Below are 422,751 nucleotides of genomic sequence, written 5' to 3'. Positions count from 1 at the left end.
TACCGTATTGTAAATGTACTAATGCCACTGAATTGTACACTTTAATATGGTTAATTTTATGTTATGTACATTTACCTTCAAATTAAAAAATACAAGACCTAGCAACCTTGAGCTAGGTCAAGTATATCAAACTTCATTCTCTGAAGTTACAAACAAGATGATGTTAACTAGCTGCAGAAAACTTAGGGTCTACCTAAATGTCTTATTTGTACTGGATCTATATTTCCAAAAAGAAAAAAACAAATCTCTTTGCAAATAGGCTTTAAAGATAATGAGGCTAATAGTAATGATATTGTGTGCTTACTATGTTCTAGGTACTCTTCTAATCTCTTAAAGGGCTTTAACTCATCTGATCCTCACAGTTACCCTATGAAGTGAGTACTGTCATTATCTTGATCTGACACTTGTGCAAGTTCGCCCACCTGAGCAGTAAAAGGAAAATCTGCATTCAAAACTCCGACCTTGAGGTTCCTGGGTGGCTCAGTCGGTTGAGAGTCCGACTTCAGCTCAGGTCATGATCTCACAGCTTGTGAATTCAAGCCCTGTGTCAGGCTCTGTGCTGGCAGCTCGGAGCCTGGAGCCTGCTTCTGCTTCTGTGTCTCCCTCTCTCTCTGCCCCTCACCCACTTGCATTCTGTCTCTGTCTCTCTCAAAAATAAAGAAACATTAAAAAACAAACAACTCTGACCTTGCCCATTCAAAAGTTAGGCCCATTTAATGACTCTGGCTCTACAACTGATATTGCCCATGGTGGTACGTGCAACTGATTTGAAGAGACCTTGTTTGATAAGATAACCAAGCTCTTTACATGTTTTTCTAAGAGCAAAAATACACCTGCCTAGCTTTCACGGGAATGAGTGTAATAATGGGATCTAGTCGGTTAGCAACTCCTTTGAAGGAGGAGATGCCAAACAGACTTGACCCAATTAAAGGGGACAAAGCCAGAATGAACTTAGTAAGCTCCTAGTCTCTTGTGAAGTACTTTGGGAATTCTGCTGATACCTTTAAAATCAGACTCTCTAAGGACACAGATGCTTTGCGCCCAGGTTTCTATGTTCCTTCCCAGGAGGCTTTAACTCTAGAAAGGACAAGTGATACTTTCTCCACAAAGAAGTCCTTGGTAAGATCAGCTGTGTGAACATTGTTATCATTAAAGAAGTCCGGGCTTATTTGGTAATTCTGGCAAAACACATCATGAGAAAATATTGTGGCAAAGGTCTTTATTGATTCTCAAAATGTCATGGCTGAGAGAAATCTTCCAGTTTTGTGTGCATGGCTCTGTACTAATCCTATTAAATACTCTGAAGTATCCTGAGGCATTATTCTCAACCTTGTCAATATGACACAATCCTTGGCCCCTAGTGTTCTGTGAATAATCCAGATCATCTGATGCCAGGTAATGTGACTCTATGGCATAAGTTTTGGGCTTCCATCCAGCATCATTTGAATAGTATGCTCTTTCAAGGTGCCATTTCCTCATCCAGAATCCATGCTCCATAGCTTTAAATCCATTTCTCACCACATCTTCCAAAAGTGGTTACTATGCCTGAAAATGATCTGCAGATATTATGGAACATGCATTCGTTGTGCTCAGTGGCCAGAGTTTCTGCCCAGGTTATGGACAATATTTAAAGGAGCTCATGATCTCTATAGTTGAGGCTCTTTTGAAATGTCAAATATTCATTGCTCAAGAGGCAATCTTGGAGATTTGATTGTGAACTACATAAGCCAGGTGATTCCTTAATATCTCATTTAATATTTGCCCACATGCAGCATTGCAACAGAGAGAAGGCCTCTGCAAGATGGACTGCAGTGGTTTCGATAGGAGGTGACTTCCTTTTTGGAAACTCAAATCTGTACTGTCTGATAGTGGTGGTAAGAAGTGTGTTTTAGTCAACATCACAGCAAACATTACCTCTCAGTTTCCTCCAGACTTGCCTCACAACTGCCTATTTGGCACCTCCACTTGGGTGTCTTAGGCAATCTCAAACTTCATCTCAAACTTAATAAAACTGAACACTGGATTTTACTACCTTCCTTTCAAACTTTTCCCATCTCAGGAAATGGTTCTGTCGTTTACCCATTGCCCAGGCTAAACACCTAGAGGCCATCTTGAATCTTCTCTTTCTCTCGCAACCCACTTCCAAATCATCAAGTCCATGTCTCTCTACAAAATATATCCCAAACCTGAAAGCCCCATCCTCTCTTACTTGGGCTACCCTGATAGCCTTCTAACTTGCTTTCCTGATTCCATCTGTGTTCTCTGATACTGTTCAACCAGAAGCCAGAGTGATCTTTCTGAAGCAAATTCCCCTTCACATTTATAATCTAGTTCAGATGATTTTTTTTATAGCCTAGCAGGCTCTTTGTACTGCTGTGACCATGCTGCTTTCCCTGTAAGTCTTATTTGTCCGGCCTTCTAGCTGTTCTTTAAGCTCGTCAAGCTCATTTCCACCTCAGGCCCCTTGCACTTGCTGTCCTTTCTATCTGAAACATTCTTTCCCCGATGTTTGCATGGTTCACTCCCCTCCTTCTTTCAGTGAGCTGCTTAAATGTCACTTTTTCAGTGAGGTCTTCACTGACCAACCTATCTCACATAACCCTCCTATAGATATTATCCCTTTACCAAGCTTTCATTTTATTTATAGCAGACATCACCACTGACATATTTAAATATGTGTTGAATGAATGAATGAATGGTCTAACACTCTTACCAGCAGCACTAGAGAATGAATTTTACCACTTTATGTCTAACTTTCTGTATAGTAGCATTGCATCTTTTCCCTCTCAATATAGCATATTTCCCTCAGAACATACTTTCTGCTGGCAGGAAAACAAATATTTTAATGCTCTGAAACTAAGTCCAAACCTAACCACACTAACATACAATTTCAAGAATACAAAGGGACAATCACATCAAACTAGATCTCAGAAGGAATAAGACTTACTAGCACAGGGTCACAGATTCCCATAGCAAGCACATATCTTTTCTCTGCAGCAGTGGAATTGTAAGATGTTACACAATACTTACTTCAAAGGTGCCACGGGCTCCTGGGTGGAATAGGCAGACTCAGAACTGAGTGACACCTTTGAAAGTGTTCTCAACTGCTAACCTCCGGACCTGACCTCAGTGAGCACAGGGACCCTGAATGCCTTGGACTTAAATGCCCCACTCCCCTCATTTCCCAGTATAACAACACAGTAATGAGTCATGCTCCAGAGCCAGGGCTAGGAGCTCTTTTAGCACTGCATGCTTCTGAGTAGAGCATTTGCAGAATGAGAAAATAGGCAGAGGGAAAGAAAATAAAGGATGGAGAGATAGAAAAGGGGAAGGAACATCAGGATGGGGGAGGAAGAACAGCAGAGAAAGAAAGGGAGACTTTGAGGAGGTGGGCTGGGGATGGGGGCGGGGCGGGTGTGTGTGGGATTCAGTCAGAACTCCTTTCCACCTCCTACTCCCCCACCTGCCTCCAGGCCTGTTGACAGCCTCGGGCTGGCTCTGCAGTCAGGCTTTGGTAATGGGCATGTTGAGAAACAGGAAGACTGCATACCATGCCCAACGTGCATCTTGAGACCTCTTCTGTCCCTGCTTTAGTTATTGCTCTGATTTCTCCTCTCCTTTCCTTTTCCCTCACTGCACATGTCTCGCCCCCCTCCTTTCCTTCTCACAAACACACTGTTTCCCCATCTTTTGGAAGGGATACATTTCCTGCCTGCAAAGGAGACAATAGATTTTCTTGTGCCCTGGGAAAATGTATTAACAGACGTATGGGCATGTGAGTCTCCGGAGCAGTTTGCTGCAACACCTGTTGCTCTTCTTTGATCCTGGTTGATTGGGTCATCCAAAACCACTTCCGTGTGATTGATGCATGAATCTGCCAGAAGGACCTTTCCCCTGAAGCCTTCATTCCTCTTTCTGTCCCAGTATGATTGCTCAGTAGGTTTGAGATTGTTTTCTACTCCAGGACATTTTCAGGCCAGAATCAGGAGCAAGCAGTATGACTCAAGTCATGGTCAGGGTCAGAGCACACGTGATGAGACGCAGCATTAGCAAGCCTGGCCCAGCTCAGCACCTAGCAGGCCTGAGTTTCAAGGCCAACTGTTAGTGTCCCCTATATTCACCTTATCAGAAGGATAGAGTGGTCTCTTTAGTGGTCTCTTGCTTGCTGTATTCAAGTTCCAGTTTTGCCACTTCCTTTTCTCTTTTCTTTTTCTTTTCTTCCTTTTTCTTTTCTTTTTTTTTTTTTTTTTTTTGGTTTATTTATTTTTGAGAAAGAGAGAAAGAGAGAGAGCACAGGAGGGGCAGAGAGAGAGGGAGAGAGAGAATCCCAAGCCGGCTCCGTGCTGCCAGTGTAGAGCCAGATGGGGGCTCAAACCCACAAAACCGTGAGATCATGACCTGAGCCGAAAACAAGAGTCAGATGCTTAACCGACTGAGTCACCCAGGCACCCCCAGTTCTGCCACTTTCTAACAATACTGGATCTTATGTAACTAAGATATATAAATCTTGGGGCACCTGGGTGGTTCAGTCAGCCCTGCATTGGGCTTTGAGCTTCTGGTGCAGAGCCTGTTTGGGATTCTCTCTCTCTCTCTCTCTCTCTCTCTCTCCCCCTCTCTCCCTCTCTCTGCCCCTCCCCCACTCTTGCTGTCTCAGTCTCTCTCAAAATAAGTACATAAACTTTATTTTTTTAATATGAAATTTATTGTCAAATTGGTTTCCATATAACACCCAGTGCTCATCCCAACAGGTGCCCTCCTCAATACCCATCACCCACCCTCCCCTCCCTCCCACCCCCCCATCAACCCTCAGTTTGTTCTCAGTTTTTAAGAGTCTCTTATGGTTTGGCTCCCTCCCTCTCTCTCTTTTTTTTCTCCTTCCCCTACCCCATGGTCTTCTGTTAAGTTTCTCAGGATCCACATAAGAGTGAAACCATATGGTATCTGTCTTTCTCTGTATGGCTTATTTCGCTTAGCATCGCATTCTCCAGTTCCATCCACGTTGCTACAAAAGGCCATATTTCATTCTTTCTCATTGCCACATAGTACTCCATTATGTATATAAACCACAATTTCTTTATCCATTCGTCAGTTGATGGACATTTAGGCTCTTTCCATAATTTGGCTATTGTTGAGAGTGCTGCTATAAACATTGGGGTACAAGTGCCCCTATACATCAGTACTCCTGTATCCCTTGGGTAAATTCCTAGCAGTGCTACTGCTGGGTCATAGGGTAGATCTATTTTTAATTTTTTGAGGAACCTCCACACCGTTTTCCAGAGTGGCTGCACCAATTTGCATTCCCACCAACAGTGCAAGAGGGTTCCTGTTTCTCCACATCCTCACCAGCATCTATAGTCTCCTGATTTGTTCATTTTAGCCACTCTGACTGGCATGAGGTGATATCTCAGTGTGGTAAATAAACTTAAAAAAAAGATATATAAATCTCAGTTTCCCTTTCTGGAAAAGAAAAGATAATAATTCCTACCTCATGTATTATTGTAAAGATTGAATGAGATACTTTCTGTAAAGGACTCAGCACTGTTGCTGGCACAAATAATGTTAAGTGTATAGTTACTATTATTACCCTGTAAGGGGTCATGTGGACAACGTTAATGGATCACCATTATTTTTGACTCCTGGGGGCTATAGTTCCTATCATTTCTCCTTCAGAGACCTTGACCAGTTCAAAGCCTGTGAAATGTAACCTGTTAGGGCTCAGCACAGCTGGGAAGCTAGAGACTCCAAGGTCTACTGGCAGGTGAAGTGTTGGTTGGTTACAAGTACAGGTGAAGAAACAGCAGGCCACTCAAAAGCAACAAACAGAGGATTGCTAGTTTTCTTCATTATGAGTTATGCCAGCTTGGATTGTGGAAGGACTAGAGAAGAGGCTAGGGTTTTATAAGTGAGTAAGACATTAAAAACATTTTGTCTGTGTAGGTTCTTTTTTTTTTTTTAATTTATTTATTTTGAGAGAGAGGGTGAGCAGAGGAGGGGCAGAGGGAGAGGAAGAGAGAGAGTCCCAAGCAGGCTCTGCACTCTCAGTGCAGAGCCCAATTTGGGGTTCAATCTCACAAACCATGAGATCATGACCTGAACCGAAATCAAGAGTTGGATGCTCAACTGACTGAGCCATCCAGGAGCCCCATCTGTGTAGTTTCTTGTTGACTTTGATGTTGATGGGTCTGAGGATGACATCACTACAGAGATATACTGATGCCTTCTCTGTATCTCCAATACAATTTTAGGATTTTATATTATTACCGTTATTTCTATCAATATTTATCTCATACTACTTTCTATATACAGGCTGAGATAATGCAGGGCCTATATAGTTTAGCAAGAGAGTGTGGATTTCATATAATCACTAACATGAAGATTCCAGCTATTGTTGAAAGGGGTGGAAATGATATTTGAGGTCTTATGGAGAAACCCTGTTGTGTTTTAGGGTCAGTGATGGGTCTCTGGACCTCCTGGGTCATGCATCAGGATGAGTGAAACATACCTGGGGATCTGTCATGGGCCTCATCTCTCAGATTCCCCCAATCTACTTCAGGGTCCTCCCAAGCTCAACATCTCATTTATTCAGGCCCAGAGTGGGGGGGCAGTGATTTCTTCCTACCTCATTTCTGGAGAGTGGGCTGATACTTGAATGTGCAATAGGTTTGAGAGTCTCTAGGTTATGTAAATTTTAAAACCTGTCATATAGATATTTAGGCACATAGATAAGTAGCAACTAGAAAAAACTGTTCATTTGTTAGAAAGATGAGTTGGTGGGTGATTTTCTTTGTTTTTTATTCTGCTCTTATTTCTATGATGTAATTTATGTAAAAATATTTAAAACTCAAGTAAAGGAAAGAAAAATAAAATTCTTTCATCTACAACAAATGCTTTTTTTGATAGTATTCTTCAGAATAGGGATTTTTTTTCAGAGGCTTCATCTCTACCAGCTTTAGTTCTTAACTATCACTTCTTATTTTCCCTTCTGAGGCTGATGATATATGTCTTGCTCAGTCACACTGGTTGGACGCCTTAAGGAAAATTGGTAACATATCAAGGTGAAAAAGAGTTATACATTCATGGGTTTAGCTTCATAAACTCCTGGCCCCCAAAAGCAGGCCATGCTGATGAAGTAAGTTCTTGTTGGTTCAGAAAGGACATTCCAGAAAGAACCTAGGTTTGGGGAACTGAGGATACAAGTCACTGGCCTGAAAAATCTAGGTAGTTTGTTAACAGCAATTTTTAATTATTTTTTAAGTTTTATTTATTTATTTTGAGAGAGAGAGAGAGAGAGAGAGAGAGAGAGAGAGAGAGATCATGAGCAGGGGAAGGGCAGAGAGAACCTGAATAAGGCTCTGCACTGTCAGAGCTGAAATCAAGATTGGATGCCCAACCAACTGAGCCACCCAGGTGCCCCATTAACAGAAGTTTGTTTTTTTTGTTTTTTTTTTTTTAATTTTTTTTTCCACGTTTTTATTTATTTTTGGGACAGAGAGAGACAGAGCATGAACGGGGGAGGGGCAGAGAGAGAGGGAGACACAGAATCGGAAACAGGCTCCAGGCTCCGAGCCATCAGCCCAGAGCCTGACGCGGGGCTCGAACTCACGGACCGCGAGACCGTGACCTGGCTGAAGTCGGACGCTTAACCGACTGCGCCACCCAGGCGCCCCATGAAGTTTTTAAAGGCAAGGCAAAATAACAACAACAACAACAACAGCATTGAGTTGAAAGAGATTTTTCAACTTCAGATAACATAGTACTTCCAAATGAAGGGCAAGCATCAGATTTATTGTTTTCACTATCATAAGATAGTATCCTCCAATAAAGATTGAGATTTGGAATAGTTCATGAAAATAATTAGAAGGACATCATAATAAATCTGGGAAGTTATTTCCTGTTTTAACTGGCTGAGTCTGAAGACTTGACTGCCATAAAAATGAATGTCATGTCTAACTTTTTATCTAGCTCTCAGAGTCCATTTATGCAATAAAATCATTCCTCTCTAAATCACTCTTACCTAAACTTGATTATCCATAAAACAATTGATAGTTGTTGATCTTTGGTGTTATTAGTCTCATCATCCATGAATTAATTTTGGATGTTATCATCTATTTTTATCTTACATGCAACCTGTATTCTAATTGGAACTAGGGGATTTGCCATTTAAATCTACCATTTAATTGCCTCTCTTCTCTGATAAATGTCTGAGTCAGCTACAAAGGCAAGCCTAGTCATTCATTCAACAAACATTGTTGAGTAAAACTATTCTCAAGGAATCTATGCTCTGAGAAAGGAAATAATTATATAAATAATTATACATAGTACATAAATAATTTAAGGCAGGGTGTGGCACAATAAGCTAGAGGAATTTTGAGGAGGATCATTTTCATCCAGGAAATGCAGGAAATGAGTTTCAAGATGAGAAGGGCATACTAAATAGGAAGAACCACATGAGCAAAGTCTGAGAGGTATGAAGGCACAGAATATATTTGGAGTAGGTGGTGAGCTATCATTGAAGTTTTTAGACTATGTAAGATGCATGCTCAGAGCATCCATTTGGGATAGCAACAATAATTATCTGTTGTGGGCTTGTTATGTGTTAGGCAGTGTTCTAAGCACTGGGACTACCCAGCAGTGGAAAAAAACAATCAAACAGAATCCCTGCCCTCATGGAGCTTACATTCTAGTGGAAAACAATAGTCAATAAACAAATAAAACAAATAAAGTATATAATGTTTCAGATGGTGATAAGTACCACGGACAAAAAAGTTGAAGGGATTACATGCATGCATGACATGTTAAAGTGGGTGGTCAGGGAAGGCTTCACCCAGAGGTTATATATTTCAGCAAAAGCCTGAAGAGGGGGCTTGAGCAGTATGGGATAACTTGGAGAAGAATTATCCAGGCAGTGGCAGCAGCAAGGACAAAGGCTCCCAGATAGGAACACATTTTAATGTTAGGAGAAAGGAGGCCATTATGGCTAGAACAGAATGAGTAAGGGTGAAGAGTAGGAAATGAGGTCAGAAGTGGGGGCCTGATCATGGGGTCTCCTTTGCTATTCTAAGGATTTTAGCTTTTACTCTAAGATGGGAAACTCCATTGGAGGGGTTGAAGAGAGAAGGGACACGATCTGACTTCAATTTTATGACTACTCCAGCTGAGATTTCTCGTTCCAGAGACTCTAAGAAGGGGCCTGAGCATCTTAGTTTAAAGGTGCCCTAGAATGAGAACCACTAGTCTAGAGCCTGCAATGTGTTCACACATGCATCACCTTAATTTGAATCTCTCAACAACCCTATGCAACGTGTAGCTGAGGAAACGGAGGCTCAGAGAGGCTTAAGTGACTTTTGAGGACACATGGCTTCTAAGGTGTAGAGTTAAGGTTTATTTTTTTTTATTTATTAAAAAAATTTTTTTGTTAAGTTTATGTATTTATTTGGAAAGAAAGAGAGCACAAGTAGGGAGGGGCAGAGAGAGGGAGAGGCAATCCCAAGCAGGCTCTCCACCATCAGTGCAGAGCCTGATGTGATGCTCAAACTCAGAAGCCGTAAGGTCATGACCTGGGCCTAGGTCAAGAGTCAGACACTTAACCTACTGCATCACCCAGGCACCCGTGTAGAGTTAAGGCTTAAACTCAAGGTGTTGATTCTTAGTCCAGTAGTGATCATTCCATCACACCACTGATATTATCAATGAGACCTTTTCTTCCTATCATTTGGCCACTATTATATAAGAATTTGGGTGGATTTATCTTCCATGCTGAAAACATACAGGTATTACCTTTAGTAATTTTGGCTAATACTATCTTTATGCAACTTTCATCTTATGATCTGTCACCTTAATCACCCTCTTGCCATTAAATCATATTACTTTCCTGCAAAAAAAGTGAGATGTGTACTCAACTTCATCTGTGTTCTGACCTTGCTATTTGGCCAAAGTCTGCTTTTCAGCTCCAGTGTCAGCCTTGGTTTGGAAGGCTGAATGTCACGTTGCCATTGGTGTAGCCACTATGGAACACAGTATGGAGGTTCCTCAAAAAATAAAAAATAGAACTACCATATGATCCAGCAATTTCAATTCTGGATATTTATCCAAAAGAAATGAAATCACTGGGATGCCTGGGTGGCTTAGTCGGTTTGAGTGTCTGACTTCAGCTCAGGTCATGATCTCACATCTTGTGAGTTTGAGCCCCACATCAGGCTCTGCACTGACAATCTGGAGCCTGTTTCAGATTCTGTCTCCCTCTTTCTTTGCCTCTTCCCCACTCACACTCTGTGTGTGTGTTAAAATAAATGTTAACAACGACATAAAAAGAAATGAAATCATTATCGAGGTTCCTGGGGTGGCTTAGTCAGTTAAGCATCCAACTTTGGCTGAGGCATGATCTCACAGTTCATGAGTTTGAGGCCTGTGTCGGGCTCTCACAATAAATATTGTGGTAATTATTTCACAATATATATCAAATCATTATGCTGTACACCTGAAACTACTACAATGTTATATATCAATGATCAATTATATCTCAATTTAAAAAAATTATCAAATTCCTATTTCACTTTCTGGCAACCCTAAACTTGATGTGGCTGCCCTTCAAGCGATCTCATAGGTAAGTATCCTCTCTAATCAGAATAACATATAAGTTATAAGAACAAGGTAAATGCATACAAATAGGGGAGAGGCAAAGAGAGAGGGCGACAGAAGCTTAAGCAGGCTCCACATCCAGAGTGGAGCCCCACTCAGGGCTCAGTCGTGTGATTGTCAGCTGAAATCAAGAGACAGACGCTTAAACTGACTGACTGAGCCACCCAGGCGCCCCTTGACTGTAACATTTTTAATAATAAAATTGTAATAATTCAATTCTTAAATAAACATTCAGAGTTTTTCTTAGATCCCAGAAATAAAGCATTGATTTTAACATTTGACTCTTTAGCATTCAGCCAAAATATGAATTGTGTGTGCCTCTTCAGAATCTTCCAAGCTGCTTTTGAAATTAAAATTACCTTAGCCTTTGTGTTCCTACATGATCTGGCTTGGCTCTAGTCTCCTGTTCAGTCCATTGTTCATACTATTCTTCTCCTCCCACGATTCTCTACTCACACCTGTCTCCTCCATTCTTTTATTTTCCCCTCCAAGTTCCTTTGTTTTCCTTACCTTTTTGTATTCTTCAAATCTCAGGTCAGATATCTCCATCTCAGAGGGCAGCCTATGAAAGTAGTCTACCTCCCTCTCCTTCTGCACTAATCACATTAGTACGTTTTATTGCCCTCATATCATTCATCTCTACACAAAATTATCTTTTTTATAGGCTTATTGTCTATCACCCAGACTAAATTGTAAATTCCATGAGAGCAGTGACCTTGTTCACTGTTGCATTCTCACTACCCAGACCAGTGCTTTGCCTAGAACAGGTGCTCAAAAAATATTTGTTACATAAATGAACATGTAACATGACATTTAATAAGGATGCTATCTGTTTTGACAGGTCCCCAAAGGACAATAGATTAGATGCCAAGTACCCCTACATCCTAAAGCCAGATGTTAGTCTGCCATGCAAAATATGTTAAGAAATTGTGGCCCAGTATTATTCTTCACTCATCCCCACACCAGAGAGCATGGGGGTGGGCTGGGGGCCTGATGGCTCAAGAAGAGTGTTGCTTTGGAGACACTTGATACTTCCCCACTCCTCCCACAGGGAAAAAAAAGAGATGCTCCCCCTAACCTCAAGCTATGTGAGAGGAGCTTTCAGGAAAACATTTGGAGAACTTGATACACATTGCCTGGAGTCTGGGGAAATACAGGGACCTGGGATCTGATACTTTCCTAAGAAAACCAGAGGCAGACTAGAGACAGACATACTGGAAACAAGCTGCACTTTCACCAACTGCGGAAACATGAATTTTCCCAAGGGAATGTATACTGATGTCAGCAATTTACTTTGTCATATACCAAAAATAAGATGAATTAATGGGCTTATAGAGGGATGGCTGAGTAGATAGGTAAGTGATAAAGCAAGTATAGCTGGGACACCTGGGTGGCTCAGTCGGTAAGCGTCCGACTTGGGTTCAGGTCATGATTTCTCAGTTCATGGGTTCGAGCCCTGCATCGGGCTCTGTGCTGACAGCTTGGAGCCTTGAGCCTGCTTCAGATTCTGTGTCTCCCTCTCTCTTTGCCCCTCCCCTGCTTGTACTCTGTTTCTCTCTCTCTCTCTCTGAAAAATAAATAAACATTAAAAAACAAAACAAAACAACGGTAGCAACAATGTTCCCAGGGATGGTAGTTTAAAAGGGAGTCCAGCTAAGAAGTCTGCTTTGCTGAGCACCAGAGAGATCAAGCAGAGGGCTGAACCCTAAGAAGTCCCAAGGGCTAAGGATAGGCTTATAAATGGTTGCCCAGAAGTGATTCTGTGCATGTCATATATCTGAGGCATCTGAGAAGCTCTTCACGATACAAACCTGGAGGAATTTGAAAGCTTAAACAGTGAGTAGTTAAAATAGGGAAAGTGGAGATATAAAAGGTGAAAAACCAAAGTGGCCCATGCCACATACCCCCCTGAAGGCTTCTAGCATGAGCTTGGGAAAAGGAAAAGCTTTAACTTGGAATAAAGTTTGTATGACCTTCATGACATATCATCCAAGGCAGAAGGAAGAACAGCCCTCAGAGAATTTGAAGACTTAGTGGAACAAAAAATAAAAAGAAATCTGTGTTTGCATCCTTCAGAATCATACTCCTTCAGCAAAAGGCACATGCCTGACAAAACCCAACCCCAAATGAAAAAATCCTGGTTTAATATCATATCACATATTCATTTATCCAACAAATGTCTGTTGAATGCCTGCTATGTGGCAGGCATTGGCATAGGTGCTGAGGATGCAACAGTGAATAAGACAAACATATGATAGAAATAGAGAAGTTTTAAAAGCCACTGGGGTTCATGGTAACATTCCATATCTTGATAGAGATTTGGGTTCCATTGATACATGAATTTGTTCAAGCTGGAGTTCAATATTTATAGTTTTTTCTCTTGATGTAAAATTTAAATGTGATGACACGTGCAAATCTTAGATACATGTTTGCTGAGTTTTGACAAGGGCATGATCATCACAACTCTGCTTCCCTCCATGGTCAGCAGATAGTCTTGCTCCCTACTTCCCTGAGGAAATAGAAGCCATAGGCAGGAATTCCTTGAACTTATATATGTATAGACAGTCATATCTATCCTTTTTTCTCTTCTTTCCATTATCATGGACAACATGTGCCTACCCCCATCTAAGGCCAATTTCGTCCCTTGGTTTTACTGTCTCAGAAGCCTTGCTCTATTGGATTATCCCTCTTATTCTCAACTTTCATTTCAAGGAATGAGCTTGTTTAAGTACTAATGCTCGATTCTTTTACCCCAGGGTCCTCACGTTTGCCACTTCCTTTCCTTAGCACACTTTCTTATTCCTTTTCTTTCACTTATCATAACTCCTACTCACCCTTCAGGTCTTTGCTTAGATTCTTAGATAGATAGGACTTAGATATTTACTTAGATATGACTCCCTTGACCTTCCGTCACTATAGAAGACACTATGGTAGAATCTATTGAAGTTCCTTTTTCATGACACTAAGCTTACCTGTAATTATTTATTCTATGTAGATCTTGCCCACAAGACAAACATGGTTTCTGCTCTCACAGTTTGTTGTTAAGTGCTACACCTCCAGTACTTTACATAGCACCTGGCAATTAAATATATGTTGCTTAATGAAATAATTTAAATTCAATCATATCATCATACAAAGTAGTATTTTTATTTAAAAAAAATTAATGTTTATTTACTTTTACTTTTAATGTTTGCTTAATGTTTATTTTACTTTATTTAATGTTTATTTACTTGAGAGAAAGACAAAGTGTGATCAGGGGAGGGGCGAAGAGAGAGGCAGACACAGAATCTGAAGCAGGCTCCAGGCTCTGAGCTGTCAGCACAGAGCCTAACGGGGGTCGAACTCACAAACCACGAGATCATGACCTGAGCTGAAGTTGGATGCTCAACCAACTGAGCCACCCAGGCACCCCAAAAGTAGTATTTTTAAGTGTCTTTTTTTCTTCATATATATATATTTTATTCTATTAAAATAAATACAATAAGCTATTGTAATCTTTTCTCGGATTGTATTAAATAAGAATGGCATAGTGACATTTTTGTTCATATAATGTCTTGTAATTCTGTTCTTAAAATTTCAATGAATGTCTTCCACATAGAAGATTCTCAACAAGAACTATTTCATAGTCATAAAAATCCTATAATATGGAAAGATCCTTAGCCTCTATTTCAATTTTCTCAGCTTACTTCTTAGAAGCAGGAAGAAAACCAAGTACTGTGGTATTTTTATGACTACATTAGTATTTCATTATTATCTTTTTACTTAGATCCCGGTGTCTTATGGCTAGAGACCACCAGTGGAGAGACATGCTGAAAATTCAGAATTCTTATCTTTAAATTGTGAAGGAGGATGATCATCTGTTAGTTTACATAACTACATTGTATAAATAGCTTAGCTTTTCTATGCAAACTTAAATTTATTCTGCATTCATTGATGGATACTAGGGGCTATATTACATGAGTTCTTCATGTATGTAACATTCATACATACATGTATAATTTAAACAAACGAATACACACAAACATAAAATTTGAGAATAAAAATATTTTATTTGGTTCATAAAATTAAAGATCTCTGTGTACAAATATAAATATTTCTTCTTATAAGCAGGTTCTACTGCCAGCCTTAAGTCGTGTTGACCCAACATAGCTCCTGTATCAATGTAAGTACAGCTAGAGGCTTCACAGCCCAGCCTCTTCTTGGAATCCTATTCAGATAAAACCAGAATAACAAACTAAACTAACTGAAAAGGCAATTCAAGTCTTTACTTATGTCTCCTGAAGCATGACAAAGCAAACTTCTTAAAATTCTCTTTCCCAGGGGTGCCTGGGTGGCTCAGTGGGTTGACCACCTGACTTCAGCTCAGGTCATGATCTCATGGTTGGTGGGTTCAAACTCCACATCAGGCTTTGAGCCGACATCCCAGAGCCTCCTTCCAATTCTCTGTCTCCCTCTTCTGCCCCTCCTCCTCCCCCTCCCTCTCCCCAAAATAAACATTAAAAGAAAAAATTTGGGGGCGCCTGGGTGGCTCAGTCAGTTAAGTTTCCCACTCTTCATTTTGGCTCATCATGATTGCATGGTTTGTGGGTTCGAGTCTGCATCAGGCTTTGGGTTGACAATGGGGAGCCTGATTTGGATGCTCTCTCTCCCTCTTTTTCTGACCCTCCCGCATTCTCTCTCTCTATTGGATAAATAAACTTTAGGAAAAAAAAATCTCTTTCCCAGCTGTATTTCACCACTCCAGTCCCTCAAACAGGAGCCACCTCCACTCTCTTCCTTCTTGTAAGTATAATTTAGCTTGTATGACTTTTTATTTTTCTTCTTCACCCTGGAGTTGAGGTATGTGTTAGAGAGTATGTCTGAGATGCCCAGAGGGGATCGGCCATGCTTAGCAAGTATCCGAATAGTCGCTTTTTTCAAGGAGCTAATGGACTGGAAATAAAAGGAACAATCAATAAGCACAGGGAGGAAAGCAACATAGCAGGTTACATAGTTACCTGCTGGCTGGTGTGATACAGACTGAGTAAAATTAGGGATTCCGAGATAGGCACGATCAGCATGGAGGGGAGTATAGAGGTGAGCCTGGCCTGGACAATGAATTACCTAATCAATAAGCATTTGTGGAGCCTCCTGACTAGGTTTCGTTATGGTGGCCCTTCTATGGTGTTTTCCTTTATAGTCGTGATTCCCTTTGGCTAGATAACATAGGGAAGGATCATAAAGTACAGTGGGCAGCTAAAAGCTTTTACAACGTTATTAAGAGGTGGTTTGGGATAATGAAGTAGTCTTTGAGGTTCCTTTAGACTGGAACCCGGGTGGCCTAGGTCCCAAGTGGCCTGACACTCCTCCAGTTTAACAGTCCAGAGGTGAAGTCTGGCTCAAAGCGCAGAGTAGTCTGGGGCACCTGCTCTCAGGAATCTCCACCTGGCCTCAGCCTGCGGGTCAGTCAGCCCAGGCTCCGGCCATCACCAGCTCAGGCCTTTGGCAGTCGCTCCGCCCACGCCCCGTCGCGGCCCCTCCCCCTCCTTGCCCTTCCGCGTGCCGCCATTTTCAACTACTCCTCCGCCTATTTAGGCCCTCCTCGGCTTCCGTCCCAGATGATCCCTCCCCGAAGCTGCCACCGCCTCCTCCATCTCCTGGAGCTGGAGCCACCTCCTCGGCCAGTGGCGTAGCCGGACTCTGCGTCGGGGCCAGCCAGATAGGGGCGGAGGTCCTGAACCCGGTCTCGAGTCGAGCGGGGGGCCATGGAGAAAGCGGCCCGAGGCGCTCTCCACACCGACTAAAGCGGGCCCGTTGCGGCTGCAGGCGCCATGGACCGAGCCCCCGCTGACCAGGTACGAGGGCTCGGGCGGCAGGCCCGGCCGGGTGCTGGGGGTCGCCGCTTCCTCCCCGGCGGGCCCTGGTCTCTGAACCTGGGCCCGGACGGCTGGAGCCCTCGAGTTCCTGCGGGTGCAGACTCCCCTCGCCTGAGAGCGGCGGCGCCCCACTCCAGCATTGTTCCAGATGCTGCCTCGGGCTCGGGGGCTTTTTCAGCCCTGGTTACCCCCTTCCGTCAGGGCTGGGGATTCGTTTTTGCCCCTCCTCCGTGGTTTGGTGGAAAGGGCCTGAAGACTCCCAAGTTGTCAGGGCTCTCCTGAGAGGAGGGTTTATAACTTCCAAGGAGTAATTCTCCCCCCACCCTTCAGTTCTGGAATGTATTTTCAAGGTGGAAAAGCTTTCGAAGGCTTCTCACCCGGAAAGACTTGTCAGAGAATGTGTGATAACTACAGATGCAGGGGAGTTACGGGTTTTTTAGAGCTACGTTCCATTGAGCAAAACATTGTTTCTCGTCGTGGTCTTAGGGAGGTGTTTCCTTTAAGATATGAAATATTATGGTTTTTCCCTGCCTTTCTGTCCATTTATCTTGCAAACATTAGTATTTTTTAAAAATTGAGCTTATATTTTAAGAATGTTTGATCCGAAGTGTGAATTCATTTCCGAGCCCGTTTTCATATTCACGGAGTTGTTCAATTAGTATTCTATTTTGTTTTTAAATGCGTTAAATTCTTGATTGTCCGTGCGAGTAGTTGCTGGAAGGCAGGGATGATGACAGTGTAAATAATCCAAAATAATAATTTTCCCCCCAAGGATGCTAGTATTTTCCATCCTTGAGACCTTTATGAAACGACTTAATTTGATGAAATCGAAGTTTATTCACTATGCATTCTCATCAGTTGAGGGCTTTGCCCAGTGATGAGCTAGGCAAATAGATGAAGGAAAAAGAGATTAGTGATTTGCATAATTATTTTACAAATAGATAATTAGTATCTGAATAAATGAGACAAGATTTCACAAATTGCTGTATATGTATATCTGTAGCTAGTCAAAGGCAATTCTGATTTTGAAATCGGTCTCTTTTTGCAGGCAGATTCCTAGTTGTGTATATTTGTTTTTACAAAAGCTTAAATTAAAGCTTTATGAAAATATGACTGAAAACACAAATGATTTTTATGAAATAATACCTGGACTTACCAAAGCAAAATTGATGGGAACTTCTTGGCTTTGCTGTGACCCAGAGTATTCTATGTGTAGCCTATATCCAATTTAATGAAAAATATTTTTTTAAGGCATCTATCAGAAATGCCTTTGATTTCAAAGCCTGACAATTGAATAGGAAATTTTCTTGAATGCTTTTCTTGTATGTGTGTCACTAATGAAAAGGTTAAACTCTTGGTCCTTCATCATGATGCCAGAACTGTAACCAGTAATGCTGCCATATGTATACTTATGGTTCCTTTTATCTTAGAGGAAATGTAATTAACTATTTAGCAAAGCTGTTTGTGTGTGATTATCTTAACAGCAAGTGCTATGAGCAAATTATTTAAACTAGAGAACCTATTTCTCTTTCATCCTACATCTTTCCAAAGTCCACAACCTATTAAAACCTTGTAGAAATCTAAGGAGTATAAAGAAATTGTGAATGTAGGTTTTCCGTTGAAGAATTCCTTTTTTACCTCTGGTACCTCCTGCCTCGTCCCCAGCCTAAACTTGAAGTAAGAGAATAATTCTAACCACTCTGTATTCCCGCGTGCTACGTACTCACAGGAAACAGACACAGAAAAGTGATGCTACTTTGCTCTGTTCAGGCTGTAAGCAGTTAATTCAGGGGTCCATGGATGACCTGGAAGGAGTGTGCTTCATTTTACATTAGCATTTTTCTGGGGCAAGTCTCCATTATTTTCATCATATTCTCAAAGGAATCAATCACTGAAAAAAGGCTAACAACCATTAACTTAATGGTAGATTAGGGGCTAGAACTGAGACTTCTCAGCTTTGTGAAGTTTTCTTTTTTTTTTTTTTCCAAGTTTCAGATATTTATTTTATTTTACTTTGTTCAGGTTTCAGATATTTATTTCCCTATGTTTCAGTTAGTTATTTATAGCTTTGTGGAGTTCTTGATTGTTTTCACTATACCATGAAGTAATGTAATGACTTTTTCAGGTTATGTGGAATATACTTTTATATTTTTACTAAAGAAGTGAATTTAGATAGGTAAAAGTCACTAAAAATATATGTGATGGGCGAATTTACATTTTCCCCTCACAAAATGTTTGTTTGCTTTTTCATTTGAAACCAGTGTTAGTTTATATTTTGAATTTTTGGGAATGCCTACAGCGTTAAGACTTATTATAATACTGTAGAAGTTAGCGATTCATAGAAATTTGGTTTTTTTTTTTTTTTTTTTTTTTTAATTTTTTTTTTCAACATTTATTTATTTTTGGGACAGAGAGAGACAGAGCATGAACGGGGGAGGGGCAGAGAGAGAGGGAGACACAGAATCGGAAACAGGCTCCAGGCTCCGAGCCATCAGCCCAGGGCCTGACGCGGGGCTCGAACTCACTGACCGCGAGATCGTGACCTGGCTGAAGTCGGACGCTTAACCGACTGCGCCACCCAGGCGCCCCGAAATTTGGTTTTTAAAAAACAATACTTTGTGTAAACTGAGCATTTCATGTTAACCTAATTGAAGTCCTTGGAGTATTGCACAAGTATAGTTTTAATTTTTTTTTTTAATGTTTATTTTTGAGAGAGACAGCCTGCCTGCGCAAGAACCTGTGTGTGTGTGAGCAGGGGAGGGGCAGAAAGCGAAGGAGACACAGAATCCAAAGCAGGCTTTAGGCTCTGAGTGGTCAGCCCAGAGCCCGACGTGGGGCTCAAACTCACAAACTGTGAGATCATGACCTGAGCTGAAGTCGGATGCTTAACCCACTGAGCTACCCAGGCACCCCTACAAGTGTAACTTAAAAAAAAAAAAAAAAAAAAAAAAAAAAAAGTATGTTTTGCCTGAAGCCATTCACGTTGCTGTACTTGAATTACCGTTTTTAAACATTTATTTTTATTTATTTATTTTTTTTTTATGTTTATTTATTTTGAGAGAGAGAGCATGAGCAAGGGAGAGGCAGAGAGAGAGGGAGAGAGAAAGAATCCCAGGCAGGCTCCATGCTGTCAGCACAGAGCCCAACACAGGGCTCTATCTCATGAGCAGTGATATCATGACCTGAGCCAAAATCAAGAGGTGGACGCTTAACCAACTGAGCCACCCAGGCATCTTAAATTACCTCTTTTTTAAAAAAATAAAATAAAATCTTGATATAAAAGAACAAATTGTATCTATATTGATCAAGATTATAATAAGTAAGTTACTGGGAATGCATGCTAGATAATAGTCTTAATTGCAAAAGTGACTATTTGAAAGAATGTTATAATCAGAAGAGGATATTAGAAGTACTGTTTTATAAAAAGACTGTGTTAAATCAAAACTAGTAGCTTAATTTTAACTGCCAGAGTTAGGTGTTCTAAGAACAGATACTAGTTGGTATAATGCATTATTATGGTTGGTATAATAATATTATGGTTGGCATAATGCATTATTAGTTGGTATAATGCATTATATGTTATAATATGCACATATGATACCAAAAAATAATTTTTTTGGTCCTTAAAAAAAAGTTGGTGTAAAGGGATGTGAGGAATAAATGATGGAGTTCATTTGTTTATAAAGGCTTAATGTTTCTGTTTTTAGGAAACATTTAGGAAACATTCTTCTGGGCTTAGAAGAGACAGAACATTTGAAGTTTGCAGTTTCTTTTGTATTATCAAATAATTCAAACATTGGCTTAATTTTTAGTACATTAACATTAGATGAGTTCTTTTATAAGAATTTACAAAACTATTGATCACCAATGTCTTTAACTCTTAGAAAAGCAAACATGTAGCAAATATATATGACTTCATGCAAAATGCTGTTCATGGATAAAGATACAAAATCATCTGGCTTGTAATTCTTTCCTTTAAATAATAAACTTCAAATAGTATCTGCATTGTAAACTAGATGTATTCTAAATAAGTTACTATAAAACATTATTCAGTAATACTTGTAGTTGGCCTTTATGAATATCAGTAAATGATATGTCTTAACAGATTTTAAAAATAATACTTTTGTAGTCAGAAAGAAAGTTAATAATGCTCATTTAGTGAAAGTGACCTTTAGAAATTTAAAGACATTTTTCCTTAAGCCCTTAAATCAAAGAGGAAATAAAAAAGTAGAATTATGGATTATTGAAAAAGTAGTAAAATACTACATATAAAAACCTATGGGATATGGCTGAAGCTATACTCTGAGGCAAATGCATAGTCATAAATGCTTTCATTATTAAACATTTTAAAAGGTAAATAAAAATTAAGCATTCAGGACTAGATGTAGCGAGAAAACCCTATCAAAGCAAGAGAGAAGAAGAAATATAAAACCAGAAATTAGTAAGTTAGATAATCAAAAACCAGTATTAAATTTGGAAAGCTGGTTTTTCGGAAAGTACTGTCATGTTTTAATAGGATTAGGTGTGGTCTATTTTAAGAAAAGATGAAAAGGTATGAATAGTAAATCAAGTGAGCCATCTAAGTTAAATATTTTGATTTTTTTCTCAATATTTTCTTGAGTCTTGCAAAACTTTTGTTTATAACTACTGCAATTAATTTGGCAAGTGTTTACTTTCCATATAAGCCATTCCAATCAGAAACAATACAGCCAGCAGGTATCTCTTAAGCATTAGTCATTTTTTCCTTTAGAAGATGTTTTTCTTTAGCCATGAGATGTAAAATATCTTAATGTTTGCTATGTCATGTTTCTACCTTAACATAGAAAGGATGCAGAGGGTTTCCATGATCATATTTTTTCTGTAGGTGTAAAATTCTGAAAGTTCACTGTGGGAGAGTGCCTTATTGTGTTCTACTTCAGTTTTGATTCTAAGTGGGTGTTTTTTTCTATTGCTTAATCTTGGAAAAATATATGCTCTGTTCTGGAGGTTCTCAGAGGAGTTTAGTGTGCATTTTCTGCTGTTGTGTGCTTCGTAGTAATGTTTGCCCCTTTCCCCTAAACCAGTCTACTACAGTGCTCTTTCCAGAACATGTACCCCATGCATATTTGTTGAATTTATATAGGCTGTCAGTGATTTCAATGTGTTTGCTTAATATACTCTTTTAAAGAAGGTTTTTATAGTTTCATGTTCTGATAAATTCTTGAGTTTTCTAGATTATTCACATCAAAGAAGTTTTATTATTGACATTTGTTTTAATATATGCTAAATTTAAAAGGAATGTGAAACTGCCTAAGTTTCCCCTCCCCCCCCCCCCCGTACAGTTTTCTGGGATTATTATGATTTTTCATTAATTTGGAAAATTCTGAAATAACTTCTGAAAGATAAAGATAATTTTACTTATGTAGATTTTTTTTTAAAGTAAATAGTAGTACAGGAATAGACTTTGTGTGGTTTAAACTTATTTTATATTTATATTTACTTTAAGGAGACAACTCCCTGTTATAAAATTTCTGATTTCTAAAAGATAGATCTTTGAAAAATAAAGACTAAAAAACAAATTCAAACTGAGGAATATCATTATATGAAGTAGTTTCGTTTTTTTTTCATTTTTTCATAATGTTTTGTTGTCCACCATGTAGGACATTTTTCTTTGATTTCTATACTAACATAATTGAAATACTGCCAGAATTTGTTGCTTACTTAACATATTGCCTATATGGACGTTATTATGTGGAATTTAAGAGTAGTTCGGGATCATAACATTACTTTTTAGGACTGAGAATAGCAGATGCTTCATTTTAGTGTATGATACTGAAGTCCCCAAAGTCACAACAAACAATTTTTAAGACCATACAGAGTTGTAACTATAGGAAAAAGTTTGCCAGTCTGTTCCTACTAGTGACATCTTCTGTTTGTGCAGCTGTTGACTACAGCAGCTTTTCTTTTTTGCTAAAAACAAAGAATCACTTCAGTGTTTGTGAGTTTTATTGTTGAACTCTGATATTAGAATTGGACTGAGAATAGAAATCATTGCAAACTTTAATATTTAAGGGTATATGCGGTGTATATGTACAGATACCAGTTATAAGTTATACATGCCACATTTTGGAAAGCGGGTTGATAAGTTGATAAAACTGTTATAAAGTAAAATGACACTAAGTATAAAAACTTGTTGCAACTTTTGACAAGCAAGAATTTGAATTTGTTATTACCAGTGTACTTTATGAGTTGGTCTTTGGCAGGAGATGTCAGGAAACTTGGCGATCTTTAAATTATCTTACTTCTTTCTATTAGTATTTTGTCTTTTTCATATAGAAATTTTATGTAATCATGTTCCTTGTTTTTAAAAAGAGTCTTAATGCCTTCTAATACAGATTTATAAAATTGTTCAGAGAGTTATATGTTCAAAGGACTTTTTGATTTTTCAAAGAAATCCTAAAAATTACATTTTTAGTGTCCTTAAAATGTGATTTAAGTTTTCCCTCTCTTTATGCCTATGCATGAACTATATAAAGCAGGTTTCCATTATCTGTGCCTTATTGTTGAAAATCAGCTTTCCCCCCCATTTTCGGCCCATTTATTACATTGATATTTTATACCTTACATGAATAATTTTTGAATTCTGATGATTATCACAGTGAAAATTAGTGACTTAGGCTATTTAAGCATTTGAAGGAATTTTTGCTTCCAATATTGAAATTCAAGAAACCAGCTTCAGCTCATAGATACTGTATTTGTAGTGCAAGTTCTGTCTCTATTTCTGATTTGGTTAATACTATAAAAGTAGATTTTAAAGTTAAATCAGGTAGGAAGGTTATTGAGTTAATACTGCTGTAAATAGTTCAGATTGCTTCTTCCTCTCCACCTTTTTTTTACAAGCATTCTGAATATTTCTAGGGGATTCTTTTTAGAGAATATTTTTTTTGAAGAAAAGTTGCCTATTCTATGGAGCATATCAAGTCTTCAGATTTTGTCTTCAGATTTTCTTGGATTTGTTACTGATTTCTTTTGTGAGAAACATGCCTGAAATTTATTCTAGGAGCTCTGCCTTGCTCAGAGCTTCCAATAAATTCCACCCTAGTGGGTTTGTTGGGAAAAAGTTCTAGTTAGGACTGTTGCTTTGTAATTGATTTCAGTGCTTGAAACATTGGATTGCATTTCACTTACTGGTTTCTTAAAGATTTAGTATCTTTTTAGATTGTAATATTTATGTGGTTTTTAACATTCTACTTTTGCAAAATGTGGTTATAGATTTTTTTCTTTTTATAATTAAAAAATTGTTAAATACAGAAGGAAAACTGCATAAAAACAATGTACAGCTTAATGAATTATATATAAAGCGAATGCCTGGTAATTATCACCCAAGTGAGGATATAGAGCTTTGCCAGGCACTCAGAAGCTCTCTAGTGCCTCCTGTGATCACAACTCCCTTTCATAGGAGTAATTTCATATGAGTAATTCCTAACTTCACCTTAGTGGATCTTATTTATTTGTCTTTATAGTTTTGTCACCCACATATTCCTCCTAAAATACTTGAGTTTTTAAAATATATCTTATAAGTTTCTGTAGATTTTTTTATAAGAAACGTTACATGGGAATGCAAGCTGGTGCAGCCACTCTGGAAAACAGTATGGAGGTTCTCAAAAAATTAAAATTAGAACTACCCTATGGCCCAGCAATTGCACTACTAGGTATTTATCCAAGGGATACAGGTGTGTTCTTTCGAAGGGACATATGTATCCCAATGTTTATAGCAGCACCATCAACAATAGCCAAAGTATGGAAAGAGCCCAGATGTCCACCAGTGGATGAATGGATAAAGAAGATGTGGTGTGTATATATATACAGTGGAGTATTACTTGGCAATCAAAAAGAATGAAATCTGGCCATTTGCAACTATGTGGATAGAACTGGAGGGTATTATGCTAAGTGAGATTAGTCAGAGAAGGACCTGTATCATATGACTTCACTCATATGAGGACTTTAAGAGACAAAACATGAACATAAGGGAAGGAAAACAAAAATAATGTAAAAACAGGGAGGGGGACAAAACAGAAGAGACTCTTAAATATGGAGAACAGACAGAGGGTTACTGGAGGGGTTGTGGGAGGGGGATGGGCTAAATGGGTAAGGGGCATTAAGGAATCTACTCCTGAAATCATTGTTGCACTATATGTGAACTAAGTTGGATATAAATTAAAAAAAATTTTTAAAAAAAGATATAAAATAAGCTAAAATGGGAGTTCTGGATTCCTTCAGTTTACTCAAGTTATCTACTGGAAAACTGAAATACTCATTCTTTTTCTCTCAGTTTAACTGTGAAAAGTTTTTCATTAATTGTAGACACTTTCCTTCTTTTTTAATTAAACCATACTAATCTAATTTCCTAAAATGGACAGAAATAGTCTATTTTTTAGACTATTCAAACAAGTATAAGGTGATTATCTTCAGAACTCTGTTTAATGATTTTTCCCCTCAACAAAATTAGTTAAAAGCATGTTGTTTTGTCTGAAGAGCTAGTTTTCTTACTGTCAGCCTTATTTTTGGACTCAAGTCTGACTGCCTTACACTCTTTATTGTTTTAACAGCTTTGGTTATGTAAGAAATGATTTCATTAAAATGCAGCAACTTTTGATATGTTTTCTCCTGTTTTATTTGATATCTTTGCCTACCATATTTGGTTATTTTAATTTGACATCGCTGTTCCTTTGGATGTTTTGTAAATACTGAGGAGATCTAATTACTGTTTGTAAACACTGAGTCTTCTGTTGTTAAATCGTGAATTAGTATTAAGTTTTTTGCTCATGTATTAATAGTGTGTTTTACTTTCTTTTTGAAGAATGTCAAGCTGTCAGCTGAGGTAGAGCCATTTATTCCTCAGAAGAAAAATCCTGATACATTTGTGATCCCTATGGCACTTCCAAATGATAATGGAAATGTTTCTGGTGTAGAACCAACTCCAATTCCAAGCTACCTGATTACTTGTTATCCATTTGTGCAGGAAAACCAGTCCAATAGGTAATTTGTTTATTATTATTTTCTTTTTCATGGGGGTGGGTAGGGAAATACAGCAGTTGGAGAGGCATACTTTTTAATTTTTCCCTTTTCTATTTTTTTTTTTTTTTTTAGGTTTAGTATTATTATTTTTTAGTAATCTTTACACCCATCCTGGGGCTCAAATTTACAAGGCCAAGGTTAAGACTTCCATGCCTCACCAACTGGAGCCAGCCAGGCACCCCACCTTTGGTGCCTTTTAAACATTAGCTGTTTCTCTTTTTTAAGAGAAGTAAATAAAACCAAATGATGTAGAAATTTGAAAATTATTAACATAGATTGTTTTCTCAGTCTTTCTAAGAGGGAATGGAGTTTTTTGGGCATATCTTCAATAATAAGTCATTAAAGTTAGTTTGAAATAAATTGGTACAAAGGGAGGAAGAATTTTTCAGAAAGAGATGAGCAGAAACCCTTTTTTTAAGATTAGGTATCTAATCACAATTTCCAGGACAGTCTGGCATGAGAAGAAAATACCAAGGGATAGTCCTTAACATTGAAGCTTTTATGGTTAACATATATTTCTAGGCCCTGATTCTAGTTTAAATTTAGCTTCTGTGCTATAGTCACAGGGTGATTTAGCAGAATGCTTGCAATTCAGATAATGTGTGACCTAGTGGTTAGGGTGTAACTTGTTATAGTCATGATAGCCTTTTTAACCTTGTTTAGACTGAGTGATTAGTACTTCATTGGTGTAGTTCATTTTGTTGCTGTCTAAAAGTACTTTCAGCCTCTTTCGAGTAATATCACACATAGAAAATTAGGCATCTCTAGCATTCTGGGATCAATGGATGATGGGGTAGCTGGGCTCTAGCCTCTGTCCCATCACCCTGAAGGCAAAGGCAATCTAGACCTCTTTAAGCCATCATGTGGCACACTAGTGTGTCAGGGCACATTCTTTCAGATATTCCGAATGTGAGAGATATGAGACCAAGAACTATTGTATCAGATATTATTAAATATTCTAGTTAATAATCTCTAAAATTATAGTATTGGGGATTGGACAAAGAGTAGGGGATCCTTTTCAATTGAAGTTAGCATTATATCACAAAATTTTGACCTATATTGGGCTGTGTTCGAAGTGACTTATAAGCCAAATGTAATAGTGCTATTTTTGCATTTGATAAAATGGCCAAATGTAAAGTATGATTAATTTTTCTTACTGTACCAAATAACCTTTGAGAATTCATGAGTAAATAAGCCAGCAGATTATTTAAAAATATTTTTTAAATTATGGCAGTGAACATTTATCCATTGCACTTTGTTGTGGGAGTAGTGAGGAAAAGCTCAATGCTCCACCTCCCCCATGACCCCTCATTCTTCAGCAATCTTCTGTAAGAACTGCTGAGAAATGAAGAATCTTGCTGATGCTTTGTAGGAATTGCACTAGAGAAAGCTCTAATGTTAGGGATAAGATGGCAGTGGACAGGCTTGCCTCTTCTTTTCTTTCCCTTGGACCTGAAACCTGCTTCCATTGCCACTGGGGGAAGCCTGGAGAAGAGCTTGACTTGGCCAAATGGTTGGGGCAGTATGGAAGAGGAGTAGGAGGCCAGGGACTGAGCTGAAGAATGAGAGGTGGAAGAATCAGATCACTCACTGTCATGATCACCTTACACAGTGATCACCTTACTCTGCTTTTTGCAGAAGGCTGTCATAGTTAGCATTGGATGGGAAATTTGGACCGCCTTTGTTGGCAGATACAGTGGCTAGATATTTAACTTCTAGGCAGAAATACCTTGAGGGGGTTGACTTATAAATAAGAACGGTATGTAGTTTTAAAATTTTGGAATGCAATAACACTATCAGGTTGAATTCCTTTATACTGTCATTTAAGTTGTTATTACACATACTTAAAAATCTGTAATTACAGCAAAGAAATTTATTAGATGATAATTTTATCTTTTTTATTATGAGGCCACTGTTCTATACCTTTTTTTTAAAGCAAATTAAATAGATTGTGCTTTAGTATTACTTTTAGACTTGTCAATAGATGTGTTCTGTTTTCATTTGATTTTAACAGACAGTTTCCATTGTATAACAATGATATGCGATGGCAACAGCCCAATCCAAATCCTGCTGGACCATACCTTGCCTACCCCATTATATCAGCTCAGCCACCTGTTTCTACAGAGTATACATATTATCAGCTGATGCCAGCACCATGTGCCCAAGTTATGGGATTCTATCATCCTTTTCCTACACCTTACTCCAACACCTTTCAGGCTGCAAATACTGTAAATACCATAACCACAGAATGCCCTGAGCGTCCAAATCAGCTTGGACAAGTCTTCCCATTGTCCAGTCATCGAAGCAGAAATGGTAACAGAGGACCAGTTGTACCAAAAGTAAGTGACTTCTTTTGATTGGCTTTTATGTTTGATATTTCTGTTGTTAATAATAATGTAAGTAATTGCTACTTGTATTGATTAACCTTTAATGCCGAATTTACTCTAAAACATTTCATTCACTAATATAAAATAGTCAAGGGTAGAGCATTTATAATTTTTCCTGTTTTTTATTGTGCCTTATTCTTAATTGATGATATGATTTACAGTTATCTTCAGGTTCCTTTAGAGAGTTGTAAATAATTATAATACACAAATATTTCCAAATTATTTTAATTTAGTGATAAAATTGCATAGTGCCACCAGTGTTTCTAAGTGGTTAGTTTGGATCCTATGCTAGTGGTATTGAATGACTAATGCACTTCATATATTTCAGTCTTCAGAAATCAGATGATACTGTCTGGTTATCAGATACTATTAAATCCCTTCAACTTCATTGTTTCTATTCTGTGAATTTTTAGTAGCAATAGCACTTTGTTATTCAAGTGTTGCTTTGCTATGTTATTGAACACAGGGTCTCCTAGGGCTGAAGAAAATGATAGATAAATGTGTGAAGCCACTCTTAGTCAAGATCATCCTTTTGACTAAATTAAAAACAAAAAAATGAGGGAGACATGAAGATCTTGAAAACACAGGAGATTTAAGATTTATTGTAGGTAACTGTTTCTTAACTAAAAGGTTACCTTTATATTGAGGCCTTAATATCAAAGCAAATAAGAAAAACCATGTTTCTTCTCAGTACTTTTTAGCTAATTGAAGGCAGAGTGATTTCTTAGATGCATCTTACGACTGTTTCATTAAGGAGTTGATGCTTTCCTAGATTCCATTAGACCAGCTTCTTCAGTGAAAAGTCTTTGCTGTCCTCTGCCATACTTTTCACACATTAAAATACAAACATGCAGCAGAGGTTGCTTTAAAAAGCTTTTAGTCTTTGTTCATGGAAATACTGGGTCAAGGGAAATACTTTTGGGACTTCTGAAGAATGTAAAATAAAATAGTAGTATATAACTTTTAGATGTTGAAGAAACATAATTTCTCAAATTACATTTCTAGCACTTGAATTTAGGAAGTTAAATTCAGAGTTCTATTATATAAATCACACCTAGGTGATGAATAGTCAGATTAAAAAAGTGAAGGAAAGAATCAGCCTTTTTATATTTTCTTTTTAAGCTCTAAAGCAGAAATTATTTTTGTACTTTTTTGCCATCATGAAAGTAAAATTTATCCCTTGGATAAGCTACTACCCTTTCTGTTACCCTTCTAAATAAAAACTTACAGCCCCTTATATGATATTATATTCCTATTATTTATTACTGATTGAGAAAAATATAAACTGCAAGTAACAGTTAAAAATGAATTAATAATTTATTAGTCATAGTGTTAACGATTATTTGAAAAACAGTATTAAATTGTGTGTACAATACCTTATTTAATATATTATGATTAGCTACAGATAATTTCATGAATTCCTAACACGGTAACCCTCTTTTTCCCCATGGGTTGGGAGCCACTAATTTAGAACATACATTTAGGTGTGTTATATAGTGGGTATGTATTTTATACTGTTTATTTAGTACATTGAATAGGATTTTAAATTATTATTTTTATTTTTTTGGTGCTTAAATCAGCAACAGCTTTTACAACAGCACATAAAAAGCAAAAGGCCACTGGTGAAAAACGTAGCTACTCAGAAAGAGACAAATGCAGCAGGTCCTGATAATCGATCAAAAATTGTGCTTCTGGTAGATGCTTCACAGCAAACTGGTAAGGCAAGGGTTCTTACATATACATCACTGATTTTTATCTGTTGTCATGTATTGACTTTATAATTATGGTCTGTACCACTTCTCAGGATTCTAGACTTTCATCCATTTATCCTGCCACTTTGTGAAATTCTCTAGCAAGGATAAAAGCAGTCCATCTTTGTAATGTTCTGTCAACTTGCTTCCTGGCTAATGTGCAATTTTTGAGTAGGGTTTGAGGTGTCCTTATTCCGTTAGAGTAGTGGAGCATTTCAGAAATCAGAGATAGAATTTTGCAGACATTGTAGGAATTTGAGGACTCATTTTGGCAGAGGTCAAAATTGTATGTTTTTTTTTATAACTAGGTTAAAACCCTTTATAAAATATTCTAATATTGTATAGTATCTTTATAGGAAGAACTTGGCAAGTTTTCTATGCCATATTTTAGCATAGATCTGAACCAAACCTGTGAGTGGCACCTGTATCCTGTCAAGCAAATAAAAATTTTGAGCTAGTTGGAAATCATTTTGTCCAGGGTTTTTTAGAGGACTAAATAAACATTAAGAAAGCTTTATCCTGGTAAGAGATAAAAGTAATAGTCTTATAATATTCTAGCTATTTTCTAGTTTGTATCATTAAATTCCAATTTGTATCTTTGATCTTAGCTTAATAGCTATAGAGTAGATAACTATCTCTTCTCACCCATTGTCTTTGACACTAGTAAAAATTCTTGTTAATGATCCAAGACCAAGAATTAGATCTATTCAAAGGCACATTTACTTTTTACGCCTCTATAATCTCCACATCTGTGCAATTTGGTCTGGTTTAAAATAAATTTATATGCAAATTTATGTATGTTTGTATGCAGGGAAAGGGCAGAGAGAGAAGGAGAGAGAGAGAGAGAGAGAGAATCCCAAGCAGGTTCTGCTCTGTCAGCACAGAGCCCAACTCGGGGCTCAAACTCATGAACTAACTGTGGGATTATGACCTGAGCCATAATCAAGAGTTGGTCGCTTAACTGTCTGAGCCACCCAGGCACCCTGTGCATACTTTCTTTCATTTGGGCTGTACCTTTTCTTTAGACATGAGTTCAGTTATTTTTTTACAATTGCTTAGATCTCTTAGGAGTCAGAAAGGATCTGGGAATCCGTTAAAAAGCAATCTTACTGGTAGTACAGTCATTGTATGTAGTTTGTAGCTCATAAAGCAGTGAGATTAACAGACTAACAAATGCTTGGAGTGGCTTTAGAAAAGGAACACAATGTAACATATTACACAGCTTTCTATGTTGCAGTTGTTCCTAGTCAGAAGGACTTCTACCTGCTTTTAACACTGGGACTGCTTTAAAAGTCCTTACTTCTTTAGTTTGCTCATTAAGTGACCACAAAGACAGTATTCTGAAGCATAAGAATTAGAAAATGAAAAGATGACCCATTAGCAAAACAAAAAGCAATCTACTGAATGGGAGAAGATATTCGCAAATGATATATCCAGTAGGGACTAATATCCCAAATATTTGCTCAATACCAAAACAAAATAAAACAAAACCCCAGATAATTGACTTAAGTGGACTAGAAGACCTGAATGGACATTTTTCCAAAGAAGATATAGGGGTGCCTGGGTGTCTTAGTTGAGCATGCGATCCTTGATTTTGGCTGAGGTCACGATCTCAGGGTTATGGGATCAAGCCCCACATTGGGCTCCTTGCTGAATGTGGAGCCTGCTTAAGATTCTCTCTCCTCTCTCCTCTCTCTCTCTCCCTCCCTCCCTCCCTCCCTCCTTTTCTCCTCTCCCCTGCTTGTCCCTCTCTCTCTAAAATAAAAAAACAAAAAACCTCATAACCCCCCAAAACCACAAAACAACCCCCCCAAAAAACCCAAACCAAAATAAAGAACAAAGCAAAAAGCAAAAACAAAGATATACAAATGGCCCATAGACACATGAAAAGATGCTCAGCATCACTAATCATCAGGGAAATGCAAATCAAAACCACAGCAAGATATCACCTTACACCTGTCAGAGTGGCTAGAATCAAAAAGACAAATAACTAGTGCACCTGAAGATGTGAAGAAAAAAGAATTCTTATATACTGTTAGTGGGAATGTAAATTTATGCAGAAAATTATAACTTTATAATAGGACATTTAAAAAAAGCAACCTGTTCATATAGGATGATTTGACACTGCAAATGTCATTTTTGCCTAAGTCAGTCTGTAGATTCTGTGTAGTTCTTTTTTTTTTTTAATTTTCTTTTTTCATCCTGTTTATTATTTGTGTCCCATTGCCAGATCACTCTAGAGTACTGATAGAATATAAACTCCAAGAAAGCAATAATTTTAGTTTGTGTTATTCACTTAAATCCCAGGACAGTGGTCAACACATAATTGCTAAGTGAGTGAAAGAATTAATAAGTATAAAAGAATAAATGAATGAATGACAACTCATGAGCTGAGGCTGGAGAGTTAGAGGCCAGATGATTTAGGGCTCATAAGTCAGGTTATGTGATTTCGATCTTGTTGTGAATGCAATAAGAAGTCATCAAAGGTTTTTAAGTGGGGAATGATATGGAGACAATAACCCGACTTTCTCCATGGCTCCAGTCAGGATGATGGTTGTGAAGCTAGCAGTATAGTTCTAATCAAAATCTCAATAGGAAATTTTGGGAAATTTGACAGACTAATTCTAAAAGGATCATCTGAGAAGAAAAGAACTTTTCTTCTAAATATCAAGACCTATTACATTATCTTAAATTGTTATATAAAAAATACAGTATGCAAAATGCAGCATGTGAAAATTAGAACAGGGGACCCAGAAACAGAGTCATATGTATGTGGAAACACATATGGAAAATGACAGAGATAGCATTACAGATAACGTACAGCCCATGCAAATCTACTTCAGGTGGATTAATGACAAATGGGAAACCACAGTAGAAGAAAATACAGGCAGATATCTTTATGACAGCAGGAAGGGAACTAATTCTGAAATAAATTCTGTCAAAAGTGAGTGAAAGAATTAGCCACAAAACTGGAAAAGATTTTTGCCATGCCTGTAAGTGACAGAGTATTAGTATGAAGACATAAAAAATTCGTATGAACAATAAGAAAATGATCCCACATTACTCTCAGGACCCTTGGGACACAGTACCAGGGGGATGAAACAATTTGGCAGGACTGTAGGAATTTTTCCTTTGACCCAATTGTTCCTCTCCTATGAATGTATCCAAAATGGATGTATTTCCCTAAAAAGAAAAGGGACTGTTTGATGAAAGATCCAAATTGCAGTAGCACACTGAAAGCTTCCTAATGTTTAGTAACAGGCAACAAGTCAAGAGAAGTGCAGGACATCCATTCTGGAATAATATGGAGCCTTCTTACATTATAATTATGAAGAACGTATGTGTAATATTAAATAGCACAACTCATATAATTGTATTGATGCTTTGTAAAAATTATAGGCAGAAATGTGGAAAAAGGAAAATTGTTATTTGTTGGGTTGGGAGGAAATTGTAGAAGGTTTTTTTTAATAATGTCTTTTGATTACAATTTGTGAAATACAAAATAAGAGACAACTCACTAGAAAAATTGGTAGGAGTCAAACAGTTCAAAAGTAAAATTAGGTATTTCACAGAAGGGAAAAAATTAGTGGCTAAAAGCATGAGAAAAGATATCAAACCTCATTATTAGGCAAAAAAATATGAATGAAAAACCCACAGTGAGCTGTCTCTCTATATCTAACAGCAAAAATTATGGCCTAGAAGATAGTATCAAGTATTTGTGAATATGTGAATCATTGTGGATATTTATATCCTGCAGTTGGGCTGTAAACTGTTTCAACAGTGTGACTGAAAATGATTTGGCATTACAAAGTAAAGTTGAATATGTGTATCCCATAAGGCCTGGCAGTATTTACTGTAAAAAAACTTCCATATTCACACAAACACATTCAAATATATGTATAAAAATGGTTACAGCACAGGGCACCTGGATGGCTCAGTAGGTTGAGCATCTTGATTTTGGCTCAGGTCATCATCTCACAGGTTCGTGAGTTGGAATTCCACATCAGGCTCTGCACTGACAGTGTGGAGCCTCTCTAACCACCCCACCCCTAAAAAATAAATAAACATTAAAAAAAAAAGAATGGTTACAGCAGTATTACTCAATAATGCAAAACCCCAGAACAGCCCAAGTATCCCATCACTGGTACAAAGAATAAGTAATATATGGTATGGTATATTCATACACGGGCATCCTAGATTTTAATGATATTAATGAATTACAGCCACATGCATTGGAATGTCTAAACTAATGATGGGGAATGGGGCAGGACTGGGAAGCAAATCGCAAAAGAAAATGGACAGTATTTCATTTTTATAAAGCTGAAAGTGCAAAATCACATGATTTATGTTGTAGGAGTGTAAAAATCCATGAAAAAGCTATATTAAAAAGTGAGGAAGTGGTAAATCCAGAATTCCAAATAAATGTAACCCTGGGGGAGGAAGAAGATGCAGTGTTGGTGGGGGCATGCAGTGGACTTCAAAACGATTGGTGATGTTATTTTTCTTAAGTGGGTACTGGTGGTTTGTTTTAATATTTCTGCAACTACTTTATTCTCTTTTCATAATATATGCATGTCGTAAACCAACTTGTTGGAACATCGTATCTTTTGAGCTTTTCAAAAAAGGTTTTGCTTTTTTCCTCCATTTACCAAGTTAGATACCTTCATTTTCTTATGACCTTAATGATAATTTAACAAGAATTTATCAACTTGATCCTCACAAAGAGATGTCACACCTTCCTTGCTTTATAGATTTCCCGTCAGATATTGCTAACAAATCTCTCTCGGAGAGCTCTGCCACAATGCTCTGGAAGTCCAAAGGCAGGAGGAGAAGAGCATCCCATCCCACTGCCGAATCCTCTAGTGAGCAGGGGGCTAGTGAAGCCGACATTGACAGTGATAGTGGCTACTGCAGTCCCAAACACAGTAACAACCAGCCTGCTGCAGGGGCTTTGAGAAATCCGGAGTCTAGCACCATGAATGTATGTAACACTGCCTTGATTTCTTTATCAGTCATCTATGTCAATATCTTTGTATCCTCGCTAAAGATTAAGTATCTATTTTCATTAACAATTCCTATAGTAATAGAATGGATCAAAATGTATTCTGTATATTAATATGAATAATATTTATGAATAAATATTTTTTCTAAGATTATGATAAGCATGCTTTACACTAGACTAAGTTATGAAACATTTTGCAAGGCATATGGTGTTGACTCTTAAGCAGAAAATAATTATCTTTTTTGTTTTTATTTTTAGCATGCGGAATCATCTATATGTACAGGTACTTATTTTTTGCATAGTGTTTTTGCTATACTTTCTTCTTTATCCATGTCAAAGTTTTGCTTTTAAGCATGAAGCTTGCTGATGCTACAAAAATACTAGAAATCTTCCGGAGAGATTCACATAACTTTGAAAGTACAGATGTTGCGAAAAAAAAAAAAAAAAATTTAGTAATCTTCCAGAGAGATTCACATTACTTTGAAAGTACAGATGAAAATTGAGAAAATGTCAGCCGGAGGTATTCTGCGAGATGGCAATTGTATTGCTAAGAACTGGAATACCACTTAAAGTTTGTAGAGAAATTTCCAGTATTAGTTTATAGTGACTGAATTTCAATACATGAAGTTAAGGGATAATTTACGTTTTGGCATTTTTCATAAATAAATACTTTTTTTAAATCTTATTGGTTACAGGTGGTGTAAATTGGTCGAATGTAACTTGCCAGGCAACTCAGAAAAAACCTTGGATGGAAAAAAATCAGACATTTTCTAGAGGTGGAAGGCAGACTGAACAAAGAAATAATTCACAGGTAATTTCAGTTAGGTTGGAGAAATTTGATTAGTGTGAGATGAATTATTGTAAATGGTATAGTGGTCTTGAAGAGCAGTGTCCTTAATTTTTGGAGTTGTGTGTTGAATTATAGTAATAGTAAAATACCATGATATCTAACTTTAAAATGGCTTAGCTAATAAAATTAATACTTAAGTAATGAAACAAAATGGGAAAATGTTGACTCTAAGTGGCATGTATATAGTTATATGTTCCGTTTTGTACTTAACTGTATTTAAGAAATATATTTGTATATTTCATATTTTTAAAGGAGAATGAATATCTTCTAGGCATGCTTCATCTGCCATGACTTTTTTACCCATATAAAAAATTTAAAAGCATTTAATGCCATAAATATTGATTATTTGAACTTTAGAACTGTGGTCTTGTTCATACGGCTTTACTTGACCATGAACACCACAAGCTACACGCTCTGTGCTTGTTCTAGTGCCATAGAGATAGCCGCCTCATGCTGTGATGTGGGAGAACAATATCTACCTGGAGTACAGCAGAGCACGTTACATACTGCCACGGATTTTCAGGAACTGTCTTCCTGCGTTGGTTGTATGTGAAATCAGGGAGTTGTTTGTTGGTCAGCATTTTTCTTTTTCAGTTTGTAGATAGACTGCTTGGATTCCTTAAATCTAGTTAAGGCATTATGAGTATCCTATGAATAGATCTGTGGATGAACTGAAATAAGAGTAAGTTACTAACGGATTAAGTAGACCAAATACTTGCCTGCTCATTTGCTGAAATGAAGTGCTTCATATGCACCCTAATGTCAGGAAAACAAGCAGAATAATACCCTTTTCTCTGTGGTTAGGAGTCACTGTTGTTTGTGGCAGGCATGTGAGGCAGTCTAGCTTTATTTGATTAGAAACAAAAGAGCTAAAACAAGAATTGTTTATGTAGATGAGAGAAAATCTATAAAATGGTAGTTAAGTGCTGACATTTTATGTTCAAATTGTAACTTACTAGACTATTACTTTTGGTATCCATAGCCCACTGGAGGGGAGGTAATAATACCAGTGTGGTGAAGAATAGTAAAAGAACAATAAAAAAATAATGCAAATACATATATGCAGTCTGTTAGGTTTTGTTTATTTTGCATTTCTCTTCATTCCAGAAGAACTGAAGCCAGATGTTGAGCAATGTGTTTCCTACTTCTGATAGGTTATTAGACCTATTCTTAAGTATGTATCTGTGGGGCACCTGTGTGGGTCAGCCAGTTAAGTGTCCGACTTTGACTCAGGTCGTGATCTTGCGGTTCGTGAGTTCCAGCCCCACGTTGGGCTCTGTGCTGGAGCCTGAAGCCTGCTATGGATTTCGTGTCTGCCTCTCTCTGCCCCTCCCTTGCTCCCACTCTGTCTCTTTTTCTCTCAAAAATAGATAACCATTAAAAAAAATTTTTTTTTAAGTTTGTATTTGTTTTGTAATGTTCAGAATAATTTTTTTCTGTTAAAATATATTCCCCTTTTGTGATTTCTGATTGTTTACAGGCTTAAAAAGTCGCTTAGAAGTGAAATAAATAATTCACTTATATTTTCTATTTTTTTTGTAGCATAATGTTGCAAGACCTTTTTATCTGAGATTTATTTGGATGCATGATATAATAATGGTGTCAATTTTCAGAGTAGTTAACCAGTTGTAAAATTTTTTTTTTTATTTTTTTTTATTTTTTTTATTTTTTATTTTTTTTTTTTTAATTTTTTTTTTCAACGTTTATTTATTTTTGGGACAGAGAGAGACAGAGCATGAATGGGGGAGGGGCAGAGAGAGAGGGAGACACAGAATCAGAAACAGGCTCCAGGCTCTGAGCCATCAGCCCAGAGCCCGACGCGGGGCTCGAACTCACGGAGCGCGAGATCGTGACCTGGCTGAAGTCGGACGCCCAACCGACTGCGCCACCCAGGCGCCCCAACCAGTTGTAAAATTTTAATCTATTCTTTTCTCTGATTTGTTCTACGCTTTTACTCATTTGCTAATTTCTTATGTTTTAGGTGCTGTTTCTGGGCTGTTTGTTACATTTATCAGATTTTGGTACCTGTACCATGCTGTTGTAACTTTTTTAATATTTTTACCAGTGTTTTAACATTTGAACAGATTCTTTCTGTATTCTGATGTAACCTTACTTTAATAATTTGATTTAAAAATTGTTTTTAATATTTATTTTTGAGAGAGAGAGAGAGAGCATGTGCACCTGCACAGGAATGGGGGAGGGGCAGGGAGAGAGGGAGACACAGAACTCATAGCAGGCTCCAGGCTCTGAGCTGTCAGCACAGAGCCCGACGTGGGGTTTGAACTCAAGAACCGCGAGATCATGACCTGAGCTGAAGTCGGACGCTTAACTGACTGAGTCACCCAAGGACCTCAGTGTAATCTTAATTTTAAACAATGGATAGAATCTAAAAATTAAAAAAAAAAAAAAAAAAAAAAAGTTTTATTTTGTGAGTTGGTTGAAAAATAGAAGACATGAAAAAGATTATACAAGGAAAAAAAACTCCTTTTCACCCTGTCTTCCCTTGTCCTCTCTTCCCTATAATTTCCTTTCAATTAGGTTTTTTTTTTGCATATTTTCATGTCATTCTATGCAAATATAATTATGTATCTCATGTTTTTCCCACTCTGTTCTGTGCTGTTTTTATCACTTAACAATGTATCTTGGAGACATTTCCATATTATTACATAGAGGACTTCCACACTTCTAAAAAAACTCCTGTTTGAAGTATGGATATATCCTTGTTAGTTTCTGTAGTCTTCCTATTAATGGACACTTGAGTTGTTTGTAAATTATTGCTGGTATAGACATGCTGCAGTATCATTTAGAAATGTGTGTGTATAGCAGCAAAATAAATTCCTGGATAAGGGACTGATGGGTGAAAAGGTTAAATCACTTCTGTTATTTGATACCATTTAAGCCTTGACAATAATGTAGAGAGTGCCTTTTTCCATATAGCTTTAGAGAGTGTATGTTTTCAGGATTTTGGATTTATGCCAGTTGAGAATGGTATATTAATATTGAGCATCTTTCCATATGTTTATCAGCTCTTTGTATTTTTTTTGTGAACTTGTTTGGTCATATCTTTTGTCCCCCCCCCCCCTTTTTTCTTTTTTGTATCTTGATCTATTTTTTTTCCTTTTGGTACATTTTTAAAATCAATTTGATCAGGGGCACCTGGGTGGCTCAGTCGGTTGAGCGACCGACTTTGGCTCAGGTCATGATCTCATGGTTTGTGAGTTCAAGCCCCACGTCAGGCTGTCCTGAGAGCTCAGAGCCTGGAGCCTGCTTCAGATTCTGTGTCTCCCTCTCTCTCTGCCCCTCCCCCACTCATGCTCTGTCTCTCTCTGCCTTGGAAATAAATAAACATTAAAAAAAATTTTTTTAAATCTATTTGATCAAGCTCTTACCAAATTTAAAAAATTTTAGGAGCCTTCAGTTCGTAATGTGAGTTGCAAATATTTTGCTAGGTTTTCATTTTCATTGTTGACTTTGCTCATTATTATTGCCATACACAAGTTTATGTTTTATTATTTATTTATTTATTTATTTATTTATTTATTTTAACATTTATTCATTTTTGAGACAGAGAGAGACAGAGCATGAACGGGGGAAGGTCAGAGAGAGAGGGAGACACAGAATCTGAAACAGGCTCCAGGCTCTGAGCTGCCAGCACAGAACCCGACGCGGGGCTCGAACTTACGGACCACAAGATCATGACCTGAGCCGAAGTCGGACGCCCAACCGACTGAGCCACCCAGGCGCCCCCACAAGTTTATGTTTTAAATAGCATTAAGAAGTTCATCTTTAGGGCCTTCTGGGTGGCTCAGTCAGTTGAGTATCCAACTCTTGATTTTGGCTTAGGTCATGATCCCAGCATCATGGGATCGAGCCCCATGTCAGGCTCTGCACAGAGTGTGGAGCCTGCTTAAGATTCTCTTTCTCTCTCCCTCTCTCCCACTTGCATGTTCTCGCTCTCTCTCTAAAATTAAAAAAAAAAAATTGTTTTAGTGTTTGTAGCAACATTAATGCATGTATACTTAACTGCTTTACAATAGGGCTTATTTCTGATACAATTTTAATGCCTTTGGAGGGCAGGTTTGCGTTACATTTTTGTGATAGTGACTGTCCAGAGAAAGAAAAGTTGTGCTCAAGAATTAATCTCTTGCGTTTTAGTCATCCCTGTTTTGGGGCTTGAGTCTTAGCACTTACTTACATGTTAATAACTTTTGAATTAAGTTGTTTCTTTTTTACCTAGACATTATAAATTGCATTTGTTTTACTAGTCTTGTATGAGCTGCTTTTCGTGAACCAATTTTTGAAATATTTTCTGAAAATTTCTAAATAGTAAAGTTGAAGTCATTTTACAGAAAACATTCATGTAGCGACCAGCTTATATGCTAGCTAAGATTTTACTGAGATTTGTTTCATTGCTTATGTATGCCTCTGTCCATTTCTCTGTCCAAGTTTATGAGCCTGTTTTAAAATGAGGTGAATATTTAAAATTGAGAAACTTTTGGGTATCTGGAAAATTATCGTTTCTTAAGAGATATTTATAGGATGTAGTTGAGTAGAAGAATTAAATTTGCAGTATGACTGTCTTCTGGCTTATTCTGTCATGCAGCCTACCTCGCAAAAGAGTATAAAAATTTCTTCTTTCTTTCTTTCTTTCTTTCTTTCTTTCTTTCTTTCTTTCTTTCCTTCCTTCCTTCCTTCCTTCCTTCCTTCCTTCCTTCTTTCTTTCTTTCTTTCTTTCTTTCTTTCTTTCTTTCTTTCTTTCCTTTTCTTTCTTTCCTTTTCTTTTTTCCTTTCTTTCATTCAGAGAGCACGCATGCATGCAAGAGAGAGAGTGGGAAGGGGCAGAGAGAGAGGGAGAGAGAGAATTCCATGGAGGCTCAGTTCTGTCAGCCTGGAGTCTGACATGGGCTCGATCTTATCAACCGTGAGATCATGACCTGAGCTGAAAGCAAGAGTTGGGCACTTAACCGAGTGAACCACCCAGCCGCCTTTAAAAATTCTGTTTCTTAAAAAAAAATAAAAATAAAAAATCCATTTATCAGCAAGTCTTTTTAGACCAGTTGCATAGCATGGGAATTGCTAGGTGGTTCCAGGTCTTTGTGTGCATACTTTGATTTCATCATCCAAAGCCTGTATATTAGTACCTTCTGGTCCAGATCTGCTTCATTTTCTGTTTATTGTTAGAATTTTTGGTAACTGGTAATGAAGATACTTCTCACATCTTCTAAGTGTCCTGGTTAAGAGATGCATTTCATGTTGGCTGCATTGGCATAAGGGGGGGGGGGGGGATTGAAATGTCTTAAGATTCTTAATCTTGCTTTTATGACAGTTGAACATTTCACAGATTTGTTAATGGGATGATGATTTATGCATTGAAGGAAAATTTTATTCTCCTAAATCTATTTTCTTGTAAATAAGGGTTTTAATTTTTAACCTTTCCTAGGAATTGTTTCTTTCTTTTTTAATAAAACCACAGATATTAGAAGACTTATCATAGTTTAATAAAAAGGTAATGTGCACTTTGTCCCCATGATAACATCTTGCAAAACTGTAGTCCATTCTCACAACCTGGATATTGATATTGATATAGTCAAGATACAGAACAGATCTGTTACTGCAAGGTTCCCTCATGTTTTTCCTTTTTGTAGCCACACTCCTGTTACCTTCCCTACCAGCCTCTCGTTAACCCCTAGAATCCACTGATCTGTTTCCCACTTCCTATAATTTGTCATTTCAAGAATGTTTATAAGTGAACTCATATAGTCCTTTTAGGATTGGATTTTTCACTTGTGTGATTCTCTGGAGATTCATCCAGATAATTGAGTATGTCAATCGTTTGTTCCTTTTGGTGGCTGAGTTTTGCTTTGTAGTGTGGATGTACCACAGTGAGTTTAACTGTTCTCCCAATCAAGGACATCTGGGTTTTTCCAGTGTTCAGCTATTATAAATAAAGCTGATCAGCATTCATGTATGGGGGGGGGGGGAATCTAACTTGCATTATCACATTTTAATATTTTGTCAAAATAAATTATGTAACTTTTATAATAAATCATGCACTTTATGAAAATTCGTTGAGTTACTTTTGTGTACTTTTCTGTGTGTTATATTTCAGGTAAATGTTCACTTAAAATAATAAGACATATATTTTTTCCTTCTGGGGCTTACTTAGGTTGGATTCAGATGCCGAGGACATAGTACTTCCTCAGAAAGAAGACAGAATTTGCAAAAGAGACAAGATAATAAGCAGTTAAACACCAGTCAATCTCATAGAGGCGACTCAAATTCTGAGTCTTTATATTTTGAGGTATTTTTTTAGGCTCTATTTATAAACTGTCATAGCAAATGTTCCCATTAAGAAATTAATTTTCTTACATTATGATAAGTACTTTTTATATCTTAACACATGATTCTGATATTAGATTATAAATTACGTAGACGTACTGATTCATTTTTGTCTTGGATATATATATATAGTATAATGTTAACTTCGTTAATGTTTATTTTTATAAATTTTGTTATGAGTATTTTGAGGTAACATGTAGAGGTAAAACTTGTTTTTACGTGGGTTAAAACTACTATGAAACTTTATCCCTAATTTTTCTTATTATTGTTTAGTCTCTTTGTCAAGTTTTTTAGATTTGGATGGTTTAGTCTAGCTAATTTGTGCTGCTAGGTGGGAGAATCTTGGAGAAGAACAAAGCTATTTTAGTTGCTGTACTAGGCAGAAAGTCTGTGCCATATTTTTATTGTTTATTTGTCTATATGGCTGTTATTGGAGGCCTGTTATATGTGTAAAATAAGGTGCTATGAGTGATACATTGAATCAACATAGTAGGCTTAGGGAGGTTGCTGTACAGCAGAGAAACGTAGATGCCTGCATACCTAATGCTTGGGTGTGGTCGGAATTGAAGGGAAGGACAAATCCCTTTGAGTTTGTAATAGGGTGGAGATAACCGTTGGAACAGATTTTAAAGAATGGGTAGAATTTGGTTGTGTCAACATGGTGAACAGCATCCCCCATAACTCATTTGAATAAGTCATTTTTTTTGGATCATAGTTTCTATAAAATGGGTCAATAGATGGAAATTAAACTGGAAAATGTGCTTGAGGCCAGAGGCTCGAGATGAATAATATGTTAGATAAACTTAGTAATTGACCTAAAGGACTTGGGAGTTATGTTATTCAGTTATGAAGAACAGTACATGTGACAGATTTATTATGTGCACTTAACCATGTAATTGGTTCCATCCTTATATTTAGTTAAAGGTATTAGGTATAATTTTCACTGTAAAGGAGGAGATTGGTGAAGAAATTACTTTGAATAGGGTTTTAAAAAAATTTTCTTAGCTTTTTAACCTTATTGACAGGTGTGTGTAGTATTGCAGGACAGGGAATATATTTACGAAATTCATACTAAGCCATCTGTTGAAAATATTTTCCAAATTATCTGACATGTGATAAAATCCTTTTTGAATTTCTTTCCAATTGCCTACCCATTTTAAGAGTAGAATTAATTAGAGGCACCTGGATGGCTCAGTCAGTTAAGTGCCCTACTCTTGATTTGGGATCAGGTCATGATCTCACAGTTTGTGAGATCGAGTCCGACAGTGCGGAGCCTGCTCGGGATTCTCTCTCTCGGCCTCTGCCCTTCCCCTGCTCACACACGCGTGTGTGCGCGCTCTCTCTCTCTCTCTCTCTCTCTCAAGACACATTAATAAACTTTTTGTTTTTTAAGTAGAACTAATAAAAATGGTATGGTAGATATAGAAATCCAAAGGGTGGACGTGTGCAGATATGCCCCCATTGTTGAATAATGAAATTAGTTGTATTGTAACATGAGAGATGAGATTTCCTTTTTAAGACTGACTTTAAATAGTTTACTTTTAGAATTTAAAAAATTACTTGCCCATTTTTTATTACTCTTCAACATTGTAAAATGTTTTCTTAAGAGGTTATTGCTTTGAACTGCTTTTACTTAACATGTGGAACTGTTTCAGGATGAAGATGGATTTCGAGAGCTAAACGAGAATGGAAATGCTAAAGACGATACTATTCAACAGAAACTTTCTTCAAAAGTAGTAAGTGGCCCTTTTTAAAAAGATAAGCAAAATACTTGAACATCTTTTGAACTACGGTTATGTTGAAAAGAAGTATTATAGTTTAGTATAAAGACATGGGGGGCAGCATGGTAGACAAGAAACCATGTATTTAGTACTTCATACTTATTTTCAGCATTGCCAGAACAAAGACACTTTCCTATAAAATCCATAGTTCTATTACAGACAAGACAACGCCATTAATTAAATGATCATACAGCGTACTTGTTGGAAAACTTGACTTACTTGGGAGTTATTTTGTTTTCAGGCCAGGATCCAGACAAGCATCACCAATTGCAGTAAGCTGTTTTGTCTCTATTATTTTCCAGTCTGGAATGATCACATCATCTTACTCTGTTCTTTATGACATTGAATTTTCAAAGAGTCCTGTCCAGTTATACTGGAGGACACCCCATATTCTGGATTGTCTTTCCTTAAGGTAGTCTTTTGTGGAATCAGTAACAGTGTTTTTGTCTGGTTATCTTAGTTGGATGATTTACCTGAAAACTCACCAATCAATATAGTGCAGACTCCAATTCCCATTACAACTTCCGTTCCTAAACGTGCAAAAAGCCAGAAGAAGAAAGCTTTAGCAGCAGCCCTTGCCACGGCTCAAGAATATTCAGAAATAAGTATGGAGCAAAAAAAACTACAGGTATTTATTCATTTTTGTGAACAAATATAATTGGTAGACTTGGGGACAGAAAGACAAATATAATCATCATAAATTGCCACACTTTCATACTGTCACAAAAAATAAATGTTTTCATATTACCTTGCAGGAAGCTTTATCAAAGGCAGCTGGAAAAAAGAATAAAACACCTGTGCAGCTAGATTTGGGGGACATGTTAGCAGCTCTGGAAAAACAACAACAAGCGATGAAAGCACGGCAGATTACTAATACCAGACCTCTGTCATATACAGGTGATGTCATTATTTGAGGAATTTGCTGTTTGCTTTTGGTAATATATTTTGAATATTGTTAATTTAAATTATATATATCTAAAAAATCCAGAGTCTTCTCACCAGCTCTTCTGTTACCCTTATCATTGTACTGCATCGTAGTAGCCTCCTGTTACTTACCTTTCCCTCCTGCTATAACTGCACTCTATCTTGAAAGGAGTGATCTTTTAAAAATATGAATAGGATTATATCACTCCACTACTCAGAACCCTCCAGTAGCTCTTCATCTCACTTGGAGTACGGCTGGAGTCCTGACTAAAGCCACATCTTAGCTGATCCTGTGACCTTTTTGCCCCCATCACCATTCTCTCTGGCACACAGTGCTGTAGCCAGTCAGCCCCCTTGCTGTTCCACAGACACACCCAACATGCTCCTAGCTCAGTATCTTTGTGCTTACTATTTCCTTTCCCCGGAATTCATCAGTGTGTGGTTTGTTCTTTCAGGTCCTTCGGGTCTCTGTACAAATGTCAGTTGGTGTAATTGTGAACCAGCTAATGTTTTTCTTCCTCAGAGATTGAAATAAGAATCACACCTAATTTGGCTTTATAACTTTTAAATTGGATAATGGGAAACATAGGAATTTTGATCAAGGTGTGTGTATGTGTGTGAGAGAGAGAGAATATGAATGATTTGGCTTTCTACTGAAACAGTAATGTATATTTTAGCAAACCTTATCAGATTTAAAATTCAGCAGTTCTTATGTGTTCCCTTATTTCTTTTCATAGCCTTAGTTAGAGAGGAAGAGAAGTAAGATAAAGGAAGGGGAAAGGCACCAACAAAAAGCAGATGTTAAGACGCAGAATTGAATATTCTGTTTCTTCTGTTCCTATGTAAAGGGTCTGTCTTTAGACAAGACGATAATTAACAGAATATAACTTTAGTTCTACGTGCAGAATGTTTATACCTACAGCTAGTTACGTGTCCAGTATAAACCTTAGCTTTGAGTAACTGTTAGTAAAAATAGTATTGAATATGTACTGAGCTTTTGAGTTGCATGTTGTTGAGTTGGAGAGAGAGGCAATTACATCTCATTGAAAGAGTAAAGGACTATAGCAGTGGAACTGACAGTTAGCAGTATTCTGGAGGCAGTATGGCCTCATGGCAACAAGCAGGGGCTTTGGAATTGAGTTGCCTAGGTTTGAAATCTGTTCTTCTGTGTATTTCCTTGGCAAGTTACTTCTTGACATTAAGATGGAGGTATTGATAGTACCTACTTCAGGGTTGTTTTGAAGAGTAAATGAGATGGTACATGTAATGTGGTCAAAAGAGTATCTGGGTTATAATCACTCAATAAATGTTAACTAATTACTGTGGAGAAGAGATTGTTAACCTGTGATGGCTTTATTGTTATAACTTTGATTTATTTAGCAAATGTTAATTTATACAACTGTAAATATTTACATGGAAAGCATGTCAAGGACTGTGGAATTACAGATTAAAAAGTTAATAATCTAGTTGGGGAGAAAGACATACATAAATAACTAATAAAGAGCAGTGCCTTAGGAAGCATACCAGCAAAGTTTTATGAACTTTCAGAAGAGAAGAGTGATTTATAATAGTCAACGGAGAGGTATGGGGAGGATGTTATAAATCACTTCATATATCATAACATTTGGATTGGGCTTTGAAGGGAGAGTATAATTCTTGTCAGATGGAAATGAGATTAACCTCTAACCTGTCACCAGTGTTTAAATGAGAAAGTATTGATTGCAAAAAAATGGACTTTCTTGGGAAGTCCAAGAAAAGAGTGAGACTATGGTAGGTATGTCAAAAGATAATGAGGAATTGATAGGGTTTTGTGTGTTTGTTTTTTAACTGATGGAATGTGGAAACAGGTTAAAGAGGACTCCAAACACTCCTTGTTGGAAGATTGTGGTGATTATAATGATATCAAACAGGGATCACGGAAGAAGAATTTTTGTTGGGAAGAACAGACTCCAGCCCTATTGTGTTTGAAATGCTGGTTAGGGATATCCTGATGGTGCCTATTTAAATTGTAGTTATGTGCAGTTTAGGTTAGAAGTCAGTGAGTTTCAAAGAGAGATAGAAGTGTAGCTCTGACATAAGGTTGTTAGGGGAAAGAAAAGTTAGGAAAATATATTCAAGGATAAAGTCTTGTGGTGTGCTTAGATTTAAAGGACAGCAAGAAGAATTAGATTTAGTGATTGCAAGCTTGTATGTGATCTTGACCATAGCATTTGTGAGCACATGGGTAGGACAGAGACCAGAAAGCAGACTCTTCAGGACCTCTGGGGAAAATGGCCACGTAGAAGGATCCTAAGCTTACCTTGTCAATCAGCTACAATTAGATAGTATCCACATCAGTGTAAATAACTGGTAAAGCAGACTATTGAGAAGTTTAGTAAGGGAGGAAAGGGGAGTGATAGTACTTTAGCGTGAGGGGAAGCCAGTCAGGGGAATGGTTTTGTTGGTTTGTCTGTTTTTTGTTTTTCTTTCTTCTATATACAGAAGATTTAGCTTCTTGTTGGGAGATAGGGAAAAGATTTGGGGGTCGAGGAAGACCTTGAAAGATGAAAGGGAAATGCGTAAATGCGTAGAGCAAGATCCTTGGGAAATTAATCCTGAGATGGGGTTTCTTTTTTAAAGATTTTTATTTATTATTTATTTTTGAGAAACAGTATGAGCAAGGGAGTGTCAGACAGAGAGGGAAAATCTCAAGCAGGCTCCACGCTGTCAGTGCAGAGCCTGGTGTGGGGCTCGAACTCATGAAACTGTGAGATCATGACCTGAGCTGAAATCAAGAGTCAGAAGCTTGACCAACTGAGCCACCCAGGCGCCCCCTGAGATGGGATTAAGAGGAGAGGTGGTGATACACAGTGGTGATACACAGTGAACAGGAATTAGGATACCTTCCACCTCCTCTCAGGTGGCATGTACGTTTAATTTATATATATATATATATATATATATATATATATATAATTTTGGCTAACATACAGTGTGTAAAGTGTGCTCTTGGTTTTTGGGTAGATTCCTGTGGTTCATCGCTTACATACAACATCCAGTGCTCATCCCAACAAGTGCCCTTCTCAGTGCCCATCACCCATATTCCCCTCTTCCCCACCCCCATCAACTGTCAGATTGTTCTCTAGATTTAAGAGTCTCTTATGGTTTGCTTCTCTCCCTCTTTGTTTGTAACTATTTTTTCTCCTTTCCTTCCCCCATGGTCTTCTGTTAGGTTTCTCAAGATCTACATATGAGTGAAAATATATGATATCTGTCTTTCTCTGACAGACTTATTTCACTCAACATAACACCATCCAGTTCCATCCGTGTTGCTGCAAATGGCATGATTTCATTCTTTCTCATTGCTAAGTAGTATTCCATTGTATACATAAACCACATCTTCTTTATCCATTCAACAGTTGATGGACATTTAGGCTCTTTCTATAATTTGGCTATTGTTGAAAATGCTATTGTAAACATTTTTGGAAAACCTCCAAATGCATGGAGGTTAAAGAACATACTACTAAAGAATGAAGGGGTGAACCAGGCAGTTAAAGAAGAAATTAAAAAATATATGGAAACAAATGAAAGTGAAAACACAACAATCCATACCCTTTGGGATGCAGCAAAGGCAGTCCTGAGAGGAAAATACATTGCAATCCAGGCCTGTTTCAAGAAACAAGAAAAATCCCAAATACAAAATCTAACAGCACACTGAAAGAAGCAGAACAACAAAGAAACCCCAAGGCCAGCAGAAGGAGAGAAATAATAATGATCAGAGCAGAAATAAACAATATAGAATCCAAAAACAGAAAAACAAAAAAACCCCAGTAGAACAGATCAATGAAACTAAGAGCTGTTGTTTTGAAAAAATAAACAAAATTAATAAACCCCTAGCCAGACTTCTCAAAAAGAAAAGAGAGAGGACCCCAATAGATAAAATCACGAATGAAAATGGATTTATCACAGTCCCTCAGAAATACAAGCAATTATTGGAGAATTATATGAAAAATTATATGCCAACAAACTGGACAACCTGGAAGAAGTGGACAAATTCCTAGACACTCACACTGTACCAAAACTCAAATGGGAAGAAATAGAAAGTTTGAACAGACCCATAAGCAGTGAAGAAATTGAATCAGCTATCAAAAATCTGCCAACAAATAAGAGTCCTGGACCAGATGGCTTCCCTAGGAATTCTACCAGACATTTAAAGCAGAGTTGATACCTGTCCTTCTCAGGCTGTTCCAAAAAATAGAAATGGAAGGAAAACTTCCAGACTCATTCTATGAAGCTAGCATTACTTTGATTCCCTAACCAGAGACCCCACAAAAAAAAGGAGAATTATAGGCCAATATCCCTGATGAACATGGATGCAAAAATTCTCAACAAGATACTAGCAGATCGAATTCAATAGCATATGAAAAGAATTACTATGATCAAGTGGGATTCATTCCTGGACTGCAGGGCTGGTTCAATATTTGCAAATCAGTCAGTGTGATACATCACATTAATAAAAGAAAGGATAAGAACCATATGATTGTGTCAATAGATGCAGAAAAAACATTTTGACAAATACAGCATCCTTTCTTAGTAAAAACCCTCAAGAAAGTCAGGATAGAAGGAACATACCTAAACATCATAAAAGCCCACAGCTAATATCATCCTCAATGGGGAAAAACTGAGAGCTTTCCCCCTGAAATCAGCAACACAACAGGGATGTCCACTCTCACCATTGTTGTTTAATATAGTGTTGGAAGTCCTAGCATCAGCAGTCAGACAACAAAATGAAATAAAAGGCATCAAAATTGGCAAAGAAGAAGTCAAACTTTCACTTTTCGCAGACAACATGATACTCTACATGGAAAACCCGAAAGACTCCACCAAAAGGCTGCTAGAATTGATACATGAATTCAGCAAAGTCGCTGGGTACAAAATCAGTGTACAGAAATCAGTTGCATTTGTATACACCAATAATGAAGCAACAGAGAAATCAAGAAATTGATCCCATTTACAACTGCACCAAGAACCATAAAATACCTAGGAATAAACCTAACCAAAGATGTAAAAGATCTGTATGCTGAAAACTCTAGAAAGCTTATGAAGGGAATTGAAGAAGACACAAAGAAATGGAAAAAATTCCATGCTCATGGATTGGAAGAATAAATATTGTTAAAAAGTCAATACTACCCAAAGCAATCTACACATTCAATGGAATCCCAATCAAAATTGCCCCAGCATTCTTCTCAAAGCTAGAACAAACAATCCTAAAATTTGTATAGAACCACAAAAGACCCCAAATATCCAAAATAATATTGAAAAAGGAAACCAGAGTGGGAAGCATGACAATCCCAGACTCTACTACAAAGTTGTAATCATCAAGACAGTATGTGTGGTATTGGCACAAAAACAGACATATAGACCAATGGAATAGAATAGAGAACCCAGAATTGGACCCACAAATGTATGGCCAGCTAATCTTTGACAAAGCAGGAAAGAGTATCCAATGGAAAAAAAGACAGTCTCTAGACAGTGACATGCAGAAGAATGAAACTAGACCACTTTCTTACACCATACGCAAAAATAAACTCAAAATGGATGAAAGACCTAAATGTGAGACAAGACGCCATCAAAACCCTAGAGGAGAAAGCAGGCAACAACCTCTGACCTCAGCCACAGCAATTTCTTGCTTGACACATCTCCAAAGGCAAGGGAATTAAAAGCAAAAATGAATTATTGGGACCTCCTCAGGGTAAAAAGCTTTTACACCGCAAAGGAAACAATCAACAGAACTAAAAGGCAACTGATGGAATGGGAGAAGATACTTGCAAATGACCTATCAGATAAAGGGTTAGTATCCAAAAATCTATAAAGAACTTACCATACTCAACACCTGAAAAACAAATAATCCAGTGAAGGAATGGGGAGAAGACATGAATAGACACTTTTTCAAAAAAGACATCCAGATGGCCAACAAACACATGAAAAGATGGTCAACATCACTCATCATCAGAGAAATACAGATCAAAACCACAATGAAATACCACCTCACACCGGTCAGAGTGGCTAAAATTAACAACTCAGGAAACAGCAGATGCTGGTGAGGATGTGGAAAAAAGTGAACCCTCTTGCACTGTTGGTGGGAATGCAAACTGGTGCAGCCGCTGTGGAAAACCTTGTGGAGGTTCCTCAAAAAAATTAAAAATAGAACTATCCTACGACCCAGCAATAGCACTACTAGGAATTTATTCAAAGGATACAGGAGCGCTGATTCATTTAATGTTTTTTTTATGTTTATTTTTGAGAGAGAGAGGGAGCGCAGGCAGGGGAGGGGCAGAGAGAGAGAGAGGGAGACACGGACTCTGAAGCAGGTTCCAGGCTCTAAGCTGTCAACACAGAGCCTGACATGGGGCTCGAGATCATGACCTGAGCCAAAGTTGGATGCTAAACCGACTGAACAACCCAGGTGCCTGGCATATCCGTTTATATTGGACAGCAGCTTCTCAGGGGAGTAATAGGAGAGCTTTGCTGCTAGAGCACGAGGATTGAGGATAAGGTCCTCGGACTGCTAAAGGACTGGGTCACCACTACTGGGTGAGGGTATCAATCAGGTGTAAAAGAACTGCTGAATAGTACTGAGAGTGCAGCCAAAGGGGAAGATCACTCTTCACTGGTGGATGGAAATGAGGAGTGATAGACTATTTCATATAAAAGGGTGATGGTTTTTTTATATATTTTTTTAATGTTTATTTTTGAGAGAGAGAGAGAGAACACCCGCATGGGGGAATGGCAGGGAGAGGGAGACAGAGGATCTGAAGTGGGCTCTGCGCTGACAGCAGAAAGCCTGATGCCAGGCTTGAACTCATGAACCATGAGATCGTGTCCTGAGCTTAAGTCACCTTAACAGACTGAGCCACCTAGGTGCCCTATATAAGGGTGATTCTTATGTAAGATTCCGTAGGAATAAGGAGAGGTGCAAAGTTTTGAAATTGCAGAGGTAGAGTGGTTCTGCCTGGAGACCAGTTGCAAAGAATTGCCATGCTTGAGGCTTGCTGTGGAGTAGAACTAATAATTTATTTGTCCCTGCTTTGGATTGCTAAATTAGTTACCTGCATTGGCTTTGTCATCTTTATCTTATGGAGGTTAAACAGATGCATAAAAGCTGTACCTGAGAGATACTGCATGGCCCTGTATTACTCCTACTATTATGATGTCTATTCTCCCACAAGAAGAGGATGTTCTTGTAGATTTATCATTAGAAATGTTCATTGTATGCGGCGCTGGCTGTAATAGTAAAGCTAATGTTCTTGTTTGTTTTTAGTGGTCACTGCAGCTTCTTTTCACACTAAAGACTCTACTAACAGAAAACCCTTAACCAAAAGTCAGCCATGTTTGACATCCTTTAATTCTTTGGACATTACTTCCTCTAAAGCAAAGAAAGGAAAAGAAAAGGAAATTGCTAAACTAAAACGACCCACAGCACTTAAAAAGGTAAACCGAAACCTGGAGATGTTTATTTTACAAGTTAAATTTAAGGATTTAAAATGTTTTGCAAAAGTAGTTGTGGCATTTTAGCCAACAGATTGTTATGAGATATTTATAGGTGTATATCTTTATGATGAATAGTTAATTGAAAGTTGGGGATATCATCAGCATCATGATTATCTTTCTATATTGAACAAAACCCTGGAGGATGAATTCTTTCTGTAAGGTTAAAAAAAAGCAAAAGAAGTTAAACATTTAGCATCCAAAACATTGGACTGTAGGAATCAGAAGCCCTAGATTCTGGTACTAAATTATATAGTTTTAGGCAAAACTTTCTTACCCTTATCTTCTTCATCTATAAGTTGGGATAATATCTGCTCTGTTTAACTCAGTATTTTATTTTTGTGGGTGTAATCTCTGCACCCAGCATGGAGCTTGAACTCAACAACCCCAAGATCCAGAGTCGCATGCTGTACCAACTAAGCCTGCCAGGTGCCCCTAACTCAGTATTGTTAGGAGCAGAATGAGATAATCCAGGTCCAAATAATTGAAAACTGCAAAATGTAAATTTAATGTTAAACTGTATGATCTGGTTTCCACACTTGTTATTTTATCCATTTTTGTGGAAACTCTAGTTTGTCAATCAGGAGTTAAAGCGTGAAGCAGATATGGTTTGATAGCTGTAGCATTATACAACATAATTGCCTTCCTTTATTTTGGATATGGTACCTTTTTCAACTACAGGGCCTAAAATTACTTTTTTTTTTTTTTTTTTTTTTTTTTGCCAGTTTGTTTGTAGCCAACTAAACATGTAGCCAACCAAACTCCTCATGTCCATTTTTAAGTGAACTGTATCTGTGTAATAGTGAACATTTTAATCATTCTATACATTCTTAAAGAGTGATCAGTAATTAAAGATTGGTAATGACTTTTAGGTTATTTTGAAAGAAAGAGAGGAAAAGAAGGGCCGTTTAACTGTGGACCACAACCTTTTGGGATCTGCGGAACCAATAGAAATGCACTTAGATTTTATTGATGATTTGCCACAGGAGATTGTTTCCCAGGAAGGTAAGATTGTCCCTTTCTCCCTTCTCGTGGAATGGTTCAGAGTATTTTAATTAATAAGCCATCACTAGTTATTATCCTAATTGGAGGATATGCTCCATATTTTATGTAGATTTCTTTATTTTTGAGAGTGGTTTGTTTTGAAGATGCCTTTATAGGGAGATATTTAACAGGGGGAAGGGGCAGGTGTTATATAGCAGAACTGTGGCATTTTTGAGGCTTGAGTCCTGAATTTGTTGTATACACTAATAATTATGATCTCACCAATGTATCTTATGTAACTCATAGTTCTTTCATTTTGTCTTCTTTCGTATCTAGAACACTACTAGCTATTTTCGTCACAGGACTATTTTTCATTGAATTGTTTTTGTTGATTTTCTTTCTTGCTTTTATGAATTAATACATATACCACAATGAGTAAAGAATTACAAAGCCTTTTGTAGTACAGAATTCAGTTATCAATAAGATATAGTCCCATACAGTAGCCAGCACATATCATTTTGAATGGGACCTCAGCAAAACTGCACATTCTTTCTGATATTTTTACTGCTGTGGAAGAAAGATTTAAAGAGATCCCTGGCTAGGTCCCCTTTTCTGCTGGTATATGTGTATTCCTTTCTGCAACACATTCAAGTCTGATTTCCACATATTAACTGGTAGTGTTCCATTGTGTAGAAAAATGAGTGCTTCTAAAGATTGTTCAGCCAGGACATATTTGGCTAGCATTCCCCTTTTCTCTCAATTAAATATCCTTGCCTTTGTATTTAGGTTTATCCATTCATTCAAAAATGGATGAATTCAACATTCATTCAAGTGTTTATTGAACACTTACCATGTGTACTTCAGTAACTGGGTTGGGGGTAGAAGGTCAGGAAATATAATAAAGAATGGATTGTCCTGCTCCAAAAAGCTTATCATTGGTAGGGAGATAAGATACATGTGTGACTTTGCTAATTAGTGGACTGGAGTACAAAAAATAACTCATTTCTTGAATTTAGCTGTTTAAGAAAGAAGCAGTAAATGAAGGGGGCAGTGAAATCAAGAGGTGGTATATCTAAAGAATGAGGCTGCCTGAGCACAGAAGCAAAGACCAAATGAGAGAGAAACTGGGGTGGTGTCTGAAGAAATGAGGAGTGGTGTGGAGAGAATGAGTGAGGTAGAATTCATCACTGCCAGCAGCAATGGGAATTTGTAGACAGTTAAAAAATGTATTTCTAAGAAATAGGTGAAAAAATTGAGACGAAGGAGATGGGTAATATGATCTGGAAAGAGGTTCAAAAGTTATTACCTTTGTTCTTCAATTTAAATCCTCTAAGAATACATGTTTTAGATCATTTGGCTTTCTCTCCTCTCTTCTGTAGAGACTTACAGGCTCGGCTGTACTTGGTTTTTAAGAGTATGTTTTAAGAGATAATAGGAAGACTTCATTTTTGTAGTATATGAGAAATGTTTGTGATATAAACAATGTCCAACTCGTTAGCTTCTGGGGAATTTGGAAGTTATACAAAAGACAGCTGCCATTCTAAGCATTGATCAGTAGATAGCTTTTCAGCATTTAAAGTTTCTAAATTCTTTCCCTTCACCCCACATCTCCACAGATACTGGACTGAGCATGCCCAGTGATACTTCGCTCTCTCCAGCAAGTCAGAATTCTCCATACTGTATGACACCTGTGTCACAAGGCTCTCCGGCTAGTTCTGGGATAGGCAGTCCGATGGCATCTTCTACAATAACCAAAATCCACAGCAAAAGATTTAGAGAGTAAGTTTTAGCCTCATTATTGAGGTTGAATAGTTTAAGTATCTTGATTGTAGTTCTGAATACAGTATTGTCATTACTTGATGGGTGGAGCATGCAGCACTTCAAAGATATTTAAGTTCTTCCTTCAAATTATGTTTAGCAGCTAGTTTTATTGTATTTAAAGCATTTGACTTCTATCAGCTATCAGTGTTCATATGAAAGTGATTTCATAGTAAATATTCTTTTTTTTTAATTTTTCATCATTAATATTTTATTTTATTTTATTTTTTTTATTTATATATGAAATTTATTGTCAAATTGGTTTCCATACAACACCCAGTGCTCATCCCAAAAGGTGCCCTCCTCAATACCCATCACCCACCCTCTCCTCCCTCCCACCCCCCATCAACCCTTAGTTTGTTCTCAGTTCTCAACAGTCTCTTATGCTTTGGCTCTCTCCCACTCTAACCTCTTTTTTTTTTTTTTTTTTTCCTTCCCCTCCCCCATGGGTTCCTGTTAAGTTTCTCAGGATCCACATAAGAGTGAAACTATATGGTATCTGTCTTTCTCTGTATGGCTTATTTCACTTAGCATCACACTCTCCAGTTCCATCCACGTTGCTACAAAAGGCCATATTTCATTTTTCCTCATTGCCACGTAGTATTCCATTGTGTATATAAACCACAATTTCTTTATCCATTCATCAGTTGATGGACATTTAGGCTCTTTCCATAATTTGGCTATTGTTGAGAGTGCTGCTATGAACATTGGGGTACAAGTGCCCCTATGCATCAGTACTCCTGTGTCCCTTGGATAAATTCCTAGCAGTGCTATTGCTGGGTCATAGGGTAGGTCTATTTTTAATTTTCTGAGGAACCTCCACACTGCTTTCCAGAGCGGCTGCACCAATTTGCATTCCCACCAACAGTGCAAGAGGGTTCCCGTTTCTCCACATCCTCTCCAGCATCTATAGTCTCCTGATTTGTTCATTTTGGCCACTCTGACTGGCGTGAGGTGATACCTGAGTGTGGTTTTGATTTGTATTTCCCTGATAAGGAGCGACGCTGAACATCTTCTCATGTGCCTGTTGGCCATCCGGATGTCTTCTTTAGAGAAGTGTCTATTCATGTTTTCTGCCCATTTCTTCACTGGGTTATTTGCTTTTCGGGTGTGGAGTTTGGTGAGCTCTTTATAGATTTTGGATACTAGCCCTTTGTCCGATATGTCATTTGCAAATATCTTTTCCCATTCCGTTGGTTGCCTTTTAGTTTTGTTGGTTGTTTCCTTTGCTGTGCAGAAGCTTTTTATCTTCATAAGGTCCCAGTAATTCACTTTTGCTTTTAATTCCCTTGGCTTTGGGGATGTGTCGAGGAAGAGATTGCTACGGCTGAGGTCAGAGAGGTCTTTTCCTGCTTTCTCCTCTAGGGTTTTGATGGTTTCCTTTCTCACATTCAGGTCCTTTATCCATTTTGAGTTTATTTTTGTGAATGGTGTGAGAAAGTGGTCTAGTTTCAACCTTCTGCATGTTGCTGTCCAGTTCTCCCAGCACCATTTGTTAAAGAGACTGTCTTTTTTCCATTGGATGTTCTTTCCTGCTTTGTCAAAGATTAGTTGGCCATACTTTTGTGGGTCTAGTTCTGGGGTTTCTATTCTATTCCATTCGTCTGTGTGTCTGTTTTTGTGCCAGTAAATATTCTTTTTATATCAAATAGTGTTTATAAATAAACCTGGAAATTTGACTTCTTATATCTTACATATACAGTGCCTTAATAGGAAGTTTTTCCTCCTCAAATGCTTTTGCTTTTTTGTTTATATTATTGGCCTTTCAGAAAAAAACCCTGTGTAATGAATAAATTACAAGTTTCTAAGACCCCGTTCCATGAAGTAAACATATTACATGAAGCTGTTTGTTTTTAAGCAAATATTTCTGTTTTAAAATGCCCATCAGTGAGTAATCTTGAACTAGAAGTTACTCCTATGAAGGATTTTAGGATTTTAACATTTGTATAGATGGATTTATTTTACATTTAAAAATGACATATGAAAGAATCCCAGGGTGAATGAAAAATCAGTATGAATCCAAACCATATTGGTTTGTTCTATTCCTTTGTTTTTTTTAATTGAAGTGTAGTTGATACACAATATGATAATTAGTTTTAGGTGTACTATATAGTGATTTGACATCATATACATTATGAAATGATCACCATGAGAAGTCTTAGTTACCATCTGTCACCCAAGTTATTACAATAATATTGGCTATATTCTGTATGATGTGTTTTATATCCTCGTGATGTACTCACTTTATAACTGGAAGTTCGTGTTTCACCTATTTCAGCTGTATCTCCACTCCCTTCCCATCTGGCAACCACAATTTTATTCTCTATTTATGAATCTATTTCTGTTTTGGTCACTTGTTTTGTGTTTTAGATTCTATATATAAGTAAAATCATATGATATTTGTTTTTCTCTGATTTATTTCACTTAGCATAATATTCCCTGGGTCCATCCACATTGTTGCAGATGGCAAGATTTCATTATTTTTTATGGCTAAATAATATGCCACACACAGTGTACAATATTCCGCACATAGCCACACCCCCATTTTCTTTATTCATTCATTTATCAGTGGACGCTTAGGTTCCTTCCATGTCTTGGTTTATTGTGAGTAATACTGCAGTGAACATAGGGGTGAATATATCTTTTTGAATTCATGTTTTTGTTTTCTTCAGGTAAATACCAGGAAATGGAATTGCTACATTGTATGGTAGTTCTGTTCCCCCCAGTAGTACATGAGAGTTCCCTTTCCTTCACATCCTCACCAATGCTTCTTGCCTTTATTTATTTATTTATTTATTTAAATTGTTTTTAATTTACATCTAAGTTAGTTAGCATATAGTGAACAATGATTTCAGAAGTAGATTCCTTAGTGTCCCTTACCCGTTAGCCCATTCCCCCCTCCCACATCCCCTCCAGTAACCCTCTGTTTGTTCTCCATATTTAAGAGTCTCTTATGTTGTGTCCCCCCCCCGCCCCCATTTTTATATTATTTTTGCTTCCTTTCCCTTATGTTCATCTGTTTTTTCATCTTAAATTCCTCATATGAGTAAAGTCATATGATATTTGTCTTTCTCTGACTAATTTCGCTTAGCATAATACTCTCCAGTTCCACATAGTTGCAAATGGCAAGATTTCATTCTTTTTGATCGCTGAGTAATGCTCCATTGTATATATATACCACATCTTCTTTATCCTTTCATCTGTCGATGGACATTTGGGCTCTTTCCATACTTTGGCTATTGTTGACAGTGCTGCTATAAACACTGGGATGCATGTGCCCCTTCGAAACAGCACACCTGTATCCCTTGGGTAAATACCTAGTACTGCAATTGCTGGGTCATAGGGTAGTTCTATTTTTAGGTTTTTGAGGAACCTCCAAACTGTTTTCCAGAGTGACTGCACCAGTTTGCTTTCCCACCAGCAGTGCAAAAGAGATCCCCTTTCTCTGCATCCTTGCCAACATCTGTCGTTGCCTGAGGTGTTAATGTTAGCCATCCTGAGAGGTGTGAGGTGGTATCTCATCGTGGTGTTGATTTATATTTCCCTGATGATGAGTGATGTTGAGCATTTTTTCATGTGTCTGTTAGCCATCTGGATGTCTTCTTTGGAGAAGTGTCTATTCATGTCTTTTGCTCATTTCTTCACTGGATTATTTGTTTTTTGGGTGGCAAGTTTGATAAGTTCTTTATAGATTTTGGATACTAGCCCTTTATCTGATATGTGGTTTGCAAATATCTTCTCCCATTCCGTCAGTTGCCTTTTAGTTTTGCTGATTGTTTCCTTCACTGTGCAGAAGCTTTTAATTTTGATGAGGTCCCAATAGTTCATTTTTGCTTTTGTTTCCCTTGCCTCCAGAGATGTATTGAGTAACAAGTTGCTATGGCTGAGGTCAAAGAGGTTTTTGCCTGCTTTCTCCTTGAGGATTTTGATGGCTTCCTTACATTGAGGTCTTTCATCCATTTTGAGTTTATTTTTGTGTATGGTGTAAGAAAGTGGTCCAGGTTCATTCTTCTGCATGTCGCTGTCCAGTTTTCCCAGCGCCATTTGCTGAAGAGACTGTCTTTATTCCACTGAATAGTCTTTCCTGCTTTGTCAAAGATTAGTTGGCCATACGTGTGTGGATCCATTTCTGGGTTTTCTATTCTGTTCCATTGGTCTGTCTGTTCTTGTGCCAGTACCATACTGTCTTGATGATTACAGCTTTGTAATACAGCTTGAAGTCTGGGATTGTGATGCCTCCAGCCTTGGTTTTCTTTCAAGATTGCTTTGGCTATTTAGCTAAATAATAGACTTTTATTTTCTCATGGTTCTGGAGGCTGCAAGTCCAAGATCAAGGTGCTGTCAGTGTTGGTTTCTGGTGAGACCTATCTTCCTGGCTTGCAGATGGCTGCCTTCTTAGCTGTCCTCACACAGCCTTTCTCTTGTGTATGTGTAGAGAAAGAAAACGTCCTGGTGTCTCCTCCTCCTCCTAAGGATGCCAGTCTTGTTCGAATAGAGTCCTACCCTTACGTCCTCCTTAAATTTTTCTTACCTCCTTAAAGGCTCCATCTCCAAATACAGTCACGTTGGGAGTTAGGGCTTCAACTTGGGAATTTTGAGGGAACACAATTCAGTTCATAACAGGAGCCAAAGGCGGGGTGGGTGGGGTGTCCCCAAAACATAGGAAAGGAGAAAATCCAGATCTGCTAATGAGAACTATTCCCTCAGGCCTAGAGGCTACTTTTACCTGGTATAGAATGTAGAGCAAAAGGCTTTTTGGTTCAGGGCAGACCCTGCACAGGTTCTGACAAGGGATCGACATGTGGCCTCATGGCCACCTTAGCTAGTTTGAGAACCCTACAAACCAAACTCCTGGCTTGGCCCCATATGAGCTGTGCGACCTTCGGCAAGTGACTGAAGCGCTCATATCTGTATGCTCATACAGTTTCCTTACCTGTAAAACAAGGCTAATAATAACTACCCAGTTCACCTCAGAAGGTAGAAAAGTGAGGTAGAGTCAGGAGCAGCAGTAGAGAAGAGCAATTCCCAGCCTCCCTCTGCCACACACACCAAATGGCATATAAACATGGTAATCTACTATGAAATAAAATGAAATGGTGGATGGACAAGTGCTGAGTAAGCTAGAAGGTGCCCTAGAAACGATGCAAAGGATAATGTCAACAACAGGGATGATGACAGCAGCAGAAGCTCTATTCTGTCTGGCATTTTGTCAGTTCAACACCCACTTGGCCACCTGGGTGTGAGAAGTACATGGGCCACCAGCGCCCCACGAGGGGACTGCCCTGTGATTGCCAGGCTGAAAAGGAACTGTCATCCCTTTTCCTTCAATCACGTGCCCAATTAATTACTTCCTCCTCTGCTCCTGGTCTGTCCATCCCTTCCCTCCAACCTCCCTGCAAAACTTAAATGTTGGGGAGGCAAGAACAGGCAGCAATGAAGCCCCAAATCCTCCCAAACTAGGCTGGGGCCAGTCCGTATGCCCCCTTTTTTTTCCAGGTTCATTCTTCTGCATGTCGCTGTCCAGTTTTCCCAGCGCCATTTGCTGAAGAGACTGTCTTTATTCTGTTGAATAGTCTTTCCTACTTTGTCAAAGATGAGTTGGCCCTATGTTTGTGGGTCCATTTCTGGGTTCTCTATTCTGTTCCATTGATCTGAGTGTCTGTTCTTGTGCCAGTACCATACTGTCTTGATGATTACAGCTTTGTAATACAGCTTGAAGTCTGGGATTGTGATGTCTCCAGCTTTGGTTTTCTTTTTCAAGATTGCTTTGGCTATTTGGGGTCTTGTCTGGTTCCATACAGATTTTAGGATTGTTTGTTCTGGCTCTGTGAAGAATGCTGGTATTATTTTGATAGGGATTGCCACTTCTTCTCTTTTTGATTGTAACTATTCTGATAGGCATGAGGTGATGCCTCATTGTGGTTTTGATTTGTATTTACCTGAAGATTAGCGATGTTGAGCATTTTTTCATGTGTCTGTTGGCCATCTGTATGTCTTTTCTGGAATGTCTATTCAGGTCTTCTGCCCATTTCTTATCAGATTATTTGGGTTTTTTTGATGTTGAGTTGTAGGAGTCCTTATATGTAATCTGGGTATTGATTTTTTTTTTTTTTGGATATTAATCTCTTATATATCATTTGCAAATATCTTCTCCCATTCAATAGGTTGCTGTTTTGTTTTGTTGATGGTTTCCTATGTTGTGTAAAAGATTTTTAGTTTGGTACAGTCTCATCAGAAAACAAACAAAAAAAATGCTTATTTTTGCTTTTGTTGCCCTTGCCTGAAGAAACAGATCCAAAACACCCAAAAAATTGCTAAGACTGATGTTCAAGAATTTACTGATGTTGTTTTCCTGTAGGAGTTCCATGGTTTCAGGTCTTACATTTAGGTCTTCAATCCATTGTGAGATTATTTTTGTATATTGTGTATGAAAGCAGTTCTGGTTTCATTGTTTTGCATGTAGCTGTCCATTTTTCTGCACACCATTTGTTGAAGAGACAGTCTTTTCCCCATTTGTTATATTCTTGGATTTTTTGGTCATAGAATGACCAAATAAAGTGTAAGTTTATTTCTGGACTCTCTGTTCTGTTGACCTGTTTTTATGCCAGTTCCATACTGTTTTGATTACTATAGCTTTGCAGTATAGTTTGAAATCTGGGAGCATACCTCCAGCTTTGTTCTTTCTCAAGATTTGCTTTGGCTTTTTGGGTCTTTTGTGATTCCATACAAATTTTAGGGTTATTTGTTCTAATTCTGTGAAAAATGCCATTGGTATTTTGATAGGGATTTCATTATATCTATAAATTGCTTTGGATAGTGTGGACATTTGACTGCATTGGTTCTTCCAGTCCGTGAGCACAGTTTGTCTTCAATTTATGTCATCTTCAGTTTCTTTCATCAATGTCTTACAGTTTTCAGAGTACAGGTTTTATACCTCTATGGTTAAATTTATTCCTAGGTAATCCTAGGTATTTTTTTCTTTTTCATGCAGTTGTAAATGGGATTGTTTTCTTAATTTTTCTCTCTGCTAGTTTTTTACTGTGTAGAGATGGAACAGATTTTTGTATATTACTTTTGTATCCTCCAGCTTTACTGAAATAATTTATTCTAATTGTTTTATGGTGTGGTCTTTAGTGTTTTCTAACGAATAGAAATTTCTAACAAATTTCTATTTGCACATCTGCAAATAGTGACAATTTCATGTCTTCCCTGCCAATTGGGATGCCTTTTATTTACTTTTCTTCTCTGATTGCTGTGACTAAGATTCCCAGTACCGTGTTGAATGAAAGTGGCAAGCCTGGGCATCTTTGTCTTGTTTTCCTGATCTTAGAGGAAAAGCTTTCATTTTTTTCACTGTGGAGTGTGATATTAACTGGGGGTTTGTCATCTCTGGTCTTTATTGTGTTGTGGTATGTTCTCTCTGTACCCGCTTTGTTGAGAATTTTTATCATAAATGGATATTGAATTTTTGTCAAATGTTTTTTTCTGCATCTGTTGAGAAGATTGTATGATTTTTATCCTTCATTTTGTTAATGTGTATGACAGTTGATTTGTGGATATTGAATTATCTCTGCATCTCTGGAATAAATGCCATTTGATCATGGTGTGTGATTCTTTTAATATATTACTGAATTTGGTTTGCTAATATTTTGTTGAGGATTTTTGCATCTATATTCATCAGGTGTATTAACCTGTCATTTTCTTTTTTTGTAATGTCTTTGGTTTTGGTATCGCATAGAATTAATTTGCAAGTGTTCCTACACTGTTGTTTTTGGAATAGTTTCAGAAGGATAGGTATTAACTCTTCTTTAAGTGTGTGGTAGAATTTACCTGTGAAGCTGTCTGGTCCTGGACGTTTTGCTGGGATTTTTTTTTTTTTTTTTTTTTTTTTTTTTTTGATTATTGATGGTATTTCATTACTGGTAAACAGTGTTCAGATTTTCTTTTTCTTGATGATTCAGTTTTGGAAGATTTTATGTTTCTAGGAATTTATCCATTTCTTCTTGGTTGTCCAATTTATTGATGTATAATTTTTCATAATGATCTTTTGTAATTCTTTGTATTTGTGTGGTGTTAGTTGTAACTTCTCTTTTATTTCTGATTTTGTTTATTGGGCCCCCTCTTTTTTTCTTGAGGAGTCCTTCTAGGTAAAGGTTTATCATTGTCCTTGTTTTAAATCTTTTCTTTTTTTTTTAATTGAAGTATAATTGACATACATTATTACATTAGTTTCAAGTGTACAACATAATGATTTGACAAGTTTACATTGTTACACCCACCACAGGTATAGCTACCACGTGTCATCATATAATGTTGACTATATTCCCTATGTGGTACCTTTTATCCCTATGACTTACCATTCCATTATACCTTAAAGCAGGTATCTCCCCTTCTCTTCACCCATTTTGCCCATCTTCCCACCTGCCACCCCTTGGCATCTGTCAGTTCATTCTCTGTATTTATGCTTCTGTTTCTGTTTTTTATTTGTTCACTGGTTTTTAGGTTCTACATATAAATGAAATTATATTGTAGTTTTTCTCTGTCTGATTTATTTCACTTACCATAATCCTATGTAGGTCTATATAAATATTGTTTATCTTTTCAGAGTACTGGCTCTTGGTTTCATTGATCTTTTCTATTGTTTCTTTTTCAGTCTCTATTTCATTTAGTTCCTCTTTGATCTTTATTATTTACTTTCTTCTGCTAACTTTGGGCTTTGTTCTTATTTTTTTAGTTTCTTTATATGTAAGGTTAGATTGTTTATTGGAGATTTTTCTTGTTTCTTAGAATAGGCCTATATAACATTATAAACTTCCTTCTTAGAATTATTTTTGCTCTGTCCCCATAGATTTTGGAAGTTGTATTTCCATTTCCATTTGACTCAAGATATTTTTTTATTTCCTCTTTGATTTCTTTGACCTCTTGGTTATTTGTTTGCATGTTATTTGGTCTCCTCATATTTTCCTCACATTTGTGTTTTTTCTGGTTTTTTTTTTCCTTGTAATTGATTTCTAATTCTATCCCATTGTAGTTGAAAAGATGCTTGATATGATTTCAGTCTTGTTAAATGTATTGAGACTCATTTTGTGGCCAAACAGGTGATCCATCCTGAAGAGGGTTCCATATGCACTTAAGAATGTATATTTTGCTGTTTTGGATAGAATGTTCTTTATGTATCTCTTAAGTCTGTCTGGTCTAATCTGTTGTTTAAGGCCATGGTTTCCTTATTGATTTTCTCTTTGGATGATCTCTCTATTGATGTAAGTGGAGTGTTAAAGTTCCCTACTATTCTTGTATTACTATCGATTTTTACCTTTGTGTCTGAAAATATCTGCTTTATGTATGTGGGTGCTTCTATGTTGGGTACATAGATATTTACAATGTTATATCCCCTTGTTAGATTGATCCATCTATTATTTAATGTCCTTCTTTGTTTCTTGTATAGTCTTTGTTTTAAAGTCTGTTTTGTCTGATGTAACTATTGCTAACCCAGCTTTCTTTTCATTTCTGTGTGCATACAATATCTTTTTCCATCTCTTCACTTCCAGTCCATATGTGTCTTTGGTCTGAATTGAGTCTGTTACAAGCAGCATATGGATGGGTCTTGCTTTTTTATCCATTCAACCACCTGAGTCTTTGATTGTAATATTTCTTCCATTTACACTTAATTATCAATAGGTATGTACTTACTGGTGATTTTTGTTTTGTTTTGTTTTCTGGTTGTCTTTATAATTCTTGTAGTTTTTTTGTTTGTTTTGATCTCTTCCCTTGTGATTTGACAACTTTTTTCGTGTTATGTTTAGATTCCTTTATTTCCTGTATATCTATTACAGGCTTTTGGTTTGCTTAACATGAAGTTCATATATAATATGTATGTAAATTTATTTAAGTTGATGATTGCTTAAGTTCAAACACATTCTGGGGCACCTGGATGGCTCAGTCAGCTGTGCGTCTGACTTTTTTTTTTTAATGTTTATTAATTTTGAGAGAGAATGCAAGCAGGTGTGGGGCATAGAGAGAGATAATCCCAAGCAGGCTCCGTGCTTTCAGTGCAGAGCCCAATGTGGGGTTTGATCTCATGATTCCTGAGATCACAACCTGAACCAAAATCAAGAGTTGGACTTGATTTCAGTTCAGGTAATGATTCCAGGGTCAGTCCCATGCTTAGCATGCAGCCTCCTGGAGATTCTGTTTCTCATCTCTCTCTCTCTCTCTCTCTCTCTCTCTGCCTCCCTCACCCCCACTTGTGCATGTTCTCTCTCTAAAATTAAAAAAAAAAAAAACAGTACATTCTAAAAGTACTACATTTTTCCCCACCCTGCAGTATTTTGTTTTTGACATACTTTATTTACATGTTTAGTTTTGTATCCCTTAACTAAATATTGTAGATATCATTGATTCTACTACTTTTGGTTTTTAACCTTCACACTAACTTTATAAGTAATTGATTCACTACCTTTACAATAGATTTGCTTTTAATAGTGAGATTTTTTTTCTTTTAAAATTTTCTTATTTCTAGTTGTGGCTTTTTCTCTTCCACTTAAAGAAGTCCCTTTAACATTTCTTATAAGGGCAGTATAGTGTTGATGAGCTCCCTTAACTTTTGTCTTTAAATTTTTATTCCTTCTTCAATTCTGAATGGTAATCTTGCCAAGTAAATTTCTTGGGTTGTAGGTTTTTCCTTTTGCCACTTTGAATATATGGTGCCATTCTCTTCTGCCTGCAAAGTTTCTGTTGAAAAATCAACTGATAATCTTATGTATGTTCTCTTGTATGTAACTAGTTGGGTTTTTTTCTTGTGACTTCTAAGATTATCTCCTGATCTTTAATTTTTGACATCTTAGTTATGTGTCTTTAGTGTGGATCTCTTTGGATTCATATTGTTTTTGGTTCTCTGTGCTTCCTGGACCTGGATGTCTGTTTTCTTTCCCAGGTTAGGCAAGTTTTCTGCCCTAATTTCCCTCAAATCAGCTTTCTACTCCTTTCTCTCCCTTTTCTTATTATGGGACCCCTATAATGTGAATGTTAGTGTGCCTGATGTCGTCTCAGAAGTCTCTTAAACTATCATTTAAAAAAAAAAAAAAAGGTTTATTTTGGTGGGGGGGGGAGCAGAGAGAGAGAGAGAGAATCACCAGCAGACTCTGTACTGTCAGCACAGAGTTCACTATGGGTGCTCGAACTCACAAACCATGAGATCATTACCTGAGCTGAAATCAAGGGTCAGACATTTAACCAACTGAGCCACTCAGATGTCCCTTTCCTCATTTTTAAAAATTGTTTTGTCTTCTTGCTCTTCAGCGTGGGTGAATCTCACTACCCTGTCTTTCAGATCACTGATCATTCTTCTGCATCATCTAATGTGCTTTTGATTTCCTCTAGTGTATTTCTCATTTTATCTTCTGCTCTGATTAGTCCTTTTTTGTATTTTGTATCTGTTGTTGAAATCCTCACTATGTTCATCCATTCTTCTTGAGTTTGGTGAACATCTTTATGAACACTACTTTGAATTATTTCATTCTTTTCTGAGGTTTTATCTTGTTCTTTCATTGGAAACATATTTCTCTGTCTTCTCATATTGCCTGGCTGTTTGTTTTGATGTATTAGGTATATTAGCTATGTCTCAGGGTTTTGATGGAGTGGCCTAATGTAGGAGGCATCCTGTGGGGCCTTGAAGCACAGCGTCCCCTGGTCCGCAGAACCAGGTACTTCAAGGGCGTCCCTTATGTGGACTGCATGTACCCTCTTGTTATGGTTGGGCTGTGACTGCTGGGTTCGCACTGGTATGTGGGTTTGGCCTCAGATGCACCTGGCTGAAAGGCCCTGCTGTAATGGTTGCAGGCATTTTGGTGGTCGGGGCTGTAGCTGGTTTGGGAGGCACCATTCTGAAGATGCCTACTGTGTGGCAGGGCAGTAGCTGCTTTGTGGGGGTGCCCATCGCAGTCAAGGCCACTTGGCTGAGTGTTGTGGCATGAGAGTTGTTTTAGAGGGAGCCTTGAACCTGGCCTAGGCTGGCCACCGAGTCTGGTGGAATGGGATCTGATTGAGGCTACCTGCTAGAAGTAGTGGGGTGGGAGCCACTTTGAGGGGGATGCCTTTTGGGGCCAGTATGTTGGGTGAGGTGGGTCCACAGGGAAATGCTGAGGCAGGGCAAGCGGTGTTAGCAAAGTATCAGAAAAGTAACAGAAATAGCTCCTGCCGGTGCTTCTGTTCCAGGAAAAAGTTCCCACAGATCCCTGCTCCTCCTGCACATGCCCTAAAGTTAGCAAATCTTCATATGTGGCCCAGGCACTTCTCAAACTGCTGCCTCTGTGCTAGGTCGCATAGCCAGTGAGTTTGTGCCTGTGCACTTTAAGAGAGGAATCTCCATTTCCTTTAGCTTTCTAGCTCTCTTGGAGTTAAGCCCCACTCATTTTCAAAGCCAGATGTTATGGGGCCTCATCTTCCTGGTGCAGGAAGAGTGGGCATGCTTGATATATGATTTGAACCCTTTGCTCCTTAGGGAGGATAGCCTCTGTGTTGGTGATATCCTTCCTGCTTGGGGTCACTGAGCAGGGGATGTGGGTCCTGACTCGACCCCTTTTCTGCCTTTCCTACCTGCCTGGTGTGGCTTTTTCACTTTAGTTGTTGAAGAGCTATTCTGCTGTTCTTCAGTCATTCTCAGAGAGAGTTGTATATGATGTTGTAATTTAGTGTGTCTGTGACAGGAGATGGTTTGGGATCTTCCTGTTCTGCTATCTTGATCCTCCTATTCTGTTGCCATTCTTTATACTGTTGATTTTGAGTTAATACTTTTTGCCTGAATTTGGAAAGTTGATTAAATGTCAAATAATAGATGTGGAGCAAAGGAAACACTTGAGGATAAACTGTTACATGTGTATGAAATAGCTTGAAAGTTAAACAGAATGAAGAAAACCACATTTTTGATGCATTTTAAGTGCATTCTTTAATTTTGCAAATTTTGATAGTTATTCTTTCCTCAGTCTGTCCACCTGTATCTTCTCTTCCAAAGTAGTGTCACATTTATTTACTTATTTAAACATTTCTCACATAAAGAAAAAAAATGGAGAATTTTTTTCCCCCCACTAAAGAAGGGCAGGCCTAGATTTTTCTACTATGTAATATAATTCAGAAGTGGAAATTTACTTACATGGTTAGTCTTAGGTTATAAATTATACCAGTTCTCCTTGTTGTTAAGTACTGGCTTATAGTAGAGGTTAAGGATGAGAACTTGAAAAAAATAGGAGTGAGTAAGCTTGGATGACTTCCTTATCCCTGAAATTAAGTACTATAGTGGCCTCATTCACTGCCTGTCTGTTTCTCACATTATAGCCATACCTGATCTCACAAAGAGCCCTGTTCAGTTGCTTTGCTTACTATAAAGGCATGTGACTTTACCTCAAGACCTCTTTGGTTTTGGTTTCAATTTAATTACTGAGTTCATCTGCCACATCCATAGATTTTCAGAGTTAGAGGAATCATTGAGGCCAGCTTACCTAATTGCTTATTTTTATGGTCAAGGAAGCCAATTCCCAGAGATTGTGACTTATCTGAATGTGGAGGATGACTTCGTTGTATGAGGCCATTCAGTTAGCTTCTAGGAAATTATTCTTTCCTACTAAATGCATCATTAGTATTCCCTGGAGTGAAGTAACTTTACATCTTCTTACCAGCAACATTATGTCTCTTTTTATCAAATAACAGGTTAACATTGGATTTATATCCTTAATAATTGGCAGTTTGGGTAGTACTTATTTGAGGATAATCCACTCTTTCCTTAAAAGCTGATCTATTGTAATCCAGAAAAACTCTTCTTTTTTCTAATTTGCTATAGGAATTAATTAAGATATATTTTTTTAAATATGAAATTTATTGTCAAATCGGTTTCCATACAACACCCAGTGTTCATCCCAAAAGGTGTCCTCCTCAATACCCATCACCCACCCTCCCCTCCCTTCCACCCCCCATCAACCCTCAGTTTGTTCTCAGTTTTTAAGAGTCTCTTATGGTTTGGCTCTCTCCCTCTCTAACCTCTTTTTTTTTTCTTTCTTCCCCTCCCCCACAGACTTCTGTTAAGTTTCTTAGGATCCACATAAGAGTGAAAACATATGGTATCTGTCTTTCTCTGTATGACTTATTTCACTTAGCATAACACTCTCCAGTTCTATCCACTTTGCTACAAAAGGCCATATTTCATTCTTTCTCATTGCAGCGTAGTATTCCATTGTGTATATAAACCACAATTTCTTTATCCATTCATCAGTTGATGGACATTTAGGCTCTTTCCATGATTTTGCTATTGTTGAGACTGCTGCTATAAACATTGGGGTACAAGTGCCCCTATGCATCAGTACTCCTGTATCCCTTGGGTAAATTCCTAGCAGTGCTACTGCTGGGTCATAGGGTAGATCTATTTTTAATTTTTTGAGGAACCTCCACACTGTTTTCCAGAGCGGCTGCACCAGTTTGCATTCCCACCAACAGTGCAAGAGGGTTCCCGTTTCTCCACATTCTGTCCAGCATCTATAGTCTCCTGATTTGTTCATTTTAGCCACTCTGACTGGTGTGAGGTGATATCTGAGTGTGGTTTTGATTTGTATTTCCCTGATGAGGAGCGATATTGAGCATCTTTTCATGTGCCTGTTGGCCATCTGGATGTCTTCTTTAGAGAAGTGTCTCTTCATGTTTTCTGCCCATTTAATTAAGAGAGTTTAAGGAGTTGATTTTTTTAATGAAAACCTCTTATTGGATATTTTTTTTCCTAACATAATTTTATAATTTCAGAAAAATAAATTAGGATGGACTTACCTGTTTTTGGTTTCCTTTACAGGTACTGCAATCAGGTTCTTTGTAAAGAGATTGATGAATGTGTGACTCTTCTTCTTCAAGAGCTTGTCAGTTTTCAGGAACGCATCTACCAAAAAGATCCTGTAAGAGCAAAAGCAAGGAGACGGCTGGTTATGGGTCTAAGGGAGGTTACTAAGCATATGAAGTTAAATAAGATCAAGTGTGTTATAATTTCTCCAAACTGTGAAAAAATCCAGTCAAAAGGTATGAACATTTTACTGTTGAAGTGTTTTGATATTTATTTAGTATAACTGTAGGATATACAATGAATTGTAAAATGTGGAAGCCATATGTCTTTCTTTGCAGAGATTAGATATGAAACATAATGATGACCATGAAAGAAAGTGAAATCTTTCATTACCTAAATTAAGTAATAAAATTGAGATCAGACTATAAAGTCTTAATCTGTGAACACTAGTTAAGGATTTTATTCCCCAAGTGTCCCCTCTGTTGTAATCAGAGTGAGGACTTATTCATAAGAATACCTTTCTTTATTTCTGCAAATGTATTCTGCTTTTAAAATTCTTGGATTACCTTCCTTTGATAAAAGTTAAAGTTCTCTGCTCTTGCTTATGGTGATTTGCCTCAGAAATGAGCAGTTACATGTAAAGGCTCTTATGGGAACCCACACACAATACTTTTTTACTGTTTCATGCACCCTGATTTGTCTGTTTTCATGGAGGAGCCACTTTGGGTAATTGGAGAAGACAGATGCAGAAGTAACAGTAGTAGGAATAGTCTCCACGGGGGAAAATGCCAATAAAAATAGTAGTATATGTCTGTCTCATTGCTACTTGAGCTGAGAGAATAAAGACATCAGTCACTATTAACAATTTTAATTTCTGTTTTAATAAATGTTTATTGTATCGAAGTTTGACTCCCTCTATACTAATCCCTATGGAGAGACAAAAATTGGCCTTGAAGAATTGGAAAATTTATTGGAAAGAAAGAAAATATGTATATATATTCATATATAAATTCCAATAAGAAAATGTGTGGAACAGCAGAAGTGCCACAAGTATTCATAGAATCCTTTGCTGCTGTGTTTTATGCTTTAGCTGTTGGGTGCTAAAATACCTCCATTTAAGAAATAAGTAAATTAGAGGCACCTGGGTGGCTCAGTCAGTTAAGCCTCCAACTCTTTATCTCAGCTCAGGTCTTGATCTCAGGGTAGTGAGTTCAGGTCCTACGTTGGGCTCCATGCTGGGTGTGAAGCCTACTTAATGGGGGAAAAAATAATAAGTAAATTAAAACCTCAGCATGTGTTGACTTTCTCAGGTGGACTGGATGAGGCTCTCTATAATGTTATAGCCATGGCACGGGAACAAGAAATTCCTTTTGTGTTTGCGCTTGGAAGAAAAGCTCTAGGACGCTGTGTGAACAAGCTGGTTCCTGTTAGTGTAGTGGGAATCTTCAACTACTTTGGTGCTGAGGTAAGACTTCGAGGATGCACTCCCTCACTCCCTCCTGTTCCCCCCATACATTTTCTGTTGACACACGCCAGTGTTATGTTTAAACATTTAAAGAAGTGAGATGATTCTCCCAGGGATGAGTGGAAAATTCTTGAGTCCACATTTCCTTTTTAGTGTTGAAACCATTTATACAAATTAATCCTACAATATTTTGGCTATAAACATATTAGTTCCTATTTTTCCCACAGTGTTTTTTTTCTTCTGGGTTTAATTTTGTAATATCTGAGAATTTATTTAACTGCTGGGTAAAGATATCCAATATTATACAATGTAAAATAATTTTCTTCAGTTTATATAAGGCTATATTTTGTGCTACTTGGAGTCAAGAGAGAGAAGAATGCTTTAGTTGGAGAGGATTTTCTTTTTTTTTTTTTTTAATTTTTTTTTAAACGTTTTTTTTTATTTTATTTTTGGGACAGAGAGAGACAGAGCATGAACGGGGGAGGGGCAGAGAGAGAGGGAGACACAGAATCAGAAGCAGGCTCCAGGCTCCGAGCCATCAGCCCAGAGCCTGACGCGGGGCTCGAACTCACGGACCGCGAGATCGTGACCTGGCTGAAGTCGGACGCTTAACCGACTGCGCCACCCAGGCGCCCCTGGAGAGGATTTTCTTTCAGAAAATGGAGTTCCTAACCAATTGTCAGAATAATTCTGCACTCAAGATACTTTTATCTTCCTCTCCTAGTCTGCCAATAAAGCTTTGCCCATAGGAGCTGATAATAAATAATAATAATAATAATAATAATAATAATAATAATAGGTTGATAACTAATAATTAGAATAGTTATTTATCTTCCCTAATACTTATTAACTGATAACATTTTAAGACCTTTTTATGAAGTTGATTTTGAAGTGTTTTGTAACACCATTCATGGACCATTTTCCTTCTTCCCATCCATACTATTTTTATATATTTAAATGTTTAATATTTAGTGTTTAGATTTAATGTTTAGATTTTATATATTTTATTATGTATTTTATACTTATATATTTAATGTTGATATTTAAATGTTTAATGCTCAGCAGTTAGATTTGATGTTTCTTCCAGAAGCCAAAATACTTTGTACATCTCAAGGCATTTAAGATAAGGTACCTTGCTTGAATCATTGGTATCTCCCATCTTCAGCCATATGGAAGTTTCCTTGAGAGCAGAATGGTGTTCCAGTGATCTTTGTACTCACTGTAGTGCCAGATACTAAAGGGTGCAGTTGTTGAATGATAAACTTTGCAAGAACTTTTAGTATATCACAATTAGTGACTAATATTGAATCAAGAAATTTCCTCAGAGGGGCGCCTGGGTGGCTCAGTCAGTTGAGCATCTGACTTCTCCTCAGGTCATGATCTCACAGTCGTGGGTTTGAGCCCTGCGTCAGGCTCTGTGCTGACAGCTAGGAGCCTGGATCCTGCTTTGGAGTCTGTGTCTCCCTCTCTCTCTGTCCCTCCCCCTCCTCTTTGTCCCTCCCCCCTGCTTGCACTGTGTGTCTCTCTCTCAAAAATAAATAAACATTAAAAAAGAAATTAAAAAAAAGACATTTTCTCAGACTTATGAGAATTATATAAACAATATCTGAAAGTTACAGAGTATTTTATAAAGTTCTGCAGTGTGCATACCATTTGTGCTCATTGAAAGTGTGTCTGATCCTGAAACAGTAGAGATACTATTTATTGTTTTGTTTTAAAGTTTTTATTTATTTACTTTGAGAGAGAAAGAGTATGAGAGGGGCAGAGAGAGATGGAGTGAGAGAGAATCCAGAGAGGAGATGGAGTAAGAGAATCCCAAGCAGGCTCTGCACTGACAGTGCCGAGGCCAGTGTGGGGCTTGAATTCATGAACCATGAGATCATGACCTGAGCTGAAATCAAGAGTTGGATGCTTAACTGACTGAGCCACCCAGGCGCCCCTATTTATTGTTAATTATAGGAATAAAAAGCATAACAAAAAATGGACTAATCAAAATCCCTTTTTAGAGCCTGTTTAATAAGTTAGTGGAACTTACTGAGGAAGCCAGGAAAGCATACAAAGATATGGTTGCCGCAATGGAACAAGAGCAAGCTGAGGAGGCCTTAAAGAATGTGAAGAAGGTGCCACACCACATGGGGCACTCTCGGAACCCCTCTGCAGCCAGCGCCATTTCTTTCTGCAGTGTTATTTCTGAACCCATCTCTGAAGTAAATGAAAAGGAATATGGTAAGTTGTTATATATCATTTCAGATGATTGAAATTTTGAAATACATGCTACTTTTTGTTTTTATCTTACTGATTATTCATATTTTGCTCAGAATTTTGGTTTAAGAAATTGCATTAAACATGTCCATTAAACATTAGGAGACAGTTTGGGGCTGAGACTTTCTGTGAGATCCTATAATTCAGTCACATTTCCAGAATCTCCAAGGGATTTGAAAGTCAAAATGTGTCATACTTTGTGACCTATAACTAAGTAAATTCTAGGAGGTTTCATGCTGATATTCTATTATTGAAGTTTTGTATTTACTAAGTAAACAAAAGACCTGAATATTATTGATTGTAAGCTTATAAAATCTAGACATATGACATTTGTTTTGAGTTAAATTTGATGCTAGTTGAAAAGAAATATAGACGAAAACCCAGCATTTGTGTGTGTTAAAGAATAAAAATTCAGCTGAGTAAGTTTAAAGATCTAATTGGCTTTCATAAGTGATTTGTGCATTGGGCAGCATCCCATCTAGCAAGTAGGGGAGAGCTCTGAGGAGCTGTACAAAATGGAAGGTTTTTATAGGAAGGTGGGTGGTTCAAGGAAGTTATTAGCAAAAGAAAAGAAAGGATCCTTCCTGCCAAGGTCTGGCAAGGTCACCTTCCTTGAGGGGGATAGGCAAGGGGTCTTATTTAGGTGGATTGTCTCATCTTCCTGTTGGGGGTGGAGAGGGCCCTTGTGACAGATTACCTCACTAGTGCTGACCAGAAAATTCTTCAGACTTCTATTTCTAGGGGAGGTCGAAACTGGGATTAGGTTAGATATTAAGCTCTGGTTTGGTGATTTGGCCTCAGTGATGCCATTTTTGGCCTGTGTTTTTTTTTTTAACATACAATGTTTAAAATAACATTATTTATTGCACTATATGTTTTAGTAGTTTCCTTGCCTTGTTTCTGTATAATACTTTGAACTCTTTAAGTTCCCCACTTTTCATGATCTAGTTTCTAATTCATTTCCCAATTTTTTTCTTTTTAAAAATAGTATAGCCACCTCCTTTAATGTGGCTCCTGGTTCTTCCTTCTTTCTTTTCTTTTTCTTGTCTTTTCGTTTCTCTTTTCTTTTCTTTTCTTTTCTTTTCTTTTCTTTTCTTTTCTTTTCTTTTTCTTTTCTTTTCTCTTTTCTTTCTCTTCCTTCCTTCCTTCCTTCCTTCCTTCCTTCCTTCCTTCCTTCCTTCCTTTCTTTCTTTCTTCCTCTAGAAGTTTATTGAATAGCATGTTACCACCTAAAATTTAACATTAAAAAAAACGGACCCTCATTTTTTTCCCTTTTTTCTCACACTCTCTTTGCTAGTCTTCTGTCTGTAATTGTAGTTAAATGTTTGGAATGCTTTTGACAATTCTAGGCCAGAGGCAGTGAACAAGTTACTGTGGGACTTTAGGAAACCTCAGACCAAGGTTAAGTGTTACTGGCTTAGAGGCAGACGTGTATCTTTGTCTGAAGTTGACACCAGTTGAAAATAAAGAAGATAAAGTGCCAGCTTTGTAAATGAGTTTGCTTCTGTCTGTATAACGATCTGCAGATCTCAAAAGCAAACTGCAAGGTAAATTCATAAAACTGGATTTGAGCAATTGATAGTGATCTTCATTTGGGCACATGAAAAGAAAAGTTCTAAAAAGAACCTCTCTCCTCAAAGACTTAGGAGATGTTTTCAAAAAGCACCAAATTTAGAGTGTTCAAAGATGGAAGCCTTGGCTTTTTCACATTCTGCCTAGGGGAGTGAGAAATAATTGATTAATTTCTGGGACTCAGATTTCTCTTTAGTGAAATGAGGAGGGTTTGTCTAGGTCATCTATAAGGTTCCATTCAAAGCTAAAATTCTATGAGCTGTTAAAAAACAAAATTCAACCAATGTGTTTGGAGATCGAATTAGCTTTATTAAATGATTCATGAATTGGGCAGCCACCGTCTAGCAGGTAGAGAGGCACTCTGAAGAGTTGTACAAAATGGAAAGTTTTTATAGAGGGGGGAGGCAAGAAAGTCATTAGGAGGAGAAAAAGATTTTTCTAGAGGCGACTGTTTGCTGGGGGAACATGGGAGGGGTCTTAGGCAGATTACCTCATCTTTCTTTGGGGGATGGAGAGGACCCAGGTGATGGACTCATTGGTGCTGATGGAAAAATTTCCTGACTTACTGTTTACGGCCACATTTGTACAGGAAGTTGAAACTGCAATTTGGGAATTAAACTTCAGTTTGGGAACTCAGTCTAAGTGACACCATTTTGGGCCTGTAGTTGTCATTTGTTTGTTTGTTTGTTTGTTTGTTTGTTTGTTTGTTTTAGTAGAGCTAATGGTTGATCCTAAGGAGAGATTTAGACAGAATCTTGAAGATGAGCTGATTTATCAGGACACCAACAAAATGAGTGGAAGGTAACCACAGATAACATTGAGAAGAAAGTATGAAGTTATTCTTTTTGTATCAGATGTATTCAGCAACAAATAGAAAGCACACTAATGTGTCCTAAGAAGTTAGTATATTTAAGTATTTCACGGTGTCATCAAAGTCCTTAGCTCTTTCTTTTTTTCTGTTCTTCCATTCTCAGTCTGTAGCTTTTTCTCCTGTGCTTATCATCTCATGTTCATAAGTAGCTGCTGTGGCTCTCGGCATTAGTAGTCAAAAGCAGGAAGTTCAGGCAGTGAGTTTCTTTTATCAGTGAAGAAACCATTTTCAGAAGACTTCTTTTGTTTCATTTGGCTAGAACCAATCTTGTGACTACTTTTAGCTGCAAGGGAGACTAGGGCAAGGGAGTATTTGGCATAGGAGGGATAGGATAACCATGATAGTCTGAGAGCTATTTTAATTCATCCTCTGGGACTAGGCTCAAGTTCATCCCAAGTTTGGGGGTTCTGTTATCCAGGAAGAAAACGGGGAATGACTGTTGGGTAGACAGCAAGTAGCGTTTTCCATTTCTGGAAGATGCCGGGTTTCTAAAATGTTCCTCCCCCGCCCCACCGAGTGTAAAGAAAACCAAAGCTTGGAAAAGGATGCTAATCATTGGTAGACTAGAAAACCTCCTGTGATAGTACAGTCTTACTGTCCTTTGTGTACCCTTGTTTTCTTTGCTTATGTTTTCCTTCCACCTGTGCTGAGTCTCAATTCTATCATATTTATTACCTGAAACAAATAGTTTTGAACATAAATCCCAATTAAGTTGTAAGTTCTTTGATATTGGAACTTGGCATATAATTGCCACTTGATACATAATAATATCTCACTGAATTCTTACTATGTGCTAGGCACTTTTCCAAGCATTTCACGCTAATATGTTCAGTTGTCTGAGCAACCCTATGAAATAAGAAATAGTGTACTGCATTGTACAGATGAGGCTAAGATGAAGAGAGGTAAATAACTTGCCAGTGCCTTGCAGTGGGTGAATCCGTCTCTAGAATCTGCATTCTTAGCCAGTGTGATTGTATTCCCTGTCTGTTGTATGAGTTCATAATAGGATAATATAATAGGTTTTCGGTAACCACTTATGAGGGGGACAGCCTTGATGTGTAGTCCTTCTATCCTGAATTTCCTGCTCATTCTCTACTATCACCCCTTCTTCTGTAGTTTCTTGAACTCATTTGCTTATTCTTCCATATATAACTATCTAAAGATGGATAGCTTCCCTGTGAGTACTGACTGAAAGGAGAAATACACACATCTCATCCTCTGATAAATCACTACTGATTTGGAAGTTTAAAAAACAAATAACAAGGACCCAGTAAACAAAACAGGAAAGCATAGAGGGATTAATAAGCAAAGAAGAGCTCTACTGAGTAAGTTCTGCTACAATAAACAATTCAGAAGCAGGATAGGTTTGGATCAGTGCCGTTTCCAGGTTTGTTGAGATCTTTGGTTCTGCCTTTAACTTGCTTCCTGTTCCCTTCATCATAAGTGGACTCCTAGAGGTTCTGTTCTGGATTTAGACTGTCCCCCTCCCCATTCCAATCAGATTTCTCCTATCCCATAGAGAATGATGGCACTTTCTTATTCTTCTGTTTCTCCATGTTGTATTCATGTGTTTGTGGCACTCCTCAACTGTTGATCAAGCTTCACCTATTACTTTAAGGTGGGATCATAGGCCTTCCCTCCCCAGTGGATGTGTGATCTAGGTGGCTTTTTGATTGTTGTGACAAGTCTCTTGATGGCTAAACAGCAGAATCCTTTGTCTCTGCTTCTAAGGTCATATCTCCTTTTCCTTTCCCAAGGAACCGTGTGGGCTTTCAGCTCACCTGTCCAAGTAGATGAAAGCCCCAAGTTTATCCTGGAGAGAGATCAGCCTAACCTAGTATCCTGACCTTCCTTTTTCCTGTTCTTTGACTCATAGCCAAGGGAGAGGTGGAACTTTTTCCAAGACCCCAAGTGAATTCTTAAACTTTTGAAGGAGGAAAAAAAACTGTTAGAAGGAATGTAAAAGTGCATCTAAAACTTCAAAAAAAATGTATGCCTTTTTAAAGTTTTCGGGGGGGGCGCATAATTAAATATACGTGTGGCATTTTTCATTTAATAGGCTTTTTTGTCTCTAACACTTATTATATGCCAACCATAGGGACACAGAGATGAGTGGGAGTGGGAAGGAGAAGGGAGGGGGGGCGGCACAGCAAACACAAAACAAGTGCTTTGGAACTGTATGCAAAAAGTTCTGTGGGAATTTAGGTTAGTGGAAAGTCAGGAAAGACTTCAGAAAAGAATTGACATTTAAGGATGGTTTTCAAGGATGAGTGGGAGTCTGAAGGGTAAAGGAGGAAAACATCTGTGAAAAGAACAGCTTATGCAAAGCAAGAAATTGTAAACAGAAGTTATGACTTTGGGAGGAATGAGAATTCAGAGAGACCCCAAGCATAGAATGCGTGACCAAGGGTTATAATGAATGGGACCAGAAAGACAGGTAAGGGTCAGATCATGGAGGGCTTTGATTATGCCAAGCTAAGGTGTTTGGATTGTCTCCTAGGGTAATAGAAAGCCAGTTAGACAGTGACATGACCAATTCACAAAACCAGTTATGTTTATATGTAGATGTATAGCAAGATAAAGAAGGCTTGAGCTAAGGCAGTAGTGACCAAATTTAGTAGTTTTTGAGATAGAAGTGAGATGGTGTAATTATGAGTTCAGTGGAATAAAGAGATATAGTCAGGGCAAAAGATAGGGTTTCAAGGATTACTGTGTGTTCTTTTGCTTTGAGACTACGAAAATGATAATGTTATTAACTAAGAATGAGAATATAAGAGGAGGAATAGGTTTGGTTTTTATTGTGCTTTTTTTTTGTTGTTGTTGTTTTTTCATGAGGTGGAAGAGTGGAAAGGACCTATTCCAAATTTGAATTAACTATAGAAAAGAAAGGTTTTTTTCCCAAAGCATGTGCCCTGATTTCAGGTGCCCAAAATATGGTCTTTATCAGTATATAGTTGGTAGGTGACAGTCAAATTCACTATATTAATATGAATAAACTTGCTTTATCACTACAGCTTGACCATTATACTTAAACTGCAAATAGCAGCTATAATGCAAATAGAAGGGGGGCTGTTTTTTTTTTTAAAGGCAAAAATAAATAAGTGGGACTACATCAAAAAACTAAAAACTTTGCACACAGCAGAGGGAATCAACAAAAAGGCAACCTACTGAGTGGGAGAGAATGCTTTCAAATCACGTATCTGATAGGGGGTTAATATCCAAAATATACACAGACCTCATACAACTCAATAATAAAAAGCCAACAATCCAATTAAAAAGTGAGCAGAGGATCTGAATAGACATTTTTCCAAAGAAGACATACATATGGCCAACATAAAAAGGTGTTCAGTGTCACTAATTACCAGGGAAATGCAAATTGAAACTACAAGATACATATATATACACCACCTGACAACTGTTAAAATGGCTATTATCAGAAAGACAAAAAATATCAGATAAGGATGTAGAGAAAAGAGAATCCTTGTACAGTGTGAGAATGTAAATTGATGCAGCCACTACAGAAAATAGTATGGAGGTACCTTAAAAAAGTAAAAATAGAAATATCATATGATTTTTAGCCCATATTCTGCATATATACCTAAGGAAATGAAATCATTATCCCAAAGAGATATCTATACTCCCTTCATTTCATCACTATTCACAGTAGCTTAGAACCTGAGTGCCCCTCAGTGGATGAATGGATAAAGAAGATGGAGTGTGTGTCTTGTACGTGTATGTGGGTGCCAGAGTCATAGGGAGTGGGTGAAGTGCGTGAAGGGTGTCAAAAGGTACAGACTTCCTGTTGTAAAATAGATAAGTCCTGGGATATAACCTACAACATGGAGACATAATTGATAATACTGGATTGCGTATTTGAAAATTGTTATAAAGTAGATCTAAAAATCCTCATCCCAAGAAAAAAGCGTTTTTTTGGTAACTATGTGGTAACAGATGTTGACTTGTTAAGGCAGTCATTTTCCAATATGTATAAATACCAAACCATTATGTTGTACAACTAAAATTAATATAATATGTCCATTATACCTAAATAATAAAAAATGAAAGAAAAATAAACACAGGAAAAAAAGGGGTAGAAGAGCTGTCTTTTGTCTCCTCATTCTTTGTAGGTTTTTTTCCTTTAAATTGACTTCCTGTCATTAAAAATAACTTAGGTTATTACCACTGTATTATGTAATAACATTTCTTTTTTTAGCTACCAAATTCACTTGGTAAGCCCAGCTACATAAATTCTAAAACAAATTTTCACAGTTGTTAAAAATACATGGATGGCTTCTTTGCTTATCAATGGAAACATAAATCCCATTGCAGGTTAAGACAACTCTCCCATAACTTGGTGTGGGAGCATGACACAAACATGCCAAATTAGAACTATTTCTGCTGGATATCTTGGCTCTGCTATCTGTGACTTGAGGATCATTGGGCCCAGTACACCTCTGGGCCAAAAAAGAAAAAAGAATAAAACGGCAATTCATTGATTTTCATGAAGATACGGATTTTATATCTAAACACCAGTGAGCTACTGTTGGTATAAGATCTTGTGCATCTGAGGCATTAATACACTTACTTTTGCCTCCTTGTTTCTTTATCTTAAGTGTACATTTTTGAGAATTGTTTTCCTTTTATAACATTTAAACCAGTACTAGAATAAACTAAGATTTTAGTTTTTCCAACCAGTTGGTGAGCCAACAAATTTTGTTCTTCCCTCTTTTAAGAGTTGCATGATTCTGAAACCGTGTTCTGGTTTTTAAAAATCTGTTTGGTATCTGCAGAAACAAATTGGAGAAACATGGTGGAAACGTCAGATGGACTAGAAACATCAGAAAATGAGAGAGAGGTTTCCTCTAAGCATAGCACATCCGAAAAACCCAGTAAACTTCAGTTTGACACAGCCCCTGTGGGTAAGCAGCTGTCATCACTGGCTGCAGGTGGTACTACCTCAGCTACAAACCCTGGGAAACCAACAGTGAGTGATAAAGAGGAAGCGAAGCCAGATGACCTGGAGTGGGCCTCCCAGCAGAGTACAGAGACCGGTTCTTTGGATGGCAGTTGCCGAGATCTTTTGAATTCCTCCATCACCAGCACCACCAGCACCCTTGTACCTGGCATGCTCGAAGAAGAGGATGATGAAGAGGAGGAGGAGGAGGAGGATTATACTCATGAACCCATATCTGTAGAAGTACAGCTCAATAGTAGAATTGAGTCTTGGGTCTCTGAGACCCAGAGAACAATGGAGACTCTTCAGCTTGGAAAAACCCTTAATGGTTCTGAGGAAGACAATGCAGAGCAAAGTGGAGAAGAGGAGGCAGAGGCGCCTGAAGTGCCGGAACCAGGGATAGATGGTGAGGCCTGGACTACTGACCACCAGGCAGGTCAGGAGCAGCAGAAGAAGCCCAGCAGCTGCAGCTCACGGAACAACGAGCCCTCTGATCTTAATTATACGCCCCCAAGTCTATAACTCAGGAAATGTCAGCTGTCTGTCTCCAACTGTGTAAGGGTTGCAGCCATTATCTTTTATGCTTCATCTCAACATTTTGCACTGTCCGGTATTTAATATATGTATTTAATTTCTGACAAATATTTTTGTAGCTGTCTTTTACTTGTTTTATTATAATCTGTAGCTTAGCTTTTAATTAGCATCTAAGAGTCTTTCTAAGAGCTGTGTGGAAATTCAGAATTGTTAGAGCTTATTTTGTTATGGAAAATAATGATTAAAAATAGAAGACAACTAGGTTTTAAAAAAGAAAGTAAATTTGAAATGCCTCTTTAGAGTCATTTTGAAAGTTAAAGATCCAGATTCTAAGGCTAAGAGCAGTTACCAGTGTTTGCTTCAGGACTGCCTCCTTCACTCTAATTTGATCAGAAGTTGTTTGGGCTTCTTTAAAAAAGAATTGGAGGTAGATTTGGAAAATAGGAAAAAAAAAAAAAAAAGCAGAGGGTAACTAAGTTCACAAATGTTTTGTGTTAAAATTTGATGTAACTTTTCTTTGGTCCACAGATGCTTATTTCAGAAGCCATTGATCATTGTGATTAAAGTTGCAGTGGGCTAAAACAGACCCTCCAATACTTAGGTTAGCAAAGGAACCACCACAATACATTGGAGCTGGCCTTACTTGTGGGAAGTGATAGATGTTGTCTTTAATAGTGAAAAGTCACCCACGATAGGACCTTCTAGGTTCTGTCTCCTATTTACTTCTTACTTACCTCAGGAATGCTCTTGTACATACTCGTATTTACATCAAGTTAGGCAGATTGTGGCAGATGAATAACTGTAACCGATTCTATGACTGTAGCACTTACGTGTAAACTATTACAAAACAAAGTCTTATATTGGTGTGTTCTCTTGCATGCTTCTGATTTGGGACCCTCTAGATTTGCTATCTGGATTTGATTAGGTATCCAAACTTGTCCTGAGTGAAAAATCATTTCACCTTAAAAAAAAAAAAAATACATATTTTGTCCCTAGCCCTGAGCACCTGCCATGTAACACCCACCATAGTTACTGATAGGAGGTCAGGGAAAGGAACTTCACACAACTTATAACATATATCCTGATAATCAAGGCTTGGAAAAGCAAGTATTGAAGAAGAGAGAAAGTTGTTCTAATTGTGCTGAAACTATAAGATAATTTAGAGGACACAGATCTAGGCAGGTATTAATTCTTGATCACTCTTACTTATCTCTGCCCTTCTCAAGGAATGTGTATATCTGCTTGGGAGAATTTAAACATACTGAGCTAAATGTTTTATTTGCTGGTCAGTCACCTGGTAGTGACCTCTACAAGTTTATGTAATGTTGGGAGAATTATAGATTACCTATTTTTCTCTCTTCCCTCCAACCTCTTCCCCCATCCCTAGCTTCCAGCTGACCACACACACACACACACACACACACACACACACACACACACGAGCACACAGGCGCCAGCAAGAACTCCCACAAGCAGTTACAGAACTGAGGAGGGAGGGGTATTTTCCCTGCTCTGATTTCATGGGGTAGGGCTTTGCCTCACAGAGGCAGGAGAGAAGAATTGGGCAGGTTTTCTACTGAACTCATTGAGACTACTGCACTAGTTTTGATGTTTTATAATGCTGGCATTAATGCTAGAGAGATCAGATTCTTGGGTGATTATTTAGTATCTGTGCATTGTGAAAGTTTAGGAACATTGCTGTATAGAAAATGCCAGTGTGTCAACTTTATTAGTGTGCTAAAAGGGGACATTATTGTACTGCCCTGTCTAAACTGTTCTCCAGTGTAGACTTCTTAGGCACAAAGTATTTAGCACTTAAAGGAACACAGCATGTAAGGAATGAAGCCTCTGAAATAGTAATCATGGATATAGATGTGGCAGATCTTACTGTGTCTTCACATTTGGGAAGTGTTAGTTGGTTTAAAGAAATGATAGAGATTTTGAACTACTGACAATCTTAAAAGTGAATTTAAAAACTTTTCATACTTTTTATGGTGTAAATTTCCTTTGCTCGGTGTCAGTGATTCAGATGACTCTTGATCTTGAGGTATTGGCTTTTCAAAGGTTTCTTACATTTTATATCTCTTCTGAATGAGAACTGTCGTTTTACATTTTTGACATTTGTATCAAAAGAGAAGTTGAGGAAATCTCCAGAACACCAGTAACTTTTAAGTTTACTATAGACTTCAGAAGTGTTCAATTCTGTGTTCGATAAATGCTCTTGCACGTGCAGGATCTTCTGCCGGCAAACCCAAGGGACCACAGCCTTTTTTATACGAGACAGGTCACCTCTAGAGGACTACCCAAAATTTATTAAAGGAGATGCTACTGTGTCGATAGTATGCTTAAATAAGTATTAATAATGTCTTTATAATTTGTTTCCTTTAGATAAATTCTGGAATTTGTGTATTCTATACAGGAGGAGGTGTGAAAATAGGAAAGTGGGGTTTTTTGTTTTTCGTTTTTTTGTTCAGAACTGGGAGTGGGTGCCTCTTCGGAGACCTAATGATAAGAGTAGGGGTTCATTATCACAAGAAATGAAAACCATGGTGATTTTTTTTCTTAGTGTGTAGAGGTTGTTTTATGGCAATAATTAATATTAGATTTCTATTTCAGTACATAAGTATATGAATTATAATATGAATTGCACTCCCAGAACTAGATTTCTGCTTCAGTAGGATTGTTTGCTGTGAAGATTACTTCTCAAAAGACAAATGTTCACACTAGCTTAATTTTGGTTTAAATATGTTTGTAAATGATGTAATATATTTCTTTTGACTAAACATGGGAAAAATAATGTGTGTTATACATTGAAAAGTTTTTAAAGGCTTTGATTGGAGGTCATTTTTGCAGAGAGGGTATTTTATATGCTTCCAGTATTTGGAAAAGAATTAGTCAAAAGGAATTCACATAGTTTAAGTATTGAAAAATTAATATTCAAATAATGTACTTGTCTGATTTCTTAATAAGCTGGGGGAGGTGGGTGGGGTGGGTATCGTAATGTACAAATGAGTAGTGAACTCTACATTCATTTTTCAACTCTTCAACATAAAATTGTTAAATCTTAACACATTGTTACTTTAATATATGTATAAAGAAGTATTACTGTTTGTAAAGCTGCTGTTTGCTTTAAAAAAACAACAAACCTGTCATTTAAGTATTTCCTGTACGTTGTGCCAACAGGTTAGAACATTAACTTATTCCATTTAAAAACGTAATCATTTTTTGCTTTAAAATTTTTTCTGTGACATAATTTATTTAAAGACATCTTCCTCTTCCTTTGCCCGTTCCAGCCTTTATAAACATCAAAGAATCAGCCAAATGGTTTACCTAAGCTGAAATCTGAATCTTAATTAATGATAAAAATTTAAACTTTGTTGGCACAACACACCTTAAAAGTATTTGTGTTATTTTGTAATTTAATTTCTAAATATACCACATGAGTTTATAATTTAATGTCTTAATTGTAATGCTCTAATAAAAAAAAAAGCAAAATTAGTGAATTGTAACATGAAAAGATTTTCATCTTGTTCTTTTGTTGTTTGAAGGATAATTGTTATATCACATTTTAGGGGTAATAACAGCTTTTTTGCACTATGTAAATACTAGTTGAGATTCTTCTGTAACTAATAAAATGATTATCGAAATGTAGTCTATCATTTCAGAATAAGTACTTAAGGAATTCATGACTTGCCCAACATATGGGATAGAGAAAAAAAGACTCCTAGCATTGCTTAGTGCCCTCATGGGTTTGCCAGAGGAGGTTGTAAAATCTGCAGGAGGAAGTTACTAGTAAAAATTTCCATTTGGGGGTTGGTGTAGGCTGTGGCATGGGCCAAGGCATCTGTGGAGACCATCCTGGTGTCTGGAGAAATCCTACAGATTTCTTCTCCTTTGTATGCAAATTACTCTGTGCCAGGCACTGTTCTAAGCCATTTCCCAGTATTAACTCATTTAATCTTCACTACAGCCTTATGAGGAAACGCTATTTTTCACTTTTTAAATGATGAAACCGTCAGGGAGATGATGAGTAACTTGTCCGAGGTCCCACAGCTGGTAAACGGCAGAACTGGGATTCAGACTCCTTCCACGTTGAAGGCCATGCTTTTTTACTCACTATGCTCTGTTGTTCCTTAGCACAAAATGCTCACAGTTGCAAACGAGTGTTTTTGTCACCTTTGTCAGGCGTCTTCTGGAATTTGAAATATACCAGGACTGAACTGATTTTCTTAGAGACTAGATTTATTGAGTCTCACCTGATCACTTAATGAGAGTGGTCCCTTGTCACCATGTCACCATGAAATGTATGGAATCCGAAGAGTAGACTCACCTGTTAGAAAATAGGATCACTAATTTTCATAATGAAATGGATTTTTGCTGATCACAAAGAGAAAGGAGGGAAACCTCATTTGTATCAGAATATTTCCTTTTTTGGACCACCATTTGTATGATTCCCAATTGTTCTTTTCCTAACAGCGATCAGTTTTTCTTTAACTGAACAGAAGAGGGTGTGCACAGCACCTGAAAAGTCAAAGTCTGCCCAGTAAAACAAATAATTGTTTAAAATGGGGAGAGACGGGAGAGAAGTATCTGGAACAGTAGTCCTTGCCATGAAAAGTGCTTAGTTCTAAGGCTAAACTCAGAACTCTAGAATCCTACATTTCATTTTAGAAAGAGAACATGATCCAGACATTTAGCTCTTGGGATCAGCTGTTAGGTCTTTTGACATTTCTAAATTATCTTGGCAATTCAATATTTTAGTTTAACGTGGGTTCTTTTGATGTCATATGTATGAACTAAGGCATGTGGCTAATTGCATAATCATTATAAGTGGCAGCCTCATGGAATGTAGGGCCAAAGCATGCTCTGCTTTCACAGTGCAGGGTTTGGAAAGATGGGACATGTTTCAGTTCTGGAGCAAGTCTCAGTCCCTGTATTTCTCTTCACTCCATTCCCCATTACACTGAGTAATTAGTTGGCAACCCAGTGGCAGACAGAGAGACATTCACTCTTGCAAAAATGGATTGGATAACTGTGGCTACAAGTCAACTAATTGTCTGGATCCAAGGTTTCAGTCTGGAAGCAGGGTTGGAGCAAGGAAGATACTGCATTGCATGAAATTTGGAGCTCCTACCTGAGCCTCGTGTTCTTTATGTTAGTACTGAGGAACCAAAGACAGGGTGGAATTGTATGTTGGTGAGCTATGGGTTGGAGCCTGGAGTGGTATAGGTTGTTTGGGCTTTTTTGGGTTTTTTTGAGGAACGAGTGCTTCCTTCTCTTGGAGGTGTCAAAGCTTGGCCATGGCCTTGAATTACCCAGAGGGAACAGGTAATAACGACAGCCTTACAGTGTGATTATGATTTCAGGCGGTGTTAATTGCACCCTTACTTACTCTGGGAACAGAGATGGGAAGAAAAGTGGTACCTGCTTAGGCATGTACAGATTCCCTAGGTTATCTTTGCTTGTCTTTCTTCTCTGTTTACCTCGGTTGGAGCACTTGCATTGCGTTGCAAACAATCAGTTTGAGTATAGGATAATGAATTGATACTTAAGCAGTTTTGTTACCTCTGGTTAAATATAAATGAGTGAAAAGTTTGAAAATCTTTGGTTTCTCAATTACAGGAGAAATGTCAGAAGTCATCATCCCTGTCTTTGTTCTTCCTTGCTTTCTCTTTTCTAGAACCAGTGTTGTAAGGCAGATGGTGAGCTTCTGACAAATGTACCTTCATAGTGAAGCCTCAGGGGAGTCAGGGACTACCCTATCCAAAATTGTAACCCCTTCATCACTTTCTTCCTCAAACCCACTTTTTTTTTTTCCATTTACATTTGCTGCATTTCAACATCCTATAGATTTTATTCATCTTGTCTCTCTCCCCTACTACGCTCTGTGTGGGCAGGGTCTTTGGCTTATTGTCCTGCTTTATTCTCTGCCTCGTACAATGCCTGGCACAAAACAGGCACTCAGTAAATCTCTGTTGAATGAATAAATGAAGGCTGAAGTAAGTAAATCAGCATTGGCAATGCAGTCATATTCTGAAGCATTTACACTCCTACATACTGACTTCTGACTACTCCTATTTTTTTTTTTTTTCATTGGTTTAGAGTTTGGGGTTGGAGGAAAAAATAACCCAAATCCCAAATAGAAGAGCCTCACCCTAGAATAGTGGGCTCCCTCGAGTTACTCTGTATTTCATGTCCCTATATTGCTTATAGCTGAAAACGTAAATTTAATGACTACAGTTTGCATATAGAGGGAGGTGACAGGTATATAAGACATTTCTATGAGATTAGCCAGGAAGGGGGCAAAAATGCACCTGCAACTTCCAGTGTATCTATAATGTTTTATTTTTAAGCTCCGTGATCGGTATATGAGAATGTGGTATATCATTCTTTATACTCTTATATGCTTGAAATACAGGAATAACCAAAAGGAACAGGCCGACTAAAATGCAACCATTTTCTGTTCTGTAAATGACTTCCAAACTTGGCACCAAATCTCACTTTGGTATCTTAACAAAGAACATTAGTTGTAGAAATGCAACTAGAAGTCAGGCTTAAACCTGTATCTTGATTGATGTAGCAAAGAGTTAAGATTTGTTAAATAACTGGTAGCTGCAAATTTTATCTTCTTTCCATGAACTAGAAACTGTCTCCCTTCATCCTTCACCTGGCTTAACCCTTCCCCCAGTAATAAGAAGTATGTCTCGCACCTGTGCCTCCCCCATCTGCTCTCTAGTTGGAGCAAGGTGCTTTAATCTTCATAGGAAGATTGAAGATTGTGTTGGCAACCCACTTATCTGGTTTCCTTAGCAACCAGAACACAGTGTTTAAAGTGATAGCATCCCTTGCTCAGAATAGAAATTGAGTAAGCCTGATCATGATGCCCTGGTCTGCTTTGTGTCTTCAAAGACTCTTCTTCATCTGGCTATTCATGGTAGCCAACCTTTAAAGGGGTAACTACCTGGGACATAATCAGTATAAAGCTCTGGACCTATATATATATATAGCTGACTTCACCTTGCCAGTTACAGTGACCCTTATCTCTAACCTGGAAATATTGAGCAACCTGTCCCTTTTAATCCAAGAATTTAAGACATTTTTTCATGTCTTTATAACTTTTGCAGCAATTTAGGAATGTTGCCACCAATTTCCATGAAATCTGAACAGGAATCAAGATGATAAAGTTGCCTAGGCATTTAAGAAAAGCACAAAGAAAAAAGAAAGGAACTTTTAAAGAAAATTGCTATTAAGGAACTATGCTAGGGATCTATTGCTGTGTCTGCTTAGTACGTCCCTTCATTAGGGAATGGCTCCACACACACCCTGTTCCACCCTCACCAGGGATATAATCTCTTATTGCAACAGTAGCTGACAGTTAACTAATGCTGAGACCATTGACTGGGCTGGGGATCTTAAAATAGTTAATCTACGCTAAGCAAATGGGTCTCTTCCTTGGGATTTTGGATTTGGGATTAAGAGTGGCTCAATGGTCGGGGCGCCTGGGTGGCGCAGTCGGTTAAGCGTCCGACTTCAGCCAGGTCACGATCTCGCGGTCCGTGAGTTCGAGCCCCACGTCGGGCTCTGGGCTGATGGCTCAGAGCCTGGAGCCTGTTTCTGATTCTGTGTCTCCCTCTCTCTCTGCCCCTCCCCCGTTCATGCTCTGTCTCTCTCTGTCCCCAAAAAATAAATAATAAAACGTTAAAAAAAAAAAAATTAAAAAAGAAAAAAAAAAGTGGCTCAATGGTTTTGGGTGCTTGGATTTTAAGATTGGAATCTCCAATTTGCCATTGGTGGCCATGAAAAAGCAAAGTCTGGGTCAGTGTTGAATGAGTTTCCTTGCTGTTAGACATTTTAGAAACTCCAATATCCTAATGCATTTTGACTCTCCATGAGGGAAAAGATTTATTATATATCAGGCAACATTTCCCCAAAGTGTTGTACCATGGAACATAGAGTTCTCCAAAACGTGGCCCCACAGTACTTTCTCTGCAAAAATGATGAACATCCTGAGGATCTAGTTTTTTATGTAACATGCATCAAAATCTGTTGCTTAGACTGTGAAGTTTCCATGAGATTGGAAAACACAAGGGATGTCTGGACTGCTCTAACTTAGAGGTTCTCAATCCCGGGTGATTTTCTCCCCAGGGAACATTAGGCAGTGTCTGGAAACACTTTTGTTTGTCACAACTGGAGAGAGTGATCCTGGCATCTAGTAGGTCAAGACCACAGATGCTGGTGAGCATCTTATGATGCACAGGGCAGCACCCCACAGCAACCCCACAGCAAAGAATTATGTGGCCAAAAATGTCAATAATGCAGAGATTGAGAAATTGTACTAACTCGATGTCAGGATGTTGGATTAGTCCTGTATGGGTTCAGGGCCCCAAATCAGTGGGCATGTACTCACTGCATTCAAATGTTCTTGACCTCTGTTTCTGGCACCTGTTTAGACATTCTCTAATGTTCCAGAGTAGACTTAGCCAGACTCATCCAGATCTTCTGGATAAAACAGGCCTTCCCCACCCCTCTCACTTCCTGGTGAAGAGGATAAGGAGAATTCACCCACAGCTTCTGATCACATGCCAGTGCCTCCTCCCACATATCCCACTTATGTTCTCCCATCACATGAGGAGGCTATGTGAGGAGCAAAAGGGCAGGGAGGTACCTCTGGCAAGGGCTGCTGAGTGACTGTTCCAAGAAAAGCATGAGTCAAGTGCTAACAGAAGGCCTGCAGAATAGGCTGGTCTGGTCCTGACCGCATGATTGACTCAGGCAAGACTGGCAAAGATGATGTTTTATACAACACTGAGAAGTGGGATCCAGCTCCCTGCCCTGGTGAGCCATATCTCCGAGGCAGACACTTTGAAGCCTCTGCCTCTTACTCCAGCCGCTTCTCAGGGAACAGCTGCCCAGAACCATGGCCCTCGGGAGGATCACTGGACATGGGCTTGGAAATGCCCAAGTAGCCTTTATGTTCTTTGGAGGGAGAATGGAGCACAAAGTCCCTACCTACAAAGGATTCCCTCTCTTCTTAAAGACATCATCAAATCCTTGTTTGCCTGAGGAGCGAGAGGTTCCCCAGGTGTGGGACTTAATTTTAAAAACCAATGTCAGTCCCAGGTAACCTGGGGAGAGTTGGTCACCATACTGTTCAAACACCTAGGGTGACTTGCTAAGTCATGAAATGGGGACCTTTATTATATGTTAATTGAATTAATTGATCATTATTATATGTTAATTGAATTAATTGATCATTGCTGATTATGTGCCCATTGAGTTTGGTACCATGGCAGAGGTGGAAGGAGTTTATGCTGTTCCAATTCACACATGGTTGTGTGCTGAGAACGTATAAACTGTTTGCTTGGGACTCAGAACGTTTTCCCAAAGGAACCATGTTAAGTGCTGATAATACTTCCACACTAAACCCCAGAGCCCTTAAATATCACTCATGTGGGATTTGAAATGATAGAAACATCTCCACAACTCTGTTGCAAACATAGTGTTTCAGCTACATGGGTTGGACACCGCTGTTGTGACCTCCCCTTGTTTCTAGGAGAAAGTGTATATAACTCAGCATGATAGGTGTATGGTCACAATTTCCTGGCCCCGCCTACTAACACATAGAGATGAACATATACGTGTGTGTGTGAGAACACACACGCGTGTTCAAGCATGATCTGTTTCTTACCCATAGTCCTACCCCAGAGGGACAGTGGGAGACTCAATGTCTCCTTGATGTCAAGCAAGCGGCACTTTCCCCTGCTACAGTGTTCATTGGTCAGGATAGATAGACACCTTCCTGTGCATGGCCTCTAGATGCTGATGACAGGGATGAGGAAACACAGCAGATTCCTCCGTCTGTCAAAAAGACGGACACAGGCCTGGCAGCATGTGGGGAAGGACAACATGAGCCAAACCCAAGGCAGAGTTTCTAGGACATAGGATTTTTGGTACAGAGAGAACCAAAGAGATGATTCAGTTCAATCCTCTCCTTTACAGAGGGGAAAACAGACCCAGGGAGGTGAAGACACTTGCCCCAGGTCGCTTAGACTTTTGGATTGGAGACTTCCCGATCCCCAGGCTCTTGCCTCTCCATCTTGTGCCCCAGAAACTAGAAAATCCTCTGGAGTTCTCCCCTACCCCAATTCTAATTTTTGAAAACCAGATTCTGTAAGGAAAGCTTTGTTATCTGGCCAAGAAAGCTGGGCTCGCTGCATTAGAGTCACGGATTGCCAAACTCTGCTACCCCCTGACACCACAGATGCTGCGGCTTCCCCTGCACCTGGAATCTTCCTGTAACCCAGCAGAAGACAGCAACAGGGCAGCGCCACCAACCACCAGCAACTCCTGTGGTCTTCTCCATATTTACCTCCACTGGTCGGAGAAGGGCCATCTTCTCATCTCTGTACCTGTTCTTAACCAGAGCCATGAGACCACTCCCTGTTGGGTGTGTTACAGTGAAAGAAAGGGAAATAACAAACTCTTTGCTGAGAGATTTCATTCTGGTGCATTTAGATTCATTATGCTAAGCATTTAAACCTCTTTTCTAACCTGGAAATACCAATTATCTCTGACAAGGCCATGCTATTTTTTACAAGGTCCTCAGGCTTCCAGAGTGAGCAGATGTGCCCTGGGTATGCAACTATGATATACAAATGTATTGCATGTGCAGGGTTGTACACACCTCCCTGTGGGGGAGGTAGGGCAGCTATGCCTAGACCCATTTGATGGATGAATAAACTGAAAATAAATTTGTAATTTTATGCACATACTGGCCCTTTATGTATGCATGTAAATAATGTATATGTGTACCTGTATAAACGCGTGTGTACGTAAAATAAGTGAGAGGTAGCTTCTATTTACTTAAGGATATGTATTTTCCACGTCTGCAAGTGGAGTTGTCTTCCATAAGGATCAATAATGCTCATGTGGTTGGGGGGAGGGCAGTGTATCTTACAGTTGAGCACATGCTCTTCCACATCAGGCAGATGGAGGGCAGAACTGGCCCTGATCACATGCACGTTACATTACCTTTCTGAGCTTCAGATTTCTCATCTGACAAACAAGCATAATAACTCCTAACATGTAAGTGAGGTGGTGCCTGTTACCTGCTTAGTACATAACCCATGTGTTCAGTAAACAGTGGCTGCTTCCTCTGTGCCGGCTGTGCACCAGATGCTATGCTAGGTAAAAGACAAAAGAGGTGAGTGAGGCAAGGTGTTGGCCCTTCACATGATGAGTTAAACTAGCAGGAGACCTAAGCAAACAAATTACAGTACCTCAGAATGGGTGGGAAGCAATTTATGTAGAGGCTAAGAGCATCGGGATTCAGATGTTCTGGGCTTCAAATCCCATCTTGAAAGAGTCACTTAACTTGCCCCGAGCTTCCTCATGTATACAACAGGAATATAGAATTGTGAGGATTAAGTGAACTAATGTGCAGTACTTGCAACAGCGCCTGGCACGTGACAGGCACTCAGTGAAGAGTGATTTTAGTAATTCTAATATTGAATTCTGCGTGTGAACAAATGCCACAGTAGGAATGTGGAGCAGGCGCCCAGGTGGCTCGGGGAGGGGGCGAGCGTTCCACGGACACAAGGACCACGACGGCACCCCTCCTTTGGGTTTACCGCGTGCCAGGCCCACTTGTTGGCATCTCACTCGTCACGAAATGCTCACGGTCTCCCTGTGAGGCTGGTATCACTCCCTTTTCACGGGAAGAAACCAAGCCTTAGAGAACTTCTCCCAAGGCAGAGGCTTTGGCAACTTCCTTCTCATTCTCCTCTTACCATCTGGCTCCCCAGAGTGTCACTAGGACTGGGACACCAGGGATGCTGGGCGTCATTCACTCCCTGCTCTTCAGCCTGCTGAAGCACACACTGAGCCCTGCTATGTCTGAGCCACTGGGCTAGGCCTGAGCAACAGGAGCAAGATGGCAGCCCCAGCCCCCCAGAGCATCCATCGCTATGGGGAGACAGACCACCAAGCCTCAGTGCGTACCCCCTGATTCACTGACAGTTGTTTAAAATATGTATTTTTTAATATGTATTTATTTTTGAGAGAGAGAGAGAGAGAGAGACTGAGCATGAGCGGGGGAGAAGCGGAGAGAGAGGGAAACACAGAATCTGAAGCAGACTCCAGGCTCTGAGCTGTCAGCACAGAGCCTGATGCGGGGCTCAAACCATGAACCATGAGATCATGACCTGAGCGGATGCTCAGGATGCTTAACTGACTGAGCCACCCAGGTGCCCCTCACTGCCACTGAGATAGTAAAAAGAAGGGGGCATACGGACTGGCCCCAGCCTAGTTTGGGAGGATTTGGGGCTTCATTGCTGCCTGTTCTTGCCTCCCCAACATTTAAGTTTTGCAGGGAGGTTGGAGGGAAGGGATGGACAGACCAGGAGCAGAGGAGGAAGTAATTAATTGGGCACGTGATTGAAGGAAAAGGGATGACAGTTCCTTTTCAGCCTGGCAATCACAGGGCAGTCCCCTCGTGGGGCGCTGGTGGCCCATGTACTTCTCACACCCAGGTGGCCAAGTGGGTGTTGAACTGACAAAATGCCAGACAGAATAGAGCTTCTGCTGCTGTCATCATCCCTGTTGTTGACATTATCCTTTGCATCGTTTCTAGGGCACCTTCTAGCTTACTCAGCACTTGTCCATCCACCATTTCATTTTATTTCATAGTAGATTACCATGTTTATATGCCATTTGGTGTGTGTGGCAGAGGGAGGCTGGGAATTGCTCTTCTCTACTGCTGCTCCTGACTCTACCTCACTTTTCTACCTTCTGAGGTGAACTGGGTAGTTATTATTAGCCTTGTTTTACAGGTAAGGAAACTGTATGAGCATACAGATATGAGCGCTTCAGTCACTTGCCGAAGGTCGCACAGCTCATATGGGGCCAAGCCAGGAGTTTGGTTTGTAGGGTTCTCAAACTAGCTAAGGTGGCCATGAGGCCACATGTCGATCCCTTGTCAGAACCTGTGCAGGGTCTGCCCTGAACCAAAAAGCCTTTTGCTCTACATTCTATACCAGGTAAAAGTAGCCTCTAGGCCTGAGGGAATAGTTCTCATTAGCAGATCTGGATTTTCTCCTTTCCTATGTTTTGGGGACACCCCACCCACCCCGCCTTTGGCTCCTGTTATGAACTGAATTGTGTTCCCTCAAAATTCCCAAGTTGAAGCCCTAACTCCCAACGTGACTGTATTTGGAGATGGAGCCTTTAAGGAGGTAAGAAAAATTTAAGGAGGACGTAAGGGTAGGACTCTATTCGAACAAGACTGGCATCCTTAGGAGGAGGAGGAGACACCAGGACGTTTTCTTTCTCTACACATACACAAGAGAAAGGCTGTGTGAGGACAGCTAAGAAGGCAGCCATCTGCAAGCCAGGAAGATAGGTCTCACCAGAAACCAACACTGACAGCACCTTGATCTTGGACTTGCAGCCTCCAGAACCATGAGAAAATAAAAGTCTATTATTTAGCTAAATAGCCAAAGCAATCTTGAAAGAAAACCAAGGCTGGAGGCATCACAATCCCAGACTTCAAGCTGTATTACAAAGCTGTAATCATCAAGACAGTATGGTACTGGCACAAGAACAGACAGACCAATGGAACAGAATAGAAAACCCAGAAATGGATCCACACACGTATGGCCAACTAATCTTTGACAAAGCAGGAAAGACTATTCAGTGGAATAAAGACAGTCTCTTCAGCAAATGGCGCTGGGAAAACTGGACAGCGACATGCAGAAGAATGAACCTGGACCACTTTCTTACACCATACACAAAAATAAACTCAAAATGGATGAAAGACCTCAATGTAAGGAAGCCATCAAAATCCTCAAGGAGAAAGCAGGCAAAAACCTCTTTGACCTCAGCCATAGCAACTTGTTACTCAATACATCTCTGGAGGCAAGGGAAACAAAAGCAAAAATGAACTATTGGGACCTCATCAAAATTAAAAGCTTCTGCACAGTGAAGGAAACAATCAGCAAAACTAAAAGGCAACTGACGGAATGGGAGAAGATATTTGCAAACCACATATCAGATAAAGGGCTAGTATCCAAAATCTATAAAGAACTTATCAAACTTGCCACCCAAAAAACAAATAATCCAGTGAAGAAATGAGCAAAAGACATGAATAGACACTTCTCCAAAGAAGACATCCAGATGGCTAACAGACACATGAAAAAATGCTCAACATCACTCATCATCAGGGAAATATAAATCAACACCACGATGAGATACCACCTCACACCTCTCAGGATGGCTAACATTAACACCTCAGGCAACGACAGATGTTGGCAAGGATGCAGAGAAAGGGGATCTCTTTTGCACTGCTGGTGGGAAAGCAAACTGGTGCAGTCACTCTGGAAAACAGTTTGGAGGTTCCTCAAAAACCTAAAAATAGAACTACCCTATGACCCAGCAATTGCAGTACTAGGTATTTACCCAAGGGATACAGGTGTGCTGTTTCGAAGGGGCACATGCATCCCAGTGTTTATAGCAGCACTGTCAACAATAGCCAAAGTATGGAAAGAGCCCAAATGTCCATTGATGGATGAATGGATGAAGAAGATGTGGTGTATCTATACAATGGAGCATTACTCAGCGATCAAAAAGAATGAAATCTTGCCATTTGCAACTATGTGGATGGAACTGGACGGTATTAGGCTAAGCAAAATTAGAGAAAGACAAATATCATATGACTTTACTCATATGAGGAATTTAAGATGAAAAAACAGATGAACATAAGGGAAGGGAAGCAAAAATAATATAAAAACGGGGGCGGGGGGGACACAACATAAGAGACTCTTAAATATGGAGAACAAACAGAGGGTTACTGGAGGGGTTGTGGGAGGGGGGAATGGGCTAAATGGGTAAGGGACACTAAGGAATCTACTCCTGAAATCATTGTTGCACTAGATGCTAAGTAACTTGGATGTAAATTAAAAATAAATACATTAATTTAAAAAATAAATCAAATAAGAAAAAAGTCTATTGTTTAGGCCAGTCTGTGGTATTTTATTATGGCCGTCCGAGTAGATGATACAGCTCTCATGACCTACATCTCTATTGTCCGTGTCTTCCTTCAGGCTTCCAGTCTGGGGATTTACCCAACCATTTCTCTCTAGCATTCTCCCCATTGCTGCCTAAACGCTTTCTCTCTTCTTTCTCAGCCTCTCAGCTCAAATCCTTCATGCTCAAGTCAGCTTGACTAACTTAGGTACCCTCATTGCTTTTCTCTGGCCCATTAGATACTGTCATTATAAGATAATAGGTCTCTTCTTCTCTGATTCTCTTACAGTTGCCCATGAGTTATTCAATGGTGATGGAACCAAGTGTACAGGTGTACAAACCTGGTTTGGCATCTCTGCTCTATCATCTTCTAGCACGGGCCTTGATCAAGTCACAGGACTGTGGGAGAGTAAATGAGCACTGCTATTGTAGTTTTTGGTGGTGGTGAAGGTGTTGTTTAAGCAAGCTGCTAGGAGGAGTGCCCTCACTGAGGTGCACATTGACATCAGGCCATCATTGAAGAGTATTATGAAAAGGAACCCTATTATCAAATTCACTCCTCTCTCTCTCTCTCTCTCTCTCTCTCTCTTTTTTTTTTTTTAGAGAGAGAGGTGTGTGTGTGTGTGAGTAGGAGAGAGGGGCAGAGGGAGAGAGAGAATCTTAAGTAGGCTTTATGCCCAGCATGGAGCCCAGTATGGGGCTTGATCCCACAAACCACAAGACCATGGCCTGAGCCATAATCAAGAGTTGGGGGCTCAACTGACTGAGCCAGCCAGGCGCCCCCTCTCTCTACTCTTAAAGAGCCTTGTTGTTGTTCATAAAAGTACAGTGTTTACTTATGCAAACTTAAAAAGAATTTTTAAGATTTTTTTTTAGGGGTGCCTGGGTGGGTCAGTCAGCTAAGAGTCCAACTTTGGCTTGGGTCATGATCTCATGGCTCCTGAATTTGAGCCCCACGTCAAGGCTCTCCGCTGTCAGCATGGAGCCTGCTTTGGATCCTCTGTCTTCCTTTCCCTCTCTCTGCCGCCCTCTGGTGAGCATACCTGTGCTGTCTCTCTCTCTCCCTCTCTTTCTCTCTCAAAAGTAAATAAACATTTTTTTTTAAGATTTCTTTTTTTAGTAATAAATGTGTGTTCTGAGTCCGGAGCACACACTCCACACTCTTAGCACTAACCAACAGGGAGAAGGGCTATTTTTGCAAACTTCCAAAAGAAATTTCTAAAGAAATAGCTTGTGATTTTGAGAAACAGGTTTGTTTCCATCAGTGGACACCATAAATTATGAAAATGATCATGTTTCCCTCTTTGTCTGGATTGCTTGGGAGCTCATAATTAAATTGGCAGCCGACTTCCAACAAATTTACTTGCTTTTGTATCAAATCCTTTATATACTGTTACCACTGCTGTCACCTTAATTTCCTTACTTGTTATCTTCACTTGGTTCTTTAGTGTATTTATTTCACAAGTTAATGGATGAATACATTCTTGTTGTAAGGATGAAAAGAAATCAGAATTATACAGAGCAAAACTTGAAAGTATTCATTTATTACTTATGGTGTAGTTCTCTCTTTATTTGGGCAGGCAGCCTCAAATCTGTTTGGAACAATATTAGGAATAACCAAGTTTTAAAAACAAATGAATAAAAAAACTTCATTTGAAAACTGCCTACTATGCTAGATGCATTCACATATGCTTTCTCCTTTCAATCTTAATAGCAACCGTACTAAAGCAGATTATCATACGTGCATTTTACAGAGAAGACAATTGAATAGGGTTAAGTTAACTGTGCAGAGTCATAGATAGTGGCAAAGTTTAGGAATGAAACTGAGGTCTGGGATTCAGAGTTTGTGTGTTAGTTCCTTTGTCTTTTTAGCTATCTCACCTCTCTATAGCAAGAAGTAGGATTATAAAATTTATGTACAACTGGGGTGTGTGGCTAGGCAGGGTGGGGGTGGGGCACTTGTGAGTGGCTCTTGGTTATAGGTACTCCTCACTCTGCTTCAAGCCACTGTAAGTATTTCGGTCATTCAGCCAAGAGCAGTTTTTCCCCTGTAAGTGCCAACAGAGACCTTGTCCAACATGGCTGATTCTGTACCAGCTCTAGGAGAAGACGCAGCAGAGGTCAGGCGCAAGAAAGAGTGCCTTTAACCTTCAGCAGTTGACCTTCCCCTGCTGGTCACTGGCCAGAATACAACGTGGCCTTTCTCTCTTGGGAAGAGGCAGCAGCAACATCTGTACTGCCCATAGCTGCCTAGGGTCTGGTGGAAAGAAATCCACTCACCTCCAATCTGTGTCCCGCTCCCAAACAAAAGCAAATTCTTATTGCATGTACCATGTTTGCCTGGGTCCCCTTAGGGCTGTGAGTTCCAGTAATTTGTGCTGGCTTCCCCCCTCCTGTTGGCCCTAGTGGGAGGACACAGCTATCGACATAAACACTGACCGCTGTCCCAGCTAGCAGGCAAGCGCATTTCTATTTTCATCTGAATTCCCAGCATCTTGGGGAATGAACTTGGCCATTCCTATCGACCAGACCCCTGAGGAGGGAGGAGAGCCTGCAGGCTCTTTCTGTAACCTTCCTTTGACTTGGACTTAGGAGACAAAGGTGAACTTGAGTGCTGCAGGGACACAGCTTCCCTTTATGCTGCCACCAAGCCCTGGGGCGGCCTCCTCTCCAGCACTGAGGCCCTTTTGTGCTGGCGGGGCACCCACAGCCTGACTGTCCACTCTGTTAAAGCGCAGTTTCAGCGCCCTCTCCCCCTCCCCCGTGAGTCGCTGTGCCTGGAGAAGGGCTTTTGAGTTTCGCGAATGCACACTGGCCCTTTTCTTCTCCCAGCGCCTGCAGCTTTGATGCTGCGCGCCTGGCAGACTGGCCCTCCGCTGTGTTTTCCAGGGAGGCCGTGCGAAAGCGCAGACAGGGCGCTCTTGCGGCCGCCGGGCTTCCCGGGAGAGGCGCGCAGCCCCGGGCAGCAGTTTGGGCTCCGCTCCTAGGGAGCGCTGGGACCGCCTGGGAGGAGCCCATGCCTCCGTGCCAGAGTTCATCCGGGAAACCGATCATCCAGCTCACGTCTCCGACCTTGAAAACTGGCATCTTCTTTGACCCAGCAATGCTACTTATAAGAACTCATTATGTATTCAAGGACACGAAAAATTGTTCATTCTAATCTTACTATAAAAAATTCCAAACATGCAGCAAAGTTGAAAGTGTGGGATCCTCATATACACATTATCTAGAGTCAGCAATTAACATTTTGTATGGAAGGATTTAGATACAAGAGTTATCACTGCCCTATAGTGTGTGTGTGTGTGTGTGTGTGTGTGTGTGTGTGTGTCTGTGTCTGTGTGTCTGCGCCTGTGTGGGTAGAAACCTAAATGCCCCCACCCTCTGATGAATTATGACACATTTGCACAATGCCACCACATAGCAATTAAAATAACATGGTACATGTAGTGATGTAGAAAAATGTTGGTTTCTTATTTAATGGAATAAAAGGTAGAAAACTATAGGTGCAATATCATGTTACTTTTGTTTGGAAAAAAGTTTGCATGGGAAAAAAAGACACTGAGATTATATATTAAAATGTTAGCATGAGTGTGTCTAAATTTGGATATGAGTGAATTTGATTTTCATCCCTGGCTTGTTTTTGTTTCTTTCAATGAAGTACATCTATATACAGTGGGGGAAAAAAGGAATTTAAAACATGCATGGTCAGCTCAAAGAGGCCAATAGGACTCCCTGGGATTATTCCAGCATCCTTTATCCTGACAAAAGTCCTGGGGCTGTCCCAGCTCCCTTGCAAACATTGCTGCATAACCTACCCCAGCCAGTTAGAGCTCCACCCGCCCTCACAGGTTCCCAAATATGAGTACCAGGCCCTCCTTTCCTTTTCTGTTCCCGCTCTCCTACAGCAAACTGGATTCCTCCCTCTCTCATCACTTACTCTTAGGCCAGGGAGGTGCTGTAGTCACTAAAGAGTAAGGGTCCTATCATGATGTTAACTCCCCACCTCCAGGAAGTAAAAATGGGATGAAATTCCTCTTCTTGAAGAGAAGGACAGGGTTTAACCCAGAGGCCCATGCTGCCCAAGGGCCCCAAGTTCTTTCTCTGTGAGATGCCTGGCACCAGTTAGACTCCCAGGGGAGGCACTGCTTTAGTGTGGCACTTTTAGGACACCTTCAGGAACCTTTAGGACCAGCTGGATAATATTGTCATCACCATGCAAGCAGTGGCACTGTTTACTACGATAATAAGAGCTCACTCTATACACACATTTTTAGTTCCCAAAGTAATCCCACACACTCTCTTACCGTGGTTCCCAGAGCAGTGTCAAAAATCGTTTGGAGGGAGGTCTGGGTGGCTCAGTTGGTTAAGCGTCTGACTCTTGATTTCAGCTCATGCCATGATCTTGCGGTTCGTGAGATCAAGCTCTGCATCGGGCTTTGCTGACAGTGCAGAGCTTGTTTGGGATTCTCTCCCTCTCCTTCTCTCTCTACCCCCTCCTCCACTTGTGCTCTCTCTCTCTCTCTCTCTCTCTGTGTGTCTCTCCCAAAACAATAAATAAACTTAAAAAACTCATTTGGAGATGGACATATGACTACCATCTTTTACTTTGTCACATAAAACCACTTAAAAAACTATTTCTGAACAAAAAAAATACTATACCATGTGCACAAAATAGGAAGGACAATCTCAAAAATTTTAAAATATAACAGTATTTACATTTAAGTCTAAAATCTTTTTGTACAGCTCACTTCTCCTGTTAAATGCTGTAAAAATTATTACTATTTCTATTTAAACTGGCAAAAACTTTTTCACAGACAAGCCCTGGTTTGGGAACCAACATTTAGGAACCCCCATCTCTCCACTGGTTTTGATACTTATAATTTTCCACTTGCAAGTGAGGAAACTAGGTTTCAGAGCCCATCAGCTGAGTGGTTGAATTAGGATTCAAGTTCACATCTGTCTGTTCCAGAACCATTGGTTTCCCCTTGTTGCAGATTGCATCTGCATGACCAGGTTGCCCTTGCAGGTTCTCCAGGAAAAGATAGACAGAGAAAAGGCCTGATTTGCTTTTCAAAGTCTTGGCTAGCCTTGGGTCACTAGAGTAAACGCCAGTAGATCAAATTTTAATCTTTGATCCAAAAATCACGGAACTCATCAGATGGTGTTAGCCATTCAGAGCAGTTCCACCCTAATTTAATTATGCTCTTTACCAGCAAAGCTATATTTGCAGTTGGTACCAAGGGGAAGAGCACATATTAGAATTCTAATCTACTCATTTACATCTACTGACTAATGCCAGAAGTTCCTTCAGTTTGATCGCCTCCACTGATGTGTTTGGAAAAATCATTAAACACTGGGGAATAAGGTAAAAAGGCAGACAGTATATCCTTTCAATGTTAGACTGAAGCATTTGTTTAACAAGCTCAACCAAGAATTATTTAATTATCTGGAAGAAGATAGCCATGTCTCTGACTTTGCTTTTTACTATTAATCAAGGGCTCAGATTCTGAAGTTCCATGTTAACTTGTAGACCCTGTCTGGAACAGAGGCAAATAATTTTTGTCCAGTAGAAGAGGTAACCCCAAAGGTTCTGGTTTTATCACCCTGTCGAACATGAACCAATTTTGTCTGTAATTTGGCATACTTACTTCATCATACCTTTCCTGGTAGACTGTAAACCAGGTAAACCCCTGCTAATCCATATTTGAACCAAAGTCACCATCCTGCTGGTTTGGTCCCTCTTTCATGAGCTGAATAAAATCTATTTAAAGGCAGTCACCACCAACAGCACTTTAAAATGTTATCAATCATTTGCCCCAGGGTGAATGAAGAATCTGGGAACAGATTTTGAGAAGTTGAAAGATGTAGCACTTAGGATCTGAGAAAGACGAGGAAGAGAGTGCATGGGGGAGAGAAATCAGCTGAACTTCTCAGGACAGTTGTATCAGAATATTGTCATCTTTTCACATAGTTCCTTTGTCCTTGAGCAGTGGCCAGTAGCATGACTTGCTAGAAATAGGATTTTCATTTATTTATTTTTTATTTATTTTGGGAGAGTTAGAGAGCAAGCGGGGGAGGGGCAGAGAGTAAGGAAGACAGAAACCCAAGCAGGCTCTGTGCTTTCAGTGCAGAGCCAGATGCGGGCTAGAAGTCACAAACCACAAGATCATGACCTGAGTGGAAATCAAGAGTTGGATGCTTAACCAAATGAGCTACCCAGGCACCCCTAGAAATAGGATTTTCAAGGAATAATGACCAGGGAAGAGGTTGAAAAGCTAGTAGGACTGTCCATGGTGAAGGATTAGAATTTTATTCTGTAAATCATGGGAGTCATTAAGGGTTTTAATTCAGGAACTGATATCAACATACCTAAAAAAATTTTTTTAATGTTTATTTTTGAGAGAGAGGGAGAGAGCATGAAAGGGAGATGGCAGACAGAGAGACAGACAGAGGATCTGAAGCGGGCTCTGTGCTGACAGCAGAGAGCCCAATGAGGGACTCGAACCCACAAACCATTAAGATCATGACCTGAGCTGAAGTTGGACGCTCAACTGACTGAGCCACCCAGGTGCTCCTGATCATACTTTTAAATGAGAAAGAAAGATAATTCTGACAAGAGTGTATGGGTTGTGTGAAGGGAAAGTCTCAGAGATAACCAGGGTTTGACTTCTTTGGGAACATATATGAATGGAAAATTGAGTATAACATCAAAAGGCAATTCAAAGATAAGATGGACAGATTTGATGAGTGATCAGATATGGGGCAAGAAGGGGGAGGAGTCTGAGATGACAGCTGGATGGACAAAAGGATGGTGATCAAGGTAGAAGCCTGTGTTTTTGACCCGCTGAGTTTGAAAATTGTCTGAAATTTGAATCTGGAACTTATGAGCTTAGACTAGAAAGAAAATTTGAGGCTTAGTATTGGTTATGAATAGAAGCCATGGACATGTGTATGATGGTTGAAGAAAAGCATATCATCGGAAAACTTCTTTACTACTTCATTAGCTAAGCAGTGATAGTATGGTTCAGCCTTCTCTTCAATTACAGTAGATTAGTGTCATGAAAAGAACACCTGCCAATGAGCAGTAAACAGTCCATAGCTTTTCAGAGCCATGAGCAGTCCACGGCTTGATACCTTGGCAAAGAATATGCATTTCCATCCCCAGTTTACTTTGTAGAAATGAAGGCTCAGATTGACAAAGCAGATGTATGTTTCTTAAATGTATGTTTCAGGAGTGGAAGATTAGACTGGAAATACCTCCTACAGTTAATCCTGAAGTTCTTTGTTTTGTTTATTTATTTTTGAGAGAGAGAGAGAGATGGGGGAGGAGCAGAGAGAGGAAGAGAGAGAATCCTAAGCAGGCTCCTAGCTGCGCAGAGCCCAACTCGGGGCTTGAACTCATGAACTGTGAGATCATGACCTGAGCTGAAATCAAAAGTCAGACACTTAAGTGACTGAGCCACCTAGGCACCCCCAAGCTTGCAGTTCTGACAAGCACAAATGAAGATATCATTTATTTGGGGGACTGGAATTAGATGAGGAAAACTTTTTTTTTCATTTATTTATTTACTTATTTATTTTGGTAGCTGTTGCTTTTTTAATTTCAGGGTGCAAAATGCTTCTTTCCCCCAGACTTTTTATACAAGGTGTCTGTCTTAGTATTATTGGCTGTATTGCTGCCATGAAAAATTACCATAAACTTTCCTGCTTAAACAATGCAAATTTATTATTCTAACTTCCCTTAAGTAATTCTGTCCTTTGGCCACCAAAGCTCACATCTGTCCCACATGCAAAATACTTTTACCTCCATCCAGGTTCCCCAAAGTCTCAACCTTGTATATAGCACCAACTCAAAGTCCAAAATCTGATCAGCTCACAAGTCCCAAGTTTTATCATGTAAATCATTGAAATCAGTTATGGGTGAAGCTCTGGTAATGATCCATTATGGGGCATGATTTCTTTCCATTCGTAGACCTGTAAAACTAAACTTATCTGGTCTCAAAATATAATGGTGGGACAGACTTAGGATAACAGTTGTAGGCACTCCAGTTCAAAGAGGGAGAAGCTTGGGGCGCCTGGGTGGCTCTGTCAGTTAAGCGTCCGACTTCATCTCAGGTCATGATCTCACGGTCCATGAGTTCGAGCCCTGCATTGGGCTCTGTGCTGACAGCTCGGAGCCTGAAGCCCACTTCGGATTCTGTGTCTCCCTCTGTCTCTGCCCCTCCCCCACTCTCACTCTGTCTTTGCCTCTCTGAAAAATAAATAAAGATTTTTTAAAAATCTTTAAAAAAAAAAAAGAGAGAAGCTTGAAAGAAAAAAAGAGTTATTGGTCTTAAGCAATTTCTAGATCCAGTTGAGAAAATTCCATTAGGTGTCAAGGTGTGGCAGTAATCCTTTGTGGCTGTGGTTCTGTCCCCTGAGCTCGTGGCTGTCTTCTGTATCAGCCTTCCTTTTTCACAAAGGCTAGCATGTATTTGTGGCCGAGCAGTTTTATCAGCCCATTTTCTGCATATAGAATTTTGTCGGTTTGACAGGGGTTTTGTCTATTTCAGTTCGAGGCTGCGGTGTTCTGTTGGTATGACATTCTCAAGGAACCTGTGGGTCTCCCGTGTGCGTTATGGGGATTTACTCCATTAGACAAGAGGCTTATTCATAGACCTTTCCAAGATAATCTCATCTCTATTTTTGGCTTCTGTTGATATGGCTGAGAGAACACACCTTAAGCTCTCTAGTTTGATTGGAGGTATTATGAGTGTGACTTTATACTCTGACCTTTTGATCTCTCTGAGGTGTCACGCTTTTGGCATTTTTCTATACAGCACACATTTCTGACTGAATTTTTTAAGTTTTAGCATTTTTTGCCATCCAGATAGTCTGAGGGTTTTCCAAACCTACCAAATCCTGGGGATTTTTTGTTTAACATTTTTTCCTTCAATTTATTACTTTCCTCTCTGATTTTACTAACAGCAGCAAGAAGAAACTAGGCCTCACTTTTAACACTTGGCTTACAAATCCCTTCTGCTAAGTGTTCAGTTTTATTTTTCACAATTCTGCTTTTCATACAACTGCAGGGCACAATTCCACTAAGTTTTCTGTCACGGTTTAACAAGGATTCTCTTTCCTCCAGCTTCCAATAACGTGTCTTTCAGTTTGTTCTGTGACCTTATCCACAGTACCTGCAATGTCCATATTTCTACTAAGAGTCCACTCAGAGAAATGTAGGCTTTTTTTTTTTTATTATGCCTCTTAAAATTTGTCCAGCCACTCCCCTGTCACCCTGTCTCTAAGCCACTCCACATTCTGTATTTGTCACAGCAGCACCCTACCCCTGATGTCAAAATCCACATTCATTTTCTTTTTTAAAAATTTTTTTTAATGTTTATTTATTTTTGAGAGAGAGAGACAGCATGAGGGGGGAGGGGAAGAGAGGGAAGGAGTCACAGAATCCGTAGCAGGCTCCAGGCTCTGAGCTATCAGCACAGAGCTCTATGCAGGGCTCGAACCAACAAGCTGTGAGATCATGACCTGAGCCGAAGTTGGACACTTAACCAACTGAGCCACCCAGATGCCCCTCCATATTCATTTTCTATTGCTGCCATAACAAATTACCACCAACTTAGCTTACACGATAGACAATAGATACTTATTATTTATTAAACTCTGTATGTTAGAGCAAAAGTCTCCAGCAGGCTAAAATAAAAGTGTTAGCAGGACTGTATGAGGCTTTAGGGAACCAATGTTTCTCCCTCCCTCCCTTTCTCTCTCTCTCTTTCTTTCATTCATTCATTCATTCATTCATTCATTCATTCTTCCCTCTTTCCCTCCCTTCCTTCCTTCCTTCCTTCTTTCCTTCCTTCCTTTCTTCCTCCCTCCCTCCATCCCTCCCTGTACTTTTAACCTATAATCCAAGGAAGGGGTCCTTGGAACCTCCAATCTATAGTCAGTCTTCAGAAGCCCAGGTAAAAAACCTGGACTTGTTATTGGCATCTGGAGTGGAGGGCAGTCTTGGAGAGGGCAATCTTAACCTGTGGGATCCGATGCTATCTTCAGATAGTGTCGGAGTTGAGCTGAATTGTAGGACACCCAGCTGGTGTCACCAAGAATTACTTGGCGGTGTGGGGGAAACTCCCTGCTCCACACACAAACATTGGAATTTGGTGACCAGAACCACCTTTTACATCTGCAGAGTTTCTTTTGCCATGTTCCCAGTATTAGGTCATGGATATCTTTGGGAGGCTTTTAGTCTGCCTACCATACTGTCAGCATCCAGATTTGAATCCAAGTTGGGCTGGCTTATTGTGTTTGGACTTTCCTTTCTTTCTTTCTTTCTTTCTTTCTTTCTTTCTTTCTTTCTTTCTTTCTTTCTTTTTTTAAGTTTATTTATTTATTTTGAGAGAGAGAGAGAGAGTGTGCACACAAGCAGGGGAAGGGTAAAGAGAAGGAGAGACAGAATCCCAAACAGGCTCCGTACCACAAGCACAAAACCTGATGTGGGGCTCAAACTCATGAACTGTGAGATCATGACCTGACCCAAGATCAAGAGTTGGACTTGTAACTGAGTGAGCCACCCAGGTGCTCCAGCATTTGGACTTTTTCTACCAGACTCCATGGTGTCCTCTCATAACTTCCCAGAGGCCTTGCTCATCTTGCACCTCTGGTCTTGCCATTTTTGTTGTATCAGATGTTATTACTTTGGCTGTAAGTAACGGGTAACACTTAACCAAGAGCTAGCTGCTTGAGCTGCTTAAACCGGTAAATGTTTATTTTTCTCACATAACAACATATTTAGAGATGGTTTCTGGTCGTGTCTCAGTGATTCAATGATGCCAAGGCCATAGGCTTGATAATTTGTTTGGCCTTTCCTTTATGGTTGCAATGTGGCTGCCACAGCTTCAGATATCACATTCGCATTGAAGATAGGAAGATGTGGGAAAAGAAGGGTAAGCTTCAGTTTTCTCTGCCCTTCTTATAAGGAAGACAGATTTTTTTCCAGAAGACCCATGAGACTTTCATTATGTCTCATAGACCAGACTGTGTCATATGCCTCCATCCCTGCAGCTGCAAGGGAGCCTGAGAAAGTGGGTATTTAGCCTTTCCTTGTAAGAGGTGGGCAAAGGAAATGAGAACTGGAAGTGAAGTTTGGATTAGCCAGCTCAGAATGCCAGAATTTCAATCTGACCAAGACCCTGTCTTTGCCTTTTTCTTATGCCAGTCCACAATTAGAATTGGAATCCTGTTCCTGAGTCAGACACCTCCTGATGACTGTGCTCTGACCACCTGTCCCACAACCCACTCACTCCTCCTTGTAAGATATCCCTGACCCATCAACCACTGAGACTGCCATGTGCAGTGGCCTGGATGTACTGCCTGTCACCACCTGCTGCTGGCCTTGGAAGCATCTGACCTCCTTTCACAGACCTAGAGACTCCCCCAGGCCCAGTGGGTATGCAGAGGCAAGCTTCTATTCTGACCGCACCTGCTTTTATGTGGGCATTTTTAAGCTGTGTGTGTGTGTGTGTGTGTGTGTGTGTGTGTGTGTGTGTGCATGTGTGTGCAAGTATGCATAGGTGCAGAAAAAAGGGGGGGAAATAGGCCACATTGACCAAGGACATTTTTATCCTATGCTAGCTTTAACTTCTGTCAAAGTAGAAGGTCATTTGAGAATATAACCATGGCAGAGATACTACTATCTATCCAATCTCCTCTCCTGCCTCAGTAACAGACCATGATTTTATATGCATCAGACAAAAGACTTCTTCATTCTCGGATGAAGATTTCCTTTTCTCTTACAGCTAGGGACAGCCATGTGACGAAATTCTGGCTAATGTGATAAAAGTGGCAACATTGTATTGGGCTTTCAGGATGTTTCTTTAAAGTGAGTGGGTATGTCCTTCTTTGTCCTGTCATCCATTTTGCTACCCAGAGTGCAGATGAAATGGCTGGAGCACTGTCAGCCATTTTGGACAATGAGAAGGAGAGATCTATAATTGACCTTTGAACAACATGGATTTGAACTGCATAAGTCCACTTATATGCAGATTTTTGCCCCAACAAATATAGTACAGTACTATAAATCTATTTTCTCTTCCTTACGATTTTCTCGATAACATTTTTTTTCTCTAGCTTATTTTATTGTAAGAATATAGTATATAATGCATATAAATACAAAATATATATTAATTGACTGTTTATGTTATCAGTAAGGCTTGCAGTCAACAGTAGGATATTAGTGGTTAAGTTTTGGGAGAGTCAAAAGTTACACACAGAGTTTTGACTGCATAGGGGATCAGCATCCCTAGCCCCTGTGTTGTTCAAGGGTCACCTGTACTTTAAGGGTGGCCAAGAGCTGACCCTATCCCTGGATTTGCAACCTCCAGGAAAATAATTTTTTTTGTTTAAATCACTGCTCTTTTGGACTTTTGTGGACGCTGAATAACTCACCTGTGTATCATCTGCATGATGTCTAACACTTTACATAGCATTTCCAGGTACATTATCTCATTTTCAACAGATAGGAAAATACCTGTTTTCCTGTGTTATTTCTGGCAGGCCCTGGGTTGAGAAGAGCCAGTAAGGGCCAATAGCAATCCTCAGAGAGCTATTTACTTGCCAAGGCTGAAGACTGTAGGAAAACTGAAAGATTTGGTTCAGGAGGCAAAAGGAAGATGTTGCTGTTGGAGTTGATAATAACTCTCGGAGGAATGGACCTGCCTCCATTTTTGTGCAGCAGGGCCCTGACTCTGAGACTCAACCCTTCCTCTTACCACTTCACTTACCCATTCTTACACTGGTCCTTGCCAAGAACTTTATGTAAATACTGTCTTGTTTCTTTTTTCCCTGAAATAGAGCTTCAGCAGTGTTTTCATTACTCACTGATGGGCTGTTGAACTCATCCTCAGTGCAAGTTCTTTTGGGGTATGCCTGCTTTGTGTTAGACATGGTGCTGGTGGCGGAGTAAGAGTCCTTGTGCCACATAGTACTCAAATGTCACCTTCTCTACTTGGTTCCAGAGTAGCAATTGGCCTGTTGTCCCCCAGAGTTGTTTCTCTTTTGTTCTGTCCCCACTTCTCTGCACTCTCCAGCGCACCCTGCCTCCACCCCAAATCTCACATGGGGCTATCTTCAAGGGCTGGCCAGGCATTTTTGCCCTGGCCCCCTTCTTTCCCACTCCTCTAAGAAATCCTAGCAGGACCTGGCAAATGCTATCATGGTCCAGCCTGACCGAACTCTTCCTTGAACCTGCCTGTTCCATCCAAGAAACCCAGCTTGGGCAGGCTGTCCCTAAAGAAGCCAGAACATTGATTCACAGCAGACAACTTTGGAGAGGGTGGGGAGATGTCTCTAAGCAAAGGAGGCATATGTAGTGGTCTAAGCAGAATCCTGTTTTCCAAAGGCAATGATGACAGGGGTTAAGGTACCCTGATGATTTAATGACAGGAATGGTTTTTCTTATCTATTATTCATATTTTTACTCCTGGCAATCCTGTGAGTTGTTTAGGGTGACTTTTATAGATATGATCTCCAAGGAGGAGAAGGGAGCAAAAACTAACATTTAGTGAGCACCGACCCTCAGTTAGTTTCTTGTACACACTGGCTGGTATCACAGCAGTTGAGAGCGTGTGGTTGAAGTGAGTCAGGGCTCAGTTCTACACTAGATCTGCTGTGTAGGCTCACTGGCTGTGAGGCTTGGACCAGCCAGTAAACCAGAGTGGCTTACCTTCACTGCCTCTTCTGCAACGTGGAGATGATGGGCCTTGGACCTAGACTTGAGCTCTCCAGACTACAGTGGCTACCAATATCGGCTCTGCAGTCAAGAGCTGATGGAAGGATCCGTCATCATTGTTCCATAGCCAGGAAACCTTGGCCACCTCACTAAACTTACTCTGAGTCTCGTTTCCACTTCTGTAAACTGGGGATGAAAACAGTCCCAGCCTCCGGAAGTTGTTACAATGATTGAATGAGAATGCAGGTAAACTGTCTTTTGTTCCATAAATAGTAGTTCTGATTTTAATTATTTTCATCATTACTAATTGAAGAGCGTATTCTAATGTTCTGGGAAGAAAGAAACCATCCACCTTGCCTACCCTCCTACCTGGAATGGAGATGCACCCAGTTAATGAGCCTTCTCTTGAACTGAAGGGGCAGCTTTTCAACGTTTCTCCGGACTCAGAGATGCCTGGCTGTGTTGACTGGCCTCTGAGGCTGTTCCCACTCCCAGGTTTTAGATCTGGTTTCTTTCACCCTCATAAAGGGCCCTGGCAGGGCCGCCTAGGACAGCCAGGGTCTCCAGGGTCCCCAGGGACAGAGAAGCAGCCTGTGGTGGCCATGGCCACTTTCTTATCTTACCTAGGCCCACCTGATCCACCCTGCCCCTCAACTCTCCTAACACTCAGTCCTCCTGAGGAATGTGGGCTGATGTGAGCCCTTGAAGTCTGGCCAGCACAGTGCCTACCTCGGTGAGCTGGTTGCCCTGAACACCCCGTCCTCCAGTCATGAAGACCTCAGCAAGGACTCCCATTAATCAGGAGGGCTCTGTTGTTCCTTCTTTCTCCAGGCCCACACAATTGTTAGGAAATTGTTTCCTTGAATGGTGTTGGCTTCTCGGCATCTCCTACTCTGTGCTCAGTTTTCAATTGTCTACAATGGTGTAGACTGTGTGTAGACACAGGGGATGAGAGGACCAGCTTCAGGGTCAGGTGGCCCTGGTTCAAATGGCCCTTCTTTACACTGACTGGCAGGTACTCAGTGAGGCAGACACTGTACCAAGTGCTTCATGGGGATTAGTGTTATCTCACAAACCCTCATAACATTCCCAGTAGATAGCTGCTTTTAACAGAGGAGGGCATTCAGGCACAGAGGTAAAGTACCTTTCTCAAGGCTGCATAGCATGGGGGTCTGTGACAGCAAGGAAGCAATCATGTCTGGGAGGGGAAAAAGGAGAAGGGGAAGGAAGAAAAAGAAGACACGTTGCCCAGAGTTTGTCTCCTCAGCCCCTGGGCATGCGAGGTCCAACTGACTTAGCCACTGTCTGAATTTTGCCAGAAGAAGGTGTGGGCATAGGGAGAAGAGGTCAGCAAGGATTGAAGGGGAGGTTGATGAAGATGCAAAAAGGCCTTCCCAAGGAAAAACACATCTTAACGGTTTTGGCAGACAGGACGTGAAGAGGTGCATTGTTTCCCTGGGAGGAGCAGGAAGCCAGCAAGGATGGCTTTCGGTGTGTCATAAGCAACCATTTAATTCAGAACCTGTGTTTAGATCCCAAGGGAGCTCAGGCCACCAAAGTCATGAATACACATGAGCCTAATGCAGCCTTGGGGACAGTAAGACAATGAAGGTGACATCCCTGATTCCCGTGGTTGCCAGTTTGTTTTAATTTTTAAATTAATGAATAATTTCAGATGTAAGAGCTTTGGCCTACAGAGACACGTAACCTTCCGCATAGATTTTCTTGTCCCTTGTGCTGTGTGATTTCCACATCTTCCCCCATGTTTCAGCAGTTTCCTCTTCTCTATTCCTAAAAGAACCTGCATTTCCCTTTCCTGACTCCCTTCCTGCCTTCCTGTGTGCTAAGCCTTTGCAGTTGTCATCATGTCTTCAGAATGCATTTGATAGGTACAGGAAGTTGCACCAGACGGGAGATGGAACCAGCAATCAATAAAAAAAGAACTGTGTTTCTAAGAAAAATGCATCACGGCTTCCCACCGGAGTTGTGTACCATATGTCCTAATATCCGTGGAACAATGGATCTAAATTTTAGCTCTTCTGCTTGGCTTTCCCCGCCATCTCAACAAAAAAGAAATTAGTCCCTTTTAACCTGCGGCTACCCAGCTTTCTGAGGATTCCTAGTAGCGATTGCCTTTCCTTTTAACCCTTTCATCAGATGTCACAAAATAAAATCTCTCCTTACAGCTTTATTTCTCCTGGCTACTAGTTTAGTATATTTATGGTGCATGAGTCATCAAGCTGCCGCCTGATTGGATAAAACCCAAGCACCCCTGAGACCATCAGTCAATTACAGCTATTCTCAGCTTCATTCACAGATTTATTAGCTTGCACACACAGAGCGAAATTCATTCAGCAAAGTTCATTCATAAAAATTTCAACACTCTGCATCATCCTGCACATCTCAGCCTTCTGCTGCCGACGGGCTCCTAAAAGAAGCTCCTGAGAACAGTCCAGGAGGGAGGGAGGCTCTGAGCTAGGGTCGGCAGGCTGGGAGGGGATCTGAGGAACACGGAGGGATTGCAAGTCCAAGAAATAATGCGGAGCAGTGCCCGTCGCTAGTACTTCTGGCTTGTGGCCCGGACGGGATGCAAGACAAGATCTTCCAAGAGAGGGCAGCCGTCAGAATCAACGAACTCAGGCTGAAGGGCCTTTGGCTCACATACACGTTTTCTTTTTTAAATGAACAATCACTGGAACAAATAAAGGGTTAATAGGCCAGTCATTGCCCCGCCCTGTGGGAGCCGGAGGGAGCAGGTTTGAAAGTTCCTGTGTGCTGAAGGGAAGGCTGGGGGTGGGGGGCGCTGAATATTTCTGCAAGGCTCCTGCACGGCTCGCTGGCGATGCGGCGGGACGGGCTGGCCCGTGTTCGGCCCGGTTCGGTGCCTGAGAGTTGGCCGTGAGCGATCCCTGCCGCCGCGAGCCCGGTCCAGGCTTTCCCAGCAAGGAATCCAAGGCGAGAACACCGAGTGCTGCCGCTGGGGCCAGGGAGGGACTGAAATCAACTGGGGAGGCGTTATCTACCCCCCACCGCCCCCCCTCCCTCCCCCGGGCTGTCACCCAGAAGGGCCTGGGAGCCGAGGTGGGCGAGGGCGAGAGCAGAGTTGGAGAGGTGGCTGCCGCCAGTGGCACGGGGCGTTGAGGCATTTGCTTTCCGTGCCGTTTATCTAGCAGACGACGAGGCGATTTATGCAACAGTATCCTGTTTCAGCACTGCCAAGGCTATGCGAAAACGCGGTCAGGACAGCCTGGCAGGACTTGTGCTGTATGTAGGACTCTTCGGGCACCCCGGGATGCTGCACAGGGCCAAGTACAGCCGTTTTCGGAATGAGTCCATCACGTCCTTGGACGAAAGCAGCCCCGGAAGCTCAGTGGGGAGCAAGGGCTCGGCGCCTCCTCCCTACCCCACCCTGGCACCTCACCTGCCGGCTGAAGATGCCACCTTGGCGTCCCAGGAGAGCCCCACCCCATTGTGCACCTTGATCCCTCGCATGGCCAGCGTGAAGTTGGCCAACCCAGCCACCTTGCTGAGTCTGAAAAACTTTTGCTTGGGTACCAAAGAGGTGCCCCGGCTGAAGCTCCAGGAAAGCCAGGACCCGGCACCCAGCAGCCCAGCTTCCCCTGAAACCAGTCCAAATAGGGCTGGCTCTGCACCTCTGCCGCAACCAGACCTGCTGGGGCACAGGGCAGCTGCCTTAACTCCTGATGCCTGCCCCCTTCCTGGCCCTGGGGAGCCAACCCCAGGGAGCAGGCAGGACAGGCACTTCCTGCAGCACCTGTTGGGGATGGGCATGAACTACTATGTGAGGGTAAGTCTATCTCCCTCTCTATCCCCCTTCTAGGAACTCCTGGGGGAAAGGGGCATCTTCCCTGAGTTATGCAAGGGGCTGCACACCCTGGCTGGGGTCTAGGTTTGGACAAGACATTGTGTAACTGGACCGAGGAGAGGAAGGGACCTGGGCTTACAGGTTTCCCTAGGAATATCTGACTTGTATTGAAGTCAGATAACTTTTGGTTCAAGGATATGAACTTGTGCTAATTTGTAGGTATTTTCCGGGGGTAGGGATAATTTCTGATAGAGACAGGGAGATGGCACCTTCTTGTCCCTACTGGGCGTAGCATCTGCCCAAGAAGAGTCAAGAATTTCAAGTCTGTTTAGTGACTGAGACCTGCTAGGCTCTATCGGCCATTGTATTTCAGTAGAGATTTTTGTGCTAGAGGAATGCATGATGCGTAAGGGACTTGAATTATTTTTATAAATGTAATTCAGCATTTAACAGGCACCTCTCAAAACATCGCTGGATCTCTATGCTTGTGCTAGGAGCCAGTCTTAGGTCTTTGGTGCCGCCCCTTTTTGTCTTTATTGCCTACACTGCGGCAAGTGGGCCTTGTCCATGAGCTGTGTGCAAAACCAGGGTCCTCCCTGGTCTCATATTTGCCCTGGCTCATTCCAGATGTGGGTAAAAGAAGAGTAGAAGATTTGGTCCCTGCTCTTCAGGAGTCCACATTTCAGTCCAGGAGATCAACAAATGCATGTGAAATAATAAGAGAATAATGCTCACAATAGATACCTAGTGTACGGATGCTGAAGGAATACAGAGAAAGGGAAAGGTTGTTGTGGCCTGGGATTCACTCACAAGGGAGACCTTCAGGAGAAGGTGTGTCTTGGAAGAGGTATCAGGTCTGGATTGGCAGAAGGGAGGAGATTCCTGGCGGGGCGAGAACGTGAGCAGTCTAAAAGGCAGGTGCAGGTGTCACTGTGGTGGCTGCAGCAGAGGATCATATAACCTGGACTTCATGGAGGTGGGGAATACTGGAGGCTGGTGGGTGACACAGAGTGGCTGACACATAGGTGGTGCTCAAACAAATGTGAGTTGAATAAAGACAAATATAGATCGTGGGTAGCTTGGGGAAGAGCGCACAGTTGACTGACGCTCTTAAATGTCAAAGGAGGAGTTTGTAAATACTGCGATGGGTAAACAAGAACCGTCGTTCGGTTTGTAGGCAAACTGTGACTTGATGCAAGTGTTTCCAAAAGGATCTATCTGAATTTATTTGAGATTGATGGAAGCAGGGAAAAAATAAAGATTGGGAGGTCAGTCCGAAAGATACTCTGAGAGTTCAGGTGTGAAGGGATGGGGACATGGATTAAGGTGGAGGTGTGAACAAGGAGATGAGGCCAGAGCCTCTGTGGGAAGCCTCCACAGTCTTGGGTGATTGATCAGATCATTTCACCTCATAATACAAATAGTAGAATAGTGAACATTTATTGAAGAGTGGGTAGATTGGTGAGTTTGTTATTGTTGTTTATGAAGGTTACAGGTGATTATTGAGGAAAGGTTCTGAGGAGTGAAAAATAACTCCAAATTTAAGCCTCAGAATGGGATTAGTGATGTCATTGATAGAAACAGAGTGAGCTGGGAAGGGGGGGGGGTCATGCTAACTTCGCTTTTGACATATTATGTTTAAAGTAATGACATCTAAGTGGTATTAATTTGTAGGTAAGCAGTCATATAAGACTGACACTCAGGTGGGAAGCCTGATCTGAAGGTGTAAATTTGAGAGATAGCCCGATAACTATCATAAATGAACAATTAAGGTCTCAAGGAAGGCCAGATGGTGAATGCTGAAAGGGTTACAGAGAGAGCAAGCTTGAGACAGCATTGGCAAATGGATAAATAAAACCTCTAAGGAAGATAAATTTATGGGACACTCAGTTCTTGCCCTCCCCCTTAGTGACATGGCTCATAATGGACTTCATGTATCTACTAAAAATTCATGTGCACCTTCTCATTTGTCAACCTAAGTGTCTGCCAGGTTCTAGTGGGAAAACGAGAAACTCCAAACCCGTGTTCTCTGCACCTGCCTTCCCATCACCTAGACCTCCTCTACCCTCTTCCTTGCCTTTCCTTCCCTCTTATACTGCCTTCCACTCCCCACACCTACACACCTGTACAATTTTTAATGTGAAAAGAGTTGCTGTGTGATCGCCACCTTCCCTAGGGAGTGTTTCCACTGCATTTTAGATTTTTAATGAGGACATCATCTGTCTTTTCATGGTGATGATAACTGACCCGAGGGAAGACACTGACCCCCCTGACCCAAATGACCCACACTATGTTGCCAATAGACAGTGACATGAGACACCAGCTATCACTTCTCATAGGAAGTCAAAATACATGGAAGAGCCTACTTTATTAATTTTTATAGAATCCCAACTTTGAAAGATGGTAGGGACTCAGAAGTTATCATGTTCAATGACTCTATGGGGAAACTAAAGTCCAGAGAAGTGATTTTTTTAAGGCCACGCAGGTGAATCAAAAGGAGAGTTAAACTCAAGTCCCCTGTGTGCCATTCTTTGCTCTTTTCAACATAGGTTTCCATCCTGGGTGAGATCCTGTTCCTCAGCATTCTTTTAGATGTGAACCAATTTAAAAAAATGAAATGCCAACATATTAATTTACAGTTAAACATTATCATACCAAGTGCACCTGAATTGTGATCCTTGTACTCCCGTCTGTAGGAAGATGCACATAGGAAGATGTAAATCAAAAGTTGCTTAGTGATGATGGAATCAGAACAGGGAAGTGAGAGAGATTTTTGATGGCCAGTGGACTTAGGGGCAACTTTTGTAGGCAAAAGGTGGCCACGTATTCAACTTCCTCATCCATATCATGTGACTGCTCGTCCCCCTGCCCAAACTTTTTTTTTTTTTATTCATTCACTTGTTTATTCAACAAGTATGTATTGTGAACCAACTATGTGATAGGAACTGTTGAGGGGCCTGGGGATAGATGAGTGAATAAAAGAGACCAGGTCAGAGCCCCCATGGAACTCACATTCTAGTGAATGGAGATGGGCCCGATTGAATAAATAAGTAAATTTAATATGTCATGTGTAATAAGTGCTAGGGAGAGCGATAAAACAGGGAAAGGAAGAAGACAGTTGCTTGTGTAGAAATGGAAGGTATTGCATTCCTTTTGAGGGAAAATGGCAGAGTTACAGCTACTCTTTGTTTTGTTTTCTGGCATCTTTTATCTTTACAATAGGAACTGTATTTGCCTTCTACTCTAAGTTAGGTTTGACTTTGAGTTAAATATCTTTCCTTAGAAAATTGACTCTTTTTGGTCTTATGATATAGAATCAGTTATGCAGCTGAAAACATTTTATGAATTCTGAGCACCTATGTTTGAGTAACTTTCACTTAAGTTTAGACCTTGAACCCCCTGAAGATCTCTCAAGGAAAGTAGGCCAGCAAACCATTCTTTGAGGTATATCACACCAGAAATGGGACAACCAGACCCCAGTCTGAGCAAAGCAGTGAGGTGAGTACAAGTTTGTTAAATGGTACCAAATAGTGACTTTGTTCTCACCATATGATTAAGGCTCATTTCTTTATGAGATATTCCCAAGTCACTTTATCCATCACCGAACATTCACTTGGAGGTCCCCCAGTTGCCCAGCACAGTCTGTGAGGATGGAAAATATACAACATGACTCATCTCTAAAATGAGAGAATTGGTCTGTAGGTCACCCAGGCACTATTTGCTGACTCCAGGGCTCCCTTCTTCATAGGGGAGGTATTTAAAACCTTAGTTCCCTTGCCCATTCCCAACCCCCAAATTACTTATAATTTTGTTGAAAGCCTAAATAAAACAGAGGCAAAGACACCAACCATGCCGGAGCCACCACAGGCCAGTCCAACAGTTCTGACCATAGCTTTCCAAGAGAGGCTCCATCTCCAAATGACAACACCGAGCCCTCAGAAGTACATTCTCTACCCCACACTTTCCAACCTAAGTGAACATAAGACAGGTTTCAAACCATGGTTTGTCTCACTCCAGGGCTCTTCCCCTTCCCACCCTCTCACTGCACCTCAGAGCAAGACAGGCGGACCTGGAAGTTTGTGGAAAGGAGTGTCATAGAAAAAGGACCACACTGGGCAGGACAGCTTTACTATAGGGCCGACCTGTAGACCTTGCCTGGTTGCAGTTATTTGCATGATTTCAGTCTCCTCACTTCAACCCATCCTACCCCAACAACTTCCCTATGGCTGCTGTGACAAGTATCACAAACTAGGTGGCTTACACAGCAGAAATTTATTCTCTGGCAATTCTGGAGGCTAGAAGTCTGAAATAAAGGTATTGGCAGGGTCATGCTCTCTTTGAAGAGTCTAGTAGAGGATCCTTCCTTTATTTTTACAGCTTCTGGTGGTGGCCCGCCATCCTTGGCATTTCTTGGCTTTGAGAAGCATCACTCCAATCTCTGCCTTGTCTTCACATGGCTTCCTTGCCTCTGTGACCACATCCAAATTTCCCTCTTCTTATAAAGATACCAGTCATTGGATTCGAGCCCATGCTAATCCAGTATAACCTCATCTTAACTTGATTATATTAACTTCCAAATAAGGTCACATTCATAGATTCTGGGGGTTAAGACTTCAACTTATTTTTGAGGGAGATGTAACTCAAACCATAACAGTCCCCAAGTACATGTATTGCAATGGATTTGCCCCTATAAGTGTTCTTGGGTATTGGGCTCATCAGCTGTGCATGCAAATATGAATTCATTGTTGAGGAATTTTCTTTACTTCCTTTGTAAAGCTCACAGCATATTCTTATCATCCATCCTCCTTTGTCCAATGTTATGGCTTATTACTGAGCCAATAGACTGGTATTGTCTATTGTCTAGACTACATGTAGTACATGGTACCACAATGCCCCAATATCTTTCACACAGAAGGGCACAGGTATAGGAGTTACAAGATCTGCATTAATGGCTGTGGTGCTAACCAGCTGTGTGACCTTAGGTGAGTCATTTCACCTCTATGGGCCTCATTGCCTCATATTTAAAATAAGAGTTTTGAACAAAATGCTGCCTAAGATCCTGAGACTGCAGGTCTCCTTTCCCAATTGGTCTGAAATCTCCTTCTATTAGGATCATTTTTGCTTAGAAAATGGATTCAGGACAGTTTCCTAAAGGAAATAAATTTTAACACCTTTGTGTTAATAGAGAGAAGAAATGTTCTTAGCACCCTCTTACTAACACTAAGCTGGCTTCACCAATATAGCAGAAAAGGGTGTCCTGGGCACAGGTGCTCTGTTCTAGAGAGCAGTGTGAAGGGGTCATGTCATGGAAAAGCATCCAAGTGTAGGATTCCAGGGAAGAGTGGGCAGGCCAGGTCAGGCGGCAGGCCAGAGTGAATGGTGGTGACTAGGATCATTGCTCACATGGTATAGTCAGTCAGGCCAGGCCCGGGCTTCATGTCCAACCTGAGGACTATAGGAACAGCAAGAGTTAACCCTTCTCGATATTCTCTGGACACAAGTGCTAAGAGAAAAAGGCCCTACTAGACACATAGAGAGTCTAGTAATCCTAACCTTGAAAGAGGGAGATTTATAACTCTGGGAAACCCCTGAAGAGATAGTCCCATGGTTTATGCAAAATAAAGGCAGACCTGATTGGTGTGGGTCTGGCCCCCATAGGTTAACAGAGATGGCTTTCTGCCTCTGCTCATTTCTGTCTTGTCTAAGTTATTGGTGATTGAAAGGGAGGCAATACAGGCAGGAGGAAATACTTCCATCTAAAACTGACAATTTTTCATTGAGGGTGTTATATTTTCCTTCCTGTTTCTTTCTTGGAGTGAATGTAAAAGTAGATTCTGTTAGAATTTAGAAAAATCCTGGTAGATTTGACCTATTGTTCCTGTTATTCCTTTTAAACCCTCACATATCCTTTGATCTGTCCAGTCCTTGCCCACCCTGACCACTGGAGCATTAACTGGAAGAAAGAGGCTTAGAGATCCCAAAGTTCAAAACCTTCATTTTGCAGTTGAGGAAATGGAGACTCAGAAATAAGAAATAACTTGCCAAAGAAGTAACTTGCCCCAAGCCACATGGCTAGTTGTGGAGCCCAGACAAGAACTCCCTGTTCTGTGTACAGCACTTTTTTTTTTTTTTTTACCTCCATCTTGCTTCACCTGTCCCCACTCCCTGAACTAAATGTGCTATACCAAATGTCTCTATTGATTAAAATGCTGTATGTGTGCTTTTTTAAAAAACGACTAGAATGAAAACTTTTTTTTTCTAATAGGAAAATTGTCTTTAAAAGGCAATGAGAAGGAAAAAGCAAGGAAGAGTGACAAGGAGCCCAAAATGCCTTGGTTTTGTCAATTTTTCACCTTTTTTGTATAAGGAGGTCCCTGTGGGTGACAACATGTTGGTGTTGAACTAGGACTTGTCCAATGTGCATGGACTGGCTTCCATTAATTCATCTTCCACAACTTTTGGAGGTCACTTCCCTAATATGGCTTCTCCCTTCACTTGCATTTTCATATTACTCTAAAGCCAATGCCATGTTACCACACAGATTTATTGAACCAAGTCTGTGTCCCAATATGACTGTTCCATTAGAATGGTGATCTAAATGATGCACACAGCTCATGAGGCTAGGCCATTCCAGACTCCCTTCCCTAGTAGCAGGTATATGAGGTACCTGGGATTTCTTCCTCTCTCCTAAAAGATTCAGATTTTGGGGTGTGTGTGTGGGGGGGGGGTGGCAGAAGCAGAATAAGAGGGGTCTGGTCAGATTCGTTTTGAAGCATCAAGATTGTGGTCACCAAAAGATGCAGGCCTTAGTGTTGCCCACAAGTGACCATTACATGAAAAGATTATATCTGAAACAGGAGAGTTTAGCAAGCAGGTATTTGGAAAAGTCAGGAAGCCTCTGGGAACTTGATTTTTGACTGAGAACATTAGTTGAAATCATATGAAATTTATTGATATCATAGCCATGATGACAAATAAGTATAAATTTGTAACCATAAACTCAGGTGTGTACAAGAAATGTCATTGAAAATGATATATTTTAAAAATCGCATGAAATCTGACACCAAGCCCTTTCTTGCTTGGCTGGAAATAATTTCAGTTTCGGTCATAATTCTTCCCCCAACCTGTCACCAGGATCACATAATGAATCGGGGGGCTTATTTTGCACCCCTAAATGAAGAAATGCCTCTGACCTTTGGTTCATTGTTTAGGATATTGAGAGTCTCCTAAAGACAGGAGGTACTCCTGTGTCTAGATCTCCATGTACACACCAGAGTCCTTACCCATTCTGAGAGCCCCTTGCTGAGAATCCAGCCTCCCTGGCCGCCCCTCCAGCCATTCCCCTTGGTAAGCCTTCCACTTCCTTGAAGTCTCTCCAGAATGCAGCTTGAGGGTCCATAATGCTCTGAGACCCACTGGTATGAATACCCACCCTCCTCCCATCACTGCCCCCAAAGGACAGGGATGACAGATGGCTTTAAGCAAGTGAATGGGAAATCCAGAAACAACCAGCAACCAAAGGGAGTGCTGATGGAGGGAGGGCACAGCAGAAGGGCACTAAAGGAAAGCACAGCCCACCTGTAGAGGTGGGCAAACTGGAGTGAAGTTTAAAGAACTGCTTCCATTTGTCACGGTCAGATACTGGCAGCCAAGGGTTCTGATGGGAAATGAAGCTGAAGGTTCTTGGGAGGAGTTAGAAATTAATATTACATGTGGGAGGCTGATGGGATTGAGGCACAGAGGGGAGGGAGGGGGGAGAGAGAGAGGGGAGGAGAAAAATGCATAGTACAGGTAGTGTCCTACCCAGGAAAGAATCTAGAACGCAGAGCTCATAAACCAACAGTTTAATGACATGTTTTGTTTAGTCAAATTGTGTTTTTTTTTGTGATTAGTTGCCAAAATTTTAAAAATTCTATATTAAACTCTGGATATCTGGCTTCTCAGAAGAGCTGGCAGCCTTGGGCCAGCCATCCCACTGTCAGCAGATGGCCAGAGGGGGCCAAGGAGCCACAGTCTCACCCGGTTTCACTCACCTATGTCACCTGTCTGCCCCCGAGGGTGACTGGACTTGCATACCTACCTGGGGCATTCAAATGGAAAAATGCTTGTAAACCCTTTGTCTTTCATTTTCCAATTTGGAATATCTGGGTGAAAGGCTGAGAATGTCTTCTTCTTGGACAACACACCAGGACTTCTCTATGTAATGGGACAGAGTCCTGGGGCTGGGTGAGCACACGAGAGATGCCTTGCCATCCCAATGAACAGAGCCTTTGCCCGTCCTAACCAAGTTGCAGAGTTTAAAGATAGCAGATACCCAGGCCTGGTAAAGGCCGTCCCTATTTTATGAAGACGTTGTGGGTCAAAAGTTAGTTTGTATATCAGTTCTTTGGGACAATGAATTTTTCCAGAGACATAACATTAAAAGCTGATAAGCTTTCTCCTATGGTGAGGGAGAGGATTAAATGAAAAAACATATATAAAAAGCTTAGTACAGAGACCTCCACATAGGTCCCATGTGGAGTGGTGGAGAAAGAACTTTCAAAGGGCCAAGAACACTTTTGGGCAAAAATGAATTGAAATAGACTAAATGTGACTTTGGCATTTTACCGTGTCCCTTGGCATCCTTTCTCCTGGCTGGCAGTGCCTCCCTGGAGGACCTTCCTTCCTTAAGTCTTTCCTGTGGTGCTCACCAGGGCAGGCCTGTCTGTCTCTCCTCTCTACGGTTGCCTGCTGGTCGGCTTCCCTCCTCCCTCAGGGCAGCAGAGTGAAAACCTGCATTTTGGAAAGATGTCTGTTTACTTATTGTTAGTATTTCCCCAGATTTCCCAAGGGCCACTGATATCAGTTAAAAGAAAATACTTGTTAAAAATGCAGATTCCCATGCCCATCCTGAAGTTACTGGATCAGAATCTCTGAGGCTGGGGCCCAGAAACCTACATTTTTAACACACTCACTATGTGAATCTGTAGCACAGAAAGTTTGAAAACCTCTGTTGAGTCCATTTGGTGCAGCGGTTTTCAGCTGTGGATAATTTTGCCCCTCAGGGGACACTTGGCAATGCCTGTGACATTTTTAGTTGTCACTACTGGTGAGGAGGTGGGTGCTGCTAGGCTTTAGTGAATAGAGGCCAGGCATGCAGCTACACATCCTTCAGGGCACCACACAGTCCCCACCATAAAAAAATTCTCAGGCTCAATTGATTGGTGGTACTGAGGCTGAGAAGCTCTGAGGTGGTGAAGAACATGACCCTGGGATGTGCATTGGGAGGTAATAGGGAATGGAAGAATAAACAGTTGATCAGTCGTTTAGCTTTTGGCAAATCTAACCTAAGATACTTCTAATTTTCTCAAGTTTTCTTCTTTCTCCTTTTTGAATTGCACAAATTCTCTAAAAGTTATAGGTAACTTCTTCACCGCCACTCATCCAATACACCTATGGCTTCCACATCAGGATCTCAAGGGGTGGGAATGAGAGGGGCAGGTCAGCCATGGATCAGATATGTTGCAGCAGACTCAACCCTGACTCAGGTGCGCTCTGGGCTAAATGGCATTTACAGGCTAGTATGGTATCTAACCATGGTATCCTCCCAGTATTGGTACCTTCATATTTCCACAGGGAAATGCATGAGCAGTTTTAACAAGTAACTTACCAGTAAATTGTAAGAACAGAGCCTGTCTCAGAGTTGGAAATTTCCTTTAGTTAGAGGTGAAGAAGTTCCAGAAAGCAAGCAACTTGAGGAAAAAGACTGTGTGCTATAAGGACAACCCCAGAAATTGGATTTTTTTCCTCAATGTCATCAGATAATAATTTATATGAATCATTCATTAGGAAATGGTGAAATATATAATTCAGACAATTTTTCTTAACCCAGTGACAACTTCAGGTCCTTGGAAGGCACTGCCCCTCCTCTCTTCTCCTCTCAGCATGGCGCCTTTAACTCTGGACTCAGGACTCAGACTGATACATTGACTACAAAGTTCTATTTCACAGTGAGTTAAGCTATCCAAGGTCACCGGACTCATGAGAATAGAGCATGGACTAAAATTCAAGTCTCCTGACTCCCAGGTCAGTGTTCTTTTCATGACCATGATGAGTAAGGCATAATTCTTGCATGAGGAGGTTACAGTATGAAAAGGGAGCAAAGATGTCCACACACATTACTGTAACGCAAGGCAATGCATAATACATGACACCAAAGTGATCCAAGTAAAGCATGTGGGATGTCATGGAGGAAAAGGGATGATAATTAGAGAAGACTGCAGAATGAAGTAGGCATCTTAACTGAATCTTGAGAAATAGGTAGAGTTTCCATGGGCAGAGATGCAGGAAGAGCATTTTAGGCAAAGAGAATGACAAGAGTGAAGGCATGGAGGTGGGAAAACAGAGGACATGTTTGGGGAATGGTGAGTGATTTGACTTGGTTGGACAGTGTGTGAGATATATGTAGGATATCAGTGGGAAAATAAGATAGACTGAAGCTATAACAATCTTGTATAGTATACGAAAAGTTGGGTTTCCAACAGAAAACCATTGAATTTTTTTTTTAGTAGCCTAAGGATAAACTCAGAACTTTGACAAATTCAGTGCTATGTTTTAGAGAGATCATATGGGCTGCAGTGCTCAGAGAGGATCCAAGAAGAGGGAGACTGGGGAAAGGGAGGCCCAGGAAGAAGCAGGGTGGGAGCAGAGGCAGTGGCAGGGGAATGAGGGCAGATGTGAGACCCATTACAGGAAGAAGAGGAGAGGCAGGGTTTGGGGGTAAAGGGTGAGTTTGGGGGTAAAGGGTGAGTTCCATTCTGCATGTGATGCATTCAAGATGGCCTCAAAGCATCCAAGTGGAAATCTCCAACCAAAAATAGAATAGTTAGGAGTGAGGAGAAATCATTTTTGTTGCTGTTGTCATAAAGGCTTAAGGAATGGACAAGCCTACCAAAGGGAGAGTGCAGATAAGAGAGGGCTTTGGGATACAGCATTTACATATTGTGTGGAGAGGGAGGAAGAGAAGACATTGGTGACAGAACTAGCAGAGTGAGGAGCAGTATGGAGAGAGGACAAGGTCATCTAGGGAGAGGTGGGGAGAGTTTTGAGGAAAAAGATGTTGGACAACACAGTGTCCAAATCTGTGAAGTATTCACAGAATCTATGAAGGAATATGAGAACTGAAAGAGCCACAGGTTTGGCCTTTTATTTTCTTACTCCCTTCTCCACTAAGATATTCAATTCAACTATCGCAGACCAAAGACACCACTGGATACTCCACAACTGCACTCTCTCCTCTTGCCCTCTCAGTGAATGGCATCTCCCAGTTGTCCAAGCCAGAAGTCCGAGGCATTTCTACATCACTCACTGTCACACTCCACACAGCCTTCAGTTATCAAGCCCTGTCAATCCCACCTTTATAAAATTTCTCATACACATCCATCTCCCCCCATCCCCATTGCAATTTCTAAGGTGAGGACTAGAGTAGGTAGCATTTTAAAACTTATTGACCAGCTTCTTATGGAACTACAATTTCATGAAACATGCTTTGTGAAACGCTGCTCTTACAGCTTTCAGTTGAAACTAGGAGATGAATGATACAAGGTGGAAAATGATATATACGTGTAGAAAATAGTTTGATGCATCAGCGTAATGAACTCGAGGAGGTGGAGACAGCTTCTAGCTGGGTGGTCAGGGAGGTCATCTTCCAGGAGAGATGGCATTTCAGATGGTCCCTACAGATTGGATAGAAGTTTAACCACAGGGAATATATAAAAATAAGGGGTATTCCAGATGGAGGGGACATAGATAAGAAAATAGAGATCAGCAGCGATTTTAGTTTGGTTAGAGTAGAGGCTGCTTGGGAAAGCTGGGTGGATAATACTAAGATTTGAGCCAGCTTATAACATTTAAATATCAGGCTGAAGAGTTTGAGCAGAGGCATGGGATTTATTTTTGCTAGAGAAGGGAGTGACTGGAAGCGAGGGAAGCCCTTTCAAAGGCTATTACAGCAACAGTCAAGGAGAGAAGTGTCTATATGAGGGTCTTGATAGAGGGAGTGAAGTAAAGAAACATTGGTGGCGATATTATGGAAGACAATTTTGATGCTGAAGGCAAAGAAGGAGGCCAAAATGCATCCCAACCTGCTTGAAGTTTTGAGGTTGAAGACCTGGCTGGTGTGAGGGGAGATAACCTCTTTAAAAGACACAGAGGACCACAGGAGGAGAAGCAGTGTTGAGAGGGAAGGCAGGAGGTTCAATTTCCCACACATTGAGTCTGACGTCACAGAAAGTCATCTAGACAAGAGGGAGGTGTCCAGCAGTCAGGCAGGGTTGGGGAGAGTTCAGGCGTGGTGTGCACTTTGTGGGTCAAGCCAAGCAATTAGCCATCCTGATCTGATAGCCATGCCATCAAGACAGATATTTCAGGTGATTTCCAATTGTGGAAAGAATGGAGTGTTTCCTAATATTATATAGTAGAAAGCCTCTTCTCTGATGGAAATGTTTCACCTGTACTTTTGATGTTTCAATGAAATGCATGTAAATGTACATTTGTGGTATAGAGTCAAGGCCTTTTCTCCCAGTTTTATAGATACAATAATTAAATACCCCTTTCATTGTTCTTGTATAAATTCTACCCATAGTTCCTCATTTACATTCCTTTCAGTGTCTTTGAAGTGATATAAACTGTTAGAGAGATCTTCAAAGCAGACTGAGTGCAGAACATTTCATTTTTAAAATCTTTTAGAGTTGTTTTATCCACATGTAGTTTAGTTTTATTTTTTTTAAAGCAACTTGCCTTCATAAAATCTTCTCAAAACTTTGACTTAATTTTCATAGAAATAACTATATTTTTTAAAAGTTTATTTATTTTGAGAGAAACAGAGACAGCATGAGTGGGGGAGAGGCAGAGAGAGAGAGAGAGAGAGAGAGAGAGAGAGAGAATCCCAAGCAAGATCTGTGCTGCCAGTGCAGAGCCCAACATGGGGCTCAAACCCACGAACAGTGAGATCGTGACTTGAGTTGAAACCAAGAGTTGGACTCTTAACAGACTGAGCCATCCAGGCACCCCAGAAATAACTATGTTTTTAAAAAAATATAAACTCATATATTTTAAATTTATTTATTATCTATTTAAATGATGTGATGTCAATAGCAAATTACAACTGCTGTATACAGGTGAGGCTCAAACACACCTGGGGTCTCAGGGAGTCTACAGTCCAAATTGTAGCTGCAAGAAGATGTAGCATATCTGTGGGCTGTGGCAAGTTGCTTGAGTGGCAGCCAGTTAGCAGAGTTTTATTGTAGTATTGTGTGCTAACAATTCAGCATCTTGGTTTGTTGATACGTCTCGGGATACATTTCCAATTTTTGTCATCACGACGAGCATGTTTTACATTCTACTTTTTTTTTCCTACTAAACTTGACAACACCATCTTGCCCTTGAAGAGCAGACAGCATTTAACGAATACTGTTGTACTTAACTCTCCAAATGGGAGAGTGTGTATATATCAGGGAAAATGATATATAGAGAGTGTCCCAAGGCAAACTAGAAGATAAAAAAACACAGCTAGAAATTCAGCAGGTATTCTGACTGCCCCTGCAGAATCCTATCCAAGATCCTGTTTTCAGGAGATGAAATGGAATCAGCAACTAGAAGACTGTCTTTGGGGATGGAAGTTTAAATTAAGAAACTCATCTATGGCCTAAACCTTTCTCTTTATAAAGAAAATAAAGAACATGTGAGGTTTGAGTTACTCACACTGGTGTCAACATTATTGCCAGCTTACAACTCAGTGAAGACCTCTGTTCTTTGTTTTTAATAACAGTCTGCATTTTATAGGGTGCCCTTTGTATCTCCATAGCATTTTGGAAATATGAACAAATAGAATAAAGTTTGTTACAAGGACAGATGTCATTTGTTCTCTGTAGCTTTTGTTTTCATTTAAAAAGTACATATCTTTCTCAGGTGCAGTAACACTCACTATTGGAAATACGCCCTAGCAAAAAGGTGCTCTACTCACCAGAATGGATATGTCTCAACTCTTATTTACCCAGCATTTCTGGCGATGCAAAGGCCACATGATCCCGTGATCCCGTGAATGAGATTGTTCTCTGATTTGTATTGTTTTTAATTACAATAAGGGTAGTGCCTTGGGGGATAGAAGAGAAACCACATGCTTAGAGAACAGTTAACACTCAACAATAAGAAAATAAACAACCCAGTGTAAAAAACAGGCAAAAAATCTGAATAAACACTTATTGTATAAGCATGAATTTGCTTGATCTTTGTCCCAGGTTCCTGGCATGTCTATTCTAAGACTTCTGTAATTTCTCAAATGATAGAAGTATCTTCATTAGTCATGAACCCCTCTTCAAGCACACCAGAGTTTATGTTAATGAGGTGACACATGGTGGGCCCCTAGAGCTTCAGGATGGGGGCTGCTCATGCCAGAAAGATCAATCATGTGGTCACAGGGTTGGGGCTTTGAGCCACGTGATATCAGTCCATTCTTCAGAGAAGGGAAGTTGTAGGAGGGGGGCTGGAGAGTGAGTTCAATTACATAGCCAATTATTCAATCAGTTGTGCTCACAGAGTGAAGCCCCAATAAAAACTTTAAACACTGAGGCTCAGTAGAGCTTCCTGGTTGGTAAACACATCGATGTGCCAAGAGGGTAACATGCCCTAATTTCACTAGAAGAAGCCACAGAATCTCTGTGGTGGATATACTCCCAAAACCCTCCCCTATGTGTCTCTTCACTTGGCTGGTCCTGATCTGTATTGTTTATAATAAAATGGTAATTAGGGGTGCCTGCATGGCTCAGTTGGTTAGCATTCAACTCTTGATTTTGGCTCAGGTCATGATTCCAGGGTTGTGGGATCAAGCCTCGCATCGGGCTCTGTGCTGAGCATGGAGTCTGCTTAAGATATTCTCTCTCTCTCTCTCTCTCTCTGTGTCCCTCTCCCCCACTTTCTCTCTCTCTCTCTCTCTCTCTCTCTCAAATAAATAAATAAATAAATAAATAAATAAATAAATAAATAAATTTTAATACAGTAAGGAGGAAGAGTAATGAGGACTAACTTTTCTGAACTTTTTGTTTAATCTAATTTTTCTTTATTGTATTTTCTGAAGTGTCAAAGGTAATACATACTTATTTTGGTAAAAATTCAAATATTGCAGAAGGCAGAAGGTGAATGTCCCTTTTCTAGGGTAATTACCAGTATTGACAGTATGTTTTTGTATTCTTTAAGAATTCTTCTTAAGCATTGCATATTTAAAATTAATTTATTATTATTATTTTTTGAAGTTTATTTATTTACTTAGAGAGACTGAGAGAGAGAGGGAGAGAGATGGAAAGGGGAAGAGAGAGGGGGAGAGAGAGAGAATCCTAAGCAGGCTCCACACCACCAGCACAGAGCCTGCTGCAGGGCTCGAATCCACAAACCTTGAGATCATGACCTGAGCCAAAATCTAGAGTTGGATGCTTAACCTACTGAGCCACCCAGGTGCCCCAAGCATTGCATATTTATATATACATATAAACATACTTGTTGATGCAGGTGAAGATTATAGTATGCACACTGTTGTGCAATGTGCTTTTTCCCCTCTGACTGGTAGACAGGGGCACCTTCACACATCACTAAGTGCTGATCCCGTGGGAACAGCATAGTGTCCCAGAGAAATGGCCACACTTCTGGCCACTCTTCTGTTGAGAGACAATTCTCTGACTTCCTGACCCTGGGAAGAGAACTTCATATTTGCTATGCTATTTCAACTTGCTGTCTTCTGTTCCTCAGCTGCTCTCCTCACTGGTACAAAGCTGGAGGTGGGGGCTCCCAGTACAAAGGGTCCTGGTCCTTAATCTAGGAGTACGCTCTTCCACTTCTTATGTAGCTGGAGATGCTAGCATCCATCAAGACAGACCATTTCCCCAGCAAAGTAGGAGGGTTTTAAGTAAGATTAGCTACCCTGCCACAACTCACCCCAATATATGGGTGCATATCCGTAAAGGTAAGCATGCTTATTGTTTTAGAAAGCAAAGCCTATGGTTTTGTCTGATGTATTTCTCTTAGATGATAACATTGGAATTAAATAAATTCTGGTGTATATCTTTTAATTTATTTTAATGTTTATTTATTTACTTATTTATTTATTTGAGAGAGAGAGAGAGAGAGAGAGACAGAGTGAGAGCAGGGGAGGGGCAGAGAGAAAGGGATACATAGAATCTGAAGCAGGCTCCAGGCTCTGAGCTGTCAGCACACAGCCAGATGTGGACTCAAACCCATGAACGATGAGATCATGACCTGAGCCGAAGTCAGCCACTTAACCAACCGAACCACCCAGACACCCATGGTGTGCATCTTTTACTGACATTATAGTGAGCCAATGAGCTTATTTAAGGCTAGAAACGTTATTCTTTTAGGGTCTTTATGTCTTGTTCACCATTCAACTTCAACTCAGCTTCTAGAAGTTGAACTAGTTGTATGTGATGTCCCTTGAACAGATGAAAGAAGGTGCCAACTGTGGAGGAATATCCCCTGGCAGGCAGGGTCTGCTTTCTCCTGCCCATGGAACTGGAACTGAGTGACTTTGCTGGAGAGCACTAAGCCTGGTACTTTAGCCAGGGAAGGAGCCTTCAGGGGATGGAGGGAGTACCCTGACCAGAGGCTCATCTATTTTGGTGCTGGTTTTCTTTTGGTTTCTGAAATGATGTTAAAGATACTTATTCTGGCTAAATGAAGACATACTTGGAAAGACTTTTTGATTTGAAAAGAAAATATCTTGGAAGTCTTGAAAGTTTGGAATAAATGTTTAAAACTTTTCAGAGTACCTCTGACTGCACCTCCCCCCGCCACCCCCCGACTCCCCAACATATGCATCATGGATAGACAGCTCATGGGAGCCAACACATGGCTGTCTACATAATGCTGGACTCTCAGGACACGTCTAAGTTATTTCAAGTATCTCTTCTTAATCCCTTTAAATACAGAGACGAGTTTTTAAAAAAATATGTTAACCCATCTGGAGTAGCTATAAGCTGTTCACTCAAAAACAAAGAAACCTATATTCAACAGCAGATCTTACATTCTTCATCTTTTATGATGAGCCGTAACAAGTTGCAAAATTCTGTGGAAATGAAGGCTGAGATTGCAAGCACTGTGTCACCGTGCCTAGTCCAGTGGTAGGAATGATTTGTGGACAAAATGTGTATAGTGTGCACAGAGAGCAAGAAAGATGACTGAGGAGTGGGGGAGCGAGCCATGTGGCAAACTCCAACATGGAGCAAAGGAAAGGGATTCTGGCCAGGGATGTGTGGCAAACTTCCAAGTCTCCCTTTGTAAAATATAAGAATCTGATTTCCTAAGGAGGCTATTACCTGAGAAAAGAAGGAGGAAGAGGGGGCGGGGGAGGGGAGGGAGTGGAGGGAGAAGGTACTGGAAGGATGATGATGTAGGATGTGGGTGTGGCTGTGGGAGGCCCTTGGGTCCTGATAGGGCACGAGGATTGATCCCAGAGGACTCCAGGAAGCATAATGTGCACACTCACGGGTCATATTTTTTTTATGATTTATACCCTGCTGACTTCCTGAAAGGTTCTGAGGTGGCTCACCTGCTAGTGAGTTAATGCTTCCTACACACACTGAGCAACCCTGTGGGAGGGAAAGGACAGAAAGTCTGTGAGTCATCGCCCAACTGTTCAAGTGAGTTAAGAGGGGGGCTGTTTCTTCTGAATGAGGTGCCCACAGACACTGTCAACACCCACCAATAGGAGTCCTGATACAGTCAACTCATTTAGTTGACATCACCAGGAAATCATTGACTTTTTCAGATAACTGAAGCTTCTCCCTTTAGAAGTCAGTCTTCTAAAACTTAAAATACTTTACGTGGAAAACTCTGCATAATGAAGATTATATGCCCCTTTCTCTTCAGAGATGGTTGATAACTCAATGAAAAAAAAATTTTTTTGAGAGGAAATGCCAGATTTTTTCCTCTAGATCTATGTTTTATTTTTTTTATTATGGTTTTATTGGGATATAATTTGCATACCATAAAACTAACACTTTAGGTGTACAATTCAGTGTTTTTTAATATAGCCACAGAATTGTGAGACAATAACAACTATCAGGTTTTATAATATGTTTATCACTCCAAAAAGAAGCCAGGTACCTGTAAGCTCCCTATTCCTGCACTCCAGCCCCTGGCAACCATGAATCTATTTTCTGTCCCAATGGATATGCCTACTTTTGATATTTCCTATAAATGGAATCACATAATAGGTGGTCCTTTGTGTCTGGCGTCCTTTACTTAGCAAAGTATTTTCAAAATTCTTCCATGTTGTAGCATGTGTTGGCATTGCATCCCTTTTTATGGCTGAATAATTTCCCATTGTATGAATACACCACATTTTTGTTGATCCATTCATCAATTGATAGACATTTGGGTTGTTTTCACTTTTTGGTTATTATGAATAATGCTGCCATGAGCATTCATGCATAAGTTTTTGTGTGGACATGTGTTTTCAACTTTCTTGGGTCTATGCCTATGAGTGGGTACAGATTGGAATATAACCTCTTTTTTCTTCTGATGGAAATGGTCCATTCTAACAGTCATGGGACTATGACTTCTCGGCCTTTTGGCCAAGATCAAGTGTAACAGTCACGGGGCTGTTCTGGGACCCAGGACATACCCACAGGAGCTAATAACTGTGATGAGCTGGTTGCCCCTGCACACTGTGTCTCCAAATGGCTGAGCTTCTTGAATTTATATGTCCATATATCCACAATTTTTCAGATTCCTTGTGTCCAGCCAGCTGGCACTGTTTGCTCTTGACAGGGAGCCTGTCTTTAGGAGACTCCCAACATTTCAGTTTGAGTTTCTGGCCTCCTGAGAGGATGACCTGTTAACACTGTATCTGAATCAAGAGCAAATGGGCTCTGAATGAAGGACTGAAATGCTCTCCTAAGAGAAAAAGACAAGCATAAGCTTTAGTCTTTGACTTAATTTTTTAAAAATGCTTATTTATTTATTTTGAGAAAGACAGAGTGTGCATGTGTGTGCACTGCGCACACAGAAGTGAGGGAGGGGCAGAGAGAAAGAGAGAGAGAGGGAGAGAGAGAGAATCACAAGCAGGCTCTACGCTGTCAATGCTGAGCCAGACACAGGGCTCAATCTCACAAACCATGAGATCAAGACCTGAGCTGAGATCAAGATTCAGACACTTAAATGACTGAGACACCCAGGCTCCCCTGACCTAATTTTAAAAAATCTCTTTGGTCACTTGCTTCTGTATTCTCAGCCATGTTTAGGACATTTGACATTGTCAAATGGGACACTTCCATTTAAGGTGTTATTTATAAACTACATTCATATAATAGGGATTAAAATGTTACTTTCCTGGTACATGGGAAAATCTGCTGAAGAACTACTGAACTGATTCTAGTCTAAAACCTGTTCACAGAGCTATCACTTGGTCGGAAGTGAACTGCAGAGGAACCCTGACTCCTCAAATGCCATCTGCACAGCACGGGTTAAAAGGCCTCTGTATCTCTTAGGATTAGGTTATCACAAAGGCTCAAATAACTGGGGTTTAAACAAGACAGAGGCTTTCTTTTTCACTCATGTTAAAAAGTCCATAGGTAGGTAGGTCAAGGCCACATAGCGGTCCCACAGTCATCAGTAACTCAGACTCTTTCCATTTTTCTGTTTGGCCTCCTTAGCACACGCCTTCCATCCTCAGGCTCACTCAAGGTTGTGGCATGGGAGCATTTTCCAGGCAGTAGGAAGAAGGAAGAGCAAAGACAAAAATGGGGCACCTCCTAGCTGTGTTATAAGTAGTTTTCCTTGAAGTCCTACCTGATGACATCCTTTTATATCTCCCTGGTTTCCTGCCTTCACAGGAAGCTGGGTAATGGTGGTTTTGATGATGGGCACATTGGGGGTTCTATTAGCAAGGAAGAAAGGAGGAAAGAGAAAAGGGGGAGAGGATATAGGTAGGCAACCCAGAGTCTCTGCCTGCGTTGAGGACATGCCTCCTAGGAGCTCATGTTTTAGATGGTTGAGACAAAGGCAGATCACCACACATTGTTCTACTCAAAGCTGTGCAGAGTTTTACATCAGCTCCTCCCTGGACCGTTTCAAAGTTTGTAGGTTCAGACTGTTGAAAAGGAGGGTTGTTGGTAATGGTTGAATTGTGCATCCAGCTCTTCAGTGGGAGCATCAGAGGACATTCTGGAGGATGTGGGATTTCAGAAGAATGTTAAAGGAAATGATGCTATGAACAGAGACCCTCTTCAGGTACTATGGGAATGGCTGGCCTAGAGCCATCTGCATGGTATCACCTACTCTTCTTGGTTCCCATTTGTGTACTCGTGAATGCCATTGGTCAGGGGTATTTAGGGCAATAGTTGGAAGTTTGAAATGTAGTTAGTGGCTAGGGAAGAAGAGAAACTTCTTGATTTCCATGAGAATTTCAAACCTGAACTAGACTCCTCATTATTGGCTCTAACCACTTGACTTTCCCTGCCCCTCGAATCTTCACATTCCTATCCTTTGGATTGTTAAATTGAACTATATATCCTTGTAGAAAGTCATTACTTTTTTTTTTTAAGATTTTATTTTTACATATTCTCTACACCTGACATGAGGCTCAAACTCATAACCCCAAGATCAAGAGTCGCACTCTACCGACTGAGCTAGCCAGGCACCCCATAGAAAGTCATTACTTAATGTAATAACCAATAGTACTAATAATCCACCTCGTGCTAATGGGCTAATGGGCTTAAAGGAAAATAGAGATCTTCCTTGCACTTTTTTCTTTCTCTTCAGCTAAAGATGCTGAGATTTTTTTAAAAAAAGAGTACAAGCTATAAAATCAGCATTGAATTGAATCTGAATTTCTATTTGAGTTTCTTTATGAAGGTGTGACTTTTCTAAAGGCATTATTTGAGTTTAGTTCAAAAATCTATGTTAGAATTTGTTGGGAACTTGATGTGTGTGATAGAGCTAACAGATTTGCAAATTTTTATACCTGTTTAGAGTTTTGTAATGTTGCATGACCTTATTCAAGTCTTTTAAATGCTTTGAAAATAAGGGGATGGGGCAAATATTTTTTTCCAGTGCAAAGGTTTTGTGAGTCTAGGGCTTTGTTTTTGTAAAAAGATTGACTTTTATTAGGTCATCCCTTTTTAGCCCTCATCATGATGCCCCTTAGATTTAATTCTGAAGCAAGCCTACAGTTAACTAAAGTCATAGGCTTGTGCTGTCCATCCTAACAGTGTTTCCATTTATACAAACATAGGCTCAGTCCTGAGGGGTTATAAGAATATTTAAGAATCCCCAAATAGTATCCAGACATATGAAAAGGGCAAATGTGTCTTCCAACTTTTGAAAGCTGTTTGATTCCGGCACTTGGGAGAATCTGACTCATTATTATAATAACTTATTTGAATCAGGACTTACACATTTCACGGATAGTCTCCACTTCTGTTTCCCCGGGGGCTGCGATCTTGCATCCTTTTCCGCTCTCCTGTTATTGTCACCCTTTCTATCATATGAGCATGCGCAAGTCTGTCCCATTTTTTAAATAACTTCCTCTCCATAGCTTATCTTTCCTCTGTTGTTAAAATAAAAAGTTCTCGAAGCAAAAATAAAAACAAAGCATTATGCTTTCTGGTTTACTCCTCCCCTCTGTATCACCCTCTCAATCCCCTGCTCGCTGCCCTCTACTCCTCTACTCTACTGATAATGACCAACAGAAGGCAACAGTTAAAGCCAACAGTGTGCAAATTCCAGTAGACATTTTCCAGCCTCTTAACCTATTGGTCATCTTCACTGCCCTGAATTCGCTTAACAGTCTCTTTCTCCAAGAAACTCTGTGTGTCCTTGACTTCTACCATATCATACTCATCTGGTTCTCCTTATACGTTTCCAACTTTTGTTTTGTGTCTTTAGTGGACTCTACTCTGCCTGCCCTTTAAATGCTGAGTGACAGCAGATAAGCCACTTAATTTTTTATCCATTGAAAAGTAGAGGGGTTTGAATGGATAATCTCTAAATTTCCTTAAACTCTTATATCCTTTTAGTCATATTATCAGGAGTCAGAATTCACTGGCTTGAGCTACAGAAAACCCTTGTGTTTCAAGTAAAAAGAAGTGTAATGAGAGATGATTAACATTTGGGCTGCAATTCTGGAAAGGCATATTGTTGGCGGCTGCTTCTTTTTCAGAGACATCATAAAAGCTGAAAACTAGTACGACGTCATTCAGCAGTTTATCATCATGTGGGAGACTGACTAATGGGAGTTGTGGTTTCAGCATAGCAGAACAACTGGCCATTCATGGAGGACTTGAGTGCTGTGACTTAGAGGAAAAGGATAGTATGAATGAGGTTCTTTGGCCACCATGGCCTCCAAACATGACCACACACCAGGCATGGTTATAATCCTAGAGAGCCAGAAAGACTAAAACCACCATATACAAATGCTCCTGCTGGGGACATCATATTTGACTAAGTATGACAACTGATGACAAAAACGTTGGCCTTTTCCAGTAATACCTAATTATGTCATATCTATGGTTTTTAATAGTAACTTAGTTATATATATATATATATATATACTGCTATCTAAGATTTCAGATTTTTTTTTTTCTGAGAGTGAGATTTAATTTGATAGGTAGGGGCAGGAGCAAAAGTTTAAGGGTCTTTGAATCTCTAAAATGGGGGGGGGGTGGGTACAGACACTGCTGGGTCGGGGAAAGGGGATGGAAGAGAGAGTTTGATGGAGCTGTTAAGTTTGTTCCACTCTAGTGGTACTTGCAGATTCTCTTGTTTGTGAGTGTGTAGTATTCCTCCAATAAAGTTTGATTTAATCAAAACCTCTAGGCCCCAAAATACTGAAGGCTGTCGGATTTTTGTGATTTGAGGGTGTAGGGTATAATTTATTTAATATTTTTAAGGAGCTCATAACTGACAAATAAGGTCTTAAATCCCCAAAGATGTAACATTTTAAGTGATTATGGGTTGGCAGAAGGGACCCTACACACACTGTCACAATTACATTAGAGTTCCCAATTTAATTAAACAAAGATACAAACATAATTGGTTGGTCATCTGCTAAGTCATTCTGCACAAGTGTTGCCTTGGCTACAGCTGTAACCAAATTAAGACCATAGCCAACAAGATGGTGCACATGTTGGACCACTGAGACAGTAGATAGGGCTCTATACCATTTTCTTGAGCACACACGTGTTAGCCTCTGTGTTGGGCCCATCCCTCTGCTGTCTTGTGTGGGATGCACAGGGCTGCTGCCCCTTGGCCCCTCTGAATGGGAGCCTTAGAATACCAGATGGGTGCCCAATGGCAGGCCTGGGAATTACATTATCTTTATCCGTGCAGCTATGGTGCTGGCATTTTGCCTCACCTTTCAGAGCAAAGGACATCCAGGAACACTCTCCTGGGAAGCAGATTAACTTCTGTGAGTCACTGCTTTTCCATCTCATTTATGATTCATGACCTGGGCTATATTTTTAGCTTGTATTTATTTGGGTCTGAGAAGTGGGCTGGGTAGAAGTGTTGTTTGGAAACTTATGGAAGAATAAGGAGAAATTGGCATCACACTTAAGCTTGAGTAGCCTAAAATTTGTTTATAATCATCAGACATTCTGTAAACATTTATTGAGATCCTACTATGTGCCAGGTATGGTGCCAGATTCTAAAAATGCAAGTAAATCAGACCCAGTTTCTGCCTACCAAGAGCCCAGTGAATTGTGTGGGCAGACAACTAACTACGTCTCTGGATTTTAGTCATACTGAAGTCTTTGGTATTTTTGTAGCACTCCATATTCTTGCCCTTACCATGCTATGCTATGCTCATTGCCTGGAAATCTCTCCTCCAACCTCTCCTTAGTTGCCCTTCATGACTCATACCAGCATCCCTTCTTCTGAAAAATCTTCCCCAATTCCCTGAGGCTGGGTTGGAGCTCCTCCTACACATTCCCATAGAGCCTTGCATCGTGGTGTTTATCACACTCCTATAAAGAGTAGTCTTGATTGAGTCCCTTCACAGTAGTTGAGATTTACTCATCAGCTCCCCAAACTAGGAAGCAGGTGGAACTGAAGAGGATCAGGAAAGACAACACTGTCATTCCAGTATGGTCACTGCCATTTCCTGAGCCCTTTCCATGTGCCAGTCACTGTGCTGAGCACCACACGTGCATTACCATATTGGAACCTTGTAATAACCCTGTGAAATTGATAAGCTATTTTCCCTATTTTATAGATAAGGGTGAGATGAGATGTAAAGTGATTTGCCCCAAGCTTCACAGCTGGTACATGCAAAGCTGAGATTCAAACTCAGACCTGCTTAACTCTCAAAGCCCATGTACCTAAACTCTGGCATATTCCTTCTTCTCTTTTGTGGTTACTATCATAGTTGTGATAGACTAGCTCATTCCATTAACAAGCAATCCCAGCTTTCCAGCAGCTTTGACAAAAAAGGTTTATTTCTTGCTTATACCATGTGTCCACAGCAAATTGGCTGGGGGGCTCTACTCTATGTTATTCTCCCTTAGGGACCCGGACTGAAGTCTCCAATGGCAGGAGAAAGGATATGTGAAAAACTGCTCTCAAAGTGTTAGTCTACTTGAATATTATTGGCCAAGTCAGGAGCTGCACCAACTTCAAAGGAGCAGGAGAAGTGTGACCCTAGTATGTACCAGGAAGGCAAAAAATTGGAAGTACTTGTACAACAGCCCTAATAACTCCCACATACACAAAGAAAGGAGTGGAGGAAGTAGCTAAATGAAGACAAAAGGGAAGGATAAAGTGTCCAGAAGAATGAAGGTCTTCCAGTGATTTAGAGAAACTTGCTTTTTAAACCATAGGTCTCTAGTTAAATGGCTGTTGGGATCAATTATTCAGCTGTTCTTCCTGTAAGCAGCACTGTTAAGACTTCTCTTGTGAATGTATTAATGCTTTGACACAACCTGGGATTTCACTGGTTCCATCAGGAGAGCGTCGTCAATTAGTATTACAAAAGCATCTGATGTGAGTAGGGCCAGTATTCTAATTCTCATTTTCATTATGAGGAACCAGTCCAGCCACTTTAGAGACTTTCTCCAAGAACAATAGAAAACAGGATTCCCATCTCCTAGGATTAGGCCTACACAGTGATAAAAATCTCTTAAAAGTTTCTTAGGAGACTGGGACACAGTGCTAACACTTGGTTACTCCCCACCAGGGCCTTAGCTCAAAGCTATTGGGTGCAGCTTTTGAATCTTGATAAACATTAAAATGGAATATTAGATACAAGGCCCTTAAGAGGTTTCTGCAAAGAGCACATCAAGAATATTTTGGTCAAGGAGAATTCACCTTTGGACAATGCAATTCCTGTTTTCCAACAAATGCAGAGGATAATTGACATGGTGTGGAATGAAGCACAGTACTTAGTGTCTTAGGTGGTGGATATGGCAATCATTCTTCAAGTCACTATGAGATTAAACATCTACCACCCATGGAGGATGGTTGGCCTTACCATTCTTCTTGATGTCAAAAAAAAAAAAAAATTGAATGTAAAAGTCCAGATACTCAGGCTTTTGAACATGGAGCAGAAGAGGTAACTTCCAGCAGGGTAGATGTTCGGATTTTTAAAAACCTATTCAATTCAATCAACCAAAGTATATTTTGAGGGGCTGCTGTCTGCCAGGCAGTATTCTAGGTATTAGGGATAGAGCAATTTCAGCTCCTTGTTACTTAGAATGAGGGTTTGAGTGGGTGGGTGGAGGAGAGACACAGTAGTGTCTTTAATCGAGGGGTTTTCAGTTTCCTGAATTCATCTGCATTTTAAATATCTTCCCAGACTATACCCATCACGGAGCATGGGACACTTCGGGGGTGGGGTGGAGGGGTAAGCATCACAGGAAAAACTCCTACCTGACCCAGGTACCATGGGGGAATTGCTGTCAGCAGATGCCACATCGATAGGAGGTACTGATCTCTTGAGTCAGTGTCCAACACACTAGCTACTATCTTGCAGTTTTGAAAGATGCAGGGCTTGGAGTCTTCCTGAGATAGTAAAGTTCTCCAGGTCAGGGAGATAACACAACATATCACAGCTTTAAGCATAAAGAGACCTGGTTTCTTCTCCATTAACCAGCTCTGTGGCCCTTGAACAGAACACCAAACCTCTAAGAATTGGTTTTCCCATCTGTAAAAGGAGTATCATACACTTACTCAGGGTCTGTCATAATTTTATTGCAAGGATCCAATGAGATAACACTGTGAAAACAGTGTAAATCTCTGTGTAAAAGCACGTGGTCGCATATCCGATGGCGCTTCTGGCCATGCCCAGAAGCAGAAAGAGCTGTCGGAATCTGCACCCACGTGGGCGTCAAGTTATTCCTGCGAGAGGTCCACAGGTCGTAGCCCTCCAAGAGTTCTCAGTGTGCTTTTTTTGCCAGAAGGATGACCTCCAGCTGAGTACTGTGTCTTTGCTAAAGTCTGTAGGCAGAGATGAAACCTCTCTCAGTTCAACAAAATCCCCGTGTGTGAGGGGTTCTCAATGGGAGTAGGCCTGTTGGTATGTGGCACAGCTTAGCCGTCTCATGTGATGCGGATGGCTGTCATACTTTCCTCGCCCACAGACGACAGGCACTTTTTTTCAGACAAATTGGAAGCTTTCTTTGGCCAGTTGTAGATAGCTCATATCCTAGTATATTAGAGTGTCATCAAAGTACCAACCAGACTGAGATCTTTATTGCTTATCTGGGCTTTTAGAACCCAAGACCCTCTATTTGCAGGATCCCGGGTTGCCCACTGTCGAAGAGAAACTTCTGAATCAATTTAAAACTTTCCTTATTTAATTCTAAAATTTCCCCAGGAGATAATATATTTAAGACATTATCAGCTCTGCTTGCCTTGAGGGACTTTAAAACAGCAAATGTTTTCTCCATCTGCTGTGGGCCAAGGAGTCTGCTTAGTTGGGAAAGAGCATGGAGGATGAAGGGTGGCCAAGGGTGCCAAGATTTGCCCCCTTCATAGCCCAGCTTTGGTTCGGGCGGGAACCCAGCCAAGGCAGCTCTTGCTTTTGGAAGAACAAGCAGAATACACAACTTACTTTTAGAAGATTTCATCTTTGTAAACAGTGAGGTCTCGGAGGGTTGAAATTTCTTGGTTGCCAAGACCCTGACTGCAAATTAATGAACAAATCCAGATAGTCAGGCTTTTGAACCTGGAGCAGGAGAAGGCCCTTTCAGCAGGGTATGTGTTTGGATTTTTAGACATATATTCAATTCAATCAATCAAAGCGTATATGTGTGTAGTTGAAGTATAATTAACCAATTAACCAAAGTATGTTATGCATGCCAGGTGGCATTCTAGATGTTGAGGGCAGATCAGTCTTAGCTCTTTGCTACTAACCTTCTAGTGGCAGGGGAGACAGACAGCAAACAAACTAATACATGATGTTGTTAGCAATAAGCGCTCTGAAGAAAAACAAATACAAGAGAACAGAGAATGGTAGAGAGAGGGAAGTTGTCAGCTGCTTTGCGCTATTGGATGCAAGTTTCAAAAGTGCTATAGGATCACTCTAAGAAAACTCAGTCTTTGCCAAGACTGGTGCCTCTTTCACTGAAGCCTGTCTTCTTGTTTGTCTCAATGAACTCCCTCTAAGCTTGCTCCCCAATATTGTTCCCTGTTCCAGAGGAGGGGCCCTGCAGCTCCATTGTCTACCTGCTCAGGTTTTCCTAAAACCCTTCCACTAAATAAGGGGAATGACTTTCCATTCCCTTCTCAAACAACACACATACTGACTCAAATCTGGCACAAGGAGGGCTTTGACCAGCTTAACTTCAGGATTATTTTAACTGGCAACATACCCCTTTAAGAAGGAACACATTACAGATGGTCCAGTTAGGATGCAGGTTATTTTGAGACTTCCTGAATATCATTTCTTGGCTACTTCGTTCAAATAAATCATTTATTGCACTGTAAGAGGTGCTGGGGATAATGATGACTAAGACTCACTCCCTGCCCTTGAGAAGCCCACAGTCCAGCTGTGGGTGTAGACATTTAAAAAGACAAATTGCAGCACCACTGGGTGAATGCAACCTTGGGGTGTGACCAGGATGCTTTGGGAGCCCAAGGGAAGAGCAATGAACTCTGCCTCAAGAGTGCTGGAGAAGACTTCAAACAACTTTAATGATTTCTGATGCCTCATTTATTTATTCATTATTCATCCATTCATACATATTCCCTGCACAGTTTACATCAGGGTCACACACTGTCTTGCAGATATTATTGTTTGGCCTGTTACTGTTGCTTGGAAACAACTTTATTGAGATGTAATCCATATACCGTACAATTCACTCATCTAGAGTATACAATAGTTTTTAGTGCAAATACCACCCATTTTAAAACATCTTCATCAACCTCCAAAGAAACCTTGTACTCTTTAGCAGCCACCCTCCATCCTCCCAGATTTTCCAACCCTCTTTTCTAGCTCTATAGGTTTGTCTGCTCTGGACATTTCACATAAATGAAATCACGTGACATGTGGTCTTTTATGACTGCCTTCTTTCTCTTAGAATAATATTTTCAAGGTTCGTTTATGTTGTAGCATAAATCAGTACTTCATTCTTTTTTTATTGCCAAATGCTATTCCAATGCATGATATATCCTTTTTGTTGATCCATTCATCGGTTTGATGGATACTTGGTTGTTTCTACTTTTCAGCCATTATGAATAATTCTGCTATGAACATTCATGTGCAAGATTTTTGTGTGGAGATATGATTTCAGTTTTCATCATATTTAAGTGTGGAATTGCTAGGTCATATGGTAATTCTTTTTATTTACTTATATATTTAATTTTTTTAATGTTTGTTTGTTTGTTTATTTATTTATTTACTTACTTATTTAGAAAATGAGTGGGGGAGAAGCAGAGAGAGAGGGAGAGAGAATCCCAACCAGGCTCTGCACTGATAGTGTAGAACCTGATGCAGGGCTTGATCTCATGAACCCTGAGATCATGACCTGAGCTGAAATCAAGAGTCAGACACTTAACTGAGTCACCCACGTGCCCCTCATATGGTAATTTTAAGTTTAACTTATTCAGGAATCACCCAGCTGTTTCTCCTAGTGACTGTACCATTTTACATTCCCAAATCAGCACTGCATGAAGGTTTCAGTTTCTCCACATCTTCACCAACACTTGCTATTTTTGGTACATTTGTTTTTTAAATGATGGCTATCTCAGAGGGCATGTAGAGATACCTCACTGTCATTTTGATTTGCATTTCCCTGTTGATGGATGATATTGAGCATCCTTTTATGTTTATTAAGATTTTTTTTTATTATTGAGTTGTAAAATTTTTTATGTATTCTAGATCCAAGTCCATTATCAGATATATCATTTGTAAATATTTTCTCCCATTTTGTGGGTGGTCTTTTCACTTTCTTCATGGTGTCCCTTGAAGCACAGAAGTATTTAATTTTTATGAACTCCAGTTTTTCTATTTTCTTATTTTCTTGTGCTTTTGCTATTATATCAAAGGGCCTGAGTTTTTCCAATTTTATTTTATCATTTTAACTCTTATACATAGGTCTTGGATCCATTTTGAGTTTATTTCTACATATGGTATGAGGCGTATGGTCCAATTTCATGCCTTTTTTTTTTAATGTAGATATCCAGTTGTTTCAGCACCATTTGTTGAAAAGACTGTCCTTTTCCCTTTTGAATTATTTTGACACCCTTGTCAAAAATCAGTTGACAGTAAACCTGAGTATTTATTTCTGGATTTTAATTCTATTCCTTTGATCTAGGTGTCTATCTTTATGTCATACCACACCTGTCTCGATTGTGTTGCTGGGTAGTAAGTTTTAAAATTGGGACATCTGGGTCCTCTTTGTTCTTTTTCAAGATTGTGCTGACAATTCTGGGCCTCTTGAATTTCCTTCTGAATTTTAGGATCAGCTTGTCAGTTTCTGCAAAGAAGCCATCTGGGATCTTGATAGGAATTGAGTTGAATCTGTAGATTAGTTTTGAGAGCATTACTATCTTAACAACATAATCTGATCCATAAACGTGGGATATCTTTCCATTTATTATGATCTTCTTGAGTTTCTTTTAATGATATTTTATAGTTTTAAACATATGTTTTGCATTTACTTTGTTAAATTTATTCATAAATATTTTATTATTTTTGAATAAAAAGAATTCTATTACAGTGAAATTGTTTCTTAATATCATTTTTGGATTGTTCTTTGTGACCTGTTGGTTTTTGAAATTAGGAAAACTTACAGATAAAGTCTGACTCTGACTTCCTGTGAAAAATCAGATCTAGTTTCCCAAATAGCAACAAAGGACTGGAGTGCATAGTTTGGGTTCTGTCCTACTTTTAGGCCATTTTGTTCTGAGTTTGTCCTCATCTGGCTACTTTCTTATATCTGGATTAATTCAATCATTAACATTGTAATTATTAAGCAATGAGTTTTTGACCTTTATGATTGGTCTTTTGGGAAATCTAAGTTATATAAGATTTAATTGAATAAGGGATTAATAGTATCTAAATGTTTAATATGATAATTAAAAAAAATTTTTTTTAATGTTTCTTTATTTTTGAGAGAGAGACAGAGAGACAGGGCGTGAGCAGGGGAGGGGCAGAGAGAGGGAGACACAGAACTCGAAGCAGACTCCAGGCTCTGAGCTGACAACACAGAGCCTGATGCAGGGCTCAAACTCACAGACCGTGAGATCATGACCTGAGCTGAAGTTGGATGCCCAACCAACTGAGCTACCCAGGTGCCCCTAATATGATAATTTGTATATACATATCCTATCCTTTCTCAAAAGTTATTCAAGCCAGAGGTGCCTGGGTGGCTCAGTCGGGTAAGTGTCCGACTTCAGCTCAGGTCATGATTTCATGGTTTGTGAGTTCGAGTACCACATTGGACTCTGTGCTGACAGCTCAGAGCCTGGAACCTGCTTCAGATTCTGTGTCTCCCTCTCTCTCTGCCCTCCCCTGTTCATACTCTCTCTCTCACTCTCTCTCTCTCTCTCTCTCTCTCTCTCTCAAAAGTGAGTAAACACTTTTTAAAAAGTTATTCAAGCTATATCTTACTCATTCATCTCAGGAACATTGGTGAGCTAGGCTCTCCACTGGGGATACAAAGGAGAAACAGACACCATTCTTGCTTTAAAAGAGATACACACACATTAACAAAAAGTGCCATATGGGCAACTAGAGTTTTATAAAAGGTCTGCTAGAAGTCCATAGAGTGTGCAGAGGAGGACTTAGGAAAGGGAGTGTGGTCAAGACTGTGGGTAAGGAAGGGGGAGAAGAGGAGAGGATTCATGAAAGAAGTGACCTTTGCATGATGATAGTTGGGAACTTGTCTACTATGCTAAGAAAGTTGGATCTTTTCCTGAGGACTGGTGTTTTCTCTAAAGGGTGATTCTTGGACCACCCGTAGCAGAATCACCTGAGTGCTTATTAAAATGCAGTTTTTCAGACCTACTGAAGCAGAATCTCTCAGAGCCCAGGAATCTGCTTTTTAAAATATGCTTTTTAAAATATGCTTTTTAAATTTCTCTGGTGATTTTGAAGTTCTATAAAGTTTGAGAAGCTCTGTTTGAGGATGGAGGCCCTGTAAAGTTTTTAAGTGGGAGTGGAGTAGGATAAGATGGAGTGATATCATGCCAGACATGAGTTTCAGTAAGGTGTTAGCTGCATTGCAAAAAGCATATTTAGAGGGTGGGGCACCAGAGACTGTCGTCCTGGGGTGATGTTCAAAATTCAGTACTAGGGTGAAACTCAGGTAAAGAATACATTGGACAGTCCCTAAGATCTCCCACATCTGTACTCCTGGACTGTCATCAAAGGTCAGAGTCAGTGTCTTATGTTTTTATTTACAGGGAGGTCCCCTTTCCCTGGGGCAATTGAGGTCAAAGTCTAGGTAGGGACTACTGGGTTGAACAAAGAGATTGTTCTCTTGCTTACTGCCAGCCAAATGGATATAGTTTATTTCAAGTGCATTGAACATGATGTGATGTAACTGACAGGCAGAGCGTGCCTAAATGAGGATGGTAAAAGTTGGGGCAGGAGGTGGAGTTGAGGGAAGAAGAAAGTTGATATGGAGCTTGAACTGCTCAGCCCCTGACTGGGTGACAGGTTTAAAAGCAGGGGAAGAGTTGAGTTGTCTGGCTCACGTAAGTAGGTAGATGGTGACACTGCTTGAGATCAGAAATGTAAGTGGAAGTATAATGTGGATATATTTAATTTGAGATGAAATTGGAATATTCCTGTAATTATACTAGTCAGAAGCATGCAAAAGAACTTGTGTTGGAAATCTCTGTGCCATCAGCGCCCAGGTAATAATTGAAGTCATACACGGTAGAGAATGACTTTATTGGACTGGAGTAGAACTTGGAAATCAGAATTTCTTAAGCTTCACTTGTGTTCTAATGTTCAGTCAGGGTTGAGAACCAATGGTATAGCATGAGAAGAGAAGGGACAATTGTTTAAAGAAAAGACAGGGGTGAAAATAAGGAACTAGCAAAGGAGACTAAGAAGGAACAGTCAGAAGATAAAGATGAGGAATCAGAGAAAATGCTCTCATGAAAGCCAAGCAGGGAGAGATCAGAGGAAAGAGAAGGAGGTAGGTAGAGGTCAGCAATGGCAGTGCCCTAGGCAGATGAACCGGAGAACAGAAACGGTTCTCTAGAGTGGATCATGAGAAGGTAGTCGGTTTGCTCAGGCAGTTTCAGTAGAGTCTTGAGGCCAGGAACTACTATAGTGAGTTGAGACATGCGTAGAAAGAAAGGAAGTGGAGACAAAGTCTCAAGATTATGAAGAGAATGTCCTCCCTCTAATCCCCCCTTTTTTAGTGGGAAAAACTGGAAGTTATTTAAAGGTGGCAGAAAAATCCTGCAGTGTTTTTGGGGAGCATTGGTGGCCTCTACTATTGTCAGGCATTTATTGCATGAAGGTCAAAGTTCTGATGGTTTCAGAGTGTCATTCTTCCCTGTCTTATGAAATGCAGGGCCTACACCTGAAGCCTTCTCTTCAACAGTATTTTCCTGTACTCCTAGCACAGAGGCAGGCACATTCTAAGGAAGGAATACTGTATGCTATTGAAAAAAAAATGGATTTAACCCTACTTAATAATTAATAAGCTGTGATTCCTACAGGTTAAGGTAGGCTTATATTATTTTTATTAATATATTAATTTTTATAATTATATAATTTTTATGATCATATAATTAACTTTTATAATAATATAATTATTATATTAATTTTTTTACTTTTTAAAGTATTTATTTATTTTGGAGAGACAGAGAGAGACAGAGCACGAGCAGGGGAGGAGCAGAGAGAGAGGGAGACACAGAGTCCAAAGCAGGCTCCAGGCTTTGAGCTGTCAGAACAGAGCCTGATGCAGGGCTCAAACTCATGATGAGATCATGACCTGAGCTGAAGTTGGGTGTTTAACCGACTAAGCCACCCAGATGCCTCGGCTTTATTAATTTTTAAACTCAATAATAGTACTACCTACTTATTAAGAAAACAAACAATATAACTGCAAAGTGAAAAGTAAAAACCTGCCTCTCTCCCATTCCCAGAGGTAATCACCGTTAATGGTTTCTCATGTGTCCTTCAGACATTCTTTCTGAGGATATAAGAATATATATCCGTTCTCTTTGGGTAATAGAGTCAAAGTCCTCATTCTGTAAAAGAGTCAGTATGAGAAATTCTCATAAGCTAGCTATCATGCCTCCTCTCTGAAAACCCTAGTAATGTCTTCAAAGCCCAGGATACACACAGCTATGAATAGGCTGTTCACCTCTCCCTGGGAGCAAGTGGTTGAAGCTCAGACAGTACAAAAATATTATTGTTGCCTTGGGGCATGAAGAGAGAGCATGGGCTGGGAGTTAGGTAAGCTGTCTGTCAGGTGCTGAATGGGAAGGTTGTCTGAGCACTGCTGAGCTATGCTACTTTCTCACCAAGCTTGTATGCCTCTAATAAAGGTCTTTGGTGTCCTCTCGGGGTCATGAATTAGGGAGTGTCTTCTGTCTCATGTGCCACCTCCTGTGGTCCCCAGAAGAAGCTGGTTTCATCCTGTTCTCACTACCGTGGCCCCCAGGCTCATCTCATTGTTACCTACCTGAGTAGACCAAAGGAAGAGTCAGTGGGAGCCAGCTCAATGACCCTCTCTGTTTTTTCTTTTCCTGTTATACAAGGCTTACACACAGAGTCCCAGGAATGGGCTACAGACTCTGGAATAAACCCCGATTCAGTCTCACTGAATAAATGAAACTGAGCCAGGCACTTCCCTTTAATAGACCTTAATGTCCTCTTCTATTAAATGGAATTAACAATAATGACTCAACTCATAGAAAGAGAAGATAAATCATCTCTTTCATGATTCTCCTATCCTTATGAGGCTGGGTTTCTTAAGAACAGAGACCATATCTTATTCAGATCCACATTTAATAAATGAGTGAGAGGTATCGTCATTCCCAGTTTATACCTAAACCAACAGACTAAATTTCTCCTTCCCCAGGCCTCGCGACACTCAACCACTGTCTCCGTATGTAGTCATCAGGTACCTAAACAAAGAAAGCGGATGGATTCTTTTTATGTACTGCCCTTTCCCTGCTTCCTCATAGTAATGGTTTCTGAGTAGAATGAACTGTGTGAGTTCATGGGAAGACCAAGTCCATTCTGGGCTCCAGGTTAATTGTGAAAAATCAGGCACTGATTCCCTCCCTTCATTTTGCTTAGAGTGGCTTTCTCCACACACACCCATGGTGGAAGAGGAATTGTAGTTGTTGTCCTATCTCCTCAGGCATGACTCCTGTGTCTTCAGAAACTTCAGTTTATCACAGTGAGGCTGGCAGAAAGTATCACCTGTGCCACTGCTGACAGTCAAGTGTATGGAACAAAACCAAGGTTTCAGTGAAGGAAAGGGGATTGGAAGCAATGCCTCGGTCTGTCTCAGAAGGAAGCAACGAGGTGGTTATTGCCACGAAGTGTGATTAAGAACAAAGCCTTAGAAGATTCTCTCTCTCCCTGTTTTTCTCTCTCTCTCTCTCCAGTAAAAACCCCTTTCCTCATTGATAACCCAAGTCCCACCATTGGTGATTCATTTCACTGGACTGAGAATTGCCCCTACTACGACACTGTCCCTCACATGGGTGTTAAGCCTCATTGGCATTGGAGCATCCATATTCCACCTGACTCTCTTTGCCTCTTTTCCCATTCCTGTCTGATATGCAGCCTGCTCTCCCTTCCTGTTAAAGTCCCCACCATCCACTTTATCACCCAGGGCTCTCCCCTCCCACTGCCGCTAAACTGCCTGAGAAGGGGGTGTGTTCCCCCCAGCCTCCAACTTCACTACAAAACCTCTTCTATTAAGGCTGTTTGTTGCCAGTCTCTAAGATGGGGACTAACAAAATTAATAAACAGAGGAAATGACAAAGAAATCCAGAAGTCTTCCAAAGGTATCATCCTGGTTTATAACTCCTGAGTCTCCTTCTGAGTCTTCATTTCTCCTGGACTCCTCATTTATCCCCTAGGATGACAGACCAGTCAAACCTTCACCTTCCTCCGTCTCTTCTCTCCCTGTGCTCATTTTAAAGATACTGTTGGACTTGAGCAATAGAAGCTTTACTCATTCTTTCAGCTAGTATTTATTGAGTACCAACATATCCCAGGCACTATCCCAGGTGCTGGGAATACAGTGCTGAGCATGGTGTTTACAGTCAAAGGAATCAAGACAAGCAATAAACAAACAAGCTAACAAGTAAACCTGAAAAACAGTGGCATGAAAGTGATGAGTGAAGGCTGTGATGAAGGGTGACAGGAAGGGGCTTCTGGGGCAGTGACATTTGAGTTAAAACCTAAAGGATAAGAAGGAGTCGGTCTTACAGAATGAGGAAGAACTAGGCAGAGATAGCAATGAGGGGAGAGGAAACAGCAAGTGCAAAGTCCCTGTGTTTGGAAAGAGTTGGGTGTATTTGAGGAATAGAAAGAAGGCCAATGTGGCAACGAAGTATATAGGAGGAGAATGACACAGATGACATTGAGGAGGTGGTAAGCAGGGGCCAGAAAATGCAGCGTCTGGGGGTTTATAGTAACAAGTTTGTTTTGATAATAAATGTCAGAAGTTTTAAGCAATGGAGGGACATGGTCTGATGTGTTTTTTTTTTTAATGTTTTATTTATTTTTGAGAGAGAGAGAGAGCAAGCAGGGGAGGGGCGGGGGGGGGGGGGGGGGGGACAGAGGATCCGAAGAAGGCATCTGCACTGACAGCAGAGAGAGAGAGAGAAAGTGGGAAAGGGAGAGAGAGAGAGAGAGAGAGAGAGAGAGAGAGAGAGAGAATCCCAAGCAGGCTCCATGCTGTCAGTACAGAGCCCAATGTGGGGCTCGAACTCACGAACCTTGGAATCATGACCTGAGCCGAAGTCAGATGCTCAACTGACTGAGCCACCCAGGTGCCCCTAAGGTGTATTTTTGAAAAAATTACTCTGGCTGAAAATTTAAGTGGAAAAATTTGGTGTTTGTTTACATTTCCCAAAAGTGTGCTGGTTATTATCACCTCATCTTAAGTTGATGATTTACAGCTGAAGATGCCCCGCACATCTGTACTGACGCAGCCCCCTGGGGGAGTTGGAGATCAGCCCAGACCCATATCCCACCTGTGTGGGGAGCTCATTCTTTCTAGGGTGAGGGGTACAGAAAACAGAGGAGCAGGAGCTACGTTTTGAGATGGAAGAAGACACTGAGGGGCATGAAAAGCTGGAGCAGCCAGGGAGGATATGAAAACAGTCTTTTTAATGCACCTTGACATGGAGCTCAGACTCTTAAATCTCCTTTCCTGATTGTTCTGAGATGGGCTTTCTACCACATCCCCTAAATCTAGCTTTCCTCCCCTAATAAGTCTTACGGGTTATTGAACAGAACTCTCCAGACATCACTTACTTCCCCGGAGTTCAAGCCTTGGGAAGTTAGGTGTGATTGGTATGAAGTGTTCAAAAATGTTTTTGTGTGTCGATACTGGAGACCCAAGAAGAATGTGACAAACCGGAATCTGACTGAGAATGACCAGGTGATTGTTCTGGCCAGGGTCCTCTCCCCCGCACTAGGCTATGCAACATTTGGTAGACTGACCTGCTGTTAGGATGCTAAATCTGCAGAATTTGCTCAGAAATACTACAAGAAGTGTCTGGGAAGGCCCCCACCCTCCCAGATCCTGCCATCTTTCCACATTGCTCTTGCCATTTCCAAGCAGAGGGAGCCTGGAAGACTTCCAAAGGAAAGCTAAACAGGAAGCATATAATTTCCAAGGAGCTGACAGATCACTTTCAATCAGACCGCTTGGCTCTCATAACATTTCCGAGCTCATTCTCAGAGAAACACTCTCCCTCGTCAGCTAAGGCTCTGCTAAGAGGATTTACTCCCACAGCCTCACTTGGCAAAGCTACACAGAAGACTACTAAGTCTGCATCCCTAGGCTTAATTCTTCTCCACCATTCCAGAATCCAATTTTCAACTACAGGCTTGTCATTTCCTGGATACCCCATTGATGTCTTTCAGTCAACAGGTCCCAAACCAACTCATCATCTTCCCCTCTCCTGGTTTTCCTGTTTCTGTTAATGGAATCACTGTTCCCTCTGCTACCCTGGCTGGAAGCGTCTGAGTCATCCTTGACTCATCCTTCTCTCTTATTCTCTAGATCAAATCAACTGCCGAATCATGTAGTATCTATTTCCGTGATGTCACTTGAATTCATCCCCTCCTTCCTATTGCCACCATCTCTCCTCGGTGTGGGCTCTCATTACTTCCCCCTTGACAGGCACATCCTCACTAATAACCCACCTCCATACTGCTGCTGACATGAGGCTTCTCTCACATACACACTGACCAACACCTCCCTCTCCTACCATAGCCCATCATGGTTCTCACTGCTGCCACAGGACATATAAGCTGTGTTTTAGCTTATAAGGCACAATTCCTTTTCTAATACTCCATGTTCAAGGTAAATTTACTAATTCCTGGTGTGGGAAATTACTTTTTTTTTCCTTTCTTGAACCTTTTAGTAAATGATCTTGTGAAAAAGGAAGATCTTCTATTACTGAATTCTGTATTTACGCATTTATATGCTTGTTTTATCTCCTCAGAAGATTCTCCATTGCTGTAGTGTTTGCCTCACATAACAATTGAGCACATGTAGGTACCCAGTGCTGTCCTAAGACCTTCACCCATGTGGAAAAAAATTAACTCATAGCAATTCTAATAGTATCTCCCATTTTATCAGTGACAGACTGAAATGCAGAGAAGTCGAGTAACTTCCTGAGGTTCCATAACTAATAAGTGGCAGAGCTAGGATTCAGATTCACACAGTCTGGCCCCAGAGCCCATGCTCTTCACCAATGAACTCACATTGTCTTTGTTAGCTGCATTCCTGGTATCATAGTTTGGATTTAGCTGATGTTTTATAACTGAACTGAAACTTAAGGCATGTGCCCATTAATGGTCAGAAATATCAATGGTAGACTGAGTGTGAGATGTAACTTGATATCAGCAGCTGACTTAAGGTGTTTCCTAGGAAGTCACTATGAAGATGAGAAATGTCATCGTGCTAGCTTTTTTCCTACTTACCCTTTTGTTTTGTTTTGTTTTTGTTATTCCAGTACATGGGCTGTATCGAAGTGCTACAGTCAATGAGGTCACTGGATTTTGGAATGAGAACGCAAGTTACAAGGTAAGAGAACAAAAGTAAGGCAGACTTTTGAGTGCTGTGGTTTGAAGTCATAATAGTTTTTCCCTGCAGGTATTTTATGCAAGCCTCCAAAGTCACCATGGGCTTTTATTTGAATGGCTGGAAGGTAGGAAATAACCCAGTGACCTTGGATGAGTGGGTTTGTCTCATCATGTGAAAGATTTCCCAGTTGTGTCATGGAGCATCTGCATTCCATATAATAACTGATAAGATGATGCAGTCATAGAAATAGCTGGTTTCCCAGGTACCAAAAGTACTTAAGATTATGTCTGGAAATTGAACATTATAGAATCTCAGACATGTTGAAGAAGTAGCTGGAAAGAAGACCGGGGAAGAATTTTCTGTGTCAGAAATCCCAAGTTCTCCCCATTTGTGAGACATGAGAACCCACTTACTCCTTGTCTGAGTCTTCTTCCTCTGTATACAGTGAGCTGCATGGAAGGGTTGAACCAGGGGAGCCTTGCCCAGGGCGGCCCTAGACAGTGTAGGGGAAGAACCAGAGTCATTACACAGAGCACAAGTCAGAAGCAGAAATACAAAGCATGGTTCATTAAGGTCAAGTTCAAGGCAAGACTGGAAAGAGGAACAAGTGAATGCCCCCACTGGTAAGTGGGGTAATTGTGAGGTGAGGAGAAGAGGTGAGAGCACTGGGTTGATGTGAGTGATTTAGGATGAAGCCTTGGGCGTCTGTTCTGTGTGGTGCTACCGTGTGCATCTGTGGTTGCGGGCCACCTTTTCCAAAGGTGAATGTTCTCATTATGAAGAGAGGGGGTAACTCTTCCTAATACTCATCCCATGAAACTATAGGCCTGGAAAAGGTGTCCTGTGGTTCAAACTTTTGGGAAAAGGAATCCTATTGCTCTTTAGGAGAGTGGCAGTATCCACCAAAATATTAAAAACCCCAAGAAGCCCTGTGCAGTAGTTTAAAAAGTCTATCTCAAGATTGTCTAAACTTACATGGTTCCAGAGTCCTTTTCTCATGTAACATAAAGGAACATCCCACGGAACCCTAGCATTCCATGAAATGCTCTTTAGGAAATGCTATTTTAGACTCTCTGTGATACATTCAAATCTGTCTTCCCAAGTTCCCCAGCAACCTTCAGTATTTCCTTTGGAGTCTCACAGATGAAATCTAATTCTACTTTTTTTTGTACCCTTGGTAGCCACCTCAGTCCCTGGCACTTGGAGGAGGCTCGCTGGAGGTTTATTGAATAAATGCGTGGTTCCACCTTACTACCTCCTGGGATTTGGAGATAGCTGCATTTCTTCTTGCTGGAGTTTTCTCTTTCTCAGTCCCTTCAACTGTCCTGCAAGTGACCTGGTGTCTAGATGACTTTCTCCTCTATTAGCTCTACTTTGGATGTGTCCAGGCTTTATTTTCATCCTCACAATCCTTAACCTGGAGAAAGCCCTTCCTCTGATGCCGAGCAGATTACAGATGAGAGGAAGAGAGTGGCCACCCCGGGTACCTGGAATGGGGGCACAGGACGAAGGAATGCCCACTGTCTTTACCTGAGGATGACCGATTTTGTGTTCATTCATCTACTCATTTTCTTTCACTCAAATATTTATGGAGTTCCCATTAAATGCCTGAAACTGCTCAAGAATTAAGGATGCAGAAGTGTCTGGCCTCAGGGAGTTTATGTTCTAGCTGGGGGAACAAGACTATAGCAAGGAAACAGATAAATATACAATATAGTTTCGTGTAGTAATAAGTGCCATTACTGTACTAATAAAGCAGGGTAAGGGGATAGAGATGTAGGGGGTGGGCTTTTATTTTTTAATTTTTATATTTCTAAAAAATTTGCGGATAACTGACATACAATGTTACAGTAGTTTCAGGTGTACAACATAGCGATTCAACTTCTCTACACTTTATGCTGTGCTCACCAAAGTGTAGTTACCATCTGCCCCGGGGCTGGGCTTTTAAATTTTATTTTCTGGGTATAACAATACCCTATGGTTACTTAGAACTATTTGGAAAATACAGAAACATATGAAAGAAGAAAATCACTCAGAATCTTACCTAAGATAATTTCTACCCACATTTTGTGTTTTGGATAACTTTCTGGTCTTTTTCTCATACATGAACTTACAGCGATTTTTATAGAAAATTTGGAAAATAGTTGATACTATTTCTACCATCTTGAGCATTTCTCTGTTGCTAAATATGCAGAACTATTATTTATTGTAATAAGATACGTGTCACATAAAATTTACCATCTTAACTAGTTTTAAGTGCACTCCTCAGTAGCATTAAGTACATTCATGTTGCTGTGCAACCATTGCTGCCATCCATCCCCAGAACTTTTTCATCTTCCCAGATGGTAACTCCTCATTCCCTCCTCCCCTAGCCCATGGCAACCACCATTCTACTTTCTGTGTCTATGGATTTGACTACTCTGGGTACCTCATGTGAGTGGAATCATGTGGTATTTGTCCCTTTGTGACTGATTTGTTTCATTTAGCACAATGTCCTCAAGGTTTACCACTAGACCAAACAATATAACTGCTTTGAAAGCATTTGGTGTGTATTGCTAGATTGCTATGCAGAACTGACTGCTTGATATTCCTTTCTCTCAGTCATGTAGTATCTTTTTTTTTTTTTTTAGTATCTATTTTTTGCATCTTTGTGAGCTTGTAAGTCTATATTTTCCTATTGTTTAGTAAATGGTAACAGGTTATTTTGTTCTATTCCGTGAAGATTCAGTTTATAACTAATGTACACACCCCGGGGAAGGTGCCTTGTATGGTATCTGGGTATTATTCTTTGTGGATGTGTCCATGTGTGGCTCAGGCATGGTAGATTGTGCTCTGGGCAGGTTTGTGCAAGCTTAAGGGTCGTTTATTTTCTTGAAAACCTCAAATTCCTATCCCACTTCCCAAATATTTACTTTTCTTCTCTCTCTCTCTTTTAGCTCTTTCTCCTTTCTTCTCTCCACTTATATGTATTTTGACATTTGGCCAATTTTCAAGTTGCTTTATTACCAATGGTCTTAGATGTTATCATTAAAACATTAAGTTTAATCAGGTTTCAAGCTACTTTTTAAAATTTTTTAATGTTTATTTATTTTTGAGAGAGAACGAAACAGATGTGAATGGGGCAGGGGGCAGAGAGAGAGGGAGACACAGAATCTGAAATAGGCGCCAGGCTCTGAGCTGTCAGCACAGAGCCCGACACAGGGCTTGAACTCAGGAACTGCGAGATCATGCCTGAGTCGAAGTTGGACGCTCAACCAACTGAACCACCCACATGCCCCTAGGTTTCAAGCTATTTTAAATTTAAATGTCACATATTCACACAGTTTCACTTTACTCATAATCCTACTTAATCAAAGAAAAAAGATTTCACTGGACCAGTTAGAATTCCAAAAGAAAGAAGTCATTTTGTAGGACCACAGCTATCTCCCTATATTTACTGTCAAACATAAACATAAAATCAATCAGGTGTGAATGCTAATAAACTAGTGTATCTAACTGCCACTACAGATTCCAATGATGATATTTCAGGCTGATGTCCCACCCATGATAAATGGTCTCACCATCTCTAAATTAGTTAATACGTTATTCCAGATAATCGGGAGACAGTAACAGGAAATTCCTGAAAATAAAGGAGGAGCCATGATTTCAGATATAACAGGTGGGTCAGCATTTGAACACAGAAGAAAGGTGGAGTAGAATTCTTGTCTTCGTGACGGACTTTTCTGCCAATTGTTTGAGGCCTCAATGCACAGGGTTTCTAGAACACAGAGAATACTCAAATAGAGCAGAGAAAAGAAGAAAAGGACAAGAGGCCATTCACTTTCTCAGCAGTTCCCTGGATCATACCCTTTCAAAGCTTCCATCATGCCCCTCCACTTTGACTCCAGATTTAGTCCCCCAAAAAAGTCCCGTGGGTGGCTTTTACTGTTGTTCCTGCACTAGTTCTTACCCAGGCGTTTATTCTCTTGACTGATTTAGGATGGGAGCTTAGTTTTTAGTAATCAGGTATTCAGGCAAAAGGGCAAAGGAGGAGGTTTTCCTGGTAGAAAAGAGAAACAAGATCATTAGGATGACAAAGACTCACAGCCACAGTTGTCTTCAACTTGTTCTGAAAACAATAGCAATAGGAAATAAGAGAAAGGGAAAGTGAAAATCATGACAAGGATGATATAGTCATTTGCTCTCCTGTAAAAGGGTTTCTATCATGGTTTTTAAAACAAAGCTAAAGAAAACAAAAACCCTCATTCAATCTAAATCGGGGCACACACACGTGCATACACACTCACAAAATAAATCAGGTCATTAAAACCTAACTCCTGGTTTCCCTCCTTTGAGTAAGCATCCACATCTTGCAACGGAGAAAAAAATCTTCCCTCTCTCCCTAGAGGTGCCTCCTTCTTTGTGTCTAGCTAGGAACCTACCTCAGATACTGAAGGAGGAATAAACATGTGTATCAAGGTGGAGCCACCAAGTGGAGCTGGTGGGACAGGGCTTGACTTTCAACTCTAAAGAACAGAACTTCTTAGGAAACTGTCAAGGGGACAGTTAGTTCATTGCATTTATTGTAGGACATCACTTACTTCCAGGGGCAGGACACAGTGCTGGTGGGAGGGATCTCCAGATCACTGTCTTACTATTCTCTCTGCTTCCTGTATTTACTGTCTTATGTTTGTAACTCATATTTGGTAATTAAATCAGCCAGGCTAAGCATGAGACACCCAGCATGGGATCTGCCCACGCCAGGCTCCAGGACAGCTGGGAAGCAGCAGCTGGCAGTGGGTTTGCCTCATTCCCGTGATTATCATCCCTGGGGGTCTACGAAGGAACATGGGGAGCTGTTAGACAATGTGTGGTAAAGCTCCCTGTTGGGGATCCTGGCTTAAGATTCATTTTCTCTAGCTGATCTTAAGGGGCCACAAGTCATGGAATATTTATCTGCCCCATTCCATTCCATTCCACGAGGGAAGAAAAACCTTGGGTAACATTGTTTTTTGAACTGCTGCCATAGACACTAAGCAGGCTATTTGTGTGATTTGGTACTAGATAAGGCAATGAGGAAGCAGAGATCATAATTCAGAGGATATTGTAATTGGACTAATTTCCTGTTTGAAACGTTACTGCTAATGAACAGTGATTCTGCAAATTTAATTCACTATCTTGAAATTTTGATTCTTTGGCTTCAACAGGGCATTAAACTCAGTTCTTCAGAGACAAATGTGTGTGTGTGTGTGTGTGTGTGTGTGTGAGAGAGAGAGAGAGTTAGCAACCATTTGATGTAAAGCAGATCCAAGAAGCAGCTGAACATTTACATAAAGGCCTGTGTTTATAGTTTCTAAGAAATGTGAGCATGAGGAGGGAAAGTATTCTGTAGAGGTCAAATATCTGTATGTTTGGTGGCTAAATTAAGATATCTGTTTGAAAACAGGCTGGCATTTAGCTAACTGTCCTGAGGATTATAGGAATGGGATTCGGTTGCAGCTACCCGTGGATGAGTGTATCTCTGCATAAAACGGAGTAACTGTACCGAATCTGGTGTGTGGGTTCTTTGTTGACTTGTGAGGAGATCACCGGACTTAGTAGGATTGTAGCCCACAGAGCACACAAAATAAAGACTGCCATATGTGAATATAAAAGACTGAGTCCATTAACTTGCCAGGCAAAGGAACACTCCTTAATGAAGAAATTTGCTGAGGAGAGTGGTGAGGAGAAAAAAAAAATCAGGAGTTTTTAAGTTTTTGTTTATGGTGGTCATGCTAAGGATTGAAAACAAGCACTCTGGCTGAGATGGAATGTATGTGGTTGGATAAAACAAGTGCCATTGTTCATTGGTCAGGAAAGAATGTTAAGACCTCAGTAAGGGTCCAGTGTACCAGGGTCAAGGTTTATAACCTTTACCAGCTGGTGGGAACAGTTACAGTAAAACCTAACAGTCAAACACTCTTTGGCAAGCACTGATGCAAGTGGACGTGCTTCTTGTCTCACACGTGTAGATGTCAGGAAGCTCTTGCTGGAGGTTTTGGGCTGTGTGTGTGTGTGTGTGTGTGTGTATGGGTGTATGGACAATGACTGTTTCTTCTAGTTTCAAGTTTCACTGCTCCCCAGTTCCTCACAGCCTATTTAGTACTGAGATCTCATTTCTCAGATATCTGAGATGAAATAGTCAATTAAATTCCTTTTAGAAGACTCCAAAGATCTAGTAATAAAAAAAAATGTTTCCAATCATTGGGAGGGGTTCTGATAGCATGACAGTGTGAAATGAAGGGAGAGAGAATATGAAAGTCAATGACATTGTTTTGCTCAGTCATTAGCACAGTGTATTTCAAGTATAGGTGCACAGTTACTATTTGAATGAACAGGTGTAAGGCCAAGAAATATAGTTACTAAAACAACCCACAGAATAGAAATAGTATTTCCAAATCATATATTTGATAAAGGGTTAATATCCAGAATATATAAAGAACTTATACAACTCAACAACAACAAAAACCAAACAACTCTATGAAAAACTAAGCAAAGGACTTAACCCATTTCTCCAAAGAAGATATACAAATGGACAATAAGCACATGAAAAGATGCTCAACATCACTCATCATTAGGCAAATGCAAATCAAAACCACAATGAGGTTGTACTTTACATTCATTAGAATGTTATTTAAAGCACAGAGACACACACACAAATCCCCAAAACAGAAAATAACAAATGTTAGCAAGGGTGTGGAGAAATTAGGAACTCTTGTGCATTCTTGGTAGCAATGTAAAATGGTGCAGCCACTATGGAAAACTGTATGGGAGTTACTCAAAAAGTTAAAAATAGAACTACCATATAACCAGCAATTTCACTTCTGGGTGTAGTTCTAAATGAACTGAAAACAGTGACTCAAACATATTTGTATATCCATGTTCAGAGTGGCATTATTCACAATACACAAAAGCAACCCAAGTATCTATTGTCCAGTGGACAATAGATAAACTAAATGTGATACACACACACACACACACACGCATAATGGAATATTAGCTTTATTTTATTTTTTTTTAATTTTTTTTTCAACGTTTATTTATTTTTGGGACAGAGAGAGACAGAGCATGAACGGGGGAGGGGCAGAGAGGGAGACACAGAATCGGAAACAGGCTCCAGGCTCTGAGCCATCAGCCCAGAGCCTGACGCGGGGCTCGAACTCACGGACCGACTGCGAGATCGTGACCTGGCTGAAATCGGACGCTTAACCGACTGCGCCACCCAGGCGCCCCTGGAATATTAGCTTTAAAAAAGAAGAAAATGCTGCCAGTTGTGGCAACATGCATGAACCTGAAAGGTATTATGCTAAGTGAAATAAGTCAGAGAAAGACAAATACTGCATGGTATCACTTATATGTGGAATTAAAAAAAATTTTTTTTAATGTTTATTTATTTTTGAGAGAGAGAGAGAGACAGAGCATGAGTGGGGAAGGGGCAGAAAGAGAGGGAGACAGGATCTGAAACAGGCTCCAGGCTCGGAGCTGTCAGCACAGAGCCCAATGCAGGCTTGAACCCACAAGCCGTAAGATCATGACCTGAGCTGAAGTAAGACACCCAACTGACTGAGCCACCCAGGCGCCCCTCACTTATATGTGGAATCTTAAAAAAAAAAAAAAAAAAAGGAACAACAAAAACATCCAATTCATTGAAGCAGGGTGGAATGGTAGTTGCCAGGGGCTGGGGGTTGAGGGAAAATGTGGAGATGCTGGTAAGAGGGTACAAACTTTTAATTATAAGATGAGTCAGACCTGAAGATCTAATGCAGAGCATGGGGAATCCAGCTGATAATAGTGTATTGCATAAGTGAAATTTGCTGCTACTAGATCTTAAGTGTTCTCACACACACAGACACGCACAAAAATTAAATATGGGAGGTGATGGATGTGATCATGAACTTGATTGTGGGAGTCCTTTCACAACGTATATGTATATCAAATCATCACATTGTACACTTTAAAAATGTTAGTTTTATTTGTCAATGATACCTCGATAAAGCTGGAAAAAAAAAAAAAGTAAGAGAATTGGCACGTGCTACAACGTGGCTGAGCCTTGTCTTAATGTATTTGGGCCTCTGTAACAAAGTACCACAGATTGGGCAGTTTATAAACAACAGGTATTTATTTTTCACAGTTCTGGAGTCTGCATGTCTGAGATCAAGGCGTCAGCATGGCTGGATGAGGGCCCTTTTCCAAATCACAGACTAACCACATTGCTAGGGAGGCCAGGGAGCTCTGTGATATCTCTTTTGTAAGCGCACCAGTCCCATTCATGCGGGCTCCATCCTTATGGCATGATTACCTCCCACAGACTCCACCTGCCAAAACCATCACCTTTGGGCATTAAGACGGCAACATACACATTTTGGGGAGACACAGACATTCAGACCATAGCAAATCTTGAATATATTATGTGAAATGAAATAAGCCAGTCACGAAAGGACAAATATTGTGTAGTTTTTCACTTATATGAAGTACCTGGAGTTGTCAGATCCAGAGACAGAAGGTAGAACGGGGATTGCCAGGGGCTTGTGTGGTTGGGAGGGAGTTAGTGCTTAATGGGGACAGAGTTTTAATTTGGAAGTTTGGAAGTCTGGAAGACCAAGAGTTCTGGAGATGGATGGTGGTGATCATTGCACAATAGTATGAATGTGCTTAATGCCACTGAGCTATATTAAAAATAGCTTCATTGGTAAATGTTATGGGCGGTGTATTTTACTACAATTTTTGAAAAGTATAGGTACTAGATGGATTATATTTTTGTAGGATTCAGTATCGTATAAATGAATTTTATTTTGTTGAAAGGATACAAAGCCATTAAGAGAAGGATAACTGAGACCTCAGGGCCTGAGTTTCCAGCCCATCCTCAGCCAAGTGAATTTGGTAAGGAGTGCAGAGTGGACTCTTCTAATTTCTTGATGAAGAAGCCCAGCCAAAAGCCACACTGGCCGAGAGGGCTGCTGGAGGACTGGAGGAGAGAGTAGGTACCAATAGCTCGTGTTTGTTTCCCATTGCACAGAGCTTTTCTATCTTTGTACATCTCTTGTGAACCACACAAACACCCTCAGAGAACACTGTAATTCCACATTTTATTTATTTTCATTTTTTTAATATTTATTTTGGGGAGAGAACAAGCAGGGGAGGGGAAGAGAGGAGGGGATAGAAGATCCCAAGTGGGCTCTGTGCTGACAGGTTGACAGCAGCAAGCCCCGATGTGGGGCTCGAATTCACAAACCGCGAGATCATGAGTTGAGCCGAAGTCAGATGCTCAACCAACTGAGCCACCCAGGTGCCCCTGTGATTCCCCATTTTAAAGCTAAGGGAAGCTAAATGGGAAGTTGAGGCTTAGAGAAAGTAAGTGACCATCCCTAGACCACAAAGCATTTTTTCTGGGGCTCAAACCCACGTACTCTCACTCCAAATCCTGTCCCTACAGTCATTAATGTTTCCTAGTGACATTGCTTTGAAGCCAAGAAACTGCTCTTTTAGCTATGAATAGATTAAGATAGTGGGGAACAATTGAGGGAATAACAGCAGGCCTGAGTCATCTTTAAAATCACTTCTTTTTTAAAATCTTTAAATGTTTATATATATTTTTGAGAGACAGAGAGAGAGAGATCAGGGGAGGGCAAGAGAGAGAGACACACATACCCACACAGAATCTGAAGCCGGCTCTAGGCTCTGAGCTGTCAACACAGACATGTGGGGCTGGGAATTATGAACCATGAGATCATGACCTGATCCATAGTCGGAGACTTAACCGACTGAGCCACACAGGCGCTCCTAAAAATCACTTGTAAGTGAGAGAACAGCGTGGCTATGATCATTATCACTGATGTCAATCCTCTGTGGGACATCTCATTCTTAAAATTCTTTCACTATTTTTTTTGTCTAATTACAAAAAGTAAATCTGACTTATTGTAGGAACTGGAAAGTAGGGCAAAATAAAAGAAAAAAACAGACAAATCACTGGAGAGAACCAAGAGTAACAGTTTGGTATATAAGGGTTTTCCTGTCATACATTTAATACCTAAAGTGAAACTATATAGTGTTTATTAATTTGTTACATATTTTTGTCATTTGTTGTACAAGTTTTCTAGGTTGTTTAGTATGAGTAGTACTTGCTTTGATCTGAGCCTTCAGGTGGAAGAATAATCTTAAGTGCCTCTATTTGTCATAGGTATATTTAGTAACAGTCTTTTTGCTTTATTTTTTATTTCTTTTATTTTATTTGAGAGAGAGCGAGCGGGGGAGGGGCAGAGGGAGAGAGAGAAAGACAGAGAGAATCTTAAGCAGACTCCATGCCCAGCACAGAGCCCGACTCAGGGCTTGATCTCACAATTGTGAGATCATGACCTGAGCCGAAATGAAGAGCCGGACGCTTAAGGGACTGAATTACTGGGCACCCCAAGAGTCTTTTTTTTTTCCTTAAAAAAATTTTTTTTAATGTTTATTTACTTTTGAGAGAGACAGAGACAGAGTGCGAACAGGGGAGGGGCAGAGAGAGAGAGAGAGACAGAATCTGAAACAGCTTCCAGCACAGAGCCCGACGCAGGGCTTGAACTCACGAACTGTGAGAACATGATCTGAGCCCAAAGTCAGTCACTTAACTGACTGAGCCACCCAGGCACCCCAAGTCTTTTTGCCTGAAGTAACAGAAAATGACTTTGCCTAGCTTAAGCCAAAAGGGAGGTTTCTTGGAAGGATATTGGGGCAGCTCATGGGACCCGAAAAACGAGTGAACAAACTAGTAGGACAGTGGTTTTGGGTCCTGAGGCCTCTGCAGGAGGCCCATCTCTGGTTCCCTGGGTCCCAAATATCAAATTCCCAGGTGAGACAGTGATTGGGACCTAATCCTGGAGGAATTATCTTTAGCCAGGACAGAGTTGCATTGTGACAACATAGTATTTCCATAGTAGTCATATATTGGGAAGGGGAGTGGCTACGGAGGAGGAAAAAGAGCAGAAAAAGCAGGAGGAGAAAGAGGCTTATAAAATGGAGGTAGTAGATGCAGTAAAAAATAGATTTCTACCTCAAAGGGAAAAGAAGACATTAGATCAAATGTTTTGGACACCTTAAAACAAGGAAAGATTGGGATTATTTAAATCATCCCCAAAATGCTCCTCTCAAATCCAAGGTTTGCTAAATTAGTAATCAAATATTTCATGTTATTATAGCTGGCACATTAGTTTTAGAACATAATTCAACTGAGCTGTATTTTTGTGGGGTGAAAGAAAGTTTGAGGCTGCATGTATAGATATTGTGTATGTTTATTTCCATTTTATAAGACTTAGAGCATTGTTTTAATGCTTCAGATATTTATAGAGGTTGGTAAAATGGTCATTATTGTTGTTCCATGACAAGTTGTTTACAACATCTGTATTTTATTTGCGGAGGATTATTTGATCAGGAATGAAACTACCAATTATAGCATCTTTTCCATGGAAAATGTGATCCACTTTATGAACTGGTTTCTAAAAATATGTTGCAACTAAAATCAGGTCCTGCTAATTTATCCAGATGAGTCTATAGAAATTTACATATATGGAGATATTATCAAACAAACACACACATTCAAAAAGGTCATATATACACATTTACTGAGCCAAGGGAGAATGGTTAGCTGTCTGGGCCTAAATACAGATGGTAGGGGATGGCCTCAAGTGCTTGAAGAGGAACAAATTAATTCAGAGCTTAAGATGCATGGATGTTAAAGCTGATGCATTTGGGAGAGACCCCAGTGTTTTTAGCTCCAACTGAAATGAAATGAATTACTTTCTCCAGTGATCTTTTCCCTCCAGGCCTTCTTTACCGTGCACAGCCAGGTGATAATGCGTTTAAGGATGTCCCTTTTGTAGCCCTTTTTGGTTTCCTGTAGAGGTCAGTACTGAATTTGTAGCACCCCAACATTCTCACTTATACTCAGTACCAATTTCCAGGAGCAAGAAAGTAGATTTCTAATTCTGATGTTGACAGGCACACTGGTCTGAATCATTTAACAGTGCAAGTAGAATAGGCTTTTTGAACAGTGTTCCTAGAAACATCAATGCTGTAGCTGCATGGGAGTCTCCTGAAAAAGTTCAGAGTTTGTCCCACACTGTGTTTGGCCTGGAAGGGGTTGAGTCCCCCATGGTTCTACTTCAATGGACCAATCATAAGAGTTCCATCATCCATCATCTTTGGGTTTTAATGTTCTTATGGAAACCTGGTCCATAGCCCTGGCAGGTTTCAAAGACACAAGGCCCAAAATATAGCTGGATCAATAAATATATATTGATTAACGGAGAAGTTTCAGGTCTTCGCAGCCCTTGATCACAGATCTTGAGGTGACTCTGGAGTTCCTGAAGGCTCCATGGTCACTGCTGGTAATCAGAGAAAAGCAGAAAAGACTTAGATAATCTACAAACATGGAACCTGGCATCCTGAACTAGGTCAAATTCCAGAATGAGGAGCTCTTAGAAAACTGGGTCAGGCTCCTAGCTCCAAGGTAGAGTGTTTGACACATGGACACCCACTCGTATATATTGTTAAACAAAGGAATAAAAATAAATTCACTGAAGATACTCAGTTTGGCTCAAAGACCCTTGGAGCTCAAGGACTTGATTCAGATGAAAAGAAAGATTTCTCAATTCCCATGGAACTGGCTTCAACTTCTTTCTAGTTTCAAGTATTAGCAAACAATCTACAGAGCAGTTTATAATTAAGTAATAGGTACTATCAGCAGCATTATCATCATAACAAAAGCTAACATTTATAAAATAGATATCACTATTAACCTTATTTTGCCCATGAGGATACTGAGACTTAGAGAAATTGTGGAATTCAACAATGTCACCTAGCAAGTTAATAAGTGGTAGAACCAGAAACCAGAGTTGACTGACTCCTGTGTACTTGCCTCCATCAAGATGAGAGAACTTTAAGGAACAAAGCAAGGGGAAATGCTGACAGCCAGAAGTGACAGAATAAGGAAGTGTTCAATTTGGAATTTGACTTGGGTTCAGTATGCCAGATTTCTTATTTGTGAGTACTGCCTGGAAGGGCCTACATAAAGACACTCACAAATCTGTAGGTAAGGGTACTTGTAGGACCAGACGCTTTCTAAGATTGTGTCAGACAGTGGTTCTCAAACTTTAGCATGCAAAGGAATCAGTCACTTGCAGGACTTGTTGAAACACAGACTGTTGTACCCTACTCCTAGAGTTTTTGATTCAAGAGTTTGCACGTTGGGGCTCCTGGGTGGCTCAGTCGGTTAAGCATCGACTTCAACTCAGATCATGATCTCATGGTTCGTGAGTTCAAGCCCAGCGTTGGGCTCTGTGCTGACAGCTCAGAGCCTGGATCCTGCTTCAGATTCTGTGTGTGTGTGTGTGTGTGTGTGTGTGTGTGTGTGTGTGTCTGCCCCTCCCCTGCTTATGCTCCATCTCTCTCCCTCTCTCTCACAAATAAATAAATATCAAAATTATATGAAAAAAAGAATTTGCATGTCTATCAAATTCCCGGGTATTAATGATGCTGCTGGTCAAGAAACCACAGTTTGAGAATCACAGGTATAAGGAAGCATATCCTGTGGTTTCTTTAAAAAAATTTTTTTTCCATATGTTTTTTAAAGTTTATTTATTTTGAGAGAGAGGGAGAGAATACACATGAACAGGGGAGAGGCTGAGAGAGAGGGAGAGAGAGAGAGAGAGAGAGAATCCCAAGCAGACTCCACACTGCCAGTGCAGAGCCCAACATGGAGTTTGAACTCACCAACTGTTAGGTCATCACCTAAGTCAAAATCAAGAGTCAGACACTTAACTGACTGAGCCACCTAGGCACCCCTATCCTGTGGTTTCAAAATGAGGTTTATAATTGGACCAGGGGTCATATGAAAATCCCTTAATTTTGAAAAAGTGGTTCTCCTGAAGATCCCAAAAAGCATCTGGAGGCATTTACGGTTCCATTTTTGTTGTTAAGGAAAGGGCAAAGCCTGGGGAATGCCAGAGCAGCGAGTTCTAATTCTGCTATATGTATGTGTATATATATCACCAGAAAAATCAATGATACAGTTCCTTTAGGGAAGAGTGAGCCAGATGGAAGACACTCAAAATTCATTAAAACTAATCTCAGCATGAAAAGAGTCCTTTCTTTGATAAAAAAAGAGAGCTTTGTGGCCAAAGGAAATGCAGGACAGTTGGTGCATCTCTCCACCTGCCAGGCAGATTCATTCCACTTCCTATTGGTATTCTCCTTAGGAAAACTGAGAACTGCCTGACAAAGTAAGTCTGCAGCTCTGACCCCTTTAATTACACATGAGCTGTGGCTTGTGAGAACTACACCTACCCTATGAAAATGGTTGTTTTCACATATGTTTGAGCAATAAGAGGATGGATCCAGATCCAGATTATCTGAGCCACTAATGAGAATTTCTCTGAAAATGATCTCTTCCATTGTTATCGGTGACAACACAGACAAAAAAAAAAAAAAAAAAAAAAAAGAGAGAGAGAGAGAAAAGAAAAGAAAAAGAAGGCGTTTTCTAGTTAAGTGTGTATGCCAATGTAAGGGGGCAGGAATCTGGCAGCAGCTCATTAGAGGGCTTAGGTTGGATCTAGAAATAGACGCTGAGGTGGAGAGTTAAATGCAGAAGGCTTATTGCGTGGGCACTCAGGATCAACATGCGGGGGAGTGAGGGATGCAGGAGGTTGACCAGTGATGCCATCTCAACAAAGGCCTGAGCAGATCTCATGGGCAAAGAGACCAGGCCTTTGAATTAATTTTGACCCGCCTTTGGATGCCTGCTGTCTCTAGGGATGGGACACATCTGTGGGCAAGGCAACTGCCTTAAGGAGAAGACAGCTTCGGGGAAGCAACGTAGCTGTGAGCCATTAGTGGTGAACACTCCAGCAACATGGGCAATACGTACCTCTGTGTGGAAGGGGGAGCTGGGAAAAGGGATCATACTGTGTTTCAGTGCCATAGAGATGTCTAAACATGTACTCATTCTGCCTGTGTAGAAACTTGCACTGTCCATTACTATTTGCACAACAGACATAATTGGACCTCTTCTACAACATATTATCTGTAGCACCTCAGTTATAACACATAGAGTGCTCAGCTGGGTACTAGGCATTGTAAAAACAGGTTAGAACCATTTCTTTCTTTTTTTTTTTTTTCATGTTTTTATTTACTTTTGAGAGAGAAAGAACACCACCCAGGTACTCCTCTTTCTTTATTTTTTTAAGTTTATTTATTTATTTTTGAGAGAGAGAGAGAGAGAGCGAGGGGGGGGAGGGACAGAGAGAGAGGAGAGAGAGAATACCAAGCAGCTGAGCTGTCGTCACAGAGCCCAATGTGGGGCTTGGTCCTACGAACCATGAGATCGCGACCTGAAATTGAGAATCAGACCCAAAATCAAGAATCAGATGCTTAACCGACTGAACCATGTAGGCACCCCCAGATGCATCTCTTAAAGAAGACAGACATTATATGGATAAAACAATAACTTGCTCAAGGTCACAGAACTTGTAAGAGAGCTAGATTTTCAACTCTGGCTGTATGCTTGCAGAGTCCACTGTTAAGCAGCCTTTTTTCAGGTTCTGTTATCATGCAAAAGTGGAATTATAGATAAATCAATGCCCTTAACATTTTTTCCTTTTAATGCTTACTGTAATTTTGCACTTTTGTTTCCTTCTGTATTTTTTCATGTACCGTGCACTGTATAATGCACATGGTATCACTTAATGAACGTTAGTTGATACTAAAAACAAAAGAATTTCAGTTTTCCTCTTTCTCCACTGAGTACTGATAGGAGGGACAAAGAATGGAAAATGATAATTCACAGTTTGTAAAAGGAGTTTATAATTCTTATATTTACATAGAAGACCCATCTCTTATAAAACTAGCTTCCTATACCAAGAAACTGCACAAGACCAAGTCCAAAATATATAAAAATAATCTCTGTAAAGATTAAAAGGTTGTGCTCTAATAGGTTTTCCATAGCTGACCATGACCCCAAAGGCTCTAACATTCATTTTTGGGTTTTGCTTAGCAAACCACAAACTGAGAGCCTAATCTAACCTACCATCTGATTTTGATTTTACCACCTTGTGACCCAAGAATGGTTTTGATCTTTTTAACTGTTCAGAAAAAAAAATCAAAAGATGAATATTCCATGATCTGTGAAAATTATATGGAATTCAAATTTCAGTGTCCATAAGTGTTACCATCACACAATCATGCCCATTCATTTATGTATTGCCTGTGACTGCTTTTCTAGCTACAACTGCAGCATTGAGTAGTTGTGTCAGAGATTGTATCATTGGCAAAGCCTAATGTTTTCACTATCTGGTCCTTTATAGGAAAGACATGCCAACTGATGCTCTTAAGAGACTCTCAACTTTAGCTCTCTTAGAAACACTTCAGGGAGCTTTTAAAACTCCCAATCTCCAAGCCCCACCCTGCACCAATTAAATCAGTCTGGAGATGAGATCCTGTCTTCAGGATTTGTTAAAGCTCCCCTGTGTCTCCCCAGCGTGCGGGCAAAGTTGAGAACCACTGCCTGCATTTTTTTTAAATTTTTTTAATATATGAAATTTATTGTCAAATTGGTTTCCATACAACACCCAGTGCTTATCCCAAAAGATGCCCTCTTCAATACTCATCACTCACCCTCCCCTCCCGCCCACCCCCCATCAGCCCTCAGTTTGTTCTCATTTTTTAAGAGTCTCTTATGCTTTGGCTCTCTCCCTCTCTAACCTCTCTCTCTCTCTTTTTTTTTTTTTCCTCCCCTCCCCCATGGGTTCCTGTTAAGTTTCTCAGGATCCACATAAGAGTGAAAACATATGGTATCTGTCTTTCTCTGTATGGCTTATTTCACTTAGCATCACACTCTCCAGTTCTGTCCACATTGCTACAACCACTGCCTGCATTTTGAAGGATAGGTGGCTGAGGTCTGTTGGCATCCAGACTGCCAGATGGGAGAGAGAATGGAGGTCACTTATCACCTCCTGTGTGTTCTGGGGCTGATGTGAGAAAAGATGTTCAGGACCTCCAGATGCCCTCTGGGGAAAGCCCTTCCCACAAGGAGGTGGCAGGGATGAAGGAGATAGGGGAGAGGAGAGGATTGTGCCAAATATCTCTCCCAGCATATTGAATGAGTTGAAGACAAAATTTCCCCCAAATGGAACATTATCAAGTGAACAGGCAGTGTGGCCATCCCTCACCTAGCTGCTAGGAATAGGTGACCTAATTCTTTAGCATCTACTGGCACAACCATCTGGCTGAAACTGCAGAGCATAGAAACCAGGTATCCTGTGCAGTGAGTCCAATAGAAATTTTAATCAACTGTGAGGTGCACGAACTGATGTGCTTAAGAATCACCTGGAGGCTCTTGGGCCCCACTCCAGACCTATAGAATTAAAATCTCTAGGAACAGTCCCAGGAATCTGCATTTTAACCAGCATCCTAGTTGATTCTTAAGAATTTCAAAGTTTAGGGGCGTCTGGGTGGCTCAGTCGGTTGGGCATCTGACTTCGGCTCAGGGCATGATCTTATGGTCCGTGAGTTCGAGCCCCATGTCGGGCTCTGTGCTATCAGTTCAAAGCCTGGAGCCTGCTTGGGATTCTGTGTCTCCCTCTCTCTCTGCCCCTCCCGCACTCACGCTCTGTCTCTTTCTATCAAAAAAATGAATAAATGTTAAATGGTGTCTCAAAAATAAATAAATGTTAAAAAAAATTAAAAAAAAATAAATAAAATAAAATAAAAAAAAGAGAGAGAACTTACCAGGTAAAATCTATAATATATATGCCAAATGGCCTTTCAAATCATCAGAGTTATTTTTTTAAAAGAGCAGTGTGGCAGTTATACACTCTTTCTACCAATTGCTATCTTGCTCAGTAGTATAGATACTTTTATGGCAAACTGCTTGAAATATCTTAAGTAGTGCCAATCTTCTTTCTTCGAAGGCAGCTCTACTTTTTGGAAGTAAATAAACATCATTTGGAGTGAAGTAGGGTGGATACAGTGGGTGATGTAGTTGGATCTGTTTTGGCCTTTTAAAAAATGAGCTTTGATTTGTAAGTGATCACACTGTATATCAGTTCACTCTTGCACTCCCAAAGACATGCCTGCATGATATTTTGAATATTTTGTCTAAAACAAAGTTGTTTTAGAAAAGTCTAGTTTATTTTTGCTTTTATTTCCCTTGCCTCCGGAGACGTGTTGAGTAAGCAGTTGCTGTGGCTGAGGTCAAAGAGGTTGCTGCCTGTTTTTCCCTCTAGGATTTTGATTGTTTCCTGTCTCACATTTAGGTCTTCCATCCATTTTGAGTTTATTTTTGCGTATGGTGTAAGAAAGTGGTCCAGTTTCATTCTGCTGCATGTTGCTGTCCAGTTCTCCCAGCATCATTTGCTAAGAAGAGTCTTTTTTCCATTGGATACTCTTTCCTGCTTTGTCAGAGATTAGTTGGCCATACATTTGTGGGTCCAATTCCGGGTTCTCCATTCTATTCCATTGGTCTGTGTGTCTGTTCTGGGTGTTGTCTGTAAGTGATACATCATGGGAATCTTCTCCCCAAGCCAAGAACACATTGTATACACTGTATGTTAGCTATCATGACAATAAATTATATTAAAGAAAAAAAAATGTCTAGTTTATCCCAAAGTAATGGAAAACAGTTTTTTGGATTTAAAAATTCCTGAGTGTTTTGTATGAAATCAACCCCGTTTCTTTCTTGTCATTTTCATAAGGCTTAAGCACTTAGAAGGTGTTTTTTTTTTTGTTTTGTTTTGTTTTTTAATTTTTTTTTTCAACGTTTATTTATTTTTGGGACAGAGGAGACAGAGCATGAACGGGGGAGGGGCAGAGAGACAGGGAGACACAGAATCGGAAACAGGCTCCAGGCTCTGAGCCATCAGCCCAGAGCCCGACGCGGGGCTCGAACTCATGGACCACGAGATCGTGACCTGGCTGAAGTCGGACGCTTAACCGACTGCGCCACCCAGGCGCCCCTAGAAGGTGTTTTTGTGGGTGTAGGTGTTTGCGTTTTGAAATATGTGATTCCATTACAGGAAATCATTGTGGGGATAGGATAAAATCAGTACTTCATTTCTGATCACCTGGGGAGACTTGTAGGGAAGGTGTGATAGTGGGGTCTTTCACTTCATTCAAGTGCACTAGATGGGTCAACATTTGCATCAGAGCCCAAGGGCAGCATCCAGGAGCAGACAGAACAACTGTGTTCTGTGGTTGCTGAGCTGGGTAGAATTGCAGATGTACTTTAGAATCAGATTTTAAATATAATTCAGGTTGAACAGAGAGGCATGATAAGTCAGTGTGGGAGTAGATGCTGTGGGCAGTACTGAAAGGTTTTATTTGACCATCTTGGGACCTGAAGTGCCTATTTCTAAATGAAAGGATATATTTTATGGGCTCTGTCTACCCTCCTAGAGTGCACAGGCGATGCCCCTTGATAATAGCACAAAGGGAGTTCGAAGCTTTCCATTTTCTACCAGTCTGTGGGCACTGACTGCATTCATTGTTTGCTTATCGCCATGGAGGCAGGCTCCTGTTCTAAAGTGTCTTGTCTGAGGGACTACACAAATTTTTGAATGTCTTTAATTTCACCCAGCTGAACAAAATTGAACACATAGATCACTGGGCCTTGATGTTCTGAAGGCAAAGATTTCGAAAAAGAAGGCACTAGTTTCCCTACAACAACGTCACAACATAATACCCCACTGATCTGGGGCTTGAGGTACTCACAAGTCCCTCCCTTCATCAATACGAGGGCACTTTGAGACATTGACAACCTGTCCCTTCGACATTGTTAACTGCTTTCTTTAAGGAAAGTACCTTGGGAAATATAGGTGACTTTGTTTTGCCCCATTATTTTTGTGTTTTGTTTAGGGAAGGTTTTTGCTGTGATTAAAATTTATTCTCATTTCTATTTGCCTGGACAAAATTGAATCCATTCCTTCATTCTGTGTGTGGCAGGGGGTGGGGGCAGGAGATGGGGAGAGTTGCCTCAAACCCACTGGGCCTTTTGCCTGGTTTCATGTTACACATTTGCTGGCTTTCCTATTTACTGAAGAGCTGCATTTTGACATTTAGTAGAAACAGTCTGTCCGACAAACGGTCCCTCTATCAAACACTCTACTTTGTCTTGGATTGTGATATTGCCTTCCAAACCTATAACAAGGGGGGGTTAGACAACTTTGCTTCCAGAAGAGCTTAACTGTTTAAGGGTTAAAGACACAGAAAAATTATAACTTAAGTACTGTAGTGGCCAAGGGTTGATGAAGAAAGGTGGCTTTGTTTGGATGATTAGTTTGCACTCTGTTGAGACAGACAAAATATCTGTTTTTGGTCTTATGGCGTAGGCAGGGTTTTAAATGCTTAAAAGCAAATCTTCAACGGCATTCTCATTCTCTTACATCAGCCCACTTCTCTCCCTTTCTCTCTCATGTGGCAAAACAATAAACAAAGTGGCCACTGTTGGTGCTGTGGGGCGTTTCTGCCTCTTTCTAGTGCAGGCTCCCAGGATGGAAATCTTGAGCCATTAAAACTCTGAAAATTCTGCTTCTCCAAGAGAGGACATTTGCTGAATGTTTGCTAGCTGGAGAGTGCCTCATGACCAGTCAGCTCCAAAAGGATTGTGTAGAAATGCGGGCTTCATAGGCAGCTGGGGTGGCGGGGACACCCCCAGCCCCGTGAGGAAATCCCCACTTCTGGGCTCTGTTTTGTTTTTCCTCTGCATTTGTAAAGTGTCTGAGGGTGTGGCTGAAACTCCAGAAGAGCATTGAAAGTACTATTTGTTTTTGAAAATGTTACAGCTAATCTCTTGGTCCTAGTCTGAGGGAAAGAAAAGATCTTTGTGAAGAAAGGCAACAAAATGCAACCATCTATCTGTCTTCCCTGGCTGGGTTTCGGGAGATTTGTTAACACTGATAGCCGAGAAAGCAGAATTTGAGAGGTTATTTTAAAGCAGTGGTTCTTAGCCTGGGATCTGTGGAGTCCCAAGAGCCCCACAGATGGTTTTCTGGGTAGTGGAGTGGGGGGGGGGGGGGGGGGGGGGCGGGGGGAGGGGAGGGAGGATCTCCTAAAATTGAATAGAAAAATTTGTACAAACGTTGGAGAGAGAGCCTGTGACTCTTTGGAGTCTCAAATCCAAAATAATAATAATAATAATAATAATAATAATAATAACCACTTTGTATTTTTTCTTTTTTATTGTGGTAAAATACACATAACATAAAATGTAGCATATTAACCATTTTTTAAGTGTACAGTTCAGTCCTATTAAATACATTCACATTGTTATGCAGCCATCACTACCAGCCAACCCCATAATTCTTTTCATCTTGCAAAACCGAAACTCTATACCCATTAAACAAGTCCTCCCTAGTCCCTCTTCCCCTAGGCCCTGGCAACCACCATTCTACTTTCTGTCTTTGTGAATCTGACTACTCTAAGTAGCTCCTGGAAGTGGAATCACGTAGTATTTGTATGTTTGTGACTGGCTTATTTCACATAGCATGAGGTCCTTAAGTTTCACCCATGTTGTAGCATACTGCAGAATTGCCTTCATTTTTAAGGAATAGTATTCCACTGCATGTATATACAACATTTTGCTTATCTATTCATCCATTCATGGATGCTTGGGTTGCTTCTGTGTTTTAGCTATTGTGAGTAAAGCTACTATCAAGACCGATGTATAATATCACCACTTTTTGTTTTGTTTTTAATGTTTATTCATTTTTGAGAGAGAGAGAGAGAGAGAGAGAGAGAGCACGCGCGCGTGCAAGGGCACCCACAAGTGGGGGAGGGACAGGGGGAAAGGGGAACAGAGGATCTCATGCAGACTCTGTGCTGACCGCAGGGAACCCGATGCGGGGCTCAAACTCTGGAACTATGAAATCACCACCTGAGCTGAAGTTGGACTCTTAACCAAATGAGCCACCCAGGCACCCCATCGCCACTTTTTAAAAGCAAGTTCATAGGCACAAGTTTCTCCTTTTTTTCTTTTGAGCAGAGTTGTATATCCAGAGATTTTCAGAGTCTGTAATGTTTCCACATGCCTTGACTGACTTTAGACCTCCTTTTTTTAAAAGGAGTTTAATACAGTATTATATTAGTATCAGGCGTACAGCATAGTGATTGGTCATTTGAGTATGTTGTGAAATGATCACCACAATGAGTCTAGCTACCATCTGCCACTATACAAAGTTAACACAATATTATTGACAATAGTCCCCGTACCATATAGTACATCTCATGACTTAATTATTTTATAATCGAAGTTCTTTCATCTTGATCCCCTTTACCCATTCCCTCCCCCTTCTGAGCCCCTCCCCTCTGGCAATCTCCAAGCTGTGCTCTGTATCTGTGAGTCTGGGTTTTGTTTTGTAAAATCACGCAGTATTGTATTTGCCTTTTCTGTTCTAAATTATTTCACTTAGCATAATGCCCTCAAGGTCCATCCATGTTGTCACAAATGGCAAGATTTCATTCTTTTTATGGCAAAAGTATTTCATTGTCTGTGTACACAGAGAGAGGGAGAGAGACATCTTTGTCCATTTGTCCATCGATGGACACTTAGGTTGTTTCCATATTTTGGCTATTGTAAGTAATGCTGCATTGAACCTAGGGGTGCATATATCTTTTCAAATTAGTGTTTTGTTTTCTTCTGATAGATACCCAGTAGTGGATTTGCCGGATTATAGGGTATTTCTATTTTAAATTTTTTGAGGAACCTCCATACTATTTTCCACAGTGGCTGCACCAATTTACATTCCCACTAACAGTGTATAAGGATTTCCTTTTCTCTATACCCTTTCTAATAATTATTATTTCTTGTCTTTTTTAAAAATTTTTTTTCTAATTTTTTTTTTTTTTAATTTATTCTTGAGACAGAGGCAGAGCGTGAACAGGGGAGGGGCAGAGAGAGAGGGAGACACAGAATCCGAAACAGGCTCCAGGCTCTGAGCCGTCAGCACAGAGCCCAATGTGGGGCTCGAACCCATGAACTGTGAGATCATGACCTGAGCCGAAGTCGGACGCCCAACCGACTGAGCCACCCAGGCACCCCTATTTCTTGTCTTTTTGAAAATAGCCATTCTGAAGGGTGTGAGGTAATATCTCATTGTGGTTTTGATTTACATTTCCCTGATATAAAGTGTGATGTTGAGCCTCTTTTCATGTGTCTGTTGGCCATCTGGATGTCTCTTTTGAAAATTGTTTATTCAGATCCTCTGCCCATTTTTAATTGTATTGTTTGTTTTTTGTTATTGGGTTGTAGGAGTTCTTTATATATTTTGGGTATTAACCCATTACTGGTATATGATTAGTAAATATCTTCTCTCATTTAGTAGGCTGCCTTTTCATTTTGTTGGTGGTTTCTTGTACTGTGCAGTGGCTTTTAATCCTATGTAGTCCCATTTATTTTTACTTTTGTTTCCCTTGCCTTAGATTCAGATAAAAAAAAAAAAAGATTTAAAACTGATGTCAAGGAGCTTATGTCTTCTTATAGGAGTTTTATGGTTTCAGGTCTTTAATCCATTTTGAGTTAATTTTTGTGTATGGGGTAAAATAGTTGTGTAGTTTCATTCTTTTCCATGTTGCTGTCCAGTTTTCCCCACACCATTTATTGAAGAGACTGTCTTTTCTTCATTGTATATTCTTGCCTCCTTTGTCATAAATTAATTGCCCATATATGCATATGTTTATTTCCAGGCCCTCTGTTCTATTCCATTGATCTATGTGTCCGTTTTTATGCCAGTATCTTACTGTTGTAATTACTATAGCTTTGTACTACAGTTTAAAGTCAGGAAGCATCATACCTCCAGCTTTGTTTTTCTTTCTTAAGATTATTTTGTCCATTCAGGGTCTTTGTAGTACTACATAAATTTAAGAATTATTTGTTCTAGTTTTGTGGCAAATGCCATGGAATTTTGATAGGGATTGCATTGAATGTCTAGATTACTTTGGTTTCTATGGACATTTTAACAATATAAATTCTTCTGATACATAAGTATGGAATATCTCTCCATTTATGTGTGTTTTCTTTGTTTTCTTCAATTTCTTTCATCTTAGAATCTAAGACACAAAAGTGTCTTAGACTTTTTAGTGTACAGGTCTCTCACCTCCTTGGTTATATTTATTCCTATTTATTTTATTATTTTTGGTGTGATTGAAAGTGGGATTCTTTTTTTTTATTTTTCAGTTTTTATTTTAATTACAGTTAGTTAAAATATGGTGTTATATTAGATACAGGGACACAGTATAGTGATTCCACACTTCCATAAAACACCTAATGCTCATCACAGCAAGTGCCCTCCTTAATCTCCATCATCTATTTCACCCATCTCCACTCTGGTAACTATCAGTTTGTTCTCTAAAGTTAAGAGTCTATTTCTTGGTTTCTCTCTTTCTTTTTTTTTTCTTTTTCCTTTGCTCACTTGTTTTGTTTCTTAAATAACACACATGAGTGAAATTATATGGTATTTGTCTTTCTCTGACTGACTCATTTTGCTTAGCATTATACTCTCTAACTCCATCCACATCATTGTAAATGGCAAGATCTCATTCTCTTTTATGGCTGAAAAATATTCCATTGTGTATATATACCACATCTTCTTTATTCATTCATCAATCAGTGGACCCTTGGGCTGTTTCCATATCTTGGCTATTTTAATAATGCTACAGTAACCATAGGGGCACATGTGTCCCTTTGAATTTGCGTTTTTGTATTCTTTGGGTAAATACCCAATAATGTGATTGCTGGAAGGTAGGGTAGTTCTATTTTTAAATTTTTGAGGAGTCTTCAAATTGTTTTCCACAGTGGCTGCACCAGTTTGCATTCCCACCAACAGTGCACAAGGGTGCCTTTTTCTCCACATCCTTGCCAAACACCTGTTGTTTCTTGTTGATTTTAGGAGATTTTTTTCTTGATTTCTCTTTTTGATAGTTCATTATGAGTGTATAGAAGTGAAACAGATTTCTGTATATTACTTTTATATCCTGCAACTTTACCGAATTAACTTATTAGTCCTAATAGTTTTTGGTAGAGTCTTCAGGGTCTTCTATCTAAAATCTCATGTCATCTGAAAATGGTGATATTTTACCTCTTCCTTTCCAGTTTAGATGTTTTTAACTTCTTTTTTTTATTATTAATTTTTGCCTAATTGCTCTGGCCAGGACTTCCAGTACTATGTTGAACCAAGTGGGGAGAGTAGGTATCCTTATGCTCTTCCTAATCTTCAAGGAAAAGTTTTCAGCTTTTCACCATTGAGTATGATAATAGCTGCGGGTTTGTCATTGGCCTTTATTATGTTGAGGTATGTTCTTTCTATACCCAATTTGTTGACAGTTTGTTTTTTTTTTTAAATCATAAATGGATGTTGAATTTTGTAAAATGCTTTTTCCGCATCCATTGAGAAGATCATATGATTTCTTCACTTCATTTTGTTAATGTGGAGCATCATGTTGGTTGATTTCCACATGCTGAGCCACCTTTACATCCTGGAATAAATCTCACTTTATAGTAACATATGATCCTTTAAATGTATTGTTGAATTTGGTTTGCTAATATATTGTTGAAGATTTTTGCACCTATGTTCATCAGGGATATTGGCCGGTACTTTTTTTTTTTTTTTTTTTTTGCAGTGCTCCTGACTTTAAAATCTGAGTGAGTGTGCCCAGGCGTACATGAGCATGCTTGCCCACATGGGCACACAGCTGGGTTCTGGGTGCTCTTTTCTTCCATGAGGAGATAACAGCCAATGTATAGAAAGCAATGGCTGAGAAAGGGCTAGGGTTATCCCTTTGGGCTTTTTCTGGAATTGACCCCTGCCACTTTGCACTAGTCCCTTGCTAGTTTACCCCAGTTACATTGGAGTAAGGATTGGCCAAAAAAGCCCCCCCCCCCCCCCCCCCCCCCCCCCCCGCCGCCACTGCATTTGGGGGAGTGAGCAAGAGAAGGACCAGTATTGTTTTCCTGGTCCTGGGAGTGTGGGATTCCCTCCCTTTCGTGTACATGGCAGTATGGTTACTCCCTGAATGAGTGTAGGTTTTGAATTCAGACCTGGGTTTGTATTCTGCCTCTCCCACTCTCAGCTGCATTATTCAGAAGCAGTTATTTAAATTCTTTGCGCTTTTGTTTCCTCATTTGTAAGATGGATATAAAATAGCTATCTTGAAATGACATTGTTAAGAAGAAATGAGGTGATGTACATAAGGTACTTATGGCCTGCCTGTATAGATAGGAGATGTTCCTTCATTAAAACCCGGGTTCCCTGAGATGGCATTGTGTATCATTCTAAAGGAAGGGGCTTCTACTGTAAAAGCGTTGCTAAAACCGGTCAAGATTTTTCTTCTTTATGAAACTTTGGGGAATGGAAACAAGGAAGTCTACCAAATAAACTGAAAAAATAAATCTGGATTTAGCAGTCATAAAGATGGAGGAGTTAAAGGTTAAGCTGGAATGGGACAGAGATACAAATAAAGATCTTTTATTTATCTGTGACATGTACATTGATCCATCTCTCTGTGGGTGTTGGCAAAAGACAGAAAGGCTGTGTTGCCTCTTCATTGGGACATATATTTTTTTTCATTTTTTAAATGTTTATTAATTTTTGAGAGAGAGAGAGAGAGAGAGCGTTCAAGCAGAGGAGAGGCAGAGAGATGGAGACAAAGCAGGTTCCAGGCTTCAAGCTGTCAGTACAGAGCCCAACACGGGGCTCTAACTCACAAGCGGTGAGATCATGACCTGAGCTGAAGTCGGATGCTCAATCAACTGAGCCACCCAGGGGCCCCTTCATTGGGACACCTTTGACATGCCCTCACATTTTGACAGCAGATGAGCAAAAATCCTGCTGAGAAACTTACTTTGCATTCTTTTAATATTTTTATTTACTCAATCAACTGCACAGTGAAGGGAAAACATAACATTGTTTACATTGTTGACATACAAATATCAATAGAATAAAAATAGGAAACAACAAACCACATATACAAAAAACACCTAAACTAAGTCATTGTTTATAAGCTCTTTCTGTATCACTATTTAGACAGAATTAATTTTATGTAGCTACCAATGTGTGTATATGCCATTCCAAGTTCTACTTTTGGCCCACTAATTTTTTTTTAATTTTTTTTTAACATTTATTTATTTTTGAGACAGAGAGAGACAGAGCATGAACGGGGGGAGGGGCAGAGAGAGAGGGAAACACAGAATCGGAAGCAGGCTCCAGGCTCTGAGCCATCAGCCCAGAGCCCGACGCGGGGCTCGAACTCATGGACTGCAAGTTCGTGACCTGAGTTGAAGTCGGATGCTTAACCGACTAAACCACCCAGGCGCCCCTCGGCCCACTAATTTATATAGACTCCCCTTATTTCTATAGTCTTCATACTAACAGTCCAAGTGGGAATATTTATATTGATAAATTCCATATCACAAGCTATGGAGTTGGTTTTTTATTCTAAAATAAATATGTATTCTGTATACATACTCAATACTATTTCGATACAAATTCTCCTCCCCTTGTCAAAAGCTCTGATAAATATTAAGAGATTTATCATCTTTTACCAAATCACTCTCTAGAAAGATTGTATCAATACTGATCAGGGCCCCCAGCATGGATAAGTATGCCTGACGTGGAATTTTCCCCATCTTCCCCAACAGTGCATTTGTCATTTTCTTTTGCTAACTTAATAGCATTTGCTAACTTAATGACAGTGAAGTGAGTATCTTGTAGTTGTATTAATTTTCAATTTTAAAGTTGTAATGAATGTGAACATTTTCCGATTTTTAAAAATTGAACTATTTCTATCTCTTTTGTATGAATTATCTGATCTGGGGGTTGGCACACTATGGCCCTTGGGCTAAAAATAGCCAACTGCCTGCTTTTAGAAATAGTTTTATTGGAACATAGCCATGCTCATTTGTTTACATATTGTCTCTTACTGCTTTTGAGTTATAATGCAGAGTTGAGTAGTTGTAACAGAGAAAAGTGTAAAATATTTATCATTTGGCCCTTTATTTTTTAAAACAATTTTTAACGTTTATTTATTTATTTTTGAGACAGAGAGAGACAGAGCATGAATGGGGGAGGGGCACAGAGAGAGGGAGACACAGAATCAGAAGCAGACTCCAGGCTCTGATCCATCAGCCCAGAGCCCAACACGGGGCTCGAACTCACAGACCACGAGATTGTGACCTGCGCTGAAGTCAGACGCTTAACCCACTGAGCCACCCAGGCGCCCCTCATTTGGCCCTTTACAGAAAAAGTTTTCAGACTCTAATCCCATCTCTCAGCTCTTATTCATTCTTGTTTTTCCACACTCTATGCTGCATCAATATCAAACTACTTGTAGTTTCCCTCATATGATAATTTATACTTTCGTGCTGTTACACATGCTCTTCCCTCTCTGGAATTTCCAAACTCCACTCTGCCAGGAAGGTTCATCCTTCCAAACTGTCCTTGACAGGCACTCATGCTACAAAGCATTCCTTTTAATTCCCATTTAAAACTTTACTTTTTGTTAGATGATATCAACTGTATGAGAATCAAGAGAACAATGCCTGGGAAAGCACTTTGTGAAACTAGGAGGTGCTATACAAAAGTAACAACTAATAATAACTGTGGTTATACTTGTCAGTATCAATGTCCACCTTTGTCTCTACTTTTATTTCAAACCATTTACAAGGAGCTCTTTAGACCAAAGCACCTCATTTGGCTCTCATGGAGTAAAGGATCTGATACCTTTTTCATAACCGCCTTTTATTAAATATCAACAACATAGGTGCCTGGACATGTCATTTTGGCAACACCAGAGGCTAGTTCAGATTAATTATTATGTGTCTCATCAATGATTGAATAATCATTAAGGTGACTCAAACATCAATCAACCAACCAAACAAAAGAGTCTGACTCTCTGAGCGGTCCTTCTATTTCATCCAGAGAACAAAGGTTGGAATCCTACAGAAACCATAGATACAAAATCCTGAGAAAATACGCTAAACCAAAAAGCCATTCTATGTATTGGTTGTAGGTAATTATGCAAAAATCAGACAAGAGAATACTTTAGAGAAGAATTTCATCTATCCAGAAAAAAAAATCTGAACTAAAATATAAATTATAAATCCAAAACAATGCCTAGAGTCTCTGGAATTCTACTTATTTTTCCAATATATCTACTAGAACATTGAGGACATAGATCTACGTTACTATATCTATATGTCTGTATTGTGTCTGTATCTATATATCTCTCTAGATAGAGAGGGAGATAGATTTCTTTAATGGGGCTGCATCCCTCTGCGTGTTCCTCCCCTCCTTAGGAATCAAAAACATCTCAAAAAAATATTTTCAGGAAATATATATGAAAACTAATACAATGTTGCAGGTGGTCATATGTGTGTGTGTACTAATACAGTTAACTAATTTAAACAATGATTTCCGGTGAATCCAGGAAAGAGCTTAGAGATGTGCTTTGTGAAAAGTTTAATATATGTGTTGAAAGATAGGAGGTTATGGTTCAGATTACGCTGAGTGAAAGCTTGGGCCGTTAGGAATGCTGAGTTCCAGAGACAAAAGCTTTTAGTTCTAACTGCATTTCTGGAGAGGAGGGTGCCAGGTTGTTCACCACTTCCATTAAGGAACAACTACATATTTTAGTGGTGCCTTTCTCTCACGAAATGCAATATAGAGTAAGGGAAAAAAAAAAAAAAAAAAAAAAAAAAAGCAAAGGAGGAAATTTGTTATTGATTTTCATTTCTTCTGCGAAATTACATGAAAGCTCAATGGCTTGTAGCAGTATCTCAGTCAATAAGGCTCCATTTGAGACCACCTTGAAGTTCAATTCTCTCCCAGTCCCTTTAAACTTCCTCTAGTGTCAGATTCTTTTGTATTTAATTGTCTTTGGTGCTGAGACACTAGGAAGCTTTTTATCCATAACACCACAGAGAGGATTTTGCTAAAAGCAAAACTGTGAAGTATTCCCAGACAACTAAGTTCCACTCCTCCTTTTTGGTTAAAAATCAACATTGCTAAAAACCAAATCTGAAAAGCCAAGGAAAAAAAGAGATGAAGAAGGTAAATAATAGGATTCCTTATTGCAAAGTGATTTTTTTCAGCATAAGGGTAGGAGTAGGAGAGAGTCATTTATGTCAGACTCACCATTATGTGTGTGCACATTTTGTTCATACTTGCTAACATTTGTTGAACATTTACTGTGTGTTAGATAGTGTGCTAAGTCTTTATATGGTTTCTGTTCCGCAGGGAAGCAATAAGTCGCCTGTGTGAAGCTGTCTCTGGGGCAAATGGAGCCGTTAAAAAGCGAAAGGTAAATATTGGTGTAGTTTCTCCTTGTTTTATGTTTCCCTAACTATGGGGAAGAGAATATCAAAATAGTTGTTAGTTCATTCTACTATATGAGCTAAGGTCCAGAATGGCCTTTATCAGTTGGCATGATCAGAGATGCACTGAAAGTTGGTCTTATCTCTCAAGTTTTTCTGACTTGACTGACACTGTCTGAAATGGTGATGCCTGGGGTGACAGAATGAAGAAAGTACCTGGGTTTCCAGTAAAAAATTCTGGGTTCCAGGCCTGGGTGTTTACTCACCTTTGAGCATGGTATGTCATCTCTCTGAGACCCCATTTTTGTTCCTGTAAAGTTAAGTTGAACTGGATGACCAGTTTGGCATCTTCCAATTTTCAATACTTTATAATGTATCTATTCTTCATTTTAACATTTTAGAATTTTTAGATTCCTTAGCCTATTTTCAGATGGAAATGCGGGTGGTAGTAGAGGTGAGATAATAACGCGTGAGTAGGAGATTTTCATGCTGAAAGAAAGCAAAAGATTTGATGTTACATAGGTTTAAATCCTGCCTCTGCCACCTACTATGTGATCTTGGACAAGTCACTTCACCTTTTGGATCACTGGTTTCCTCATCTGTAAAGTGGGAGAAAATAGCACTTACTTGATTGAGTTGTGTAGAATTAAATAAAATGATGTCTACACAGTGTTTGGGCGTATATTAGGCTTTCAACTCTAATGGTAGATAGAATTATTGCCATTTAATTGTCAACCCAGAACATTTAGTTGTTTTGGAATGTCCAAAGGAGAGGTGCAAAGGTTCTTAAGATAACTATATAAATCATAGAATAGAGAAGGAATGTTTAGAGATCTTCCAGATCAACCCTCCCATTTTGCCAGATACTAAACTGTCTCAGAGAAGAGATTTGCCTTGAGTTACTAGGATGATGAAGTTTAGAGCCAACTATAGAAGCCAGGTCTTCGTATTTCCAGCTTAGCGCTTTATTTCCACACCCGCCTGCCTCATTCTTTATTATTCTTTATTATTCTTCACTAGTTTGCATAGGGCCGAACCCAGTGTCACCCAGAGTGATTCAGATGAGCCACATGGCATGGAAAACACTAAGTGTTAATAAGTGGACTTTGAATTCTATTAGAACTCCCTATTACTAGTTACTTTGACAAAACCCATGGCCCCAAAGTAGCCTCTGGCCTCCTCCTGCCTCTCATAACCTCTGCAAATAGGATACTTTTTGTTGTTGTTGCATGATCCCAACAAATAGCCTCAATCATTTAAGACTTTCTCATTTCAGAAATGGGGAGTCTACTCCCCAAAACAAAATAAAACAAAACAAACCAGGCTATCATGTTTCCAGAAAGTACACATGGAAAGAAAAAAAAAATCTTGAGTTAATTTCCTTTGATAGCTAGCACTTACTGCATACTTACTACACGCCAGGGACTGTTCTATACACTATGTTTTTATACTCTTTTTCCTCCTAATTTAAAACATTTGGTAAAATATGTGTAACATAAAATTTACCATTTTAACCATTTTTAAATATACAACTCAGTGATATTACATACATTCACATTGTTGAACAACCATCACCCCTATCCATCCCCATAACTCTTTCCATTTTGCAGAACTGAAACTCTATATACATTAAACAATGACTTCCTATTCCCCATTTCTTCAGCCCTGACAGCCATTGTTCTACTTTCCATCTCTATGATGTTAACTACTCTAAGTACCTCATATAAGTGGACTCATACATATTTGTCTTTTTGTGACTGGATTATTTTCACTTCACATAATGTCCTCAGGATTCATCCATACTATAGCATGTGTCAGAATTCCCTCCTTTTGTAAGGCTGAATAATATTCCATTGTGTGTGTGTACCACATTTTGCTTATCCATTCATTTGTTGATGGATACTTAAGTTTTTTCCATGTTTTAGCTATTGTGAATAACACTGTTATGAATATGGATATACCAGTACCTGTTCAAGTCCCTGCTTTAAGTTCTTTTGCGTGTATAACAAGAAGTAGAATTGCTAGGTCATATGGTAATTTTATTTTTAATTTTTTGAGGAACTGGGAACTGCCATACTGTTTTCCAAAGCAATTGTACTCTTGTACATTCCTACCAATAGTGCACAAGGATTTCAATTTCTCCACATTCTAACACTTGTTATTTTCTGTTATTGTTGTTGTTTACTAGTTATAGGTTTATCTAGATTTTCTATTTCTTCATGATTGAGTCTTAATCGCTTTAATGTTTCTAGAAATTTGTCCATTTCGTCTAGGGAATCCACTTTGTTGATATGCAGTTGTTCATAATACTCTCTTATAATCCTTTTTGTTTCTATTGAATTGGTAGTTGCATCCCCACCCCACTTTTGCTCCTGATTTTAGTGATGTGAGTCTTCTTTCTTTTTTTCTTAGCCCATATATATAAAAGGTTGGTCAATTTTGTTGAACTTTTTGAAGAACTAACTTTTGGTTTCATTGATTTCCTCTAGTTTCTAGTCTCTGTGCCATTGATCTCTGCTCTAATCTTTATTATTTCCTTCCTTCTGCTAACTTTGGGTTTAATTTGTTATTTTTTTGAATTCCTTAAGTTGTAAAGTTAGGTTCTTGATTTGGTATCTTTCTTCTTTTTTAATGTAAGCGTTTATAGTTATATATTCCACTCCCCCAAAGCATCACTCTCACTGTGTCCCATATATTTGATATGAATGTTTTTTGTACTTTTATAAATTATCACAAAAAAATACAGCAACTTTTTCTTTTTTTAGACTTCTGGTTTTCAAAAGGATTGGAGAGTTCAGCTAGCCCAAACTCTCACAGGAATTCCTTTTATATAAAGCAGGCCCTACTCCCAACACTTGGGGAGAAGGGAATATATGAGAAAAGTTCTGAGGGCTCAGATTTCACTGCTTACTAAAGAATTTGCTGCATTCCAATTTTTTTAATGTTTTCATTAAAATAAAATATTCAATCTCATTTGACTTGTGTAAAGTAAAATAGGAAGAGTGTGTGTTTTGACCCATTTTTAACACTTAAAAAATTAATATTCTCCTGTAACAAAATCCTTAACTCAGAGTATTGTTTTGCTATTTTTAAAGCCTCCAGTTAAGTTCCTATCAACAGTTCTTGGCAAAAGTAATCTTCAGTTTTCGGGAATGAATATTAAACTGACCATCTCAACATGCAGCCTCACGTTGATGAATATTGACAACCAACAGGTAAGATCATGAATGTCATTTATAGCTTAACGTATCATCTATTTTTCTAGAAGAACCTGGGCATAATAAAGAAAATAAAGTTTCAGACAAAGTGTGCTTAAAATTTAGTTAAGGCACAAGGGAAAAAAATCTGCCAAGGATTTGTGAATAACAATAATTAGAACAACAGTATTACTAACTCATCACTGCACTTAACTGCTTGCGTACTTGCCTCAACCTAATTGGCTTTGTAATAGGAACTAAGGTGCAAATAACTGGTAAATACCATTTGGCAACTCATATTCTTGAGTCAGTTATTACTCTCCACCCGTGCTCCCCAAAGGGAAAGCAATTCCATTATCAGAACTAACAGACTGTGTGTTGGATGGGGTGCAAATGAAGGACAGAGGGGAAGGGTGATTTTAGGGTTAATATTCTAGCTAACTGAAATTTAAGCAAAAAACATTTTCTTCCAACTCTTAAGCTTGAAGTGCTTTGTAAAATATTATTACATAAACACAGTTTCTTCTTCTTTGATGATGTGTGATGCCATGGTGTGCCTGAGTTCTCATTGTGAACCTTATTTCTCAAAGAACAGCATTGCTGAAGCAAATATAAAAGATATACAGGCATTGGGCTAAATGTGTTCCTTAAACTAGGCTACTCTTGACTTGCTTTTTATGTTTTAAACTAAATTCCTCATATCAGATTATTTATGGGTGTTAGAGTCTAATTTTTCTTGGTTTAATATGTAGTGATTCGACGTTCTTAGTATTTAAGGTTTTACTGTATGGAATACTGTTGAACAGGGACTCATGGAAGGTTTAATGTGTAGTTGGCTCTCGGGCTTTGAGGTCACATATAGGTTGAAATCATGGCTTCACCACTAATGAGCAAGTTATGCTACCACTCAATTTTCTTCCTTAGTGAAATGAGATTATAGTACCTATTCATAGTTTCTGAGAGGATGGATTTAGCAATAGTATATGTGTCACTGGATTATATACAGGATTAAGTAAAACCATTGATGTAAATCACTTAGCACAGAGCCAGTCACCCAGTACCTATTATTATTTACTCAAACATTTTTCCTATTTCCTTGAGACATTTTCATAAAGTCAGTACTTAGCAGGGAAAGCATAAAACATAGAATCATAAAATTTTCAGTAACATGCACGTACAGTTATATACATTTTTTTCTCCAATGTTTTTGCCAAAAACTTGCAGTTTTGAGGTCTGCTTTATTTTCTAAATTCAAAAGCAGAATAAAATACATTGCTTGCACAGTAGTATAAACCACCACAGGATAAAATACTTAATATAAAATAGTTCAAAATAGATTTCTGTCTCGTTGGGCCCTGATTGGTTATCTAAGAGAGGTGATACCATTGGTATAATGAGAGCAGAACATTTGAGGCTGTACTTGGAAGATGCAACAAATCTAGGTGGAAGGTGAAGCAATCGTTCAGTCTTTCAGATGCTTTGCCCTCAAGATATTTGTAGATGTAAATTTTAGTTTTAGTTTTCACCCATGTGTGTGGTACCAGGGGTGCTTAATGCCTTTAGGTATGAGATCTCATTGAGTATAGAAGCACTTGAATTATCTCAGAATTTTGTAGGGGAGGAAGAGTAAGCAAATCTACAGCCGTCCTGGTGACAGCCTTCTGTGCAGAACCTAATGAGCATTAAAAAAAAAAAAAAAAAGTTCTATGGGGTGACTGAGGAATTAGGAATTTAGGAAGAATAGGGCTGTGGTGTGTGGTAGGTGGCTTAGTTTATTCTCATTTCTTTCTCTCTTTTACTACCCTTTTCCAGGCTACTGTAATTGGAAGGGGTATTGTCACATGCTCATAATCTTTCTGGCAGAATATGTAGGGACATATTAATAAAGTAGGGACAGGGCACATGGGTGGCTTCCACTACCAGCAGTTACAGCAATGAGTGCCTCTGGAGGTGGGACATCTTTTCTGCACTGGTAGCAGGGAATGGGGTTGTGCTGAGCCCACTGCTGGAGTGGGGACTAAAGTTAGGATCTCATTGACCTTAGACCCAGGCCCTGATTTTTAAAAATAATTTTGAACTATTCTGCAGGCCTGGAGGAAACGGCCCCTTCATTCCTCCCTTGGTGGAGGGAGGGCATATAAAAAAAAAGATGTGCCACTATAGATGCTTCAACTCAAGCTTTATAAATCCCATTAATAGGGCAACTAAACTGTTCAAGGGAGAAGGCAACAGAGAAGTGACCTTATAGATGTAGCAGGAGAAAATGATTAACTCAATCTTCCTTAAAGAAAGTTACCCTTTTAAGTTTTAAGATAAATACCAAGAAATACTAATGTCTCCCTTCCCCTCCCCCCAACTCCTAAGATATACTTTGGACTGAAAACATAAACAAGTTAAAATTGATAGGTACATTCGTAGATGGCAGAGCATTTATGGGTAGGATGGTTCACATTCATCTTCAGCCACTGAGAACAACTCCAAGAATATAACCATTCACTCCCAGAAAATGTCTTAAAGAACCTCAGAGGCAGAAAATAAAATTATATTAAACACATAATGCTTGCGATTTTTAAAACTTGCCATATTTTGGGATGGGAAATACATTTTGGAAAAGCAAGTTCTAGGGAGTTTTTCTATATTCCTTGTTTTAAAAATTCAAGCAACAGACTTCCTTGATATACTTCAATACGTTAAGGATGTAAGCAAAAATATCTGACTAGCTTCCACTCCCACTATTCTTTAGTCATTTCTACATTCCTACCACCAACTCTAACAGCTAGTGAAATTTTACTAAGAGTAATAAAGAGATAAAGAAGGTAAAACAGGCAGAAAATGGAGATATCCTGTAGTCTCCATGAGGAGAGGGAACTTCAAATATAGGGAGGCCAGGCAGACAATGCTAACTGTGCAGGTACAAGAAAAACAGTGGTGCAAGCATAATGATATATGGTGAGTGCCACTTGGCCTCCATGTTGGGGAGACGATACTGGGAAACATGGCAACAGAGTATCTTCCGATTAGAATGGGGAATTGGATGCTTTATCCCACATAACTATTGGTCAAGGGCTACCAGATCTTCAACTTTTGGGGGAAAAAAAAAGATGGAAATCTTGGGAGTTTTGTTGCTCTATCATGATTATGAGATGTTGGTCTTTAATGAAGAATTGCAATTTTAAGCATGAGCCAAACACAGTAAGTCTGTGTCCTTAGGCCAGCCAAATGCGACAGTCTGATATAAGCAAACATTTATAATGTAATACTATATAATAATATATGGATAGATCCAGAAAACTCCCCCCCAAATCACCCTATATACTCATAAGCTTTTTAAAGTTCTCTCTACCCATTCCACATCCCCACCCACTTCCCTGTTCGCAAAATCAGGACCGGAATCGCTATAGAACTCCTTTTTTAGTTCCCATTTAGCCAAGATTTGAATCAGCTAGGCTGTTTCCAGTACGTGTTAACGCTTAAAAGACATAAAAAGTGATTTTACAATTCTAAAAGGGGTTTCTTTAGTAAATACAAACAAGTACTAATTTCACTGCTCTCAGATTACTGCCTGTTTTTCCAAGACCAAGGAACCAACCATCAGAAGTCAGTTGTGGAGTCCAGGTCTTTATCCTGTAAATGAGCCTTCAGGTCCAACAGGGAGTTTTCTTTTCCTTCTTCTTGCTCCCTCCTTAGTCTCAGAGAGGAACCTAATCACAGATTTCCTAATCACACTTCCTGGTATGAAGACCAGTTTTTGATTTCCTGACATCTTTATCTGGAGGTAAATGCAATTGGTCAGTGCTCCTTGTGTACTGGCATCCTTCTCCACCCCCCCTGCCCCGCCCCCACCAAATTCAGTTAATTCACATCATACAAGCAATTATCTATCCAGATGCATCTAACTGCAGCTACAAGCCTTTTGAAAATGTAATGAAAGTGAGTCATGAGAGAGGCAGGATGAAGAGGGTTAAGTGCTAACATCTCACCTCCTGTTTGTTTCCCCATGTATCTATCTATCCTTCTCACCAAGCCTAGTGTTTATAACCCTCAGTCCATTTTTTTTTACAGAAAAGAACCCACTCCCTAAAAGGTGACTATAACATAAATAAGGTTGAGTTGTGCTGTTGTATTGGTTGTGTCCTTTACTGCCATAAGGTCTTATTGATCTTAAGACCTACTGATGTACTGTTTATTGAGCACAACTTTCTGACACAATTTTTAGTTTTATGCAACTTCAGAACCTCAATAACCACAGCAATATGTTCGTTAATACGACAGGTTTTCTCAGGCTAGCAAATTCTCTTATAGGAATTTACAAAGTTTAATATCCACAAATTAACTTATGAATCAGGTATTTGAAGCTGGAACACTTTCCCATGTAGTGGTTAAATTTAAATCATAAAGTGGTTTCGGTAATAAAATAAAATAGCATAATACGATAAAAAGTAGGATTTCAACAAAGTATGTGAACAATACTATTGGCCAAACAAACAAAATACACAGAACAAGAAATTTTATTATCTCGAATGCTGGTGCATAACCAATAACAAGCTTCATTAGAGGAGGAGACAGAGGGAAACTTCAGATACTGATGAGGATTTCTGGGCAGGTTTAAAACCTTTAAAGATTGAGGGCATAATTGTTCAGTCTTTTTTTAGATGCAGGGCTTTCCTTTTACTTGACATTTTCCCTTTGACAGTTCTTATGTTATGAAGTTCAACCAAAGTCTTTCACCTGTAAAGTTAAATGAAAAACAGAGAGCGAGTAAAACAATTTCTCTAGTATAAGAGTGTTAGAAATAGTTTTGTTTTCTTTGTTCTTTCACATATTTTTTAATATCTAAATTTGAAATTTTACTATGGATATTTTTGAGTTTTAAAAATGGTTAAGACAAATTTTCTGGAATTATGGATCATAGTAGCTTTATAAATCATCAAGATACATGGACAATAAAAATTTCAGATGCTCTTGAAAACACATTTTGAGATATAGCACACCTGATACATATTTCTTTTTGGGTTTGCTTATCCTTTTCGGATACTGAAGAACACCCAATTTATTTTACACTAAAAAAATGCAGCCTTTGATAATTGGCTTGGATAGACCATAAAGTGGAATCTTCAGAGTTCTCTCAGTGGGCTTTCAGTCCAAATAACTCAGACATCTCGTGTCCTAAACTGGATGTATTAGTTACTTTTTCTCATGTAATTAATATCATTGGGCTCTTGTATTGGCAGTTTGTCTTGACATTAACTTACTCTCGCAAAACCATCCCTTACAGTGAAGTATGAAAGATATTTTCCCCAATGCAAGGAGAATAATCTGGATCAATAACAAAGTCAAAGCCACAGGTGTTTCAGGAAGGTTCTTGAAAACAGATTTCCACAGTCCTAAAATGCCTTTTCTTCTTTAACAATTTTTTCTTTTTCATAACTGTGCAGTCACTGCCCTATTCTATTCTGCAAAACAACAACAAAAATCTTTTTTTGAAGATTAAGTTTTTCATTGGCACGGTACTATCTGGAATGAACCCAAAAGGCAGTGGAATGTTGGGTCTCTCCTCAACTTTTCCTCCTCTTTTAACAGCATTTAATTACTCTCTATCAATAATCTCATCACAGCCGAGTTCTTCGGTCAGACGATTGACAACCATAAGTGAAAAAAGCTCTTCGATAAAAGCCAACTGATCAAACGGGGTCTTCTCATAATGCATTTGAAACCCGCCATCCAGGGCTGCTTCCCTTGCTCTGGATGTTCTCAGAAACATCTTGTTGGCTTCTTCAAGGGCCGCTGATACTCTGTAGCCCGCACCACTCAGCTGCTCCTCTTCCGGATAATCGTAGTCGTCCTCCCAGTCATCAAATTCCTCGCCCTCGTCCTCGCTCTCGAAGTCAGGGCCCGCGATCAGGCCTGGCTGCTCCCCAGGGCTGGGCCGGTTAGCAAGGCCTCGTTCCCCCTGCGGCTCCGCCATTGGCTGGGCCGCCTCCTCCTCCATTGGGCCTTCCTCCTCGAGCTGTGGCTGGGCCCCGTTGCGGGAGGCGTTCGGGGATGGCTCCCGGCTCCCGCTGCCTACCTCCATCTGCGGAAGGTCACCCTCGCCAAGCATCACATCCATCTGCAGGTCATTGCTCTCTTCATACAGCTCGGACAGCTCGTTCATTTCCGACATTGTACAAGCTGCTCAACCTCTCGAAAGGTGTTTTTGCAAGATCGGAGCTACGCGGCCGAGGGGTTATGCGCGTGCGCAAACGCCGTGCGCCTGCGTGACCCTGTGCGTGTGCGCGACCCCCAAACACCGCCTCCCGTTTGGCGTCCCCCTCGCGGGGGAGGTCCCCGCTCTTCGGAACCGTGGTGTATGTTTCGGTCCTTTGGAACTCCGTTAGTAGACTCTACGTTTAGAGAGTTACGTAATCTCCGCTTTCCCTAACTGTTCTGCGCATTATGATGCTGTAAACTTGAAAATCCATAACGTGGCTTCTGTAACTATGCTTAGTGCTCTTCCTCCCCCTTCGCCCTTCCGTTCTCTCCCGCTCCTTTTCCTCCCGCCCCAGGCAATAGCATCTGCTCCAACTACCTTTGGTCTCATGACTTATGACTTCTAAATCCCCACCTCCAAATCACAGTGTTCTCAACATACTGACAACTGATCCATTCATTCAGCCCTTCTGCTTTCCCCATTAAAAAAAAAAAAAAAAGTTAAATTTGCAAATAAGCATATTATCTATCTTTTTAAAAAGATAGTATACTGAAGAAGGACTTGGTTCCATTTATTTTCGCAGGAGGTTAACTTTCCACCATAATCAGTTTGGTGTATATTCTTTAAATTCTTTTCCTCTGCATTTATATGGACCTTTATGTCCTCGTGGAAAAATCTTGTGTGTGTATGGTTTTTTTTTTTTTTTTGCAAGTTTTACCTAACTCTTCAAGCTACAAAAAGCACCTCAGCAATGACTTGAAGATTTAGCTTTGTTAGTATACATAGATGAGTCTTTTTTTCCATAGCATTCCATTTGTATAGCTATTCTATAGTTGACCTAACCATACACAAGTGATTTCCGATATTTTGATATGGGTAATGTTTCTATGTGCCAATGTTTCTACAGAATAAATAACCTAGGAGTGGAAAGGCGGAATTGTAGAGCATGCATACTTTAGTTTTAATACATACTGTCAAACTGCTCTCCAAGATTGCTGTACAGATTTCAGCTCCCATCAGCAGTGTTTGAGAATATCTATATCCTTGCCACACACTGTTTTGTTGAGCAATTTTATCAATTTAATGATACCTTGTTTTATTTTCCATAGCCTTGATTTCTTGGAGATTGATTATTTTTAAACATGTTTATTGAACATTTGTGTTACTTATGAAAATTAACTGGCCTTATTTTTGGTTTATTTTTTTTTCTTACTGATTTGTGGGAATTTCTTATAAACTATATGAATACTTTGTTTTACATGTTGCAAATACATTCTCCCTCCCTGTTGTTATTTGTCCAGTTTCAGGTGTCTCTTCTCCTATAAAAGTTTTAAAATGAGTTTTCATGTAAACCCTTCAAATTGAAGGGTTTTTTTTTCCTGTATATCTTTTTTTTTATTAAGTTGGATTTTCCTACTTCAAAGATTACAAGCCTGATCTTTTATTTTTCTTCAATGTTTGCATACATTTTGTTGTTAAAATTTTTTTTAATGTTTATTTTTGAGAGAGAGAGAGAAAGACAGAGACAGCGTGTGAGCAGGGGAGTTGCAGAGAGAGAGGGAGACACAGAATCTGAAGCAGGCTCCAGGCTGTGAGCTGTCAGCACAGAGCGCCCAATGCGGGGCTCAAACCCACAAATTGTGAGATCATGATCTGAGACGAAGTCAGAGGCTTAAAGGACTGAGAAACCCAGGCCCCCATGCATAGGTTTTTTGTGGATAAAGCATTTATTTATCTAAGTACGATAAGGGCAGGATTCATTTATATATTTTTTTACACATATACAGCTAATTCAGCCAACTTCACTGATTTAATCACTGTCCTTTGTTGGTTGTTTGGTGTCACATTTATCATATTAAAAGAAAACAAATGTGTGAGTTTGTTTTAGACTTTGTATTCACACGAATTTCTACAGTGTTACAATATGTCTTGCTGATAAGAAAAATCTTGTGTCTTTGTTTTTTAAAAGATTGCCTTGGGGCGCCTGGGTGGTGCAGTCGGTTAAGCGTCCGACTTCAGCCAGGTCAGGATCTCGCGGTCTGTGAGTTCGAGCCCCGCGTCAGGCTCTGGGCTGATGGCTCAGAGCCTGGAGCCTGTTTCCGATTCTGTGTCTCCCTCTCTCTCTGCACCTCCCCCGTTCATGCTCTGTCTCTCTCTGTCCCAAAAATAAATAAACGTTGAAAAAAAAAATAAAAGATTGCCTTAACTCTTCTTGCACATTTGTTCTTCCATGTGAATTTTAGAAGTAGCTTGAAAAGTTACCCGAATAATATAGATGGAATTTTTATTTGAGTTGCATAGAATTTACAGATTAATTTGGGGGAGAATTGACATTTTTACAATATTGTCTTCTCATCCATAAAAGTAATATATATCTTTCTGCTTGTTTGTGTCTTATTTATACCCTTCAATGAAGTTTTCCGAAAAGGCTTATGTGATTCTTACTATTTTATACTCAGGTACTATCATAAAATGTACCCCTTACTCCAATACAGTGTCTAGTTGGCTATTGCTGGTATGTGGGAAAGACATTGATGTTTGTATATTGATTTATTTTTAGTAATCACTTTTAGCTGAAATCTAAACATAGAAAACACAAATACAGAAAAGTGAACAAATCTTAAGTGCGCAGTTTGGTTATCACAAAATGGACATATTTGTGTAACCGTTACCCAGATTGAGAAACACGATTTTCAGGATTCCAGAAAACCATTTGCTTTTTCTTTCTTTGCCCTACGAGCACCACCGTTCTGATTTCAAACAGAATAAAATATTTTTGCCTGTTTTTTGAACTTTATATAAATTAAACCATGTAGTATATATTCTTTGTGTGTGTGTGGCTTCTTTTACCCAGGAAATTTGTTTTGTGTGTGTGTGTGTTTGCTACATAGTAGTCCATTGTTTAAATATCACAGTGATCATCATTGGGATTGATTCCAGTTTGGACCTATTACAAACAGGGTAGTAATTATCTTTCTTGGGAAGGTTTTTGGTGCTTGTATTTACGCAATTCTGTGGATCTACATCTAAGAATAGAATTGCTGGCTATCTTATATAAGAATATCTTATACTCTTGTATACATTATGTTAAACATTTCTCAAGACAGGCTTAGCCAATCGGTGCACAGTTGGTATTTTAATGAAGCTTCAAAGCAGTATGACAAATAATTCTCTGTCAGTTGGTCATTACTCTGTGATTTCCAAATAAGCAAGCCTAAAATCTCAAGAGGCAAAATCTCAAGAGAGGTGGTCTTCTCAGCTAACTAATGCAGTTCACTTGGATAGTCTACATCATATTGAAATTCTTAATGTTAGTGCTTTAGTATGCTTTTGGTGATGAATGACTGAAACCCAATTCAAACCAACTTATATAAAATTAAATTAAATAGAAAAAATGCATAAAAACTAAAGAGAGGGGGGAAATGTATTGGTTGAAGTGATGAAACAAATATTACCACCAGATTTTTTTTTTTTTTTTAACTCTCAGCTCTGATACTCTCCAGAGGGAAAACTTGTTTTTCCATCAGGCTTTTCCCACATGGCAGCAAAAGATGAATCCCAGAAGCTTTGGACTTAAACTAAGGTCCTTAATGGCAGAGAAAGATGCATTCTTTCCTATTATCTGTCTCAGTTCCTCCCCCATGATATTGATTGGCTTTGCTGTATCCAGAGGGATGGTGTTTTCTGATGGGCTAGGCCTGGATCCTGTGTCCAGCCATAAGGAGGGGGCTGGTGAGACGGGCTTGTCAGACCTACTTGAACCTTATGAGATTATTATAGAATGTGGATGGAGTAATTTCCAAAGGGATGCTGAGCAGGCAAAGACAAAACATACAAATGTACGACCATTACTGTTAGATTGTATGTAACTAGGCATTTAATTTGTAGCATCATACATGTTTAATTTGTTTATGTTTTACAGATTATTGCAAATCATCATATGCAGTCTATTTCATTTGCCTCTGGAGGGGATCCTGTAAGTATAGATTTATAAAAGTCCTTTTTATAAGAGTTAACTTCCATGTAAAGCATGTTAGCCATTACATGTCTTTTCCAGTGTTTTATTACAATTTGTGAACAGCTGTGTGCATTCAAAAATTTGACTTTGGTAAAATAGTTTCCATTACTTATTTTTAAAATGTTTGGATTAGCAAATGAGCTAATAATTTTCCATTGTGTTGTTAGTCATGGAGTTATCATCCGAGACTGTTCTTGTAGGTAACACCTAAGTCATGGAAATCAAGGATGTCATACATGTGTTACCAGTCCTCCCTCAGCACTCTTCTTCACAAAAAGTTCCAGGCAGCTCCTATTAGGCAGTTGGACTTGGAAATAGGGGAAGCCTGTTTGCCACTCTGGCTGCCAACTGAAGCAACTATGTCCAATCTAAAGTGAGCAGCCAGGTTTGCAGAAATTCACAGAGGGAACACACAGCTGGTGGGAGAGAACTGCAGTTCCTTCCTCCCTAGAGGCCACATGGTGCTCATTTCCCACGAATTGTGTGAGACGGAGCAAGTGCTCCGTCTTCTTTACAGAGTGGAGAGTCATTCCCTGACTCCCTACCACGTCACTTCTAAACCGGAGTGGAAGAAGAGAGGCATTGAAGTTAGGAAGCCTGAGACTGACCAAGAAACAAATCTGTTTGAACTGAGGGGTTAGAAGGAAGATTTTGCTGCTTCATGATATTATGACATTTTTCTCCTACCTGCAAACATCCAGAAGCCAGAAGAGGACTGAGTCTGACTTTTAGAATGATTGAACATCAGTAAGGTCAAGAAAATATATCGGGAGCACATGCAGATTTTGTTCTTACTGCCAATGTATTGCCTTCTGCTGAGCATTTATTATTAAAGATTGTATCCTTCAGAAATGCGGCAGTAAAATCCAGTGTAACGGCTGGTTGTTTTCTAGCCACCACATTTAGTTTCTCACTTCCAATTGAGGAATAAAATGTAGGACCATAAACGATAGGACATATAACTCAGAAATCCAGGAGAGGTATGGAATGGTAGTAAAAAGTAAATCTGGCAGCTGATGTCACTGCGGAGTTTTGACCTCTATGCTAAATATTCAAAAGGAAAAATTATGGTCTATCCTAAAAGGAAATAAAGTTCCAAAGCTACTCTGTTGTAATCGTTGCTTCCTTTACTGGCATCTAAAGTATTTAAGCAACTTTCTTCACTTGGTTGTTGGTATAACCTTTTAGTGTGTGAAATATATAGTTAAATGCTATTCACATTACCCTATTCTTAAAAATATTTCAGTAATTACTTGTCTTCACACTGGCTACCTGTGATTCAAAATATTTAAGCACGTCAAACCTAGACACCCTGTCTTCAGAACCTGTCTGAAGCATACGGAAGAAAAGCAGTATTTATAGTAGGACTTCAGATCATTGGGATTTTTTTTTTCTTTTATTAATGGATACTTAATTTTCCCCTTAGGCTTCTCTACTTCCTCACCTTTCCGCTTTGGGCATAGTTATTTCCAAATGAATATATTAGTTCCATGGTGCTATTTAATTAATATGTAAACCAGATTTTAAGAACTCTACCTCATCCTCGAGAGATTCCATGGATGGCTAATTATGGATTCGTTAGCAAACAGGGGGTATGCAAAAAGCCTAGCACTTAGCTGCAGTGTGAACCTGGTACTGAATCTGAACTCCCATCCACCAAGCCTTGTAATTTTGCCTCAACGGTGACAACCAGGGACTTGTTTGGTACAGAGAGGGCTGACTGAATCCAGCCTGAAGAGGCCAGCATTGTCTCTTTTATTCCTAACCCATTATAGCTCAGTCATCCACAAAGGAGCTCAAATACTTTCCTTAAGTTATTTAAAGTAATGAGTTGTATAAGTGAAGTGTTAAAAATATTTACAGATATTTGCTCTAAATTTCCCTTTCAAGTTTCAAGAGTTGTTGTCATGTTCACATTGGCACTCAGATCCTCGTTTACCCTAGGCATGCCCTGCATGACGTCTATCCTAGTTGTCCCAGTCCTAATAGATTGTCTTCATGTGCCTTTAGTTCTTTAGTACTTTCAACCCACCAAAGTACTGTCCAGAAACAAACGGTAAAGAATTCCTAGCCGCTGTGGGGAAGTTTGTACCTACTGATTTGAGTGGGGCCCCTGTGCTCTCTGCAGCTGGAAAGAAAACCTGCAATTCTATTTAAAATAAAAAACTGGGGCAACCATAAGCATTGGCATTCAAGGTCCCCCAAATGAACTGCCAGGCTTTGGAGTCAGGGAGACTTGACTTATTTAGTCTCTCTTAGCTTCAGGGTTCTCATCTATAAAATGGGGAATGATCACCCTTGCCTCACAGTGTTGTGAGAATTCAGCGAATTGATGTGTATAACCTGCTAGTACCATGCCTGGCACCGCGTGATAGGGGATAGCTATCACCACTATTGCTAGCACATGCTTATAGCTTTGTCTGTTAGAAATTTACAACTTCTCAGCTAACTGGGTGCAAGAAGCTAAAAGTCTCCGTGGCCCAAAGTAGTACCCTTCTTTCCACCAGATTTCCTCCAGAGTTTAAAAAAAGATTAGCTGTTCTTGGAGTGCCTGGGTGGCTCAGTCGGTTAAGCATCTGATTTTCAGCTCAGGTCATTATGTCATGGTTCATGGGTTCAAGACCTGCATTGGGCTCTTTGCTGACAGCTCAGATCCTGGAGCCTGCTTCAGCTTCTGTGTCTCCCTCTCTCTCTGCCCCTCCCCTGCTGGTGCTCTGTCTCTTTGTCTCTCAAAAATAAATAAACATTTCAAAAAATGAAAACAGTTAAAGATTAGCTATCCTTCCTTCCCTCTTGACCTTTGCTCACCCTCACCTTTACTCTCTTCTCAAAGACAATTTACTTGTCTTCCTCCCGTCAGCCCTTAAGACAGTCGTTCTTAATGCTTCTGTATCTAGAAATACTTTCTCTTTTTCAAAAATGCATTACAAGTATGTCACAAATATATTTTTGTATATATTTTTTTACTATTTGTGCGTTACTTTTAACATTCTTAAAATTCTCCCAGATATTTACAGTTACTGATTTTAGAACTGTAAGACTGTTGGAGACGGTTTTGAGGATGAAGTCCCACAACCTCTTTCCCACCATCGAATGCGCCAACCCGTGTTGCTGGCATCATTACCATCCCTTCAGTTTTAAAAATAGCAACCAAGTCCCCAGCAACTGTGGCTTTGCCTCTAAATTAATATAAAACAAAGCTCACAGATATGACCTTATTTATTTACAAGATATCTCAAGCCTTTTATCTTTTAGCAGAAGATAAATTTATTTAGGTGTTTGTTATTTTTTAAAATAACTGAAGACAAGTTACGCTGACCCTGAGATCTGCTTCCTGTGTGTTTCACTGTGGGTTATTAAGTGATTGTCCTTGAGGGTATTACAAACGGGCTTTTATTTCCTGCCAGTTGATTGCATCTTCCCTCTGGAGAGTCATACTTCTAATCTGCAAATGGCATTGTGTGTATTTTTTTCCCTGAGAACCGAGATAACAAAAAGCATCTTTAATTATTAAGATCTTATCATTCATCAGTTTACTGTTTTCAATAAAAGTCAGAATTACCAAGTGGCTTTTTGCTTGTTTTTACAACGTCAGCAACACCTCTTTTTGAAATCCTTAGGGTTTTCATGGGTTCTCGTTTTCAAACATGATTTTTCCTTTCTATATATTGATCAGATAAATGCTTTGTATTTTTGCTTTATTTCTTAACTTGCACTGCACTCGAGTGAGCTAACAACCACAAAAACCAATGTGTCTCTTTAATTGACTTATTTTCTGACATACATGGTGTCTGTCTGGACAACTGGGAAATCATGGTGCTGCCTCCCAGTTTATGACTCCTTTGTGACTGCATAACCCCTGGTATTTCAACTTTCAAAACAGGAGAGAGTCATGGTCCCTTACCATTTTTTAAGAATATCTGTACCAATATATTCCCTATCTGGATTCCTTTTTATTCTTAGTGAGTAAGTATCACTAACTCTGCCTCTAAATTTTTAATTTTCAACTTCTCTCTCCAAGGGACAGAGAATCAGGACTCCACAATTGCTAAACTACCCAGTGTATATTTATGTTCCCTTTTAGGGTGCTTTCCTTTTCTCTTTAAATAGAAACATTTGTATTTAAGTCCGTACCTCAGTATCATGTCCTAAATGTACTCTTATCTTTCAACAGTACAATCCATTCATTTTAAATGCAATCGTTTTCCCTTTTTTATAGGATACTACAGACTATGTTGCCTACGTAGCTAAAGATCCAGTTAATCAACGAGGTATGGAAAGCAACTTCTAGATTTTCTTAAGAACTGGTATATACCAACTTTAAAATGTAACAAGGAGTTTTTTTTTCAATATACAGGGTAATGAGGATCACTAGAGTGCTGGATTGGGTTCTAGAAATATTATGTGAATTTGAGTTGGAAATAAATAGCCCAGCTAGCAGAGCAAAATAGAAAAATTATGTAGCTGGGATTTAGATCCCGGTCATCTGAGGGACCCTTATACCAAAAGGTTTATTATCTTTTGTATAATCAAAAGAGAAGCTGTTCTGGTTATAATAATAGAAGGAGCTGGCTGCTGCATCCCCAATGGATGAATGAACTACATAGAGACCCAAGCCAGTGAGGTTATTGGCCCACATTAGTCACAGCAAGTGTGTGTGTGTGTGTGTGTGTGTGTGTGTGTGTGTGTGTACGTGCGCATGCACCACACATGTATGTTGAGCCCGTACTTTTGCTGTTCAAGAGTCTGACATGTCATTTTGAGTGTTTGGCTTCTTCTCATGTTTTGGATCTCAGCTTAAATGTCTCTTCTTCAGAGAGACCTTCTTTGACTGATAGCCCCTCCTATCTCCAATAGCATATCCCACCCTTTCGCATCATCATACTTTATTTCTCTTCTTATTAACACTAACCCCACATTTTTGTTATTTTATTTACCATTTGTTGATGTGTTTAATGTCTTTCCTTTCTACTGAAACCTCCATGAGGGCAGGAACCTGTTTACCTTATTCACTGTTGTTTCCAAAGCACTCACCCCAAAGCCAAGCATATAGGTGTTGGAACAAAAATACCTATTTTTGTTGAGTATCTCAGTGAATGAAAGAGTAAGTTGATTGGATTTCTCATCCCAGGATTTAGCAAGTTTGCCTAAAGAAACTCATCTCCCAGTCAAACTTTGGATGAAGGGCTGGAAGTTCCTTAGCTCATTGGACCTCTTTAGATAGACATGGTTATTGTTGCTTCTTATCTCTAACTCTGGGACATTCAGATTCCTCGTAGGGATGAGTCTTAGGTTGCTTCTTCTCCTTGACTAGAACCTATTAGGGTGGCATCCTCTGCCACCCCAGGGATAGAGTTTCTCCCCCCCCCCCCCCATTTTATTACTTCCATTCCACATGGAGTAGCATTTGGAAATTCAAAGAGCTATAAAACAAAGATGGAAATGTACATGGTATGCTGGGGGTGGAGGGCAAATGAATAGAACATATTTACTAGAAAGCAGATTGGGTGCAGAGAAAAAGATTTCTAAAAGGCATCCAGAGGGCTGATAAGTAGGCACTTAATCTTCAAGCAAATGGGTGGAGAATTCTGTTGACAGAGCAGAGCTTCACAAAGATTGTTTTGGGAGCAGGATGGATTCAGGAAGAAACGTAAGACAGGGAGATCTATTTGGAAGCTATTGTTATAGTAAAAAATGAAATGATAAGGGGCACCTGGGTGGCTCAGTCAGTTAAGCTTCTGACTCTTATTTTGGCTCAGGTCATGATCTCATGGTTCATGGGATCAACCCCCACCTTGGGCTCTGTGCTAACAGCTTGGAGCCTGCTTGGGATTCTCTGTCTCGCACTCTCTGTGTCTCTTTCTCTCAAAATAAAGAAAACTTTTAAAAAACAAAATGATGAGGACCAGCTGCTAACACAAGACCTGACATGTAGTAGATACTCAGTAAATACTTGCCAAAAGAATATGGCTTGATGACATGGAAAGGAAGAAACAGGTGACAAGTACTACACAATACTCGGTTGAAACTGACTCATTGTAAACTGTACAATGAAGAATGGATAATCACCAAAGGTGAGTAGGAGAGACAGGAACTAGTGAAGGGGAACGGGGGTGTAAGAATGAAATACAACAAAAGATACCAGAAAAGAGCAACTGCTTTTAGTTAAGCCTGAGTTTCCCGAAAGAGTAACTGCATGCTATTTTGGGCAAGGCCTCTGAACAACAAAGTCTTTTCTCTCAACCTGAAAAGACAGGGTGAGAGAAAGAACAAATAGATCAGGAAATCTAGATGTTTGGTAACTTTACCATCAGTCGCTGAACAGCTCAGGCATGTCATTTCTTTTCAGTAAGCAGTGGTGAGGAGTTCTAAGATTCAAGTCAGTCGCTTGCTTTCTTCTTTAGGGGAATGGATCTACCTACAAGACAGATGACTTAGAAACACAGAGTAATTTTCTTGGATTACTATGTTAGCATTTCATCATCCTTATGCCTCCTTTTTCAGTCTCTCATTCCCTTTCTTACTTATCTTGGTTATAGAAACTTCTGTGAGAAGCCACTCTGTTGTCAACATACCCCCTACTTGCACAACCCTGTGGTGTTAAATCCTTTCAACTCACCTCAGCCCCTGGACTTTAATTTCTGCACAGAGGTGCTGACATAATTTTCAAGCCCACAAATAATTATTAATTACATGCTAATATGAAAGGGGCTGAACTAATCATTGTGGAGGAAAACAGTTCCTGGCTAGCCTGGGCTCATCATTTAATGGCAGAGAGAAATAGGATGTGCCTGGAGAAGGAGGGGGTCCTGGACAACAGTATGTGGAACATAGCAGGGGCTCAGTCGAGATTTGTGGGTGAAAAAGTCCTGTAATGAGAGCTTGGGGCTATGTGTTTGGGTGGTATGTGAGTGTGTGTGGAAGGCTGGGGTTGCAGAGAAGTGAAGGAATAGAAGTAGGGGAGCCATGGCCGAAGAGATAGGTCAGAAACAGAGTGTAGAGGGCTTTGAGTGCTGGCCAGAGGCCACTGGGAGCCATTAAAAGATTTTGAGCTTTATAGCCATTATTCTGGCTTCTGCCTTTTTGCTTAAATTGCAAAGTGATAAGTTTTCTGGCATTTGTATCCGTGAAAATGATACTGCAGGACAGAAAACAGTCTGGAATTGTAGAGTCCAATTTTGAGGATATCTCATTAGTCCTGGGCAGGAGTGGTAATGTTTACATTGCACTGGGGGAGGAAGGGACAGTTTGGACAAATATGGGAACTAATGGAACTTGGCAACAATTTGGATATAAAGGTTGGTGAAGAAATAGAAATCAGATATTCCTGAGGACTTAATGAGATATTATATACAATGCAAATATCCCCATATGTGGCTCCTAGTAAGTATATAATAAATGGTAGCTATCATCATCATCATCATCATCATCATCATCATCATCCTTGTGATTTGGAGCGGTGTTGCCATTAAAGAAACAGGGATTATTACAAATTGGAAACAGACAATCCACTAGGGAAATAGGGGAAAAACATGTACCATTTATTGCATGCCCACCATGTGGCAGGCATTGTCTCAATTCATCCTCACAACAACTCTCGGAGGTCGATATTAATTTATTCCTTTGGTTACCAAAGCAAACACTGGCATTGAGAAAGTGAGATCATTCTCCTAAGTTCAGCCAGCTATTAAGCAAGTGAATCAATTCAGGGTCCTGAGCACATCTTTAAAAAAGAACATTACAAGGCACCAAGAAACATTTAAAAGTTTTCAAAAGCTTACTAGCTACTTTGTTAGGAATCAACTTATAAATAGATCTCATATTTCATCTTCAAATTTTAAATATTGAAAAAAAAGGTAAGATGGGGGTTAGAGTAGTAGTTTTTCTTAACAATGCTGGTAGGAGTATAGATCCAAACATTTTGGAGAGCAAGATGACAATTTGTACCCAAAGTCTTAAAGAGGGAAGTACTTTTGAACCAGCAATTTAACTTCTAAGGAAATAATTAGGACATGCACAAAGACTAAGCAATAAAGATTGTTGTCATATGTTATTTATATAACAGAAAAAATTAATTTAATATTCATAAATCGCAAATTATTTAAATGAACCCATAGGATGTACTACTGTGCAACAATTTACAGCTAGTGTTAGAGTGAATAATGACATGGGGAAAATGTTGGCAATGTTATTAAGTGCAAAAAGGAGATTGTGAAATAATGGGTATAGCATGACCCCAGGTAACATTTTGTAGGGAGATATACTTAGAAGAAAGATTGGAAAGATTAAAAAGAAAGAGATGCCAAAATATTAATAGTAGTTATCTTAGATAGTGAGATTTACATAATTTTTTTTCTTGGTAGCTTTTTCTTTTCTATAACTCCTGTAATGAATATTTATTGTATTTGTAAAAAAGAAAAAAAATGTTCTAAATCCTTGAATAAATAAAGAAAATAGTGAAACCAGAAAGCAGATGTTACAGAATTATCTAATGAGTTTGGTTCATCTGGGGAAAATGTTCAGCAGGCAGGAGAAGCTCAGGGTCGGGGAGGCGGAAAGGTGGGAGTAGAGCTGAAGGGGATGGGAGGGAGTGTGGGGGTGGGAGAGACAGAGAGAGAGAGAGAGGGAGACCAGACCTTCAGGTGCAGGTTTGGAAAAACTGCCTCATAGCCCTAAGAGTAAGCAAGATCACTGAAGGAGGAACCAGGAAGGAAGAGGGCTGAGGCTCTCCAGGAGTGGTAAGAGGAGACCATAAAGGGCCAGAGGAGTAGTCAGGAGGAGGAGAGGAAATCAGGAGATGAGTATCACCTGAGAAGGAGGAAGAGCAAATTTCTCCGGGAGAAGACACCTTGGAATAAGGCACCCCAGAAAGTCACATACTGAAAAGGAGTTAGGGGGCATGAAGGCAGAAAATAACCTTCAGTGTGCCAATGAACAGGCCCTAGGTGCCCCTGGGAAGCAGGATGTCAGTGGATGGGTAAGGGACAGAGGGCGGGACCTCCAGGATGAGGAAGAGCGTAGCTGTCAGGCAGAGGAGTCCAGGCTCCTTGCTAAGAATCCTGAATGTTCCCACTATCTCTCATCTGCCCAATTCACTTTTAGCATTAGTAGATTCAAGTTGGGACAGTTGCTCCTTTTTTTTCCATCTCTGCTGGGACCCTTTAGTGAACGCCTCATTTTATAAAGGGCCTTTTCTGTAGAAAAGGTAAGTCACTCTAAGAATGTTTTGAGTTTACTTAGGTACTAACACAGCTTGCCCCATAATACACATTCTCTTCACCTCTCATTCCAAATATGTAGTGGTCCAGGGAGGTTTAAATAGTTTCTCTGAATCTGGTATGTGAAGAGGCCCCAGTCTACCTGGGTGTATGTATATAGGAAGGCCATGGTTTTCAGTCTCTGAAGAAAGTTAAAAAAAAATGTTTTTAAAGACCACAAAAATAATTTAAATTAGCCTGTTTATTTACATTTATGGTTATGGTTATAAAATATATGGACTACTGTCCTGGTGACATCAGTTTACTGTGGACTGACGGCTGGCTTACTTCTTTGGGCGGAGTTCTAAGCGGGGAGGACTCCTTGCTTCAGTACCACAGCACCATCTGGTGGTTGACCTGAGAAGCTGCGCTTTTGAATTTCTAGTTTATTAAAAAATGCAAAAACAGAAACAAAACAAAAACACCCTGGTCTATTAAAAATAAATATAGGGGCGCCTGGGTGGCGCAGTCGGTTAAGCGTCCGACTTCAGCCAGGTCACGATCTCGCGGTCCGTGAGTTCGAGCCCCGCGTCGGGCTCTGGGCTGATGGCTCAGAGCCTGGAGCCTGTTTCTGATTCTGTGTCTCCCTCTCTCTCTGCCCCTCCCCTGTTCATGCTCTGTCTCTCTCTGTCCCAAAAATAAAAATAAACGTTGAAAAAAAAATTAAAAATAAATATAAAACTAGTAAAGAAGGGCCTGTTATCCTCTAAGAAGAGTTCTCAGCCTCTTGTCCATGAACATCCAATTAGGAAACCAAATGGATAAAGTTTGAAGAATATGTATCTAAGATTAAAAAAAAAAAAATCCTCCCTAATATAGTGCTTGATACCCAAAGGTAAAGTTATGGGTCTGTCTGGCTACGAGGTGGAGGGAAAAGAATTCATATCTGCATCTGATTCCATCTCAGACCTCCATGCAAAGTTATCATGTCACTGGAAAGTCACATTCTTTTTTGGCAGTTGGGGTTTTTTATATACTTGTCTTTCTGCCTTCTCGTTAGCTAAAGGTTGGTAAATTCTTGGCCAACCTGGCTGCTTATCTAAGCTTCTGGAGATGGGTCTAACACTGGGAAATGGGCACACCTGTGTTTGATTCAAAGCCCATCCCTATTCTGGCCCATGACCAACCTCAAAAAGAACCAAGACCATTTTCGCAGAGTGGTGTGTCTGTGAATACCAACAACAGCACTATCACAACATGTGTGTTCACTGGAGATAGTGAGGCTGTACAGAACGTCTGCACAGGGTCAACCTTTCTGTCCAATGTCATTCCTTTCATGGTGCCGGGCACCACTGTTTGTCGTCTGATCTTCTCAGAAAAAGTAATATGGCAGCAATGAGGTCATCCAAAGCAAAGCAGAATGTGTTGGTAGCATCAGTCTAGGAACAGGACCAAATGCTCAAAGTATCAGAATGAGAAGAGTTGAGATAAGTAAGAACATTTTAGATGTGAGAAGTGGTAGAGGTCGGCTGGTGGGTTTAGTTGTGTCCTTCCTTCCTGAGTACCCACGTGCCACAAGAACCCACATGCCTGTTCCTCAGAAGGCTGAAGCTACTGTGACAGATGAAGGTTGGGGTCTCCATAAAGCAATAAGGGACTTAAAAACCATCAGTGCCCTGGGGCACCTGGGTGGCTCAGTCAGTTGAGCATCTGACTTCAGCTCAGGTCATGATCTCGCAGTCTGTGGGTTTGAGGCCCGCGTCGGGCTCTGTGCTGACAGCTCAGAGCCTGGAGCCTGCTTCAGATTCTGGGTCTCCCTCTCTCTCCCTGACCCTCCCCCGCTCGTGCTCTGTCTCTGTCTCTCTCTCAAAAATAAGTAAACATTAAAAAAAAAAATCAGTGCCCTGTCTTGGCAGGTGAGGACATTGCTACAAAGTCACTTGTTCAAGGTCATGTAGATGGTGGCATAATTGAAATTTGAACTTGAATCTGAATCTTTCCAGAGTTCTTTTAAGCGTTCTTGTTTTCTCATCCCTTTTAAGGGAGACACACTTTCATGTTTCTGTGTGTGTGTGTGTGTGTGTGTGTGAATTTCCTGTCTCTCTCATCTTCCTTGTCTTCATCTCTAGACATCTTCTTGAACCTAAGAAAAACATAAAATTGAAAAAATCATATTCTGCATTTTGACATGATTTGGGATCTTGACTTTTCTTTTAATTGGACCAGAAATTCATGAGGTGAAAAACAAAAGAATTTAAGGGCGTGTAACCTTTTTTAGTCATAATGTAACACAACTTCATAATGTAACACTGGGTCAGTTGGAGAGCACATTTCCAAGGGCACCTTGTAGATTTAAGTATATCTCCATGAGTAAACCAAGCAATGATTCACACCACTCAATGGCTGTAGGAACCTTTCCCACTATGGGGATTGGTGCAGGTGTCATTTTAATGCAACTGAAGAGAACTTCTCACACTAGAATTATTGATGCGATTCAGGAAAATCAGTATGTATTCATTCAACACAATTTTTAAAACACCTTCTATGTGTTGCTCATGTGTGAAGCTACTGCAGAGAAAAAGAAGGGTCAATTTAAAATAACAGTCTAAAGATAGATCAAACATTTTCCTTTGGTAGAAAGGGTAGACATTCTTTTTTTCCCAGTTTTTTAATGTTTTTTATTTATTTTTGAGGGAGAGAGAGGAACAAAGAGAGAGGGAGACACAGAATCTGAAGCAGGCTCCAGGCTCTGAGCTGTCCTCACAGAGCCCCATGTGAGGCCCGAACCCACAAACCGTGAGATCATGACCTGAGCCAAAGTTGGGTGCTTAACCGGCTGAGCCACTCAGGTGCCCCCATCTATAAGCATTCTTAATTGGATTTTCAAAACTAGAATTAGCTCCTAAGTCTGTATCAGTTTCCAAGTTGCTTCTTCAAAAGGGATAACCTTATAAGAAATGGTAATGACAATTCTTTTAGAGATTTACACCTTAGCATTGTTTGATTTAGTAATACCACTGTGCCCCCACCACCCCCCCCCCCACACACACACACATGAACACACACACACAAACACATGCTTTCTAAAAATTTCATTTGGGGCGCCTGGGTGGCTCAGTTGGTTAGGTGTCTGACTTCAGCTCAGGTCACGATTTTATGGTTCATGAGTTCGAGCCCCGTATCTGGCTCTTATTGCAGAGATCCTCTTTCTGTGTGTGTGTCTCTCTATGCCCCTCCTTTGCTCTCTCTCTCTCTCAAAAATAAAGAAATAAACATTAAAAAAACCAACTCTATAAAAATTTCATTTAAATCCTTTAAATGAAAGTCAAGTCAATTCTGGAATCAGAATTATTTGAGATTCTTTGAGATTCTTATTTTTTTAATTTACTTATTTTGAGAGGAGAGGGCAGGGAAGGGCAGAGAGAGAGGGAGAGAGAGAGAATCCTAAGCAGGCTCTGCGCTGCCAGTGCAGAGCCTGATGCGGATCTCAGACTCACGAACTGGGAGATCATGACCTGAGCCAAAGTTGGTGGCTTAACTGATTGAGCTACTTAGGAGCCAGCCCCTTCCTGAGATAATTATAACATAAGGCTAAGAAAAGAAACACTGTTGTAGGTACTACTATTGTGTACTTTTATAGGCTCTGAAAATTCTATCAGATGTCAATGAATTGCCTTTTACTTTACATACATACAAAGTCCTTTCCAAGAGAATGCAAAAGCATAAAACCATGCTTCTAAGTCAGCACAGTTAGCTCATTCCATAAAGACAGCTCTCTCTCCTCTCCTTTGGTGTCCCTTTTAGTAAGGTGTCCCAGTGTTGGCTCCATAGTTCCTGAGACCCAGGAGGCTTCCTGGGCTTCTATTCTAATTCCCCATGCACTCGCTTAAGCTGTTCTCAGAGAATAGCTAACAGTTTTTACAGCGTTCTTGTGTATATTTAACCATTATTAAGGTTTTTCTCATCCCTCCATTCTTCAGGCTATACAAATCAATATGTATTTTAAAGATTTTACTTCTCACAAGATTTATTGCCTTTATCTTTAAGTCATCCTGATGAAACTTCCATTTCCATTAAATCTCCATATTGCAGGGCCCTAAGCAAGACCCCAGACTCTCATCGAAGCAAGAATGATACTCCATATGGTGGGAGGTGAATTTATAGTCTCTCCACATAAGCTCCTGATTTTATGTAGCAGCAGCAGCAGCAGCAGCAGCAGCAGCAGCAGCAGCAGATTTGCTCATTTGTGATATTCTGTCAGCTGCCCCCTCCATAATTTATTTCTTTAAATTGCTTGTGAAAATCTTCCTCTTCCCAGTACCAGCTTCTCAGAGAAAGTATCTAATAAAAAATTTTAACATCTTCTGGTCATGCCATTGTCACAAAATCTTGTTTTTACTGCTTAATGGAGATAGTTCTTTAGTAGGGTTGTGAAGACAGGGGTTACCATACCATCACTGCTTTATAATAGCAATGACATGGGGCTTCTGGGTGACTCAGTCGGCCGTGTCCAACTTTGGCTCAGGTCATGATCTCGCGGTTGATGAGTTCGAGCCCTGCCTCGGGCTCTGTGCTGACAGCTCAGAGCCTGGAGCCTGCTTTGGATTCTGTGTCTCCCTCTCTCTTTGCCCCTTCCCCCACCTCAAAAATAAATGAATGTTAAAAAAATTTTAAAAATAGCAATAACAGGGCAAAGGGGTATTATAAAGCTCCTGTTTTTGCCAGCAGCTCATCCCCCACTTTGAGTGAGGAGAGAAGGTTTGGAAAGTTATATTTTTGCAAAGACAACAGCACAACCACAAGCCTTCCTGTCAGATTGCTGCCCTCAGCATCTCTGGTATTGAATTCTAGAGCTAACATTGAACGTGAGTCACGTTATTGGTTAGGATCAGTCTGGATTTATAAAAATGGGGGCCCCCAAAAACCTGTCTTGAGACCAAAATCTGTCAGTGTTTTGAGATATTTAAATGTAAACTATGAATGGTTTTTTCTCTTTGATGCAAATGAAATATGAGGTATTCTTTTCTGCCATTTCAGAGCTGAAGAGAGCTTATAAACCTACTCCCTTTTATTCAAGTACCAGTTCACGTTCTGGAAATATTTTTACTTTATTATAACCTTTTCTTGTTGAAAATTTATTACAGTTTCTTTTTGTTCATCCACTTGCAGCCTGCCACATATTGGAATGCCGCAGCGGAATGGCCCAAGATGTCATCAGCACCATAGGGCAGGCTTTTGAACTCCGGTTTAAACAGTATTTGAAAAATCCTTCTTTGAATACTTCTTGTGAAAGGTCAGCCAAGAGTTCTATAATTATTTGACTTGCTATATTTATTTTGCTGTATTTTCAAATTAATATGGCATTTTCAAACTGACTAATGAAATTAGTAAATTTTTTCTTACAAATAGGCAGTTTCAGTACAAACTAATAATGACATTTTCTATTTTTCTTTCTCTTGTATTTGTCCAGATATTTACTCTTGCTTTGTATCAAAATTAAAGGAGACACTCCAAGAAGGGGTCTTCCCTGTTTCTCTGATATCATACAGAGCTATGAATTAAGTAGTATCATAAAATAACAGATATCAAATGTGTCAGAATTGTTTCAATCCCAGATCCCATGCCTACCACTAAAAAAAATATATCGAGAGGTTTCTGGGTGGCTCAGTCAGTTAAGCAGCCTACTTTGGCTCAGGACCCCATCTCGCAGTTCATGAATTCAAGCCCCGTTTTGGGCTCTGTGCTGACAACTCAGAGCCTGGAGTGTGCTTCAGATTCTGTGTCTCTCTCTGCCCCTCCCCTGCTCATGCTTTCTCTCTCTCTCTCTCACTCTCTCTCTCAAAAATAAATTTTAAAAAAATTAAAAAAAAATTTTTTTAAATAAAATTAAAAAAAATCAAGAATGAAGAGGGAAACAGTAGGAATCAAATGTCTATAGCAGGAATCGCTGTTAGTTTGCTAGTTTGCAATGTAAATAGATGAGTTCCAGTTAAACTGTGGCAGGGCTGGCAGGTGATGTGACCCAAGGATCTGGTTGTTCTATCTGAGGCGCAGAAAGTCTACAAGGAAAGCTGAGCCCTTCAGGCCTGACAGCCTCCAGCAGTGTAGAGTACAGTGAGCAGAATTCATACCCAAGAGACAAAACTCTTGGGTACTTTTAAATGCACCGCCCCCCCAGGTTAGTTACTTTGTGTATTAACAAACGTTGGGTTTGAAGATCTCCCTTTTTAAGGTGGTCTGGGGTAGCAAAGGAGAGGGGGTTACTAGGAAGCCTTGAGGTTGAATTTTTCCCAGGATAACACTTACATCCTAGTGCTATCACTTTGTTGGCAGGTAACGAACCCGACAAAACTGTGTGGCTTGTCAGTAGAATCAGTTCAATCCCAAAGGACTTGATTTATTCTTTTTCATAAGAAAGCTACTAATTCCAATTTGGAAGAAAAGTTGTTTGTTTTGTTTTTGTTTTTGTTTTTGTTTTGCCCTGTTTCGGTTTTTAAAACAATGCATGTTTACATAAATCTACCCACTTGCACATATGGTTCTAATATTTCTTCATGAATCCCATATACTTCTCCAGATTTGTGCAGACGAGATGGCTGGCCATAACTCTCTTATTTTTTTCATCTTAGTTTCACAAACTGGGCCAGGCCCCCTGCCCAATATCTAATTTTTTTTTTGAGCAAAACATTTCCAAAATGGTATAATCCAAACATGCTGAAGATACTCAGGAAAACTTTAATTTTGTATCCTGCTGACATAGATGACTTACATCAAGGAGTGTGTGTGTGTGTGTGTGTGTGTGTGTGTGTGTGTGTGTGTTTCTCTTAATCACTGGGAGGAGACACAAAAGCATCACCCTTGGCACTTTCCATTGGCTTGCCCCACTTTAATTGTCTATGGAAAGCTAAACAACCATCTGGTTGCTTCCATCCAGATATTTGACATCACTTAAGCACAGCTATAATTTTAAAACATGAATGCAGCATTTTTCAGGATGATTTGCATGGTTCTGATCCCTCTGCCTCCCCTACAGCATTTGAATTCCCACCCAGTCTCTTGGGGATTCTTTTTTCCCTTGCAGTGAGGAGGTGCCTCTTGATGGTCCTGCTGTGGAGAGAGAAGATCATGAGTATTACAATGAAATCCCAGGGAAGCAGCCACCTGCAGGTGGTGTTTCAGATGTGCGCATCAAAGTCCAAGCCACAGAACAGATGGCTTACTGCCCCATACGGTGTGAAAAGTTGTGCTATCTGGTAAGTAATGCTTTATGGTTACCGGAACTTAGCAATGTGATTCTGTCCTTGTCACTAGAGAGTTTAATTTGAGTTTCCAAATGCTAGCTTAGAGAAAGTGCCTTCCTCAGTACTGAGCCAGAGAATGAATCACTGTCGGAGCCTGCACTGGACCATTTTTACTCCAAATCCACCCCCTTCCTCGCTGCCTAAGTGGATGACTTCACATCTCCTTTCACTGGGAAGATGAGGGCAGTCCAACATGTTACATTCAACTTCACCTTTCCTCGTCTCCACGTCTTCCCGTATTCTCCTTGCTTCTCGTCCTTAGCGACTGCCTTCACAGCCAATCCTTCCCCTGAGCTCCTGATCCCATCCCCACCTTCCAACTCTCTGCCCTTGTTCTGTCTGTCTATCAACCCCTGTCTCAATCTTTATTTTCTCTTTGTCTACCAGTATCTTCTGTCTGCAAATGAATTTGGATTCCTCCAACCAACTTACAATGTCTCACCTCCTTTTACCCACAAACTTCTAGAAACCATCATCTCCATCCCAGTTTTTGCATCAACACTATACTTCTAAGATCTGAATTCTGCTTGACAACTTGATAGAAATTACTTTTACAATGGTCACCAATGGTTTTTTGGTCACCGATGGTTTCATTGCTAAATCAATTTTCTTCTTCAATGTTCTGAGTCTGTCTACAGAATTTGATACCCATTGGCTGCCTCTTCCTTAATTTTAGAACTTCTGTTAGCTTCTAAAGCAGTTCTATTGTGTCATTCTCAAACCCCATCTCTAGTTGCTTCTTTTTTCTCATTTTCATGTCTTCCAACATTTTATTATGAATGTTTTCAAACACACAGAAAAGTTGAAAGAATTATACAGTGAACACTCACATACACAACCTAGATTCTACAATTATCATTCTACTGAATTTGCCCTGTCATCTTATAGAGCTGTTTCAAAGTAAGTTACATCTTTTCTTTTTATATTTTATTTTCTTCTACCCCCTCCCCTTCAAACCCCAGCCCCCCACCCTTTACCACCCTTGCTCTGCCCTTGGCCTTGCCCTTGGTTTCTCCTCTGGCATGCCACCTGTATACACAGTCTTCCAGCTTCTCTGTCTTCAGCCATCACTTATCTCTCCAGCTGTAGTGCCATAAGCATTACATTACTTGTTTATGTAAGATTGAATTCAGCATTTTCTCCTTGACTCCAAACCAGATTCCTCTAGTGACTTACTCATGTTTAATTAATGACACTGCTGCTGTTTCATTAATCTGCAGTCTTTTGTTTATCTCACACTTTGGACTCCATGTCAACTCAGTCTTCAAGACTGAAGATTCTACCATGAAATCTTTTGATAGAATTTACCCAACCTCTTACATTACTCTTGTACCTTTCTAAGTTCTGGCCTTCATGTGCCCAGATGATTCTGAAAGCCCCTTCCTTGTCTCCAGTTTCATTCTCTCAAACCCTTCTGCATGGTACTGCCGGATTAATCTTTCTAAAGGATAGATGTTGCCCTTCTCAAAGGCATCAGTGATCCCATTCCATTATTGAATTGTATATATCTATATATATCTATATCTACATATATCTATATCTATATATCTATATATCTATATATCTATATATGTATATTAATGCAACCCTTTGATGGATGACATTTTTAAGGATGGAAAGTGAGCCCGGCACAAACCTCATTAGAGTAGGGCTCCAATCTGCCAATGCACTGTTAGATAGAGGCTTGCTAAATACTGAGAATTTATACAAGTGTCCTGGAAATCACACTTTCACAGTTTCTGGCTGAGACTTGGATTGAGTCCTGGAATAGGACCTCCCTAACAAAAGCAGGGATGCTCAGGATGCGGGCCTTACATCAGCAGCCTTTACAACCACCTCTGCCTCAGACCCACCTCTGCAGCCCCCGCACAGTGCTCTATCTTAGGAGTCTATGTTCCCCATGCAAAATCTCACCTTCCTTTTGTTTCCTGTCAGACACTAACTATGTCAGAAAGTGGAGCTGTCTGCTGTATTCTTCCAGGACTGTTATTAGTGTTTTGTTTGTTTTTTTGGCAAGTTTATGAACGTATACCATGTTTGTAAATGTCTCACAATTTGTTGTTCGTGCAGCCTGGAAACTCCAAGTGCAGCAGTGTGTACGAGAACTGTTTAGAACAAAGCAGGGCAATAGGTAGGTACAATTGTCCTTCCCCATCTGCCACTCTTGTTGTTCCTTGTAAGTCATATGGTTGTGTGTGGCCTTGGCTCTGAAATACTTCATGGGAAAATCAGGTGTATAATGCTTCAGCTGCATCCCACGTTCTGAGAGGCCCAGAATGCCACGTGAGTGTCACTTGGGAGACTCATGGTTTCCCCTCACTCTTGTGTGCTTGACCACACTGTCATTCTACCTCCTGAGGTCTTTGATTGCTTTAACATCATGAAAAGTCTCGCTGAAAAGGTGTTTTCTCTGCTTAAAACTCAAGACAGCTCCACTTCAAAGAAGATCAGACATTAAGCTAATGTGAAAATTGATGTTTGTCAAGTCCATTAGGATTAAGATAAAACCTTTTTTGTCTGCTTGGCATCGAAAACAAAAAGAAATCTGAAAGGTGAGAGTCCCAGTTAGGGGCCAACTACCCCACGTTTCCCAGGGCATTCAGTGTCTTATTACTGGATGCAATAATTGATGTGGGGCACAACTTTTCCACAATGCAAATGTAGAACATCACCTCTCAGATTGGAAGTATGTTTTTATAAAATTTTGCTGCTAGTTAGTTATTTAATACTTATAAATTGCTGAAAGTACTTATTTCTTTGGGAAGCAAAGTTTTGCAGCATTAGAGGAGTGGATAACTGGATGATATAAATAATACTGTGGGGATAAAGTTGGATAACCACACTTAGGGACTCAAATTAGCAGGAACTTGCCACCGACAAGGTAGTCACCTCCAAGGATACTTGCATGCTTCTTACGGAATTATGCCAATGTAATCTATTCATTTTATTATTTCTTATACACAGGGGATACATGAGGATTTATTGTTTTAGGTACAGCTGTGATTACTACCTTCCTCTACCATGCAAAAATAGTAGGAGTAGTGAACTAAGACAGTATTGTTAATTATTTAAAAATATGGTTCCTTTTTAAAAATTTTTTTAATATATGAAATTTATTGTTAAATTGGTTTCCATACAACACCCAGTGCTCATCCCAAAAGATGCCCTCTTCAATACCCATCACCCACCCTCCCCTCCCTCCCAACTCCCCCCATCAACCCTCAGTTTGTTCTCAGTTTTTAAGAGTCTCTTATGCTTTGGCTCTCTCCCACTCTAACCTCATTTTTTTTTCCTTCCCCTCCCCCATGGGTTTCTGTTAAGTTTCTCAGGATCCACATAAGAGTGAAACCATATGGTATCTGTCTTTCTCTGTATGGCTTATTTCACTTGGCATCACACTCTCCAGTTCCATCCACGTTGCTACAAAGGGCCATATTTTGTTCTTTCTCATCGCCACGTAGTAGTCCATTGTGTAAAAAATATGGTTCTTTTTGATAGACATTAAAATTCCTTGCCATTCTTTAAAGTTACTTAGAATTTTAACCTTTTAGTAATGTGACTACAACAAATTAATGGTAAGTAAAAATGTGTTTTTACAACTGTGCTCCCTAAGATCTGTATTCCTCCCACCTTCCCTCCTTTTCCTTATTTGGAAATCCCTAACCTACAGGTTTAAAAGTCAGGAACCTACCACATGTGCCCTGTAATATTATAATCATTTTGTACCTGTGCTGAGGCTCACTTGGAAATATCTCCACATGCTCTTTGATCTCATTCTATATTCTTCATTTATTCAACACATCATCTGTGACTACAAGGACCTCTTTAGAGTCTGGCGCTGTTCTAGGCGGCAGGGATGGAATCACAACTGGTACTCATATCATCTGTAGTTTAACAAGTAAGACACACCTAAATCAAATGCTTACAAATAGATGGATGTTTCAAAGCCTAAGATGTTATGGGAACAAATACCAGGGAAACCTAACTTAATCTGAGGGGCTCTATGGGTGTCTAGGTTGCACAGTAGTTTAAGCATCCGACTTGCAGCTCAGGTCATGATCTTGAGGTTTGTGGGTTCGAGCCATGTGTTGAGCTCTGTGATGACAGCTCAGACCCTGGAGCCTGCTTCGGATTCTGTGTCTCCCTCTCTCTCTGCACCTCCCCTCCTCACCCTCTGTCTCTCTCTCCCAAGAATAAATGTAACCTTTTTTAATCTGAGGGGCTCTAGGGGGTCTCCCTAAACTTACCTCTACAACAAAACAACCAAACCAGGACCTGAGGGATGAATGGGAATTATCCAGGCATAGAGAAGGAAATGGGAAAGGAGGGGAGAGAGAGGGAGAGAGAGAGAAAAAACAGTATGAGTGGGAACCAGCATTCCTGGTTTTTCTGGAATGTGCCAGGACCACTTCCCAGATCATTGCACAGAGAGAGTATGGAAGCGAGATAGATGAGTCTTGGACATAGGATAGAACCCTGAGGAACATTTATAAAGGAATTAATAGATATAGAGGTATTGTTTCAATCTTATTTAAGACATTTCTTTTTGTAAGTGTAACCTTGTCATAGAATCCAGTTTATTGTTTCTATTTACCTTGGTTTTATTTCTCCTTTAAACCAACAAACGATGTAACCCCTTATTCTTTCATGGTTTCTATATGCCCTAAGCCAATATAAGCAAATCCAAACTTATGAACAGACTTTTTTCATAAACCTTTATTTGGAGTCTGGAACATATTTTTCTAGAATTAATTCCAGAATTAATTTTAGCCATGATGGCTATCTCCTAGATAAGTACACCACGTTCTACTGTTCTGGTTTGTCTGTACTGAAGCTTAAATGTATATTTTGTGATGACAAACACGCCAATAGAAAATTCTATAGTAAGTGCCTGTTCTTCAGTTGCACTCTGACTGTGGGATAGCCTGGAACCAGTACAGAGCTGCCTTCCTTGTGGTGGCCCTAAGGTAACAGCTCATAGCTGGGAACCTTTAAAGATCTTGGGCTGGTGAGAGATGGTGTTTGTGGTTTTGAAAAAGTCCTCCAACTGCATACTTTCTTCCCCTGAAAATCATGGAGCTATAACCTTATTTCCTTAGGAAAGCAGGTTCCAGGGCGCTTGGGAGGCTCAGTTGGTTAAGTGGCTGACTTTGGCTCAGGTCATGATCTCGCAGTTCATGGGTTTGAGCCCTGCATCGGGCTCTGTGCTGACAGCTCAGACCCTGGAGCCTGCTTCGGATTCTGTGTCTCCCTCTCTCTTGGCCCCTCCCCTGCTCACACTCTATGTCTCTCTCTCTCTCTCTCTCTCTCTCTCTCTCTCTCTCTCTCAAAAATAAACAAGCATTAAAAACTTAAAACAAACAAACAGAAAAAGGAAAGCAGGTTCTAAGTTCCATCAGGGACCCAGAATGCTAGGAGGGATTGAAGGACTTGACCCTTGCTCCACAGGCCACAACAATCAAGGCTCCTCCTATTGTGGTAGGAAGGACTTTAGTACTACAATGTCCATTCATTCACAGATACCCAGAAATCAGATGTTCCTATCTTGAGGCCTGCCTGTGACTACTTGGGCATATGTTGAAAAACTGATCTGAGGGACGCCTGGGTGGCTCAGTAAATTGAGCATCTGACCTTCGATTTCAGCTAAGGTCATAATCCCAGGGTCAAGGGATTGAGCCCTGCGTCGGGTTCTGTGCTGAGTGTGGAGCCTGCTTGGGGATTCCCCCTCTCTCTCTCGCCCCCCCACCCCTCTCCCCTGATCACACTCTCTCTCTAAAAATAATAAAAATAAAAACTGATCTGAAATTCTTGACCAGTGAGCAATTTAATAGCAGTTGCCAGAATAGCAAATGCATAATTTTTATGGCTTTTCCTAGAGTTTTAGACATAATCATTTGAGAAACACCTATGCAAATATTTTCAATAAGGTTTGGCTTTTTCCTCCCAGGACATTTATTTGTTCAAATACTGATTTAAAACTTGAATTCCAGTATATTATAAATACTGCAATAGGCTTCTGGTTGTTCAAGGAGTTAATTATATTTATCACCAGACTTATAAAAGATACCATTTCTTAATATTAAATTCCCTTATGGAGAAAATTAATTAGTAAAACAGAATAATGTTTCCCAGACCTCCAAGTTCAAATGGAAATATTGATATTTTTAATCAAAAAGACATTAAATTGCCACAAACCCTAAGGGCCTGTACTTAAAAAACTTTGGTACTTACAGTGTATACCCTGTGTATAGTATGTATTTATTTTTTGCCACAAATCTTCTCTTAGGCAGCTTGGATAGGTTCTCAGAGTAATACTTGGCAAAAAGAAAGTTTGGAATGCATAATGGTTGTCATGTGTGGTTAAGCTCTCATCAACCACACACTTTAGCCAAGAAAGATTTTTGGGTATAGACTGAAATATAATAATAATATAATATAATATAATATAATATAATATAATATAATATAAATATATAATTTTTTTAATTTAAGGCAACATTGCTGAGTTAAATGAAATAGTGCATTAAAAAAAAAAAAGAGGAATGGTTGTTTTCAAGAGACACTGGATTTAGATATTGATGCTTTTGTATAATCATATGGGATGGTAAACCTGATGTGGTCGGCTCATGCCATACTCTGTGAGGGGCAGACGAGTCAGTGCCTTGTGCTAAAGGTTGACTCAGAACGTGGGTCAAATATGCTGAGAAAGGAAGACCAAGTGGACATTCATTATCTGTTTGTTCAGCTGACAAACATGAGCACCTACTTCATACCAGTCATTGAAGATGCAGAGGATACAACAGATAAATGGGTTCTAGTCTCTCCTTAAGCACTCAAGGAATTTGCAGTTTCAAGGGGAAGACAGACAGACAAGTAAACAGATACCTATAGTATGGAGGGCACTTGACCCGGCCTGGGGGAGGGAAGGTCTAAGGGGGAGGCTTCTTCTTCTTTTTCTTTTTTAAAATTTTTCTTAATGTTTATATAGTTTTGAGAGAGAGACAGGCAGAGAGGGAGAGAGAGACAGAGTGTGAGTGGCAGAGGGGCAGCAAGAGAGGGAGACACAGAATCTGAAGCAGGCTCCAGGCTCTGAGCTGTCAGCACAGAACCCGATGTGGGGCTTGAACCCATGAATCGTGAGATCGTGACCTGAGCCAAAGTCTGATTCTTAACTGACTGAGCCACCCAGGTGCCCCTTCTTTTGTTTTTAATGTTTTTGTTTATTTATTTTTGAGAGGGAGAGAAAGAGAGAGCCTGTGCACATGAGCACAGGGGGTGAGCAGAGAGAGAGGAAGAGAGAGAATCTCAGCAGGCTCTGCACTGTCAGCACAGAGCCTGACACAGGACTCAAACTCACAAACCATGAGATCATGAACTGAGCCAAAAACAAGAGTCAGATGCTTAACCAACTGCGCCACCTATGTGTCCCTAACGTGGAGGCTTCTTGAAAGAGATGGAATCTTAAAGGACAAATAGGAGTTAGGTACAGAAAGGGGAGGGAGGATATTGCAGCAGGAGAGAAGTACCATGTGCAGAGCCCCAGCATCAATGAACACATGTAACTGAGCAGATATTAACTATTTATCGAATCCCTACTACATCCCTATGAGGCAGGCACCATTCTCAGTAAGTGTCTCATCCACGTTCTTTCATTTAGTCCTCACAACCATGTTTTAAGCTAGGCATCCCCATATTACAGATACGAAAACTGACGCTTAGGGAAGGTAAATAACTTACCCCAAACCATACAAACAGTAAGAAGTATCACAAGTATTTGAACTCAGGTCCATGTTGATTTTGAAGCAGACCTCTTACCACAGTTTTTCTTTGATGTTTATTTATTTTTTAGAGAGGGGGAGAGAGAGAGAACGAGTGGGGGAAAGGCAGAGGGAGCAGGAGACACAGAATCTGAAGCAGGCTCCAGGCTCTGAGCTGTCAGTACAGAGCCTGACGCAGGGCTCGAAATCGCAGACTGTGAGATCATGACCTGAGCCAAGATTGGTCGCTTAACCAAATGAGCCACCCAGGTGCCCCACAACACTTTGATCATAGTCTGCTTTCAGTACATTTTTATGAGCAGGCACTCCTAAATAAATGATAAACCAATCATGTATAAGTTATATACACATATGCTAATATGTTATGCATGTGTCATAAAACATACACAAGGGGTGCCTGAGTGGCTCAGTCAGTTGAGCATCTGATTCTTGACTTTGGCTCAGTTGATGATCTTACAGTTCATGAGTTTGAGCCCTGCACTAGGCTCTGCACTGATAGCATAGAGCCTGATTGAATTTCTGTCTCCCTCTCTCTCTGCTCCTCCCCTGCTTGCTCTCCCTCCGTCAAAAAATAAATAAAAATTAAAAAAAATTTAACACACAGATGAAAATAGAAAATTTCAAAGTTAGAGTTAATGATAATAAACATTTTTTAAATGCCTTGATAATTACAGTGGCTGAATACTATCGTTAGATAATATCTCAGGGTCCAATATACATTTAGCGCATTTACTGATAAAGAAAATAGACGTATGTCCACATTTCAAATACTGATAATTTTAACTTTTGGGAGGCCAAGTTCCTATCTAATTAGATCATTCTTGTTTATAAGCTCATAATACAGCCAAGGAGGAGTTTGTAATAAGAGTAAAAGAATGACCTTCAATCTTTGATATTTGCGGTGATCTTTTAGTCACTTGTCCATTTATGGACGTAAGTTTAAACTAGATAACATAATTCATAAACCCACTTAACCAAGCAAATGGACACTGCCATATGTTGCACAATGCAACAAAGAAACGAGGTGCCCTGACCACCCCTCCTTCTTTAGAAATCTCACTCTTCCCTCAGGGGTATGACAGGGGACACGGTGATGTGTAACAGCTGGCAGACAGGCCAGGAGGAAAGGAGGAGTAGGTAGTAAGCCTGTAGCCCTCTGACTGGGCTTCCCCTGTTTGGTGTGCCCTTGGGTTTCCATATTTTATGTTATAAAAATTGTAGCGCTGCTCATCATGATGTGAAATCCAGTATAAAGCTGGTCCTTTCTGAACCACATCCAGGAGTTTAACGACTGAAGCAATAGAAAAACTGATGTTTTATGGTAAGACAATGGAATGTCAGTGTCACCACTTCAGATCAGCCTGGTGGTGATCTTGTAACACATCTGGCCAAAAATATAAATGTACCTGTTTAAATGGAAAAACAAAAATATTCTATCCTGGCTTTCTGAGGACAGAACCATCTGGATGGTACAAAATACTTCATGCACCAGGTACTGAAATACGGTGCTAATATCCATCCATTCAGTAACTGTTTTTTGTCATATGTGGCAAGCATGTGTTAGGAGGCAGGATCTCTGTCTTCATGGAACACGCAGTCTAGATGTAGTACAGGTATTAAACAAAATGACAGAATTATTTGCTCTTGTGATATGGCCTTCAAAGGTGAACAAACTTCTAGGAAAGCAGAGAGACTTAATCTAGTCTGAGAAGGTCAGAGAAAGCTCTGTTGAGAAAAAGATGTTTAAACTGGTGCCTGAAGGGTGAGGGTGATGGAGAATGGTGAGGGAAAAGCATGTCAATCAGAGAAGATGGCCTTAAGGTGGAGATTAGCCTCCAGGAAGGTCAGTGTGACTGAGGAGCACAGGGGTGCAAGGGAAGCTGGGTAGCCAGGACCAGGGCTTGGGGCTTGTTGGAGAGTTTGATCTGTATCCAAAGAGCAATGGGAAGCAGGTAAGGGGTTTTTAAACCGCTGAAAAATATTATCAGGTTTTCAGTTGTAAAAAGATCATTTTGGCCACAGTATATGGAATAGAATGGAAGAGGAGGGGACAGAGTAAGAGGGAAAAAGGAGATATCCTGAGGGGTGAGTTCTTCTTTCCATTAAGTGCCAGAATAAATATCAACAGTTGGTTCAAGGCTGAGCTTGGCAAAACAAAACTTTGGGCATAGGGAGAGACAGACTTTCCATTCTTAATAATTATGTAATGAGTTTTTTGAAAAGCAGTTTATTTACTTATTTATTTTTTATTTTTTAAATTTTATTTAAATCCAAGCTAGTTAACATATAGTGTAATAATGATTTCAGGAGTAGAACCAATGATTCTTCACTTACATACAACACCCAGTGCTCATCCCAACAAGTGCCCTCCTTAATGCCCAGCCCCCATTTAGCCCCTCCCCACACCCACCTCTCCTCCAGCAACCCTTAGTTTCTTCTCTGTATTTAAGAGTGTTTTGTGGTTTGCCTCCCTCTCTCTTTTTATCTTATTTTGAAAAGCAGTTTAAATAATAGATATTCAAGTTCTGTATGGCACGTGTGTTTTCTTGGTTCCTGGACTGCGGCCTTGAGCAGTGTTGTGTGCGGTTTGTGCTGTTTGCTAGACAGCTGGCTCCCTTTTTTCTCTGGCTGTTCCTCTCCTGGGTCTTCCTGATTTGTTTCGTGTCTGGTGTTGAAGCGGTGGGTCAGCAGAGGGATGGGGAGGGAAGGCCTGGGAGGCCAAAGAGATGGTGCTTTCCTTCAAATCCTGGTGCTTACCTTGTTTTTACAGGTCAAATCTAGAGGTCAGTATTCAAATCTGTATAGGATGAGGGTGGCTTTTCCCTTCCTATCAATTCTAGACTCAAACACAATTTTACGTGTTGTTTACAAAGTAAAAACGTGATCCATTGATCATTAACTAATCACTACAGGTAACGCACAGGAGAGAGGAGGGCAGTGCCAACGAGATGCCTCATTGATGAAGCACACGTGTCGAGTGGATTTCCTCAATGACCCCTGCTACATAAATACACAGGGTCTTCAAAGTACACTTGGCTCTTCCCCAAATCAAAGCTCAGCTCACTCCCTGGGGAGCCCGTGGCACCGTCAGAGTAAGTAGCTGTTCGCCATCTGTATTAGTTTCCTGTGGCTGCTGTAACAAATCACCACAAACTGAGTGTCTTAAAGCAGTGAAAATTTATTCTCTCACAGTTCTGGAGGCCAGAGGTCCTCAATAAGACGTCAGCTGGGGTGGTTCCTTCTGGAGGCTCTGGAGGAGGATCCACTCCATGCCTCTCTCCTAGCTTCTGCTGATGGCTGGCAATTCTTGGTGTTCCTTGGCTTGTGGACACATCAGTTCTCTGCCTCAGTCTTCACATGGCCTTCACCTCCATTCTCAAACCTTTCTCTCCTGTCTCTTCTAGGACAATCCCTTTCTCTTCTAGGTGAGCCCTAAAGCCAGGAAGATCCCATCTTGCAATCCTTAACTTAATTACATCTGCAAAAACCCTTTCCCCAAATTAGGCCACATTCATAGGGACTGGGGATCAGGATCTGAATGTATCATTTTGGGGGGGCCACTATTCATCTCACTATACTGGCTCTCATTTTCAGGAAGACTATTTCCTTGGTCTCATTTTCAGGGAGCAAAAAGGATTCTTTCTTACCTCAATCTTGTACCACAGTTAATTTGGGAGATATTATGGATTTCAAGGTTTGGGGTCTTTGATGTTGAATAATCTTTTCAAATACTTTAAACTGGGTCCCAACTTTTGGTTTTGGCTGTGTGCTCTTGCTGAAGGAAGGATGGTCAAAGCCAGGAGATAATTTTGAATTTGTGGGCTTGTGTGAGGAACAGTGACCATTATTTGGCTCTGTTGAGTGATGGTTTTAATTTTATTCATTTCGAAACTCCTTGGTAAGTCATCTATGGAACACTAAAATAAGATGGCTTCTTTCTTCAGCCATATACTGTGAGTTAAATGCAATAAGACAGATATCATTTTCCTGCTAAATTGCTTCCAGGAAAAATGCATACACAGTAACATAAATAAATAAAAGCAAAACAAACCAAAAGCCTACGATCAACTAATAAATAAATAAATAAATAATGCTTTTTATAAAATATTAAAGTGTGTTGGGTTCAAATTTGGGTGAACCACATTTGGTTCACTCCAAAGATGGAGAACCAGTCCTTTGGAAAGTCCTTTCGCTAGCCCAGGAAGTCTCTCCAAAAGGCCAAAGACAACTTTCCAGCTAGTGTGAGCAGTAACAAGATGAAGTTTAGAAGGAGATTTTGCTGAGCCGGGACTTCACCAGACCACCTTAACTCCTAGACCAAGAAACAGACGTCCTCATTACCAGCCAGGTGACAAGTGAGCCATCTTCTTGCAAGCTCTCTGTGATCAGTCTTGGCACCTAAACAACCTGGTTGGGTTCTCTGGAAGCAAACACTGAGATGGAGCTTTGGCATGCAGGGTACTTGTTGGGATCACTATCGGGAAGGGAGGGGGAAGAAGCAGGCTTGGGCAGATGGAGAAGCAGAGTCACTGTGTAGCCCTGACGGAGCCTCAGCCAACCCTACAGGGAGAATAGGGGGCGCGTCAGGGCTGTGCCACATTGCGCCAAAGGGCTGGGCCTTTTATCCCATTTATTTCAGTCTGTGGGTGTAGGCCACACGAGGGAGGGCAAGCCTTTGGGCAAAAGGCAGCTCCCTGAAGGTGAGGCAGACCCTCAAGGGGCGGTCAGCTGGAGGCTGGCTGATGACACCTGGGGCACCTGTCTTTCATTGAAGAGCCATCTGGGTGATACATTTTGTGTGATGGATGATGGAATATGCAATCAGTTCAGATTTCTGCAGTGGATTTAACAGTCCATTGTACAGTGACCGGTATGGATGAGGTAATACTTGTTAGGGGAGGTAGTTTTTTGAAAAAAGTTTCTGGACCTCAGGTATTAAAACTAACTTGATAAGAGTATATGCTTGATGGCTTCCATTTCATGGACTTTTCAAAGCAACAGTGTATTATTATAAAACTCATTTAGGGGCACCTGGGTGGCTCAGTCAGTTACGCGTCCGACTTTGGCTCAAGTCATGATCTCACATTTCGTGAGTTCGAGCCCCCCATCAGGCTTTGTGCTGACAGCATGGAGCCTGCTTGGGATTCTCTCTATCTCCCCCTCTCTCTCTGCCCCTCTCTGACTCATGCTCTCTCTCTCTCTCTCTCTTTTTTTAAATATGAAATTTATTGTCAAATTGGTTTCCATACAACACCCAGCGCTCATCCCAAAAGGTGCCCTCCTCAATACCCATCACCCACCCTCCCCTCCCTCCCACCCCCCCATCAACCCTCAGTTTGTTCTCAGTTTTTAAGAGTCTCTTATGCTTTGGCTCTCTCCCACTCTAACCTCTTTTTTTTTTTTTTTCCTTCCCCTCCTCCATGGGTTTCTGTTAAGTTTCTCAGGATCCACATAAGAGTGAAAACATATGGTATCTGTCTTTCTCTGTATGGCTTATTTCACTTAGCATCACACTCTCCAGTTCCATCCACATTGCTACAAAGGGCCATATTTCATTCTTTCTCATTGCCACATAGTATTCCATTGTGTATATAAACCACAATTTCTTTATCCATTCATCAGTTGATGGACATTTAGGCTCTTTTCATAATTTGGCTATTGTTGAGAGTGCTGCTATGAACATTGGGGTACAAGTGCCCCTATGCATCAGTACTCCTGTATCCCTTGGGTAAATTCCTAGCAGTGCTATTGCTGGGTCATAGGGTAGATCTATTTTTAATTTTTTGAGGCTCAAAATAAAGAAACTTAAAAAAAAAAAAGAAAACTCACTTAGTGGGTGGCCTGAGTTAGGGGATCTGGGATATTCATTGACTCATAACTGCAGTTCCCTTATAAGCAAATCTTTAATGTTAAAAATCTTTATAACTCAGTCAAGATATGGAAGCAACTTAGTGTCCTTCAATAAAGGAATGGATAAAGAGGTGTGTGTGTGTGTGTGTGTGTGTGTGTGGTGTAATGGAATGTTTTTCAGCCATAAAAAAGGATGAGATCATGCCATTTGCAACAACATGGACAGACCTAGAGGGTATTATGCTAAGTCAGAAATAAGTCAGACTGAAAAAGACAAGCACTATATGATTTCACTCATATGTGGGCTCTATAAGGAAAGGAAATGAATAAAGAAACAAAAAGCAGAATCAGACCTATAAATACAGAGAGCAAACTGATGGTTGCCAGAGGGGATGTGAGAAGAGAGTTGGGCAAAATGGGTGAAAGGGAGTGGGAGAAACAGGCTTCCAGTTATGGAATGAATACATCATGGGAATAAAAGGCACAGCATAGCAGGAAAAAATCTTTATAATGTAAACAAAGAACCTTTGTCTTTTGTCATGGACAACTCAATAATATGAAAAAGTAAAATCAATGTATATTAACATTCCTGTCATTAGTTGAAAGTAAATAAGGCCAGCTTTGTCCAAAATTTTAATGTCAAAATGCATTTTTACTGATTTCAGCCTTTTTGTCATCCTTTTGCCTCTCCCGGACCTGGAGGGAACATGTTTAAATAAAGGCTTCAGGTACTTCTTCAGTCTTTATTTCCTATTAGGATATAGTGTACCATAGCCCTCCTGGCCCCCCTGATGCAATTTTTCTCTCCAAAAAAATTAATTCCAACTCTAAAAGTATAAATAATGTTGATTTAATAAAATGAAATAAGATAGAGTAGGGATAACCTTATACATAAATTTCTGCAAAATATCTGAAATATACTTTTTAACCTTTCCTCCTTAATGTTTCCTGATATTTCTTTCCTTACTTAGGCATACTTAGCTTCCCTTTTCCAGTCAAAAGCTTACTGATTAGTTCAGTAAAACAAAATAAAACAAACAAAAACAAATCTTGAGGCATGAGTGTAGTATCTCCCAAGCATGCCTTCTGGGCTCCCCAATTAATCCTATCACACTGTGTAGGAAAAGCTCAACACAATCTTTATTTTCACCAAACTTGGCAGAAGGGAATTACTAGTATTGATACTATCTAATTTTTTTTAAGTTTATTTTGAGAGAGAGTATGTGCAAGTAGGGGATGGGCAGAGAGAGAGAGAGGAAGAGAGAGAATCCTGAGCAGGCTCCACACTGTCAGTGCGGAGTCCAACTTGGGGCTCAAACTCATGAACTGTGAGATCATGACCTGGGCTGAAATCAAGAGTCGGACACTTAACCAACTGGGTCACCCAGGCACCCCTTTAAGTTTATTTATTTTAAGAGAAAGAGAAAGAGAGAGAGAGCACATGTGCATGCACGCAAGTGGCAGGGGAGGGCAGAGAGAGAGGGAGAGAGAAGAAAGAGAGAATCCTAAGCAGGCTTCGCATTGTCTGCACAGAGCCAGACTTGGGGCTCAATCTCAGGAACCTGTGAGGTCATGACCTGAGCCCAAATCAAGAATTCTGTGCTTAATTGACTGAGCACGCAGGTACCCCTGTTTTCTTAATGGAGGTATTAATTGCTATGAACTTCCCTCTTAAAACTGCCTCTGCTAGGATCTCATAGGTTTTTTTCATTTTCATTTGTCTCAGGATATTTTATGATTTACTTTTTTATTTATTCTTTGACCCGTTTGTTGTTTAGTGACATGCTGTTTAATCTCCACATATTTGTGAATTACCTAGTTTTCTTGTAATTGATTTCTCATATCAGTGTGGTCAGAAAAGATGCTTGATATGATTTCATTTTTAAAAAATGTATTATGACTTATTTGTGGCCTAACATATGATCTATCCTGGAGAATGTCCCATGTCCACTGGAGAAGAATGTATATAGTCTATTGCTTTTGGGTGAAATGTTCTGTCACTGTCTGTTGAGTCAATCTGGTCTAATGTGTACTTTGTTGAAAGTTTCCTTACTGATTTTCGATCTGGATGATCTATCTATTGTTGAAAATGGGTATTGAAGTCCCCTACCACTACTGTATTGCTGTCTATTTCTCCCTTCAAGTCTGTTAATATTTGCTTTACATATTTATGTCCTCCTATGTTGGATGAACAAATCTTTGTTATTTTCAATTGTTTTATAGTATTGTATTATATGAGTATATCATAGTTTATATAATCATCCCCTTATTGATGGACATCTATTTTTTCAGCCCTTTGTTAATATAATAATCATTTCTACCCCGAAATACCCAGTCACATGTGCTACTTAAAAATTGAATGCATCAGTATGCTGTCTTCACAGTTCACATTGGTTTCTTTAAATGTCTTATTCTTTATCACTGGGATTACATGCAATTGTTTAATTTGATTTTGCTTGTCAGATATTTTTCTCTTCCTTAAGCCCTAAGCTCCCTGTCTGAGGTTTTGCCCATCAGATACTTATGGGTGTGGATATTCATATCTGTCTTGGGCTTTCCCAAATTTCTGATTGTGAAAAATATGTTTTCAGTTGCTATGGGAACTGCAAGATGACATGATTGCTTTCTTCTATGATTCCTATCACTTTTTTCTTTTTAGGTCTCACTTTTTTTTTTTTTTTATTAAATTTTTTTTTTCAATGTTTATTTATTTTTGGGACAGAGAGAGACAGAGCATGAACGGGCGAGGGGCAGAGAGAGAGGGAGACACAGAATCAGAAACAGGCTCCAGGCTCTGAGCCATCAGCCCAGAGCCCGACGCGGGGCTCGAACTCACGGACCGTGAGATCGTGATCTGGTTGAAGTCGGACACTTAACCGACTGCACCACCCAGGCGCCCCAGGTCTCACTTAAATGTAGAGTGGCCGTAATCATGTTGCATCCTTGATCTTCACTACTTCTGAGAAAATATGTTATTAATTATATCAAGTCAATAACTTACTAAATTTTCTATGGGAATTTTATGTAAATAACTAGATTTAAATTATGAGTATCTTTCTCAAAGTCAACATTATGTGAGAAAGGAGTTGCTAATAGGTAATGTGCCACAATGTTAAAGAGTAGTTGTATTTGGTGATGGGACCACAGGTGATTATTTTTCTTTGTTTCTCTGTGTTTCCCAGATTTTAAAAACAAGTAGCATGCACAACTTTTAAAATTAAAACAAATTAAAAAAAATCTTTCAGATATTCTAGTTTTAGGAAAAGTAGATTTTCAGCAAATTTTTAGATGATTGAAATGTCCCAGCACAGTGTGTGCTATTCTGGTGCTAATCTGGGAAACTGTGTTAGGAAAATATTGTCCATATCCTCAGGCTGGCCCATGATCTGTTGCCTCTTTTCAAGATTATATCATGTCTGTTTTTCTTTTGTTTTGTCCTTGTCCAAAAGCTCTCCACCCTTATCTCAGAATAAACTGAAAGCCATCGTGCATTAAGATGTGTGCCCCCACACACGCATGCATGTATCTCTCTTCCACTCACACAAACACTTTCCCTCTCACATACACAAACACACATGCAACTACTTATCAGAGTTCTCTATTATGCCTCAAAGCAAGCAGCACTAAGGCCAACTTCATTTATTATTTATCAAATCTGGACACGTTTTTTCAGCCTTTTTCTGGCAACAGTGGATAGACCTGATTGTGGAGGAGAATATTTTCAGCCATTAAATACAGACTCAAGATATTTTCAAAAAGACACATTTGTGAATGCTGCATCATAATCGTGCTATGCAGAGAGGAGTTCTTAAGTAGCGACAAAACTATAACATATTAACAGGAGAATTGGGTTATGTCTGCAGGGACTGGTTGCCTATATCAATGACTTCATGAGATTGTCACGTGTAAGTTGTAGAACTTAGAGTTAAGAGGATTTCTCATTTGCAAGACCCTTGCATAAGGACATGGAAACACACTTCTGCATTTATAAAGATGAAGTGTGGCTTCTATGCAAAAGATCCTTTGCATTTAAATAGACAAAGTCTGATTTCTGCAGTTATTTTCCTAGTAAATTTGCCATGTAAACCATACAACTTTTACCTGGATTCAGACCTAAGAATTTTTATTACTTCTGGAGATGCTGTATATCATCCTGATAGCCTTGGTATTTTTTTTAATGTTTATTTATTTTTGAGAAAGACAGAGAGACAGTGTGAGCAGGGGAAGGGCAGAGCAAGGAAGACACAGAATCTGAAGCAGGCTCCAGACTCTGAGCTGTCAGCAGAGTCCGATGGGGGGCTCAAACCCACAAACCATGAGATCATGACCTAAGCTGAAGTCAGATGCTTAACTGGCTGAGTCATCCAGGCACCCCAGGCTTGCTCTTTACTTGGGACCATTGTAGGTACTGCAGAAGTAGAGTTGGCTAGACCACTTTTGATAATGGAAAGATTTTCACTTTTAAGGCAAGGGTTTTAGACTGTGGTGATTAAGAACCTGGGCTTTGGAGTCAAATAGATGTCATTTCAAACCCCAGATTTACAACATATTAGCAATGTGACTTTGAGTAATTCATGTGGTCTTTTTAAAGATCCATTTCCTTGCCTGTCTAGTTTTGAGAACCGAACAAGATATGTGTAGAGCACTGAGCGCTGCCTATCATATATGATAAATGAGGACTGCATAATAATTATTATTACCATGAGTATCAAAACACTATTACATGCCACCCGGATATACCTTTTCATCCCCTCTGCCCTCAACTCTAGAGAGTATTTGTTCTGCAGAACATTGGGGAACTGCATCAGACCATGGCCTCCTTGATGCTTTGCCTTATTTTACCTGATTAACTGTGCTTTATCCACGCAGGTGAGTGACACAAACACCAGAGTGGTCATTTAATAGGAATGCTGTGAGGTTCAGCATAGCTTTGAAGTTTTTGTCAGAGGTATCTCTGAAGCACATTAGTAATTTGGTTTAAAAAATAAAAAGCTAAATACTAAAAAGTGGGCATAATCCAAAGTTACTGTAGGCATTTTCAAAGAGTTTGGGAATGTGTTCAAAGTTATCTTTGATCCAGGTACTGCGTAAGCCTCTTTTTTCTTTAACATACAGCCCCTGGGACATAGAGTGCCTCTCTCTGCAGTTATGAAAGCAATTCTCACAGGTCAGTCCCATTTCTCATCTGAAAGGAAAACTCCTGCACCTGGTCAAGTCTTTCCTGCCAACAGAAGCCAAAGGCAATGTTTGGTCCTACCATTAAATTAAAGCCTGTGGGAAGTTCTAGAAACAAAAACTCCATTTGTTCTAGAAGCAGCATTATTTAAACAGTGCATGACACACAGTAGGGCCTCAGGTTATATTTGCTGAATGAATGAATGAATGAATGAATGAAGGAGGAGGTAGCTTGGTGATGCCTCTCTTTGTGTTTTGACTGTAGAAGCACCAGAAACTGTTCAGCCAGGTGCCACGGCCCAGCCTGCCAGCTCACATTCTTTGCCACACATTAAGCAGCAGCTGCGGAATGAAGACTGCTACCATGGCAAGCTGAGCAGGAAGGCAGCAGAGAGCCTCTTGGTAAAGGATGGGGACTTTTTGGTTCGAGAAAGTGCAACATCTCCTGGTCAGTATGTGCTAAGTGGACTTCAGGGAGGCCAGGCAAAGCATCTTCTCCTGGTGGATCCTGAAGGCAAGGTATCATTGACCTCTTATGTTTTTCACAGGTTGTTGTAACTAAGGTTACTCTGAATGATCGGTCCCAAACCTGATATTGAAGCATGATAAGGCTAAGGGTTTCCTTTTTCTTGAACTGCTCCAGTTGGAGCAGGAAGTGTTAACTAGAGGCCAGTGGAGGGGTTTGAGAGGGAGCCACCCTGGAGGTTCAGGTAGAGGATAGCTCTTTCTACTCTTCTCAGTTCAATCTAGTGAATTAAATGAATACCTACTACATGGAAGTACAAAGATTCACAGTTGACTGTTGCTCAGTGTTACATACATTGTCCTTGCTCTCAGGGCGCTTATAATTTCATAAAACAGATACTTAAATAATTATAACACAAGTGTGAATGACATAAGAATGGTTCAACCAAAGTATTATGGTATTTCTCAGCATAGAGGAATACTGTCTTTGAGGCAAACTGAAAAGGCTTCTTGCAGGGTCTGACATGTAAGGTGAACCTTGAAGGACAGAAAATTTTTTAAAGGGGTACATTTGGAGAATAGGAAAGGAAACACAGGAACAGACAGAGCAGAGGAATGATATTAAGTCGATAAAAGATGTATGGCTGGGCAGAGGATGCCGGTAGACAGAAACAATCCTGGGCAAAAGACAGTTAACAAAATGGTAATAGTCCTTCCTTATTAATAATTAGTTTAAATGTAAATGGATTAAGCTCCCCAGTCAAAAAATATAGACTAGCTGAATGGATATAAAGCAAGATCCAACTCTATGCTGTCTAGAAGAGACTCACTTTATTTTATTTTTTGCATTTTTAAAATGCGTATTCATTTTTGAGAGAGAGAGAGAGAGAAAGAGAGAGTGGGGGAGGGGCAGAGAGAGAAGGAGACACAGAATTCAAAGCAGGCTCCAGGCTCTGAGCTGTAATCACAGAGCCTGATGTGGGGCTCAAACTCACGAACCCCAAGATCATGACCTGAGCAGAGATCAATTCACCAGAAAGATATGACAATTATAAATGTATATGCACTCAACATCAGAGTACCCAAATATATGATACAAACGTTGACAGAACTGAAGGGAGAAAGAGTAATACAATAATAGTGGGAGATTTCAGTGCCCCACTTTTGACAATAGATAGAACCTGCAGTCAGAAGTACTTGAACAACGCTATAGACCAAATGGACCTAAGAGACATATGCAGAGCATTCCTCCCAACAGCAGCAGAATACACATTCTTTTCAAGCATGCTCAGAACATTCACCTGTTAGATCACAAATACTAAGATGGATCACATGTTAGGTCACAAAACAAGCATTAGGAAATTAAAGAAGAATGCATTATACCAAGTATCTTTTCTGATCACACTGGAATGAAACTAGAAGTTAATGGCAGAAAGAGAACTGGAAAATTCACAAATATGCAGAATTAATACACTATTGAACAGCCAGTGTCAAAGAAAAAATTAAAGGGAAATTAGAAAATATTTGAAAACAAATGGAAATGAAAAACACACTGGATCTACGAAACACAGTGAAAGCAATAGGAAGAAAGTTGATGGTGATAAATGCCTACACTGAAAAAAAAAAAGAAAGCTTTCTAATAAACATTCTAACACCTCAAGGAACTACAAAAAGAACAAACTAAACCCAAAAGTAGCAGAAGAAAGGAAATTAATTCAGATTAGAGCAGAAATAAATGAAAGAGAATAGAAAAATAATAGGAAAAATCCACAAAACTACAAGTTGGTGTTTTGAAAAGATGAACAAAACTGACAAACCTTTAGTTAGGTTGGCTAAGAAGAGAGAAGACGCAAATAAATAAAGTCAGAAATGAAAGAGGAGACATTACAACTGATGCCATAGAGATTAAATGATTATAAGAGATTATTAAGAACAATTATATGCCAACAAATTGGATAACCCAGAAGAAAAGGATAAATTCCTAAAAAATATGCAACCTACCAAGATTTATTCATGAAGAAATAGAAAATCTGAACAGATGAATTACTAGTAAGGAGACCGAATCACTAATCAAAAACTGTTCATTAAAAAAAAAAAAAGCCCAGGACCAGATGGTTTCCGTGGTAAATTCTTTCAAACATTTAAAGAAGAATGAATGCCAATGCTTATTAAGCTTTCCCCACCCCCCAAAACTGAAGAGGACAAAATACATACAAACTCATTTTATGAAACCTACCTTACCCATATACCAAAACCAGAAAAAGATACTACAAGAAAAAACAGGCCAATATGCCTAATGAACATATATATAAAAATCTTTAACTAAATGCTAGCAAACAAAGTTCAGTAGTTCACTAAAAGATCATACATCATGACCAAGTAAGATATATCCCTGGATTGCCAAGAAGGTTCAACAAAGGACATCATCAATATGGCACACCACATTAATAAATGAAGAATAAAAATCATATGATCATCCCAATAGATGAACAAAAAGCATTTGATAAAATTCAGCACCCTTTCATGATTAAAAAAAACTCAAAACAACACTCAACAAACTAGGAGTAGAAAGAAATGACCTCAGCATAATAAAAGCCATGTATGTAAAGCCTACAGCTAATATCATACCCCACATAAAAAACAGAAATCTTTTCCTCTCACCACTTTTAGTGGTGAAGTACTACAACCACCATAGTACTGGAAGTACTAGCCAGAGAAATTAGGGAAGAAAAAAATAAAAGGCATCCAAATTGGAAAGGAAGAAGTAAAATAATTGCTTCACAGGTGATAGAATCTTATATGTAGAAAATCCTAAATATTCCACAAAAATCCTGTTATGACTAATCAACAAGTGTGGCAACATTGCAGAATAGAAAACAAACATACAAACATCAGTTGCATGTGTAAATAATAATAACACTCTGAAAAGGAAATTAAGAAAATAATCTCATTTACAATACCATCAAAAAGAGTAAAATACTTAAGAATAAACATAACCAAGGAGGCAAAAGACTTATGGACTGAAAACCTCAAAACATTGCTGAGAGAAATTAAAGAAGACACAAATGAAAAGACATCTCATGTTCATTGATAAGAAGATTTCATGTTGTTAAAATGTCATTACTACCCAAAGTAATCTACAGATTCAATGCAGTTTCCATCAAAATTCTAATAGCAGTTTTTACAGAAATAGAAGTACGATCTTAATATTCACTCAGAACCACAGAGAACCCGAAATAGCCAATCTTGAGAAAGAAGAACAAAGATGGAGACATTACACTTATGGTTTCAAAGCTAGAGTAATCAAACCAATATAGTACTGGAGTAAAGAGAGATATATAGATGGAACAGAATAGGGAACCCAGAGATAAACCTGTTTATGTATGATCAAGTGATCTTTGCAAAGGTTGCCAAGAATTCACAATGGGGAAAGAATACTCTTTCAGCAAATGGTTTTGGGAAAACAATATCCACCTGAAGAAGAATAAAATTGGACCTTTATCTTACACCACACAGAAAAATTAACTCAAAATAGATAAAAGACTTATATGTAATATCTGAAACTATAAAACCCCTAGGAGAAAACATAAAGAAAAACTTCATGATTTTGTTCTTGGCAATGATTTCTTGGATATAACACTGAAAAATACAAACAAATGCAAAAATAGACAAGTGAGACTACATACAACTAAAAAAATCCTGCATAGCAAAGGAAACAATCAACAGAGTGAAGAACAATCAGAATGGGAGAAAATATTTTCAAACCATATATCTGATAAGGGGTTAATTTTCAAAACATATAATGAAATTTTGAACTCAGTAGCAAAAAGACAAATAATCTGATTAAAAAATGGACAGATGACTTGAATAGTCATGTTCCCAAAGAAGACATACAAATGGCCAGCAGGTATTTGAAAAGATGCTCAACAACAATAATCATCAGGGAAATGCAAATTCACAGTAAGATATCACCTCACACCAATCAGGATGGCCATAATAAATAACAAACAGGAGCACCTGGGTGGCTCAGTCAGTTATGAGTCCAGCTCTTGATTTGGGCTCAGGTCAGGATCTCATGGTTCATGAGATGGAGCCCCACATCGGGCTCTATGTGGAGTCTGCTTGGAATTCTCTCTCTTCCTCTCTTTTTGCCCCTCCCCTACTTACACATGTGCATGCTCTTTCTCTCTCTCTAAATAAATAAATAAATAAGTAAACGTTAAAAAATAAAATAAATAAATAAATATTAAACAAACAAAAAACCAAAAAGATAGCAAGTGTTGTTGAGGGTGTACAGAAATTGTAACCTCTGTGTCCTATTGGTGGGAATGTAAAATGGTGTAGCTGTTGTAGAAAATGGTACGGGGTTTCCTCAAAAAATTAAAAATGGAATTTGCATATGATCCATATTTATTGGATAGGTATTTATCCCAAAAGAATTGAAATCCAGATCTTAAGGAGACATTTGCACCTCCATGTTCACTGCAACATTATTCACAATAGCCAAGAAGTGGAAACAAGTTATATATATGGAACGCTATCCAGCCGTACAGAAGATGACAGAGTCTGTCACATACTACAAACATGAATGAACCTGGAGAACATCCTTTTGATTGAAATAAGCCAGTCACTGAACAACAAATAATGCGTGATTCCACTTACATGATATATCTAAGATAGTGAAAACTCTTAGAAAGTAGAACGGTAGTTGCCAGGGCCTGGTGAGGCAGAGGCAATGGGTTGTTGTTGTTTACTGGGTGTAGGTTTCAGTCATGTAAGATGAAAAAGTTCTAGTGACCTGCTGTACAACATTGTGCTTAGAGTTTACTTTATTGTACACTTAAAATTTTGTTCGTGAAGTTGGGGCCCCTGGGTGATTAAGTGTCCAACTTTGGCTCACGTCATGATCTCATGGTTCATGAGTTGGAGCCCTGCGTCAGGCTTTGTGCTGACAGCTCAGAGCCTGGAGCCTGCTTCGGATTCCCTCTCTCTCTGCCCCTCCCCTGCTCATGCTGTGTCTCTCTCTCTCAAAAATAAATAAAACATTTTAAAAAATTAAAAAAATTTGTTCGTGGGGTAGATCTCATGTTATGGTTTTGTTCTCTCTCTGTCTCTCTCTCTCTCTCTCTCCACACACACACACACACACACACACACACACACACACACGGAAGTGTGATTGGGGTCACAGCAGCAAATGTTTGCAGGGCCTGGCCTGTATCATAAGTGCGTAAAGCTGGGCGAATGGTGGAATGAACATAGAGTGTGGTGGGCTGTGATGAACTAACTGGGAAGCACATGTCCTGTGTAAGGGGGACCGTCACACTCAGCCTCAGTCAGTTGCTGCCATTTGGAGGAAGGGCCCAGTGTAGCCAGATTTAATTTTCCCAAAGAAACCGCAAAACCAAATTTTTATAGGAAATCTCCCCATTTTTGATTCAAAATACTTAAAAACTCTTTATTGGGCACCTCTGCCTTACCACCCCCCCTCCCCCCCCAGCTAACTAAAACAGCTCCTGGTATGTTTGGCTAGAGAGTGGATAGTTTATAATCCCTGCACTGGAAGTTTTTGTTTTTTTTTTAAGTTTATGTATTTTGAGAGAGCACACGTGGGAGGGGCAGAGAGAGGGAGAGAGAGAGGATCCTAAGTAGGCTCCAGACTATCATTCGCAGAGCTCAGTGTGGGGCTTGAACTTGTGAACCATGAGATCATGACCTGAGCCGAAACCAAGAGCCAGAGGCTTAACTGACCTAACCACGCAGGTGTCCCACCCCTGTACTGGAAGATTAATTTGACATTTGTATACAGGATTGATTAGAGAAGAATGTAATTAGGGGATCTGAGGTAATAACTAGTGAAAGTCTGAACCAGAATGGAGGTAGGAGAAACAAAGAGAGGAGAGCAGAGTGAACTGGAATTAACAACACAGACTGGCAGATCTGATCAGCTCATGTGACGTGGGTTGGGGTTGAGATGAAGGATATAAAAATGTTTCCAAGTCTTGGTTTGATAAGTAAATTGTAAACGTTGTGCCCTTTTTCTCCTAATCCTTGAGTGTGTATTCCCTATGAACAGGGATATTCTCTTACATAGACAGTACAGTGATCAAAATCAAGAAATTTAAACATTGATACATTACCAGTATCTAATTCATAATCATATTCACATGAGGTCAATTATTCCAGTAAGTGTGTATTTTTTTAATACACTGAAAATCAATATCTAAGCAGAAATAAAAAAATCCCTTGTAGAGAAGTAGCAGAATCACATAACAAGGTGTTCTCTGACCTCATGCCTTCCCACTCCCTGACAGTTCCCAGCCACCCTCCAAACAGAACTATATTATGGCCCATGGAGTCATGATGGAGAGTATTATCTTCTGCCCATGCACAGGGTGAGGATACAGTAATACTGGGGAGGAAAGTCCTCGGGAGAAGGCAGGCATTGGGAAACTGAGTTGCTTTGGCATGCAGACGAGAAGTTCCATGTAGCAAATATTTATGATCAGCTACTATGAAGAATGCAGGAAGGAGATAAGAATACCTATTGGGAAGGTCTGAGGATGCTTCTTAAAGGAGACAGGATTTGTGTTCAGCCTCCACGGAGAGGCAGGACTTCTCCAGAAGGGCCTGCTTCCTACAGACACAAGATATTTTGGAAGCAGTCTGCTTGCTGGGTCAAAATTGTAATCCTGGGATTCATGCTTGTGTATACAGTTAAATATTTATAGGAATGGTGACATGATAGAATATATCAAACAGTAACGTGGCAAACAGGTTGGTTGTAAATTTGAACTGTGTGACAAATGTTTACCATTTTTCTGATTGGGACAGAAAATTGCTTTAAAAAGGTAATGAGGAATGAGAAAATTGTTTACTAAGGGATATAGAGTTGGAAAGTACCTTTCCTTTTTTTCTTTTTTTCATTCAGCCCAAGTATCTCATTCAAGGATATGTCTGTTTTTCCTCCTGATTGTTTACATCTTTTAGGGGAGCTATTATCATTTAACCTAAGGACTTTGTGCTTCCTTTTCAAGGTAAGGACCAAGGATCATGTGTTTGATAATGTTGGCCACCTTATCAGATACCACATGGATAATAGTTTGCCAATCATCTCTTCTGGAAGTGAAGTAAGCCTTAAACAGCCAGTGAGAAAAGATAATAATCCAGGACTTCTGCATTCCAACAAATGACAATATGGAAGTACCATCACACTGATATTTCAAGAAAGTTCATTTTGTGTTAGGATACAAAGATAATCCAAACTTGGTTGATAGATAAAATAGAGCACAATCTGTGAACTACATTTTCCCAAGAGCATCATGGACTATGTCCTTTATATGATAAAGAATTAACACAGATCGATCTTCAGAAAGTGAAAATCAGAAAAGGGGAAGAGGATTGGTCCGTCTGAGAAGAAATTATCATATGCACGGATGTCACTTTTTAAGGCCATATTGCATCGATAGCAAGCTAAAAGCACAATTAAAATTTCCCATGCTAGAGACTACCTGGATGAACTGCTGGGGCAGTGGTATGTGCCTTTCAACTTGATAATTTGGGGACATTTTCATATTGGGGAGATTAGTTCTAAGTGTCTTCATATTCTATAACTATAGAACTATTTGCCAAAAAAAAAAAGTTTTTCCTTGTTACAAAAATAAGACGCAATTTGCTGGATAGTTATTGACTTTATCAGATTTTCTGTTTAGTAGCACTTTCACTACAATGATCAAATAAATTTGACATTGAATTTGGATGGTGTCTATGCCAGTGGAATCAAAACAAAAGCCACTGAAAGCATTGGTCTGTTTCATTGGCCTGTCTCATTTACTAGCCAAGGGTTGGGGCCTAAATTCTTTGGCCTAGTATTTCTCAGTCTTTGCTATTTGGACACTTTGTATGCAGCACAGAGCAAGCTGAAGAACCCAAATCTATCAGTCATTTCTGATTCCATCGTGGTTCTCCCCCTTTCCTTCCCCTTCCCCTCCCACAAAGGAAGCTCATGCGTGCATGGATTTAAAACACGGCAGACAAACCAGTGTTCTTCATATTCAATATCCAAATTGGTTTCATTCTTATTAAAGTATTGACTCTATTTGAAAGTATGGAGAAATATCCTCTTGATTGACTATGACTGAATCTACATGTATCCTTAGCATCTTTTCTAGATATGATCAGACAAAATGCAGAAGGGAGAAGACATATTGAATGAAGCAGTTGGAAGGGTTTGCCACATGTAAGTACACTGGTGACCTGAGGGTATAATTAAGTGTTGTGTAGAGAAAAGTGCTGGACAGTTTTCTCTATGTGACTGTGAGCGAGCTGCTAAACCTATCTGGACGCCCATTTCCTTGTCTATGAAATAAGGGAATTGGGCTAGGTGAATTTAGAAGTCTATCTCAGCTGTAACATAAGTCTATAAAAAGCAAGTTTTCCATTTATTAGGGGTCGGTGTTGATAATCAGTTTGTGTCATTAAGACGAAAGCTTGAGCTTTTTCCTTTAGCCTGCATCTATACTCCCAGAAGAAATGGCACAACTGAAATCAACATTTAGGTAGCAGAGACCCCAAGCCTTTAGTCAAAGACATTGAACCTTTGGAGTGCTATCAGGATGATGGTAGAAGTGGATTTGGTTGTTTGGAGTAGAAGAAAACTACTTCAGTCTTTTAGTCACCTTTGCATATAATGGTTTGGCCATGACTTTGGGGTGTTTTTTTTAGCCCGAGTAATCTGGACAGTTGCCTTAACCCCACTTCATTTTGGCTCTGTAGATACAACTTAACCTTTGTAATTGCGATATATTTGCTAAGTTTTAAATAAAATACAAGAAAAATTTTTTGGGTAGAAATCATCAGAAACCAAGTGCACTGAACTCTAATATTTTTCTGTAAAGGTTTATGATTTTATTCTACTTCTACTGCCACTGATTGCATAGGTAGGTTTGTTTCCTTTTATACAACTAGAAAATAATGTCTCTTTCATCAGTTTTCCATATACCTTGGTTCTTGATTGTCCATCCTCACAAAGGGGGTTAGCATGAGTGTAGATCATAGAAATTTATGGGTGATCCAGTCACCTTTCAGAGACAGAGCAGGGTTGTGGTCTCAATCTGTTTGAAAAGAGTGTTAACTGGGTCACAAGAAAAAGTTTCTGATACAAATAGATGCCAAGAGTATAAATGATGTGAGTAGCACATGGGCACTGGTACATGAGGCACCAGTACATGGAAAATCCGTGTTTGACTGTAATGTTATAGTAGTTAGATAAGCAAATAATGCACTTACCAAGTACCACAGACACAGTTAAACCAGAATGAAACAGCAGAAGAAATGTTTGATTGCATGCTATTTTAATGACACACATTTATCTTCATCTGTTTTAAAGTGGAAATCCATTTGCCTATAAAATACCTGTAAACAACTTTTCAAAAAAAAAATAAATGATTATTTCTTTGTGACAATTCACGGTATTTATGTCTGATGTTTGGGATGTGGAAAATTTATTTGCAGGATCCTGATCCTAACCGGAAACAGATGGCTCACTTAAATTGGGTAATTTGAGGAGAGTTTAATAAAGGGACTATTTACAAAGGTGTGGGCAGAGTATGGGGAAACCACCAGGGAGAATGAGGTGCCCTGGGGCTAGCGAATGGATAAGTGGAAAGCACAGTAACAGAATCTGGAGAGAGAGAGCTGTGGAAAGACTGCCTTTTAGGAGGTGTGGCCTCCAGTGGAGGGACTCCCACAGCCCTGGTGACCCCACAGTGAGGAGGCTGGGCACATTATACTGAACGGAAGAAAGAGCCTTTTCAACAAATGGTATTGAAGTAATTGGACATCTGTAGGCAAGAGAACAAATCTCACACTTCACATAAACATTAATTCAAATGGATTATGGATTTAAACATCAAATGTAGGGGCGCCTGGGTGGCTCAGTCGGTTGGGCGTCCGACTTCAGCTCAGGTCACGATCTCGCGGTCCGTGAGTTTGAGCCCCGCGTCGGGCTCTGGGCTGACAGCTCAGAGCCTGGAGCCTGTTTCGGATTCTGTGTCTCCTTCTCTCTCTGCCCCTCCCCTGTTCATGCTCTGTCTCTCTCTGTCTCAAAAATAAATAAACGTTAAAAAAAATTAAAAAAAAAAAACATCAAATGTAAAACTATGAGACTTTTAGGAAAGAAAAGCACAGGAGAAAATCTTTAGGATATAGGGCCAGGCAAAGAGTTTTTAGACTTGATATGATCCATTAAAGGAAAAATGAGTACATTGTATTTTATCAAAATAATAAATTTTTATTCTGTGAAAGACTCTGTAAAGAAGATAAAGGGCAAACTATAGACTGGGGAAAAATATTTGCAAACCACTTATCCGACAGAGGGCTAGTATCTAGAATGTATTAAAAAAAAAAAAGCCCTCAAAACTCAACAGTAAAAACATCTCATTGGAAAGTGGACAAAAAACGCAAACAGACAATTCACTGAAGATACACAGATGGCAAGCAAGCACATGAAATGTGTTCAAAATCATTAGCCAGTCAGGTCAAAATCATTAGCTCACGGTGCGTGAGATCAAGTTCTGTGTCAGGCTCTGCACTGACAGCACAGAGGAGCTTGTTTGGGATTTTGTCTCCCTTTCTCTCTTCCCCTTGCGTGTGCACACACACACACATACACGCTCTCTCTCAAATAGGTAAACTTTAAAAAAAATTGGGGCACCTGGGTGGCTCAGTTGCTTGAGCGTCCGACTTCAGCTTGGGTCATGATCTCATGGTTCATGAGTTTGAGCCCCACTTCGAGCTCTGTGCTGACAGCTGGGAGCCTGGAGCCTGCTTCAGATTCTGTCTCCCTCTCACTGCCCCTCCCCCATTCACGCTGTCTCTCTGTCTCTCAAGAATAAATAATAAAACATTAAAAAAAATCATTAGCCAGTAAGGAAATGCAAATTAAAATCACAATTAGATATTACTATACACGTATCTGAATGGATAAATGAAAAATGTTGACAATACCAAATGCTGGCTCAATGAAGAGGAAGTCGGTCACACATCCATTCCTGGTGAAAATGTAAAATAGTACAGCCACTCTGGAAAGCAGTTTGGTAGTTTATTTAAGAAACTAAACATGCAGCTAACATTCAACCCAGTAATTCTGCTGGGCTTAGATCACAGAGAAAAATGAAAACTTACGTTTATACAAAAACTGGGACAGAAATTTTTAGAGTAGCTTTGTTTGTAATGACCTAAAACTGGCAACATCCCAGATGTTCCTTCAATGGGTGAATGGATAAACAAACTGTAGTACAGGCATACCATGAAACACTAGTCAGCAATGAAAAGGAATAACCTGCTGATGCATACAACTGGGCTGAATCTCCAGAGGATTATGCAGAGCAAAAAAAGCTGATCCCAAAATGTTACATACTATAGTCCTTACTTTAGGTAAGGACTGTATTCATGTAACCTTCTTGAAATGATAAAATTATGGAAATGAAGAATAGATTAGGTATTAAGGAGGGAGCAAGTGTGGGGAGGAAAGTGGGTACGGTTATAAAAGGGCAACATGAGGAATCCTTGTGTGATGTAATTGTTTTTTGATTTTTGACTGTATCAGTGTGGATATCGTGGTTGTGATAATGTATTATAGTTTTGAAAAAGATGTTATTATTGGTGCAAAGTGGATAAAGCTTAAAGATCTCCCTGTATTGTTTCTCACAACTGCATGTGAATGTGCAATTTTTCCAAAACAAAAAGTTTAATTTAAAAAAGGTTTGGGGGTAAAACTACTTTCATGTTGGCACTTTCGCTGAATGTGGTGGTAGGATCATCTTGGTTCTCTTAGGTCCTGTCATGTCAGGACTAGGAGGGGTCATCAGGATGACCTGCATGAAGCCACCTTCATGAAGGGCCTCAAACATGTTTGATATCACCTCTGGAGATACGCTGACAAGATCAAAGGATGGCAAACACAGATGTCATGCCAGACATTGCCAGCTCTGCCCAGCTCTGCCCAGCCCCTCTCAGATTCCTGGAATCGTTTCTGCATGCCCCACTGCCGGCCTCTGTGTGTTTTGCTAACTGCCTGCAGAGTGACTGACTTCTGTTTCTGGGCACAGCCTCAGGTAAGGGGAGCTGCTTTGAGTCACCAGCCAGAAGTGCCTGTGAGTTTCCTTCTCCTCTTCCTTGCCACCATCACTAGTGCAAGAGTGGGAAAGCCTGCCTCTCTTGTCCCATGCTGATTAAACTCCAGAGCTCCCTGTGGGGTCTGACTGGCCGGCACATCTCCTGAAAGCACGTGCCTACTTGGCTTTTCCCTTTTCCTGTCCTGCTTCCTCATTCCCTAACAACTTTCTCTGGGAAGCCCTTCCTTAATAAATCCTATCTATGCACTCAAATTTCCATCCCAAGTTTCACTTTTGAGAACCTAACCGAAGGCAGAAGAACATCAAATAACTTTAACCATGTGTCCCATTACTGGACTAAGTGTTCAAATACATGAACATTTTAAAGAAATCCTGTAATTTTCAGGGTGCCTGGGGCTCAGTGGGTTAAGCGTCAGACTTTGGTTCAGGTCATGATCTCAGTTTGTGAGTTAGAGCCCTATGTCGGGCTCTGTGCTGACAGCTCAGAGCCTAGAGCCTGCTTCAGATTCTGTGTCTCCCTCTTTCTCTGTCCCACCCCCACCTGCTCTCTCTCTCTCTCTCTCTCTCTCTCTCATAAATGAATACACATTAAAAAAATAAAAAATAAATCTTATTTTCTTATGGTAGCATCACATCGTATCTCATTAACCTGCTTTGAACGTGTTATGTAAGCATTTCAAATACACACCAATCTTATGATCTCGTTTCGGTACTTCTTTCTTTCCTTTTCAACCTACTGTTTCAAGTAACAGAAGCAATATGGCATCTGGGAGGGTCCGCATTTCACATTCAAATATAATTTTTGCAGCCTTGGATCTTTATCAAATGGTCGTCATCACTTCTTCTGATAGGTTTTCTGATTCAAAACCTTGGTGTGAATCCTAAACATTAAGTTCAGGCAATTGGCTCTCACACTTTTGACCAAAGACCACGGAAGGGGCGAAAGACCTATTACCCCACATAACTTTCATCCCTCAACCCCCCTTTTTATTTGTTTGTTTGTTTATTTGTTTGTTTAGGTAGTGGAAAAATAACTCAATGACAAGAAAGAACTGAAGAGGAATGATAGGAATTGCTTATTTACTTTTAAGGGAGAAATACCATTCATATGATTTTATATTCCAAAATACTTCCCTATGAACTTTTCAAAAAATGAGTAATTTTATCACTTTCCTTGATAGTGTGTTGTCAGTTATTTAAACAGAACAAATTTATACCTAACACATTTCCAGAGAGTATAAGCAAACTTCAGAGGAATTACAAATTGATGACTTTGCTAATAGATGACTAATGACAAAAATGGAACCTGAACTTGGATATTAAAGTCATTATAGGAAAAGTGGAAATTCATGTATTAAAATAGTTCCACAGTACACACAGTTGAGTTAACCAAACAGCTTACAACAAATTTAACTGATAATAAGCCAAGCAAAGATAGTTCATAATTAAGATGTGGGAATAATAACCCTTAAAACCCACAATTGCCTGGGAATGACCCTAATATTTATGCCCTTCTCCCAAAAGTATTTCAGTTATCTTCAACTATGCACAAGCAGGAGTTTTATAATGCTGCACATAGAAGTGATGAGAACCGTTCTTGGTGAGCTTAAATAATGTGATACTTGTAACAAATTCTAAGCATTAATAACCCCTCATTACCTTACTTGGTATATTCCTAGTAGGTAAAGTTTAGTTGTATATAAAAATAAAAGCCTATAAAATTGCAAGTTATCTTCCCATGAGAACTGAAGAAACTGTTGTGGTTTGTATCATTTAATGAACCGTCTGGAATATCCTTGAGGTCCAGCAGTGGGCCGTGGATCATACTTGGAGAATCACTGGTTTAGACTTTTCAGATACGATCTATTGTCACAGATGCATCTTAGTCATAAATGTTTGGTTCCAAGGAATGAAAACTCACGTGCATTAACTTCCTGGGGCTCCTGCTACAAAGTACCACAAACGAAGTGGCTTAAAACAAGAAAATTTATTCTCTCACAGTACTGGAGACTAAAAGTCTGAAATCAAGGTGTTGGCAGGACCATGTTCCTTCTGAAGGTTCTGGAGAAGAATCCCTTGCCAGCTTCTGGTTGCCCTGGGTGTTTTCCCTGGGTTGTGGCAACATAACTCTTATTTCTGCCTTCATCTTTACATGGCTGTCTTCTCCTTGTGTGTCTTTCTGTGTCTTTACCTCTTCTTGTTTCTTTTTTTTTTTTTTGAGGAAATTACACATTTTAACAGTGAACTCTGTACTACAGTAACATATATATATATATTTGTGTATATATATATATATATATATTTGCATGTGTATTCAATTGACACACAATATTACATTAGTTTCAGATTCCTTTTCTCTTCTTTTAAGGACATCAGTCTTAGATTTAGGGCCTATCCTTATCAATATTAACTAATTACATTTGCAAAGATCCTATTTCCAAATAAGGTCACATTCTGAGTTCTGGGTGGACACGAAATTTGGGGGGACACTATTCAACCCCTAAATGACCCAAGTCAGCTCAAGTCAAAAAGTGTTTTAAGGTTCAGGTTATCACAGAACCCAAGGAAAAACTTAACTGTTAGACTTTACAATGTGTTAGAACCAGACAGATCTATGGCTTTGAGTGACAGAAGTTCATGATCTTCAGTCTAGACTCCACAATATACATATACTTCCATAAATGGAAGTGGTATATTTCCCATAAAATACAGACAACTGTAATAAAAGTCTGCTTCTCTTCTGTATGGTTACCACATGCCTGACTCAGTTTCATTACGTCTTATTTCAGTTACCTGGGAAGGGAATATGAGTGGCCCATCTTGGGTCTGGTGCTTACCTTTGAACAAATCAGGTATGGCCAGGTCTTGGAGTGGTGGGGAAGTGATGGTACTAAAGTTACGGCGACCTTGGACCAGAGTAGATTCGGTGATTAGGGGTTAATTAGGGCAGGCATTTTGATCCATGTGTCAGTATTAAATGATCCCCTAGAATAGTGTTTGGTGCAAAGTGGATGCTCAAAAAATACTGAATGTATTACAAATAATGTTCTGATCTCCCTCAGTTAAATAACATTCAGTTAAATAGCATTTCTACATTTTAGATGCAATATCATTTCATCGTTTTTTACAATCTTGCAGAGTAGATATTATTCCTATTTTTAAATAAGAACTTTGAGGCTCAGGGGTTAAATAAATTGTGGATAAAAACTAGTGGGTGAGAGAGCTGGAACTTAAACTTCGATCATTTTTAAGTTCAGTGTTCTTTTAAGGATAGCACTGTTTATTTCATAATGGCTTTGCTTTGACCTGATAGCTTTGGCACCAAAGAGAAGATTGGAAGAAAGAGGAATGATGGTTTAGCTCCACCTTTATATATGTTCTGAATGGGAAGGACCACATCTCATCAGCAACATGACATTTCTCCTAGAAACATAAACAGGTCTGGTAGAGGTAGCGTCCCTCCCAGCTCACAGGTGTGTCTGTTTAAAAAATGCAAGATAGGGGCGCTTGGGTGGCTCAGTCGGTTAAGCGGCCGACTTCGGCTCAGGTCACGATCTCACACTCCGTGAGTTCGAGCCCCGCGTCGGGCTCTGTGCTGACCACTCAGAGCCTGGAGCCTGTTTCAGATTCCGTGTCTCCCTCTCTCTGACCCTCCCCCGTTCATGCTCTGTCTCTCTCTGTCTCAAAAATAAATAAACGTTAAAAAATGCAAGATAAATATTGACCCAACATTCCAGAAATAATATCTTGTCTAGCACTCAAGGTCTTTGGCAGTTTTTCTCTCTTTCCCCACATTTATTTTATTGCCCCATAATGATTTTGTCTGGTTGTGTTTCTCTGGACATGTCAACTTCGTTCCTTGTTTACACCTTACCTTACATTTATAGCATGGCTTTCCTATTTCTTCAGGCATCAAGCTCTTCTATTGGCTGCTCCTTTTCAGTGTACTTCTTCACTCATACCTCTAAATATAAGAATCCTTTACTCTTGGTGGTCTGGTTTCACCTTACAATCACTCATGCTAACAACCTTCCTGTTGACTCTCTTTTCCTCTTCTTCCAAGAACTTGGTCAGATAAATCCTTTCTTAAATGCTCATTTTTTTCCCCAGAATCATCACCCATTCTTATATTGCATGTAGTAAACTATTTGTGTGTGTGTGTGTTGTGTGTGTGTGTTTGTGTGTGAGAGAGAGAGAGAGAGAGGGAGAGAGAGATTTGCCTTCTTATGTAAGCATCTTGCACTGCTAACGAGTATGATTATCTGGAGGGTAAGGGTCCTGCCTCACACTTTATATTCAAGCATTGAGGCCAGGAACTACACAAGATAGGCAGTCAAGAAAATTTCATTGATTATACCTATAAAACTCTACCCAAATCCATTTTTAGAGGCAAGAGACTCTGATTTATTCTTTACTTTGCATCTTTTGTGACATACGTACTTAAATCTCACATTTAATATAATATTAAATACAAATAGCTCTGGATTTGGAGATAAAGGATATGTATTCAAATTCTTCCTCTCATATTAGCTGTGTAGCTTTGGACAAGTCACTTATTTATTTATTTATTTATTTAGTCATTTTTTTACCTGTCCTAGCCCCTCACAGGTTTGTTGTGAGGAACACATGAGCTACTGTCTGTGAAAGAACTTACCAAATTCTAAAGCACTGTGTAAGGGATTATAAACATTGTCTCCTCATGTGCTTTGCCCTCCCCCCCTTATATATTTTATGTGTTCACCTCTATGTTTGTGGGCAGGGATTACTTAGCATCCTCTTAATCCAAGCCTAGTTCCCACTAACAGATACCTTGGCTCAGGTTTCAACAACTGCCATTTACCTGAATGCCTTTTACTCACATTTTCTGGCACAGAAGCCTTCATTTATTTGTTCGTTCATTTATCTGCTCACTTAACAACTTTGAGTGCCCACCAGGGACTATGAAGCATGTTTGATGTCCAAGGAGCAATGTGAGTACCTCAAGATATTAACATTGAACTGAGTAAATCAGACACACAACTAATTGTAGAAGATAATAAGCACCATAAGATACCTATACTGTAAACAGATGTAAGAGGGGTTGTTTCTGCCAAGGGAGGGAAGTGTGTCGTGAAAGTCTTCAGAGGAGGTGGTGCTCATCTATCTTGAAGACTGAGTAGGTAAGAAAGATAGGGCAATACAGGTGAAAGAGCGTGAGCAAAACAAAAGCACTCTGAGAACGATAGGCAGCTCAGCCAGTAATTTCACTCACGTATTGCTATGGATTGAGTGAGTACCTATTATATGGCATAATCTTAGGTTAGTTGATGGGATTACAGGGGTCAGTGTAGGCATCACTGGGGTGGGAAGAAAACTAGTCAGATTATGAAAAGCCTTAAACAACCATTTTTCTCCATACCATAGCAGAAAGGGTTTTCTCGTATGTATGAGGAAGGTAAAAAGATATGTGAACCCGGTGCTACCAACTCCTCGATAGTCACTGGAACCCTTTAATTTGGAAGGCGGATACAGAACGGGCTTTAGTGCACACTGGACAGCACTGTCTTAAAGGACAGGTTAGCATATATCCAAGTGACGAGAACATTCACACTTGAGGAAATTCAAGTAGTGAACACACACTTGGGAAAATGTGCTAACTCATCAGTAATGAAAGCAATACAAATTCAAACAAGGCAGGACCCAATAAGCAAGAAGACAAAGTAAAATTACATCTAAGCCTGTTTGGGTGATGGGGAAGCAGGCACCTTAGAGAAGGGCAAGTGAAAAAACCTTCAAGGTAGGGGTTCGGCGGGGAAAGTGAGGGATTCTGTGTGCTGCAGCCGAAAACTGAGGTTTGGGAATTGAAAGAGCAGCGTGAGCTGTTGGGGGAACCAGGTGGTGAAGGAAGGGGCAACTGGCCCCGGACAAGTCCAGGTTCTTCCTCTCCATAGGCCTGAGGCCAGGCGCCTGGGCGTTTCTAAGTAACCATAAGCCCGCCCGCTCCATAGTCAATCATTTCGTAATTGGCTCACGAATCCACCAATGGGAGCACAGGAGGAGCTTCCCGCCACCGCTGGCGCCCGCTTTCAAACAGCCATACATTTGCAACTGCAGGTGGACTTCTCAACTAAGCTTGAGAAAGGCGGAGACTTCCGCTTCTGCGCCCCGCCCCGAGCCGGCATGGCCCCGCCCACCAGGGCAGCTTCTAGCAGGCGATTGAAGGACGAGGCTGCTCGTCAATGGCCTCAGCACTTCTGAGTTCGGTTGTGACGAGGAAGGAGCTAGTAGATTAGATCCCGGGTAAGGGGGTTTGTTAGAAGTCGGTCTTTGGCCGGGGCTAGGGTTTCCCCGTGGTGATAGCATCCGTGGCCTCCGGTGAGTTTCGCTTCTCAGCTGGGCTTGGAGCTGGGGTTGGAGGAGGTGCGGTGTCCTCAGGATTCTGGCTGAGGCTTTCCGAGGGCTGACCCGCCCCCTCCTCAAATCCGGTGGTGGTGGACTGTCCGCGGGTTGCGGGACTCAGGCTTTGACTCTGAAGTGTCATCGAGATCCCAAGTTCCTACTAATAAGTGGCGTGTGGGAAGCCCTCCTCGCGTCCTCCAGGCTGTTGGGGTAACCCCGAGACCCTATCCTGGGGACCCCTGCTGTGTCATCCTGGCGTCGCGCCTGGCTCACAGTGGGTGCCCTGTACACGTGTGTTGACCGAGTGCACGTGACGCTGGCAGCCAAAGCCAGCCAAAGCCTGCAGCTCCAAGGCGCGCCCTGTGCAGGCATTCTGCAGCTTCACTCTCGCAGTACCTAGTTATTGTGCTGTAATTGACACTAAACGGAGTTCCTTGGTAAGGCCACTGATTTCTTGCGTCGTTCAGCCTGTTGGGTGCACTTGCTGCAATCTTCAGGCGCCCTGAATCGACTTGTCCAAGCTTCTGTCATTAGCACTGATCGCAGATTATTGCCATCATTTGTGTAAATGTCTATTCTCTTTTCCTCCACCAGGTCATGTTAAATTTTGTAATCTTGAACGGGGCTTGGCAAATAATTGTTGAATAAATGACTAGGCCTCTTAAGCCTGGCTTGGCAAGTCTAAAACAGGCTAGCGTGCTCTGGCTATGTTCATTCTTGAAAGGAAGCTAGCATCTAAGCAAGTAAGTAGAATTTCCTAGGGCATTTATAAATTCCCTTTGTGCCAGTTAACCTTTCCTATCTTATAGTCAGGAACTTAAGTCCGGTTTAAGCTGAATTTCACCATATCCTTCAATGAATGGCAATTTATATACACTTGTTAGATATGTAAATGCACTCAACTAAGTGAGAGGCTGAAATTGAAGCCATAAGAAAAGTATAAGAAACATATATAGTCTGGAAGTGCAAAAGAGTGACTAATGCCATAGGGGAACAGGAGTGGAAGGATATCTTCATCGGAGAAGAGGTTACATTACTTGAAGTAAGGTTTCCCGCAGGCTGCCCATTTACCTTTCTCAGATGTACTGAATGGTCTTTGCTTAACCTCTTCTGTAGCTGCAGACTCCCGTTCATCGGTGATAACGTTTTAATAATAACGAAACAAATGAATTGATTGGTACATAGTGCTAAGCACCTTATGTTCATAATTAGTACATATTCATAATCTTTGAGGTAGGCACTATTTTTACCCACATTTTATTAATGAAACAATGGAAACCGAGTGCTCAAGTTTGCACAGCTGATAAATAGAAGAGCCAGAATTGAGCCCAGGTTGTCTGCACGAGTGCCCTTATTCTTAACCACTGACAGCGGTATTGTGTTCTTTGTAATCTGAAGTCTTTTCTTTCTGTGAAATTTCTCTCAGCCTTCCTTTCTTCCTAATTTGTGCTTTACACTCTCCTCTATTGTAGAACTTATTACTTTGTATCATTGTAACTGTTAATTTATATCACTGTTTCTCTAAGGGACTGTAAGCTCCCCATGGCTGATATCATATCTTAGATACATCTAGGATATAAACGGGCACACAGTAGGTGTTGAGTAAAATTTTATTGAAATAATGAATCCTATAAGGCCACATGAATGTATCATTCATTCAACAAATATTCGTTGTGTGCCTACTATGTGTAAAACATGGGGGACAAGCATTTTATTCTGCTCTCAGCTTATAGGTTTTTGGATGAGACAAAAACAAGTGCTTTTGGTTTTTAATATTTTGTCCAACTAAACACTCACTGGTTTTCCTTCCCATTGCAAGGAGGGCAAAGAAAACAACCAGGGATGACAAAATGAGTACTGAGATTGAGACCTTCTGATCTGAGTGTTTAAGAAAAAGAAAAATACAGAACATAGTCTCATAGTCTTGTTAATAAGTTCAGAAAGAGTGATCTAGGGGCGCCTGGGTGGCTCAGTCAGTTGAGCGTCCAACTTCAGCTCAGGTCATGATCTCATGGTTTGTGAGTTTGAGCCCCACATGGGGTCTGTGCTGACAGCTCAGAACCTGGAGCCTGCTTCGGATTCTGTGTCTCCCTCTTTCTCTGCTCTTCCCCTGTTCACATTCTGTCTCCCTCTCTCTCAAACATAAACATTAAAAAAAAAAAAAAAAAAAAAAAAAGGTGATCTATCTGGGAATAAAGTATTAGCTAGTTTGCTATTAAAAAACATGCAGTGCACTTATTCTGCATCTTGATTTTTTAATGATCAGTCATTAATATAGAAATAGTTCATTATTTCTGTTAGTAGTATAGTATTGCCAAATTTGTTCAAAAGTATTTTACTAGGGCAAGTGTTGTTTTTCAGTAGATTAATATGGCAGTTTTCAAGATAGTTTTTGCAGTTCATGCTTTTGACCAATCATGAAGATACCTATTTCCTACAAAATAGCCACCACTAGGTGTTAATTTTTTTTTCAATTTAGTGGTTGAAAAATCATTTCATTGTTTAAATGACACTGTGAATTCTACATGAGCTTACACATCTTTTCAAGTTAATCGAGCATTTACATTAAAAAGAATTGTCATGTCAGTTGCCCATTTTAAATTGGGTTGTTTGTCTTTTTTCGGAGAGTTGTATGTTGGGACTTATTCATGTGTTTTGCAAATATTTTTCTTATACATTATTATCTTCTTTATGTTTTCATACATAATATTTGACTTGTATATGATGCCATATAAAAGGTTTTACTTTTTGTGGTTAAGTTTCTGTCAAGTTTTTCCTTATGGCTTTTGGGTATACTGTCTTACTATTTATTTTTTTCTTCTAAAGCAGTCTCTTATTGTTCTGACTATTATAGTATTCAGATATGAGTATTCTCTGATAGAAGTGGTAATTAGTAGTGATTAATCAGTTGAGGAAAAGCATTAGCTTTTATTTAAAATTTTAGTTAAAATACTATTTATTTATTTATCTATCCATCCACAGTAAGATTATCAGATTTCCCTTTATGCCTAAAATCGTTTCTTAAGGTCTTCAATTGTTTGCACTTTTGAGAAGAAAAACTTATTTGTATCTTTTTTCCCCTGTTTAAAGAGATTTTGGTCTTTTCAGATATTTTCAGATTTCTTTAATGACTTGGTTTGGATTAAAAAGCCATTCAGAAAAGATACACTTTGGTCTTTTACATTCTCTTCACCTAAAAATGAAAATACGTTGCAGAATTCACTATTCTGAGAAAAAGTAGCTCTTTATTTAAAATATCTGTATTTAACAATAGGCTGTTGTAAATCTGAATGCTCTTTTTTAATATTCAATGGGAATTGATGGCATGTTAGTGAAGGATTGAAAAAAAAATCTCCTTTCTTTTGTCTAATACAGGAGAAGTTAACCCAAATCCATATTTTGGCTTTAACTGTAAAATATCGGAAGAGGTAGAGAATACTATAAATATCAGAAGTAGGAAAGATTTTTTTTGTAAATGTTTATTTTTGAGAGAGAGAGAGAGAGAGAGAGATTGAGAGAGAGAGACAGGGCACAAGCGGGGGAGGGCAGAGAGAGAGGGAGATGAAGAATGTGAAGCTGGCTCCAGGCTCTGAGCTGTCAACACAGAGCCTGATTTGGGGTTCGAACTCATGAACTGCGAGCGAGATCATGACCTGAGTTGAATTCAGACGCTTAACCGACTGAGCCACCCAGACGACCCAGGAAAGATTATTTCTGCCTGGAGAATTCAGGAAGATTCTTAAGGCCCGACTTAATCTAATTTCTTTTAAGGAACCAGGATTTAAATGGGCTGTTTTCATTATCTGTTGATTCTGTAGACCTGATGTTCACTTGCAATAGTGAAAAACCCTAGAGATGTGAGCTTGTGTGTTTCCCTCACTATTTCAGCTGTATTATAGGCTCTTTACATTCAAATCTCCACCTTACGTAGGTGCACAAGAAGGTTCTTGTAGCTCCTGGGTGGAGACAGGTTTAGATTCCCTAGGCTTATGTATTTTCCCTCTCAGTGAAAAAGTGCACGTGTCTCATCCTCCTTTTAGCTCTGGCGCAAGAACAGAAAGGAGCGGGTCTGGTCTAAGAGGTAGAAGCTGGAAGGGTTTGTGTTGATGTAAGGAGTTTTATTTGATAAGAATCGAAAGGAATGGGCTGGTTGTAGGGACCAGAGAGGGAGGGATAAAAAAGGTGGACTGCAAGTTAGAGTTTGGACAAGAAGCATAATTCAGTCCTTGAAAAGCAAAAACTCGATGTAGGGGCATTTTCAGCATTAAAATTCATATCTGTGTTAGTCTGTAATGCCATGTTTCATCTATTCTAAAGTGCAGATTTTCTTTTCAGATTTTAATATCTACAGAGTCAGGCTGCAGTTTAAAATTAATGAGGTGTCATAATTTAATTGGCCATCTATTTTTCTTAGTGGTATAAATGGACCTGTGTGCTACCATCAAAGGTGCATCAGGTTTGATGAAGTGGAACATCTTTTGCTTCTAGAGCTATTGGCTTACATAAAGGTTTGTGATCATAGTTCTCAGCTGTTAACATGAGGGAGCCGCGTTCTTTGTGGTCAAATGTATTTGGATTCCTGGGCCTCTGCTTCTTATTTCACTTCCAACTTAATGACATTTTAGAGCCCGAAAAAGTGCGGTGAATGAGTTGTGGCGCAGGCTCACCTCAAAGTGCATTTCCCTGGCATGCGGAAGAGTGCAGTGAATGGCAGACAGAATTAGGTGGGTAGTTGATGACGCCCACCTACCTCCTCATCAGGGTCTTTTGGAGCTTTGAAATTCTGCATCGTTTCTGTGTCGTGTCGATCCCTCAGTATAATTCCAGTCATTGGCAGGCTTCTGACTGCGCGTACTTGAAAACCCACCTCCTGCTGCTCCTTCTGCCACAGCAGAGACTGTTCTCTAGAGAACTCATGCTGTTGCTTTTGGAACAGGCACTCTACAGTGGTACAGCTTCACAGTCTTCACTTCCGTTTTTCCTGACTCGTTTTTGCTAGAACCCGATTTTACCAAGCTAAAGAGCGGCACGTTTAACGCTTATATTCTGGGTGTGTGCTATATGGAGTTTCCCAGGTTGCAGATGGTTTTTGGGGCCAGCTGTTAGCTCAGAATTTAGTGGCTCTCTTTTTGTTAAAACATGACCTTTGGATTCATGATAGAGGACAAAACAAATTGTGGAGGATACTACCTTTGCCATATTTAATAAATCAAATTAGTCACTCTGGGCACATTCTTAAAATTTTTGTTTTGGCATATTTCTAGTTAATTATTTTGTGTGTGTGTGTGTGTGTGTGTGAACAAAAATCTTGCTGTCTTAGGTTATACTTTCCAGGCCACAAGTAATGTCTAGTCACAGGTTTATTAGCTTTTTGCACTTTGTTCTTTTCTATGAATTACTGCCATACAGCTCTTTCTGTGAGTCACAATTAATCTGTAAGCTTAGTCTTTATATTTGGTATACTAACCATTTGCCACGTGTGAGTTACATCCAACTTTTCCCTGGCCGCTGTCGTCTTTTGTGTGTGTGGCATCTCTTGGGTAGTTTGGCCTAGAAGATTTTTATGGGGTGTGTAGAAACCAAGCATCTGTCTCTTTCTACAGGAAGACCATGTCACTGGATTTTGGCAGTGTGGCACTGCAGACGCAAAATGAAGAAGAAGAAGAATATGACAAAGAAGACTATGAAAGGGAGAAAGAGGTAAGTTACTCAGAAAAACGACTAACCCAGTCTTCAACGGTTTTCTTTCCTGACCAAAATTATATCATCTTGTATCATGTTGAAGGAATATATGATTTTTTTTTTTTTTTGGTCACCCCCTAAAAACCTGATGAGTATTTGAGCTTATAAAAGGTGGTTGAGTGGAATGCTTCCTTTTCTGAGATAAGACTAAAACACAGTAAATGGTTAGATTCTTGAAGATCTTTTCATTTAGGAGGTACTGGTTGGCTTTGGAGGCAGACGCCTAGTTTCTAGTTGCTTGGAATAGTGCCTCGAACAAGTCCAGCCAGGTTCTTTGCTTCAAGTAAGTAGCTTATATCCTCGTGCAGGCAGACCATAAACAAGTGAATTAAGTAATTCGAGTGAGTGATAATTTAGCACCGATAAGTGATAGGTAAACAAAATAGAGTGATATTAAAGCAACTGGTAGGGCACTGATGAGGGAAGGTCTTTTGGAGGAGGAAATGCCTGAGCTGAGACTTGAGTCGTGAGGAGCAGCCATGCAGAAGCCTGAGGAAGAGTATTCTAGGCCAAGACACCCACAGAGCATGAAGCCCTATATCTCTGCAGAACAGCCAGAAGGCTGTGGTATGGGGATTGTGGGACCGAGGGGTGAGGGTGCAGATAGGGTGAAGAGGTGAGCTAGGGCCAACTCATTGTATGTCATGGTAAGATGTTTGTATTTTATTCTAGGAGCAGTGGGAAGTCAGTGGAGGATTTTAAGCAGGGAAATGGTATCTGATCATATTGTTTAATGATCTTACTGTATGCTGCGTGGTGAATAGACCCAAGGAGAAAGGGAGTAAAAGGAGGAGACTATATTTTATGTCCATATATAAGAGTTGAACAGAATTCCTGGCACATGGTAATGTTCAGGAAAAGGTGGCAATAGTAGTAATAGCAATTGGTGAAAGTCAATTTGATAGGATTGTTTTTAGTTTGACTCAAATTTCTTGATTGACGATGATGATAGGCTCTTTTTGTATTGAGACTATGCTTGATATGATCCATTTTCTAATATATAAAACAATCCTTTTGAATCATTACTGTGAACCGTTAGTATTAACAGGAAGCAGAGAATAGGGTCAGTTGCCCATGTAGCTGGCAGTAAGTAGGGTTAGGATAGAGATAGAAAACTAGCAGCTCGGTGGATTTTTGTCCCTAGACGATTTGTATTGTTTGGCTGCACAGTGTTTTTCAAAGTTCAATCTATGTTTAAAGATTGGAATATTTCATGTAACAACCCAGAGTTTCTGGCTTGTCTTGAAACGTCCTAAGCCCCGGCCACATGTGGCCTGTGTCTGCACATGGCAGCAGGCAGGCTGGATCTGAGCAGTGGCTGTCCCTTCCCAGCTGGCCACAATCCTCTCGCACCAGCGTGGGCTTATGCACTTGCAGGCTTCGCTCCTGTCAATTCTGTGCCAGGTCACGGAGGGCATTGGAGTCCGTGACCCTGGCCGGGGTTTCCGGATTTTGACAGGGTCCTTCCACAGCAGTTGTGGGGGTGAGGGTTTTCTGTTACTTTGTGAACTCACAGCATGAGGTTTTCATGACCCTGATGGCTTTGGATAGTTTGCTGGAATTTAGCTACTGGGATTCTTGAGGGGATCAGTTTAAGTAATTATTATAGTAGACTTTAAAGAAGAAGAAAAAATAATCTGACAGGTGAGTTTTCATTGGAAAAGATATTAGAGAGATGGTTAGGGTATTAGAGGGAACTAATTAGAGATGTATTGTGTGGTGACAGTTTTAAAGGGGACGTTAGTTACAGAGGAAATAGATTCTAAGTATATAGAAAATAGACATAGGGATCATTTCTTGATAGGTTATACCCTGGGATAGGGAATTTCCAGAAAAAAAGGAGCTCCTAAGAAGTGAAGTACCTAAGAATGAGTGTTTCTAGCAGAGTGGAAGAAAATACATAGCCAACTTGACTGTAACATGATGAATATGTTTCGTGTTAGTAAACAGTGTTTTTGCCTTTTTTTCTTTAATTGTGGCAAGGGGAGAAGTGAGATCACAGGCTGTAGGGTTTCAGATTCACCAACAAAATTCAGGGTTATTGATAAAAACTCAGCTCATGTGTATGTCATCACTGCAAGTTAAAATGGTAAATTGGCTGATTGAACCTAAGTTTGTTTGCATATCCAGAGTCCATTCCAACCTCCTTAGTCTGTCTGACCCTATCGTAGCAGAACTTTTCACAGCCTTGCGAGGTTTAAAGAAAAGAGTGGTCTTTTCCTGCTCCCTGGTTGATAGCTTTGGGATTGATAGCTGGGTTATAAGCGTTAGTAGTTGGCTAATGCATATTGCTTTCTCTACTTAGTGAATCGCTTGGTATTCGATTCGCTTATGTAGGAGAAGTGTCTGCATCCCTGAGGATGTAGGGCCAAGCAGGCTATATTGGACTTATAGTCTTCTCTGCTCAGGATTTGTGAGATCCTCTTTGTAAATGGTAGAATAATCCTGATTTTGACCTTTTGGTGTGAATGATGAGTTCCTGAGTTTAATTTTGGTCCTTTGGGATCAGTTGGGATTTTGTCCACACTTACCTATAAATCTGTGAATAAGTCATAGTCAAGTTCCATCTTCCATGCCGTCCAAATAGCAGCTCTACAATTATGATCTTGCCTTTTTCATTTCTGTTCCCTCCATTGGTTTGCATTGAAGAGCAAGGGGAGGAGGTCCATTTAATCTTCAAAAAAGGAAAGTATTTAGTAAGTGACTCAGTAGTCAGAGGACGTTTAGACCAGTAGAACCTCAAACCACAGAGGTCTAAATATGTGATTAGACCCATATTTTTAAAAAATCTCCAGGAGTTTCACAGAAAAGTAAGGCACTATAATCATTTCTAAATTACTTCAGTTCCTAATGGTATAATGGTAAAAGTTTGGGTACTGTGGGCCAAGGCATAGCAGAGAAGAAGTGCATAACCTGTAGCCTCATCCAGTCTTTCACCCAAAGCTCCATCTTCTACAGAGTAAACAGAGAAGATTACGGTGCAGCTGAGTGAGGGTGATGATACCAGGGAGATATGCTGTCATGTTAATTAATATTCATATCACTGATATTTCTTACAACTTGTTGGATCACATTACTTTCTTGTTGTACCATTTGAGAATTATGGATGTACTTGTCCCCCTTGCTACTTAAGTGGACCTCATCCAAAGTATTCTAGGCAAACTTTTACTTGTAAAGCTGGAAAAGTGGAATTCAAAAGTTCTTCTGTTAACTCATTCATAATTGTAGCAATGTGATTTTTCAAAATACTTGTCACTTAAGTCAGTGTGCTTTGTGATTTCATCATGGGTTATTATAGAGTTGTTATTGTTGTGATAGGAGTGGTTACAAGCTCCAGAGTTACTGGTAACCCTACAGTTTAAGGTAGATTGTCACTTGGGATCTCACAGGTTGCTGGAATACATGTGAACTTGTAGTATTACCGGAAACAGCTCTGTGATTATTGCTTTGTTCTCCATATATGAGTATGTATTTTGGAGCTGGTGGTTTGGGGAAGAAGTACTAGTAATCTGTGCTATCAAGATAATACTTGCTGATGATAGTTCATTTAGTAATGTTAGATTTGAAGCCTGGAAAATGATCTTGAGTAGAAATGTAGGTGCTTTAAGAAGCAGATGGCAGAGAGAAGCTTGCACCTGGCCATGCTGATTTGAGTCCATTTGGTTTTTATGTCAGTGCTTCTCTAATAGAATAATAAAGCTCATTTGAGCTTTTTGAAATCCTGTGTTTTAAAGAGGTAGGGTTTCCACTGCAAAGCCTTTCTTCTACTTTCTAACTGCCTTGTTTGATGTAATTATAGGAACAGTTTGACATTTTGTCCCCACTAGAGGGGGTTGTGAAGCCAGTATTTGTTTACATTTTATATTATTTGACGTATTTAGTGGAATTTTCTTGTCATCACCTGAGAAAATCAAAGAAACAAATGGTTCAGTATTCATATGGTAGATATCTTTCTTTAGCAGTTTCTTATACTTTATCTGGATTATGCCTTTGAATGTTTCTTATATAGGTATTTTTCAGGGACTGTCACAGTGGAAACAAAAACCTAAGTCTGGCTGAGTGTGGTTTGATCATATACAAATAGGTAGACATAAGTGTCTTCCAGTGACCAACAAAATGTCACGTAGAAGAAAATTGGAGTGGGAATGGGGAGATTCAGGTTCTGGTGTGGGCTCTGGGACCGTAACTCTTTTCCTGGGCATGCCCCTTACCTTCTCCGGGTCTTGCTTTGCTCCCCTTTAGAAGGAGAGATGTGGGTTGGGAGGAGCTCCAGTGTTCCTTCCAGGCCTGGAGTTTTGTGTCATCTGTAGGGCAGCCAATATTTGTTGAGCAAATGCTGCCATATTTCTTTTTCAGATATGTGGCGATCTAGACACAGTCTTTCCCACTAACATAAAATTTATTTAATTAATGGAATGGATTTAAAAAAAAAATTCTGCCTGTAGTATAAATCATAAACTAAAACTCTGGCTGCCACGTTATTTGGCCCTTCATCATTCTCACATTGGGCCATTTCAAGGGTGCTTTTAACTTGGCTCTTAGGTTAAAATGAAGATTCTGCTTAGTGTGTATCCATGAAAGCGTTCTGTAAGAATTCACATTTTAACATATCAGAATCTTTTCAGTGTGTTTGTGAGGTAACCTGTTCAAAAGGCATATGAGTGTTGGCTGTTCCATTTGTTGCTTTTCTCCTGGGAAAAGATGTGAAGATGTGTGGCAAGTAATTCATGCTTTCATGAATGTTGAAGATTACAGTCTCTGAAGACAGTCTGTTTAGTTAGGTTGAAAACCCTAGCAAAAAGTTTACATGTTTTCTGTTTTACATTCCCCCTAAACATAGGCTGTTTGGGTGTTCTGCATGACTTATTGCAAAGTGTTTTGCTGCTCAAGTTCTTTGAGTAAAATGCCCTCAGGTTTTTCTTTCTTTTTAGGAAAGAAAGCTGTGAAGTAGCAAAGAGAGAGGAGTTTATGGAATGGCTTAGAATGCATTTCGGTAGAGGCCTTAGCAATGGCAAATTATCTTTTTTCTATGGGAAGGTATCTTTTTAATGATTAAACTCAGTTGACACACAATAATATCCCACTGAAAAGATTACATTTGCAACCCAAAAGCAATCTGTTGAATTTGAAAGTAATGAGTGGAATTAAATGTTGTAATTTATAGAGTGTTCTCTTTGCCCTTGAATCTGTATTTGGTAGCTAGGTGGGTTCTTTAATGAGGAAAATTTATAGTTTATAAAATTCTCTACTTGGTATCATGCTAAGTTGATCTGGTAATTCTGTGTTTTATGGCGAAATTCAATGACCGAAAGCAAAATCTATTTGACAGTGTATATGAGAAGGGCACACTTTGATCCTGGGAATGGAAGCCTTGGGGGTGGGATTTTTGTTCCCGAATGCCCTTATTAGGGGGACTCACCTCATTTAGCTTCTTTCTGTCCTGAAAGTTATGGAAGCCAGGAATATGGCCCAACTATGCCAAAGAACTTCAGGGAAAATTTTTTTGAAGGTGAATGAAACAGTTTCAAAGTGTTAGCATATCTGTAAAATATTTTTTAAGAAACTAAATACTATAGGGATGATTTTGCTAGTTGTTAAGTTCATCTATGGATCCAGAAGCATTTTGATGAACTTTCTACTTATGCTCAGATTAATTTTTCTCCATGGATGCCAGTTGTGTTACTTTTGTGGTGTCACAAAGAACTGCTTAATTATTGTATAGCTTTTTCTATCTTGGTAAGAGGAAAAAATGTACTATTCCGATGTCCCTGTCAAGGTTCCCCTTAATGATAAGACTACGTACTTGAACCTCACTGAAGGTTTACAAGAAAATATTCTTTCTGTACAGGAGTCCTTACTTGATGTAAGTATAAGAGATTTATTTTCTTGGTATTTTTCTCTGGGTAGTATGTGGGGGTAGTCTTTTTCCTTAAAGCAGTGGTACATAATTATAGACAAAACAAGTTTGACTACTTTAAAAGACATCATATATGATTTTTGCTTAGTGAATTTTGTGTCTTTCTCAAATCACTTTGCTACCTTTCACTTGAGGCATGCATGTAGTATACTAATAGGTTGATGTGTTTTGTTTCATTTTTAGTGTTTCTTTTTCTTTATATCTTTGGATCAAGTCTGATATGGCTAATTCTCAAAAAGGTTTTTCAATTATCCAGCATGAGCAGGTGGCCAATAAATCAAGGTCTTGGTTGTTCATATTAATATCGAATAAATTTTGGGACAAAGTTAACTTTTCACTGGAATAGAATAAGAATGTTTTTCTCATGTTTCATTTTTAAAGAACAACATGGGTTGAGAAAATTAAAAAAAAATAATACAGTGAATATTAGAAATATATGTGGGGTGAGGAAATATCCCCCTCCCCTCCTCATATACCCCATTTCCATTCCCAAATTTGACTTCTCCAAAATTCAGTTAACAATTGGAGTATTCGTTTGAGACCTTTCTTAGAATATTTTTATTTAACTTTATATATATGTATTTTATTTCAGAAGGTTTTTGATTATAAATGTAATACTCAGACATGTTTTATAGCTATATTTCATTCCTTCTAAGGACAGAGAAATGGGGAAAAAAACTTGCTATAGACTAAGAAGCATCTTGTTTTGTTTCCTCCAAGGTTTTACAGAGTATTTAATATTTTTAAAACACACTCACATTATGTAATTTTATGGGATTCATTTATGTGCTGTGGAGGACTCAGTCAACTTGTTAATTTAACCAGTGCTTAATTTTAATGAGAAATCATGATGATGATTTCAGTTTGCTTCTATTTAATAATATTTGAATCTTCTGATTGTTATCACTTTTAAGACATTATATTGGAAATTGAAGAAAGACATTTACAGATACTGAAATTCAACAAATTAGACAGTTTCTTCATCTCTTAATCACAGTTTATTTTGAAACTTAAATGAATTTGTTTTTATCTAGTTTTTATAGGCGGGATGCTAAAGGTGTGATTTATCTAGAAAAACATTACAGAGTGAGGTCAAATGCTTTTATGTCAGTTTTGGAGTTATGCTTTTGAGAGTGCTACCTGTGGAAAAGTGGACTTAAAACTCTTGTTTTTATTCAACTGTTTTACAAGAGCTGAAGTATCATGTATCTTTTCATCATTGGAATTAGACACCAGTCTGCTAATTAATCACTCTCCAAGGGGTTTCTGTCACATTATTAGAGCTTTTAAGGGCTTCCGGGCCACCTGCCGCTGCTGCTGGAACTACTGTTTTCACCACCTGGCCCAAGTAGAGCTGGCTCCTCAGGCTCCCATGGGGAATGTGTGATTGTCAAGTCCCCACCTTCTGATTACTGGTCAAACAGGATTCTGAGACTCAAGTCTGCCCTGTGGTAACATAATACGGTGATTGTACCATTATCATGACTTCCTGTGTGTCTATAAAGAAGTTTTAAAATTCTGTTGTAATGTATGTGTGTTTTCGTCTAAGACTTCTGTAGGAAAACGTGTAAATCCTTCTAGTGTAAATCCTGATATTACGCATTCCCCTGTTCCCCACATGAAATGATGAACATAATGTGTGTGGAATTTAAAACACTTATTAAATGGAGAAATTAGGAACTTCTTTGTCTTCTAAAGTCAAAATCATGCTTTCCAAGGCAGCTTTGGCTTGAGTTTAAATGTTTAAGTCAGTGTGATGTTGATGCTGGCTCTCCTGTCTTAGTTGCAGCAGCTACTCACTGACCTACCTCACGACATGCTGGATGATGACCTGTCCTCCCCTGAACTCCCCTACTCGGACTGCAGCGAGGACGGCACAGAGGGCGAGTAAGGGCCGGAAATCACTTTCACTCATATATTACAATACCCTAAGACTCTTTCTTTTGATTCTCTGTAGGCAATAATGTACATGATTATAAAATTGTAAACTGATTCTTAGAATTTTAGGTGAAGGTTGGAGGGAAAACATGTTAAAATCTTGGGAGTTCTCTGTGATAGGCTCTAAATCTAAAGTATCGATTTTTCTCAAGACCGCATCGCTCTGAGCAATTGGAGATGAACTGGCATGAGCATCAAGTGCTGCCTAAATCTCAAAGTGGAAATGTAAGTATCTGGTGGATGATGACTTTGGTGAGGGCGGGACTAGATCTTAGTGCCTTTGTTTTACTTTTGTTATCTACTAGGACTATAATGAGATTCGTGATGTATATACTGGAGAGAAAAGTGGCAATGGCTGGGAAGACAATCAAAATAAAGCTGACGACCAGCATCCTGGGTACCATCCTAACGAAGTTGGAGATGAAGGCGGAAGTGGTTACAGTCCTCCAAGTGATTATGAACAGACCGATTTATATCACCTTCCTGAAAACTTTAGGCCATATACCAATGGTCAGAAGCAGGAATTTAATAGCCAACCAACTAATATAATTAAATTTTCAGATCCTCAAAGGAATCATTTCCAGGTATTGTAAGAACTGGACTTTCAGGAATTCATGTGTATGTGTGTACACATTTGCTTGTGTGTGTTTATTTTTAAAATGTATATAAGTGCAATGGTAAGCTTTATTTTAAGTACAAAAAGTCCCGAGAGTGCTTTTATTCAGGCTCATGCTGAATTAGTCATGCTGTTTTCTGTTTACAATCCATTCATGATCTGAAGGTAGAATTTTAAAATAAGAGGCTTTATAGAAACAGTTAAATATTAAAAGTTAGGTTTGCCAAAGAATCACCTCGCTTACTGCTGCTTCTGGCTTCTACCGTGTCACCGTGCTTCAATGAGAAGCTATGTTCAGGTATGTTGATGTAATTTTTAAAGTGGTAAATCTATGTAGGTGACACCATTTAGTTACCTTGATTTTCTAGCTCACTGCCTCTGTAACAGATTTTAGGTTGAACACTTCAAAGCTGATACCTGTTTTGCAATGGTACGGCAGTAGACAGGATGAATCTTAAGGAAAGAAACACTTTTGTTTTTCTTTTTTTTTCTTTTTAGCCCTGGGAGAGTTTAATGAGATAAGACCTTAGGATCTAGGTAGCTGCTTCTTAGTTTTTCTCAGTGACATTGATTTTGCCAGTAGCTTTTCCTCTTTTTGCCAACAGCTATTTTATGTCACCCAATGAGAGGATGACTTTTTGGTCCCTTTTTTTTTTTTTCTTTTTTTTTTTTTTTAATTTTTTTTTTCAACGTTTATTTATTTTTGGGACAGAGAGAGACAGAGCATGAACGGGGGAGGGGCAGAGAGAGAGGGAGACACAGAATCGGAAGCAGGCTCCAGGCTCCGAGCCATCAGCCCAGAGCCCGACGCGGGGCTCGAACTCACGGACCGCGAGATCGTGACCTGGCTGAAGTCGGACGCCCAACCGACTGCGCCACCCAGGCGCCCCTTTTTTGGTCCTTTTAACGTGGTCATTTTCTCTTCTATTTCTATGGAATGTTAATTATTCCACAAGTATTATTGAATATTTATTACATACGAGGTATTGTATCACATGTTCTTGTTATTGAATGTGTACATTTTTATGTTCCCCGGATATTGGCATCATCTAAATCATTCTTAAATATTTCTATATGATCTTACTGGAATTCTTTTTTTTTTTTTTAATTTTGTTTTTTTTTAACGTTTATTTATTTTTGAGACAGAGAGAGACAGAGCATGAACGGGGGAGGGACAGAGAGAGAGAGAGGGAGACACAGAATCGGAAGCAGGCTCCAGGCTCCGAGCCATCAGCTCAGAGCCGGATGCGGGGCTCGAGCTCACGGACCGCGAGATCGTGACCTGAGCTGAAAGTCGGACGCTTAACCGACTGAGCCACCCAGGCGCCCCATCTTACTGGAATTCTTGAGTGTTATTTATGGAATTGGCCCCATTATATTTTCAGAAGTGCAATTAAGATACATAAAATTATATATTGCAGACTTTGAGTTAACATTGTTAAATAACTATAAGTGGTATTTTTAAGCGAAGATGTATGTATAAAGTTTGTAATTGTACCACAATTAAATTTCATGACAAAATTGAAGTGTTTGATTCAGATCATTTTCAAAGAAAAGGCCAAATCATGATTGTCAATTTCATTTATCATCTTATAATAGCAATTTGGTATATCACAAGGCCCCAGTTGTCAAGCCTTGGAACCATATAAAGTGACATATAAACCTTATCAGTCTTCTGCCCAGAATGATGACTCACCAGCCCAGGAGATAGCGGGAAGTGACACATTTGAAGGCCTGCAACAACAGTTTTTAGGAGCTAATGAAAGTATGTATCAAGTTTATATTTATTTCTTAACATAATTGGAGAATTTTTGAAAACTTTGGACATGTTCAAGAATTGTTTTTTTTTTTAAATATGATAATGGAGTTGTGTTTTTTTTTTTTTTTTAAAGTCCCCTTATTTTTAGAGATCCTGAAGTATGTATGAATAAACTGATATGAAGTCTTGGATGTACTTTAAATAATATGTTGTTTGGGGTAATGTTGGGTGGAGATGTAGCTGAAGGAAGGCTGGCCATGAGTTCATAATTGTTGAATCTGGGTGATGGGTCTATGGGATTCATTGCACTCTTCTCTCTACCTTACATATTTGAAACTTACTATAATAAAAGATTAATAGAAGTTCTTCTCAACTGTACGTTTCAGTCATTCTAGTTGGTAAAGACTTTTCATTAGATACATATTTTTCTTATTTTTCTTACTGAAGTCTAATTTAGAAAATGAACTATAGTTTTCTCTTCAATCTAAGATTTTTTATTACCACCCAGAAATGTAATTTAGTAATCAGCCATTATCATCTTTTTTCTTTGAATTTTTTAGAGTTATAGTGTAATAATTAGACAACTCTGATATAAAGTACTTAATTGTTAAGAATTTAAACTGGAGTTATCTCAGGGTTAGTCATGTGGCACTTGCCAAAAAAAGAATTCCTCATATATAGTGCATGTATAAATATGAGAGTGAGAAGTGTGACTAGAGAATGTTGAGGAGATGAAGCCTCCAAAACCAAAAGGCAGAACTTACGCTGCGACTGAAACACCTGAAAGAGTGTTTCATACACTTCGCTTTTATTGTCACACTCTCCGACATGTGAGATAACTTCTAGTTATTATGCATGTGGAAGAGCCAGTGTGATTCTAAGTGTGACAGCAGGTTTTTTGTTTGTTGTACATTCAAGAAGCAGGGGGAAGGTCATTTTGGCTATTCTGGGTTCCCTGGGCTACACCAAGGAAATTGGACTTCATGCCCCACCTTCAGAGAGCTATGTCCACCATACACGTGGGCTGCAGGACAGTTCCAGGGGGAGCCAGGCTTCAGTTTCCCCTGAAGGCGTCCATGGCAAATATGGGGACCCCTTCTTTGTTCAGAAGGTGCTGTGGAATGAGGAGATGAGGAAGTGGACAGCGTGTGTGGCATAACTGGCTTGGGCTGAGTAAATAAGCATCACGCCAGTGGCCTGACATCTTGGTATTTGCTCTTCCAGCTGCACTGTGTTCAGTTACATTTCTGTCTCTCGGCCTTTCTGCACATATAACCTTACATCAGTTTCTTAACAGTCTGCATTTTATCAAGTCGGTTCATTTAGTTATTTATTTTTGTTTAAGTAAGTTACACGTTTGCCTAAATTTGACATTTGGAAGTTAATGAAATAACCTAATGGCATGGTAGTGCTGAATTTAGTGATTACAGTTTAGCAACAGTAGTTAAAAAAAATGACTTTGGAGAGAGGTGTGGCCTGTAGATTGCTAATTCCTGAGCTACCTCCGTTTTTTAGTCTGACTTGTAACAAAGTTTCCAGTCTTCACGGTTTTCTTTTGGTCTTAACCATTTTTCTTTTAAAAAAGAAGATTGTGTTGGTTGTTAGCAAGTAGAGGCATTGTTCTAGTAGAAAATGAAGAATGTGTGTCATTTTGTTGTTGAAGTACTATCCTTCTCCTACACGTCATTTTTTTCTTTTTCCCCCAGTCATTTTTTTTTTTTAATTTTTTTTTTTCAACGTTTATTTATTTTTGGGACAGAGAGAGACAGAGCATGAACGGGGGAGGGGCAGAGAGAGAGGGAGACACAGAATCGGAAACAGGCTCCAGGCTCTGAGCCATCAGCCCAGAGCCCGACGCGGGGCTCGAACTCACGGACCGCGAGATCGTGACCTGGCTGAAGTTGGACGCTTAACCGACTGCACCACCCAGGCGCCCCCCCCCCCCAGTCATTTTTAAGTGGTCCCTAAAATGACTTGAATCATTTCTGAAAGAAGACCTCAAAATTCTTTATTAATCTGTTCATTTATTAACGCGACAGTTATGTGTTGCCATGAACGTGAATACAATTTAATTCCCACTCCTGTTTAAAATAAATTTTGAGAAGGATGTCTAGAAATTTTCTTTAGAAATGGCTTTATAGAAGCTGATGTACTTTTTTTTTTCAATTTTATGAGAGCATAGAACTCTATTCCATTGTAATTGGTATATGCATATCTTTAATTAGTCAAAATGGTAGTGATTCAGGGTTCTACTCTAGACCAGACTTTTAAACATGTCTGGCAGTGACCACAGTAAGAAGTACATTTTTTACATTGTGTTGAGGTCTTATAATATATACCTATGTAAATAAGTATCTATAACTAAAACACAAGTTTGACAAAATAATCATTATTCATACTACATGATGCACTCTGATACATTATTGTCTGTCTTTTTTTTTTAATGCTAGTTTCAATCAATTGAATTGATTTCATGATACTGAATTGTATCCACAAATTTACATTTGTGTTTGCTTTTATCTAATAAATTGTCTTTAATTTCAATGCAGATTCTGCAGAAAATATGCAGATTATCCAACTTCAGGTTCTTAACAAAGCAAAAGAGAGACAACTAGACAACTTAGTTGAAAAGTTAAATGAAAGTGAGCATCAAATTAGATATCTGAATCACCAGCTTCTGATAGTCAAAGGTAAGATGACACCTGTTGGGTGCTGTCATTTATGAGGTGCACTAGAGCTACAGATCTTGTTTCTGAGAGCCTCACTTTATTTTTTTTTTATTTTTATTTAAAAAAAATTTTTTTTTCAACGTTTATTTATTTTTGGGACAGAGAGAGACAGAGCATGAACGGGGGAGGGGCAGAGAGAGAGGGAGACACAGAATCGGAAACAGGCTCCAGGCTCTGAGCCATCAGCCCAGAGCCTGATGCGGGGCTCGAACTCACGGAGCGCGAGATCGTGACCTGGCTGAAGTCGGACGCTTAACCGACTGCGCCACCCAGGCGCCCCTGAGAGCCTCACTTTAAATATGAAGCTTAGAGGGGCGCCTGGGTGGCTCAGTCGGTTGAGCGGCCAACTTTGGCTCAGGTCACGATCTTGAGGTCCGTGAGTTCGAGCCCCGCGTCGGGCTCTGTGCTGACAGCTCGGAGCCTGGAGCCTGTTTCGGATTCTGTGTCTCCCTCTCTCTGACCCTCCCCCGTTCATGCTCTGTCTTTGTCTCAAAAATAAATAAACGTTAAAAAAATAAAATAAAAAAAAATAAATATGAAGCTTAGAGAGTGGATGCCCTAGGTCGGAGGGCTCATAATGAGTCAGAATGAAACAAAAACCCAGGACTTTTGACACCTGGCCTTGGATTACTTCTCTCCAGAACATATTATTTCGAGATCCTCATTTTCTCCCTCTTACTCTTCTATCAGGCTTTTAGAATCCGTGAACATCCTTTATGCTGGTAGCATTCTGTCCTAATAAGTTGTTGACTCCTTATGTAGTTTACCTTGGATGAAGTATTCCAATTCCTAAAGAGACTTGTGTTTAGTTTGCAATACATTTTCTAAGCCTACAAATTAACATAAGATTTGAGTCCAAGTAAGAGTTAGTGATCCTGAACTCCTTTGGAAGTGCCAAGGAGAAAATGGAGTCATTGCTGGGAAAAGCACATAGAGTAAACACAGATTCAAATTATAATTGCTTACTCTTCATGATTTCTGTAGTTTTGGTCAATGTTGAACTTTTCATTTGTAGAATAATTTTGTGACTGAACTCGAACTTGTTTCAAACATAATTGATAGTGAAAAGGTCTTTTTCTGTAATGCTCATAAAATTTCTTTTGAGAGAAGAACTTGTGAACGGTTACAGTAAAGTATGTGGGAAGAATTTAAGATTAGGTGAATTTAAGAGTTCATTGCAAGTACATATAAAAAGTTAATAGTCCTCAGATCCCTTCTTTGATTAACAGAGATTTGTCACATCTATGTAGTTTCTCAAGTAAACAAATGCTGAAATCATTGTTAGGAAATCTTGTGGTTCCCAAAGGGAAGATTTTTGAAGGAAGTGGTTGTGTTTCTCTCAGTTTTTTTGGTGTCACTCACGCATTCTTTTTTGGAGCTTTCCTGGTTTTCTCTAAATCCGCTGAAGTTCACTATCTAAACGGAACAGAACATTTGTATGATATGGATCTGATATTTGATAGAGATTGTTACAATCGGGGTCCCTGTACAGTAACTTATTATTTATGTAAACATTTTTAATGTTCTAGATGAAAAGGAAGGTTTGACCCTCAGCCTCCGAGAATCACAGAAACTCTTTCAGAATGGAAAAGAGAGAGAGCTACAACTTGAAGCACAAATAAAAGCACTGGAGACCCAAATACGAGCGTTAAAAGTGAATGAAGAACAGGTAAATATTTTATCATGATTACTTATGGTAAAAGGTTATTTATTAATTGCTTAGCTTTTGGTATCGTAGGGCTAAATTTAGAAGAAACTTGAAGTTGATACCTTCTTCTACCATAAGCTTGCTTTTGTTTCCCTTACCTTGGAGGAATGGTGCTCCCATCCACCCAGTTATCTGTGTACCAGATAGAAGTCTGGAGGAGACCTCAGGTCCTCTGTCCTCTTTCATCCAGTCAGCTACTATGTTCTGTTGAGTCTCCTCATTTCTGTCTGCATGTCCCTGATTCAGGATTTTTACCATCTCTAGCAAAAATCTCTTAAATAGTCTCTAGTCTTTTACCCCTTCTCCATATTCTCTCTTATGGCCCTCTGAGTCATGTTTCTAAAATATGATCATCTTTCCTTTGCTTAAAGCCTGTCAGTGACCTTGCTTTACTTGTGGGATGAAGTGTGACATTGAAATGGCCATCTGATCCTTGCCTACCTCTTTCTTTACTCTCCTCAAACTCGGCAGTGTATTTGTTGGTTTTTTTTTTTACATTTTTTAAAAGTTTTTATTTATTTTGAGAGACAGAGGGCAAGTGGGGGAGGGTCAGAGAGAGGAGACAGAATCCCAAGCAGGCTCCACGCTGTTCATGCAGATCCCAACGCGGGGCTCAAATTCACAAACTGTGAGATCATGACCTGAGCCAAAATCAAGAGTCAGATGCTTAACTGACTGAGCCATCCAGGCGCCCCTGTTTGTTGTTTTTATGTTCTCATATATACCCTCTCTCCTCTCTGGAAGGTCCTTTCTACAACACAGTGCTATTTGATTAATAAGCTCCTTCTTTTCCTAAGTTTCCCCTGTCTTCTTTTTGCCTGGCACATAATAGGTGGTCAGTATATGTTGAGTGAGTGTTGTTGAACATTGACGTGACCTGTACATGTTTTTTCTTATATATTTCTCTGTTCCTGCTCTGATACTAACACAACTATAGCGTTACAGTATGTCTTGAAATTTGGATAACAAGGGCTACTGGTGGTATTCTTTAAAAATTTTGTAGCTCTTTTTTACATTTCCTTTTCTAGATTTTGCATATCAACTTTTTATGTTTGTAAAAAGATCTTGTTGGGATTTTGATTAGTGAGGCGTTGTGTTTACTTTATAGATGAGTTAATCAAATTTTGGAAGAGGTCAAATTACTTGCCCAAGATTACAAAGCCAGTTATTGACGAAGCAGCAAAACTGAAATTTCCTGACTCCGGTACACGTGCCTTTCGAGTTGTGGCACAGAGACACCTGGCGAATTCTGTCAGTGGAGCATGTAACTCTTGATCTCGGGGTTGTGGGTTTGAGCCCCATGTTGGGTATAAAGATTACTTAAAAATAAAATCTAAAAAAATTAAATAAAAAAAATAAAGTGGCAGCACATTTTTTGATTAATGAACTAGATAGCCATTTAATGGTTGGAAATGATCAGAGGTTATTGGTAGCCAAGCCTGATGGAGGGTGACTCATGAGAGAGAGTCAAACCATTTTGGAGAGGGGGAAAAAGGGTGGCTAAAAATGAAAGTGACTATAAAATTGTGAGCTTGGTTTGGATGAGATTTGTGGCTAGTTCTGAGGATGGTTTAATGAAAGAATTTAAGCAGTGTTGTTTCATATCTGGCTCCTTATCCTTCAGGTGTGAGCTAAAACAAGCCACTTTATATCTGAAGTTGCCCAAAGCCCCGCATTTCCACTCTTCTTCATCATACCATATCCTATGAAGGGCACCTCGGGGGGCTCAGTCAGTTAAGCATCTAACTTGGGCTCAGGTCATGATCTCACAGTTCGTGGATTCGAGCCCTATGTCGGGCTCTGTGCTGACAGCTCAGAGCCTAGAGCCTGCTTCGGATTCTGTGTCTCCCTCTCTCTCTGCCCCTCCCCCACACTCGCTTGTGTGCACGCTCTCTGTCAAAAGTAAACATTAAAAAAAAATTAAAAACAAAACTATCTGAAATGATCTCCTTTGTTTACTTGTTAAGGTCTGTCCCTTCCCAGCAGAAGGTAGTAAGAGTCTGGACCTTGCCTGCCTTTTATCATGTCCTTCAGTGCCTAGAACCCTGCCTACTACAAAGTAGTCACATTATTTATTGAGCAAATGAATAAACGCCATAAGCACTTCGCACAGTATTGGAGTAAACAGTCAATCTCTGGACTAGAAATGAAGGATAAGCCTCATTTTAAATTTTAATTTTTGTGTGATATAGACTATTAGCATTTTAACTTTTTGAAAACTGATAGTCCTTAGGTTAAAAACCTAACTTGCTTTTATGTAGTAAAAGGTTATAACTTTTTAATCTCTTTGTAAGTTAGAAATTGCATTTTTAAGAAATAAGGCATAAATGAAAACATAAAAGCAACAGAATCACCACGTGTATTGGTTTCCTATTGTTGTTGTAACAGATTAATGTAAACTTAATGGCTTGAAATAGTGCTTCCGTCTTACAGTTCTGGAGGTTAGAAGTCTGATATGGGTCTCACTGGGCTAACGTCAAGGTCAGCAGGGCTATGCTGCTTTTTGGAGGCTCTGGGGGAGAATCCATTTTCTTGCCTTTTCTAGCTCCTAGAGGCCACCTGCACTCCTTGGTTTATGCCCATTTTGATCTTCAGGGCCAGAAGTCACTGGTTCTGACTTTCTTGCCTCAGTTTTTCTCGTTTAAGGATCTCTCTAGATACATTGGACCCCAGGTGATACAGGATAATCTTTTATCTTGTAGCATTTTTTTTAATTTATTTTGAAAGAGAGAGAGACAGCACGAGCAAGGGAAGGGCAGAGAGAAAGGAAGAGAGAGAGAATCGCAGGTAGGCCCTGCACATCAGTGCGGAAGCCCAATGCGAGTTCAAACTCAGGAACCGTGAGATCATGACCTGAGCCAAAACCAAGAGTCAGACAGACGCCCAACCACCTGAGCCACCTAGGCACCCTCAGGTTAATCTTTTTTATTTTAAGGTCATCTGATTAGCAATTTTAATTTCGTGTGTAACCTTGCTTTTCCCTTGTCATATAACATAACATACTCACAGGTTTTAGGGATTAGGACATGGACATCTTTTGGAAGCCATTATTTAGCCTAATATACCAATATTTTTCAACAGCTGTACAGACATAGTTTCCAAAACTTTTTTTTTTAGTAAGTAATCACTGATAGTTTTGTTTTTTTTTTTTCAACGTTTATTTATTTTTGGGACAGAGAGAGACAGAGCATGAACGGGCGAGGGGCAGAGAGAGAGGGAGACACAGAATTGGAAACAGGCTCCAGGCTCTGAGCCATCAGCCCAGAGCCCGACGCGGGGCTCGAACTCACGGACCGCGAGATCGTGACCTGGTTGAAGTCGGACGCTTAACCGACTGCGCCACCCAGGCGCCCCTCACTGATAGTTTTTATCAGTCTTTTGAAAAGAAACATTTAAGAAACAGTTGTCATTTTTCTGTGACCTAACAATTGTGGTCCCCCCCACCCCCACTGGGCTCAGAGAGATGCAAACAGTACTGGGACCAGTGTTGTAGCCACAGACTCCTTGTCTGGTACCCACATTGCCATCATGCTAAGCAAAATCCTCTGTCACTCTCCTCAGGTAACTATAGGTTTTTTTCTCAGTGAATGATGTTTCCAGCGACCATGGGCCTGGGGAGTCCCAGCTAGGGAAGTTTTAAGGAACTAGAGCCACCATAGGGAGACCCTTTCTTCTCTATTCTCCTTAAAGGATGGTTGAGTTTTAATGTCCATAAAGAGAGCACAGAGTCAAAATATTGTAAACCTGGATGTCCTGTGTGTACCTTCTAGATGATTAAGAAGTCCAGAACGACGGAAATGGCTCTGGAAAGCCTGAAGCAGCAGCTGCTGGACCTCCATCATTCTGAGTCACTCCAGCGTGTGAGAGAGCAGCACGACAGCATTGTTACGGGCCTCACGAAGAAGCATGAGGAGCAACTGTCGTCCTTGCAAAGGAAGCTGGATGCTACAGTCACTGCACTTAAGGAGCAGGTTGGGATGATCTCAAATGAGCCACTGTCATTAACAAGTAAAACTGGTTATTTTTCATAACTGATACTTTGTGGTTCTTCATATGGAAAATTTGGATGTTTGCAGTAGGTGTTTGTGAGTAAAAATTAAAAGCCAAAGATTTTTGATCTATGAAGATGTCCTGTGGACAGAATTTTGGAAATTTTTTTCTTTGATAGGATTGGTTAGTACTTTCTCAGTTCTCCTACCTACCGGTCCTTTATTTGTAGAGTATTTATACATAATTATTGCCCTAGAGTAAATCCAGACTGAAAAGGCTAGTGCTCTAGGAGCTGGCCTGAACTTTAGAGGTTGTCCTGGGAGTTTAACCAGTAGAAAGCCTTTGTTGGGTAGTTAACCTGTGAGTAAACATTGTCTACAAGTGGTTATTGGGAGAAGAGTTAATTTTTGAGAGTAGTGTAATAAACAAAATAAGGAGGAAAGTCTCAGCATCTCTCACAGTTTGAATTATTTTTGCCCCAAAGTGAATAAAATGTAAACTAAGGGTGAGTCAGGTGGTGGGTTTACTTATGCTCCCAAACCCCAGGTAATCATTTGAATAAATAAAATTTCAGAGTGCACTTTTCTTTTTTTAAATTTTTTTAATGTTTATTAAATAAATTTTAATTTTATTAAATTTAAAATTTATTAAATAAATTTTATTTTTGAGAGAGAGAGAGAGACAGAGCATGAGCAGGGGAGGGGCAGAGAGAGAGGGAGACACAGAATCCGAAGCAGGCTCCAGACTCTGAGCTGTCAACACAGAGCCCGACGTGGGACTCAAACTCACGAACCGGGAGATCCTGACTTGAGCCAAAGTCGGACGCTTAACCAACTGAGCCATCCAGGTGCCCCAGAGTGCACTTTTCTTCACTTTCAGATAAACCTTTTCCTGTACTCCATTCAGCATATTACCGAGAAAAGTAGAACAACTCTTGGAAAATAGTAGTGAGGTACAAATAGCTGGATAATTTAGCAGATGAACTTGAGTAAGCAAACTTATTCACGCAGTTAGGTACAGCTGTGTCCCTATGTGCTTTGTACTGTATGTGTACAGTGGCAACAGCATAGATTTTCACACATAGTACGTTGTGTGAGTTATACAGACTTTTAATCTGGCGTCCCCTAAGGCAGTTCATGACTAGGCTCCATGGCTGTGATGAATCTCAAATTGTGGGTATGGTTTTCTTTTGGATGTTGGCATATGCATTTTTGTTTTTGAGAAGACCCACAAACTCATTCAGATTTTCCTCATAAGAGGCTCATGCTTTGCCTTGCAAAGGTTAAAAATTCACTGTTTTATGAAAAACTTGTTTTTGGTGGGAAAGGACTACATCTGTGTGCTAATCGTATTATTTCATCTGTTAAGCAAACATCTTTTGAACAACAGCTAAATATCAGGATGTAAACAGGCTTTAATGTATATTTATTTATTTATTTATTTTTATTGATTTATTTTTTTCAATATATGAAATTTATTGTCAAATTGGTTTCCATACAACACCCAGTGCTCATCCCAAAAAGCTTTAATGTATATTTAATTATATTTTGAAAGACCAAATGCAACACAGGGATTGATTCATGTAGTGGGAGGAGTAGCAATCCATGATGCAGTTGAGGTTTTTTTCTTAAAATGTCTATGTAGCTACTATATTTTGAGAAATATATAGCTTGTGAAATTATATTATTCATCTAGTGCCTTCCTGAAGCCGTCATCTTTTGTAGGTAAAAAGGATTGTACACACTCTCAACGTATAACAGTTCTTTTTACTATGGCTGAGTTCCTCTTAGGTTTTCTAGTGTGACAGAGCAGATGAGGGAGAAGCTTCTTGAGCTCAGTGTTCCTTCAGGGACAGAACTCTCTAATAGCAAACCATCTCTTGGACCTTCCTGTCTTCTGTCTCTCCCGTTCATGGAAGTGTCATGTTCTGAGATCTCTGAATATAGGGCTAAGATCTGGGATTATCTCCTTGATTGTATAACACCGTTCTTCTTTTCAGTCTTCTTGAAATTTTCACCTTTAGGTGAAGTTGTGGACTTTGGTTTCTATGTCATGACTTTCACCTGGTCTACTTTCTAACTTTCCTTTAATGTTAGATTTAAAGGCTCCAGTTTAAACACTTTCTTTAGCTAAGAGGTCCCCACAGACCTATGTGTGTGTGGCCCAATCCTCATTTTTCTGTGCTTTAGAAACCTGTTCAATTCCATTTGCTTCCAAAGATAGATTCAGCTACTATTTCTTTATCACCACACTTGTCTTCGTCATTCTTAGGGGGTGTCTGCCTTTACCTGTCTGGAACTGAATGTTCTTACTCAATCTACTCATGGAAAACATAGAACCATGTTTTGTTCATTTCTTGGTATTTGAACTGCACAGGTTTCTGAGTGTAATTGGCTCCCTGAACTTGTTAACAGGAAACAACATGGTTTAGTTGATTGTTGCATATAGTCAAGTTATTGCTACAGTTGGCCATTTCTTTATATAGTTTTTTTCATACCCTTTCTTGAACTAACTTTTTGCCAGTTCTCAGTCTCTTACAAGAGTGATCGTAGCCTCCCCAGCACATAAGTAAATGTTGGTTGTCTCCCCACCCCTTCTCACACACACATTCACACTGTCATTAACGTTAGCCCATTCATCGTGTTTGCCATGGTATTTTGGCACTTTGGAGCCACGCTTTTCAAGCTGGCCTGGGAATTAGCAGCCAAGAGCCAAGAGGTTTGCACTGTTGAATAAACATGGAGTAGTTTCCAGAAGCTTCATTTTGCTCAAAAATTTGGTAGAAAAAAATTTAAAGCAAACATGACTACATTATGAAAGAGAATGCAAAATTCACATGAATTTTTGAGGTAAAACAGGAGACTTGAGAGTCTCTTTCCTCTCCTTAACGATACTGTCGCTATCCTTAATGAGGTGTCCCTTGTGCTGGTATCCTGAAAGCATTATTGGGCTTTACATTATCCTGTGGATCAGGCCCTAAATGCCTTCTGTCTGCTTCAAAGCCCTTATTACAACTTATTTTCTTCAGGCTTTTTCAGGTGACTTTAACCATTTACCTTAATATACTCCTGGCTGTCTCATGTTCTGCTATTTGTGTGGAATTCAGCCTATATAGGCTTTTTTGAGTGAGAAGTGATGCTTTCTTCTACCTAGGCTTGGGACTCCTGTGGCTTATTACTCCCAAACACATTTTTCTTTTTGAAGAAACTTGAGTATATTATATACGTGCTCTGCATTTTCTACATATCCCCATACAGCTACACACATGAGTGCATGCGTGTGCCCGCACCCACATACACGCACACACACATTTGTCCCATCTGGGTTTTTTGCATTTGTTTTTCAAGGTTTTGTTTTGTTTGTTTGTTTGTTTTTATACCTCACTTTGTGCAAGGCACTGCATAGGTACCTGTAGAAGTAAGAAAAAGAAGGAAATAAGACATGTAAAAGGTAGAAAGAAAAAGAGAAACTGTATAAAAGAAATTCAGAAGAGGGAGAGATTTGTTTTTGGCTACTCAGAGTAGAATGAGCTTTTGGCTGTTCAGAATAGAGTGAGTTTCCATTTATGTATCTGTATCCTTCCTGTCTTGGGATACAGAGTCCATGGTTCAAAGTGGTCTGCCTAAATATGAATACATACACTTATACTGACAGTGTAAAATGCAAATAGAAGTGTAATATATTTTCTTTGGCTTGGATAAAATCTAATTTTAGAATATCAGTGTCTTGTGATTATAGAACAGAAGGGACTTTAGAAATCATTGAATTTAACCTTTATTAGCATAATTACAACAGAAAAAAACAGATGGAGAAGTTGATGACTCACCCAAGATCATACAAGTTTGTTCTAACTTCCTCCCAGTCCTGTGCACTTAACCTTGTAAAAGAGGTGATGCTGCTGTGTGATTTTATATTTGACTTAAAATCCAATTGTGTATCATATTTGTTTAACGTTTAACAACGGATCATGAAATGACTTCTTGAATACTTTCTATTTAGGAAGATATTTGTTGTCATTTGAAAGACCAAGTGAACCAATTGGAAAGGAATCAAGAAGCGACCAAATTAGAAAAGACTGAGATCATTAACAGATTGACAAGAAGTCTAGAGGAGAGTCAGAAGCAGTGTGCCAACTTTTTGCACTCAGGTGGGTGCCCTGGGTGGGCTCTTGTCTCCACAGTAGGCTAGCATAATATGCAAAGAGAATGTAGTAGGATCCATGAATTCTAAAAATCGAGAAAGGCAGAAAAGACCACCAGTGACAGTTTTCAAGTGTTGCTATTATATGTGTTTAATGTGCAAAGTAACAAATAAAAATAACCAATAATCCTACCACACAGAGATAACTGTTGTTAATGTTTGAATATATTTCCTTCAAGTGAAATTGAGCTCACACACATAGGTAATTCCCTACTTCTGCACATAGCGCATTTTTGAAAACATACCAAAGCTGAATGTGCAAAAATTGAACAAGATCTATGTTAGAAGGTAGATTCTATCCATGAAAAGTAAAAATGACTATGAAGTCCCATTATATTTTGCTTTTTAAGCTCAGTCTGAGCATGTATTTCTATCGTTTTGTAAAACTCCATGGATTTTTTTCCTCTCTCATTTATCTGGCCAGTTGAAGCTAGTGAGTTATATTCTTGTCATGCTTAAAATTACTCATTTGGTTTTCATGGTGTTAAGTTTGGGACATACTTCTTATTGTTAGGTTCAGCAGTAGTTTTGTGTTTTTTTCTTATTAATTTTTGTAGAATATTAGAGTAAAAGGCAATAGAATAATCACATGTTTATGCAAACACTACCATACAGACAAACTGCCCTGTTTGCTGGTGAGTAGCTCCCACTGTGAAAATAGCTCAGTGGTTATTCATTACCTGATATGCAAAAGTCACACTTTGGCACGCAAAGCCAATTCAGACTGTTAGTACAATGTGTATAAGAGTAGCTTATTCAAAAGTTGGAAGTACTAAAGTCAAAGACTCTTAAAATATGTGTGTGGGTATGTTTTGGTGGGGGCAAAATTTGGCTCGTACTCTGGGTCCCTCCTCCCTCTTCAGTTTTGTATCCTTTTTGTTTCACGTGGCATTGTTTAGTGAGCCTTTTTCCTTGCCATTAAAGGCTTTGAAATATGATTTTCTTTAGTTGCATAATATGCCATCATTACTTTGCCTAACCATTTCCCAGATGCTCATTTTCTTTTGAGGAAGCCCAGTAACATCCCTTTCAAATGGGAGCCTCCCCTAGTACATTTAAAACATTAGGTTACCAAAGTTTCTGAAACACAGCCCTAAGATGCTTTTTTCACATGTGGAGGTGGGGGTGGTGGAAATAAAAGCATTTCGAAAGAAGCTAAAGGCAGCAAGATGTAGTTTTCTTATTAGAGGGTAGCAACGGGTTCCAAAGAATTTTTGTTTTGGCTTTCTGCGAGTTGGAACATTATGCTCCTATTAAAGGGCTTGTGGAGTGTTAAGGTCTGTAGACGTGGCTCATTTGATTCATAGCAAGGTCACAGTAGTCCAGGTCTTCAACCTCCCAAGGACATATGAGGAGCCACACTAAATGTGTGGACATGTCTCGGAGATGTCTGGACCTATGCCTTCTCGGTCCCACTGACTATACCTCTGTCCTCCTAGAAAGGCAATAACAAGGTAACAAAGCAGGACTCCACCTTCTGTAGCCTCAGCGGATTCAAGTTCTTCTGTACATCGTAGGTTCTTCATCCCTTTACCTTTGGTGCATTCTCTGATTTCCCCCCCCAGGCTCAGTACAGGAGGTGGCTCAGCTACGGTTCCAGCTGCAGCAAGCACAAAAAGCACATGCTATGAGTGAAAACATGAACAAGGCTTTGCAAGTGAGTGTTGCCACTTGGAAGAGACTCTGTGGGTAACTGAATTAGGCAGTGATTACGTCACTTTTCTGGACCTTGGATTTCTCTAAAGGAGCTGGTTGGAGCTGGTTGGACCGTCTCCAGGCCAATGAGAGTTGTTCACGGTCTCACCCACACAGTGAGGTAGTCGAGCCCAGGTCTGTCTTGACTGCGGAGCCAGGGCCTGGCACCCTCCTGTCCGTCTGCCTGTCACCTCCTTCACACAGCATGTCCTTTCACTTACTGGTGGTCGCAGAGATAAGTGTATCCGCAGGTGTGGGAAACCCGCAGTGTAGCTGCAGTTCCCTCACATCCTCCCCCAGCGCGACTTACATTTTCCACTGGAGGAAGAGTTCCAGTATTACCTCTGCTGGAAAGACGTATTTTGCCTTTTCCCACCGGCAGAGTCAAGTACAACACGTTCTTGGCAGACCAGGCCGCTCTGAGCTCTAGAAAGCCAAAAAGTGCTGCCGTCAGTTTCTCAGCTCAAGGGACAGACACTTTTTGTGGAGGACCTAATGTAAGCACAGGAGGCGTGAGAGAAACCACTTAGATTTGCTCTCTCATTCATTTACACATCTGTTCAGTCCGTGTACTTGAGAACCTGATAATGTGCTGGCCTTTCTAAAGTTGCAGACATCTATGTTTTCATTGTACACCTGTGTTCTTAGCAGCATTTATTTTAAAGTTATTTGTAATGTAAATAAGGTATGTGAAGAAGTATTTCTGGTTTCTGTTGATCGTTAAGATGAATTTTGAAGCACAGAGGGATGACTGATTCCTTCATATTGGAAAATAATTTTCAATAATTTTGTGTTTTAGGAAGAATTAACAGAACTAAAAGATGAAATTGCACTCTACGAATCTGCTGCAAAATTAGGAATACTTCCAAGTGACTCAGAAGGAGAATTAAATATAGAACTCACTGAATCATATGTGGATTTGGGTATTAAAAAAGTCAACTGGAAAAAATCCAAAGTGAAGAGGTATTAAGAAAATAGTTTACCATATGAGGCGCCTGGCTGGCTGAGTTGGTTAAGCGTCCAGCTCTTGATTTTGGCTCAGGTCATGATGTCATGGTTGGTAGGATCGAGCCCCATGGCGGGCTTTGTGCTGACAGAGTGGGGCCTGCTTGGGATGCTCTCTCTCCCTCTCTCTTTGCCTCTCTCTCTCTCTCTCTCTCTCTCTCTCTCTCAAAATAAATAAATAAACATTAAAAAAGCAGTTTACATAGAAGAACCTGCGTTAATAATACTGACGATACGAGTAAATAAGTGGCACAAGGCATGAAATGGTGAGCTAACTAGGGGTTCTTGAATGTGGGACAGTATGCTTCAGTCGTTTCTAATGAAGTGTAAATGTCTGAAGTCAAAATGAACAGAAACTTCAACTATTGATCTTGTACTGTCTTCAGTACCAGTAGGCACATCAGTTTCAATAAGGTGGAAATGATTAAAGTTAAAACACACAGAGTAAATTCTACAACTGAGGTTATGTATCTGCTCTGTTATTAAGGCAAGGACATATTATTTTTATTCATACCGCGTGTTGAAGGCAGGTACATGGCATTTATCAATGGCATATGAGAAAATTAAGCATTAATTTTCCCTAGGAACGTTACTGAGACCTTAATCTTAAAATAGGGATGCTGTCTTTTATACTTCCACTTAACACAGAGGTATAATACTTCAATACTTGGCAAGGAGTGTCTTATCATCCCTTCCAGGAACCCATGTGGGGAGGGAGTGGATGGTAAAAGAGGAACACATTTTGGTACCTTTAAACGCTTCACAAATGAATGGAGGACAGGATGTACTTTCTGGAGGCGCTTGCGGTTTGGGAAGCGCTATGCAAGGCTCTGGGAGTAGAGCATGAAAGACGAGGATGAAACCCTCCCTGACTCCAGGGAGTTTACGTTTTGCCTGGATGAGGAGAGGGAGACATACTTGTGGGCCACTACGTGCTGTGTGCTAAATGTTATCCTTGATGTACAGAGAGGCATTTATCCAGTCACTCCTTCTCCTGGGTGTGGGAAACGGATGAAACGTGGGTATTTGGAAGAGATTGTATTTAGGCTAAGGAAAGCCTTCCTCAAATGCATCCAGATGCCACACCATCACTGTCCAGTTTATAATTTCAGACTAAGTTTCGTGAGAGTGTTTACGACCTGTTGTGTTTCAGGTATCCTGCAACTAAATACAGGTGTACGTATCTCCTGAAGGGTTTGCTCTACAATAGGTTTTAGAAGTTAAGTATGTTCATAGTATGATCTTTTCGAAACAAGATGACATTTAGAAAATTGAAATCTAAAGTGATCAGGAAGTAAGGTGAAACAAGATGTTGGTTTAGTTTAATAAGGCTTCATTTGTTTGGCGGTCAGTCTTTAGGGACTCTCACCTTGACAGATTACAGCTACGATCCAGAAGGAAGCTAAGAAGCAAAGAGCAGAACTAGAATATGTGGTGTGTTTAGCAGGAACCACCTTCAGGCTCTCATCACAGGGCCTTACTGACTTAGATTTGTTTGGACCCCAGGAGTTATCTGAGTTCCTGGCTGCCGAGTAGCTGGGGAAGGGGATTGGGAGAGGTACTACCAGTGTTTCACTCAGATAGCTCAACCTCAGCAAGGAGAGGGCGACAGCAACTATAGCTGCGATCTGCCGCAAAATGTCTGCAATCACGATCTTGAGTTATTGAAGAAAAAGGATGTGTGTGTTATATTTTTTAGACAGATTTACATACAATTTTGAAGTTAAAATGTGGTCATCTGGAAATTTACTGCTGTGAATGCCTCATTTCCTGTTAATGCCAGATTAATTCTGAATGGCTAGTGGAAAGGGCATGGTCTTGAGATGCAGATTTTGTTTTGATTTGTAATTTTGCCATTCAGCACTAGCTTTGTGATCTTGGGCAGGTTCCTTGGCTTTTCTGAGCCTGTTTTCTTATCAGGTTTTTTCTATTAAGTAGATTATAGATATCTCTTGGGGGTTAAAGTGAGGATTAAGATAAATAATGAATATAAAGGACCTCATATAAAATGTTCTTGCACTTAGTAGGCATTTAGTCATTGATAACTATTGCTATTATTATTTAATAGATGATTGGTTAAAATATACCGTTGATCCAGTTTTCATATTAATTCTCTTTTAACTCAACATATATCATGTAAAAAGTTTTGATTCTCATCTCAGCCTTGGGGAAACATCAGATCTGTATTTTCATTTCAGGGTTGGGAAAACCAACCAAAGCCGAACTCTTTTGCCCAAGAGGACACGCTATATTAGCAGCAGAACCATACTTGAGCCCCAAACCATACTGTCCTGTAAATCTGTCCTATTTACATGACAAACCTTTTTGCTTTTGACTTCCTTCTTCTTTCTGTCTTGCATTTCAGAGGATTAATGATTTAGTTCATGTCAAAAAAGATTTTTCTCTGGTTGTAACTTGTACAATAAATAGCCTGGGAATTTGGAAAATAATACATATATATGTTATATAAAAATAATGTATACTTTTTCAAGTAGTCTTAATTCATCATGATGTTTAATGTGTTCTGCTTCTGCCCTTTGTATTTAATTCATACTCCTAACCAAAACCCTACAGTAATTTAAAGCACATGCCTATAGATAACCAACCTGAGACCTCACATCACTATCATAGTCATGTCACTGTCACAGTAAAAGGGTTGCCACTCCTCAGATAAGAATCTGAGAATCCTCTCAGAGTGAGAGGAGGTATAGGAGAGAAGAGATTTGTACTTTTTCTCTGCTGTATTGTGATTCTTAGAACGAGAGGAAGCCACAGTTTTCCCAGTGTCGAGAATTTTAGTCCTGTGTTGACTTGAGCTGCTTTCAAATCACTGACCCAAATATTAGCGGCTCCAAGCTTTTATTCTCAGCTACCACCTCCCTCAAGCTACTGCCTAGTAAATTTTAAGGGTTTAGCCTCAGTGTTCTATTTCACATTCATGGAACTTGAGTAGCTAAATCTGCATGCAGCTTGCAGACAGCTTCCCTCTCCCTTATTATAGTTGGCTGCGAAGCTCAAATAATAAACATTTAACAAGTGGAATGCCTTTTCCCTTTGGTCTTCTCAGCAGGCTTCATAAGGGACTACAGTTTATTTGGACTTAGGGGAACCAACTTCCACAGAACTCAGCAGGACTGGTCACCACTGCTGATTTTTTTCCCTTTTGGGAAAGAAGAGAAAATTATTTTAGCAAGCGCTTTTCTCTGCTCTCTGACTTGGCTCCCTCTAGGAGTACATGATGTGCTATTTCAGTGGTCAACATTCAGTAAGAAAAGAAATTAGGGATGCCTAATTTGTTAACTGAGTCAAAATAAGCGTTCTGCTAAAAGCGCACATCTTATATAGCTTAGAAAAATGCATTGTAACTTATTTTATATTTCTTATGTTATTATATTTCTATTTTATTTTACATCTCTATTTCCATAGGAGTGGTTTAAATAGATGAGATCTATACAGACATGTTTACATTATATAACATATACAAAAGTTGTGTGTATTGATAAATATGTAGTGTATTGCAAGGAACTCCTTTTATAACGCCTAAAAAAGCCTAATATTTTGTTCATTCTTTGTCTCTCTGTATAAGTGTGTGTGTGTGTGTGTGTGTATACATACAACGTATATGCATTCTAACCTTTCGTTTGGAATCACCAGAAACCAAAAAACAGCAAAAAATTAAACTCAGATACTGTTATTTATTTTTTTTAGAACTACCTTTAGTGTTTTAGAACAGTTTTAGAGAACCAGGAAAATTAGTACAGATTTTCTCTATACTCCATACTCATTTTCTTCTGTTAACATCTTATACCATCATGGTACCTTCGTTACAATTAATGAACTAATAGTGATACATTATTAGAAACTAATGTCCATACTTTATTTGGATGTCCTCAGTTTTTACCTCATGTCCTTTTTCTGTTCCAGGACTGCATCCAGGATGCCAGGTTAGGAGTCATGTTTCCTTAGGTTCCTCTTAACTTTCCTTGTTTTTGATGACCTTGACAGTTTTGAGAAATACTGGTCAGGTCTTTTATAGGAATCCCCTCTTGGAATTTGATGTTTGTTTTATGATCGGTTTTCTCGGGGGTTTTGTGGAGGAAGACCACAGAGATGAGGTTCCATTTTCATCACATCATACTGAGGGCACATACTATCAACTGCTTATTTTTTTTTAAAAAGAAACTTTCTCCTTTATTATGGAAAAAATGGAAAATACAGATTAAGAAAACAGAAGAAAATTAAAAGCAACACAATCTTACTTCACCTCCCATGACGAAAACAACTTGTGACATTTTGGTGTATAACTTCCACATTATCTGTGTTGTATATTTCTAAAAGATAAAATAATATTGAATGTATTTTATAATGTATCTTTTAGCATATTCTGAAATCTTTAGATGATAATGTAAATATTTACTAATGGATATGTGGATGAATGAACTATGTTTTAGTAATACACTTTAATTTTTTCATTATAAGTAATGCAATATTATTATTATCACAAGCTTGTTTGTAGTCAAGTCTTTATTGACATCTTTACTTCCTTAAGATTTGGGTGTATATCCTTGCTAAGAGGTGTGCACATATTTGAGGTTTTTGATATATAATGCCAAGCAGTCTGTAGTTTGCTTATTACCCATGTCATGTGGCAGTTCCTATTTCTGAGTATCCTAGCTAGTGCTGAGAGTTACCACTTGTACTGTTTAAAATTTTTATGTAATTAGACCCATCATTCTCTCTACCTGTCTGATTTCTTGATGGTATTTCTCTAGTAGTTTTTATAATTTTGTTTTACTTTTTAAACCTTTTATAATTGAGAAAGTGCATGAAACATAAGTGTATAGCTTAACGAATGATTTTAAAGCGAATGCCCATGGAGCCACCACCCAGAAATAAACATTGTTAGCAACTGTTCATATGCCTCTTCCCAGTCATAATCTTGAAGTTAACTACTATCTTAACTGCTAGAGCAATTGTTTTCTGGGTTTATTGTTACCTTGTAAGACCTAATTATTCATACCTAAACACTATAGATTCAGATTGCCTTTGTACAGAGGGAACTCGTACATTAGATGTTATTTTTTTCTTCTATAATTGTATTAAGATATATTTAAAGTACCATAAAATTTACCCATTTAAAGTATGCAGTTCACTGGTGTTTCATATATTCAGAGTTGTGCAACTGTTACCACAACCTAATTTAGAACATTTCAGTATCCCCAGAAAGAAACCCTGTAGGTATTATTAGTCATTCCCCATTATTCCTTCTTGTCCTCACTGCTCAGGCAATCACTAACCTACTTTCTATTTATGGATTTGCCTATTCTGTACATTTCACATAAATGGAATCATGTAGTATGTGAATGTATAATGGAGTCATGTAGTATGTGGTGTTTTGTAACTGGCTTCTTTTACTTAGCAGATGCTTTCACGGTTCATCCACATTGCAGCATATATCAATACTTCATTCCATTTTCTAGCCAAAAAATATTCCATTGTGTGAATATAGATCATATTTTACTCATTCATTCATTAGCTAATGGACATTTATTTGAGTTGTCTCTACTTTTTAGCTATTATGAATAATTCTGCTAGGAACATTTGTGGACAAATTTGTGTGGGTATAGGTGTTCATTTCTCTTAGAGGTACAGTTGACCCTTGATCAATGCAGGACTTAGGGGCTCTGACCTGCTGTGCAGTTGAGAATCTGCATATGACTTTTGACTTTCCAAAAACTTAACAGCTAATACCCTATTGTTGACTGGAAACCCTAGCAGTAACATAAACCATTGGTTAACTCATATTTTGTACGTTATGTGTATTATATACTGTATTCTTACATTAAAGTAAGCTATAGAAAAGAAAATGCTAAGGTAATCATAAGGAAGAGGAAATACATTTACAGTTTTGTACTGTATCAAAAAAAAAAAAAAATCCACATGTGAGTGGTCCCGTGCTTTCAAACCTATATTATTCAAGGGTCAACTGTATACCTGGGAGTGGAATTGCTGAGTGATGTGATAAATCTATGGTTAGCATTTCAAAAAATGGTCATACTGTTTTCCAAAGTGGCTGCACCATTTTACATTCCCTCTAGCAATGTATGAGGGTTCTAATTTCTTTATATCCCTGCCCACGCTTGCTGTTTGGCTTGGATTTGTTAATGATGTAGTTTTTATTTGATGGCTAACTATGTTGAACGTCTTTTACTATGTTTGTTGGCCATTTGTATATCTTCTTTGGGAAGGTCTCTTCACATCTTTTGCCCATTTTAAAATTGGGTTTCCTTTTATTGCTTTTGAGAGTTCTTTATATATTCTAAATACAAGTCTCTTGTCAGATGTATTATTTGCAAGTATTTTTTCCTGTGGGTTGTCTTTTCACATTCTTGATCGCATCCTTTGAAGCAAAAAAAGTCTTTAATTTTATGAAGTCCAAGTTACCTATTTTTTCTTTGGTTGCTTGTGCTTTTGATTATTTAAGAAGCTATTCTCTAATCCAGGGTCCTCAAGATTTATACCTATGTTTTCTTCTAAGAGTTTTATCTCTTACATTAGGTCTTAGGTTCATTTTGAATTAATTTTTGCTGTATGATATGTAGAACTTCATTCATTTGCATCTGGGTATCCATTTGTCCCAGTACCAAAATTGTTTTGACATCCTTGTCAAAAATCAGTTGACTGTAAATGTGAGGGTTTATATCTGTGCTTTCAGTTCTGTTCTACTGATCTGTATGTCTGTCCTTATGCCAGTGCCATACCGTCTTGATGTAGCTTTGTAGTAAATTTTGAAATTGGGAAGTATGAATCTTTCAGCTTTGTCTTTTTAAAGATTGGTTGGGCTATTCTGGGTCTCTTGCATTTCCATAGAAATTTTAGGATCAGTTTGTCATTTTCTACAAAGAAACCAGGTGGGATTTTGATTGGGGTTGCATGCAGTCTGTAGATCAATTTAGGGGAATATTGCAATCTTAATCAATGTTGGGTTCTGATTCCTGAACATAGGATGTCTTCCCCCCCCCCCTTTATTATAGGTCTTCTTTAATTTCTTTCAGTGTACTACTCGTGTTTTGTATTTTTGTGGTTTTCAGTGTACTAGTCATATAGTACTTCTGTTAAATTTACTCCTAGGTGTTTTATTCTTTTGGCTATACTTTTGTTGGATTATTTTCTTAATTTTATTTTCAGGTGGTTAATTACTAGTGTACAGAGGTACAGTTGATTTTATATATTGATCTTGTATCCTGACCCATAGCTGAACTTGTTAATTTAGTTCAACTAGTTTTTTAGTGGGTTCCTTAGGATTTTTTGTATATAGGGTCATGTCACCTGAAAATGGAGATCATCGTATGTCTTTCTTTCCAATCTGAATGCCTTTTATTTTTTTCTTGACTAATTGCTCCAGCTAGAATCTCTAGTACAATGTTGAATAGAAATGGTAAGAGCAGATATTCTTGTTTTGCTCCTCATCTTATGGGGAAGCATTCAGTCATTCTCCATTTAGCATAAATGCTAGCTGTGTGTTTTTTAAAGATAAAGGTGTTCTTTAGACTTTTATTCACTTAACATTTTGTTGAGACTCAAGGTGTAGCATGTAGCTGTATCTCATTCATATATATACATATACATATATATGTATATATATATATGTGTGTGTGTGTATCTTTGATTTGTATGAATATTCCAGTTTATTTTTCAATCTACTGACCATAGATATTTTTTAATGTTACTTCCTAGTACAATGTACATACATTTTTGTTGGATATATATACTTAGAAGTGAAATTGCTTGTAGTATATGTGTTTCAACCTTAATAGGTAATACCAAACTTTTCCAAAGGAATTGTGCCAATTTACATCCCCACCAGAAGTATATGAAAGTCTTAATTGCTCTGTCTCTTTGCTAACACTTGATATTTTCAGGTTTTTACTTTTAGCCATTTAATGTGTAATGATAGTTTATTGTGATTTTAATTTGCATTATCCTAGATTATTATTGAGATTGAACTCCATTGAAAAACCTATCTCTATTGTGTTTATTGGTGTGTGTGTGTGTGTGTGTGTGTGTGTGTGTGTGTGCATGTGCCTGTGTGTGTGTGTATGTGTAGGACTTGCTGATGTCCCTCCTTAGTTTTTAAATGACTGTGTGTGTGCATGTGTTCTGTTGATGTGTTGGATTTTTTCCTTTTTTAAATATCTTTTTGTATATAAATTCTTTGATGGTTATGTGTATTGTACGTATTGTCTCACTTTTTTTTTAAATCAGTTTAAAAAAAATTTTTTTTAATGTTTTATTTATTCTTGAGAGAGAGAGAGAGAGAGAGACAGAGCATGAGCGAGGGGCAGGCAGAGTGAGACAGGGACACAGAATCTGAAGCCGACTCCAGGCTCTGAGCTGTCAGCATAGAACCCGATGTGGGGCTCGAACTCACGAGCCGAGCCGTGAGATCATGACCTGAGCCAAAATCAGGCTCTGAACCCACTGAGCCACCCAGGCACCCCTCGTCTCACTTTTAACCTCTAAATTTGTCTTTTAATGAATGGAAGTTTTTTAACTAGTCAAATTTATCAATCTTTGTGGTTAGTGCTTTTTATGCTCTCTTTAAGAAACCTTCCCTGTTATCCTATGCTGCCTTCTAAAAGATTTAATGCTTTGTCTTATACTTTAACCATCTCTCTGGAATTGCTTCTTGTTAGGGTTTTTCTGCTTACTCTTTCTTGTTTACACCTTCAAATTAATTTTATAATTAAGCTTGTTTTATTCCAGAAAAAAAAATCCTGACAATATTTTTATTAGGATCACGTTGAACATATACATTAGCCTAGGGAGAGTTGATATTTTTATGATGCTGAATTCTTTTATCCAAGAATATAGCACGTCTTTTCCTTTCCTTAAATCTATTTTAGTCTCTCAAGATTGGTTTGAGACTAGCTTGTTGGTTTTTTTTTTTTTTTATCTTTAGGTTTTTGCACAATTCTTGTAAAATTGATGCTTAGGTATTTTATTTTTGCAATAGTAAATAGGGTGTTCTTTTTCCATTATTCTTGAGCACTGTTTTATATATATGACTTCTACATTTTGTGTTATAACCTGTTTTCTAACTCTCTGTTTGTAGTGGTTTTTCCATTATATTTTAGGCTTTCTGAGATATAATTATATCATCTGTTAATGGAGATAATTGTACCTCATTTTTTCCACTTATGCTCCAAATTGCTTTCTCTTTCTGGGTATGTTAGAGTTCCTCTATCTTATTTAGATGTTGATAGTTTAAATGCCGTTTTCAATGTGACTGTACCATTTTGCATCACCAGAAGCAATGTCTGAGGTTTCAGTTGTTCTACATTGTTAAAACTTGGTGTTGTTAATCTTTTTTAATTTGAATATTTCTAGGGTGTGTAGTGATACCTTACTGTGGGTTTAATTTTTATTTACCTATTAACCAGTGATCTAAGCATCTTTTGCTGTGCTCTTCTTTCCCTTTCTTCTTCCTCTTTTCTTCCTGATGTGGTTAATTGCCATTTGTATATATTGTTTGGTCTTCAGAAATTTCAGGATATAAGCCCTTTGTCTGATATGTATGATGTGAACATTTTCTTCCAATCTCTCGTTTACATTATCATGTTCTTAATGATATCTTTTGAGGAGCAAAAGTTTAAATTTTTATGAATTTAGGTTTATCAATGATCTCTTTTATAGTTCATCGTTTTGGGTCCTAATGTAACTGTCACACAGATTTTCTTTTAGTATTTTAAAAGTTTGATAGTTTTACCTCTTACGTTTATATCTATGGTATAAATAAATCATTATGGATTAGTTTGTTAGTATGACGTCCATTTTATTCATACCAATATCCAATTGATATAATACCATTTGTCAAAAAACTTTTCATTGAGTTGCCTTGATATCTTTGTTGATAATCAATTGGTCATTTGTGGCCCATTTCTGTACTCTCCATTCTGTTCCCCTGCTCTTTTTTGCTGTTCATATTCTTGATACTGTAGCTTTACCATAAGTCTTGAAATGTGTTGGACAAGTCCTTCAGCTTTGTTTATTTTCAAAATTGTTTTGGCTATTCTAAGTTCTTTCATTTCAAAATAAATTTAATGACTAGTTTGTCAGTTTCCACAATAAAGTCGGATGGAGTTTTGATTGGGATTGTGTCACATCTATAGATCAATTTTGGGAGAATTGACATCTTAAGAAATTACTATTTGTCAATTATAGCTAAATAAAGCTGAAGGAAAAAAAATTGTCTCCCAGTTTCAGAACATGCATGTTATACCTCTCTGTATTCTTCAGTTTCTCTCAGTAATATTTTGTAGTTTTTATACAGAGATTTCTCTTTGGTAGATAACATTTCTCTTTAGATTGACTTTAGATTGAATTTAGAATTGAAGTTAGATTGAATTCCCTAATTTCCTTTAGCATTTCTTCTAGAGTATGTCTGTTGGCAACAAATTCTTAGTTTTCTTATATGAAAATGTCCTTTTTTTGGCTGATTATAGAATTCTGAATCAACTGTTCTTTTATTTCAGCACTTTAAATATATGTTCTTTCCCTGTTTCTGGCCTTGGTGATTTCTGAAGAGAAATCTATTATTATTTAAATCCTTATTCTTGTGTGTAATGGTGTAGTTTTTCTTTTGTTGTTTTCAAGATATTTTTCCCCTTTACATTTCAGCACTTTATGATGTGCCTAAGTGTTTTGTTTTGTTTTGTTTTGTTTTTTAGTTTATTTCATTTGGGGTTCACTGAGCCTGTTGAAAATGTAAATTTATTATGCCTTTAGTAAATTTGTGAAATGTTGACCATTATTACTTTAAATACCTTTTCTGCTCATGTCTCTTTCTTCTCTCCTTATAGGTTTACAATTACACAACTTAATTTTTTTTATCTTTCTCATAGTTCCTCGCACTTAACTTTTTTCCATCTTTTTTTCTGTTTTCAGATTGGATAATTTCTGTTGAGCTATTTTCAAGTTCACTCATTCTCTGTTTTATGAAGCCTGTATAGGGAAGGCTTTTTATTTCATTTTTTTTTAACTTTCAGATACTGTGTTTTTCAATGATAAAATTTCTATTTGGTCCCTTTATAGTTTTTACTTCTGTGTTAAGAATTCCTAGTTTTTCATTCACTTTAAATATGTTTTCTTTTACTTCATTGGACACAGACATAATAGTTGCTTTAAACTTTGAAAACTCTTTGTGATAGCTCCAGCATTAACATCTATAGATTTTTTTTTCTTGCAAGTTAGTCCATTTTCTTGGTTAATACAAGATATTAATACAACTTATGGTTTTTCTTCATTTTTCTGTTTGAGATTCATTGAGCTTGTAGGTTTTAATGGGGTTTTAGTTTTCATTGAATAGGAAAATTTTGGTCATTAAAAAAATTTTTTTTATTATGCCCCCTTCCTCTCTCCTTTTCTGGGACTTCAGATACAGTTGGGTTAGATACAACTTAACATGCTCAGTATATTTCTGTTTTAGTCTTCTTTCTCCCTATTTAGTTTTGTAGAGTTTTATTGCTGTGTTTATGTCTGCTGATCTTTTCTGCAGTATTAACTAAGCTGTTAATCTCATGCAGTATATTTTTCATTTCAGATGTAGTTTTTGGTCTAAAGTTCAGTTTAGGTCATTTTTGTATCTTCTGTTTCTCTCATTGTACTCATGTGTTTTCTCTTACCTTCTTGGACCTGCACAATATATTTAATTAATTTTACCACTGGCACCATTGCTGGCACCATTGTCAGTTTCTATTGATTTTTATTCCTGGTTGTAGTTGATACTTCCCTTTTATTTTATTTTATTTAAAAAAAAAATTTTTTTTTTTTTAATGTTTATTTATTTTTGAGACAGAGACAGAGCATGAACGGGGGGTGGTCAGAGAGAGGGAGACACAGAATCTGAAATAGGCTCCAGGCTCTGAGCTGTCAGCACAGAGCCCGACTCGGGGCTTGAACTCACGGACTGCGAGATCATGACCTGAGCCGAAGTCGGCCGCTTAACCGACTGAGCCACCCAGGCGCCCCACTTTCTTCCGTTTTATATTTTCTTTGCTTATTTGCAGGCCTGGTAAGTTTTGATTAGATGCTGGACATTTTGAATTTTATATTTTAGATGTTAGATTTTGTTGTATTTTTAAAAAATATTGCTCTTTTTTGTGACACACTTAAGCTTCCTGGGATTCTTTCAAGGTCATTTATTTATTTATTTATTTACTTACTTACTGGGTGGTCTTAGGAAAATATTTCTTTTTTTTCTAATTTAAATTTTCAGTTAGTTAACATATAGTACAATATTGGTTTGGTTTCAGGAGTAGAATTCAGGGATTCATCACTTACATACAACACCCAGTGCTCATCACAAGTGCCCTCCTTAATACCCATCACCCATCTAGCTCATCTCCCACCCACCTCCCTCCATCAACCCTGTTTGTTCTCTGTCGTTAAGAGTCTCTTGTGGTTTGTTTCCCTCTCTTTTCTTTTTCCCCCCATTTTCCCATATGTTCATCTGGCCCCATTACTGAGGCAATATTTGATATTCTATGAATTAGGAGATCTTTTCACTATAGTTCCTTGGAACCCACGGTATTTCCAGCCTTATTCTTTTCCTGCAATTCTTTCCCTGGACTTGCAGTAATTTTCTCACATGTATACACAGATCTCCAGTGCTCTCTTTCTGTGTAGCTTCCTTTCCCATAGTATTTCCCTCCTTAAATTCTAGCCATTTTGACCTTCCCAAACTGAACTCTGCAACTTGGTGAGATTGCTAAGCTGTCTTTGGCCTTTCTCTCCCCGTGCCGCAGGCTGGAAACTTCCCAGGGAGATAGCGGCAGCAATCATAGGGCTCACCTTGTTTGTTTTTCTTTTTTCAGGGATCATTATGGTGTGCTGCCTGCTGTCTAGTGATTGAAAGCCATCCCTTAACATATTTTATTTGGTTTTCCAGTTTTTTTACGGCAGGAAGATAAATCTGGCATTTTTAATCCATTACGGCAAGGAGCAGAAATTCTCCAGTTTTGAAATTTATTGAAACTAAAGTTGGGATTAAATTAGCATGGCTTTTATTTTTTTTATTTTCCCCCCTAATTGCTCAGATATCCATTCAGACTGGTGTTTTAGTAAAAGAGATACAGAAATTGTTAGTTAGGATGACTAGTATTTTACTTTTCACTTCCTCCTTTATTTTCATGTTGTTTCTCTTAGAGTCATAAAGGGCATGTGTGTACAGCACACAACTTACCAAAAACCAAAAAAGCATGCCATATTGAAGTTCACCTGGTTTAACTCCTTTCAGTGAGGCAGATGGTCTAAGCATAATAATGGCCTTCTTATGAATAAACTCACTTCTATATATGGGGACATAGCAAAGGTGACAAAGCTTATAGATGACAAAGCTTAAAACTGCTTTTGAAACACCAGTATATAGTTGTGTAAGTCACAAAACTCTTCACAACTGCAATCACTTTCAAGAAATAACCATGCTTGATTTGTTACTCGATTTCGTATTCAACATGATGATTTCTCCTTTAGCATTGTACAGCAAGAAGACCCAAATGAAGAGCTTCCCAGAGACGAGGTCGTCCTGAAGCTGAAAGCACAAGTGCAGCGTTTGCTGGGGAGCAACTCAGTGAAGCGTCATCTGGTGTCTCAGTTACAAACTGAGCTCAGAGACTGTCATAAGAAAATTGAAGATCTCCAACAAGTGGACAAAGATGAAAAAAGCATCAAGGTTGAGGTTTGTGGAGTTAAAAAGCCATTTTTAAAAGACTTTAATGAAGAAAATGCTTACAGTCTTCACATTTAAATCAAGCCTTTGTCTTTCAAGGTCTCATTTGATTTTATTTAGAAGTAAAGTGTAAAGAAGGGAATGCCACATAAAGAAATATATTTTCTAGTTCCTTTTGCAAAACACCTCATAAATGAGATGTTAGGCAAAATTCCTTTACCACAAATCCAAGGAAGCAGTCTACGTAACAAAGTATGTGCATTTCCTCAAGATTGGCTTGTATCAGCAGTGTTCTAAAGCCTTAAATTCTCCACAGCTAAATAAATCCCTTAGCATTTTGTTTATGACATTTCTCTTGCCCATGTTCCTATAATAAGAGTCTTTCTATATAAGGAAATTAATTATATAGTGGTGGCGTTGTAAGTGAGAAAGGCACAGAAACAGGTTATGTCAGAATCATTGAATCTACTTTTATTTATATTTTTTATTATTTAAAAAAAAATTTTTAGTGTTTTATTTATTTTTGAGAGAGAGAAAGAGTGGGAGCGGGGGAAAGGGAGAGAGAGAGACAGAATCGGAAGCAGGCTCAAAGCTGTCGTCACAGAGCCCGATGCAGGGCCCAAACCCAAGAACCGTGAGATCATGACCTGAGCCAAAGTCCGTCATCCAAGTGGCTGAGCCACCCAGATACCCCTGAATCTACTTTTATATGCTTCATTTGGCTTCCTTACTTCATAGATGAGGAAGATGAAACTGGAGGAATGTGACTTCATAGATGAGGAAAATGAAGCTGGGGGAATGTGTGACATTTCTGAGGTTAGAGTCCATCTTTAGGCAAATTGAAACTAAAACACTTGACTAATAATAGTCAAGATTATTTCCCCAAGATCTTGCTATCACAGAAATTCTTACTCTTGCCCTCATTTAACAGCTTCCTTTTCTATTCTTCCATATTTCCAAATCCCAACCATCTATGCTCTCAATAGAAAAACAAAAAACAAAAACAAAAAACCTAGTAATGAAAGGGAAGGGGGAAAATGAATGTAGGTGGTGTATTCCTTTTCCTTCTGGAAGGAAATAATATTTTACTTCCTACTTTAGTACTGTTTTAGCTCCTGATTCTTTAAACTAGGAGTTGTGTTCACTAAAATAGTCCTATTAAGGTATGTAAGATGTTATATGGTACTAATTATTATGGAATTTTGATTGTATATATTTACCAAAAAATAATAATGTGTTTTCACTGTTTAAATCCTGCCCAGTTGGGCAATATTCCTTCTTCCGAGTAACTGTATTTGATGAGCATAACGCTGATTTCAGTGTTAACAACCAAATGAGAAAGAACCCCCAACCTCCAGCACATTGAACATCTTTATGTCAAGCTGTCTTGTTTACCCGTTTTTTTAAAAGGATGAGAATAAATGCGCATGTTTCAATTTGTGTTAGATTAGAATCGATTGGTTCAAGTATTTTGGTGAGAGTAGCCTAGGATTTAGGAACGTGGTTTTGAGTCTTGAACTTTAGCTCAGGTATCCACGGTTCTTGCTCTGTTCTGTACTGAAATTACTGATGGCATTTGCCATAGAGCTACACTTCCACATATGTGGCAGTTGATGGTGGCCATGCCTTATGTTTAACAAAATTTAATCTATACCTTTGCCTCTATAGATCAAAGGGAACGATCTCATTGTTGAATACTCTTTTTATCCAGCTATTCTTGCCATAGTGATTTCTCAGCCGTCCATGTTTGGTTTTTCTTAAAAGTGTGGCTTACCAGCCTGTGCTGCTTGTCTGTCCTGCTTGCACTTACTATATTCGAATTTCTTGAGACTCTTGTCTGGATGATTCTCTGCATGTTTGCTCAATAAATATTTGTTGAATCAATATACCTATTAATCCTTTTCTAGATGGAGGAAAGGGAGAGGAAGTAGTAATTTAACCAACAAGTGTTTTCATTTTTTTATTTTTTTAAATTAAAAAAAATTTTTTTTTTTTTTGCATTTATTTTTGATAGAGGCAGAGCACAAGTGGGGAAGGGGCAGAGAGAGAAGGAGACACACAATCCGAAGCAGGCTCCAGGCTCCGAGCTGTCAGCCCAGAGCCCGACGCGGGGCTCGAACTCACAAACAGTGAGATCATGACCTGAGCCAAAGTCGGACGCTTAACTGACTGAGCCACCCAGGCACCCCATCCAACAAGTGTTTTTATATAAACACTCAAGTTCACAGTCATCTGATTAGCCCATGGACACCTTCAAACTTTGTCTTTGCCTCTTACTTACTTCTCACATCTTTTCTAATGATCTTTCTAGTTAGTGTATAACATCAGAAAACAAGGTTGAGAGGTATATGGAGGAAGAGCAAATCATTCAGCTTAAGCTTTGGTTTTGTTTTGTTTTAAAGCTACTCTGTGCAAGGTCTTATGGGATTCAGTGGAAAGAAACAATGGCCATTCCTTGAAGGAATTTAGGATCTACAACAGCACTATCCAATAGAAATTTGATGGAACCATATATATAATTTAAAATGTCCCAAGTATCCCATTAAAGTAAAAGTAATGGTGAAATTAATTTTAATAACATATTTTATTTAACCCAATAAATATCTTCTCAATATGTAATCAATGTAAAATTATTAATGAGATGGCTTGCATTTATAATAATAATAATTATTATTATTATTATTTTAAATTTACATCAAAGTTAGCATATAGTGCAATAATGATTTCAGGAGTAGAATCCACTGATTCGTCCCCTACATACAACACCCAGTGCTCATCCTAACAAGTGTCCTCCTTAATGTCCCTTACTTATTTAGCCCATCCCCAACCCACAACCCCTCCAGCAACCTTCAGTTTGTTCCCTATATTTAAGAGTCTCTTATGTTTTGTCCTCCTCCCTGTTTTTATCTTATTTTTGCTTCCCTTCCCTCATGTTAATCTGTTTTGTATCTTAAATTCCACATCTGAGTGAAGTCATATGATGTTTGTCTTTCTCTGACTGACTCACTTTACTTAGTATAATACACTCTAGTTCCATCCACATTGTTGCAAATGGCAAGATTTCATTCTTTTTGATTGCCTAGTAATATTCCTATACCACATCTTCTTTATCCATTCATTTATCAATAGACATTTGGGCTCTTTCCAAACTTTGGCTATTGTCAGTAGTGCTGCTACAAACATTGGGGTGCATGTGCCCCTTTGAAACAGCACACCTGTATCCTTTGGATAAATTCTTAGTAGTGCAATTGCTGGGTGGTAGGGTAGTTCTATTTTTAATTTTTTGAGGAACCTCCATGCTGTTTTACAGAGTGGCTGCACCAGTTTGCATTCCCACCAGCAGTGCAAAAGTGTTCCTCTTTCTCCACATCTTCGCCATCATTTGTCGTTGCCTGAGTTGTTAATGATAGCCATTTTGACAGGTGTGAGGTGTTATCACATTGTGGTTTTGATTCGCATTTCCCTGATGATGAGTGATGTTGAGCATTTTTCATGTGTCTGTTAGCCATTTGGATGTCTTCTTTGGAGAAGTGTCTGTTCATGTCTTTTGCCCATTTCTTCGCTGGATTATTTGTTTTTTGCATGTTAAGTTTGATAAATTCTTTATAGATTTTGGATACTAACCTTTTATGCGATATGTCATTTGCAAATATCTTCTCCCATTCTGTTGGTTGCCTTTTAGTTTTGCTGACTGTTTCCTTTGCCATACAGAAGCTTTTTATCTTGATGAGGTTCCAATAGCTCATTTTTGCTTTTGTTTCCCTTGCCTCTGGAGGCATGTTTAGTAAGAAGTTGCTGAGGCCGAGGTCAAAGAGGTTTTTGCTTGCTTTCTCCTTGAAGATTTTGATGGCTTCCTATCTTTTGTTTAGGTCTGTCATCCATTTTGAGTTTTTTGTTTTTTTTTTTTTAATTTTTTTTTTCAACGTTTATTTATTTTTGGGACAGAGAGAGAGACAGAGCATGAACGGGGGAGGGGCAGAGAGAGAGGGAGACACAGAATCGGAAACAGGCTCCAGGCTCTGAGCCATCAGCCCAGAGCCCGACGCGGGGCTCGAACTCACAGACCGCGAGATCGTGACCTGGCTGAAGTCGGACGCTTAACCGACTGCGCCACCCAGGCGCCCCGAGTTTATTTTTGTGTATAGTGTAAGAAAGTGGTCCCGGTTCATTCTTCTGCATGTCGCTGTCCAGTTTTCCCAGCACCATTTGCTGAAGAGACTGTCTTTATTCCATTGGATATTCTTTCTGCTTTGTCAAAAGATTAGTTGGCCATACATTTGTGAGTCCATTTCTCGGTTCTCTATTCGGTTCCATTGATCTATGTGTCTGTGTGTGTGCCAGTACCATACTGTCTTGATGACTACAACTTTGTAAAACATCTTGAAGTCCGGGACTGTGATGCCTTCTGCTTTAGTTTTCTTTTTCAGGATTCCTTTGGCTATTTGGAGTCTTTTCTGGTTCCATAAAAATTTTAGGATTGTTCGTTCTAGCTCTGTGAAGAATGCTGGTGTTATTTTGATAGGGATTACTTTAAATATGTAGATTGCTTTGGGTAGAATCGACATTTTAACAATGTTCTTCCAATCCATGAGCATGGAATGTTTTTTCCATTTTTTTGTGTCTTCTTCAATTTCTTTCATAAGCTTTCTATAATTTTCAGTGTATAGTTTCTTCACCTCTGTGGTTAGGTTTATTCCTAGGTATTTTATGGGTTTTGGTGCAATTGTACATGGGATCGATTCCTTGATTTCTCTTTCTGCTGCTTCATTATTGGTGTATAGAAATGCGAGATGGTTTGCCTTTTTTGTCTCTGTGCCAAGTCCTTGAAATCTGACATGTATTGTCCACTTATAACACGTTTCATTTTGGACAAGACACATTTCAAGTGCTCAATAGCCATGTGTGGTTAATGGCTACCATATGCAACAGTGCAGATCTATAAGGAGAGGGACATGCATAACTTTGTGTAATAAGGATGATATTGGTTGCAGAGTGTTTTGAGAAGGAATAATTAACCAGAGTTGGTTGTAGGGGAGATGATAAGGCAAACTTTAGTGAAGTCTTTAAGGAGGGAATATCTGATCTCTGTCCTGAAGGATAAATGCAGGAGGGAAGGTGGGAAGGAACATTTCAGCCTTGAGCAGAAGTATTTAAAGGTTGTAGCAAATAAGCTGGTGTAACTAGGGAACAGGGCATGTGAATAGAAGTCTATATTGTATAGGCTCAGTCTTTCTGGAATCTTTGAGGCCAAAAACACATAGATGTTACATCAATTTTTAGGATAATACCATAGCTAGCATTAAATCCTGAGGTTAATGAAATACTGTTGAATGTCTCTGCTTGCTATCAGCTTGTTAAGAGACAGAACATGTCCTTGGATATCTTTTTAAAGAGAACTGGGTCATTGAAATCCTCCCCTAAAGCCTTTCTAAATATTGAAAAGGCTAACAAAAATATTTACTATGTAATCTTACTTGACATGTTTCTTTTATGAACATTTTAAAGTATTGATATATTTATTGCTCTATAACATTGTAGTATCTTATGTTTGTTTGTATCCATCTTATATAGAACAATTAAAAATTATTTCAGAGTCTGTTGTTTTTGCTTTCGTGTCATTTGACTATTCATAGCAGTGCTGCTTTATGATATTTCCAGGATAATATGTGATGAAGATTAGGAATTTGTCTATATGTAGCACTGTGCACTGATTGAGAGTGTGTTGAATTCTATACTGTTCATTCTAGTTGAACAACTGGACCATTAATGTAGAATGTGGTAAAGTCCTTAGGAAAATTAGTCTTGCAGTCAGGGCCCACATCTACATTGATTTTTTTGGTAACCATAATGAATAAAACAGAGGCCTTTCTGTATCTGTTACTCAAAAGAAATCATTACCTAACCACAAGTTGTGGTTAGAGCCATTCTTTGATTTCAAGGGACCCAAGGCAATTTTGAGTAGCCAACTCAGAAGTTTTCTACCTGGAATCTTTTTAGTCATAGAAATTAGGAAGATAATGTGAGAGTTGATGTATTACATGCCTTGTTTTCTTGAAGGTAATCTCTTTAGTATTCCAACTTCAGAAGTTTTGTTATGACACCTATGTGGTCCTTTTCTTTTTAAAATTGTCCATAAGGATTTTGTGCTGACAGGTACAAGTACCTAGTCCCTGAGTGCCTGAAGTGTGATGGTATGTCAAAGCTGAGTGTAATAGCTAGGCATGAAAATTGTTTTTCCACGTATCAGTATGATGTTACTTTCATTCATTTTATTTCATAGTAATAAAAACTTACCAGTGGGAAAGAATGGACAAATTAATATCACAAACTTTAAAAAGTGGAGGCCAAGTTAAAACAAAATGAAAATCACTCTAATGAGTCCATAGAATCCCTTAAAATCTCATTAGTATCCCCAAATCTGGAGAGAAGCTAACAGAGTAGGTATTTGTAGTTCTCTTCTGACTGGAGTAGAAGCAGTGGCTTCTGGGAAATTATGGCAAGTGAAAAGGGGAAAGTCAACAATAGTCTCCCTGTAAAGGAAGTGAAGGCTATGAATTCAAAGACTGAGCCAGAGCCTTGGTGTTCTGTCGCCTCACATGTGAATGAAATACAAATACCTCCCCAATGAGGAGAATGAATCTTGGTTTAGGATATTTTTTAAACATTGTGGAAGAGAGCTCAGACTTCAGGTAAACACATAAACCAACAAGTCAAATAAAGTAGATATTTAAAAAAAAATCTTTGTGGCCCCATCAATGAACAAAGAATTCATAAAGATTAGATAAGGAAGATACTTAGATGGTAAGAGGAAAATGCAAAGTTGTATAAATAGATCTGGGAGGATGAAAAACAAATGAACAGTGAAGGTATGTAAGAGGTTCTGCTATGAGAGCAATGCAAGAAATGCAAATGAAAGCAACTATTGGCTACCCTTTCCCCATCAAATACAATAATTATTTCAAGACATTCCCTGCCATTGGAGGTAAAGAGAGTTGGACACATTCTCTCAGACTACCTGACAATGTACATTTGCATGACCTTGTGGGAAACAATTTGCCAATAACTGTCATGAGTCTTAAAAATTGTACCTGTTGAATAAAATATAGATCTATGAGGTAATAGAGATTATATAATAGAGATTATATATAAACAAATAAATGCAGAAATAGAATAGATGCTAAACTTGGTGTAAGATAAAAAATAGAATATTTGCATTGCATAGTCTCAAAGTATCTCCTCATAAGATACTTATTCTAAATTACAAGTATGAAATTGTAGCTTTACAGTGATAGTGCCTGCAGATGCTACCTTCATTTATTGATCATCACCAGTGATGAACCACGTTGATCTCCTGTGTCTCCTGAAGAGTGCACATAGCATTTCTGTGGCATTCATGTAAAAAATGGATGACCTGAATTTAATAATGAAGTGACATCAGAGAAGCCCAAATTGAAGGCCATCATACAAAATAACTAGTTGATACTCTTAAAAAGTGTCATAGATTTGAGAGACAAAGCCTGAAGAACTGTCCTTGGATTGAAGGAGACTCATGAGCCATGACAACTCAATGCAATGTGGAATTGTCGATGAGATCCTGAACTACAAAAAGGACATTAGAGGGAAATTGGAAGATTTTGTATAGGGTCTGTAGATTAGGTAACAGTGCTACATCCTAGTTAACTTCCTGGTTTTGATAATTGTATGGTGGTTATATTTGGGGATGATGATAAAAGTTACATGGAAGTTATTTGTGATGTTTTCACAGTTTCTTTGTAAGTATGAAATTATTTTCAAAACCAGCAGTTAGAATTTCTTAAAAACCTGAAAAACTTTTTCTTTTTAACATTTAGAGTAAAACAGATACCACGGAAAAACCAACTGATCAATTATGGCCTGGGTCTTCTACTTCTGATACGATTGTGAAAGATGACATTCTGCGGCTTAAAAATGAAATTCATGTTTTACGACACCAAAATCAGGTGATGAAAAAGTTTCCTATATGTTGTGAGAATTCTTATGACCTCATTATATTCAAAGGATATAACCGACTTTTCAAAAAAAAGTTGCAGAGGCAACATGAGTTAGTAGACAGGTTTATTAGTGGGTGAATAAGGATTCCAGTTATTTCCCTTTATTGGCCATAAGGTCATCATTTTCTCAAAAGGTAGGTTAGTGGAACTCCAGGCTCCTGGGTCTATAGGAGCATGGCTGCTGGAGGTATTCTTCTCTGGACCAAAAAAGTTAAACCTTGTTTATATGGTTAAGATTATTGAATCCTCAGACTTACTTTAAGAGATCGCTTAGGGAATACTTCTCTGGCTAAGTGTTTCTATTTCATGTAGTTCAAAATGAATACAAAATTCTTAACTCTTAACTCCTGTCATAAAGCTACTTGTCAAATAAGTGAATCTTACAAGCCATAAGGAGTCTTTGTAGAATTATGAAAACGATACATCAGTGTTACAGGGTAGAGATAAAGCATAGAAGATAATAAAAAATAAGATTGGACTAATCAATGAATATGATGTTTATTTTCTCTAACTGCTTTATTCTTTTGTATCTAGGAACTTAAAGAAACTGAAGAAAAACTGAGAGATACAAATCAAGACTTATGTAATCAAATGAGACAAATGGTACAAGATTTTGACCGTGATAAACAGGAAGCTGTGGATAGGTAAAGTCTATGCAGAGGTCTAATGCCTGACTCTGCCCTTCACCGCCCTGCTCTCCCACCCGCCAGAAAAGATTCAAGAGAAATTATGGTGTGAACCCTCCCTACTGAGATCTTACTGAAGATGAGTCTGTGGCTTCTCAAATTAGAATTTAGAACACATTTTCCATAGAAATGATGTTATGTAGTGGTCTGGGTTCTATAGCACCATCAAAACTGCAGTTCATTGAGATAGTATAGCTTAATGGTTTTCATAAACTAGTCTGGGAAACTATTCTTTATAAGGAAGAAATCTGTGGGAGGGAGTATGTCTTCCAATTACCAAATCATAAACTTGGAAACAGAGTTTTGGAACATAACATACTTGTGAGTTGGGTACTGCTAGTATCTATTTCTAATATAGATAACTTGGAATTTTGGAACTCTACCCTATTATTTCAATTAATTTTTTATAAACAAGTCCTCAACAAAGACTATTATCTTCTTGAAGGACTGGGGCATTCTCATATCCAAGTTTCTCATTTTTCTCTGGAAACATTTAAAGAGAAAAAATTTTGCAGAATTTAAGATCATCCACTAGGAATTAATTATTACTTTTGGTTGGGGGGAACCAATCTGACCTTAATTATAATTTGCATTAGAGAGAGGGAGTGGGAAAGAAAGGAAGAAAAGGAAACCAATTTATCCTGGTGTTTCTAATAATGCTGGGCATTTCTTTAGATTCTATTGTCTGCTTTCTGTTTCTAGGTGTGAGAGGACTTACCAGCAGCACCATGAAGCCATGAAAGCCCAAATACGTGAAAGCCTGTTAGCAAAGCATGCTTTGGAGAAGCAGCAGCTCTTTGAGGTTTATGAGGCAGCTCGCTTGCAACTTAGGTGAGAACGAGAGAGTTTAGCTACCCTTCAAGCTCTAGAGACAGCTTTCTCCTATTCTGTAGCTTAGAGGAAAATTGTTTTGCAGCTCTTATATATATATATATATTTTTTTTTTCCTGGTGGTCATTTGGTTGCTGGTTTTGTGTATCCAAGGTCTGACTTAGATAACATGAATAAGGAGATGGCTGCCGTGCAAGAATGTTACCTGGAAGTGTGCAGAGAGAAGGATAATCTAGAATCAACTCTGAGGAAGACCATGGAAAAGGAGCAACAGGCTCAGGAGAAGAAGGTACAGTACAAGTTCATGTTGTGTTTGTTTCAACTCTTTTCTCTGGCCTCACTATTGTCATGGAAACCAGTATACTTGTTCTCTTGTGAAACAGGGAAGGCCTATGGAGAAGTCTCTTTATTTTTGGCTATCACACTCTGATAGCTCACAAAATACAGTAAATATTGAGATGATTTTTAAAACCTCAGTAGAAAATGGCATACATATAGGAGAAAATGATTCTTCCTTATATTTATTCCAAGTGGCAAAACAGGGTTCTAAAAATAAACGAGAGTAGACCCAAACACTGTGAGTCTGAAACCCAGGGATTCTTGCTTTCCACTTTTGCTGGCTCCTTAGTTGAACCTACAGAGTCCCATGGGTGATGCACAGCATATTCCCTCAGAAACATTTTCCTCTGACCCATTTCTGTCTCAGTACCCAAGTGTCATTTTATTCTTCTGGGGAGAAGGGCAGGAATTTGAACTTGGGACTTAGGATAGGGAAGGTGGAGAGCTTTTCAGGGAAGCTCTCATTTTTTCGGGAAACTGGAGGGGCTTCTATACTTTCCCCTCCTGCCTGAATCTTCTCAGTTGCTGTTGGTGAGTGTCCAGGAGTAAAATCACATGTAAATAGTCGCCTGTCTTTTCTTCCCTGTCCTGCCTGGAGCCTCATCCAGACACACGTCTGACTCTCCCTTCCATTTTGGACCAGCCTGCAGACCACAATTTGAAAGCCACCTGCGTCAAGATTAGAAAATATTTTTAAAAGCCTGAGTAAATGTTGTATACAGAGGTTTTCTGAGCAAAGTTATATTAAAGCAGGCTCTTGCTACTACAGACTTTAAAAGAATAGAAAGAGCAGGTGAGGAATTCAGCTCTTTTAATGTTTGTATTTTTTTGAATAGATTAATATGGTGAAAAAACATGCCATGTGTACATATCGTCTAATGGAAAAAGAACTTCTAAAGCGAGCTCTTTTAGTTAGTATAAAAGTTAGAAGGGATCTTAAATTACTTAGAAATTAAGGACTTAGCTTTTCATAATGTATAAAAAAATTAAAATAGGGAGATCTCTGCTGTGATTTTTTTTCTTTTTAAGTACGTAAATTGACAAGAACAGAAGAGTAATTCTCTCAAAGAGGTCATTCTTTTCAGGAATATATTTTCTGGTACTTTTCAAAGAATCAGTTTGGCTATAAAATTAGATCTCATATAATCTGTCGCTTGGAATTAACAGCTGCTGCTGACCAATACTGGCTCATGAATGCTTGTGCACCAAAGCAGGGAGGAAAGTTAAAACTGCTCTTTGGCCCTTCCAAAAAATCTTACAGGTTAAATATTTTTCTTTAAAGATTTTAAGTTGTCATACAGTGAAATGGACTTTTTCATTTGGTGTTTGTTCTATACGTTTTTAACATGTGACTTAACACATGTATAGAGTGATGAGGATACAGAAGAGTTTTATCACCCTATGAGACTGCCTTATGCTATCCCTTTGTAGTTAATACCCAGCCCCACTGGAAGGGCCAGTGTACTTAACCCATGAGAAGTGTAATTCCTTTCTTCTCTGGAATTCTTTAGTTTTTTTTATTTGGATTTATGTAAATCCATTACAAAAATTAGTAATTTTTATAAGCCAGTCATAACAGAACTTTAAACTTAAGAGAATTTATTTAATCTTTTCATATCCTAGGAAATGTTTCACACTCACAATGGAAGAATCTTATTAAACTCAAGCAAGCTAGGGAACTTTCATGGAAGTTCTCTGCAGGCCATAAGGCATTTTCCCTGCAGTTGACTTTCCGGTCAGTTACTTAGTCTGGATACTGAATTTATAAGATAGACAACAGCAAGAGTCCTACAGTGTATTTCCCTGTTCCATATGTGCTCTTTTCTGAAACAGTTGTTGAGTTATGCCATGGGTTAAGTAAGAGCTCAATGCCAAGTTTTAAAACTTTTACTAACACACGGAACTTTCCTCACATGTCAACCTGGCTTGTTCAGAGAGTGGGAGAAAAGTCATCCACACAGAACCCCTTGGACTCTGTAGTAATCATTGGAGGTCATGAATTTGCAGACAAGGCAAAGATGGACGATATTCCCATTCATAATGTCATTTCTGTATACGTTAGTCTCATCTGTACAATTGTAATACATGCTAAGTCAGTCCTTAGAAGTTAGAGGGTTTTTTTTGCTATCTGGGGCATGCATATCAAGTGTAAATGTTTTAAAACTATTGAAAAATTTTCTTTCATGATAAAACTTTCAAAATTAGATATTTCTGTAGTATGTTCAAATGGCAGATCCCTGTGTTCAATAAATCTATTACTTCTGTAAAGAGAGGGTAGAAAGGTTTTCCTTGCTATGGTAGACTGCAAAAATGGCCGCACATTCTTCCCATCACTGAATGCATGCCCCTTCGGAGTGTGACTTTCTAGCAGTTCTCAGTAAGAAGTCATCTGTTTCTCATCCCTTGGATCTGATTTTGGCCAATGGGACATTAGTAAACATTAGGCAAAAAGAGTCTTAAAAATAATTTATGCATTGGGACTTACAAGCTTGATACTCTCAGGAACTCTGTGGCCACCACTGTGTGAATGATCTGGGATAACCTGCTGAGTGATGACACATGTGACCATGTCATCTTTCTAGCAGACATCAAGCTAACCCCCAGACGTGTGGGTGAGGCCATCTTAGACCATGTGCTTCAACTGCTTGCAGAGGTCAGCTAAATTGACTCAGATCAGAATCACCCCCCAGATGACCAGGGAATCATGAGAAATAATAGATGTTTGCTGTTTTAGTTTAGTTTTGTTGTTATGGTCAAGTTTTGGCTGGCTTATTATGTAACAAAGCAATTGATATATATGCACAAACATACAAACACACAGAAAATTGGTAGCAGTTTTCTGTTCTGGGTCAAAAGGAAAGTAGATACATATGGAAACAACTCCTGAAGCATAGATATACACAGGTAAGACAATGTGAGGATTCCTTTTAAAGTCAACAAAAAATAACTGTGATATATGACATGACACTGGACAACTTTCTCAGCCACGTGATAGTTCGATTGTTTTAGTACAACTACAGTTTCTATGACCTGATTGTGAAGAAATGGGTCCCTTAGTCACTGGAGATTTTCTGAAATCATAGAACACTGAACAAAAATAGATAGCATCTTTTTGGTATGTGCCGTTGGTGGAGAGGAATCAGATGGCAATTAAGACCAAAATAAGCCAGGTCAGGTGTGAACCAGGAAAGAAACCAGACAACCAGGTAGCATGAATCAGAAATAATGGTAAAGAGACACAGAGCAAAAGCTCTTTTGCTGCGTGGCAATAGGTATGTGAAGTGTATACTTCTCTGGCATTATATTTTATGAGCTTCAGTGGGACCACCAGAAAACTGTTTCAAAAATTTTCACACTGGGGGCACCTGAGTGGCTCACTCGGTTAAGCATCTCACTCTAGGTTTTGGCTCAAGTCATGGTCTCATTGTTGGTGAGTTCGAGCCCCGTGTTGGGCTGCGCACTGAGTACAGAGCCTGCTTGGGATTCTCTCTGTCTCTGCTCCTCCCCCACTCACCTCTCTCAAAATAAATAAATAAACTTAAAATAAAAATTTTCACACAAAAACTCTTATAGGTGATTTTGATCCCTGAGTAGAGTTTTGTTAGAGTTTTCAGATCAACTGGATTCCTAAAATAAACAGAGAATAGTATATGAATAGTTCAAATTATTAAATTTGTATCTGATAGTTGACAGTTACTATTTCATAATGCTTTAGCTAGTTTTGAGAAAAACAATTGTCTTTGGTAATGAAAAAAATATGCCAGTCTGAATTTATTACAGGATGCATACTTTTAAGATAGAGCAATAATTTTTGTTTTATATCAGAATATATGTATTTCAGAAATGTACATTTTTTTTTTTTTCCTGGCCTGTGATACCTAATGAGTCCCATGATGGGTGGGGTGTAAACATAAATGTCAGTTAAACTTGTTAAAAAGTTGTTCTTCTAGTAACATATTGATTGTGTTAGATGCTTTTTCTTTTAATATAGCCACCTGTAAATTTTTTATGCAAATATTTGAGATCCAAGCAGGTCTTTACAAGACAGTTTATTAGCTGATTGAGTTAGCATGTAGGAAGATCATTTGTCTCTGTTGCTGCCAGTACCTGCCTATGACCAATATTTTATAAATTTGCCTTGGAGAATATTAGTATAATACAGAGATATTTACTTGAATTTTGTTTAAAGAGACAGCTATTGGAGGAAAGAGAAGAATATGTAAACAGACTGCAGGTGGAACTTGAAGAAAAGTACCAAGACACCCTTATGATGGAGAAGAGCAAGTGGCTGAAAGAACAAGAAACTGATATTAAACAGCAGGTTGACAATGAAGTGATGTTAGCCAAATCACACTGGGATGAGGAACAGACAGAGGTGTGGGTTAAAATTTCTTTTCAGTCACCATGTTTGGAAACTGTAGTATTAACTATAGAGAGACCGTTCTTCCTGAACAGACATAATTTTTCATTGCCAAGCACCTACGTGATCATTCATTTCACTTCTTGGGATTGGGCTTTGGGCAGCTTACACTAGTTTTATTTCTTAAAACTTCTCCCCTCTCTTGTCCCTTCAATGCAATTCAGGATATAATGGTTTTTGGAGGGGTACTTTTTGATTCCTCAAAATGAAACCCCCCTCTAATTTCATATTGTGGAATGAGTCAGATGACTCTAGACCAGTCTATAATAACAAATAGATAACCCATCCTGTGGATTAGAAGGAAGAAGTAATGACTGGGCAGGCTCAAAAGCACAAAAAATTACCTCTTTTACCTAAGTAGCAAATGAAATTACTAATAGTTTTCTAGAAAATTAAGAACCAAATTATGATCTTGAAAACTTAGCTGGAAGGGAAATCAATTTTCAAGCTTGTCGAAACTAGATTCTTTGGTCTGCAAGATTGCTATTACCTGGGGGTGTGGCTACCTAACGGTGGGTTGTAGACCACTGTCCTGTCTTTCAGCATCCCTCTTCTTCATCTCCCACCCCCACCCTCTGCAGCAGTTCATTAATCTAGTGCTCGCACCTGACATTCTTTTACTAATCATTTTTTAATACAGAAATATGTTTTCTGGAATATATACATTTATGCCTGTAAAATCTGGATAGCACAAAACCAATTCTCTATTTTTACAATGTTGCACATTGTTTTATATTTGAATCTGCTAACCAGTTATTTACCAGGAGGATGAGATAGAGAAGTAATGTTTGTGTGAGATTGTCAGGAAAACATAAACTGCTACACAAGATTGCCATTTCAAATGCAGCAACGTAGCCTGGGACTGTGGTAGCCAGGGAAGCAGTCTGAGAACTCTGGATACCCAGGAGGTGGGAACCAGGAACAGAGAAAAGCAACTTTTGCTGTTTCACAGTTTTGCCTCAGACTGACTGTGTTTTGATCCATCCCACTATCCTGTTGAAAGCAGAAAGTTGTCATTAAGACATCCTTCTAATGATGCCCCTCCTTCAATGCACAGTAGACTCAGTAGAATTTAATACCCTAACAAACAAGAGTCTAATGTGTTCAAGTAAGTAAAACTATTTTTAGATCGTGCAGTTTTAGGTTCATTATTTAGACTTAACCCAGTGCCTGCTTTGTGGAAAGCCTGATGTTGATGGAAAAATACATGTTAATAGTATAAATTTTCCTCTTAAAAAAAAAAAAATCATGCCACCTTTGTAGTGGCAATGTCAAAGCTTCCAGAAGGTTGCATCTTGAGAGCAAGAAAGCCTGACCTATGGCAGTATACTTCTATCTCCCATGTGATTGATGCCACGTACATTAGGGTCCAACAGTAACTTTCAGGATTTACTTGAATATATTTTCATTGACTAAGCTTCTAACTCTCATGTAATTACTACAACAATGTCTAGATGGTTTTCAGACACAGCTGTGGTTGCTCTTTTGGCTAGCTATTAATTCTGGGTTTTGCTTATTTGAGTGTTTTTTCTTTTCATACAATTTTTCTTCTGAAAACAGATCAAACAAGAACTTATTCAACAGCTCGAAAAAGAGTGGCAGTCTAAGCTGGATCAAACTATAAAGGCAATGAAAAAGAAGACCTCAGATGGTTGCAGCCAGACTGACCAAGTAACCACCAGTGATGTTATTTCCAAGAAAGAGATGGCAGTCATGATAGAAGAACAGAAGCGAAAGATCCAGCAAGATTTAGAGCAAGAGAAAGAAACAGCTGTCAGTGGGGACCTGAAGAAACTCGAGGTGGAATTAGAACTCAAATATTGTGAAAATATTGCCAAACAGGTAATAGGTTTATTATAGTACAATTATTGGAACTGCCTATTAATGAAAACCTGTAAAATACTACCATTGAACTTGTTCATAACTTTATACTTTGAAAATTTTGTGCATTCTAGGGTAGAACCTCTTGGGTTGTTACAAATGTTTCTTCCACTGTATTTCTGTCACAAAGCTGTTACCCCTCAGTTTTTCCATGTATTCTTTATGTTTACAGAGTGTTTGCTCCTCTGAGTTTGGTCTAAGCGTTAGGGTGCTTGAGGTTAAAGGTGGCGGTTTTATAACTGGATGAAGCACATCTTAATTAAGAATCTTTCATACCTAACTTTATAGAACGTACTCCACTGAAGTAGTTATACATAAGCAAACTTAAAGCAAGTGAGATATTAGACAGTATTTGCACTGCAACTCACAGAGTTGAATCTGCAGGCACTCCCCTCACACGGGACTTTGTCTGTAAATCCCATACGCTGCCAGAAAGCGGGGCCATTGCCTCCCCTTAGAAGCACTCAGAAAGCTAGCTTGCTTTTAACTGGGGCATGTTGTTTGGTTTCCAAGAAATGTCAGCCTGAGTGAGCTGTGTTAATGAAATAGCTCTGTGTTAATGCAATAAAGAGTTTTTGTTGGTTTTATCTACATTATTATAGTGATTCTCAAAACTTTTTTGCTTCAGGATGCCTTTAACACTTTTAAAAACTCAAGACTCTGAAGAGTTTTTCTCTGTGTGGGTTATATCTATTTACTGTATTGGAAAATATAAATCTAAGGAACTTTTAAAAAAACAAGAATACTGGAGCACCTGGGTGGCTCAGTGGGTTAAGCGTTTGGCTCAGGTCATGATCTCAAGGTTTATGAGTCTGAGCCCAGTGTCGGGCTATGCGCTGGCCATGCGGAGCCTGCTTGGGGTTCTGTTTCTCCCTCTCACTCTGTCCCTCTCGTGCTCACCCACTCACTCTCTTTTTTTTCTCTCTCTCTTTTTCTCAAAATAAATAAATAAACTTTAAAAAATTAGGAAAATAAAATCGGAAAAAAAAAAAACCCAAGAATACTAAACTTGCCTTTGGCTGTCAGAGCAGTGATAAATCACATAGCATGACACCATTGTATTAGTTACACATGCAGGAATGGGCATGAAAAAAATAAAGTGTGAATATTACTTTGAAAATAGTTTTGATCTCACAGACCACCTGACAGGGTGTTTAGTCCCATAGAGGTCCCTGGACCTTAATATTACTTATTTTGTATTTACAAACGAAATGCTTATTATGCAGTCTTAAAATAATACCTGAAGTAAAGTTTAAAAAAAAATGTATTCAGCTTTTGATAAATACTTGGAATTCTGCCTATTTGTTAAGTTGTTCTACATGATTTAAAAAAAAATTTTTTTTAACGTTTACTTATTATTGAGAGAGAGAGAAAGAGCATGAGCATGAGAGGGGCAGAGAGAGGGAGACACAGAATCCAAAGCAGGCTCCAGGCTCCAAGCTGTCAACAGAGCCCGATGCGAGGCTTGAACTCACAAACTGTGAGATCATGACCTGAGCTGACGTCGGATGCTCAACTGGCTGAGCCACCCAGGCCCCCATAAGTTGTTCTACATGATTTTAGAGGGAATCCTTATAGTATGGAAACATAGGCAAATCTGTGTAATTGTATCAAAGGCATCTTCAGTCAGTTAAATCATTTCCTGAAATGTTTAAGGTTTGAACAGAGTTAAGAAAATGTTCTGTGGACAAAGAGACATGTTTAAGGGTGCTGTTCTGGTATATATACAATTACAGATGTTGTGAAGAAAAATAGCATCATGTAGTAAGAAAGGAAATATTATTAATAACCTTTGGATGAATATAAATTTCTATAGGGGCTTTATCTTTTCCCCATATTTGTAACTCCCTAGGTTTTACCTGTAAATGTATTTAGCATTTTACAAAAAAATTCAGCCCCTTATGTCAACTCTAGTTTTGTATGTTTATATGGATATAGGTATGTGTGTATTTATATTTCAATACAAGGAAATAAGGAAAGGTTATTTAATAAGTGACCTTGTGGTAACCTATGACAGATTTACCAACAGATCACCCTCATAATTCATCAAGTCTTATATGTTTGCCTGAATTGCTGTATCACCCTCATTCTTTAGTTGCAAACTCATTACAGACAGCAGGAAAAGTTGCTTGGTACAAGGCTCTAAGCTATATTGGTGCATGCTTGCGTGGGTTCATGTGTTTATATGTATGGCATGAGGACTGTGGATATGGTGGGTGTACTGATTGGGCAGCCCTGACCCCAAGCAGCCTCTCTGCATGTCTTCTCCTTTTTCTTAAGATAAACAGGAATTTCTTGGAAATGGCAATTGGTACTTTGTATGAAGCTTTCCAGTAATGGTATTGGCTATCAAACAGTTATAGATTTTTACTTTTTGCGCTGGCATTTGCATGGGACAGTATGGGAAGTTTAGAACAGAAGGATTAGAATCTACTGTTTGGGATCAGGTGGGCTGCTTGAGGTCAGTGTAACGTAGTGCGATATGATGTAAAATACACATGAAACCATAGTTGCTAATTGCGAATGGGATCTTTCTGAAATTTTATACCTCACTTTACTGCCTACTCTTGCAATATCCAATTGCAGGTAGAAACAGCTGTGCAAAATGCTCGTCATCGATGGCTGGAAGAACTACCTGACCTTGCAGAGTATAAAGCACGTGTAAGAGCAGAACAGAAGAAGTGGGAAGAGCAACAAGAGATCACTGTGGCAAGACGGGTAAGTGCTCTCCTGGAAAAAAGCTTGAGGAGGGCCTCTCTCCTGATGTCTCATCTTAGTCCCGAGAATCAGTATCTCCTCACCGTGTTGTGGAAGGATTAAATGCAATAATGCATGGTAACCATTAGCTCAGAGCCTGACTGATGGCATCTGTTCTCATCATCAGGATGCTGAGGGAGAAAGAATGTATTTTAGGGTCTTGAAACTCTCATAATCAGGAAGGTAACCTTAACTGTGAAATTAAATCCTGTTCTGTCTTGCCCTATCTTTAGGAGAAATTGAGAACAGGTGTTTATCTGTTTATTAATAGCTACATGGTATCCTTTTGCATGCTGGGAGTTTGATTTCCATGCTTTGTCAGTAGTCTTATAATCTCCTTGGAAAATAGCCAACTCTCCTTACCAGAGAGGTCATGTTGTTTGACCAGAAACATAAGATATTATAATCATTTGCATTCTTCCAATTTATTAGTGTAAACCAGTTCTAATCAAAATGCCAATAAACTGAACATGGTTTTGAAATTTGACCCTAATTCTAAAATTTACTTGGAAAGGACTAGAAATTTTTTAAATGTTCTGGAAAAGAAATAGTAGTCCAACCCTAACACATAATAGGGTATGTTGGAAAGCGACAATTCAGTGTTGAGTCACAAAAATAGAATTTTTCATTTTGTATTACACAGACTTCAGAGATAGGCCCAACTATGAATAGAAATGTAATTGTTTCAAAACAAAGGAGTAGGGAATTATTCCATAATAAATGGTCTTAGGATAGCCAGATAGCACTTTGGAAAAATTAAGGTTACCTGTGCTTGCATCATAATAAAGTCTAAGTTGATGAAGAAGTTGAACATTTTTACATGAAAGCATAGAAGAAAGAAATTGAATACCAACATCACTCAGTTTGGGGACAATAGTTGTAGTAGCAAAGATGGATAAATAGGATATAAGAGATACAGTTAAAACATTTTTGCTTTTGTAATAAAAAAAGTGAGAGGATAATAAAAAAAAAGGAAAATAAATGAATTAAACATAAGAAACATTACTACTGATATGTGGTAAGAAAAACAGTACAAATTTATAAGAAAACAAGGAGCTGTGGATAAGTACACCAACAATGTCCAAATATGACAAATATGTACAAATATGAGAAGTCCAAATAGCAAACTTAAACTACTATTTTATGCCATATGTATGTCTTCTTAATTATAATACAAAAAAGATAATAGATTGCAGTGTTAAGTGTATACTATTCTCCCAATATGACAACCATTTTCAAAATAGTATAGGTGACAGACATTGTAAATGACTCATATGTTGTATTCATAATCTTATTCCACAGAATACTTAAATAATTCAGCATAAATAAATCTACTGTAACTGTTTTCTTAAGTTATGTGGTAGTACACAGGTGTTCACTGCATTATTCTCTATACTTTTTAAGTATGCTGAAATAGTTTAAAAGGAAATTTAAGAGGGAGAGAGAGGAAATAATATGATGTACATGTGACTCAGCACTGAAGTCAAGAAGAATAATAAAGTTGGTTAGTATATAGAAAATAGGCAAGAGATTTTTTTTAAGTTTTTATTTTGTTTTTTATGTTTTTGAGAGACAGAGTATGTGAGCATGTCAGGAGGGGCAGAAAGAGAGGGAAAGAGAGAATCTTAAGCAGGATCCACTCTCAGTGCAGAACCTGACACGAGGTTCTATCTCACAACCTTGAGATCATGACCAGAGCCGAAATCGAGAGTTGGACATTCAACCAGCTGAGCCGCCCAGGGACCCCAAGAGATCTTTCCTTAAGAACATAGAAGACCTGAATGTATGTGAATGCAGAAATACAGGAATGAGAAGACAGTGTGTTGCTTCTCAAACTTTATCAGGCATGAGATTCACCTGGAGGGTTTGTTAAAGCAGATTCCTGGGATTTATTCCCAGAGATTCTGATTTGGTGGGTCTGGAGTAAATCCTGGAGTAAATCCTGAGAAATTTGCATTTCTAACAAGTTCCTAGGGGATGTGACAGTGCTGGTTTTTAGACCACACTTGGGTGTGAGTAGCACTATTCTAGATAATTATTCAGCCACAGAACATAATGTTAACATGTTGCGAATCCTTGGTCCAAACCAAAGAAGGTGACCTAGGGCCAGTGTCAGTGCATTGGTGGGAGGGTTCTTGGGAGATTAGAGTGATCCATCAAGCTCCGTGAAAATTTAAAGCCGGTTATCCAGAGTCCAGAAGTTGTCAATTGGTTCAGTGGTTCTTAAACTTTGCTGCATATTAGAAAAACTTGAGGATCTTTTAAAAATTACTGTTGCTTGGGGTGCCTGGGTGGCTCAGTCAGTTAAGGGTCCGACTTCGGCTCAGGTCATAGTCTCAAGGTTCGTGGGTTTGAGCCCTGTATCGGGCTCCAAGGTGACAGCTCAGAGCCTGGAGCCTGCTTCCCATTCTGTGCCTCCCTCTCTCTCTGCCCCTCCCCCACTCATGCTATCTCTCTCTCTCTCTCTCTCTCTCTCTCTCTCTCTCTCTCTCTCTCTCTCTCATAAATAAATAAATAAACTTAAAAAAAAATTACTGTTGCTTGACTCCTAGCCCCCAGGCTTTATGTTTTAATTGGTGCAGGATATGGCCTGGGTATTAGGATTTTTAAAAGCTTCTCAGGTGATTCTACTGGGCATCAACTATCAGGAGCCACTGAGTTGATTAATGCTGTTAAATTCTCCTCCCACAACTTCATGTGAGAGGATGCACACCTTTGGTGAGGTTGGGCAGGTCCTCCCGATTCCATGGGATCTGCCACCTCCACCAAGTCACCTGGTAATGATCTCCAGGCATCCATTGTGACAAGACTGTTTTCCCTGAAGGTACTCTTTAAGCATGTTTCACATCACTACTGAATTATTCCTCTGGTAGCGAAAGAATTTTGCTGTGCATTCCTTTGTAAAGCTCATCTTAGTGGGTTCCCTTAGTAAATTTGAAGTAGAGTTCAAAATTTGGATTTATGTGCAACTATTCAGGAACACTTATTGAATAAAGGTGTATAACATGTTTTAGAATTTTTACAGTTGAAGGTGTTTGCTAAGATGATATAATAGCTGGAAATTTAGGAGACAGATACCCTATCTCAACATCCAGAGCATATATGTATACAGTACTGACTTTCAGCAGCCACCGCTGTCCAGGCCAAGCTTTTGGAGATGCCCACTTCTTTCAACACTTACATCCTTGTGACTTGTTTGAATTTATAAAAGGGATTCAAGGTCATTATCCAGTCTGCTCATTATGTAGATAGAGACATTAAGTGTGAAAGAGATTAAGTGACTTTTCTAAGGCCATCTAGCCAAAAGTAATAACCATATAATATTTATTGAGTCCTTATCTGCCAGGCTCTGGACCAAGTCCCTTAAATGAATTTTCTTTTGTCATTTAACCCTAATGCAATGCTATCAGGGAAGCTTTATAATTATCCTCATTTTATAGATGAGGAAATAGAGTCTCGAAGGAATTGAGGAATGGGCCTGTGGTCCCACAGCTGGTAAGTTGACTCTAGCAGTTTGTCCCCAGAGCCTGTTCTGTTAAGCACCTTGCTGGGCTGCAGTCAAAGGTAGGATTAGAGTTAAGCCTAGGTGTTTTGATTCCCTGTGACATTTTGGTTATGTATTATTACTGTGTGTGATCTGCGAGTCTTGTTATTCTGTTATAAAAGACAATTAGATTAGTGAAAAAATGACTTTTTTCTGTCTAGTATTGTCATTTAATGAACTGCTCTAACCACTGTGATGCCATTAAAATACAATTATGTTTGTCAGCACGTTATGCAGGTATGTGTTATATTTCTAAGTAATAGTAAGATTTCTTTATGAGGCTGCTTTCGCTTCCAGCTATTATATTATCGCTTCATGTAAAAGATACTTCATTTGTCCTGGGCTTAGGTAAAATTTGAGGCTCTGTCTGTGTAAAACTAATATGAATTTTTCCCCTAAAATTAATTTTGGATAATTGTCTAATTATAATTTTTTGGAGTCAGTTTAAATTTCTAGTTCTCCATCAAGAAATGGATGTCTTTTACTTATTTATTTTGTAAGTTTCTTTAATTATTTTGAGAGAGAGAGGGAGAGAGAGACAGAGAGAATCCCAGGCAGACTCCTCACTGCCAGCATAGAGCCCTATGTGGGAGCTCAAACTCAGAAACCATGAGCTCATGACCTGAGCCCAAACCAAGAGTTGGACACTTAACTGAACCACCCGGGCACCCCCAAGAAACTGATGTTTTTAAAATACCATATGACCTAAAATACTAGGTGATCTAAAATGGAGAGGATCTTTGAGTATAGTATATTTTAGGAACAATGTCTTATCCCAAATAGTTATGGGGAGATCATAAAGAATTTTAAACGTACATTGTTCTGCCTTTTAGATATCATTTGCTGTTTCTGAAGCTAAAGAGAAATGGAAAAGTGAGCTTGAAAACATGAACAAAAATGGAATACCTAGGAGGGAACTGGAAGAGAAGATTCATTCTCTTCAGAGAGAGCTTGAGTTAAAGAACGAGGAAGTCCCTGTGGTTGTCAGGGCTGAGTTGGCGAAAGCCCGGAGTGAATGGAACAAAAAAAAGCAAGAAGAAATCCACAGAATTCAAGAACAAAATGAGGAAGATTACCGGCAATTTTTAGATGATCATCGAAATAAAATTGATGAGGTGCTTGCGGCAGCTAAAGAAGACTTTGTGAAACAAAAAACTGAACTCCTTCTTCAGAAGGAGATGGAATTGCAAGCATGTCTAGACCAGAGTCGTAGAGAATGGGCTACGCAGGAAGCCAGGCGGATCCAACTGGAAATCTATCAGTATGAGGAAGACATCCTAACTGTACTCGAATTTCTCTTAAAGGACACCCAGAAGGAGCATGTCGGTGCTTCAGAGAACCAGCAACTTTTGGAATTCGTGTCGACTTGTTCTTCAAAATGGGTGTCTGTGCAATATTTTGAAAAACTAAAGGCCTGCATACAGAAAGCATTTCAAGATATCCTCTCCCTAGCTACAGAAAATACCGGCTCAGAATGGGAAAAGGTATGTTCCTGATAAGTGGAAAGAGCTCTTAATAAGCATCAGAGATGATTGTAGCAGTTTCCTATGGTTATTTTTTCCTTTCTTCATTTTACAGTCTAATAGACATAAAACTTGTGTTTTTACCAGTGGCTTAACAACTTTTTGTAAGAAATCCAAAGGATTTCATTTCTTTTTGCCAAAAAAACTTTGCTTCTTCATAGTGCCACAAATATGAGGCAGAGCTTTTAGACTCTAGACATCTTTTTCCTAAAAAATATATGCTGTTCTTTGTAAGGGCCTGAGCTTTGAGAAACTGAATAACTCTCATTCCTATTTTTGTTTTTTGGGCATGACCACTTCAAGAAATATGCATCGTATTAAACTAGAGTTTCTTAAGAGCTTCTAAAGAGTTTGGAAGCATATTTCTTACCCTCAAGGAATTTATGTCACAAAGGCAAAAGATGCCAACCAAGTACAAAAAAAGATGTAGAAATAAGCAGTTAGAGGTATAGCTCACTCACACGATACTCTGAAGCCAGTTTACTTGGTGTACTATCTATGTGTGTGTGGCATGAGTGAATTGTATTCTTTTAGTTGTCTAAGTAGTCTCTGACACTAGCTTTTAGTTTCTGTGGAAGATCTGATAAAACCAAAGTCTTCCTAGCTTATGATTAAAGAAATGAGGTATGGATGAAAAATCTAGAATAATATCGTAGGTATTGTGTTTAGCCGATTTCAACATTTGGAATTAGAGGTAGAAAACATTCCCAATATTATAAGGTTTGTCTGAATGAAGAGACGTAAGAGTTAAGTTTCATTAAGATATCATGATTAAAGATTTTCAAGGCCAGGATTGAACATTTGGTATTAATACTTATTGGAATGTGTTATAAGCTGGGGAAAAAAAAAATACGAGTTCTAATCCCCACACTTGAGGATAACTAGTCTGTTACCTGTGTACCTCATATACTATAGTTGCTTGTCTGAAAAAGAAGCCAAGCCTTTCCACATCCTAGATTTGAGATAGTACAGAATTTTACAGCCATAGCTTACCCAAATGATTAGTCTACTCCACCCCAGTCCCCCAAGTAGATACTGTTATTCATGATTTCACAAAGATGTTACTAGTTAAGAGTTGCTTTCAATGTAAAAATAACTGGGCAAGATCACTTCCCATGAATAATGCTTATACTACTTTACTGAAAGTTTTTGGAAAAAATAATTAAGATCAGAACTACCTACAGCAGGTTTTAAGCATGAACAGTGGTGGGGAAATCATGTTATATGCTTTCAAGTTTGCTTTCCTGAAAAGATCATCTCTGCTGTAAAAAATCAGGAAAATATGACAGCTTTCTTCTATTAGTATATAATCAATCCTGGGGTCTCTGTAGAGGGCTTATGATTGTGCAAGCAGTGTCAAGGTCATCTATATGACTTAATGTAGTTCACATGTAGGGACAGAGTCACATAATTTGGCTAAGAACTTAGACTTTTGCAGCCTTTGTTGGGTGGGTTCAGATTCTATTCCTGGGGAAAGGGAATAGTAGGCTTTGAAATGCCTACTCTGGCATTAGTCACCAAAGAATTCTTGATCTTCTGCTGTTTGAGAGCTAACTCAGCTCAGGACCTTGAGGTAGAGCGATGATTTTAGGCAATGGTGATAAGTTTGCAATATGGGTGCCATAAATATGAAGAACTGTGAATTGTAATTGGTAAAATTTGTCATTTTTAGAACTGCTTATACAAATTAAAATGGGAAAAAATGATCAATAAATATAAAACAAATCCTCATTAAAATAACTAAGATGATCAAAAGTTTCTTAAAATGGAGAGGATACAATGAATTAAAAATGTATTTCCAAGAAAATGAATGCCTTATCGGGATACATTAATATAACAGGTCATAATGGAAAAGAGAAAAGAGAAATACCAATTGGAACAGAATTTTCATACAAGTTTAAGGATGTGTGTTCTGTCTTTTCTTACCATCAAAGTCAAGTTAGAATTAAGACCAGAAGGTTGGTGTTCCTGCGTTTTCTGTCATCTTGGCTTTTCTCCAGTTATGAGCAGAAACTGGAAACACTGTCTACCTTAGGGTTCAACTTTTATTACTCCTTCTGGCCTCAGCGTCATTGCCTCTTGGTGTTCACATTTTCTCTGTAACTACTCACCTCTGCTTCTGTCATATATCGTAGGTAGGTTTCCTAACAGTCAGTTAAATAAGTTTCTTCTGATCAGAATCAAGGCTTGAAGGGTCAAGCATGTATGGTGTATTTTAGGTAATTAGACAAGGTAGCTTACTCAAGATCACCTGCTCTGTTCCTTTAGGATTTAGTATGTCCTGTGATTTGATCACATAAACTATTAAAATATCTTAAACTCACATATATGCGTACAAAAACTATATCTCCTATCTGTCTCCTAGTCAGCCCACCAGTCCTCTGTCAGATAATGGTCTAATTTGAAAATTATGGCCACAGCAGACTAGTTCATAGTAATGACAATATTCATGTAACACCCTAAGAAAAGTACTGGTGATAGTTTAGGTAAGAGTTTTTTTCAGGCAGTGTTACCTTTTTATATTTTTAATATTAGCATTCTAAATAGAGAATTGCTTGAAGATTTTTACATGGCATTAACTAGGAAGATCATCTCTTTCAGAAAAATTTGGCCAGGACCTCTAAGGATCCTGACACAGAGGTCACTGGCAGAGGAGACCCTGGAGTCCTGGCAATCCTTCCTGCACCTGCTTTTGGACACTGCGCTCAGTCCTTGGCCTTGCAAGAAACAGAAGCAGAAGCTGGTAATGGGATTTTATTCCTACTGGTCTCCGTAACATTCGTAATCACAGTTCCAGAGGGTTACTTTAAGAATACAAGGAAATCAAAGATGTGTATAGCTTTTTTGAGTGAGCAAGTGGGTGATACTACTCCTACCTAATCTGTGTCTTCTCCCTAGATTTAATTTTGCATTTGGGAAACAAGGCCACTTTAGACCCTTTTAATTCTATCTTTTCATGGTCTTCCCTCCGTTCCTAAGTAGTTCTTATTATAAGGAGAATAATGAGGATTTTAATAGAATAGTCATGTTTTTATTCTCTGGCTTTATTGAGAAATCATGGGTTTCACGTTAAAGAATTGGCAAATAACTGAGACCTTTTCGTTCAAATTATTGAAGCTTATTTCAACCATTTTTTAATGGAAATCTTTCTGAGGAGGTGTTTTCTGATTTATTTGTGAATTTCTTGAGTGTAGGAGTAGTGTTTTATCTCTTCCTCTCCAATACATGGCAGAGTGAATGGCACATAGTTTGTGTTCCTTGAATGTTTGGTAGATTAAGAGTTTAACGTTTCCATGATGACTTAGAGTTTATTATGAGAATGAATTATTGTACTGTACCCCCCTGACCTATTCAGAGCTCACTAAGGAATACTGATTGAGCTTACATTGCCTCATCACTGAGAATTTTGAGCCAGGAACTGACATACCCTTTATTCGCTCCATTCCTTTTTAAGATAATGAGATCTTGTAGCTTGCTCCTTCCTTCCACCTACACACACCCACTCTTTCTGTTTCTTACCTGCTGTCTCCATTGCAACCTGGAAAAGAACTAAGAATTACCAGAACAATTCATATGTACTGGGTCAATGAACTTAGTTTCCACAGTTTTTAATTTAGTAGGTAATGTTACCAGAATTGTAGAGGATTTCTGCCTTTCCTAAGAAGTCAGTTGACTGTTATTTTCCTCATCGTCCATAGACCCTTTTTCCTTTCTAGGTTCTAGGTGGTTGAGAACATCTCATTGTTAATTAGGTGTATGGGAATACATCCTTAATTTGTAATTTGTATTTTGTTTCTTTTCAGTGTGATTGTGTGTCTGTTGTTATATTTAGAAAAACCAGAGAATTCTTAAACATTTTATAAAATGGGTAGAAACAAGTTTTAGATATTATTTGGCTTTGGGAAGTCCTATCAGTGTGAAAGAAATTAATTTTTACTTAAGACAATCAGACTACAAAAGATTTTTCTTTCTTTAGTCTTTGTTCCCTAAAAACAAACACATTAACAAATTCATTAGAGAGGACTACCACCATTGTTAACTGTTTGGTCATAGCCTCCTAATATCTTATCATTTTTTTTAAGTAAGTTCAATATTATGAAATACTTTATACATGCAAAGAAAATATGTGATGTGCATGCAAGTTATGAAGCCTAGCAACCAGGAACCCACCCATTTGGCTTAAGAGCTAGAATATCACCAGTACCATTGAAGACCCCTGTCTGTTTGACCACAATCCCATCCCTGTAACTTCCTTACAATCCAAGGTAACAAATATTTTGATTTTTAAAAACTATTCTCTTGCTTTTCTTTATGTTGTGACCAAAGGTAAGTATCCTGAAAAAGTTGTTGTTTTGTCTTTTAACATTATAAAAATGGTTTACTATTTATTGTAGTTTTTGTAACTTGCTTTTTTTCCACTTAATATCAAGCTTCTGAGATTTGTCTGTGTTAATGCATGTAGCTCTAGTTTATTTATATTGCTGTGTAGTATTCCATTCTGTGAACATACTACAATTTATTCTGTTGTCAATGGTCGTTTGTCTGGTTTCCAGTTTTACAACAGTATCTTAAATTAAAAATATAAATGCCTTGTATGGCACCAATGTGATGCTTTATGAATTCTTTGATGCTCATGGACATAAATGGCACCATTTAAATGAAACTAAGTCAGAAAAGAGCTAAGAATAATTTTGTTGGACCAATGATTTTACATCAACATTTGACCCTGTGTCAGTTTGTGTTTGTGTTCCTACTTAATTATATCAATTGCGGTAATAGTAATCTATTTTTTGTATCATTTTTGTGTGTTATTTAATTTTAAGAATTCTTTGTATTACTAATAGCAATAGCTGTTATTTACTACATGCTGACCTGTGCCAGGTACTGTGCCACACAATTTTTATAAACGTATACATCCTGGCAGTTTTATTTTTATTTTTTTAAAAACTTACTTGGAGGAAAAAAAAAAAAAAAAAAAAAAAACAAACTTACTTGGAGAGAGCAAGAGAGAGTATGCGCGCACATGTGAGTGCAGGAGGGGCAGAGAGAGGGGGAGAGAGAGGATCGTAAGCAGGCTCTGCACTGTCAGTGTGCAACCTGATGCAGGGCTCGAGCTCATGAACCGTGAGATCATGACCTGAGCCGAAATCAAGAGTCGGACACTTAACCAACTGAGCCACCTGGGTGCCCTGTCCTCCTGACAGTTTTACATCTTTTTTTCATTTGAAGACAATTTTAAATTTACAGAAAAGTCACAATGTAAAAATAGTTGCAAATAGCACTCACATACCCTTTACCTAGATACATATGTTGATAATGTTTGACACTATTTTGTGCTCTTCTGTGTGTGTGTGTGTGTGTGTGTGTGTGTGTGTGAACATTTCATTTTTTTTCCTGAACCATTTGAAGATGTTCTATATATTGTGCTCTTTTACCCCTAAATAATTGTGTATTTTCAAAACATGTAGTAAATTTAACATTCAATGAAAATATTGTGTCAACCTGTTCGGATTTTGTCTAATTTTGTCAACTGACCCACTAATTTTGTTGACTGACCCAGTAGTGGCTTTCATTATTTTTCTCTCTACAGTACAAAAATCTATCCAGGGTCAGGTATTATCCCTCCATGTCATGTCTTTTTAGTGTCTTTTAGTCTAGAATATTTCCACAGCCTCTTTTTGGCTTTTCTGACATTGACGTTTTTGAAAGACTTACTCTCCCTTTCCCCAGTGCTCCACCCCACCCCTCGGTTTTTTGGAACTTTCCTCATTTTGAGTTTTTCTGATGTCTCTTCATAATTAGGTTCAGGTTGTGTTTCCTTGGCTGATGCACTGCATAGGTGATGTATTATCACATGTGGAGGTGCCCAGTGTCCATTTGTCTTTTATTGGTGAAGTTCTTTTGAGCACCTGGTCAAAGTGTATAGTTTCTTCACTGTATAGTTACTGGGTTCCCCCACCCCAATAACTAATAAGCAATCTGTGTGGATACACGTCTAAGACCATGAAAATGTCCTTTTCATTAAAACTTTGCCTTATGTTTAGCAATCATTGATGATGCTGTCTGATCCAGTCTTTACTGTGGTAGTTGCAAAATTATGAGTTTTCTAGCTCTAGACTTCCCTCTACTTTAACCAAGTTGGAACTTGGCATGTAATAATTGTGCATCCTCCTGCTAGCTTATATAGTTATTTATTTGTCTTTTTGTTCACTTACCAGTCTGCCCATCAATCCACCTACCTACCTCCTTACTTACCAGCTTAACCTACTTAACCATCTATCCATCCATTCCATTATGGAATTATTGGTATGACTCATGAATTCCTATTTTTTTGAAAGTATTTTATAATTCATTAGTATACTTAGTGTTCAAATTGTCCCATATTCAGGGGCACCTGGGTGGCTCAGTCGATTGAGTGTCAGACTTCGGCTCAGTTCATGATCTCGCGGTCTGTGAATTCGAGCCCCGCGTCGGGCTCTGTGCTGACAGCTCAGAGCCTGGAGCCTGCTTCGGATTCTGCGTCTCCCTCTCTCTCTGCCCCTCCCCCACTCACACTCTGTCTCTCTCTCTCTGTCAAAAATAAATAAACATTAAAAAAAAAATTCAAATTGTCCCATATTCAGCTAGTGGAGCCCTTTCAAACTGGCTTCTATGTTCTTGTGACATGCCTGTGTTTTTCAGGAATTTCTTTCTGGCATTCGTCTTGTATATACCTTGTCCGAGTACTGGAGTTACTGGATCCTTGAAGATCCTTGGTTCCTTGTCATGGGAAATGGTATTCAATACTAAGAGTTGAGCATTATGTTTCATAGCAATTTTTAAAACAGATGGTATGATTTAATTTTACATAATAAAAAACTAAGTCTCAGGTTATATAATATACTCAGAGGTACACTGCCAGTAAATAAGATTTAAACCCAGGTCTCTCTCTCTTAAGCATCATGTTCTTTTCAGTTACACTGTCACCTTCAGTCCCGTCACCTGGTTTCCTTCCTCCCCTCCTTCCTTCCTTCCTTCCTTCCTTCCTTCCTTCCTTCCTTCCTTCCTTCCTCCCTTCCTTCCTCCCTTCCTTTCTTTTTTAGTTCTTAGTCCAAATTGATATAAAAGTTTGCTATCATTTAATTTTTACAGATAAGAAAAAGATCCTTGAAATTAAGGATTCATGCTGTGGACACTGCTTCCAAGAACTTGAAAAGGCAAAGCAGGAATGTCAAGATCTGAAAAGAAAACTGGAGAAATGCTGTAGGCATCTTCAGCATTTAGAAAGGAAGCACAAAGCTGTAGTGGAAAAAATTGGAGGTTAGCATTCAAAGTAGCACTACTACTGGCATAAATCTCACTGATCCTTGAAATATTCAAATGTGACGTTTTAGTTAACGTAGGCACCGATTCTCTGAGGATTAAGGTAAACTAATTTGGACCTTATTTTTACTAACCAAATTGTTATTACTGAACTACAAAGAGGAAAATTGGAGCTCTGATTAAAAGGTCACATTCCTTTCTTCCTTTTTGGGCTGAATAGATACTGAATGCCCAATATGCGTCAGGCATTGTTCTAGGTACTAGGGACACAGCAGTGAATGCATCAGACAGAACTCCAGTTCTGATATAGATGTATAAGACTCTTTCCTTCCTTCAAGAAGCTTATCATCAAGTGAAGAGAACTAAAAGCAGATTAATAAGTAATTGCAGCACTGAGTGCTCCTGGTGGTATGTTTATGTAAACTTGGGAGAAAGGATGTTAATTAACTCTTCCTCCTATTAGAGTTAAGGAAGGCTGATTAAGCCTTGAAAGATGAAGACGTTTGCCAAAGAGGACGTCATTCTAGACAGAGGGGAAAGTCGTGCACAGAGACATGTGGGCATCCTTCACAGTGTTGTCAGGGAAGTTGTCCAAAAGGACAATTGTCTGCCATCTTCTCTTGCCCTTCTGAAGAAGGGAGGCTACTGGGCTTCTGAGGTTGTTCCTTCTCACCTTGTGCTAGTCACTTATATTCCTGTGCTCTATACTCTGTACATGCGAAATATTCAGATTGCCCTGCTGGTCAGGAATTTTACTGCTGGACCCCACATACAATGTTGTCACTCTTTCCTACACTTTACCCTTTCACTCTCATTTTGGCCTAACTCTTCCTCATCCTCTAGGATTCAACTGGGAGGATGCCTTATCTGCAGAGCCCTTCTTGATTTTTTCTGGTCTGGGTGAGGTGGGCCACTTCTGTGTGGCCCCATAGCACTTAGCTCCTCGTCTATTTCCATTCAGTATTTAATTGTTTTGGTTACTTGCCTGATACCCTTTTCCAACCTGTATGTTCCCTGAGGATAAGAAATATGTTGTATCTTCATCATTGTAGTCAGGATGCCCATTACATGTCAGATGATAATAAATGTTTACATGAATGAAGGATTGAATGCAGGGGTCCCAAATAATTGTGTCATCCAGAAAAGACCAGGTGGATAGGTTCACTTTATTTCTACATTTCAACTCTATTGTTCACCTGGATGGCAGTCACTTTCTGGCTCTGCTTCCTCTAATCCATTCCCCATTAGACAGCAATAGTATCCTTTTTTTTTTTTTTAAAGTTTATTTATTTTTGAGAGAGCGAGAGACAGAGCGTGAGCAGAGGAGGGGCAGAGAGAGAGAGAGGAGAACACAGAATCCGAAGCAGGCTCCAGGCTCCGAGCTGTCAGCACAGAGCCTGATGCGGGGCTTGAACCCACGAACTGTGAGGTCATGACCTGAGCTGAAGTAGGACACTTAACCTCCTGAGCCACCCAGGGGCCCCAAGAGTGACCTTTTAAAAAAATAGATTGAATCATGCAGCTCTTTTGTTTGAAGTCCTTCCATGGCTCATCTGGTCCTCAGTAGGAAGTACAAACATTTTATTTAACATTGTTTAAGAAGCCTTTTATGATTCAGCATCTGCCAGCCCCTTAGTCTCATCTTGCCCCAGCCTCCTTATTCTGTCATTATCTCTTTTCTCTCTCATCTGTTTTCATCTCCCTTTACCAAAACATCTGTCTTTCCATCCTGATCACATTGCCGGGCTAACTCCTACTCCTCTCTCCCCAGTACACTGTTTCCTCAGGGAGGCTTTCCTCACCACCCCAGACTTAACTAGTTAGCTTTTTTCTGTTAGACATTACCCACAGCATCTATGATTTTTCTAACATTTATCACATCATCCTGGTAATTAATTGTTGTCTGTATTGTCCTTTGGAGGGTAGCCTTGATGGTGACAAGGATCAAGTCCTGACCCAGCACTTAGCACAGTACCTGGCAACATAGCACGCTCTGTGAATACTGTTGACTAAGAGAAGCCATCCGCTTTGCTTCCGCCTACTGCTTACCAAGTCTGTTAGAGATAGATAATAATTACCTTTAAGGCAAGAATGGATTTTAAGAATTTTGAGATAAAAATTTTAACAACTGTAATTCCTATGGTGATGGCTTAGGTCTTTGGTAGAAGCCAGGAGAGTTAAGGAGCTCTCCTTAACTGAAATTTGATGAAAGTTAAGAATATTTGTTTTACCTAGTAAAATGACAAAGGCAGCTGGATAAGATTATTATTCATAAATAATGTTTAGCACTGTATGTTGTGATCTTAGTTATTCCACAGAGTGCTTTTTGAGGCTATCTTCTATAATTTATAGACTTAGAAATAATCCAAGAAGTTGGTACTTAGCTCAAAACAATGGACTAATAAAAGGGGTTGGGGGTCAAAATTTAAGTCACTTGATAGTTTGATTTCAGTGTTTGTCTTAATGTAAATCTATTAGTTGATAATGTTTTTGCTACTATGGTTGCATCTTTTCAGTTTCTTAAATTCCACTTTCCATGGTGTTGGTAGCATTTATTGAAAAGTGGTGGAGTAAGAGGAAGTGATTTAAAAACATACAAGTTATGTCAATCGCTAGGAGAAATAGAGCACTTTATTACTCAATTGACAGGGTGTGTTGAGAGGAGCATGGCAGGAAACATGGTGTGCCGTGTTCATATCTATTAGACATTGGTATTGCCAGGCTTTATATAAGATGCACTTATTTTATTTCTATTATCTTCAAAGTAGGTAATACTATCTCCATTTTCCGTATGAAAAAAACTCAGGTTCAGAAAATTTAAGTAATTTGCCTAAGCTCATTTAACTGGTAAGGAGCAGAGGTAGGATTTAAACCCATGTCTCTCTCACTCAGAAATTTATGTTTTGTTCTCCGTTCCATGTGGACTCCATCGGTTTCCTCTCATCCTCTTTTTAAAAGTTTAAAGAATTGAAAATCTTACATTAATTGTGAAAGTGGCACCTACTTAAGCTCAACTTTCTTTTTATTTTGTTTAGAAGTGCTTGTTCAATGCTCATGTATAGGAGCATAAGGATTGTGAAATTACAAGACCTGATATGTTTCTAGGGGGCTTCAGTGTAGCTGGGAAACAAAACAGATGCATCTGAAACGGTTGGAAACCTATTTCAGGGCAGTGTGTGACCCAGGCAAGATGAGGGTGGAATCCAGATTTCAAGCACTGAGGAGCCAGAACAGGGAGTGGTGACATTAGGATTCATCAGGGAATGAGTGATGTGGGGAGCAGCTGGAATTCCCAAAATCTTCTCTACAAACATTTGCTCTGGGAACTTAAGGGAAAGGAAGACTGAAGAAAAAAAGGTTAATTGACCACTATTAACTTTCCTTTTTAGAAGAGAATAATAAAGTTGTTGAAGAACTAATAGAAGAAAACAATGACATGAAGAGTAAATTGGAAGAACTGAGAGCACTTTGCAGAACACCACCAAGGTAGACTTTTACCATTAAAAAAAAACTTTTTTTTTTTTTTAACATTTATTTGTTTTTGGGAGACAGCATGAGCAGGGAAGGGGCAGAGAGGCAGGGAGACACAGAATCCGAAGCAGGCCCCAGGCTCTGAGCTGTCAGCACAGAGCCCAACGCGGGGCTCGAACTCACAAACCGCGAGATCATGACCTGAGCCAAAGTCGGAGGATGCTCAACCGACTGAGCCACCCAGATGCCTCAAGAATGATTTATTTAAAAAGATATCCAAAATATATTATTAAATTTAAAAAACAGGTTATAGAACAATATTATAATACAGTCCCATTTTTATTTCATTTATTTTATTACTTTAAAAAAAATTTTTTTTTTCAACGTTTATTTATTTTTGGGACAGAGAGAGACAGAGCATGAACGGGGGAGGGGCAGAGAGAGAGGGAGACACAGAATCGGAAACAGGCTCCAGGCTCTGAGCCATCAGCCCAGAGCCCGACGCGGGGCTCGAACTCACGGACCGCGAGATCGTGACCTGGCTGAAGTCGACGCTTAACCGACTGCGCCACCCAGGCGCCCCTATTATTACTTTTTAAAAAAGATTTACTTTTGAGAGAGAGAGAGAGAGAGAGAATGAGCGGGGAAGAGGCAGAGAGAGAGAGAGGGAGGCACAGAATCCGAAGCAGGCTCCAGGCTCTGAGCTGTCAGCACAGAGCCTGATGTGGGGCCCGAACTCATGAACCGTGAGATGATGACCTGAGCTGAAGTCGGAGGCTTAACTGACTGAGCCACCCAGGTGCCCCAGACTTATACTATTTTGAAGACATTGTTTATTTCTAAGTATGTTTAATTTTTTATATAAATTATATTAATATCATACCAAGAATATAAAACTTGTCATTGTTATATAGCAAGAAGTATAAAAAAAGAAAATCTTCCAAAACCCTATTCTCAGCAGATACCCTCTGTCAGCCTCTTGTTTTATATCATTTAAACCCCTTGTACACATGTGTGCATGTTTTAAAAAGAGAGATTATTGTGGAAGCTGTTTTGTAACCTTTTATTAACCGAATGTCCTAAGATAAACATTTCCATATGTCATAAAATATCCTCCCATAATATGCTTTTCAGTTGCTGCATATATTTTCATCATGTGGATTTATCATGATTTATTTAAGTAACCATAACATTTGTTTCCGTTTTTCTTTTATTTTAAATAACTATATAATAAAGGCCTCATATATGATTTTTTTAGCACATCTCAATTGGATGTTCTTGGAATATATAGATATTTTTACTTAAAATCTCTGTTTGCAATATTTGGTTCATTTTTAGGTCATTGTCAGAAGGGGCCATTGAAAATGCTTGCCTGCTGTGCAGTGGGAAGGCCTTGGAGGAACTTCGCGGACAGTACATTAAAGCTGTAAAAAAAATTAAGCGTAAGTTCCTAAGGGGAGTCGCAGGATTTTAAGGTTGTCTGAACCATTTTTTTACTCACTAGTACTAGTAATTTGGGGGAATTTTCCAAATTATTTTGTTCTGAGATCTTACCTGCTTTTAGAAGAGATTAGTGACTCCTTTTCTAAATTATGCAGCAATGGGTAATTTTGCCCAATATCTTTTGGAAGTGACATGAGGGTAGAGTTATTTTACATCATTAATTATTATTAATTATCCTGTTCCTTTTTTGGGCACTAATGTCAAACTAAAAATTTCATAATCTTTTTTTTTTTTTTTTTTTTAACGTTTATTTATTTTTTTGGGACAGAGAGAGACAGAGCATGAACGGGGGAGGGGCTGAGAGAGAGGGAGACACAGAATCGGAAACAGGCTCCAGGCTCTGAGCCATCAGCCCAGAGCCCGACGCGGGGCTCAAACTCACGGACCGCGAGATCGTGACCTGGCTGAAGTCGGACGCTTAACCGACTGCGCCACCCAGGCGCCCCTAAAAATTTCATAATCTTAAAACTTAAATAACTAAAACAAAATGTCATGTGAGTTTTAAATTAGCAAGTATTACTTTCTACTGTAAACTTTTTTTTTTAATTTTATATTGTTCAATGCCAGTGTTATTATTATTTTAATTTATATTCAAGCTAGTTAACATATAGTGTAGTCTTGGCTTCAGGAGTAGAACCCAGTGATTCATCTCTTAAAACAGACACCCAGTGCTCATCCCAAAAAGTGCCTTCCTTAATGCCCATCACCCATTTAACCCACCCCCACCCCATCTACTCCCCCCTCCAGCAACCTTCAGTTTGTTCTCTGTATTTAAGAGTCTCAATGTTTGGCCTCCCTCTCTGTTTTTATCTTATTTTTTCTTCCCTTCCCCTATGTTCATCTGTTGAGTTTCTCAAATTCCACGTATGAGTGAGATCATATTATATTTGTCTTTGTAAAGACCATACTAGTTACGCATTGTTCTGTTGTTTGTCATTATTTTTATAGTGGATTAAATAATACATATAAATTTGTTCATCAAGTCCTTTGCAGTAAGAGGTGATGCAGCATACCTGGCAGAGCATTTCTCTCGTTTATGTTTTCTCGGTAGAACATCTCCTGGTTTTTAATTACAAACAATATTGCATAGATTCCATGTATGTCCCAGAACAGTAACCAGTGTTGATACAGGAGAACTGTATGTTTACCTCTTAAAATTGCGTTTATTTTTTAAAAATGTTTTTTAATGTTTATTCATTTTTGAGAGACAGAGCACGAGTGGGAGAGGGGCAGAGAGAGCAGGAGACACAGACTCCAAAGTAGGCTCCAGGCTCTGAGCTGTCAGCACAGAGCCCGATGCGGGGCTCAAACCCACAAACTGTGAGATCATGACCTGAGCCAAAGTCGGATGCTCAACTGACTGAGCCACCCAGATGCCCCCAAATTGCATTTATTTTTAACAGAATGAATGGGAAAGGTCTTAAGTTCCAGATGTAATTGGTAGATCATCAGCATCATGTTTGGATGTTTGGAAAAGCCCACTTAGTGTCAATAAAGAGAATTTGCTTCTCAGTTGTTGCCAGTGCCAACAGAGGCCATATTACTACAAATACAAACAAAGCAACTTTTTATTAACAATTGTATCAGTTGGGAAGTGAAATTTTAAGTGTTTTTTTTTCATACTCATGTGCTAACTTGTATGTATATGTATTTGTTTAATATTTTAGACATTGGTTGGAGGTTTTGTGTTGACATGTATTCCATTTTAATTTGTCCCACTTCAAATAATGAGAAAGAGCCTTCCAGTTAGTATTTTTTGCATAGAGCGTCTAATCTTCAGGAAGAGCTTACTGATATTGAGGGAAATTCCTCTATGAATTGAATCTTTAATATAATAGGAATGGTGATATATTCTAGAGGTAGGATGTAGCCCTAGATTTAATTAAAAAAAAAAAAATGTTAACCTTAAGTAATGGTAGTCTCAATCCAATATTAAAAAGAAAACTTGAAAGCAGTGAATTATTTTTAAATGTAAATTCCAGAAGGTGATATAAGTCTCATCCTTCTCCCTGGCATTTTATACATATCTCTCACGGATTGTAGCATTATATTTACTTAGATACTTTTAACTGCTGCCTAAAGAATTGAATAATATTGAAAAATGGATTTTTCAGAGCATAAGTGATAGGAATCTGAGTCTCTCTGGTTCATATTGCCTCCTTCTGTCCTTCTGTGTCTGGTTCTTCCTTCCTTTATTCCTCACCCTTTTTGTGTATTTATTTTTCCTCTCTTAATCAGACACGTTATACATAATTGAAATGCTTAAGTTTCTGTATCTAATATTTATTTTCTTGCCTTAGTGTTTTAGAATATGACAAAGTTTTCCTAGGGAATATGCTATTTCCTTACCATATGTGGCTATCTTCATTCTAAAAGGACTTGTAGATTATTTCTCCTCTGAGTCTCCCAAAATAGTGATCTGAAACATTCCATTTTAATGATTGTGGAAAAGTATGTTTATACCTCTAGTCACTTCATCTCCCAGAAAACTGATCTGAAGTTTGCCTCCCCTATTTGTGAAAAACTGATAGTAAACTTGCATTTTTGTGGGGATTCCTGTCTCACACCAACTCCCTACCCCACCTCCCCTCTAGGTGATATGCTTCGTTATATTCAAGAGAGTAAAGAAAGAGCTGCGGAAATGGTAAAAGCAGAGGTATTGCGAGAACGTCAAGAAACTGCCCGGAAGATGCGCAAGTATTACTTGACTTGCCTCCAACAGATTTTGCAGGATAATGGAAAACAGGAAGGGTAAGTTCAGTCTAAACAAATAGCGTGTCCTGAGCCTACCAAGACATCATGTTGTCATTTTCTAAACATTTTCCTTAACCACAAAATTAACTATTTCTACATGATCAGCCATTAGGGGTTAAGAGAGGCTTATGTCTGTACTACCCTAAATATTGGCAGAACTAATAGGAAAACAGAAATCCTGGGGCTAAGGAAACTCATTTTTTCCTTTAAACTATTATTAATTTAATATTTTGGAATTCCCCACAGGGCTGAGAAAAAGATTATGAATGCTGCTAGCAAACTTGCTACAATGGCAAAATTGCTGGAAACGCCTATTTCTAATAAATCCCAGAGCAAAACTACACAGTCAGGTATGTCAAAATGAGTCACTTGAAGGGTTTTTTTCTCCCTTGCCTCTTAGATGTTTAATATTTTTAGTATGAAAAAGAGTAAGGAATGTAAGGAGCGAGTTAATTTATGAAGTTGTAGCTGTGTTTTACTTAAACTGGAAACTTTCAAAAAAGAGTATAGAATTTCCAGCTCAAGTAGACAGACTGAACATATCCATCAGCTTTCTATTGTTACGTCCATTCCTAGAAATGCTAGAAACTATTTTTAAAAAGTTAGTAGAAGGGAGAAAATGATAAACATCAGAACAGAAATAAATGAGAGACTAAAAAAAAAAAGGAGAGATCAACAAAACCAAGAGCTGGTCTGTTAAAAACATAAAATTGATAAACCTTTAGCCAGACTCATCAAGAAAAAAGATAGGACTCAAAACTAGAAATGAAAGAGAAGTAGCAACTGACACCACAGAAATACGGAGGAATATAAAAGACTACTATGAAAAATTATATGCCAACAAATTGGACAACTTAGAACAAAGGGATAAATTTCTAGAAACATACAATCTTATAAGACTGAATTAGGAAGAAATAGAAAATCTGATTAGACCAATTACTAGTAACAAAATTGAATGAGTAAGTATAAAACTTCCAACAAACACAAGTCCACAACTAGATCGATTCACAAGTGAATGCTACCGAACATTTAAAGAAGGATTAATCCCTGTCCTCAAACTATTCCGAAAAATACAAGAGGAAGGAAAACTTCCAAATTCATTTCTATAAGGCCAGCATTACCTTGATACCAACCCAGAAAAAGATACTATAAAAAATAGAAAACTACGGGCCAGTATCTCTGATGAATATAGATGTAAAAATCCTTGACAAAGTATTAGCAAACTAATCTCAACAGCACATGAAAAAGGTCATTCACTATGATCAAGTGGGATTTACTCTGGGCACGCAAGGATGGTTCATTATCCACAAATCAATCTACATGATACACCACATTTAAAAAATGAAGATGACAAACCATACGATCATCTCAATAGATGCAGAAAAAATATTTGATAAAATTCAGCATCTGTTTATGATGATAATTCTCAACAAAGTGGGTTAAGACAGATTACACCTCAACATAATATAGACCAACATGACAAACCCACAGCTGACGTCATACTCAGTGGGGAAAAAGTGAAAGCTTTTTCCCTAAGATCAGTAACAAGACAAAGATGTTTACTCTCACCACTTTATTCAACATAGTACTGGAAGTCCTAGCCACAGCAGTCAGACAAGAAAAAGAAACAAAAAGCATCCAAATTGGTAGGGAAGAAGCAAAACTGTCACTTTTTGCAGGTGACATGATACAATACATAGAAGACCCTAAAGACACCACCAAAAAACAACCAGAATTAATAAATGAATTCAGTAATGTTGCAGGATATAAAATTACAGAAATCTGTTGTGTCTGTATAGACTAATAAAGTATCAGAAATAGAAATTAAGAAAATAATCCCATTGCATCAAATAGAATGAAATACCTAGGAAAAAATTGCATCAAATAGAATGAAAATATAATGATACAAATATAATTGCATCAAATAGAATGAAATACCTAGGAATAAATTTAATGAAGGAGGTAAAAGACCTGTACTCTGGAGACTTTAAGATATGGATGAAAGAAATTGGAAATAACATAAAGGAATGGGAGGATATATCATGCTCATGGATTGGAAAAATTAATATTGCTAAAATGCCCATACTACTCAAAGCAGTCTAGCGATTCAGTGCAATCCCAAACAAGGTGTCATTTTTCCCAGAATTAGGACAAATAATCCTCAAATTTGTATGGAACTACTAAAGACCCTGAATAGCAGAAGCAATCTTGAGAAAGAAGAGCAAAGCTGGATGTATCACAATTCCAGACTTCAAGCTATACCACAAAGTTTTAGTAATCAAACAGTGTGTACAGGCACAGAAACAGATACATAGACCAATGGAACAGGATAGAGAGTACAGAAATAAAGTCATGGTTATATGGTCAGTTAATCTATGACAAAGGAGGCAAGAATATGCAATGAGGAAAAGACTGTCTCTCTTTTTTCTGTAAATGTTTATTTTGAAAGAGAGAGAGAGGGTGGGAAAAGGGCAGAGAGAGGGAGAGAGAATCCCAAGCAAGCTCCACGCTGTCGGCACAGTATCCTACATGAGGCTTGATCTCACGAATTGTGAGATCATGACCTGTGCTGAAATCCAGAGTTAGATGCTTAACTGACTGAGCCAACCAGATGCCCCAAGACAGTCTCCTTAATGATGGGAAAACTGCATAGCTACATGCAAAAGAATGAAACCGTATCACTTTCTTAAACATTTTCTTAATACAAAAATAAAACGTATTAAAGACCTAAATAAAAAAAAGTAAGACCTCAAATCATAAAACTCCCAAAGGAAAACATAAACAATAACCTCATGGAGATTGGCCCTAGCAACTTTTTTCTGGATGTCTTCTCAGCCAAGTAAAACAAAAGCAAAAATAAGTTATTGGGACTACATTGGAACAAATAAGTTTCTGCACAGCAAAGGAAACAATTAACAAAACAAAAAGGCAACCTCCTGAATGGTAGAGGATATTTGCAAATGATACATCTGGTAAGGGGATATCCAAATAAATATAAAGAACTTGTACAACTCAACACCCATACTGCAAATAATCCAATTAAAAAATAGGCAGAAGACATGAACAGACATTTCTCCAAAGAAGATGTATAGATGGCCAAGGGACACATGAAAAGATGCTTGACATCACTCATCATCAGGGAAACACAAATCAAGACTACAATGATAGGTTGCTTGGGTGGCTCAGTCGGTTTTGGCTCCAGTCATGATCTCATGGTTCATGACATTGAGTCCCACGTTGGGCTGTCCTCTGGCAGCATGGGGCCTGCTTGGGATTCTCTCTCCATCTTTCTCTGCCCCTCCCCAACTCATGCTCCCCCCACCATCTTAAACTAAATAAATAAACATTTAAAAAAAAAAAAACTACAATGAGATATCACCTTATACCTGTCAGAACGACTAAAACCAAAAACACAAGAAACAACAAGCGTTGGTGAGGATGTAGAGAAAAAGAAACCCTCTTGCACTGTTGGTGGTAATGCAAATTGGTGCAGCCACTGTGGAAAACAGTATAGAGGTTCTTCAAAAAATTAAAAATAGAACTACCTTACAATCTAGTAATTGCACAACTGGGTTTTTACCCCCCAAAATACAAAAATGCCAATTTGAAAAGATATATGCACCCCTATGTTTATCGCAGTATTATTTATAATAGCCAAGATATGGAAGCAACTTACGTGTCCATCTAGATGAATGGACAGAGAAGACTTGATACGCACACACAAACATACACAGAAATGATAGTCACCCATAAAAAAATGAAATCTTCCCATTTGTGACAACATGAATGGATCTAAAGAGTATTGTAAGTGAAATAAGTCAGACAGGAAGACAAGTAATACATGATTTCACTTATATGTGGATTCTAAAAAGCAAAACAAACACGTATACAAACAGTAACAGTCTCACAAATACAAAGAACAAACTGATGTTTGCTGGAGGGGAAGAGGTGGGGGATGGGTGAAACTGGTGTAGGAGATTAAGAGGTACAAGCTTCCAGTTATAAAATAAGCAAGTCACAGGGATATAAAGTACAGGATAAGGAATGTAGTCGAGACTATTATAATAACTTTGTACGGTGATAGATTGTAATCACACTTACCGCAGTGAGCAGTGCATGTTCATAGAAGTGTTGAATCACTATGCTATATGCCTGAGACTAACATAACACCGCATGGCAACTGTACTTCCATTTTTAAAAATACATAAATAATTAAAAAATAAAAAGTTAAATAATCGATGGACCAGAAGGTCTGAGAAATCCCTGAAAGAAAGAAATCCGTATAAGCCTGAAGATGGAAACCTCAATTCAAAACTGCCAGAAGAGGAGAGCTACAGGCAGGACCAATAGCAAAACTGTGTCACATACGAAGGCAGTATGTTGCAGGAGAAGTAGTATGCCTCGGGGATCCCAGTGAGGTAATGAGTTGGTGTTCTAGAGTAATAGTAACCAGGTGAGGTCACCCTCTTTATCATCCTTCTCCTTTCCCTTTTCCAGCCCCAGTATTGGGCTAGAGTAAGGGCAGCAGGAACAGAGTCTCAGAACAGGGCAAGGCTCTAGATGGCTAGTTATACTAAGGAGGAACTTACAGTCCACATGCCCCAAGTACCAAGCTATTAGGTTTTTCTACCCTGCAGCTTCTTCCTTCTATTACACTCTCAACTATTTTAAACAAACATGCCATACTCAGAACATCTAAAAGATAAGCAAGCATTCACGGGAGCCTGGGTGGCTCAGTTGGTTGAGCACCCGACTTTGGCTCAGGTCATGATCTCACAGTTTGCGGGTTCGAGCCCTGCATTGGGCTCTGTGCTGACAGCTCGGAGCTCAGAGCCTGGAGCCTGCTTCAGATTCTGTGTGTGTCTCTCTCTCTCTGCCCCTCCCCTGTGCATGCTCGCTCGCTCTCTCTCTCTCTCAAAAATAAATAAACATTAAAAAAAATTTTTTTTTAAAGATAAGCATTCAACAAAGAATCACCAAATATCTATAGAAAGCCAGCACCATGATAAGACACCTAACTCAAAAGAAGACAAGGCAAAAAACCCAACAGAACTTATGCCTTTGGAGACAGAATTAACAGAACAAACTAAAGCGTCTGAGAGAATGTGAGATAGTATTCTCAAAAGGATGTAAGAGCATATTGTATAATATGCTAAGAAGTTTACTATTTTTAAGGAAAAGATATAGTTACTGTTAACGCCAGCCATTGCTAGAAAAATACAAGTTTAAGTATGTGTATTAAAATTTAAGGCTAACCAATAGAGAAATAGAATATATACCTTTCAAGGTAGTAGGAGAAAAACTCAGAATAAAAGGTTTTCAATCTAACAAAATCACGAAAGAGGCAAAATACAACTAGAAAGCTTTGGTAAATAGAAACTTACTGTAGCGTAAAACATCAGTAATCACCCTAAAGGTGAGTAGTTTAAACTCACTTATTAAAAGACCATAATTTTCATTTTTTAAAAATCCAGACATATGTTCTCTCTATGAGAACAACATCAAAAATTCAAAATGAAGGAATGGAGACTAATTTGCCAAGCAGTGATATGTTGATAGTAGATAAATTATGGAGTTAAATACAATATTAAGCACATTATAGTTCACATTGAGAGGGATTAAAGTGACAGTTGATAATGGTAAAGAAGACTCCCAAGAACCTACAAATGGGTTCTTTCTGCTCATGATAAAATAGCTTTAGAATATATAAAGCAAAAGCTGATGGAAATGGGTGAAAAAATTGATAAATTTCCAGTCACACTGGGAGATTTTGAACCTATCTGTGGGGAAATGGGGTTTTTGAACTTCTGGAAAGCTTGAAGCAGAGATTGTTCAAAAATTCACAAGTCTGATATTGGTAGTCATTCTTCAAAACACAAAGATTGTGTAAATTCGAGAATGGTGATGTGAACCTTGGGTATTAATGATTTGGGGCAATTGTGTGAATGTCCCCAGTGGAAGCAAACCCTTTCCATGCTGTAGGGACCAAGATACACTTTTCTGAGATATGCCTCTGATTTTATGCTCTGTGGCTGCTTTGCCTCTGGTCAGATTTAGTGTCTTAGCTAGTGTGTGTGTGCTGGGGGGAAGGCGGGGTGGGGGACGTGGTGGGGGGCAGGGGTGTGGTATGCTTATGTAGTTGTTGAGTGTTGGGGTTTCTTCTAGCAAAATGTCTTCATCAGAACAGAATTGGAAACTTGCAGTTGGCTCCTGAAATGCTAGAATATCTGTTGCAGGAAATAATAGATCAGATGCACAACAATAATGTCAGATTTCAATAACAACTACCTAACTTTATTCAATGCAGATTTGTAAAACAATATTTTTAAATGTCCAGCATTGATGTATTTTCTTTGATGAAAATACATACATTCTTTGGAAATACATGAAAACATAATTTTTTCCTCCCCTTTCAATGTTAACTTTATCCTAATTTTGTTTTCGCCTAATTTTGTTCCCTCGTATGTAGTAGTAGTACCTCTGACTTCGGAGATGATGACGGGAGTTGAAAAATCAAAAGGAAGTGATGTGAATCAGAATACAGGGCATCATACTGAAAGCAAATCAAACAGTATACAAAGTATTCCCAGGAGTACATGTGACCAAGTTCCTAAGAGAAGGGCTGCTTGTAACCTACGACGGCGGTTAGCGGATGCAGAGCATGGCGATGTAAAGCACATGGGTTCCAAAGAGTCACAATCAGACTCTCAGTTTGGGGAAAACACTTACAAACATCTAGACATTTTACCAAATGATGTTTCTCCTGAGTTTGTTCCATATGAAGGTGAAAAAGGCTTTGTTTTGCACAAGAAGAAAGACCGCAGTGATACTGGCTCTGAATCACTTCAGCATTCAGCTACATACCCCTTTCTTGGATCCTTCGGAAGTAAATCATCACCTAGGTACACCCCTAGTCTTTCCGAATCTGGATCCACACATACAACTTTTCGAGGTCCTAATGAAAGACTCGGTTTAAAAGTATACAAGTGCAATCCACTAATGGAAAGTGAAAATGCTGCATCTGAGAAAAGTCAACGTTTGGGTGTTTGGGAAACTCCAGTAAAGGATGGAGGGGACTTTGATGACTCCGTGGGCTGGCGTTCCAACAGTGCCACTTTGCCCTGCGACAGTCACGAAGTGTCATTTTTACATGGTAGACCACAAGAAACTCTGGATATACCAGCTGAATCTGTTAATTTCCAACACTCGTCAGCAGCCAGTTGTCTTTCAGATACAGAGAAAAATGGTATGATTTGTCAACCAGTGAAACGTCAGAGTGGTCACACTTCAGACCTGTCAGAAGAAACCCTGTGTTCCCAGCCAGAGATCAATATGACTCTGAAACACACCCCTCATCATAAGGCTGATCTAGTAAAGTCAGATTTCCAAAAACTGAGCAGTACAGCACCTTCATCAGTGTGTCGGCAGCCTTTGAGAAAATTGATTGCTCCTCTGTCTAGCCAACAAGATAGTGGTTTTGATAGCCCCTTTGTCAATTTGGACTAACTGTTGTACAGTATTTAAGAAGAATCATTGATATATTGACAAGAAAACTGGAAGGGAAGACTTCGTACTGGAAAAATTGTGGGCTCTATCTATTTTGAGATGTTTTAATAACATCTATCATATGAGCAAAGTATTCTTATAAAATTACTTGAGATATTAATGGTGCCTCAATCTTCCAAAGGCCTGATGATGTATGTGTAATCTGCTTCTTTGTGGTGCTTTATATGTGGTTGCCAAACCATCTATTTTTATACTTACAAATTAGCTTTCTGTGCAATGTTACATTATTTAAATAAACTTGCATATGGTCTATAGAATTGTCACGGATTCTTTTGTAATTATAGAAACGTTATATTGGCATGTTTGAAATTCACCCAGAATAAGATATGAATCTGGATGATATGTATGTATGGCCAACCAAATTTAATGTTTGTAATGAGCCACATTTAATGGAGCTGTAGATCTACTCAACATGCTTTTGAGTGGAAATAGCTACTCCAAATTTTGATCCTTGCTTGCAGTTAGTGGAAAAGAAGTATTTCAAGAATTGCCACAAAATATAATTGTGTCCTGATTTCATTATTTAAAATATTAATCTGAATTTTTTTTTAGCTGACATTTGCATTACTTCAAATCCCTGTGACAGCCAGAGACTGTCTTTGTCTTTTATGGTTTTACAGCCTTTCTTTCATCTGAAATATTACATTTTAAAAATCAAAATAAACATCGTCTTCTAGCATAAAATTTCAAAGTTTTAGATTTTTATGTTCATTTATAGTACAGAATTGGCTAACTTATTAATGCTGTGGGCAGAAAGTTGTAATTTTTTTTAAATTTATTTAAATTCAAGTTAGTTAATGTACAGTGTGGTATTGGTTTCAGGAGTAGAACCCAGTGATTCATCATTTACATACAACACCCAGTGCTCATCCCAACAAGCGCCCTTCTCAATGACCATCACCCATTTAGCCCATCCCCCCATCCACCCCCCCTCCAACAACCCTCAGTTTGTTCTCTGTATTTAAGACTCTCTTATGGTTTGCCTTCCTCTCTGTTTTTATCTTATTTTTCCTTCCTTTTCCCTGTGTTTATCTGTTGTGTTTCTTAAATTCTACATATGAGTGAAATCATATATTTTTCTTTGCTCTGACTTATTTCGCTTAGTATAATACACTCTTGTTCCATCCATGTTGCAAATGGCAAGATTTCATTCTTATTGATCATTGAATAGTATCCCATTGTATGTGTGTGTATATGTATATACACACTACATCTTCTTTATTCATTTGTCAGTCGATGGACATTTGGGCTGTTTCCATAATTTGTCTCTTGTTGATAGTGCTGCTATAATCATTGGGGTGCATGTGTGCCTTTGAATCAGCGTTTTTGTATCCTTTGGAAAAATACCTAGTAGTGCAATTGCTGGGTCATAGGGTAATTCTATTATTAATTTTTTGAAGAACCTCCCTACTGTTTCCAGAGTGGCTGCACCAGTTTGCATTCCCAACACTGCAAAAGGGTTCCCCTTTCTCTGCATCCTCACCAGCATCTATTTTTGCCTGAGTTGTTAATTTTAGCCATTCTGAGGTGTAAGGTGGTATCTCGTGGTTTTGATTTGTATTTTTCTGATGATGAGTGACGTTGAGCATCTTTTCATGTGTCTGTTAGCCATCTGGATGTCTTCTTTGGAAAAGTGTCTATTCATGTCTTTTGCCTATTTCTTCACAGGATTATTTGTTTTTTGGGTGTTGATTTTGATAAGTTATTTATAGGTTTTGGATACTAACCCTTTATCCAGTGTGTAATTTGCAAATAACTTCTCCCTTTCTGTCAGTTGCCTTTTAGTTTTGTTGATTGTTTCCTTCACTGTGTGGAAGCTTTTTATCTTAATGAGGTCCCAGTAGTTCATTTTTGTTTTTATTTCCCTTGCCTCCAGAGACACGTCTGGTAGGAAGTTGCAGCAGCTGAGGTCAAAGAAGTTGCTGCCTGTTTTCTCTTCTAGGATTTTGAAGGTTTCCTGTCTCACATTTAGGTCCTTATCCATTTTGAATTTATTTTTGTGTATGGTGTAAAAAAGTGGTCCAGTTTCATTCTTCTGCATGTTGCTGTCCAGTTTTCCCAGCACCATTTGCTGAAGAGACGGTCTTTTTTTCCAGTGGATATTCTTTGCTGCTTTGTCAAAGATTAGTTGGCTATACATTTGTGTGTCCATTCCTGGTTTCTTTTTTCTGTTCTATTGATCTATGTTTCTGTTTTTGTGCCAGGACCATACTGTCTTGATTAAAGCTTTGCAATACAGCTTAAAGTCCTGAATTGTGATGGCTCCAGCTTTGGTTTTCTTTTTCAACATTACTTTGGCTATTTGGGTTTTTTTCTGGTTCCACACAAATTTTAGGGTTGTTTGTTCTAGTTCTGTGAAGAATTCTGGTGTTATTTCGATAGGGATTGCATTGAATGTGTAAATGGTTATAATTAAGCTTATAATACTAAACTATGCAGAAATGAATGACCACCTAAATACTTTTGTTTCTATATGAATTTTTTTTCAGATTCCTAGAGATGGATATGCAAGTTTTCAGTGAATGCAAGTACGTCTTGAAAACATTTATTATAGCTTTCCTTCATATCTCTTACCCTGAACTGTATTCTGGACTGTGTTTGTGGGTTGATTGCGTGCATTTTTTTTTTAACCAGACTAAGTTGGGTAGTGGTTGGATGGATGGATGGCAAGGTTTATCATCTTCCTGCTTATAACCATCTCTAAAAGCAAGAGCCTAGAAGTGAACCTTCCACAGGGTTGGAAAGCACTGTCACCTGAATTGCTGACCAGATATAGATAAGCCTCCAAATTAGTCCCGGGTTTCAGAGCTTGTGTTAACATGAGCTGGAGGAAGGAACACACCATCTATTCAAAGTCTCACTTGTGTTCCTGGAGACCCAGTGCCGTTTTTCCAACAGTTGGGGTGTCTCCTTTCTCATTCTGAGAAAACCCCTAAACCATGTTTCATGTAGATTTGTTTGGTGATTGATAGTTTTAAACTCTGGATATAATTGAACTGAAAATCTAGCTCACTGCTTACCTACCTTTTCATCTTGGTTTTAAAAAAATTTTTTTAACATTTATTTATTTTTGAGACAGAGAGAGAGCATGAACAGGGGAGGGTCAGAGAGAGGGAGACACAGAATCTGAAACAGCCTCCAGGCTCTGAGCTGTCAGCACAGAGCCCAACGCGGGGCTTGAACTCACGGACCGCGAGATCATGACCTGAGCCGAAGTCGGACGCTTAACCGACTGAGCCAAAGTCGGACGCTTAACCGACTGAGCCACCCAGGCACCCCTCATCTTGGTTTTAAATCATTGTCACACATCTCCATTCTCAACATCAAGGTTGGAATTGGAAAAAATGCTTGGTTTCTGCTTTTTTCATGGTATCCTTAAACTTTTTGACGTCCATAATTTCAATAGGATTTATCTTATACCCTCTACACACAACCACCAATGAAGGTTTGTATTGATTAGTATGCAAATGAAGGGACTACACAGCCAAGCTACGACTGTTAATTTACATTAATCTGAAGGGTGATGTCAGAATATAGAGGGCGTTGGAGACTCAGATGTCCTACTTCTTCGTGGTGCTTCATCTGTTTTATATGTTTCTGGATTTTATTTGCTAATAGTGACTTAAGGATTTTCATGTGAAATCCCACATGGGATATTTGTCTCTAGTTTTCTTGTGATATTTTTGTCTTGCTTTGGTCAAAGGGTAATAGTGGTCTCAGTGAATGAGTGGGAAAGTTATTTTCCCCCGGTTTTCTGAAAAAAAAATTGTGTAAAATTGGTTCTTCTATAATCCTTTTAATTTGGGTTGTTGTTGATGTCGCGTCTTTCATCCCTGTTTTGGTGTTCTATGTCACCTTTCTTTTTTTCTTTGCTTAGCTATAGGTTTACCAATTTTGTTGATTATTTTTCCCAAAAAACTTTTGGTTTCTTTGATTTTCTTATTGCTTTTCTGTTTCCTAATCCATTGATTTCTTTCCCCTCTGATCTTTGTTTCCTTCCTACTGCTTGCTGTAGATTTAATTCATTCTTTGTCTACTGTTAAAGTGGAAACTTAGATTATTGATGTGAAACCTTACTTTTCTAATATAGATATTTCAACTTCTGAATTTCCCTCTAAGCACTGCTTAAGCTGTACCTCATAAATTTTGATATGTTGTGTTTTTGTTTTCATTTAGTCAAAATATTTTCTAATTTCTTCTTTTTTGAAACTATGGGTTATTTAGGAATGTGCCACTTTGTTTCCACGCATTGGGTATTTTCTGAATTTATTTGTTTATTTTTAATTTATTTGTTGGAGAATAAACTCTGAATGATTTGAGTTCTTTCAAAGTTTTTGAGACTTCTTTTATGGGCTAGCATATGGTCTTTGCTAGAGAACCTTTCTTTCACATTCATCTGAAAAGAATACATATTCTCTCATTTGGTGGAGTGTTAAAAAATGTCAAGTCAAGTTGGTGACAGTGTTACTCAAGTCTGCTATAGCCTTGCTGATTTTCTGCTTGCTTGTTCTGTTAGTTACTGAGAGTAGAACATTTGTAATTTCTAACTATAATTGTTAAATTGTCTGTTTTTTCTTTTCAATTCTGTCAGTTTTTACTTCATGTATTTTGGGGCTGTTTTTAACCATATATACCTTTATATTTGGTTTGTCTTTCTGGTGTATTGACCTTTTATTATTATAAAATGTCTCTCTTTGTCTCTAATGATATTTCTTGTCTTAAATTCCATTTTGTCTGGTATTAATACAGCCTTTTCAGTTCTCTTAAAACTGCTTATGTGGCGTATATTTTTTTGTCCTTTTCCTTTTAACCTATTTGTGTCTTTCAATTTGAAGTGGATCTTTGGTAGTCTGCATGTTGTTAGATCTTGCTCCCCCCCCCCCCCCCCCCACACACACACACACATAGTCAGATAAGCTTTGCTTTTGGATTGGAGTATTTCAGTCCATAAAATTTAATAAAATTATGGTTGGCTTTACATGTGCCATTTTGCTATTTGCTTTTCTCTATATCTTATGTCTTTTTTATTATTGGATTACTCCTGTACTCCTTATTTTGTATTAAACATGTTTATTAGGGCATGCGCCACTTTAATTACTCTTAAGTTTTACTATTTTTTAAGTCATTTTCTAAGTGGTTGTTGTAGGTATTACAATAGGCATCTTAACTTATTACAGACTACTTCAGATTAATATTGACTAACTTCTGGTACTTTGTTCCAGCATAGTTGTATTTCCTTACCCTTCTTTTGTGCTATTAATTGTCATATATATTACATTCATATTTTATTTCATATATATATATATACACACACACACATATACATATATTTATATCCACACAATATAATTATAATTATTGCTTTATACAATGTTTCCTAAAGAATTCAAGAGAAGAAAAGAGGCTATATATATATATATATATATATATATGTATACACACACATATAAAAGAATATGTATGTTTAATATTTATTGTTTCTGCTGCTGTTCATTTTTTCCCATGGATTCAGGTTACCAAGTCTGTCGTCATCTCCTTTCATCTAAAGGACTTTTTTTTTAGTGTTTCACATAAGTATGCCAACAACAAATTCTCTCAGCCAGTCTTTATTTTGGAAAATACTTCAAATTAATTTTTGAAGGATAGAGTTTGATGGATTTAGAATTTTTGGTTGCCACCAGCACTCCTCACGTCCACCCCACACTTTAAATAGTACTTTTCCCTGCCTTGGGGCCACCATTGTTTTCCTGTTTGTGATGAGTTGTTTTTCTCCTGCTGCTTTTAAAATTTTCTCTTTGGCTGTCAATGGTTTGAGCACTGTATGTCTAGGTGTGCATTTGTTCTATTGAAACTACTTGGGGTCTGTTGAGATTCAGGGATTTGTATATTAATATTTTTATCAAATTAGGGTTTTTTTAAATCATTGTTCTTTTATTATTTTCTCTGCCCCTTTCTGGGGTCCTTAGGTATATTGATACCCTTGGTGCTGTGCCACAGGTCTTGGAGGCTCTGTCCATATTTCTTCAATTGTTATTATCTTGTGTTTTAAATTGGATAAAAAATTCCTGTCTAGGAATTTTCAGTTACTGTTTTTGACTCTAGAATTCTCATAGATTCTTTTTTTTTTTTTATTTAGATATGAAATTTATTGTCAAATTGGTTTCCATACAACACCCAGTGCTCATCCCAAAAGGTGCCCTCCTCAATACCCATCACCCACCCTCTCCTCCCTCCCACCCCCCATCAACCCTTAGTTTGTTCTCAGTTCTCAACAGTCTCTTATGCTTTGGCTCTCTCCCACTCTAACCTCTTTTTTTTTTTTTCCTTCCCCTCCCCCATGGGTTCCTGTTAAGTTTCTCAGGATCCACTTAAGAGTGAAACCATATGGTATCTGTCTTTCTCTGTATGGCTTATTTCACTTAGCATCACACTCTCCAGTTCCATCCACGTTGCTACAAAAGGCCATATTTCATTTTTTCTCATTGCCACGTAGTATTCCATTGTGTATATAAACCACAATTTCTTTATCCATTCATCAGTTGATGGACATTTAGGCTCTTTCCATAATTTGGCTATTGTTGAGAGTGCTGCTATCTCATAGATTCTTTTTAATAAGAGCTGGGTTTTTTTTTTTTTTTTGAGATTCTCTGTTGATTTACTGTCATATTTATTTCCTTTAATTTTTTTTTAACATTTTATTTATTTATTTATTTATTTGTTTATTTATTTGTTTATTTATTTATTTATTTTAATTTTTAACGTTTTTATTTATTTTTGGGACAGAGAGAGACAGAGCATGAACAGGGGAGGGGCAGAGAGAGAGGGAGACACAGAATCGGAAACAGGCTCCAGGCTCTGAGCCATCAGCCCAGAGCCTAACGCGGGGCTCGAACTCACGGACCGCGAGATCGTGACCTGGCTGAAGTCGGGCGCTTAACCGACGGCGCCACCGAGGCGCCCCACATTTTATTTATTTTTGATAGAGAGACAGAGCACAAGTGGGGAAGGGGCAGAGAGAGAGGGAGACACAGAATCCGCAGCAGGCTCCAGGATCTGAGTTGTCAGCACAGAGCCCCATACGGGGCTCGAACTTACAAAACCGCGAGATCATGACCTGAGCCAAAGTCGGACGCTTAACCGACTGAGCCTCCCAGGTGCCCCTGTCATATTTCCTTTTAAGTCTTTAATCATTGTTCCCTTTAAGTTTTTAAACAAATTTATAATAGTTGCTTTGTAGTCCTTTTTTCTTATTGTGGTATGGACATTTAACATGAGATCTATGAACAGTTATTTAAGTGCACAATACAGTATTGTTAACTATAAGCACAAGGTTCTACAGCAGATGTCTAGTACTTAATCATCTTGCATAACTAAAATTGTATACCCGTTGAACAGCAACTCCCCATTTCTTCCTCCTGTCAATGACCATTCTCTCTGTTTCTATGAGTTTGACTGTTTGAGATATCTCATCTGTGTAGAATCATGCAGTGTATGTTCTTCTGTGAGTTATAGTCTTTACTCATTAAATTCAACATCTGAACACAAACATAGTTTCTCTTGATGGTTTTTTTCTTGAATATGGGTCACACTTTATTTTTTTTTTATATGCTTCACACATTTGTTGAAAATTGGAGATATTATGTAACATAGTATAGCAACTCCAGATTTGACATTAGTTCCCCTGACGGTTGTTGCTGCTTTTGTTGTTATTGTTAATTTGTTTGCTTTGTAATTTGCCTGGACTTAATCTGAAAAATCTCTCTCCTGCCATGTGTCTGCTGATTTCTCTGCTCAGTTATTTTAGTTTGTAGTTTTAGTTTTTGAGCCTGGCTCTTTTAGAGGATGCCCCTACATATCTATAGTTGAGTGGTCATCCAATGGTTAGTCAGAGATTGTAGTCAAAAGCCTTAAGTCAGTAGATCTGTCCTCTCCTGATGTATCTGTAGGTGTATGAGGTATGCATTCCAAGTTCAGGCAAGTTTTTTTTGGTCTTCCCCCACTTTTACTCCCCCCTGAGCCTTCCCAGGTCTTGTGACATGTGTTCACCCTCTCTGTCAGCCCAGGGATATGTGGAGAGCTTAGGCCCTTTAAATCTTCCTTATATATGCATGCAGCCTCCTGCTCAGGCACAGATGTGCAGAGAGCATATTTAGCCCCTCATTTGCAGTCTTCTTGCTAATTTTTTCGTTAGTCTGCTGGATTCAAGTCTCACATGGGACCATAATCTCAGGCAAGCTGAACTATGCACCTTTTTTTTTTTTTTGTCCCTCTAACTTTCCTGTTTTTACTAACAATACCACTGGGTATGCACTTCTTGCCTTCCACTCCAGATCCGGTGAGCCCACCCTGGAAGAGGAACTGTTAGTTTTCACTGCCATCCCTGTCCTGTTAGCATTACCCACCTTATCAAGCTGGAAAGGAAAATGGAAATAGCCCCAGGTAAGAATGCCTCAGAGTCTCCTTTTCAAGTTGTTATTTCCCTTTTGTTTATTTCCAGAGCCCTGAAAAGGTGGTTTTTGACTATCTTTTTTTCTAGTGTTATAGTTGCTTTGTGGGGAGGAGAGGAACTGTTGGTATCTTACTCTCCCAGAAGTTCTCTTATTTTTATCTATTCTGCTAAGTTCTTTTCTATGTACTAATTTTTCCTTAATGTTATCTTGAAAATTTGTTATCTTGAAAAACTTTATAATCCATAGAAAATAAGCACCTGTATAGTCTTCATTTATATTTACCAATCGTTAGGTTTCTACATTTGCTCTATATTTATTTGTAAATATACACACATGCATATGTGTAATTTATGTTTTTTCTCTTAACTATGAAAGTTAGTTGCAGGCACCATGACTATTCATCATCAAATACTCAAGAATGCATCTCCTAAGAACAAAGACATTTTGCTACATAAATACAGTTGTCATATTTAAGAAATTGTATATTGATAAACATAAACACTATTTAAATTCAAACCGCTCCAATTGTCATAATGTGTGATAACATTTTTTTTTAGGTTTTTGTTGTTCACCTTCAAACCAAGGGCTCGCTGATTTTCTTCCATTATGAAAAATATTCAGCCATTAAATTTCATTCACTACATTTTTACAATGTGTAACAATTGCTTCTTTAATGTTTTAAGGGAATATAGCACTTACCAAAACAGATGAGTTTTATCCTCATAGCTCTCATATTGTAGTCGGGAGAGACAGTTAATATACATAATTTATGGAGTATGTTAGAGGCTGGTAAATGCTATGGAGAAAACTCAGGTCAGGTAAGGGAAAGGAGGAGTGATAGAGAGGTGGTCACGAGTTTAAATGGAATAGTGGGGGTAGATCACACTGACATGGTAACATTTGGGTGAAGAATTGAAGAAATTGAATATAGCTTCACCATTTCATATATTCTCTGCTTCAGGAAGTCTCATTAAACATAACCTCATTCTCTGTGTCTCTTAGTTGTTCTTTTGTATATTTTTATCTGTGTCTCTCATGGAATTCCTCAGGGTGGTCCGGTTTGCTAACTCTTTGTGTATTCCATTTATGGAGTTTTTAATTTCACGCCCAGAATTTCTGGTGTATGTACCTATACTTTTTGTGTAATTTCTGCTTATTTTGTTTAGAAATCTTTTCAGAGACAGTACATGTGTGAGCAGGGGAGGGGCGAGGACAAAGGAGAGAGATTGAGAATCCCAAACAGGCTCTATGCTCAGCACAGAGCCTGACGCGGCGCTCAATCCCATGATGCTGGGAATCATGACCTGGGCCGAAACCAAGAGCCGGAGGCTTAACCAACTGAACCACCCAGGCACCCCTTGTTTAGTAATTTTTAAAAAATAGATTCTATTTCTATTTTTAGGACTTAAAAATACTTAAGGTTACTTCTAGGGTAGTTATTGATGTCACTTGGGAGTGAGGTTCTATCCAAATTGTTAACTTTTATTACCTTTCATGGAATTCATTTCCCCATGTGTATGTAATTCTAGTTTGTGGTATAACACTGAAGATGACGTTTTTTTTCTTCCTTCTGAGTTCTCTCCATCCGCCCTGTCTAGATTTTTGTGGTTGCCTCTGCCTGGCCCCGTGTTTCCCCAGTTCAGGAGCAGGTGTCACATAGGTGGTTTCTGGTCCATTAGGGGTATCCTCAATGCAGTTACTGAGCCAGCAGGCAAGTTGGCCACAAGGCTATGTCTGTATCCTCCAGGCTCTCTAGGTACATAGTTTGTATATAAGTGGTGGCCTCAGGCAGTGATTGTTGTTTTCAGTCACCCTGGGCTAAGGGAGCTCTCCCTGGGTTACTAGTTTAAATAGTTAGCTTTACCTTTCTCCACTTTAGGTAGGACACTTGTAATCCTTGATACTCTGGAGAACTCCTGGCCACCTGTACTACTTTTGGATCCAGAACAGGTGAAACCTTACTTTTCAAGTCCTCAGAGATACATTGGTTTTTAATATCTTGTCTTTTGATTTTTTTCCATCGCTGCTGTATGTTGGCAGACGTTGAATACTCCCCACGTATTAATTTACAATGCCATCAATGACTGAAAATCTGCTTTGCTATAAATTCTGTGACCTTTGGCTATTTTCTTAGTGTCTCTGGGTCTCAGTGTCTGCTATTAAGATTCAGGCATGTCCAGGGGCGCCTGGGTGGCGCAGTCGGTTGGCGTCTGACTTCAGCCAGGTCATGATCTCGCGGTCCGTGAGTTCGAGCCCCGCGTCGGGCTCTGGGCTGATGGCTCAGAGCCTGGAGCCTGTTACCGATTCTGTGTCTCCCTCTCTCTCTGCCCCTTCCCCGTTCATGCTCTGTCTCTCTCTGTCCCAAAAATAAATAAACGTTGAAAAAAAAAATTAAAAAAAAAAAAAAAAAGATTCAGGCATGTCTCACGACTAGTTGATGATTTGGGTAAATTAGATCTAAGGGTGTATGAAGGGGAGTAGTGGGAAAAACAGCTGGAAAGGTAGATTGAGGCTAGATCATGGGTGGCCCTGAATGCCAAAGCAAAGAATGAGAAATTCGGTTCATTGAAAATGGAGAGTTACTGAAGGTTAGGTAGCATGATGTAGAGAGATTAGTGAGACCATGCTGCAGGAGGGCTTGGAGGAACAGAGGAAATAGGCAGGAAAGCCAGGAAGATGATATCTTGGTACAGATAGACAGGAGCCAGTGGTTGGAGTGAAGAGGTGACAAGATTGAGAAGAGCACGGCAGTAGGTTTAACAGGACCTGCTGCCTGATTGAATGCAAGATCAAGGGAAAGAGAAGCACCGAAAGGGGTTTTAGAACCTAGGTGATTGTGAAGATTATTGTTCCATCTACACGTATTGAGAAGTCAGGAAGAAACGAGGACACGGTGCTTTTTAGTGGTTGTGCCTTCCATTGAATACTGCAATGCCCAGCCCTTTGATGGGCACACATTAATGATGATAATTACTTTGCAGACACTAACTTCATGCTGAGTGTTGTGTCCAGCACTTCATTAGCTCATTTAATCCTCAGTACAGTCTTTTGAAGTAGGCTCCATATGGTCATTTTTTGGATCAATGAAATTTGAGGCTTAGAGGGGTTAAATGTTTTGCTCAAGTTTAACACAGTTGACATGTGGAAGAGCCAGAAGGGTCACACGCAGGACTTTTTTTTTTGTTTGTTTAATAAATTTCACTTAAAATAGTTACAGATTTATAAAAAAAAAAAAAAAGTTGCAAATATAGTATAGTCAGTCACCATATACCCCTCACTCAGATTCCTCTATTGTTAACATCTTCCATTTGCCCCACCTAAGGAACTGATTTCATCTAGGTCTTTTTACTTTTTTTTACTCGAGAGTCCAAACAGTCCTAATCCCTCTACTGTCTTTATTTCGCTTGGCTTATGGGTGAGCTGGAATTTATTGTAAAGGAGATTTCTTTCCTTTTCCCTCTCCTTCTCCTCCTTCCCTATGCTCCCAAGAAGGAAAATGAGTTCAGCAGGCTTCTCCACATGTGAAATCAGTTTAACTCGCCTTCTTCGTAGGATGTAGGGGGAAAAAAAAATAGCTTTTATTCTTTAATGGAGGTTTATGGAATAGGACATTATGTGGAAGTTATTTTGCAACCAGGAATTCACCAACACAACCGAAGAACCTATAATACAATAGGACCATTTTTTGTAATTTTAAAATTCAACCAGTAATGGTTCATCTAAAAAGAAAAAAGACATTTAGGAATTTCCTAGCAGTAAATATGCCATTCTAAAACTTCTTGATATTATTATAACAACATTTTTCCTCGAGGACCAGGACAGCAAATTAATTAGAAATCAAAATGGCAAATGTCATTAAAGAGAAATTTGATTTTTAAAAATAATATAAACGGAATGGCTTCTCCTATAAAGTTCGGCAATAATACAGAAACTTTGAGATCAAATTAAATTTTGTATTTAAAATGTCTGATGAATAAATTGAATAGAACCGACAAAAATGTGGTTTTTAAAATTATTTTTGTTTTGATTCAGGCATAGTCCTTGTTTGAAAGATTTTGTCTCCTCACAACAAAGTTGATTTCACAGTTTCATTAATCATGTTGTGTACATAATGTACTAGACCAAATTCTGCTTCCTGTATTTCCCCAATCCTATGAACTCCAGGAACAGTTCATTTTATAAGAACAGAGGGTGAACCCAGTTCATGCATGATCACAATGGCTCTATAGGTATTAATGGTTTCATTGATTGCCAGTTTTTCTGGATATTTTTGTACAATATGGTGCAATTTCACAATCTACCCTGCAAAGTCTCTAGCAAGACTTTGTTCATTAAACAGTTACTTTGGTTCTTGGATGCTCAACTATTCACATAATGATGCTTTCTGATATTCCCATGAGTTCCAATCTCTGTTGTAATTGGTTAAAAGTTTTTCCAGATTCTCACCTGTCAGTTTTCTTAAGGTTTAGGCTATGTGTAAACACAAGTAATATCATATGGTTTTTGGGTGTCTATAATGGGCCAATTATCATAGTACTCTGTACGTATACTTTTGTCCTCATCCTTCCAACAGCCTTTCAAAGTAGATGTTTTTATCTTCATTTTACAGATGAGAAAGAAACGAAGGGGCTTACGGAAGGACTCTCGCGCAGCTGAGCAAGTATCCAGAGTGGCGGTGGGATTACTTTAAGGTGGCTATGAACCCAGATGTTCACCAAGCATTGTCCATAAACCTAAACCATATATATCTCTAACACTGATGCTGCTTCTTTCCCTGAAAATATATGTAGATGCTGCTGTATCATTGATAAGAGGCCTGTGTACTAAAAGTGGTTAGGAGTTATTGCACTGTCCTAAAGAGATGCCTTTTTAAAACCAGATTAGGTCTGTGCTGCATAGCTCCAATCCAGTTAGTGCAAACCATGCTTTTCTCAGGTTAGAATAATGAGGAAGTGATTAGGATCAAAGATGGCTTGAATCTATTACATCACTTGCCAGGGAGCCTAGATTCCACATCCAAAAAATAGGGATATGTTGACTGTGTACACAACATTATCACCCACTTCTTTTTTCTTGGCAGAATGTGTCTGTTCCTTTCCCTCAAGACGCTGTCCCTACTGAAGAGCTAACTCATGTTTAGCATGAGCTAAGTACATTGGCCCCAATTCCTATTGCCAGGGATTGGTTTAGGATGGGCATATGACTCAGTTCTGGACAATATGATAAGAGAAGGGCTGGAGGGCTTTTGGAAAATATTCCTCCCTAAATGGTATCTCCTACATTGGAAAGAACTGATGTACAATGACAAATATGTAATGTCTAGATCAGTGATGAGAGCCACTTTCTAGATGTCCTACCTAATAAAAGCAATTTATCTTCTTCAAGTCATCTCCTGAATAAATATTGTATGAAGTTTATTTTCAAAGCCCTTTTCCTTGGAGCAAATCAAATTATTTCCATGTTTTTGCCCACTCCAAAACAAAAATGAGTAACAGAAGAAATGCTGAACATGCCCCAAATCAGAATATGTAAGGTTAACCTAAGAGGCTTCCTTAGAAGAAATGAAAAATTTTGTTGTTCTTGGAGGAAGTCTTCAAAGATTTTAGAGCCAAACACATATGGGTATGGGCAGTGTTGGGGGGCGGTGCGGGGGGGTGGGTAATGGAGTACGATGGCCAAGGAAGAATTCTTGAGATGTATAAACTCAGTAAGTTTATTTAAGTAGCGCAGGGACTGGACCCACAGGCAGAAAAGGCTGCATTTTTGCTGTGTGAAGCTGGTGGTTATATGTTTAGTGCTCAAGGGGGAGGGAACATGCAGGGAGTATCAGAACATAAATGTCTTCTTCTAATCTCTACTCATAAAACTACTTTTGCAAGATTTTTCTGGTGCTTATCACTTAGTTCAATATTAACTATTGGTGAGATGTACAGGCAGTCACGAGACCCTTTAAGAATATAGCAACCAGCACATATTTGACACTTATTGAAACTATGCAAGCTATAGGTCAGCCTTTGGAGCCAAAGGTGAACATTTTTCTGCTTCTGTCCCTCATCAGGCACCATAAGACTTAAAAAAAAGAAAAAAAAAAGAGGTTTGTCTGTAAGTCCCTCAGAATAATTAACAGGTTGCCTTTTCTGACAAAATCTATGGCCAGATAGAAACTTGCAAGTTGAAAAATTTGGAATCGTCTGACTTCCCACAGCTGCCCAAGACCTCGAGCAAATAGCTGCTCTCCTCCCTCCTTCCATTAGCCTTTTTAGAAAGGTTGGGTCACAGTCTCCCAGAAAAGGTACAAAGATAGGTGACAGGCCAAAACTCAATGCCGGACCTAGCTCTCAAGATGTCCCCTCTACTGGAGGCTCAATTCAGAACACTCAGCTGGCCGAGAAAGGAAAGACTTCTAGAAATGGCAGAGTGATTGACATTCTTCAGTGCTCATTTTCCAGCAAGGACGAATATTTTATTATATAATGAAGAAGTTATGTCTCCTGGCACCCAAAGAACTGATCTACAATGACAAATGTGCAACTTATTAAACAAATTCCACTGAGCCTGCAACACATACTAGTTGTTTTGTCAAGACACGTAGTTGCTTTACCACCAAGAGCCCTTTCCTCAATAGTTCCAGCTGGCAAATCTCACTCTCATTCGGATCTGTTACTTTGTAATCACACAAAGCTTCTCAGTGGGTTTTTAAAATGCAAAATAATTTGATGTACTCTCATTCCCTTTTGCTGCCGTGATTCTAGAAACCATAGCTAATTGTTGAAGCGCAAACCCATAATGTGAGTTTCTTTGGAGGAAAACAGAGAGCCCCTCCACAACGTCTGTCACATACTGCCTCCTCTGCACTGGTTGCAGCTTGCTTTAGATGCACATCCTATTCCAGATGGCCAACAGGCACATGAAAAGATGCTCAACGTCACTCCTCATCAGGGAAACACAAATCAAAACCACACTCAGATATCACCTCATGCCAGTCAGAGTGGCCAAAATGAACAAATCAGGAGACTATAGATGCTGGAGAGGATGTGGAGAAATGGGAACCCTCTTGCACTGTTGGTGGGAATGCAAATTGGTGCAGCCACTCTGGAAAACAGTGTGGAGGTTCCTCAAAAAATTAAAAATAGACCTACCCCATGACCCAGCAATAGCACTGCTAGGAATTTACCCAAGGGATACAGGAGTACTGATGCATAGGGGCACTTGTACCCCAATGTTTATAGCAGCACTCTCAACAATAGCCAAATTATGGAAAGAGCCTAAATGTCCATCAACTGATGAATGGATAAAGAAATTGTGGTTTATATACACAATGGAGTACTACGTGGCAATGAGAAAGAATGAAATATGGCCCTTTGTAGCAACATGGATGCAACTAGAGAGTGTTATGCTAAGTGAAATAAGCCATACAGAGAAAGACAGATACCATATGGTTTCACTCTTAGGTGGATCCTGAGAAACTTAACAGAAACCCACTCTCTTAGAGTGGAAGAGAGCCAAAGCATAAAAGACTCTTAAAAACTGAGAACAAACTGAGGGTTGATGGGGGGTGGGAGGGAGGAGAGGGTGGGTGATGGGTATTGAGGAGGGCACCTTTTGGGATGAGCACTGGGTGTTGTATGGAAACCAATTTGACAATAAACTTCATATATTGAAAAAAAAGTGCATATCCTAAACAGAGATGCCTGCTTTCCATTTAAATGGGTATGCACTCCCTTTGGTCTGCAGTGCTCACTTAAGCTCGTCCAGAAAACTTGGCTCTATATGTTATTAGAGTTTCTCCTTTTCCCATAAGGCACGTGAGATGGATGGTTGTGCCAATATTGAGCATAATCACCACAGCCATTAAATTAATTGGCATAAATGATGTGTTTGCTGAGGAGAAAAAGAATCTTAAGTGGAAATACCTCCATGGAGAGTATCACATCATTGGACTAATAGGTTAAGCTTTGGAGAAGCTTAGGAAAGAGATAAGGATAGCAGTGGCTGCCTACTCTATGTATTTTACTTATACTCAAAGACATGTTGCAGGTGTAGCAGATAGAATGATCAATATATCTGGTGAAAATTCCTGAGAGAGTTTATATTCTTGAATTTTTAATGTATACAAATAGTAAGTTAAACAGTACAAGAAGATGTACTGTGAAAAGCCTTCCCAGCTCTGATCCCCAGATCCTAGTTCTCTAACCTTAAAGCAGAATCTGTTATTCTGATCTGTGCACACAGGTGTATAAGTATATATAGCCCTTATTTCACGTAAGTGGTAGCATATATACCTGTTGTTCTATGCCTTACTTTTATATCAAAAAATTTAAAGCAAGTGTATGAACAAATTGTCATGCTTTTTTTACTAGTCAAAAACAGTGAAAACTGGATAAAAAAATGGGTTGTCACTTACAAGTATGGGGTGGTCCTTCACAGATAATTTATAACTGAAGTGTGAGGTGACCTTCTAGTGGGGACAGTCTTCCTTACCTGAAGAAGATGCAGACAACCTGGCAAAGAAGGACAAAGCTAAACATGGGTGTCCCTTGATATCTTTTCCTCCTTAGTGTCTCCTTCTGTCTCTTCCTCCAGATCTTTCCCTCTGTGCCTTCCCCAGATCACCCATCATGCCTCCCTACCCCTTTTCTTTCTCTCCCTTCTTCTGTAAATCACTCTCTCAGTTTCCTGAATACTGCTCTTCCTTGCCTTTGAGTTCTTCCTTCTTTAGTTGGAATGGAGGAGCTACCTGTGGTATTGAGGGTCATGAAAAGGACAGTAAGGGTCACAGCAGGCTGGGTCTGGAGAGGATGACACTGAGCTGGTGATGGTGTGGAGAAAGTAGCCCCGAGGCTGGAATCAAGACCACCTTCCATTGCCTTCTTTACCTGCTCAGCTGTAAGAAATAGTGTTATCAGTCAGGGCTCAATCAGAGAGACAGAATCAGTAGGAAGCACGGGTAGGTAGATTGGTAGGCAGATATTAAGGGATTTGTCACAAGGAATCTTCTTATGCAATTGTGGAAGCAGGATAAGCAAGTCCAGAATCTATACAGTAGGCAGTCAAGAAGGAAAGAACACAGGTGGGGCTGGAACTCCATGGGCACAGGCTAAAGCTATTGTCCACAGGCAGGGTCTCTGTTTCTTGTAAGGCTTTCCAACCTATTACCAGAATAACCTCCCTAGTTTACCTTTCTGATTAGAGACTTCACTTAAATTTGCAAAAGTCATAGCAGCACCTAGATTAGTGTTTGATAGAATGACTGGAAGGAGACATGTGAATGCAACAAAATTTGGCTATTTTCATTCTCCAATTCTTACACGAAAATATGTCTTAGAGCCCACCTTATCCAAAAACATACTAGAGAGGGAATTCTGGCTAATACAGTTTAACCCAAACAAATTGAAACTACAAAGTCATCACAAATAGTTAATATACTGGGTAGTTGCTGAGCAAATGCCCCAGTTCTTGCCAAGCCAGACTCATCTTGGAAGAACTCACAGCTAATTATTGCTTCACTGCTGCTTTTGTAGTGTCTTTAAGGAATGACACGAATGGAGGTAGAACATTCCACTATGCCTTTACTCTGCCTCAAGAGCTCCTCAACTCTTTGACATAGCTCAAGGATCACTTATTGAAGGGGAAGATAACTTCTGTTAAAAATATGTATTTTCTTTTCCATGCCGGAATTGGGATACAAGCCAAAGCAGAGATGTTACAGAAATAACTTCAGGTCTCCTTGTACTGGAAATCTTTGGTTTGCTCCCCCAGACCCCCCTTTCATCCTTCTCCACCTGTTCTACTTTGGGGCTCAGACAGGTTTGGGCAGGTTTGAACTGTATCAACAGTGCTTCCTTCCAAACTCTTTCTGGCTTCCAGTTGGGTTTGGCCAATGGGTGGCATTTGCAGGACACAGGGGAAAGGGAATGAAGTCCAAGTGAATTAAACCCTGGCTCCACTCCTTAGTTCACCCCGGGGCTGCTTGTATCTCTTAACTAAAGGGAATGCTCACCTCAAGGCAGCTTCTCTCCTCGTGCTTCTTAAATCATACATGGTGAAGGACCAGGTATGAGACAATTAGAATTTAAATTTGAATTTCAAATAAACAGTACTTTTTTAGTGTAAGTATGTCCCAAAGTTTGCTTGAGACTCACACTAAATATTTGTTTGTTGTTCATTGGAAATTCAAATTTAGCTGGGCTTCCTGTGTTCTAACTGGTAATCCTAGTCATTAATCTTTTCCCCCTGGCCAACACTCAAGTTAGAGCAATTAGAGTCTCTCTCTAGGATTTTATATATAGTAGTTGAAAGACAGAGATACTGTCTTTCTGGGATGATGTCAGTTTTAAGGTCCTTCATTAGCCAAATGAAAGAAACAGTATGCTATTAGGAGTAAATATAGGGACTCTGAGATAGGAAGTAAGGAAAGGAGACTTGATGATGTATATACTTAACCTAATTTGAGTTGGATTTCTGTCTCCTAACCAGAGTCCTACAACATATATTGTGACTTTGGAAAGTACATAAATAGCTCCAGGTCATAAGGAAGTCAATTCATCAGTCTAGGATTGGTCCACCTGACTCCACAATTAATGATCTTCCTACTTTATCATTCTGCAACCACTGGGAAATTAGATACAGAACTCAAAGAACAAGTGGATGACTGGTTTCTCCTAATACCTGCCCTCTGAGCTGATTCTCCACTGAAGCCCCACCAGGGCATCACCTTTCTTTTGCCTCTGTCTTTTCTTCCCTTCCCCTGAAACCGGCTTCCTGAGAATAAGAACCAGAGGCCCAGATCTCCTTTTAAAACTCTACTCTGAAAGAGAAGAACATGAACTAATACATTAAAATTGTATTTCTTCAAAGTAAAAGTGGTCTTCTTCTAAGTAAAAGTATTAAACCAGCAGGACAGGGGTCTCTAATCATCTGTACCCTCACCTACGGAATCTTTCCCTCAGCCTTCGTGGTGTAAAGAACTTGAAAAACAGACAAGATTCTGAGGTCTCTTTAAATCTTGAACTACCCAAAGGATGAGAACACTGGGGTTCCTTTGGCCTTTCAGTAAGAATTAGTTGTCAGAATGAAGCATCTCTTCTTAATTAAGGATTAGGGAATCCTTTTGGTCACTGTAACTCAGTTGTAAATAAAAAGAAAATTAGAAATGTAATGGGCATACTTGTTATAAGGAACTTCTTTTGTTTCATTAGCTGTGGCCTTAAAGAGCACAAGGACTCCCTAGCCACGGCTTGGACTTTATTCCACAGAGCAGAAGATTACTACGTGGAAATGGTGATTCCCTCACATCTTTGTATTTTAAAGCCATTAAGGGAGATTGATTGGAAACAATATGTATTAGGCAACAGTTGCAAATATAATTTATGCAGGATACCCAAGTTGAGTTGTGGTAAGCCCACGTCTAATGTTTTACTCCCCTCTAGTGGATTTTTTTTAATAGCACATGATACCCCGAGTTTGATATAGTATAGTAGGTTTTAGAGGAAAGAAGAATTTAAAAATGTGTTTAAAGCATGTTCAGGTTCTGTAGAATTTCTGTGCAGTTTTGTAGAATTTCAAATATTAAAAAAAGTTCTGTCAGTTTCCTCATTTTGCAGGTGAAGAAACTAAGATCCAGAAAGGGAAAATGACTCATCCAAGATCACACAACTGGTTTCTAATAGATCATTTCATCACTAATGGCAATATTGAATGTGTAACCTTTGGTTCCCATGGAAATAGAAAGCCTATACTTGTCCAGATGTTAGTCAAATGAGGAAAGACTTATGCCTTAGAGGAAATTGGAAATCAAATTCAATAAGTGTTTTATTGACAATGAGTACTCTAGGAGGGGCAGGACTTGCACTGGGAAAGGAAGGCTAAGGGTTAATAAGGATGCCTGCTGATGAAAATAGTGAACATGCAAGCTCTGGTTTGGCTTCCTCTTGGTGCTGCTGATAGGTGCAGTAACCTGCTCAAAGGTGTCTTTTGGCTTAGAGACTTGACTGTTTCGTAGTCTGCATTCTTGCTGTGTGTTCCCACTTCATTTTCCTAAAACATTCACTATCATTCTCCAAAGCATTTCTACTTCCCCTTGTTCTCCATATAAATTTAAAGTCACATTTTGTTTTGTATGAAAAGTTTTGATTTGTGATAATGTGCTAACATAATTTAAAAATCCTTTCCCAATTATTAAAGTAACTTGTTCAATGCGGACAATATAGGAAAGTATTAAAAAGAAAATAACAGTTTCCCATAATGGGTGTTCATTTCAGGAGTGTCTGATTAAGCACTTGCTACACTGGTCCTCTCACAGACAACCACTATAAACTCTGGGCAAAATAAATAAAAAAACAACCTGGAGGTAATGGAGGCTGAATAAAATTAAACAGATTATGGAGAGAAGTTGGCATTTGGAAGGAGAAAATGGCAGAGTATGAGTTTTTGTTATTTATAGCTTTTAGCCTCAAGGCAGACCACATTTGACTCTATGGAGCAATGGCTATAGAAATGGCTGTAGAAAACCCATAGTGTTTCTGGCCTGAAGAATTAAAACAGAATTTGAAGCAATGAAAGCCACTGGAAAGTGAGGGAAGGGCAGAATCCTGGCAATGAGAAAGCCAGAGTAGGGAACCAAAAATTCTGCATAAAAATCTGTTAAAATCTTTGCTGATTCCTAAACTCTGTATATGTGGGCCAGATTTTAAGTAGCTTAATTAAGGACAAAATAACTGAATTGAGATTTGGGCTAGCACCTAAGAGTTTACAGCTTAAGTCCAGCTAAGTTACTTACCTGTGAAAACAAAACAACAACATCAAACAAAAAGTAATACTCTTCAGAGAAATGTAACAGAATACAGTTTCCTCAGATAATGTTTACAACCAGGGTACATTCCAAAATTATTCAACATAATAGAAACAAAAAATTTATGATCTATTTTGGAGAAAGATGACAATAAACAAAGATAAAATCCAATATGATCCAGCTGTTGGAATTAGACAGTTTTATTTAAAAATTTTTTAATGTTTTTAAGAAAAAAAAATTTTTTTTGAGAGTGTGAGAGCACGCACAAGGGGGGTAGGGGCAGAGAGAGAGGAATACAGAGGATCCAAAGCAGGCTCCATGCTGACAGCAGAGAGCTCGATGCAGGGCTCAAACTTGTGAACCTCAAACTTGTGAACCTAAGCTGAAGTCAGGTGCTTAACTGACTGAGCCACCCAGGCACCCCTGGACAAGAATTTTAAAGCAACTCATTATAATTATGAACAGTGATGTAAAAGAAAATATGCTTATAATGAATGAAAAGATAGGATATTTCACCAAGGAAATAAACCATGAAAAGAATCAAACAAATTATTGAACTGAAAATTAAATTACCTGAACTACAAAATTAATCTGATGGGCTAACAGCAGGAGATGAGGGAAGAAAGAACCACTGCACTTGAGGAAGGATCAATGAAATGATCGAATCTGAAGTACAATGAGCAAGAACACTTAAACAGAATTTCAGGGATTTGTGGTTTCAATGCCAAAAGGTTTAACATATGTATTATTGGAGGCCCATAAGAAAGAGGAAGAAGCAAAGGGGACACAAAGAATTATTTTTAAAAATAATGTCCCAAATACTGCCAATTTGGTATAAATTATAAATTTACACTTCAGAAAATTTCAACAAACCCCACGTCAGAGCACAGTCAGAGCAGCCAGAGAAAAACAGTACATTACATATAGGGGAACAATGATTTTTTGAGCACTCAAGTTTCAGAAACAATGACAGAAGAAAACTGACATCTTTAAAGAACTGCAAGAAAAAAATTATAATCTGTGAGCTCCAAATTTATAGCAACAAAGATATTCTTTAAGAAATGAAGGCAAATAGAGACATTTTCAGACAAAAGAAAACTAAGGAAATTTAGATGTATGCATTTTTCAAAACTCCATGAATATACATTTTAGATTTGTACATTTTACTGTTTATGAATTTTACCTCAAAAGGAAAGTACTAAAATAGTATTAAGCTCTAGTTAATAATATTTATGCTGAAAAGTTTAAAAAGTGTACTGATGTCTGCTATTTATTGTGAGGTACATAAAAAGATTAATGTATAACTGGAGGAAGGAATAGATACGTGATAAAGCAAATATAGTAAAATATTATTGGTATAATCTAACTGATAGGTACATAGTTCACTGAAAAATTCTTTTAACCTTGCAATACATTAAAAGTGTTTATAAAAAATGTTGGAAATATATGATTAAAACTACACTTAAAAGATTTACATTAAGTATGCTCTACTTGATTTTTTTCAGTATAATGATATTTATTGCTGGTTTAAAGAGGACTTTACTCATGGCATAGGAACACTTTTCCAAATCCAACTGTAAAAATACAGGTTCTAGAAATATTCTTGACATAGAAGTGTCGTAGCTTGGATTGCTATAACAAAATACCATAGACTGGGTGGCTTAAATAACAATTTATTTCTCACAGTTCTGGAGGTTGGGAAGTTCAAGATTAAGGTGCTGGCAGATTTGGTTCCTGGTTTGCAGACAGCTGCCTTTTCCCTGTGTTCTCACAGGATGTGGAGAATATGAGCTTTAGTCTCTTTTCTTACAAGGATTCTAATCCCATTATGGGAACCTAGCCTCATGATCTCATCCAAACCTAATTACCTCCCAAAGACCCTAACTCCAAATACCATCACACTAGGGATTAGAGATTCAACTTATGAATTTTTGGGGGTACACGAACATTTAGTCCAGAATAAGAAGTTACAAAAAAAGGAAACGCCTCAAATTTCATCATACATCAAATGTCACTCTTGATATTTTGATGAATTATCTTTCAGTATTTTAAAACATTCATATATCTTTTAACAATGTGATCTTATGACATTAAAGATTTTTCTAAAATATGATTTTGAATGGCTCAATTGCATGAAGATATTAAAACTAGTTTATTATTTGACATGTAAATTGTTTTTGAATTTTCACATACATGTTCACATAAAATGTTTCACAAAAATGTTCACATAAAAAGAGATCACAGAATAAGAATCAAGAACCAGAAGGGCATCCGACCTCTCATTTGCAATGAATAAAATTAGAAGACAGTGGAACAGTGCTTTTAAAATTCCAATGAAAGAGGCCCCTGGGTGGCTCAGTTGGTTAAAAGTCCAACTCTTGATTTCAGCTCAGGTCATGATCTTACAGTTGGTGGGACTGAGCCCTGCATCGGGCTCTGCACTGACAGCATGGGGCCTGCTTGGGATTCTCTCTCTCTGCCCCTTCCCCTGCTCATGTTCCATCTCTCTCTCTCTCTTTCTCTCTCTTTCTCTCTCTCTCTCAAAATAAATATTTTCAAAAAATAAAATTCTGATGAAAAAGATTTTCAATTCATACTTCAATATTTAGCCTGTTAATATAATGAATAATGCAATATCTTTTAAAATTTACTTTTCTGAAGGAAACTATTATGGAATGTGCTTCACCAAAATAAGATGGCAGGTGAAGAAAGTGGAAGAAAAAGGATCCAGAGAAGGAGTCTCCAATGCAATATAGTAGAGAAGGAAGGAAATGCCCAGGATGATTATGAAGGCAAGTTCCAATGGTACAGCGAGCCCAGAGTGCACCCAATCTAAAATAATGGGAATGGATGGAAATACCCAAGAGAGGGAATTATTCAAGAAAAATTAAAGTTGTAGAATACCTGATGAGTTTGAACTTGAGAGAATATTTTTAGTCCTGTTGAATTGTGGATGAAGTAGTGAGAAGTATATAAAAAAATTGAGAAAAAAAGACTAAAAAAAATTTTTAATGTTTATTTTTGACAGAGAGACAGAGCATGAGTGGGGGAGGGGCAGAGAGAGAGGGAGACACAGAATCCGAAGCAGGCTCCAGGCTCCGAGCCCGACGGTGGGCTCGAACTCCCAAACCGCGAGATCATGACCTGAGCCGGAGTCAGATGCTCAACCGACTGAGCCACCCAGGCGCCCCGAGAAAAATTTTTAAAAAGCATTATTTCCTCTAGAGAAGACAAAATGTAGCATGTGGAAAGAAATGTTATCATTGTATACTAGATGCTCATCCCTAAATATTAATTTTGTTATAATAATGTAAACACTGTATACCGTATTAAGAATGAAAAGCTATATTGAGATTATCAGAAAATGTGTGTGCATACACACACACATATATATGTGTATATATACACACACACACATATATGTGTATATATACACACACACACACATATATGTGTATATATACACACACATACATACATAAAGGCAGGTTATATAGGAGCTAAATCTTTTTACTTATTTTTACGTTTATTTATTTTGAAAGAGAGCAAGAGTAGGGGATGGGCAGAGAGAAAGGGAGAGAGAGAATCCCAAGCAAGCTCGGTGTTGTCAGCATGGAGCCCGACACAGGGCTCAAACCCACAAACCATGAGATCATGACCTGAGCCAAAACCAAAAGTCAGATGGGTAACTGAGCCACCCAGGTGCCCCAATATAGGAGCTAAATCTTTACTTTCGGGGCGCCTACATGGCTTAGTCGGTTAGCGTCCGACTTCAGTTCAAGTCATGATCTTGCGGTCTGTGGGTTTGAGCCCTGCCTCGGGCTCTGTGCTGACAGCTCGGAGCCTGGAGCCTGTTTCCAATTCTGTGTCTCCCTCTCTCTCTCTGCCCCTCCCCCGCTCATGCTCTGTCTCTCTCTCTCTCAAAAATAAATAAATGTTATAAAAAAATAAAAAAAATCTTTACTTTCTATAGTTGGAAATAAATAGATGAAACATAAAATTTAAAATATTAAGAAAAATTAGTATGAACACATTATTTAGAAATTTGGAGTTAAATAGTGTCAGACACTGCTAAAGTAATTGAAAGTTGTCTCTGGAGGACAGGAATTGGGAATAGGAAAAGATGGGGCAGAATTGTGCTGTTTTTCATTATGTGCATTTTTATGTATGTTTTTAAAACTTTTTTCAAATCTTTTAATGTTTATTTTTTTTTTTTTAAATTTTTTTTAACGTTTTTTATTTATTTTTGAGACAGAGAGAGACAGAGCATGAACGGGGGAGGGTCAGAGAGAGGGAGACACAGAATCCGAAACAGGCTCCAGGCTCCGAGCTGTCAGCACAGAGCCCGACGCGGGGCTCGAACTCACGGACCGCGAGATCATGACCTGAGCCGAAGTCGGCCGCTTAACCGACTGAGCCACCCAGGCGCCCCTTAATGTTTATTTTTGAAAGAGCGATACAGAGACAGAGCACAAGTGGGGGAGGGACAGAGAGAGAGAGACACGGAATCTGAAGCAGGCCTGACACGGGGCTCATACTCTCAAACTGTGAGATCATGACCTGAGCTGAAGTCAGATGCTTAACCGACTGAGCCACCTAGGCACCCCAGTTTTTAAAACTCTTAATGGGAGATGTATATATATTCTTCTACTCTAAGCTGGGGTACTTCAAGGTTGCAAGGAGCTCTAAGTGGGGCTTATGAAGTCTAATTACAGTATCCTGAAACTCCACATAATTGCCTTTCATGGTTATGTAACTGCTTTTAGTAATCTCTGTCTCCTAGATCTAATGTCTGGATTCTAGGTAGAATTTTTTACATTAGCACCAGACCCATCCTATGACACAGACTCTAAGATAATGACTAGTTAGAGGTATGGTTGAATTATTTCTGTGAAAAAATGACTCTTTTGCAGGTATGAGAGTTTGTGAAAGGCTGGGTGGGGCTGTACACAATAGGACTTCTCAGGGACTAGCACAGTTTCCCATCATGGAGAAGTTAAACAGAAGCTAGATTAAGGCTTTAGGGGAATGGTGTGGAGACTTATATCAGGCATAGGGTTGGAATAAATGAAGTCCCTCCATTTTGAGATTGTCTGACAGAGTTTCATTCTTATTTAGAATGGCTACTAGTTAGTATTTAGAGCAAAGATTAGACCCCAGGAAGAGGTGTTAATTATCTCTTTACTTTTTTTTCCTATCAGCATGATTCACACTCAGTGTTTACCTATTTTTTGTCTTTGTGTATTTTAAAAGAATATATATTATCCATTTTGGAGGTCCACATTCCATATGTGGTCATTTGATTAAACTTGACAAATGTGTGCTTAAATTTTCTGTGTTCTTAACAATTTCTTGTTCACTCAATCTGTCAATTTAAGAAGTATGTGAAATCTCTCACTAAAACAGTGAATTCATCAATTTCTCCTTGTAATCATCTCAATTTTTTAAGTATATTTTGAAGCTGTCTTATTTTTATAGACATTTAGAATTCTTATTCCTTCCTGGTATATTAAAGCTTTTTAAAACTACCTAGTGGCCTTTATTATCTTTAATAATGTTTTCCCCTTCCATTTGAAATTAATATAGCTATTTAGGATTTTTTTCATTAGTATTTGGTATATCTCTTTCATCCTTCTACTTTCAACATTTCTTTTTTTTTTTTAATGTTTATTTTTATTTTTCAGAGAGTGTGAGTGGGGGAGGGGTAGATAGAGAGGGAGACAGAGGATCTGAAGCAGATTCTGTGCAGACAGCACAGAGCCTGATGTGGGGCTCAAACTCATGACCTGAGCCGAATTTGGACGCTCAACTGACTGAGCCACCCAGGTGCCCCTACTTACGACCTTTCAGTTTTATGCTTTTGGTGTACAGAATTATAAGTCACTTAAATGGTAATCTCACAAGTTATGTTATTATTGTTTATGGAGTTATTTTTGAAATTTATCCATATTCTTATTATTTTTCTCACTAGTATTTCTTTTTGTATTTCAAAACTTCCTTTTCAGATTGTTTTCTTTCCAATTTACTCACTTCTGATTGCCTTTAGTGAAGATATGTTGGAAATTATTCTTCAGTTTCTTTGAAAATTTCTTCCTTTTATTTTTTATTTCAATATTAAAAGAGAAATTCTCTGAATTTAGAAATTGATTAATTTCATTCAGTGTTTTGAGGCAATATTCCAATGTCTTACTGTTATTGTTGAGAAATCATCTTTTGGTCTAATTGATGTTCTTTTGAAAGTAATCTGTTCTTTTTCCATTCTAGCTGCTCTTTTTTTGGGAGGAGTTATTTTAAAACCACTTTTAAAATGTAATGTTCTACAGTGTCACTACAGTGCATCTAGGTGATTTGTTTGTATTTATTCTGCTTGAGATTCATTGGAGGTTCCTGAATATGACAATTCATGAGTTTAATAGATTCTGGAAAAGTCTTGGATAAAATCTCTACAAAATATTGCCTCTCCTATTATCTCCTTCTGGAGCTCTGGTTAGGTGTTGTTCAAACTTCTCAAACCATGATCTACGAATCTTGATTTCTTTTTCATATTTTCTATTTCTGTATCCCTTGAGTTTCATTCTAATTAATTCCCTCAGCCCTAGTATTCACTTCACAAAATCTCTTTTCAGCTGTGTTTAATCTGCTGTTTGACCTATCATTGAATTTCTAATTTAAGTTTCTAAATATTTTGTATGTTTTTCAAAAAAAATTATTTCTAGGTGTTTTTGATAAACCAATTCCTTGCAATATTTTTGATAGCCTTTGTTTTTCTTTCAGCATATTAAACAAAGTGTTTTTTTATATTAGTTTTTGATTTTTCTAACATATCTGCTCTTTAAAGGTATAATTCTGAAGTCTGTTGTTCTGCTTCGGCCTCATGGTATTTTGTTTCGTTATGAGTTTGCCGATATATTTTAATGGGAGTTCAAGTGCCTTGGAACTTTATCCTTTAGGGATTCACCAAAGCCTGGGCTTAATTAGAGTTTGCTATTCTGTAAAGAATTGTGTTTGCCTCTGCCATATGTCTGGTGGGGCTTTATAACCTGAGAAGAGTTTAAATAAAATATTTTTTGGGGGCATCTAATGGGAATTCAACCACAAACCATGCTTTTTGCTTAGAGATTTCAGGAGACAATTTTTATTTTCTATTACCTGAAGCAAGAATGAAATAGTCATGCTCCTTTACGATTTCCCTCTTTGGGGCTTTTGTATTTTCGTTTTCTATTTTGCCCACTAAGAGTGTTACCTTCCAGTAGGCTCACTTTATGTGGGAGAGTCTGATCGGACTCACCTTGCATGGGCCCGGTGCTTTCTCTTCTATGCTCCTTTTCCCGTAGGCTACCACAGATTGGCAGATGTTTTTCTAAATGTTTATTTATTTTTGAGAGAGCATGAGAGAGAAAGCAAGTGGGAGAGAGGCAGAGAGAGAGGAGGACAGAGGATCTAAAGTGGGCTCTGTGCTGACAGCAATGAGCCGATGTGGGCTCCAACTCACAAACTGTGAGTTACCGGTCTGAAACAAAGTCAGACGCCCAACCAACTGAGCCATCCAGGAGCCTCTGACAGATGTTTTGCATGCAAACTTTGGTTTCAGTGCTGGCTTACCCTTTCAATTCATCCTTTCTTGTGATTTGGGGCCTTTAAGGATCTTTCTAACTTTGTTGCCATGTCAACTATTCATTTAATGAATTGTGGGTTAAAAATAATAAATAGGGGCAACTGGGTGGCTCAGTCGGTTGAGTGGCCAACTTCAGCTCAGGTCATGATCTCAAGGCTCCTGAGTTCAAGCTTCCCATCTGGCTCACTGCTGACATTGCAGAGCTCGCTTAGGATCTTCTGTCCCCTGTCTCTCTGCCCCTTCCCTACTTGTGCTCTCTCTCTCAAAAATAAATAAATATTTAAAAATAAATAATCTTTGATTCAATATTTTAAAGTACATTGTACTAAGAAAATTTAGGGCTATATAGTTGTGCATATTGAAGGAAATAGAAACACCTAGTTTCCTTTCACTCTTGATTGCTTTTTTGACTTTTTTCTCCCTCCCTTTCTTCTTTGTTGCCTTTTCTTAGTTTCTAAAATTGCTTTTTCATTATTCTATTTTTTTTGTCATTCTATTTTGCTTTTCACTTGTCCTTGATATTTTCTTATACCTTTTTGTCTGTTATTATGTTTCTTTTCTTTCTTTGCTATCTTTCTTGCCCCTCCTTTCCTTTCTCTTTCTGTCATTCATGTAATTTTTTAACAAAGGCAAAAAAATTATTCTTGGCCTACAAATAATATTTTAATCTCCTTTCAGAAAATTAGCTTAGCCATCACTAATTAGAACAATGAGGTCTAAGTCATTGGAATGAAATCAAATTTATAGTGCCTTTCACATAGTAAGCACTCAATAAATGTTTTTGCTTTTGAATGAAACTTCATTAAAGGCTCTAAATCTACTATGGTGAACACATTGTGAGATCAAAATGTTGCCAAGTAGACTGTACCTGTGACTCAGTGAAGCCTAACCCAGACCGACAGAGAAATTGATGGAATGTTAATTGATAGCAGCTGGATGACTGGCATGAGTGCAGCCACAGGAAAGGGCCAAGGATCTCTCAGGGAGTATAAAATTTACATTTACTAAAGACCCCAGAGGCTTTTTAATGAGAATGACCTCTGGTTAAAATTAGAGTGAAGGGGAAATACAGATAGTAATTTGGGGACTTTGGGTCTTAGCATATTTTCCACTTAATAGCCAGTGACTTAGAAAATGAAACTCATGGAATTCTCATAATAGTAATGACTTGGCCTTAATGATTTCAAAAGCCCCATTAGGTGGGTTCACGACTTGTTGGTTAGCAACACTGGAAAATATACTAGGTGAAGAAAACATGGATAAGTCCTCAAACTTAAACACTCTTATCAGTGTCTTGGCTGGTAGAAAACAGGCTGTGTTGATCAGGCCTTGTAGAGTAGACCAAGAGGGTTTGTTTACTCCTTGGAATTGAGCTTGAGGTGGATAAGATCAGAGTTTCAGATCACTAGCTGGGTGTGCATCTATAAAGATCTCCCACTATGTGAAAATTCCCGAGTTGATATCTGAATAAAGTGACAGGGCCAAACCTTACTACAGCTTCTAAGATATGTTTTAGTGGAAGCCCCAGATGATCTCCTTTCCTCAAGAGAAATTGGTAATCATCCTGTCTACTAAATGAGGCATTGGTTTGTTAATATAAAGTTGGTTGATGCACCTATACTGAAATATACTAGTTTGACTTTGGGAATGTTTGAAATGTTAAATATGGTTAGTGCCTAAATCTATAGTGATGGGTTCTTTTATTTTTTCCTCCCTGACACATACCTTTATTTCCTAGAGCATTTTAAAGCAAATTCCTGACATTATAGTACTTCATCTGTAAATGCTTTAGAATTCTGGCTACTGCTGAAAAGGGTCAATATTTTACGCAGCTGGTCCAATAGAGGAAGCCACAAGACATGAACCTGCTCCATCATAATGCCTCCTCACCTACTGATGGTAACATGTGCATAGTAATTTCTATGTGTTTGTGTGTGAGTTGACACCAGAGGGCCTCAGGAAGAAAAAGGAGGGAAAATCATATATTCAGCTTACATTGGGGTGTAACTCTGAGGGAGATGAGATTTACAGCAGTGATACCCTTTTTGCCCTGTTTTCCTAAATCCGTCTATGTGGGAAAATTTCTTCTGGAAATCACTGATGCCTACAGATTATTATCTCGGGTGGAGTAGGGCTGAGGGAGGAGATACTGTATATAGAAGGTGAAATTTTCTGTAAGCAGGTGGATATCAGATGGTTCTGAAATTGGAAGGGCCATGTGAGAATTTGGCATGGAGCTGGCAAGAAACCGCACAAAAGAAGAGTGGGACTTTTCTAAAAGGTTCAAGAAATATCAAACAGGAGACTGAATCTCTTACAATTACCTGAGATGGAGGTTTGAATTATTTTACTTGTACTTTTCTTTTTTTTTTTTTTTTTTTTTTTAATTTTTTTTTTTCAACGTTTATTTATTTTTGGGACAGAGAGAGACAGAGCATGAACGGCGGAGGGGCAGAGAGAGAGGGAGACACAGAATCGGAAACAGGCTCCAGGCTCTGAGCCATCAGCCCAGAGCCCGATGCGGGGCTCGAACTCCCGGACCGCGAGATCGTGACCTGGCTGAAGTCGGACGCTTAACCGACTGCGCCACCCAGGCGCCCCAGTACTTTTCTTTTTTTTTATCTTAGGTGCTTATCCACGTGCATATGTATTGCAAATATTTTCCTCATTTGTTGTGTACCTTTTTAATATTTATGGTGGCTCTTGCTTTTTGTTCTTTTCTGGCTTCTACCTTTGGGGCATGATTACTATTCATTTTTTTTCCAGATGAAATTTTTAATCATTTGGTTAAGTTTTTAAAATGACATTGGAATTATCTGGCATTTATGATTAATTTAGCTAAAGTTGACATTATTACAGAATTGAGACTTACTATATCTGTCCTTTTAATTTTTATGTTTTTCAAAACTGTTTTTGCTTTTGTTTTCTTTATATAGGTCGTGCATATTTCTTAATTTCTAGGTACTTTATTTTTTGTTCCATGCTTTAATTTCCAGTGAACTAATATTGGAATATAAGGGACTTGTTGATTTTTGTGTATTAATTAGTAAAAGAATAATTTCCTATTAGTTTTAGCAGTCTTCCAGTTGTTTTCCTTGGTCTTCCAGAAAGGCAATCATCAGCAGTAAATAATAACAATTTTGCCATTTCCTTTTCCAAATATATATATATATATATATATATATATATATATATATATATATACATATATACGTATATATGTATATATGCCATTTCCTTTTCCATATATATAGATACATATATATATATGGAAAAGGAAATGGCAAAATTGTTATTATATATATAACATTATTATTATACATTAATATATAACATTAATATATATAATAACATATTATAAATATATATGTATATATGTATATATATATTTGGAAAAGGAAATGGCAAAACTGTTATTATTTACTGCTGATGATAACGTATATATACTGTTTTGTTAGCTTCTCTGTGCTGGTTAGTACTTCTAGAGTGATTTTATATCATAATGGTGACAGGATCCATTCTTGCCTTCTATCTGCTTGAAAAGAGAATGTTCTTGTTTCAGTGTTTCTCAAAGACCCTTCTGATGTACTTAAAAAAAAGAAAAAAAGTTCAGTAGTAAAATGTGTTTTGCAAACACATTAGTATATTAAAGGTTCTGAAATATCTGTAGTAAATAGACTTGGTTAAATTTGTTTAATATAAGCTTACCATTGCCTAAAAGTATTTAGTAATGAAACATAAACATCTCATCGCCCCCCTTTTTTGGTAACACAATAACTATAATCTTATCCAACTAGTGCTTTACGTGTTTAAGCATGCTATTGGGTGTTGGCTTGAAATAATTTTTAAGAAGCCTACTTTACATAAATCCTTTGATTTATATTTTACTAGTAATTGAATAATAAATCTTATCAAATACATTTTACTATTTAATAAAGATGATTGAAATGCATTTTTCCTTTGTTCAATGCAATAAATCATATTACTAGATATAAAACTATAGATATTAATACATATTAAACTATCTAAAATAAACCATTCCATGACCATGGAGTTTCATACTTTGGTGTTCTGTATTTTATTTGCTAATATTTTATTTAATAATTTTTGAGTCTGTCATCACAAATGATATGGATTTCTAGTTTTCTTTGACATGACTGGTAATCAACCTTATGCCAATTTAATAAAATGAATTAAAGTCTTTCCTAGTTTCTCTGCACCACAGGCCATAATCGTAGCATAGAAACTCTCTGTTCCTCAAGTATTTGAAAGAACTGCAGGTAGGACACATTGGGTCTGATGCATATTTTGGAAGTAGTTCATTGACAACCTTTTCATTGTCTTTAATGACATATCCAGATTTTCTTTTTAGTTTTTGTGGTAGGTTGATGGCATCAATTGGCCCAGTTAATGACCCTCTGATATCCATGTTCTTCTCAGTGTGGTTTTGCAGCTCTTCCCATCAAGATGTGGATTCATTTTTTCTGCATCTTGAGTCTGGGCTGCCCTTCTGACTTGCTTTGGTCGATAGAATCTAATAGAAATGACACTGTGTCATTTCTAAGCCTGGGCCTTATGTGGACATGTGTAACTCTGCTGGTGATTTTTAGTACCTTCTATGTGAATAAGCCTAAGCTAGCCTGCTTATGAGAGAACATACAGAGGAAACTGCAGTGTCCCATCCAAGATCATCCTAGACAAGCCTGTAGCCAGTCATCTTTTAAAAAAAAAATGTTTTTTTTAATGTTTATTTATTTTTGAGAGAGAGAGAGAGAGAGAGAGTGAGCAGAAGAGGGACAGAGAGGGGAAACAGAGAATCTGAAGCAGACTCCAGGCTCTGAGCTGTCAACACAGAGCCCGATGTGGGGCTCAAACCCATGCAACATGAGATCATGACCTGAGCCGAAGTCAGACACTTAACCGACTGAGCCACCCAGGCACCCCTATTTTTTTCTGGATTTTGGGATTAAATGCTTCCTTCATTTTTGTTATTCTTTATTTTATGCTATTAAGACTATGAATTTTCCTCTCAGTTTAGCATTGGCAGAATATGTTTTCAGATGTAATTTTGTCCTTGTCAGATCTTATTATATCTAAATTGTTAATTATTACCACTTTTATTTCTTGTTTTACCATAAAATTACATAGAAAATGAATATTTTATTTATTTTTTTAAGTGTCTTTGACTTTTTCTACATATCCTTTAGTTATAAACTTCCAATTTTTTTTTTTTATTTTTTTTTTCAACGTTTATTTATTTTTGGGACAGAGAGAGACAGAGCATGAACGGGGGAGGGGCAGAGAGAGAGGGAGACACAGAATCGGAAACAGGCTCCAGGCTCTGAGCCATCAGCCCAGAGCCCGACGCGGGGCTCGAACTCACGGACCGCGAGATCGTGACCTGGCTGAAGTCGGACGCTTAACCGACTGCGCCACCCAGGCGCCCCTATAAACTTCCAATTTTATGGCACTATGATCAGGGGATATGATCTTTATAATTCTGAGAACTTTGATTTGTGTGTGTGTGTGCGTGTGTGTGTGTGTGTATGACCTGAGATAATATTACACCTTAATTTTTAACTAAACACCTTAATTTTTAACTAAAATAAATCCCTTGATTTTGCTTATGGATTAATAAAATGTGAGACTTTATAGGTTGAGTGTTCAACAGTACTTCAGATAGTTAATATTATATAGGAAAATTACAAAACCAGAAAGAGATAATGGGAAATGAGCATAAGAAATGTTGGGGAATTGCCATATATGCAGAAAGAGAAAAGAAATCCTGGGTAGCTTTAGTCTTGGTTGATAGTATAGTCTTAACTGTTTTCGTTTAGTTAAAGAAGAAAGTGAGAGCAGGCTTTTTGTTTTGTTTTGTTTTGTTTTGTTTTGTTTTGTTTTGTTTTGTTTTGTTTTCTGAGTGGGCTTTTATGCAGAGACCAAAGACTTAAGATTGTGTAAATGAAGACACCCTGAATGTTGTCCCATCCCCCACTCCCACTTCCATTCATTCCTAGTCCATGCACATATAAGGAATATTCTTTTTATCACTTGGGGAAAGACAGCAATTTTGCCACTAGGTACCAATAGGTATTACAGTCATGGAATGTACCTTCATGTGGGTTCTGTCACCTGGGGAGAAAACTGTGGGGTTCCCCAACTGGGTGGCTAACTGAGAAGTCGTGGTTTATAATGAGAACAGCCAGGCACTAATGATCCAGGATGTGTAGGTACAAGTAACCTACCAACCATTTCTAATGGTATTACCAACAATAAACAAGACATCTATGCCTGAATTCAAACTGCTACATTATATTCAAGTTGTGTTCTTGATTTATGCCATGGTCTCAGTTGATATTTTGGCTGCTATTCACATCTTTTTCAGCAACAGCCTGGATATGAATTTGATCCAAAAATCAAAAGGAATTTCAGGTTTCACGTTTAAAAATACAAATTGCTTCCTTATTTCTGTCTCTGACATTAAAAAAAATACATATTTTATCTAGTTTTGTTAGGTTTTTAAACTGAAGATTAGAAGAAGAGACAGGAACTAATTATGGTTTGTTAGTAAGCATGGGGATTAGTTATGGTTTGTCTGATGACTTAAAGAAGGAAAAGTACTTTGGGAGAAATAAGTATGGTGTAACAGTAAATCCTGACTAGACTCTGAAATAGATAAACAGAAATTAAATTATTCAGATTTCTTTTGAGGAGGAAGAAAAGCTTTTTTGTACATTCACGGAGGAAACCACCAGGGGGCCTGGTGGTATACAGGCTTGGTAAATTGGAGTTTGCGGTTAATAAGCCTGCATCCTTCATTCAACCATGTGTTAGGATGCCAAGATCCCTTAACAACTGCAGATGTTAGGGTGTTTTTTTTTTTATTGTTTTCTTGCTACATATCTGTGAAAATGAACAACTACAACAGAAGCCAACAAATTTTAACGAATTCCTTTATCTGAGGTAGCAAATCTGTAGTCCAAAGGGCTGGATCTAGGCCTTTGCTTCATAATGATTACATATATGACAGCAACTCTGCAAACAAACCTATTTTACTTGCAGGTTCAACTTTAACAGCATTTTTGCACAAATAATTACAAACTACGTAACAGTGAGTATAAGTGGTTCCCCCACTTTCTATAGGCCTTTGCTTTTAACTACTCATACCACTCCAGAAGACTACCCTCATGTTCCTTTGTCTAGAAGCACAGGACATCCTCGGTACCCCCCACAGACTGGCGTATAGCCAGTGACAGACAATATGAGGATTTGAAAGCCCAGATGACTTGCCTCTGCTTGGGTCATCCTCTGTGGTGTGACTTTCCCCCTGAACACGTCCATGGGACCTGGCCTAAGATCCTTTCTTAGCTTTTTCCCTTTCCCAGTCCCACTCCCCCTGCCACCTTAATGGTTTCTCCTGGAAGAACTTCCTTAAGTCACTGGCACGTAAATCCTTATCTCTTGGGCCTGCTTCTGGGAAACCTGACCCAAGACACAGCTTAAATACTTTAAGAAAAAAGAAATTTAGGGTCACCTGGGTGGCTCAGTCGGTTGAGCTTCCGACTTCAGCTCAGGTCATAGTCTCGCAGTTCGTGAGTTCGAGCCCTGTGTCAGGCTCTGTGGTGACAACTCAGAGCCTGGAGCCTGCTTCGGATTCTGTATCTCTCTCTCTCCCCCTCCCGTGCTCATGTTCTGCCCCTCTCTGTCTCTCAAAAATAAATAAATGTTAAAAAAAATTTTTAAAAAGAAAAAGATTTAATACAGGGAACTAGGCATTCTCAAAATCATTGAAAGGGTGTAGGAATCAGAGGCCACCATTAAGTTTAAAAATATACTGCCATAGTCACGATCTAAGGGAAGCTTCTGTCACCACAGGCACAACCACCTCTCAGCAGCCAAAGATAGTGACTAGACAGTAGAACACTATCTGGCTACTATCGTGAAGACACCGTGTGTTCAAGACCTTGCATCCAGCTGCAACCATCTGAAACCTATAGCAAGGTAGGTGTGATTCAATTCCAATGTCCTAATCATGATATTGCAACTAACTTGCAGAGCCTATTTCAAATGTAGAACCTAGCTGCAAGGGAGTCAGGGAAATTTATTTTTTTATTTCCGAGTCTTTGCAGTACAGGAAGTCACCCTAGAAGGGGTTGGAAATGGAAGCTGGTTGCCAATTGATCATATTCACAACACTAGAGGTTAGAAGAAATGAATTGGTAGGCATTCATTTCAGAGACCTTGTGTATTACGTTTTCTTGCCTGGAACATGTGTCTTCTCTGAATCCCTACTCTACCCAAAGCTTGCTAATTGATGCTTATTTTTAGTTTTCACTTTAGATCAGTGTTTTCAAACTGTTGATTATCACTAATGAAAGGATCATAAAACCAATTGAGTATGTAGTTACCAGCAAGGGGGAAAAGTATAGAATTAAGTGAAATAGAGTAGAATAGGAAAATGTGTTGTTTCATGAAATGTCTGTTTTGGTTTTGTGTACGTGTGTGTGTGTGTGTGTGTGTGTGTGTTGCTTGCACTGTAAATTTTATTTCTTAGTGTGGGTCATGGTCAAAAGGCTTGAAAAATAATTCCTAAATATAACTCCCTCATTTCCCTGGCATTTTGAGTCTGGGTGTGGTAACTATCCTGTATATTGCAGAGAACTCTGTAATGTAATTCACTTATTACAGTTCTTATTACCCACATACACACACACACACACACACACACACACACACACATGCACATTCAATATCTGTACTCCTCATTAGACTTCAGCTCCCAGAGGAGGGGTCAGATACTGTGTTTCCCTTGCTTTTTGTTACCTTGGCATGAGGTTGGTCACATGGTAGCTTTTTTACACATCTGTTGAATGAATAAAGAGAAAGGGATTATTATGGACTCTTGTATCACTTAGCTACTCCTAGGTTTAATAGAAGACTCAAGACTCAGAGAAAATTTGAAGAAGTGCATAAGCTAAAAATAAGATAAACAGGAGAATTGATGCAAAGCAAAAGATATTCTACCCCAAATCAAACAGTAATATAGAACAAGAGCATCATGGAACCCACAGAGGAGAAACTCTGGCCAGATCAACATAGAGATTTCTCCTCTAGCCTCACTGCAAAGTCTTGTCACCAGCTCCTTAGTGCAGGGGAATAGGAGACATACAGAAACATATTCCTAAAGGGTATAAATAGTTTATTGAATAGAGATCTCATCCAAGTGTTGGTTCGTTTATTCTCAACAAGTCTTTATGTACTCCTCAGCAAATCTTGAATTAATGAACCCCTTAATGGTATTATATGTAGATCTCTGTGCTGGGTGTACCTACCTAACCATAGAGTGAAGAATCTTGTGAGTAAAGCCAATAAACAGTCCCTTACCCCTTAGAGAATTCTGCTGGAGGATGTGTATGTGCAACTGCTGTGTTACTTAATGAAATGTATGGATGATGAGTTGAGTAGTAGTATAAAAATGTATTAAAAATAATAAATGAATACAACCAGTATGTATAAAATGCATATTGTGTGCCTGGGAATGTGCTCAGAACATTATGTCATGCAACTTCTACAACTCTGGGAGGTTTTAGACATATTTTATAGATCAGAAAACTCAGACTCAGCGAGAGCAACTAACTTGCTCAAGATGGGAGAGCAAGTGCATGGCAGTGAGGACTCAAACCCAGATCTGTCTCCCCGCTGAGCCTATGTTCTCAACCACTCTGGCAAAGCAAGTGGTGACTAATTGTCTAATCCTTTTTTGAGCCCTTAATTATTGCTTTCTGCTTCTTTGTGGCCTGAGATTTATTTTAATTTTTCCTGTGGTTGATGGCCCATGGCATAAGATTCCACATTCATATACTATAATTGCAAAAACCTTCTGTGGATGGCCAAGAAAAACTTCCTCTTCAGATTGCAATCACTTGGAAATATTTGCCTTTACTCTCTAAGCTTGCATTTACAGTTGGAATGCATAAGCATTTCTAGTTATTCTGCTTGTCCATTTAAAAAAAATTGTTAGGTACTTAGTATGTGTCAGGCAGAGTTCTACATTGGGGATACTGATAGACATTATCTCACCTGAGGAGATAGACAATTTAAATTTGAGATATATAATATCAAAAGTTGCAATAAGTACCAGTAAGAGCACGCGAAAGGTAGAGAGTGACAAATGTGTATGCAATGTATTTTTTCTAGGATTCTCAGGGTAGGTTTTTATGATAAGATGACATTTGAGCAAGGATATGTAAAAAATGAGGGAGAGAGTCCTATGGATATGTGGGGTAGCACTTTCTAGGCAGAGGGTCAGCAAGTACAAAGGCCCTGGGGTAGAAGTGCACTTGACCTGTTTGAGAAATAGCAAGTATGACTTGGGTGTGACAGCAATGGCGTGCATGAGGGGGAAATTGTAGAGATAAGAGTAAGATAATATTGAGTCTATTTGGCTCTGCTAAGGACTTTAGCTTTACTTAATAAGAAACATTATAGAGCATTGATCAGTGGAATAATATGACTCAATTACTCTTCAGAAGGATCGTTCCAGCAGCTGGACGAAGTCTTTGATAAAGGGAGGCAACAATGGAGGCTGGAAGTCAGACACAAAGAGGAGGCTCTGGCATTACCTGAGGTATGAATTGGATTCACACAGCAATGGTGAGGCTGGATAAAAGAGGTGGAAACCTTGATATAGTTTGAAGATAAACTTCTAGGATATAGCCTCCAGGTGAATGGAGAGGGCTGGAGATACTTCAAGGGAGTTGTCAGCATAGAGATGGGACTGAATGAGATATCTGAAGAGGGAATGTAGTTAGAGGGAAGAAGAGGTCCTAGGGTTGAACTCTGGGACACCACAGTGTTTAGAGGTTGGGAAGAGGAGGAAGAGCCACCCAAAACAATGGAAAAGAAGTGAACAGTGATGGAAAAGGAAGACCAAAAAGTGTGGCATCCTGGCGAAAGCCAAGTGAAGGAAGTATTTCATGAAGGAGTGTAGCATCAACCACATCAAATGCTGTTGAGAGAATGAGTAGCATGGGTCAGATGATTGAGGATTAACCATTGGATTCAACAACATTGCAATTGTTGACAATTTGGCAAGAGCTATTTAGGGGAGTGATGGCAATTACATGAATGAGAAAAGGGGGTGTGGAGATAGCAGGTAGAACTGACTCTTTCTGGGAGTTTTTCAGAGAAGTGGCCTGGAGAAGGATATTGATAAAGAAATTTTTTATTTTATTGAGACAGAGTGCGTGCATGTGCTTGCAAGTGCATGAGTGGGGAGGGGCAGAGAGAGAGAGAGGAGAGAGAGAATCTTAAAGACTGTATGCCCAGTGCAGAGCCCAAAGTTAGGCTTGATCTCATGACTATGAGATCATGACTTAAGCCAAAATCAAGAGTCAGGTGCTTAACTGACTGAGCTACCCAAGTGCCCCTATTTGGTTTTTAAATATGGAAGAAATGACAGTATGTTTGTTCATGTAAATAATCCAGTAGAGACGAAAATTAGCCTCGAATAACAGTGTGATTATCCACCTTTGAAATGGGAGGCAAGGCAATGCATAGGGACATAGATGCAGGATAGTGGAGGGGTGCACGTAGATTTACCCATCTGATTGCTTTTATTTTCTGAGTAAAATAATAACCAAGGTTAGCAATTAAGAGTTAGGAGGAGAGCAGAGTGTTAGAAGTTTGAGTAAAGAAGAGAAAGGGTGAAACTGAATTGAACAAGAAAATGTAGGAGTTCCAGGCATTATGGGGGCTCATTCGAGTTTTGTGGCTATGAATTCAAATGGAAAACAAGTCAATATGTAGTGGGATTTTCTCCAGCCATCCTCAGCTGCTTGGGTGCAGGCCTGGGGGAGTATATGGAGAGTTGGATTTGCTAGGGTTGTGGGTTAGCCAGGCAAGCACAAGAAATTTTTTCCAGGCAGAAAACTTACAGAGGAACAGAAGGGGAAGGGAGTTGGGTGAATTAAGGGGGAATAGTTATAATGATTATTCAAGGTGTCTAAGCTGGGTAAAAGAGGACACAAGAGTCAGCAAGATTTATGGACAGTGAAAAGGTGACAAGGTTGGATGTCCTGGTGGGGTCAAAGAACTAACAGTGTTGAGGTGCTAAAGAGAGATAGCTGGATATATGGGTATGTGATGGTCACAGGGTGGAATGCTGGACACTGAGTTTATAAAGAGAGTCAGGTATTGGCAATGACACATACTTGTGTACATTGCAACTTGGTGGTTCTTGAAAAATGGCTCTGTAATGTACAGAGGGAAATAGGCATTCCTTGGTTGCAGATAACCTACTATTGGTTATTAAAAACTGTTTTTTTAGGGTCACCTGGGTGGTGGCTCAGTGGTTAAGTGTCTGACTCTTGATTTTTGCTCAGGTCATGATCTCATGGTTCGTGACATAGAGCCCCACATCGGTCTCTGCACTGACAGTGCGGAGTCTGCTTGAGATTCTCCCTCTCCTTCTCTCTCTACTCCTCCCTCTCTATCTCTTTCAAAAATAAACAAAAAAACTGTTATTTTATGAAATATTGTTAAAATGTTAAAAGAACATGAACTTAATATTATTGTATTATTAAATCATTTTTCCAAAAGAAAAGTATTTGTGTTTTCTTTAGATTTTTTTAAAAGTTTATTTACCTATTTTGAGAGACAGAGGAAGCATGAGTGGGGGAGGGGCAGAGACAAAGGGAGAGAGACAGAATCCCAAGCAGGCTTTGCACTGTCAATGCAGAGCCTGACGTGGGGCTTAAACTCAAAAATGTGAGATCATGGCCTGAGCCAAAATCAAGAGTCAACATTCAACCAACTAAGCCACCAGTCACCCCTCAGAAAGAATTTTTCTTAAAATAATTAAGAAAATATGAAGATTTACTTTGGGCCTAGGAATTCCACATCTAGAAGTTAATTAGAGATGTATGCTAAGATGTATTTTCACATTGTTCATCACAAAGTTAAATATAATAGCAAAATTGGGGGGGGGAGTCTATGGGAGCATTTATTGATTAATTATGGAATATTTACATGGTGGAATACTACACAGACATTGAAATATGACATGGAAAAATATTTTTTGGCATGGAAATATATTCATCACACATTGCTAAGAAAAGTGGTAGATATGATATGTTTTGGTAAATAGCATAGGTGTGTTTGAATGAAGAACGACTGCACAGAAATATAGCAATAGTTAACTTTGGTTGGTGACATTGTAGATGATCTTTTTTCCTCTTTGTGGAAGAGCTTTTCTCTGGTTTTCAAGGTGTTTTAATTGAGCATGCCCTGCTCTTGAAAGAAGAAGATAAGACAAACAATAATTGCTATATTAAAAATTCTACCTTTTGGGGCGCCTGGGTGGCGCAGTCGGTTAAGCGTCCGGCTTCAGCCAGGTCACGATCTCGCGGTCCGTGAGTTCGAGCCCCGCGTCGGGCTCTGGGCTGATGGCTCAGAGCCTGGAGCCTGTTTCCGATTCTGTGTCTCCCTCTCTCTCTGCCCCTCCCCCGTTCATGCTCTGTCTCTCTCTGTCCCAAAAAAAAAAAAAAAAAAAAAAAAAATGTTGAAAAAAAAAATTCTACCTTTTGTAGTAACCTATACCTTTTAACAAATATTTCCTGTTTATAACTTGGTTCTTCCCTTAAACGTGAGCAGAACAATTCATCCCAAGTTATTCTTAGTTTGATTAGTGCTCCTAGGCTGATAGGTAGCTGAACTTGAAATTCTTAGAATAGTTATCCAACTTCTGTTTCATCTGAGGGATTTTTAATGGCCATAAATTTTTTTTCACTCTTTTCACTGTATCTATTTCCATTTGTCACTTCACATGTAGCCTGAAAAAAATAATAAAGCAGTAACAATTTCAAGTAAATTCTGAAGGCACATCTAAAGAAAGAAATTCTCTTGCTCCTTTTGTAGTCATAAAAAGCTGTTTTTCTTCTTAAAAAAAATCATTTCCCCTATCATCAGACATTTAGCTGATCAGTGTCTCCCAATTGATTTCTCAAATGTGACTACAACTGGCATCCCTTGCCAGCAGTGACTGCAGGTTTCCAGATCACTTCCAAATTGGAAGTGATATCTGTCCCATTGTCTTTTCTGGAAACAAGCATTTAAAAAGCATGTTTAATCAAAACCAACCATAGTTTTATTTTTCATTAAAGAAAATCTAACAATTTCTTAACATTCTCATTGGGTTGTCATAAGGATTCAGTGTTTTTTGTTAATGGCCTGGTTTGTTTCTGATTTTTCTGTTGCTTAATCTTCTGGGGCATAGAGCCAAGTGCATGTTTTCAACATTCAACTATTTTCTCTACACCCCAGGAAATGTGAAATGTGTGTCACATTCACTGAAAGATTATGCCTCCACAATGGGGTCTTCTTCATTTAAACATCTATTTTTGTTTATCGGTGTTAAAATTCTATTTTCTTGCACAGTCTGAAGTGACCAAGTAGTTCTTCTGAGTCCCTTATTCTATTCTTATTCTAATACTGGATTTTTCCAAACTGACCTTTCTCTTACCAATGCACACTTCTAGATTTAAATATGATATACAAACTTTACTATCTTTGTGGCTTGGCTTGATATTTTTTCTGTATTATAAGCAAAATTGAAATAGATATGCATATGTCAGAATTTTCTTCATATCAATGGCTCATTGGACAAAGAATAAAATTAAATTTATAGAACATTTACTGGAAAGCCATCTACAATAAGACACTAAATTTTTTTATAAAGATGTTGTCAGATTAATACTTTATTTGATTTGGCAATCTAACTTTGACTCTGAGTGTGTGTATGACTACCTGTGTGTTTCTGTGTGTGTGTGTGTGTGTGTGTGTGTGTGTGTGTGTGTGTGTGTGTATGTGTGTATGTGTGTGTATGTGTGAGATCTCTACCACCAGCTGTACGTGCTTCATTTTTTTTTAACTGTAAAAAGGATTACTAAATCAACACCCATTTCATTTCTCTGAATTCCCTTTCAATACTTACCCAGATGGATTAATTTTAGCAGAGCTATAATCATACACATACACCTTTTTGGTTGAATGTACACTATGTCATCACTAAATGAAAACAAACTGTGGAAAACACAATTCGGAATGAATGGAAAGTTTGAATTGCAGGATATTTATGGAACTCGTTTCAGAGGCATTGAATCAAGGCTGCTTAGTGATGCTTCCCAGAGGTTTTGCTTTACTGAACAACCAAGATGGTTATTTATAATCAATTTCTCAAGGACTTATTAACTGGCCTCAAAGTAAGGAAAGGTGCTTAAAAAGACTGTATGTCTTCAGTTGGAATCTGCTGGATCTCTAAAGTATTTATTAAAATGCAGCTTCTATTTCCAGTTTTAGCTCTGACATGTAAAGAGCTTGGAAGTTGTCACTCCTGCCTTTACAACAAGAAAAAGCTGAACAAACTGAAAATCAGCCTTATTTCTTGGACCCATCAGAGAATTGAGGTTGCAAAACAAATCACCGCCCTGAAATCTGGAGAGACCAGCAAATCTAGAATCCTAGCCGAGATCTGCTCGCTTGGAAAAGAACTCCCGGAATCATAGTATGAACACTTAAGTGGTTATTTTGATGAATTAGCTGGAAGCTGATTTTGTATTAACTTGAGAGTGAAAACCTCCTTGGGGCTATCGTCTTGGAAGTGTGTGTGTGGGGTGTCTGCATTTCATGGGTTTACCTCCAAGAACCTTACCACATTCTCATGGTGAAGACCAAAGAAATATCCCTGCATAGCTCTGGCAGGGAAAAGGGAAAAGCAACTATTGTGAAATATGACTAAGCATTCTCCATCACAAAAGCCTGTTCTCTGTGGGGGAAACAATACCACTCTTAGCCCACCTAGAGGAAGGGTATTTCTCTGACTATAGCTCCCTCCTCCCTTCCTGTCTCACCTAAGTGGGATGGGGGGAGATAGGAAGCAAACACTGGTGAAGGTTGTAGCCCAGAGATGCAGGCCCACTAAAAGACAGAGTTAATCACTTGGCCGCCACACAGATGGGGCTCCAGTACCTCCAGCTGGATTATAGCGGAAAGAACTGCAAGATTCAGACTCCCAGTGGGAGTTCTCAGGGAAACCCAAGGGCAACTGGGGAGATATAAACAAGGCAGTAGAGGAATTTGAAGTCATTGGCACCTTTGGCTACAGTAACGTTAAACACAGCCCAGCTCTTAGCCAGATAAATATAAAAACCTCACACTAAAGGCTTATTTACCTCAATTCCTATTAACCAATATAGTATACTGCCATCGAAAAATTACAATGCATGGGAAAAGGTAAGAAAAATCACTATCCGAAGAGACAAAGTGGGAGTCAGAACTAGACTCAGATATGACACAGATTTGAAATGATGAGATAGGGTATTTTAAGTAACCATGATTAATATGTTAATGACTCCAATGGTAAAAGTAGAAACCAGGCAAGAACAGATGGATAATGTAAGCAGAGAGAAGAAAACTCTAAGAAAGAATCAAAAAGAAATGTTGGAAGTGAAAAGTACTGTATCAGAAAAGAAGAATGCCTTTCAGGGGCTTATCAGTACACTAGACACAGTTAAGGAGAGTCAGTGAAAGGAGATGGCAATAGAAATTTCTCAAACTGAAATGCAGAGAGAAAAAAGAATGAAAAAAAAAAAATCCCCCAAACCAACAAGAATAGAATATCCAAAACCCATGGGACAATTTTGAAAGGTATAACATACATGCAACTGGAATATCAGAAAAAAAGCAGAAGGAGTATTTGAGTTACTAATGGCCAAGAATTTCCCAAAAACTACACCAAACCACAGAATCAGTAGCCCAGAGAACAACAGGCAGAATAAGTGACAAATGACTATACTTCTGCATATTATATTCGCACTGCAGACAGAGAAGATTTTGAAAGAAGCCAGAGAAAAAGAACTGCTTCCTATAGAGGGACAAAGATAAGAATTATAACAGACTTCTCGTCAGAAACCATGCAAGAGTGAAGTACTTAAACTGATGACAGAAAAACCAACCTAGATTCTATATCCAGTGAAATTACCCTTCAAAAGTGAAAGAGATATCAAGCTTTCTCAGGAAAACAAAAGTGAGGGAATTCTTTGCCAATGGGCCTGTCCTGCAAGAAATATTAAAGGAAATTCTTTAGGGAGAAGGAGATTGATAGTGTCAGCCACTGAGATAAATAAAGGCATATTAAAATTATTTATTTTTCTTATTCTTCATCGATCCAAAATGTAGCTGTTGGTTTTAATTAATGACAATAACAGTGTACTGGGTGATTATATCACATGACAAATGAAATGCAGGACAGTGGTGTCATAAGGGACAGATGGGAGGCAGTGGGCAGTGGGTGAAAAGGTACCTGTGCTACATGTGACGGGGAATAGTGTTATTTAAAGGTGAATTTAGATTAATTATAAATGTGCACTGCAAACTCTACCTCAAACATAAAAATTGTTTTTAAAGGAGGTATAATTGGTAAGAAAAGAGATAAGATGGAATTATAAAATCTTCGATTGATACCAGAGAAGGCAGAAAAAAAGGGGGGAAAAAGGAACAAAGAACAAATACAATGAATAGAAAACAGCTACAAATGGTAAATACATTTGCATCGTGTATCTTTGGCTAAAGTAGAATGTCTCGGACTTGTGCATGCCATGACCTGTTGGAGGATGTTTTCACGACTGCTTGGCTCACAGCCCCAACAGGTCAGGTGTGAGGGCACCCACTGCATTTGTGGGACACTGAATGACAGAGTCCTCAGTTTGGCTTCCTTCGCCTATTCCTGGGCCTCTTTCTCCTTTGCTGCCTCCTTCGTGAAAATAACTTGAATGGAACCCATGGAATGTTAGGCCAGAGGAAAACCCAGGACCAGTTTTAGGGAAGAGTTTTTTCTGCCAGAGGGAGCCTGGGCTGATTATTCTTCTCATTTCTCTGCCCCATGGAGCACTCAAGAAAGATCTCTCACACAATTTGTGGATAAGCAAATGCAGGTACCGATGACAATAAACCCTTGGGAGAAATAATCATATAATTTATATTCCGGAATTCCATGACACCATCAAATGATGAGAATAACAAGAAAGTTCTGGCTCCAATTTTGCCCACTGGAATAGTCTCATTTCCAGGTAGATTTATCAAATATTAGTTTTGTAAATAAGGCAAATACCATAAAACTTAAAGACTTGATATTGATCTAATAAGTAGTCATTGGATATAGTCAACTGACATAATTGTTAAAGTTTGGGATTCTATAGAGTAAGAAAAGAGCCCTGCCCTCACCAGTCTATGGCCTTTAGAAATGTTGCTATGCTTTTTCCTATCAAGTATATCCTTGCCATCATGCCTTTCTACCTCATCTTCCTCTGTTCAAATTCTATTTTAATCTTTATTTTTACTGTAAAATTAACATGCTCATTTTGTCACATTAAAAAACATGCAAGTGATTCACTCTCATGTTTGCCACCAAACTGGGTCCTTTCTGCAGCCCCTACATAGAATTAGCACTTACCTTGATCACAGTAAATATGCTTTCTAGCACTGAAAGTGCCTAGGGTTACAACATTCCTGAGTGACAAGTGATCCAGTTTTCATCATTCAGTTTCTCCTAGGGATTCCAAGAGTATCTGTTAGGCAAAAATTAGGATCTGCCTTGACTTTCAATACTTCACAAATACTGGTCAGTTTATTTGCCTCAGAGTTTCATCAGATGTTTATCATTGTAAATTATCGTTATAAATTACTGCAGCTTCAAGTTCCCAAGAGGACATTTAAAATATTTTCCATATTTTAGTGTATTCAGATGCTTTCATACAATTAGACTAACATATCCTGAATTGATGTCCCATGGATGTTAATAGCTTGCAACAAAAGTTTCTTGCTGAAATATTTTTGAGAAATTGTGTTAAAGTTACTTTAAAAGATTTTAATTTAAAAAATTTTTTTTAATGTTTATTTATTTTTGAGAGAGAGACAGAGTATGAGCAGGCAAGGGGTAGAGAGAGGAGGAGACACAGAATCTTAAGCAGGGTCCGGGCTCCAAGCCCTCAGCACAGAGCCCGACTTGGAGCAGGAACTCACAAACCGTGAGATCATGACCTGAGCCAAAGTTGTATGCTTAACCGACTGAGCCACCTAGGTGCCCCTACTTTATTTATTTATTTTTGCTCACATATTTATTTATTCATTTGATTTATAAATATTATTTATATTATATTAAAACTTTATAAATATATTTAAATTTTTTACTAAATATAATTTATTGTCAAATTGGTTTCCATACAACACCTAGAGCTCATCCCAACAGGTGCCTTCCTCAATGCCCATCACCCACTTTCCCCTCTTCCCCTCTCCCCCACCCCCCATCAACCCTCAGTTTGTTCTCAGTATTTAAGAGTCTCTTATGGTTTACCTCTCTCCCTCTCTGTAACTTTTTTACCCCTTTCCCTCCCCCATGGTCTTCTGTTAAGTTTCTCAGGATCCACATATGAGAGAAAGCATATGGTATCTATCTTTCTGTCTGACTTATTTCACTTAGCATAATACCCTCCAGTTCCATCCATGTTGCTGCAGATGGCCAGATTTCATTCTTTCTCATTGCCAAGTAGTATTCCATTGTATATATAAACCACATCTTCTTTCTCCATTCATCACCAACAACCAATTCGACTCCAATTCATCATCAACAAGTTGATGGACATTTAGGCTCCTTCTGTAATTTGGCTGTGTAATTTTGTTGAAAGTGCTGCTATAAATATTGGGGTACCTTTGCCCCTATGCATCAGCACTCTTGTATCCCTTGGGTAAATTCCTAGTTGTGCTATTGCTGGGCCATAGGGTAGTTCTATTTTTAAATTTTTGAGGAACCTCCACACTGTTTTCCAGCATGGCTGCACCAGTTTGCATTCCCACCAACAGTGCAAGAGGGGTCCTGTTTCTTCACATCCTTGCCAGCATCTATAGTTTCCTGATTTGTTTATTTTAGCAACTCTGACTGCATGAGGTAGTTTCTCAGTGTGGTTTTGATTTGTATTTCCCTGATGAGGAGTGATGTTGAGCATCTTTTCATGTGTCTGTTGTAGGTGCCCCTACTTTAAAAGGTTTTTAGTACACTAAATCACATTGCTAGAAAGGGGTTTATTGTTCTTTAGAACACTTCTAGAAATCCCTGCATGGTTAACTTAGCAGTTAACAGACAATTTTATTATTTTGAGTAGACATTTTCAAGAGAAATCATGAGAAGTTTGGACACACACACGAACCATACCTTAGCAACCTTTTTCACGTTGATTTGTTTTTGTTCATGAGTCAATCATGTGTAGGCTTTATGATAAGGTCATGTTTATGATGCAACCAATACTCTGGCTTATTAGAAGAGATGAAGAGATTCTTAGGACAGAGTACTTATATAGGAAGCCAGGGGTGGGGGTGGGGGGTTCTTGATAAAGGACTTTGAAACATGTTAAGGAGTCGATTAAAGAAAGAGAAGAAGAAAAGAGATGACATCCTTGAAGCTATACAAAAGATCAGAGACACTGGATCTATAGAGAGGACATCCAGAAATGAAACAGTAGCATTCCCTTCTTGCTCCAAAATACTGAGGAGGCTTCCCAGGTGTTGGCAGTTATGCCATTATGCCAGCCTGGGGAGGAAGAGACACATCTGTGGTTGTTGGTGCAGACTTCTTGCTGAGAAGAATGGAGGAAGCCCAGAGATAGCTCACACATGGTAAATAGGGAAGAAAGCATTTCTCCTGGAGTATATTTCCCAACAAGATGGCCAATGCTAGCCCAAGTTGCTGTGATGTACTTCTGCAGGTTCACGTGGAATGAATTACGTTGCCTCAGGAGACATGGACTGTTTATCTAGTGGTTGCATTCCTGAGAAGGAAGCTAAAGGGCATGTAACAAAAAATAATGAGCTTTGGAGTAAAAAATCTGGATCCCGATCCTAAACTGTCGCTCACAAGCAGTGTGATTTGGGACAAGTTAGGCTTCCCTAATCTTAGTTTCTTTTTTCATTTCTAAAACGAGAATGATGTCTGCTTCATTAATATGCCCAGAATAAATTTTGCACATAGAAGCAGAAGCATTTTTTAACATTCCAAATATATTTGTTTGGCTTTGATTAAAATGAAAACTATAGATACACAAGTTATTTCAAATAAGAAACTTTTTTTTTCTTTTTTTTTTCTTTTTGGAGTTTCATTTTTTTTAGATGAAATTTATTGTCAAATTGGTTTCCATACAACACCCAGTGCTCATCCCAAAAGGTGCCCTCTTCAATACCCATCACCCACACTCTCCTCCCTCCCACCCCCCATCAACCCTCAGTTTGTTCTCAGTTTTTAACAGTCTCTTATGCTTTGGCTCTCTCCCACTCTAACCTCTTTTTTTTTTTTTTCCTTGCCCTCCCCCATGGGTTCCTGTTAAGTTTCTCAGGATCCACATAAGAGTGAAACCATATGGTATCTGTCTTTCTCTGTATGGCTTATTTCGCTTAGCATCACATTCTCCAGTTCCATCCACGTTGCTACAAAAGGCCATATTTCATTTTTTCTCATTGCCACGTAGTACTCCATTGTGTATATAAACCACAATTTCTTTATCCATTCATCAGTTGATGGACATTTAGGCTCTTTCCATAATTTGGCTATTGTTGAGAGTGCTGCTATGAACATTGGGGTACAAGTGCCCCTATGCATCAGTATTCTTATATCCCTTGGGTAAATTCCTAGCAGTGCTATTGCTGGGTCATAGGGTAGGTCTATTTTTAATTTTCTGAGGAACCTCCACACTGCTTTCCAGAGCGGCTGCACCAATTTGCATTCCCACCAACAGTGCAAGAGGGTTCCCGTTTCTCCACATCCTCTCCAGCATCTATAGTCTCCTGATTTGTTCATTTTGGCCACTCTGACTGGCGTGAGGTGATACCTGAGTGTGGTTTTGATTTGTATTTCCCTGATAAGGAGCGACGCTGAACATCTTTTCATGTGCCTGTTGGCCATCCGGATGTCTTCTTTAGAGAAGTGTCTATTCATGTTTTCTGCCCATTTCTTCACTGGGTTATTTGTTTTTTGGGTGTGGAGTTTGGTGAGCTCTTTATAGATTTTGGATACTAGCCCTTTGTTGGATATGTCATTTGCAAATATCTTTTCCCATTCCGTTGGTTGCCTTTTAGTTTTGTTGGTTGTTTCCTCAAATAAGAAACTTTAGAGACCAAGAAGAAATATGTTTGTTTTTTTTTAAATCAAAACAACATTCTGGAAGAGGGAAAACTATGGAGACAGTTAAAAGATCAGTGGTTTCTGGGGGCTAGAGGGGAAGGAGAGGTAAATAGGAGGAGCACAGAGGATTTTTAGGCTAGTGAAAATACTCTGTATGATACCATAATGATGGCTCTATGCCCTTGCATGTTTGTTCAAAAGATGTACAACACCATGAGTGAACTGTAATGAAAACTATAGACTTCTGATGATAGTGTCCAATGTAGGTTCATTAATTGTAAAAAACATACCACTTGGGGATTGGGGGGATGTTGATAGTGGGGAAGGCCACTATGTGGGAAATCTCTGTACCAACCTGTTGATTTTGCCATGAACCTAAAACTGTTCTAAAAAATAGTCTTAATTTAGGGGTGCCTGGGTGGCTCAGTCAGTTGAGTGTCCAACTCTTGGTTTCCGCTCAGGCCATGACCTCATGATTCATGAGCTCCAGCCCTGCATCAGGCTCCATACTGACAACACCGAGCCTGCTTGGGATTCTCTCTCTGCCCCTCTCTCTGCTCTTCCCCTGCTTGTTCTGTCTCTCCCTCAAAATAAATAAATAAACTTAAAAAACAAATAAAAATAATCTTAATTTAAAGAATCAAAGCACTAGGATAGTCATTAAAGTTTGTTTAGATGGAGAAAATGAACAAATATTTATATAACAGTTACTTTGAAATTCATCTTAAATCTGTATCTTGTCATCATAACATTGAGTCTCCATTTAAATGTTTGCAAAAATAGTATTGTTTTACTAATTTAAAGACTATTAAGTTGTGACTATGGATGCTTGCTCTAGGAAACTACAGCTGTTAAAATGTATAAGTGGAGGGGCGCCTGGGTGGCGCAGTCGGTTAAGCACCCGACTTCAGCCAGGTCACGATCTCGCGGTCCGTGAGTTCGAGCCCCGCGTCGGGCTCTGGGCTGATGGCTCAGAGCCTGGAGCTTGTTTCCGATTCTGTGTCTCCCTCTCTCTCTGCCCCTCCCCCGTTCATGCTCTGTCTCTCTCTGTCCCAAAAATAAATAAATGTTGAAAAAAAAAATTTAAAAAATGTATAAGTGGAAAACTGTTCGCTTAAAATGTTAGCCATTTCTTAAGAGGTGATTTCCCCCACCAACCTAGTGAAAATTAATCCCCTAACTATTCTTTGAGTGGTTTATTTTATGAACTAACCACTATAAAAAGATTGTACAGACCCTCAAAATTATAAACAGATCTGAAGGGAATTTTTTCTTGAAAAATGTATCTTACATATAACAAAAAAGTGGCTAAAATGCATTAACTTTAAAATACAATGCAGAAACTGAATTTTCCTCAACACATATAAATATTTGTCCTAATCAGCAAGGTCTGCAACCTGTTCCCTATTCCTTGAAAGCTCATATTCCACATAGCCCACAGTCTGGCCAAACCTCAAAAATTCTAAATTAAATATTTTAAGTTAGAGAAGGACAACCCCATCTTTCCTCATTAGGACCTTGCTTCCAAGGGGCTAACCCACCTGGAGGCATGTTTGCTGGTTTAAGAGCCATTCTAACTTAGCTGGGAGATGAAGGACAAGGGAGATATGCAGATCTTGGCAATGACAGCTGTCCTACACTTTCATAAAGTTTTCATTATCTCTGGGTTGGCTGCTGACTCTGTTTTGATAACAGCCTTCTATATCAGCTGGCGGGTATGTGAGCAAGAGAGAAAGAAAGAGAAAGAGAATGATAAAGCAAATTGGCCAAAATATTAACAATTAGTAAATATAATGTATATAGGTGTTCTTTGTACTACTCTTACAATTTTTTTTAACATTTAAAATGATTTCAAAATAAAAAGTTAAAAATAAAAAAGATACATGCCGTGAGTTCCGTGTAAGAATCTCCCCAAACATCTCAAGCTGATTGGGAGGTTGGTTTGTACACAGAAAACCTCTAAACGATGGTGGTGCCTAACTTCCTTTTGTCAGCTCTGACTCAGGTGATATATCATGTTCTATGTGGATGAAGAATTAGTAACCTAAAAGGAAAGATGATTTGTCTGAGAAGACATACTACATCCCTGGTTTTCAAAAAAGTTAGGGACATAATCTAGGCTTCCTGACCCTGACTCTATGAATGTATAATACTTGACTAGAAAAGTCTGAGAAAGCCAAATGGGCTTTTGCCATCCAAATTCAAACCCTAGTACAGGTGTCTTACAAGAAAGAGAAAAGTGTGTGTGTGTGCTGGGGTGGAGGGTGGGAACAGGGTGGCCTCGACGGTTTTTCCACACCAAGGCTCATAGTCCCAGTGCTTTCTCCCAGCCTCCTTCATCCCTCCCATACGCCTCTTTTAGGAATGGTTCCTGGCCCTGGAGGATTCCACGCCAACCTGGCTCAGGTCCTTATACTCTGAATAGTTATGAAATTTCATTTAGGAGCAAGAGTAAGCCAAGGCCTAGAAAGGAACATATGTTGCAGCAGCTCTGATGCTGGAGCCTGGGTGCAACACTGGGAGTGAGCCACTAGCCCAGCAGCAGGTGGCCTCGTGAGCCATATGGATGTTCTCCACATGCACACCCTTCTCAGCACCCTGCCAGGGGAGCTTTAGGCAGGACGGCCTCCTTTCTTTGGACAAGTTCATCGATTGGCAATCAAACTTGGGCTCAACTTTGACCAAAGCTTTAAAATACAGTGTATTAATGGAAAATTGGGGGTATAATAAGACCAATATATCAGGAAGTGATTCTGTAGAAAAGATCATTTATCACTCACAGTTCCCAGGAGGAGGGAGCAAGCCATGCCATGGGGTGGGGTGGGGGTGAAGATACATGCGGAAGCATCATGGTCATTTAAGAATCAGAGGAAAAGGGAGGAACTGTTGTTGGCAAGAATCTTTATTGTAATTTCTGCAGGGCTGGATTTATAATTTGCATCACAAGCATTGTCACACACTCCATCTAACTGGACAATTTATGTTACACTCCCATTGCATCCACTGGTTTCTTGAGGCACCAAAACATTAAAAATAATGTAAAGGACTCTAATAAAAATAGAGGTAGCAGCAAACCCAGAGGCAAAGGCAACTGTGATATAAAAAGTAGGATGGTTTCAACTGTTCAGAATTGGCATAATGACTATGCCAATTGACTATGAAGAGAACTCTGAGCTTTCTGTGAAGTTCCAGGCTGGTAGAGTTCAGACTTAAGATGGTAGACTTGATACTTTTGTGGTCCCTAGAGAATAAAGCTAGATGTGAATGAGAGTTTGAACTAAATGAACTCTATACCTTATCCAGCTCTACTACCATAAAATAACATATGGAACAGTTCAAGGAGAAAAGACAGTAGGCCAGCAGGATCCCCAGTCCAACCAAGTCTTTGTTCCTATCTTCTGAACCCTAGACCACAAAGAGCTAGGCACAACTTCTGGTCACAGTAGAGCCAGAATATTTGCTGTCTCTCTGCACAGACAAATTTCTCATGATGTCCCCACTTAAATAGGGTGTCTTAAATAGGGTGTTCAAAGGCCCCCAGGACAGGGCTAGCTGGGAAACTGCATGAGGAATGAGGCACACTACAAAGGCAGAGAAGCAATAGAGGAATACTGTAATAGAAAAGAGGGTCCACAATGAAGAAGATGGTTATGTTTGTGTCCCTAACATGGGACATACACTATGGTTTTCTGTCATTATTTTACTGCTTATGATTCTATGGCATTTTAGAATGAAGAGAAAGCTGAATGGGATGGTGAGTACCAGTCTAAGTGTTTGCAGGCATGACCTCTTACTTCTGACTTTGTGAATCCTTGCCTTGGATCCTTGCCATTTTGCCTTCCTAGGCTGCTGCCTAATGCTTCCCAGTTCCTCATATTTCCCTAATAATATCTGACTCATAACTGGCTCTCTAGAGAGTTTGAAAAGGCTTTTATATTGAGTGCCTGCATTGGTCACCTCTGTGAAATCAGTTGGGGGCTTTGCTCTATTGGATCATTTGTTTTTATGCTGGGCCACCTAAGAGGGCATTGGCTATAGTGATATCTAAATTTTCCTTTTCCCCTGTGATGTCTCATTCCAACCTCCTTGTGGTGGTATTTCAGGGTATATCTCCCTTAAATGTGTTTTGACCACCCAACTGCCAGCTAGAACCAGGACTTAGATATCCTGGGTGGTAAGATTTAATGAGTGACTTTTATTAATTCCTAAGTAATAAAATTTAAAAATAAGTCTTCAGATGCATTTAAAAATGTGTCATGTATTATTTTAGGCATGTGAGCTATGAAATAATGGCAATAATGATGTGTTTAAGCCCATTAAATCATGTAGCTGGCTGAAAGTGTTCCATAAAATAGAGTGGGAGTAATAACTGTAGGTCAAATTGAATTTTGAAAGATGACCACACAGGGACCAGGCAGGCTCAAGAACATGAATATACTCTGAGGCAGAAAGCATTTTAATGGAATTTCCTGAGTTTCACAGAGAACACATGTAGTTTATAAGACAAAGATAGTATGAAGGTGTGGATATTCAGTAACTGATTCAGAGATCAAATCGGATGGCCTGCTGGGATAGTCCTTCCATAAATCGATCCGTGTTTGACAGGTCCTATGTGTAAAGGAATCTGGCAGGCACCAAGGAACTCAAGGTTGATTTGTTCTAAGGTGCTTTTATGCATCCCATTCAGTGCTCTCATGAACCTTAATGAGGCAGGCAGAGCAAATAGTTGTCTCCCCACCTCACAGATGAAGCAATTGAACCTGTGGTACTTCTCAAATTCTAACGCACATGTGAAGCAGCTGGAGCTTCTGCTCAAATGTAGTTTCTGCTACGGTAAATCTAGAGTGGAGGCTGAAGTTTTGCATTTCTATTAAATTTTCAGATGTAACTGACGCTGCTATGTGTGGTGAGATCTTGTAGGACATGAATGATTCCAAATGGTCTGGCCAGGAAAAATGAGTTCAAGACATAAATAAACAGGCATCACATGTTTGCTGAACTATTATCCTGATGCTATTGGCTAATTGTTGAAAAAGTATGTAGGGCAGATCTCCACAATGGAACTTACCATAGTGAATTGTATTTTTTTTTTAAAGTTTTTTTTTTTTAACGTTTATTTATTATTTTTGGGACAGAGAGAGACAGAGCATGAACGGGGGAGAGGCAGAGAGAGGGAGACACAGAATCGGAAACAGGCTCCAGGCTCCGAGCCATCAGCCCAGAGCCCGACGCGGGGCTCGAACTCACGGACCGCGAGATCGTGACCTGGCTGAAGTCGGACGCTTAACCGACTGCGCCACCCAGGCGCCCCTAGTGAATTGTATTTTACTGCACCCTGAGCTGCTTCCTCGAGTAGGTTCCTGGAGGAGAAGTAATAGTGGTGGTAGAGGTGGTGGTGGTGGTAAGAGGGTAAGGTGGTAATAAGTAATGACAAAGATGAGGATCCTAAAAGTAATAGCTACAATTTATTGAGCACTTTCTTTGTATCAGGCATTGCACTAAGCCCTTCACATTACTGTCCTTAATCTTTTTTTTTTTTTTAATTTTTAATGTTTATTTATTTTTGAGACAGAGACAGAGCATGAGCAGGGGAAGGGCAGAGAGAGAGAGAGACACAGAATCCAAAGCAGGCTCCAGGTTCCCAGCTGTCAGCACAGAGCCCGACACGGCGCTCGAACTCACAAACTGAGAGACCATGACCGGAGCCAAAGTCGGACGTCCAACCGACTGAGCCACCCAGGCGCCCCTGTCCTTAATCTTTACTACAATCTTTCCCATGGGAAGTACTATCATATCCCTAACCTACAAAAGAGGTATTTTTTTCTAAATTTTTTTTTCAACGTTTATTTATTTTTTTTGGGGACAGAGAGAGACAGAGCATGAACGGGGGAGGGGCAGAGAGAGAGGGAGACACAGAATCGGAAACAGGCTCCAGGCTCTGAGCCATCAGCCCAGAGCCTGACGTGGGGCTCGAACTCCCTGACCGCGAGATCGTGACCTGGCTAAAGTCGGACGCTTAACCGACTGCGCCACCCAGGCGCCCCCAAAAGAGGTATTTAAGAGAGAGAAGGTAAGAGCTTAGAGCTGGTTTTCTTTCTTTCTTCTTTTTTTTTTTTTGTTGTTGTTTTTGTTTTTTTGTTGTTTTTTTTTAATATATGACATTTATTGTCAAATCGGTTTCCATACAACACCCAGTGCTCATCCCAACAGGTGCCCTCCTTAGAGCTGGTTTTCAAATCCAGGTCTGTCTTAAGATAGGGGCCATATCTTCTTCGTATCATTGTCTTTTGACAGCTGGGGGTGAGGGGTGATTTTTTTCTTTGTAAAATGGATATTTTGGGTCAAGAATAAGTCTGGACTTTCTCCTAAGTGCCACAGTGGCTGAATGGGCTGCCCTGATGGAGTGAGTGCTCTGATTCTAGGGATTTCTTGAACTGAGTGAGCAACTGGACTTAGTTGTTTTCAAACTGTGTTTTACAGAGTTGCTTCAGAAGTGACCTGACTAGGGTGAAATATAAGCCTAAAGGTCAGGCTCTGGACGCTCCTCTGCTTTTACCAGAGAAGCACTGTTTTATCTGATTTATAGGTTCAGGTTCTGTGTGAGGTTGTGTTTGGATAAATGTTTCTAATGCTATAAACATGTCCAAAGTCTTTAGACCAGATGACCTCTAATCTTGTCCAAAATTAACATTGTTTAATTTGGTCGAGATCTCAGGCCAGTGAGTGGCCGAGTTTGGATAGAGTCTGGGTCAACGGGCTCTTTCTTCTACCTTATGCTATCCTGATGCCTAGAGCTAGTACCCTCTTCTTCAGACAATTCACTGACAAAGTTACTTCTCAGAGGCCCAGTAGTTTAGGGAAAAGTACTGAAAGTTGGATGACCTTGGTACAAAACCTGACTTATCCACTAATTAGCTCTAGAGCCTTGAGCAATCATTTATTTATCCATCAGATATTTATTCTATCTCACTATGGACCAGGTAGTGTTTGTTGCATTGGGAATACAATAGTGAACAAGACAGAGTCCCTGCTCTCATCAAACTCACATTTAAAGTGGTGATACAGGGGCGCCTGGGTGGCGCAGTCGGTTAAGCGTCCGACTTCAGCCAGGTCACGATCTCGCGGTCCGTGAGTTCGAGCCCCGCGTCGGGCTCTGGGCTGATGGCTCGGAGCCTGGAGCCTGTTTCCGATTCTGTGTCTCCCTCTCTCTCTGCCCCTCCCCCGTTCATGCTCTGTCTCTCTCTGTCCCAAAAATAAAAATAAAAAACGTTGAAAAAAAAAAATTAAAAAAAAAAAAAAATAAATAAAGTGGTGATACAGAGAATAAAAAGTAGATTGATAAACAAGGTAATTTCTACTCATAAGGATCACTACACATGTGGAAAAATAAAATAAAATGGGTAAGGTCAGACAGTGGAAATGAGAACCTTACCTTGGGCTGTAGTAGGGGCTCTTGATGAGTCGCTCTTTACTTTTTCACCTTACAAAAGAGGAAGAATTCTCTAAAAAACAGAAACATCAACTGAAACAAAACAAGGAGATCCACATTTCTTTCTAGTTGGATCCATCCTTTGGTGTTAGATGACCTGTACTCAATGGGAAGGAGCAGACATACTTCTCTCTTCTGAGACCCCATCTTCAGAAGACTTGCCTGGGACATGTAGGCACTCAGCACATGCTTGAGTAGGAATGAGAAAGCCCCACGTGTGACACCAAGGTGTTCCAGGTCCCCCCCCCCCGCCCCTGCCACCCCTTGGTTTTTACAATATGCCCAAGCAGTGAGCAAATGCCATCAGAAGCAAACACTGGTTTCCAGGCGTTTTTGCTGTTTCTTCCTCTTGTCTTGTTTTGGCAGGCAGTTTGCTTTATTCAAAAGAACACTCCACCAGGAGACCTGAGCTCTGGTTAAAGATTTGTCACTAATTGGTCAGGTGACCTTGGGGAATCCTAGAGTTTTAGAGCACAAAAAGATTTTAGGGAAATTTTTCATTTTACAGAGAAGGAAATGAGATTCCAAGACCTTAATGCAATTCAATTCAACCTTAATTCAAGGTCATTTGGTGTATATGGACAGGTCTAGAACCTCAGGTCTCATGATTTCCAGTACACTGTTCTTTCTGTCACAAAATGTTCTCACCCTACTGGGCCTCCAGTACTTCATCTGTAATATGAAGGGACTGACATGGCTCAGGGGCCTATTCAGTGCACAGATGTGCTTTGTCCAGCTGGCATGGAGCCGTAAAGTCCTTCCACGTGAGTCCGTGGCATGGGTCATCAAGTCTCTGGTTTGACACAGACCCTGTCACTCCCATTCACCATTCTCTGTCATCTGCTCAGCCCCTGGGATCCTGGACTAGAGGATTTCTTGGATCTCTTCAACCTTGAACACATCTGATATCAAGCCTTCTCCCTTCACACTTTTAGATAGCAGACAGAATTTCTGATGGGAAAGGAGAATCTTTTGGACCAACTTTGTCCCTTTCTGGCAGAAATACCACCCATCGAATCAGAGAGGAATGAGAAATTACAAAAGTTTAGTCATCCCAACCCAGAGAGGCCAAAATCTGACTAAAGGCAGCCTCAGCTTATTATAAATTTAACTCGTAGAAAACCACCCGGCAAGATCAAGAGGTGAACCCCTTTGGGCTTAGGAATAAAAGACCCCTTATAGCTAAAACTCCACCCTTTCAGGGAGACCCCTGCATCACACATGCAGAAAGTATGTGAGGCTGGAACACAGTGTTTTCTGGGATGGCGGTGTCCCAGTGGATCCGGTCTGAAGCTTAGTGCTGGGAGGAGCAATGTTGGCTACAGATATTGGCCTCGAATGAAACAATGACTATGCATGCTTCAGGGAATTTTACTAAGTATGAGATCACCCTGGCTGTACTGGGCTTTCTTCACACAGCCTGTTATCTATAATTGGGGAGTTAGAAAAGGCAAGGACTTTAAATATCCCAGGGAGCCTATCCCCTGCCCCACAGAGTGAAGCTCTTTCTCTAGCCCTGCTATGTATCCCCGTCAACAGAACATCGGCCTCAGATCCAGGGAGGGTCTTACCTCCTGTCATTCTGCAGTAGAATGCACACTGCTGCATGGTTTGTTCTGTCAAAGGATCTATGTGGCCCAAGTGACAAAACGTCAATTCCATTATACCTCATCATTCTGATCTCTTCATTCTCCCATTTGCTCATTTATTCAACAAATATTTATTGAATATTTCCCTACTATGTACCAGATATATAGTGCTTGAGACCTTCTTAGTTAACTGATATTTTCTTCAATGGCATTTTTTTTTTAATTTTTTTTTTCAACGTTTATTTATTTGGGGACAGAGAGAGACAGAGCATGAACGGGGGAGGGGCAGAGAGAGAGGGAGACACAGAATCGGAAACAGGCTCCGGGCTCTGAGCCATCAGCCCAGAGCCTGACGCGGGGCTCGAACTCACGGACCGCGAGATCGTGACCTGGCTGAAGTCGGACGCTTAACCGACTGCGCCACCCAGGCGCCCCTTTTTCTTTTCTTTTTTTTTCTTTTTTTTTTCAATGGCATTTTAAGGGATGCTAAGGGTCTAAGACATGTTTTCTTCATTCACTTTTCTCCTTACACCCACAATGATTGTGGGGAGCAAAAATATGATTTCTCAGATTCTACAGCTCTTTTCTTTCTTCTAATCCTATAGCTATTAGAGAGCCTCAAGGCTTAATTATTGTAGCCTGAACTCTCACTATAGACTTCTGAATGATAAAAATAGGCTTTTAAAACGCCTGGCTTATATCTAGCTTAAACACACTTCTTGGGGTGCCTGGGTGGCTCAGTCAATTGAGCGTCCAACTCTTGTTTTCAGCTCAAGTCATGATCCCAGGGTCATGGGATTGAGCCCTGTGTCAGGCTCTACAATGAGTATACAGCCTATTTGGGATTCTCTATCTCCCTTTGTATCTCTCCCCTGCTCTCTTCCTCTCTCTCTAAAATAATTTTTTTTTGAAAAAAATTATCTTTATTATAAGGAAAATACATGGCAAAACAGAGATGGAAGATGGTGGGAGGGGAAGATCTAGAAAAAATCACCAAACAAGCTGCCCAAACATGGCTTCCTGCTGTGGAAGAGAGTGATTTGGCCCTTATCTTTCCCACCTTTCCTGATTCAAAGAAATCTACTGTTAGCAGGGCTGGGCCCAAGGAGCTCCATTTTCCTATCTGTTCTCTTCCTGGGAGTTTGGGAAAGGTTGTATAGTTCTCGGGCTTTCAAGATAAAGAAGACTATAAGGAGAAGGAAAAGATGTTACAGCCCTTTGTCATCCCCAGCCCCATCCTTCAGTATTTTTGATTCCAAAGAGACAAACCCCATGGGATTGGGATAACTTAGGCAACAATACTCCAAGCAGTGAGGCTGTGTTGATGAGGAAGTGAACAGCATCATACTTGGCATAGAAGCTGGCCAGGAGGTAGAGTACAATAGGAGAGATGCTGAGGAATTTGCGGGAAGAGATAAATTGGATCCCGTAGTCCATCTGTTCCCAGTGTGTCAGTAGCTGAGCCTTTCCTTGGTCAGGGGTCTCAAAGGGTGTCTCTTTCATTGTATGTAAGAAGACATACATAGCCAGGTTATGGATGACGTTGGTCAGGGTCCAGACATCAGGGATGCTGAAGAAGAAGATGCTGAGTAGAACCACATGCAACAGTCCTGCCAAGATGATGTAGGCCAGCCAGATGCCCTGGCTATTCATCACTTGAGTGTCGGGGTTTGCTTCGCTGTGTGCCACCCATACATTCATCCTGCTGGCTTCAGAAGACTGTCAGGCTCGAGGTGTGGCGCTCACTTCCGCCTCTCTAAAATACTTTAAAAAATTTAAAAACATTTCTTGGATTTCCATGTGAAAACTCAAGATGTTTAAAAATGAACTGTCTCTGTACAGCTAGCTATCCATCCTGGTTTTGGTATCTCTGTCATCAACACCAGTCCCCACCCCATCCCCGCCCCCCTGACCTCATTTTCTCAGTTTAAAAACCTTGTCTTCACTCACTTCTGATACCTCTGATACTCAGCTTCTCTACTGACTTCTTTCATCTTGTTCCCTGTGTCTGTTCCTGTCTCTCAGTTGTCACTGCCTTCTCCCCAGCTCATTTTTGGGTGGGTACATCAACCCCTGGCCCAATCTCTCCTGCACATGCACACCAGACAAATGTTCCTTAAACAGTGCTTTCATCTTACCACTTTCTACTCCTATGACATCTAAATCCTTTGCCAGGTTTCTGAGGCTCTTCATGGTCTGACTCCCCTCTACTGATCCAACAGCCTTTTCCATTTTCCTCTACATGCTCTTAGGTGGGTCTCTTAATGTTCCTCAAATGCACAAAGCTTATTTATGTTCGAACACACTTTTATTCTCAGCCAAGGCAGGCTTCTCTTCTTTCTTCCCTTAGCCTAAATAGATCACACACCTATTATTTGGAATAACTCAAGTGTCATTTCCTCCATGGACCCTTCATTGGCCAACTAAGCACCTCCTTCCTGTGGGCTTCCACAGGTCTATAGTTTACCCATAGTGTTGAGCAATCATTTACATTAGTCATTCTTGGTTTGTCCATTGTGTTTCATATTAATCTCATCTCTCCAAGAAATCAGAGCTCGTTGGTGAGGAACTATAGACTATACTATAACATGTATACTCTATTGTACTATGTTATACCACACTACACTATACTATAGAATTTTGTGCCTAAGCTTCCAAGCCTAAGCTTTTTGGTTGATTGTATTTAGGTAGACTCTATCCACATTTCCCCATGAAATAGGATGCTATTGCACTTCACTGTCCCCTTACAACTCTTTGTGTCAAATAACAGTTGATTCTTATTAAGAAAAAATAACTAGCCATGCTTATCCCATCTTTGAGAGTCCTTATCTATGCACACCTATCCATTATACATTTTCGGGCACAGAGTTTATTCTGGTGTTCTTGGCCACATCTTTTGTATTAAATTAAATCCCTCACTTTTTTTTTAATCGCCTACTCACCTGATGTCAGAGGAGAAAAATAGTTTTAAAACATATTAGAGAGATTAATTAACCTTCAAGATAGGTGTCTTTTTTCTGCCAAAGAGCTAATCATTTACGTAGAAAAGTCAGTTTGTGCCTTTCAACATGAAAAATAATTTGCCTAGAAGAAACAGGAATATGGTTGTTTATCCTCTGGCAATATATTTAACCTCGAACTCAATGAGCTACAAATCTGTTCTTTTCACAATATAAATTGACTGTCAAGGATTTGTGTACCAAATGATTATGTGCTGCATATTTCTCTCTTAATTCATGCACACCATGTATTGTATAACATTACCTCATATGCCGTAACCATCATGTATCACATGCAAGATACATAAAATACATCATGAATGTCCCACTAGATATCAAAGTCATCCAAGTCTAATTAACTTATTTTACAGACTCTTTCCTGTTCTTGTCCCAGAACATACAAACATCAGAAGTCAGAAGTCAGTCTAAATGTTTGGATACCTTATTGTAGTAAATCATAATATCTTATTTTTCTATTCTTTGGCTATCTGTACATTTAGTCTGGATTTCTTTCAAGTGCACTTCTTGTTTTTTAATGTCACTTTAAAGCCATTTAAAAAATGATACATACAGGAACTCCTTCTCATATCAAATAGGTTCATGAACTGTGAATTATTGCCTGTGACTCATTTACCATTTTAATCCTCTTTGGTTTTTCAAGAGTCAAAAGATTTTGTCTTGCTTCATGGCAGAGCAAAAGTTATACTACTTTTTATTCAGAAGAATCCATAGATGATAGGAAAATCTGTAGAAGAACATAAAGAAGATTTTCTTCACGAGCTTCATGGACATATTGAGGTTTCTAGCCATTTGGGATCTGCACTACCTCAGAGGAAGATAATACCCAGAACATGGTGGGCACAGAAGGCAAGTTGATGATATGGCCTGGACTCTGTTGCCTTTTCAGTGCAGGTTATTGTATCCACAGAGCTCAGACAAAAGAGAACAGGAGCTCCAGCCCATGACTTTGTGCGTGTACATTATTCATCAAGGGCACAAGCTTTATAAACACATTCCCCCACCCCACATCCATTCCCCTCTTCTTCTGACATGTGCTTTATGAATCCTCTACTTTTCCCATATGTATCAGGATCTGGAGTAACATAGGGAGAGCATGGGCTGGGCAATTTGGGGAGACCCCGTGACAAGAACAGTTATGCGCCCCTTATCTTGAAAGAAATAGGAATTTGTCCTCTCAAGGAAACTTGTCACATTCAAACAAAAAGAAGTAAAAGTAAGAAGTAACCCTGGGGCGTCTGGATGGTTTAGTCAATTAAGCCTCCAACTCTTGATTTTGGTTCAGGTTATGATCTCATGGTTCATGAGTTCGAGCCCCGCATTGGGCTCCATGCTGACAGTGTGGAGCCTGCTTGGGATTCTCCTCCTCTCCCTCTCTCTGTGTACTTCCCCTGCTCATTCTCTGTCTCGGTCTCTTTCTCAAACTAAATAAATAAGCCTTAAAAAAAGGAGTAAGAAGTAATCCTTACGCCTTAGAGGCCTTCAGCCATTAATATTTTAAAAAGCAAGACCTTGTGCTAATTGAAATAGAACCCTCAGGTTATGGGTTAAAACTTGTGGGTTCAAGCAGTCTGAGGTTCTGAAGTTCACTCGGATACCTATTGCCATCAAGGGATCGGTGACTGTGTATCAGGGCTCCCCAACCATCTTGCCTGGAGCAGCTGTGGCTGTTTCCATATTCATCCTGGTCAGGCGGGCTGGTCGGATCCCCAATCTCAGGGTGGAGGAAGCCGGGAGCCTTCCCAGAAGACCACAAAAGACAGGAAAACGCTAAGAAATCTTGCCAACTTGGATTGTAATTTCAGCACTTTTATGACAAATTCTTGTAATGTTTACTCATTTTCCCATTTTTTTTCCCAGAAAAGGGTATATCTCTGCCTCCCAGGGTTTGCTACATTTTTGTAGCAGCTGTCATTGAACAATGCTTACTTTTCTCCTAGTTTTCATCATGAAGTTAGAATTCATTGAAGTGGGACATACGAAGTATTTTTTCTCCTGTGGTTTTGCGACCATATTGAAGCAACAGCAATAAAGGAAATGGGTGGGGAATTGCTATTAACTCTATTGGACTTGAGTGTTCCCAAACTGAACACATTATCTTTCTAGAAAGTTACTCTCAACTGCCTAAATACCAAATTCCTTTGTTTTTCTCTCCACAACTTTATCTACTCTCTTTTTAACTAATCTGAAATGTGAATTATTTTTCCTGCTAAATGACATAGAATAACCATGGAACAGTGCTTTGCAAATAATAAGTAGTCAATAAATGTTCCAGAGTGAAAGCAATTCAATTGTGGTTTTAAACTGTCATGCCTGGGAGAGATAAATTCCAACAAATCATTCTTTTCCTACCCTTTAAAATAATGTTTACTTCTTTCTTTTTTTTTTATACGTTTATTTTTGAGAGAGAGAGAGAGAGAGAGAGAGAGAGAGAGAGAGAGAGAGATCACTAGCGGGGGAGGGGCAGAGAGAGAGGGAGACACAGAACCTGAAGCAGGCTCCAGGCTCTGAGCTGTCAGCACAGAGCCCGACACAGGGCTCCAACTCACGAACCGTGATATCATGACCTGAGCCAAAGCCAGACACTCAACAGACTGAGCCACCCAGGCTCCCCTACCTCTTCTTTCTAATGCATATTAGTAGTAAGCTATATATAGTATATAAATATATAGTATGAGCAAATAAAAAATCACTCAAAATTCTCTTATTACAATGATAATATTTTGATATGTATTTTCTTTTGGAATATATAATTACATATTTATATTTATACATGCTTATATATTTAATTTTTTATTACATAGTCAATGTTTTCCCAAATTATTAAGGGTGTGATTTTCAATAGAAATGCCATATAATATATTCATATGACTATCACAATATGTTTAACTATTGCTTTTTTGTTAGGCAACAAGATTATTTTTAATACAATAAAGCCTTGAATTGCGAGTAACTTGTGTTGTGAGCATTCCACAAGATGAGCAAACATTTCTAATAAATTTTAACTTGATAAATGAGTGGTGTCTTGCAATATGAGTAGTAGGTAATAGCAAAAGTCACAAAAGCACAACTAAACCAATGATTCTTCTCTCTCACTCTCTCACTGTGGGATTGTGGGTGACCATCTCCTATGCTCAGATGCTCAGTCTCAGGCCACTGTGTTTGGCAAAAATCAGTGATTTTTAAGAACATTGGAAGGCACTCACAACTGGAACTAGTGTATTTTTTGTCACTCCAAAACACCTATGGACAGTCCTTTGTCTTCCATACCAGAGTAAGCTTAGGAATGCTTTGCTTCTTTCTAGGTCAGGCTGCCTGCACATATAGGCCCTTTCCTCTGCTGCCTTGTTGCCAGTTACATTTAATTCAGTATATGACAAGAGTTTATTAATACTGTACTATAGTCAACATCTGTATGAGTATACCCAGTGGCCCCTGTGCAGACAAACATTGCATTGAGCCAGTAGATAGCAGTGATTCCGTTAGTGATAGTGAAGGCCATCCTACACAATAACCCTCCTCTCTCTTGTCTCCCTCACACCAGCCATGAAGGTTTCCAAAGGTAAGTGCAGGTTAATTTGTTTATTTTTCTTCATATTTTGTATTTTCTTTGTTATTTTGTATTGTATTACAGTATTGTAACCATTTTTATATGAATATTCTTGGGTTGTGGAATGAATCATCTGAGTTTCCATTATTTCTTATGGGGAGATTCACTTTGATATACAAGTGCTTTGGATTACAAGTATGTTTCCAGAATGAATTGTGCCCGCAAACCAAGGTTTTACTGTATTTCAATATTATAAATATTGAAATGAAGATGCTGTGACCATTCAGATATAAAGATCTATTTTTAGTTCTGAGGGTCTCCTTAGGGTTGATTTCTGGCATTGAAATCACTAGGTAAACGTGTTTTGGCATGTTAAGACATTTTTATTGCGGATAGTTTAAAGCATAAGGAAAAGGGCCAGAATTTTTATGTGAAACCCATGCACCCATCACTCAGCTTGCACAATGTTCAGTTTAGGGGCAGTCTTGCTTCTCCACCACTACCCACACTCCTCTCCCCCTCCTGGGGTTATCTTGGAGCAGATACCAGGCATCTGGCCATTTTGCCCTGGAACTCATCCTTAACTTTTCCCCTGGCCCCGCACAGCCAACCAGCAGCACGTCCCACTGGTTTCATCTCCAAAATATACCTTGTGCCCACTCCCCTCCATCTCTGTTGGCATCATTCTAGTTCAGGCCACCACTTTCTCACCTGGACCACTCCAATAATCTCCTAATTGGTTTCCCTGCTTCTAGTCTTGCCCACTTATCTTAAGGTAAAGATCTAATACTTCCAATAACTATTTTAAGACTAATTCTTAGAACAACTCATAATAAATTCATCTTGTATAATTCTTTGAATTTTCCTGTTGAGCATATTCTTTTTTAAAAAGGATCTCAGAGAGTGTTCAACCTGTTTCAAAGAGATCATTCTAGGTGCAACACCAACAAGTAGTCTCTTGACAGAGGAAGTAGGGGTGGGAGGGAGAGTTGTAGGCACAGATATAGATATATTTAGGAATATATAGACGTAATTATAATTACATATATATAGATTATGAAAACAGATACATAGTTGAAATCAATCACTAAGTGATATCTAAAGTTAGTATATCTGTAGGTCTTCTAAAAATATATATATGTGTGTGTGCATACATGTGGGTATATATATGTATATATGTATATATATAACTACATAGAGATCTAGATTATGGAAACAAATAGAGATATTGCCAAAATCAGCCATTAAATGAAATCTAAAACTGGTATATCTGGACATCTTCTAAAAATCATATATATATATATATATATATATATACACACATTTATATATATACACATATATACATATATGTGTGTATATGTGATGTATATATACATACATACATAAATTATATATATAAATTTATAAATATATAAATCATTTATAGACATATATGAATTTAGATGGTTGAGGGATAGTTCTGCCTAGAGAGAGGAGGTTAAATTAAATGACCCACTGAAGTTTCTTCTAGCTATTAAATTCTGTGAGTCTATGAAATTTCTTGATGTAATATAAATTTCCAGGTGAAAATTGAAAAGGAAGAAGCTTATTGCTTTTGAAGACATGATAAAGATGAGCTATCAGGTTAAAGTCAAGAAGAGTTTGATTAAGTAAATGATGGTGATGCTTACCTACTTACTAAATACAATATGTCCATTTATATCTTGTCTGTACTGTAGTTATTAAAGCCACTGTTGTCATGGAAAGTCTAGGGGGACTGAGCTGTGGTCATCTATAATGGTCTGTGGAAATTTGTGCTGACTCCTTAAGTTAGAAGACTCAGTTTCTAGCACTTCAACATTTAGAGCTCAGACTATGTCAGACAGCTCTTACTGACGTCTCTAGCTCATTTCGGCGGCAACCAACTCCATGAAGACTCCCTCCAGCTTCATGCACCTGCAGTGCTTCTCCCTCAAGGCAGTCCCATGGCTGCTTCATGCGTCTCTCACCTCCTGCACATACCTTCTTCTCAGGGAAGCCCACCCTAAGCCTGTGCTTGGAGAAATGAAAGAGTTTTTGCTTTGTGGGGGAAAGCTTAGTAGTTAAATGCTCCTTTCTTTCTTTTCCTAGATACTCAGAGTGCTCTGTGTCCACTTGGTAACACACCATGTTCTGACTCTCCCTCTTTCCCTTTGCTGGGCCCCAACTGGTCTTGTGGTAGGCAGCCTCTAAATGGCCCCTGGTGTCCTGCCTGATAGTATTCACACCCTTGGGTAATACTTTCTCTTGGATTGTAGGCTGAACCTAGTGACTATTCTAAAAACAATATAACAATGGGTATAGAATGTCACTTCTGAGATTAGGTTATAAAAAGACTCTAACCTCCATCTTGTTTGCTCTCTTTTGCTCTTTCTCTCTCCCTCTCAGAACCCTGGTTCTGGAGAAAGCAAGCCGCCACGTTGTGAGCCTGGTGAAGAGGCTCATATGGCAAAGAACAGTTGTCACTAACCAGTAGCCAGTGAGGATGTGAAGATTGCAAACACCCTCCTGAGTGAAGTGGGGGACAGATGGTCCCCCAGTCAACCCCTGAGGTACCTTTCTTGAACCTTTTACCACCACTGCCCCAGCAGATGCCTTGTAGCAACCTCAAGGGCCCCTGAATGAGAGGCCCCAGGGTAAGCTGCTCCTGAATTCTGATCCATAGAAACTGTGTGATAATATATGTGTTGCTTTAAACGGTGAACTTTTGGGGTGTAATGGAGCATTTGTAACACAGCAGTAGATAACAAACACATCATATACCCTACATCACCCCTCTCTTTCACTTTTCCCTGGGATCACACTTCCAGTAAAGTGCTCACAAACAGGATTTTGTCTCACACGGCTTTCTGGGGAAACTTGGCTAAGATATATTTTCTTTATGTTCTCTGGTAATTATTTGTCCATTTTCTCATTCTCTCTGTGACATGTGATCTCCTTTTATTTATTTATGTGACCTAGAATAAGGCAAGGTAAATCCTTTTGATTTGCTCTCTCCTCTCTTTTTCAGCTCAGGACATTTTTCCTCAGTGGTGTTTTGGGCTGTTATTTCTGTACCAGGTTTTCTCATGTCTCTCTCATGTCTCTCTGTCTCTTTAAAAACATTTTCCCTTTGCATTCTGAAGTAGGTTCTCATGTTGATTTTCACATTTCTGATTCAGTTTTCAACTAAGTTATTCTCATTACCAATTCCAAATGATAGTGACTTCTTGAATTGATAAAGATAACTTTTATGAAAAACCTTTAGATATTTTAATTAAGTTTTATATTGCCCTTTGTTTGATAAATCTGTTTTTGGGATATAGAAGATTATGGTAATAGCCTGGAACCCTGGGGAACTCAAGAGAGGGATAAATCAGTGCCGAACCAGCGGCACGGTAATGACTTGAGGACGATGTAGAAAGAGTGAAGCGGGGATAGTGTTACCTTGTTTTAACAACAAGCCCAACTGTATTATAATCAGCCTACATGTTTCCCATGAGAAGTTCCAGCCAGACAATACCATGCTCTCATGTGCTCCCCTGAGGCTGTGCATTGCCTTTCTCTGATTTTATCTTCTTTAAAGCTACACTCGATACTTGTTTCTTTTAGGTTCCATCTACATCAGAATATTTAGGGTGGGACCACTCTACTATGATTTATTCCAGGAACAGCCTTGGCAGTAAGCAAGCAGTGTCTTTATTTCACAGCTGGGAAAAACTGGTTCATAGAGAAATTAAATAATTTATCCAAGATCAGAAATCTGGGGGAATGGCAGAGAACTTTATAACATTCTCTTATTTGCAGAAATTCTTCATTTTAACAATTACAGTGTTTTGAAATCAGATAATTATGAAAATTTTTTTAAATTAAAAAATATTTGAGAGAGGGGGAGAGTGTGCATGTGAGCAGGGGAGGGTCAGAGGGAGAGGGAGAGAGAGAATCCTAAGCAGACTCCATGCTCAGCATGAAGCCCCACATAGGGCTCATTCTTATGACCGTGTGATCATGACCTGAGCCAAAGTCAAGAGTCACATGCTTACCTGACTGAGCCACCCAGGCATCCCTGTTTTTTAATTTAAATTGGTGAAATTCTCAAGATTTATCTTCAGCACCTACACTCTTCTATTTCGTGGTCTTTTATTCTTCCCTCTTTTTTCCCCTCTCTGCTTATCTGTAATGTTTCAACCAAGGATCCCTTATCAAAACCTGGCCTTAGCAAAGGAGCTGAATCTATACCCTCACACAAGAAAGGTATTTATTAATGTTTAAGATATTACTTCTTTCTAAGAATTACAAATAAATGAGCCTTGTGGAATTTGGAGGACCCGAAAAGTTAGAATGGAGGGTTGAAGGAACTGAGGTGACAAGTGGGAAAGAAGTGTGGGAAGATGTCTGTTCTTGGCTCTTATAGGTTACCATGTGAGTTCTACTTATTTCTGTTGTTGGTCACTTGCAGTGACTAGCTGGATGCGTCAGGCAGAGTACGTCAGGATTACATATTAAGAAAAAAAAGACTTTATTTTTGACAGCAGTTTTAGGTTTACAGCAAAACTGAATGGGAAGTCCAGAGAGTTTCCAAGCACCCTCCTAACCCCCGCCGTTCCTCACTTCCTCCCCTCCTATCAATATCCTGTACCAAAGTGGGATATTTGTTATAACTGATGAACCTCCACTGACATGTCATAATCCTCCAAAGTCCATGGTTTACATGAGGGTTCACTCTTGGTGATGTACATTCTGTGGGATTGGACGAATGGATAATGACATGTATCCATCATTATACCATCACAAAGAATAGTTTCACTGACTTAAAACTCCTCTATGCTCCACATAGTCATCTCTCCTTCCTCTCTAAATCCTGGAAACCAGTGATCTTTTTACTGTCTCCATAGTTTTGCCTTTTCCAGAATGCCATAGTTGGAACCATACAGAATATAGCCTTTTCAGATCAACTTCCTTTCACTTGGTAATAACATTTAAGATTTCTCCATGTCTTTCGATGGCTTGATAGCTTATTTCTTTTTAGTGATAAATAATATTCCATTGTCTCATACCACAGTTTATCCATTCCCCTACCGAGGGACATTTGGTTGCTTCCAAGTTTTGACCATTTTGAATAAAGCCACTGTAAACATCCATGTGCAGGTCTTTGTGTGGAGTAAGTTTCCAAGTGGTGCACGATTGCTGGGCTATAAGGTAAGAGTATGTTTAATTTTGTAGAAAACTGAAAAAATGTCTTTCAAAGTAGCTGTACCATTTCACATCCCCACCAGCAGTGAACAAGGGTTCTGGTTGCTCCACATCCTTATTAGCATTTGGTGTTGTCAGTGGTTTGGCCGTTATGATAGGTGGGTAGTGGTATCTTGTTGTTTTCACTTGCAATTCCCTAATGACATATGATGTTCAGCACCTTTTCATATGCTTATTTGCCATCTGTATGTCTTCTTTAGTGAGATGTCTGTTTAGGACTCGTCCATTTTTTTTTAAATTTTTTTATGTTTGTTTATTTTTGACATAGAGACAGAGCATGAGTATGGGAGGAGCAGAGAGAGAGGGAGACACAGAATCCGAAGCAGGCTCCAGGCTCTGAGCTGTCAGCCCGGAACTCATGGACCCTGAGATCATGACCTGAACTGAAGTCGGACGCTCAACCTACTGTGCCACCCAGGTGCCCCTCATGTCCATTTTTTTAATCTAGTTGTATGTTTTCTTACTGTGGAACTTCCAGAGTCCTTTGTGTATTTTGGATAACAATCTTTTATCAGACAGGTCATTTGCAAATATTTTCTTCCTGTTTTGTCTTCTCATTCTTTTGAAGCTCACACTTCTTTTTTTTTTAAATTTTTTTAATTTTTTAAATTTATTTTTGAGAGACAGAGAGACACAGAGCACCAGCAGGGGAGGGGCAGAGGGAGAGGGAGACAGAATCTGAAGCAGGCTCCAGGCTCTGAGCTGTCAGCACAGAGCCCGACGCGGGGCTCGAACCCATGAACCGCGAGATCATGACCTGAGCTGAAGTCAGCTGCCTAACTGACTGAGCCACCCAGGTGCCCCACACTTCTTTCACTTCTCGAAAATTTGCATTACCCCATTTCACTTTTATAGAAGACCTACATTAGTACCTTTTTTTCACTAACTGAAAGAAATCTTAGGATTTTCGCTTTTATGAAAAAAGGCAAAAAGTAAAAATGGTGTTCAGCGTTTGCTTTGCTGTGAGCCATTATAGAGGCAGCACACACCCCCAGCAGGGACATAGGCACCGCCCAGCTCCTTCCTCGGGAACTACACTCAGCATCTCAGCGTCAACATGCCATAGCTCTGAAATGTGTATGTGGGCATCTGTACTTTATCTCAATTTATTTTGTGCATCTGTTAGCAAGATGTGTCCTGAAATATCAGAAAAGCCCAAGAAGTTATTTTTTGGGTCTGGGAATGCTCAAAATTTTTCTATGTAAGTTAATGGTAATTGTTTCTCTGCTTTCCACTATTTCAGCTTTGAAGAAATTTTCATAGGAATGCTCTACTTTCGGATAAGGAGCGCAACCTATATTTTAAAAATAGTTTCTTTTTCATGTTCATTTATTTCTTTGTTTCTGAGAAGCAGCCTACAGAGCTGAGGTGATGAGGAAAGAACATTATGCTCTGGTATCCATGGAGTAGGGAGGGCCAAAAAGGACAGATAATTCCTTGTCTGTTTTTAGCTGCTGGACTGCAGACATCTCATCACTAGAAGCTATACAGAGATTAAGGAATGGAGTATGTGCCGTCTGGAACTGAGTTTGCCCCTAGAGATTTCTGCTATAGTCTTTGGAGCTTTAGGACCTTGTTGTCTTGGAAGTTAAACAGATCCCAAAACTGTTTCAATGTATCATATAGCTGCAGGATCAGCCTTGTGTCGCAGGGCTCCTTATCTATGAAACCAATTAGGTCCTCCAGTGCATAGTGGAGTATCATTGTAATTTGCATTTCCTTGGTAACTAATGATGTTGAACATCTTTTCATGTGCTATTTACATAATCTTCCTTTGTGAAATTTTAATATTGTGTTCATTTTTATGGGTTATTTTCTTATTGAGTTATAGACGTTCACTGTATTTTGATATAAGTACAATGTCAGATATCTATTACGACCAGTTCTCCCTTTGCCTTTGCATTTTCTTTTTTTATAATTTTTAAATGTTTATTTATTATTTTTGAGAGAGAGAGAGAGAGAGCGTGAGAGCAGGGGAGGGGCAGAGAGGGAGACACAGAATCTGAAGCAGGCTCCAGGCTTTGAGCTGTCCACATTGAGCCTATTGTGGAGCTCAAACCATGAGATCATAACCTGAGTCGAAGTTGGACGCTTTAACCTACTGAGCCACCCAGGCATTCCTGCCTTTGCATTTTTTTAACAATGTCTTTGGTGTTTTTAGTTTAGATGAAGTTCAACTTATCATGTTTCTTCTTTTGATGAGTATTTTTGTTTTCCCTGTCTAAAAAAATCTTTGCCTTCCCAAAGATCGCAAAAATATTTCCCTATATTTTTATCTAAAACTTTTTAATTTTTAAAAATTTTTTTAACATTTCTTCATTTTTGAAATACAGAGACAGAGCACAAACGGGGGAGGGCTAGAGAGAGAGGGAGACACAGAATCCAAAGCAGCTCCAGGCTCCGAGCTGTCAGCACAGAGCCTGACGCAGGGCTCGAACTCACAAACTGTGAGATCATGACCTCAGCTGAAGTTGGCCGCTCAACTGACTGAGCCACCCAAGCGCCCCTAAAACTTTTTAATTTTAATTATTTATTTTTAAGTAGACTTTCTGCCCAATGTGGATTCCAGTGTGGAGCTTGAGCTGCTTGAGCCACCCAGGAACCCCTTAAATTTTAATTTTTTACACATGTTCCTTTTAAGATTTTTATATAGGGTTAGATAAAGGTCAAGGCTTACTTTTGTCCATAGGGTTATCGGTTTTACGTATCATTTATTTAGAAGACTGTCCTTTCTGTATTGACTTACCTTGGCACTTGTATCAAAAATCAACAGCTCATATACATGTGGGTCTACTTCTGGACTCTCTTATTTATTTCATTGATCCACGGGCTATCCTGTCACCAGTACCACACTGTCTTGATAACTTAATTATAGTGTAAATGCTCTAACTTTGAGATGTTTCAAAATATTTGGGGGGAACTTCTTGTTCATCCAAATGTATAGCTCCATTCCTCCCAGCTCCTTCTTAAAACCAAAATTTTGTGCATGTAACACAACTATGAGCTGAGAAAGTGTCTGAAAGGTGAAAAAAAGAGGACGAGCTGCCTAGGGACCTCAGGATTTAAGGAAGAATAAGGTGATGAGTTTCTGGGTTTCCCTATAGCCTCTCCTATATCATGAACCGTGAGTTGCAGAAATCTCCAACCCAGACTGCCAGCAGGTACAGACATTCTCCCCCTGGCAAATAAATAACAAATAACTCTGTTCTTCCTTGTCAAAGATTGGGAAAAGGATAGCCTAACAACAAAACATTTTAGTTAAGGCCGGCCCCACTCCATCTAAACAGCAATGGAAAAACCACAGCCCCCTCTCCTATCCCACAAAAACAGACTGTGTGTCTTTGTCCCCCCACTGTGTGTCAGCAGGTTCTGAGTGGGAAGCTGATCTTCCATTTCCTGCAGAAGCACATGGTGCTGTCATTTCTATCCCAGGGTAGTGTCTGCAGAGTCCAGTGGTCAGTCGAGCCTCCATACCCATCTCCCCCCCCAACCCTCAAGAAGTAAAGAAGTGTTGACTTCTTACCAATGTGGAGTCTTTCAGTAAATAAAATGATATCTTCCCACTTATTTAGGTCTTTTATTTATTTTATCAATGGTTTATAATTTTAGTGTAAGAACTTATACGTATTAAATTTATTCCTATGCATTTCATATTTTTATAGTATTTTAAATGATTTATTTAATAAAAATGTCTTTATTTGGCCTTGGAAGATACTTTTGCTGGATATAGAATTTGGGGCTGACAATTTTTGTTTGTTTGTTTCAACACTCTAAAGATATTATTCCAGATTTTTCTTGCCTTCATTGTTTCTGATAAGAAGTCAATATTTACTTGTGCCATTGTTCCCTGGTACATGATGTGTCATTTCTGTATCTCCTTTCAAGATTGTCTCTTCATCTTTGCTTTGAAGCAGTATCAGCATAGTTTTATTCATATTTATCCTTCTTAGGGTTTGCTGAACACCTTCAATCTGTAAATATAACTTTCTCCAAACTAGAAAAATTTTTGGTCACTATTATTCAAAAATTTTTCTTGTTTCTTCTCTCTCTCTCTCTCTCTCCTCTCCTTGTATAACTTCAAATATATGCATCTTAGACCTTGATAAAGTAAGTCCTTGAGGCTCTGTTAATTTTTTTCCAGTCTTTTTTCCTGTGATCCTTATATTGGATAAATTTCTATTGATTAGTGTTCAAGTTTCTTGATTCTTTTCTCTATCTTCTCCATTCTATTAAACTCATCAAGTATACTTTTAATTTCAGACATCGAATTTTAGAATTTTTTTCATTCTCTTTTTTTTTGGTTTCTATTTCTCTGCCTTTTCATTATGGTCATATTTTCCTTTACCTCATTGATCAGAATTATAATACCTGCTTTAAAAATTCTTGTCTACTCATTCCAACATCTGGAACATCTCAGGGTTTATCTATATCGATCGTCTTTTCACCTGAAAATTTCTTGCCTTTTTCTGTTTCTTTGCATGTTGAATATTCTGGTTTGTATCCTGGACGTTGTGAATTTTAAGTTGTGATGACTTTCAATTTTGTTATGTTTCTCCAGAGAGAGTCGTGGTTTTGTTTGGTTTAATAGGCAATTAACTTTGCTGGGCTCAAGCTATGAACTCTGTCTCTTGGGCAGTAGTTCAAATTGTAGTTCATTTCTTATATCCTTAACTGGGTTAGTTGCAGTCTGTCCACCTATGCAAATTTAAGGGTTAGGCAGATATTTTGGATAAGTATAGACACACAATTTGTAGCTCCACCTCTCTGGTGTTCTCCTTTTTGGGATTCCACTCTCATGGTTAGCAACTGAATTGCCCCAAACTTTATACTCTGTTTCTTTAGTCTAAACAGATTGTGACTTTTTTGTAAAGGTTTAGTCACCCTGCACAATGCTGGTTGTAGGCTGTCTTCAGACTTAAAGTTGTAGGAAATAGAATACACACCCTGTGCCATTTCCTTCCTTTAGGTGTCATCTCCCCTCCAGAACCTACTTTTGTTCACATTCCCAGTCTTGTAGATAATTTTGTTATTTTTATTTGTTTTTATGTTTTTCCCCCCAGAGTTTACTATTACCGTAGAAGGGTCCAGTAGGAGGTTGTCCAGCCAAACTAGAGGTATTGTTTAAAAAAAGTTTTTGATCCATTTAACAATACATTTTGCTTGCAAATAGAATATAATGGATTCTTTGTATAATGACCTTGTGTCCTATGTTGTTGCTGAATTTAGTTTACAGTTGTAGTCACGTTTTTTGTAGATTATTTGTGTATTTTACATACATGATCATTTTGTCTGTGGCAGTTTAAATTTTCCCTCTCCAGTGTATGTCCTTTTTTTTTTTTTTTTTTTTTTTTTTTTTTTAAATTTTTTTTTTCAACGTTTTTATTTATTTATGGGACAGACAGAGACAGAGCATGAACGGGGGAGGGGCAGAGAGAGAGGGAGACACAGAATCGGAAACAGGCTCCAGGCTCCGAGCCATCAGCCCAGAGCTTGACGCGGGGCTCGAACTCACGGACCGCGAGATCGTGACCTGGCTGAAGTCGGACGCTTAACCGACTGCGCCACCCAGGCGCCCCATCCAGTGTATGTCCTTTATTTATTTTTCTTACCTAATAACATTGGTTCCAACTCCCAGCAGTTGAATACAAGTGGTGAGATCAGCTCCCCTCCCCTTTGTTCTTTATCTAACGGAGACAGCATCTGGTCTTTCACCGTTAAAGGTGATGTTAAGTGTATTTTTTTCATAGATCCCTTTATCAGGACATTTCTTATATTCCTAGTTTGCTGAAAGCTTTTGTTTTAAATTGGTGTTTATTTTGTCAACTGCCTTCTCTGTATCTCTTGAGACAAGCATATGTGTGTTTTAATCTATTAATATGGAGAGTTATATTGATTTTAAAAAAATTTTAATGTTTATTTTTGAGAGACAGAGATAGAGCATGAGTGGGGGAGGAGCAGACAGAGAGAGAGGGAGACACAGAATCCTAAGCAGGCTCCAGGCTCTGAGCTGTCAACACAGAGCCCGACGTGGGGCTAGAACTCATGAATAGCGAGATCATGACCTGAGCCGAAGTTGGACACTTAATTGACTGAGCCACTCAGGCGCCCCTATTTCGATTTTTGAATGTCAAACCAACTTTAAATTCTTGGGATAAAATCCACTAGTTCATAATACATTTTCCCTTCTATGTATTTCTTGGTTCAATTTGCTAAAGTTTTGTTGAAGATTATTGCCCCATAATTCTTTTTTTTTAAATATGAAATTTATTGTCAAATTGGTTTCTATATAACACCCAGTGCTCATCGCAATAGGTGCCCTCCTCACTGCCCATCACCCACTTTCCCCTCCCTCCCACCCCCCATCAACCCTCAGTTTATTCTCGTTTTTTAAGAGTCTCTTATGGTTTGGCTCTTTCCCTCTCTTTCACTTAGTATAACACTCTCCACTTCCATCCACGTTGCTGCAAATGGACAGATTTCATTCTTTCTCATTGCCAAATAGTATTCCATTGTATATATAAGCCACATCTTCTTTATCCATTCATCAGTTGATGGACATTTAGGCTCTTTCCATAATTTGGCTATTGTTGAAAGTTATTGCCCCATAATTCTAAAGGATATTGACCTGTCCTCTCTTTTCTTTGTAATGTCTTTGTTTGGTTCTGGTGTCAGGACAATGATGAACTCATAAAATGAATTGGGAGGTGTTTGCTCCTCTTCTTTTTTCTGAATGAGTTTTTGTGTGATTATTGTTATTTCTTTCATAAATGTTTGATAAAATATACCAGTGAAGCTATTTGTGCTTGGTGTTTTCCTTGTGGGAATATTTAAAATTATGAGTATAATTTCTTGAATCGCTATAAAGTCTCTTCAGCTTTTCTATTATTTGCATGTGAGCTTGGGAATTGATGCTTTTCAAGAAAATTTTCCATTTCATGTAATTTGCCAAATTCATTGGCACAAATTTATTCATGATTACCTTTTAATGTCTGTAGGATTTTTAATAGCATTCCCCTGATAGTGGTAATTTGTGTCTTCTTTTGTTTTATCATGAGGAGTGCTGGATTTATACTATCCATAACAGGCTTTTAGGGATGTTGAAAATATTGGTCTACACCCTGGGAAAGAGGTGTCACCTTGAGCTCCATACTTCCCTGTGGCCAAGGTGATGTTCAGTTAGGGATATGGTTGTGCACTGTTAGCAATTAACATTCCCAGCAACTGGAAGATAGGTGTATCAGCTCCGAAGAAGAGATCTTGGCATAGAATAGCATTATCTACTTTGGAAGAGAAAACACATTGCTTTTTAAGTTTAACTTTTAAATTGTTTTACGTAATCTCTATACCCAATGTAGGGCTCAAACTTATGATCAATCCTGATATCAAGCGTAGTTGCATGCTTTGCTGACAGAGCTAGCCAGGCACCCAGAGAGAACACATTTTAATGTTTATTTATTTTTGAGAGAGACAGAGACAGAATGCGAGTGGGTTAGGGGCAGAGAGATAGGGAAGACACAGAATCCGAAGCAGGCTCCAGGCTCTGAGCTGTCAGCATAGAACCCAATGCAGGGCTTGAACTCATGATGAGATCATGACCTGAGCTGAAGTTGGATGCTTAACCAACTGAGCCACCCAGGCACCCCGATACCGCATCTTCTTTATCCATTCATCAATTGATGGACATTTGGCTTCTTTCCATGATTTGGCTGTTGTTGATAATGCTACTATAAATATTGGAGACAGGTTTTAAACAAAGAATTGTCCTCTCTTAAAAGAATAAAAAACATTTTGCAAAGCTTTTTTAAATTAATGTCATTTGAGTATCCACATGCAGTTATAGTATTTATCATTCACAAATCATCCAGAAGTGAATGGGATACATGAATGTAGTTTCTTAATCATTCCCCAAATTCTGACCCCAAATGGAGATTTGCAGGTCTTTTTTTGCCTGGTATTTTCCAGGAGCAGAGTCTGTTTCTCTTTAGTTACTCAAAATTCCTACCCTTCTTGTCATCAGAATCTGTTTCCCAAAATGTATCTGAAGCTCAAAGGACAAATGCTGGTTAACAATAGGGTTATCCCTTCCAGGTTGATTTGTATGTTTATTAGGAATCAAAACTCTAAACTATAAACTCTAGGAAAATGCAATTTTAATTAGCTGGTAAGTATAATTTCTTATAGATACTCACCAGTGATAACCTCCAGTCTCCAAAACAACCATCTACATCTCCTTTGCCTACTGGCTACTCCAGCCCAGCTGAGCTGCCTTTAACACAGCCACATACAACCAGTAATAAACATCAAACTCACCATCTTCTCCCTTTAACATTCCCAGATTCTCTCCTCTTCCAGTCCTCATTTCTGTTCATCCCCATCCAACCAGTTTCAAGTCTCACTGTTGTCTTCATCTTCACCTGTCTG

The 422,751-nt window shown here is 39.1% G+C and overlaps 4 protein-coding genes, 1 long non-coding RNA gene and 1 pseudogene across 17 annotated transcripts; 4 read left to right on the top strand and 2 right to left on the bottom strand.

The window, feature by feature from the left end:
- The first annotated feature begins 16,236 nt into the window (after positions 1–16,236).
- Positions 16,237–85,034, top strand: SECISBP2L (SECIS binding protein 2 like). 2 transcript variants are annotated; one of them, XM_025918625.2, is made up of 18 exons: positions 16,238–16,472; positions 25,333–25,511; positions 27,565–27,889; positions 29,518–29,653; positions 34,440–34,669; positions 34,949–34,973; positions 35,386–35,501; positions 41,707–41,841; positions 43,535–43,615; positions 44,121–44,288; positions 44,416–44,557; positions 51,885–52,054; positions 52,984–53,116; positions 54,712–54,874; positions 69,741–69,961; positions 71,036–71,190; positions 73,197–73,416; positions 80,686–85,034. In XM_025918625.2, exons 1-18 carry the CDS (start codon positions 16,449–16,451, stop codon positions 81,369–81,371), a joined length of 3,309 nt encoding a protein of 1,102 aa, XP_025774410.1. In that variant the 5' UTR covers positions 16,238–16,448; the 3' UTR covers positions 81,372–85,034. The 2 variants fall into 2 exon arrangements, with proteins under 2 accessions (XP_025774411.1, XP_025774410.1); XM_025918626.2 differs by lacking the exon at positions 41,707–41,841 and having other exon boundaries at positions 16,237–16,472.
- Positions 85,035–112,878: 27,844 nt separating this feature from the next.
- On the top strand, positions 112,879–241,669 carry SHC4 (SHC adaptor protein 4). The gene is made up of 12 exons (XM_025919830.2): positions 112,879–113,935; positions 152,618–152,688; positions 182,958–183,021; positions 186,130–186,249; positions 196,344–196,397; positions 200,659–200,710; positions 210,806–210,929; positions 212,718–212,889; positions 215,008–215,068; positions 223,628–223,807; positions 232,006–232,259; positions 239,243–241,669. The coding sequence occupies exons 1-12, from the start codon at positions 113,351–113,353 to the stop codon at positions 239,396–239,398; spliced, it is 1,893 nt and encodes a 630-aa protein (XP_025775615.2). The 5' UTR covers positions 112,879–113,350; the 3' UTR covers positions 239,399–241,669.
- On the bottom strand, positions 190,722–192,476 carry EID1 (EP300 interacting inhibitor of differentiation 1). The gene is made up of 2 exons (XM_086710640.1): positions 191,223–192,476; positions 190,722–190,959 (listed from the first exon to the last, which is right to left on the bottom strand). Exon 1 carries the CDS (start codon positions 192,392–192,394, stop codon positions 191,819–191,821), a length of 576 nt encoding a protein of 191 aa, XP_086566766.1. The 5' UTR covers positions 192,395–192,476; the 3' UTR covers positions 190,722–190,959; positions 191,223–191,818.
- Positions 241,670–250,505: 8,836 nt separating the features above from the next.
- CEP152 (centrosomal protein 152) lies at positions 250,506–342,612 on the top strand. 11 transcript variants are annotated; one of them, XM_086710632.1, is made up of 29 exons: positions 250,816–251,157; positions 251,315–251,463; positions 256,324–256,420; positions 264,163–264,266; positions 264,470–264,542; positions 264,623–264,901; positions 266,533–266,698; positions 269,242–269,382; positions 270,951–271,090; positions 274,900–275,100; positions 279,119–279,266; positions 280,885–280,976; positions 281,814–281,977; positions 295,553–295,757; positions 303,599–303,727; positions 304,313–304,422; positions 305,167–305,295; positions 305,449–305,584; positions 309,824–310,009; positions 311,615–311,896; positions 314,522–314,653; positions 319,070–319,720; positions 322,361–322,502; positions 326,891–327,058; positions 330,451–330,547; positions 331,871–331,974; positions 334,630–334,786; positions 335,036–335,139; positions 341,259–342,612. In XM_086710632.1, the coding sequence occupies exons 3-29, from the start codon at positions 256,331–256,333 to the stop codon at positions 342,293–342,295; spliced, it is 5,367 nt and encodes a 1,788-aa protein (XP_086566758.1). In that variant the 5' UTR covers positions 250,816–251,157; positions 251,315–251,463; positions 256,324–256,330; the 3' UTR covers positions 342,296–342,612. The 11 variants fall into 11 exon arrangements, with proteins under 11 accessions (XP_086566760.1, XP_086566762.1, XP_086566761.1 ...); XM_086710634.1 differs by lacking the exons at positions 250,816–251,157; positions 251,315–251,463 and adding an exon at positions 250,506–250,621; XM_086710636.1 differs by lacking the exons at positions 250,816–251,157; positions 251,315–251,463 and adding an exon at positions 250,561–250,696 and having other exon boundaries at positions 309,830–310,009.
- Positions 342,613–344,732: 2,120 nt separating this feature from the next.
- LOC147580214 (uncharacterized) lies at positions 344,733–356,193 on the top strand. 2 transcript variants are annotated; one of them, XR_015251904.1, is made up of 3 exons: positions 344,733–344,883; positions 350,686–350,794; positions 355,415–356,193. It is a non-coding gene; the product is annotated as an uncharacterized LOC147580214 (long non-coding RNA). The 2 variants fall into 2 exon arrangements; XR_015251903.1 differs by lacking the exon at positions 344,733–344,883 and having other exon boundaries at positions 349,455–350,794.
- A 47,368-nt stretch (positions 356,194–403,561) lies between these two features.
- On the bottom strand, positions 403,562–404,223 carry LOC112855588 (ORM1-like protein 2 pseudogene; annotated as a pseudogene).
- Positions 404,224–422,751: the final 18,528 nt, after the last annotated feature.

Source organism: Puma concolor, chromosome B3 (genome assembly GCF_028749965.1).
Source record: "Puma concolor isolate L17-30 chromosome B3, mPumCon1.1.hap2, whole genome shotgun sequence".
NCBI lineage: Eukaryota > Metazoa > Chordata > Mammalia > Carnivora > Felidae > Puma > Puma concolor.
This window is presented reverse-complemented; position numbering and strand designations above follow the sequence as displayed.

Coding starts and splice junctions, on each gene's coding strand:
- EID1 (XM_086710640.1), bottom strand. CDS start 192,394: ATGTCGGAAATGAACGAGCTGTCCGAGCTGTATGAAGAGAGCAATGAC.
- SHC4 (XM_025919830.2), top strand. CDS start 113,351: ATGCGAAAACGCGGTCAGGACAGCCTGGCAGGACTTGTGCTGTATGTA. Junction 210,930..212,717: donor TTGAATACTTCTTGTGAAAG/GTCAGCCAAGAG, acceptor TTTCCCTTGCAG/TGAGGAGGTGCCTCTTGATG. Junction 223,808..232,005: donor GAGCCCGTGGCACCGTCAGA/GTAAGTAGCTGT, acceptor TTTTGACTGTAG/AAGCACCAGAAACTGTTCAG.
- CEP152 (XM_086710634.1), top strand. CDS start 256,331: ATGTCACTGGATTTTGGCAGTGTGGCACTGCAGACGCAAAATGAAGAA. Junction 266,699..269,241: donor GTTTTTAGGAGCTAATGAAA/GTATGTATCAAG, acceptor ATTTCAATGCAG/ATTCTGCAGAAAATATGCAG. Junction 319,721..322,360: donor CCGGCTCAGAATGGGAAAAG/GTATGTTCCTGA, acceptor CATCTCTTTCAG/AAAAATTTGGCCAGGACCTC.
- SECISBP2L (XM_025918625.2), top strand. CDS start 16,449: ATGGACCGAGCCCCCGCTGACCAG. Junction 16,473..25,332: donor ACCGAGCCCCCGCTGACCAG/GTACGAGGGCTC, acceptor TTCTTTTTGAAG/AATGTCAAGCTGTCAGCTGA. Junction 34,670..34,948: donor CGGAGTCTAGCACCATGAAT/GTATGTAACACT, acceptor TTTTATTTTTAG/CATGCGGAATCATCTATATG.